General features: G+C 42.7%; 3 protein-coding genes and 2 long non-coding RNA genes across 20 annotated transcripts; 2 read left to right on the forward strand and 3 right to left on the reverse strand.

Moving 5' to 3' along the window:
* Positions 1-16,849: 16,849 nt before the first annotated feature.
* PLA2R1 (phospholipase A2 receptor 1) lies at positions 16,850-124,121 on the reverse strand. The gene is made up of 32 exons (XM_053299248.1): positions 123,963-124,121; positions 123,669-123,811; positions 123,294-123,467; positions 121,174-121,560; positions 117,262-117,435; positions 115,528-115,701; positions 112,928-113,041; positions 111,259-111,402; positions 107,293-107,481; positions 105,220-105,377; positions 104,049-104,156; positions 96,514-96,623; positions 93,655-93,824; positions 82,990-83,207; positions 80,537-80,682; positions 77,788-77,872; positions 76,070-76,202; positions 74,453-74,488; positions 62,503-62,660; positions 59,294-59,358; positions 56,138-56,241; positions 55,008-55,150; positions 52,502-52,619; positions 39,930-40,060; positions 30,997-31,141; positions 30,134-30,372; positions 29,009-29,177; positions 26,873-27,013; positions 24,968-25,084; positions 23,885-24,061; positions 17,839-17,871; positions 16,850-17,729 (listed from the first exon to the last, which is right to left on the reverse strand). Exons 1-32 carry the CDS (start codon positions 124,100-124,102, stop codon positions 17,515-17,517), a joined length of 4,758 nt encoding a protein of 1,585 aa, XP_053155223.1. The 5' UTR covers positions 124,103-124,121; the 3' UTR covers positions 16,850-17,514.
* A 12,646-nt stretch (positions 124,122-136,767) lies between these two features.
* Positions 136,768-252,747, reverse strand: ITGB6 (integrin subunit beta 6). 2 transcript variants are annotated; one of them, XM_053260882.1, is made up of 16 exons: positions 252,481-252,747; positions 198,892-198,968; positions 198,183-198,262; positions 189,025-189,229; positions 187,037-187,283; positions 185,764-185,929; positions 181,115-181,276; positions 177,877-177,972; positions 165,721-165,810; positions 162,229-162,363; positions 156,619-157,039; positions 155,749-155,971; positions 153,619-153,716; positions 142,123-142,242; positions 139,893-140,059; positions 136,768-136,906 (listed from the first exon to the last, which is right to left on the reverse strand). In XM_053260882.1, exons 2-16 carry the CDS (start codon positions 198,950-198,952, stop codon positions 136,808-136,810), a joined length of 2,370 nt encoding a protein of 789 aa, XP_053116857.1. In that variant the 5' UTR covers positions 198,953-198,968; positions 252,481-252,747; the 3' UTR covers positions 136,768-136,807. The 2 variants fall into 2 exon arrangements, with proteins under 2 accessions (XP_053116857.1, XP_053116867.1); XM_053260892.1 differs by lacking the exons at positions 136,768-136,906; positions 139,893-140,059; positions 142,123-142,242 and adding an exon at positions 146,050-146,295.
* On the forward strand, positions 243,140-244,818 carry LOC128329568 (uncharacterized). Its single transcript, XR_008309708.1, has 2 exons — positions 243,140-243,815; positions 244,110-244,818. It is a non-coding gene; the product is annotated as an uncharacterized LOC128329568 (long non-coding RNA).
* On the forward strand, positions 248,474-307,882 carry LOC128329558 (uncharacterized). 7 transcript variants are annotated; one of them, XR_008309706.1, is made up of 8 exons: positions 248,474-248,587; positions 251,859-251,950; positions 268,581-268,770; positions 269,987-270,063; positions 295,108-295,185; positions 297,007-297,274; positions 307,494-307,659; positions 307,750-307,882. It is a non-coding gene; the product is annotated as an uncharacterized LOC128329558 (long non-coding RNA). The 7 variants fall into 7 exon arrangements; XR_008309700.1 differs by lacking the exon at positions 268,581-268,770 and adding an exon at positions 296,565-296,596; XR_008309705.1 differs by lacking the exon at positions 268,581-268,770 and adding an exon at positions 296,565-296,596 and having other exon boundaries at positions 297,098-297,274.
* On the reverse strand, positions 265,853-464,481 carry RBMS1 (RNA binding motif single stranded interacting protein 1). Of its 9 annotated transcripts, XR_008309693.1 has the most exons (15): positions 392,951-393,731; positions 361,279-361,454; positions 317,834-317,892; positions 313,277-313,368; positions 291,541-291,698; positions 288,895-288,974; positions 280,983-281,098; positions 279,902-279,951; positions 279,727-279,820; positions 276,018-276,068; positions 274,010-274,186; positions 273,006-273,086; positions 269,961-270,045; positions 268,953-269,114; positions 265,853-268,407 (listed from the first exon to the last, which is right to left on the reverse strand). XR_008309693.1 is itself a non-coding variant. In XM_053260969.1 (14 exons), the coding sequence occupies exons 2-13, from the start codon at positions 361,428-361,430 to the stop codon at positions 269,968-269,970; spliced, it is 1,188 nt and encodes a 395-aa protein (XP_053116944.1). In that variant the 5' UTR covers positions 361,431-361,454; positions 464,229-464,481; the 3' UTR covers positions 265,853-268,407; positions 269,961-269,967. The 9 variants fall into 9 exon arrangements, 8 of the variants coding, with proteins under 8 accessions (XP_053116944.1, XP_053116933.1, XP_053116930.1 ...); XM_053260969.1 differs by lacking the exons at positions 268,953-269,114; positions 392,951-393,731 and adding an exon at positions 464,229-464,481; XM_053260958.1 differs by lacking the exons at positions 268,953-269,114; positions 392,951-393,731 and adding an exon at positions 463,363-463,917 and having other exon boundaries at positions 274,076-274,186; positions 280,992-281,098.
* Between the last annotated feature and the right edge of the window lie 112,235 nt (positions 464,482-576,716).

The following is a 576,716-nucleotide window of genomic DNA, read 5'->3' on the forward strand; positions in this document are numbered from 1 at the left end:
CTTGCAAGCAGATCTCCAACCTCTTCATTTCAGCCCAGAAAGGCTATGAAGTCAGGAAAGCTATATTGCCCCCATTAGTTGCAAACTTTAGGACAGGAACCCCCCTCCCTTCTACTTCTTTCTATTTTTCACCAGTGAAAGTGAAGTCCCAGGGACCCCTTAACCAGTGTTTTTCTGATCACAGGTATTTATATCATCCGAAGTGAAGAAGGCACGAGGTCACTTCCAAATCTAACTGCCCTATATGCAGGATTTGTTGATTTTAGATATGCTTTTGATCTGATCTCCAGAGAGAAACTTTGGTGTAAATTAGTGAGATCATCAGTAGGCTGCCATTTACTTCTGATGTTCAAATTGTATGAAAACTCTCGTGTAAGGGTGCATTGCAGCGCTCAGGGACATCTCACCAAGGAAATACCAACATTCAGAGGCGTCAGACAGGGATGTATCCTGGCTCTGCTGCTGTTTAACTTCTATATTAACTCTCTTGTTCCCCATTTAGGCAATCTGGACCATCACCCACCAAAATCAGCAGACAAACATTTTGCCATACTTTTATAGGCAGATGCTGCTGCCATTCTCTCGCAAACCCCGATAGGCCTAAGAAGAGCTTTGTGCTCTCTTGCTACCTATCGCAATGAACAATTTTTAGAAATAAATTATAGCAAAATGAAGATCTTGGTGTTTGCAAAGAGACCAAAGATTCAGAACTGGTCATGAAATGGGCACAGGTAAGAACAAGTTAAGTATTTCAAATACCTTGGTGTGATGTTCCAGGCAGAAGGGGTGCACACAGAGAATATGTAAGGCAGAATGCACACAAGAGTGCACAAGCAATTCAAACCTTCCACCGCTACAGAGGTGCCCAATTTATCCCTTCTTCAATAAAACTTTTTTTTTTAGCCAAAGTACGAGCACAGCTCTTATATGGAGCCCAACTTGGCATGTACTCTTCTTAAAGGGGCTATCCGATCAATCCAAGTTCCTGAGGAACATTTTTCTAGTACCTTGGTGTGTGCCTAGATCTGTCCTATGTCTGGAACTGCTTAAGGACTGTTTAAGGTAGAGGTCAGAGCATGGATCTTCTCTCTAACCTTAGCCTCCTGCTTTCCCTCAAACAGTGTTTAATCACTGCGGGTTAAAGTTACCTGGTCTACACCACAGCTGTAGTGCATACCTTGCCTATCCCCTCTTTTCTATCTAGTTTGCTCCCTAGATTTGTTGTTTTTCTTGTCAATTAACCCCTCTGTCTGCCTCAGGAACCATCTGCAAAGAGCCTTGCAAAGCTAGCAAGCAGTTAACATTAACACGAAGTAGACTACCTAGGAGTCACACCTCCCAGAACTCTATGGTTTCCTCATTTGTTGCAATCGCTATAGCTGAATGTATTGTTTTGCTGCACTGACAATCTTGCAAGCAAGTCTATTTGATCAAATTCCCCAAGAAAATGATTTATCTTGCAATTTCCCTCATTAGATTGTATATTTTGATTACTGTTTAATAAATGTTGAATGCTTTGTATTAGAGGCTTGTCTTCCCCATTGATGTGCACGGAACTGGTTTGGCCGGTTTGGTTTGAATCACAACCAGAAAATAAATGTTGAATGCTTTGTATTAGAGGCTTGTCTTCCCTGTTTGTATATAGGGGTGAGCATGGAACTGGTTTGGCCAGATCAGTTTGAATCAGCACCAGATCTGAACCGATTTGGCCTGGTTCCAGGTCTGGGCCGAACTGGGTCTAGTTTGGTTCAACCATTGAACCAGGCTGAACCAGTTCAGGGTATATAGTTGTAAAAAGGAATCTGGCAAGGTTGCCCCTTTACAAGTACAAGGGTGGGGGAGCTCTACAGGGTAGCTGGGCGGACTCTGTGAGAGGGAAAAAGCTGCTTACCTGGCATGGCAGAGAGACTGGCACCATTTCTTGCCATCACTCGCTTTCCCGGCGTGGCTCCAAGCGTGCTCCTCCCTCCTTTACTAAGCCACCGGCTCGGTGGCAGCTCAGTTCTGTGCATGTTCTCCCCTCCTCCACATGTGCAGAGGCCAGAACTGAGCTGCTGTTGAGCTGGTGGCTTGGTAAAGGAGCGGGGAGTGTGCTTGGAGCCACACCAGGAGCGCCAGTGCCAGCGCCGGCAGCTGGGCCAAGTAAGCACCTTTCCCCCTCTCTTGCCACCCCTGCCTGGCTGCTCCTTACTGTACAGAACCAGTTCGCCCAAACTGGGCCTGGTTTGGTTCTAACCCAAACCAAACTGCCCCAGTTTAGTCCACAATAGAACCTTTGAACCGGCCCTGGTTTGAGGTGAACCAGTTCTGCATGAACTATTTGTGCACACCCCTATTTGTATAGCTCCCATGTCTCAGGTTACCGCTAACTGCAAAGATCCCTATTAGGGCATGAGTTTCTGATCTCATGTGTCGTAACAAGAGAGGGGGATTCTCCACACAGTAGGCTTTACCGCAAGTTTTCTGGAAGGATTTACTGCGATCTCAAAGTGATCCCAAAAACCCCAAACAAAAAGTGGATTTTTTTTACACCAGATATAAATCAGGCTACTCTTAATGCACACTGAACAACCCGAATTGTGTGTGAAGTGCTCCCTGGTAACTCAAAGGCATGTCAGAGTAAGCCTGTCCAGTATGTGAACGTACCCCCTCCATTCCAGAGGAGATGCGAGCTAAAGGACTTGAAAAGCCCTGTGTGAAAAACTTCAGGGAGGGAAAAAAAAATCTCTTTATCTAAATTCTCCATCATGTCTCATTGTATAAACCCCAACCATGTCCTGCCCTAGTTGGTTTCCTGAAACTAAAAGAGAGGAGAACTGGTCTTGTGGTAGCAAGCATTGTCCCCATAGCTAAGCAGGGTCTGCCCTGGTTGCATCTGAATGGGAGACTTGATGTGTAAGCACTATGAGATCTTCCCCTCAAGGGATGAAGCCACTCTGGGAAGAGCAGAAGGTTCCAAGTTCCCTCCCTGGCTTCTCCAAGATAGGGCTGAGAGAGATTCCTGCCTGCAACCTTGGAGAAGCCGCTGCCAGTCTGTGAAGACAATACTGAGCTAGATAGACCAATAGTCTGACTCAGTATATGGCAGTTTCCTATGTTCCTAAGTTCCACATGCTGTAGCCTTCCTCATAGGGCAGATTCTACCATCACCTTGGTTCTATTTTCTGTACCTTTTGCAGCTCTACAATGTCCCTTTTTGAGACACAGTGCCTTAGTGACAGAATTGTGCAGTTTTTTTCAAATGCAGCCAGACCATCGACTTATATAAAGGAACTGTACATCACTTTATACTTACGCCAGTTTATCCAACTTGGAGAGGTTCTTTTGGAGTTCACAGTCTGTATATATTCTCATCACCCCAAGTAACGTGGGTCACCCATAAACATAGCTACCTCACTCTTTGCTCCAGATCAGTCATGTTAAATAATAACACTGGTCTCATACAGACCCTTCAGGACCTTATTGTTCATTTTGCTTCATTGTGAAAACTATTTATTCCTGCCCTTTCCTCACCTTTCTGTTGTCTCATGTTATGTAACCAGTCATCACCAATCTATAAGGGGCCCCATCCTCTGACTTAATGACTCCTAAATTTAGTCAGAAGCCTTTGTGAAAAGCTTCTTGGAAGTCCACAGGGCCAATGCCTATCGTATCACCCCTCTCTACATGTTTGTTGGCAGTCTAAGAGAGTTTTTCTACGAGGTTTCTTGCTGCAAATGCCATCAGCCATTTCATCAGCATGGTTTGTTCTTCTATAGTTTTAGTAATTATGTCTTTAATGATGCTTTCCACTGATTTGTGCGGCATATATGTGAGAGTAACAGGCCTGTAGTTTTTCAGTGCTGCAACACAGTTTATTTATTTAATTTATATATTTATATCACTCAGATCTAGTGACTTGTTAATTTGTAATGTTCAAACTTGTTAATTTGTAATGTTAATTTGTAATGTTTGTAATTTCTTATCACCACTACTGACTTAGTTCTTCAGAGCTCCTTCTGCCAAAGTCCAACTTACCATCAGCAGAAAATATTTGTCCAACATCTTCCACAATTAACACCAATGCTTTTAAGACCTTTCACACATTTGTCATCTAATAGCCAAATGACCTCCCTGGCTGGTTTCCTGCTTCTGAAGTATTTAAGTACATTTTTGTTGTTTATCTTAATGTTTTTAGCTATATGTTCCTCAAATTTTATTTTAGGAACATAGGAAGCTGCCATATACTGAGTCAGACCATTGGTCTATCTAGCTCAGTATTGTCTTCACAGACTGGCAGTGGTTTCTCCAAGGTTGCAGGCAGGAATCTCTCTCAGCCCTATCTTGGAGATGCCAGAGAGGGAGCCTGGAGCCTTCTTTAGTTTGCCTTATTATATTTTTTCCTAGAGTTCATGTTCTTTTTTAATTTTTCTCATCTGAGCATGAGCTCTACCTTATAACGGAAGCCTTCTTGTCTTTCATAGCTTCCTTGACTCTGCTTATGAAATCACACTGGCATGCTCTTAGACTTTTTTGTATCTTTCCTAATGTGGCATTTACATTTATCAGAGTTTCTCTTACAACGATTTTAAATAGCCTACAAAGAAAAGAAAAGAAATGGTGATGCTTGGCTTGCAAAATAAACAAAATATTTATTATCTTCAGTTAGCATATTCAGCATACAAGTTGATGTTTGTTTCACTGTTCATTTCAAATACAGCTTGATGCTGGCAAGCCTAACGAAGCATAAAATAGCATTAAGCTGAAACCTTCCCCAAATGCGGACATCTGGATGGAGCATGAACATACAAAACATGACATAATGTAATGGTAGAAATGTAAAAAATCAGTAACATGTTAGCATTATAGATTTGTAGTTGGGCAAGCTGGTAATTTTGCAGCTTTTGTATAATTAACTTAGCACAAAAAGCCAATTTGAATGCTATGCATACATTTACCATGAGAGTGGAGAATGTGCATTTCAATGTCACACATTTCTAGACTTTCCATGCAATCAGGGCCAATTATATGGAAAGTGGATTGCAAACATTTGGCCTACCATGTGAAACATTTTTCAACAGCCATATCTGGCCAAGTGGGTCTATGTAATGTATGCACTGGTTCTCAGGCTATGGAGCAGGCCCTCCAAAGGAGTACAAAATACTGGGAAGGGGGCATGGAATTCTAGGGAAAGAGAGAATCTTACATCAGACAGAAGAACAATAATTTTATCACTAGCAGGAGAGCTTTGGCACAGCAACCACCAAAACTGATTGTAACCCTAAGGTTTCCTTCCACTGATGAAAGAATTCTTGCTTTGGAAGGAGTCCTTCCTTTTGTCAAAGGAACATAGGAAGCTGCCTTATCCTGAGTCAGACTATTGGTCTATCTCACACAGTATTGCCTACACTGACTGGAAGCAGCTCTCCCAGATTGCAGGCAGGAGTCTTTCCCAGTCCTACTTGGAGATGCCAGGGATTGAACTTGGGATCGTCTGCATGCAATGTAGAGGTCCCATCTCCTAAGGGGAATATCCTACAGCAGACAGTGGTCATATGCAGCTACCCTTCCAAATATAAACCAAGGTAAAGCTTGCTTGCTACTGCAAGACTAGTTTAATTCCCTTAATGTAATAATTATTACCTTAAGGTAATAATGCAAAACTGTCAGCTATCCTTGTTTGTGCAAGTGCAATGCTTGCATAAGCAGACCAAGACTCCAAGAAACTGCCCAGCTTTGAGCATCTTTGTTTGTTGCACTAGCACTGCATTAGTCAGGATGTTGGTCATCTAATCCAGCATCCATCTTCCAACAATGGACAGCCAAATGCTTCTTGGAAGCCTAGTAGCAAGGCCTGGAGCTTTCCTAGACAGCACATTTTACTGCGAGTTCGAAGCTGCTCAACCCCCCCCCCCAAAAGTGGATTTTAAAACCCCCAGATATAAATTGGGATACATTCGAATGCACAGTGAAAACCCCGAATTGTGTGTGAAGTGCTCCCCAATAGCTCACAGGGCCTTTGGGGCAAATCTGGCCAAAATGTGAATGTACTTCCACCATTCCGAAGGAGATGTGGGCTAAAAGCTGGGTATGGAAAATTTCCTTCCCACTTCCACTGTTCCTCCCCAAGAACCGGTATTCAGTGATGTACTGCCTTGGAACACGTAGCTTCCATTTAGTCATCATGGCTAATCACCACTGATAGACCTCTCCTCTTTCAAAAGCATCAAAAACTTGTGGCCATCACCAAATGTAACAGTGAATTCTGTAAATCATAAATTGTTAGAAGGATTTCCTTTCATCTGCCTGAATCCACTGCTCACCCATTTAATTAGGTGTCAGGGGAAGGAAAACATAGGGTTCAGTCTTACATGTTTAGCCTAGCAGTTTGGGTAGCAAGCCATTATAAGAGGAAGGGATGAGACTTCCTGTCTAAAACAGTTTTCCTTCTCTTCTCATTTTCCTTGGCTTGCTGTTTTTGAAGGGAGTATCAGATTGCCTATTCTTACCCTCTTCCAGTATTGTATTAGTCCACTACCCGTTATGCACACTAGTGAACACACACATATATGTGAGGATTCTGTGCATTTGCCTGCAGAAGAAATGGCTCTTAATGAGTTGGGGGGCTTGGGAAGCAGAAGTTCAAAAAGTCTGAAAATCATTGGCCGACATGAAAGCCAGCCCTCCATTGACGTTAGGAAACTTGCCAGGGCTGCTACTGAAAAGCCGTTCCAGTGGTGTAGAGCGATGGGGTTGCTGTGGAATGACTTAAAGCCACTTCCAGGCAGTCACACAGTGCTGCACAGTGCAGTGGAACACTTAAAAATAAATCTTTGGGACATTCATAGAAGGGGGCCTCTGATCTTGATCAGAGCATTAGTGGTGAGGGATGGGGTATTTAACTCTTCCCACCTTAGATGCTGTGACGTGTCTACACCTACAAGGATTAGAATAGTCCGGACAATGGTTTTTCCCATGAAACTCTATGGATGTGAAAGCTGGACTCGGAAGAAGCAAGATAGAAAAAACATTGACGCTTTTGAACTTTGGTGCTGGAGAAGACTTTTGAGGATACCATGAACATCCTTGAAAACAAGTGGATCATAGAAGAAATCAATCCAGAATTTTCACTCAAGGCACAAATGACCAGGCTCAAACTATCATATTTCGGTCATATCAGCTCCATTGAGAAGTCCATAATACTGGGAAAAGTTGAAGGAAAGAGAAGAAGATGACCAGCAGCAAGATGGATGGACTCTGTTATGAAAGCAATGACTGCACCACTGAGGGATCTTAAAGGCCAAGTTGAAGACAGACCATCCTGGAGAGGATCTATCCATGTGGTCACTAAAAGTCAACACTGACTTGACAGCACTTTATCAATCAAGCTCCTTGTACTGCTTTTTAGACCTCCTCAAAGCTGCTGCTATTAGTCCCACACTGGGGGGACTAATACAGGTAACTGCATTGTGCCTATATTTTTCTCTCAGGGCAAACTGATGTGCCCAATGCCACTGCATGAATCAGAACCATCATCCCACAGCTGCTATATAGCAAGTCAAAGAAGAGGAAATAAGGATATTTTATAATGAATCTTCAATTTCAGCCTTTTAGGCACATAATGTAAGCAAATGAGGATATCACTGAGATTGGAAATGACTGTTTTGAAAAGAAAATGAGGCATATATATTGAGGCTATTCACATGAGCACGCAAAACTGGGGTAAGGGAGCCCAGCCTGGTTTTGCATGCTCGTGTGAACCACGGGTATTGTGGCCTATCCCAATGGCCACACAGTGGCAAACCCGTCAAAGTAGCCTCCTAGTTAAGGGAGCAAGTGTTCCCTTGACCTCATTTATTTGACCCACTCAGGGCGGTCCCAGTAATGCACCGTGCACTTGCGCAGTGCATTATAGGGCTCCGGGGCAGGGGGGGACACACATACTGTGTGGCGGCACTTCTCTGCACTTGATCCCTGGAGCTGCCAGGTGAGCCAGAGCCAAGCCACCGCTTGTCTGGGTGTGTGATCTGCCCACTCAGGGAATGGTGAGTGCTCGTCTGCGGGGAGAATCGGGCCAACCCACTCTCCCTGCAAGCCTCCATTCAGCACTTCACACTGCTCGTGTGAAGCGCCTCATTGTTTTTGTCTTTAGTTAGACATACAAAACGTTTTGGGGCCTTGTACCAAACTACTGGTCAGGATTCAGACTGTTAGTAATGAATAAGCACCATTTACATACAGGAAACAAGTAACGCCTTATTTGAGTCCTATTCATTTCAATTGAAATTGCTGCCAAAAGAACACTCCTCTGATTTTGTTTAATAACATCAACATGCATCTGTGCATTGCACCGGGAGCTGATTTTGCTGCTGCCTATGTCAGCTAAAGCAGGATTAGACTGGAATCAGAATAGTTAGGCAGTGGCATATAGTGAGGCAGTGGCATGATATTTGTGAACCGCCCTGAGCTATTCTGTAAGGGCGGTTTAAAAATCGAACAAACAAATAAATAATATATTTCAAACAACATTTCCATAAGGAACACGACCAGTTTCTACTCAAAAATTCTACAAGAACATTTTATGAAATCAAACATTTTAAGCCCTTTATTGCCTATGGTTTTAGGTTGGTCTAAAAAGCGTTAAGAATGGGCCGTTTTGGAAATAACCCCCAAAGTCTTGAATATCCAACGGTTTATTTCACTGAATAACTACAAGCTAATAGATGCCAAAACAGGCTAGATAGGAACTGACAGGAAGCCATGGGTGGGGGGGAAATCCCAAACATGGAAATGGACCTCTAACAAGTTCATTACTTTACTCAGAGACACACGTATTAAACACATACATGAATAATCTATTTTTAAAAATGTAACTAGTCTTCTGGTGTCACCCAGTAAAGCTCTCATATTCAAAAACTTGAGCTTAAAAAAAATACCCTTCTGAGGCTACATTTGAACCAAGTACAGGAAGTTCAAAGACAAGCACAACGGTTATTCTTTGCTCTGCAATGTGCCTCGGCTTCCTCTACGCACCTCGCAGAAAAACCTTACTGTGGCAGGGACAGCAGCTTCTGTAACACAATATGCTGAAGCCTGAAGATAATTCAAGCCTAGAGAAGATACACACACTCCACTTTTTCACATAAGCCTGATGCAAAAGAATACAGGGTGGTCTGAAAAGGCATAACATGTGGCTCCTTGTACCTGGCAGCTTACAATGTCACAATTCCATAGCAGGGAAAGTATCTGACCTAGATAAAATTTAAACTGCATGGGGGTGGACGGGCAGCAGGCTGGAGGGAGGAAGCTGCTCAAACTCACCTTCCCCCAGAAGAGCACCAACATGCTGCCGGGAGCATGGATTGTGGTCTCAGACAATCTGCGCTGCATCATCCAGCGTGGAGCTCCGGAGGCCAGGACGACGCATCCTGGCGTCCGGATATCCCACAGTGCACTGCTCTGCAAGTGTGGTGCATTGGAGTGTGGTGCCGTCAGACGGGTGTTCTAGGTGCCCATCTCTGTGTCTCCTCATGCTGCATGCAGATCAAGGAGACAGATCAAGCCTGGCAGCCAAGTTAAGGGAGTGCTTGCTCCCTTAACTTCGGGAAAGAGCTGGGCTTGGGAGTGGGGTTAGGCTGCCGGGATCCATGTTGCTCCCAGCATTCCACGTGAGCAGTTTTTAAAACCCTGGAAAACCAGGCCAAACCTTTACAGTTTAAAAACTGTAAGGCCAGGCCAGACAGAAAGGTCTTAAGGGCTCTCCTGAAGGCCAATAATGAACTCAGATTACAGATTACTGCAGGGAGTGCATTCCACAGCCCAGGAGCAGCTACAGAGAAGGCCCGCCTTCTTGAAAGATAAAACCTGGTGGAAATGCAATATTGACCCAAAGCCTTTATTCATAGAGGTTGTTTTCATGAGCAAGCTAGACCAGGTTAGGGCAGATCCCAGAAAGGATCCTGGCATTCCCACCCAGCCTAATCCTGCTTCCAAGCCCAGCTCCTTGCCAAGATTAAGGGAGCAAACACTCCCTTAACTGGGCTGCCTGGAGTATGCGTCTCCTTGATCTGCACGCAGCTTGAGGAGACACAGAGATGTGTGCCTAGAGTGCCTATCTGATGGGGGATCCTTTCAATGCACCACACTCATGGCACAGTGCATTGTGGGATAACCACATTTCCCGGCCTCCGGAGCTCTGCACTGCATGGCGCAGTGCAGATTGTCTGGGAACGCTTTATGCTCTCCCAGCAGCATTTTTGTGCTTGTCTGGAGGGAAGGTGAGCAGCCTTCCACCCTGCCTGCCTGGCTGTCCCTGCCCCATAGTCTCTGTATATATATTTCAAAGTAAACAGTAGGGTAAAACAACTTGCATATAATACCATTAGTGTTACAGAGCTGGTTTTAAATGTTTTCAGCAGGTATCCTATTAAAAATAGAGGAAAAGTTATTACTTGGTATAACAAGATGAAGAACTAGACTAATTATAATATTAAGTGCCAAGGCTCAATTTGATTGATTAAGTGCTGTCAAGTTGGTGTTGACTTTTAGCAACCACATAGATAGATTCTCTCCAGGATGATCTGTCTTCAACTTGACCTTTAAGGTATCTCAGTGGTGCATTCATTGTTGTCTTAATTGAGTCCATCCACCTTGCTACTGGTCGTCCTCTTCTTCTCTTTCCTTCAACTTTTCCCAGCATTATGGACTTCTCAAGGGAGCTGGGTCTTTGCATAATGTGTCCAAAGTATGATAGTTTGAGCCTGGTCATTTGTGCCTTGAGTGAAAATTCTGGATTGATTTGTTCTAGGATCCATTTGTTTGTTTTCGAGGCTGTCCATGGTAGCCTCAAAAGTATTCTCCAGTACCAAAGTTCAAAAGCATCAATGCTTTTTCTATCTTGCTTCTTCCAAGTCCAGCTTTCACATCCATAGAGTGTCACGGGAAAAACCATTGTCTGAACGATTCTAATCTTTGTAGGTACAGACACGCCATGGCATCAAAATATCCTTTCCAAGGCCTTCATTGCAACCCTGCCAAGTGCTAGTCTGCAGCGTATTTCTTGACTGCTGGATCCTTTACTGTTGATGGTCGATCCTAAAAGGCAGAAGCTATCCACCACTTCAGTGTCTTCATTATAAATTCTGAGGCTGGCTGTTGTGCTGAGGCTGGTCATTTCAACATAGTACAAATTTGTATGCAGTGAACATGTACATGCTAAAATGATTAACAATCTGCATATATCTGTAATTTGTGATAGGCATTGTAATTTTTTAATAATACTTCTGAAGCTAAACAATATGACTTTTAGATTGTGAGCCCTTTGGGGATAGGGATCCATCTTATTTATTTGTTTTTCTTTCTGTGTAAACTGCCCTGAGCCATTTTTGGAAGGGCGGTATAGAAATCGAATGAATGAATAAATGAATGAATGAATGAATGAATGACTACACTCTATACATGCACATAGGAACATTCACAATTTCTCTCCCTTACACACACACACACACACACACACACACACACACACACACACACACAACATGTGCTTCTCCATTAGAGCTCAGGATTACACACTTCAACTAATGTGTAGAGATGTTTTTGTTGTTACTATTGTTTCTTGATTTTTTAACATTGGTCAGATAGACCCCATGTGTAATTTATGTTGAAATTACTTCCCCCCTGCCAAAGCAGCTCCTAGTTGATAGTCATAACAAAGGTGGCAATATTCAAGCAATATATGCCATAGTTGCTGATTCATTTCTGAATCTACCATGTATGTAATACTTACTCTTAAGTGGATGAGAAGAACAGCTTAGTCTTTGGTGGTTTCTTTCTTCTCCCCTCCCCCCAACCCCTTCTTCTGCTGGAAACATTCCTGCCTGGAGGACTACTTACTTCATAAGTACTTCACCACTAACACTGAAAGCACAAAACTTTAATTTCATGTGACAGTGTTTTCATTTACCATCTGGCTAGACTAATTATTTTTCTGAGCTGTAAAGGAAAGTCTGCCACATATATTCCGTAACTTAGGAATCTATAGTCATCTGGGGTAGCAAGTGAGAACAGCACTTTTTAACCCAAGTGGGGTTTATCGTTCTTTCTTTTTGCATGTGTGGCAAGAAACTGCATTTTATCACAAGGATTCTGATACTGATTATTCTTAGCAGACCAATTCTGTTTTTACAGACATTGCTTTAAAGTTTTGAAATTAATCAATTTTCACTATTTCTATTGTGCTATTTAGGTACAATAAATTGAGTTTGTCCTCCTAATATAAATAAATTTTGCTTCTTGGAACTAGGGATGTGTGAACTGGTCTGGTTCGAACCGAGGTTTAACTCGAACCAGGGGCTAGGTGAGTTCAAATGGTCCAGGTTAGAATGGCCCAGCCCCCCAAAGCGGAGAACCAATCCGAATTTGAACCATCCTGGCCCCGGTTCAAACCGGCTTGCGGGTCTACAGGTAAAGGGGATTCTGGTGAGGATTCCCCTTTACCAGTAAAGGGGCAGAAGGGCTTCCTCGGGGCTAGAGGAGGTGGGAGGGGAGTCAGGGATACTTACAAGAATGGCTCCACTCACCCCAGCTGACAGGGCCGGTGCTACCATTAGGCCAACTAGGCAGCCGCCTAGGGTGCAGACCTCAGAGAGGCGCAGAGTGTAGAGTGTCAATGTGTTTTCCTGGGGCACAAAATAGTCTGACACCGGCCCTGCCCACTGGCCTCCCCCGGAGCAGCCCGGGCTGGTGGCACCAATCATTCTTGTAAGTACCCCTGACTCCTCTCCTGTCCCCTCTAGCCCTAGGAAAGCCTCCTGGCAGCTTTACTGGTAAAGGGGAATCCTCACCAGATTCCCATTTACCAGTAGATCCCTGACCCGGTCCACAAACAGTTTGACCAGAACCGGAACCAGTTCAAATCCAGTTCAGATTCAAATGGACCAGCAAAAACTGGTTCCATGAACACACTTACTTGGAACACGGTTTAAGAGGTGGAGGATTGTTTACCATAAATAAATTAAAAAACCAGACAGCTGCATTTGTATTTTTCTTTACAGCTTAGAGTCAAAAGGGGTCTAATTGACCTTGCAGGTCTCAGTTTTATTTTGTAAATAGCACATACCAGGTGCACAAACTGGATTGGGACCACAGGAGGGAGGTTAGAGGTGTTAATACTTTGCCCTTGCTGTGATTCATATGCAGATTGCATGTTACCATGTGTGCAATTTACATTAGGAAGAAAGCTCCCATTGGTCCAATGGAAGCTATTCTCTTAATGTAAACAGTGCATGCAGGGGTGTGTGATCCACACTGTAGCTTAAGTGGTGACAATATTTTAAAGCCCCTCTCCCCTGAACATGTTTCTGATTTGGTTTACACAATCCTACACATCCAAGAGCTGACTCCATTCTTGCCTTCCTCTCAGACTCAGCACACTGGTCTTTTGAGACTCCTAGGAAAGTGGGGGAGGGGTCCCACAGTCCTCACAGGCTCACAGGCCACAGTCCTCACAGGCCAGAGCTGGTCTCTATGGGAGCCAATGTTACGCTCTCTCCTGGCCTGGGAGTCCCCTTTATTTACAAAACAAAACTGAGACAAGCAAAGCCAGACAGGATGGCTCAAATGCATTAATTGTCATGACAAGGGCAGTCCAAAGCATCTGTGTGCCTGAAGTAAGGTGACAAGTGCCCCACCAGGCATTTTAAAAAGCCAAGGATAGTGTGGAAAATAGGAGTGGTGACCAATGGGTCAGAACTGCAGTGGCAGGTCCAGTGAGATGGTGGCGGTGATGGTGGCAGCAGCAGCAACAGCAGGAACCAGGTGCCTGGAGAACCATCTGGAAGCTGTTTGCCAAGCACTGGCTGCACTATAATTCAGTGAAGAGCTGCTCTGATGGTGGCAAGGGGAGTTAGATGAGATACCTTGCCACTGCACCAGCATGCCAATACTTTATTATTTTATTTTTCAAATGTGTATACCGCATCAAACTCCTGTCTCTGGGTGGTTTACAACAACATAAAACAGATTAAAAATTAAAACCTTAAAACAATTTAAAAACACAGTTCAGTTAAAAAGCTTGGGTGAAAAAACAAGTCTTCAGAGACTTTTAAAAAGTTGTCAGAGATGGGGAGGCTCTTATTTTAGCAGGGAGCATGTTCTAGAGTCTTAGAGCAGCAACAGAAATGGCCTGTGCCTCCGAAGCCACCAGACGAGCTGGTGGAAACTGCAGATGAATCTCTCCAGATGATCTCAATGGACAATGGGTCTCATGGTAAAGAAGATGTTCTCTTAAGTATCGTGGGCCTAAGCTGTTTTGGGCTTAAAAGGTTATAACCAGCAGTTTGTATTTTGCCAGGAAATGTACTGGCAGCCAGTGAAGCTCTTTTAGTATAGGAGTAATATGGTCTCTCTGAGATGACCCAGAGACCAACCTGGCTGCCCAATGCTGTGCCAACTTCACTTTCTGCACTACGTACAAAGGCAGCCCCACATAAAGCATGTTGCTGTAGTCAAGTCTGGAGGCTACCAGCATATGTACTTGTTCTGAGGTTGTTTATCTCAAGAAACGAACGCAGATGGTGTATCTGCCAAAGCTGAAAAAAGCACCTCTGGCTACTGTCTCAACCTGGGACACCAGTGAGAGGTTTGGATCCAGAAGTATCCACAGACTGTGTACCTGTTCCTTCTGGGGAAGTGTGACCCCATCCAGAACCAGCAAATCAAAACCATCTCCTGAGTTCCGACCTGGCACAGTAAGTACCTCAATCTTATCTGGATTCAGTCTCAGTTTGTTATCTCTCATGAAGCTCATTACTGCCTCCAGGCAGGCATCTAGCAATAGCAATAGCAATAGCACTTACATTTATATACCGCTCTATAGCTGGAAGCTCTCTAAGCGGTTTACAATGATTTAGCATATTGCCCCCAACATTCTGGGTACTCATTTTACTGACCTCGGAAGGATGGAAGGCTGAGTCAACCTTGAGCCCCTGGTCAGGATCGAACTTGTAACCTTCTGGTTACAGGGCGGCAGTTTTACCACTGCGCCACCAGGGGCTCCATATTGTCTGCAATGCTCTTTAATATCTACATGAACTCGCTGGGAAAGATCATCAGAAGGTTTGGTGCAGGGTGTTTTCAGTATGTTGATGACACCCAAATCTATTGCTTCATGTCAGCATCAGGAGAAGGCATAACCTCCCTAGATGCTAGGGATGAGCATGGTCCGGACCGGCCCGGACCGGCACAGAGGGGGGGTCTACCTTTAAGGGCGGGGGGTAGAACTTACCCCTCCCGCCGCTCTTCCCCCTCCGGCGCTGTAGTTTCAAGCGAAGTTTTTGGGGCGGCAGCATTCCTCGCTGCCGCCCCTGCCCCCGTCGTCGCCTGGAAGTCTCCATAATAGCAGCACGCATGTGCACGTGGTGGCGCACATGCCTGTCACTGCCGTGCGCGCGTGCCGCCTACGTCACACACACGCTACGTCACACGCACGCTTGAAGCTACAGCGCCGGAGGGGGAAGAGCGGCGGGAGGGGTAAGTTCTACCCCCCTGCCCTTAAGGGTAGACCCCCCCTCAGTGCTGGACCTCAGTAGGGATGTGCACGAACCAGTCCGGAGGCCATGTTGGAGGCCTCCGAACCGGTTCGGAGCCGGACCGCTCAGTGCACGGGCTGGGAGAAGACCCTGCTGGACTGCTCACAAGCAGACACTGGAAAGAACAATTGTTCCCACAAAGAAGATGCAGGAGTGATATGCAGTCATGTCGATTTTACTGAGACTGAACAATAGGAGGAACAGGAAGAAAATACCATGGGTGGTTTATCAAACTAACAAATCTTGAAAGGCCTGGCCTTTCAGGGTTTTTAATTAGTTTCAATTGTTTTAATGTTAACCTGGTTTTCAGGGTTTTAATTGTTTTGATAGTTTTTTAAAAAGATGTTTTTAAATTGGTTTTTATATTTGTATTTCTGTTTTTAATTGTTTTTAATGATTTCTGTTTTTAATTGTAAACCGCCCTGAGCCAGCTCGGAAGGGCGGTATTAAAAAAAAATAAAATCAAATAAATAAATAAATAGTCATTAGGATAGTTGGTACAAAAGGTTGATGCACTGGAACTCCATCTTCAACACTGTCTCCCCATCTCCAGACGAACCTAGACACACTTTAAACTGATCTTACCCAATACTTAAAACAACAGAAGCTAAAATATACCCATCCACTACTACCATACAACCAGAACACCCACACATGCCAGTTTCTGGGCCGGGATGATTGGTACCTGCCCTCATTATCCCCCAAAGTGGCTCCCCCAAAGTTATTTGGGTCCCCTCCCTAAATAATCCACTGCTTGAAATGTCTTCCTCACCTTGTCTTGTGTATGGGCTTTCCCTACACCAGGAGCTTGCAAACATGAAATAAAGTATATTTCATGAACTTGAAGTGTGTGTGTTAGGGAGGCACAGATAAGAGCTAAAAGGAAATTCCATGGCCAAAGTAGGACAATAAGGAACAAACCCACTCAAACCAATAGTCAAGAACCACATTGGAAGAGATCTGGTCAGGCCATTAAAGCTCTTCTGAACCTAGAGGAATAACAGCATTCTAGGCTAAGGTCGCAGAGAATAATCAGACCTGGGTCCCTGTTCCACTAGGGCTGCTAATAACTCAGGTATCTGGGTTCTTTCTATGTCCAGAGCCTAGAAACTATTTTTAATAGATGCCTAAATTGAAATGCTAGTATATGAAATGTGTCGGGATTATAAATAAGAGCCTGGCGAAGAACAGAGGCCAGTCTACCATAGTATTTATTTATTTGTTAGTTTGTTTGATTTATATACCACCCTTCAAAAATGGTTCAGGGCAGTTGTAAAATAAAACATGACTCTGGATTTAAGACAACGATCCCCTTAAAAATGCAGGTGAAATACAGGTTATACTTACACTTACTCAAAAGGAAGATAACTCTGAATTTAAGACAAGCCCCTGATGTCTAACAACAAAGAATTTGGAAAAAACTAATCTTGCATTTAGGTAAATAGGTTTAGGAAAGGACTATCCTTCCCCTTGTTAGAGGAAATGCATCCCCTGAATGATAGGCCTTTCTGCAACTGTGCTAAATTCCTATAAAACTGAAGCAAGACATCTGGATTCCTTAAAAGGAAATAAACTAATGATCTTGCTGGTCAAGTTTCAAGAGTTAAGATCTTTAAAGGTAGTTTTCTAAGGAACTGTACTTGATCTTGCAAAAGGACTCTTCCAGCAGATTCACAGGACATTCCATACCAATAATATCCAATCTGCTTTTAGACATGCCCTTGCTCCCAAAATTCCAGTCTGTACACTGTGATGAATGTAACATGGCAAAATGAGAGCTGAATCAGTTTTTTATTTTAAAGTTGATGGATGAACATGATCTCATCCTAAGCTGTAATCAGATCACAACATTATTATTTTTTGATAGAGACTGCTGAGCTTTTTATTTTTATTCTTGTAAATTGCATATTAAATGAATTTGTTCATGATCCCTACTATTGCAGCATTAAAGGTCATCATTCCGCCCAAGATCAGAAATAAGGATAGTTTCTTCAACCGCAGGAACTTCCGACTTTACCTCGGCAGGGCAGGCATTTCTGAACCACAAAATCCCTCTAAAGAGATTACTGGGTTTGTGCAAGCACCACCAACATGCACAAGCACTAGCAATTATCATCAGCATTGTAAATATCCCCAGGACTACCATTTGATGGTATGACACTGGAAAAAGATGAAAAGAAAAAAGGTTTGATAGCAACTAAAATGACATCACACATTTTTCACTTCAGTCTACTTCATTAAAAACCAGCCAAGTAATTGTAAAACATACCTTTCACTGACTGTATGGTAACCTCATGATAATCTGAAAAAGATTCAAATTATTGAACAGTGTGTGAAAGTTGGCTTACACAACTAATTGCTTAAATAGTTATACAGAGAAGACAGTGACTAGAGACAAATTTGGCTAAATATAAACATTAGCATCATTAAGCAAAAATGTTTTCATTTAAGAAAATTTTGTAAAATCACTAAGAAATCATACATTCTGCCAACAAAAATGATTTTAATCACCCAACTGTGGATATATAGTGTGTAATTTTTTGTTTTAAAATTCACTAACTGGTAGGCCTGTGCAAATTTGAATTTTATCTGAAACTGTCCCCAAAAGGTAAAAATCAGTAAAATCTGAATCCATTAAAAAAAATTGGATCAGTAAAATCAGGCCGGTTTGAATCCCCGCTGATATGTTTCCCAGACTATGGGAAACAACTATTTCGGGCTGCAGCAATATAGGAAGATGCTGAAAGGCATAATCTCATATGTGCGGGAGATGGCAATGGTAAACCTCTCCTGTATTCTAGCAAAGACAACCACAGGGCTTTGTGGTCGCCAGGAGTCGACATCGACTTGACGGCACACTTTACTTTAAAGTCAGTATTAATTCTGAAATATTGAAATTAATTTCAGAAATACGTCAGAATTTTGTAATTGGAGAAATGGAATAGGGATTTTCCTCATTGAGGTTAATGGGAAAAACAAAATACAATCACTAAAAATAACTGGTTGGTCCTAAAGCCTTGAAACTTGTCACACATGTGGGGAAAGAGGTCAGGGCCCCTTGTAGTGAACTTGAAGATAATTGCCCAATCCATTTTGTTAAAAAATGGTGGAAAGGGGTGAAATCTGGCTTGTTTCAAGCCAGAACTTTACAAAAACTTTTGAATTATGGTCCAAAGAGTGTCTTCAGTTTTAGAAGACCCTCTTTGGACCATAATTCCACCAACACATAAAGGAATCTGCCCTTTGCCTTCATGAAAAGGGTTGACAGAAAGCCCCTTTTGCTCCCCGTTTTATATTTCTGGAAGCATGGGCATACAGTTATGAAATCTGGCACGCATGAAGTCCACATTGGCAGGACTCTGTAATTTTTCTCAAATCTATGGGGCAATCCCCGCTTTTTGATGATTTTTACAAACCATTCTGGATCTGAAGCACTCCCTAGGACCATCATCGCATCCCCATGTGGAGGAACAAGGACATTCCTTTGATTTTATATTAATTTTTGTCTTCCCCATTGCAGAAGTACATAGTCAGTAAAAGTAATTTGAAGGTTTCTGGTTTTGTGATTAGGAAAAAACCAACAACTTTGCCTTCTAGCCATTAAGGAATTAAAAGGTGCAAAGTCCTTTAGCCTGTTCCTGTAGTAGGCTTACCCACAGGGCCTAAGGACTGGAAGTTAACCTTAGACTGCCTACTGGCTGGAGGTTAACCTAGACTGCACTGGAGTAGGGGCGTGCATGAACTGTTTGATGGCAAATGGTCTGCCATGAACTGGGCTGGTACAACAGTTCCATTGTGAACCAAACCAGTCTCCAGGAGAGGTGGGCTGGTCCGAGATCACACTAGATTGCGTCCAGTTTGGATCAAACCGTTTCACCAGTTCAAGTGGCGATTGTAAAGTTAGGATAAAGTTATTGTAAAGTAAGGAATAGGGTAAAGCTTAGGCGGCTGTGGTCAGGGCAGGCAGGTGGTGCCGGGGGTGGCAGTGAGAGGCATCTTTGGAAGTAAAGTGCTGTTAGTGCTTATCAATGCATACTGCAGCGGCGCTCCCCCCCTCGCCCCGAGCCTGCAGCGCATGGGGGTAGTGCGGAGTCCTGGCTGGGCCCTCACTCAACTGTCCTCTGCACATACCTCTCACAGCCTCCCCCCACCGGTGCCAATGTGCCTGCCCTCACCACAGCTGCTCTAAGCTTTATCCTATTTCTAACTTTACAAAATCTTTATCCTAACTTTACAATAGACGCTCGAACTGGCAAACCAGTTTGATCTGGATCGATTCAATGGACTGGACCAGCTGGTCAGTTCGACCAAACTGGTTCACAGACCATGGTCCAGGACGAATTCACTTTGAATTTGGACCAAACTGTGCAACAACAGTCTGTTTACATCCCTACACTGGAGTAGCCGGAGCCTCCTTCATTTGTGTCCTTTCCCTACCATTGGAAGCAATGTTGCTACAAATTGTATTTCTTCATCTGACACAACCTCTGGCATCTCCTGCTCTTCTTCGATATACCTATTCTCCAGCTCTTCCATTACAAGTGCACTTTTGTGCATCCTCTTTTCATCAACCAGCGTATGACGCTCGTTAATGTGAGACTTATTGACTGGATTGTCACAGGCTTTAGCATTTGCTAGTCTTTCTTTAAGCTCTTTTTTGCACCAAGTATTCATCAAATCCGGTTTCTCTCAGCATGTCTTTAGTTTTGGCTAATTTATCTTCTGAAAGATTTAACAATGAGGAGTCAGTCTTTTTGGCATATTTTGAGCTCTTTTTCCTTGTTTGTTTCAGTTTCTGTCCTTGGGGCTTATTAATACCCTTGGCTGCAGTCTCCCATGCATCTCTGTCAATTAGTCCTGGGTTTCCTTCTTGTCTTCCATTTCCTGCAGTAGGGAAAAATGGTTTGATGTTGTTTCATCACTCCTTTGGGTTTTCCCTTGTGAGCCACATTCTGCTTTCTTATTATGCCTCACTATGGGCTTTTACGCACAGCAGGTAAAGCTCTGGTGTAAATGTTGAGTGAAGCCACTTCGAATTACACTCATGGCATGAGGGAAGCAGCCCCTCCCCTCTTCTCCCAGGGGTTTCTTTTGGTGCAGGTTCATGTTTTATGGCGGGGTTGGGGGGAGAGCTCTCCTTGGGTAGGAACACAATGTTACCTTCAAAACCTCCTGTCCTAGACTGGGAGCATTTGCATACATCAATAGATTTCTTCCTTTTCCCCCAACATATGCGTGGAGTTTTAACCAGCAAAAACCTTAAGCAAGCAGACTAATATTGTTCAAAAAAGTCAACTTGAGCAAACACAAAGGTTTTACTTTTGTAACTAGAACTTAAAGCGTCTGCTTCCTCCAGCTAGGCAAGCCTGTTCAATCTGCATTTCTAAAGAGCTATACCTGCACTCCTAAAGAGTGTTTCCCTCTTATCATGTTAATGATTCTACATCAGTGCCTCTCCCTATTTGCTTCGGTGTTTTTAGAAAAACTCACTTAAAACCAGCATTTAAAAAACCCAGAAATACATCGAGATAAGCTAGAATTTGGAAGACAAAGTCCGATTTGCATGTGGAGTGCTTCTAAGGATCTTGAATGGACTTTGGGGTAAGTTTGTCCGGTGTGTGAATGCCCCACTCTTGATCAGGTTACATTTTTTGTCTTTCAGAAGTTCCTCTCTCAACTAGATTGGTCGCCTGGGGATCTGTGTGTTGGTGGGTCATTCCATTCATTTGTTCTGCACACTTCAGGATCCTCATCCTTTGTTTGTGTGCTGTTTGACCTTTCAGTATTTAAAACCTTTCCAGATAAGTGCAACTATAATAGTTGTCTGGACACAAGTGGTATGCATGGCTTGCCTTATGTGTGGCATAAGTTGCAGATCACTTCCAGTTGGCACAGCACAGAGGAGTGAGCCAGCTCCCCACATTCTGAACATAAGAGCGACTCTTAGTATTTCCTTATGTGATACCAAGAACCTTATTGGAAGCAGGCCGGGCCATCATGGGGTTCCCTCCTCAGTCTACACTTTTTTCTCCCCCTATGGATTTGGCTTTGACTCCTTGCGTCGACTTCTTTACTTTCTGATTCAATTCCCATTCCTTTTTCTTTTTAATCCTGAGTGTTAAGGAGTTCACCACACCAAAGAGATAATCACGTCATGCTTCACCTGTGCACACTCCTTTAAATTGAGGTTTGGTGTTATGTTTCTCTGGAGTTTTCCAATTTGTTATGACTTCTTGAAACCGATAAACAAAATGCAACTCGTTCACCTGATCCAAGTGAAAAACCCCTGGTTTTAATTTCTTCAGAGCCAAAATATTTTCAGTTGCAAAAGGGGTCAAGTCCTTTGCCTTTTAAAATTCTTCATTATCCTCATAAACTCAAACCCAAATAAAGACAGGACATGTGTAGCTGGAAGAAACTAGGGCCACTTAATTGAATAAATTACAAACCTGCAATGAGGAATTGAACTAAAGTGCGGGTATCCTCTATGTGGGTCAGTCTCATAGGAGTTATGCCCACAGGAGGACAAAGGACCGGACTTTGACTTTGCTTGGAACCAATCCGAACCTTATCTCTACCATGAGGTTACCCCCGATGAGGAGACGCAGACCAGGCCACCTCAACCCAGGTCGCAAGGCACTGGGCAGCATTCGCTGGCATGCATCCGAGTAAGAGCGGATCCAGCCCGAGAGTCGCAAGATCACCAAGCCTTCCTCCGTATTCCCACTCACCATAACAGCCCTCCAGCCCAACACCAATGCAAATTAACCTACCTCAATCCACACTCATCCATAAAGTGACCAAATAACTCAGTGACAACCTTAACAAAGTCAGTGAGAAGTAGGTGAAAAAAGGCCCCAACCGTAGCCAATCTGCTGAGACCCAAAAAATTCCTACTTGACCCAAAAGGCAACCAGAATAACCCTCACTGAGTCAGGATGGGTGGGAGGGCGCCTGCCCACAGAGTAACGGAGAAGGAACCAAATGGAGCTGGCTTCTCATGCAGGTGCTCCTGTTTCCTGATTGGTCCACATGCAACATGTGACAGTAGACCAGTGTTGCAGCCCACATGACTGCTTCCGGACCGAGCCTGCAACCCCATCCCCTGCCTACCTGGTATCGCCATGAACACAGTGAAGGGGGCAGGGAGCGGCTCTGCATGCAGCGGGGGAGAGCAGGTAAGGACTTGCTCTCTTTTAAAAAAATATCCCATTCCCCACTACCCTCCCTGTGACACTGAACCTGTGCACAGACCTCGGTTCATGCACATCCCTAGTTCTACTTCTCAAGGTCGCTTTCTAGATTACACTGTTTAGCAGTAAAATGCTTCAGCTTCGCAGAATCATTTTGAAAACGTAAATAGCTTGTGCAACCTTCCAATGGGAAAATACAGCTATTTATTTGCAACGCACATGCAATGCTATAGGACTAAAATGGAAGGATAAAATCCGAAAGAAGGCATTGGAAATGTGGCCACACCTTGCTGACAGTGCAGGGACTGCGATGTCAAAACACAGACAGTACGGAAGCACACTTAATGGACAGTAGTGACATTGTTGTAAGCATGTGATCTGGAAAGCACCAAGGCGAAGCAGTGGTAGGAAATCATTTTCTAGAGATTATGGACTGCAGATTTTGCAATGACCCTAAATCCTCAAGGGAAACAGAGTGGCATGTTTAAAGAAAAGGTAATGGTTACCATCAATATGACCAGCAACTACCAGAGGATTCAAAGTGTTTTAACTGAATGAGGCGAGTCTCACAATCAGTGAGACTCGCCTCTAGAGGGTTTGCAGGGAGAGCGGGCCCGCTCTCCAGGCAAAGCAGGAAAGCAGCCCTGGGTGGCCAGATTGGCTGCCCACACGACTGCCGGCTTCGTCATGGAACCAGCAGGGGCTGCAGGGATTGGGGGCCGCACGTTCCCCGGAAGTTCCAGGATGCCCCGTGCAAGTGTGTGGGGCATCCTGGAGAGACCCCCAGGACTGGGAGGCTTGTTTCAGCCTCCTGGTGGGGTTCTCCTTGTGTGTTGCTGAGGGGCGGAGCCACAGCGCGGCAACACACGATCAAATAGATGGGGTTAGCAGAGTGCGAACTCCACTAACCTCGTCTAAGGGGAGGGGGAATTAAGAGGGTTTACTGCTGGGAGCTGTACGGCTCCCGTGGCAGCACGCGATCCACCCAAAGTGGGCTAGGCTCCATTAGCCTGCTTTTGGTGGATCGTGAGAATCTCCTCACTATGTTTATAGAAGACACATAAAAAGAAGGATTAGAATGCAGAGAGAATAGTTGTAGTTGTTTTTAAAACACATTCGTACCTGTACTGGTTTTACATACAAATCCTTTTCTTTCTTGGCAAGGTGATAATTGCCAGATTCCATCTGTGGTCCTCAAAGCAATGCAAACATTTCCTTTCAGCTGACCCGGTTCAGGTTCCTTGATGCCCCAGTTTGAAAAATTGAGAGGAGAGCCATCAAACCATACAATGGTGTTATCTATGAGTAAAAACAATGAAACCCTTAGGGGTAGCCTATATAATCCAGAATTCCTCAACAAGTACTTGCAGTTTTAATTGGTATTTTGTTCCCAATTATTTAATTATGTTGGAATTAAAAATCATGCTGGTTTTAAAAATCTATGGAATACTAGTTTGGTTTTGGTTCTTGCTCACAAACTGAGTTGCCCTGGAACTTCAGTGTTGAAGGGAGGACCTGTCTGGCTCCAGTTGTTAGGCAGAGGGAGAAGGGCTGCTGGAAGGTTATAGCCCTTCCCTCCCAGCAAAGTCTGACTCTAGCCATTAGCCAGAAGTTCAAAAGCTACTGGGAGCCTGCTTCGCTCTCCCTTCCAGAAAGAACTGTGCTGGAACCATCAGCTGCTCTGTGCCTGTAGAGATGAAGAGAAGGACAATCTACCACAGCCACCTCTGAACAGCAACCACAACCGTTGTCCCTGCCGCAGGAGGCTAGCTGTTTTGGAGGGGTTCATGTTATATTTAGAATTGGGGTTCTCCATTTTTATTTTTTTCAAATTTTAATTGTTAAATAGTGGCTAACATCTTCGCTAATGAAGCATGCAGGTAAGGAGGGACTGTGGGGATGCAGCAGAGGGCGGCCCATGCAAAAAATAACAAAAAAAACCCCACACCCCAGTCCTTCTATGCATGCACTGCTGTGCAAGTGGGAAGCAAAACTTCCCAGCTCTGCTCACATTCTGTTCCCTGGGAGGGAATGTAAAAGAAACGAAGGGATCAAGTATGTTACACTGTGGCAGAGCAAGTTATCTTATTGGTTGGCCTATACCAGTCAACTTGACCTCAAAAGAAATTGGATTACTATTCCTGGTAGGCTAGCCATTCACAGATAGATGTGATTGAACCATTCCCCCTTCTCCCTTTAACTTACTATTGGTAAGAAAGTGGATGTTAAGCCAAATCATTTCAACTAAGGACCCAAAAGAATGTAGCTCTTCCAGAAGAAATATATTTTCATTGTCGTCTTTAACAGTTAGAAGATTAGAACCTAAAAAAGTGAATATATATATTCATTGTGTGATCGTGTTCAGAATATACACCTAATTAGAATATTCTTATTTAAGTTTTCTTATGGTTTGCAAAGGGCTGATTTCTTAGGAATTGTTGAAGATTACGCATCTTTAAGGTTTCCCCCCAAAGGGAATAATTGAGAAAATAATCAGCCCTCTGCCCTATTCCTTTGAAATAATTCTGGCAGCTTCCTTGCCCCCACTGAGCATTACCACCCGCCCAACTCTGCTCTGGGCCAACCCCTTCCCCCGCAACATGAAGCTATACTTTTGCTGAAACCTCCATTATTCCCTATGGGAAAAATCTTAAACTTCAAAAATTCACCAAAAATTAGTCCTTTGCCAAATTCCTCTGAAATGTGGGTGGTAGCTTCCACCCATTGGGCACTACCATCCCCACCCACTAGTTTTGCCCCGGGGCTGTTTTTTAAAATCCAAAACATTTCAGATTCGGATTTTGCAATTTTGAACAAAGAATGAAATTGGGGTGTTTCGGATTGGCTGATTTCGAACAAAGAACAAAATGGAAGTGTTTCAGATTCGGGCCGAAAACAAAACAGAAAAACAAAACAAAATGCACAACCCTACCAGAGTGGAAGCCAGGATTCAAGTTTTAGCTCGGCCATGAAACTTACTAGGTAACCTTGAGTGTCAATATAAAGTACATTTCAGGATTGATGTGAAGATAATATGGGGATGGAAGCCCTTTACATCTAGGTGTGAAGAAAGAATGTTACAAAATGCTGATAAGGAACCTCTTCTCACAAGCAGTGAGAAGGGATCATAGGTGGGCCGTAGGGAACGCAGGTTAAAACTACCTTCCCCACAGACAATTGTCTCCCCTTTCCTGGGCAGGCAGATCACCTGCCCAGATGAGCGGCGCCTGCTCCAAGCAGCTCTGAGGGTCAGGGTGCTGGGATGCTCCACTGCCGCGTGTTGCTCCACCCTCTGGAGCTCTGATAATGCACCACACCCATCATCCCCCTCCCCGAGTGTGCCAGCCATGACTGCAAGCAGCCGTGGTTGACACACGAGCAAAAAACTGAGGTTAGGGAGTGCTCACTCCCTTAACCTCATTTTCAAAGGAGGCTACTTAGGCAGGTTTGCCCCCGTGTTTGGCCTGATCCCGGTTTTGCACACGTGTGTAAACAATCTCATAGTGTAACTACTGAAGTGAATCTCTATCTAGCTGTGCTAGTTTTAATAATATGTAAAGGAGATATCTGTTTACATTCCTGAAACCCACAACCTGTTTGTCTAACTCTCAAATTATTCATTAAAGTACTTAGCAATGTAAAAGGGGAAGCTGCACGGTACTGTCTCACCTACTCAGCTTCTAACCTCGGACTGCAGGATTAAAACACAAAGCAGTTTTCCAACCAATGTACTCTTAGCAGAATAAACTTGCATGCTGTAGTTGTGAGGAGGCTATTATAAATATGTGAGGAGGCTATTTCTACATAGGAAAAATGTAACATGTGAAGTGGAGAAAAGGCAACATTAGAGTGAAAAAGATGGAGAGAGAAAACCTCAATCGGTACCTAGAAATGATTATTGGTACTTATCAATGATTATTTATTGTAAAATATAAATTTCCCAATGCATTTTGATAAAACATCATCTTCAGGTCCACTGCATCTATCAACATCAAACACAAACAAGTATTTCTGTTGATGTCTATTACACTGTGAAAAGAACATTGCAAATTTAAAAATGCAGGATCATAAAACATTTGTCAATGTTTCACTCTGCAGTTAACAGATTACCTTGCTTTTTGCAAAATTCGAATGCTTCATCAAAATTTGAGTTCTCTAAAACGGTGGAAAAGCTGTAGCAACTGTTTTTAAATTTTATCCAAGGGACTGTTTTTTCATTACACAATCCTTTATATTCAGTTGGTTTTCTCTCTGTAATAGAAGTTACAGTTTAGTAATTATACTAAGAATAAAGACTTTGCTTTATAGGTTCCACATTTTGTGATAGTTTACTGAGGCGTTTTCCAGATTACACGCTGCAACAGTTTTGCAACGTGTCCGCTCAGTGCCCCTCCATAATGCCTGTGTTGCAACATCGCGTCGCTGCGCTGTCAGCAGGGTGCCATTCATAATTCCAATGCATTTAGCCCTATAACGTTGTATATGCACTGCGGGAGAGTAGCTGTATTTTTCTGTTGTAGGAGGCTTGCTTCATCATTTATGCAATGCAGCATGGTGTGGTGTGGACGTTTTAAATCGTGGTGCAACAATTTGTTGATTTTTACAGTCCTTTTCCATCCTGTTCATGAAATAATCTCTCCGTGAAATAATTTTTTCCCCACCCGGGCTTTTGCGCAAAAGTGCAACCCGATTTTCATCTGCTTTCGGCTTTTGATTTCGATCGCATTTGCTTGTTTTTCATCAGACTTATTTTTTGGACATGTTCATGTTTCCTCTTTTTGTGTGTGCTGTGGATTGGCTGGCTTAGTTGGCATATTGAGGATCTGTTGATATGTAAAGCCACATTTTGTTTAAAAAATATCATCAATCTGTTTCTTGTGTAAAGGTATGTTTTCGGACCCTGATGTGCTTCCCCCTGCTTGCAGCTTTGAGCAAAGGCACCACGGAATTTAAAAAAAAGAGTTTGTCGCCTCAGTGATTCCCCGCCCCATCCATTTGGCCCAAAATGGAGGAGGAGGAGGGGGTAGTGAATGTGATTCCGGTGGAATATGGACACCTCATGAACGGAAAACCCACTGCAATAGTGGGTAATATAAATGGCCCAAACACTGTCACAATTAGGGATGTGCAAACAGGTTCAACCTCGAACCAGTTTGATGTTGAATTGGTTCGGTTTGATGGTTCGGGGTTGAACCAACCCCCCCCCCCCGTTTAGTCCAACCTCGGACTGAACCCCTCCGATGGTTTGGGGGGTTGAGATTGATTTTTTTGAGTGAAATATTTTTTCTACCTTTCTCCCCTTTGGGGATGTTCCTTGGGGCAGCGGGTGTGTGTGTGTCTGTGGAGGTTTTTCCTCCCCCTGCCAGCCTCCGTAATCACCCCCTCTGGCTGTTTTGGCTGTTTTTTCAGACCATTTGAGCCTCCGTATTTTGGCATGGCGGCCAAAATGGCAGCTGTTGCACATGCGCAAATGGCCTCTGCGAGACCTGGTATGGCCCAGGGCCTCACAGAGACCATTTGTGCATGTGCGGCAGCCACCATTTTGAGCAATGAACTTAACTACGGCCTGAAAAACCAGCCAAAATGGCTGGAGGGGGTGATTATGGAGGCCAGTGGGGGGAGGGGGAACCTCCGTGGACATCCCCGCTGCCCCAAGGAACTCCCCCAAAGGGGAGAAAGGTTAAAAAAAATTCCCACTAAAAAGAAAAATCCGTGAACCCGCCCGGACCAGACCGAAGCAGGGGGGGTTTGAGAGAGTGCCGGACTGAACTGGTCTGGTCAGGTTCGAGTTCAGTCCAGACTCAGTCCAGATTCGAATCGAACCGGGCCAGCTGGTTCCATGCACATCCCTAGTCATGATGCATTGAAAAATACACCAAGAAATGCTGTACTTGTGGTTTCAAGCCACAGCCTCATACCGTTGCACATTGCAACACTTTAACTGGCATAATCCCATAACCACAGAACAAGACTCTGTATGTCCTATGTGTTGTACAGATTAACAAATATGGAAGGAAGTTGGGCAATTCTTTGACTTTAGTTAATATTTTGCTGTTTAATGGAATTTCCCTCTGATTGCATTTCTCGTTTTGACTTGGGGATAGTTCTTTCTTTAGTAGAATTATGCAACACTGAATGTCTAAACAAAGACTATCACTTTAACTACTGCTTTGAAAAAGGTGCTCAGTGGTCAAAGAGGGCTATATGCAGAACAGAATTCAGTGCCTAATACAAAAACCGCCTTACTGGGTGGAATGTGGCAAACTGCTCCATTCAAAAGTGTCTCACAACTGGTTCTTCTCCAGCGTCCATTAATATCAATGTAAACACACCTTCCAGATGTCTGTGATTCCTCATCTTCCCAGAACATAAGAAAAGGCTTTGTACCATCTGACCACTGAAAGCTAAGGCCATCCTGACCAAAAAAATAAAAGGGGGAGGGGTTTAATTAGCTCTTGCTTTGTCTTGTTGTTCATTAAACAAATGTTTACCCATTCACTCTTTTCAATAACAGGAGCCTAAGCTAATAGATAAGAAAACTCTTTAACACTTGCAGGTCATAAATTACTTGTTACTGACAAAGATTATAAAAATGAGATATTTGTAGGAATAAGATAAAGGGCAAAACAATACCATGGCTGACATACAGGGCAATGTTCTGCCAACTGGCATAGGGGGAATGCTGGTGGCCCCTGTCTAACCTGCTGCTGGCGGCCCCAGACATGCCCCCTGCACCTGACATCAGACACACCTGCAGCTGATGTCAGATGTGCAGGGGGCGTGGTCACGTTTGCAAATAGGGCCACGTGCCCTGTTTGCGAACAAATTATAGCCAGTGCCTGGTTTGCAGCAGCGGCCGGGAGTGCCTTTTCCTGCTTGTAAAGGCAGGGAGATGTGTTCCTGGCCAGGCTGGAAACCCAGCACTGACTGAAGCTTTTCAAAAACAGAGCCATGCATCTTTCTATTTGGGAGTATTTGAGGAGTCCCCTGTTCTGACGGACAGGCTCACAAATGTCCCAGTTCAATAAGTTTTTAGTAATCAGGGTATACCACTAATACCACTTTTCAAGGGTCTAGCTCATTTGGAGTAGTAACTTCAGTACCCCCATGTGTGACTGATTATACACTTTTACACACACACGAACACACACACTACATGACCACACAATGTAATAGTGATCTATTTCCACACATAACCCTTCTCTTGTCTTGATATCCATTCAGTGCCTTTAATTCAGAAAATTAGTTTTATATACTAATTTGAACGTAATTTATAGTGTCTTTATTCCAGCTACTGATGGGAATACATATGAATGTACTTGCTGAATCATACTAAATCATACTAAATATGCATGTATTTTAAATACTTACATCTGAAGTGAACAATCCAATCCAGTGAGTGTAGCCTAATCGATTTATGATGACAGTGAGGAAGGCTTGGTGATAGTGGTCTGAAATGCTGACCAGTTCAGCCCCATTTGTCTTGCATGTTTTTAAAGCCATGTACCAAGTCATATTCCCACTGATTAATGTATATGTCCTGTCTGCATATTCTAAAGTATCTGGTACTGGATACATCACGGAAGAGTCTATGACATATCTGGAAGTATCTGTGGCAAGAAAGAGACAAGAAAATATCAAGCATCACCAGGAGAGTCATCAAAACTTTCCAGCTTAGCACACATGACATAAGAATTAATGGTATTGATACTGGCATCAAACAATAAGTATACATGCATGAATCAGCACCATGTTATGCATACCATAGAATAAGTTAGACTTGAGTTGGACACATTCATCTATATAATATTAATGTGAACTGGGGCCCAAAAGGGGAGAAGATGGTAGAAAACTCCCCCCTCCCGCTGCCATTACTCTAACATAACCTAGTTCTAAATATCTGCTCCAATTGTGACAGCTTCCTATAAGGCAGCTTCCTATGTTCCTATGTAAAGGGTCTTGCACAAACAGAACTCCCCTTCTACCAAAAGTAGCTTCTGCCAATAATGAGCTTCTGTGTCAAGCAGACTGCATAACACAGGGATTCCTAGCTTTCAGTCCTCAGATGTTACTGGACTAAAATTCCCAGCATCTCCAGCATTCAACCACTGTGGCTTGGGATGATGGGAGTTGTAGTCCAACAACATCTGGGGACCCAAGGAACCCGTGACATAAAGCATAAGTGTAATAACTAAAAAAAAAATAATCAGAACAAAAACAAAATAATCATTTACCTTGAGCCTTCTGGCAGACAAATCCATAAACGTTTTCACAATTTTCTAGGTACCATTTCCCCATTAAATTGAAACTAGGATTATTTAATATTAAAGTACATAGTGGAGCTTTTTCTTGTATTTTGGCACTGTAATTATGGAGATTCTGAAATTAATATATATATATATATGTTAAATAAATAAATAAATAAATAAATAAATAAATAAATAAATTTGTGGTGAAATCTGTGTTAAAAGCAATATATTGGTTTTAGTGGTAATTCCCTTACCTGCTGTTGACGTTTTTCCTACCTGCATCCTCAAGGAGATAATAGCCATTCAATCTCTGGCTCAGATCCTGACCCTTCTCTCCAAAGATCACCCGGGCCTGCTGGCCCCTCCTGTGACAGACACTGTCTCAACTAACCCTAACCCTAACCCTAACCCTCAGTGAGTGTCTGCTCCTCCTCAGACACCTCCCCCTTTCTAGTAAGTCCCCTGCCCCCCTCTTCTCTCCAATGCCCTTGAGTGGGGGGCATGACAATTGAGATCATTGGTTGGTATGAGGAGAGTGCTACAAAGACTTACATAGTCCTGTGAAGATAAGTCCCTAGTCATAGACAAGCAAAAGACTAAGGTTATGGTATTTGAAAAAAGACCAAAAGAACACAAATGGCAAATTAACAGGAGTAGGGTTGAGCAGGTTAGGCGCTATAAGAACTTGGGTATAGTTTTCCATGCAAATGGTACTAGGGATGTGCCTGGTCTGGAGCAGTCCGGACTGGCACCAAAGGGGGGCCTTTCTTTAAGGGCGGGGAGGGCTTACTTACCTCTCCCGCCTCTTTGCCCCCTCCAGCGCCCGTATATTACCAAGTAATTGGGGCGCTGGAAACCAGCCGCCCCCGCCACCCCCCCGCGAGCGGATTATGGCCAAAGCTACTGCTGCCCCCGTTGCCCGCCCTCCCAGCAGCCCGCCCTCCCTCCCTCCTTCCCAGCTGCCCGCCCGAGTCCTCACCAGATGTTGATTTAAAAATAGAGAGGAGCTCGTGAACAGAGCTCCTCTCTCGGCAAAGTCCCGGATGCTACTGAGGCTTTGCGAGGCGCGCGCACGCCGCAAAAGACGCCTGGGAGTTGCGGCGGAGGCCTGGTCTACCTGCCGGTCTACCCGCCGGGACGAGGCCGGGTAGACCAGGCCTCCGCCGGAACTCCCAGGCGTCCTTCGCGGCGCGCGCATGCCACGCAAAGCCTCAGTAGCGTCCGGGACTTTGCCGAGAGAGGAGCTCTGTTCGCGAGCTCCTCTCTATTTTTAAATCAACATCTGGTGAGGACTCGGGTGGGCAGCTGGGAGGGAGGGCGGGCTGCTGGGAGGGTGGGCAGGCGACGGGGGCAGCAGTAGCTTTGGCCATAATCCGCTCGCGGGGGGGGCTGGTTTCCAGCGCCCCAATTACTCGGTAATATATGGGCGCTGGAGGGGGCAAAGAGGCGGGAGGGGTAAGTAAGCCCTCCCCGCCCTTAAAGAAAGACCCCCCACCTGGACCCGGAGCGGCCAGGTCTGAACCGGTCTGGACAGTTCGGAGGCCTTTAGAATGGCCTCTGGACCGGTTCGGACACACCCCTAAATGGTACATGGGGTGCACAATGAAAATATGCTGCAGCAAGTGCACAGAGGAGTGCATCTGTTTTATTAATTTTTTTCACACTAGAAGGGGCTATTTCATCCCAGCGGCTGTCAAAGTAAACCAGGCCAAAATATTGGCACAAATGTTATCTGTTCCATCTGCAACTTCAAACCCATGGAAGTTGTTCAGTCTAGATTCCTTTGTGCCATATTCCGGGTGCCTAGATGTGTTTAAAATGTCATTCTACACCTAGAGCTGGGTTTAACCAGAGTTGAAGCCCAGGGGTGGCTTCAAACATTTAACTAAGGAGTTGGCATATCCTCCCTAAATGCCTGCCTGGAAATAGTAATGGGCTGGATGAGGGAGAATAAACTGAAGCTGAATCCAGATAAGACGGAGATACTTATTGTGCAGGGTCAGAACTCTAGAGACGATTTTGATCTGCCTGTTCTAGACTGGGTCACACTTCCCCAAAAGGAACAGGTCCACAGTCTGGGAGTACTTCTGGATCAACATCTCTCCTTGGTTTCTCAGGTTGAGGCGGTGGCCAGGGGTGATTTATATCAGCTCTGGCTGATACGCCAACTGCGCCTGTTTCTTGAGATCAATGAACTCAAAACAGTGATACATTTGTTGGTAACCTCCAGACTTGACATCTGTAATGTGCTCTACGTGGGGATGCTTTTGTACATAGTCCAGAAACTTCAGTTGGTTCAGAATGCGGCAGCCAGGTTAGTCTCTGGGTCATCTCGGAAAGACCACATTACTCCTTTGTTGATGGAGTTACACTGGCTGCTAATAGTTTTCCGGCAAAATACAAAGTGCTAGTTATAACTTATAAAGCCCTAAACGGCTTAGACCCTGGCTATTTAAGAGAGCATCTTCTTCGCTATGAGCCCCACTGCCCATTGAGGTCACTTGAGGAGGTCCGTCTTCAGTTGCGGCCAACTCATTTGGTGGCTACACAGAGACGGGCCTTCTCGGCTGCTGCCCCAAGATTGTGGAATGCGCTCCCTGCTGAGATACGATTCTCCCCATCTCTGGCAATTTTCAAAAAACACCTGAAAACACATCTCTTCAACCAGGCTTTCTCAGCTTTTTAAAACTTGTTTTTAAATTCTTCTGATTATTTAATTGTTGTTTTATGATGTTTTTAATTGTTAATTTTTGTTTTTATGCTTTATAATTTTTGTTTTAATTATTAACTGATTTTAATGGTGTTTTAATGAACCTGAGCCTTTTGGAAAGGCGGTATAAAAGTGATGATGATGATAATACTGGCTCAAATTATATTTTTGTCATCAGGACCTGGCCCCCATGGTATTGAAAGATAAGTTCCATTGTAGTTGGTGTAAGAACCTTCATGATAAACTGGGCAGATATGGCCTCTCTCCATAATATCTACTTTCATTGGGACATGATGCAGCCAAAAAAATTGTTAAACAATGTATTGTGGGTATGGAGAAGCAATCTGATTTAAGTCTTGTTACACTTAGTAGCATTCCAGGTGTCTTCTGTCTCATACTACCCTCAGCTAGTGGCATACCTTACGAATTTGACCACTCTAAATCAGAGGAGAGTGTCCTCGCTGGCAGAGTTGAATGTCCTGCCTTCTGCCATTTTGGATGGCAGATTTAAGAGAATACCGCTCAGGAACCAGTTATGCTCATGCAGTTCGGGTAATATCAAGTCCATCTCACATGTTCTTTTATGCTGTTTATATTATAGGGACATTAACATTGCCTGGACTGAACCACTTTTAAAAATCATGCCAGGTTGATCAGAAGAGTATTACGCTTCCTTCCTTCTGGCAGACCAGTCTACAGCAATTACAGCTGGGGTAGCAAGATTCTGTGCCGCAGCATGCAAACTGAGATGGGAGCAGTTGATGAATTGTAATTGAGACCTCTGTTTGTATATGTTTTGATGCTCTATTACCCAGTCCTGTAGTTTTTTAAATTTTATTTTACATTAACTTTATTTGATTGCTGGTCACTGAATGTAATGATAAATGCATGCATGCATGCATGCATTCATATCATAGTAAATTGAAATATGAGAAAGATCTGTTTCTCTTGGGTGTGATGTTGTTTTGGAATTATTGGTCTGATTATTGAGTGTCAAAAATCTGTTGAGCAATAACAGTGAAAATATGTTGATATTCAGAATTCCTTCTAAAAATACAATTTAAAAAAAAATTTCACTGAGCATATTCCAGTATAAAAAGTAGTAAATTCAGCTATTTTAAATGGCAAGATTGTTCTTGCAAAATTTGGTATCTGTAGATACTCTGGAAGTATGACTTTATTTTGCACAAACTCTTCAAAATATATAATAGATACAGTACTGAGTTAAGCAGACATACATGACTGATTAAATTTACAAACATTTAGATGTGCTTGAACATTCACTTCATAATATGTTAGAAACAGGGACTTCAGAGACAGTTTGTGATAATTCTTTAGTTGTTACCTGTGGATTGTAGTGTTGGTCGCAGTGTATGTGTTGCTTGGGGCACCATAAAATATTGTGTTTGGAAACACAGAGTATCTTTATCCTAATGATTACATAGTCCTTCTTCTCCATGGGAAAATTTTTCAAGAATGGTTTATGCTTTGATGCCATTAATAACAGATGTGACCCAGATTTCTAAGTCTGTGAATGGGCAGCAGGGGATAGAGACTTCCATATAAGCTAACTGACCTAATAGACTAGTTACATGGTGCTGCCCATTCTGCCCTCCCTCACAACCTGCAGCATATATTAACTGCTTTGCTATGTAAACTTTTTCGTTCAGTTTTTTGTTGGTAAATTTATTAATGCATAGAACCTCCTGTTTAGTTCCGTGCGGTCCTGCACTCCAGGCTGTGGTGTGACAGTGGCAGACCTCTGCACCTTTGAGCACCCAGACCCATATAGCCTGGGTATGCAGATTGCTCTTGCGCAGATCATGTGGAGGGCCCAGAAGGAGCAGGCTGAGGGCCTGGTGGGAGAAGGGAAGTTATCTGTGCTCTTTCTCAGCCCTAGAAATGCAGGTGGGGATGCCCATGATCACTGAAAGATTGAGAACCGCCTCCTTGTGCTGAAATGCCTTGTCTACACCATGATGTGTGCTGGCATGGCCTGTGTGCTGACAGGGTGTAATTTACGCATAACGTTATCATTCCCTGTCTGTAAGTGATGAGTCGTGCCCACTGTGATTAGAAATAATAGAAGAATTTCTTTGGACAGGACTGAGTGTTTTTCTGTAAACATTGTTAGGCTGAATATTGTGTTTCCAAGGGGCCTGCAATGGTTCCCGGAAAGCCATTGTTTTTTATTTTTCGGTGATGTTTGCAGATCTTTGCAACCATTGAGGAGATATGCACCATGATCTCTCTCTTCTGCAAAGAGCCTGCAAACTGACAAGATAGGAGAGAGACTGAATGTTAAGCATTCTAGTCCCCTTTCACAGTTCTACTAGAAAAATTGCCCAAAGGGAGCGCTTTTCACATCTGATGAAAATCCCTTCCACTTTTGACTCAGCCTTATATTTAATATAAGAAGGTTTGTGTAACACCCTTCTATTTTCTCTAATCTTTTATGTGGGCATAATAAATGGCATCCACAGCTTTATTAGAAAAGCCTGAAAAGGAGGACACCAAAGGAAGGTCCAAAGCCAAAAATCACACAAACTAAACAAAACAACTAGGGCTGTACACAGGCTGAATTATCAACCCGATCCCAATTCCAATCCTGATCCTGGCTAACAATGGTCAGGATCATATCAAGTTGATAATACTTATCAACTCAGTGCATCTGGAGGGGGGAAGGCCTACCTTAAAGGAAAAGCCAGTTTCTAGGAAGAAAGCAGCTGCCTTCCGGCAGTAGCAGCATTTCAAAACACCATCTTTCCATCCATTGAACCAGGACAGGAAACAATGTCATGGAGGGGCTGACCTGGCGTGTATCACAGAGACTTGGTTGGAGGAGGCTGGGGGCCCAGTTTGGGCCCAGTTTCTCCCTCCAGGGTACTCTGTATAGAGGAGCAGGTAAGGGAGTGTGGGCGGGGAGGGGGGTAGCTGTGGTCTTTAAGGATATTTCCCTTACCAGGATCCCTATCAGAGTGTCTGATCATACTGAATGTGTGTACTTATTTTTGGGGACCAGGGATAGACTGGGACTTCTGTTGGTGTACCGATCACCCTGCTGCCCAACAGAGTCCCTAACTGAGTTCATGGACTTGGTCTCGGGTTTGGCATTGGAGTCCCCCAGGCCTATGGTGCTGGTGGATTTCAATATCCACTTCAGGGCCGGGTTGTTTGGTGCAGCTCAGGAGTTCATACCGGCCATGACAACTATGGGCCTATCCCAAGTAGTCTCTGGACCGACACATGTTGCTGGTCATACTCTTGATCTGATCTTTCATTCTGATCAGGGTGGTGTTCCGTGGGTTGGGACTCCTGTGATTTCCCCATTGTCATGGACGGATCACCATCTGGTTAAGGTTGGACTCACAGTTGCATCCCACCTCTGCAGGGGTGAGGGACCTATAAGAATGGTCCGTCCAAAAAGGTTATTGGATCCAATAGGATTCCAAGAAGCCTTGGAAGGATTTAATGTTGGCCCTGCTGGCGATCCAGTTGATGCCCTGGTGGAGAATTGGAATAATCAGCTCACCAGGGCAATAGACATGATCACTCCTAAGCGTCCTCTCCGACCTGCTTCAAAAATAGCTCCTTGGTATATGGAAGATCTGCGGGAGCTGAAGCAGCAGGGTAGATGACTGGAGTGCAAGTGGAGAAAGACTTGACTCGAATCTGACAGATTGCGACACAGAGCACATTTAAAGATCTATGCTCTGGCTGTATGTGCAGCAAAGAAGTGTTTCTTTTCTGCCAGTATTGCTTCTGCAGGCTTTCGTCCAGCGGAGCTATTCAGGGTTGTGAGGGGGCTAGTAGGGCCCCCTGCTCCCCTGAATTTGAATCTGGAACCATCAGTTGCCCGCTGTGACGCTTTTAATGAGTTTTTTGTGGACAAAGTCTCTCGTATTCGGGTTGATCTAGATCTAGATTTCGACTCCACAGTTATCGCAGTGTCAGATGCAGAGGTATTCAGCAACTCCTCTTGTGTGGTTAGACTGGATCAATTTCAGTTTGTGACTCCTGAGGATGTGGACAAGCTGCTCAGAACGGTGCGTCCTACCACCTGTCTGCTTGATCCTTGCCCAACGTGGCTTATACTATCTGGCAAGGGGGTTGTTGTGGAGAGCCTGGTGGCAATTATAAATACCTCTCTGAGAGAGGGCAGGATGCCTCCTTGTTTAAAGGAGACAATTATTAGACCTATTCTTAAGAAGCCTGCCTTGGACCCCTCGGAGTTTAGTAGCTACAGGCCTGTCTCCAACCTCCCATGGTTGGGCAAGGTGATTGAGAGGGTGGTGGCCTCCCAGCTCCAGGCAGTCTTGGAGGAAACGGACTATCTAGACTCATTTCAAACTGGTTTTCGGATGGGCTATGGGGTGGAGACTGCCTTGGTCAGCCTGATGGATGATCTCCAATTGGGACTTGACAGAGGGAGTGTGACTCTGTTGGTCCTTTTGGATCTCTCAGCGGCTTTTGATACTATCGACCATAGTATTCTTCTGGAACATCTGGGGGAGTTGGGGGTGGGAGGCACGGCTTTTTATAGAGGTTCCGCTCCTACCTTTCTAGCAGATCCTGGATGGTGTCGCTTGGAGACTGTTGCTCTTCGAAATCTGAACTTTTATATGGGGTCCCTCAGGGCTCCACACTGTCTCCAATGCTTTTTAATATCTACATGAAACCATTGGGTGAGATCATCCAGAGATTTGGTGCTGGGTGTTATCAGTATGCTGATGATACCCAAATCTATTTCTTCATGTCAACATCATCAGGAGAAAGCATATCCTCCCTGAATGCCTGCTTGGAAGCAGTAATGGGCTGGATGAGGGATAACAAACTGAGACTGAATCCAGACAAGACAGAGGTACTTATTGTGCGGGGTCATCACTCGGGAAGTGATATTGATCTACCTGTTCTAGATGGGGTCACACTTCCTCAGAAGGAACAGGTATGCAGTTTGGGAGTGCTTCGGGATCCACACCTTTCCCTGGTTCCCCAAGTTGAGGCAGCGGCCAGACGCACTTTCTATCAGCTTCGGTTGATACTCCAGCTGTGTCCGTTTCTTGAGGTTCATGATCTCAATATTTTAGTACACTTGTTGGTAACCTCCAGACTTGATTACTGCAATGCGCTTGATGTGGGGCTGCCTTTGTATGTAGTCCGGAAACTGCAATTAGTACAAAATGCAGCAGCCAGGTTGTTCTCCGGATCATCTCGAAGAGACCATATTATTCCTATATTACAGGAGTGGCACTGGCTGCCAATAAGTTTCTGGGCAAAATACAAAGTGCTGGTTATAACCTATAAAGCCCTAAACAGCTTAGGCCCACAGTACTTAAGAGAGCGTCTTCTTCTGCATGATCCCCATCGTCCACTGCGTTCATCAGGGGAGCCTCGTCTGTGGCTACCTTCATGTCGTCTGGTGGCCACCCAGGGATGGGTCTTCTCTGTTGTCGCCCCGAGACTTTGGAATGCGCTTCCCGTGGGAATAAGAGTCTCCCCATCTCCAGCAGCTTTTAAAAAGTCTCTGAAGACTTATCTTTTTATCCAGGCCTTTTAGCTTTTTAACTTGGTAACTTTTAAACTTCTGGATTATTTATTGATTTGTTTTAAGCTGTTTTTAATATTGAATTGATTTTAATGTTTTGTTTTTATTTCTTGTGAACCACCCTGAGACCTTGGGTTAGGGCAGTATAAAAATGCACCAAATAAATAAATAAATAAATAAATAAATAAATAAATAAATAAATAACTAACTAACATTGCATCCTTTCCCTAGTGCATTACTGGGGGGAAATGGTCATGCCCTTTGGTTACAGGGCATGGCCATTCCCACATCCTCCAATAATACACCAGGAAAAGGACATAACGTCATGACATTACTTCCTGCCCTGATGTGTTACAGGGTGGTACAATGGAGTGGAAAGCAGCAATCTGCATTGATGCTGCTGCCACTGCATCAGCCCCTTTCTTCCCAGAAGCTGGCTCTTCTTTTTGAGATAAGCTCCACTCCCACACTCAGATCCTTTTTGATACCATATGATATGATTCAGCAGAGTGTTGAATGGGCTCCCTATATCGGAGGAATTTTTCTCTAGAATAATTTCTGGAGAAAAATACTGCAATACAGCTTGCATTGCCTTGGACCCAATTATCATTCGATTAGATGTACAGCCCTAAAAACTTCTCATAAAATCATGTAAACACTCACATGCATTACGTCTACTGGAGACCAATTGGAATATTCTACTTCCTGCCCATTAACCCATTTTTCATAATCATTACTCTGCAGACCAATCCAGATGTTAGATTTATGTCCAAACAGATTCATTGTTATGAATGCTGGAAAAGTAAAACACAATTCAGAAAGAAATCACCTTTCAACGCATAGCAAACAATTTCAAATAATAAAACAGAATACTTTAACTCAGTTGATCAAAAACAAAAGAAGAAGCTAATTCCTATGTCATGACTTGTACAGTACATAAAGCAGAAGTGAGAAATGAAAGCATACTGATATAGTCAGTTGGAAATTCCAGAATACTAGTGCCTGCAACCAATATTTTGGGCTTGCCCCTCCCAATTCCATCCTATACTCTACCCAATGAAGACTTTTGCCCACCCACCCCCCCAAACAAGATAAAGAATAAAATTAAAAATGACAAAAGAATCAGTTTACTGTTATGCTTGTATAATGTCAGCTGCTTGTGCTATTTATACATTCTATTTCTGTACAGAGCAGCATATTGGCTTACAAAGAGTCAAACAAGTAGCCTAAGTAGAAACTCTCTGTTGAGAGGACTAGGTCCCAGCACTCCCTGCAAGATTTATGGCTGCAGCTGATTTATTCTCAGAATTCCATGCAGGTAATCTGGAGGCTTTAAGGTGGGACATGCAATAGTCTTGGGTGACAGGGAGGACTAGGCCCCAATAGCACCTCAAAGTCCATTTACTGCAGGCTCAGAGCTGGTGTCAAGTGCTGGTATTACTGGGCCCACTGTCCTCAAAAGTGCCCCCTGCTCATCACTGATCTCCCCTCTGGCCTCATAACCTTCGTGTATGGGGGCAGAGCAACCCTCTTGGGCAGGGCTAGCTCCACGTTTCAAGCCCCCACCCAGCAAAGTGCATTCCATGAACCCTAGATCCCACCTGGGTGGGCCCCCAAAGAACAGCTGAAGTGGTCTCAGGATAGAAGCAGTTGGGCCCTCAGCAACTGCTCAATGATGCTGACCACTGACACTGTACTTTATCTTGGGACTCATCCAGGTAAAAGGGGGCTGAATGAATCCAATGAAACTGAATGGCAAGAAATATATGACAAGCAAAAGGAAGTACTTCTTTACATACCACATCATTAACCCCTGCTAACTGGGCAAACCCCTGCTAACTGGGCAAACCCCTGCTAACTTTTACTGTGGTGATTCTCTTTATTTAGCGGGGGAGAGTAACTGGCCCTAACCACCCCCAGCACAGTACTTCCAGTGATGGTTGCTGGTGTCTATCTTATGTTTCTTTTTAGATTGTGAGCCCTTTGGGGACAGGGATCCATCTTATTTATTTATTATTTCTCTGTGTAAACCACCTTGAGCCATTTTTGGAAGGGCGGTATAGAAATCACATTAATAATAACAACAACAACAACCCCCAGTGAGGCACTACCTTGACGTGGTTGTGGAGCTTGTGTGCTCTGGTGAAGGTGAGAGCTATGCCAGAGGTCCAACCATACTGGACAGGTCTCACCAGAAGAGCCAGACAAAGAGTGCCTCTCCCATCAAAAATATGGTGAGACGTAACTTTAATAAATCTATACCGGATCGGTCGTTGCCCGGGTCAACAAGGACCGCGCCAGGTGCTATAGTCCCTGGACATCTGGTGGCAAGTTGGCTACAGGACTCAGGATCTTCAGTTCAGCAACCAGGGCTGGAGACAGCAAAGCTACTGGAAGAAACATTGCTTAACCGAAAAAAATATACAAAAAATGCCAACAAGGAAGTAATGATCTGCTATTACAAGTCTAGTCCAACTAGAAGAGGTTATTTAAAAAGAATGTACCAAATTTGGAAAGAGAAGCATCCAGATACAGAAATAACAGAACAAAGGCTAGCAGACCAGAAAAGATTCATAATAAGAAATAAAGTATTCACAGGAGTTGAGCTGGAAGAACTGCAAAGAGCAACACAAGCTCAAGATATGGAAGAAGAATTACCACCATCTGAAGAAGTTGCTCAGGCGCAGATGGAGGAGGTGTTGGAAATAGAGGATACCACCATTGCTGAACTGTTTCAAAATCAAAACCAGGCAACCTCCCCTTTGCCTTCACCTCAAAAACCCAAATGCCGTTTAACAGAAAAGCAACAAGAACTAAAGCAAAAAATAACTGAGCACATGAACCAAACAACCACCAGGGTTCGACTTCCCGCTCTAAAAACAGTTGCCAAAAAACAACTTGCTCAGGCATTAAAAGATGTCAATGCTGCACTTGCAGAAATAACAACCAATAATTTGCAAGAAACAAACCAACTAATGTACAGTGCAGCAACAATAACAACACAAGAGCTCGGATATAAGATCAGTGGACCTGTCAAAAAAGAAAGCAGTACATCACCTAAATGGAAGATTCGGTTAGAAAATAAAATCTCCAGGCTTAGATCAGATGCTAGTAAATTGAAAGATATGAAAGACAAGAAGCTGAAGAATGAAAACACCAAACAGTATCTGATCCAAAAATACCACCTAGATTCAAGGAAAATTAGAGAAGTCCTGGAAATAATAAAGCAGCAAATAACAGCAGTGTCAAAGAAGATTAGCAGATATGAAGCCAGAATTACACAACACAGGCAGAATCTCCAATTCCAGTCGAATCAGAGACGTTTCTACCAAAGCACAGAAGGAGAAACTGCAAGAAACGTAGAAACACCAAATAAAGAAGAAACAGTGCAATTCTGTTGGAAATTATGGGACAATCCAATAGATTATAATAAAAAAGCAGGCTGGATGAAAGAGGTCAAAAAATGTAACCAACAAATGCAAGATCTAATAATAACACCAGAATTAATAAGTGAAAGAGCAAAGAAAATTAAAAATTGGACTGCACCAGGCGACGATGAACTGCATGGCTTCTGGCTTAAACACGTAACAAGCCTTCATAAACAACGATCAAAACAGTTCAATTATGAAAGGCGGTGATATTGAACAATGGCTAACAACTGGGAAAACTCATCTCATCATGAAAGACCCAGCAAAAGGTGCAGTTCCAAGTAATTATAGACCGATAACCTGCCTGCCAACCATGTTCAAATTATTAACTGGAATAATAGCAGATGAAGTGATGCAACACTTATTAACTAACAAACAGCTTCCAGTTGAACAGAAAGGAAATTGCCCGAACACCAGAGGCACAAAAGACCAGCTGCTGATTGACAAAATGATTTTAGAAAACTGCAAGAGAAGAAAAACCAATCTAAGTGTTGCATGGATTGACTACAAGAAAGCCTTCGATTCATTGCCTCACACATGGATACTAAAATGTTTAGAAACAACTGGTGTCAGAAAAAACATTCAGATATTTATTAAAAAAGCAATGAGCATGTGGAGCACACAGTTAACAATCAATGGCGAGGCACTTGGACAGGTTAGCATTAGAAGAGGCATTTTCCAAGGGGACTCACTATCCCCTCTATTGTTTGTAATCGCCATGACCCCACTTTCACAAATACTCAACAAAACAAGCCTCGGATACCAAACATCTAAGACATCCAGGAAAATCAACCATCTGCTGTACATGGACGATCTGAAGTTGTATGGAAAGTCCCAGTCAGAAATCGAATCACTGCTAAACACTGTCCGTATATTCAGCAGCGATATAGCAATGGAGTTTGGACTAGACAAGTGTGCTGCATTAATAATGAACAGAGGGAAAATAAGAAAAACAGAAGGAATAGAACTGCCCAATGGAAGCAAGATCAAGAACCTGGAAGAGAAAGAACGTGACAAATACTTGGGCATTCTCCAGGCTGATAACATTGCACATACTGAAGTTAAAAGAAAAATTGGAAGTGAATACATCAGGAGAGTCAGAAAAATCCTCAAGTCCAAACTCAATGGCGGGAACATCATACAAGCCATAAACACCTGGGCTATACCTGTTATTAGATACACTGCAGGAATAATAGACTGGACCCAGGCAGAGCTAGAGACGCTAGATTGTAAGACCAGGAAAATCATGACCATCAATCATGCTCTGCACCCCCGCAGTGATGTAGATAGGCTCTACCTCCCTCGCAGCTCAGGTGGAAGAGGAATGCTGCAAGTCCATCAAACAGTAGAGGAGGAGAAAAGAGGCCTTGAAGAATATATAAGGAACAGTGAAGAAGATGCACTTCAAATGGTCAAGAACGAGAAACTATTCAACACCAATGAAACAAAACAGGCCTACAAGAAAGAGCAAGTCAAGAACCGAGCAGAAAAATGGAGAAATAAGCCCCTGCATGGTCAATATTTACACAATATAAGTGGAAAATCAGACATCACCAAGACCTGGCAATGGCTTAAGAATGGCAACTTTAAGAAAGAAACAGAGGGTTTAATACTGGCTGCACAAGAACAGGCACTAAGAACAAATGCAATAAGAGCCAAAGTCGAAAAATCCTCCACAAACAGCTAGTGCCGCCTTTGTAAAGAAGCAGATGAAACAGTGGACCACCTAATCAGCTGTTGTAAAAAGATCGCACAGACTGACTACAAACAAAGGCATGACAAGGTAGCAGGGATAATAATAATAATAATTTTGGACAGATTTATCCATATGCATAACAGAGATATTTGTGAACAAATTACTTTTAGCAAACATAGCTTTCTTCAAATGGTATCATCCTGAGCTGAAAAAAAACTAGTTACCCACTAGTCAAACCACTATTTTTTATAAATCAGTGCCAAGGAGCACTAGTCAAACCACTATTTTTTATAAATCAGCGCCAAGATCGCACAGACTGACTACAAACAAAGGCATGACAAAGTAGCAGGGATGATACACTGGAACATCTGCAAAAAATACAAGCTACCTGTAGCCAAGAATTGGTGGGACCATAAAATTGAAAAAGTTGAAGAAAATGAAGATGTAAAAATATTATGGGACTTCCGACTACAAACAGACAAACATCTGCCACACAATACACCACATATAACTGTAGTCGAGAAGAAAGAAAAACAAGTCAAAATAATCGACATAGCAATACCAGGGGATAGCAGAACAGAAGAAAAAGAAATAGAAAAAATCACAAAATACAAAGATCTACAAATGGAAATTGAAAGGCTGTGGCAGAAAAAGTCGCAAATAATCCCAGTGGTAATTGGTGCCCTGGGTGCAGTTCCAAAAGACCTTGAAGAGCACCTCAACACCATAGGGCCACAGAAATCACCATCAGCCAATTACAAAAAGCAGCTTTACTGGGAACAGCCTATATTCTGCGACGATATCTATAACCATTGACTATAAAATTCTGGCATCCCAGGTCCTTGGGAAGGACTCGATGTCTGGATAAAACAAACCAGTCAATAACACCTGTCTGACTGTGTAAACAAGAAATAATAATAATAATAATAATAATAATAATAATAATTATTATTATTATTATTATTATTATTATTATTATTATTACTCTGTTAGATTTCCTGCCAGAAGATGTGGTGATGGCCAGTAGCTTAGATGGCTTTAAAAGGCAATTAGGCACATTCATGGACAAGTCTATCCATGTCTACTATTCTTGACAGTTATGTGCTACCTCCAGGTGCTGCAGCACGATCCCCCTAAATACCCATTTTAGGGGAGCAATGGCAGGATAGTGGAGAAGGCCTGTGGGCTTCTCAGAGGCGTCCGATTGACCACTGTGGGGAACAGGGTACTGGACTAGCTAAGTAGGCCTTTGGTCCACTCCACCAGGGCTCTTCTTACATGCTTACATTTTTAATTAACAACTTTGTGCAGTGGTGTTTTACAATCCTATCAGAAAGCAGCAACATTTCGAATATAGAAATTTTTAAATCTAGGTATATTACTTTGAGTGTTTCAAGGAATCTTATTTTGCACCCTCTCATTGTCGATTATCAATATATCAATGCATGTAAAACATCAATGTATTTACATACATTGCATCAATTTATATGTGTCAAGGTATGTGAAAGAGCTGCTTCAAAAAAAAGGGGGGGGGGCTTCAAAAAACTGTCAAGCCTCACCCATGGCTTTAATCAAGTGTCTTTGATATCTCTTGGTAGGGATGTGCCCAAACCGGTTTGGCGCCTCCTTAGGGAAGTGCCGAACTGGCTTGGGTGCCTGCATCCAAACTGGTTTGGCGGGGAGGGGATCGGTTCCTTTAAAAACCAGGTCAGTAGGTCCTTACCACTTTTCTGAGCATGGTGCTCGCTTTACAAAAGGCAGAGTGCTGCTGCAGCATTACTCCCAACACCATGCTGACCATGCACATGGCTGCCGTGCATGTGTGGCGGACACATGCGTGCAGGGAGCAGCACTGCAGCCACGCATGGCCTTTTGTAAAGTGAGCGTCATGCCTGGAAATGTTGTGGGATAGCGGAGGAGCAGGTAAGGACCTGCTTACCTGGTTTTTAAAAGAACCAATCCACGCCTCTCCTGCAGCTGTCCGAGCTGGTTCAGGTATATTCCTATCTCTTGGCTATTTCTGTGATTAAAATACTTACATATTCAAAGAGATAAGATCTCTACAGCACTACATATTTCTAACCTATATTTTTAACTGTACAAGTGAGAGGAGCCAATATGGTGACAGAGCAAAAGCTGGCCGGAGAACTCCTGAGTGTTTTTAAATTTATAGATAATTTAAGGACAATGTTCATTAGAACAGTCTCTTTTAAGGTTTTATTGCTGTGTGGACTGTTTAGTCTTATTTTTTAAATTTCTATTGATTTTTATTTTGACTTTTATTTTGTTTGCTTGACCGTCTGCTTAGATGGGCTGGATTGTCTGCTCTACGTACTTTGCTGTGGCTGCTTCAAACAAGGGTTGCTTCAGGAGTGATTCTTGAGCCAAAGGAAAGAAGGCTAATTAAAAATGCAGGTAAATAACATGTCCATCAAGTCTAAAGAATAATAAACCTTAGCAGCACTCTACCACCAGGAAAGTGATGAAAATACAAGATAAATGAACTTTTATCCTTGACAGAAACTGAGAGTTTAATTAGTACCTTCCTGGTGGGAAATAGTTTTGCAGCTCTGGAGGCAGAAGAGCTACCATTGGACCCTGAATTATTGGACTCGAGGGAGTATATACCTGTGAAAGTCAGTGAAACACAGCAGGATGATTCTATGCCTTAAAATACTATTATTAACAATATCAAAATGCCTCCTCAACCAGAATCATATAACTACCTTGCGGAACACTCCTTTTTGACAGATAAGACTGCAGATTTACTGCTAAGGAAAGCTGAAGCAGTTTCTTGTAAAGTCAATAATTTAAAAGAGGCCTTCGACAAATTTGTGGAAAATTACACCTGCACAAACTCTAACAAAGACAGGAAGGTCAGGATGGGAGGGATAGGCTGTAGCGAACCCTCCGCTTTGGGGAACAATTTGGAAATGCGATCTAAAAATGCCCTTAGAAGAAGCAAGGCTAATATTTATGCCTCCTCCTGAATCTTGCAACCTAGGAAAGTGCTGTTACAGATCACCTAAAACTGAAGGAACCGTGGTAGATGTAATAATTATCATGCCGCAGTTTACTCTTTATCTCAACTTCTTCGATGTCAACTAAGATTTATAGATTTTATTGCCACAGATTAGTTGCCTAATGTCTCTGGTATAAAGAGGATTTTGGTGTGTTTTTCACAAGTTACAATTCCTTCTATGCTGATTAAGTTAAGACCTCTCCTCATAAATTCTAAGATCTATGTTTCTTGTGTATTTTCTGATGGGTTATGCTGCCCTTTATACAGGCAGAGAAATTCTATAAGGGAAAATGCTGTGGAGAGTTTAATTGACTTGCAAGAGAATGCTCCCATGACAACATCCTTGGCTAGCAGCGTAAGGTACACAATAATGATATGTCTGCAAAGCACAGAAAGTCTAGCTTGAGCCCATGGAACTTATGGAAGTTAACCCTTCTTTGGATTTATTATCGTCAGAACAACAGTTTTACGGCTGGCATAGAAGATCTAAAGGACATTTATGTGGCAGCTGATGTTCCACCAAGTAGGGGGTTAGTTAAAATCAGTTCCCCCAAGAAGGTATGTGGTCTAGATAGGGAACATGTCGTGATACATCTGGATGAGGAGACCTTAAAGGCTTTGGAGGAGCTGTTGATTCAGATTGACTCATCTATTCCTGGGGAGGAGAATGAATCTTCGAATGAGTCTTTAGTGCTAGCTGTGATGATGCTGACAGCTGCAGATATCACCCAAGTGGCTAAGGCTTGGCAAAGTAACACAGATAATACCCTACTGGATCTTTCTGGAATGGAAAATGTAACAGGCATGCAGGTAGAGGCAGACTCACTTAATCTTGGCAATTCTCCAATTGCCCCTAACTGAGGCAGAGGAATGTGGAGGCCAATTTTTGGTGCAGAATATTCAGAACCTTATTGAGAGCACTTCATGCAATAATCCCACTAGACCTGAAACTTTTTCAACTCAGGTGACTGACTTAACATCTGGTGACTTGGCTGACAGTTACTGAGCCACAATAAGATCTCCCTAGTCTTTTGGAATATTGCAGGTTGGAAAACCAAAAGTGCAGACATATCCCCTGTGAACGGTTTATTAAATTTGATATAACTTTCTTACAGGAGCAGAGGCACTCTTACCCCTGGACATCAGGGCTGAAGTCCAAGGCCTCCACATCCACTGAGGGCCCCCAAATCCTCTTTAGTCTATTCTGGGCGGTGTGGTCACAGTGACATGCTACGGGCCCGCACTGCACCAGGTGGCCAAATGCGATTGTGACCTGCGCCGGGTGCTTTAGAGACGGGGGGTGGGGGGAGTGGGGAAAGTGTGAATTGCATGTTGAAATCTTTATGCTAATACATATTTGCATAAATATACATATTTTATATTCTTACATTCTTGTGAGTTCAGTTGCTGTTTGTGCCCTCAAAAGCCCACATATTAAAAATACTGTATGTGTCATAGGGTGTGTATAGGGGGGATAATGTTTAACTTGCGGTGTGGGGGGGTGTCCCTCCAAAGGCCTTTAGGTCCAGCCTCCAAAATTTCCTAGGAGCACCTCTTTACAAGAGACTTAGTGTTCAGGGGAAGTGACACTCAAAGAACTATTCTGACAATCACTAGAAAGTGGGCTAAGGAAGCCTAGCCTGCTTTCTAGTGAATGTCGCAACCACTGGGCTTGCAGGCGAGCCTGGTGGTTCCAAGGTGGCTAGCCCGCCTAATTCCCCCTCCCTTTAAATGAGGTTAACGGAATGAGCGCTCTGTTAACCTTTTTCATGATTGTGTGCTGCCGTGGCGCATGGCAACACACAAGTAGACCCCTGACCAGGAGGCTACAAGCAGCCTCCTGGTGTCAAGTGCCCCCCCCCGAATCCTGGGACTTCTGGGGGCCAGGCAGCCCCCGATCGCCCAGCCCCCACTGGCTCCATGACAGAGCCGGTAGTCATGTGACAGGCTCTGTGACAGAGCCGGTAGTCAGAGCTAGGGGTTTGATCGTCTGCAGGGAAAGCAGGCTAAGCCTGCTCTCCCCGCCAAACCCCGTCTGGCACTTCACACGGGTTGTGTGAAGCACCTCACTGGGTATCATTCTTTTTCGCTTGAAGCTCTCCTTAGTGAAAGAAAGGGTGGATTTCAGTAAGGAGTAGCTCTCTTAAATTCTACAAATGTAAGAGTGGGAATCAAGAAGCTTCCATCTTTTCAGAACTGCGCAATGGAGGTGCATCTGTCAGCTTTTCAAATTCATTTCTTTCTTATAAATATATATTTGCCCCTGTTACATTTGTACACTCAGATAAAAATGGTTTGGCAGCAATTGGAAAATTATATCAGTAGTTAAATAAATCTTCCCCCCTCACCCCAGGTGATTGTGGGTAGAGATTTAAATGCTAGGTTAGATGCAAATGATATTGAGTTGTACCCTCATTTTCATTGCTGCCCTCTAGACTGGGATGAGGGCGTTTGTTTAGCAACCTGACCATTTAAGGATAAACTCATTAATTTTGCCAGTTTTTGTCTTGCTCAGTTGGCAAACCGCTTGGATCTATATGTTTTCAAAGGGGCAATAGATAAGGATCAGCTGGGAGAGCTTACCTTTTGGTCCACCTCAGGGAAAGCGTCAACAATGGATTTTATCTTAGTTTCCGGCTAAGTTTTACAAACTGATATAGAGCAGTTGAACGTAGATTGCCATTTAGAAAGTGATCACTTACTGGTGGTTCTCCCTCTGAATTTCTTGGAGTGCCACCAACCCCTGCTAACTTGGCAAAGATGCACTTTTTAACATGGTGATTCTCTTTATTTAGCGGGGGAGAGTAACTGGCCCTATCCACCCCCAGCACAGGATCTCCAGTGACTGTTGCTGGTGTCTATCTTATGTTTCTTTTTATATTGTGAGCCCTTTGATGACAGGGATCCATCTTATTTATTTATTATTTCTCTGTGTAAACCGCCCTGAGCCATTTTTGGAAGGGCGGTATAGAAATCAAATGAATGAATGAATCATGGTTCCCTAGTAGCTGGTAGGGATGTGCATGAATTAATTTTTTTGATTCGGTTTGTGAGCAAATCAAATCACCCCGATTTGTTTTGTGTCCAAATCTGTCCCCCCAAATCAGCCCAGATTCAATTTGGATTTGATTCAATTCAATTCAGATAATTTGGACCACTTATAAAGGTCCTAGGGGCACCAACTTTGGCTGGTGGGTAGGTCCCCACTGGTGCCACCTATTACCCAAATTTGACAGCAGTGGGGCACTTGGTTGATATTTAATGATTTTTTTTTTAGTTCTTACTGATTTTGTATATTTCCACCATAGGAAATATTGGGGATTCTGAGTTGCCCTATTCTAATCCTAACATGGATCTTCAGCTTTAATTTTTTTTAATGCTAAGTTCTAGCTCTTGTAGAAGTGGAGTTATGGAGCAAAATGTGCGGTCACTATTTTTCAAGTGTTTGGATTCTTTGGTGTATAATAACTTTTCCTCATAATGAATCCATTTGAGGATTCATTGCACACCTTTATTTCTTCTGTTCATTTTGACTGTTTTTGACAGTGCCAAGTGTCAACTACACCCCCACCATCACCTGCAAGGCAGTGAGGGACTCAGTTTATTTTTTAGGAATATTCAAGTGTTTAGATTCTTTGGTGTCTTCATTACACACCTTCATTTCTTATGTTCATTCTGACGCCACTGCTTTGTGCGTGGGGGTGGGGAATTAGTGGCATCCCATGTGCCAACTACTCCCCAACCTGCAAGCCACTGGGTACTCAGTTTATATTTTAGGAATTTTTGAGGTGTGTAGACTCTTTGGTGTGTAACGAATCCTCATAGGGATTCATTATGAGGAAAGGTTGTTAGACAAAGTGTCTGAACACTTGAAAAATTCCTAGAACATAAACTGAGTAGTACCCCACTGCCTTGTGGGTGGGAGGGGGGTGTAGTTGGCACATGGCAGTTGACAGTTGTCACTGTCCAAAGACAGTCAAAACGAATAGAAAAAATGAATGTGTGTAATGAATCCTGCTAGGGATTCATTGCAGAAAAGTTATTATACACCAAAGAATCCAAACACTTGAAAAATAGTGACCGCACATTTTGCTCCATAACTCCACTTCCACAAGGGCTAGAGCTTAGCCTTAAAAAAAAGAAAGAAAGAAAGCTGGGAATCTGGGTAAATTAATAGGAGGGATCCAAATCTCGAACTGATCTGAATAGAATCCGGTGCAATTTGATTTGGACCTGAATCTAGCCAATGGACCAAAGGGGTGATTTGATCTGTCTCCAAATCACCCAAATCATCTAGATTCAGGTACAAATCAATTTGTACCCAAATCGAATCACATATCCCTACTAGCTGGTGTGCTTCATAATTCGGATTTTAGGATAATTAGATTAAAATGGACAGAACAGCCAAATTCCAAGCCAGGTGCAGTCCTTAAGTCAGATCGGATGAAATAATTGTGATCAAGCATTCTGTCTGATGACATGGTTAATTCTAAAATTGCCCATCATAATTCCATTACACAGATTTTGAAGTCTGATTTGTTTATTCAGAAAAGTACTGGTGCATTAAGGAAACAGCAATATAGGAGATCTAATGATTGGTTTGAATTGGATTGTATTATTGCTAACAATAGTTGTTTATAACAAACAATATAGGTCAAATCCAGGGTTAGCCTTGGCTGAGGAGGTAGAACTAGCGAAGAAGTAATATAAAGCCTTATTAAGAAATAAAAAGATGAATGCATTGAAAGACTCTTGGCAGTTAATAATTCACTCAGTAAAGAATAATGTCACCTTCTGGCATATGACTGTGGAGCATCCGATTATTATATCCCAGTAGAGGCATGGGAAGAGCATTTTAAGAACCTTTACGGGAGCCAGGCTGGGAACGCAGGGCCATTAGACTTGAGCAATTTGGTTATACCTGATTGGCCAGCAGTTTCCATTGAGGAGGTAGATAAGCTTATAACTCAATTGAAACTGGGCAAAGCCCCAGATTGAGACAACATACCTGCTGAGCTAATAAAGGCTAATGCTGACTGGTGGGTCTCCATCTATCTAACCTTGTATAATGATATAAGTACTATTGTACCTTGTTCTATTTCATTTTCAACTGAAGCAAGTGATCCACCATATTGATTGCAGAGTGTTTGGGCAGAATACCAGTTCTTCATATGGTTTGCATCCTTTGGAATCTGCACTAGAAAGCACTATTTGCAGAAAGCAGCAAATAATTGATTGAAAATCTTAATAAGAAATTTGTGTTCACAAAAAGGAATCTACTGAATAAAACCTCAGTAGGTTATACTGGCACATTAGTGCCACAGTAGTGCCAATATAGTTAAGACATTCAACCATTACAAGCCCTCAACATTCTATTAGTCATAAAATCAAAACTGTCTGTCAAATCTGCCTGACAGTATGCAGTCATCAACAGCGCGACAAGAGACACCATCCCTCTAAATTTGGTGCAGATCAACTGAAAAATGGCTGAGATGCAGCAGTTGAAACATCAGCTCCTAAAAAGGGGATCAAGTGTTTGTTACACTTTTTTGCTATCAGAAAAAAGACGTTATTCTTTGTTCCTTGAAATGTTTTCAAGAATTCAGGTAATTGCTAAAGCCAGGGAAGACAAAGTCGGACCGAATTTGAACCAGCCTGGGGTGGTTCCAGGTCCAGCTGAACCGGGTCCGGTGTGGTCAGGCTACAGAAACAAGCCAAACCGATTCATGGGCTAGTTGAGGGAATCCGGTGAGGATTCCCCTTTACAAGTAAAGTGGCATTCCCTAAGATGGGGGGAGGTGAGAGAAACTGTACTTAGTACCTTCTTTTTGCAGGTGGTGGCAGAGACATTGGCAGCAGAGGCGGGGGCTCCTCCATTCTGCTCCCCAGCCTCCCGAAGAACAGCCTGGGCCAGCTATGGCCTGGTTTGAGCCTCTGGAGGCTCAAACTAGGCCATGGCCAGCCTGGGCTATTCTTCAGGAGGTGGGTAGGGGGTTTGGGCGAGCCCCTGCCTCCACTCCTGCTGCCGATGTCACTACCGCCTGCAAAGAAAAGGTACTAAGTACTCTTTCTCTTGCCCCTCCATCTTAGTACAGGGAATGCCCCTTTACAAGTATATCTCCCATACTGGTTCGGGACAGTCCGAATTCAGACCAGCTCCCCTCTTTGAGGGGCTGGTTCAGTTTGAATGGAGATCGGCCAAACTGGGCCAGTTCAATTTGAACCACAGTTCGAATCAAACCAGTATGCACATCCCTACAATATAACTGCTTTAGGATTAATGAAAAATAAAAAATAAAAATCAATAAAATTAGGTTCTTAAAATTTTTATATTGTTCATTTTGAGGGCCAAGTAAATACATGTAAAACCTCATTCTAGACTTAACTTTTCTGTATACTGAACATGGGTTTGGGACATGCCAAAGTCATACTTTGCCTAGGTCTAGTGGTGGCTGGTGCAGGAAGAACCTTTTACTGCAATGCGTTCTATGTGGGGCTGCCTTTGTACGTAGTTTGGAAACTTCACTTGGTTCAAAATGCAGCAGCTAGATTGGTCTCCAGGGTGTCTTGGATGGACCATATTATGCCTGTTTTAAAGCAACTGCATTGGCTGCCAATAGGTTTCCAGGAAAAATACAAAGTGCTGGTGATTACCTTTAAATCCCTAAACAGTTTAGGAATGGGTTTCCTGGAAGAACGCCTTCTTTTGAATGATCCCCACCGCACATTGAGATCAAGAGAGGTACGTTTCCGTATACCACCAGCTCATCTAGCAGTGACTCAGGGGCGGGCCTTCTCTATAGTCGCTCCTGGGCTGTGAAATGCACTCCCTATAGGCATTTACCAGACTTTAAAAGAGCCCTTAAGACACACTTTTTTTAGCCAGGCTTTTAGTAATCTTTGAATGTGTTAACCTTTTAATTGCTGTTTAAATTTTGTGTAAGGTTTTAAATATTTTAATTGTTGTTTTAATAGTTGGTTTTATTATGTTCCTATTGTGTTTATTTTTGTGAACTGCCTAGAGCCTTTGGAGTCAGGCAGTATATATAACAAACACACACAGTAATAATAAGTCTAAATTAGTAGGTGCTTTCCCCCCATACTGCCACACTTGAAAGCTCTTACCAGCAGCAGCATGCCACCCAGCACCCACTGCAGTGGAAAATAGACTCAGCCACTCAGCTGGCCTCCACAAATGTGCAGAGAGACCATATTATGCCTGTTCGTGGCATGCTGGTGGTGGTGGTGAGAGCTTTCAGGTGCGGTGGTACGGGAGGTAAGCACCTACTAATATAGACTCAAAAAGTACTTCCCACCACGCCACCTCCTGGCGGTGCCCACACCAGCCACCACTGCCTAAGCCAACAAAAACCTTTGGCAGGCCTTGGTCTTCCTGCTTACCTAACCAAGTCAGATGGTCCTATAAATCCATGGAATCTATAAGTCCACAGAAACAAAATAGTGTATGAAACAGTATTACACTAGTATTCTGTAAACAGTATTAAAATTAACAGCATCTGAATGCATTTCATAACCGAAAAGATGTATTTTCATATGCTCTAAAAATACATATTTTTAAACAAGCAAAAAGGTACCTTGAAACCAAAGTATAGCCATCCTTTTGGACATACTCCTTGACTATTATTCTCTTTTGGTATTGGTCTCTCAATTACCCATATCATCTTACGTTTGCAGATACAAGGAAGAGAAATGGTACAGTCTGCAAAACCCCAAAGCCCTATGAAATACAATTACATAAAATTGTTACTCAAACTAGCATTATTATGCAAATATAGATCTAACAGCAACATGATTATATATTTCATATATCATTAAATGTGTTATATTTAATGTGCAATTATTACTGAGATATATGGCAAGTGTAGCCCTGTCATGGGTTGTATTTGTCATCCAGAAAGCAAACCTTAGAATGACATATATTTTTGTTCTTTTCTTTTTCTGCCTTTCTGTTTGTAATCTATTCTATTTTCCTTATGAAAATAGTATAGATTTTCCATATGAAATTAATTACTAAACAGTCCAAGTGAACACTAAAAACTAAATGAGGACAGAAGTGGATTTATTAGCAAAAATTACTTAATCATTTTAGGGAGCTTGCTCTATAGGTGCTACCCTCTTAAACACAAAGCAATCTTATGTTTGTTCAGGCTTTATTCAGAAACAACTCCATTTTTCTCCTCCTTTCCCTCTCTTTCCTTTCTCACTCCACCCCCCACATTCACTACAGGATCCCCACTGAAACAAACTTTGAATTAATAAAACATAAAATATTGTTAAATAGAATACAACAGAGCTATAATAAATGCTGCCAAGAGCCTCCTCTTGAGACCTAAAATACTGTCAAAATGGCATGGCATGCATAGTGGATATACTTTGGATATACTTCATTCCATCATGGGCAACAGGTTGCCTTAGTACAGTGCTACCTCTGGCATGATACTATTGCCACAAGAAATGCACATTTTGTGTTTGCTGGGGGTTCCACATGCAGTTCCACAAACAATATCGTGTCTTTGGGCCAGCCACTCTCTCTCATCTGTTGCACAGGATTGCTGAGAGGATGGGTGGTGGGGAATCTATGTGCAATCTTCACCGAATAAGGGTGGAATAAAAATGTGGCAATACATACATATGAAAAAAAAAGTTTTTACTAAAAGTTTCATAAAATCAGTAGGAATGTAACAAATATGAAATATATAATAACCTGTTTCTGAAGAAATAAAACCACATTTTTCTCCCTGAGCATAAATAAGACTCTCTGCCCCTCCTTCCCAGTTCTGGTATAATAATGGCGTGTCATCCGCCCAACTGTAAAGAAATATTAAATATTTCATTATTGCAAATGGCAGTCAAAGCTTTTTATCCCAGAACAAGTTACTTTGACTTCATTGGGTATGCTTACAAATAAGTGGCTGAAATATTAAGATCATGATTTCATGATCCACTACACTGGGGACTCCTCATTTGGGGCAGAGGGAGCATTGCCCCCCGCCCATCTCATCAAACATACCATCTCTTTCTGTCTTTCTTGCTATGTGTCTCTCTTGCTTGAATACTGCCCTTGCATTTCCACTGCTTGCAGCTAATGGCCCTGGCTGCTGGTCTTTTTTCTAAATTCCTTTGTAAAGCCACTTCCTCCCTCTTAGGGTGTTCAGTGGGATCCCTTGCCCTTAAATGAAGTAATTACCATACTTAGTCACTACCCAAATTGCATATTTAGTGCTCTCTCCCCCTTAAGGGTGGTCAAGGGCTAGCCCTGCCAAAGTCAGAATGGATTACAGGCACATCTTCTGACCAAGAGTCAACAAACAAAGGCAGGCCAGCAATCTGATTTTCCAGGGTCCTTCGAGGCAGGCAGGCTGAACAGAACCTTTGGATATCTTTCTGCAAAATGGGAACACCCAGTCTGCAAGCAAAAGGAGTTCAGGACAGGTGGAGCCCTGGCTACCTTTCTTCAGCTTCCCCTTCTCCAGAAGGAAGCCAGCGCTTTTCTCCTCACTCAACACGCTGACAAAACATTAGATTTTTCCAGCATTTGCTGGGAGCTCTCTTCTTTTCCTTCCCTTTAAAAAAAAATGCCACTGGCAAATCTTGAAAACATTCATGAGGGGGAAAGTGGGAAATATGGTGGACTGGCACTTCCTCTGCATAGTTCTTTTATGAACAGGCAAACCAGCTAACAGTCACCTGCATTTGCTCTTGTTCTGGGACTTCAAGCAAAGCCTTTTGCTAGCTCCCTTATCTTTCTCTTTCTTTCTCACCTCTCTTGAGGGCGAAAGAGAGGGAGAAGGTCATGGCTTCCAAATAAAATAAGGCATTTTAACTGAAATTACTTATTGGATGACTTCAAACTTATCCTCTTTGGAATGTATGTGTCTTTTATGCAAAAAGATCTGTTTTTATTTTTTTAAAGGATTCTGAGATTGCCTTCTCTTCATGGGAAACCTAACAGGCACAGTTTGGAAACCAGGCCAGTCCAAAATAGTCAAGTAGCTCCACCACTCTGTAGTCCTTATGCCAAGTTTTTGTTTGATGTTGGTTGGTTATTTTGTGTGTTTCTTGTTTCTTTTTGTGTGCTGAGTGTTAGTAGTATAGAAAGGAGAGGTCCTCAGCATAAGTTTGTGATTTATATTGCTTAATTTTCAAATCTGATAAAGGTTTATCTCAAGTAAATGAGATTGCAAGGAGGGGGAGAAGTGGAAGCGATGCTGATAGAAGATGGGATGGAGCTACTGAAGAAAAGAAGAGGCATGGGGACTTGAGAGAGAGCGCACATAGCTACTTTCCACACTGACTCCTACAATAACCATCCTAAGGGCTGGATTCCTTTACTCACAGCCAATCAAGGGGCAGATTTAGCACTAAATCAGCACTAAATAGCCAGCTGCCAAGTGCTGGTGTGAAAGATGGAGATTTGGTTGAGAAAGTAAACTACAGATAGAGAAAAGCATGGGATGGTTCTTTCTAACTTAGGTTTGGACTATTAGCCCCGCCTATGGTTACCCCAGCTCTGTTCCTTCCCCTCTACACCCACTCCAGCCCCCAAAAAGGCAGCAGCCACCACTGATCCACTGATATTAAGTAAGAAGGATGCTGCCCACTGCTATCACACCATGAGTTGGGGGGTGCCTGTAGAGAATGCAGATACCATATGGTGAGCATGGCAGGGGGCTCTAAGTGGTGGCAGCAGATCAGCACGCTTCATCTGTGTGATGGTGGGAGAGGATCTAAGAAGGAAGGTGCCTTCCATCCCAAGAGACAACACTTTGTGGCAAAGAGAACAACAGAGGCAATGCAATGGGGCCCAATCCTCCCCTCTGTGCCACCAGAGAGGGTGAGAAAGCCACTGCCTTTTCTAATGCATATGCTGTTTCTGCACAGCCCCACTGGTCCCAATTCTCCCTGCTGTGCTGCTCAAAGAGAAAAGATGAGCAGGCAAAGAGAGAAACAGTTGCTGCCTCCTCTTGGTCACTTGCTCACCTGTGTAACAACCACCACAACTGTATTTGTTGTATGCCCCATAAATTGTTTTCTGGGTGGCTCACAAACAATAAAACAATTGAATAAAACATGCGATTAAAACAAAACAATATATTACAAAAATACATTTTTAAAAAACAAACAAACAACCTTTTAAAAAGACCTGGGTGAACAGAAAAGTCTTCACCTACCATCTACAACTGGGCTACTCAACTGAGGCCCTCCAGCTGTTTTTGTACTACAGCTCCCAGCATCCCCACCACAGTGGTCAATATTCCACTGTGGACTATTGGGAGTTGTTGGCTAACATCTGTAGGAGGGCCGAAGTTGAGTAGAACAATGTGATGATGCCAGGTGAACCTCACTGGAGAGGACATTCCATAAACAGGGTGCCACCACCAAAAAGGAAAAGTGCTCTCCATCCGGGCAGTACGCTCTGCTCAGATCCTTTCTATCAGATATCAACTAGAAGCATTGGCAGCTGTTTCTTGCAAGCATCACTTTCTTGCCTACTTTCATGGGCAAGTGATCAAGACCTGCCTTCTGAGCCTAACTGGAAAAAGAAAGAGGTGTGGGGTGTGCATGGCACCGAGCAGGTTGACCCATCCTTTCAATGGTACCCAAATCTACCACAGTGGCTACACCCACCTCAGCAGCAGCTGGTCAGTGGTAGGCCCTACTGAGGCACTGGGCCATCAGCAGCTGCCCAAGGGTGCCAACCTGTAAAGGTGGGTGGTATTCATATGTGGTATATTATGAATTAGAAATGGAACTGCATGGGAAATTACCTCCAGATCTCACTCCTTTGGTGTCAAACTGAAGAAAAAAAATTGTAAGATTGGTTAGGAAAAATTAAATGTACACAAAAATATATTCATACCGAAATCCTTCATCGGGTGATACTGAATGCAATGCAATCCACCAATTGTTATTAGCTTTCGATTGCTGTAAGATAATTAACAATATTATATGGTCATTCTGTTGTTAAAGAAAAGTCTGAATATGAATCTCTTTTATTGGTCCCTGTGTCATTTATGTGGACCAACCCATTAAGACAAGAGGATAAATGAACAGGAAGAATAGTAGAAACAGTAAATTACTGAATGTGATTGCTAATGCAATATAATGTAAGAAGTCTGTACATCAAAATTTGTTTTTTTAGCACTGTGATAAAACCAAAATTTATTGAAAAACAGCCCAGTTCATACATAATGCTAAGCGATGTTCTAGTGTGACATGAATAAGCTTAAGGGAGTTGCGGATTTGTGGCATACATGTTCCCTTCTACTCTCTTGTGTGACAGAGAAGCTGAGTGAAAGTGTTTTCTTTCATTTTAAGAACAAGCCACATTTTAAGATCCTCCATGTTTTAGGCAACATGTGGCTCTCCAGACTGGAGCTGAACTACCAACTCCTATCAGCTTCTGCTGTAATAAATTGCGGCGGGGGGTAATGGGATTTAGAGTTCAGCAACATCTGGAGAGCCCCTACGCTATACAGTTAATTAACAAGCCACCAGCAAAAATACCATACTTCCCAGAAGTCTGTTCTCCACTTTGCTGGCGTGGTTGTGGGAAGAAGGGAATTTATTTCGTATTTGGTGGACCTGCCCTAGGGTTTCATCCTTCTGGATAGAGGAATTCATGGAGATGAGTATGATCACAAACCTGAAAATAGGTTTATGCCTTCAGTTGTTGTTGTTGTTACATTTATAGCCCGCTCTTCCTCCAAGGAGCCCAGAGCGGTGTACTACATACTTAAGTTTCTCTTTCACAACAACCCTGTGAAGTAAGTTAGACTGAGAGAGAAGTGATTGTCCCTAAGTCACAAGTATCATGGCTGAATGGGGATTTGAACTCGGGTCTCCCCGGTCCTAGTCCAGCACTCTAGCCACTACACCACGTTGGTGCTAGTTAATGTATTTTCTGGGGTAAATACAGATTTAACATTAAAAAAATAATAATTGTGTTTATGGTAACGGCTGCTAGAGTATTTATAACCAAACACTGGAAAAACCAAACCTTTACATTGGACAACTGGTATAAGACTTTGTGGCATATCACAAACTCAGAAAAGCTAACCCATATTACTCGGTCCCACTCAAATCAGGCCACAAATAATGCTTTTTATGTTATCTGGTAAGATTTTATTCTTTAAACTAATCAGGAAAAATATGGTTGTTTTCCCACTTTAGACAATATCAGAGTTTGGATTGATTGTTGAATCAGGGTTTTGATGTTTTATGGCTAGTGCTGTTTGTGTTTTGAATAATGCTGATTAGTGTTGTAATAATTTGTTTTAATAAAGAGATTAAAAAAAGAAGAAGCCATGTTTCCCAGAGTTTGTATATAACAGGGAACTGCAGTTTGTTATTTTATTTGTTATTAAAGAAAAAGTGTTCATGCTCCTTCTCTGGCATGTGAGATTGAAGGGAAGTGGGGAGCCCACAGGTCTTCAAGTTCCTTAGGATTGCCCACATAGCACTAAACCATGGGTAGCAGTACGACTGAACTGGGCCAATGAGCATTCTTTGACTTCTAAGCTTATATTATGCAGACCAATTCCTGATCTATTTCATTTTGATAAGACACTTGTTCTGTCATTCTTACTGCCCTGTAATTACAGTCAAGGAATATTTCTTTAAAATTTTGTTTTACCTGAATGGAAAATTATTAGGTGACATGATGGCAAGTCAGGGAGTTGTGATGGCTTTAAAAGAATTTTTTTAAAATATAATAGGACAATATATGTTAGGAATGTCGCCAACAGGGAAGTGGGGTCAGCAGCAGGAAAGAACATTCTTTTAAAAAAATAAAGTATTTATTTGTGATTGTATCCTGCCAAACATGTTCTCCACAGCCCCCAGGGTTGCTAACAGCATGATAAAAACAATAATGAAGAGATAAAAACCAATACCAAATTAAAAACACACAATATCCAGCAGAACATTGCAGCAAAGCAGCATAAAAGCTACCATAACATATCAGAATTGCAGGCTAGCTCAACAATTTAGGTGTCCCCAAAGCCCTGCTAAAATAAATTTTTAACTATCTCTGAAAGTAAAAATTGAATTGGCTTCTTAGGATTTCCCCTAAGAAGTCCATAAGGGATTTTCTGCTGTGGACTTTCCCCACATTGCGGACTTCCCTTCTTAGGGGAAGTCCATAGTGTGTGTGCCATAGCAGAAAACCTTCTGCTCCTTATTGACATCAATCTAATTTCCAATTATAATGATGCTTCAAGCAAGACTACTTAGAAGATGTGTGGTAGAGAGTTCATATTAGAGGTATGTGCCCTCCTCTATGCCTTCTGCATTAGCTGATGTTCCCAAAATATAATTGGACTGAAATACCAAGAGCAAACAGAGTACATTAATTTAGTCTAAGCTGATTATTACAAAGTCATGGATAGTGGTGGGTATGTTAACATCTAAGAGGAAAGGCCAAAATCTTCATATGAATAATCAAGGAAAACATCTGCTTGAAGGTATACTCCAGCCAATAATTTTTAAGTTTTCTTGACTTACGGGAATTTACCCTATAAAACAGAATAAACCTTTTGGGATTTCCCCAAAGATTGTCTAGACAGAAGTTCAGAGAAGTGGATTCTTCTTCCTTCTCTTATTTGTATTGCTTAAAATGTCTATAAAACATGAACCAAAAGCACTGGCATGGGCACACAGATTGGCCATCACCTTATTATAGAAAAACAGATAGTAATTTATAAACAACCCCAAATCACATACTTTCATAGTACAGGGAGAATATATGGGGTGAAAATCAAAATTACATCCACAACAATTTCTCCATGGATAGCAGCATTTTGTTTGTATTATTTAGACTATACCTAAGCCACTAACTTAACTAGGCTTTGGGAGAGAAACAAAACTTGCATTTCACCAATTTGCTGGCAATATTACATAGAGCTGCACACAATACACATAAGGAAAGCACTCTCAGTATCTTTAGAAATCTTCTGAATTCCTTGAAGGTTTTTTCTTTCTTTTTTAAACATAATTCCAATGAAGACAAGGGGGAAAAGCTGTTCCTTGAAAATGTTGTACTTGAAAAAGAATGTGTGTCGATATTACCTTTTTGATTCTGTTTTGAATAAATTCTTGTTCTTTAGAGGAGTGTATTGTCACTATATCACCATGGAGCCAACCACAAACAAATTGAAAAGTGGCCCAGTCTGAGGCACTGACATGGAAAAGGTACTCTGCACCTTGATAATAAAACCATGATGGTTCTAAAAAACAAATGAAATATAATTATTTGAATATGTAAATGAAAGAACCTCTATGGTTAATTTTAGAGGTGATGATACAACCTCCACAAAGATTCTAAACTACATTCTGCTTTATCTTGAAATTGTTGGGTTTATAGTTGGGAAATGGACATATTTAGTGAAAAGTCTTTCTGCCCATTAATACCTCATATGGTATAGGTTTCCTGGTAACTATTGTTGCTAATGGTTCCTCCTCTTCCACCCATTTATTTATTTTTCACTGTGTAAAAGGCAATGAGTTATACAATAAGGACATGACAAAGTTAAGTGCATTTGATTTCAATGGGGAAGTTATGTTGAATTTGTTCCCACTGAAAAAAATTAATTTGCTTAGTTTTGGCTGGATCATGCCTTTACTGTTTTATGTGTTGAAATACAACCACTTATTTGAGTAGATTTTGACATGCTAAACCAGTCTTGTAGATGCTCCAACACATATCCAGATTATGATTTCTTAAATCCTGGTTCATGAGACTTTTCAGTTGCTACATTCTAGATCTAGAAGTCTTCCCGAACCATAATGAAAAACATGTGTTAACTACAAGCTCTAACATTCATCTTTTGATACACTAGTCATTGTCAATCTTTCCCTTTGTTTTCTTCCCCCATGATTGAAATTCAAATTGTAAACTTTTCAGCTTAGGGACCTGGCGTTCTTTCTGCTTCTGTTACTCTGTAAAAAGCACAGTGTACATAGGCCAGTTCATTATGCCACAAAAGTATATGTAGACATTGCCATATTTTAAAATTATTCACGTGAATCAACGTCAAAGTTTATTTTTATTTATTTATTTATTGTTCAGTTTTTATACTGCGTTCTTAATGCATCTCAAGGCGGTGTACTTCCCTTGACATCAGTGGTCACTTCACATGGGTAAAATGTAAGCAAAAGTGAATTCAGGCTAAAATGTACATGAGCTACCATGGGTAAAGTGGCTGTGAGAATTGGCCCATAACCTTTTCCTCTTGGGGCACTTCTAATTCCATCTTTGCTTGTAAATAACCCTAACAACATATCTTTAAAAAATAAATTATATCCATAGGTGTACCTCCTCTGCAGCACTTTGCTTAGACCTTATCATTTGGGTTTGAAACTGCATGTGTGGACAAAGATGCTCCCCAACTATATTGCTCCCCAATATAGCCCAAGTACATACCTTGGGAATGCTCCTGGATCCAAAACTCTCTGGTTTCTCATGCTGAGGCAATAGCCAGGAGAGCTTTTTATCAGCTTTGGCCAATACATCACCTAAGCCCATTTCTGAATGAAAATGACCTTAAAACAGTGGTGCATATGCTGGTGACCTCCAGGTTTGACTACTGTAATGCACTCTATGTGGGGCTGCCTTAGTACATAGTCCATAAACTACAGTTGGTGCAGAATGCGGCAGCCAGACTGGTGCCCAGGATAACCTGAAGAGACCATATAACACCATGTTTAAAAGAACTGTACTGGCTGCCGATATGTTTCCAAGCCAAATACAAAGTGCTGGTTATCACCTATAAAGCCCCGAATGGCTTGGATCCTGGGTATTTAAGAGAGTGGCTCCTTTGTCATAAACCCTCCTGCCTATTAAGATCATCTGAGGAGGTCTGGTTATTCATTCATTCATTCATTCATTCATTTTAATTTATATACTCCCAAGGCTCTAGGTGGTTTACAAAAATAAACACAATAAAACCAGGACACAATAAAAACAGAATATGGCTACCACTGGCTCATTTGATGGCTGCTTGGGACCAGGCCTTCTCTGTGGCTGCCCCAAGGCTCTGGAATGCATTTCCTGTTAAAATCAGAGTTTCTCCACCTCTGGCTGTTTTTAAAAAGACCCTTTAGACGTAAGTTTTAGGTGGTATAAAATATGTTAAAAAACCAAGTAAATCAATCTGTTTTCTCAGGCTTTTAATTAATTGTAATTGATTTTACATCATAATTGTTTTAAACATTTTATCCTGTTTTTCTGTTGTATTTTAACTTATGTACACTGCCTAGGAATGCACATGTCAGGAGGTATAGAAATATGATAAATAAATAAATATTGCTAAAATTGTTTACCTTTGGTAAATTGTTGCCTTTGGCTGCAAACATCCAAGCAATAATATTTTCAATATCTATCTATATACTTATTTCTCCAAAACATGCTGGAAAAAAGATGTGGTGGAAATCTCGTGAAAGCTCCGGACAGAGCTCTCGTGCATGGGGTTGGCAGGCAGTGGAGTCGCGTGCCTGGCAGGTGGCGGTTGGCCGGCTGGCAGACCCCAGTGGTTGAGGACACTGCCACGCCTGGTAGCGAGGAGGTTTTGGTGCTGGCCCAAAGGAGACTTGCCCAAGTGAGGGGGCACGGTGAGCACTTTCACCAGGCTGTGGAGCCATGCGGCCTCATTGAGGGAGCTGGCATTGGGGAGCGAGGAGGCGAGCAGTTGTGTGTGGACGCCAGCAGCGGCGGACCCCAGCAAATGAGGGACCTGCCGGCCTGTCTGAGGGAGTGGGCAGTGGGTAGCCACGAGGCTTTGCCACTTCAAGGAGTTTAACCAGCAGGAATGCACCCTTGGCCAATGGAGGGAGCTAGCGGAGGCGTGATGGAAAAGATGGCCGCTTCTGGGGGAAAACTGCTGGTGGGTGCACATAAGTGAGGGGAGGAGGAATCTGGGAAGGCAGCAGAGAGGGCGCCAAAGAGAGGGGACTGGGAGGGGAGTCTACCTGCCAAAAACACTAACTGCCACTTAGAACTCTGAGAGGACATGAACAGCCCCACTCTCCCATTCCAATGCAGACCAAACTGTCCTTTGACCAAGGCTGCAGACAAAAGACTCTCTCAACCTGAGCAGCCCCATTCCTTAAAGTCCACACACCCTGACTCCCATTCCAAGGCAAACCACACTGCAGACATAACTCTCTCTCACACCCAGTCTGGCGGAAGTCCAGCATGTTGGTTGTTCGTCTAGTGCTGCAAAAGAGCCAGGACAACATTGCTCCCTTTAAGTTGTGTGCACATTCCCTTTAAGTTGTGTGGGCCCAGTCTCACTCAGGCTGAATTTTTACGGCCCCACACTGAATGCATAGGCGTGTACGCTCAACCATTACAAAACTCCTTCCTCACACAGATTAAGTGGGGAGAAAAAATAGGCTCCACTGCAGCTGCGGACTGGAACTGCATGTTATGGCACACTGCCTGGGGTAACCTAAACAAAGGCCATAGAGAAACTCTCCCCTCACTAGGTTGTGCTCTATAATTCCTGGGCCTTAAAAAATATATAATGCACATATCGATGTCGAAGTATGTGCCTCTGTCAAGAGTGTGAAGTACCTCTATAAATATGCCTACAAAGGACATGATGCCGCATCAGTCAGACTACAAATGGAAAAAAAATACTGGAGTGGTTGATCATGATGAAATAACAACATTTCTGGATGGAAGATATGTTAGTGCCCCAGAGGCAATGTGGCACATGAATGAGTTCCCCATGTCAGAAATGTCACACTCTATAATCCGATTACCAGTACATTTACCTCAAGAACAACAAGTAATCTATCACGAAGGCCAAGAAGAGCAGGCCATTGCTATGGCATCTACAAGACAAACCATGTTAACTGCCTGGTTCGAACTCAATTAAGAAGACAAACAAGCACATAGCTGCACTTATGCAGACATCCCAAAGCACTATGTGTATGATAAGAACCAGTCCAAATGGAAAAGACAACGAGGAGGAGAAGGAGTGATTGGAAGAATGCTGGTACTAATGAGTATCAAGGATACTGAAAGATGCTATCTACGAATGCTACTCACATGAAACAGGGGTGCAGTTGGATTCGACAGTCTAAGGACTGTAAATGGTGTTCTCTGTAAAAGCTTCCAAGAGGCATGCAGAGAACTAGGAGTTCTGATAGGTGATCGAAATTGGCATGAAACATTAACCGAAGCAGCACAGACTCAAATGCCATGCTCCTATGACTGCTTAGCCTTTTGCTTAGCCTTTTGCCCCGGCAGTATTGGCCAGGTAGCGGCCTCCGGCAGTGGAACAGGGGGAACGGTCAGGTCCCACCGGAGTCTGCAGAGGCTGCCGTTGCACGCAGCGGCAAGACGGGCCGGCTCCACATCGCCGGGAGCCTGGGAGCAGTGGAGGAGCACTGCAGTCCAGCGCCGCAGAGGAGAGCCTGTGAAGGAAGACGACGGCTGGAGCGGACCAACGGGTCCCTCCGTGGTTTGGTGGCATTAGGAGGACTGTTGGGGAGTCTGGGGCTTGGCCAGCTGGGTCGGGGATGGTGGCGGCCTGAGCGGACACAGCAGGGCCTAGCAGTATGGGCTAGTCCACCTCCAGTAGGCAATTCTTAGGGGAGAAAGGCCCTGCTCAGAAAGGGCCAAGGTGGTGCACGCACATCAATAAAATTTGCCTTCCTTACCTTGAACTTGCCCCCCCCAGTATTTTGGGTGCAACTGCAGCCTGATTCACAGCCCCCCCCTCTCCCGGGAAGGAGGGGGGGGCAGAACCAGCCCTCTTCTGGAGCGTTCCAGGAAGCAAGCGGGAAGGCTTCTGGTGGCAAGCTTGAATGGTTCCCTTTGCTAAGCAGGGTTTGTCCTGGTTTGCATTTGAGTGGGAAGCTGCATGTGAGCAGTGTTCTATCCAATGGGTTAGCATCTTTCTGGGGGACCTTCCCGAGGGGTAACCCGCCCAGGATTGCTGGGGAGCCTGGTTTAGTGAATGGGCTTGCTTGGGTCATTTTTGCCAGTTCTTTGCGTAGGCCAGCCCTGGTAGCATCCGAGCTTCGTTCAAGGCCTGGGGGTCATCTCCTTTATTGAGCAGGGGCTAACCCTGGTCTTATTTTTTCTCTCACCTGGGGCCTGGGGCAGGGTCTGCTTTGGTTTGCTTTGCTCCAGGTGACAGGCCCTGGGGATTGTGTCTGGGTGCTGAGCTTGATCTCCCTGCCAGATGGGGTTCGGTTCACACTCTTTGCAAGCCCATGGGTCCACCCGGGTGAGAACATGCCCCCCGAAGAAGGCATGAGGTAAAAGCAGGGGGTGCCCAGTAAGGCAGTACAGGAGACCGCCTCTGCAGTCTTAATCATCTGAGGATGAGGGAGACATGGGTCAAGTTCGGGCCCTAATACACAGAATGGAAGCTCTGGAACAGGCCCAGAAGGCCCCACCCCCAAAAGGTGCAGGCCCATCAGGTCAGCCCCCCCCCCAACACAGGAAGAGAACCAGGGAGGCGGTTCGGGCAGAGTTATTGAAATCTTTGTCTGTTAGGTTGGCTGCGATGGAGGAGGTGGTGGCTACGTCAGCACTAGGTCTGGTGCCTCCTAGTGGCCTGGACACCCAACAGCCTGTTGGGCCAGTGCCTGCCGAGGTCCACAGTCCACCACCTGCAGTACCAAGTCCAATGGAACCTGCACCGGCAGGACAGCTAGCCCCCATCATGACAGGTGAGGATGACTCGAGGGGGGGGGCACAAAGGAAGTGAGGGGCCCTGGCCCATGTGCCCCTGGCCGTGGCCACCTTTGGGGGCTAGGGTTGCAACCCCTTTTGGGCCCCTCATGGGCAACCGTGTGCCAACGAGCCGGGGATGCCACAGGGGGATCATGGGCAGCCCCCAGGGCAGTAGAGAAGGTTTGGAAGGGGGCGCCCGCTGCCACGGGGCGATGGGATGGCTGCAGGGGTGGGAGGTCACTACCCCATGGGGGTGGTCTCCTCCCTCCAGCACTCTCCCTATGGGGCCATGGGCCTTCCTCTGGGGGACTACCTTTTGCCAGCCACGAAAGAAAAGATTCTTAAGGGCGAATATGTGGACATATTCAGCCTGCTGTTCTATGATGCGGAGGTGAAGCAGAAGGAGGAGGAGGCAGGTAAAGAGCAGGAGGTGCCCAAGCAAAAGCTGGTAGAGCATACATAGAACAACTGGCATCATACTGCGGGCACAGCCTGATGGGGAGTGGCCTTGGTCAAGTATATGGATATTATCCACTGGGCTGTCATGGATTTCGCTGGGCTGGCATGGGTGCAGTATGATGAGAACTTTAGGATGCATGTTGCCCTGGACCCCACCCTTCCCTGGGACGCCCTGCACCAGGAATTGTGGCTGGTTATTATGTCCCCCTCATGCCCGGTCGAGGGGGAAAGGGCTGACAGTGGCTGTCCAGGACATCCACCCCGGCACTTACCCCAGGTGCCAGTCAGCAGTTGGTTCAACCCCACAAGGTATGTTGGGAGTACAAAAGTGGGGGGCGCTGCTATATAAATATAAATTCAGCCATGCCTGCAGTTTGCGTGGGGCCAAACATCCCAGCTCCTCCTGTAGTAGGGCAAGGGGCTAGATCCCAGGGTTTAAGGGTTGAATGGCCAACCAGAAGAGAGAGAATCTCCCTGGACCGGCGGCTGGAAAGGGGGACAAGCCCAATTAAGTTAGAAGAATTGACGCAGCTTTTGGAGGATTATCCAGTCCGCCGGGCTGCTGCATACCTGATGGAGAGTTTTCACGACGGCTTTAGGATCCCCTAATCCTCTAGATGGGGGGCAGTTGAGGCCAACAATTTGCGTTCTGTGAGGGGCATGGACAAGGTAGTGCTGAGTAAGATTGGGAAGGAGTTAGTAGCGGGGCCCTTTCGACAACCCTCCGCTCTCTAATTTGCGGATCTCTCCTTTGGAGGTGGTCCCTAAGAAGACACCCAGCAGGTTTTGCCTGATCCATCACCTGTCCTACCCCAGGGGGTCATCGGTTAATGATGGGATCCCTGAGCAACTGTGTTCGGTATGTTATACCTCCTTTGATGAGGCGATTAGGATGGTCAGGGCCTGTGGCCCTGGGGCTATGCTGGTGAAGTGAGATATTGAGTCAGCCTTCCGCCTCCTGCCTGTTCACCCTCAGGACTTTGAGCTACTTGGTTTTGCTTTTGCTGGTAAGTATTACTTTGATAGGGCGCTCCCTATGGGCTGCTCCATATCATGCGCTGCCTTCAAGGCCTTTCGCACCTTCCTGCAATGGGCATTGAGGCAGAGGACAGGCTTCGTGTCCACGGTGCATTTTCTAGATGACTTCCTTTTTTCCTGGCTGGGGGCTTCTAGAGTCTGTCACCGCCTACTGGACAGTTTCACCGGGCTGTGCGAAGAACTGGGGGTTCTGTTAGCTAAGGGGAAGATGGAGGGGCCCACCACAAGACTATCTTTCCTAGGCATTGAACTAGACACAGTGGCTGGGTTCAGTCGCCTTCCTGAGGACAAGCTGAGAATACTGAATGCAGTCAGCAAGGAAGGCCACCCTTATGGAACTGCAGGTAGTGATTGGCCACCTCAGCTTTGCCTTTGCGATGCAGTCGCTGGGGTTCAGCAGCCGCACCACAGGGTGTGGGTCACTGAAGGTTTGCAGGCTGACCTCACAGTGTGGGCGGTATTCCTTCGGGATTTTAATGGGGTTTCATTCTTGCGTGCTGAGTGGCTCTCAGAGGCCGAACTCCAGGCACACTACTATGCCGCCGGTGGGCTTGACTTTGGGGTTTACTTCAGGGGTAGGTGGTGCATGGCACATTGGCCCGCCTGTTGGGTGGCAGGGGTGGGTGGGTCACGAGGGATCTCACCTTCTTGGAATTATTCCCCATCATTGTAGCTGTCCACCTATGGGCAGAGGAGTTCCGTGACTCCACCGTGTGTTTTTGGTGTGACAATCAGGCAGTGGCCCAAGTGGTGAACTCACAGACCTCCCATTCACCCATGGTGATGGAGCTCCTGTGCGTGTTCGTGCTGAGATGCCTACAATACATCATCCTGTTCCTGGCGCGACATGTGCCAGGCCCGCTGAACGATGTTACTGATGCTCTATCTCATTTCCAGGTAGCCAGGTTCAGGGAGCTAGCTTCAGAAACCAATCCAGAACCAGAGGTGACGCCAGCGGCCCTTTGGAGGCTTGGAAACCAGAAGCCCGGTGAGCCATTAATGTGTCGCTGGCACCTAGCATGAGGGCTAGCTACTTTTGTAAGGCAGCCACCTTCCATGCATTCTGGCAGGGCGAGGGCTTTCCGGAAAGCTGGCCAATCCTGCCTGACCATCTTATGCAATACCTGGTACATCTGCACGCCTTGGGGAGGATGGTCTCCACCTTGGCAGGTCATCTTGCCGCACTGTCTTTTTTCGGCTCAGGTGTCAGGGGTGCCTGACACCACAAGTGATGCTAGGGTGGTCAAGGGAGGGCCCAAAGGTCCGGGACCAGAGGCAGCCCATAATTATAGAGTTGGTCACAGCCCTCCTGGGTAGGTTCCAAACCCTCTGTGGCTCCCCGTGGGAGGTGACACTTTATCAAGTGGCTGTCACCACATCCTTCTTCAGTGCTTTTTGGCCAAGCGAGGTCCTCCCAAGTAGCAGTCGGGCCCTGCGGGTCCGCTGTCTGCAATACGCGGATTTGTCCTTTCAAGGAGCGGGAGTACATCTACTCCTGTGCTGGTCCAAGACCAACCAGTGTGGCAGAGCATAGTGTATTGAGCTGGCTTACACTGGGTGGGGGCACACTATGCCCGGTGCGGGCGCTGCGTCAGTACATAGTGCTTCAGCCCAGCACGCAAGGGTGCCTGTTTGTGCATGCGGCTGGCCTACTGCTTACACAATACCAATTCTGGGCCATTTTGCGAAAAGTGCTCATTGCCCTGGGTGAACCACCTCACCTTTTTAGCCTGCATTCCTTCCGAATTGGAGCAGCCACTACCTTTCGCAGGTTGAGCCTCAATGAGTGTGAGATTAAGCATATTGGGCGTTGGAAGTCTGGGGCCTTCCTGTAGTAAGTTCGCTGATCAACGTGTACTTTATTTCTTGGCAGGTGCTGGTAGAGCAGCGGCTCTGGTGCGTGTATTAATCTGCGGCCACTCCCTGGTCTTCTGGACCCACAAACGAGCCAGCACCTCACCCATCAGTACCCAGCTGGGTTTGAGACAACATGCCACCGTGTGATGGCTTGGGATGAGGGGAATGCTGTGGGGACAGCTACTGCTGAGGGTATGGGAGGAGCTAGCTAGAAGGCCACCACCTGAGGTTTTAATTATTCATTTGGGGGAGAATGACTTGGGGAAGCGAAACGGGCTTTCCTTGATCCAGCAGGCCACCTTCGACTTCACCACCATCCGCCAGTGGGCACCCGGGATGCTCACTGTGTGGGCAGACTGCCTGCAGCACAGGGGGGAGGATATGAAGCCCAGCAGGTGTCAAGAGGGCTCGAAAGGTGAATGTGGCCATGGGTAGGTATGCCATCGCCTACGGGGACACTTACATCCCACAACCCGGTATCGTGCACTCGTTATCCCAACTTTTTCATCCCAACAGTTTGCATCTGTCCATGGTGGGGTACCATCTGTACCTGGCGAACCTGCGGAGGGGGCTTGCTGTGATCGTGGGGCAAGGCAGGCCAAGCTAGGCTGACCTCCCTTCGTGGCAGGTACAGTGAGGGCTAGGTGGAGGTGCACGGGGGTTTGAGAACGGTGAGCACCCTTGGGCAGTTTGGAAAAAGGTGGATTGGGCAATCGGTCCCATGAGGCTTGGCGGCTCAGGGACCTTGATTTGCCAGAAAACATGCTTCAGGGCTTCCTACTCCTCAAAGGCTGCGTGGCTTGGGGTGTTGGAAACCCTAGGAGTTGCCCTGACCCAGACAGGTTGACAAGGAAGGGGATGAAGTGGGCTTAGTCTTGCTTCTATCCTGAGTCAGGGTGTGTCACCCATTAGGGGGCCTGGGAGAGGACAGCAATGTCCAAAACTGGCCTGGTTAGGCCCACACTTCTAGTGGGGTGGAGTTGCTGCTCACAGTTTGCTGATTGTACCACATCAATAATTTGGCCCCCTTTACCCAAGCCTATTGTGTCTGCGTGCTCCTTGGGACTGGGGTGTGGGGACAATAGCAGCTATTCTACTACCATGAGGAAGAACTGCACACTCAGTTTTCAAAATACCACTGATTCTTAATGCAGAGTCAACTTGTGATATAAAACCAAACACACCTGAAGCAAGAAACCTCACAAACACAAAATTAATAATATGGGATGAAGCACCCATGACCCATGCACATGACTTCCTGGCTGTAGGATAGACTTCTCAAAGATCTCACAAAATGCTCCAAACCATTCAGAGGCAAAACCATCTTACTGGGTGGAGATTTCCGTTAAATCCTACCTGTCATCATAAGAGGATCAAGATCTCCGATTGTGGCCAGCTGTTTAAAAAAACAATACCTTTGGAAACAACTGCATGTAATGAAACTCACCCAAAACATGCATGCACTGGACACTGAGAAAAAATTAGCAAGATGGCTTTTAGAAGTAGGTGAGGGCAAGAATGGAGAAACAATAAAGTTGTCGCTACAATGCTACCCACCAATACAAGACCCAGTGGAACAACTGTATGGCGACATAGATTTCAGAACAGTCTCCTTGCAGCAACTTAAAGGAACAGCAATTCTCACTGTAACAAATCACATGTCTCTTGAAATCAATAATTGTGTACTGGAACGTATACCAGGAGAGGAAATAGTATATGAAAGTGTAGACACCATTAAAATCAAACATGAAGAAGGTCGCCTGGCATACCCAGAAGAGTTTTTGAACAGCCTGACACCAACTGGTTTTAATGCTGTTTTAAAATATTGTTTTAAAAATTTTAAATTGCTGTAATGTGTGTGTCCCCCCGCCCATTTTTGTCTTAATGAATGTTTTACTTTGTTTTTATTCTTTTGTAAACCGCCCAGAGATGTAAGTTTTGGGCGGTATAAAAATGTTTTAATAAATAAATAAATAAAAATAAATAAACTGGAATGCCACTAAATTGAGACTAAAACCAGGAGCAGTGATCATGCTACTTAGAAATTTAGCACCTATGAAAGGACTGTGCAATGGCATACATCTCACAATAACAAGCTTGCAATGCAACATACTTAAAGCAAGAGTAATAACAGAAACAGATAACACAGAACCTATCCTCATACCATGAATCCCACTGATACCATCAGACACAAATATGCCTTTCAAATTCAAAAGAAGACAATTCCCTGTAAGATTAGCTTTCTCAATGACCATCAACAAATCACAAGGACAAACCTTTGAAAAAATCTGCCTATACTTACAAGAACAAGTTTTCAGCAACGGACAACTGTACGTAGGCCTATCTCGGGTCAGATCATTTGACTCATTAACAGTGGTATCAGCACAACAAGAGATCAAAAACTGTGTATACCAAGAAATATACGGCAGTGACCAGACACTACCAGACTAAGCCGAACAGGAATAACAGCATATAACAGCAATAGGGCAGTAGCACCCAGATCATTGGGCCAAGCCCGGAAAACAGCAAGCTGTGCACTAACTTTGTCCGCCTGCCAGAAAAGTCACAAAAGACCCATGATTAATGGGGTAACTGCTCTCTGCTGTGTAGTTATGATTGCTGGAAAACATCACAGCCACAACTGCCAGGTGAGCGCATGGGGAGAATACACATGGCCAAGCAACAAGTGGGATGTGGGGAGGAAAAGCCAAGCAAAGTCTCCCGAAGGGAGACCAAAGGCTAAGTGCACAACCGCACAGATGCTCTGTGCGGGCTCAGCTAGTATTATCTAATCTGATGGGTTAGAAACTTTTTATTTTGAAATGAAAGCTAACAGATATCTAGATAATCTGTCAATCTTCCCATTACCTCAGCTGATGTATCATATTCATGTCTTTAAAAAAACGCAAAAGATCTTTGATTAACATGAATAGATGTATTGCTTAAAATTACTGTTCTAGTTTTCTTCCATACCATTAATGTACCACTGTGGAATCTTTGGTTTGACACCTGTAACAGAAATAATGTTCCCTTTAAAATATATTTATTGCAGAATTTATACCAGCTAAAACAAAATTATTTTGATTTCTATTGTTTCTATTGTATTGATACAATAGAAGAATTCTTTAACATATGTATCTTTTGCTACATGTTAATTTAATGTACACAACAAATTCTTAATAACTTAGCAGCTTTGGGTGAGGGGATATTTTAATTTATATCCCCTTCCCCTTGAAGCCAACCATGACTGAAAATATATTTCTGAAGGCTGTACTATCCTCAGGGATATAATTTTGACGGTCACAGTCAGTTTCAGAGGGAAGGGGAGATCAGCAAAAATCACCCCTCCTCCAGATCACCCACCCTCCTCCTCGGCAAGCACTTCCTTAGCTGGATGTCAACTATTGACACTAAGCTTAACAATTATTTACTTCCCCAGTACATTTATTTATTAAATTTATAGACCACTTTTCTAATTTTGTACTGGTATACAAGAAATATAAAAATACATTACAAAATAACTATCAATGATAAAAAGCTAGCAGCACATAGAAGCCACACAATAGCAGCAGTAGGCAATAAACTTCAAATTCAGGTAAATGTCTGACTAAAAAGAAAAGCTCTGATCATAGCAAGGTTGTAGTGGGCCCTGGGTCAAAAAGTGAGCATAGGCCCATGCCCTCCCAGTTTCTTCTTGGGAAAGGCAGGAAGGGGAGAGTGAAGAGCAAGCTGTTGCCCAGGTGGTGTCTCCCTCCCTCAGGGGTTCAAGGACATTTGTCTCCTCCTGTTCAATTATAGCTACGCCCCTGGTGGAGCCTGTTGGGCTTCTAGAGGAAGGGTGTTTTATTACCTAAGTGCCATCACTGAGAAGGCCCTGTCTCAGGTCACCTCCAAACATATCTTCCTTGGAGGCAGGATCTGGAGCAGTGACACTCCTGAAGAGTTTGGGCAGGCTCATAAGGGAGGTGGTGGTTCTTTAGGTCCTAAACCATTGAGGGCTTATTAAAATACACTCTGAAAACTTTGATTGGTTCAGAGTGCTTCTGTCTAGAGCCATTAGGTGAGAACATATTATGCCAGTTATTTCCAGATATATACACTGGCTACCAATTTGTTTATGGGCTCAATTCAAGCCGTGGCTTTGGCCCCAATTACTTTTCCAAATCCTTCTTTCTATAAAGACCTGCTTAAGAACTTCACTCTGTTTTTGAGACCCTTCTTATGGTGCTGCCATGATGGTGGAGAACTTTGCTTGTTCCAGATTGTGGAATAGCCCTCCAAAGCAGGTGCATCGGGCAATGAAAACTGTTTTATTTAGTGGTCAAATGAGGGCCTTTTAAAGTACTGGCTGCTGTATGCTGCTGACTGCTAGAGTTTCATTGTACTTTACATTGATTATATTATTGTTTTATTTTATTTTACAGGCCACATTAAATGTACACATCTGTACAAAGGCAAGAAACACATAATAAACAAATACATGATTAAAATAAGGATGCATCATGCCTTAGGACAAGATCACCTTCTTAAAAATGATTGTTATTCAAGAAATTTCACATACAATAAAATAAAATAAATAATATTTTTCACCTTTTGGTATTTTGCATATCCATTCATGCTCTGACTGACAATGCAGCAACAAGACTGTTCCATTGACTTTAAATGCAGCACAGTTCCTCACATCATCTTCAACATTAGCATTCTCTAAAAAGGCAAATGTAACCTGCCACAGAATAGTGCATTAACCTGAAGCATGATTCAGAGACAAAGTTTAATATATCAAAATATAAAAGACTTTGGTTGCATTCAGATGGAACACTGAACTACAGTTTAGCACTATGAGCAGCAGCAGCCCCTAACTTCAGACACTTACATTCTCTCATCTCCTTCACCCTCCTGTTGGGCACCATCATTATAAGATTCTGATCCCAGTTGATGGCACACCATAGCTTGCCATTCAGCTGAACCTAATGGATGATGATTGTACAATTCTCCACCCCACCCCCCCAACCAGGATTACAAACCATGTAATCTCCAAGGCAAACCATGGTTTGATTCTGGTTTCTTAGCAAACTATGGTTTCCATAGTTACGAAGTTTGAATGAAATAGTTTGCCACAAGCCAGTATCAGAACTTTTTTCTTTTTTAGAAAAAAGTTAAATATTTATTTTTGCTAGGCATTTATGTTGAAGAAGTTTCTAATCACAGTGCATTAGGGAAAGGGGTGGAAGGACCATGAGAGCCTGAGGCTTTCTGCTCATGAATATAACACTGAACCATCTTTTAGTCTTATGTCTGAACCATTTCATGAAAAGAGGTAGACTTATATGCATGTTGCCCCTTTTGATGTGGCTTATTGGTATTGTAGCCATTCTAAATGTGACTTTTCATGCTGCATTTTATGACCAGACATCTGACTATAAAATATACATATACTGTGTAATAATGACAATAATAGCTGGATGGATAGTAGTTTGTTGCAGGTAGTCAGATTGCCAAATACAACGTTTATATCGCTGATAATAGGCCACTGCCAGCCTTGGACTTCTTACTCTAGAGGAGTCCTGGGGGAAAAAAGTGTTCCTCACATAAGTGGTGATCAGTGAAATAAGTGTTTTGAAGACTGTGGACCAAATTCAGTGGCCAACATCCAAACTAGCACTATGCTGCTGCAAACAGTGATGATATGTACACTAACGCTGTGCCACTGCACAAAGAGGGAAGGGTGATTTTTGCTGATCTCCATAGTAATGCTGCACCATTGCACAAAGGGTGATGAAGGTCTGAAGCTCACTATGCCTCCCCAAAACATGACCCTGAGGCTCATGCAGCTCTCATAGATTCAGGAGGCACATTGGGCTTCAGAGGGAAGGGGAAGTTGATGGAAATCTCTCTCTCTCTCTCTCTCTCTCTCTCACACACACACACACACAAACACGCCACTCACACAACAGTGCAGTTACTGTGGATGTCAGCACTGTTGTACCCGCACAGTGATAATTTGGATATCGGCCAGTATTTTTGTGCAGTGTGGTAATTTGTTCCTTGGTATGGATTTCAATTAAATTTCTTCTCAGAAGCCTTTTTATAACCTTAACATTTGAAATGTCTTCTGGATGCTAATTAAAATCTCACTTTTTGACACACATGAGGAACCAAAGCAAAGGCTTGTCAATATTTAAAATATGGTAAAAACATTTTGAATGGGCAGAAAATGTATTGTGAGTGAAGTAGGTGAGTGTGTGGGCTGGGAACAATTTGATAAGTTGTACAGTAATGAGCAATAAATAAATTAAATATATATTTACTGGAGTTCCATCAGACCATTCCCAGGATCCTCCAGATAATTGGTTCCTTTTAGTAAGTCCAATCCAGAACTGTCTGTCTTCAACACTGTGATTAAAAACAAAACTTAGAAATCCGAGACTCAGATAAAAATCATTAGTCACCACTTTAATCTTTGTATATATTAGAACAGAATGTGTGAATGAAGCTGTGCTGAAATGGCTCTTGATATGTGTGATTCACTCCTGAACTTTTCTGAAAGGCTGACCAATTTTTTAACCTTTTCACAATATGGTGATATTTTTAAAAAGACACATTACCATTACAAGTCTATAATGAAGTCCCAACTTTTTAAAAAATTAAAAGCAGCTTCAAAATGATACAATTTTGGAGGAGAAAAGGAGTGCTTAATTCATTTCCTTAACGCCTTTTCATACTCAAAATCCTATTCAAAGCTGTTTCACCCTCTATGAAGCTCCAGATGTGAAGGCAAACTTGTATAACTGGGCAGATTATTGTAGCCCTTATGATTTCCATATCTAAGATTACGATGGAACAACAGAATGGATTTCAATGGATTCCTAAGAATATTGTGGCACCTCAAAGCCTAATAGATTTATTGTGGCATAAGCTTTCATGCAGGAGAGCTCACTTCCTCAGATGATACCCTCAGTTGGTGTATCAAGTTTCCTCACAGAGCCAGGGCTGAATCCTGGTTTCAGATGACAACGTTAGCCTTGGGGGCATTTCTCTCTCCTCCCCTTTCTATACAAAGAAGGAAATTATACTAATTCCTATTTTGCCTTAGTACATTGCAATGTCCAAACTGGGTGATCCTGGCTTATTCTAGCCAAAGTTTTGAAATAAACCAGAATTTAAAGCTGGGATAAATTCAGATTCAATCCTGACTTCCTGAGACATATAAACAGGATATATCACAGAGAGAGAGAGAGAGAATGAATGGATACATCTCGAGTAAATTACATGATAGAAGTCCTATGGAAAGTAAGTAGTCCAGTAATAATAATAATAATAAAAACTGTGGACCACCTAATCAGCTGCTGTAAAAAGATCACACAGACTGACTACAAACAAAGGCATGACAAAGTAGCAGGGATGATACACTGGAACATCTGCAAAAAAATACAAGCTACCTGTAGCCAAAAATTGGTGGGACCATAAAATTGAAAAAGTTGAAGAAAATGAAGACGTAAAAATATTATAGGACTTCCGACTACAAACAGACAAACATCTGCCACACAATACACCACATATAACTGTAGTCGAGAAGAAAGAAAAACAAGTTAAAATAATCGACATAGCAATACCAGGAGACAGCAAAATAGAAGAAAAAGAAATAGAAAAAATCACAAAATACAAAGATCTACAAATGGAATTTGAAAGGCTGTGGCAGAAAAAGACCAAAATCATCCCAGTGGTAACTGGCGCCCTAGGTGCAATTCCAAAACAACTTGAAGAGCACCTCAACACTATAGGGGCCACAGAAATCACCATCAGCCAATTACAAAAAGCAACTTTACTGGGAACAGCCTATATTCTGCAACGATATCTATAACAACATCAACAACATTGACAATAAAATTCAGCCATCCTAGGTCCTTGGGAAGGACTCGATGTTTGGATAAAAAACCAGTCAATAACCACCTGTCTGACTGTGTAAATAAATAATAATGATAATAATGATAATAATAATATAATTAATAAATAATTTGTTAGCCACCCCATAACAAATTGTTCTCTGGAAGGGTTAAAACACAGGGTTAAAACATACAATAAACACACACACACATTTAATCATAACAGAAAAAAAGGTGAAAAGAAATACAAAATACAATACAAAACAGCATTAAAAACTCATTTTAAAATTAGTTAAAAATCAGATAAAATCTGAAAAGACAAATTAAAACCCCTCAATTTAAAAGGCCTAGGTGAACAAAAAGGTCTTTACCTGGCATCTAAAAGAACAAAGTGATGAAGCCCTTGGGAGGCTATTCCATAAATAGCCCTCTCCCTAGCAACCATCTGTCTCACTTCGTTTGGCAGGGGTACCTGGAGGAGAGCCTCTGAAGAAGATCTTAAGGTATGGGTGGGGACATATGGGGCAAGGCACTCTCTCAAGTAATCCGGTCCCAAGCCATTTAGGGCTTTAAAGGTTAAAACAAGCAATTTGAATTGGGCCTGGAAATGGATAGGGAGTCAGCGCAGCTGATGAAGCACTAGCATAATATGATCAAAACGTCCAGTCCCAGTTAATAATCTTGCAGCCCTATTTTATACCAGCTGCATTTTCCGGACCATTTTCAAAGGTAGCCCCACATTCAATACATTGCAGTAATCTAAGTGAGAGGTTACCAGAACGTAACTGTGGCCAAGCTATCTCTGTCTAGGTAAGGTCTCTGTTGGTGTATCAGTTACTTTAGATTAGAGTAACTCTTGAGTAGTAATACTGGGTAACTTAATCTGGATGTCAGCCAGCGCAGCCAAGATGCTATGGAATGCAAGAGGAACAGTCTGTGACATTTCTAAGCAAATCTTGTTATTCTTCCTGATTTATAAACTCATTACAACAGAAATATCCTATTCTTCTTTGATTAAACTCCAAATTCAAAAGGGGGGGAAATCCCCACTATCGGCTCTTTGTGCCTTCTGATAAGGATCTGAAAGAACATTCCTCTCTGAACAATTTCAAACATTCTTCTTTGATCCCGCTTCCCCCCGAAAAAGATTCTCTGATACTAAGCTCAGACTTACTTGTGAAACATTGTGTTTAAAAGTTTGCTTATAAAATCCTCTTCAGAGACATGTGTAAAACTGGCAAGATGTGCTCCAAAATCTTGACACAATGCTTCTGCTTCATCCCAAGATCTTTTCATCAATACTTTTTCACTGTGAAATATCTGTGTAATAAAACCACAGAAATAGTTCAAGTTGCACATTGTCAAGCTGCATGTTCCTTCACATGAAAGAGAAATAAAATGGATGCTAAAAAATGTAAAAATGTACTTCATATGCTCAAAAATGTCATATAGAAAAAAGAAACATGTCTGGCCACCTTTTCTGTATCCTTTATATTACTCTATAATATTACTCAAATATATATAATATACGCAGAGGCGTATCTAGGGAAAATAGCGCCTAGGGCAAACACTGAAACTGCGCCCCCTGTCCAAGCATCTGACACCCATCTTTCAGATAACTTTACCATAATATCAGCTGAAAAATACAAGTCAAGCTCGTTAATCTTTTAATATTTCAAAAACTATTTTAGCAGTGGACTTAGCCAGACCAAAAAATGCTGGAAAACTACAAATTTCAGTATGCTGGGGCTCATGAAATACCCAAATACTATGTGGAGGTGTACTTGGAAAACTAAACAGAAGTGCCTGTCTAATTCTCTACTATGTATTGTAGCATCACTATTACATAAGTTTTAAAAATCAATGGAGAATTTGACTTTTCCCAGATACTCTGTAAATAATTAAAGGATATGCAGAGTAAACTGTGTCACTGCTTGGAATATATTCTAGTCTTTCAGAAAGACAGTTAAAATGAGAGAAAGAGAGCAAGAAACTCCCAGTGGGCCTTAATATTAAGGATTTCACACTGATTCAAAGACAAATTCACCATTAATAGCCATATTAGCAAGACATCACATTTAACTCACTTATCACAAGAAGCAAAGTAAGAGCAAATGAATACAATTCTAGCTCATAAGCATCAGCTCAGTATTCACAAGCCCTGATTTTCTGTACATAGTGCCAATCTGAATATGTGTACAGTGACTTATATTATATATTATTATTTTTTACCTGTAGCCCCTTCGGGGGGCTTCCTAAAGGCTGGGGGGTTTGCAAAGGTTCCTCACCCCCCCCCACTGGCCTCTAGGGCCTCGCAGGGACCATTTGAGCATGTGAAGTGGCCATTTTTAAAAATCTTATTTTAAAAAAATGGCCACTGAAAACAAAATGGCCACCGCACATGCTCAAATGGCCTCTGCAAGGCCTGGCATGACCTAGGGCCTCACAGAGGCCATTTGAGTATGCACAGTGGCCATTTTGTTTTTGGCAACCATTTTTTAAAAAAATTAATAATTTTACAAAATGGCGCCCCCCTTCAAGTGGCGCCCAGGGCACGTGCCCTGCCTGCCCTACCCCTAGATACACCCCTGAATATATGATTACTGTATTACTATAGGGATGTGCAGAAAACCGGTTCCGTGCACACCTGGGAGGTCGGGTGGGGGGGGGCTCAAGGCATGGGAAGGGTGTCCTTACCTCTCCCACTGTGCTTCCCCCTCTGGCGCTGCTTCAAAAACTGCTGGCGCAGGGCAGCTGTATACCCTCTTGCTGCCCCAAGAGGTATTATGCGTGTTCTGAGTGTAGATTCTCTAGTAGCATATGAGAGTGGATTCTTGTTTTTCACTGAAAATCTCATATGCTACCAGATAATCTACAATGAACACCTCAGAAACAACAAAACCCAGTACCCCACAGGCTTGTGGGTGTGGGGGTGGTTGGCACCCTATGTGGTTGTGTTGGCACCCTATGTGGTAGTGACACAACCCCTCGCTCTGGGCAACCCCAGTGCCCCCCAAGTGGAATTATGGGGCTGCTGAAACCTCCATTATTCCCCATGGGAGAAATCTTAAAGACACATAAACTTCAACAAATCACAAAAGATCAGCCCTTTGCCCAATTCCTTTGAAATAATTCTGGAAGTTTCCTTGCCCCCATTGGGCACTACCACCCACCACACTCTGCTCTGGGTCATCCCTTTCCCTTGATTTGAAGCGATACATTTGCTGGAATCCCCATTATTCCCTATGGGAAAATTCTTAAAGATGTGTAAACTTTAAAAAGTTCACCAAAAAAAACCCAGCCCTTTGCCTAATTCCTTTGAAATTTGGGTGGTAGCTTCCACCCATTGGACACTACCACCACCACCCACCTTTTTGCCCTGGGACCCTTTTTAAAAATCCAAATCGATTCAGATTTGGATTCAGAAAATTTGGCTACAAAACAAAACAGGGCTGATTTGGATTCAGAAAATTTGCGTACAAAACAAAACGGGGATGTTTTGATTCGGATACAAATCAAAACAAGAAAATTCCAAAATGCACACCCCTAATGATGATAATAGTACTGTAATAGATTCCTAGGTCCAGTTAACTGGAGTTTTCAGTGAAATCTTTGTGCCTTCTTCACCTTGTAGCAGTTGAGCAGATTAGGATTTGATTCCCATCCAAACATACAAGATATAGAAGGTTCTTCAAAATGTGATTGTTCAGATTTAGGCTCATGTTCTTCATGAAATTTGGCTTCTTGCTTGCACAGTGACATAGCCTTGAAACCTGTACAGTTTTTCACCTCCCAAACACCAACAGGCTTCTCCTGTCGCATAACAACACACCCTCCAGGATGCCCTACAATGAAGGAATAAAATGCATTTAGTAATTAATTTTATTTTTCATTTTGATTATCCTGATTTTGAGGGAAGGCCTGTTAATGTTATCAGGCATCTGGAGCTATCTAAAGAAATGTCTTTTACCAGGAACTTCAAAACCAAAACAAATTTACGAGACTGAGCCCATCTCAATCCAGTTTCTAGTCTGGTTTTATTATTTATTTATTTATTTATTATTAAAACTTTTATACCGCCCTTCCAAAAGGCTTAGGGCGGTTTACATTAAAACACCTTAAAATCAGTTAATAATTAAAATAAAAATTATAAAACATAACAATGATTAACAATTAAAAACATCATAAAACTACAATTAAACAATCAAACAATTTAAAAACAAATTTTTAAAAAGCTGAGAAAGCCTGGCTGAAGAGATGTGTTTTCAGGTGTTTTCTGAAAATTGCAAGAGATGGGGAGGATCGTATCTCAGCAGGGAGTGCATTCCACAATCTCGGGGCAGCAGCCGAAAAGGCCCGTCTCTGTGTAGCCACCAAACGAGTTGGTGGCAACTGGAGACGGACCTCCTCAAGTGACCTCAGAGGCCAGTGGGGCTCATAGCGAAGAAGACGCTCTCTTAGATACCCGGGGCCTAAGCTGTTTAGGGCTTTATAAGTAATAACTAGCACTTTGTATTTTGCCCAGAAACCTACTGGCAGCCAGTGTAACTCCATCAACAAAGGAGTAATGTGGTCTCTCCGAGATGACCCAGAGACCAACCTGGCTGCCGCATTCTGGACCAACTGAAGTTTCCGGACTACGTACAAAGGAAGCCCCACGTAGAGCGCATTACAGAAGTCCAGTCTGGAGGTTACCAACAAACGTACCACTGTTTTGAGGTCACTGATCTCGAGAAACGGGCGCAGCTGGCGTATCAGCCGAAGCTGATAGAAGGCACTCCTGGCCACCGCCTCAGCCTGAGAAACCAAGGAGAGACGTTGATCCAGAAGTACTCCCAGACTGCGAACCTGTTCCTTTTGGGGAAGTGTGACCCCGTCTAGAACAGGCAGATCAAAATCGTCTCTAGAGTTCTGACCCCGCACAATAAGTACCTCCGTCTTATCTGGATTCAGCTTCAGTTTATTCTCCCTCATCCAGCCCATTACTGCTTCCAGGCAGGCATTTAGGGAGGATATGCCAATTCCTGAAGAAGTTGACATGGAGAAGTAGATCTGGGTGTCATCAGCATACTGGTAACACCCAGCTCCAAATCCCCTGATGATCTCTCCCAGCGGTTTCATGTAGATGTTAAAAAGCATTGGAGAGAGTATGGAGCCTTGAGGAACACCATACCTAAGCTCAGATTTTGAAGAGCAACAATCTCCAATCGACACCATCTGGAATCTGTCCGAGAGGTAGGAGCGGAACCACTGAAAAACAATGCTTCCCACCCCCAACCCCCTCAGACGTTCCAGAAGGATACTATGGTCGATAGTATCGAAAGCCGCCGAGAGATCCAAGAGGACCAACAGAGTCACACTTCCTCTGTCCATTGCCAATTGGAGATCATCCATCAGGCCGACCAAGGCAGTCTCCACCCCATAGCCCGCCCGAAAACCAGTTTGAAATGGGTCTAGATAATCAGTTTCCTCCAAGACCGCCTGGAGCTGAGAGGCCACCACCCTCTCAATTACCTTGCCCAGCCATGGGAGATTGGAAACTGGCCTATAATTGCTCAACTCTGAGGGATCTAACGCAGGCTTCTTTAGAAGAGGTCTAATAATTGCCTCCTTAAGACAAGGAGGCATCCTGCCCTCCCTCAGAGAAGCATTTATGATTTCTACCAGGCCGCCTACAACAGCCTCCCTGCTAGATAGAACAAGCCATGTTGGACAAGGGTCAAGAGGACAAGTGGTAGGCCTCACCGCTCCAAGCAGCTTGTCCACATCCTCAGGAGTCACAAACTGAAATTGATCCAGCCGAATCGTATAAGAGGGGTTGTCGGACACCTCCAGTTCAGACATCAGATTAATTGTGGAGTCTCCATCTAGGTCGGCTCGAATCCGAGAGATTTTGTCTGCGAAAAATTCATTAAACACACCACAGCGGGTAACTGATGCTTCCAAATTCTGGTTCAAGGGAGAGGGAGCAGATACTAGTCCCCTGACAACCCTGAACAACTCCGCTGGACGTGAACTCGCAGAGGCAATACGGGCAGAAAAGAACCGCTTCTTTGCCGCACGTATCGCCTGAGCATAGATCTTTAAATGTGCTCTATGTCGTAATCTGTCAGATTCCAGTCGAGTTTTTCTCCACTTGCGCTCCAGTCGCCTACCTTGCCGCTTCAGCCCCCGTAGATCTTCCGTATACCAAGGGGCCAATTTTGAAGCAGGTCGGAGGGGACGCTTAGGAGCAATCGTGTCTACTGCCCTGGTAAGCAAGTTGTTCCAGTTTTCAACCAGGGCATCAACAGGATCACCTGCAGAGCCAACATTAAATCCCTCCAAGGATCCTTGGAATCCTACCGGATCCAGTAACCTCTTTGGGCGGACCATTCTAATAGGCCCCTCGCCCCTGCGGAGGTGGGAAGTGGTTGTAAGTCCAACCTTAACCAGATGGTGGTCCGTCCATGACAACGGGGAGATCGAAGGAGTCCCCACCCACGGAGCACCACCCTGATCAGAATAAAAGACCAAATCAAGCGTGTGACCTGCAATATGCGTCGATCCAGAGACCGCTTGGGATAGGCCCATAGTCGTCATGGCCGCTATGAATTCCTGAGCTGCCCCAGACAAATTGGTCCCAAAATGAACATTGAAGTCCCCCAGCACCAAAAGTCTGGGAGACTCCAACGCAAGTTCCGCGACCAAGTCCGTGAGCTCAGTAAGGGATTCCGTTGGGCAGCGGGGCGATCGGTACACCAACAGAAGTCCCAATCTATCCCTGGTCCCCAAACTCAAGTACACACATTCGATATGGTCCGATACCCTAACAGGGACCCTGGTAAGGGAGATGTTATCCTTATAGACCACAGCCACTCCACCTCCACGCCCACGTCCCCTCACTTGCTCCTCTACAGAATATCCTGGCGGGAGAAGCTGGGACCAAACTGGACCACTAGCCTCCCCCAACCAAGTCTCAGTAATACACATCAGGTCGGCCCCTTCATCCATGATCAAATCATGGATGAGTTCTGATTTATTTTGGACCGACCTGGCATTGCAGAGAAGCAAGGTAAGGTTATGTGGGATGTTGGCAGTGCTCCCCGATATCAAAGAGCTGGCAGGAGAGCCGGAAAGGGGGACAGCTATTAGATTTCTGACCACCCTTCCCCCGGAACAGCCTGCGGACCTGCCAGCGTTTCTTCTTCTATTCCCCACCACCACAGGAATAGCTGCCCCACCTTCAACGAAGGCATTCCCTGGCTCCCCATCTCCAGACAAACCCCCACACATTACAACTTCAACCCAACCTCAGCACAACCTAAAACTGATTGAACAGAAGCCTCCCTCTATACAAATGGTTGGACAAAGTGTCCAGCCCTCGCCTTCGTTTCTCCCCCGAAGTGGCTCCCCCAAAGGGGCAACCCCCTTTGGTGTCGCCCCTTCGGTGGCGACCCCGCCGCCACTGGCAGTCTTCCTATATAGGCTGAGCAGTAAGCTCAGCAGGTGGAACCAGGAAAAAAACTGCCCACTCACCCTTACAACCCCAGTCCTGCAAAGCCTCTCCACAAGCAGTCCTGGGAGAAGCAGATGGCAACCAGGGAGGGCAGAAGAGAAGAGGCAAACACCCCAGTCTCTCACCCTGGGGGAGATGAAATCCTCTTCTCCAGCAGGCTTCTGGGGGCTTTGGCTACTGGCAGTCTTCCTATATAGGCTGAGCAGTAAGCTCAGCAGGTGGAATCAGGAAAAAAAACTGCCCACTCACCCTTACAACCCCAGTCCTGCAAAGCCTCTCCACAAGCAGTCCTGGGAGAAGCAGATGGCAACCAGGGAGGGCAGAAGAGAAGAGGCAAACACCCCAGTCTCTCACCCTGGGGTTTTAGACTGAAGAGAAGAGGCAAACACCCCAGTCTCTCACCCTGAAGAAGAGAAGAGGCAAACAGAAGAGAAGAGAAGAGGCAAAAGAGAAGAGAAGAGGCAGAAGAGAAGAGGCAAACACCCCAGTCTCTCACCCTGGGGTTTTAGACTGAAATGGCCTTGGTTGCACTCACGGGCGAAATCCATTTGGAAAAAGATTATGGGAATATGGAGTTTTCTAGACAGCCATTATCTTGCCTTTCTCCCAGCTCTCCCTGTTGGGCTCTCATGCAGGATCCAGATGCCATACATGGACTTCTGAAGAATCCCATTCTCTGACCTTGCAAGTTCTGGCTCTAAGGTCATAGCCATGAGGTCATGGTTCTGAGCACCGCTTTAGCACTAATTCAACAGCCCCACTGGCTGGCCAGTGCTTTCTTTCCATCTCGTTTCCTGATTACTTTAAAGTAGGTATGCTCAGTTTGTGACCACAAAGCCAAAGCTCCAAAGGAGAAAGAAGAGGATTCTTCAGAAGCCCATGCACGGTGTCTGGATCCTAGATGAGATCACAGCAGGAATATTGTGAGAGCAGAAAAACAGGTGAGATAATTTACTGTCTAGAAAAGCCCCATGTCTTTCTTTGTTCTCCTTTCAGTACCATTAAGCATGGTATCCTTCTAGACTGCTTATCTGTGAACCACTTTACATGGAGCTGGTTTTGATGACTGCTCAGAAAATACAACTGGTGAAAAATATAGTAGCAAGGATCCAAAACTTGTACTAAAAGAAGAGAATACATCGCACCAGTGCTTAAACAACTACACTATTTACCAATGGATAATATTCAGGGCAGCTTTATAAGAGGGAGCAAGAACTCCGTCCTCACTAGACTAACTGCTGGCAATGTTTGGTGTAGTGTGGGTGGAGAGGGAAGCAATTTTGCTTCTCTTCCCTCTCCGGAAAAGCCCTCGTGGACACCTTCCTGGATACATAAAGGGCTTTTGCAGGGAGGAGAGAGAAGCAAAATCGCTTCCCCCTCCACTCACACTATGCCAAGCCTCATCCACAGTGAGTTTAATTGCTTTCTGCAGGGACAGAGCTTCCACTCTGCCCTCGTAAGGCTTCACAGAATGTCACCCAATATGTTTCTGGGAACAATTGAAAAAGCTGTTTTTGACTAATAAACCAATAAAGCTCTAAACAACTTGGTATAGGGTTATTTGAAGGCCTGTTTGATCCCATAACTTGTCCAGATATGTTTCAGAGGTCCTGCTCACAGTGCCCCTTCATTCCCAGGTGAGGTGGAGGAGTAGGAAGAGATGAAGTCTTTTTGTGGCATCTTATCTCTGGAAGTTATTTGCTCTGGCCACCAGGGCTGTCCTTAGGGCAGGGTGACCAGGGCAACTGCTGGCACAGGCCCCACTCTGGGCAGACTGCAGTGCAGCCTGCCCTTCTCTCTCTTCCAGTCCCAGCCACTTATCTTTCCCCACAGCCCAGCTGGAGCCAATCTTTTGTGTCTTTGTGCAGCTTGAAAGGCTCCAAGGCAAGCTGCTAGAGCTCCATTTCTCTGCCTCTCAGCTGATTGGTGGGTAGGTGGGGCTTCCAGAGAGGCCTCCATGCAGGCCTGCCCGAAGCTCAAGAAAGAAGGAAGCAGACAGGCAGAGAGTGTCCAGCACCAGAGCTCTCTGCAGAAACTCTGCCCTGCCCAGCCCAAGTAATGGAGATGTGATGTGATTTCCTTTTTGTGGTTATTTCTCTCCCCCCCATGAATATTTAGGGACTGACTTGCCATAGGGCTTTGGTATTGAGCCACGGCCAGACTGGGGGCACTGAGAGGGCGCCGGAATGTATGTGGGGAGGGTGCCAGTTTTTGAGCAGAATAGGTAATTAAGGGTGAGAGTTGGGGCGCAGGGGTGCCGTGCGAGTAGGGCACACTGGGAATATTCCCTGTTGGCCTATGGGCTAGTCCGAGCCTGTATAATTGAGCAGAGATGTAGGGCAGGGTGGGAGAAATATGTATATTTAAATTGAAGTGGATTGGACAAATTGTTGGGCTTAAAAAAAATCCCATCCAAAAAGTCCTTGTAGTGGGTTGTTTCATGACAGAAAATTACAAAAATGTATGAAACTGAAGCCCCTCCCTTTAGACCATCATTCCCACCCCCATATGGAAGATTCTGCCCTTTGCCTTCATAAAAAAGGGTAAAACGTCCCTCTTTCAGTCCCAGCCTTTAGATCACCTGGAATGACTTGCCATGGGGCTTTGGTACTGAGCAGAGACTTAGGGCACGGTGGGAGGAATATGTATATTTAAATTGTAGTAGATTGGACAAATTGTTGGTTAAAAAAAAAAAACACCACCATCCAAAAAGTCCTATAAGTGGCTTGTTTCATGGCAGAAAATTACAAAAACTTCCGGAACAAAAAAATTATTTATTTATTTATTTCTGAATGCACTGCTCAAGTTGATTTGCAACCCAGAAGGTCTGAGAACTGTGAAGCATGTGTTGCTTCACACATTTTTATTTCTTTAGAAATGCATTATATGTCCAAGCTTGTTAGACATGTCCAAAAACTTCAGTCACACTATTTACACTGTGTAAGGCCTAGTCAGGTCACTTTTATATTGAATAAGTGCTTGGACAAGTTAGCCATATTATGTTGGTTAGATGCTTGACATGAGTCTGCTTGCTTGAGGCAGTTCAGGCCTCAACCTTGAGCCAATGCTGTCATAAAAGGTGGATTCCCAAATCCCACGCAATACGTCTAAATTAGATATCCTCTTCACGGTTCCATACACATACTCCCACCTTGGTGGAGTCCTGTTCTCCCACAATTGGTCCAAATTAGACATCCTTGACCATGCCAAATTCCCCATTCGAGCAACCTTCCATTCTGTCAAGGGCAGCCCCCACCTTCTCTCTTGTCTAATCTTAGAGACCCAGCCTGTCAACTCAGGCAAACTTCCTCATTTTTCACTGAAAAGCATAGTCTAAAAAGTAAGAGTAAGCTAACCACAAACATCACGCTTGAAAAAAATTGGTGCTGCCCAGACTCTGTACCTTTCGGTTCCCTTACGCACAGGCCACCTTTGACCAATGATATTAAATGCCAAGGGTATCAGCAAATTGAATTACATGCCAATTGGTCAAAACCCCTTTTGACCAATTATCATCAAGGAATTATGGAAATCAGTGTGTGGGTGAATCGTAGAATGGTACAAAAATCCCCTATTGGGATCCAAGCGAGGGAGACCGCTCTCTCCCTCAGGGAGGGTGGCTCAGGCATAGCACACAGGAGGAAGAAAGGAGGAAGTTGATCTGATCAATCAATTTGATGGCACCTAGCATCTAGCAAAAAGAGGAACAAGTCGAGGCTCCCTTGGGGTATAGTATATTGTGACCGCAAGGGTCTGGCTGTCCTGTTAGTGTCTCAAGGCTGTTAGTTTTGTGACTGCTTTGTGTGAAAGAAGTAATTTTGTTGCATGCTGTATGCTGTGATTCATCTGAATTTTGGTAAGAAAATTAATCTGTTTTGATTAAATATAATCCCTTCATTCTCCTCGTGTCTTCTTGAGTCTTGGGATTCTTGACAGCCAGGACCATCAAAAGAACTCATGGTCTCTATTAGTGTGAGGATTTTTGGAATCCTCAATTATTCCTGGTTGCAGGGATTTTGGGGCGTCAAAAATCTCTTACAACTGTATGTCATCAATCAGTATGATTCTGTAATGGTATGAAATGATAAGAAGGCCCCGCACATGCTGATTTGTCCCCAGCCCCACACTCACCTAGGGACGGCCCTGTTGGCCACCCTTTGATTATTCTCAGAAGACAACTAAAAATGATGTTTTTTTCATGAGTTTCCAACAGTTTGCAGCTGCTGCTAAACTGAATCGGCTGTTTGTTTTTATCTGTTTAATTCTACTGTGGTTTTATACTGATGATTTTATTTTATTGTTAGCAAACCTGGAAATCCTTGAGATTGAGAAGTGGGATTAAACATTTGAAATTTTAAAAACGGGCTTATCCAGATAGTGATATATTTGAACTTCAGTGCAAATTATGATGATAAATAAAATGAAAAATTCACGTCATAATGTAATATACTTATCGCCATCTGCTGGCAATTTTTTCAACACAGTTTGTCCACAGATTGCCATAGATTAACAGTAGATGATGTTAAGAATATTATACAACATCCTTGAACATTGTGTGGATTTCTCAATTTATCTTCATAATTTGCGCTGAAGCTGGAATATATCGCTGTCTGGAAGAGAGCCTAAACAATAAAACCTTTAATGGTGTCTGTCCATAAAAATAGTTGACAATGGCCTGTTCTGGTTCTATGTGCTTTGTTGTCTATTAACTAAAATAAAAACTTATGCTGGACAGAGAAAGAAAACTAATTCTAAATAAAATGAATTGTTGCTGCAGTCTCAAGATCCACAAAGATAGCATGGCTTTATCTAAATAACACGGCTTTACAGAAGAACAAATATTACTCCTTTATGGATCCTAAGGGATAAATATCATTACTTCTTTCATTGGGTTAGAAAAGCCTCTCCCAGCTGGAATACAAGGGAATGTCTGTATTACCACTACACTGCAGGTAAGTGGTAAATGAAAATTAAACTGGCCAGCACTTCATGTAAAGTAACTGTACAAAAACCTTTTAGAACTTTGGTGTAGGTACCACTAGGACTTTAGTATACATGGTGTAAATTGCACCCACTAAACTTATGCTGCAAAAAATACCTCTGTGTTTGGCCACTAAACTTATGCTGTAAAAACAACTCTGTGTTTGGCCATTATCAATGTGACACATCCTAGTGCCTTCTCCTGCCTTTCTCTCTGCCCACCCTGTCTGCTACAGAGATGATCACTTACTGGGAAAGTCAGTTTTCTACTGGGATGTAACAAGGATTTAGGGAACTGTGCTATAAAAATGATCTTTAGCAGTAATGCTGAGATGCACATGAAACTTGTATCTCTATTGCCACATTACAATTTACCCAAAAACTCTCTCCTACTGAGAAATTATAAAGTAACAGCCTAGTTGTCTTAAAGGCTGTGAAAGCACCAAATAACAGTGTCCCTGAAGCTTGTTAATATTCTCCCTGTACTTAACCAGTAGAGGTCACTGTTGAAGGCCAAAGAAACCATGCTCCTCATAAACCAGGCATGCTTGTCCTTCAAGTATATATAAAATAACAAGTCACAGAGCTGCAAATGATGCTACCTTAAATTATCACGCATTATCTTACAGAGGCCCCAAACAAAGAGAAATATAGAGGATGTTTGCATACGCAGCCAAGACTAGTCTAAGGAAGCCAAGCCCGGGCTTGGGTGATCATAAGAACCACCGGGATCATGCCCGATCCCAGCACCGCTTCAGCGGCAAACCTGCCTGTGGAGCCAGCCTCCTAAATGAGGTTAAGGGAGCTGGCGTTCCCTTAGCCCCATTTTCTCAGTTGTCTGTTCTGCTGGCAGCTTTTAGCTGGTGCTGAAAGGTTCTCCTTTCCCCACCCATGCTTACCTTACCATTCCGCTTAAGCACCACCTGTCACTGCTGGCATGCCCACAATGCACAGTGTACTAGTACGGTGCATTATGGGATTTCTGGTGCATTATGGCCAGGACGATGCATCCTGGCCCCTGACTCTCCATGCTGCCTGGGCCAGTGAAGGGTCATCTGAGAGTGCACCCAGCAAAGACTGACGGATCATCTGCGGGGAAGGTAAGTTTGAGCAGCCTTCCCCACTGCCCGCCCTCAAGCCCTTCTCACTGATCATGAGAAAGGGCTCATGGTCACAATGCTGTCTCATGTAGACAAATAGCAATCTTGCAGATGTGCAAAACCAAAATAACCAACACAAAATAAGCTTTATCAGCCTGCCAGCTGTGCAAATACCCACAACACAGTTTTAGTAGTGAGTCTAGCAAAAGTTCTTTCCCACAAGTAATTGCTACTCAGGTAAGTAAGGATATGAGCTGCTAACTATAAGAACAGATTCAGCAGATGAGTGTGGGGTGTGGTGAAATGCAGATATACCTGCTCAGATCTTGCTATGTATATCTAGCAAGAGTCTGCTAAGAAAGGAATGAGAACAGTATAAAAGATGAAAAGATCACCTGCTCTACCTTCTTTGCTTAAGTTTTCTAGCTTGATTAATTATATTAGTTGGGGGAAGGCTCTCCTTTCCTCAACCGAACTTAACTTACCATTCAGCTTAAGCTAAACAATTTTTTGACCTTATGGAATTTATTCAACTTCAATAAGATGCTATTAGGAAAATATTAGGAAAGTGTTAATTGTTAATGTTGCAGTCGGGCCCCAATTAAGACATCTTGATAATACAAATCATGCAGGCAGACAGAAAAGTCAGAACAGTGGCTAATTTGCCTCAAGAATAAAATAAGAATAAGAGCATCAATAAAAGATACAACTCACTTGGCTGATACTTGTTCCAGTTTGTATAGGTCATAAGATGGGGATCTCCATCTTCAGAAGGCCAAGTATATTCCCCGGTATTGTTCAGATCTTGTAGTGCTATCCAGAAATACATGTTATCCGTTTTCCCTATATTATGAATCATGCTGTTGAGAAAACTTTGTTCAAACCTTTAAGAAGGATAAGAATAAAAATAAAAGGATAAAAATTCAAATCACCAGATTCCTTATATCACCATTTAGTAGGCATTTCTTATTCATCCTTTTGATCAATGTAGAAAAGAAGTACTCAAAGGAAGCAGACTTTCCTAAGAACCACGTGATGAAGGTGAATACATTCCATAAGAACAAATTAAGCACGGAGGCTGAACTAACTGCAGTGGCACAAACAGTGGGCTGTCATGCTGAAATTAAAGCAGACTCTGGGTCCCACAAACAAGCTTGCAAAAGGACACCACTTATTTGGTCCTCTACTACAAGAAAAACGGCAATGAATGTACGACTGAGAGACCTTAAAGGCCAAGTTGAAGACAGATCATCCTGGAGAGAATCTATCTATGTGGTCACTAAGAGTCAACACCGCTTTGACAGTACTTAATCAATCAGTCAATCACTACAAGAAAAGCTATGTGCTGGATGTCATCACTGTGTCATGCTTGTACCATGGAAGATGCTGGTTTTAAACTGTAAGGCACTAAATGATTTGGCTTTAGACACCTAAGAGACCGCCTCTTTTCATAATTCCAATTATGATCCCTAAAATCAACTGCAAAAGCCTTTTTATTATCACTGCATCAAGTAAGAGCAATATAAAGCATGACTGGTGGCTGTTCTACAACTCTGAAACATACTTTATCTTGAGGTTTGTCAAGCTCCAGTCATAATTTTCTATCCGGTCAGTGGCTAACATGTTACGTTGACATTTCATATTAGTTCATGCTACTGCAGGCATCTAATGAAATGCCAGTGGTCTTGCACAAAACTGCTCTTGTGCAAATACTTAAACCACTGCACACACTCTTCAGGAGCACAACTTGCATTGTTTCTAATGTCATGTGCAATAGTTTAAGTATTTGCACAAGCACACTCTTACACAAGACCCCTGATGTTTTCTTAGATTCCTGCAGTGGCATGGACCAATTGGAAATGCCAGGGCAAGCCTGCATAAAAAGTCCACCATTGTGACACTAAAAGAACTTCTGGGCAAAAATCTACTGTTGCAACAAATCCCTCAATTATTAATTGTATTATATTTTATGTACTTCTTATGGACTAATTTTTAGATTGTAATATTGCTGATTGACATCAAAAACTAACACTGGGCTGGTGGTTTGGTGCAGATTTCCACCCATCTCCCCTTCCCATCTCCCCACTGTACCTCCTGAAAATATGTCCCTGAGTATTGTGTGATGCAAGCACAGAGGGCTTCAGAGAAAAGCAGAGATTGGCAACACCCACCAACACAGCGTTAGTCTGGATGTTAACTGCTGTTCTTATGAGGAAGTTAGGCTGAGTCTTTGTAGGAAGCATGGATTACACCAGAAACTTAGAGAGCTTGCTGGTGGCCTGGGAAGAGAATCCAGCCAACAGCCCCTCGCCTATGGCTGCACATGTTTGCCAGCCATGCCCTTGGAAGGGGCCACACAGCCTCTCTCTCTCTTCCCCAGGTCAGCACTTGTTTGCTGGCTGGGTGATTTCTTTCTTTTTCTCGTTCTTACTGCTTGGTTCACCAGCTGGGTGCAGGAAGAGGACAAGAAGGTGCCCTGGGGGAGGGGCAAGGGGGTGCTGTGGTGGCTCCTCAAACCCAGAAGCCCAGGGACATTTGACCCCCCCCCCTTTGTCCAACGGTGGCTATGCCACTGGATTACATATTTTGAAAACTGATTATTTATTTTTAAGGATAAGACAAACAGTTAGAGAGAGAGAGATTTGACACCATTCAAAGGAAACCATCAAAACTCAAATGTAGAATGTCCAGTGCACTCTGCTTACATGTCTGCTATAGCCAACCCTAACCCTAGCCCAACTTGCATATTCACATATGCAAAAATAGTTTTTCAGTTTGAGATTTAAGAACATAGGAAGAGCCCTGCTGGATCAGACCAAGGGTCCATTTAGTTCAGCAACTTGTTTCCAGCTGTGACCAACCATATCTTTCTGGGAAGAACCAGCATGGCATGAAGGCAATAACCCTCTCCTGCTGTTCTCTACCTTCTAGCAACTGGGATTTAGAGGAATACCACTTCTGAACCTGTAGGTTCCACTTAGCTATCATTGGCTAATACACATTGATAGACTTGTTCTCTATACACTTATCTAGTCCCACATCTTTTAGACATAATTAAACATTCAATACCAGGACCATTTAGGGACTTAATCCAATGAGAATAAAGTGCAGTGAATAAAAAAATGTCTGCTTTATTTTCTTCTTATTGTTTCCTCATGCTGTAAAATGGCCATTAAAGTACAACTAACAATCCTTACAGTTTACATTAAATAGCTGCCTGTGGAGTCAACGAGTACATATTTATCAGGATTGTTAGCAAGCACTTCACTGCTTCCTGCAAAGAAGATTCTGTAAATAAACACAAGAGGAATTAAAATGTCAGAATGCAGGCATGCATGAATATTGCCATGTCACTGAGCTATCCAGTTACAAGTAACTGAGGAATTCTATCCAGTTTTATCTTGATTTAAGTAATGACAAACCGAATGTTTGACTTTAAACAGACCTAGCAATTGATCTTAGATTTAAACCAGTATCATAATTGGTTATTTCATTTTCTACTGCAGTAGCACTGGAGAATTAAAATATCTTTTTTAAAAAATTATGTTTATATTGTCCAGTAAAATTAGCTACCTGCTCATTACTGTTGCAAGGGAGGGACAGTAATAGCCACTGGATGAATGTTCAAAGCTTCGAGGGGTTTTGTTGATATTGTAACAATATCCACCATGCCTTTCCCATCCCTTCAAAAAATAAACATTAGAGTTATTGTTATGTATAGTACACATATACATGCACATACCTGAACATAATTATCTGAAAGATGCCCAAATAGATTCTAGAGAGGTGTCCCCTCTTTGTACATCCACTTAACTATTAATCATGCAACTATAATGCCCATCTACATAAACAATGCAGATAACACAAACTGGTTAGCACTGAACCCTTTTAGGTCCCAGTGATTTCAGTGAAATAGTTGAGCATAGGCTTAATTAAAAGTGTCTAAAACTTTGCCTTGAATGGGATAACATTTTCATCTTGCAGAAAATTGTTAAAATTGAATACACATAGGATGATCCATATAGTTTTAAATACAGCATATGATACAGGCTCACATTCATTTTATTTTTCTAAACACTTGAAGAAGTGTGACAACTAAAGACACTTTAAATCAGCATCCTTGGAAGACAGGTATCCCAGCATATTCCAGACTGTTGCTGGCACTGTCATGACTTTATTCACTCAAAAATTCTATAATCTGAAACAGCCCCAAATTGAAACAGTTAAACTTAATTAACTGTATCAAATACATACTGAAATGTTACTGGAGACCCCTAAATTAATTGAAGTAGGCCTTGTGTGGGATTTCTGTTCAGTGCAGTACATTATAACCTCATGTTGCAATAACAAGAAGCCCATAACTGAATTAAATGCTAGCCTTTGCATATTTTAAAAGAGAGGCCATCCTTTTAAATTGAAGAAGGTGGAATTTACATCTGGCTGCACTCTGGTGATGATCAGATCTCAAGCCCCATAGGGAACCTAAATGCAGGAGGCCCAGAATGGAACTACTAAAGTAAAGGATTTGCAGCATTCAATCCCAAAAACCAGAATTGTGAAAGTAACTTCATATAGTAGTTTCTCAAACAACACTGATATTTTTTTTTTTTACCAATTAAGAGTTAAACATTATAGTTGCAGGTAATTTTTAATTTTAATCTTTGTAATAGAGTTCAATCCATTATTAACTAATAAAAATAATCATAGTCGTTCTATAAATGTTTAATTTAATCAACTATATCTCCTAGAGCAGGCCTGCTCAACTTAGGGCCCCCAGCTGTTTTTGAACTATAGCTCCCATAATCCCCAGCTACAGTGATTATGGGAATTGTAGGCCAACATCTGCAGGAGGGCCGAAGTTGAGCAGCCCTGTCCTAGAGAGACAGCTGGAGTGTGGGGAGCATGCCCACCTCACAACTGAGCTCAGGGGAAAGCAACACCACTCTTTTCTAACATCCCCAGACCACTAGGAGCTGGAAAGACTGGAAAAGGTTATGTATAATATCAGCACCTAAGTATACATATATACTGAAGACATGTACTTTACACAGGACAGAGTTCTACTAAAAAGCGACCCCCGCAACTGCATTCTGTGGTAGTACGGGGAGGGGGTGGAGCTATGCACCTGGCCCCAGAAACAGGCACGGGGCCTGACATTTTGGCTCCAAGGCACATGTCTTGTGCAGGCCAAAAGAAGCGGGGGAGCAGCTCCTTGAGCGACCGGCTCCCTTTCAATCTCTCTCAGTTGCTCAGGGCAGGGATCCTCAACGTTGGGCCCCCAGATGTTATTGGACTTCAACTCCCATAATCCCTAACCAAAGGCCACTGGGGTTTGGGATTATGGAAGTTGAAGTCCACTAACATCTGGGGGCCCAACGTTGAGGATCCCTGCTCTGGGGGCAAAGCACCCACCCCACCTTCCCGTTTCAGTGAGTGTTATCCGATCGCCTTTTGGGGCCAAGTAGGAATGTTTTGGGTCACACCTGATTGGCTGTGGGAGTGGCCTTTTTTCACCTACTTCTCATTGATGCGTTGTAGGGTTGTCATTGTTAGAAGTTTGATCACTTTCAGGTGAGTGCTGGTGGGGGTAGGTTGTTTTGTTCAGTGTCTGACTAGAGGACCATTTAAGGTGAGTACGCAAGCCTAGGGATAGCCCTTGCAGGTTTTGAGGCCCTTGGGCTGGGATCCACCCCTACTCGGAGGCTGGCTGGCCCCCAGAACTCATAGTTTTGCGGCCTGGGTGTGGCTGGTTGGCCTACCCTCAGAGGGGTTAAAGCCTCGTGGTTGTAAAGTTGTCCAGACTTGGCACCGGGCTGAATCAACACCCAGTCCTTTGCCCTGTTGTGGGCAGTCCTCCTTTCGAGACTGACCCACATTGGGGGTTCCCGCACTCTAATTAGCAATTCCTTGTTGCAGGTTCTTGTTATAAAGTGTCCCTAGTTTCATCCAATTACATATGTCTTGTCTTTATTGGGGCTTGGGTGTGCAAAAGCATATACACATATATGTGCAAGAATAAACACATTAATGTCTTCCTGTCAGGTCTTCCTCAGGTACCTTTTACTCCACTGCCTCTAGTATTTTGAAATAAGGATCATGAAAACATCATTCTAATAAATAACTGAAAGGCAGTTCCAGGGAGGAAAAGTTTACATAGTTTAGATCAGGGATTCTCAACGTCGAGTCCTCGGATGTTATTGGACTTCAACTCCCATAATCCCCATCCAAAGGCCACTGGGGCTGGGGATTATGGGAGCTGAAGTCCAATAACATCTGGGGACCCAAGGTTGAGAATCCCTGGTTTAGATATTGCTACCTTTCTTTGTAAATGAATTAGCAGAACTAGCTAAAGGTAAGACACCTGAAGCGTATTGCTCCCTTTCCCCCATGTCATTTCCACAATGATGTTGCTGCCAAAATATTATTGTATCTTGCAGTGAGACTATGATGCTACTACTCAGTACAAGACTATTAAATCGTATTCAACATCCCATTTTAACAGGTTTCCCCCTCTTATTTTGTAGATAGGAGGGCTGGTATTGTTTGTGATTTTAAGATCTGGAGTTTGCTGTTTATGGTAAGCTTGAATTTGTTATGTTGGTTTGGGGATTACACATATATTGGCTTTGCACATATGCCTTTGATTTTTAAAACTGGCCTTTGATTTTAAAACTGGTTTAAAGGAATATGAAATTTAAAGGCTGCATGTTAGACAGTATTTTCTGCTATGTTATTTCCCACAGACCCCTTAGCCAGTTCTGTAACCTTCAGTGTTAAGTTTTCACCAAGGTGTTTTTTTTTTAGCAGATTAGAAACTTTTATGGCTATGAAGTTACCCCCTTAAAAAAAAAAAACATTTCCTCTCAGCTAAGGTTAGGACAGACTTTTCTGTTTCAAGCTGAATAGCTTCTTGGTTGGTGTAGATGATCAAAGCTGAACCTTCTGTTGCCTAGGAGACCAGACTAGGAGTTCGAAAGCAGTAGAGAAGAGTGACGGTGAGCAAAGAAACTTGGTATGAACTTGGAGACATCAGTAATTCACCTGAGACAAGGTGAAATAGGAAGATGCTGTTGATAAAGAATGGAGAGAAATCACTAGAACTTGGAGGTCAGGATCTCAGCTTCACAGAAAAGTAGGAAGCTGCCTTGAACCAAGTCATCTAGTTCAGTATTGACTGCACAGACTGGCCATGGCTTCTCCAAAGTTACAGGCAGGAGTCTCTCTCAGCCCTATCTTGGAGATGCCAGGGAGGGAATCTGGAACCTTCTGCATGCAAACATGCAGGTGCTCTTCCCAGAGTGGCCCCATCCTTTAAGGGGAATAACTTGCAGTGGTCACACATGTTTGCCCTTTCAAATTCAAACCAGGGTGTACCCTGCTTAGCAAAGGGGACAATTCATGCTTGCTACTACAAGACCAGCTAACAATGGATTACTGGGATTTAGATAGGCATCTGACCTCTGCCAAAGGAATTGAGGTAATTTTTGAGGTACAAATGTATGTCTGGCTTTGCCCAGACACATAAGGTAGCTTTTGGGGTTCAAATGGACATCTTCCCTCAGTCAAATGTTTAGGGTGACAATTGGGATGTAAATGAATGTCTGGCTTTGGCCAGAGGTTTGGGATGACTTTCTGTGGAGCATATTGGGGTTTGGCTTCAGGAATGGAGACTGGTGAATTCTAGGGTGTATATGGACATCTCATTGTACCCAAAGGTATAGTATATCCAAAGGTGACTTTCAAGATATGATCTTGCCCAAATTTAGAACTGACAAAAGGAAGTTCACGCAGCGCATAGTTAATCTATGCCACAAGATGTGGTGATAGCCACCAGCCTGGATGGCTTTAAAAGGCTTAGACAAATTCATGGAGGACACGTCTATCAATGAATACTAGTCTAGTGTCTATGGGCCACCTCCAGCCTCTGAGGCACGATGCCTCTGAATACCAATTACAGGGGAGCAACAGCAAGAGAGAAGGCATGCTTCTTGCCTGTGGGCTTCCCAGAGGCATCTGGTAGACCACTGTGTGAAACAGGATGCTGGACTAAATAGGCCTTGGGCCTGATCCAGTTGGGTTGTTTATGTTCTTAGGTTCTGGGCTGACCTTCAGGATATGAATGGGAATGTCACTTTATTAATATGGGGCAGCAGATGGGTGTCAGCCCTTAACCAAACAAAAAGGATGACTTTTGGCATGCAGATGGGTGTCTGGCCTTGCCCAGAGCGGTGGACTAACTTTAGAAGTATACCAATTCTAATATGTGGAAAACAAAGCCAGCTATTATTCTGTAAAATAGACACTACTTCTGGTGGTCCAGGTAGAGAATTATATAAATTGGATGAGTAGGAAAGTTCTAAAAGCTACATCTGAGTTGAAGTATAAAACAAATGAATGAGGAAGAATAGTCAATCAGAAATATCCTTGATATTGACAAGAAACATTTTCTTATTGTGACAGATTGGGGTGCCCCATTTTGTGGTCATAATGTTATGGAGATATTATTTACATGCTTTCTAAATCATAGAGCAGGCAGACACAACTTGGGTAAAAGGGTAAAAATACCAGATGACACCCTGTTGGTCTGACTCAATACAAAACAGATCCTTATCAGAAATTCTGCTGTACTATAGGTTTCCATGTTTAGAGCTAGCTATGATTCTGGATACTAAGTCACAGAGCTGACTTGACACATAGTTGCTGCAGAAACATTGATTATGTGAAGCATCACCAAGTTAAATGTGTTTCAACTCAGTTCAATCAACTAATTTATTTCCCCATGGAGTTGATGGCCTAAGCTGGTTTAATTGGTTGTGGGCCGGGTTTCTGGTATAAAATGCTGACATTTCAAACAATGCTATATAAGTATGACCCTGGTATAACCCAAACACTGTCAGCTTCATAAGCAACATTTCTTCCCTTCTTCCTCATCAAGCATCTGACAGCTTCATAATGCCATTCCAAAAGCTGGCTTAGGAAAAGTGCTTAGATTATCACTGCTTTAGTGTTTAGACAGCTAGCTTAAGGAATTTGACCTTAGAAGCAAAACATTTGCCCTCTGTTAGCAGTTTTTAGATTAGGAAAGAAAAAACAGTTGTTGAGTTAGTAATAAAAACACATGGCATATGGCCAACTGAGCAAAGGGCACTTTGCTGCAATGTCTCATAAGATATGGAATTATGAATTTGTCAGGAATATAGGAATGATTAAAAAACAAAGGCAAGTAAGCAAGATAGTTTCCCAAGCATATATATGTCTGAAACCAAGAACTGCTAAAGCTTCCAAATGAGGATGCTACAAATGAGGAGAAAAAGAAGAGCTAATGATATTTAATAATTAATGATAATTTTAAATCATTAATAAAAACCAAAAAGCATTTAAACCCAAATCTCAGATTTTGAAACCCTAACTTCTGCTAAACTTGTAGCTATATAAACTACAGATGGAGGGAACATTTTTCAGTAAGACAAAATATTGCAGTCCAGAAGGCCCATGTGCATAAAGAAATTTTCAAGCTCAAGTGGCAAGTTTTGATGCATGTGAATGGCTTCCTCATTCAGTGCCATGTCAGGAAAATGTCTGCATTCCCACTGTACAGCATTGCAGGAGGTTGACAGCTGTGAGCACAGCAGATTGCCAGTGAACACTGGAATGGGTTGTTACTCCACAACAGACTCATGGAGTTCAAAATTGTAGCTAAAATGTAGCCCTGTTCACACATTATGTTTAAAACTGTGTACAATGTACACAGGTACAGATCTATGCACAGGTACAGTTATTCACACATTATGTTCAACACAGATAGAGCACTCTGCTTCCTCTCTGTACCATGTAGTGGTGGTGGTGGTGATGGTGATGGAGGAGGAGGAATGACCCTCCCCAAGCCCATGGAGGATTGTTTGCAAAGAACCTCCTAAAATCTGGAACTGGCTTTGTAAACAGGTAAGTCTGTCACAGTACAACCTACTATTGAATGTGTTTCTGCATTACTCCCTATGTCTTGTCAGACACAAGGGCCATGGATCTCATGGATCCTGCTAACTGAGCAAAGAGGCACCTTTTAAAAGTGGTGATTCTCTTTATTTAGCAGAGGGAGAGCAACTGGCCCTATCCATCCCCAGCACAGAATCCTTCCAGTGGCTGTTGTTGGTGTCTTTTTAAAGTTAATTTCCCTTTGGGGACAGGAAACCATTTTTTAAAATCTAGGTATGTATGTATACTGCTTTGGGAGCTTTTGTTGAAAAGTGGTATATAAATATTAGTTGCATTCCTATGGATTCCAACAGGATCAAATCCTACAAATATTCAAGCTTTGCCCTTGAATAAAAATATGGCTCTCCGCCCACCCACCCACCCAGACAAAGAGGGAGAGCATGTGAGCAAAATTAATACAATTCTAAAAAGGGAAATAATTGCCAGTTATTCCCAGAGTCCTTTTCATTTCACGAATGGAATGTTTGTGCAGCAATTTAAACAGTCAATTCAGCGTGTCAGAAATGTAAAAAGTTAATTCAGCATTTTAAAGATATAGATGTTTTCAGCCCTGACATTTCACTAGAAAACCATAAATGTCCATCTGTGCATCAAGGATCTATGTAACAGTCATTATTTGCACAGATGGTCTACAAGGCACATTGCCTTTTGATGTAGAAGATAGGGGAACTTCAGGCAAACTTCAGGCAAAACAAGTGATCCACAAAAGGAGCTCAATGCAATGCAAGGAAAGCCTTTTTATATCAAGCCATAGGTTCTCCAATGTGAACACACAGAGCTCTTGCATAAGGGGCTTTCCCATTCACTTCAGTGAGGAGGGACATGGTTGTGCCCCTTCTATTAAAATGAATGTGGAACATATGCATACATAGGATGTTCATATATACAAGACACTCTCTCCAGACGCTAGATTTGGGTATCAATCCTGTAATAATAAACCTTTCAATGAACACATGTAAGACATCTATAGCAACAAAATATATTTTGGAAACTGGAATTTTAATTCATTAAATGTGAAAAAGTGTGACATTCTAAATATGCTTGAACTCTGTCCAAATCTATTCAAATACATACAATATTACTATTTCAAAGAAAGCATTGTAAGAGAGATTTACCTCTGGACAGCCCGATTCCACTTCAGAAATAGAATTTCCAGCGTTTCCTCCTCTTTTACAAATATAAACGTATTTGTCTTCACAACTTTTAACTTTCCAGTGCGCCTCCTAGTCAAAACCAAAAACCAAAAATTAGACTAAGCAACTTCATTATTTCAGAATAGCCTCTAATTTTAATAAGCTTAGTGTCAGAGGTTCCTTAGACAGAAACAATTGTGTGGGCCACTGGAAAGCCATGAGGCTAGGCGGAAAAAGAGTCCAGGAACTATGGGAGACAAATGACAGAGAAACCAAAGAAGAGCAGATAAAGGGCTAGGGAAAATAGCCTCTGCTCCTGAAGAAAAGAGAGGACAAAGACAGAGGATGCAAATACCTGAGAAAATGCAAGATAAAATAAGAACGGGAGTGAGAATTTTAGGGGGTGGAAGAAAAAAATCACTTATAAGAATGAGAGAATGTTGTGTGGTTGGCAGCAGGTTTGAACTGGATAGGCAAGGCAGCTCTCAAGGCATAGAACTCTGTTAACTGGCCCTCATTTTCTGCGGCCCCGGCACCCACGGTTTCGCACATCCACAGTTGAGGAATGGAGCCCCGACCTTGTTATCCACAATTCTAAAACAGGCAAAATTTGCCTACCTAGGTGGCAGGAAATGACTTCCGATGTCATTTCTGGCCACCATTTTGCAGAACAGAGCAATTTTGTGGCTTTTTCTTTCTTTCTTAAAAAAAAAATTCCCATAATTTTTCGTGGAAAATTGGAGGAATTGCTGTTGGGAGGGGGGCATTGCTGAATGGCTGGAGACCTGGACAGCATGGTATAGTACTTTACTCCTTCCTGCTTTTTCACTCTTTTTTAACCTTGAGGAACCTAACCTCCCAATTTCCATTCAAGGAAATTTCTGACTCAAGGTCTCATCCGCAGATATGTTATCTGCAGTTTTAGGCCAGAACAGAACCCCAACGGAGAATGAGATCCACCTATATATGCAAAAGAGCAATATAAGAACAGTGTCACCAAATAAAGCAGAACTCTAGAATATACTTTTTAAGGAACAAATTTCCCTTTCAAGGCACTACACATTAATGTAGAAAGGAAAGGAAAGATCCAAGATGGTGAGACAACAATATTTGCCTTTTTTTAAAAAAAAGTGAAAAAGAAAAGAAAACATACATGTTGTTGAGCTGAAACGCAAAGCTGGCTTTTTCTCTGATGGATATTTGGCTCTTGTTTGTGCCAGCTACTGATGGTTACTGCAGATCCATCAGACCATTCAAACTCAATTGGGGTCTTATTACTGCTTAGTCCAATCCAAGTTTCCGTGACATTTTCTATAGTATATAATTAAATGCATTTTAAGATGATTTAGATAAACCAGATAATGTTTTGATTGATAGTACCTTTAAAAATGGCTCAAATTTTAGTCATTAATTTACCACAGGAACAGAATGACATTGGAGGCTATTATACAGTTAAGGGGTTTATTCATCACTAAACCACCAGCCAGGATCAGCAGGAAGCAATGGAATGGGTTAAAGGTGCAAAGAGGGAGTATTTTACTTAAAGGCATGGGAGCCCTGAAAAACCTTTAACATGTTTTGCCTGTCTATCCTGGACAGACTAGTACCGCATCTGTGCTTAATAAAATATAAATTGTATTGCTTTTTTGTAATAAAAGTCACCACAGATCAGGTCTAACAAACAATGGGAGAACATCACAGAAAACAGTGGATTGCAATTATATGACAGCAGTTTCAAAGGGAGGGGTTAGTGTAGAAACAATTCTAGTTGCTTTAATTACTTGGAAGCAGTAGGAACTTTCCCACTCTTCTTAGTTTCCTCACCTGGGAGACTATCTGATCTGCCTAATAGGTAGTAACAAGAGAAAATGCAGATATGTAATATTTTTAATTAGACCAACTTTCTCCTATGGGGAAAAAGCAGTCTTTCAGACTTATCAAGCTTTCTCCACGATCCCAGGTACAGTTCGGTGAAGCTGCATTCGCTTTCACTAGGCAACGTTGGCTTGAAATATTGTAATGACTTATTTGGCTTATCTGTGCTGGTCTATGACCGTAATAAAGATTGATTGATTGGCTTATCCTGTTCCCTATAATATAATGAAAACAGTGGTTGATATCCTGACTAACGGTGTATCCATGCAGCAAAGGAAACCCTCAGGGACTTATCTGCAGGTGGCACATAGTGCTCAGAGGGAAGGGGAGATCAGTGAAAATTCCTCGCCATGCAAGTGCCCATGTTGCTTTACTTGGAAACCCAGTAGCTGCACACATGCTTCCTTGGCTGCACAGACACAGTGTTAGGATGTCGGCCAGTAATCTTTCGTATGCAGTCCTCTGCATGTAACTAGAGATGGAAATAAAAAACTGACCAATACCATGCTATGGCTCATTTCTGGAATACACAGGTGAATCAGTGTAAGAAAGAAAAGCAACTTACAAATAGGCATGCCTGTGCCTGATTTTCAATTCTGACCATCAGCCAATGTAGTAGAATGGCAAGAGCCTGCGCATGGGAAACTCAGAACTTTTTCATATGTTACCACAGCAGTGGCAGATGCTGCTTCCCTATGGCCCTTCTCTCCTATACTTACATACTGGTGTTTGGAGGCCTGGAGCATATAAATGGGGACAACCGAGAAACTGCTTTCCAAATTATAGCTCAACATGGTGTAAGAAGAAGTCACAGACAAAATGGTTACCATGCTGCTGATGCATAAAGTGGCCTCAGACTGAAATTTCTACATGAAATTTACTGGGTGTAACTTCATTTCCACATTAAGTTTACAGGGGAAGTCACTATCTTTTGACCTAATCTATCTCACAGGGTTGTGTGGATAAAAATATATAGCCTGTGTAAGTCACCCTGAGTTTCTTAGAGGAAGAGTGGAATACAAATGTGATAAATAAATAAATAAATAAATATATATATATATATATCATGGACTGTGGCTTTAGATAAAATTATTGTGGATGGAAGTTTTAAGTAGCTGAGGTACCACCTGCACATCAAAGGCCTTTCCTTGGCCATTTTCTCAGTAACAGCTTGTCACACCACACTGATGTTTATGTCAGCATATTAATGTAGAATATGGGACAAAACAACCAGGCAGGCAGGGGTCCTCTAGACCTTGAGATGGATTGACATAAAGAAATCCATGGTGGCTGCTTCAAACTGCCGGTACCTTAAAATAATGTTCAGAATGAACTAATTATGAAAACTCACCATATTCAAGAAGGTTAATGAGCATCTCTACATCAGCCAAAGAGGTTATGCTAATGAGTGTGCTGTTATCATCCTGGCAGGAAAGTAAAGCTTCACTCCAGTTCTTTTCTTCTTTATGAAGTTTATAGCAATAACGATTGTGTGGATACCAATTATAGTCACAGTTAGTAGGATAAAATTTCCATGAATCTTATCAATTAAAAAGTATAAAAACAAGGCAGCATTACTAAAATGAACAATTCTCTATTCCTTACTCACACATACATATATGAGAAACAGAGAGACAGACAGACATATATCCTTGCAGGCATTTTGCTTGTAAATATGTAAATAATATGCTGAAAAGGTCAATCTTTATTGAGACCTATCAATCAGAACATTAGCTAAAAAAATAAAACAAGTCTTAAGGACTTAGATATAAACCTTAAGTAGCACAGTGGGGAAATGCTTGGCTAACAAGGAGAAGGTTGTCAGTTCGAATCCCTGCTGGCATGTTTCCAGGGGCGTAGCTAGGGGAGAGGAGGCCCGTGTTCAGCACTCTCTCTGGCGGCCCCCCAGTGTGAGGAAGATAATGCAGAAAATAGGGAGAGGTGGACCTGGAGGGCCCTCAGGAGCTGGGGGCCCGTGTTCTTTGAACCCTTTCGTTCAATTATAGCTACGTCCCTGCATGTTTCCCAGACTATGAGAAACACCTATATCGGGCAGCAGCAATATAGGAAGATGCGCATCATCTCACACTGTGCGGGAGGAGGCAATGGTAAACTCCTCCTGTATTCTACCAAAGAAAACCACAGGGCTCTGTGGTTGCTAGGAGTCAACACCAACTTGATGGAACGCTTTACCTTTACCTTTAATACCTCAATAGAATGCAAAATATTGTGATTATAATCAATAGCTAAAGTTCTCAAATATTGTAAATCCATACATGCTTCCACCTTTTGGACTCCATTAAAAGTCCACTGAAATCTTTCTATCGATTTCAGAGAGCTTAGATTTAACTTATTATAAAGGTTAACCAATTCTGAACAAGAAAAAAAAAATCTGATTGCTCTTTTGCATACACTAATGATTTTAAATGCATGCTAAATTTAAATAACCATTGACTAACTTCGAAGCTGTGATTGAAGTAATCTCCCAAAGGCAAAAAGGAAAAAGAATTGTAATGGGCCACAATCCAAAAGCTACACTGAACATTTAGCACTCTTAACAGTAGGTAGCAAAGACCCCTGCCCTGGGGTCTCTAGATTGTACCCACTGAAATATGAAACATGTGTGCATTTATATTATGATTTTTAGAAATGTATGTTTTGACACTCAGCAGTAAGCTAAAGAGTGTTTTGTTTTCATTACTTAATACACTCATATCCTCTAAAAGCAATCTCATGGCCAAGGAAGATAAACAGGGCCACCCGAAAATACGGAAACATACTTAGTAGAATCCCCAGATATGTAACAGTATATACATTTGTAAATTAAAAGAGCAAGAAATGTTTTAAAAATCCCAAATGACTCAAGACCTGTGGAGGGCATAGAAATAAGAAAATACTAAAGTAGCTCATCTCATTGTCAGAGAGGGAGAACGCTTATCTTTTCTACACCTTTTTGTGTTTTAGGAGGAGGGGACATGCTGCTGCACAAACACAGCTGTGCTTAGAATCTGATTTTCCCTACTGTCTCCTACAGGCAGCTTTCATTCCTGCTCCGGGTGGGGGGGGGCGGAGCTTAAGGAACTAGGAGGGCAGACTGTTGATCTCTGTACAAGTTTATCGATTGTCTATGACAGAGGCTAGTTGAGTCATATGGATTGTTGAAAATGTCCTCTAGGGACAAGAACACAGGAAAACAGTGGGGGAAGGGAACGGAAGAGAGGGAATTGACCTGCTCAGGACCATAACAGCGTATCACAATTATCTCGGAGAGGGAGATTAGGGTATGCTCTGAGGTAAGAAAACTCCCCTTCCTGCATGCTCACAGGATGAAACATGTACATCCATATTTCAGAAGGAAGGAAATTAAAAAGAAAACCTTTTCTCTTTCCCACACTCAACCACCCCACACATTACGTAGCATAAAATATTCCATTTGGGATCGATAACTATGCTAATTCTAAATGTGTCGTGCTAGCACCGCAGGAGAAGTGACTCAAACGTAGCTTTGCCATGTCCCCTGGAATTTAGGGTAGCTCCCAGATTTTGGCTCCTCCACCCAGATTTACATGGATTTCAAATGTGCTGCCCAGATTGCCCGGATTTTACTCTGGATACAATCACATGGGAGGGCAGAGAACGGGGTGGCAGGGAATATACAGATCTGTCAAATAAATACATAAAATGCAAATTAGTTGCCACATAATTTGCATAATATGCAAATTAAACCACTCGGCTTTGGGAAGCTTGAATATGGCAACCCTACTCAAATGACAATAAAATATAAAAAGACATTGCCTTTTTCGTCTCCCGCTCCTGAAACTCCCTCAAGACTCAGTGAGGTCTAAACAGCACTAGAAGACTTCTGTTCCATGTTGGCTCCAAGGGCTGGGAATACCCTGCAATATTTTGTTGTAGGTCTCACTGGTTTATACCAATTTAGCACCTCCAGTGCGCATACTACACTGTGGGCATGCAGTGATGACTACTCCTGCTTTGCTAAGTCAAACACAAAAGTGAATAATGCAACCACATTAAGCATCACAGATAGTTTCTAAACACTGCAGAGTGTTAGAATGTTTCAATTTGGTAGAATAATGGTTTCATAGGAATTTACTTGCTCAGGAACATGCTTACGATTCTGACAATAAATAAGAAACTATGGCCCCATCACACAGAGTTAGGTGGGTAGGAGCACACCGCCCATGCTGCTGCATAGGTAAGAAATACAATGTCAATGCACTTGAGCAAGAATCCTCTTGTGCAACTGCTGAAAAACTGCACAAACACAGTTGTGTAACTGTGCAGCCAATATTTCCACACACAACTGGATTTCAACCATTTTTGACCGTCTTGTGCAACTGCATCAATACTGTGTTTCTGAACAATGCAGCAGCACAGACGGTGCACTACTGCTTGCCTAATGCTGCACTGTATGTGGTTTTAAATTATGATGGCATTCTCTAAACATATGTTAAAATTCTCTAAAATTCTCTAAACATATGTTAAAATATATGAACCCCACTGCCCATTGAGATCATCAGGAGAGGTCCATCTGCAGTTGTCACCAGCTTGTCTTATGGCAACTCGGGGATGAATATTCTCCGCTGGTGCCCTGAAGTTTTAGAATGAGTTCTCTGCTGAAATAAGCGCCTCCCCATCAATTACAATTTTAAAAATATCTTTAATGATGCATCTGTTTACCCAGGCTTTTAATTAAATACTGTTTTAATAGTTTTAACATTGTTTTAAAACATTGTTTTAACATTTTAAATAGTTGTAATGTTTTAACTTTTTCTGCTGTCATTTATTTTAACTAATGTTTTAATTTTTTCTGCTGTCATTTACTTTGTTTTAACTAATGTTTTAACTTTTCTGTTGTCATTTATTTTGTTTTGTTGTAAACCGCCCAGAGATGTATGTTTTGGGCAATGTAAAAATATGTCAAATAAATAAAAAATAAAAAGTTGGCGTGTTACGTCCATTACGTAGTAAAAATTATTCTTTTGTAGAGCAAATTCTCACTTTAAAAGTATAAATAAATGAATATACTTCTTGTGTTCTGTTGGGAAAAGAGAAATATTTTGGTGTTTCATTGGGTTTCAAAGCTTACCTATTAATTTAACAACAAAGTATGAACCATAATTTGTACTTATAATTATTGTTGTCTTCCAATCAGTGTTTTGTAAATCCCAAATAATTAACTGACTAAAACCCAGATGCATCAAAACACAGAATGCATATGTCCCCTTATTATTTAAAAAAGACCCAGTTATGAAAAGCTCCCCAGATCAAATTGTGTTGCTGTGCGGAGACTCACCAAATGTTTCATGTTCAGTAGCATTTAAATATTTTTTGCATACATATGGTAATCCAGATTCACATGAGTAACTTTGCCAGTCATGCTGTACTTTTGAGTTAAACACTTTACAACGATGTTGCCCAAGTGAACTGTCAGTGGGATCTGCAAACATAAATTTTTGTTAGAGTAACATGTGTACCAAAAGCATTCCAAAGCCCACTTTCTAAGAATATTGATTTTTCTTCTCTACATTTAAAAGGCATTTCCAAACATTTTGTCCCACTCCACCAACATCTCCTCACCAGAACACAACCAATAAACAAGAAGGAGGATAGGGATATGCAGACACACATATCACACATAAATCTTAGTGTCTTTGGTTTGCAGAGATAAGAAGCCATTTAGCACCATCCTAATGGTGTCCCTGAGCGCATTCATGTGAATGGTTTCCATTCACTCTTTTGGCCAAAAATAAGGTGCTGAACTTGTAGCAGTGAGGATAAAACATATTCTCTGACACTAGTGCTGGGTGATCTAACACTCACTGGCAGGTATCTCACAAGGGTGGAATATGCCTCTATGAACAAAGGACACAGAAGCAGTGCATCAACACAAGTCTTTGCAATATATTAGACGTTCCCTGCTTGTAACATTGATGGAAATTTTCACTGATTCAGGGGACTCTACTAGCTCACGACAAGTTATATAAGATCTGTGACTGTTTTCACATCAAACATGGCTATGTGAAAATCTTCACAATAGGTTGGCATACCCATGCCTAAATAGTGAGCAAACTCGGTTAGGTAGCTTTCCCTTTGTTCGTGTAGGATGCTAAAGGTAACCCTCACACAGGGAGCACTTCAGTGGAGCACTTCAGTGGATCCTGGAAATTCATTCCATGAATGGAAGGAGAGTTATATTCACAACTGGCCCACAAGTTGTCCTCCTTGCATGAGTAGCAGTTCATTTGGAAGGAGCATCCAGTGCTCTGCTGAAGGACAGAACACTTCCCACAAAGCACCTATTGTGTGCATGCACTGCACACCTATAGAGTATGCAGCTTAATTTAAACCTTGACACAGGTACGTGCAACTCTTGTATGCACCTTGAAATCAGATTTTCACATAATCTAGCAAGTCTGCTATTAGAGTATATAAAATGACAAAGAGGTTTCAGCATAAACTTGCTACTGTGTGATACAAGAAAATGAAGCAACACCAAGCTTTGAGTTTCCAGATTTTTTCTAGCTCATGTTTATTTCTTAGAATTCAACACAAACACTGCATATGGCCTTAATTATTCCGCGACACTAAATAATTCATAATATGCCACTATGTAAAATATATACAGCAATGTCTGGCCTGAATGCTCACAGGGTCAGCAAGATTGCTCCTCTTTAGCATAAGATAAGATATGCACGTACATTATGTTCCAAATGTTCTAGGAATATCAGTTTCAATGCATGGAAAATTTTGATGCTCAGGTTGGAGCCCCTAAATCATATTAAGCTCCTGAATTCCCAGGAACACTGACCAAGAAATAGCATCATTTTTAGCATCATTTATGGGCATTGTTTCTGCTTCCTACATTGCCAAGCTCTATTGTCTGCTCTACTCATATTTTCACTTCAGTTGCAAAGGCCATAAGATTATAGTGCCATAATGTATCCAAGAAGACAACTGGGTACCTGATCCCCAATTTATCAGGGCCAAGGGTGCTCCATCTGACCACTGCCAGCCACCAGCTTCATCTAGCTGATTTAAGCCTGTCCACAGTAGAACCTCATTTGTGTTCAGCTGTTCTGCAGTATAAGGGAGTAGATAAAGAATTTAACTGTAGGATAACAGTGCTGCCTGCCACAGAAGATTGTACGTTAAGACGATCTATTAACACAAGTCTTGGGTTCTCAAACTAGAAGGGTACATCACAACTATGTGCAAGGAGCACAAAGGGCAACCAATTTGTAAAGAGTATTGCCAAATGTTGCGGGAATCATTGGGAGCTCTCTCTCTCTCCCTCCTTCCCTTTAGTTCCACCACACAGAGCTTTCAATCTTTTATATGGAACAGAGTAAACAGAATGAAGAAAGACACCATAAATGGGAATTTAGCAATCAACACATAGGCTGTTAGTTCACACACAATGAGGCTGTTCACATGAGCAGCGAAACCCAGGCTTGGGCAGCCATGGCTGGGTTTGGCTGCCCATGAGAAGTGCCGGGATTAAGGTTGATACTGGTGCTGCCTGCCCCAGAAGTTTGTACATTAAGGTCATATACATGACCACAAGATTAATTGTGTCTTTTTTACAATCTTGTTTTTAAATTTTCCTGTAAACTACCTTGAGATTGTTTTAATGAAAGGCGGTATATAAATTTATCAATCAATCAATCAATCAATAACCTGAGAGGGGGTGGGAAATTGCCCGGCAGCCACCATCTTGGTCAGTCCTTCGGCAGCCGGGCACCCACCGAGCCTCCCAGTGCTCATTGAGGGATAGCCAGTCGCCTGAAGGGGCCAAGTAGAACAACTGGTCACTTGGCAGGAGAGTTCAGGTGTTGGGTAGGTAGATTTAGTATTGGTGTTTGGCTGGAGGGCCAGTTGGGGTGAGGGTGGTCAAGGAACAGCTCTTCGGGGGTGGGTCAGCCTGGAGGGCTGGAAATGGCCCCCACTCGGGGGGGGGGGTGCGACTCACTGGCTCAGAGCTTTGGCGGCTTGGGTTTGGGGTAGGTCGGGCCACCCACCCCCCAGCAGGGGAAGCCTCGTGGTGAGAGGAGGTCAGGACATGGAGCCTGACCAAATCAGGACCCGGCCCTTTGCCCTGGTGTGGGATGACTCTCACTAGGAGGGGCCACCACACGGGAAGAGTACCCGCACTCTGATTAGTTAGGGACCTCATTGCAAGTTTGTTATCTTGTACAATAATAAAGTGTCCCTTATTTACTCCAACTAAGATGTCCTGTCTTCATTGGGGCCTGGGGGTGCAATAACCTTAGCCAAGTACAGGGTTGTGTGTGCACGCAGCCCAAGCACACAGAGAGTTGGGTGCCTAGCGCACTGGACTCATGGGGACATCCCTCAATGCACCACACAGCTTACAAGGTGCATTTTGGGATTCCTGGAGGCTGGGACTTGTTTTCGCAGCCTCCAGTGATCTGCACTGTATGGCATGTGGGTGCGCAATGGCGCACCAAAGAGATTATCATCAGGGATCTAGGAGGCAGGTAGGTTCATCCCTGTCTTCCCCCCCTGCCCACACTCCCCACCCCTCTCATGGTTGTGTGTATGACCTTAATGTGGCATCTCAGGTTTGCAAGAGGTGCCACAATCGCAGGAGTATACTTCCAAGCTACTTCCAGTGTAGTTTCCGATATGCCTAGATTGGTCATGTATGCCGAACTCACCAGTCTCTGCATATGCTGCCCTGCTTGCTACAGGGAGCCAGACAACTGTAACTTAGATTTGAAGTGAGGGAGAGATGTTGGGTTCGTTGCCACAAGTAGGGCAGGATATGCTGCGATTGGTGAGTTAACCTAACAAGACTAATCTTGGTATATTGGAATTTACACTGGAAACATACACTGGAACTAACATGGGGTGGTGCACATTGCCAGAGCTGCAGCACCTTGCACAATCCTGAGAGGCCATGTTATGTGTGAACCTGACCTTAGTGAAATAAATTGTTTATTTTCCTCCCTACATGTGCCGAAGGGTAGCCACATTGGTCCTGCTGCAACCTCCTTTTCATACACTCCATGCCCTTCCAACCTCACATGGACCACTTTCCTATTTGGAGAGAGCAGTTCATTCTCCCTCTGATCAACACAACTCTACAACTGAGAATTCAGTGCTTAGCTCTCCTCTAGTATCAATGTCAGTACAGCCACAGTTCTTCCTAAACTGGACTCCACTGGTAAGTGTATGAGTGAACAGAACTCAAGGTGGATATCAGATGGGACTGAGGGGAAGAGAGACCTTTATGCTGAAAAAATCTTTAATATCCTTTCATCACAAAACCACGGATCCACCAGCACAGTGCCAGACTGCATGTATTTAGCTGTACCCAAAGATTGCTGTGCACTCACTTGCCACATCGGCTGGGTTGCAGGGTAGATGCTGAAAGGCAGAATTATTTTAGAGGGAAAGTTTGAGAAATGCATATATTAGACCTCCTTGTGAGCCAGCCATCAGTTAGGATTAGAATGGGTTTTGTGTAGTTCTGATGCAACAGACAGATCTGCTCTTCAAGCCAGTGACAGAGTTAAATGGAAGGTTGTGTTCAACTTACCACTTAGATCACCAATGTACTTCTGTTCTGTGGTATCTGTGATGCTTAGCAAATCTGCTCCTTGTCCCTGACATGCAACATGTGCCTCATTCCAAGGGAGAACAGAAAAAAGATTGAATTGGTAACAAATCTGAGTGTCAGCATTCTTCTTCCAAAAAATGTCACAGCCAGCTTCTGTGTGAAGGGGAAAAAAATCAGTTAAACAGCATGATATTACAAAGCAATTAAGGAAGATAACACTCTAGCATAACAATCTAGCTTAATTAACACCAAATGAACAAATGGAAATGCTAAGATGATATGATTATGAATTCATTTTCAGTGTTCTGGTGTCAAAACTACATCAGGAAATAGGATGCAATCTGAAGTTTAAAAGGAAAAGGAAAAACTATCTTCACACATAAGAGTGAACTAGTCATGTCTTGATAATGTCAATGAGTAATACAAGTTTAACAATGAAACAAACAGTGACATGAATCAGTGAGTAGAATCCACCAAAACACTTACATCTCTTTTTCTCACTGTCCAGTTATTAGTCTGATACCCATAGATTAACAGACACTTTAATCAAGTAAAGAAAAGAAAAAAAGAAAAAAGAAATGAAAAGGATATAGAGATGCATTTTGAACAATAATTTCTGTTTTCCTCATCAGAGAATTCCTATATGCTGTTGGCAACTGCAACAGCAAACTCAGATTAGAAAGCAAGTATGAAAATAAGCAAACTCAACTGATACAATTTCAGAAAGAATAGAGACTAGTGAAAGATAGTGGTGATTTTCCTAGATTATACTTCAAGGCTTCCAAAATTGCCTAAAATGTTTTCAGCCTTCCATATCTTGCCTAGAAAGAGGCAAGATGTCTGCTGTTTTACACACTGCAAACAAAACATGAATGTAGAGTGTTTCATTTTAAGAAGAACTGGGGGTTCCCTTTCAAAAGTGAAATCTTTCTAATTAGATGGCTATAGTCCTAGATATTTGAAACTGAGATGTGGATCATTGTTATGCTTATGTAATGATGGAAACAGTTTAGGAAGGTGCTGTGTTGGTAGCAGGAAAAATGCTATTTATGTTTTACAATCCGGATCTTCAGATGCTCCACCCAACAGCTACAGCTTCCACTCCCAAAAACTACAGGCACTGTAGAGGTTACAAACAAAACAAAACTAAACAACACAGTCCTCCTAGCATGCACAATACTAAGGAAAATAACAAGTCTAATACATTAGCAATCTTTCTGTATGTTGTCAAGATTTTTACGTATTATTGGGGAGAATATGATCACTTTGGGAGATGAGTCAATGTATATATTTTCAGGTAGATTATAGTGTGTATTTTAATGAGGTGAGCATGTAGAAGCCCATCTCTCTTTTTGTGTTAACAATCAAAATTACCATAATCAGTAAAAACAAAGGGCACAATCCAACACTTGAAAGTATACTTAATCTCAGTATAATTTCAGTGTAAGTATAATTGCTTAGCTGTTTTCCATTGCAATCAATGAGATGTGCAAGTGCTCAACATTGGCTGGATTACACTTGAACGTACTCTGGTACCATCTGTGTGAAAGTGGAGAACTAGAGAGGAAAAGCAGAAGAATACTGGCAAAATAGCTTGGTTTGACCTCCTGAGAGTATAAGGCAAGGGGCTTGCTGAAATATAGGATTAAGACTTGACTAGCCTGACTGGTAAGTTATTATTTGTTAACTCTGTTAGAGAACAGCATCACATACCAGAATTTGGACAAAGTCCCCATTTTTCATCTTGCTCATACTGGCTTGTTGTGGCACACCAGGGATATCCATCTTCTCTGTAATCTCTAATACATTCATAGTGCCATTTGTTGTTGTATTTAAATGGAAAAACACAAGGTAGACCAAGGGAATTTCCCAATAGGGTATATGTTTCTGCATGATATAAAATATTGAAGATAAATCACTTGGAAAGAAAACAGAAAAAAACTCTAGTCTTTAAAAAAAATTTTCTCTGGTTATTGCAACAATCCTATGACAGGTTGCAGTACAAAACACATTTACATGGAAGGATGTTCCTTTGAAATCAACAGTAAGTAAAGTTGTGCCATCGAGTCCGTGTTGACTCCTGGCGACCACAGAGCCCTGTGGTTTTCCTTGGTAGAATACAGGAGGGGTTTACCACGGGCATCTCCCGCACAGTATGAGATGATGCCTTTCAGCACTTTCCTATATTGCTGCTGCCCGATATAGGTGTTTCCCATAGTCTAGGAAACATATCAGCAGGGATTCGAACCAGCAACCTCTTGCTCCTTAGGCAAGTTACTACCCTGCTGCGCCATTAGGTGTACAGACTCTAAAATATGTTTTTAGAATTTGATACTTAGGACTGTTATAGGAGTCAACAATATAAGCCAGTGTTCTTCATTGTAAGGCCTGGAAGCTAATGGTTTGCTGGGCCTGTGTGAAACTCCAGTCAAAGCTTCCCCTGGCACTATGTAGAAGTGACCCTTTCCACCATGCAGTGATGTCCTTTGCCCAGTGCCAGTGGGCTCTTTTAGGGGAAACCGAGCCTCCGCACCATACTAGAAGGCATGCAAGTGTAGCCCTTCCCAGCACTTTCCCTATAGAGCTCCTAAGAGAGGGCTCTCTCTCTCTTAAATGGCCCTTCCAGCACTGAGAAAAGCACAGCACTATGCAGAGGCCAGCAAATGGCTCTCACACTGAAGGTTTTCTTGTTTGGTTGTTTTTTGCCAAAGTGGCTCCTTGAAAAATAGTGAAGATCACTAACATAAACACTTCCCAGTTTGTGAGCTTCTATACATAATTTTAGCTTTCAGTTATTTTTATTATATCATAGAGGGATGAATATGGCTGCATCATAAATATTAATCTGTTATAGTTAACTTTGCATTACTCAATACCATTTAAATCCATAACATTAAGACAGCCATACATTGAACATTACTGCTCCAAAAAGTCAAGGATTTCACTCCCTTATAAGAAAAATTGAAATGTCATATTTTCCTTGCTATTATAAAATATGTCAGGCTTACCAGCATCATAGTTTCCATACATTTATGCTGCCCCTATTCATAATGGTAGGAAGACCAAATATTTTCAGAGCAATTCTAGCTTTCTGTTTTGGATATTATTATTATTATTATTATTCATTCGATTTCTATACCGCCTTTCCAAAAATGGCTCAGGGAGGTTTACACTGAGAAATAAACAAATATGCAAAGATGGTACTTCTACATTTGCACTTATCATAGTGCATCCACATATATTTATTTTGCAAAAGCACACATTTTAAAATATATCATTGCAAAGTCTCTTTAATAGTTAGAAAGGACTCTATAAGCCACCAAATCCAAACCTTTGTCCTTGAGAGGGGATGTCATAAGCATTCAGCCTTCCAAGCTAACCATTTTAATTCTGGTAAAAAAAGTTAAATAGTATTTTTGCACTATTTCCATATCAAATTTTTCCTTTTTGTGTATATATATATATATATATACACACACACACACACACACACACATATAAAATGTAATATACTATACTATACTATACTATACTATACTATACTATGTGTTATATATGCCACATTTATTTTTATATATTTAAACTTATAATATGGCATATAATGATAAATGTAATGGAAAATTAGGGATTACAGTCTTTCCTATAATACTATAATAAGGAAATACTACAAAATGCATTGCAGATTAATGGCTGCACCCTAGAGGAAAGGAAAGGAAAGGTTGTGCTGTTGAGTCGGTGACTCCGGCAGTCACAGAGCCATGTGGTTTCCTTGGCAGAATACAGGAGTGGTTTACCATTGCCTTCTCCCACGCAGTATGATATTATGTCTTTCAGGAATGTCAGGACATGTGGTGTGCATAGAATCACTGAACATAACAATGTGCATGTAATCATCAATTCATAAATAGGTTTGTGATTGCAAATGCAGATTTCCCGGCTTCACACAAGCATCAGGATCATTGTCATGTAAAAATATCTCGACTGAAGAATAGAAACACAACATGGAAATTTGATGACTGTGGGATTCCTTTGAAATTAGCATACTAAATGATATTTTAGAAGCACCACAACTGCTTTCTAGCTGAACTGATATCTAAAAAAAAAAGAAAAAGAAAAAGTCACACTTAAACTAGAGAGAAATTAAAATCCCTTGCAAATTATCTTCATGACAAACCATGGGATTACAGCATTCTCATAACTATGGTAGTGCTTCTACAAGTCCTAAACTCATGTAAGAACAGTTGATTCATGTTTTTGCTTAAAAGCCAGTCATGTGCTACCATAAGAGTGCCTATGGGAGTCCTCCTGCAAGTCATTCTTGTGAATAAAATAATAACAGAAAATAAACATGTCATCTTGCAAATCAGGCATAGGAATAATGAGCCATTCCCAGAACACTGACACAACCTGCAATTCTGACCTACAAGCAGATGCACGTATCACACTTTTGGTATGAAAATGAGTTGCAGAAGCCCCTTGTGATTAAAAATAGTGACATGGGAAGTGATGCTGAAATAACTCAACAAGGTGGGTGTTAGTTGAGGTGAATTGATATTTATACCAATTATAGGCCCAGTCCACAAAAAGATATTGAAAATTCAAAGATATATTACGCTGGCGTAATTATTTCGTCCTCTCCTCACACACAATCCCCATCCAACCCAAGAGACATATGCTGCTATCATGGAACCACAGCTGGGCTTTCCACATCCCAGTGCACTGGCAGTAGCACTATGTCATGGTAACTGTTGGAGATGCAGTTCCTGATGACATCAACGCACCAGTGACCCTAACGACCACTAGGGCACTAGCGGTAGAGATCGTGAGCAAGGGAATCCCCTCTCTGACTACGCTTTCTCTACTCTACTTCCCCTTTGGTAGACTGATAGTCTAAGGTTTAATTATCTCATGTGGAGAGAAATACACCCTTCTTCTCCCTCTGTTCTCCTCTGCCTGTATGTAGCTAGCAGCAAGGCATGTAGGCCTTAATCTATCTCCCTGATGGATTTCCTAAATAAGCTTTTTTATTTAGAACTATAACTCTATGTCTCCAGAAAATATTAATCAGGAGTGCTCTTCTTACCAGTGCTCTTCTGCTGTACTTGGGATAAAGTAAAGTAAAAGTGTGCTGTCAAGTTGATTCCAACTCCTGGAGCCCACAGAACCCTGTGAAATCTCCCCTCCAAGCTCTTTAACAGTAACTATCTTTTTCCATTTGGATTTGGCACTCTGAGTCCTGTGTGCTAAGGTGTGGCCGGAGAGACAGAAGAGTCTAATAGAACATTTGTGGATTAGTCCCTGTCCTTAAATGTTAAAAGTACAAGGCTACTTATAAGTTCCTTATTTATACAGGATTTAATCAGTAGGCCAAAAATTCCAAAGAGTCACCATTCTTTAATTATGCTTCCAAGAGTGGAATGTCTCTATAGAAGGCCAAAGTGACATCCTCACTGAAAGACATTCAAATTTATGGTGGTCAGAACCCATCTTCTATCAAAAATGTGTAGTTGGAGACAGTAGCAAAAGGCACTTTTAACATGTCTTGTCATATAATATAGAAAGGACATGATATGGTGTCAGCCAACAATAATGGAAACACAGACAGAAAACAGATATTTATTTTACCTTTAAAGGCATGTTCGCAAAGATCTCCACCATAAGACATGAAATGTTTCCACCTGTAGTCAGAAGCTCTTTTTGCTGCAATAAATTTGTCATTTTCAACTGCTAGTTTGTACTGCGATGCACCAACCAACATCTTCCCATGGCACTTCCACCATAGCAAATGCTGAACTGAATCACATTCAGCCAAGATTAATGGCTGCTCTTCATTACTGATATTTAGCCCTAGACAAGTGCTTCTGCCTATGTTGAAAAGGTGCTGTTTAGAGCCCCATTTCCACAACATGTTTGTGGAAAATTGAGTGCAGTCTTCAAGAGTAAGCATGGAGGATGTGTCAGCTTTAATGCATTTGTTGAGGTCTTCACTTTGGATAAGAAAGATCCCCTTTTCTAGAACAAAAAGAACATAGAACACTTAGTGCACCCATGTGTTCTAAAACTCTTTTCTTATTCATATTCACAACAAAACTGTCTCATCTAGTGTGGTTTTTTTAAGGCCACCTCTGTTCATATTCAGCTGATCTTGCATTTGAATCGGGGTTCCTCATACATTTTGAAACATATCAGCTGTCTTTCTTGCAGTAAAAACCAATACAAACCAGTGAAAACACTAAGCTGTGAAACACCTGCAAATGGACTGACTCCAAGTCAGAGGAGGCCCTGTCCTGCATGCATAACCATTTAGCCTCTCTCCGTGGCACACAGAGCAAAGGCCCTCCTGGCAACCTTGATGGATGGGCAGAAACCCATGGGAGCAGGCAGTCGTTCAGGGATCCAGGGCCCAAACCGTTAGGGGCTCTAAAGATAATAACCAGCACCTTGAATTGAATCCAGAAACAAATTGGCAGCCAATGCAGCTCTTTCAGAATAGGTGTAATATGCTATGAATGAGCAATTGCAAAGAGAACCCTGGCAGCTGCATTCTGCACCAAGTGAAGTTTCTGAATATTCTTCAAGGGCAGCTCTGCGTAAAGCACATTGCAGTAATCCAGCCACAATGTGACTAAATCATGGGTAACTGTGGCCAGATCTGCCTTCTTGAGATTGAGATATAGCCCAATTCCACTTCTCCAAGCCTGGAATTTGTCACAAAGAAAGCCTTATTTCTAGAAGCCGGGCAGAACAAACAGGCAATGGAAGGATTTTATATGAGTAGCTTTAAGATTATTCCTAATCTACATGGAAGGATAGAGTAGTTGGGATTTATGATGTTGTGACCTTTCCAGATGACACAAAAACCTGATATCTTAGAGTGAAAAATAGAGCTATCCAGTTCCCATGCAATGGCTGTGAGAGCAGCCTTGACTTGAGGGAGGGTAGTGGGGGTGTGATTGTCAGTTTGCTGCCTAGAAAATCTTAACTGATGTCTGCTCTGGAAGGAAAGAGGCAAATTTACAAAATGGCAGGGATTGTTGCAGGGAAAGAGGAATGCTTTCCAGGTTTGTTTGGTGCTTTTTAAAAAACACATTTTAAAAGCAAATATTCCTGTTAGAATGCAGATCCTCTAACAGAAAGATCCATTTTTAAATTCAAAAATATTTCAGTTTTCAAAGACATGTTGCTAAAATATTGGGAGAATATGTCACTTAATGACACAAGTGCTAGCCAATAGGTGCCCTTGACTCTTTTGCTACCCAGGAGGACACATTGCACTAGCAGGGCGGGATGGGGGTGAGTTATATTTTCCATTGTCACGATATTCAAAGAAATTCAAAGAAAATGCAATTTCCATGTAACAGGCCTACTATGTAAGGGAAATACGTTATGATTTCCTGCAACTCCTGAGGAGATACCCGCCCATGTATAATAAACTGCATAATAAACTGACGTGACGACTGAAGAGTAGGAAATGACCAAGGGAATCAGAGTCAGAAAACCTCGGCTGCAGGCACACGTTTGTCAGTGTGCAGCATCCACCCGCTAGAGGCTGAAGGCGGGGAGCTCTCCGATTGATTCATTATGATCAGATAATAGGCAGAAGGGGATGAAATGAAAACAGACCCGAGCACCAGATGAAAGAAGAAAGGGGGCTAGGCTTGCGAGAGCGCTCAAGGAGTGACATTGCATTCAACGCTGTCCAAAGCAGCTGCACTTTTACAACAAAAACTATCCAGCTGACTTACTCAAAAAGTGGGCCACTTGGTCCTGCGTCAAACCTGCCACCACCTCCTCCTCCTCCTCCTCCTCTTCAGCCGAACTGGAGCAAACAAGCAGCACGGAGCAGGCGAGGAGTTGGAGGAACTTCACACAACCCATCTCCGCAGAGCTGAAAAGCGCCTGACAAGAAACGCGCTCTCCTGTGGAGTTGGCAGGAGAACAACGCAGAGAGAGAGAGAGAGAGAGAGAGATCCTGGGGGAAAGCAGCTGTTTCTCTGGGACTGCTGGGTACTGTAGCAAGGGAAACAAGCTGCCCCACCCCCCACCCGTTCCTCCCTGAGCTAGGAGGGAGGCGCTTCCCTACAGCCCCTGCTAGAGAGAAGGACATTGAGTAATCCCACCCTGCGAAGGCACGTCTTCCTGAGGGGAGGCGAATGGAAGCTCGTCGTGCCCACCATGTCTTGCATGCTCTCCACACGCCAAAGCGACGGGCTCCATCCAGAAGGCGAAACGTGGAACATGCCGCCCTTGGGGCTGTGCCTTTCTGACAATTTCAAACATAAGGGTGCCGTTTAGGGAAGGAACAATCGCCGCCCCCCGCAAACCCCTTCCTTCCCCTGGACTTCCAGACATTCTTGAGGACTACCTGTATAAATCTATTCTGTCTTTTGAAGAGTCTTTGTGGTTTGTCTCACTGTGGAAGAAAGTGTCTTAGACGCCAGCCGGAGTCCCTACAGGCCGTGCACATGGACTCCTTCTCTTTGCCTCCCCCGCCACCTTTTGTCCTTGCTCCATGCACAGTTGAGGTTTCTGCCAAGAAATACAACGAATTCATTTCCCTCCCCGCCTCTTTCCCCAGCAACTCTCTCTTGTCTCCACCCATTTCTCCTCCCATGATAGCTTATACTCCACTAAATGGGGCGGGGTGCCGAAATGGCACAAGGCGCAGCACCAGCGTGGGCTGGACTTCACCTGGAGTGGCGACCAGTTCAACTACTATGGAAAGTACACTATTGCTGGGGTGGGCGGGGGACGGCAGGAATTTCTGCGACCGTGTGTGTGTGTGTGTGTGTCTGTGCACGTTACAGGAGGATCCACCTGCACAGAGGTCCAACCCCACAATTACTTCCTAAGTCATATTCCGTTCTATCTTCCCCTTCCCATTTCTCCCTTCCAAGCAAATGAAAAAACTGTGTACATATACACAAGTGAACTATACACTCTCTCCTTTGCACATAGTAGTACATGAATTAATAACTTCTTCTTCTTCTTCTTCTTCTTCTTCTTCTTCTTCTTCTTCTTCTTATTATTATTATTATTATTATTATTATTATTATTATTATTATTCACAGCTCCATAACAATTGTTAAACCAATGGTGTGGCAAGGTCAGTGTGTGTAGGGGGCGGGGTGTTCAATAAATGATGAACATTGGGACCCACCCTCCCCACATACAATTTGGTGTGTGTGTCTGTGATGTGAAAGGTTCTGCACATTTTTTTAACTTTTGGGGAGGGGGGCAGCAAGGTGCTGTAAGCAGCAGAACAGTGGGTGAGAGGAGCAGCAGCAATGGTGGCAAGGCACTGGAAGTGGCAGCAGGACAGCGGGAGAGAGGCATGGCAGCCAGGATCTGCAAGCAACGGCAGGCGGCAGGCAGGAGCAGTGGTGGCAATGGCGGCAAAGCTCCACAAGCAGCGCTGAGACGCTGGGCAGGAGGAGTAGCAGAAACTGTGGTGATGGCAGCAAAACAGCACAAGTGGCAGCGGGGTAGCAGGCAGGAAGAGCAGCAACAACGGCGGCAATGGTGGCAAGGCTCTGCAAGCAGTGGGGCTGGCAGAAGGAGTGGCAGCAATGGTGGCAATGGTGCAAAGCAGCTGCAAGCAGTGGTGGGGCAGTAAGCAGGAAGAACAGCAGCGAGTGAGAGGAGCAGCAGCAACGGTGGCAATGACAGCAAGGTGCCACAAGCAGCAGTGGGCAGGGGGAGTGGTGGCAATGGTGGCAAAGTGCCACTGACACGACACGATTAATGAGTTTTCCACTGTGACCCCAAGATCTGTGTTCTGGCCAGTCATGGACAGCTCAGATCCCATAAGTGTATATGTGAAGTTGGGTTTTTTTTGCCCCAATATGCATCACTTTACATTTGTTTACATTGAACCACATCTGCCATTTGTCATCCATTCAACCAGTTTGGAGAGATCCTTTTGGAGCTCTTCACAATCTGCTTTGGATTTCACTACCCTAAACAGTTTAGTGTCGTCTGCGAATTTAGCCACTTCTCTGCTTACCCCAACTTCTAGATAATTTATGAACAAGTTAAAGAGCACTGGTCCCAGTACAGATCCCTGGAGGACCCCACTTCTGACTTGCCTCCATTTAGAGAACTGTCCATACCTACCCTCTGATTCCTGTCCTTCAACCAGATACTGATCCACACATGAACCTGTCCTCTTATCCCATGATTGCTATGTTTTCTCAAGAGTGAAAAACTTTGTTAGAATGTCATCTCCCATCACCTCTATCTGACTCAGTTCTTTAGCTGCCCCCTCCTGCTCTTCCTCCTTACCTATAATTAAAAATGTTTAAGCAGCAATTTAGGGGACTGGTCAATGGGGAACTTCCTTGCTGATCTGTGCACCCCAAGAGATGCCTCTGACATCAGGCCCAGATGTACATTTACTTGGAACACCCCCCATTGAATTCAAGAAGGCTCATTTCTGAGAAAAAACATACAGGATTGGGCTGTCCAATATCAGTTCAAGGAAGAAAGGGAAAGTACAGAAAAACCTGCCTCTCTGTCTTCATTCCAATCAATATGTGAAACATTCCTGCAGCTGAACATTGGAAAATAAAAACAGTATATGAAATGTGGATGCTTCCTCATAGGTGAGTTGCAGCCAAGCAACCCAATCAATTGTTTGTGCCACAGCAGTTAAAACAGCATTCATTACTTGGCAGGTTGTAGAGAGATGGATTTTGTATGATTCATATGCCAGTCCCATCTGCTTCCATTGATCATTCAGCAAAAAGGAGGATCTTTTCCAGCAAACTGGACTGCATTATTGGAAAGGAAACTGGATATATTCCTGCCAGCTGCATTGCTGATCACAAGTCACTAGCACCAGTCCACATTATAATATAGCAATACCATGAAAAGTATTCTTTACAAATAATACCAGATGCTCTAAATATGACTTAAGCATAATGAGGATCTGTCATGTCCATAGCAGTGATGTGTAACCACAGATGTCATATGATTAGCTGAATCCAGTCTGAGGCAGAAGGCGGGAGGGAGAGCAGGAGAGACTGGGGCAGAAGGCAGGAGGGAGGGCCGGAGAGACGGGGGCAGAAGGCAGGAGGGAGGGCAGGAGAGACTGGGGCAGAAGGCAGGAGGGAGGGCAGGAGAGACTGGTGCAGAAAGCAAGGGAGGGCAGAAGAGACTGGGGCAGAAGGCAAGAGGGAGGGCAGGAGAGACTGGGGTGGAAGGTGGGAGGGAGGGCAGGAGAGACTGGCACAGAAGGCAGGTGGGAGGGCAGGGAAGACTGGGCAGAAGGTGGGAGGGAGGGCAGGAGAGACTGGGGCATAAGGCGAGATGGAGTGCAAGAGAGACTGGGGCAGAAGGCGAGGGTAGAGCCTGAGAGACTGGGGCAGAAGGCGGGAGGGAGGGCAGGAGGGAGACTGGGAGGGAGACTAGGTCAGGAGGGAGGAGGGTAGGAGAGACTGGTGCAGAAGGCAGGGGTAGGGCAGGAGAGACTGGCACAGAAGGTGGGAGGGAGGGCAGGAGAGACTGAGGCAGAAGGTGGTGGGGAGAGGGGAACTGCCAGCCCCAAAGAGGGCACAGATGCTCTGTGCAGGTTCAGCTAGTCTATAATTCCTGTAGATGGACCAGGGGGGTGCGTGGTGATGTGGCAAGCCATGCCCCCATTGAAGCACCTGATTGGGCAGTAGGGATTCCATACGCAGATAAGGGGGAGGAGCCAGTGATGGTTAAGGTCAATTGGAATGCAACTGTTACTGGTCGGAAGATGTTCTGTCAGTAGCCTGTGGGGAATGAGCAGCCATGGCAGCACTGGCAGCAAGGAAGGGCCCAGTCAACCACTGCTGCTGTTTGGGGCTACCGAAGTCATTGTCAGAGGGAGGCAGGCAGGCAAGGGACGGGCCCTGTCAGTGGCCTCAGGGGAATGAGTGGCCATGGCAGCAGCAGCGAGGAACAGCGAGGAACTGCTGCTGCTCCTGTGGGGAGGAGCAGGGCTTGGGTGAGGGTGGGGAGGCCTCTGGGGCTGCAGCTTGATGAATAGGCGGCAGCAATGCTGCAGCCACGACCAAGAGGGGTGAGGGGGATGAAAGCAACAGGATGAAGGAGGAGGAGCAGGAGTACAGTTCAGGTGAGGGTGGGGAGATCTCTGAGGTGAGGGGGGGGCTGTGGCAGGGGGTGAGGGGAGCAATCAAGTACTAGCGCACAGATGCTCTAGAGTGCGCAAGAGTTCAAGCATTGAAGCTGAGAGAAATAATGGCGGTGGCCAGGAGGTGGAGGTGGAGGGCTGGTGGGGAAAGTCCCACCAGCTGGAAGAGGAGGGCGGATGGTGGGAAAAGCCCTGCCAGCCGGCTGGGAGGAGGAGGTGGGTGGCAGCAACTGGATGGCCTGGCCCTGACCCGCCGGGGTGAGATGGCAGCAGCAGGCCCTGGCCCAGCCGCATGGGGGAAGCGGCGGCTGAATGGCCCGGCCCTGTGGGGACAGCCGGGGGGTGGGGGGAGCGGCTGGTCGACCAGCCAGAAAGCCGGGCATGCTGGCGTGGGCGGGGCGGGGGGCGGGGCGGGGCGGGCGGCTGGGCCCAACTAGAGGCGCAGATGCTCTGTGCACAGGCCACTAGTATATTATAATATGTGTATTTTGTTTTTAAAAGTATTATTTTAATTTTAAAAAACAATACTAGTAATAGCTGTAGCTCACTGTTGTGTCCATATTTCAGTTACTTATAGATAATATGTGAAAAGTAAGAAATTGTGGATTTTACAGGCCCAACCTGTTGAGTTTTACAGGCCCAAACAGACGTTTTTTAAACTTTAGTTTCATAAAAATTTGTGTGAGATACACCGGCTAACATCCAGAGTGGTGTGGCACAAGCAGGAGCCCTTTCCCCAGCCTCCTCATAGCTGAATGCTTGCCTACAGGATAACTGGTAATGCCATTTCTGATGGTCGGTTGAGGGACCCTTGGCATCTATGTGTAATGTGGCATCAGTAACTGGGAGGAAGGAATTCAATGAAACTGAGCAGAGAGTTTTGGACTGGTGAAGCACTGGTCAGTATGCTGCTCAATGAATTTATGATTGCCCCAAACTTACACCCATCCCCAAATGTATGTAAGTAGTTGTCTCAAGAACAGCATTGCAGGCAGTCAAAAATGCTATTCAGACATTATGTCTGTACAGGTGTATGTACTACTACTAGGGGATAGCAGAATAGAAGAAAAAGAAATAGAAAAAAATAACAAAATACAAAGATCTACAAATTGAAATTGAAAGGCTGTGGCAGAAAAAGACCAAAATAATCCCAGTGGTATTATTTACAAACAAAATTCAGTATTATTAATGTCAAAAAGGGAAACATAAAATATCCATGTTATTTTAAACTTCAATATTTCACATAATAAATACCATCTTTACCACTCTGGAAAAAAGTGGTTAAAGTAGACTTAGATTTACTGGGGGGAAAACTGAGAAAAGGAATCCACCTTTCTTTAAAAATAATTTTTATAACTCACATTCAATGAGGCTTTAATTTCTGATGATAATTTGTCCTGTATTAAGATCTTCCATATTTATGTGTGTGTGTATCTATATCTATATCTATATCTATATCTATATCTATATCTATATCTATATCTATATCTATATCTATCTATCTAGAGGAAACTATTCTCTTATTCCTGGTGGTCTTCTTTCCCCCCAGTTAGTGACAATTCTAAATTTTGCTGATATTCATAGCAACACAATTTCTTAATTTTGCAAATTTGAAGCAAGGCACCAGGTGATATTTCTTAAGGCGAGCTAATGGTTGAGAGATCATCTTGGAGGTGGGAAGTCAAAAGAGTCTTGTAAAAAGGTGTGTTTTGTCCCCCTGATGGAAAGGGGTGGTGTGAGAGTCAGTGAAAGGAAACAGTCATTTCAGGCAGCTTCTGCGTGTGTCAAAAGAACAGACTGAGTTTGGGAGAGGCTGAAATGGAGAGGCTGGGCAGAGAGCTGAAGCACTTTGGGGTGGGGAAAGCTTGGAATAAGGGAAACCCCAGTCAGGGCTCGGGGGCAATTTCAAGCAAAGAAATGGCTGGTGGAAAAGCATCACACTGTTCTGCTTATCACAGCCTCCTGAGGCTGCTTTTCATTTCATTTTATTTTTTAAAGTCACAGCTTTGTTCCATGAATGTGTTTGTCACATGTGTTTTGCTTCTAAGATCAATGGCAATGTGAGATCCTGTTTCACTGAAATTATTACAAAAGAGAGAGACAGATTGCATGTTCAGGCTTTTAACTAAACTGACTATACAGAGCTTCATTTAAATCAAATCCTTAATCTCTATGGTCTATGTTTCATCCTTATAGATAAAAATTAGTATATGAAAGTGCTTCGTTACTTAGAAGTTCCAAATCTGTGAGTCTTTGGCAAACGTATGCTTTTTCATCATGCTTGACACACATAATCATGGTTCCTTTGTAGATATCTATCCATCTTTGCCAATTGGTGACAAAATCTGTAAAGACAGAGAAAAGATTCCAAAATGTGGACCATTTTCTGGAAATGTAGAAAATGAAGATTTACAGAGAAGTTGATGTAGGCAGGTTCTGTTATAAATTACACACCACAGATACCCACTCTAGCGCCAAATCAATTTCAGCTTTCACATCCCACTGTGAATTATAAGCAGGCATTCTCATGGTGTGCTTGAGAAGTATGATAGAGTGGCAATATAGCCACTGTCAAAGAAAGAGGAGGAATGTGCAGGATATTAGCCAGAAAGATAACTATCTATCTATCTATCTATCTATCTATCTATCTATCTATCTATCTATTTGTATGAAATTTTATTATAGAAGAAAAATGAGAACCAACATAGAGGGCCGAGGGCAGGGGAGGGAGGGACCTGAAACTTCTTTAATATTTTATAACAGTGTAGAAATGGTCATTATAATTCAGTGTCCTCTCTAATCAACTATTAAAAATTCTATAATTCTGTTCTATAAGCTAGAAAGCAAGTTGGTAAAAAAAAAGCCTACATTTATTTGAAATTCATTCTTAAAGCATATGAAAAATGAGAAGCAATATTAGGCATGTACTACTTTTGATGTTGCTCAAACCCCTGCTAACTGAGCAAAGAAACACCTTTTAAAGTGGTGATACTCTTATATTTAGCAGGGGGAGAGCAACTGGCCCTATCCAACTCCAGCACAGCATCCCTCCAGTGGCTGTTGGTGTCTACCTTATGTTTCTATTTAGATTGTGAGCCCTTTGGGGACAGGGGACCATCTTATTTATTTTTCTATGTAAACCGCTTTGAGAATGTTGTTGAGGAGCGGTATATAAATATTCATAGTAAGTAAGTAAGTTATCAGTATAAACTCTTGGACACAATTGGGAGGGGACAGGAGAGAAGAATAAGAAAGGAAAAACAAAATGTTGTGGTGGTTTGCAAGGAACTCTCTGAAGCAGTGGGAGGTTACTTGCCAAAACTGACAATATGCATAGAAAGGTTAAGCACTATAAAACAAGTTGTTCTAGTAAGAATTATTAGCCTACTTTCCTTTCACCGTCTGTATAACTGGGCTAAATTTGGTTCAAATCAAGGTCCACAAGTTAGATCTCTTGCACCTCAAGTGTTCATGCATCCGCCATCTTGGATCGGGGTGGATGTCATCATTACAAACTACACCATTGAGGTGTCCCTGTGTGCCACTCACTACAAATGTACCAAATTTAGTTCAAATCGGTTAGACAGTCCTCAAGTTAGTGCACTTGCGGCTTAAAAGTTCACATGTTCACCATCTTGAATCATGGTGGATGACACCATAACAAACTACACCACTGGGGAATCTCTATGTGTCCATACATAGCAAATGTAGCAAATTTGGTTCAAATCGGTTAGACCGTCCACAAATTAGTGCACTTGTGACTCAAACGTTTATGTGTCCACCATCTTGAATTGGGTTGGATGACATTGTCACAATCTATGCCTCTGAGGTGTCTCTATGTGTCCCTAACACTGTAGCAAATTTGGTTGAAATCAGTTAAGCGGTTCACAGGTTAGCCCACTTGCAACTCAAAAGTTTATGCATCTGCCATCTTGAATTGGTATGGATGACATCATCACAAACTACGCCATTGAAGTGTCCCTATGTGTCACTCACTGCATCTGTAACCAATTTGGTTCAAATGGGTTAGGCAGTCCACAAATTAGCCCACTTGCGCCTCAGAAGTTCATGCGGCCGCCATCTTGAATTGGAGTGGATGACATCATCACACACCACACCATTTGGACATCCTTATGTGTCCGTACAGCTGGAGCAAATTTGAATACTTTCAATTTGTACCCAAGTTGAATCACCCCTGATTTGTTTTGTGCCAGAATCTGGCCAGCTAGAACAGGGGTGATTTGTTTTGTCTACAAATCTCCCGAAACAGGTAGATTTGGCCTCATTTTCCCAGACTCCAGAGATCTGCGCAGATCATGTGAGCATACAAACTACACGCCACACAAAAGATGATTGATTGTCTGGAGGGAAGATAGTCAGTCTTTCCTTCCTCCTGCATCGTCCTCGCCCAGCAAAAATGGTGTGCACGACCTCATTATATTATATGCATTGCTACAGGTGCATGTTCACTCCTATATGGGGATGATCCAAGACATTTTGTTCATGAGGTAAAAAATCCAAATAGCGTCCTTCATGGTGATAAAATACAATAAAAACCTAAATAATCGTCAACTTGGTGACCTTTATGGACACCCCAAATCTGCTGCCTGAGACAGACTGCCTCGCTCTGCCGAGTGGTAGGGCTGGAACTGCTTTCCCATCATATAAAGATAATAGGCACTCAGGCGTATCTGAACTGGGCTTGAGTGCACCAGTTGTATGTGAATTTCTCCTGCCTAGGGGATCCTCCATGAATAAGTGGCCATAACCTGTGGCAAGCATGGTACATAAAGTAAGTAGAGATGTTAGGGCTTATGTTACGAGTCTCTGTGCTTCTGCTCCATTTTCCTAGAAGCCTCCTGTAGGGATATGGATACAATTGATGGTAGCAATCCATACAGTAAGACATTCTATGGAGTCATTCTCATAACCAACTCTACCCAGTAGGGCAGTGCTAGTGCAGGTAGGGCTGGTTGTGAGAACCTCTGGAATTGCTACCGATACTGGCGCTCCTCCACTAGGTAGCCCTGCTCCTGTACCCAGGCTAAAAGTAAGGTAGGAGGACACATGCGCAACTCCTACCTCACCGCCCAGGTTGTGTGGGCGAGTGGGCTGCCAGTAGCTCCTTTTGGGTTGGTGGCAGCCACACTTTAGAGTCTGGAGGAAGGAGCATCCTGGCAACAGGGAGGTCCTGTTTTGTGGGATTCCTGGAGCAGGGTGGCCTTTCCCGCCCCTCTGGATTGGCACTCTGCTTGCCGCAGTGCCAATCATGTGGGTGTACAAGCAGCAGCACCCAGCAACAATGAAGGTCATGTGGGGGAAGGTCAGTAGGATTCTCCCTTCCCCTCAGCCTTGTCCAACCCAAGCCCCAGTGGTCAGGTGAAAGACCTGTATATGTTTTTTTCTGGGATTCCTCATCACAAGAAGGATTTTTAAAAAATAAAAATAAAAAATTGGAAGCATCTCTGTAGTAAATGTGATATGTCCTGGCCCTAACATATGCATTGTGTATGTGGCCACAGAGCTGCTTACAAAACAACAGGGAGAGGAAATAGCATTATACAAGTTTATGACTTTGTATCATCTTTATAGATAATCACCAAGCCCACTTGATGATATTTGGGGCTCTTTCTAGAGCCCTAGAGCAATAACATTTGAAAATTCATGTTGAACATTGAATTACAGCAATTCTGTCCATATATTCATGTTTTAAAATCTGAAAAAATGATTTACAGTTCCAGTTTGTTAATTTGTTTATTTATTTAATGCATGCCATTCACACATTAAAAAACAACAACCAACAAAATGCCCAGGAGACTCTAGTGAGTAGTAGTACAATTACATTTACTGACAATGTTTTGGCCTAACTTAAGGTCCAGCCTTGGGTCAAAACGATTTCAATAAAAATAAAAGAAAGAAAATTCCAGTGTCTCTATCAAATACACACATACATTAATAATATGAGTAACATTATTTTATGTAGGAAAATATCTTAGAAAAAATAAAGACAAAGAGAAAGTACCACTTAATGTTAAGAAAACCTAGCTAAAAAGCCAACATTTCTCTTTTTAGCTTAAAGGCTTATGTAGTATTCCTTTGTGGATTATGTATGCCTAAGGTCATGTTCCCTTAGAAATCTTCCAGCTAAAATTTTATTGAAAGTAGCATATGCAGCACAATCCTAAGCATATGCAACACAGTAGTTTATTCAGTAGTAATTCTCTACTGAACTCCCATCGAGTTCAGTAGAGTTCCCTAATACACATCTAGGATCATTGCCTTAGTTGCTAACTGTGAATAATAGAAATGGCTCTTTTGTTAGACTGGTTGCTTTTACTATTGGAATTTTTCCTCTGGAGGTGATTTAACTTTCATATATTTCTGAGGCAGACATTCAATGGGTGCATCATTTCCCAAAATGGAGATACAGAAATGTGAAAAGGTTGCATTTCTGTACAACTATACACAGGAGCCCTGCCACAAATAAAGTGGCACCTATTATTTAGAAGTCCATTATTACTTGTAAATAGAGCTACCACCTGTTTCATATAGTTATCATTTGGAATTTGTCTAGCTTTTAAATGCTTTCAGATTGGATGATTCTTTTAAAGGACCCACTAAAGGAGATCACAGGACACAAGATCACCTAATTATTTTCCAGTGGAAGCAACAAACAGGATTCTGTACGTGGTACCTAAGTTCAATATATTTCCAACAACAGGAAAGGTGAACAAAATGACAATCATATATTTATTATACTGACTTGTCTTCTGAAGTTATTTGCAGATATGGGACCAGTTCAGATGTACAATGGAGCCAGGCATAAATCCTCACTTCAGACAACATCCCTGAGCCTCAGAAGCATATATTTCCTTACGTATCTGAGGCTTGGAAGAATTATACTTCATAGTCGGATGAAGAACAAATCACTCAAATGGGGGGAATCCTGGATTATTCTAATCAGAGGTATAAAATAAGCCAGGATTTGATGCTACCATACAATACCTGGTTTATTTTGAAACTCTGGTTCAAAAACGCCAGGACTGCTTGATTTGGATGTAATAAGCCATCCTGGTTTGTTCTAAAACAGAATCGGAAGCAGAATTTTTCCAAGCCTTGTGCACAAAAGGCAGAGGGGAATGAATGATCCTGTTGAGGATGTCACATGAAACTATATTATGTCTGAAAGACTTGTACATATACAAAAGAAAGTACACAGCTGCCACCTCTGTGTGCACATCAGCGCACAAGCAGAGCTCTTCCTACGAAAAAATTGGCTTAAAGGCAGCGACCCACACACCACACAGTATTATATCTCCATGAAGCTGCACCCTGAGGCTGCTGCAGACTTGGAGTATAGCCCTGATACAATTGAGAATGGGCAGTTGCACTAGTAGCATTTCCACAGGTTCCCCCATTGTTGTGAGTGGGGAAACTTGCAGAATTGTGACCAACACAGCCACCCATTCTTACCAGCATCAGGGCTGCATTCTGAGTCTGCAACAGCCTCAGTGTGTAGCATTATGGAGCCGTAATTCTAGGCATCATATGGGCCACCAAAATCAGCTGTGGGAGGGCGGGGCTGAAGCTCAGTAGTGTATGTTCTAAGGAGCTTAGTAGATCCTAAGTGCAATCCCTGGCATTGCCATGTAGGGTTCAGAAAAACCAGTGTTCACAAACCTGGAGAGCTATGGACCATTGCAGACAATACGGATCTAGATGGACCAATGGTCTAACTCTGTATAAGGAGATAAGTGGGGAGCTGCAAAATATACATGTATGATGGCATGATGCAGGGCTCCCTTCGATCATCAGCTGTACAGTGCAGAAAGTGGGATAGTGGGGCATAGGGATGTGGGTTTGTGTGGCATGTGAGAACACTTGTTACATCCTTTGGTATTTCCTATGCCATGCAATGGTCAGGAAATATTTCTGTGTTCAGGAGGAAGCGGGGATTTATCATACAGATTAGTGTTAGGGATGTGCATGAACCTGTGCAGAGGCCCTTCGGAGGCCTCCAAACAGGTTCAAACAATGGCCAGCTCAAAGGTTCAATGGCGGTGTGTGTGTGTCTTTATGGATGGGGGAGGATGCATTTACCATCACCCTCCACCCCGTTTCCTGTGCCGGTGCTCAGTTTCCTAGAAGTCTGCCAAGGCAGCAGCGTACCTTCCTGTTGCCCCACTGCCCCCTTTACCGGATGTAACCGGAGGTACTCAATGCGCTTGTGTGCATCAGGCGCGTGCATGTCGCACATGCCACGCACATCAAGTAATTCCGGTTACATCCGGTAAAGGGGGAAATGGGGCAGCAGGGAGGTCTGTTGCCGCCCTGATGGACTTTTAGGAAATTGAGCACTGGCGAGCACCAGTGGGGGAAACATGGCAGGGGCCAGGGGGAGTGCATCCTCCCCCACCCGACCCCCGTTGGTTCCATGCACATACCTAATTAGTGTCATTATGTAAGAACTTAATTTTAAAAATAAAGATATATCAATGTCAGAATTTATTAAGGACTAATTTATGAATCTCTAAACTTTAATATTCCTAGCAATGCAACCAAGGATGCTATGGTTAAGTTCCCAAAAAGAGACATGGGTTATGCTAGCTCTGTACCTTCATGAAGTCTGTGGTTATTTAGTGGTCACTGGAAAAAATATGTTCAGATAATAGGAACATAGGAAGCTACCATATACTGAGTCAGACACTTGGTTCATCCAGCTCAGTATTGTCTACACAGACTGGAAGCGGCTTCTCCATGGTTGCAGGCAGGAGTCTCTCACAGGCCTATCTTGGAGCTGCCAGGGAGGGACATTCTTGCTCTTTCCAGAGTGACCCCATCCCCTATGGGGAATATCTTGCAGTGCTCACATGTAGTCTCCCATTCAAATGAAAGCCAGGGTGGACCTTGCTTAGCAAAAAAACAATTCATCTTCTAGCACTGAGCCCACCCTGGAAATATGCTCCACAGTTCAGATTGATCCTTGAGTACAAGAATCTTCCAAACATAAAAAGCATGTACTCTCATCCGGAACTATTGTACCATTTTAGTACGCTAACAATCCTCCATTTAAAGTAATACATTTAAAATGAATGTAGTGTGGTTCAAAAACTAATCCTTTTTTATTGCTCTGAAGGGCTAATAACCATTTGCAGCAGATCCAGTTTGCTTTTCTTTCTGTTTATATGTTACATTTGTAAACGTTGTTGTTGAACCTTTGTACAGTGGGTTTGTTCCCTAGAAAGGAAGAAAAAAAGTGATATTTAGAAGACTTTTGAACTAGCCTGTGGAAGAAATTTCATTCATCCAGCAGCCTCCAACAGCATTTTTAGTGCTGGTTCCTGCAATGGAGGCACAATCTGGATGAAAGGTATCTTCAACAAAAGAGCTTCGAGTGTGCTTCCACATATCGAAAACAGAAAAAGGAACCCCTGAAACACAGCCCTTCTGAGCCACTTCAAAGCTTATGGAAGAGAGATGTCTATGTGCCCAACCTAGTGCCTTCAGACACAAGAACTTTTCAGAACTTTGGTTGATTCTGCCCAGCATGGAAATAAAGGGTTCAGAACACCACCTGCTAACTTGGCAAAGAGGCACCTTTTACCATGGTGATTCTCTTTATTTAAGGGGGAGAGTAACTGGCCCTATCGACCCGCGGCACAGTACTTCCAGTGACTGTTGCTGGTGTCTATCTTATGTTTCTTTTAGATTGTGAGCCCTTTGGGGACAGGGATCCATCTTAATTATTTATTATTTCTCTATGTAAACTGCCCTAAGCCATTTTTGGAAGGGCGGTATAGAAATCGAATTAATAATAATAATAATAATAATAATAATAATAATAATAATAAGAAGAAGAAGAAGAAGAAGAAGAAGAAGAAGAAGAAGAAGAAGAAGTCCTTGGGAAGGACTCGATGTCTGAATAAAACAAACCAGTCAATAACACCTGTCTGACTGTGTAAACAAGAAATAATAATAACAACTTCAAGGGTGGCAGTTTTTCATCTCTCCTCCTAGTGGAGGATGATTTCTCACTTCTGTGCAAGTAAAGGGGCTTCCTACCTCTAAAGCAGTTCAAAGGGTGCGCAGGAGGGGAGACATCTTACTAGCGGTGGTGGCACAGTGGTGGTCCCTCTAGGCCCTGCCACAGCACTCCCCACCAGCAGCGTGGGCTGGCGGAGGCCTGGTTCCAGGCAACCTCCGCACACTTTAGTTATATAGCATTTGCTAGGTTCTGAAGAGTTTATTAGTAACTTTTCTTCTGTGGCCTAATTCTTTCTGAGGTGGTAAACCTGTATCTGAGCTCTACCATTTCAGAATGTTGCACAGGTGAGAGACTCATGTGACTTAACGGTCCTTCATACAAGAAAACTCCCCATATATGGAAAAGTAGAGGCCTTGCAAAGATTCGGCTTATGGAATCAAGGATTTGTACATTGTCTCTAGCACCATGGGGAGGCAGTCGCTTCCAGCACTAACTTCCACAGGGCACAGCACCAAGAATTGCTGTTAAAAGGTTTTGGAGCAGTGGAAAGCCCCGGTGACATCTTGAAAGGTGCAGGGAGCAGGGGAAATGTAGTCCTTCCCAGAACCTTCCTCCCCAGAACACTACATTTCCCAGCACTCCCTGGGCACCTTGCTGTGCACCTTCCAAGACGTTGCTGGGGCTTCCTGTGACTCTGAATTCCTTTAATGGTCCTTGTCAGTACTGTGCACAGGACCACTCTGCATGGAGGTAAGTGCTGGGAATGGCCACCCCATTTGGTGTTAGGTTATGTGCAGATGATTCAGCTTTGACATTTTGAAGCCAAGTCTTCACACAGGCTTAAAAAGTAGCATGCCAGAGAGAAACTTAGGCAAGAACCATTCTTCCTAACATCTAGCTTTCTATGTGGCAGAATCTTTTTGTATGAAGGAGCATCCAGAGCTTCCACCTGCACTCTGAAGTGGCAGAATCCAGGCACAGCTTTATCAACTCAGTGAGAACTACCCGTGTATCTACTGAATGAAAAGATGCTTGCTAAACTATTGGACTTAGAATATTACTACACTGTGGCTCCTTACAGATACTCTAAATATTTCTCAAGAAATCAGCTGTTTGTTATATGGACAGGTGTTGATATATTCTATTTAGACCCCATTATTTTTCCTCCCTCCCTCCCCTTCTCTTCCCTTCCACTGCCAAAACAAATATCTACATTTGCCCTGTACCAGAGGCATTTGGGAGAGAAAAAAAACTCTCCTGCCTTAATCTGTTAGGGGTGTGCACGGAACTGTTCTCGACAGTCAGTTTGAATTTGAGCCAAATTAAAACCGATGTGCTGGTCTACAAAGCAGTTCATTAGAGCCAGCCAGTGGTTCAGTTCGTGCAGTTGAACCGGGTCGAACCAGTTTGGCCTGGTACAAGGGGCTATGCTTGTAAAGGGGAATCTGGTAAGGATTCAAGCAAAAGGGATTCCTATCTCTAAAGGAATAAAGGGCAGGCAGGGAGCTGGGTGAGAGGGCACAGTGGCAGCAGCTCCTCAGCTGTGGTGGCGGCCCCTCTAGGCCCCACCAGTGCTCTGTCGCAGCAGCATGGACTGGCAGAGGCCCGGTTCTGGCCTCCACACATGCAGAGGCGAGTGCCGGCGGGGCCTAGAGGGGTCACTGCCACCATGCCACCACCAGTAAGGTGCCCTCTCGCCTGCCCCACCCACTCTTTGAACCCCTTTAGAGGTAAGAATCCCCTTTGCTTGTAAAGGGGAATCCTCACCAGCCTCCCCTTTATAAGCATGGCCCTTTGGACCGGGCCGAACTGGTTCAATCCAAATTGGGCCTGGTTTTTATTCAAACTCAGACTTTTTGGTGGCCTGCTTTTTTTTCTCTTTTTTTTGTGGCCCGCTTTTTGGTGGGCCAGCCCGATTCGAACTCAAACTGGTCGAACTGTCAAGGTTCAAATTGAACCTGGTTCAGTTTGAACCAGTTCTGTACACCCCTATAATCTGTATTTTATATACATAACACAGTACATATAGTATTATATATATTTACACTGATTGACTCAAATCAAGGAGTTATTGTTCTTCCTCATAAGTTACATCATAATGCTGCTATAAAGTATGGTTTAGTAAATCAGTGGATATTTGTGAAGAACATGAACATCCTTCCTGAAATATGTCTATACTAAATATGACAGTTATCTTCGACTGAATAAAACAAAGGAGCAATATAGCATTTCATATACCGTTTGCCATTTGACCTTTGATTTTTCTGCTTCAAATTTAGCAACTTCCTTGCGGTCATGAAATGAAATGAACAATTTCCATATACAAAGTAAGACAATCCCAGTGAGGACGATTGCAATAGAAACACCCAACACGATCATTGCAATATTTGGGGGTTGTGGACAGTCTGTAGAAAGAAAGGAAAACTTGTGACAGTGGGTATAATAAATGCAATTACACATTTGAAAAACACTATAGAACTGTGGGGAAATGACTTGACTGGCAAGCCAGAGTTTGCCAGTTCGAATCCCTACTGGTATGTTTCCCAGACACTGGGAAACACCTATATTGAGCAGCAGCTATATAGGAAGATGCTGAAAGGCTAAACCCCTCCTGTATTCTAACAAAGACAACCATAGGGCTCTGTGGTTGCCAGGACCTGAGGCCGACTCAACGGCACACTTTAACTTTATAGAACTATTAGCTCATTTACTTTTCATTTAAAGACAAGTACCTTGCTCTGAACCCTACACATGGAACACAGGAACATAGGAAGCTGCCATATATTGAGTCAGACCATTGGTCTATCTAGCTCAGTATTGTCTTCACAGACTGGCAGCGGCTTCTCCAAGATTGCAGGCAGGAATCTCTCTCAGCCCTATCTTGGAGAAGCCAGGGAGGGAGCTTGAAACCTTCTGCTCTTCCCAGAGATCCCCTGAGGGGAATACCCCTCTAGGCCCCGCCGGCACTCGCCTCTGCATGTGTGGAGGCCAGTGCTCACACTTCTAGTCTCCCATTCATATGCAACCTGCTTAGCTAAGGGGACAAGTCATGCTTGCTACCACAAGACCAGCTCTCCTCTCCAAGAGCTTCTCTCTCTCACATCCTTTTGTGTCCATATAGAACTTCTCCTTATTCTGTCTCCTCCATTCATTTCAGTAGAGCGGGAAGTTCTTCATGCACAAAGAGAGGAGGAGGAGGAGGAGGAGTATAATTCGATTTCTATACCGCCCTTCCAAAAATGGCTCAGGGTGGTTTACACAGAGAAATAACCAACAAATAAGATGGATCCCTGTCCCCAAAGGGCTCACAATCTAAAAGAAACTACACCAGCAACCATCATTGGAGGTACTGTGCTGGGGGTGATTAGGGCGAGTTACTCTCCCCCTGCTAAATAAAGAGAAACACCACATTAAAAGGTGCCTCTTTGCCAAGTTAGCAGGGGTGAGTATGTGGCTTCCATGGAAATATATGGATCAGCTCTTGGGGTGCCCACAGTAAATCACTAGAATAAAGCCAAAGTAACTGAAAATAAATTCAGCGTTGTTCAGTTAGGGTTCCATCTTTCGTAGATTTTCCCATAGTGGCCAACATTATGCATAGTACTTTCGGGTACCAAAGACATAGCTGCTTCTGCTGCTGCTGACCTGGAAGCAGTAGCGCTGCTGCAGAGAACCAGGAGTGGTGATACAAGTGTTACAGTATCTATTCTCATTCTCATGAATGGCAAAGCTGCGATAACACTCCTAGCACTACTGCCAGTTCTCTACAGCGGTACTGCCCCTTCCAGGCCTACAGCAGCAGTGGCAGAGCCAATAACACCCTCCCCCATACCTACTGCACATCATTTCAGCCATAGAGGATGTTCTCACAAGCAGCCAAGCCCAGGCTTAGCAGCTTGGGCTTGGCTGTCTGTGAGAACTGCTGGTATCCACACAGATCCTGGCAGTTCCGTGACACCAAAGCCCAACTCCTAGCCAAAGTTAAGGGCGCAAATGCACTCTTAACCTAGATGCCAGGAACAAGCATCTTGCAGCTCGCACTGACACAGATGGGCACCTACAGCACCTGTCCCCTGGGGGAATCCCCCAGGGCACTGCTCTCAGCCCACAGTGAACTGTGGGATACCCGGAGGCTGGGAGAATGAGTCCTGGCCTCTGTTGATCTACACTGCTGGGAGCACCACAGGTCATGTGGGTGTGCAGCTTGCATGCTGCAGGGGCAAAGAGTGATCATCTGGGGGAATGTAGCCTGAACCCTGCCTTCCCCCCACCCCACCCATGCAGTCATGTGAATAGCAAATAAGGAACAAATATTTTAGTAGCACTTATCTAGCTCATCACAGAAATGACTCTAAAACATGATGGCACTGGACAGCATGGAATGGAATACTTTTGCTTGCCACCTTTAAAAATGCATACCTGTTAGCATTGTATATAAGAGGTGATTTCACAAGTCTGAATGGCCTACCTTTCTCCTTTATGTTGTGAATGGTCGTTTTCCCTTGTTCATCAGCTGCCATTAGAAATGTGATAACACATTCATTCTCTCCTCGTAACAAACAAGGAACAGATTTATCTTCCACGATATCTGTGAGCCAGGGAAAAACCATTTTGCAGGTCAAGAACAATTCATCAAGCAGTAACCATGAAGATTAAAGGATTTATAACATCAGGCTTATAAGGGGGGAAAGCTAGAATCCTCTAAAAGAATTTCACACAATACTTCTACCACTAAAAGGTTTTTCCTTCTCGTTTTTGTTACACTTTGCACTTAGGTTTCAGATGAGAAGGTCCAGGTGTTGTCAATCTGCCTTGACCATCAAGAGCACCCATCAAGTCTTCAGTAATTTGAAATTCAATGAATTGGAAATACTTCCAAGAGAGTTGCCATAGCTGTCTAGGGAATATAATAGCCCTGATTATAGTACAAAGTAAACAATATGTTCTCTTTGTCTTTTTGCTACTGGTAGTATGTCTAGACTGTGTTTCAGTGTTGCATATTCTCATATCAAAAGGATACTGATCCTTTTCAAAAGGGCTATTTATTGCTTCCAGAATGCCACTACAAAGATTAATGCGACATGCATTGTCATAACCAATGAGTATAAATCCATAACAACAAAAGAGTATTTGTTGCATTGTCATAGTGCTATTTAGTGAAAAGGAGATAAAAAGGAACCAAACATGAACCTAAGAACTTCCCATTTTTAGTTGCCTCTCTGTATTTAATAAAGTTATGCAAACAATGTTTTCCTCTAAATTTTCCTTGTTATGGAACCTTGGGCGCTCTTTCAAGAGGCCCTGGAAAGGGTGGCATATATTTGAGGGAACTGCAGTAGATTATTGAAAGAAATAAGAAGAATGGGATTGGAAACTGCTGCCTCTGATGCCAGCAATACTGAAGGCACAATGTCCTGCCTAAGGCTGACTTCTTGCTGAAGTTGCTCTGCAAACTATAGCCACTCCAGCAAAAGTATCTCATTGGGACAATTCCTGGACATCATATGATGTCCTTCGCTTCAGAAAATATTGTCTTCCAGATACATTAGTGCTTCTATGGCTTGTATTACAAATTTTGATTGGACAAATTTACATGTCCAATTATAAACATTTGCTTTTTTCAAAGAGTAAATGAGTCCATACATGGAAATATTTTTGGAAAAGTACACGGGAAATAAATGTTTGTTAAAGGGATTCTTAAAATTTTATTTCTACTGGGAAAAGGTCCCTATTCACTTATCTTTTAGCTGAATTTTAAATGTTCTGTGCAGAAAAATGGAAGTTTCTGAAGATGTTTATTCAAAGACCCAGCTGCCTTGGTGCTTTTTTCTTTCTTTCTTTTTTTTAAAGGAAGGCTATTCTCGCTGAACATCATCAGTTATGACATCATAGAGAATGGCTTGGGTCTGGGCTACCTCAGAGAGCACCTTCTTCTGTATGATCTCCATCACACATTGAGGTCATCTGGAGAGGTCTAGCTCCAGTTACCACCAGTACGTCTAGTGGCGACTCAGAACCGGGCCTTCTCTGTAGCTGCTCCTGGCCTATGGAACACACTCCCAGCAGGTATCCGCAGTTTAGGCTCACTGTTGGCCTTTAAGAGAGCCATAAAGACTTACTTCTTTGGCCTGGCCTTCCAAAGTTTTTAAATTGTTTTAAAGTATTTTAATCGGTTTTAAATTGTTTTTAAATTGTTTTTATATTGTTTTAAGTAGTGTGTTTTAAATGATGTTTGTTTTTATGTTTTTTAAACTAGTTGTACACTGCCCAGAGCCTCGGGGGGGGGGCGGTTATAAATGTAATAAACAAACCAACAAATAAATAGTGCACATACCCCGGTGTGTGCCCAGTGCTGTCCTATGTCTGGAAGCAGGACTGCTTAAAGTAGAGGCCAGAACATGGATCAATATCTTTGAATTCTGGCTGAAGCTGGTTTTCCACCCTGAAGGTCTAGCACCACTTGTGCTAAAGGGCATCTATCACTCCAGGTGGAAAAGAGAGCTGGAGGAAAGGCTGCAACATTATGGTTTCTCCCCTTTTGCACTGATAACTCTGGGATATGAAAATGCCAGGGTCACACTCAGACACAGAATATATGACATGGAGTGTCAAATTGATCAGGGCTCTATTCCTGTTGGTGTCCATTTGGGCAACCAAGTTCTGAGTTTCAATCCTGCTAGATACCTAAACCAGATAACTGTGCCAAAATACCGTAGAGCTTTGACACAGGCATGATGCAATGCCTTGCAAACAGCAGTCCTGGAAGGGAGATATCGAAAAATCCCCTACAAAGAACGCACTTGTCTCTGCAAATCAGGAGATATTGACACAACGGCTCATGTGCTCCTTTATTGTCAATTTTACCGAGATATATGGCATAAACATATACCTCTTTTATTAGCTGCCATCCAGGTTGTGCAGATTCTTTTTATCTTGATTATCTATTAACAGACCAGAATGATCTGAAATCTTATAATGTGGCTAAGTTCTGTAACAGCCAATAAAATTTGCCAGGAGTTCATTAAGAATCATTGTTAACTGTGTTTAACTATGTGCTTAATTACTGTATCATAACCTTGTAGGGTTTTTTGGGGGGGTGGGGGGTGGGGCTTCTGTTTGTATATTGTGTTGGTCAGTGACCGTAATAAAGGAATTGAATTAAATGATGTTTGTTTGTATGTTTTTTAAACTAGTTGTACACCACCCAGAGCCCCTGGATGGGGCAGTTTATAAATGTAATAAATAAATAAATAAATAGATAGATAGATAGATAGATAGTGCCATATAACCCCTATTCAGGCATTATGCCCTACACATGCACAAGTTCACAAGTACATAATTTTGTGTGGATGATTGCAAATGCATTCATTTGTAAAGTGAACGTGGATACAAGCCCTCTCAAATGCAGGAAGTGTATTACAATACATACATTGAACCTAACATGTGAATAGGGCTGTTGTCAGTCAAATATGGCTACTTGAACATATCATGAAGATAACCAGAGTGAGGGAAATGCTTCCTGCTGTCACTCATGGGAGAACATTTTCTATCTGCAGCTTCCCACATATCTCTGCCAAAACTGAGGAAGGATTGCACAAGGGACATTGTGTGTCTGTGTGTGAAATGCACCTCCACTTCAGCTCAGCCTTAAATCACACAGTATATTTTTCACCATGCAAGTGTGCATTCTGGAAAGGTTAGTACATGCAGGAGAAAAGGTGTACTGTTCAGGCAAAAAGATTACTGGTCACTGTTCTATAAGATACTCAAGGCAGCTCACATAAAAGGTATAAGATATAATAAAACAATGGGGAAATCATACTATATATACACCTCAGTAAACAGCAAAAACCAAAAGTCAGACAAGTGGTGGGAGAGCTTGCCAGTCAAATTAGATTTCCACCTATATGGGGCTGTATATGGGATGGGCGGTAGCTTAGTGCGGCAGGGCATCTGCTTTGCATGCTGAAGGCTGCAGGTTCAATTCCTGGCATCACCAAGTAGTCCTGAGAAAGATGACCGCCTTAAATCTTGGAAAACCACTGCCAGTCAGTACAGACCATACTGAGCTAGATGTACCATGGTCTTACACAGTATAAGGCAGCTTCCTATTGGTGGAAGGAGGATGTGTAAGAATGTTCCTTGGTCAATCTGTCTGGACAGGGAATTCTATAAAGTGCATACCACTATAAGAGCAGCCTTTTCCTATATCCCCATTAATCTTACATTCAATACCATGTAACGTAAATGAGCATCGTAGTGCTCCTGATCTCTGAGAATGGAGAAGGGAACATTTGGGAGAAGGAAATCTTTGACATTGTGAATTGAATCCACACATGAACAGATTAAAACACAGTACAGATGAAAAAAAACACAGTACAGAAAACACAGTACAGGACACAGTACAGATGAAAAAAACATTGGTACAATATGTTACTTGTAGTCCATGCTAGTTAAAAAAAATCAGGCTGCAGAGAGCTGCATAATCTGTAGTTTGAGAAATATTCAAGGGAACCCAGACAGAACATATTACAGAAATTGTCTGGAATTGACAAATTCTTAGATGAGAGTGACCAAATATCCATCAGTGAACATAAGCCAACTCAGCAATTGGAGCCAGAAAGCTGAATACTGCTGTCACCTGCACATCAAGAAAGAAAGTAGAACATAAGAACACCCTTAGGTGGTATACTTTAGAGAGAATGTGACTCTGTCAAATATGGGTAGCCACTTCCTAAATCCATAATATTAAAAAAAACCCCAAAACCTTGACTCTGTAGGTCTAAAAACATATGATGTGAACAAATGTGTGTGTACCTAAGATGTACTTATAAACGTGAATCAACAAAAACACAGCTAAACTATAATAGTCTAAAAAATATTCATAGGTTTGCAAATTCAGTATCAGCCAAACCTACTAATTTCATAAACGCTTTAAAATTTACATAGGAATTCGTAAGGCTGATTTGCTCTAAAATTTACTATTTTTGAAATTCGTACATTCTGAGAATGAGTATTATGTAGGTTATTTCAGTGTACATGGTGCATTAAGTAAAAAAATAATGGCCACTAAGAACTTATAATCTAAGGCAACTGTCCAATGCACACTTACTTGGGTGTGACTCCCATTGAACTCTATGGTTGATTAACGAAGCACCAGAGCAAAGGCAGAAGTACCAGTGTAATACCAGGACTTCCGAAGAGTTCTAAACTAATGTTGCAGTGGTGTGTGTGTGTGTGTGTGTGTGTGTGTGTGTAATTTCAGTGACCTCCCCTTTCTCTGGAAGCCCTCTGTGTCACTCAAAATTGTGTCTCTTAGGGCTGCATAACTCTCAGGGACATATTTTCAGGTGGCACAGAGAGCTTCATGGGGAAAGGTAGGTTGTCAAAAATTGCCCTCACTACTGGGCGAACAGTGTAGATGAGTTAGCTGAACTTTTCAGAAATACCAGTGCTCCCCTTGCACTGGTGCTTTATTAGTCAGGATGTCAGACTGTGGAGCTCACTTCTAAGAACATATGATGCTGGCTTCAGCTGGGTCAGACCATCAACTAGCTTAATATTGTCTACGCTGATTGCCAGTGGCTCACCAGATTTCAGATGTGTGCCTTTCCCAGCCTACCAAGGGATGCCAAGGATCAAATCTGAGATCTTCTGCATGCAAAGCTTGCACTCCGCCACTGAGCTATTCTTCCCCAGTAAACATACATAGGATTGGAGTGCATATTTTGACCGCAGGGTAAAGGCAAGGGTCAGAGGAAGAAGCAAAGGAATCAAGGAATGGTTTTTAAAAGTGGTATCATCTGTGTGTGTGGACATCATTTGATAGGGGTGTGCACAGAACCAATATGGCCAGTTCAGTTCAAATCTGAACTGGATTCAAACCAACCTGGCCTGGTCCAGTTCGGGGTCTGGCCGAACTGGGCCAAACTGTTTTGTGGGGTATACTTGTAAAGGGGAATTTGGTGAGGATTCCCCTTTACAAGTAAAGGGGCATTCCCTAAGGTGGGGGGGGGAGAAGGGGGGGAGAAAGGATAAGACTGGGTCTTTTTTGCCACAATACAGACCACAACTCATGCATAAAATTAGCAGCAGAAAGAAACAACCCCCTGTCTCCCTCTAGGGCTCCAAACTACCACAAATGAGGACTATGTATATACCACTGGGAAATATGCCTGACAGCAGAAAGTAACACTGTTTGTGGGCACTAGGCGTGACTCTATGAGGGAATTGTTTTGCTTACGTTTGGTCAACACAAGGAGCCAAGTAGGGCAACTCTGGAGAGGCTGTCACTCCATTCATTGCAGGTCTTGGGCTGCAATGTGGATTCTCCAGGTCTTTTCACCTGCAGTTCCTGCTCGCCCAGTTGCCCCAAATCCACTTCATCCCTGTAGCAATCTTAGGGAGAAGGAACTGGGTCTTTTTGCTCACATCCTTTCCTTATCATTTCTTGGAGAATGTTTGTTCATTGTATTTATTACTTAGGTTAATCCTGGGTCTGTCTAGATGTCAATTTATTCCAACATGAACACAAATTCCATCCTAAGATTTTAAGGAGCATCTACACAATGTTTAAACACATCACATAATTTCTTCGCACCATAAGAATGGGTCAGCAAGCCAAGGGTCAGCCATTAGCAAGTAGCAAGCAGCAAGTTTTCCCTGGCTTTTAACCAAAAATTAAATGTTAATGTTTTTATTTTTTGAAAATGTTTTTATCTGTTTTGTGAATTTTAACTGTTTAATATTGTTCTTACATTTGTGATGTTAAGGGACAGATTAACCCTTTTGCCACCCGTAGGCAAGCAAGGAATTTGTCACCCCTCCTCTCTGACAATGTGTGTGTGTGTGCTCCAAGCCAATCCTAAAACTTGAGCAATATAAATCATCAGACTCACATGAGTGTGTGTGTACACGTCCCCTTTGACAGCTGCCCCACCTGCCATGGCGGGGGGCTCCCTGGCACATGGCGGCAGGGAGATCCCCACCCCCATCTTTTTCTCCAGCTGTTTCAGCTGCCGCAGTCACTGAATGCTCTCCTCCATTACCATGATGAAGACTTGGCCAATGGCTATGACAATGGGTGGCGGGACCCTCTCCCCAGCTCCCAGCCACCCCCTCCAGCTCCAGGAAGATCTGATGGGAGTGTGGGTGATGCTTAACTCGAGCTGCAGGTCGACAGAGGCTGAGGGGCCAGGCTAAGACAGTCCACGCCACTCCCCACACGCCACAGGCCCCCCCATCACAGCCAGGTTCCTCTGTGTGCCTCTCCATGCTGGGCGGCCCTGCCCCCTCTCTGCCTGGGGTCAGGAGTTGATCTCCAGATGACTCCAGGCAGCCAAAACATTCTCTCTCTCTCCTGGAGGAGGACAGGCATCCCAAACTCTTATAGCATCCTTTCTGGAGCTGGGATTGGAATGAGATTCAGAGAGAGATCAGGACAATTTGGCTGTTCAGTGTCAGCTCTTTTAGTTGCTTGGAGTTTTAATTTATTGTAACTGATTTTGTTGATTTGAATGTTGCATTTGATCATTTTTGGAAGCTAGGGACCTTTTCTAGAGCCAACAGGTGGGATGCAAATTCATAAATAAAGAAAACAAATACATTTCCATCACTCATTATTAAGTGATGGTCAAATCAACAATCACTCTACCTTCCCAATAGCTCTGAACTAACCATGATGTCAAAAAACACACAACTCGTTTCTTGTCTGCAGCCTGAAAATTACTGAGAATGTGGCATGTGTGTATGCATGCACCAAGAAGTAAAGCCACCAGCCAGCCTGCCTAGGATTGGTTGCCACTTCCCTCTGGCTCCGGGCGGCAACCAATAATGATTGGTTGGTTGCAATCCTAGGCTGGCTGCTCTGCAAACGCACTGACGTCACACCACCCAAGCTGACAATGAGATAAGAGAGAGAGAACACAGATCTCAGCCAGGCATGCCAATTTATTTATTTATTTCAAAAATCTGCTGCTGAGGAAATTTTGCTGTAGTAGGCAGCCGCCTCTCCCGCCTCCCCTTCAATCCATGCCTGGTTATGTTTTAAGTTTGTACACTGCCTAGAGATGTCTATATCAGGCAGTACAGAAATATGATAAATAAATAAATATGCCGACAATCTGTGAAAAACATGTATCTTTTCATTCATTCATTCATTCAGTCATTCGATTTCTATATCACCCTTCCAAAAATGGCTCAGGGCAGTTTACAAAGAGAAATATAAATAAATAAGATGGCTCCCTGTCCCCAAAGGGCTCACAATCTAAAAAAAGAGTAAGACAGATACCAGCAACAGTCACTGGAGATACTGTGCTGGGGAATGGATAGGGCCAGTTACTCTCCCCCTGCTAAATAAAGAGAATCACCACGTTAAAAGGTGCCTCTCTGCCAAGTTAGCAGGGGTATTTTTCAATACTACTTGTATTCCGGCTTGGAAAAGGCATGGCTTTCCACGGATTGTCAGCAGATGGCGATGAGAAATTATGTGATATATTAAAATGTCATGTAGACATCTGTAAAATCTCCATTCAGAATTTGTGTTCATGTTGAAATAAATTACCATCTAGATAGATCCTCTATTAAATTGATTTCTATCAAAATATTGCATCTAAACAATTATTTTGTTTTTTCTTGAATATAGTGTACAAGAAATCACATGTTCAGGGATCCTTTACACTTGTTCTAGTTGCTTCCCTTTACTTCAACCAAAGACTCTCTTCCAAGAAAAAATACTGTTGCATTTTTAAAATTATGATATTGGAACAGGACGTAAATATAACTGGATTTTCTTTTTCCATTTGCAAAGCTTTTGATATGCTTTTAGCAATTTTGGGCCTCTAGTTTCAAGATACAGATTTACTAAACACACCTAATTTGAGTGTTTGACCTAATCATTATATATGTCTGATCTAAAAGTGAGGTCATGTCTGTGCAGTGCCGATAGCATCCTTGATTGTCTTGCTTGATCTCAAGAACTGCAGTTACATCTGGTATTATGTGTGTTGCCATTGGAAATAAAGTTCTTACAGAGTCCTAGCCTGTAGAAAGAAAGTAGCAGATAAAAAGAAGTAAAAACTCTTCTTTTTTTCTTTCAGCCAAGTTGATTTATTGGCCAGCTATTGAAAGTCAGGTACCTTGCTGGGAGTTCTTATACACTCCAATGAGATTATTACATAAGTTCCTGGGGGAAGAATTTTGTCCATAGAATGTGAAATCCTCCTCAAGTTGTGATAGATTAATTCTCAAAAGGAAAGAATGTACCTATTAAACATTTCCTAATGCTATTGCAAATACAAAGCAACACAGGTAGATGTTTCTAGAAGGGTATCACAGGACTATTTTCATGAAACTGCTCTTTAGTGGAATTGGAACAGGGATATTTTCCTACAGTAAACAATGTAGCCTCCTTAAAGGAAAAGGCACATGCTACTTGTTCAGTACAACACCAAACTGGAACTCTGGTAACTCTGGGATCAAGTCTTGAGTGTATGAGATATTACTAAGAGCCTTGAGTGTTTGAGATATTAAGTGGGACAAGGACACCTCCCCACCTGAGGAATTAGGTCCTTTTTCCCTCTTCTCATTCACATGGCCTTATTCCAAAGGGTTCTGGGCAATCTGAGTTACTACTTATGATCCCAAAGAGGCAATTTAATCCCAATTTGAAATCTGAAAATAAAACTGGAGAACTACGGTTGCCTGGGACACTCTGTCAGGTAAATCTGTGGATGTGCCATACAGCCACGAGGCCAGCAACAAGACTATATTTTGCATGGTGGCCATTTTGCATGCCGCCGTGCATGTGCAAATGGCCCAGGGGCCTCACAGAGGACTTTTGCACATGTGCGGTGGCCATTTAAAAACTTTTTTAAAAACAAAAAATGGCCACCATGCATGCACAAATGGCCTCTGTGAGTGCCTGGGCCATGCCAGGCCTTGCAAAGGCCATTTGCACATGCGCGGAGGCGGGCAAAATGGCTGCTGTGCAAAAATACGGAGGCCCGAACAGGCCAAATTAAAAGCCAGAACGGGCCGTGGTGATGATGAGGGAGGCCAGTGGTGGGAGGGGGAACCTTCGTGGACACCCCCCCCGCGTGGCCTAGAGGAAGCCCCCTGAAGGGGCTAAAGGTTAAAAAAACCCCTTTGGAATTAAAAAAAAATCATGAACCCCCCCAAACTGGGGGGAGGTTCTAAGGGGTGCCAGACCGAATGGGTCTGGTCAGGTTTCAGTCCAATCTGGACTCGAACCAAACAGGGCCAGCTGGTTCCGTGCACATCCCTAGATAAGATCATGCTAGGAAGTAGTGCAGAAGCCTGCAAGAGCATGTGTGCAGAGTAAGGCTGCGCTTGGAACTTGTGTGAAAGCTCTGAACATCCTGCAGTTTATTGCTGTCTGGGAACATCCTTGTTGCAACCTAATTCTGATTGACTAATGTTCCATTCAGCCTCATGCCGCCATCAAATTATTCTTCTCACATATTCTAGGGTGTTTTAAAATATACATATATATTTACAGTGAAGCCCAAAAACATTTGTTCTTTCCATCGCCCTTCAATTCCACTGATATGTCCCATTTACTACCTTGCTAAAATGGTGGCATTTGCATCATTAATTTATCTCATTGTTGAACATCTCATTGTTCTCATGAGAAATCTATACACAGGACATGAAGCCACAGTCCAGATGGAACATGGTGAAACAGACAGTTTCCATATCGGCAAAGGAGTAAGACAAGGCTGCATACCTTCTCCTTATTTATTCAACTTATAATTTGAGAGAAGCTGGATTGAAAGAAGATGAGTGTAGTTTTAAAGTTGGAGGAAGAAACATCAATAACTTGTGCTGATGAGACCACTCTGATAGCTGAGAATGTGGATGATCAGCAGTCTCTAGTAATGAAAGTCAAGGTGAACAGTAAAAAAAATGGGACTACGACTAAATGTAAAGAAGACTAAACTAATGACAAGGGGTACAACAACTAGCCTCAGAACTGATAATGAAGACACTGAAGTGGTGAATAGCTTCTGCCCTTTAGGATCAACTATCAACAGTAAAGGATCCAGCAGTCAGGAAATATGCCGCAGATTAGCACTTGGTATGGTTGCAATGAAGGCCTTGGAAAGCATATTTAGATGTCGTGGTGTGTCTATACCTACAAATATTAGAATTGTTTGGAGAATGGTTTTCCCTGTGACACTCTATGGATGCAAATGCTGGACTTTGAAGAAGCAAGTTAGAAAAAGTATCAGTGCTTTTGAACTTTGGTGCTGGAGAAGACTGTTGAGGATACCATGGACAGCCGGGGGGTAGGGTGGGGTGGAATGGATCATAGAACAAATCAATCTAGAATTTTCACTTGAGGCAGAAATGATCAGGCTCAAACTATCATACTTCGGACTCATTAGGCAAAAACCCAGCTCCCTTGAGAAGTTCATAATGCTGGGAAAAGTTGAAGGAAAGAGAAGAAGACGACCAGCAGCAAGGTGGATGGACTTGATTACGACAGCAATGAATGCACCACTGAGAGACCTTAACGGCCAAGCTGAAGACAGATCATTCAACTTGACGGCACGTAATCAATCAATCAATCAATCAATCAATTTATAAGATCTCTGAGTTGTTTAATTCAGCCCCAAACTGGTAATCAAGGTAAACTACAATACTATAAAGCAATCAAAATCTGTCTTAATAATTAAAAATATAGGCTGAGTGCCTGACTAAATTTACTCAAGGAAGTCCCATTAAAATGGAAAGGACAAGTGTCATTTTAATTTTAATGGGGCTTCCCTGAATAAATTTAGTCATAACGTCTGCCACAGAATCCAGTAAAACAACCAAATGACTAAAACACACACAAATGCAGAAAACACACACACTTGCAGAAACATAAAGCACTGCTGAAGGAAATAAGTTCATAACTGATACAGCTAAAGCAATAACTTAAATAAATAAATGCACAGACCTTCTTCACTGTTGACAGTCACGTCAACCAGTTTACATTTTTCAGTGCAGTCTTCTTGTGACTGATCATTAGAAGCTAAATAACATTCGACACAGCTCCTGTGAAAAATGATTCAACAGCTCATCAATCTCTGTCAGTTACAAAGCAGCAAGAACAAAAAGGGAATACATATGCAGTCTTCAGCTTAAAAGCAGCTTACAAAAGGTTTGTTGAGGTCAAAAAGTAGTTATCAGCTATTTCATATGCACTGCATATGCATAAATGTCTTGTGTTTGAGGTCTTTCTTGCTCTTTTGTTCCTTCAAGTGCTCTCATGAGATATAAAACAGAACTCGGCACTGTCATTCATGGATATGGCCCTGCATACATAAACTTAATTAAAAATGACTACTATGTTTTTGGCTGCTACAAAGTCTTTGAAACTCTCCCAAACTCTTCTTTAGATATCAATAAATGAGCAATTCCAATGTAACACTGAACCATGGATTAGCTTTAGGAGCAGTGAAAGCCTCGGTAATTTGGGTGCCTGGAACGCCCCCACCGTGAGCCCCCTGCCATGAGCCCCTCTGCTGCTGCTGCCGTGAGGCTGAGCCGCTGATCTTTGCAAGTATTCTAGCCATCATGTGTGAGGCCGGTACGGTAGGGTTGAGCCTGAGCAGGCTTCCCCCCGGCAGTAGTGGCGGGCAGAGCAGGAGTGGCTGCTGGGCTGACTGTCCACCTCAGTGACCCTTGAGTGGATGGTCAGCCCAGCGGCCGCTCCCACTCCACCTGCCGCTGCCACCATGGGACTCACCCCCCCCCACTCACCGGCTGTGCACAAGGCAGCTAGAATACTTGCAAAGATCAACAGTTTGGCCTTGTGGTGGCAGCAACAAGGGGGCTCACAGCGGGGGGCTTGTGGAGACAGCCTTTGGAGGCTTACCGAGCCTTGCAGGCCAGTGGCTGGGGTCCCATGGTCCGGGGGGTAAGAGCGCCTCTGCTTAGGAGAATCAACAGGCAAAACCTCAGGCGCGCTCTCTCTCTCTCTCTCTCTCTTTCCTTTCCCTCACATGTAGAATTTTGAAACCTCTGCTCTTGGTTAGGAGCAAACCATAGTCTGCTGTTTTACCCCAGCCTCCAGAATCCATGGCTTGCCCACAAGCCAGAGGTTTTCCAAATGGCGACTTAATCCTGTTTCACAATGCGTAGGGTAGGGGGGAGTTCATACAAGGGAGGAATATACAGTGACTTCATATGGTAACAGCAAAGTGTCATTCATACAGCCAATGACTTTTTTCATGATTATTCATAATGGTTGGTCCTTAATGTGTAATATAAGCATGTTTATAAGATGTACTTTGGGAGAATGTTGAAAGCAGTGGTGCGGGATACTCGGCTTTTTTGCTGTGCTGTATGGAGAGACTCCACGGAAAAAGTGGATAAAACGAGAGGTGGAGGTGTGGCTATCTGCTTAAGAGTGACATTCAGGAGTTTTGGCTCCTTCTGCCACCCTTTTCTATTCCTAACTGGGCAGACCTATTGACTGATTGATTAGCAATAGCAATAGCACTTACATTTATATACCGCTCTATAACTGGAAGCTCTCTAAGCGGTTTACAATGATTTAGCATATTGCCCCCCCAACATTCTGGGTACTCATTTTACCGTCCTCGGAAGGATGGAAGACTGAGTCAACCTTCAATTCTTGATTGATTGTTTAATTTTTATACAGCCTTTCATAATGCATCCTGTGCCCTGCAGTCAATTTCCAGGCAATATAATTTTGTAATTTCCCCCTGGTACTCTTGTGCACTGCCAGTGGTGCATTAGAACAATAGACAGGCACACCTCACAGGCAATTCCAAAATCCAGAAATATTTTTAAATTATCGTCAAGATTATCGGGAAATTGGAAGTTAAAATAGCAGTGCAAAAACAAAATGGTGTCTACAGCACTTCCTGCAGTTCTAGCAAATACCCCCCTCCCGATTGCAGCCACAATAACTGTTCCCTCATGTCAAAAACACCAATCTAATCTACTTGCTTCAAATAACCTGAGATCTGTACCCAAGGTTTGAAGTAAAATTTACTGTAATTTTAGACATATGAAAGGAAACAGGAGTTTATAAACATGCAGAAGAATATTCACTTACCGTTTGGAGCTACAAGGATCACTATAGGTAGAGTATTTTTCACAAGTATTGCCAGAAACTCCAGGATTTGTACACACACATTGTCCACAAACACATATGCCTTTCCCACTGCAGATCATGCCATCTTCAGAAAGACAACTCTCAGTGTCAGTGGTGCAGTTACAGTATTCACCTGTCCACCCACTGTAGCAGACACATTCACTGCAGTCACAGTAACCGTTGCCTGAGAAAAACCGTAGAAGTTATTGTTTTGATTTCTATAATATTCAATTCAAAGACCCGGAGGCCCCAGATTCTTCTAGCTATCATCATACCCCTTTATACCTCCACAACTCAGCATCTCAGGACCCAAAATTTGAGAACCCTTGCCTTAATAGAAGCTGAAATCTTTTCCACAGGCCACAAACGAACATATTTGCAGCCCAGTCCTATGCATGTTTACACAAAAGCAAGGTCCACTGCATGTAACAGGATTTAAATGCATTTAACACTGCATTTCCCCCCTTGTCGGCAAGAATTCCCAAATCACCATGTTAAGAACCATGCTAAGAAGATAATGAACATCAACCATTGACATTAATTCAAGCTTTCTGATTTTTTGTCAAAAACCACTATTGCCACAATTAATTTATTTTAAATTAATTTTAATGTAAATATTTAATGTAAATATTTGAATGTAAATCCCTTATTTTAAAAAAAGCATGGGAATACTTGTGAATGAAGAAATTTGTTTGTTGTTTCCATTGTATTACACGGGTTTGGTTTGGTTTTTAATGGAAACCCTCCAACATTATAAATTATAATAAATTATATATATGTTGAGCTTCTCCTATTATTAGTTTTTTCAACTTAGATTATAAGATTGCCTACCTCCACAAAGCAATCCTCTAACTCTCCCACAAGAGAAATTGTCACATTCACAGTATGGCCCATAAATATTTCCATATGCTGACAGATGGCAAACACACTGTCCACAATAACAATCGCCTCTCCCACTACAAGAGCTCTGGTCTGGAGAACTTTTACAGGAATCTGTAGTCAGGAAGTCTTTTTCACCACATTCGCAATGGGGACCCAGGTAGCCAGGGTTGCAGACACAGACTCCACACTGGAAAGAACCATTCCCATAGTTGCACTTGGAGCTGTTCATCTCAGCTTCCCTCTGACAGCTGCAGCCACATTCTGGCTGGATAGCAATTTCCAGAACTTCACTCAGACCCACAGGCTTTACTATGATATTTCTTCCACTTTTCTCACAAGAAGATAGGCTTAAAGTTACATTGAAAGTGACCTACGGAGAAAAATAAAACCTGTATTAAACTGCAATTTTAAAAAGAACAAAATATATTTTAAAAAAAATTAAACTAACAAATCCTACAAGTTATTGAGTGTTCTGCAAATAGAATCAGAAAGGCCAGATGGAATTTAAAGGATGACAGGAAAAGGACTCCCAAGACTTTGGTTTAAATGCTGGACAAAATGCAGATAGGAAACATGAGTGGCTTCAAAGGGGAAAGGCAGCAACATGACACAGCCCAATCCTGTACAAGTTTACTCATAAGTAAATCCCACCGTGTTCAGTGGTGCTCACTCCCAAGTAAGTATGCCTGGGACTGCATCCTAAGGGATGAGAAACAGAAAATGGAGACTCATTGTCATGAAGTTTAAAAGTAAAAGAATTTGTTATCTAATGGGATAACAGGGTTTTTCTTTAAGGATTGGAAGCTGGGCGGTGGGAAGACAGAAAACATTATCTGTTGTGGTGCTCAGAATTCAACTCCTGTTCAATTCAATCTTGAGTTCCCTGGCTGCAGAGCTTTGGTATAATTGTGCAAGTAACCCCTCCAAAAGTCAAGGAAGCATTTTAAGAAAGCTCTTAAGGAAGTTCCCACTGTTAGTTTAATTGAACTATATGCAAAATATATTTGATGGCTCCATCTGTGGGCAGCTATTATTACAGTTGGAGCCAGCAAATATACTTCCCACTGTAGAAGTTTCCCTCTCCATGAACATGTGACTTACTCAGTACTAACTACCATTGACCTGTTAGTAATCAATGCATTTGGAGCCTCTACATGTCTGGAAGCTTTTCCTGTGTGATGACTCATGTATTTTGCATATGGTTAATGTAACAGTGCACACTGAACCAAGGACCGTATTTATTTTATTAATTTCACATTTCCATCATTTTATATTACATACTTTTGTTTGGAATAAATTTATATCTTTAATATGCAATTTGTTGCCTGTGTGTCTGTATATAAGTTTTCCCTTTCCCTGTTGTGCTAGTATCAGGCTGAAACAGGACACACCTGTCACATCCCAACAAGGGTTGTCATGAATCTCCACAAACCAGGAGTGGTGTGTGTGTGTGTGTGTGTGTGTGTGTGTGTGAGAGAGAGAGAGAGAGAGAGAGAGAGAGAGAGATTTAAAGTGCATCGGAGGCAGACAGAACAAGAGAGAAAGTGAAGAACCCTCCCTCCAGGGAGAGTCCTTCCATGAGGCAAGGTTGAACAGTCACCTCAAGTGTGAGGAGGGGTGCAGTGGACACAGCCTTGCCATCCTATCCACCGCCACCATCCTTCTTTGCCCTGCTGGGGCACACATTTCCCCCCTCGCCCTGCTGTGGCACACCTCTTTTTCACCATCACCACGACACCACCCCTTGAGCTTGAGCTAGGAATGGCCCCATTGCCACTGCATGGTTTGCTGGCATAGTCTGAGAGTGCTTGCATGTCTCTGCTGCCATCTTGGCAGCATAGCCTGAGAATGCTGAGCACCTACCCACAGGTGTGTGTGATATTGTCCCCTCAGGCAGCAAAATGGTTTGAGTCACCCGGCCTTTCTCTGCCCACTTTTCTTTCTGAAACAGGACCTCAGGTCATTCTTCTTGTAATAAGGTCCAGGGGGAAAGTTTGATTCCTCCTTCATACCCACTCATGCTATACTTTGAACTGCCTCCATCCCTGCTGCATTTATTTTGTTTTGTTTTGGATATTTGTACACTGCCCCAAACTCATGTCTCTGGGTGGTTTAGACGAACATAACAAATAAACAAAACAAATTGTTCTGGTAAGAATTAATCTGCCTACTTTCCTTTCACTATAATCTTAATTGATTACCATCTTTACAAGTTAGCCCACTTGTGCCTCAAACGTTTACGCATCCACCATCTTGAAATGGGGTGGATGGCATCATGACAAATTACGCCACTGAGGTATCCCTATATGTCCCTACAACTTGTACCCAGTTTGGTTCATATTGGTCCAGGCATTGATGCAGGGAACACACACACACGGACACACAGACACACACAGAATGCCGGGTGATCTCACAAGCTTATTTTCCTTACAGAAAGTAGGCTAACAAAAATCAAAGCATTAAAACAGTTTAAAGCCACAGTTCTAGTTAAAAGGTTTGTGTGAATAAATGTGTCTTAAGAGTTTTTAGCCTACTTTCCTTAAGGCAAGTAAGGTTATCAGATCACCCAGCATTCTGTATGTGTGTTAGTGTGTCTGTGTGTTTGTCCCCCCACTCCCACAATCAACTTCGCAATGCCTGGACTAATACGAATCAAATCTGGTACAGTTGTAGGCACACATAGGGACACCTCAATGGCATAGTTTTTGATGAAATCATCCACCCCAGTTTAAGATGGCAGACGTGTAAATGTTTGAGGCGCAAGTGGTTTAACTTGTGAACCGCCTAACCAATTTGAATCAAATTTGCTACAGTTACAGTGAGTGACACATAGGGATAGCTCAATGGCATAGTCTGTGGAGATGTCATCCACCTAAATTCAAGATGGTAGATGCTTGAATGTTTGAAGCGTGAGAGGGCTAACTTGTGAACCGCCTAAGCGATTTGAACCAAATTTGCTACAGCTGTAGGGACACATAAGGACACATCAATGGATTAGTTTGTGATGATGTCATTCACCCTGATTCAAGATGGCAAAAATGGTTTGTTTGTTTGTTTGTTTGTTTGTTTCGATTTCTATCCAAAAATGGTTCAGGACAGTTTACACAGAGAAATAACAAATAAATAAGATGGAACCCTGTCCCCAAAGGGCTCACAATCTATAAAGAATCATAAGATATAAACAGCAACAGTCACTGGAGGTACTGTGCTGGGGGTAGATGTGGCCCGTTACTCTCCCCTTGCTAAATAAAAAGTATCGCCACATTAAAAGGTGCCTCTTTGCCAATTCAGCAGGGATAGTGTCTTTGAGTTGTGTCTCAAACGGTTGAGACACAAGTGGGCTAACTTTTGAACCACCTAACCAATTTGAAGCAAAACTGGTACAGTCGTAGTGAGTGATGCACTGGGACACCTCAATGGTGTAGTTTGTAATAATGTCATCCACCACGATTCAAGATGGTGGATGGGTGAATGTTTGAGGTGCAAGTGGGCTAAATTGTGAACTGCCTTACTGTTCTGAACAAAATTTGGTACAGTTCCACATAGGTATACCTCAATCGCATAGTTTGTGATGATGTCATCCACCTCAGTTCAAGATGGCAGATGTGTGAACAATTAAGGCTGAAGTAGGCTAACTTATGAACGACCTAACCAATTTGAACCAAATTTGCTACAGCTGTAGGGACACATAGGGATGGCTCAAGGGTGTAGTTTGTAATGATGACATCCACCCTGATTCAAGATGGTAGACACATTAATGTTTGAGGTACAAGTGGGCTAACTTGTGAACCTCCTAACCAATTTGAATCAAATTTGCTACAGGTGTTGGGACACATAGGAACGCCTCAGCAGCATAGTTTGTGATGATATCATTCACCCCAATTCAAGATGGCAGTCATGTGAAGTGGGCTAACATTTGAAGATGGGAATTATCAATTAAGATTATAGTGTAAGGAAAGTAGGCAGATTAGTTCTTACCAGAACAACTTGTTTTAAAAGCTGTCAGATTTAGGGAGGCTCTTCTTTTGGCAGGAAGCTCATTCCAAAGCCTCGGGACAGCAACAGAGAAAGACCATCTCTGGGTAGCCACCAGACAAACGGGATGATCTCAATGGGTCACTGGACTCATAGAAAAGAAAATGTTTTCTTAAATACTCCAGGCCTAAGCTATTTAGGGCTTTATAGGTTATAACCAGCACTTTGTATTTTGCCCAGAAACATATGAATAGCAAGTGTAGTTCTTTTAGTACTGGAGTAATGTGGTTTATTCAAGATGATCCAAAGACTAACCTGGCTTCCATGTTTTGCACCAATTGCAGTTTCTGGATAATGTACAAAGGCTGTCCTACATAGAGCACACTGGAGGTTCAAGTCTGGAGGTTACCAGCAACTCCATTTGGCAGCAACTCCCTCCTGACACATGGCTCTGCTATAGTCACATCTAAGCTCAGCTTTCAGATGCCATCCTGAGCATTGACACAAACCATGTTGGTCAATAGTGCTGCACCACAAAGCCTCACTCTCCTGTCTCTTCACAGCAGTGCAATGCAAAAGCATTTGAAAACCACTACAGGCATGAAGAGGAGCCAGGAGCCGGTTTGATTCCCATATCTTAAGAAGGACACTGTAGAACTGGAAAAGGTGCAGAAGAGGGCAACCAAGATGATCAGGGGCCTGGAGCAACTTCCTTAGGAGGCAAGGCTACAGCATCTGTGGCTTTTTAGTTTTGAAAAGAGGCAACTTCAGGGAGAAATGATGATAGTGTTTTATAAAATTATGCATGGAGTAGAGACAGTGAGTAGAATTCCCCCCCTTCCTTTCTCACAACACTAGAACCTGATACTGATTTCCAACAAAAGGGAGTAATTTTTCACATGACATGTAATTAATCTATGAAATTCTCTGCCACATGATGTGGTGATGACCACTAGCTTGGATGGCTTTATAAGGGGCTGAATCATATTCACAGAAGATAGGCCTATCAATGAATACTAGTCTGATGGCTTTAGGCCACTTCCAGCCTTGAAGGCAAGATGCCTCTGAATACCAGTTGCAGGGGAGTTACAGTAGGAGAGAGGGCATGCCCTAATCTCTTGCTTGTGGGCTTCTCAAAGACATATGGTGGACCACTGAAAGAAACAGGATGCTGGACTACTGTAGGTAGACCTTGGGGCTGACCCAGCAGGGCTGTTCTTATGAACACACCATTATAAATGTCTTTCAGGGAAAGAGGTGGCTCACACTTATCTTTATGTTTGGGATATTACCAGGCAAGCTAATGTTTATGTCCCCCAACTATAAACATCTGTAGATATATAGGCTCAGACTGTAATTATAATTTCACAATAAGAAACATATGAAGTCTCATATGAAGTGTTAAAATTGACCACAGTTCCCCCAGTTCAGTTTTGTTTCCGCTGTTAGCCCTTGATTCCTCAGGACTTCAGACAGGGAATTTTTTTAGCCCTGCCTGGAGATGCCAGGCCTTGAAACTGGGACCTTTTGCAACCAAAGCATGTGCAGTGCCTCTCTTCATTTTTGAACTCATAATCTACTTACTGCTTCTCCCACTTTAATGTGAGAACACTTCTTTTGGTGTGGAAAAGCTGTGCTGTTGTTACAAACTGCAGTGAAAGCAAGGTTCAGTCCATCTGTGTTTCCCAACACTTCAAGCTCGATTTCAGACCGGAGTGCCTGAAAGACACAATGGTTGGCACAATGTGATTGGGAAACTATTGCCGTAATATGTGACAGATAATGCAGTTATCCTCTTCACTACTTTTTGTGCAATGAATAGAAAATGAACATTGGGGAAGATCACTGCAAATACTTATGTATGAACTTAGATGGGTGATTAGGGCATATTTTCAACCAGCTCTTACCCCATGGCAATCTTTTCCTCCCACAATGCCAGGGCTTAGTTCTGGAACATGTGAGGTAATAAATAAAAAAGAGAGTGAGAGGCATATGGCAAAATGTCTGAATCGCCCCAATTGCATAATCACAGCCATTCCCTGCAAGAGACCTTTTAAGGGTAAATCTAGACATGTCATAAAATATGTCTTAGGTTGCCATTAAAAAAAAAAAAGCCCTGATGCAAATTGAGACCACAGCTTGGGGCAAGTTATTTTAACCTTTCTTTCCACATGATAGTCCCAAAGAAATCCAGCCCCCTCCCCACAAACTGTTCTTTGTCCTGGAAGGAAAGCTATGTTATGGGGACTTCTAGCAGCTTCTCTCCAAGAGCAAAAAGGGGTTTCAAGAAGGAGGAAATATTCATTGGGACAATGGCCAATGGTGTAGGGAAGGGAAATGGATGTGTTGCTGCGATTTGTCTAGTTTGACCCTCAGTCATCTCTATGTTTAAAATGAATGTATGTGGGGAGGGAGAGGGCTTTATTCCAGTGGCAAGCTCTAGCCCCCCAACCCACTCATGTGCATTTGAAGGTCTGTAGGGAGCACCACATGTACAGCTGTACACACAGAAACTCCCAGAGGTATTAGAATGAATTTGCATAGATTAGAAGGATGGATCCTGCCATTCTCACATCTGTATTCACTCTTCATGTATGATTACTTCAAAAGCACTTTGGATTAGGCATAAAGGGCTGTTAGATCAAGAGAATGCATCTTTAGGGAAGGCTTGGGGTGATTACTTGCACTCTTCATTTGAGACATAAACTCGTAGTAGGGCAGTAGTTACCCAGTTACCCAGGGCACTCAGTTGGTAAATGAAACATTTTCTGGCTGGGAGAGGGGAGCATATCCATGCTCCGATGCTGGCCACACTCCCTGCATTGGCATGCTTCTGATGCCAGCCCAAGGGGTGTGGCTGGCATGGAGTTGGGCCAAATGTGGTGCCAGGTGTGGCACTCAGCTCCAAACAGAAGGGCATTGCTTGGTGGCAGGCGGCAGAGGCAGGTGGGGCCCACCCTCAAACCTTGCCTCAGGGCCAACTCCGATCTTCCTACACCCCTGTAAGCACTGACTGTAATATTTTTCTAAAACATCTGTAAAACGCAGGGTGAGTTGCGCACTGATCTAACAAGTCTTTGCTTTGTCTTTATAAAAGGGCATCCTTATGGTCCTGGCCACATTGCTAACAGCAGGAGTGGGTAAAATTCACCTCCAAAGGCACTTTCTTCTCTCTTTAGGGTGAGAGAGGCCAGAGAAGAAACACGAAGCTGAATTTTAATGTGTTGTTCCTGAGCAACCTTAGTGACCCACTTGGAAAAACACTGGAATTCCTCTGGCTTCCTGGATATAAGTTAGCAGGCAGCAGAAGAAAATTGCTCAGTGAGCCTCACAACATTCCTGCGGGCATGTTTATAGCTGAAAGATTTCTTGAATGAAACAATATGCAAGACTTGTGTTTGGAGTTTAACTTTCTTCTTTTCAGGCATATATGCATTTTAACTTAACTGCTGAACAGATTTAACCACTGAGGAATGGATCTCCCCCTCCCCACCCTTCTTTAATAACACCATTCTTGATTTCTGACTGAAATGAATGCTTTGAAGACACAAAACATTAGTTTAGAGTTTTACAGTTTTTAACCTCTCAAGGCACGTACTGACATGCTTGCTGAAGGCTGTGACTCACGTTGGAAGGGAATATGAGAACGTCTTACAACAAATATTTTGACAGCTCAGAGTTCCCTCATATGCTTACTTCCTCTGAAGAATTTTAAAAGCCAACACATCTGTGAATAATAATACCTTGGATTTCTGCCACAATTTTGAAGTAGAAGAAAGCCCTAAAGAAACTTCAGCATGATTGTCCTTCTGAGGGCAAATGACAATTAGCTGCTTCCCTCATAAATACAAAGTAATATTATGCTTGTTTAACTAAGACTATATTCCAGGAGCAATTCAATTTTCTCCTTCTCCTTTCCCTCCCTTTTCTTTATGGCTCCACCCCCGCACTCTCTACAGGATCCCCACTGGGACAAACTTCTTATCAACAAAACATAAAGGACTGCGAGACAGAATACAACACACTGCTGAATCTACTAACCATGGTTAAGCAGTCAGGAGCAACGCAAAGGCCTGCATGCTAGTCTTCCTCCTTCTTTGTTATGTGGGTTCCTTCCTTTTCAGTTTTGGAAGGTGTTATCATGTCAGCATCAGCATTTTGCTAACCACACTTAACCCTAACCCCAGGGCCAGTTCAGATGTCATGTGGAACCATGGTTAAAGCCTACTCCCGTGCGATGTCCCTGAGACTTGGGACTGCACGCTCCCCCACCATTAGCATGAGTGTCTATTTCCGATGTAGGTTCAAATAAACAAAGATCACTTGTGACATCCAACAGACCCATCTTGGTTTATTCTAACCTACTGACTTGAAATAAATAACAGTTTGTAACTAAGGTTTAAACTGAGTTACAGACTGGGGTTTATTTCACATAAATTGGTTAGAATAAAACAAGATTGATTGGTTTGGACATCAGGACTGTTCTTGATCTCTTCTAACCTAAATGGGAAGTAGGTGCTTATGCAGGCAGGGGAGGAAGGAGTGCAGAATCCTGACCCCCAGGATGTTGTGCGGGATGAGACTTTAACCTTAGTCCTGTGTGATGTCCAAACTTCAGAGATGATAACTGAGGCTGTAGGTGGTCCAGCTCACCTCTTCATTTATTCCAATGAGGGTGTAAAGCAAATTGTGTTGATTAGCAAAGGTTCTTGGAAAGTAGTGCCATTTTTATATCTCTTTTCTCTGGCATTTTCCAAATATAGCTGAAATCCTCATTCTCGGTCTGCATTCTATTAAAAAATGATAACAGCCTCATGGGGGCATCATCACATAGCTAAAGCAGGGATAACTTGGTCAGTGATAGTGCTTTGCATTCTAACACAACTCCCCTGCCCCGCCCTCCAACTAGCCTAGAACATTTCTCTGCATGGCTTCTTTTCTTGAAATCGGTGCTCACGTATGTCTTCTTATATATACAAAGCAGGTATATGGCCAAATTCATTTAATTGCACCAAATCACAAAGATCAAATGGATATTCAAATCAGAATTAATTATATTAATATTATTATTACTACCTTATATGCATCAGTGATCAACTGGAGGACATTTCCAGAATCCACCTGAAGTTGTCCAACAGTAGCTCCAGGAATAAGATCAGCATAGTTCTGTGAAAGCAATCACAATTTTAAAATGTGTGTATATATATATGGGGAATACGTGATATCAACTCGCCATATAATGAAAAATAAAACTTTGAACTCCAGCAAAGAGAACTGTGAGCAGAATTTTCAAAAATTCACCTAGCCATCAATCCAGCTAAAGTTACTTTTGGCTAGGTCCCACTGAAACCACGGAAATAAATTAATCAGAATTAACTGCAGTGCCATTGCTTTCCCTGGAATGTGCAGCTTACTTCCCAGTGTGTGTGTGTGTGTGTGTAAGACTAAATCATAATGAAGACATACTGGAGCAGGATTGGAGCCAAGTGGTTTAGGAATAAAAGTGATAGTTAAAGATGAAAATTAGTTAAAAGGTCAATGGAAACAAATGTTAAAGGCCAAGAATATGGGGAGGAAAAATGGCCATACATCATTAAATATTAAGGATAGAATACTAGTATTTGGAGAGACACTAAGGTCATTCACATAACCAACTTACCTTGCGCTGGTGGGGAGGCAGGCTCCTACTGCTTCCCGCACGTGAGCAATCCTTGTTCCAAAGGTCTGCTGCTTGTGCAGCACACGAGCCACATCATGGTGAATGGCAGACCCAGCAGCGGAGGAGGAAGTCCCCCAGAATCCCACAATGCACTGCACCAAGAGTGCAATGCACTGGGAAATTTCCCTGCTGTCAGGCACTCCTGCCACTTGTGGTTGCTTGGGCTACAGGCAACCCAAGCAGCCACATGACCAGGGAGTGGGGTAGAAGAGCATGCTCATGCCCTTCTACCTCACTGAGGTCATTCACATAACCAAAAACTGGGTAGGACAAGTGACCTATCCAGTTTTGGGAGCTCCTAATCTTCAGTTGTGTTAATGCAAAAAGTAGATAGGAGGAGGGAGAAGTGATTGTGTGGAATCAAGGTAGGAGGAAAATCTGGGATGGACAGCACTATCCTACCTAGCTTTCATATCCAGCATTTGGCCAAGATAGGAGGAAGAGCTGTCCTACCCAGTTTTTCCTCCAACCTTGATTTCACACAGCCACTTCTCCCTCCTCCTACCTAGTTGTTTGCTCCCACACAACCGAAAATTAGGAGTATACACAGCTCCCAAACCTGGGTTTTTGGTTGTGTGAATGTCCTCATAATTAGCCCAGGTACAAAACCCGGGCTACCCCGATGAAGAGTGCTTCTGATGTAAAGCGCTCCCAGCACTTTACACTACCAGCCCTACCCAGGTAGGGCTTTCCAAGCTTGGGGAGAGATGGCGTGAACAGCCTTATTGGGTAGCATCCACCACTGGCCTTCGTCTGGAACAAGAATCCTCACTCCAGGGCAAACACTCCTGATCTGCACTAAAGACCCCCAGTAGCTCTTGCTTATTGGCCACACTTAGTTCCTCAGACTAAGTACAACTGTAGACCCTACCCACTGCATTAAAAAAACCAAAACCTTACAATATAGTAGTTTTCATCTGAGAAAGTCTCTAAGTATCCTCTTCTCTATTCATCGTCACTTCCACATCTGCATTTGAATTCTTGCCTAATGCTTAGCACACCTGGTTCAAAATAATTGTGCTTAAAATCAGGGTACTAATTGTCTTACATTCTTATTCTTCATATTCTTCAGTATAACTTTGTTGGTGATTTGTGTGGAAATTAATGGCCACCATTACCAGCGTTTGCAATTTCATCAACACAGGTTGACACACACACAGTTTTCCTTGTTCTGGACTTCTTACTCGAAAACAAGGAGACTTACTATAGAGAAATACTCCTTACCCCGGAATATGAGGAACTGTCACCCATAGCTATGCCACCCATCACAAATGGCCCCACAACAGAGTTCAGAGGAGAATTATACAAGTTTATAGTGGATAGTCATAGGTTGCAGGCATGAAATCTTTTTCAGGTTCAGAAATTTTTCCTCAAACTTGATGTCACAAAACAACCCAGAGTGAATAACAGGGCAAGGCAATGGGATTATAGCTCATAAAGATCCCCAGTCACTCTTGTTATTGGCCACTTGTATATCCTCTCTTGAATGAAAATGAACTGCAACAACTAGTTTGGAGCCAAACTAGTCATGACAATGGCAGAGATGTTTGTTTAAATCTAGATCTGTCTCAATCACATGCAAAATGGGGGGGGTGCATGTGATATTTTCTTTTTAGCAAAACTCTACCTGTGATATACAAGAAGCATTTAGGAGAGAAACATATAAGAAAATAAAAGGATACAACTTAAATTATTCTTCTATATAAGGGAAAGATGAAAGGAAGCACAGCTCTTAAATCATGCCATTCACACAATGGCAATGAGCAGGTAAACAATTATTTTGTGAGCAAAGCAGGCAAGAGAGGGAGACGGTAATTAGTACCTCTTTTAAGTAGCCAAAGCTGCATAGGTGACTGTATAAATGTATGGGAAGTCTGCTGTACTTGAAATAGCCTGAAAAGCACAGCTTTTGATTTAAATAGGAGACAATGCATGATGAGCTGAATTACTGTTAGAGCCAGTCTCTACCATGTTGGATAAAACACTGTTGTAACAACTGCATTTTAACAGTGCTACTACTGTTATGCATGTATGTGTGTGTGTGTGTGTGTGTGTGTGTGTGTGTGTGTGTGTATATATATATATATATATATATATATATATATATATATGTATGTATGTAATTGTTTGATTTTTATACTGCCCTTCCAAAATGGCTTAGTAGTTAAAATGAAAGGAAAGGTTATGCCGTCAAGTCAATGTCAACTCCTGGTGACACAGAGCCATGTGGTTTTCTTGGTAGAATACAGAAGGGGTTTATCATTGCCATCTCCCTCGCAGTATCTATCTATCTATCTATCTATCTATCTATCTATCTATCTATCTATCTATCTATCTATCTACCTATCTATCTATCAAATTTATACCCCACCCAAACTTACATCTCTGGGCAGCCAACAACAATTAAAACACATATAAAAGTTAAAGCAGTTCAACATAAAACACATATGAAGTTAAAACAATACAATAATTTAAAAACCATAAGATTAAACTCACAATATTTTTTATTAAAAACCTGAGAAAGCTTGGCTTACAAAAAGGGTTTTCAAATGTTTTTTTTAAAAAAGAGCCAGAGGATTTGAACCAACAGCCTCCTGCTCTCTAGGCAGGTTGCTTCCTTGCTGTGTCATTAGGTAGTACTCCTACTGTATATCAGTAGAAGTACAGCAAGCCAGAGGTTGCTGGTTCGAATCCCCCCCGGGATGTTTCCCAGACTATGGGAAATACCTATATCGGGCAGCAGAGCTATACGAAGATGCTGAAAGGCATCATCTCATACTGTGTGGGAGACAGCAGTGGTAAACCCCTCCTATATTTTACCGAAGAAAACCACATAGCTCTGTGGTCACCAGGAGTTGACACCGACTCGACGGCACACTTTACTTTACTTTACTTTACTTTACTTTACTTTACAGACGAATGAAAAGGAAAGGGTTCTGTATCAGCTGCAACACAACCTCACTTTCCATCATTCTGAAGAAAACAAAATCTTCTATTAGTGCTGTCAGTTATGCTACACTTCCTTTATAACATATTCAGAACCATACATTCTCAGATGATTCAGTCTAATCATGGAGTCTAGTAGGCTCCAGTCTACTTTGGTGGCACTAGTTTCTATAGGAGACTTGTATGAAAAGGACTTGTAGCTTGTGCCAGCTCTCTCTATAAAGATGTCCTTCTTTATCGATGGAAACCCTGCCTCGGAGCAATACTAACTGACTGACACTTGCTGGAAACTGAGCTTTTGAAAGCAAACATTACTGTTTGTAATGTTACATGGTGTTCCAAATCTGTTCACATAGGTATACTGAGGGCCTCCATTGTATTTATCCACATAAGGAGTGACAGCTATGGTCTAACTGCATCTGCTATTGTATCTTACTGAATAATGAGTTCTTTATTCAACAAGAAATTTTCTTGTCCCTGATTGTACACGAGTTGCAGAGTTTGGTTTCTTCATGTCACAATGTTAAATGGTTCATCTTCCTCAAAATGGCTCAGATCCTAAGGTCTCTCTTTTCATATGCACTCTTTTCATGAAAATGTCCCCAGTCCACCTCAAATGTATGTGGCCTCAGTTAGCTTGGCACTGGCTTTATATTGCATCCTTTATCAACAAGAGATAATATCCAGATGCACAAAAGCTTTTGGCTTTTGCTGCTTTTTAACCGAGGTTAAAGTAGTTCAAGTTAACCTTGGTCTAAAATTAATAAAATCTAAAATTAATAAAATTAATAATATAATTAGAGTTGTCTAAATGAATTAGAAATTTTATTCTAACTCATTGGAATACATAGACACAACAAAATAAATGGTTGCTTCTTTAAAAAGATCCTTAAACTACAATGTCTAGACTACAATGTCTTAGAGCCAAACTTTCTATTCCAGGCTGCTGGCAAAAATGGTGCCATAAAACTGCTATTAGCCCTAGGAGGTAAGCTTTCCAGCAAATGTGGGGGTATGATTCATTTTGAGACTGCAGCTTGACTGAAAAGGGTTACATATTCCCTTCCTGTGCATCACAGTTATGGCCCTCATCCATCCTCCATGTATAGTCGCCCCTATTTAACTAAAAGTGCAGGGCCAAACTACACATTGTAATGTAACACGGAGTTTGGCCCTCAGTTGTAGTTTTGCTTTTAATTTATTGTATTTCTGTGGAAATATACATATATTTAAAAACAATAATACTTAGAATGCACAGTATTCTCAAAGTTCAAAATATGTGAACGTTGAACTTCTTTAGTAACTTTGCTGCAAATCCGTAAGATAGGTCAATACTATGGTTTCTTCATAATAGCAATAGCAATAGCAATAGCACTTACATTTATATACCGCTCTATAGCTGGAGCTCTCTAAGCGGTTTACAATGATTTAGCATATTGCCCCCAACATTCTGGGTACTCATTTTACCGACCTCGGAAGGATGGAAGGCTGAGTCAACCTTGAGCCCCTGGTCAGGATCGAACTTGTAACCTTCTGGTTACAGGGCAGCAGTTTTACCACTGCACCACCAGGGGCTCTCATAATGAACTCATCATTGAAATTTGAACCCAAAGCTTCCATTATGCTATATCTACTCATTTTCCGAGCCAATTCTATAGCTCCTTGCTACTCTCTGACTCTAAGCCTGCCATTACATATAGCATTGCCAGGGACTGTGCGGGAAGAGCTTCGCCATGCTCCCTGAAGAGCTTCGCCATGCTCCCTCTCTCAGTGTTTTTTAAAAACAACTAAAACCACATCTTTTAAAGGAGGCATTTTAATATTTCACCTGTTGTGTTTATCTGGTAGGTTCTTTAGTTTTTAGTTTTTATAATTCTTAGTTTTTCGCTCTAAGATTTTAATTTGGAATTTTAAAAGCTAATTTTGATTGTGGTTTTAGCTTGGATTTTTAACTTGTTTAATTTGGTTACTTTTATTAGTCTGATTTCATATTGTAACTGTTTTATAAATGTTGTGAGCTGCCCTGAGCAATAATGTACTGGAGGGGCGGGGTACAAATATTTTAAATAAAATAATAATAAGTAGTTCAGCAATGGAACCAAGTATGTAGGGAATGTCTGGGCTCTCCCTTGCTAGAGGTATTCAAGCAGAAGTTGGACAGCCATCTCTTGGGAATGCCCTAGCTCTGGATTTCCTGCATCAAGCAGGAAAGGATTACCTGGACTTCATGGCCTACAAGACCTCTTCCAGCTTAGAATTCTCTTTCAGTCTGTAACTCTTTTTTAATTCAGGTTCAAATGTTTCTCATAGAGAATCTTATATTCAGTTTATCCTGCAGCTTTGAACTCTGTCTGACTGCAGGGGTACCATCAGGCAGGGGGACCTGAAGGCCAAGGTCCATGTGCCCAATCTCCTAGAGTGCCCCATGATTTTCCCATTTTCATGCAAGCAGGGTTGACTGTGATTAGCTAAGGGGACAGGTCATGCTTGCTACCACAAGACCAGCTCTCCTCTCCCTAGACCAGCTCTCCACTCCCTATTTATATTGGGAAAAGAGAGCCCCTTTTGTATTTCTGCAATGGCTTGGCCTAGAGTCCCAAAATTTGGCACAGATGTAGAATAGTCTCGCAGAATTCTGTGCATTGATTTTAAAGACAATCTGTGAAGCCGTTAAGTTTTAATGATGTTTTGAATTTTTTTAAAATTCAAAAAAGATATAGCTTGTTTCATGGAAGACAATTACAAAAATGTCTGTAGCTGAAGCCCCACCCACCATGGACCATCATTCCACCCCCATGTGAAGGGTGTGTGTTTTTATTTCAAGGAAATAGTTTTTAACCATTGATTTTTAATCATTTTTTAACCTACCGCAGTAAAGCTGCCAGGAAGAGTTATCTCTATCCATAGAGTACTTCACACCTAGTGAAAGTGGAACTAACTGTTACATCTGAATAAAGGGGACAGTGTATAAGACAGAATGTGTGGAATGTGCATCTTTTTATATTGGGAAACAGGAAGGCCATTAATGAAAAGATATAAAGGGCATTTGCTGATATGCAGCACAATAAAAATCTATCTAAACCGTGGGCGATGTACATAAGGAAAAAACATCAGGGAGAAGTAACGCAAACAAAAGTGTCAGTTGAAGGGAATTTAATGAGACATAAGATTAAAGAAACAGTGTTTATAGTGCAGTTGCAACCCAATATTAATGTAAAAGAAGAGATGAAAGAAGCCATGAGATATATTGGACATTGAAAGGGTTAAGAGGTTTGCTCCTTTGCTCATTTTCTTCTTTCCCACTCTCATTTGTTCTTTTGGTTTGGCTACTGTATTTAAGGCTTGAAGTGTTATCAGCTCATATGCCAAAAAGAGCTCTGATGATGGTGTTTTACACCAAAACGTTTGCTTTGCTTAAATGTCTCTAAGTTTGTATGTTTATTTTAACATCCTGTTTTTGTGCATTGAAGAGGTCATCTTGTAACTTTTCTGAATAAACAAAGGACTTTTTAAAAATATAAATCCTCTATGCTCAAGTTGGTTTGTGACCCAAAAGGTCTGCATGAAAAGTGTGAAGCAAGGGGCATGTGTTGTGATTTTAATTTCCTCCTCTTATGAGTGCACTAGCTGTCTAAGTTGGCTTTGTATTTGAACTGTGTGGCACGAGGGACATGTCCCAATTAGTTTGTGAATGGTCAAGAAACTGTGTGAATCCACCTGGGCTTGTGTAATCTTTTTGGGAAATGCACTCTGGCCCAGAACTGCGGGTTTGTGGTGTATAATCAAAAAGATTTATGGATCCTTTGGGGATCCCCCACCCCCAGCAAAATGCACTCTGGCCCAGACCTATGGGTTTGTGGTGAAATGTGTGTGTGTATGTATGTGTGTATATATGTATGTGTGCGTGTATACACACACACACACACACACACACACACACACACACACACACACCGCTTATTTTGCAGGGGGTCTGCCGTAAGCTCATTAGGTCTAGGAGTGTACAAACTGGCTCGACATCGAACCAGTTCGACATCGAGTCGGTTCGGTTCAACGGCTTGGGGTCAAACCGAGCCACCACCTGTTCAGTCCAACCCCGGACCAAACACCCCCAAATGTTTGGGGAGTTTGCGAACTTCTTTTAGTAACATTTTTATTTTATTTTTTTTTTACCTTATTCCCCTCGGGTGAGTTCCTGGAGGCAGCGGGGGGAAGGGATCCACGGAGGTTCCCCCTCCCCTACCAGCTGTCCTCATGCCCCCTCCCACCCGTTCTTCGGCCAGTTTTTGGCCTTCTCCCAACAGCACAGTGGCCATTTGGAAGGCCATGCTACTGCGCACTTGGCCACCTGGAGAAGGCCAAAAACCGGCCAAAGAGCAGCCGAACCAGCCACAGGGGGGCATGAGGATAGCCAGCGGAGGGAGGGGGAACTTCTGCAGACACCCCCCCTGCCTCCAGGAACTCCCCCAAGGGGAGTAAGGTAAAATTATTATTTATTATTTATTTTTACTAAAAGAAGTTTGCGACCCCCCCCGACCGAACTGAACTGGGGGGGGGTTGTGAGGGGTGCCAGACTGAACTGGCCTTGTTGGGTTCAAGGCCGGTCTGGACTTTAACCTAACCAGGCCAGCCAGTTCCATGCACATCCCTCATTAGGTCCAGTGTCCAAATTGACCTAGCTGCAGCTCTGCCTGCCTGATAGGTGCCTTACTCATTTACAGTAAGAGATTCTATTTATGAACATGTTAGAGAGAGAAATAGTTTGTACTTCTAAAACACTGGTACTTCTGAGGGCTCATCTTTCCATTTACCCTCTATTCCCTGGCTTAGCTTTTCATTAACATGTGTGAATCCTGTTCTGTTCCTGTACACTTTTAACTTTTCCAGTTAAAAGATATGTCTTTATTTCAGTTTAAGACCCACTTATTTAAATAAGATATGATTACCAGTAAGTAACGGCAAACTCAACATTCCAAATGCTGAACCCATTTCTACAGTAGCAAGTCCCATTAATTTCAAATTGAAATTACTGACAGCAGCATAGTGTCTTCGAGTGAGCAAGTCACTGACTGTGGCTCAGATATATTTATTTGTTATTTGTTCAAAATATTTGGATGCTGCCATTCTTCATAGATGAATTCATGGTGGCTTACAACAAAACCCATTTAAAAATAGAGTAAAACCTGTCTCTAAAAAGTGCAGGATAAGACTATTAAAACAAGGCAATCACAAAGGAATGGAGTTAGGGGAAGGCCTGCTTAAATTAAAATGTCTTCAGCTTTTCTTTAAAATTAAATATGGAGGGGACAAGACTAAGATCAAGGCGGGACATTTTAAAGAGCACAAAGACCAAGTAGTTCAACAATCTGCTGCAAGGTAGGACTATCCATCCAGTCATCCCCCCCCAGAGGCGGATTTTGCCACAGACCTTGGGGATCAGGTCCATGGCCTCCTGGGGGGCCTCCAAATGATCAGGGGGCTCCCAGAGCCCTGCTGCCCCACCCGCCGCTGCCCAGCCAGTGTGCTGCTACCCTACACCAATATTTGCCACCTTTACTGCTGTGGTGAGTGGCGAGTGGAGGAGGCCTCTCTGAGTCGTCCCCCCACAGGAGTGGCGGGCTGTCCAGCGGACACACCTGCACAGTGTGAATATGGAACGTCACATTCCGGTGATGTTACGGCATGCCATGTTCCATATTCACACTGGGCAGGTGCACCTGCTGGAAAGGCCACCACCACAGGGAGCGCTGCTCCACTGGTTGCTCACCCCCCACCCTGGCAGTGAAGATGGCAAATATAGGCGCGGAACAGCGGCAGGCATGGGGCAGCAGTGGAATGGGTGTGGGGCACTGGCGGGGCTCTCGGGAGCCCCTTGATCATTTTGATCCCCCTCCCCGGAGACAGGAGCAGCGGCAGGGCAGCAGCAGGAATTTTAAAAAATCAAGGTGGGCCTCGCAGTGGGTGCAGCAGCCTCCAAAGCCCTTCAGGTTCAGGCTGCTTTTGGACCTAGATGTACCCCTGCATCCCCCAGAGACCAAGCTATGCAATTCTTGTGCAGAAATCAAACAGTACACTTCAAAGGTATGAAGATTTAAAAGATTTGAACTCCAACATGGGAGTGGATTGTTATCCATTACCCAATATCAATGAAATGCTGCTTACTCTGAAAGAGGCCTGAGTGTTCACAACTTTGGACTTGACTTCAGCCTATCATCAAAGTCCTCTGCTCAAGAGTGCCTGAAAATACAGAGCCTTCATTACTCTAAAGGGTCTTTTTCAATACAAAAGACTACCCTTTGGATTAGCCTCTGCAGCTTTGGTATTTCAATGAAGATGAAGAAAGTTGAACAAAAGCAAAAGTGAAGTGATCAAAACTGCCTACAAAGGTCACCTGGGCATGATCTTAACTAAAAGGTAAATCAGAGAAAGTTTTTGGTGGCCAGGTATGGACAAATATTGAAAATGAAATCAGGCACTGTGTGGCTTGTGCTGACAAATCGCAGAAGACTTTTAAGACCCACTTGACTCCAGTCAAGCTACCACCAAACTTAACCAATGGCAACAACTAATAAGGCTTTCCATGTCATCTGAGGATTCAGAGACATGTGATCGGGTAAGGAAGAAACAACAAAAATATAAATTGTATGTAGATCAGAAACAGGGTGTGAAACAGCAAACATGTCAGATGGGGGACTTTGTTTGAGTACGGCTGCCTTATAAAGTGAGATGAAAGGGATATTCCTGATATTCTGTACCAAAATAAAGAATCAAAATCCAAGGAGATTCTGTCCTATTGGATGATGGGGAAAAAATTGAGACTTTCCAGCACGCATACTATGAGACAAGAGGGAAGGGAGTCTGATCTCAAAAGAGAAACTGCAGAGGAATTTGTGCCTCCAGTTTTGACCTCGTAGATGAGGCTGATGAAAGTAATGGACAATCTTCAGTACAGTACCAGAAGAACAAACAGGTGCTGTACCATAGAACCCAAGACTGAGGAGAAGTGACAGGAGACTACCAAAAAAGACTTCAAGACTTTGTCACTAGATTTTAAACCAATTCAATTTTTGGTTGTTATAAAGGGGAGGGATGTGTTGTATTCTATCCATTTATCTTTTGTAGTTTGTCTGTTTGGACATTTGTCCCAAGTAGGATCCTGTAGAGCGTGTGGGGGAGGTATCAGAAAGGAAAAGGGACGGAAAGGAGAAGGAGAAAATGGAGTTGTTGCTGAATAAACCTTTAGTTAAATTCACATAAGATTTCCTTGTGTGTATGAAGGAAGCAGTTATAAAAAAATAATTTACAAAATTGCAAACTTTGTAAAAAGAACCATTTTAAATGTGATCCAAAATTACAAACATCATGATAGATACAGATAGAGAGATAGATAGTTAGATAGATACTTTAAAAATCGATAGTATATTCACCAGTTCACATCATCAACAGGCTATGCTAAATCTGAAACAGAAGCCTAATTGCTTTTGTACCTGCATTTTGGAGAAGGATTATTTAGTGCTGTGAGATTGGGGAAAACCTTCTCAGCCATGTAGAACATTACTATGGGAGAAATGTGGTCTGGACAGTTTTGTCTGGAAAGCACTCGCAGTACGGAGTGTGCATTATATTTAGAGAAACATAGTGCTTTCAGAACTGAAAAGAGAAATATTGGATAGAGAAGTACTTAGATAAGGAGTTGTTTTACTTCTGTTCTGTCTGAGCAGTATAATTTCATCCTAAAAACTCACTTCTCAATTACTACAAAATCACATTTCTCTTTGGAATCCCACAGCCCTTAGCATCTGAGCAGGCTACTACTGTTGTTATAGAAAGTGTCATGTTTCAGTATCTCTTGGTTGGTTTTATCCTAGTATCAAAGTTCTCAGGTGACTTCCTTTGTTCTTTAGAAACATTATTCCAAGTTTTATAATGTACAAACCCACCCACCCCCATTCTGTTGTTATACTGTCTATGGCATTTTTGTTCCCCTCTTGTTAAAAACACTGCCTCTACTTTTTGTGCCTTGTGGAGCATGCAGTTATTGGGGCTTTTAACACTGCTGGGGGAGGGAGGCTGCACAAATCTTACCTTCCCCCCCAGATGATCACACACATGTTGCTGGAAGTGCAGACCACACTCCCAGATGAGCAGTGCTGTGCCAAGCAGTGCACAGTTCTGGAGGCTGGGACGCATATGATCAGAGCTTATATGCTCACACATGATCAGAGAGCTGGGTTGAAAAGCCAGGCTAAAGGCCAGGCTAAGCGGTGCTGCCCAAGTGGTTCTCACACTCAGTACCAGCAATTCTCATATGCAGCCTAACCCAGGCTGGGCTTCCCTGGCCTGGGATAGGCTGCACATGAGAACATCCTCTTTCCGTTAAATAATCTTGTGTTCATATTTTCAATACTGAATTAAACTGAGTGTCTATGTGTGCTGAAGCTATCCTATTTTAATCAGATCAAGATCTTAGTGGGATGATGGTGGAACCTTTAGACGATGCTTTTGATATGAAAGCCTCATCTTTAATAAACATTCAGAGAACAACCTTTAAGATGTATATATCTCACCTTATACAAATGAACTTGTTCCTTTGTTACTGCAAAAATTAATAAAACATTATTTTGCACAATCTTGTCTATTAGTTGTCCCAAAGTTGGATATTCCTGAAAACCAAGAAAAACAGACCAATTGCAACGGGCTATTTAAACTGTAAACAGTGAATCAAAACTACTGCATTTTGTTCCTGGTTTATCAAGATGAATTTACCTTACAGAAATGTCAAGAAATGGAGGCCTCTGCATGTTCATCATTCAATTATATGGGACTAGCAACATCCAGTATCTAATTCTAGTAACAGCTTCTAACTTTTTTTTTTAACTAGCCCTTAATATCAGCTGAGTAGGGATGTGCACGAAGCGTTTCGGCACCTCAATTTTGAAGCGTAGCAGTGCTTTGAGCTTACCCCACCGAATCATTTTGGCAGGAGTGAGCGAGTGCTTTAAGAAGAGGAAAGCAGGTCTTATCTACTCCTTCATGGCCCCCTCCGCCATCCCTATGATGCCCCAGCACAGCATTGCTGGGATTAAATGTCCCACCGCACAGCCTTTAAAGTATTTTTGAATGGCTGCTCCAGCAGCCTGCGGGTGGAGTTGGCACAGAAATGGCACCTGCACATGCGTGGGCACCATCTTGAGTGGTCACCATGGTGTTGCTGACCACTCAAGATGGTGCATGCGCATGCACAGATACCTTTTGCATGCCAACCCCACCTGCAGGCTGCAGGGCAACAGTCACTTTCAACAGTGCCATGTTGGAGTGAGGGGGGAGTGGAGGGGTCACAGAGGAGCAGGTAAGCCTGCTTTCCTCCTCTTAAAGCACTGGCTCACTGCCCCCAGGATGTGCATGAAATCCATCATGCACATCCTTACAGCTGAGTCACTTACTGGCTGACTAATACTTGCTCAGCATGCATTAATCTGCTGGAGTTTCTGCATGTTACTCTATGCCTTAGCAACTTTCACTTGTTAAGTCTCTTTGTGTTGAAGTGCTGATGAAGTCACAAATGCAGGATCAGTAATAAAAAATGGTGACAATATAGCACTTAACATCTGAAGCTACATGGCTTCTCACTTTGGAACAATGAAGAAGAGGAAAGAAGTCCTTAAAGAGAACTGGTCTGCTACATATTTAAAACCATTTCAGTGGCATGAAGAGATAGCATTCACCCCTGAAGAGGAGAACAGGATAGTTCAGCCTTCAAATGAGATCTGTTTTTATCCTATTAACATATAGCTTTATTCTAATTCAGGTGGGAATGGCTGCAAGCAGGGGCATAACTGTCACGGGTCAGCTGTGTTCAAAGAGCTTACTGTCATGCAAGCTGGCTGGGAAACGGTGGGAATGCATGCACCCTGGTGCTGACCATGCTTCTCACCGTCATTCAATAAGCTTAGGCCCAATATGGAAACTTACTTAATATGGCAGTGGTTGGGAGCAGTGGCATCAGAAGTCTATCTACCGATTCATACTGGCATCACTTTAAATCCCCAGATGCCCCATCTATCAGATGCCGCATCAGGGTTCTGGGCATCTGCTAACTGTAGAATGCACTGACAGGTGGAGGAAAATGTCCTCTGCTGCCACTGCTTCCCACCATCACCTGGTAAACCAGAGTGCAGGGAAGAGACATACGAGGAGGTGGTGGTAAGCAGGGGTGTGCATGGATTGATTTTTTCATTTATATTTGTACCTGAATTGAAACACCCCTGATTTGTTTTGGGTCTGAATCTGACCGCCCCCCCCAATCACCCCAGATACAACTTGTACCTGAATTTTCCAAATCTGAATCCGAATCTGAATTGATTCAGAGAAAAAAGGTCCCTGGGCTAAAAGAGTGGAGTGAGTGGTAGTGCCCAATGGGTGGAAGCTACTACCCAAATTTCAGAGAAATTGGGCAAAGGGGTGATTTTTAAAGTATTTTTGAATTTTATGCATCTTTAAGCTTTCCCCCATAGAGAATAATGGGGATTTCAGCACCACGGGGGTGGGGTGGCACAAGGGTGGCCCATAGTGTGTTGTGGTGGGTGGTAGTGCCCAATAGGTGCAAACAAGCTACCACCCAGATTTCAAAGAAATTGGGCAAAGGGGTGATTTTTAGATGATTTTTGAAGTTGGCGTGTCTTTGGGGGGCAGATTTGGGGCAGAAAAGGGGCTTTGGGGCAGAAGAGTGGGTCAGGTGGTAGTGCTCCAATGGGTGCCTGCTACCATCCAGATTTCAAATAAATTGGTGAAAGGCGTGATTTTTAAAGATTTCTGAAGTTTGTGCGTCTTTAAGCTTTCCCCCCATAGAGAATAATGGGGATTTCAGCAGCCCTGTAACTCCACTTGGGGGGCACCAGGGTGGCCCAGAGTGAGTGGTGGTATAGTGCACATAGGGTGCCAACCACTCCCAAACTCACAAGCCCATGAGGCACTGGGTTTTGTTGTTTCTGAGGTGGTCTGAGAGTAGATTCTCTGGTAGCAAATGAGAGTGGATTCAATTACAAACATCTGGGCAATTGAGGACAGAGGTAATTTGTTTTGTCTACAAATTACCCGAATCGGCCAGATTCAGATACAAATAGTTTGGTACCTGAATCGTTTTGCACATTCCCTAGTGGTAAGTACAGTGGCAACAACAGTGGATGTGAGTTGCCATTTATACTGCTGTTGAAAGAAGACTCTTGTCTGCCCACTGCCAGTTAGCTTTCCCAGCTGGGCACAATTGGTTTAAGTCATATATACTTTTATCTCTATCTCTATCTCTATCTCTATCTCTATCTCTATCTCTATCTCTATCTCTATCTCTATCTCTATCTCTATCTGAAAAATATTTTATACATTGTTTTTATAGATGCCTCTGAAGAAGAGCATTTTACACAGGCAATACTGAACAAATCAATTTATGAAAACTCATCAGCACATTTGAGAATTCCCACCCCCTTATATGGTTCTGATTTGTTGGTGCTGCGTCATTTCTCTCTCTCCACTCCTCATTCTCACAATTGGTTCACTAGTTGGAAAGCTAACTGGACAGCAGGTGGGTGTGAGTGTGGAGGAGGACTTATGTCCATCCACCGTCCAGTTCCTGGGCCCCATGGGGGGTATGGTGAATGCCCACATGCCCACAGCATCAGAGTTAGGAGACAGTTCCCACCCTGCAGGGCTTTTCTTCAGGGTCTACCAAACGTGGCATCAGCCCTGATCCTACAGTCAATGTTTAGAACACTGTGATGAGGAAATTATATAAAACAAGAGGCACATTACCAAAATGGTTGACATGGAGTATTCATTATTATGATCCAGGTGGCATTCTCCATCATTGGGGATAACAATTCCTGCTAGTTTACTATCCATACCAAAATGAGAATCAGCATCACTCACAAACACCAACAGATGTAATGAATCATTCCTCCATCCAATTTTTTCCTGGATTAAAAATGTAAACAGATTTGGTTGCATTGAGATGATGATAGTAAATGTGGCATAAACCTATGCATTCAGATATTTCTACAGTAATTGTTTTCGCGGAAGCAAAACTAGAAGCCACAAGACACCCTTTTTTGACACAATCAAGAGCACCTAATATTCTGGATCTGTTATTGTGAGGGCAATATAATCCATCTATATATCTGATTTTATTATACAGTGATCTGCTTTGAAAACTGTTGTGCTTGAAAAGCATTATACACATTGTTAAATAATAATGTAGAAACATGATTTGTCTTGTTTCTCTGAGCAAAACCCCACCACAGGTGGGTTCAGATGTAGTGCGGAACTTCTGCTGAAGCTGAGGTCCACCTAACACCATTCAGTCCCAGGGTGCCCGTTCCTCCTCTCCTCCTTCTACCATCCTCTACTTTCTTGATAGGTTAGGATATGCAGAGATTGTTTGTGACATAAGATCTCACCAATTTTGGCATATCCTAAACTATTTGCCTCATGTAACTCGAAATCTGAACCCAAGGGTTGAAGTAGGGTTCAGATCTGAAGTTCTTTGAGTCAAATAGTTTAGGATTTGCTGAAACTGATGTCACAACCAATGTCACAACTTATATCGGCTTGAGTAGAGGCTCATGCAGTGATGGGAGGGAGGAGTGCCCACTCCCGAGGCTGAGGAATGTGCTACACCTGAATGCGCTCCATGTTCTACATTGCCAAAGTTCAGTCTAATGGATGATGATTACTATCAGATTGAAGCAAGAAATGTGAATTTGAAATCTCTAGCCTTCCTTTGATTACATCTTTAATAATATCTTCTTTCACATTCACCAGTATTATGTATGCCAAAAGCTACATGGTTTTTCATGTACAAAATAATAGTAAGAAATAATCAACTGTTCTTTGTCTTTCTTGAGACCTATTGCTCCAGATGGTCTTGGAGGAAACTGATTATATAGACTCATTTCAAACTGGCTTCCAGGCTAGCTAATGGGGTGGAGACTGCCTTGGTCGGCCTGATGGATGATCTCCAACTGGGAATTGACAGAGAAAGTGTGACTCTGTTGGTCCTTTTGGACCTCTCGGTGGCTTTTGATACTATCAACCATAGTGTCCTTCTGAAGCGTCTGAGGGGGATGGGAGTGAGAGGCACTGCTCTGCAGTGGACACACTCCTACCTCTCGGGCAGGTTCCAGATGGTGTCCTTTGGAGACTGTTGTTCTTCAAAATCTGAACTTTTGTATGGTGTCCCTCAGGGCTCGTATTGTCTCCAATGTTGTTTAACATCTACATGAAACTGCTGGGAGAGATCATCAGGAGATTTGGTGCATGGTGTTATCAGTATGCCAATGACACCCAAATCTATTTCTCCATGTTAGCATCATTGGGAGAGGGCATAATCTCCCTAAATGCCTGTCTGGAGTTGGTAATGGCCTGGATGAGTGATAACTGAGACTGAATCCAGATAAGAGGGAGGTACTCATTGTGCAGGGTCAAAACTCGGGAGACTATTTTGATCTGCCTGTTCTGGATGGGGTCACACTTCCCCAGAAGGAACAGGTATGTAGTCTGGGGGTGCTTCTGGATCCAAGTCTCTCCCTGATGTCCCACGTTGAGGCAGTGGCCAGAGGTGCCTTCTATCAGCTTTGGCTGATATGCCAGCTGTGTCTGTTTCTTGAGATAGATGACCTAAAAACAGTGGTACATTTGCTGGTAACCTCCAGACTGGATTACTGTAATGCGCTCTATGTGGGGCTGCCCTTGTACATAGTCCGTAAACTACGGTTGGTTCAGAATGCAGCAGCCAGTCTGGTCTCTGGGTCATCTAGGAGAGACCATATTACTCCTGTATTGAGGAGTTACACTGGCTGCTGATATGTTTCCGGGCAAAATACAAGGTGTTAGTTATAACCTATAAAGCCCTAAACAGCTTGGGCCCTGGGTATTTAAGAGAACGTCTTCTTTGTTGTGAACCCCACCTCCCATTGAGATCATCAGGAGAGTTCCGTCTGCATTTGCCACCAGCTCATCTGGTAGCTACTCAGGGATGGGCCTTCTCCATTGCTGCCGCGAGGCTTTGGAATGAGCTCCCTAGGGAAATAAGAGCCAACCCATCTCTGACAATTTTTTTAAAGTCTTTAAAGACGCATCTGTTCACCCAGGCTTTTAACAGATACTGTTTTGATTGTTTTTAATGTTTTAGAATATTGTTTTAAAAAATTTTAAATTGTTGTTTTTTTCAATTTCTTGTTTTTGTTTTTAATTAATGTTTTAATGTTTTATCTTCTTGTAAACCGCCCAGAGACGTAAGTTTTGGGCGGTATAAAAATATGTTAAAATAAATAGATAGATAGATAGATAGATAGATAGATAGATAGATAGATAGATAGATAGCTGCTATGCTTTCTAGCTGGAACAACATATTACTGTCTAGTGTTCATTATCAGGGGGTCTCATTCTTGGGTCCCCGGATATTGCTGGAGTACAATGTTATTGGAGTACAAATTCCATCATTCCCTTTGGGATGGCCTTTGATCATTGTGGTTGGATATGATGGGATTTGTATTCCAACAAAATCTGGGGATCCAAGTTGACTTAGTTTTTTGCCTATTGAAAGTAGTTTTAAGTATTAGAAGCTTTTATGTACCTAGCTAATTATTTTATCCCATATGTTTCTGCAAATTAGTGGGCTATTATTAGCTGTATTTCAGGAATTGCCCTGCTTAAGAACTTTGCTTGACTTCTGTTGCCCTTGTTTTGCCCTTCCAAGGGAGATGTGACTGATAGGGCTAAGAAAAAGGACATTTCCAGTGGCGACCCCCATATTATGGAATAGCCTTCCAAAAGAGGTGTGCCTGGCTCCCTCATTGTCCATTTTTAAGGGTGCACTGAACACTGTTTTATTTCAGCAGGCATTTTTTAGTTACAGCTTTTAAAATGCCTTTTATTATTTCTGTTGCTACTGATTCTTTTGTTTAAAAAATGATTGTTGTTGATGGTATTTTAGTTAAGATATTATTGTTTTGTTTTAAACATTGAAGCCACCTTGAGTTTACTTTCTGAAGGGTGAACATCGTTTCCAGCGGCTTACATGATGTGCAGTCAGAAACAGCAGTTGTACAAGCAGGACTATCACAGATTCCCCCAATGCCGTGGGAGGAATGGTGGGAGTGGGAGGAATGGGAGTGAAGGAGAAGTGGGAGGAATTGTGAAAATGCTGCCTGCACACCTGCTGCTTCTGAACAGTGTCAGGGCTGCCTTGGGATTCTGCAGCAGCCCCAGGGTGGAGCATTATGTCTCCATTATACTGTGTATCCATCCTGTATGAATAAATACATTCAATGACTATATCAAAAGCTATGGGTTTTAACTGGACTGTTACTGAAGGGAAATGTGAACATTAGCCAAGATTTATGATACTGGATTTTCCAGCTCATTAGGTTGCTCTATAAAGAAACAGGTCTTGGATCCCTGGACTGCTGCTGAGATGGGATTCCATTTGCATCTGAAGTGGCCAGACTGGGTAGGTCTCACTCTGGGAGCCTGTTTCCAAAAGGCAGCCGGAAGCCTGGCTTCATGTCCTAAGCTGATAATCACATTGTGCTGTTTGGAAATATAGAACTGAAACTTTTAAACAGTCACCAGGCACACTAATAATGTCCTCAAGTAATATCAAAACTAGAACAGTGTGATAAGTAATAAATTTTTTTCTATTAAATTTTCCTGTTTTCTTAAACTTGATTATTAATATGCCCCTTTCTGATTCCTAATGGTTTTTGGTTAAGTTTTAATGTTCTTCTGTTCTAGATTAGCTAGAATCCCCAGTCTAACTGTGAGCCCTGCCATTTGTTATCAGAATAAGTATTATAATTTTACAGGAATATATCTGGAATGAGTTGAAAGGCCAAGACTAAAAGCTCAGTAATTATCTTTTGATGAGCATTAAGTAATCCCATTTGATATCTTCCCCGATTTCTGCTATTCAGAGGTATCTATGTTCACAACTTAACTCAAAAGATGGTGTAAACTGGATTCAGATGGATTTATTTAGTGTTAAAATGAGCACCTGATCCTCTTTCTTGAAAAGGGTGGGACGGATTGTGCCAATGTGGCTCTCAAATTTTCTTGATATCTGAATAGCCTGTATTCTCCTTAGCCTGTGATTGGGAGAATGAAAAAGTAGCTTGGCTTCTATCCTAGACTTCTGAACATGTTCAACATTTCTACTTTAATGCTTAAAAGAATCTGGGCTAGTGAAATCAATGTTCAAAATTGTATTGTTGGCATGTGACTATGCTCCACCATCTTAGGTTCATCATAATGTATACAATAAAGGCTGAGATTTCAATCTAGTTTATTTCAGAAAACTTGGAATTTGTGGGTAGTTCTTGGCTGATGTGAACATAGCGGGGGGGGGGATCACCTGACAATTTTGATTGGCCTACAATAAATATTAAATACATATATTTCCTTACCTTACAAACAGCTGCTTGCATAATTGCATCAAATCCTCCCTCTGGTGTGTCTATGTTAGCACTAATTTTCTGTTTTTTCACAATTTCATTGAATCTCTGAGCATCTTTTGTCAATGACAGAATGTGCTTGTATCCAAACGCTGGTGAGCAATCGTATGGCACACTTCTGTAAATAAATGGCATGTATTTGTACCTTAGGACAATACTGCAGATCAAATTAAAAATTTCAAGATTAAAGATACACACAGCATGGGATTTCACTATTTCTAGAGCTTTATGCTGCACATTTCTATCAAGACTGGCATAGAGCCATGAATGGCTCAAGGAAACATAGGCCAACATGATCGGCAAAGTTATGTCATTGTAACACTACATCCTGGTGCTGCTATGGGTATGGAAGCAGACTCAACAACACCGGTCAGAAATAGCTGCACAAGCAGTGCTACTGCAGTTTTCCTCATTTCGGCAGAGCTGGGGTGGAACGTTATACTGATGTAAGAATATCCAGATTAACAAAGTGCTGATGCTGTGGCACTATGTGAGTTACAGAGGAGGGGCAATTTTCATTTATCTCTGTGACTCCCAAAAATGTGTCCCTGAGGGCTTCACAACTTTCAGGGATGTATTTTCAGGAATCATGGTCAGCTTCAGAGGAAAGGGCAGCCTGACAACAATCGCTTCTGTTTGGTGCACAGCATTATCACCACCAGCACTTTGTTAGTCTGGCTGTCAGCTGCTATCTGCTGCTATGCTCTAGCAATGTGATTGACATGGATCTTCTAAATTATATTATAGAGTATTATATGAAGAATTTGTTTCATTGTGTATGATATGGCATATTTATAAGGCAAATACAGATTGACCCTCTGTGGCAGAAGGTAACCAAGAATTTGAACCCATAACATTCAAATTCAACTGAACCCACAACACATCAATTATCCGTCAAATCACAGTGCATTTCCTAGCCTTACAATTTGTCAAAACTAGGACAAGAGACAAATGAATAGCTAATGCTTTGAATAATTTCCCCCCTTCAGATAAATAATGGTTGCAAAATATTACATGCTTCATTTCTATCAAACACATTTAAGAAAAGATTCTAAAGAGCAAGTAGAAAGGGCAAAACATAATCAGAATGGTTACAGCAATGAAACAAATCAATCAAATTATATTTAAGGTAGAAAATTGTACTAGGGATTCATTAGAAATACTTCAAGAGGGAAGACAGATTTTGACCCAGATGGTCATTGATCTGGATGACTTTGATGCAAACCTGCAAGGATTCTGTATTTCTTGTGGCACAGTATTGATGAATGGTGAAACGGGTTTTTCTACAAAAGATCCAAAACCCAGCTGAAAGTTGCTTGTGAGCTTAGACATTTCTTTAGACAGAGTAGAGCCTAGCTCCTTTATGGTTTTCAGATCATCACTCATGGAAGCTGAAAGATCCATGAGGTAGTAGAGGTCAACTGGATAATCTTCAGACTGGCGAACATTGATCTGTATTGTTTCTTCATTTCCTTGTGAAGCCACAGGGGAAATAGAAAACAAATTAACACAGCTGTGGTTAGAGAGTGAAAAGGGAAATGCAGTATTGACTGAATCTCTATAGTCCTGATGCTATACCATATTATTGTTGAGATCCTTTGTTACAAAGTAGATTGATCTTGGCAGTATTACTGCATTTTCAGACATATGGGCTGCGGTCTGCTTCACATATTATGCTAGTAGTGTGGCATAGATAAAATCGGCCCGAATCACATAGATGCTTTTCATACTAGTAGCAGAGGAAGCTGCATGCAACTGCAGCTGCTGGGGGCTGGATGCAGCAGTCAGGAACATAGCATATTTGACCCAAAGCTCTCTTCATATGTGCAAAGGTTTGTGAACCTTGCCCAGGTATAGTAGTTGTCCTGACAGTCCATTCTCAGTCCAGTATTGACATGAGACTGTGACCACTGAAGGCTAGATTTACTTCCAGTGGCTGACATCCAGACTGATGTTACGTACACTGAAAAATGTTTCATGCACACAACAGGGAAGAGGCGAGTTTAGCCTATCTCCCCTTTGCTCAGCAGCTCACTATGACAGAAAATATGCCATGTGCCTCACTGCATGTCTGAAACATTTTTGGGATGCCTAACATTAGTCTGGATTTCAGTCACTGATCTCAGAAGCTCTCTTCACCAGTTGCTATTGTCATTGCCATTGGCAAATGTGCTGTAATCTTAGCCAAGCTTAATGCCAGCATCAGGGGCATAGCAAGGTTGGAATGGGCCCAGAGAATATCTCCTGTGTGCCACAATAGGACATCATCTTAAATTATTTTTTTAAAGGTTTTGTAAATTGTGGACGATGCAAGTCATTTAATGGTACTAGAGAAAGACATGCTGTTCTGGTAGCTCATGGTCTTAAAACTCACATCAATTTCGGAGGATGAATACAACGGAAGGAAGCCCAGGCAGGTGCACAGCTGGGGGAGACAGTCATGTGACTTGCCTCTTGAGGGCCCTCCAAGGCAGTGGGCCCCCAGACAACTGTCTCCCCTTGCTCTATTATAGTTATGCCCCTGGCCAGCATACTTTCTTGGCATTAAGTAGCATTACAGTTTGTGAAGCTCACGGCAGAGATGGTTGGGGGTTCTCATTCTATGTGAAACAGGTGGATTCTATTGCTTTTGTGCCAAATGACAATTAAAACATGAGCAGAACAAGCGATTAAATCTTTCCCTGAACAACTGTAAAGTGCTATTGTCTGAGGAAACATGAACTTTACAAAAATGCATCTATCTGAAACAGATTGACTGACATGTTGTACAGTCTACCATGGGTAGTTCTGCACTGCTTACGCTGCTGGGGCTGTCTACCACAACACTGACACTGTTGCGCAAGAGTGCTCTTATGATGCCTTGTAAAATTGTACAATCACGCTTGTGCAGCACAATGGCCTTTGTTTCCAATGGCTGTAGCATTGTGTAAACATGATTGTCGAATTCTATGTATTAGTGCAAGAATGCTGTTATGCTATAGCATTGCCTGACTGTTTTAGATGCCTGCAGCAGCATGGGTGATGCAGAATCACCTGCAGTATGGTGCGTAATGTCTCAGCTATTAATAATTCATCAATGCACTACTTGAATCAAAAAATGTATGAAGTCAACTGTACTTCACATATCATTGCATTTTGAACCCCTCCTGTTTAATATGAAGCACACAAACACTCTAAAAGGAAAGGTTTACATTTCTGAACTGGACAACTTACCTGGCCTCAGTAGAACAGTTAGTTTTTGCGGAGAAATCTGTGTAACGTGTACGTTGCTTTCCTGTGACCCTTCAGTAAGGGGCTTGTTTTTGTGGATCAGTACTTTAGAAATGGGAAATTCAATGAAATTCAACTGGCATCCTTTTGATGAAAGATTTTCAGGAGTGTCACACCGTATATGAATTTCAGATGGATCAGTAAAATTCTAATACAAAGACAGAGTGGAAGAATATAATGTAATTGTGGTGCAATAGTTCAGAGAAGCTGAACATATTGCCTTCTGCTAAGCCAAACCATTGTTAACTAAGTAAACGATTATCTCTGAACTATTTACAGTGAGTGGCATCAGCTTTTCCAAGGTTTCAGGCAGGGGGTCTTTCCCAGTTCTTTTTTACAACAGGGAATCTGGAGAAATACTGAGTACTAGGCATGTGCACGAACCTGTTAGGAGGCCCCTTTAGGGCCCTCTGAGCCGGCTCAAACGACCGGCTGTTCAGCTAGTTTGAAGGCGGGGTGGGTGGGTGGGCATAACTTTAAGGGAGGGGGAGGGTGCCCTTACCCCTCCCACCATGTTTCCCCTGCCGCTATTCTATTTTAAAAGTGTCCATCAGGGCGGCAGCATAACTCCCTGCAGCCCCGTTTCCTCTTCGGCCGCAAATAACAGGAAATACCCGGTGCACATCAAGCTCACTCATGCACACATCGGGTATGCATGCTGGGTACTTCCTGTTACTTCCATCTGAAGAGGCTAAAGAGGACATGGGGTGGCAGGGAGGTATGCTTCCGCCCCGAAGGACCCTTTTAAAATGGAGTGCCGGTGAGGGAAACATGGTGGGATGGGTAAGGGAACCCTCCCCCACCCTTGAAGGTATGCCCCCCACCTTTGAGCCAGCCCCCCCCCAGTTCTGTGCACATCCCTACCGAGTAACACGTAGCTGTCTAATCCCACAGGGAGAAGACTGACCTTTAAATCAGAAACATTCTCAGAATTTTCTTTACTGAGAAGGCACTTTCAACGTAATCATGTTAATACAGGTCTTACAAATTTCCCTGCCACAAAACAAATAAAGATAGCTGTTCTTCCTGAAACCAAATCTTGTAAACAGAGTTATCATGTTTACATGATATTTCACATGTGATTTCCTCTGGCTTCTTTTTGATTTGGCAGTCAAGCTTTCACAATAAAATCAAACCCAATAAGTAAAAATCACCTTCTGCTATGAAAGGCTTAGAGACAGGAATATATGATTATCTCAGGCAAAATACTGCAGATCTGCTGATTTTTTAAAAAGATGCATTACCTTATAAGCCCATATTTTAGGGATGCTTAGAATCAGTATTTTCCCCCAACAGGCTGTGAGGGCATTGGTAAAATCTTTGCTATGTGGGCAAATAGGCAGATTTCAAAGTGGCGTGGGTGTCATATTGAGCAGGAGGAAAGCAACTGTTCTATTCAACTCTGCATTGTGTCCTCCCAGTAGCTGTTACTGGTACCTCCCTTTCATTTTGTCTTTTTGTTTTAGATTGTAAGCCCCTTTGGGGCAGCAAACCATATTTTTATTCCTTTTCCCATGTAAACTGAAGCTGAATCCAAATAAGACGGAGGTACTGACTGTGGGAGCCCAGGACCCAAGAGATGGTTTAGATCTGCCTGTTTTGGATGTTACACTCCCCCTGAAATATCATGTACATAGCTTAGGAGTGCTCCTTGACCCAAAGCTCCCTGGTTTCACTCCCCCTGAAAGATCACGTATGTAGCTTAGGAGTGCTCCTTGACCCAAAGCTCCCTGGTTTCTCAGGTGGAGGCGGTGGCCAGGAGCGCTTTTTATCAGCTTTGGCTGATATGTCAGCTACGCCCATTTCTAGAGGTGAATGCCCTTAAAACAGTGGTACATATGCTGGTAATTTCCAGGCTTGACTACTGCAATGCGGTCTATGCAGTACGGACTATGTACGTAGTCCAGAAACGACAATTAGTACAGAATGCGGCAGCCAGATTGGTCTCTGGAACAACATGAAGGGACCACATAACACCGGTTCTAAAAGAACTGCACGGGCCGCCGATATTTATTTATTTATTTATTAGATTTATATACTGCCCTTCTAAAATGGCTCAGGGCGGTTCACAACATGATAAAAACAATTAAAACAAATTAACAATTAAAATCAAACTATTAAAACACAATAAAACCAATAAAACAGCTAAAAGTCCTGAAAATAAGGGCAACAGTTTAAAACAGTTTAAAACAATTAATCATTTAAAACTCTGAAAGGCCAGGCCAAATAAGTACATTTTAAGGGCTCTCTTGAAGGACAGCAATGATCTCAAATTTCTGCTGGGAGTGCATTCCATAGCCCAGGAGCAGCTACAGAGAAGGCCACCTCTGCGTTGCTGTCAAGGTCTGGCCAGCTGCTAGGGAAGTTCACGAAGCAAGCGGAGCTGCTGAAATCGGATATGGCTTGGCTGAACGCTTGTCGACAAGAATGTTGATGAACGTTGATTCTCAGCAATGAGTAGGAGGCTGGAGATGTGATTTATAGAGCAAGCCGAGAGCTCCCAGCTGGTAGGAATTCAAGGCTTGTCAGCCCTCAGCAAGAGGCGTTTGCTCCTCCTAACAGCCTCTAATTGCGTTCTACGTCTCGTGAGCCTGCGCTGTTGTGGAGTCAGTGGTGTTTCATCGCTTAGCTCTTCTTCGCATTGGTCCCCCACGACTTCCGCTGACACAGGTTGCCGTGCCTGCTCTAAATCATTAGTTGGATCTACCACAGCCGTTTCATGAACGCTGACAGCTGGGCTCTGCCCCTCAGACACTCCTGAATTGGCTGGAAAGTTGACAGCTTCCCCTTCCTCCTCGCTGTCGGAGCTTGAGGGTGTGACAGTCGCCACCAGACGAACTGGTGGCAACTGGAGACGGACCTCCTCAGATGACCTTAATGTGCGGTGGGGATCATGCAGAAGAAGGCGCTCTCTTAGATAACTTGGACCTAAGCCATTCAGGGCTTTAAAAGTAATAACCAGCACTTTGTATTTTGCCCAGAAACATATCGGCAGCCAGTGTAGCTGTTTCAAAACAGGCATCATATGGTCTCTCCGGGTTGCCCCAGAGACCAGTCTGGCTGCCGCATTCTGAACCAACTGAAGTTTTCGGACTACGTACAAAGGCAGCCCCACATACAGCACATTGCAGTTGTCAAGCCGGGAGGTTACCAGCTGATGCACCACTGTTTTGAGGTCATCCTCTCTGAAGAATGGGCGCAGCTGTCGAATCAGCCGAAGCTGATAGAAAGCACTCCTGGCCATGGCCTCCACCTGAGATACCAGGGTGAGGCCTGGGTCCAGGAGTACTCCCAAGTTGTGCACCTGCTCCTTTTGGGGGAGTGTAACCCTATCCAGCACAGGGAGATCTAACTCATCCCTCAGATTCTGAGCCCCCACAATGAGCACCTCCGTCTTGCTTGGATTCAGCTTCAATTTGTTCTCCCTCATCTAGCCCATTATGGCCTGTAGGCAGGCATTTAGAGAATGAGTGCCATTTCCTGAAGATGAAAAGGAGAAGTAGATTTGGGTGTCATCAGCATAATGATAGCACCCAGCACCAAATCTCCTGATGACCTCACCCAGAGATTTCATATAGATATTGAAAAGCATTGGTGACAGAATGGAGCCCTGAGGGACTCCATATAACAGCTCCCGTTTTGAGGAGCAACTGTCACCAAGCTCCACCATCTGGAATCTACCCGAGAGATAGGAGCGGAACCACAGCAAAGTAGTGCCCCCTATCCCCAACTCCCCCATGCAATCCAGAAGGATACCATGGTCGATGTTATCGAATGCCGCCGAGAGATCCAGAAGAACCAGCAGAGTCACACTCCCTCTGTCGATTCCCTGGTAAAGGTCATCCATCAGGCCGACCAAGGCTGTCTCAACCCCATAGCCAGCCCTAAAGCCAGTTTGAAATGGATCTAGATAATCAGTTTCCTCCAAGACTGCCTGGAGCTGGTCGGCCACCACCCTCTCAATCACCTTGCCCAACCAAGGGAGATTGGAGATCGGCCTGTAACTGTCCATCACTAAGGGATCCAAAGAAGGTTTCTTTAGGAGTGGTCTAATCAATCCCTCCTTCAAACAAGGGGGCATCATATCCTCACTCAGTGATGCATTTATGATATTAACTAGGTCATCTCCAACAATCTCCCTGCTAGATAGAAGCAGCCAAGTTGGGCAAGGATCCAGAGAACAGGTGATAGGCCGCACCGCCACAAGCAGCTTGTCCACATCCTCAGGAGTCACAGATTGAAACTGATCCAATCTAATACTGCAAGAGGGATTGCTGGACACCTCCTCCATAGACCCTGCAAAAACAGTGGAGTCCAAGTCGGCCCGAATACAGGAGACCATGTTTGCAAAAAAACCACTAAAGGCATCACAGCAGAACGACCCCAGGGACTGATTTGAAGTAGAAGGAGCAGAAATCAAACTCCTCACAACCCGGGATAGCTCTGCTGAGCGCGAACCTGCAGCCGCAATGCGCGCAGACCAAAAGCTCTTTTTTGCCGCACGCACTGCGACCGCATAACTCTTCAAATGGGTAACATGCTGTATCCTGTCAGATTCGAACTGAGTTCTCCTCCACTTGTGCTCTAGTCACCTACCCAACCACTTCAGCCCCCGCAACTCCTCAGTATACCAAGGGGCCATTTTTGCAGCAGGTCGGAAGGGACGCTTAGGAGCAATCATGTCTACTGCCCTGATGAGTTCCCTGTTCGAGGTTCCCACCAGGGCATCGACAGAATCACCGGCCACACCAATGTCAAAATCCTCCAAGGCCTTTTGAAATCCCACTGGGTCCAGCAGCCTTTTTTGGACGGACCATCCTAATAGGTCCACCACCCCTGCAGTGGTGGATTGCGGCTGTGAGACCAACCTTAACCAGGTAGTGGTCCGTCCATGACAATGGGGAAACCACTGGATCCCCCACCCTATATGTTTCCGGGTGAAATACAAAGTGCTGGTTATTACCTGTGAAGCCCTTAACAGCTTGGGACCAGGCTATTTGAGAGAGCGCCTCCTTTGTCATAATCCCTGCTGCCTGTAATGATCTTCTGGAGAGGTCCAGTTACATTTGCCACCAGCTCATTTGGTGGCGACCCAGGACCAGCCTTTCTCTGTGGCTGCCCCAGGGCTTTGGAATAAGTTTCCTGCCAAAATAAGAGCATCTCCTTCTCTGTTTGTTTTCAGGAAGAACCTCAAGACCCTCCTGTTCTCTCAGGCTTTTAATTAGAATTAATTATAATAATTTAAAAAACTTGTTTTAATAATTTAATCTATTATTTTATTGTCATGCATTTTAATTTGTGACTTTTAAATATTTTAAATTTTGTACACCGCCTAGAGATATACATACCAGGTGGTATAAAATATGATAGATAGATAGATAGATAGATAGATAGATAGATAGATAGATAGACAGACAGACAAACAAACCACTTTGAAACAGTTTTTCTTAAAAAGTAGTCTATAAATGTTCACAACAACAAATACTAGTGGTGTGTTGATCTATTAGAAAAATTACAACCAGCAGCAATATCATAATGCCTTAAACCAACTAAAAGTCACAAAGGATAGGAAGAAGCAGTTCTTTTCTGCCCGCATTGCTTCCACAAATTCATGTCCAGCTAAATTCAAACCAAACTGCACTTTTCAGTTCATGCACACTCCTAATAGTCATTCACACAACAATTAGTACCTGTTTACAGACATTTGTACACTTATGCAACAAAACGTCTGAATAAGGCCATTGTCGGCATGCACGTTCACCTGTGCACTCATCTTGGTGGGAGAGCCAGAGAAACAGGGTTCCACTGGGCCCAGTAGAACTTCTTCACACAAAGGTACTGTTCCTACTTCTGACTGCATCAAAACCAATTCCCATTTTTTTAATCGTAAATATTTATTTCTTGGAATGCAACTCATGTGTGTAGTATTCAAATTGCCACTCATGCAGGAATAACTAGGTGGTCCTCCAAAGGCATAGCAAGGTTGAAACGGGTCCTGAACAAGATATAAGGATGGCCTCCTGGCCCCCTGCCTTCTCACCCCCACTCAGCGTCTGCTGCGGATGAACTCTATGGATGTGGTGAAAACCAAAACATTCTTGGCATACCCTTTGTCTCATTCCTTTGCAAATAATATCACACTTTCCCCACACACTGATCAGGAGCCAGCAGCTTGTCAATGAGGCAGGAAAGCAGGAAGGAAGAGCAAAGTGGGCTGTTTCCCAGACAGCAGGCGTGCCACTCCATCAGGGGTCCAAGGATGTTTGTTTTCCCATGCTTGTAGCTATGCCCCTGGGGTCCTCAATGAAGTACCTGAGTCTCGCACTCTGATTGTCCCCAGTTTTAGCCAAATCTTGACCCTCACTGCCACTTCAAAACAGGAGCAAAGAAGCCCATCACAAATGTTAAGGTAACTACCTCCACCCCTATAATTCAAGCCCTGCACAGGACTAAATGGTAGAGTGAATTGTGCTGGACGCAGATGCAGCTGGGGCTGTTCTCAGGTCCACAGTGGCGTAAGAAATGATGCCACAATTGTGGTAGTTGCTGCCCAGTATCCATGTACATGGATTGCCTGGTTTTCCATGGTGTTTTCCAATGCAATGAGCAGCAGCCCTCTTTTCCCTTTACAGTGATAAGAAGTTAAACTTCCCTGCACAGATAACTGGCTGCTTCACAAATGGTTATCACAGCACTGCTTGTGAACTAAGAAAACATTACCACACTATTCACATCTTAAAAAGCATATCGGTGCCATGAAAAGGATGCCATCAATGCGTACATTTTTCATGTGTACAAAGAATATTTCATCAATTCACATTACATTTTCACAAATGAATATTGTTAGGGTACTAAAAAAAACCAACCATAAATGCTAAAATATGTCTTTTGGGATTTATTTTGAAAAATATTGAACAACTCTCCCCGCCCTCATCTATTGAAATCAAAGGGAATTCAGTGAGCTAACTTTGACTGAATCATGGCCCTCCTTTTATTTTGAAGTAAAAGTGGAGTTCCTCAGGTTTTATTTTTAATTTTAATTTTTTAAAAAAAACCCTCTGATATAAATTATTTGGAAGGCTATATGGCAGAATGCTCAATGACAGAGATTAAGGAAATGAACGGAGATTCACTTTCTCCCATTCCTTTTTATTCTATTAATGAGATTTATACTTCTATCTCAGAATGCCACCCAGTACAGAGAGAGTGTTCTGAAAGTGAATATTGCAGTTCTCTTGATAGGGACAGATAAAACTATCAAGGTTTGGGATTTAACATGAAAACAATGGAACATTAGACAATGCACAGTAGGACATAATTTCTTCACCGAATCTGATTACTGAAAAGGAAACAGTTTTATAGAACTCCCCCGCCCCACCACCAAATTGTGAAAACAATGACTGACAACTGTTACCTAGAAACAGTCCTTCATAGCTAAAGGTACTAATTTTCTGCAATTCTGAGCATGCACTTGGAATCTTATCTGGCACAAAGTTTGTATACCTGAGGAGCTCCACTTTTACTTCAAAAGAAAAAGAGGGCCATGATTCAGTCACAGTTAAGCTCACTGAATTCCCTTTGATTTCAATAGATGAAAGTTAAGCACATGTTTAACTCTGCCATCAAAGTAAACGGGACTTAAAACATGCTTCACATGCTCAGATCATGCCTGAGATTTTGGACTTTCTTAATTATGGAGACACTTTTGAAAATGTGATAATAGTTATGCTGAGATTTTCCAATCTGCCGTCAAGAAATTCTCGCATGCTACAGCTGTTGGATATTTTATTTTATTTTATTTTATTTTATTTTATTTTATTTTATTTTACCTTGTAGCATTCTTTAGGACATGAAGGATCAGATTCAGAAGTGATTTCTGCCAGTCATTCTGCCAGATCAGAGCACGAATTTTCTGTCATGTAGATTCTGTAAGTTCCCTGGTTCCCTACCCCTTTCATTTACAATCTTATTATATCCTCTAACTCAGGAGTTCTCAACAGGCGGTATTAGTACCAGAGGCGCACATAGGTAATTTTGGAGCCTGGACCTAAAGGCCTTTGGAGGCGCCCCCCTCTCCTGCAAATTAAGCATCATCATGCTCGGCCAGGCAATCACGCCACCCAGGACAGACTAAAGAAGATTTGGAGACCCCCAGGAGCTGTGGAGACCCTGGACTTCGGCCCAGAAGTCCAGGGGTAAGAGCGCCTCTGACTAGTACCCCTAGGGGTTCTTGAAGGGATCCCAGGGGGTAATCAGAGACCTCCTGCCTACCTATGCTGTAGCTGTGTATATGTATGTATAGCTACAGTACATATGGTATATAATATATATACCCACATACATACGTGCAGACTACCAGTCTCTATAGGGTACCTGAGCTGAAGTATGTGATAGAACAGGTTCACTTGTTAAATACTTTGTTCTGGCTGCCCAGAGATGGAAGTTTGGGCAGGGGTATAAATTTGATAAACAAACAAACAAACAAACAAACAAACAAACGAGGTTGGGGGTCCCTGCTCTAACCTATATGCCTATACTTGATGCCATTTATCCAAATCTCTATTTACGGAGCCATCACATTTCTGCTTGCCCAAATCCTCCAAAAATGGCTGATTCTCAAATGCCGGATCTGCAATATTTTGGAAAACAAACAACTGGAAAAATGTTATTAATATGTATGATTAATTCTAGCCAGGGTAAAAAGGAAATCAGTATCACTAGTTCTGCACAGCATGCACAATTTGCCTTTGGCTGTATGCTTCTCAAGCAGCAGCACTATCACCACCACCTGCCCCCAATTACTACAGTTCCCACTGTTTGAATCAGGGGACCACCTGTTTGTGATGTGGCGTGGGGGTAGGGCTGGGAGAATCAGCTGCTCAAATTAAAAATAGTTTTTAAAAAATCATTGCCTGTGCATAGTCCCTTGGGTTCTTTGGATCTAAAGCAGGTCTTTTGATGTTGCCTCTGAATGCAGAATGTATAACCTGCCTCAGGGCAGGATTTGGATGGGAGAAGGGAATTCAGAATATGGACAAAGCTTGTCACACTGCCCTTAACTATTTGCATGCCTATAAAAGCTTTGAGATCATTGACCTTACCTCTTGAAAGCACCAGGCACAATTTGGTCCAGAAAGCAAACAATCTTCACAAGTCACTGCACTCCCTGAATTGCAATTTCCTGTATTCGCATAAAGAAAGTACAAGAGATTAGCACACAGTTGAATTATTCCAGGTACAAAACATTCTGGGTAAAGTCTTAGTTTCACAGAAAGCAGCTCAGGACAATCAGTTTCACTCATTTAGTCAAATATTACAAAAATTAACATGGAGATTATGGCAATGATTAACAAAGCTCTTTTAAAGCATTTTTTGGAACTGGAATTAACATTTCACTTTTTCAAGCAGATGATAAGCTTAAGCAAAAACTAATATTTTCTGATTTTTTTAAAATCAGAAAATATCAGTAAATTTACTGATTTAATCATTAACTCTCCATGTATTCCATATCTAACCCATTCCTTTTGGGACCCTAGACATTATTTTTTTGCTATTGGGAATATTTCTGTACGTTTAAAATGTATCAAGTGAAACAAAAATGACCACAGATGTGGTGTAAATTAAGCCACCCTTAGGTCCATTGTAAGGACCGTTATAAGGACAGGATTCAAAACAATGTAGGTTTAGGTTTTTCTTTTTTGAATCAAGTAGAAAGACATACTTGCATGCATGACAGGAGCAGTCTATTAACTTAACAAAGTTAAGAAGAGAGCCGTTTTCAACATGTAACTCATCACCTGTTAACCTTACCTTGTACATTGTTATTTCCTTGCAGAAAAAGAAACAAGAAGCAAATCCATGCAATCCCCATTCGTTTTCAGTTCTGGCTGCACATATAAGACATATCAAAAATTAATTATGTCCAGTGTAACAAGTTCAGTGCAGAAACTTTCAGGAGTCATAGATTTTTCCAGTGTGTGTTTCAAGAATGTCAGCTTCTTTAAAATTCTTAGAAAAAAACTCTTTTGCTTCTACCAGAGCAATACATTACTATTTTTTAAAACCCAAAGTGATACCTGGGAAGGTAGACGACAAACTGTGCGTAAGGTAACTAGCATGGTTCTTTCCCTTACTTCCTTGTTTCCCTTATAAGGAATACAGGTATGGTCAGAAGAAGGTGGGGACATTCATACAGGTACAGTGCTGTGTTGTTTTTTTAACCCACAGGAGCAGACTAACAGAGCTCTGGGGATTTCATTAGGTACACAAAATGCCTTTTGAGATTCTTGTGCAAGCCTGACATCATCATTTAAAAATTATGCTTGGCATATTCTCTGACTCATTATTATTTATTTGGATAAAATACCTGGAGTGGTGTATGAATTTCATTTTTGTCAACTTCCTTGTTGGATATAAGCCCTTTGCAAAATCAGTTCTGAAAAGTGACGGGGGGGGGGAGGACCCACACCATTATTTGAATCACATCTTGTACTCAGATGGCTCAGTTCACTGGTCCATCTACACCATTATAGTTGATTTGGACTAGCAACAGCTCTGCAGTGACTCAGACAGAGGCTAGGACTTGATCCTTTTTAACTAGAGGTGCCAGAAATGGACCCTGGGATGCAGGGGCCTAACTAGGGGAAAGGGGGCCTGTGTTCACCCCTCTCTGCCACAGCCCCTCAGAGTGAGGGAGATAATGAAGAAAATAGGGAAGGGTGGAGCTGGGGGGACTGGGAAATTTGAACCCATCTGCTCAATTACTATAGCCCTGCTGGGAAGATCTGCATGCAACACATGTGTTCTATCACTGATCTAGGTTCTTTTCAACATGATGTAATCCCAATCAGGAGCATAGCATCTTGTGCCTGAATATATTTATTATTTATTTTATTTATTTAACATATTTTTATACTGCCCAAAACTTACGTCTCTTATAAACTTATAGCATAAAAGCACACATCACAAGGGACAATTTGACCCTGAGCTGTCTCCACTTCTGAACCTTTTTGCTCATATGAGGGTACCATACTTATTCATGTATGCCACTTGGCCTCAACGTTTCAGATTATTTAACAAGTTCATCAGAATGACTTCCATGATACTTGTGGACTTCATGTGCCCAATACATAAAAAAAGGAATGCCTGGCAGAGGATACAAAGTATTTCACCATTGAATTACTAGAGACAGTGGCTGACATCCTGCGCAGCGCTCCACCGATCCAGGAGCAGGGCGGACACACTGATTCAATGCAGCTCCAAACCCCATCCAAACTGCTAGCAAAAGCAGAGACGTTCTGTCACTAATAAGGATTGGGTCATCACTGTAGCAATAATTCTATTGGGGAAAGTGAGAGAATCATCACTACAGCAAGCATGCAATCACTGGTAGTGACAGAGATTCTCTGCCTTTGCTAGCAGCGTGGACAGCATTTGGAGTTGCACAGAATCAGTGTGTGTGACCTACTCTTGGATGGGTGGAGTTCTGTGCTAGTCTTACAGAAGCTTCCATCCAGTCTTGAAGAAAATCTTACAGAAAGTGTTCTGCAGCTGCATATATTGTCATCGTAGTCTGCTTAACCTTCAATTGCCTCCGTGAAATGATGGCCATCATTGCCATAAAAGAGGCCTGGTTCGCATGTAACAGGAAACCAGATGTCCCTTCACCTCCAGTCCCCAAAGCTGAACTTGTGAACCATGCAATTGTAGGGTGTGTGGTTTTAAATGGACCTGCAGTTTCCCTCCCCAAACTGAATTTTGTCACCTTTGCTTTGCTCTACATTTCCTTTGCTCTGCCTCTGGTTTTCCAGTGTTACATGCGAACACCGGCACACAGTTTCACTGCTCTGAAACTGCAGTTAAGCGGGGAAGCTCCTCCCTTACTCTGGCTCCTATTGGCTATGCAGGCTTTTTTTCAGGACAGAAGGAAGCCTGCATAGCCAACTCCCCAGCCTCTCTGCAGTCTTACTGACTGCAGAGAGCCCCCAGAGCTTTGCATTTGGGAAGTGGGTGGAGGTGGTGGCGTGGAACCTTGGGTCGATTGGACTCGTGGTTTGACATTATCTTAAGTTACCCAGCCCAGAGTAACTTTCCCATAACATCACAATGTTGCTGTCATTGATTAATTTTGTCTCCAACCCACTTGCCCAACTGGAAAACAGTGACAGTATGGAGATTGGAGAAAACCCAGTGGCTGACAACATTCAGAATAATGAAGTGCTGGTGTCATGGCTATCTGCTTGTTGGTTCTGGTTAATGTCCATAATAAAGTACTGTAACTGGTGCAGTGACACTACACATGCAAGAAAAGGCCAGTTTGCAAGTTCATCAATCTCCCCTTCCCTCTGAAGCTCACTGTGACTCCTGAAAATATATTCCTGAGCATCATGCAGCCCTCAGGGACATATTTTCAGGAGTCACAGAGGGCTTCTGAGGAAAGGGGAGACTGAAAAGAATCACTCCTCCCCTGCAGTGTGTGCACAGTATTAACAATATAAGTGCTTTGTGAGTCTGGATGTTGGCCACTATTGATTAAATGCTAACATTACAGGCTAGAAGAGTATTTATGATGTGAATGTATGATGAGAACTCATCCTTGAAAGAAAAAGATCACTAGAACTCTATTGTTGAGATAACTGCTAATCCTGGATGTGCTGTTTTCCATCTATTAGTTACAAAGGACACCAGAAAAGGTGTGAATTAATTTTTCATGAGCGCAGGGCTGGCATAGCTTTGCATCCTGCAAATCACCATTTTACAGAAATGTTGCAAAAGCTGAATGTAGGTGTTCCAAGCACACCACAACAGATACGAACAGACTTTGAATGCACCCTTATAGGCTGACTCCACAAAATATGGTAAACATGCCCAGGCAAAGAAGTCCCATAAGCAGAAATTTCATTGAACTGATGAGCTTTGGGCAACTGACAGGCCTGTGCACTTTCAGATTTCAGATATGGCCTGATATTGGCTATTTGAGATAATTCTGATTCAAAATAGGGAAGTCTATATTGGATAGGAATTCTCTGATACAGTTTCAATGATTTCAGGCAAAATTTCAGGATTTCAGAGCACAAAATGGCGGTGGAAATACAAAGTGGAGTCTGCATTCCCCCCTGATCATGGCAGGAGTTTTAAAAAAGCTGTCTGTTTGCCATCTGCCTGCCTGTACATTTATTTCTTTATTTAGGTTATTATTTACTTACACATTTTAAAATAAAGTGATAGATTTTCAGCTGATACATCACTTCCCCTGTGATTCTCAGATGTTACATCACTTTTACTGTGATTCTTGGATGTGAGTACGATTTCCAGGTTACTATAAAAACTCAATTAAAAACCAATGCTTGGGCTGATTTAATTGAAATTAAATACAAAGAGCCCTGCCTTCCTTCACTATGTGTGTGCCAAATTTGAGAGCTTCCTGCCCAGCCTTTTTTTGCCAATTTTTATAAGGATGTTAACTGAAAATTGCAGTAATTTTCCTGAAGGAAAACTGATAACAAAAACAAAAACTATATTCTGAAGGATCCAAAATTGATTGGACCCTAAACCAATATTCTTGAGCATATTGAATTGATTGTTCTGGATTGCATCCAATTCAGATCCAATCTGAAATTTGTGATTGTGCACAGACCTAATAACTGATGCCATGTGGGAAAGACCGTTCATCAGACTTATCCCATGTAGTTTTTCATCTACAAAGACCAAACCATGTATTGTAAAGTCCTGTTCTTTGCAGGATTTGGGTATTAGGATCCCAGTGACAGTGTTCTAAAAACACAACATTATATAACCACAAACCATTTCTGTGCCGTGTGGTTTTCTTGGGGTAGGAAATTACCCCAGACACCTCACTGAGGTGTGAGTATTGTTAACATGGAACCACACTTTCCAACATAGGAGGAGAGTAGTTTGAGGCAATATATAACAATGTTTGTGCATTCATGACATGAGATTAAAAATGTGCTCATATGGGTGAAGCTAAAAACACTGTTGTAGTTCCTGATTGCTCCCTTCTTGGTGTAACAAGAGACTTTGCTTATTGCTGGTCTCTACCAAGAATTTTCTGGATTCCGAGGATCATGCCCTCCTGACTTAGAAGGAGCCAGGCCTCACAGTGAACAAGAAGAATTGACTGAGTTCTCACTCTACTAACAAAACTCTCACTTATCAGGCCATTTCCAATTACTTTTCCGCAGCTTATAAAATGTAATCCTGCCTGACTTTTCAGTTATTACTAATTATGGTAAAGTTGTACGTGAGGTTGTGTAATTAAAGTTGCATTTGTGTATAGTTGCATTTGCTGAATAAATATGGCACTCTTTGTGCAAAACAGATTCTTTTAATCTTGCGATTCACCCTACAATGAAGAGTACCAGATCCTAGAAAAGGAGCATCTCACTGTCTCCAATTTTTCACAATTTAAAAAAAGCTTTCCATAAACTCCACAACAGGTACAGCCTGTGGTTCTTGCTAAATTATTCTTGAGCATATACTGTAATCCAGCCACAGATCTGTAAAAATGAAGAGTTCTCTCCATGCTCACTCATTTAGATTATTAACCCAATCATTCAGTTCTGTGAAAATGGAATGTTTTCTCCTGTATTACTCAACCATTTGGATTCTTCCACTACAGAAGTCTATATCTTCTGCTGTTGCATCATTTTTCAAGTGGACCAGAGCAATATCTACTTGTTACTGGGCCCTGATCCTGTGCATCTAAAAGAAGCTTCATCTGTAAATTTTAGTAGGTGACACTGTCTGTCTCCATGTTTTACAAAGATTCACCTGATGGGGTCTTCAGATCAAGCTGCTGTTAAAGGCACAAGAGCTGACCAGGCTGTTTTTCTGCAATCACTTGGCAAACCCAATTGATTGTTCACAGCCATTGGGGAACTTTCCTAGCTGTCAGTTATGGCACAATATAATATCAGTTTTCCCCCATCCTGGCTTGGGAAGCTGGGGTCAGCCTATATGTGGTTATTCCTCAATATAGCATTGCTCAGCTCACTGGTTCTGCATATGGAGTGATGATCCACAATGACATGGAAAGATGCCAGTGCACCCCGCCCCGCCCGCTGTCTGAGAGGTGAGGCTCACTTGCAGCAGCAGGAAATAGAAACAGAAGGTTGTGGCCACACTCCATTCATGCTTCAAATGCAATGTTTACTTTCACCTGGAACACAGCCACAACAGATGCTGACTGGGGAATGAAGGCCCAGAGCAGTGAATCACAGAGAAACAGCAAGGGGACTGCTCTCTCTCGGTGTGGGTGGCACCTCTGGCTCAGAGAGGCCTTTCGTGATTGAATGCATTGGTGTCTCGGTCTATGTTTTTATTTCTCACACTAGCAATATGGGAGTTACTGGCCTATGTACTATGAAAGTGAGCCAAAAGCATAATCCCCTTTGCTTCCAATAAAAAGGGTTATTGTTCTGGGTTATAATCATGTAATCATTATTGTGAAGTATACATAAGAAAAAAATACCACAAATGTGCAAAAAACAAAACAAAACAACCACACACTCCTTTTAAAATGGTTCATGAATGGATTCAAGAGTGGGCTTCATGCTCCTGCAAAAATCTTTGTTCCCATCACCCTACTGACATCTGAAATATGGCCCCGGCTATTTCAGCTTCTGCCCCATATACTATGTCAAGCTCCAACTAGCTGCTTGATTACAAAGTGTTAGTTTCAATTTTTGGGGTTGCCACTTTGGACTGAAGCTATTCCTAGAGATTTCCCCCCTACCTTCCGATTCCACACCCCCACACACAATATTTTCCACAATATGAAGCCATTAAAATTCCCAGGACTGCCTTCAATAGTCAGCCTGGAGATTATTGTTAATATATGGAGACTCCAAGTCAATCCTGGAGTAGGGATGTGCACAAAACCGGTTCACCCAGTTCAGTTTGAATTTGAACCAAGTTTGAACCGGGTGTGTGTGTTCAGTTTTGATTTTGTCCGAACCACCCCCTGGTTCGGTTCGAATTTGAACCAGTTCAAATTTGAACTGAACTGGTTCGAACTGGTTCAAACTGCGAAAAGTAGCTAGGATGAAAGCTGACTTTGTGTGCCACCTACCACCCAAACCTCAAATCGATTGGACCTCCCTCTGATTTTTTACAAATTTTTAAAATATTTTCAAGTTTTGCCCATAACTCCCTATGTGGAGCACGTAGGGGCAAAAAGCTGGGGTGGGTGGTAGGCACCCATGGGTGTCCTCCACCCCCAAAATCCCAAGACAATTGGTTGCTCCTTGTATTATTGGTGAATTTTTTGGGGGGGGAAATTTCCCATTGGAGAAAATGGGGATTTTGGGCAGCCCCAGACCCGCCTCTGTGGGGTGGCAGTACACCCAAAGTGGGTCTGGGGCCATGGCAAAAATGGCCTCAGTCCCTCCGCATCCCCGGATGGATAGGAGTGAAGGTTTTTTTAAATTAAGATTTTCTAAGTCATTAAATAATATCTACTGTAATTGGAAAGAATAGAATGTGTGTCAGTGGGTGAAAGGTAAAGCCAGCAAGCTCTGAGAGAGATAGTTATTTAATGCCTTAGGAAATCCTAATTTAAAACAAAACAAAACACTCCTATCTATCCGGGGATGCTTGGGAGGGACTGAGGCCATTTTTGCCATGGCCCCAGACCCACTTTGGGGGTGCTGCCACCCCACAGAGGTGGGTCTGGGGCTGCCCCAAATCCCCATTCTATCCAATGGGAATTTCTTTTCTTTTCAACAAATCCACCAACTATACTAGGGGCACCCATCAATTGCCACCCCAGCTTTTTTGCCCCTCTCTGGGTGCCCTAACACGTAACACCCAGTCAGCCTGAGTCCACCTTAATACCTACCACCTACCCAAGCAACTAAGATGACACACAGAAAGACACCAACTATTGACTCTCTGATCTAACAAAAAGGCCACTGCTGCTGCTGCCTGCCAGCAGTACAGCAGCACACACACAGAGAAGAAGCAGGAGGCGGAGCAGAGCAGCAGACCTGCTGCTCTGCATGATGGATGATGTGATGCCCAAAGAAACCACCGCCTCACTCAGTGCCTGCCGCTGAGGCCACCACAGACAGAAAGAAGCCAGCCAACCTGCTCTGCTCTGCTGCTCCTCCCCTCCATGGATGATGCATTGCACACACACCCTACATCTGAGTTTTGATCTGAGAATGAAAAGGCCAAGAAGGCATCCAGGCAGGCCAGGGGACCGATCCAAACCAGACCAAGCGCAGAGTCAGCACAGGCCAGCAACAACAACAACTACTACTACTACTACCACTACCAGTGCAGTGCTACACCAACATTGCCAGTCACATGCACCACAGCCTGAGCATAGCACACAGCCAACAGCTGCTGCCAGCCAGTGCCTAGCAAGCCAAGCCAACAAGAGGAGAGCTAAGTAGACGGTGCACGCACGCCAACCCGTGACAACGCAACTGCAAGGGGAGAGGGCACAATTACAGGCAGGAGGAGGTGAGGCAATTCTAGCACAGATTTGAAAGTTAAAATCCAGGACTTCTACCACCAGCTGTCTAGATAGTGCAGTGAGTGCAGCTGAGCTGAGCTGTGTGTGAGGATGATAGTTAATTAGAGCAGACTCAGAGCATTGAGCATGGGCAATGGCAGGCAAGCAACACAACAGAACACTCACCTGCTGCTGGTTCAGTACTACTAGTAGTTGTCTCTTGTCCACACTAGTGTCTTCATCTCTTCTTTGTGTGCTCAGTGAGTGCATGCCTTTTGCCTTACTTGGGGAAAGAAATGGTTCTCTGGTCCACCACATATTTGCTCTAGGACACAGAGAGGCCCAAGGCAGGTGGTGGTGGGCTGTGCCTGCGGCGGCTGTGGCACAGAGAGGAGGGAGAGGATGCGGGGAGCCTGGAGTGGGGTGGGTGGAGGTGTGATGTAGCAGGGAGGGGGGATTCAGGTGGGGACAGCAGCTGCGGTCCCAAGAAGAGACCAGAGGGGTGTGTGGGGGGGTTGCCAATGTAGCAAGGGGTGTGGGGTGTGTTAGGAGTCAGTGGGCAGCAGTCCCAAGAAGAGACCAGAGGGGTGTGGGGGTTTTTTTTGCCAATGTAGCAAGGGGTGTGGGGTGTGTTAGGAGTCAGGGGGCAGCAGTCCCAAGAAGAGACCAGAGGGGTGGGGTGGGGTTAGGGTCTCAACGTAGCAGGGGGGTGTTGGGAGGAAGGGGAGGGGGCAGCAACAAACAGCAAACAACAAACAACAGACGGGCAGAAATCTCAGGAACAAAAGACCAAAATAATTAACTGGTAATATAATCAGCAGCAACAGAAAAACCTTGGAAGAAAAGCCCAACTCGGGCAGGCAGCAACAGCAGGGAGCATGGGTGGGTGAGTGGGAGTGGGGAATCTGGATGGGAGGGGGAGGGCAGGAGGAGAGGGGGCGGCAGCAGGAGTGGTGTGGGGTTGGGGAGGCAGGAGCCAAGGGGCACAAGAAAGGGAAAGGGAGGACTGGGAGCAGCAAGATTCAACAACAAAGAACAAATCCCAGAAAATAAATCAATGTTCAGAAGCAAACCAAATGGGCAAGAATCTCAGGAACACAAGAGTAAGACCACTATGAATAAAATAATTAACTGGTAATATAATCAGCAGCAACAGAAAAACCTTGGAAGAAAAGCCCAACTCGGGCAGGCAGCAACAGCAGGGAGCGTGGCTGGGTGAGTGGGGGTGGGGAATCTGGATGGGAGGGGGGAGGGCAGGAGCAGAGGGGGCGGCAGGAGGAGCAGCAGGCCCAGTCAATGGACACACAAATAATTAACAATTCAACCAAAGCAGAAAATATATAAATTAACAGAGCAGCAGCAGAAGCAATAATCCAAATGAATGAAAATCCAAGGTGGAACAAAAACAAGGCACAAATAATGAAACAGCAATAAATGAAAACAATGCAGATGGGTGGGGGAGGGGAAGCCAAATGATAAAGGAGGAATGAAAAGAAATGGAGGGTGAGGAAAAAGGAAAGGAGGACAACAGAAGAAAAACAACAGGAATATGTGAAAAGTTAAGAAAAAAGTAAAGTAAGTAAAGAGAAGAGACAGACACAGGGCAGATGGACAAAAGAAAGAGCACAGCACAAGGTGGTATACACACAGGCAGACACTAAAGGACACACAGTCAGGGACTCACACAGACACCAGCAGCAAACAAAGCAGGGGTCTCAGATGATGATCCCACAACTGCAGCCAAAGAGAATTTTCTAGGCAAGAGGCTTGGTTTAAATAGGTTTGAAACTCCCCCACCTTTGCACTCCCCCCCACCCCCAGCCAACAGGGTGCCAGCTCTCAACAGTGCAACAGCCAACAGCCTACCAGAGCGCAAAACTCATTCTGGTCAATCAAAGGATCAATAGTGCAGCCAATGCAATGCCTGAAAAATAGCCTCACAAAATAGATGCCAGGAGCAAAAGTTGCAAGAAGGAGCCACAAAATGGAGGACACACTTTTCATTTTATACAGACCCAATAGAGCCCTATGGCACATCCGAACCGGATTGAACTGGTTCGAACCGGTTCAGATCGAACCGGTTCGGATTCAGTTTGAATTCGAACCGGTTCGGATTCGGTTTGAATTCGAACCTGTTCGGATTCGGAAGAGCCCGGTCTGGTTCGAATTTGAGCCATCGAACCAGGCCGGTTCGAATTTGAACCGGTTCACACATCCCTATCCTGGAGGGCTGGCAACTCAACCTGTCATATACAAATAAGATGAATATGACAAATATTTATATACTGCTTTTCAACAAAAGTTCCCAAAGTGGATTATGAAGGTACAAATAAATAAATAAAATAGCTCCCTGTTCCCAAAAGGCTCACAATCTAAATAAGAAACATAAGAAAGACACCAGCAACAGCCACTGGAGGGATGCTGTGCTGGAGATGGATCGGGCCAGTTGTCTCCTCCTGCCAAATAAAGAGAATCACCACTTTAAAAAGGTGCCTCCTTGCTCAGTTAGCAGGGGACTGAGCTTGTTCTCCCACAGTCAGACCAGATACATGACTCACCAAGAAAGGCATGAATGATTAGAGCTGAGATTGTCAAATGTTCTCGTTCTCCCTGCATTACGAGTCTGGAGTTATGTGGTTTTATAGCATAGTGAGTAATGTGAGTTGGGGTAGGAGTCATGGCATTCTGTGGGTCATTTGTGAAGGAAAGTCCCTTGCACTCCCAAGAGGGCACATACAGGAGCCTCTTGTATGTGGCTTCTTTCACATCTCTCCTTTATGTGGCACCTTTACCATTTGTTCATTCATTCATTATTTACTGGTTGACATCCAGATTAATGAAGCATAGATGTAGCAAACTTGCAGCACAACTGGGGCGGGGGGAGAGGTGTGATTTGCATCAATCTCCCCTTCCCTCCAAATTCTGCTATGTCTCCCATAAATATGTCCCCGGGGACTAAAAAAACCAACAACCCCTCACAGACATATTTTTGGTATTCACAATCAGCTCCAGAGGAAAAAGGAGATTGACTAAGATTGTACCTCCCCTGTGGCTTGTGCTGCATGTTTGTGGCACCAGCACTTTGGTAGCAATGGCTACCAGTTGGAGGGCTGTGGGCCACCTCCAGTCTCAAAGGCAGGATGCCTCTGAGTACCAGTTGCAGGGGAGTAATGGCAGGAGAGAGGAAATGCCCCCAACTCCTGCTGTAGGCTTCCAGTGGCATCTGGTGGGCCACTGTGTGAAACAGGATGCTGGACTAGATGGGCCTTGGGCCTGATCCAGCAGGCCTATTCATATGTTCTTATGAACATAGGAATCTAGGAATCTACCTCAGACTAAGTCAAACCAATGGTCTATGTAGCACAGTATTGTATCTACTGATTGGCAATGGCTCTCCAGGGTTGAATCTTTCCCAGTCTTACCTGAAGATTCCAGGGACTGAACCTGGGATGTGGGACCATCTGCATGCATAATAGATGCTCTAGCACTAGGCTATGGTCCCATTCTCATGGTCCCAAACCCAATGTCAGCCTCTTATTTAGTCTCCATGTCAGCCGCTCTCTCTCTCTCTCTCTCTCTCTCTCTCTCTCTCTCTCTCTCTCTAAGCCTTTCAGCCATGATGGTTCCTAAAACAGTTTACAATAAAAACAAAATAGTCTTTATTTTATTTTATTTTTATTGCATTTTATTCTGTCCTTGTTCCACGGAGCTCAGGGTGGTGTAAATGGACCTTTCTTCTATTTTCTCCTCAAACAACCCCCTGAGGTAGGTTAGGCTGAGAGACTGCAACTGGCCCCAAACCACCCAGTGGATATTATGGCTGAATGGGGAATTGTACCCAGGCCTTCTCCAGTTCTAGTCTAACCACTACCACAATTAAAATAAGTAATTTTGTTAATCTGAGAACCAATAAACCAAAAAATCTAACCCAACAGCAGGACATTCAAAACAGAGCGTGAGAATAAACAAACAGCAGCAAAAACAGCTTGCTTCGTTTCATTGTTCCAGGCAAAGTGAAAAGTTCAATTTTAATTTTCTTTCAAAAAGACAGGAGAGACTCTGTCACCTGAATTTTCAACACAAGGCAAGTCCAAAGGAGCTCCAAAGCACAGGAGCCACCATAGAAAGGGCCTCCTTGTGAGGAAACATCCACAGGTGGTGGTTAAACGTTACAGTACTAAGATCTTCTTGTCAGAGGGCTCCCTGAGATATTAGGGCAATCAAGCCACTTGGAGTTTTCAATGTCAAGACCAGCATCTTGCAATGAGCACAGAAATGGACAGGTCACCAAAGAAGAGACTTGTCTTAGACCAAGCAAAAGACACAAGCAACTGAATTCTGTACTTGGTGTTTTCAGACTATCTTCTAGCCCCACATAAAACAAATTACAGTAATTTAATCTAGATGGCTTCAAATTCTTCAAAGCATGAATGATTATACTTGATACGATTGTGCCAGTATAGTTAAGCTTGAGAGTGTTTCCAATATTCCACCATTAAAAGCCCTGAATATTCTATTGCTTATAAAATCAAAAGCATTTGTCTGATCTGCATGGCCATAGCACACATTCACTGGTGTCTGACAACAGACACTTCCGTTGCAAATTCAGGGAAGATTTGTTGGGAAATGGCTTAGATACAGCAGTTTAAAGTTTTTCTCTTTTGAACAGGGGTTTAAAGGTTCGGTGACATATTTTTGGACTGAGGAAGAGCTGTTTAAATGATTTTGTAGTCCATCTTCATAGTTTTAGCCTTTAGACTGCATGCCAGAAAAGTTCTTTTTGTATACCCCCTGGGACCCAATGGATTGTTATTTTACAATTGATCCTCAAAGTTGGGTTTTAAGGACAAATTGCATTTTTAGTGCTAACAGAGTCTGTGCAGTAGTTAGTTTGAGGTTACAGTGCCCACAGCGCTGCCCACAATAAACATGGTGACTAACTCACTGCCCCAACCCTGCCACTCCTGCCCACTGCTCCATTCTGCTGCCCTGGCCCTGCCTTGACCCTGCTGCCTGCTGCCACGCTCCCACCCACTGCTCCCACCCGCCCCTCGCCCCAGCCCCCAGCTCAGATGGCCTCTGCGCATGTGCAGACTCCGTATCATTTAATATAATTTATTAAGAAAGAAGCTTGCATAATGCACAGCATTATGGAGCCATATCACAACACCCTGGGGCTGCTGTATAAGGCAGCCCTGGAGCTGTTTTGAAGCAACAGCTGCCGAAGCAGCATTTCCCATTCACAATAATGGGAAAACCTGAGGAAACACTGGTTTTCACAATTGCTTCTCCACAACAGCATCTGGGTTTCCTTTGAAATTCTCAGCAGTCTCGGGGTGCAACATTACAACTCTATAATACTGTGCATCATATCAGCTCGAATAGTTAAACACAGTTTTAGTCCCTCTTTTCCCTCATGTGAATGAGCACAGCACAGAATCCTAGCTGTAAACATAAAGACTCCAGTCTGGTGTAGCTAGGCTGCTTAAATCCAGTGAAGGCTATGAGAGCTAAGCAGTGTTAAGCATGAGCAGGACTGAAGCCAAAGGCATTGAGTTACTACAGTAGGTCAGCCATCTAAACTAGTAAACACAGGAGGTCATGCAGTTTCTCTGACTTCATGCAGGAGCGGTGGTTGTTTTGATTCCTTGACAGGAAATGGGAGGGAGTATAGAAAGAGAGAGCAGGAAGAATCCTGATTTCTCAATTCTACTTTCTACTGAATGCAGACAGCTGGACAGGCCAATTGAATGACCAAACTGACTAGAAACAGGCTAGTTCTTTTCTTTTGGGCCAGTTACCAGGAAAGGAGATATCAAGGCTGGGGGTTTCCTCTCCTGACTCATTTGTGTGCGTGTAGCTGGGCACTTTAGGTATAGAGCTGCCTTTTATACTAGGTCCCCCCCACAGGGCTACAAACTATTGGCCTCCACCTGGTTCCAAACTTCCTCCAAGTTCTGTCTGCAGGCCCCACGTACCAACATTTTGTAAGGTTGGCAGTCAGGGGACTTCCACCAGACTTCCACCCAGACTTTTGGGTGGAAGTCCAGTCGCCTACAGGCTTTGGGGCCCTCAGATTCCTCCTGGGTACAGAGACATCATGGGCTGCCACTGGCCTACGCAGTGCTGCACATCCATTGGCCCGCTCGCCCTGCCTGTGCTGTGCTGGATGCTGAGTGCAAGTTGTGCCATGCGATGCGACCATGCCTGTGCATGCCTCCGTGATCAGCACTTGGAGGTTTTTTCCAGCAGGCGCAGCAGAGTGGGGGAAAGGATAGGGTGGTGGTGGTGGGAACCAGCCCCAGAGAGGAGGTGAAATCCCACCACTTTGGCGAGTGGTGGGAGAAATGGCAAGGTGTCAGAGGCGAGGACTCAAGAGATCTGGCTGTGCTCTTACTGCTGGGACTGGGGGATAGGGGTGGGAGTAGATTTGCTTGTTTCCATGCTTCTCTCCCCACCCACTGAAGCGGCAGCATTCCTGATTCCTTCCCACTGTTGGGGCTGATTCCACCCACCCACCCTGACCCTGGCTGCACCTGTTGAAGAGTTGCTCCCTGGCCTGCCTCAGTATTGTGTTTCTCCCCTCCCCCACCCCCTGCTTTTCAGCTCCAAACAAAGGGGAGAGTGGCTGGACTGTCCATACACAATTTGTATCTTCAGGTTAGTGGGAATTGCCTGATTCAGAACTTCCTCTTTAAAAAAAAAAAAGGCTTCAGCCTTTTCCTGAGCATATTCTGGTATGAAAAGCAGTGCATTCGGCTAATTTAAGTGACAGGATTGTCCATGCAAAATGTGGTATCTGCAGGTCAATGGGAAGCATCTTATTCAGAATTTCTTCTAAAAATAAAATTAAAAATGTTTCCGCCTTCCCCTGAGCATGTTCTAGTTTTAAAAGTAGTGCATTCGGCTAATTTAAATGGCCGGACTGTCCATGCAAAATGTAGTATGTGCAGGTCAGTGGGAAGCATCTTATTCAGAATTTCTTCTAAAAATAAAATAAAATAAAAGTTTCCAGATTTCCCTGAGCATGTTCTGGTATAACAAATAGTGCATTGTAGCTTAACTTGGGCAGAGGGGGTGGGGAGGCCTTTAGGTCCAGGCTTTAAAATTGCCTAGGTGCATTTCTGTTGGCAGCCCTGCTGTCTGTTGGCCGCAGACTGTTTGAGGAACTGTGATTCACTAAGTCTCAATTTGCTCATTATGCTTCTGCAAGGGAGGTGCCACTACATGCCCTTCACAATATCCAGGAAAGAAGATTGATAAGTCATGTTCTTGCCCTAGGTAAACAGAATAACCATGAAAGCATAACCTCTTGGAAATTGAGATGGAAACAGTACATGTAAGAGCAGTTTCAGTTTACATGTACGTTATACAATACTCATGATATGACTTTCAAAGTTAAGATGTGTATAGGCCTGCATTCTGAACTTATCTCTGGTGTTCTTTAGCTTGCAGGCAGTGCTTATCTCTTAACAAGGGAAATACCAGGAGCCTTATTTCTCTACCTCAGATGGTTGAGGGCTATAAAAGAAGGGATGGTTATGATAAAGAAAATATAGTCCTAAAATGCCTTTGATTCTATGATTAATGTACATATTCTAGAACCAAGCACGTAGCCAATATGAGGATAACAGCACATATTTCACAGGGTTCTTGTAACAGGCACAGTGGGATGGTATATATAATATATAATATATAATACATGTGAAACACTTCACATTCTCAGAGAACACTATACAGATGCTAAAATTATTAGTATTAACAGGGGCTGATATACAGAGTAAAAATACACTGGTGCAGCAGGAGAGCAGCCTAACAGAACTTCCCAACAGATGAAAAGTGGCAATTTTTTTATGCCCCCACCTTCCCCAGAAAGCCCTCTATGCCATGAGAAAATATGTCCCTGATGGTTGCTCAAGCTCAGGGACATATTTTCAGGTGGCACAGAGGGCTTCCTGAGAAAGGAGAGGGCATCAAAAATTGCTACATTGGTTCTGCACTGGTACAGGCTGCTCTTTCACTGGATCCTGGTAGGGTTGTGCGTTTTGTCTTTTTTTCTGTTTTGTTTTTGGCTTGAATCCGAAATACCCCCGTTTTGTTCTTTGTTCAAAACCAGCCAATCCGAAACACCCCAATTTTGTTCTTTGTTTGAAATTGCAAAATCCGAATCTGTAACGTTTTGGATTTTAAAAAATGGCCCCAGGGAAAAACTAGTGGGTGGGGGTGGTAGTGCCCAGTGGGTGGAAACTACCACCCAAATTTCAGAGGAATTGGGCAAAGGGCTGGGTTTTGGTGAATTTTTGAAGTATTGGATTTTTCCCTTAGGGAAGAATTGAGGTTTTAGCAAAAGTATAGCTTCATGTTGCGGGGGGGAGGCATAGAGCAGAGTAGGGTGGGTGGTAGTGCCCAGTGGGGGCAAGGAAGCTGCCAGAATTATTTCAAAGGAATTGGGCAGAAGGATGATTTTTAAAGATGTAATGGAGTTTGCGTGTCTGTAAAGTTCTTCCCCATAGGGAATGATGGACCTCCATAATTCCTGCCCCATAACTGCACTTGGGGGGTACCAGGGTGGCCCAGAGTGAGTGGTGGTATAGACCACATAGGGTGCCAACCACCCCCATGGGTTGCTAACCCATGGGTACTGGGTTCTGTTGTTTCTGAGATGTTTTGAGTGTAGATTCAGATTCTCTGGTAGCATATAGCAATAGCAATAGCAATAGCACTTACATTTATATACCGCTCTATAGCTGGAAGCTCTCTAAGCGGTTTACAATGATTTAGCATATTGCCCCCAACATTCTAGGTACTCATTTTACCGACCTCGGAAGGATGGAAGGCTGAGTCAACCTTGAGCCCCTGGTCAGGATCGAACTTGTAACCTTCTGGTTACAGGGCGGCAGTTTTACCACTGCGCCACCAGGGGCTCTATGAGAGTGTATTCATGGTTTGTCATTGAAAATCTCATATGCTACCAGAGAATCTACACTCAGAACACCTCAGAAACAACAGAACCCAGCACCCCATGGGTTAGCAACCCCTGGGGGCAGTTGGCACCCTATGTGCACTACACCACCACTCACTCCCAGCCACCCCAGTGCCCCCCCCGGTGGAGTTATGGGTCTGCTGAAACCTCCATTATTCCCTGGGGGAGGGGAAGTCCTAAGAAATCAGCCCTTTGCCCTATTCCTTTGGAATCTGGGTTGTGGCAGGCACCCCTTGGGGCACTGCCACTCAACCCACTGTTTTGCCCCTCAGGCCCCATTTCTGCCCCGAATCTGCCCCAAAGACATGTCAACTTCAGAAATTCTTTAAAAAATCAGCCCTTTCCCCAATTCCTTTGGAATCTGGGTGGCAGCAGGCACCCATTGGGGCACTACCACCTGAACCACTCTTCTGTCCCTAAAGCCCCCTTTCTGCCCCCAATCCACTCCAAATAACATCAACATCACACATCAACAACAGCAGAGCCTTGGAAAAAATCAGGCAGATTTCCAAAGGTCATGCACATCCACATCCCCCCCGCCCAAAATGCAATTGATCTACACACAACAGTGTGAAACAACAACGATGAAATGCACACTGCCCCACTGGCCAATGAGGGTAAAATTTACCCTTAAATTTGCTTAAAAGGAATAAGGAGGCAATTGCCAGCAGATCAGCCCATGCTTTCACTGGCCAATCTGCAAGCTGGAAGGGCTGGAAATTCAAACAAATGTCAAAACTAAAAATGGAGACTGAAGGAGAAAGACTTTCTGTGATTGCAAAATGGAGTTCCAAAACAGCCGAAACAACAAAACATTTTTTATCCAAAACAGGGACATTTTGTTTTAGCTACAGTACAAAATTTTCTGTTTTGAGCATTGGGAGTTTTGTTTTGGCTACAACACAGCTGAAATGGCCTGTTTTGTTCACAAAATGTTTTGTATCCAAAACGAAACGCACATCCCTAGATCCTGGCTCTGTCTGTCAGCCACTGATTAAGTGCTCCAATTCTGGCTTTCATTCCTTCAACAAGGAATTCACTTTCTCACAACATTCTGAGCAATATTTGAACAGGCATCATGAGGGATATCGGGCCTGCTTATGATTGAGCAATTCAGCCTGCCATATAAAGTTGCAGACTGAAGTGGTCATGAGTGAATAAAATGGCCCATTCCTAGGGGCTTCTATAGCAATCTGATCTATTGTAGTGCTTTGTCAGCAGCAGGTGAGCAAACTGAGATGGGCTAATACTACTGAAGTACTGTAAACCAGAACCATCTTCTCTAGCAGATCTACTCATGTCATGTTTAAGCCCTCATGCTCCTGCTTTACACAGCAGGCTACGGCACTTACTCAAAATACTTCTTTTGCTACTCTGTATGGGGAAGTAACTTGCCTAGGGAGCAAGAGGTTGCTGGTTCGAATCCCCACTTGTATGTTCTTCAGACTGGGAAACACCGATATTGTGCAGCTGCAATATAGGAATATGCTGAAAGGCATCATCTCATACTGCACAGGAGACGGCAATGGTAAAACCCCTCCTGTATTGTAAGGTAAAGTGTGTTGCCAAGTCAATTTTGACTCCTGGTGCCCACAGAGCCCCGTGGTTTTCTTTTGGTAGAATACAGGAGGGGTTTACCATTGCCTCCTCCCGCGCAGTTTGAGATGATGCCTTTCAGCATCTTCCTATATCGCTGCTGCCCAGTATAGGTACCAGTGGGGATTTGAACCGGCAACCTTCTGCTTGTTAGTCAAGCATTTCCCCGCCACACCACTAGAAAACCACATGGCTCTGTGGTCGCCAGGAGTGGACACACCTGATGGCACAATTCTCCTTTACTTTATAGGCATTTCCTGATGTAGGATCCAGATGACTTCAAAGGACATCATACTATTTCTTAGCATCATCTGCTGGCCATTTGCTGACAATCATGGAAAATCCATTTGAAACCTGTCCTTAAAAAAAAACAACCACACACACATCTCAAACAACTAGTAATATTTAAAAGGGACAGGGTTTTGGATTGTTCACCGATTGTCAGAAAATGGCCAGCAGATGGCGCTAAGAAATAGCACTTTGTCCTCTGACGTTCTCTGGATCCCTCCGGAAAATCTCTTGTTGCACTTTGTCCATGTTCAAATAAATTGCCATCTGGAAATGCCCTATAAGAGAAGTGTGGCAACAGTGGCCACGGAACATCTTCCTAGAAAAGAACTGGCTGGTGCAAATATGCTCTAAATCACTACACAATCTTGCCCAAAGGCCTCATAAACATAGTAAAGAAGAAAGAGGATAGGAAGGAACCTTTTAGGCCTTGGATGAAGAAGAAGAAGAAGAAGAAGAAGAAGAAGAAGAAGAAGAAGAAGAAGAAGAAGAAGAAGAAGAAGAAGAAGAAGAAGAGCAGCAGCAACAACAACAACAACAACAATGTCATCCACCTTGGGACATACTAAAGAATGATCCTCAAATACTCACCAAGTCCCACACTGGTGACACTAACACCTCTGCCTGGTCCAAGGTACCAAATGTCAGAGAGACGTCTAACCAAATCAACAATATACATTTTCTTCTAGAAAACTCCCAAGTGAAAAACCTCAGTGAAAACCATAGAAATTCTCTGTACACACTTAGTGTGAAGACTAAACTGATAAGGATGCAAGAAGGCAATATAGTACTATTTGGATACACCTGAAGCTGCAAAGCAACTCAACAATATCCTCTAGAAAGAGAATGTTGAAGATGGAAGAATAACTGCATGCATGGATAAAGAAATGAGTTACAATGTCTGGAAGCAACCATAGTAGCAAATGGGTGAGAAACTATGAAGGTCTATGGATGATCCTTTACATAGTTCTAGAATATATAGAATCCTTTCATATTATTTTCCAACATTCTCAGACCTGGTAACCATCCGCAACCTTGAGTATTTCAATTTGTTACTGTTTATGTTCATCTCTGTCTCTCTCCCTCTTTCTTGCATTGTTCTTTTCTTAAAACAACTTAAACAAAAATCCAAAATGCTTTGGTCATCTTACTGTGACACTTGCAGTCAGGGTGCAAGCCACTTTAGGGTTACAATTCACAAACTGAAGACAAGTACTACAAGTGTCTGGTGTTGGTCTTTCCACATAGTCCACCATGCTGATTCACACGTTATGTTCAACACTCATACAGTGAGTGTACAGTGTACACAGGCAGGGGTGCATCTAGGTAATTTTGGCGCCCGGACCAGCTCTGCTGCAAGCCCCCCCCCCAAGCCTACCTTTGGGGATGTCCTGCTGTGCCGAACCTCAATTTTTAAAAAGATTTCAGCCACCGCACAGCCAAGGGGTAGCTACTGGGGGGTGAGCCAAGCAGTCCTTCCCCCCACGGTGGCGGCCAGAGCAACCACTGGGCCTGTCCATTCAGCCCAGCAGGTCTTGCTAATTAGCGAGGTGTGCTAACTAGGTCTAGCGAAGTGTGCCTACACAGCTGAGAGAGATCGTCACAAGCCTGTGACATCACGGGCTTGCAACGATCTCTCTCAACTGCGCATGTGCACCTCGCAGTTAGCAAGAGCCGCTGGGCCGAACAGACAGGCCCAGTGGTTGCACTGGCCACCACACCAGTGCGAAGGACTGCTCGGCCTACAACACACACCCACCACCACCTGGCAGCCAACCCTAGGCCGTGCGGCAGCTGATTTTTTTTTTATTTAGCGGAGATTCGGCATGGTGGCGCAGTGGTGGAGCGGGCACAGGGCGGTGGCAGGAAGCCCCCCCCAGCCATTTGGAGGCCCCCGTACCTTGGAGGCTACGGACTGGGGCACCAAGGTCCAGGGCTTAGAGCTCCTCTGTACACAAGTACATATCTGTACAGAGATACAGTCATTCACATGTTATATTGACTGCAGGTACAGAAGTACACTTCCTATTCCTACCATGCATTGGAGGGGCCGGTATCCAGGTTCACTTTAAAAATGAGAACAGGTATAGTCATTCACACAAACGCATGTACAAGTGTACAGACATCTGTACACTTGTACAGCATAATGGCTGAATCAGGCTATAGGATCATGGGAGACTGTGTTCTCAGAAGGCACATTTGAATCCATAAGTAATGAACATATTCTATTCAGTTCAGTTCTCTTGTATAGGTAAGGGACTCCTAATATCATTAAAAGGCTGATTCAAACAACTAAGTTGGCGCTCATGCTGTAGCTTTATTTATTACACAGGCAGAGTAGTACCTGTCTAGTTTGCTCAATACCTTACCAGCCCACACAATTAGGAAGGGGACACACCAAGATCCTGCTCATTGTGATGTCTTCTGTGGATGTTCTACTGCCCTCCCAGTACATCATTCTATCATGAGGGGGAACAGTTCATCTGAATGACTGCTCATACACTCCAATACAGGCGCACTCGGTGCAATCAATTTGCTGGAACAATACCTTTTCCAGTGGTAGGATAGCCCAGACCCAGTCACTTTGCGAGTATTTGTGTAAGTCTTAAGGAGTTTGCCCTTATTATTCACTTCCAGTTGCTGCTATAACCATTAACAACGTTGCTGTTGTGGGAGAAAGAACTGGACAGCTATGATTTAGAATTTAGATCATTTCCTCTCACCAATGATCTCTTATCAGTGTATTATTTGGCCACACAACACACAACTTTATCCTGTGCACTAGAGCTTTTAAGGATGTGGTACCTAAGTAGGGTTGCATGATTTCACTGTTTTAGACCAGTCAGATCGGTTGATCCAGGAACAGTTTGATATACAGGTTGTGTTTGTTTACATGAAGTGCTGCCATCTTCTGGGGACATTAGTGCTTAGCAGGCCAAAACATTGTGCAATGGTTCTTTGAAATGTCTGGAAGGGTAGCCACGTTATTCAGCTGCAGTGAAAACAACAAAGAGCCGTGTGACAAGCTTAACAGATCTATTATGACATAAGTTTTTGTGGACTAGAGTTCACTTCATCCAGATGCAAGAAGTGTTATCCCACAATATTTTCTTTATAGCCATGTATGTATGTATGTGGTAACTAGGGAGAAAGCCTTTCTGGGGATTGCATCCCATTTATGTAATATCCTCTCCAATTAAGTTCATCTGGCTTCATCACTGTGTTCTTTTAGATGCCCGGTAAAGACCTTTTTGTTCACCCAAGCCTTTTAAATTCTGGTTTTCAGATTTGATTTTTAATGTGTTATGTGTTTTTATTGTATGTTTTAATCCTGTGTTGCGAGCTGCCCAGAGAACAATTAGTTATGGGGAAGCTAACAAATCAAGTTTATTTATTGATGATTAATTATTTGCCCTGCTAACTGGGCAAAGAGGCACCTTTTACTGTGGTGATTCTCTTTATTTAGCAGGGGGAGAGTAACTGGCCCTATCCACCCCCAGCACAGTACTTCCAGTGACTGTCGCTGGTGTGTGTCTTATGTTTCTTTTTAGAATGTGAGCCCTTTGGGGACAGGGACCATCTTATTTGTTATTTCTCTTTGTAAACCACCCTGAGCCATTTATGGAAGGGCGGTATAGAAATCAAATTATGATTTCTTGTTTACACAGTCAGACAGGTGTTATTGACTGGTTTTGTTTTATCCAGACATTGAGTCCTTCCCAAGGACCTGGGATGGCTGAATTTTATCATCAATACTGTTGATTATTATAGATATCGTCGCAAAATATAGGCTGTTCCCAGTAAAGCTGCTTTTTGTAATTGGCTGATGGTGATTTCTGTGGCCCCTATGGTGTTGAGGTGCTCTTCAAGGTCTTTTGGAACTGCACCCAGGGCGCCAATTACCACTGGGATTATTTTGGTCTTTTTCTGCCACAGCCTTTCAATTTCAATTTGTAGATCTTTGTATTTGGTGATTTTTTCTATTTCTTTTTCTTCTATTCAGCTATCCCCTGGTATTGCTATGTCGATTATTTTGACTTGTTTTTCTTTCTTCTCGACTACAGTGATATCTGGTGTATTGTGTGGCAGATGTTTGTCTGTTTGTAGTCAGAAGTCCCATAATATTTTTACATCTTCATTTTCTTCAGCTTTTTCAATTTTATGGTCCCACCAATTCTTGGCTACAGGTAGCTTGTATTTTTTGCAGATGTTCCAGTGTATCATCTCTGCTACCTTGTCATGCCTTTGTTTGTAGTCAGTCTGTGCGATCTTCTTACAACAGCTGATCAGGTGGTCCACTGTTTCATCTGCTTCTTTACAAAGGCGGCACTTGCTGTTTGTTGTGGATTTTTCTACTTTTGCTCTTATTGCATTTGTTCTTAGTGCCTGTTCTTGTGCAGCCAGTATTAAACCCTCTGTTTCTTTCTTCAAGTTGCCATTCTTAAGCCATTGCCAGGTCTTGGTGATGTCTGATTTTCCACTTATATTGTGCAAATATTGACCATGCAGGGGCTTATTTCTCCATTTTTCTGCTCGGTTCTTGACTTGTTCTTTCTTATAGGCCTGCTTTGTTTCATTGGTGTTGAATAGTTTCGCATTATTGACCATTTGAAGTGCATCTTCTTCACTGTCCTTGATATATTCTTCAAGGCCTCTTTTCTCCTCCTCTACTGTTTGATGGACTTGCAGCATTCCTCTTCCACCTGAGCTGCGAGGGAGGTAGAGCCTATCTACATCACTGCAGGGGTGCAGAGCATGATTGATGGTCATGATTTTCCTGGTCTTACGATCTAGCGTCTCTAGCTCTGCCTGGGTCTAGTCTATTATTCCTGCAGTGTATCTGATAACAGGTATAGCCCAGGTGCTTATGACTTGTATGGTGTTCCCGCCATTGAGTTTGGACTTGAGAATTTTTCTAACTCTCCTGATGTATTCACTTCCCATTTTTCTTTTAACTTCAGTGTGTGCGATGTTATCAGCCTGGAGAATGCCCAAGTATTTGTAAGGTTCTTTCTCTTCCAGGTTCTTGATCTTGCTTCCATTGGGCAGTTCTATTCTTTCTGTTTTTGTTATTTTTCCTCTTTTCATTATTAATGCAGCACACTTGTCTAGTCCAAACTCCATTGCTATATCGCTACTGAATATACGGACAGTGTTTAGCAGTGATTCGATTTCTGACTGGGACTTTCCATACAACTTCAGATCGTCCATGTACAGCAGATGGCAGATTCTACTTGATGTTTTAGATGTTTGGTATCCGAGGCCTGTTTTGTTGAGTATTTGTGAAAGTGGGGTCATGGCGATTACAAACAATGGAGGGGATAGTGAGTCCCCTTGGAAAATGCCTCTTCTAATGCTAACCTGTCCAAGTGCCTCACCATTGATTGTTAACTGTGTATTCCACCTGCTCATTGCTTTTTTAATAAATATCTGAATGTTTTTGCTGACACCAGTTGTTTCTAAACATTTTAGTATCCATGTGTGAGGCAATGAATCGAAGGCTTTCTTGTAGTCAATCCATGCAACACTTAGATTTGTTTTTCTTCTCTTGCAGTTTTCTAAAATCATTTTGTCAATCAGCAGCTGGTCTTTTGTGCCTCTGGTGTTTGGGCAATTTCCTTTCTGTTCGACTGGAAGCTGTTTGTTAGTTAATAAGTGTTGCATCACTTCATCTGCTATTATTCCAGTTAATAATTTGAACATGGTTGGCAGGCAGGTGATCGGTCTATAATTACTTGGAACTGCACCTTTTGCTGGGTCTTTCATGATGAGATGAGTTTTCCCAGTTGTTAGCCATTGTTCAATATCACCGCCTTTCATAATGTGATCGAACTGTTTTGATAGTTGTTTCTGAAGGCTTGTTAGGTGTTTAAGCCAAAAGCCATGCAGTTCATCATTGCCTGGCGCAGTCCAATTTTTAATTTTCTTTGCTCTTTCACTTATTAATTCTGGCGTTATTATTAGATCTTGCATTTGTTGGTTACATTTTTTACCTCTTTCATCCAGCCTACTTTTTTATTATAATCTATTGGATTGTCCCATAATTTCCGCCAGAATTGCACTGTTTCTTCTTTATTTGGTGTTTCTAGGTTTCTTGCAGTTTCTCCTTCTATGCTTTGGTAGAAACATCTCTGATTCGACTGGAATTGGAGATTCTGCCTATGTTGTGTAATTCTGGCTTCATATCTGCTAATCTTCTTTGACACTGCTGTTATTTGCTGCTTTATTATTTCCAGGACTTCTCTAATTTTCCTTGAATCTAGGTGGTATTTTTGGATCAGATACTGTTTGGTGTTTTCATTCTTCAGCTTCTTGGCTTTCATATCTTTCAGTTTACTAGCATCTGATCTAAGCCTGGCGATTTTATTTTCTAATCTAATCTTCCATTTAGGTGATGTACTGCTTTCTTTTTTGACAGGTCCACTGATCTTATATCCGAGCTCTTGTGTTGTTATTGTTGCTGCACTGTACATTAGTTGGTTTGTTTCTTGGAAATTCTTGGTTGTTATTTCTGCAAGTGCAGCATTGACATCTTTTAATGCCTGAGCAAGTTGTTTTTTGGCAACTGTTTTTAGAGCTGGAAGTCGAACCCTGGTGGTTGTTTGGTTCATGTGTTCAGTTATTTTTTGCTTTAGTTCTTGTTGCTTTTCTGTTAAATGGCATTTGGGGTTTTTTTGAGGTGAAGGCAAAGGGGCGGTTGCCTGGTTTTGATTTTGAAACAGTTCAGCAACAGTGGCATCCTCGATTTCCAACACCTCCTCCACCTGCGCCTGAGCAACTTCTTCAATTGGTGATAATTCTTCTTCCATATCTTGAGCCTGTGTTGCTCTTAGCAGTTCTTCCAGCTCAACTCCTGTGAATACTTTATTTCTTATTATGAATCTTCTCTGGTCTGCTAGCCTTTGTTCTGTTATTTCTGTGTCTGGATGCTTCTCTTTCCAAATTTGGTACATTCTTTTTAAATAACCTCTTCTAGTTGGTCTAGACTTGTAATAGCAGATCATTATTTCCTTGTTAGATCATTATTTTCCTTGTTTTCCTTGTTATTGTTGTTGTTGTTGTTATTATTATTGTTGTTGTTGTTTACACAGTCAGACAAGTGTTATTTACTGGTTTGTTTTATCCAGACATCGACTCCTCCCCTAGGACCTGGAATGGCTGAATTTTATTATCAAGGTTGTTGCTGTTATCATCATCATCATCATCATCATTAGATGATGATGGTGGTGGTGGTGACTACATTGGAGTTAATGGCTAACATCCAGACTAACTGAGTTCTGGTACTTAAATGCTATGCTGGTGTTATGACCGAGGGGCTACTGTCATCTTCCGTTTCCTCTGAAGCTGACTGTGCAACCATCAGGGACATATTTCCAAGACTCACAGTGGGAGGGAAGGATAGATAGAGGAAAATTGCCCCTCTGTCGTAGTATTAGCATAGAGTTTGAGCACCAGCACCCTGTTAGTCTGGATGTAGTCAGTATCCACATTCCTCCTTGAGGAGGAGAGCTGGTCTTGTGCTAACAAGCATGAATTGACCCCTTTGCTAAGGAGAGTCTATCCTGATTTGCATTTGGATGGGTGGCTACATGTGAGCACTGTCTACTGTAAGAGATCTCTGGATGGGGCTGTAACTCTGTGGTAGAGTGACTGCTTGCATGCAGAAGGTCCCAAGTTCAGTCCCTGGCATCTCCAGGTGAGTCAACCATGGAGAGTCACTGTCAGTCAGTGTAGGCAATACTGAGCTAGATGGACTAGCGGTCTGATTCGGTATAAGGCAACTTCCTATGTTCCTATGACTCCATCACAACCATGCCTAATATCTGGCCAATGCTTAGCCCAGTCCACTATTATCTGCCACACCTTTTCCAGCAGTTGACACTGACAGTCAGTGCTGCTGCTAGAGAAGAAAAATCATCATCCCAGGGAACTGTGGCAGGGCAGAGCCTCCATTGTGTGTGTGTGTGTGTGTGTGTGTGTGTGTGTGTGTGTGTGTGTGGTTTCAAAGAACCCAGGCTGCTGTGCTCAGGGGCCATGCCTGGCACCCAGCCACACCCCCTGTGTCTGATGTCAGAAGCAGGGGGAATAGCCCCACTAGCAAATGGGGCCATGCACCCCATTTGCAAGTAAACTTCTGCCGGCCCATGTTCACAGCATGGCCAGGAACGGCTCTCCCTGCTTGCAAAAGCAGAGAGAAACATTCCAGGCCAGGATGGGAACCCAGCGCTGGCTGAAGCCTTTCAAAAATGGAGCCTCAACATCTGACCTCAGCAGTGCCAGTGCCAGAAGCAGCAGCGTCAGTGGGACCTCACTCTCCTACCAGTGGCCATCAGGGAGAAGCAGGTCACCTTGTCCAGTCAATTTGTCCAGATTTCCAATGCAACATGTCCAGATTTCAGAAATGAAATGCATGGTGGCCTGCAATTCTGCCTCCCACAGGCACACCTCCAACTTCTCCCTGCACCCCTAGTAGAAGGACAGCACCACATGGTGGCATGATACTGGGGAATCACCAGGTTCGTGAGGTACCTGAACCTGGTGCACTCCACCAGTGTAAAGGGCTGGCCATCCAAAGTCAGGATCTCACTGATATTCTGGGAGATATCTCCTGGCTTTGGAGCAACACTGAACCCTCTACTCCACTGCTCAGGAGTCACCTGCTTACTCTTGGGTTGCTGCTTCTGTGGAGCAGGGACTTAGGAGGAGCTTGACGGGGGGGGGGGGGCATGAACAGAGGCCCTGCCTGCAGCCTCGAGAGGCAGAGCATGATGTTTCTTAAGGTGGAGCAGCATCCTGGTGGTGCTGAGATGCCCCTTCTCCCTGCCATGGCTGACTTTCACCTTGCAAAGGTTGCATGGGTCCCACACCAGGCTAGCTCTCTTCAACCCATGAGGGGACGCCTGCTTTCCCTGGGGATCGAGAGGAGGAGGAGGAGGTGCTGGGACCTCCTACACCTCATCCTCAGAAAAAGAAGATGCCTCATGCTGGTTTGGGAAGCTCGCAGGCATGCCACTGGATTCTTTTTCCTGCCCAAGCCCACAATAATGCCCAACTCCTCCAAGGGGGCTTCAGAGCAAACTTGGGAAGAAGTGCTGGACTCTCCACCCACTTCCTTTGCTCCCCTGCCAGAAACAGGGAAGCAAGTCTCCTTGATTCTAGGGGGTGGAGAAGAAGTAGGCCTCATAGGCACACTGTTGCCTTTGCCTCTACCTCTACTGACCTTATACCAACTGCTGTTGGGAAACCAGTCTTCTTCATTGTTGGTGTTATGTATGCAGTGCTTTGCTACACACACGCACATGCACACATGTGCACATGTATACATAAAAATAGTGTGAAATGAAATCAACATTTTTATCTATTATATGTGTGGTACTCATGAAACGGCATGTTATATTCTGTACAATATGTTTTATGTTATGTTGTTTAGAAGTCTCAGTGGGGATCTTGTAGAGAGTGGAGTCAGAAAGAAAAAGGGGAGGGGAACGAGAAGAACATGGAGTTGCTTCTGAATAAAGTCTTAGTTAAACCTCACTTTGTGTTTCTGAGGGAAGCAGCTATAAAACATTGCGCTGCTGCAGAAATGGGCAACAGGCAGACAGACAGAACAGCCTAGCACCAGAGACACAACTCATACTCAAACACAGAAGGGAATAAAAAAGAAAGAAGGAATATAGAAGAATATAGAAGAATTTCTTGGGGGTGGGGGTATGAGGGTATATAGGAAATAGTAGTTGGTTGGGGGGAGTCTGAGATAATCACTAAAATTAACACACACCCCCCCGCCAAAATTGGCAATCACTACTAACACTAACCACACACCCCAGTTGAAAACCAGGTACAGTGCACACACAAGCAGCAGAAGCAATGGAAATCATACACAAAGAAGATAGAACAACAAAACAGAATAAAGCAAGAAAAGCACAGAAATAGGGCAAGGCGACACTATACCAGAAGCCTTCTAAGCACATTACTAGGCGCATTAGCAGAAAGACAAAGAATTCAATTGGGCAAGGATCTGTGTCCCGCCCCTAAAGCACTATGATTGGCGGGCAAGCATGAGAACATTTGATGAAATACTTTTGAATAGACCAGTGTGCTCTGCCACACAAGACTCTTGGCCCCCACTTTTGCTTCCGAAAGTTCTTCCATATGAGGAATCACCACGGCAACTGCATTCTTCAAGCAGAGAACAGGCACACAATTGGTCTGAACAACAAAAAAATCAGTTCTTCAACTTACCCCCCACCAACCACTTTAGAAAAATCACTATGATTTTTCACTATATATTTGATATATTTGAATAATACGGCCAAAGCATGCTGCAGATGTCATCGATATAGGGTACCCTGTATTGGATCAGAATTATTTCCAAAAATTCCAAAAATATCAATATAGGATCAATTACAATATCAGAATTCTGAAAATCCACACACCCAATAACAGAAACCATCAATCATCTCCTGGGGAATAGAGAAGACTCTTTGAATTTGTATAGTGGTCAAACTGTTTGGTCAAGGGAGAATCTATTGAAATATTTTTTGTTCTGCATTTATTAGCCTACTTTCCAGTAGGCTTATCAGATCACCCGGCATTCTATGTGTGTGTCCGTGTGTCCCTCTCCACCATCAACTTCGCAACGCATGGACCAATATGAACCAAATCAGGTACAGTTGTAGGGACACATTGGGACACCTCAACAGCATAGTTTGTGATGATTTCATCCACCCTGATCCAATATGGTGGATGAGTAAACATTTGAGGCGCAAGTAGGCTAACTTGTGAATCACCTAACCAATTTGAATCAAATTTGGTACAGTTGCAGTGAGTGACACACAGGGACACGTCAATGGCATAGCCTGTGATGATGTCATCCACCCTGATGAAAGATGTTGGATGTGTAAACCTTTGAGGCACAAGCGGGCTAACTTGTGAACCGTGTAACTGATTTGAACCAAATTTGCTACAGCTATAGGGGCACAGGGGAAAACCTCAATGGCATAGTTTATGATGATGTCATCTACCCCAAACCAAGATGGCAGGTGCGTGAACATTTGAGGTGCAAGAGATCTAGCTTGTGGACCTCAGTTTGAACCAAATTTAGTCCAGTTGTAGAGACAGAGAAAGGAAAGTAAGCTGATTAGTTCTTACTAGAACAACTTTTTTTTCTCTTACAATAATGTGAGTTGCTTGGAGGCCTTGAGAGGCTAAAGGGTGGGGTAGCAAATTAATACTGTGGGTTGAACAGAGCAATATCCATGTTGTTTCAATTATAAATTGAAGCTATTTTATTCACTCAATATAAATTTTCAGTGTGCTGATTTGGTCGGCTGAACTGACCCCGAAGAGGCAGAATGCCCCAGACTACTGCTTTGCTGTCAGGACTTCAAAGAAATCTAGCCATTATCAGTGAGAAAATCCAAAGGCAGAGACATATCCCATCATAGTGAGTGTGGGGGAATAGTAATCACTGGAGGGTGCCAAAATAATGCATTCCATGTTATGTGGATTTATTCATAATAGATTCTTATGAATAATGGCATAAGTAAAACATTCTCCAGCAATTCTGCACAACATTTTGATGTTAAGAAATAGGAAGCAACAATAGCATATATTGCATTTTTAACTGGACATCTAATTCAAAAGGCTCACTTTCTGCTCTTTGTTTGGATACAGTGGGCACAGCCTAGACGAGCTAGTTACGATTAAGCACACCTGAAATAAATGAGGACAGTTGGTCATTACTAGTTTAGTCCTTTTAATTTCAGCGGGACTTTATTTAAAACAAAAACCCTATATTTTGTTGTATTTAACAAAAGCCCCATTCAGATGTTTCCCTTCCTCGCCAAAGCACTCAAGCTTACTGCTCTGAAAGTAGGTAGGAAGTCCCGCCCCAGCCCTAGAGCTGTCATTCACCCCCTCTCTCCAGTTTCTCATGGTTACAGTGGTGATCGTCTGCAGAGGGACCCACTGTAACCATGAGGGAAGGCACTTCTGTGATTGGCAGCTCGGAGAGATCTAGGCTGCCAGTCATGGAAACATCTTCCCTCATGGCTGCAGTGAGTCCCTCTGCAGATGTCCACTGTAACCATGAGCAGCTGGAGAGAAAGGATGGGTGACAGCTTGGAGTGGAACCTCCTTCCCACTTTCAGAGATGTTAACTTGAGTGCTTTGTAGAGGGGGGACTGTCTGAATAGGGCTAAAGTACTGAACAAATGCATCTTCTTTTTCACCTCCTCCCTCTGAACTTCCACTCTCTGGATAGTTTTGGGGGTTTTTTAAGCTGCAGATTGTCTATATATTAGGGGTGTGCAATTTGGATTTTTGGTGTTTCGATTCGGATCTGAAGCGAAACACTCCTGATTTGTTTTGGGTTCCAAATCTGGCCTATCTGAATCACCCCAGATTCGATTTGGTTCCAAATTAATCTGAATCCCAATCTGAATTGATTTGGATCAAAAGAATGGGTCCCAGGGCCAAAAGAGTGGGGTTTAGTGGTAGTGCCTAGTGGGTGGAGACTACAACCCAAATTACAGAGGAATTGGGCAAAGGGCTGATTTTTGGTGAATTGTTGAAGTTTATGCATCTTTAAGGTTTTTCTCCATAGGGAATCATGTAGGTTTCAGCAGCCCCATAACTGCATGGGGGGGGTGCTGGGGTGGCCCAGAGTGAGTGGTGGTGTAATGAACAGAGGGTGCCAGCCACCCCCATGGGTTTCTATCCCATGGGGTGCAGGGTTCTGTTGTTTCTGAGGTGTGCTGAGTGTGGATTCTCTGATAGCAAATGAGAGTGGATTCATGGTTTGTATTGAAAATCTCATTTGCTACCAGAGAATCTACACTCAGAACACCTCAGAGTGTTCAGATACTAGCCCAGAATGTCAAGTATGTCTCGGCTGCACAGGGAGTCTTACAGTGAAGTACTCCCTGCCACCAAATACGTGCAGGCAGTCCTGAGAACACTTGGCACAGTTTTGGGTGAACCACTTGGGTGAACCACTTGGTTCTCTCAGGCTACGATTACCTGGTGGAGCCATTCTACCACTATGATTTCCAGGAGGGACTGCCGCAATCTAACCCTTGCTAACTTGGCAAAGAGGCACATTTGAACGTGGTGATTCTCTTTTATTTAGCAGGGGGAGAGTAACTGGAGTACCTCCAGTGACTGTTGCTGGTGTCTATCTTATGGTTCTTTTAGATGGTGAGCCCTTTGGGGACAGGGATCCATCTTTCTTTCTTACTTACTTACTTACTTACTTACTTATTATTTCACTGTGTAAACCGCTCTGAGCCATTTTGGGAAGGGTGGTATAGAAATCAATCAATCAAATAAATAAATAAATAAATAAACAAATAAACAAATATCACAACATGGCAGTATCTGCATAGTGCCCACATGACACCCCTAGTGTAAGAATTCTGTAGAACATAAAAGATATCCCATATGTTTAAACATGTTTGTCTCCATGAATATCGCTGTTCTGACATCACACCTGTACTTTTGAAAAATTCAGAAATCTGTCCTACTACTCCACCTTCTCCAATGTGTTTTACTGCTCCACCTTTCTCTGCTATCCAAAATACCAGGCGCGTAACAACCGTCGGGCAAGGGGAGACAGTTGTCTGGGGGCCCCACTGCCTGGAGGGGCCCCCCAGAGGCACCTCACATGACTCCCCATTGCCCCCTGCCCAGCCCCAAGGCCCCTCAGCCACTTGCCCTGTTCGCCGTCTCTACTGCTTGTTCTCCTGGCCCGCAATGGAAGCAGCAGACAAGCTGCAAAGAGCTCCTTTTCTCCCGCCTCTCAGCTGATTGGTGGGTGGGCGGGGCTTCCACGGAGGCCTCGTGTAGGCCTCTGTGAAGCCTGAACTCCAGTTGGGACCAAGCCAGCCAGGAAGGAGGAGGCAGCCAGAGTGGCCACCACTGTAGCAGACCCCTTGCTGCCCTGCTTAACCCAGGCCAGCATTGCCAGGTAGAGTGTGAACTCCTTTTTGTGGTTACCTCCCCCCGCCCCGGATATATAGGCATCTGCTTGCCATAGGGCTTTGATATCGGGGGGAGGGACTGAGAAGTGTCTGAATATTTATTTTTAAACAGCTTGGAAAATTTGCTGGCTTAAAAAAAACTATCTAAAAAGTCCTGTAAGTGGCTTGTTTCATGGCAGAAAATTACAAAAACTTCTGGAAGAAACAGTATTATATTTATTTTATTCATTCATTCATTCATTTATAAATGCACTTATGTTCAAGTTGTTTTGCAACCCAGAAGGTCTGAGTGAGAACTGTGAAGCATGTCTTGTGCTTTTATTTTATTTTATTTTTCTTGTGTGTGAACTGCTCCCCAATAACTTGCAGGGACTTCAGGGTAAATCTGGCCAACATGTGAATGCAGCATCTCTATTCCAGAGGAGATGTGTCTTAAAGGGCTTTAAAAGCCTCGTGTGAAAAACCTCCTGGAATCGAACTTGACTGAATTTGTTCAGAATTCTGAGAAAACAAACATAGGCTCACCCTGCATGGTTGAAAGTCTCCTTTGCTAATCTGCAGCGAGGGGGCCATTTTAATCATTCATCTTTCTAGTGTGTTCTAGGCATTAAAAGTAAAACAAATGTATAGTACTCAATGTATATCACTATATATTGTGACGTGTGCGTGTGTGTATTCAGTGAAATGTATTTCCAGGCAGCATACTTATTTTGGAATATCAGACTTAAATTCTTGGGGGCCTGGGGTGTGCGGAGGCCCTGGACTTTGGGGGGGGGCATTTTAAAATCTTGTCTCTGGGCCCACTCCAACCTTGCTACGCCCCTGCAAAATACATCCAGTTTGTGTTTGTGTGCCCTCACTTTTGGAGGCAGTGTTGTGTCTTTTCTGAGAGAGTGGACGGCTTATGGTTGATTTCTAGCAATGATTATAAAGTGACATTGGCCTCTGGACCCTCTGTCTCTTTCTTGGTTTCTCTTAACAGGATAATCCCAAGTGAAAATCCTCAGTAAAAGACACTAGGACAGAGTGATAACTTAAAAAAAAACAAAATAGCTTTTGTTTGGGAAAGAATATCCGAGCTATCTTTAAAAGGGGCTTAGGGACAAATTCATGGTGGACAGGTCTATCAATGGCTACTAGTCTGGTAGCTGTGGGCCTCAGAGGCACGATGCCTCTCAATACCAGTTGCAGGGGAGCAACAACAGGAGAGAGGGCATGCATATACCTCTTGCCTGTGGGCTCCTCAGAGGCATCTGGTGTAAAACAGGATGCTGGACTAGATGGGCCTTGTGCCTGATCTAGCAGGGCTGTTCTTATGTTCTTATTAGTTTGTGAGTTTGTGAGATGCTGGAAATGTAACTAATGCTCTCCAGAGAGCTGAGAGCATGCAAGAATACTTTCTAATGCAAATACCTTTAGCCACTTTAAACAGTGGCAGCCAAATAGCATTACTTTTAGTGCATCAAACAACTTGCAATACAGTGTTATTATGATCCAGTATGGCAAAAATCCTTTATGCCAAAAAAACCCCACTAAATGGTTTTTGATCTCCTTGTGTGGGTGGACAAGCAGGAGATGGCAGTCATCAAGGCACTGAAGGAACAATGATTTTAGCTGTATACAGTGGTTTCCCCTTGAACACACCACAACAAATGAAACCTAGGAAATCCCCTGACTAGACCTACCAGCTTTTGGAATGTTCATTGCATTGCCTGGAGCACAAAAGCAACACCAACATACCAGACAGGGATGATATGTCTGTGCTTTCTCTTGAAGACAGAGATGTGTCATTATAACACATATGATCAGCCCAGCCATACCTTGGCCAAACAACCAGATCAAATAACTTTGCATTGAGAAAAATACCAATGTTTCCAAGCAGGGCAAACCTGTACATAGCATCCTATAAATGACAGTATTAGATGCCTGTTTAAGACATTTTTGTTTTGTCAGGCATTTGCTCAGTTTTTGTTCCTGCTCTTCATCTTGTCTTTGATTCTTGTTTTGTTTTCATTCTTTTAAAGTTGTGATTTTGTTGTGTTATATTTTATCTTGAGTATTGTAAAGCCCTTTGGGGAGCCCTTTGCGGGGCAAATGACAGGATGAAAATCTCTATGAAGATACATTTAGAATTTGAGATATATAGTAGGGCCGTGCAAATTGATTCGGGTACAAATCAATTTGTACCCGAATCTAGCTGATTCGGGTGATTTGGAGACAAAACAAATCATCCCTGTAGTCCTTTGGCTGTGGTCAAAGGACCCTGTGGTCCTTTGATTTGGGTACAAATCAATTAGAGTTTCGGATCCCTCCTATTAATCCCCCCAGATTCCCAGCTTTCATTTTTTTAAAAAAAGCTAAGCTCTAGCCCTCATAGAAATAGAGTTATGGAGCAAAATGTGTGGTCACTATTTTTCAAGTGTTTGGATTCTTTGGTGTATAATAACTTTCACTAAATGAATTCTTATGAGGATTCCTTACATACCTTCATTTCTTCTATTCATTTTGACTGTCTTTTCAACAGTGCTGCCAACTGCCATGTGCCAACTACACCCCACTCCCACCTGCAAGGCAGTGGGGTACTACTCAGTTTAAGTTAAGTGCCTAATGGGTAGAGGCTACCACCCAAATTGCAGAGAAATTGGGCAAAGGGCTGATTTTTGGTGAATTGTTGAAGTTTTAGTGTCTTTGGGCAGATTTGGGGCATAAAGTGGGATCTGGGGTGGAAGAGTGGGGTGGGGTGGTAGTGCCTGATGGGTGGAAACTACCACCCAAATTGCAGGGGGATTGGGCAAAGGGCTGATTTTTGGTGAATTGTTGAAGTTCACACGTCTTTAAGGTTTTTACCCATAACGTATAATGGAGGTGTATTGCTTCATGTTGGGGGGAAAGGGGTGGCCTAGAGCGGTGTGGGGTTGGTGGGCAGAGGGCTGATTTTTGGTGATTTGTTGAAGTTTGTTTTGTTGCATCCTGTAACAGCAGAAGTTTCTCAATCATCCCTAATAACTAACCCCTAGACTGCTTCATTCCTGGCTAGATCTCTGAGTCAGCAAGGCAGAAGAAGAACTAATCAGTGCTCCACCTGTTTCCTGTGAGAAACAAACACTTTGAATTTTATCACTGGGTGTTCATGCAAGATTGACCATTTCTTCTGGTGTTAATTCCAAGCTTTGAAAATATTTAGATTGCAAGCTTCAGTTGGTTGAATAATCAGCTAAAGGATAACAAGCAGAATAAGGAATTTTGGCTCTTGAATCAAAGATAATAAAACATGATGCTGAGCAATGCATTGCATATGACTGATCTTTTGGAACTAGCCTCTGTCTGAAAAAATAGTGCCTTAAAATCCTAAGGCTGAAGTCATATGTATACCAAGTGGGAGTAAGCTCAATTGAATCGAATGCTTCCAAGTAAGAATGCTTACATCACATACTTCACATTAGCTACTTTTCTATTTTTTCTGAGGAAGGATTGTGCATACATTAAGAATATAAGAACATCCAGTGTTACTGGGTCAGACTCAAATTCCAGTCCAGACCCTGTTTCTCACAGAAGACAACCAGGCCCGTTTCCAGACAGCAAATATACTTTCAAGTACCCCAGGAGTGGTGTGTATGTGTTCACACATCGGGGGGATTTGCCTCAAAGTCCCTGCGGGATATAGCGGTGCACTCCATACACGATTCAGGTTTTCCCCTGCTTAGCCCAAATTATGCCAGTGTTATTTCCACTTTTTAAATGGCTTTTTTGAGATACTTTAAAGTGCCCTGATATTTTTTCTGAGATGAATGGAGGGGCCATAATGATAGAGCAACCTTTCCTAGAGCCTTGTGGTCTGTTTTTGTTTGTTGCATTTTTAATAATTTTTTGCTGCCCAACCTTCTCCTAAGATTCTTCACCTGACTACCTATATTGGTTACAGAAGTCAGGCAGAAGTTGGGTGAATCTTGGGCAGAAGGCTTGGAAACAAGACTTTGTGGGTTGCTGGATCCCAGCACGTACTACTGGATCCCAACATTTCCCTGCTTTCCTTACTTGTGGCAGATTGTGTGAAGCCACTTTCTGGTTCTGTTGGGGTTCAAGAGAATCCCACCTCTATTGTACAGATTCAGTTTATCTCCTCCAAAATTCCCAGGCTGACATACTGCACAACAGTAATCAGCCTAGTAATGTGGCATCTGTGCAATTTTTGCATTTGTGCACTTGCATAAATTGTTCAGCACAACCTTACAGGTACCGTTGCACAAAATGTCAGCCTCGGTGTCTAACAAATCCAAACTATGGATGTGCAGAACCAGTTCATGATCAAACCGGACTGCTGCAAACCGGCCCTGTATGAGCAGCCTGACTGTGAACCTCTTCGAACCGGTTGAAGCTGGCTTGTCAAACTGACTGGCCCAGCCGATTGGTTTGACAAAACTGGCATGCATACCCTTGGTTCAGTCTGAATTTGGTTTCTTCCTTCTTAGATAACTTCTTATTACTATATAAAAATCTCTTATCCTATAGAAGTCATTCTGCTTCAATAACCTCAAATAACATAATTCATAATTATCTACCCCAGCATCTAAATATGTTAATAAAAGTGTTAAAGGAGAAGTGTCTCCCATCAATACTGTATATTTCTCTTTCCATATCTGAAACATATTTCTAGAGAATACATTCTTAATTTCTCTAACATTTTTTAATGTATTTGGGCAGGAAAGTATTTGTCTTAGAAATTCTTCTGATTCTTGCATCTCCTCTTTGTATCCATTGCTTTGATGAATCTTCCATGATAAATGCAAACATATAATTTAATAGAGCTGCTTTATCATAGAACTTTGAATTAAGGAGTCCCCATCCACCCTGTGTTTGAGGTCTATACAATAGCTTTCTATCAAGTCTCAGTGTTTTTGTATTAAAGCAAACCTTTCAATTCTCTTTTGCCATGATCTTAATACCTTATTGAGAATTTCGACTGGAAGAGACTGGAATAAAAAATTAAGTTTTGAAAGAACTTTCATTTTTACAATTGCTATTCTCCCCAATATATTAAAGTTTAGTTTCCCCCCAATAATTCATGTCCTTGTTTAATTTCTGCCAAGCTAGCATAAAATTACTATTAAATAATTCATTAATATTTTTAGTTACATTAATACCTTATCTACATGATATGTGATTATATTCCTAATTATCATGTTTCCTAGTGCATATGCACTATGCAGGCATCACATATATTTATGACAATATTGATTATACTCATTGATTACTAGGAAGTGGGACATGTCTACCATGTCACTGAGGGTCTCATCTCCCCACCTCTCTCAGTTTCTTTGGTTTGTGCACCTTGGCCTAAAGAGGGAACTCACTTACAATATTTTCCTAAGATGTGATGTGATGCTGTGTAGAATACACTGGATAGCTTTCACATGCCTCCCAGCTTTCTAGCTTCATAACCTAGTCTTTAAGCCTTAGGGAAAAAATTAAGAGTTTCTTTAATAGAAAAGTTGTAAGATTGTTGCCATTTAAAAATTGGCTTGTAGCTTGTTGTACTGAGGGAAAATGGAATTTACTCTCCTGGCCTCATTGCTGTGTGTTGCTAAATTTACACAGCTGTTGAAGTGACTTGGCTGCTTTCTGTTTTCCTTAATGCTTTGCTTTCGTGTCTGATGTTGAAAACTTGCATCTTTCTGAAGTGCCTAAATTTGTTCCAGTATTTCCATGTCCTTGCCTAAACATAAGAAACATATAGGGGTGGAGAGCTGGTCTTATGGTAGTGAGCATGAATTGCCCCCTTTGTAAGCAAAGTTTGCCTTGGTTTGCATTTGGATGCATGCCTATGTGAGTGCTGTCTACTGTAAGATATTCCCATTAGGGGATGGAGCCATAGATTAGTTGTAGAATATCTGCTTGCATGCAGAAGGTCTAAGGTTTAGTCATAAGAACATAAGAACAGCCCAGCTAGATCAGGCCCAAGGCCTATCAATTCTAGCATCCTGTTTCACACAGTGGCCCACCAGAGGGCATGGCCCCTCTCTCTTGCTGTTGCTCCCCTGAAACTGGTATTGAGAGGCATCGTGCCTCTGAGGCTGGAGGTGGCCTATAGCCACTGATAGACCTGTCTCCCATGAATTTGTCTAAGCCCCTTTTAAAGCCATCCAAGCTAGTGGCTGTCACCACATCTTGTGGCAAAGAATTCCATCAATTAATTATGCGCTGTGTCAAAAAGTACTTCCTCTTGCTGGTCCTAAATTTTCCTACCTTCAGTTTCATGGGATGACCCCTGGTTCTAGCGTTGTGAGAGAGGGAGAAAACATTCTCTCTGTCCTCAATCTCCACTCCATGCATAATTTTTTAGACACTTTGATCATGTCTCCCCTTAGTCGCCTCTTTCCAAAGTAAAGAGCCCCAGATGCTGTAGCCTAGCCTCCTAAGGGAGGTTTACTTGTAAACTGCCCAGAGTCACAAGTATTGGGTGGTATAGAAATATGATAGATAGATAGATAGATAGATAGATAGATAGATAGAGTGCTCCAGGCCCCTTTTCCAAATGCCCATGTGTACAACTAATTCATACTAGCTTCTCTCTATGTGGTGACATAATTGTGCCTTCTGGAATTGTAACACAATGTAGCAATATGAACTGGTCCATAGAAAAAGAGGAACATCTATGGGAAGTGGGAGTAAGTCGAAGACACACAGGTTGCACAATGAGTCAGAACATTCTTATTATCTGCAGAATGTGCTTATCAAATATTATCTCAAGTTCAGAATGTTAGCATAGTGTTCACATGGCAGGTTTGTTGAATAGCTTCTGTGTGCTGTGAGGAGCAGAAGATCATTTATTGTGCAGTGATATGCTTCAGGCAATAGAATCTTACCTTTAGGATTCTTAACTCCTCTGTCATTAGATACATGGTAGACAGGAAGTTACCTGAACACAAACCCAAAACTGTTGCAGAGATATTGTTTCAGTGAACCAGAACTGAAGCGGAAGCTAAAATCTGTTGGTTGCCTTGAACCTAAGTTGGGACAGAACCTCTAAAAAAAACCCCAACCTACCTGAAATCATTTGATGTTCAGAATACTTGTCTGCTTTCCAAGACAGCATACAAGGTTTCTTATCTCTATTTCTCCATCTCCATCTTATTTATTTGTTTGTTATTTCTCTTTGTAAACCGCCCTTAGCCATTTTTGGAAGGGCGGTATAGAAATCGAATTATTAATAATAATTAATTAATTAATATTTTATAAGGTTTCTTATAGATAAGGTTTCTTATCTCTGTTTCTATAACAGGGACTGGAGTTGGAGAGACACATGGTTTCCTTACTGTTTTGTCCTAGCCCAGTCACCTCCAGTCCCATCAGCAGCACGACCTGAGGTCACACTGATGAGACTCCTATTTGAACCCTCGGTTAGGAGTGAGGTTTAGCTGCTCCCAAACCAAGGGTCTAGGGAGCCTCCTTTTTTGTCCGAATGCAGCACTGAAGGCTGCATTTGACTGAACTGGAGCTGAAGAAGGAAACTTCCCCCTCTCTCCCTCCCCAATTGGCTGTGCGGGCCGTCCTTCGGTAAAGAAGAACTATTAGTTGCCCATATTGTTTGGGGATGAACTAATGTAGTTCCAATTTGCTACAGCTTCAAAATGTGCTGGTAATGAGACTTGGCTTTCTGCCCCTATTCTTCTTTTATAGGATCATAATCTTCATAGCTTTTCACAAGGGATACTTTTGGATACATCATAATGTTCCAGATTCTGAACTTCATTAGTTGTTATGGTGATATGCTTCAGAAAGGAGGAGAAAAAGCCTTGACTACAAGGTGCAGGAACCAGCTGCCACTGAAACACAACATGTATCAGTAGTTTTGTTTCAGCCATCGTTTCAAATAGAAGCTAATTTTGCTGTCTTTTTCTTAAGCACCATCTCCATGCAGCAGTTTATCCCCTTTTATTTTATTTGATCCAGATTGATGTTATACAAAGTCAACATTCCAGGAGTGGTCATCTCCTTACGAAAGTTCAGGTGCAGCGATTGGTCTCAAAGGCACTCTTTTTCTAAATTTACCTTGCCAAAATTTACCTTTCCCCCTAGTTATCTGGGTTGCTTGTGAGTGTATATATAGGTTACTTTTGACAACTTTGGATTGCTCAGCTTGCTTGAGTTGTGAAGAAATTTACCCTTCTGCTCATGACAGTGCTTTCTGGGAAGAAAAATTGCACTCATGGGGTTTTTGAAACCGGTACACAATTGAATTTTTAAGTAGGGTTTAAGCCCCCAAAGTATGTTGAATTAGTGTGTGCCAGTAATTCTGTTTCATTCCCGGACTGAAAGAAAACTAGACAGAAATGTTCATGTTGAGAGCGAGTGAGCAAGATACACACACACTTGCATGAAGAATATGAATAGATATGAATTATAGGTTGTTTCACAAAACTGGCACAATTTGCCCAATTAATGGGCTAATGAGTTTCAGCATTTTGAATGCCATCAACACTAGGGCAGTCTAGTTTATGCAGTTTTGTTGCCGAGAGTGATTTCATATGTCAACATAATCACTGAATCACTCACACTTAATGTTCTGCCTGTTGTAAAAAGAATCAGTCATCTAGAATTAATATTCAACCTGATTAATAGGAAATAAGTGTCTGAATAAGTCAACAATAGATAAAGTGTACTTAGGAGTGCTTCATTTATTTATGATTCAAGCAAGAATGTTAGACAACTGAGTCAGTTTCTATGAGAGACAAATGTGTTATTTGTACCTTTGTTTCTATTGAAAAGATTCAGACATGAGATCATTAAATACATAAAATGATTGTCACAATGTTCTTCATGCCCTCAGTGGTTACAGTTTTTCAGAATCTTCTTTGCAGGCTAATGATTTACAATCAATATTTGAACTCCAGACAGAAACTTTTTCATAGGCCCCTGAATTACACGGCTAAACGTACTAATTCAATGGTCCATTGTTTCAGATACATTAAGCATAACAGCCACAACCCAGTACTTGGACTGAAATAAATATGTGCTTGACACTGTGTTGAATTGTGGTTATAACATTCCACTGACATCTCAAGAATTTTTCTGGGAGCTTACCCACGCAATCCTACAAAGTACACCCATACTGCATTTTTCTCCTCTGTGAGTTCTTCCTGATCTCCCCATAGTCCTGTACAAAGTCCCCATGGGATAAGAAAGAGAACAGAAGGACTGTCAAATGTTGTCAAATTTACTGTCAAGTATAAGAAAGTAAAATTGATAACCTTTTTTATGTTCATAGAAGAGTTTCTTTTGTACTGGGAAAGGGGGGGAACACACTCTTCAGCATGTCAATTAATAAGAGGGAAAACAGAAAATATCTCTGAAACAACAGAGGTGGGAGTTCTGCTACTCTTTGCTAGGGATGTACAAATTAATTCAAAACTGAATCGATTTGCCCTGATTCTGGGTGATTTGAGCTATTCGAATTAAAATTAAATCACCCCTTAAAAGGGCAATTAGATTCAAATTCAAAATGAACTTTTGAAATGTGTTTCAAATTTGATTCAAGAGCCATTTGGCACCTTTTAAAATCACTCAGGCCCTGTGATTGGTTTCAAAAGGTGCCAAAACAGGGTTGAATAGATTCAAATTCAATCTGAATCAAATTTTCAGACCAAATTCAAATCTGACTTGAATTCAAAATGAATTTTCAGAATTTGATTCAAATTTGAAACAAATTGAAAAATTCATTTCATGAGCACCTCTACTGTTTGCTCCTTTCAAAGTGCCAAATAAGCTCCTATATGATACAGCGATGAATCACTCATATATGTATTCTGATTTGTTATAAAGGTGCACAGCATTACATGGAGACAGGAGGAGCTGTGTCATTCATTTCTAGCGATGTCATAGGAAAGGATGCACACAAAACTGTTTGGAGGCCCTTTTACGGGCCTCCGAACAGGTTTGAACACTGGGGGGTTTGAAGTTTGAAGGCGGGTGTGTGTGTCTCATTTTAAGGGTGTGGGAGGGTGCACTTACCCCTCCCTCCACTTTTCCCCCACCGGCGCCCGGTATTTTAAATGTCCTATGGGGCAGCAGCATATTTCCCTGCCACCCCATTTACTCTTTGGCCGGAAGTGGCTTGAAGTAGCTGGCATGCATGCGTCCATTGTGAACGTGTCCATCATGAGCGTGCCTGTCGCAAGCGCGCACTCACCTGATGTGCGTGAGCATGATGTGCGGTGTGCCAGGTGGGCACACACGCACCAACTACTTCCGGCCACTTCCAGCCAAAGAGCAAACAGGGCGGCAGGGAAGTACACTGCTGCCCCATAAGATGTTTAAAATACTGAGCACCAGTGGGGGGAAAGTGGAGGGAAGGGTAAGTGCACCCTCCCCCACCCTTAAAGTGAGACCGCCGCCTCCAATGAGCCCCCCCCCCGGTTCTGTGCAAATTCCTAGTCATAGGCATACATTGTTGCCAGTGACACTCCACAGAGCAAACACAATGGCACATGGAAATGCTTGCTAATGAATGGGTAGGGCTTTGTTGTCTCAGGCTATGCTCTAAGCTTCTTGGGATATGCTACAACTGCCCCTTGATGTGTTAAACTCTGAGGCAGCTTTGAACAAACTGCCCCAACCTGTTGTTCCTGCTGTCATCATCCCTTTGATACCAAAAGGTCTCCGGCAACTGGGGTGCGGGAGGGGTGTGTGTTTAACTGAACATTGGTGCTGTAACTCCGAGGTGCTGTGTGAAATGGCTGCAGAGCCAAACCACCTAGCCTTTTTGCTCAGGCTTATTTTTGACATAGGAGGTATACAAGTAGCTGAGATGTAGATTTGTTTTTCTGATAAGGCGTAACCATATGTGTGCAGCAGTTAACAGACTGATAGCAGTTTCTGTATCACTCTACTACATTAATAAATTCAAATAATTCAGCAATACTCTTAGTGAACCTTCTGGAGTGTGTTTCTTTCAGTTATTCAATGTTTTTAAAAAAAAGTTGTCCAGAAGTTTTTTGTTTTGTTTTACAATTTTCCCATTTCTAGAAGATATGCAGTAAATCTGCATAATGTTAGCTACAGGGCTAGTGATTCTCAAGTTATAACAAGTGTCAATTTATTTGGTGTCAAAAACTATGGATGACTTTTTAAAAAAAGTTCTCTATTTGATTTATAAAGATCAGTCTGAGACATTTTCCCCATACCTATTGCCAGCTGAGTGACATCTCTGATAGGAAGCCCAGTGCAGGAAATCAACTTCTAGCTCCTGTAAGAGAATCCTGATTATAGATTTTCTGCAACATATGTAAGCTATAATTAGATAGAAATCAATGTTTTACAATTATCTCCTTTATTAGACCGCTAACCTTTTTTTTTTAAATGTACTTGTTTTATGTGTTGTGTATTGTGTACTGATCTGTGTGGATTCTAGCAGCTTATTATTATTTAGGGACTTACACTTGAATTCCTATAAACACCTATTCCCAGTGTAACTATGCTCAGTTGGTAATCTCATAATTCTTTTGTACTGAGTTGAATAAACAAACAAACAAACGGTGATGTTGCTGATTGACAGGGAGTTTGGGGAACATTGTCCCATCCAGACTACCAGTTATGCCTAGAGGTACCAGAGTAAGAGAGGAGTAGGTGCTTCTCAGCCACCTAGTTGTGCAGTGGGGAAGTGGCTTGGTTAACAAGCCAGAGGTTGCCAGTTCAAATCCCTGCTGGTATGTTTCCCAGACTATGGGAAACACTTATATTGGGCAGCAGCGATATAGGAAGATGCTGAAAGGCATCATCTCATACTGCGTGGGAGATGGCAATGGTAAACCTCTCCTGTATTCTACCAAAGAAAACCAGAGGGCTCTGTGGTCGCCAGGAGTCGACACCGACTCGACGGCACACTTTACCTAGGTGCTTCTCAGCAACCACCAGCAGCAACAACAAAATTGCTATTTGACCATGGGCAAAGTGCTTCCTTGAGCAGTGATAGCTGGAGCCCCCTCCATGACTGAATAATGACTGCATCTTTGAATGAAAAACTAAGTTACTGGAGGGAAGACCAAAATGTGCAACAGTAAGGCCCAGGTCATAGGTAACGCAGAACATTGGGTCCAATGGACCTGTGGTTCTGTGCCCCACTTCACCTGCTCTCTAGACATAATGGAGAACTGCCTCTCAGCGAGACTGCAAAGAGGCGGGGGAGCTGGCTGCGTGGGCTTCCTTCTTTCCTGAAGGGCAGCCCATGCAGCCAATAGCAGCCAGAGTGAGGGAGGAGCTTTGTCCATCAACTCTGGTTTGCGGTGAAGGCAAACTGTGCTCCCTGATTCAAGCATACCTCCAACAAAACTAACTACAAACTGAAGGTGACACATGGAGTTTGGGGAAGGAAACGGCGGGTCTATTTTTAAATTAAAGTGCAATTGCCCAGGTTTGTATATTCAAGTTTGGGAACTAGAGGTGAAGGGACCAATAGTTTCCTGTTACATTTGAACCAGGCCTAAGGCTTGGGGGGGGGGGCGGGGGGAGTCGGAGAAGTCAAGGAGGGGCAGGGCTGCCCAAGACCCATGACATGGCATTTGAAATACTGTGAGAGTTATATTCATCTGGCACTGAACTATGCTAGCAAATAGGTAGTAAGGAAGTTCGGCAAGATAGAATTGCTATAGCCTTGCTTGCTGCCTTACATTGGATGTAATTTGTATTTGTTGTGAACTCTTCATAGAAATCCTGCAGAAATGGGAGATAGGGCTCTGAGCTCTGAAGCATGTTCTGAAATTCCTGCATATCACGAAACATATATCTTTCGATGAAGTAGCCAGCTCAGTTCTACAGTTCATTTGATTGCTCCAATGGCTGTTCCAGAACGATACACTCCTCTGTTGAATAAAACATGGGCAGTTGGTACAATCCAGAAACACGACATGAGTCTGCTAATGATGTAACTTTGCTGAATTGATTCCACTTGCGTGCTACCAGTTGTCTTCTGCATTTTCTGAAAACATGTCAAATATAAGTGAAGCACCTGGGAATTATATGGACACAGTGTGTCAATCTGCACAGTGTGCTGCCTTCCCTATGAACATCAGCATTGGAGAACGAAAAAGCAGGTGTAGGGGGACCTTTCAATTATGAAATGAAACAAGCTTTCTGTCTCCTCTGCAACAGCCTCTGCCAGAATGGAGATAATGAAAGTATTAATGGAATGTGATAAGCTATCCTGGATAACTGTCCTATCACATGTTTTCTTTTTGTAGCTGTATTACTACTACTGTCTTCCACTGGACACTTTTGGCACTGCTTACTTTCTGTCTGGGGCTCAGAGGGCTGACTATGTTATAACAGATGGTTGATTCACCAACATTACATTACCACTTTAATTTTACAAATTTTTCTTCCTAGTGTTTAAATGGATAAACATTTCATATATATGATGACTGTCTAATTAGATTATGAGATGGATAGATAGGATCCATGTTGCCACTGCTACCATATTTGTGGCGAGGGAACAAGAGGCATTGCAAATAAGAATAAGGGGCAACTGAACAAATACACTACCAGGGTGCTTGGGAAAGTGCCTTCTAGGGCATGCATCCATTTGTCTGTCTTGAGTCCATTTTTGTACCAGTAAAATGTTAATCTCTCTTAATTTCACAAGTCCCATCTGAAAGTTTTATCCAGACTACCAGAAAGTATAATATTTTCTGGAAGTTTGAATTTTTAAAAATAATGTTTAGAAATATGGGGGGAATGCAATAACAGCTCTTTCCTCTTGATTAAAGACAACTGTTCTCACTACCTCCTCCAAACATATGAGACAGCTGGGGGAAAGTTAGTGCATAGACAATAAAATATATCACAAAGAAGAAAATGCTTGAGCATCTGGTAAGTTTTCTAAAGTTATGAGACTTTGAATACTGTGCGTTACACATGGGCAGTTCATCCAGATGTTTCTTTTTAAATTATCCCTGGGCTACTCTATCAAGTTCTCTGGGTACACTGTGATGCTATGGATTCCTTTCCTTCTGCTTTCACAGATGTGCTCACACACAAAATTTAGTTCTCCTGCAGTTTGTTAATATTCGCCTTCAGGTACCTATGTCTATTGGACCTTTCCTTACAATAGCTGTAAGGGGCACACAGGGCTGTCCTTAGAGATCCCTAGCAGGGTGCAGGGACTGAGGCAAATCAGCCAGTATGGGACCCCCTTCCACTAAATTGTAATGGTGGGTAAAAAAGAGAGGCCCAGAGTGGTTGCCCTGCCTGCCCTGCCCTAAGGACAGCACTGGGGGCACATTTATGGTCCAGAAAATCAAACATACACCACAGAGCCAGTCATTGCATATTACATGCATCAAAAAGAGTCTATGTGACATTTGCACCTCCTTGTTCAGGGTCTAGGAAGAAGGGTTAGCACAACTATTATTACTATCTGGGCCGGCGCCGAGCATCTGTGTGCTAGTTCTCCCTGCCTCTAACCCCCACGGGCCGATCCGGCCCCCTGCCACACCTTCTCCCCCACCCCACCTTAAGACGGCCCCTGCCATCCAGGATGGCGGTGGAGGTGGCAAAAGCTGCTTCTGTGGGCCCTCCTGCCACCCAAATGACAGGCTGGGCTCTTTTGGCCAACAGGAGGGCCCTCACAAGGAGCTTTTGCCGCCTCCGCCACCAAGCTAATCTCTGCTGCCGTCTCTGCAGCCATTCCCTCCTAGGTCTCCCCTCTCTGCTGCCCATGCCACTGGAGCACCGTGCCCCGCCGACCACATCCCCACCACTTCCATCCCACCCGCCATGGCTGCTTCCTATCTGTGACTCCTCTCCAGGCTAGAGGCCCATGTTTTCATTGGTCACAGCTGTGGTGGGGTGGGGCTTGCCACATACCACCTAACCTTTATAGATTATCATTCTTAAATTTTAATTTTTAAAACTTTATTAAAACAAATCTACAATGCTAAACACTATGGATCCAAACACAAACAGCAAAAACACAGTTATGGTAGCACTGGCCGCTGACTGAGGCACACATTACAGATTTCACGATGGGGGTGGGGAGGCAAAAGGCAGGAGAAAAAGGAGTCTCAGCAAGAGGTAAGACATATTTGCCAGTGCGGTGTAGTGGTCGGCGTTTTAGACTAGACTGTAGGAGACCTAATTTGAAATCCTCATTCAGCCGACCCCAGAGGCTTGTTGTGAGGATAAACATAGCCACGCATACCACTCTGGGGTCCTTCAAGGAACAGTGGGATAGAAACATTAAAATAAAATAAACATTTGATTATGTTCAAGATTAAACTGCAAAACCGTCCTCACTGAATATTAACAATATAAACTGGGAGTACTTTTTAATGCCTTTGAACAACTATAGCAAGGTTATCAACTTAAGCCAAACGGTCCCACCTTTTGAAATAAAGGCATTCGCATCCTTGATGTGCATAGACTCAATTAATGATTTGTAACCATCATTAGTGATATTGGCTTGCATGTCCTGCAGGGTAACGTGGGACATGGTGCAGACCTGCCGATGCTGCTGCAGGGCTCTAGCGCAGATGGCAATGCTGCTGTGCAAGAAGGCTGTTCTGGTACAGCTTAGCCTCGCATGCTGGTAGGTCTAATGCACTACCTGCATTAGAGTTGGAGTGACATGTACTGTCTGGCAACAGATGAGCTGGTCAATTGAGGACATAGCAGATGACCTACATTCACTCTCTTTTCCCGCATGAGTTGGGTATGACAGCTAATCAACTCAAATTGTAAAAGCAAGTCACCTGCTTGTGCACACAACTGTTTCTGTTAAGGACAATCGATCGAAGGCAAAACCTGAGACATTAAGCTTTAGGGAGATGCTCACAGATGCATCTTAAGGCATAGGTGTGGACGTTTATTTTATTTTATTTATTTATTTGCTTTTTATACCGCCCTTCCTAAATGGCGCAGGGTGGTTTACAATTAAAACCAACCATTAAAACAGTAAAGAGCTAAAACAAAAATTAAAAACAATATGACAACAATGAACAATTTTAATACATTTTAAAACAACAATTCAACCATCGCAATAATTAAAAACCCTGAAACCGGGTTAAAATATTAAAACTGATTTTAAAAACCCTGAAAAACCGGGCCAAACAAATACGTTTTAACATTCAGATCTTATCATGGAGTGATGACCTGGGAATGCCAGGTAAAGCAAAGCATTCCAAAATAGGAAGAGAACGCAGGAAAATTAATCAAAGATAGTTGAGTTGAAAATTACTCAAAGTTGTCCCATTGAAATTAAATGGACTAGTTAAAATTGCCTGATTTGTCCTTTTAATTTTATTGGGACTATGCTGAGAAATTTTTCTTAGGCTGCCTTCTCACAATCATGACGATGCCGGTTAAAAGTTAACCAGGTTTTCAGAGTCTCGTGGAGCTGGTTTTGAGAACACAGATTTCCCAGGCAATCCTGGTCAAACTCCAGTGGCTAAACTGCATTTAAACAGGACAGATAAACAGGATCAGCAGTAATAGATTTCATAGGGAAATCTATGTTCTCACAACCAGCTTCATGTGGCTCAGCAAGCCTGGTTAATTCTTTGATCAGGATTGTCCTGACTGTGAGAACGTAGCCTCAGTATGTCAGCCAATGTAACTGTGGTTGTGGCCTTCTAGCTGTCTTCTTCTAGAGTCAGCACAGTTGCTCAGTAGGCTTAAACTTCACCCTGAAACACCCTTTCAATGCTATTGTTAGCTCTGGAACATGTGAAATAATACATAATAAGCAGGATGACTTTGAGCCTGTGTATGTTCAGTTTGCTGGTTCCTGAATGACTACACACAGCTCCCATAAATCTTGAGTTCAGGACTCGGGGCTTTCTGGGTACAGGAATGACTTCCAGGCAGTACAGATTCTGGCACTTCTCATTTTAGAAATTAAGCACTGCTTTGGCATGCAGTGCCATTCATTAAAATAAAAACCTGACTAAGAATGAGGTGTAGCCAAGAAAAAGCTTTTGGAAGGCATATTCTATCCAGTATCTTTTATGTTTTGTTGTTTAGGAGTTTGTCCCAGTGGGGATCCTGTAGAGAGTGGGGGTGGGGTGGAGCCAGGAAGGAAAAGGGAGGGAAAGGGGAAGGAGAAGATGGAGTTGTTCCTGAATAAACCCTCAGTTAACCCTATATAAGATTACTTTGTGTTTGTGAGGAAAGCAGCTAGGGAAACAGAAGGTTTGTCTCATGATCCATGTAGTGCAGGGTTTCTTAACTTTGGGCCCCCAGATGTTGATGGACTACAACTCCCATCATCCTCAGCCATGCCCATAGTCAATGGGGGCCCAAGATTAAGAAACCCTGATGTAGTGTGTTCCCATGCACATATTTGGCCTGTACATCAAGGGTGGTAGTTTCCAGATATGGTACAATTAATGGACTTGCTGGTATATAATAGTCCAAAAGAAAAGAAAAGTCACAACCCGGCCAAATTTTAAACACTTTTAAGTCCAATTAAATCAATTAAGTCCATTGATTTCAATGGCAGAGTTAAACAAATGTTTTCACTCCCAGTAAACTTGGCTGGAATATCCCCTTTTAATATGATCCCACTGAAGTTAAGCATTTTTGCATACAATTGATGTCAATGGAAGAATTAAGCTCTTGCTTATTTCTCTCTCACTAAAATTAATTGGGCTTAAAATTGCTTGACTTTAGCAAGATTATGCCATTTATTATTTGCTCATTGAGGATTGTTTTTTAAAAAAGGCATGCTGTTTTTCTACTGCAAGACCAGTTCACCCCTATATTAATCCATATTAATGTATAATATTATTAAAAATAAAATATAACAAAATCATAATAATATGCATATTAACCAAAATTAGGATTGGGACACATGTTATTAGACCTGCAAGAATGGATGAACCCTCAAACCTGCAGCAACAACAAATAATTTCTCTCAAACTGTGGAAATTTAAATTACATACAGGCATCAGTATCCTTTCATCCACTTAAGACATTTAAATACAGCAATTTGAATCTATTTGAGAGACAGGAAAAATCCGTAACCAAAATATTCCAATCCCCAGATGAATTCAGAAAACTAAATACCTAGCATGATAACAAGATTATTTAACTGGCAAATGTTGCTCAGAATGAAGACGGACCCTGTATATTGTCTGTTTCTGCAAAGAATTATATAGGCTTCAGATACATTCTAAAAAAGAAAGTTCTCATACCATACCAATTTAAGTTGCATATGTGATTGTTTTGATTTATAGACCACTACGCACATAAAATTCTGGACATGGGACAACAATTTCCCAGTCCAGAATTATTTGTTTTATTTGTTTATCAGATTAATTTAATTTTAATTTTATTTTTGTCTTATCTATCAGAATTACTTTGGAGAAGTAGTTTGCATAGAGGGGTGTGTGTGTGTGTGTGTGTGTGTGTGTGTGTGTGTATACACATGAGTAGTAGCAGGAGAAACATTTTGTGAAGATATGTAAGCTCCATCCAAGGTGGCCTTTGTTATTCACAGCCTCCATATCCGTGGTTTCATTTATCCATAATTGTGTCTTAGAGACCGAGTTTCATTATCCACGGGTAGAAAATTAGGCAAAATTCACCTATCCACAGTTTTGAATGGCCAGAGATGACATCAGAAGTCATTTTCCAGCAGAGAGCCATTATGTGGCGGTTAATTTTTTTTTGGGGGGGGGCAAATATTCGACCATTTTCAAGGTTTGGGGGGCATTGCTGGACACCAAGAGTACTGTTCTTTTCTTCTCTTATTTCTTCCCCCAGTTGCTTTTTAGCCACTTCCTTTTTGGTTAGGAACCTAACCCCGCCAATTCCCATTGACTCAAGGTTTCATTATTCAGTTTCCATATTCACGCCTATAGGCAAGAACAGAACCCCTGCGAATAACGAGGGCCACCTGTAGATCTGTATTTAGAATTTCAGGTCTGTCTGCTCTGTGACTGATTTTGTTACTGGCATCTGTGGATTACTTAAGAAGTCATTAAAAAAGGCTGCCATGTAAGAAAATGTGTCAAAATCTTTTGTAGATAATCAGATGTATTTTAAGAATTTATATATGCTAGTTTCCCCAGTAAAAAACAAGCCCAAGGTGACTGGGAAAAGCACATGCATGTATCTGCTGTATGCAGCAAAAAGATGCATGTATGCTAATCACACACAATGTTCATACAGAATGACCATTTTCATTCATTTGATATGTGGAAGAGGTTTCCATGTAGGAAAAACACACACATCAGAAGCAGACTTACAAGTGTGTGGATGTGGATGTGCACAGCATATGTTCATGTGTACGGCGCTTAGAATCTTTTGACTGTGCAATGAGCCAGGAGAGGAGCTAAGCTGCTGGTGAAGTCTCTGCTGGACCCCACTACTGGCTCTAGTGCCAGTAATATTAGCACACATTTCAAGAACAGTATAACTTGAGTTCTCTAAGTGACTGAAATGTTCATTAATGTTTATTATGGACATAATTTTGAACCTCAGAGCACGAAATGTGTGTTTAGTTGGATCTAAATCAACCACTAATAAGCATTTTGTATTCAAGAATAATTAACTACTGTAAAATGTTCCAAAATCTTTTTTTAAAAATGAAGAGACTGTGTGGGCTAAATTTATCTTTATTTTATTTGTTTATTTTTACATTTATCTCCTGCTTTTTCTCCCAGGATCCCAGAGCAGTATACATGGTTATGCTCATCCTCACAGCTAGGAATGTGCATGAAGCTGTTTGGCGTTCTATTTTTAGAATGCTGAACAGGTTCAGAACCCCCACATTCGAATCGGTTCGAGCGTGGGAGTGGGGGTGGCTTTAAGGATGGAGGAGGGTGCACTCCCCCCCCACGCTTCCCCCTTCGACGCTCTGTGGATAAATAGTCCAGTGGGGCAGCAGTGTACCTCCTTGCCTCTCTATTGTTTTACTGACCAGAAGTGCTGTCCGTGCATGTGTGTGTTGCGGGCACGTGCACACATTGCACACATTCATGACGCACACGCACGTACACGGCACTTCCAGTCAGTAAAACAACGGAGTGGCAAGGAGGTATGCTGCCGCCCCTCTGGACTATTTATCCACAGAGCTCCGGAGGGGGAAGTGTGGCGGTGGAGGGGGGTAAGTGCACCCTTCCCCATCCTTAAAGCCACCCCCCACCCCACTATTGGCTCCGTGCACTGAGCTGGTTCCATGAACATCCCTACTCACAACAACCATGTGAGGTAGGTTAGGCTGAAAGATAAGTGACTGTCCCAGAATCATCCAGTGAGTTTTATGGCTGAATGGAGATTTTGAACTCAGAGCTCCCCAGACCAACCATGACACCATTTCCCTATAGCTTTTAAGTAATTTTTAAACAATAGAGTTTATGTAACAGAATGTTTGAAAGTTTGTGAATCACCCAGAGAACAATTTGTTATGGGGCGGCTAAAAAATAAAGTTTATTATTGTTTTATTATTACTCCTCAGGTGTTTAATCCAGAGAAAGTTAAGTCAACTGAAATCAAAGGGCATGAAGAATTCAACTGAGTGCTTCATTCCCAAGGACTTCAATTTGACAGGTACACCTAACATTATCTGAATTGTGCTCTAACGTCCCTTGATGTTTCTTCAGTGAAAAAGTTCTTGGATGACTGAAATCTTTAGAAACATAGCAAAACTGATAATGGGAATTAAAGACTCAAGGCTTATTGCTAAGTTGTGTTCTAAGAGGGGGAAAGAATACTATCAAAAGCCTTTGATTTAAACCATGTGTTGCTCTTCAGTAGCAAGAGAAGATAACGAAAACCACTCACAGAAACCAAAGACAGTTCTACATAGCTCACAATAATATTCTTGGGAAATAAGCATTAATAACTCACACGAAGAAAAAGCTATGGGTCCACTAATGAAATGGGCCAAGTTTCCTTTAACTTCAGTAATGCCAAGAATGCACTCTGCACTAAAATAAATCCAAATGGGGTTATATTTATAAATACACTGATGAATTTAATCCTCAGTTATCCTACTGAAAAATTCCAGTGAAAAGACAAACCCAGATCTAGGAATTTTTGCTGTAAATTTGTCAGCCATGCATTTATAATGTACTCACCTTTCAAGGTAGGCAGGCCTTTCATTTTGGAAAGTGCAGCAACGCATTAGCCACATCCATGATCAACCATTTTTGCTAGCATTTATCCTTGGTGTCATAATAAACAGATCCTGGTATTCGCAGTCTAGAAGCAAATTCAATGTAATGTTCTTCCCACCAGCTAGAAGGAATATGTTTGATAAAGCTCCTGAAATTTTCTTAGGGGAAAAAAAATTGAGACAACTATATGAAGACCAAGGAGTAGTGAACGACAGAATGCCTGGTTGATTTACAAGTGCTTGTGCGAGAAAAGGTTAAAATTAGATTGACGAGCAAATGTGTTCACAGACTGCTGGCTGACAAATGGCAAAGCTATGCCAATGTATTGCTTATGCAGGAGAAGTAGTGGAAGTAAGCAGGAGGATATCTATGTGCTAGGCAAATACATTCAAACTTACCGTAAATAAAGAATGCTTGGGGTGGGCACAGCAGATGCCTATTGGAGAGATGGCATGCTTTTTACAGCAATGCGTAATAAGATCAGTTTTCGACTGGATGGAGAGATTACTCATGTTTTACGGACGGTTTTATTATCCCACTGATGTAAAGTTACTGTTGGATGAGTTTATCCAGCAGCTTGATAAACCTCTTTCATTGAACCACTATGACTAAAAGTTCTTTCCCATTCTTAACGTTAAGGGAACACGGGGCCAATACAAATGCGGTCTGTTTTTTGGTCATTCCTAAGCCCTATTCAAACATACTATGTAGTATGTGCATAATACAGGTGTCTGTATACATGTACATGCTTTTGTATGGATGGCGACATGCATTCATTTAAAATGTGAATCTGGGTACAGGCTCCTTCAAATACAGGGTACAGATAGGAAGCATACTGCTGTATGTGCACTGAACATAACACGTAACAATACAAGTACAAATCTATATGTGTGTGCACTGTCCATAGATTGTACATAATAAATAATGCTCTTGTACACTATTCACACACATACAAATATATATACATTCAGCACTAAAAATTATTTCATAATATTCTGTATCATCTTGTTAAATGATATGTTGGATCTGCAGTTTTTATTATTGTAAACTATCTTATATCTATTTCTGAAAGAGTTGGAAATGTTATTATCCTTATGGACATATAACTAGAGCACCTGTGGGTGAGAGAGAGGTATTGGCAGACTTGGGGTAGCCTATAAATGTGTCAATTTCACAAAAATCTGAAGGAAAAATCCCGAGGGCCAACCTCCACCACTGCTCCAATATAACTCAATGGAGTAGAATGTTCACGGACTCAGAGGCCACTTAATGGAAATAAGGTGGGCGGAGCTAATGGACCTCAGAGGCAAGGAGTAGGGAAAAGGGCTTGAATAAGTGAGGAGAAATCAAGCTATGGACAGTTAGAGTGCTTGAACAGAAAGATAATGTTGGGTTAATTCAGTGTTGGTGGTAAACGCTGAATTAACAGGAAACAAAGAAACGAGATAGAAGTCCGGGCAGATGGTGGTGGGGGGACACTTTTCAGAAACAGGGCAATGTCATGAAAAGGAGAGTTTTGTTATGGCAGTAACAATAATCTTGTTACCATTACTCATCTTCATGGAGTCCATGATTAAGCACTCAAAAGCCGTTATTCCTGGTAATGTCTTGAACAGCAGCCAATTTTCATGCTCTATATTCTGGGTTCTGAAGGGGTAATAGCTGACTTGGTCCCGACCTTTGGGTGAAAGTACTATTGGTTTCCATTATATTGTGATGTGGTCCCATTTGTAAATGTTTAGCTTATCATACAAATCAAGGAACTGCCTCCTAATATAGGACATGTTAATTTATAGCATTTAATTTCTAAGGGGAGACGTGTTAGAACTGCTTAGAAGTTCTTGAAAGAATGCTTAGAAGCAAATCTTTAATTAACACAGTATCTATCTAATCTATCTGCTGTGTCTCTTGTCAGATATCACTGGGGTGTCCACTCCAAAATGTCCTATGTTGAGCATTATTGGAATGAGTTCTGCGATGACAGATGGGAGCTCTGACACTTAGAACTCTGACAAAGTTCCCTCCTGTCATTGCATAACAACATGCCTGTCAGATTCTCACAGCCACTGCCCTCTCCCCACCCCTCTCCCTTATATGGGACCTGGGTGGGTGCCGGAGACAGCAGGTGTGATGTCCTATTTGTTCCCCCAGGGAGTGCTGTAGTCGGCCAGCTTGCTGAGTGTGTGCCTTTATCTGTAGTAGCTTCTGCTTTAAAAGGTACCTTTCTCCCCACAAAGTCCCCAAGTGGTGCAGGGGATTGAGGGAATCATAGTTCTTGGGTGGCTTTAAAAGGGGCTTAGGCAAATTCAGCAAGGATGGGTCCATCGATGGGTCCATATGTATATCAACTTGGAATTCTGTTCAACAATTTGTAGAATCCAAATCATGACAAAGATGAATGACAGAAAACAAAATTTGGAAGTTAAATGCCGTTTTAGCTTAGGCTCTTCTTTCAGTCCTGGTCACCATGGTTTCAGTTCCATATTGGCTTCCTTTGGCAGACTGAATTTAGTCTTCTAGGCCTTTAAATTCTGAAAACAAAACAAAACATGCCAAACATGAGAGAAAATGTTTTTCAACCCACCCACCCCCCTTTTTTTTGCCATGGTGTTTTTGGTGAGCTAAGCTGTTCAAGGCCTAATTATACCAAAGGGAGCGTTTTAATTTTAGTAACAACTGCTTCCATGAAAAAGGCAACTTTCCTACCATCTTGTCATCAGCGGAAGAGATGCAAAAACTCCACTAACCATGTGCAATTTCTTGGGATTTTAAAAATATGGTAACATACCATAAAACATGGTAACACATGTACATCTGTGTCAGACTTAAGAATGTATGAGAATAAAGGTTTGAAAGGGTTCGAGAGCAATAAGAACAGTTCAGTGAACTGTGATGTGGCTGGGACTACCCAGATGTACATATCAGGCGGTATAAAAATGACGGCAGGCAAGAAAAAGGAGGACTATGTACCCATAATATGAGGTCCTCTCATAGCATGTTTCCACAATGTTCCATCGCCCATGCCTGCCTTGGAGTTAAATTGGAGAGCCAGCGTGGTGTAGTGGTTAGAGTGCTGGACTAGGACCGAGGAGACCCGAGTTCAAATCCCCATTCAGCCATAAAACTAGCTGGGTGACTCTGGGCCAGTCATGCATCTCTCAGCCCAACCTACTTCACAGGGTTGTTGTGAAAGAGAAACTCAAGAATGTAGTACACTGCTCTGGGCTCCTTGAAGGAAGAGTGGGATATAAATATAAATTTCACTATTGTCAAGAGGCCCCAAATTATCAATAGAGATTTTCACCCAATATCTGATATTAAATTCTCCTCTCTGAGTTGGATTTCTTACTGTTGGCCCAATTGAAACCTTAATTAAGGCATTCTTGAGGGAGTATTTTCTCCTTTTATCAACCCTATTCAGATGTTTTAGGGGTGTCGATTAATTTTTCATATGAGTGGAACTCAGACCTGTTTAGATCAAGTTCAATTTGTTCTGAAGCAAACAGGCCACAGAATGAATGAGACAAATGAGGTCTGTTTTGAGCCAGTAGCAGTTGTCATTTAAAAAACAAAAAAACCCATCCTGTCCTGGAATGATGCAGTGGATATGGGTGACAGCAATTATGGGTAATTAGTTAAAACTAGGGAAGTGCATGAAGTGCTTCATGCACATCTGCCGGGGGTGTGTGTGTGAAGAGTAGTCGCTTTAACAGGAGGGAGGCAAGTCTTACCTGCCCCTCCATTGCTCCTCCACCCACCCCACCCCCCGCCACACAACACTATGCTGATCACTCAAGATGGTGTCCGCAGACACCATTTCTTGGACACCCTGCGGCAGGCTGCTGGGAACAGGGAACTTCTTGTTCTCAAGCAAGAAGCAACCCCGGCATGGCTTTTAAGAACAGACCACAAGACTGCTAAATACAGACAGTGCCGACCTGGTGGGGGACGGAGGAGGATTGATGTTCTTGATAGACAAAAGGGCTCGTCTATTATTGGCTGCTATTTCACACCTTAGTGATGTGTCATGCATGGCTACATACTGCCATTTGTTACCACATTCATGTGATAAGTGTTTAAGAAGAGATTAATCAAATACTGAAGGAATTATTTTTAAATGTTTTCAATTCCCCGCCCTGATTGTAACCACATTTTTGATCCCTAACTATTCCTAACCAAAATTTTCCTAACTGTAAGAACTGTTTGACAGTGGAACAGCCTGCCTCATGCAAGGCTAGGCTCTCGGCAGACATCTGTCAGGGATGCTATAGCAGTTTTCTGCACTGAGCACGGGGGTGAACTGGAAGATTTCCGAAGTTCTGTCCAATTCTAAAACTTTGTGATTCAAATATAGTATCTAATTGAGGGGACTTGATGGTCTGGTGTCAAATGCAAGTGGAACTGACAAGTTTTGTTTAAAATGAGCATTGTAATTCCCCAGGGCTTTTGCTGGGCAGAGAACTTGGCTCCTCCACCTATTTGCATTTGACAGTGACACTCCTCAAAGAAAAGATTATGAAGGCAATGCAAAAGCTTTTTTTTTATCATGACCACTAGAGGGCCATTTGAGGCTCTGTTTATTATCAGCCTGGGGAGTATAGAACTTTAGTTACACAACAAGAAATTTTGCAACACTGTCTGGTTTTGATTTAATACTTATGGAGGTTATTCACACAAACAAAAACGGTGTTCTTCTCAGGTTTGATTGCTGTGTGTGCTCCCATTTTTCGATTGTGTAGAAGCAAGGTAGGAGGAAAACCTGGCTAGAAGTGATTGTGTGGAAGCAAGGGAAGAGGGAAACCTGGGTAGCTTTCCCTCCTACCTTGCTTCCACACAGTCACGTCTACCTAGGGTTCCCTCTGCCCAAGTGCCTAGCCTACAAGGTTTCTGGCTCTGTATCTTCAAAGAAGTCAATGGGAATAACATTGAGAGTAAGGGGCTAACATGAAATAACTTTGGTGCATGCACCAAGCAGCCCAATCTGCAGAAAGCACATCTTATTTTACAATCTGAGTCTGAGGTTATGGGGGAAATGATACTTTTCTCCAGGGTTTCCAGCCATACATATCTGAACCAGGTGACAAGTGTTTCCAGCTTCTCTAGTTTTGGCTATAGTTACAACAATAAGATAAATAGGAAGGGGGGGGGAATGGCAAAAGTCTAGAAGGGTAACAGACTAGCTAATATGTAGTGTGTAGGAGGTGGTATTTAGGTAAGAAATGGGTAAATGAGGATAAGATGAAGTTAATCAATATAAGATCTAGACTAAGATTGAAACGGAGAATGACTGAAGCCCTCTTCATAAAAACAGCTAAGAACACACCCTGAAGCCCTGCCTGCATGCTGACACACTCAGAAGCCCACCCACTCCTGCCCATTGTATATGGTTACAGTGTTTGTCTCTACATAATAACATAGGAAGCTGCCATAGGAACATAGAAAGTCAGACCACTGGTCCATCTAGCTCAGTATTGTTTACACAGACTGGCAGTGGCTTCTCCAAGGTTGCAGGCAGCAGTCTCTCTCAGCCCGATCACCCTACTGCTCTCTTTAAGGAGAAAAAGGTCCCTTTCCATTTATGGGAAACAAGGTGGCGCTTATACCACCAAGTACTGCCACTTAATGCGGCTAAGCCATGGCTCCCAGAGGACGAGCAAGAGTGTCCTAAAATCACCTGCAAACAGAAAGCTAGTGAGCAAGGCAAAACATTCAGGGAAACCCACTCACATTTCTTAAGAGTGTGTGGTAGCCAAAAGAGTGTGGCAGGGAGTAAGCAAGCTGTTAGAATGGCCTGATTTGGAAAAACAGACTTGGGAAGAACTAACCTCGGGTTTGAGCGATAGAACCTCCTTTCGAGGTCCCAGAAAGAAACCTTCAAGGAAACGGGATGGAATGGGTGCCCTCATACTAGGGAATTGGAACGTTCCCCTTCTCGTAATCAGGTTAGTAAACCTGTATGTCATTTATGCAATGCTCCTGCATAGGAATAGGGAGGGAAGACGTGACCAAGAGGTTCACGCAGATGAGACAGTAAATCTCTTCTGGAAAAGTTTGTATGGTTATGTGCAAAAAGACAAGAGTATCTCTTCTAAACAGCAATGGGACAAATTATGGAAATGGACGTTGGACGTACCCCCCCCCCCCGATTACCTGATGTGCCTTGTAATCCCCCATCCCCGAGTTACAGTATTGCCTGCATATACTTTATAACCCTGTGGGTCTCCAAATCCTTGGGTGTAAATCTTTGTAGATATATGATGTACAAACAACTACTTTGTATATAATTGTGCTTTGGCAATGTACTGTATTGCTTTGGTAGTTTGTTGGTTCAGTAAAAAAAATCTTGTCCTATAAAAAATAAATAAATCTTGTCCTATTTTGGAGATGCTGCCAGGGAGGGAACTTGGAATCTTCTGCATGCAAGCATGCGGATGCTCTTCCCAGAGTGGCTCCATCCCCTAAGGGAAATATCTTGCAGTGCTCACACGTCTCCCATTTAAATGCAAAACATGGCAGACCCTGCTTAGCAAAGGGGACAATTCATGCTTGCAACTACAAGACTAGTTCTTCTCCCATCTCTGCAGACAGATTTATAACCGTGGACAGATTCTACCTGTGATCAGAAGGCAGATCATGGGAATAATCTGCCCATGATTACATTGTTTGTCTCTGCAGATAAACATCTGCCATGGGAAGCAGGCAGGTGGGACTTGCTTCTGAGTGCATCAGGTTGGGAATGGGGTTTCAGGGCATGCTGTTGGGATGCTCTACAAAAATGCTTTTTTTTTTTTGCATTAATTTTTTATTGATTTTAACAATATCTTGAACATCTCATTACATTTAAACAAACCAAAATTGACGTCCAGCTCACCAATCAGCGTGAATCACTAACTATACAATTAACCCTTGCTATAATAATTCAAAACATATATCCTATATCTTACCAAACTCAATTTTAGTCTACTCAACCTGCTAATATTACTAAATTTCAAACCCTGTTGAAAAATCAATATTAGGAATATAGTTCTTTAGGTACAGTAAGAATGATTTCCAATCTTCTTTAAAACCTTCCAAATTTTGATCTCTTATCAGTACTGTAAGTTTTGCCATCTCCGCATATTCCAAAATTTTTATCAGCCAATCTTCTTTTGTGGGCAGTTCATTGTCCTTCCATTTCTGTGCATATACTATTCTGGCCGCCGTGGTTGCATACATGAAGAATGTTAAATTGCTTGTGGAAAACTCTCCTTGCGTTATTCCCAACAGGAAGGATTCTGGGCTCTTAGGAAATGTCATTTTAAAAATGGGATGCTCTACAAAAATTCTGTGTCCCTGCCCTTTTAAAAATAATGTCTGAAGAGTGTTGTTGACAGACTAGAATGGCAAGAATAAGCACTCTCTCAATCATCTTGCTCAAACATGGGAGGTTGGAGATGGGCCTATAATTACCTGTCTAGCGTAGACTTTTAAAAAAGAGGTCTAATAATTGCCTTCATCAAACAGGAAGGCATTCTGTCCTCTCTCAGAGAAGTGTTTAAGAACAGCCCTGCTTGATCAGGCCCAAGGCCTATCTAGTCCAGCATCCTGTTTCAGATGCCTCCGGGAAGCCCACAAGCCTCTTTTACACTATATTTTTTTATATCCCTCTCTACAACTCCTCTTCTGCTACATCATGTAAGTCACGTTGGGCAAGGATCAAGAGAATAGGTGGTAGGCCGCATCACTCCAAGCGGCATCACAAACAGAAATTGAATTAGACAATTAAAGAGGAGTTACTGGACACGCCCACACTAGACTTTGGCTCAATGGTGGTATCTATAGTATGTCGGCTCAAATACAATAGACTTTGTCCATTAAAAACTCATTAAAAGCATCATAGCAGTCAACTGATGGTTCCAGGTTCAAATTCGGAGGAGAGGCCAGGTCAGCCGCTTAACAACCCTAGACAACTCCGCTGGATGAGAGCTTGAGGATGCAATGCAGTCAGAAAAGTACTGCTTCTTTGCTGCACACGTTGTTAGAGCACAGGTCTGCAAGTGTGCTCTATGTTGTAATTTCTCAGATTAGAGTTGAGTCTTTCCTACACTTGTGCTGTAGTTTGTCTACCTTGCTGCTTCAGCTCCTGAATTCTTTTGTATACCATGGGACCAATTTCGAAGCAGGTTGGAGAGGACCCTTAGGAGTTATTCTGTCTACCATCCTGGTGAGTAGGTTATTCTAAAGTTCCACTAGGGCACTGACAGAATTGCCAGTAGAACCAGTCTTAAACCTTTCCAAGTATTCTTGGGATCCTGTTGGATCTAATAGCCTTCTCAGCTGGACAATCCAAATAGGTCCTTCAGCTCATCGCTGTTATGGTCACTATCACTGTCAGGCAACTCCTGAACTGCCCCAGACAATTTGGTCCCAAAGTGAAGTCCCCCACAACCATTAGTTTGGGTGACTCCAACATCAACTCCATGTCCAAGTCTCTCAGCTCCTTTAGGAATGCCATTTGGCAGTGGAATGATAGGTACGATCAGTGAGACCCGGTTTTTGCAGGTGAGTGGGGAGAGCAGGCTAAGCCCGCTCTCCCTGCACACGAGCAGGGAGGGAGCCCTGGGCTGCCAGATCGGCCGCCTACACGATTGCCGGCTCCGTGATGGAGCTGGCGGGGGCTGGGGGGAACAGGAGCCTATCGCCCCCCGGAAGCTCCAGCATGCCCTGCACAAGTGTGCAGGGCATGCTGGTGAGACCCCTGGAGCAGAGAGACAGCTTTTCGCATCCCCTCTGGGGGTCTCCTTGTGAGTAGCCATGGCGCGGAGCCGCACCGTGGCTACTCATGATAAAAAAACTGCGTTCCGCAAACCCGGTTTTAGGGGCGGGCTACTTAGGCGGGTTAACTGCCTGGGAGCCGAGCCCAGTGGCTCCCATGATCTGGTAAAATTGGGCTAGGCTCTCCTAGCCCAATTTTGCCTGATCATGAGAATAGCCCCCTAGTCTATCCTTAGTCCTAAAACGTAAGCACACACATTCAATAAAGGCTGATGCCCTGACAGGGAACCTAGTAAGGGAGATATTATTCATATAGACCACAGCCACACCACCTCCCTGCCCACATCCTCTCACCTGCTCCACAAGAGTACCCCATAAAGAGCAGCCAGGACCAAACTGGGCCACTAGTGTTCCCCAACCAATTCTCTGTAATGCATACCAGGTCGGCACCCTTAAATGATGGATGGTTTCCAGTTTGCTCACCACAGACCTGGTGAGGTTCTGTGGGTGGTTGGAACTGTTCCCCAAGGTCCAAGAACTAACAGGACAGCTAGAAAGGGGAACAGCCATTAGGTTTCTGATTTCCCTTCCCCTGCAATGACCTGCTTATCTGCAAATGCCAATTCTTCTTCCATTTCCCACCACCACTGGAAGAGCGGCCCCCAACCTGGTCTCTCCATCTCCAAATGAGCCTAGACACATCCTGTACCAGTTCCAGCCTAAAACTTAAATGCTGACAGTGGACCCTTATGTAAATTCGCATAGCATAATCTGTGGAATATGCTCCCTGCTGAAATAAGAGCATCTCCTTTTCTGTTTTCAGGAAGACCCTCAAGACTTTCCTGTTCTCTCAAGCCTTTAATTAGAATTAATTTTAATAATTTGTTTTAATAACTGTTTTATGCTTTGTTTTTATTTGTTTTATGCTACTGTTTTAATTGTTCGGTGTATTTTAATCCACGCTGATTTTTAAATATTTTAAATTTTGTACACTGCCTAGAGATGTACATATCAGGCGGTATAAAAATATGATAAATAAATAATCTGCCCCCAAAGTAAAAGGTAAAACACTATATAGGAACTACACTTCTAACAACAGTTTCCAAATGCATATTACAGATATACAAATACAAAGGTCTTGCCTTGGTGAAGATTAATCAAATGAAGTTGCCCTCTAGTGGCTGATGAATGCGGAGCCTTTCAAGCCCAATCCCTTTTGGAGAAGAGGAGACTGTATTTGTTTCTTCCCTGCTCTGTCCCTGAAATAGCTCAGTGGGAAAATACTACACTGCTAGGAAGATGAAGAGACTTCTGGGATATGCAGCCCCTTTTGAGAGAGCCTTTTGAGAAGAGAGTTTTTACATTTGCCCTCCAATCCTCGTATTTATGTTTAGGAATCCATAGCACTTGCATAAAGGATCTCTCTTTGTGTGTCCTAGTGCTGGTCACATGACTACCATCTGGAATCAATAAGATTCACATGCACTGGCTGAAAGACAGGCAACGGAGTGTTCTTTTTGTCCTGAACTGTTTTCCCAGAGATAACTGGAGGATTATTTCATCGGCAAAATATTTTCAGGAAGGGAATTGACTGGAACTGATCAGAAGCTTCTCCCCCCACAACCTTTTAAACTCATAATAACCTGCCCTCAACAGTCCCTGAATTTCTAAAGTACCTTAAGAATGCAAGTTAAATCATTTGCCTATGGTTCCGGTTTCCAATGTCAGAAAAACCCTCATCTTACCTTCTGCTCCCTCTGTGGCTACCAGGCAGCCATAAGTGGCTCATCTCTTATTCTTATAGCCTCATCACAGGGGCGTCTGTGACCGATTTCCAATTAGAGGGGCAAGGCTCCAGAAAGAGCACTTCTTTTGACCAGTACAAGCATAAGAACCCCCCTGATGGATCAGACCAAAGGTCCATCGAATCCAGAATTCTGCTTCCCACACTAACCATCCATATGTATCTGTAAAGCCCACTGTAGTCCATGAAGGCAATAACCCTTCCTGGGATGGTCTCCATTGTAGCTCTTCTTCCTCCTGCTTACAATTGTTTGTATCGCTCTCTCTGCCTTTTAAAAGGCAAAGGGCAGGACAGACTGGAAGTGAGGTGTGGACTTACCCACATTTCCTTTTGCTGTGTTCTCTGTTCTCTTTCTTCCAAGGAATGGCCAAGTGACTGCACAGGAATGAGTGGCAGTGGCACTACAGCTGGTGGGAAGCGGTGGCTGCTTTCCGCTGGTAGTTGGTGGGGTAGGCAGCCAGAGGTGGTGTGCCAGCGGCTCATCTTCAGTCTCCGCCAATCTACCCATTCCCCCCAGGACAGGCACCTCACCTGTTTGCTTAGTAGGCTGACCTTGTTCTGGAGCACACTTGCCATTTGCTTGGGGAATCTGCCCTGTCTCCGAGTGATCAGTGTGCATAGCAGAACGTGTCTCATAACAGGTTTGTGACTCCTGAAGTTTGTGACAGGCTGCTTGGAGAGGTAAGGCCTTCCACTTGTTTGGATCCTTGCCCAACATGGCTGCAAGGAGGTTATTGGGGAGCTGGCCTAAGGACATCACTGAGGGAAGGCAAGATGCCACCTTGTTTGAAGGACAAGGTGGTTAGACCCCTTCTTAAGAAGCCCACTCTGGATTCCCTGGTGATGGATAATGATAGGCCAGTCTCTAACCTCCCATGGATGGGTAAGATTATTGAGAGCATGGTGGCTGACCAGCTTCAAATGGTCTTGGAGGAAACTGATTATCTAGACCCATTTCAAACTGGCTTTAGGGTGGGCTATGTGGTTGAGGCCTGATAGATGACCTTCACCAGGGAATCGACAGATGGAGTGTGACTCTGCTGGTTCTTTTGGATCTTTCAGTGGCTTTCAGTACCATCAACCATGGTATCCTTCTGGTTCACCTGAGGGACTTGGGGACAGGAAGCACTGTTTTACAGAAGTTCCACTCCTATGTCACATGTAGATTTCAAATGGTGGCACTTGCTGACAGTGGCTTTTCTAAATGGAAGCTACTATCTGGAATCCCTTCAGAGCTTCATTCTGTCACCAATGCTTTTTAACATCTACATGAAACTGCTGGGTGAAATCATCAGGGGATTTGGTGCAGGGTGTTATAAATATTTTTCCTTGTCATCAGTATCATGAAATGTATTTCCCCTTAAATGCCTGCCTACAGGCAGTAATGAGCTGGATGTGCGATAATAAACTGAATTGAATCCAAAGAAGATGGAAATTCAGTGCTCATTGTTGGGGGTAGCAATCTATAAGATGGGATAGAACTTCTTGATCTGGATGAGGTTACACTCCCCCAGAAAGAACAGGTTCATAGCTTGGGAGTGCTCTTGGTCCTGAGTCTCACCCTGGTGCCTCAGGTTGTAGCCAGGAGCACTTTTTATCAGCTGCGATTGACCAAACTCCACCCGTTCCTTGAGAAGAATGACTTGAAAACAGTACGACATCAGCTGATAACCTCCAGGTTGGACTACTGCAATGCGCTCTATGTAGGACTGCCTTTGTATGTAGTTCGGAAACTTCAGTTAGTTCAAAATTCGGCAGCCAGATTGGTCTCTGGGGTTTACCAGAGAGAACACATTATGCCTGTTCTTAAACAGTTGCACTGGCGGCTGATACATTTCCGGCCAACGTACAAAACATTTATTATTACCTTTAAAGCCAGTTAGGGTTACGTTTGGATTACCTGAGAGACTGCCCCCTCTACAAGATCCTCACCACACATTAAGATAATCAGGAGGGGTCTTTGGGTGCCACCCGGCATCCTAGGATTGGGCCTTCTCAGTTGTCACTCCTAGGTTGTGGAACATGCTCCCCTTGGGTATGAGAAGATTATCTTCCTTGGAGGCCTTCAGGAGAGCCTTCAAGACCGATATTTTTAGCCTGGCTTTTAATATCTAGTTTTAATTTCAATTTCAATCTGCTTTAAATGTTTGATTTTAATTGTTTTATTATGTGTTTTTGATTTTAATGTAAACAGCCCTGAGCCACTTTAGGAAGGGGTGGTGTATAAAATCAAATAAATTTTTTTAAAAAAATTGCACAAGGGATTTTGGCCTGGGAAAGAACGCCTCTCATACCTGGCCAATGTAGCCCATCTTTTCATGTCTTTTAAAAAAGACATGAAAAGCTTACATTAAAATAAGAAGGGAACGCTGTTTATTCTGGAAGACAGTATCAGCCAGAGCTAAGTTCATGCTACTAGTGCTAAATTTATGTGGCTTAATGACATTGGTAGGCTTGGATTTACTGGACACTGAAAGCAAAATGACTATTTATGCCAAATGGTCAGTTGTTTTTGTTATTTATTAATTATTATTTATTTATTAGATTTATATACTACCCTTCCAAAATGGCTCAGGGCGGTTCACAGTTGTTTTTGTTGTCACTGAAGTACATTTATTTTTAATCAGAAAAATACACCAGTTTAGAAAATTAATATCCATTTCAATAAAGCATCAGCAAACCTACTCAAGACAAATGTAATTTCTGAGAACGCTTACGTTCAGCTATAAACTGCATGATTCCCTCTGCTCTAAAAAAAGAAAAGAAAAAGTCATCTTTCATTTTTTGATCTTTTTTATTCAAAAGTTTTCAAAAGAAACAAAACAGAAAAAGCTAACAATCTAATCAAATTTACAGTTCAAAAATGTCTTTTGGCATTTAACAACAATTCCTAGGAAACAAAATGACAGAGTTATCTTGAACCGGACAAATAAGTTACCACTGGCAAGGTTGTGGCACTAGTAAAACAAAAATAAAAAATTAACTCTCTTGATCATATAGATATCTCTATGAAAATCTTTTTTTTTTCAATCTGTACAAAAGGTCTTTCTTCATAAATTATTTTTTTTATAATTTAATGGCTGTCTACTATGTGATGTTTAAGTAACTGATTATTTCTTTATGTACAGAGGTTACATTTTGCAAATCTTACCCAGATGAGTATGGCACTTAGTTCAGACTTTTCAAGCAGCATCTATTCCCTCCCAATAATCCAATGTTCAGCTAATTGAAACAAATTTCAAGTAGCAAATACCTTCTTTCCCAGGTTTGGAAATATGCCAGCAATAGGGAATGTGCTGCACAAAGTCTGAACTTTGACAAAGCAGTAAAATTCCAGGGAGCATAGAACCAATAATACCACAACTTTTTTTTCTTTAAAAAACAAAAATAAAAAAACACACATTTCTTATGACTATGTAATTCACTAGAATCTACACTTCTCAGAGCAGCATTGACTTTTGAAACTATGAAATGTCACTGACATCTGTACTTGAATACTCACATAAAGTTTAAAAACTAAAAATAAAAACGTGAAAAGAAAGAATTGCTTAGGCCTAGCTCCTGAGCCAGGATGATTTGGTCTGTGGAAACAGGGAGGGCCAGCAACCTGTCCCATTACAAAAGGAAAGAAGTCTTGAGGTAGATAACTGATCATATACAGCTGACCAGACAAGTACACAGTTTTGGAAGACAACTTAATTTACCATTTGATTTAATACACATGCGATCATAATAAAACGAGCTTTAATAGCAGTGAGTTTATTATCTAATATGTAAAAAGTACAAATAACAGTGTATTTGTGAAATCAGGAATTTCATAGTTTCAAAATTTTATTTCTTTCTTTACACTTAACACTTGTAGTGATGATGTAAAGCGTGGCACTGCTTGGATCCAAGTCTTCCTTCATGCTTTAGTTTTGTGTCCATACATCAATTAAAAATTATAAAACCTAAATGCAAATGTACAAAAAAAGGCACATTCTTCTAACCGCAAACTGGTCCGGCAAAAAAATAAAGAGTACAGAAGACGTAACTGCTGAGACAAATCAGAATTATTGGTTACTGGCTCTTTGTTCTTTGGTAAAGTTACCTTTAAAAAGTGCCAAGTTTTTATTTACCTAATATAGAGAGCGAGTACCCAATCTAGTATATCTTCTACTTACATCTCAGCTTATGTTTGAAAAAAGTCTTTTAGCTTTTGCTTTTGCTGTAAAAGCAAATGCTTCTATTTTGCTAGGTCTCGGCACAGCATCATTCTAAAGCACTATCATTACTAGAAAGGAAGGACAGAAACATTCTGCAGATTTCCCCAACCCCAAACTCCCCACAAACCTAAAACTAGAACATCAATTAGCTTCTGGAAAAAGGCAAAAAGATTTTTACATTGCATCATACAGCAGAGTTCCTAACTAGCAGAGGAAAACTATCGGCATAAGGCCTTACAAACAATGTATCCTATTAAAATTTCCCCAGTCAGAAAATGTGTTTCACACAAAACATTTCCCTATCCCCAATCTTGCATTTCACAACCTTACATTATTATGTGAGAGAAAAAAATCATTAAAAACACCTACTACACATTTTTAAAAAGCCAGATTTTTTTCAGCAATTTTAATTGACTACCTCTTAAAAGCCCTATCCTGCTGTTTTACAAGGCATAATAGACCAGCTTATTTGGTCAAAAGCATTCTACACCATTAGTATGGACTACGTACTGAAACAGCTACAGCATTAAAAGAGTTAAGGCAAATTGGAATTGATAGAAAAAGGATAAGACACTTCACACTACCTTAAAAGAAAGGGAAAGAAAAAACCTCAGAAAGCTATGAAAACAGACACTACAACTGCAACACTGCACTATAGCGACACTCACACGGCAAGCACAGAACATCGGCACGGATGTTTTTTACTAGTTTAAACTTCAAAAAACAAAACAAAAAACCTTATACAATAATAAAAAAAATTAAAGCAAAATAAAAATAAAACCAAGAGACGGATTCTGTCATGCACATGAATATGTCTCCATTGCAATCTGTGCATGGCCATATTTATTTTTTTGCGTCATAACACTTGATAAAAAATTTATTATTAAAATAAACCTGTTCAAAGGGGAAAAACAGCTATTAGGATGAATTTAAGGTTTTTTTTTCTTTTTCTTTATGCACCTTATAGAACTTATAGCAAAAATAGTTTCAGTTGATTTCATTATAAATAACGTTTTCAAGAACCTGTGCAAAACTGTCAATAATTTCTAAAGCACAATTGATCAGTAAAATCCATGATTGTTTCAGCCTTTGCATCCTTCTCTAGGCAAGGTCAACATCACATATCTGAAAGACAGAGAAAAGAAGCATCACTCAGTTGTACTTGCCTCATTATTTATATCTATCCTGTGTAAATAATCTAACTCTGGTAAATTCTTAACCTGTAAATTTAGAAACAAAAACATGCAAATACATTCTCTGATCAAGATAACGTGATTGAAGTATGGTTCCTTTGTTAGATCAGGAACTGCATACCCAGAAGGATGCTGTTCTTCTGGTTCTCAGAGGTTAATCAAGCATACGAGGTGGAGCCACATGTATCTGCGAGTAGATGGTGAAGACTGAATCCAGGCCCTTCTTTTTCACATTTCCACCTCTTCACTGAAGACCATATTGTCACAAGACAGATCATTGTATTGGGACCATAAAGTTAGTCATCTCTTTACTTTGCCTTTTTTTTTAACACTGAGCTTTCCACTCTCAATTTTTAAATACACCATCTGCTGCTTTAGTTATTTGTATTTACAAGTTGTCAGTTTGCTACGGTTTTATCAAATTACCAATTCACACAGATCCAAAAGGACGTCCCAACCACCACCTACTTCCATTACCTGATGACCATGTAGCCCTATTATCAGAAGATTCCTGGGGCACAATTTGCTTCTCAAAAGTTCACACTGATCTCCCCCCAGCAGGGCACATATTTAACCTGGCTGCTATCCATTTCAGTTCTGCCTGCTGCTCACTCGCCTGGCACCAATCAGACTCATTAGCTATACAAATAGTAATGATTGTGGTTGAGAGACAATGTATATTCTCTTAGGAATAAAACTTGGTGGCCTTAACTGAAACGTAAAAGATACAAAATATGGTGTTTATGTTGTTACATATAAACTGTTAAGAAAAGATTATTGGGCTCCACAATCTGTACTTATGATACCTTCAAACAATTTCACTTTAAAAAGATACAATATTGTAAACTGCCGTGCAAGCTGAAAGAGTATCTGCTTAGCATCTAGAATTGAACAATAAAATGGAATTGTGACATGCCTGTTGATTTTCTCCCAAATACCCTGGTTATAAAATATGGCATGACATTCTCAAAAATGGCAACTAGCCATTAGAAAATAATGGCTGCCACCATGCATTGCTAAGTTAGCAGGCATTATATAAAATTGCCATACTAAAACATTTTTACTTTTGTTGTTCCTAGAATCTGGAAGAAGCCATGAAGCAATCTGATGCCAATTCTTAATGTTTTTAAACAGGGAAACTGAGGTTAATATTTGTCAGTTTAGATTAGTTTCATAGGCACTGGCTTCCTTTCCCTGCTGCCATTTTCAAGGAGCGCTAGGGTTTCTTATGGAATTTTAACCACCAATGGGTGATAATTGGTAGAAGCCAATTTGGACAAATTACTGGCATTAAAAAACACAGTCATTTTACTAAATATGACATCAATGGAATGTGTTTGCAGATTCTTACTTTGTCACACAGATTATTCACACTAAGTTCAAATTAAATGAGGGAGGGAGGGAGATGGTCTCTTATGTAGTATCTGAATACACTCTATATGAAGAGTTTGTTCTACAAAATATTTTCAAGGAAATGTACTTCACCTCACAATTACTTGTTTTGCTGATAGGTATATGGAGAATGATCACTGGACGTCTCTACTGTAACTTGCTGCTGACCACTAGCTTCCTGTAAGAGAAAAAAACAGTAAGTACAAGATGTGATTCCAACTAGTTCTTCAAACTTTAAAGAAAGTTGTGTTGTATTCTAACTAGTAATCTTTTATGTTTTGTTGTTGAGAAGGTTGTCCCAAAGGGGATCCTGTAGAGTGTGCGGGGTGGAGTCAGAAAGGGAAAGGGAGGAGAAGGAGAAGATGGAGTTGTTTCTGGATAAACTTTTAGTTAAATCTACATAAGATTTCTTTGTGTCTATGAGGGAAGCAGCTATAAAATAGTGTGGTGCTTCACTGTTCTTAGGCCAAACGAAAATGGTTAAGTATTGTACTTTCCTGAATAGAAGAGGACTCTGAATTTAAGACGACCCCCTTAAAAAGCAGAGGTTAAATATAGGTTATACTGCATTTCCTCAAAAGGAACAGGACTTTGAATTTAAGATGACATCCCGATTTCTAATATCAAAAAACCTGGAGGGAAAAACTAGTCTTGGATTCAGGTAAAAACAGTATATATTCAATGACACTATAAGTGTTACAGTATAAGAACATAACATAACCTCTCTCCTGCTGTTGTTCCCCTGCAACTGGTATTTAGAAGCATCTTGCCTCTGAGACTGGAGGAGGCCTATACTCCTCAGACTAGTAGCCATTGATAGACTTGTCCTCCATGAATTTATAACACAACTTTATTTGTTAGCTGCCCCACAACACCTTTATTTGTTAGCTGCCGCATTTAAAATTGTTATCTGGGCAGCTCACAACAGAAGATTAAAAGATACAATAAAAACATATAACACATCACATCTACATGAAACCGCTGGGAAAGATCATCAGGAGATTTGGTGCAGGGTGCTATCAGTATGCTGATGACACCCAAATCTATTTCTCCATGTCAGCATCATTGGGAGAGGGCATAACCTCCCTAAATGCCTGCCTGGAGTCGGTGATGGGCTGGATGAGTGATAACAAACAGACTGAATCCAGATAAGATGGAGGTACTCATTGTGCAGGGTCAAAACTTGGAAGATGGCTTTGATCTGCCTGTTCTGGATGGGGTCACACTTCCCCGGAAGGAACAGGTATGCAATCTGGGGTGCTTCTGGATCCAAGCCTCTCCCTGGTATCTCAGGTTGAGGCAGTGACCAGAAGTGCCTTCTATCAGATTCGGCTGATAAACCAGCTGTGTCCATTTTTTGAGATAAACAACCTCAGAACAGTGGTACAACTGCTGGTAACAGCCAGACTGGATTACTGCAATGCGTTTTATGTGGGGCTGCCTGGAAACTACAGTCCAGAAACTACAGTCTGGAAACTACAGCTGGTCCAGAATACGGCAGTCAGTTGGTCTATGGGTCATCTCAGAGAGACCATATTACTTCCATATTGAAAGAGCTACACTGGCTGCCTATATGTTTCTGGGAAAAATACAAGGCGCTGGTTATAACCTATAAAGCCCTAAATGGCTTGGGCCCTGGGCATTTAAAAGAACATTGTCTTCGTCACGAACCCCTCCGCCCATTGAGATCATTAGGAGAGACCATCCATCTGCAGTTGCTACCGGCTCGTCCGGTGGCTACTCGGGGACAGGCCTTCTCTGCTGCTGCCCCGAGGCTTTGGAATGTGCTCCCTGCTGAAATAAGAGCCTCCCTATCTCTGACCACTTTTTAAAAAGTCTTTACAGATGCACCTTTTCACCCAGGCTTTATGGTTTAATAGTTTTATGGTTTAATAGTTTTAATACCATTTTAAAATATTATTTTAAAAATTTTAAAATTAAATCATAACAGACAAGCCTTTCTTACAGCCAAATAGGCTGGTGGCTGTCATCACAACTTGTGGCAGAGAATTCCATAGGTTAATAATGCATTGTGTGTAAAAGTACTTCCTTTTGTCAGTGCTAAATTTCTTGGCAATCAGTTTCATGGGATGACCCCCTGGTTCTAGTGTTATGCGAGAGGGAGGGGAAAAAATTCTCTCTCTCCACACCATGCATTATTTTATAGACCTCTATCATGTTGCCCCTCGGTCATCTTTTTTCTAAACTATAAAGCCCCAGGTGGTGTTGCCTTACCTCGTAAGGAAGGTGCCCTAGACCCCTGATCATCCTGGTTGCTCTCTTCTACACCTTCTCCAGTTATATAATGTCCTTTTAAAGATATGGTGACCAGAACTGTACACTGTACTCCAGTCCTATGGTACGCCACACCATAGATTTGTATAAGGGCATTATTATATTAGCAGTTGTATTTCAATCACCCTCCTAATGATTCCAAGCATGGAATTGGCTCCTTTCACAGCTGCTGCACATCTTGTCAACACTTTTAATGAGCTGTCCACCACAACCCCAAGAACTCTCTCCCAGTCAGATGACAGCTCAGACCCTATCAGCAGCATAGACATGAAGTTGGGTTTTTTTGTCCCAATATGCATCACTTTACACTTGCTAACACTGAACTGCATCTGCAATTTTGTTGCCCACTCCCCCAGTTTGGAGAAATCTTTTTGGAGCTTTTCGCAATCTCTTTTGGCTTTCACCACCCTAAATAGTTTGGTGTCATCTGCAAATTTGGCCATCTCACTGCTTACCCCAACTTCTAAATCATTTATGAATAAGTTAAAAATAACTGGTCCCAGTACAGATCCCTGGGAGACCCCACTTCTTACTTACTTTCATTTAGAAGGAACTGATGGAACTGTCCATTTATACCTATCCTCTGTTTCCTGTTCTTCAACCAGTTATCAATCCACACATGAACCTTTCCTCTTAACCCTTGACTGCTAAGTTTTCACAAGAGTCTTTGATGATGAACTTTATTGAAAGCTTTCTGAAAGTCTTTTTGAACTGCTATAATCACAGATATAGCAGTGATATTTTAAGCAAGTTAAGTTTACTGAAAGGCTATATTTACTGAAAACTGTTCACGATTATAGAAATAAATATATAGAACACTCTCCTTCCCATAAATGCACCTACCTCAACAGGAACAGCTGCTGTCTGAACATGTGCGTACTGGGGTATATAGGCTCCTTGCATAGCTGTTGTGGCGGGCATATACTACAAGAAAGACAGATAATGCAGTCAGCAAAATGAAACTAATATAAGTCACGGAGGGTTGGATCTGGAGAAACATAAAGGGAAGGCAGATTGTTACTATACTGTTCCACAAATGTTTGTCTTAGGAGCTTGCACCAGAGCATCAGCCAAGGATGTAACAATCAGGGTCTCCTCATGCTTCAGCAAGAGGCCGTGCATGTTCTAGCAGAAGTGGAAGAACAGCTTTGGATTTAGCTCCACTTTTCCTGTGCAACAGTGCAGGCATGAGGTGTAGAACAGGACTTTCATGAGCAGAGAGGCCTTGCGCATGTGGAGGGGTACCTTTGGAGCCAATCCAAAGTATTCAAAACATACTGCAGTCCAGACAGGCACTCTTAATACTGATAATCAAATCAGTTTTGTTTTTTGTTGTGGTTGTTTTTAATATTTTTGGTCAAGTATTACTATGAACCAAAGGACTGGCTTTCTCAAGTTCCCAGAGCTAGAAATAAAATGGTTTATATTCCCCTTACTTATTTCACCTCTAAATGCTAGTTCTTCTCCTCAGCTCAATGAAAAGCAGATCATGGGATGATTCAGGCCCTGGTTCAGAAATACACAGTAGTGACTGTCCACATGTTGCTCTACATGCATATATGTGTTCACTTAAACCACTTAATAAATTGTTAGCACTGTCAGCTTTAATAGTTGATCATATATTTTGGAGAGATGGGGGACTTTCATCTAACCAATCACTCTTTAATGTGATAGATGTGAACAGCAGCAATGTTTCCCCTTCCAAAAATCTGAAATTGCAATCAACAACTTAAAAGTGGAAGGGATTTGCTGATTTCTAATAAATGCATTGTTTAATAACTGAGCAAACACAACACACAAGATGGAATACTTTGAAGTGAATAAGACATATATGTAAAGATAAATACTTTGTAAACTTTGTTGGCTCTTTCTGATGGGTTATTAGGGTTCTTTAAATTGGAATAGCAACATACTGTTCCAGTACTGCCCAATGAAAGATGACTCATCTGCTGTGTCAGTGGACTTATCATTGATGCAGGCTGCAACGACATGGTGTGTTCCATGGAAGGAGTTAATACAGCACCCTGTAAGAGTGAAAGAAAAATGTTGACAGCCAAGATTTACACACACCCTCTTGGTTGACACTTCCCCATATGGGCTCTTTAGGCAGAGGTACTTGCAGGTGAAACTCTTCCTTGATGGCAAAATGTTGTGGGGTGTGTGTGTGTGTGTGTAGTTTGTCCAATGTGGGCAGTAAAACAGACTTGTGCACACACACACAAAAAACTGCACCAAAACTGCTTTGGAGACTTGGATAGTAGTCAATTCACTTCACTGCTTTAGTTGCACATTGCACTTCACTTCAACCCACTTTGGAGGTGAAGATTTTCCCATTGACAATACTGGGAAATCACTAAATGTAATTGTTTGTAAGGCAGACCAAGATAAAAACTACAGAGATGTTAGTCATTTCTGAGGGCATAATGTCTGCCAAATTTCAGATAAACATGTGCAGGAATGTCTATGTGGAGAAACTTCAAAGTTTGAGGTCTCCTCCCCCAACTTTTGATGCCAAAAATGAAAAATTCTAACCATTTCTTGGCAGCACTGGATACAATTTTCAGAGAGCACAGTCCATCTGAGGAGTTGAAGACTGCCAAATTTCAAATAATCTCAACCGGACTTTTTGTGAACAGTCACTTTCAAGTTGGATCTCTGGAAAAGGTATCTGTTGACTTGCCATGCCTATGCGGTTTTAATTTAAGGGCAATTTGCATGAACATGACAAGAAATGTAGAGGCAGAATTGTACCAAGGTATATGAAAGACTGGTGCAAGAATTAAAAACTGTACCATATTTGAACCAAAGATGCCATTTTGAGACTTTAAAAAATAGTTTCCCTTCTCAGTTGCAACAAAGTCAAGGAAGTGCACAAACTAAGCTACTAGAGCCGAGTAATTAGGATAGAAGGAGATATAGGTAGGATATCTTTGTGCAGTACCAGACAACCAGTAGTTTACGATGCTGCATTCACACTCTCATTCAGTCACTTCTGATCAGAGGGATGCTTTGCTCAAGTGTTCAGAGAAGATTAACTGCACTCTTTGCCAGAAACTTTAAGTTATAAGATGGACCACAGGCGGGCACTAGTCAGTCAATTGACCAGGGCTGAGGGACTACACTGAACTAACTGAGGCAGACAATGGTAGACTGGGCATTAAGGCAGACAGATGTGGGCAGGAGTATCAGATGCATCAATGTACATCCAGAATTATAATCACTAAGGTCCATTAGATCATCCTGGTTTTGTTTGCAAGCAAGTGGGGAAAGAAAGGAACAATCACACCTTTTACCAGGTACAGGTAACTGATCACAGATGAGGCACTGTACTGAAACAAAGTGTACTACCAAGATGGAAATAAATGAAGTATTGTGATTAGAAGGGAAAGGGAAAGGAGAGGCAGATCAACCAATTGCAGGACACTTTAAACAGCTGCAAGCCTGGGAAGTCATTCCCTCATTGGTTATCTAGACACTTCAGTTCACCCCCTCATCTTCCTCAGCATTTTTCATATATAAAAGATCATTCCCTCTCCCTACTCTCCCCGACAGGTGTGGGGGGGGAATCAAACCAAGCTGCGGGGGAAATCCCACATCCGAAGCAGTGAAGCCAATCCATAGTGGGATTGAATCTTCTGAAGTTTTTCTTTCCTTCAATCCACTTCGAATGGCTTCTACTTGGGATCCAGTTTCAAGCCAAGCTGTAAAAATCACCCCACTGTGGATCTGGCAAAAATGCTCAGTTCTACATTAAGAACTATCAGATAAAAACCAATGCAATACAAATCAGAACAAATAAGAATATTGGCCCCAGATTAATCCTAAAATGACATAGGAGAAAGCATGAAAACTTACAGGATGCTGCATTATATATGGTTGAGGCTGCATCCATGAAGGACTTTGCACCTAAACAATAAAAAGTTTGTTTTTAAAACATGAATCTTAACAACTGTAATGTATATTTTTTTGACAATTTGAAAGAATCACATTTTGATTTTGAACCAGATTCGCAGTAGCCTCCCTATTTGGAAGCAGACATGAATCCCAGGGCATGAACCTTTCTGTAGAAGGCACATTTGCATCCGGTGAATGATGGCTTTTTTTTTTTTTAAAGTGCAGTTCTTTCAAATGGCCATTTGAAATAGGTGATAATTTCTTCAGAAGCTCTGAGGCTGTGGTGAGGGGGAACAGAGGAATGTTTCACACATAGGAAAATGGGAATGAAAGGGCTCATCAGTTTGATTTTCGTTTTTACTCAGCATGAACTTAACTAAATGATCAACAAACCTAATCTGACATCACAAAGACAGCAAGAGTACAGGATATGATCTTTTCTGTGTGCTTTTCTCAGACAGCAAGAAAAGGGAGTGGTTCTGCTAAGTGGTAACATCTGTTTCCTCTTCTCAGACTGATGGAGATTTACATTATCAGAGACTGTTTGAGCCCTGGTAGGATGCCCAACTTTGATGGCAGGTTAACTTTAGAAGATTCCATAAATATGCACAACAGCTATTCTGCTTTTATTCAGAGGGGAACTCTGCCTCAAAGGAAGAGTCAGTCCTGCTGTTCCTACAGGAGATGGTTGCGAGATGCATGGAACTGAGGGGGGAACTCTGTTTCAGTTCCACCAAACAATAGTTGAGGATTTCATAAAATACTGTTTCACAATGAAGAGTAAACTGCTGCCTTTTGTCTTCCTTTGTCCTAATAACTACCAAGTACTTAAATTTCCTGTTCAAGCAGCTATTATGAGAAGGACAAACTGAAAAGTTCAATGTTGTTTTGAATTTCGTAGATTTGGACTGGATAGTGACTGGGGCAGAGATGCACCATGCAACAATTCCCTTCACTCACTGAAAAACACACACACACACACACACACACACACACACACACACACACACACACTCAATGCAACAGGTTGCATGGAGGGGATGGGACAAAAGGGGAGACTCCCCTTTGTCCACACCCTTCATTTGTTATTAAACAGGCACTCTCCTCTCTCTCACATGCTCATGGGACTTCTCATTCCCTTATCTGGCTGCTGTTTCTGCCATACTATCACAAACCACGAGTTTGTGGATGGCGGGGTGGGGTGGGGCGGGGTGGGGTGGGGTGGGGTGGGGTGGGAGGTCCTGTTTGCCAGCTCAATGTAGCTGATGTTCAGGAGACCCATCAGCTGAGGAGAGATCTTCTTTAACTTCATGGACCTATTTCTTGGGAGACCCATTGACATGCAGCAGCTGCCACAGATCTCCCAAGAACAGGTTCAAGGAAGACCTGCCACTTCTTGAGCCAGAAGAGCTACAGGGGTTTGGGTTAGACTGAAGGAAAGCAAGCAACAGGTTGCATGGTGAACTTCAACCCAATTGATGCCTGAGACTGAATAGGGACAGTTGCTCTCCCCTGCCTTACTGGCTTCCTTGGCTCACATCCTCCATTACTATTGCTATAGCAGCTTGGGAGGAAATGCCTCCTCTCCTCTAGAAAGAGAGGAATAAGGCTTTTACTGGGCACTTTCCCCTAAGTAGCACTGGATAAGATTCCAGGTGGAAAGACAGAAAGTGGGAAATAATTGTTGGTGAATCAGGGAATAAATTTGAGTCCTCCTTTTGGGTGGTTCATGGAAACTGGCAAGCAAGAGGACTCTGGGGAAGTTTTTAATGCATCCCAAAAATTATCTGGCTGTGGTGCAGCCACCCCAGGGTCCTCCTGACTGTCAATGACAACCACAATACTGCTATCCTCATGTCATGGCTTAGACTTTACTCAGACGAGTCAGAGGAGGAACGGGAGGATTTGCCTGCTAGTGAGGGCTCAGAGGCACAGCAACAGGATTTGGCAGGGAGAACAGACTCTGGAGCTGAGGAATCGGAACAGCTGCCAGACATGAATCCTGATCAGGAGCAGGCTGATCAGGAGGAGGCTGGGATTTCACCTGTCTTGAGAAGACATCTCAAGAGGAAAGCTCAGTGGGAGACACGCAGGTGCAGGAGATCACAAGAGAGGAAGCAGAAGTGCTGACTCAGGGAAGCCTGATTGGCTGCTGGTTCTCTTGAGCCATATATCAAGCAGTCTGTGATTCCCACCGATGCTGTTAGCAACTTTCGCTGACCATGTTGTATTTTGAATTTTCAACATCTCTGAGTTCCAGTTTGCCCTTGTTCTGTTCTTTCTTGCTCTGTGTTCTTGTTCCATTAATTCCTTGCTCTGGTGTCCTTTGTTCTTTTTCATTCCTTGCTCTGTTGCTTTCTTTTCAGTTATTACTCAGTTATTGTTAGAGGGGGGTACCTAGTTCAGTTCAGGGGACTGATTCATTGATTCATTTACTATTTTGTTTGTGAGCCTTTCCTTTTCCTTTGTGCAGCTTTGCTGCTACTTTCTGTTAACTCAAAGGGGAGTACTGAAGGGGGTTGTAAATCCTGTTGGGTTAGCTGAGCTAACAGATTTACAACACCTCAGTACCAGGATCAGTTGGACACTAATGCTTATCCTCAGAACAAGAGGATCCTGTATTGGCTAAGTGAAAGTGAGCAAAGCTCCCCTTAGCTAGGATAATTCAAGTCTGGCAGGCCTAGTGTGAGTGTCTCTACTTCCTCCCCTGCTACAGAGCATGTTCCTGGTGGCACAAAGAGCATGTGAATGTTCAATCCCTGCCTACAGAGAACCCCTGTTCTCAAATTCATTCTGACACATAACTTTAGAAATATAGAACCAGAGACCAATGACAACTTTGGCAGTGAGGGGAATAAAGCAGAGCAAGGAGGGTGGTTTTTTTGTGGGTTTCTTTCCTTTCCCTTCCTATTCCCCCCTGCCCATTAATTCCTCATCCAGTGGACAATGCAGTCCTAGGGAGACCATCACAGCATCTCAAGGTTCCTCATCAGTCATTGCTATGGGTTTGAGGCTGAGGTATGTGGGCAATGAGTTTATTCCTCTTCCCCTGGTATGAAGCTTGGGGCACAGAATATAAACACTTCTTTCAGTCTCAAATTCATAGTATTGTCTTGTGTTGAGCTGAAAAAAAACAACTTGCAGGCCACAATTTGGGTTACACAGTCATCCAAATTTCAGAACCATCAGCTGAGGTCTGGCCTCTGCAGGGCTCCCAGCAGTCAAGATTCTTTCTGGAACCATGTGGGAAACACACACATGCAACACTTGACCTGTGGCAGCTATGGGAGTTTTATGACACTGAGGAAGTTTGGCGTAATAAGCAAAGCTATTTTCCAGGGATGCTTATCTGCCATAACTTATTTTCTCACTATGGAACCTTTGATAAAAGCATCAGAGAAAATCCAGGGTTCCGTGGAACACAGTATAACTTTGCCTTAGAAAAAAAATTAAGCATCACCATCACTTTTATTTCACCATTATCCACTCATTTTGTGTGCTACATGAAATCAAGGACACATCAAAAGCAAGCTCCTTTGTGCAATTTATGCTACAGCATAGTGAAATCTGGTACTGTCCTATATACCGTACATATAGAATAGCCATAGACACAAATAAATTGCCCTTGTATGTATTATATCATTTATCCTACTAAACTTGATATACAGACCTGGTATGTAGAAACTGGAGATGCAATATATGGTGTAATAGATGTCTGAGTGATCATTCTGTTGGTTGCAATACTGTATGGTGAAGGATAAAATCTAGAAAAATACAAACACCTCTATTAATTCCTTAAAGAGGTCTCAGAGAAATTAGTATATTTATTATCTGCTTTTACATACCCATTTTGTAAAGCAGCTGTAGTTGGATCATAAGTAAGTGTCATCCCAGTCTTGAAGGGAGGAAGAAAATACATATCAGCGGAGAGACTGACTAGCACCCCAAAGCAAAACATTTAGCACCAGCCCATCTGTCTGCAATAGTCATAGTTTCTGCATTGCCAGCATAGCCTTATGCTTTGTGAAATTTTCCTGGCACAAATGATATGTAATACATGATCTGTTTAGGGGTTCCTTATTAAAAACTGTGGCCCCAATCCAGAGACTCCTTGCATGTATATGGAACTGCTGTTTATATATTCACTGCAATGTCAAGGACAGTTCTTCACACACTTTCCCCTGCTCCAAAAATTGCACTGCCTAGGAAAACTGTTCCCATTGATTGCTATGCAAGCATGCTGGAGTATGTGCCAAATCCTGGATTAGTATATATATTTTATTTAGTGATTCTGAGAAAGTGTCAATAGAGAAAAATAATTGTTTCCCAATAATAATCATATTGACTCAAATTAGAAAGAGATCTAGCACACACAGAAGTGTATATGGAAATGTGTGCAATAGTAGAGCCAAACAGTTAAGTTACACATCTTCTGTCATGCATTACAAATGCTGGCCAACATTCTGCACAGTTATGGCATCTGGAAGCCACCACGAATGACACACACATAAAAGGTAGCCACTAGGCTCTTGTGAATCTTCTTAAAACAGTGCATAGGTGCTTGCTTCACTCTATTTCCATTGTTTCCAATGGAAGCAGTGTGACAGAAGTGTCTGCACACTGTTTTAAAGAGATTCCCAATAACCCTGGACTGCCTTTTAATGTGCAGCAGCCCTGGCGGCTTCCTAATACTGAGATTAGACTGCACAGAATGTTGGCCACTGCAAGAATATATTTTGTTTATATTTTAAAGTATGAAATATTAACACTTTTTAATATGCATTTAAATATGTAACAAATTAGCACAAAGAGTAAAAACTTATTTCATAATATATGGAATGCGATATATTTCAATATGCAATATGTTGATGTATATTTTGTACATCCACACATTCAGAGACACTAAAAGTTGAAAGGAGGACTTACAAGTCTCACCTCGCCTTCTCTGTGCCATGCTCTTCCATTCTGAATATATTTGTTCTGATTTTGTCTCTTTTTTTGTCCTCCATCTGCAAACTTACACAACAAAGGTTCTGCAGGAGCTTAAAAAAATAATTAGGATTAGTCTACAGAATAGTCTTTGGAATTTCAAAATAGAGTACATTTTAAAAATTGCTGCCAATCAAAATATACTACTGCACTCTTACTTAACATGCTTTCAGAAGTTATTTGACTTGGAAACCACAATGTTTTCATATGATTGATACCCAGCATTCCAATTTGCTATATTTCACATTTTTGCCGAATTTCGAACCCAATATTCAATACAAGTAAATAAAGTCCATAGGGATTAGATTGCAGCTTGCCTCTCTCCTTTTGATGTCAAATGTGCTTTAAATTACTTATGGAGGAAAGGTCTATCAATGGCTACTAGTCGGAGGGCTATAGGCCACCTCCAGCCTCAAAGGCAGGATGCCTCTGAGTACCAGTTGCAGGGGAGTAACAGCAGGAGAGAGGGCATGCCCTCAACTCCTGCCTGTGGGCTCCCCAGAGGCATCTGGTGGGCCACTGTGTGAAGCAGGATGCTGGACTAGATGGGCCTTGGGCCTGATCCAGAAGGGCTGTGCTTATGTACTTCTTACTTTTCTATCCTGCACAGTGTTAATATCAATGCAAAACATATCCTTAAAGTTTACCATGGAACAGTGTTTTGGTGGGTTTTTGTTCTGTTTTTTAAGCCATTCATACCCACAAGGACTTCCGCCTTCATTTCAGTCAAGGGCCAGGTCCACTGTGGCTGAAGGATGTACATACAAAACTGCCACCTTTACAGAAGTGATTTGGGAACACTGATTGCACAGGAGCTCTATAGATGCATCAGAGCATATACAGAGCTCCAGACTGGGGCAGTGTTGCATCACTGTGATCTTACTGTCCAGCAATGAACTGGACAAGTGGATTTCACAGAAAGGGCTATCAAGTACTCTTCCTTCATCCTGCATTTCTGATTCTAGACACATTACAGATTGGCTCATGCAGACATGCTTATCAGTTGGATACCTGTGCACTTGAAGACTAGTAGTTGGTGAGACTCAATCTAATACTGTACCTGAGGCAATATGTCAATTAAAATATGGAAGTTCAGTTGTGTTAATTTTGTGATAGTTCATTCATGCATGAAAATCACTTGACATTTCAGTAATTACATGTGAAATACACAAGTGTGAAGCAACGTTTCACCTAAGAATGCCTGCTGCCCCAAGACCCTGGAATGTGCTCCCTGCTGAAATAAGAGCCTCACCATCTCTGACCATTTTTTAAAAGACACATTTATTCACCCAAGCTTTGTAACTAGACTCATGGTTTTAAATTGTTTTAAGGTTTTAATTTCTTAAAACGTTTCAGTTTGTTTTATTTTGCTGTAAACTGTGCAGAGAGGGAAGTCTGGGGCAAAACAACATTATAACACAGCACAACATATTTGGCAAAATAGCACAAATATTATGAACAAACAATTGCACTGAAATAAATGGGGCTTATTTCCCAACAGGTTTAGGATTGAGATGTCAGTCACTGAAGTGAAACTTAGACTTGTGTTGGAAGACTTAGGATGGCAGCCAAATGTGCTATTAGCAACAACTGGCCTAAGATGGTGATCACAGAAGTTATAAATGTATTGTGCCATGTTATGTAAGACACGAGGGAGCTCATTATCAGATACACATATTCACTGAATGTTATTTGCATAAGTACTTTGGCCTAGATTATGCACTTAAATTTTAAAATGAAAACAGCATATATTACTGCTATGACATACAGGGTATGTCCTGGCATGTATCTCATGTAATCCTTAGCAAACAAAATGTTGGAGAACTAATTCTGAGCTTTGCCATTTAAAACAGAAGGGCCAAGTTATGAGCAGAAGGCACTTGAACTCATTTCTGTGGTTCCCAAGTCTGTTCCCTTTCATAAACAAAAGCAGCTTTTGAAGAATGTGGATTCTGGTACCAGATTCCTTCATAAAAGGGTTGTCCAAGAGTAAACTACTTTGAAATCTATGTGGTTGTGTATGCAAATATGCTTTGTGCTACTGCTTTTTAACCCCATTAACCCCAAGATTTAGTTTTAACATCTTCTTTATATATATTTCTCTAAGGCATAAAAGTAAAGTGTGCTGTCAAGTCGATATCGACTCCTGGCACCCACAGAGCCCTGTGGTTTTCTTTGGTAGAATACAGGAGGAGTTTACCACTGCCTCCTCCCGCGCAGTAGGAGATGATGCCTTTCAGCATCTTCTTATATCACTGCTGCTCGATATGGTACCCGTGGGGATTCGAACCGGCAATCTTCTGCTTGTTAGTCAAGCATTTCCCCGCTGCACCACTTAAGCCGTACCTGTCACTAATCCCATGTGTGGCAGCTCTCGTGAGAAGCTGCCAGATAGCGACAGGGACAGGTGGGGTGGGAGGAAGAAAACGGTGGTGGCAGCAGCCGGCCAGTGGGCAGGAAAAAAATGGCGGCGAACAGCAGTGAACAGCTGGCCGGTGGGAGGGGGGAAGAAGGCAGTAATGGGCAGGAGGGAGTATAAAGGCGGTAGCGATGGGTGGGGGTGGGGGAGAGAAGGAAGAAGATAGCTGGTACAGGTGGGCAGGCAGAAGAAGGAAGAAGGCGGCCTGTACAGGTGGGTGGGGGGTAGAAGGAAAAAGGTGGCGGCGACAGGCGGGCGGGAGAAAAATGATGGTAACGGTGGGCTGGTGGGTGGGAATGGCGGTGGTAAACTAGAGGTGCAGATGCTCTGAGCCTGGCCCAGCTAGTTCAACATTATTATTTCAACATTCAGTTTTCCTACACAGGTATCATTTTACGTTCTGGATTGGTAAGAACAACTGTAATTACTACATCATTCTGTAGTACAGATACAGGAAAATACTTTTCTTTATTTAATCTGATTATAAGCCTATGACCACTGTGAATGTTGTCTTCATTATATAGAAATGCAATTCTGACTTGCTTAAGGCAAGCTACTAAACCTGAATTTCTAAGGTCCAAAGTGATCCTTGATTACCTTGATTCCCCCCCACCCGCCCAGTTGCACATACTTAGTACTTTAGTGTTAGATTTAGTATTAATTATATTTACATAATATAATTAATATAATTATTTATATAATTAACATACAACAAAAAAGTTCTCAAAACAGTTTATACAGGAAAAGTAATATGATGAATAGTACTTGACTTCCTAGCTACCTCAACACAACTGTAATTCTAATCTACTTCCTTCAGCATTGATTCAGTTTAAACAATAACTGGAGTCAAAATTAAGTGACAATAGAAGTACATTTCTTACTACTACTTAGTCTTGTGACTCTTTGATTCCTCCCAAGGGATTTGTTGGTTTTTTTAGTTGTCGCTACTACATGTAATGCCCAAGAAGATGGCAGGTGGTGTAAGGCAATCTTTCTGTAGAGGTGTTCATCAGAAAAATTCTAAACTTAAATTTTTTGAACTTAACACTGGCTTCCTTAGAAACCAGGACTGGCATGTAAGGGCTGTCGGGGTACTTTTCAAGAGTACTTAAAAGACCTGTGTGTCCAGAAGAAGGCAAAAGGAGAGCTTTTGGGCCATTACATCAGCTCCCACAGATACCGGTTTTTGCCTGTGAGCGATTCTGGGGTGCCCCTCCCCCCACCTTCCCTGCAGTACTGAAAAACATGTGTGCCCTGAGAGGAGGTGCCCAGACCTGGGACCTGTTATCCTTAGCTCCTGACCATCAATGGCCTGAGACAGTGCTGTTTTGGGAATTGTATGGAATGTGTGTGTTTATTTTCAACACTGTAAAACCACTTTGGGTGCCCTGATCAAGGCAAAAAGGCGGTATTAAAAATGAACTAAATAAATAATAAACTTAAATATATCATAAGACCTACCAGCTTAATCTCCTTAGGACTGTCTGCACAAGCATTTCCTGATCTATTTCATTAAGTGCAAGAGGCCCAGCTCCATTTTTCATCAACTTGCTTAACCCATTCTGTACTGATTACAAATTCTGCTGTTTCAGTCAAGCTGCACTATGACAGCATGCTTTCCTTAAACAGACATCCTTCTTCCCATACCTATTCATTGATGTTTTCTGGCTTCTCTGTTTAAACAATTCAGTTTAAACCATTAAAACCTTAATGTTTCCTAGCGCTGTTCTTTGGTGCAGCCAAAGTCGACTTTGGAACTCTGCAAAGGCAGCTGCTCCATATGTGCCTTTCCCCAGGTAGTTCTGTGCATGTCTGGCATGAGGGGGGTTCTTTTATGGAAGGCAGAACCCCATATTGCTTCACCAATGGCTGATGAAATAGATGGGATGCACACAGAACTGCGGGCAGGGAGTCCTGACAAATGCTTACTCCATAGAGCTTTATGGGAAGAAGCCTACCCCTCGTGTGCTCCCTGTGCAACTACCTTCCATGACCTGTGTTCTGTCCCAGGCATTGCAAGAGAAGTACAGGGCTTTGCTTCCTGCTGCAACTAAAAGTGTACTGTACAGGTAACCCTCATTATCCTCGGTCCCAGCACTCACAGTTTAGCATATCAGCAGTTGGGTCATAGGGACCCAGTTTCTTTATTAGCAGGGTGAAAATTGGGTTATTCTGCTACTCAAGAACTGTGGGCTATTCACAGTTCTTGAGTGACTGGAAATGATTTCTGTCATGATTTCCTGCCACCATTTTGTACTGCTGAGACATTTTGTGGCTTTTTTCTGCCAAAGACCACCACCAAAACCTTAAAAAAAGAAAGAAAAAAAAAGAACAGAAATTGCAAGATTTGGAAGTTTGGGGGGCATTGCTGGAGAGCTAGGTACTCTGCTTATTCTGCTCTGCCCACTTTTTCTTGTGATTTTCAGCACACTTCAATGTGCTTCGGAACCTAACCCGCCCCCCCCCCCATTCCCATCAAGGTCTCTTTATTGGCAGTTTCATTATCCACAGAAATAGGCGGGAACCGAACCTCTGGGAACAAAGAGGGTCCCCTGTACTGCGTGGGGAACAGCTGCCAACATGCAGTTGGTAAATGGGTGATTTGACTTTGGAAGCACAGCTACAGTACTTCCCATCCAACTCAAATGTGTTGCTTTGCCCAAGTTTTCTTCTGCACTTAGTATTATGCACAGTTCGGCTGCAGAGGGTTTATCTTCTCCATTATGTGCATTTATTTCTTATGCTTTATCCAGGGAAGAGTTGATAACGGAGAGCATACTTGACCCAGCACTTGCATCCTCTTAACCTGAAGTGAAGCAAAGCCCGCCTTTCTCACAAAACCAAAAAACAGAATAAAGCAAGACGACAGCATTTGGCCCTCTTTAAGCTGCCTTAAGTAACAGAACAAAGTGGGCTTAAGAGAGACATATGTACATATAAATATACACGAATAATGGACAGGAAAGTGAGAATAGAAAAAAATGTATTCTGTTGATGGTTTAAAGAAAATAGCAGAGAAAGGAACATTTTGAAAATGTAAAATGGAGAAAAGAATTTCTTTTTGATGATGCAGAGAATTTCTTTTTGATGATGCAGAGAAAGGCATCTAAGGCATGGTAAGCAACATTTTAGCTCATTTCCAGAGTGGACAGAATGAAGGCAGTGTTGGTGAAGCTTTAGCGTGCCCATTATATAGCTACATTAACCAGCATTTTGCTTATTCATCCTTTGATGCTACATAAAGAAAGGTGTTTTATCTCCAAGGACAAAGAACAGATGATGTTTCGAGAAGAAGCAACTGCTGGATAGAACATATTGCATGATAGTCACAGGAAATTGCACAAGCCTCCATCTGCAATGGCTATGTCAACCAACGAAAACCAGCCACTAAGACTGTTCTACGAGCTAAATCCCTGCAGGATTTAGCCTAGCTACAAAGAGAAAATGTATTTCATACGATTGTAATACTGTGTGATAAAGTAGGGATGTGCATGAACTGGTTTGGCACCTCCTCTGGGAAGTGCCAAATTGGCTCGGGTGCCCACAGCCGAACCAGTTTGGCAGGTGAAGGTTCCCTTAAAAAGCCGGTCTTTACCTGCTCTGCTGCTGCCCCGCCGCTTTTCTGGGCACAGCACTCACTCTACCAAAGACTGTGTGTGGCTATGGTGCTGTTCCTTGCAGTCTGCGTGCAGCGTCGGCACACACATAGATGTCACACATGCACAGTGGCCATCTGTGTGGTCAGCAACACCATGCTGACCATACAAATGGCTGTGGCACATGCGTGGCGGCCATATCATGCTGACACTGGATGCAGGCTGCAGGGAACAGTACTGCAGCTACATGTAGCCTTTGATAGAGTGAGTGCCATGCACAGAAAAGCAGCGGGGTGGCAGCAGAGCAGGTAAGGAGCTGCTTATCTGCTTTTTCAGGGAACTGCTCCCCTCCCTGTCTGTGCCTGAATGAGCCGTTCGTACAGATCCCTACAGTAAAGTGCACATTTGAGTTGTATTCTACAGCCTCATGGAATTCAATAGAACTATCCCTAGAAATGAATGAGAAGCATTTTTGAATATAGTACAGTACAATAAATTATGTATATACCATTTTTCAATGTGGTTTGCATTTAAAAAAAGAAAATGGTTTCCTGTCCCCAAAGGGCTCACATCCTAAAAATAAACACAAGGTAGACACCAGCCACAGCCACTGGAGGGACACTATGCTGAGACTGAATAGGGACAGTTGCTCTCCTCTGCTAGATATAAGAGAATCACCACTTTGAAATGTTCCTCTTACCCAGTTAGAATGTCTTCCACATCCCTTTTACTTCTGCTTCAATGATTCTATTAATGTAATCCTACCCAGCAACTCTGTTCTACCTGGCAGAAGCTGATAGCACAAGGCTGTTAACTTGTGCCTTCAAAAAGGTTCATGGTAGGCAATATGATGCGTTTATCATTAGCTAACAGTTGTCCATTATAGGATGGGTTGGGATTCTCACAGCAGCAAATGGCTAAGAGAAAAAAGCACTAGCAGAGGATCTTTGAGCTCTTTTGCTGGCAAGTTCTGTGCTTTGCATTGGCTAAGCACAATCTCATTTCAGTAGGGAGAAAAAACTCAATGAGGAAGTTTTCTTTTGATTCTATATTTGTGTATCTATAGGTTTTAAACACTACTGAACAACCAACAAACCCACAGGGAAAAGTGACTAATTAAAAAATGGAAACCATATTTAACTCCCTCTCCCTTAGCTAGAAAACTTGTTTTCATTTGCCTGTACCACCTTGAAAATATTTTATCCTTAAAAGTGGGATATAAATATAATAAACAAACAAAACAACCACTACTGAAGTTATGAAGATATTTGCCAAACATGACAATAGTCTGGTGTATCCTACTCCTTTTAAAACAATGCAATATTATGGTGTTCACAGTGTTCTATATTCAGGCCTTTAGAATTCATTCATTCATTCAATTTCTATACTGCCTTTATTTAGGCCTTTAGCCTGTGGTTGCCTGGTTTTATACTTGCAATGCTTGCAAAACGGAATAATTGATCAGTGGAGGCAAGAGTGCTTCATTCTCCCTGCTCACACACAAGAGCAGGCTGGGGGTACAGAACAAAAAATTAGAGGAAACTTCCCTGTCAGACAGAGGTGTCATATTCTGTGCTTCTCCCATCACATGGAAGTTTCCATATTGTGAACTGAGTGGATGTGAAAGTGTTGCTGCAATCACAGGAGTGCCAGCCATATTCCCCGATTGCCTAATTTACATTTGTCCACAAGAATGTACCTAAGGCGAAGTACCTACTGCTTGCATGTTCAAGAAGTCCTGTGAATTGGCCATGGATGTCAAAAAACCATACCAATCTGTCCTAAATAAAAAAATAATTAATTTTAGGTTTTCAAGAGAATTAAAGAAACATACCAGAAACTCCTGGTGGTGTTTTAATGAACTTTCCATTAAAATGAGCTATCACCGCTTCACATTTTTCTGTTGATTCCATCCTGTGTAAAAGACAAGGCGAGATAACTTGTTAACTTGTACATGATTTGGTTTCTGCGCTTGGTGAGTAAGGCACCTTAATTAAGCCTCAGGCTTAGTCAAAATAGCACACCAAAGCAGTATGTGGCAGTATGTGAATGAGTCTCAGGCTTTGTCAGGATGCCGTGTTACCTGGTTGCCCCGTGGAGTCTGGCGGGGCACGTGGCATCCTTCCTTTGAGGCTGCTTTCTTTACCCAATGGGAATGGGGGTGAGATAGTCCCAGGGCTGTCGAGATCCAGTGAGGCTGAGCAGGCGAGGCAAGGAGAGCTCTACATAACAGCTCCAGTGGGGCCACCACACTGGGAGAGGTTGAAAGTGAGGTGAGGGAGGGGGCGGGGCTTGGAGCAGGCTTTCAGCCCTGTCAGCTCTGTCCTAAGGTATTTAAAGCCAAGGCAGGCAATAATGAGGGCTGCTCTTGAGCATAGGAGCTGGAGTTTCCTTGGAAAGGGAACTGGCTAGATGTAGCAAGCCAGGGAGCTTTCCAGATTACACTATGTTCAGCAGTAAAATGGTTGGCAGGATTATTTTGAAAATGTAAATAGCTTATGCAACCTTCCGACAATGGGAAAATACAGCTATTTATTTGCAATGCATGTGCAACGTTGCAGGACTAAAACAGAAGGATAAAATCCAAAAGAAGGCATCAGTAATGCGAACAGCACCTTGCTGACGGACTGCAGTGTTGAAACACAGGCAGTACAGAAACACACTTAATGGACAGTGTGACACAGCTGTAGCATGTAATCTGGTAAGTGCCCAGGAGGAAGATTGAGGTGATTAAGCAAACTCCTCCCCTGGCTTACTCTGAGGCTGACTTGGGCTGTTCTTACCCTGGATTTTAGAGTTTAAAAGGGACAGGAACAGACCTCCTCTCCCTTGGAGCATAACAGGCTTGTACACCCCCTCCTTTCGCTGAACAGTGAATACCCTAGCTTTCTTGCTGAAACCTGTGCACTGGAAAAATGATGGTTTGCCAATTTCACATGAAAAAACAGCCTGCCAACAAACAGAAAGGATCCCAATGTGCACAAGGAAAGAAAAAGGCATCATATGAGCCCAAGGCATGTTCGTGTTTTATCAACCTGGTCTGGAATTATGTCTGACACTCTCTCCCTTTGAACAGCACATCCATTTGGGAAGCTTTTCCCAAGTTCACTTTGGAATTATAACACAAAGACTCAATTTCCTCCCTTTCTACCATGTAGCATAACTAATTTACTTCAATAATATATATTACCTTCTATGTATAGATATAGGGCAAATATTCCTGTGCTGTGGTTTGTGAAAGCACCCTTACTTGAGTACAATATTGAGCAAATGTAAGCAAAGAATAATCAACAAATGTAGAACAATACTCTGCATGATGGTTGTGATGCCAGTCTGTATATTTGACTACAGTCTATTATTGCTGACTATTGCTACAAGCTAAGATTTACCCTTGTGTAGATGGTGGTCTAGTTTTTTTTAAATTGCAAAGTAACAATGGACTGTAATTGCACTCTTGTTCCCTAGCTGTTCAGGAATCAGGATTTCCACATTTACTAGGGATGTGAACATTGGAACAGGGGCACCAAACCCGCTTGCTTGAATGCTAATGAGCAGGATTGGGGTGAACTAGTCCCAACTGCAGCTTGAACATCCTCTGCTCTGTGTTCTGTGTTCGCCAAAGAGAAGCCCTCCCCACTCCAGAAGGCAGAGCATCATCTTCCTGTCAGTGTTGCTGGAACCTGTAGAACCAGTCCAAGCCTTGATGGGTAAGGCACTCTGCCAAGGCCTGGAGAACCAGCCACCATCTCCCTCTTCTTCAAGGGAAACTTGTTTGCCAAGAAGAAGAGTGAAGACAGCAGCAGGTGCTTCTGTGTGGAATGTTGTCGTCTTCAATTTTTCTTCCAGGGATATGGAACCTAAGTCCCCAGGGGGAAAGATGCTCCGTCTGTCTACATGAGCACATTGTGCCTCTATCACCTTCCCCAAGAGATCTTGCACATGTTCATGCAACTCTAACACTTACTATATAGAGAATATAGAATGATATCCTATTTTATAACCATAGCCATCTTGAAACCCTTAGTTTTGTCTTTTAAAGTTCACATGTATTCAATGTCCTGTTGGACAATGTTTTTAACTGTTTGGGTGTTTCCTGAGATTCCGGAATAAAAGCCCAAGAAAAACTATTCAATTTCTTCTATTTTGCTGACATACGTTGTCCATTATAAATAATTGATCACAGTAATTTAGAATTCTGTTCTCTCACAATAATATTAAATATAACTGTTAATACCAGTTTTTGTAATTAGGAGAGTTCTCTTTATTACAATACAAATAGACGTGTGTCACACATACTTATACTTAGTCAGTTAACTGGTCAAATTGTGTTTATTTTGGTCTAGCCAAATGACCAGCACTAGCATCTCCATTTCATATTGTTATTCATAGCTAAGGGTCTTTCCTTTATTTTATTTGAGCACCACAGTGATGGAGATATTATGAAGCACATTTCAGAAGATATAGACAGCTAGCACAGTACCTTGCAAAGCCAACCCCACGACTTGTGCCGTTGGAATCGCGAAGTATCCTTGTAGAGATAACTTGTCCAAAGGGTTTCAGCATATTCTCAAGCTCTTGCTCATCCATTGAAAGTGGCAAATTGGAAATATATAAATTAGTTGGATCCTGCTCTTGTTGCTGAAAAGCAATTGAAATGTACCATTAGTTTTCAGAAGAGTGATGGGGATTTTGAACATAAAATAGCAGTCATGAAATATATTCTGCTGCTGAAGCTTCCAGAACAAAGTGGCTTCAGAAATATCCTAGGCTGCCACCAATAAACCTTTAATTCTCAATAGTCTAATACCAGTCTCTTGGATTTCACGGAGAGATCAACAAGATTCATTTAGACAAAAGGCTGCAGCACATGTGGTTATATTTGTTTATTGCAACTAATATTCACAACATGAAGCTCTTCCTTCGTCTGATGATGTAAGCCATTATTATTTTAAGAATTAAATCCAATGGGAACATCTAAGTAAAAGGAAAACTATTTGCTGCCCAATGCCAGCTGAAGTCAAAGATGGAAGGGCTAGTTGACACGCTTCTGATTGTTTCCCCCCAGAAAAGAAATGGTCACAGCAATAACCACTTATTTGAGCCAATTCACATTAAAATCTAAGTTAGCAAGTTATCATGGATGTGCACTCTCCTAATTTTTACATACTCAAGTAGATTTGAGGCCGCAAGAACCAGGATCATTTTAAGCAGAGAGTAGGGAGAACGTCCAAACTGGGCCTGTGTTTATATTCTCAGCTGACAACTGCGACTGATCCAAGTGATTCCCGTAGGCAGCCATGCCATGCTTTCCAAAACAAAAATACTACAATGTGCAAGCACTAAACTGGCACACAAAATTAACATTCTCCCTTAGTGCTTGGAAATACTATATGATTGATGAGGTCAAAAATGAAAGAGCCACAGAATAAGAGGTAGGGCTTGTTGAAAACACTAGGTCCACCTGAAACTCTGAAGCAAATGCTACTTAAGTTTTTATAGTTTAACGTGCTGACCATCTTAGGAAAAAATATGTTAAAGACCAGTGGCTAACATTTTCCACAGTGCTACAGGAGGTGGTGGTGGTGGAGTTCTGAGGCAGAAGAGTGGACTCTACACACTACAGACTTCTGGTAGAGATACAAATTTTAATGCTGCATACATTTTTTTAAAAAAATGTCAAAGTAGTCACTGGATATTGTTTACTTCCTAGCATTCAGAGAGCCTGCTGTGCAAGAATCTTTTTTTGGGGTGTGTGCTGGCCTTAGGATCTAATGCCTGCAACATTCTGCTCCAACCTTCTGGCAAGATGTTTGATACCAGAATTCTTCAGACTAAACAGGTTGCACTTCAGAAAATTATTAATAAATATAATGTGTGAAGGTGCTGCTCCACTTGGAAGGTGATTAAATTTTATTTGAGTCAATTGCTTTGTTGTCATCCTCAGAGTGTTGATATCTTAGCTACTGAATGGTTGCCTTCTCCCACAAAGTGTAAAGTGTTAAGTTCTGTTTAGCCAATCTACTGTTCCTCTGATACTTTTCAAAATGAGAGCTTTTTTGGCCGGCTATCAAATCTTCTCTGCCTGTGTTTTTCAAAATACTTCCACCTACCCATTATTACCATCAAGGGTTAATGCTGCAAGATCTCTGCCAACCAGACAGTGCTACAGCAATGGAATATGTCTCCAGGACTGCAATGATGAGGATAAATATTTTAAGAGGAAGAGAGAAGTGCATTTCAACATTGTGCAACTGGGCTGGGTTTGCCCAATAGGTGAGAGCTGAGCCTGTTGGGCTTCTAACTTTTGCTCTTAAAGGGGAGCAATGCTGAGGGGGAGCTCCAAAGGTGACTGGAAGAGACACTGTCGGGGTAGGTGTTTGTTTCATCTGGCTTCCCACCACCCTCTATTCTGGATTGGGAGAGGGACTCTGGCTGCAGCTTCTGTGCACTTACCCCTCTGGCTGGCCTCTATCTTGTTTTGTTCATATTAATTGCTTAGCAGCTTGCACCTGGGCCAGGTTTGCCTGATAGGCTGGATGAGAGCCATGCCTGTTGGGCTTCTAAACATTTGGTCACTTATAAAGGGCTGTGGGGCAGCCCACCAATGGGGGGACTGCCAAAGGGGGCTGGCCTTGGTGGCAGCCTTTGGGGATGAGACTGAGGGCTGGGGCCCAAGTACTGTTCTGGACTCCTCAAAGGAGACTTGGTATGTGTCTTGGGTTGTCCAGAGATGGGGAAGTGGAGGACAATGACTCTGGAGCAGCTAATCCAGTGGTGATGGGGAATCAAAAAAGTAGGTCAGTGGGCCATAAGAACAGCCCTGCTGAATGAATCAGGCCCAAGTCCAGCATCCTTTTTCACACAGTGGCCCACCAGATGCCCTGGGGAGCCCACAGGCAAGAGGTGTGTGCATGTCCTCTCTCTTGCTGTTGCTCCCCTGCAACTGGTATTGAGAGGCATCGTGCCTCTGAGGCTGGAGGTGCCCACAGCCACCAGAGTACTAGCTACTGATAGACCTGTCCACCATGAATCTGTTCACCCTTTAAAGCCATCCAAGCTGGTGGCCATCACCACATCCCATGGCATAGAATTCCACAGATTAATTATGTGCTGTGTGAAAAAGTACTTCCTCTTGTCGGTCCTAAATTTCCCAACCTTCAGTTTCATGGGGTAACCCTTGGTTCTAGTATTGTGAGAAAGATTTCTCTTTGTCCACCCTCTCCACTCCATGCATAATCTTATACATCTCGATCATGTCTCCCCTTAGTCACCTCTTTTCCAAGCTAAAGAGCTCCAGATGCTGTAGCCTAGCCTCATAAGGAAGGTGCTCCAGGCCCCTGATCCTTTTGGTTGCCCTCTTCTGCACCTTTTCCAGTTCTACAATATTCTTCTTAACATATGGTGACCAAAGCTGTATGCAGTACTCCAGATGTGGCCACACCATAGATTTGTATAAGGGCATTATATTAGCAGCATTTTTATTTTCAGCCCCCTTTCTAATGATTCCTAGCATGGAATTAGCCTTTTTCACAGCTGCTGCGCACTGAGATGACACTTTCAATGAGCTGTCTACCATGACCCTAAGATCTCTCTCCTGGTCAGTCACCAACAGCTCAGATCCCATCAGCGTATATGCAAAGTTGGTGTTTTTTGCCCCAATATACATCACTTTACACTTGCTTACATTGAACCACATTTGCCATTTTGTCACCCACTCCCCCAGTTTGGAGAGATCTTTTTGGAGTTCCTCACAATCCATTGTGGTTTTCACTACCCTAAATAGTTTAGTGTCATCTGCAAATTTGGCCACTTCACAGGTCACTCCAACTTCTAGATCATTTATGAACATGTTAAGGTGCACTGGTCCCAGTATCTAACCCGGGGGGGACCCCACTTCCTACCTACCTCCATTGTGAAAACTGTCAATTTATTCCTACTCTCTGTTTCCTGTCCTTCAAACAGTTACCAATCTACACAGGTCGTAACAGGGGAAGGGAATTCTGAAATTTAATTAATTTCAAATAATTAATTAATTGTCATCTTCCAGCAGGCCTACCACCTCTTTGACCTTGGAAAGCAGTGCCAGTTATCCACAGATCCTCACCTTATTACTCTGTGATGCCAGGTCAGTCTAAAATAAATCTGAGATCATCTATGACTTGATTATGGATGAAGGAGCCGACCTGGTATGCAATATGGAGACCTGGTCAGGAGAGGCTAGTGGCCCAGTTTGGTCCCAACTTCTCCCAGTGGATCACTATGTTCTGAACGATATGTGTGGGGAGGTGGGGTGGCTGTGGTCTACAAAAATATCATCACCCCTTACCAGGATTCCTGTCAGGGAGTTGGCCTATATTGAATGTGTGTACCTAAGCCTAGGTACCAAGGATTGACTGGGACTCTTGTTGGTGCACCAATCACCCTGCTGCCCAACAGAGTCCGGACTTAGCTGATGGACCTGGTTGCAGAGTTAGCACTTGAATTGCCCAGGTAATTGTTTGTGGGGGACTTCAAAGAAAGATCATTCATACCAAAAATGCCAACTGGAATTTTTGAATGGCTACTTTGCTAGTCTGATGAAATTAGAAATGTTATACCCTTAATGATCAAGTTATTATGAATATCATAATTAATAATAAGACAGGGTGTATTCTACTGTGAACCCCAACCTCTTTCAAATTATATACTGACTGAAATTGACACATTGTGTCCCGATTTGATTTGACACAAATCGATTCAGGTGATGTAAGGGCCATTTTGAGGCCTGTTTTTGAGAGATGGTCTACCAATTGGGTCTACCTAGTAGTCCTCCAAGGTGGGCTCAAGCACTGTCTGGAACGGAGGGCTAATCTACTAGCTCACCCCAATTGGTAGACCACCTCTCCCTGGAAAAATGACAGAATTTTAAGGTCCATTTTTAAGCTCTCCCTAGAAAAACAGGCCTCAAAATGGTGCTCAAATCAATTTGAGGTTGATTTGCTGAGACAGCTGGCCAAGCTGACTGTTTTCAACAAATCAATTTTAGTTTTTGCGATTCGATTTGAGCTTGAATCAAATCACCAAAATTGATTCATGCACACTTCTAGATCACACAAGAAACATTTGGCTCAAGTTTCTCTCTTCCTTTTCTAATCTGCTCATTTCCAATACCTCCAACTAGGTTCATATCATTTAAATCCTTTTCTGATTTTATCCAATTATATTGACTTTGTAACCGCTTCTTTCATCCAGTTGTTACAGGCCAGACATATGGCATTTATTGAGAGACAGTTATTAAAAACTTAGCTGACCCATGTCTTTAATAATTTTACAAATGCAGTGGGGGCCCTGATTCTGGTTGGGAGTATGGCATGCAGAAAGGGAAGGACTAACCTTCTAGCTTGATTGAAGGCTTCTAGCTTAACCTTCTTTTGGCATTTTTCCTGCCAAAAAGGAAACCCTCTGAAGTTGCTATTACCCCCCCCCCCAAAGCTGCTATTTACAGGTTTTTCTTGTGCTTTCTAGGGAAGTTGGAAAACAGATCTGATTATTAATTGGTAAGCATCAAGAGACAACGTACCTGTGTGTGTGTGTGTGTGTGTGTGCGCACACACACACACACCCCTTTTTCAGTTATCTTTTCTGTATCTGTAATAGACGAAGTTCTCACTTTCCTCAGTATTGCTACAAATGGATTTGTGGGTAAAAGGTACTCCAAAGATACTACAAATTCTCTGTTATCAAGTTGGTTTTCGGATAATATTTATTTATTTTATTATTTATTTATCAAATTTGTATACTGCCCCAAACTTTCGTCTCTGGGCGGTTTACAATAATATGTATCTCACGTTATCCATACACTTTTAAAACATGGGAATTACATTGCACCAACTCCAAAGTGAAAAGAAATAAATACTTTATTCACCAATCAATCTTATCCCCTATGCTTTTTAACATCTATATGAAGCTGCTGGGAGAGGTCATCAAGAGGTTTGGAGAGATGTGCCACCAGTATGCAGATGAAGCCCAGCTCTATCTCTCTATTCCACCTCAATCAGGAGAGCCGGTTGAAGTGCTTGACCATTGCCTGGAGGAAGTAATGGGCTGGATGCGGACCAACAAATTGAAACTGAATCCAGATAAATCGGAGATGCTGAGTGTCAGGGGCTCTCGAATCCATGAAGTTGGAGACATATCCTATTCTTGAAGTGGTGGTAGTACCCCGGAAGGAACAGGTGTGTAGCTTGGGGGTACTCCTGGATTTGTTGCTGTTGCTGAAGACCCAGTTGGTGGTCGTGGCCAGGAGTGCCTATTTTCAACTCAGGCTTGTCTGCCAGCTACAGCTCTTTCTGGACAGAGATAGCCTGGCCACAATGATCCAAGCTCTGGTAACCTCCAGATGGAACTATTGTAATGTGCTCTTTGTGGGGCTGCCCCTGAAGACAATTCGGAGGCTGTAACTAGTGCAGAATGCTGCAGCAAGACTGCTGATGGGCACTTCTGGCCTGGTACACATCACACCGGTCTTAAAGGAACTGCACTGGTTGCCAATTTGCACCGAGCCCAATTCAAGGTTTTAACATTGACTTATAAAGCCCTGAACAACCTGGACCCCAAATACCTGAAGGAAGGCCTTCTCCTATATAGACCTGCCTGTCAGTTAAGATCTGTTGGAGAGGCCCTCTTGGGAGTGCCACCATTGTCAGCAGTTAAAGGGGTTGGGGCATGTGAGAGGGCTTTCTCTGTGGTGGCCCCTAGGTTGTGGAATGCCCTCCCCTCTGAGGTGCACCAAGCTCTAACACTGTGCACATTCCGGAGAATGGTGAAGACACACCTCTTTACCCTGGCCTTTGACTGGTAATGTAGTGGTTCTTCCCCTCTCAGGCACTGAATTTTTTTAATGCATTTTTTATTTTTATGATGTTGTATTTTAATTATATTTTATATTGGGTTTATTGTAACCTGCTCTGAGACCTTTGGGTATTGGAAATACGAGAAATGTAAACATTAAATAAACAAACAAATAAAATTGAACTTTTTATGGGAAGGAGAAAAAAACCCCAAAACAACAAAAACAACATGCCACCCTGCAATGTAAGGTATATTGAAAAGCGAGCGTGTTTAGCCTCTATGCGCCTTTCCCATAAAAAACCGAAGGAACAGGCTCTGGTCTAAGTCTCTATAGACATAAAGAGGATTTTTGTGGTGCCTTGCTGACCTCTAAAGCCATAAGTGCATAGTACTTTCAGTTTCCAGTTCAATGCAATAGGGCACTGTTCTTCACGGTAAGGCCTGGGAGCCTGTGGTGGCACCCATTGGCCCTAAGTGTGGGCCTCTCACTAAATTGTTTGTTAGGCCTGTGTGAAGTTTCTGTTAAAGCCAAATACTCTGCACAGCTCTCTGGCACTGTTCAGAGGCGATCATACCCACTGCACAGTAATGAGCTTTCACCAACACTGGTGGAACTCTTTTAAAAATCTGGCCACAGTTACCCATGCCTTAGTCATGTCACGGCTGAATTACTGTAACATGCTCTATGTGGGGCTGCCCTTGAAGAATATCCAGAAACTGCAGCTAGTGTAAAATGCGGCAGCTAGGGAGCTGCCTGGAGCTGCCTGTTGGGATCACATCACACTCATTTTGAAAGAGCTACATGGATTACGTTTGTTTCCGGGTCCAATTCATGGTGCTGGTTTTGACCTTTAAAGCCCTTAATGGTTTGGGCCCTGGATACCTGAGGAACCGCCTGCTTCCAAGGGTTGCTGCCTGCTTGACTAAGTCATCTGAGGGGACTCTGCTCCGCGTGTCGACAATGAGGAAGGCTCGGTTATCGTGCACGCGGGACAGGGCCTTCTCTGTTGCTGCCCCCAGACTCTGGAATGCTCTCCCGGTGGCTATTCGCTCCTCAGTCTCCATCATAGTTTTTAGAAAGCGTGATAAATCTTGGCTTTTTACCCAGGCTTTTATATGATAAAAGTCTCTACTGCCGCTTCTTTGTATTTTGTACACTTTTTATGCTTGTATTTTAAATCTTTTTAGACAGATTTGTTTTATATTTTATCTTAATATTTTAATTGTGTCATTTTTATAGTCTTGTTTTTAATTTTTGTGTGTACCGCCTTGGGACTGTTTTAATGAAAGGCAGTATACAAATTTAACAATAAATAAAAATAAAATAAAGGAAACTGAGCCTCCTCAAACCCCAGCACCATCTTGGAAGGCGCACCTGGAGCACTAGGAAGTGCAGTCCTTCGCAACAGCCCATGCATGCCTTCTAACATGGCACTATGGCTTGACAGGGCTATGCTTTTCTTGAGCTGGGGAAAATGTAGCACTCATAGAGCAGCACAGAGAGAAATGGCTCACATACTGAAAGGTTTTTGCCCAACTGGCCCCTGCTTGAAAAATAGTGAAGATCACTGCAATGAAAGATGGCAATACCCCGATAGCTGTATTAGTGCAAATTGCAATACCATTATGGCGGGGGCGGGCTGGCGGAGAAGAATTGTTTGTTCTTCACCACAGGGCACTTAACCAAATTAAGATTGACGCTGACCTGGAAGACAGAGTTACAAAATACTGAAAAAAGTTTTTATTATTTTTCTTCTCAAATGAAGAATGATGCACCCCAGTTCCTTCCAAGGGTTAAAAACCTACTTTGTTTTGTCGCTTCCCCTTACAGAAACTTATTTAATTTAAGTTTAATTAGCCGTGCTTACTCAAGTTTGTCAAAAGCTTTAGCTTGTGTTCAGATATTCTGCTATACCAGGGCTGCACAACAACTTCAGCCTTCCAGCTGCTGTGGAACTACAATTCCCAGCATCCCCAGCCACAGTAGCCAATAGTCAGGGACGATGCAAGTTTGTAAGAGATTTTTGTAGTCCAACAACAGCTGGAGGGCTGAAGTTATACAGACCTGTGCTACACAAACAGGACTTCTGCTCATGTTGGGGAGGAATTTTCTCCTGATAAGCAATACTGCAGAGTTCACCAACCCCCTGGAGCTAATTTTAGATGAAATTTGCCTATCTGCAGTTTTGAGTGGCCAGAAATGGCTTGGCAATGACTTCTGATGTCATTTCCAGCTGCCATTTTCCAGCAGAGAACCATTTTGTGGCTCTTTTTAAAGATTTTTTTTTGCGGGGGGGGGAGTGAATATTTGACTGTTCTCGGAGTGGGGAATGTTGCTGGAGAGTTGGAGACCTGGAGAATAAGATTCTGTCTTTTTCTTCTCTTACTTCTGGCCCCTTGCTTTTTTGGCTCTCTTTTTGTTCTTGTTAGGAACCTAACTCCCCCAGTTCCCATTAACTCAAGGTTCTGTTATTTGCAGTTTACATGTTTGTGCCTATAGGGGAGCATGGAACCCCCGTGAATAACTAGGGCTGCCTGTACACTTTGCACGAAGAAATATAATGTATGAGGCTGGTTGCTATCAGGGGAGGGGGGGGACAGCATACTTCAACATTACAATCTGCTGAATTTACTTGTTTCTCTTCAAGCATAACAAAACAAGACTGCTTTAAGCTAGCACTCTTCTATATAAATGCAGGTTATTCTCTATTTACTTGCAGAATTAAATATCTCAATAAGCATAAAGTTACGATCAGCATTCATTAAGACAGCTACAAGCATTCACTTCAGCAGAAAAAGCAGTGACTAGATGTCCTCATCTGAAACTAATTAACAAAAACTCCCTGTGCAAGGAACTGTTTCTGACATGCAAAGGAAAAAACCTTCCAACAACTTGGCAGCATGATAAGACATCTGTTTTCTCTTGCTTTGCACAGGGTCACAGCTAACAGACAGCCATTCAGAAACATGTGACTGGGGGACTGCTGACAGTATGGAAGATCCTCTAGCAAAAGGGATTAAACTGTAGCCTGCCTTCCCAGAGGAATGGTACTCATGTGTACCACTGAAGACGCACTGAAGTTTGCATTTGTAGATGTAGCTTTTCATCAGTTCTTGCTTTAACCCATTCAAAACAATTAAGGCTGCACCCTTCTACACACTTACTAGGGAGAAAGCTCACCTGCATTCAGTGGGAGTACATCCAGTTACTTAATACTTCTGAGTAAACTTGCACAGGATTGCATTGTACATGAATTGAACTAGGCACACTAGGGCAATGCATTGCAGAAAGTCAATAATCTGAATTGATGCAATGCAGGACCTACTGGACAATTTATCATACAATACAACCAACAATCTGGCTGATAAACTCATCATCATCATCTTTATTATTACGGTCGTTCGACCAGCAAAGTCTGGTAAACTGTCAATTTGATCCAATAAAAGTGTGTCTGATACACTCTTGCATCATATTGGACACTAACGGTGCTTGGAGGCTGACTTGATAGCTGAGCAGCAGGCTTCTCATATTCCTCATGACAGGAAATCTCCTTCTCTGCCGGCAGCAGCATTTCACAACACCAGTTTCCTTTCTGGCAACTGGCCCACAATGCTCCAGGGAAGGAAGCCATGCCACAACATTACTACACACAGTACACTACCATAGTTACAGGATGCAGCCATATTTGTTCAATGCACCAGGGAAAGGACACAATGTTGTGATGTTGCTTCCTTACCGAGGGCACTGTGCGCTGGTTGTCAAGAAGGAAAGTGGCATTTGCCACTGGAAAGTAAGATTTCATGTAACAATGAAGAAAAGGAATCCAGCTATCAGGTAAGCTCAGCCCACCAATGAATGAAGCCAATCCAGTGCATCCACACCCACCCAAATGCACATAAAAGCAAACAGAAGAGTGTAAACAATCACCACTCAGTAATCAAAACAGGAAGCAAACTACAAGGCAGTAGAACAAACACACCTGCCACCAACACACAACCAAAACAATTTTCTTTCAGCATCAGATAGACCAAACACTTCCTGAAAGAGTAGTCTTTAGTCAGTGACCAAACACTGTAAAAATTAACACCTGGGACAGCGAGTTCCACATTCCACAGCAGAAGAAGCCATTATATGTCCCCACTAACTAATCTTCAGAAGGTGGCGGGACAAGCAGAAGGGCCTTCCAAATGAACTTAGCAAATGGGCAGAAGTGTATTAGGGTAGGGGAAGCTACTGTTTAGATATCCTGCTTCTAATGGCCATTTAGGGCTTCAAAAGATGATAACCATCACTTTGAACCACTCCTGGAAATGGAACTATAGCCTGCTATAACCCACCATGGCTACATCTCCTGGTTCTTTGGGATTTGCGTGTGTAGCTTAAGCCCATGTTCTCTCATTTAAAAGAGACCAGTTTTAATTGGATGTGGAGATAGACGTGGCAACTCCCTTCTAAAGATTATGTTGACAAGTAAAGACAACCTTTGAAGGCTTTCCCTGTCCACCAGTAATTTATGGAATAGAATTTTAACTAATGTGGTTGATATAAGGTAGTTGTGGGTTTTTGTTTGTTTTTACTGAGAGTGGCCGACACCCAGACTAAGCTGCTCAGTAACACTACTCTAAAGGATGACTTAATTTCAGCAGGAGTACTCAGGAGTAATTTAGTATGGATGTCAATTAGTAGTTTTCAGTTAACAATATCTGTTACAATGAATAGTTGTGTTTCTCTGCTTTTAAAAAGCTCTGAGTACTTTTTTTTGTGTCAGTGTAAGAAAAGCAATGAATAAATGAATAAATAAATAAATGGGGGGAGGGGACCCACAGCTATGACCTCTAGATAGTTCAAAAGGATTACTAGGGATTAGTTCAGATTTCCTTAACAGGCTATGTTAGGAGATGCTCTCAACATGCATCTGTGCTGGGAGCACAGGAGCGTTATTCTTACTTGTGACAACCAAGCATATAAACTTTCTCATCCCTTCTTTATGAAACTGGAAAGTGGGAGAAGGAGATTAGTGCCTGGAGTAACTTAGCTTGGCCCTCATTCATTTCTCGGACTTTTTATCCTGCTCCTTCCTGGAAGTTTATGGCAAAATGCAGCATTTATAAATAAAAACATAGCCAGAGAAATAACTGTTGAATATATACAATATAAAAGTCAAGGGTTTCCCCTCCACAATTTTAAGAAAATTTAAATTCCATCTCTCCCTAACAGACATTAGTCTTATTCACGTTTGATGCATGTTCAATTTATGTACTGAGTATGCACATACAGATCTGAACACATGTATAGTTATTCACATGTTATGTTCAATGCCCATACAGCAGTAGACTTTCTGTTTGTACTCTGTATTTGAGAAGATCTGTACCCAGGTTCACTTTTAAAATGAACACATGTAAAGTCACTCACACAAAACTATGTACATGTGTACAGACACCCAAATGCACATTCAATATGATGTCTGAAGAAGGCTGTTGTGCAAAACAGTTTACATCTGGAGTCTAGAGGAGCATTTTCACATATGACTTGCAGGGTTAGCAACTTTGAATATCTCAAGCAGTGCAACCCATGAGCTATACTTCTCCAATATTCCTATGACTCCAACTAATCAAGATTTTGTCCAATGGTTACCATGGCAGCATAATTTATTTTCTTCCTCCTTTAGAAATGTACTGACCTCGAGAGCTTCCAAGGAAGCTCTCGAAGCTTACTTGTTTGTTTTTAAAATTACAACACAAGAAGGGGACTCATGGCCACTTCGTGGGAGGGAGGGTAGGAACTGCCGCCTGAGAGGAAGTGCACTGACTGAGAGGAAGTGCGATGTTAGTACAGTTCACAAGGTCTTTTACACCAAGACCTTGTGAACTGTAAAGGGGATGTCACCCTTACAAGTTAAAGGATCCTTTGGCGAGCACAAAACTAGATTTGGGGACAAATTAGATATGCCTCAGAGTGTCGTCTTCAACTCAATTTCTTCACCTTTAGGCCTCAGACTCAACAGAAACCAGGCCTGAGGGTAGGATGCATCAACAATCCTCAGCCCTCAAGGATTGGGAAAGGAATATTTTTCTGTAGAACTATTGGTCCTTTCTTCTATCCTGGCCTTCTTTCCATTTGGTTTGAAGGTCACCTGTACACAGAAACCCTAGTTTGCCAATATCTCCTAAATTGTTACAAGTTAGTCCTGCTTTATTGCTTTAATTTTATTTTAATATTGTATGCTAGTTTTTGTAATTAGTGTGAACCAAGTGCCCACTGATTTGAAAAGGGGGATAAAAATTAAAATGTAACAGTCAGCATCCTTCATGATTCTATTTAATAGATACTGTTAAAAAAGCTAAGTGAAAATCAAGTCTTATACAAGAGACATGACCTCCTAGATGTGCATAGGTGCTCAAAAACAAAATGCCAAGAAAAATAAAGTTAATCCTGTCTTGCAATATTCTCCATAGGAACGGCAAGAGAGTCAACCATCAGAAAGCAGGGAGAGCTTAACAGACCTAGATTAATTTGGAATAGCAGAAACAACGCTATGTATTTGCTCTTTTATTCTATGCTATTTGTACACCATACAAACATTCATCTCTGGGTGGTTTACAACAACATAACTTGGCAAAGAGGCACCTTTTAACATGTTGATTCTCTTTATTTAGAGTAATTTATTTAGAGGGAGAGTAACTGGCCCTCTCCACCCCCAGCACAGTACCTTCAGTGACTGTTGCTGGTGTCTGTCTTATGTTTCTTTTTAGATTGTGAACCCTTTGGGGACAGGGATCCACCTTATTTATTTGTTATTTCTCTGTGTAAACTGCCCTGAGCCATTTTTGGAAGGGCGGTATAGAAATCGAATAAATAAATATGGAGCTAGCGTGGTGTAGTGGTTAGAGTGCTGGACTAGGACCAGGGAGACCTGAGTTCAAATCCCCATTCAGCCATGATACTTGCTGCGTGACTCTGGGCCAGTCCCTTCTCTCTCAGCCTAACCTACTTCACAGGGTTGTTGTGAGGAGAAACTTAAGCATGTAGTACACCGCTCTGGGCTTCTTGGAGGAAGAGCGGGATATAAAATGTAAATGATAATGATAAAAATAATAAAATAAATAAAATAAACATAAAACAAATTAAAACAGAAATTAAAGCCTTAAAACCATTTAAAACCATGAGTCTAGTTAAAAAGCTTGGGTGAACAAATGTGTCTTTAAAGACTTTTTAAAAGTTGTCAGAGATGGGGAGACTCTTATTTCAGCAGGAAGCGCATTCCAGAGTCTTGAGGCAGCAACAGAGAAGACTCGTCTCTGTGTAGCTAACAGACAAACTGGAAGCAACTACAGATGAACCTCTCTGGATGATCTAAATGGGCAATAGGGCTCATAGTGAAGAAGATGTTATCTTAAATGCCCTTGTACTTGTTTGACAGTACAATTTCAGAGCCACTTTGATGTTATTCTTTCCCTCACACCAGTAAGTTGTATCCTTAGGACAAAGTATGTTCATGCAATCTTTCTAATATGGCAACTCCCCTTGGCATGAGTACATCTTGGGGAAATGAATGCGACAACCATCACTGATATTGGGGTTCTGAACACACTGGTGGGATTATGGTCAAACCATTCCTGATCTAATAATTTAGCAATCACCATGGGAATCTGGTCATGGTAGTCAAGTCAAGATCCCTCAATTCAATTTCATTATAAAATTTTAGCACTGCTACTGGAAAGCTTACTTTAAAAAGAAAAATGATGCTACATTCATACGCTCCCTAAATCTATATTATTATTATTATTACATTTATATCCCGCTCTTCCTACAAGGAGCCCAGAGCGGTGTACTACATACTTGAGTTTCTCTTTCACAACAACCCTGTGAAGTAGGTTAGGCTGAGAGAGAAGTGACTGGCCCAGAGTCACCCAGCTAGTTTTATGGCTGAATGGGGATTTGAACTCGGGTCTTCCCGGTCCTAGTCCAGCACTCTAACCACTACACCACGCTGGCTCTCATGTACTCTCATATATATGTACACAAAAGACTTTCTTTGCTTCCTGAGTATAGTGGCATTAAAACAAGACAAGAAGCGTGCCTGAAAGGAGTATTTATTTCCTGCCAGACTATGGTACATGAACAGAGTTGAGCAAATTAGAAACAGAGTTTCTTTTCAATTCCTGAGAATGGAGACATTCCTAAGTGCCTTTTGGACAAGAAGGACAATTCTTTGTATGAAGATATGCTTCAGAGCTTTGATAAAAGGACAAGGTGGTTAAACCTATTAGAGGCACTACACACCAGCCATGAGCTCATAATGAAAAATTAAAATAAATCCTTTAATTTGTAAAATTAGCTTTAATTTAGTTAGTTGTGCTATGAGTATCTGCAAGCGATAGTACAATATGCACACAGGACCCATCCGAATGCTACATTTAGTACATGGTTGTAGGTTGGCCTCAGGGTGGGGCTAATATTACATACTTAAGAGATGCATGTTCTGAGTGAATTTGACTGTATGGAACTGGAGCCAAGATACAGAGTGGCTTCCTGGGGCAAATATTCTCTGATTGACATCTGCTATGCAGTAGGTTCCCTGCAAGGGAACTTTTCTGCTCCTCATCCCCACAGAATATTCCACATTGGGGCAGCACCCATAACAAGCACCTAAAGTGTTGTCTCCTAGAAAGTTGACATTTTTATAGTCTTGCCACCAACGGGCTATTCTCATAGCACAGGCACAGCTGGAGGTGCCGTTTTAACTTCTCCACAATGCCCCACCCTTGATGTAGTGTAATTCCTGAGTGACACTACAATAAAATCCAGGATACTGTATGGGGAATTAAAATGTGGGGGGCTCCACAACAGCAGCAGCCACCCCCAGCCCAAGCAGACATTTTGCCCAAATTGCCCTCAGACTTGGGGCTACAAGTTTGTAAAGGTAAAGTGTGGCGTCAAGACGGTGTCAACTCCTGGCGCCCACAGAGCCCTGTGGTTGTCTTTGGTAGAATACAGGCGGGGTTTAACATTGCCATCACCCATGCAGTATGAGATGATGCCTTTCAGCACCTTCCTATATCACTGCTGCCTGATATAGGTGTTCCCCATAGCTTGCTAATCAAGTCATTTCCCTGCTGTGCCATTAAGTGGCTACAAGTTTGTACCACAGTGGATTATTTTATTTTATATTTATTTTTACATTTATATCCTGCTCTTCCTCCAAGGAGGAGGTACACCATGTACCATTATGATGTTTCTGTTGAAGGCAGATAGAATTAAGCAGCTGTGATTCCTCCCTAGGCCTTTACTAACATTATTGAATTATTATATCACACCAGCAAATGAAACAATTTCTGCATCATGATCAGAAAACGTAATACATAATCAAGCAAGTAACATGCAATTATAGTATTCCTGGAAGAAAGTATCTTCACTTAGTGACCAGGAAAGGAAAGCTTTAGGCCCAGTAACTGAGGAAGCCTCAGGCAAGTGTAACAATTATAATAATCAGGTCAAACTGCTAAATACCCACATGGACTTTCGAAGTGAACTTCCTTCCTCTTGTACTCAATCTCACAGACTTCCTTTTCTAAATATCTCTCATACCCCTTCCTCTTCAGGTTTATATATTTCCTTTCAAAAGGCTCCACTAAGTTAGCAAAAAAGAAAGGAAAATGGTAGAATGACAGAAGGAGGAACAAAATGGCCAAGCAAACACATGAAGCTTCCAGCCTCAGCAACACAATCCTCCACCCTGATGCCTTGTTGATGGACAGCAGCCTATTGGTGAGCAGGCCTCTAATGGAGCCGGAGAATGACTACCAGTTCTAGACACAGCCGATAAATTCAGCTTGCTCCTTCTCTCATTCTTTTCAGATGGCTCCATGAGAAATATATTTTCTCCAAAGACTGCTAGGGCAGAGAGGAGCCTTCACCCCTCAAAAGAATCTACTGAGTATATGATTTCTTTTATTACTAACTGAACTATTAAACCAGTTTTACTATTGAAGCTATTTTATTTATATCTTTGTAAACTGCTTTGGGAACTTTTGTTGAAAAGCAGTATATAAATATTTGCCCTATTCATAGTTTTGAACTGGTTCTCACTTCTTGTATTCAGAGGTTCAGTTCTGGTTCAGGCTCAGAGCAACCAAGAAATGCTAGGTTTGGGTTTAGGTTCCCAAAAAACCTTTCTGAACCAGTTTTTGGGTTTGGATTCAGTTTGACCCTGGTATGGTTGGAAGCCATCAGTACACATCAGAGTGACCCAATAAGTCTGAGTAGCATACTCAAAGGTCCCCCCCCCACTCTATTTGAAAAGGTGAGAAAACATTGGTGGTGTGAAACAACAGCAGCACCCTGTTCCATAAGACTGGGATAACTTGAGAAGCCTCGGATCATGTGGGAGCACACTGCACTTTCTCCCTTTACCAGCATCAATCCTCTCAAAACTTGGTTAATGCTGGTGCAGAGAGGAACAGCTTAAATGCTGTACTGTATTCACATATTTACATATTACAGTTATAACAAAGAAGGGGCCATAAACATGTAACCCACACAAATGTTAGTTTTATGGGCGAGCAAGTGGTTTCCCTCAAAACACTTTTGGAATACTTTGGCTCTTCAGTATTGTCAGTTTCAGCCTAGGAAGAGATTTACCGGTACTCCCACTAAAATCCATACATGGGTGGGGTCAAAAGCATCAAAGACAAATATGCAGGGTTCCAGCTTTTGTTCTGTGTGTGCTTCTCACTATCAACATATATAGATATTAAACATTATGACACTACTATTAACACAGAGATCCACAAATAACCATACATTAGGAAAGATATCTCATTTGATTCTAGTAAGAGCATGTGTGTATGCATGTGATAAATATGCATTAAGTAATAAACATATGGTTTTCATTTTGTTGCCCTGGAACTCATCCAAGAACATTTCAGGTTATTAACTTCACAGTTCCTCAGTTGAGAAACTTGGGGCGGGGGAATCCTCTCAACTAAAAAAACTGCCTACAAACTACTCAAGAACAAACTGGATTAATACTAAAGGAGTGCTAGGTCTGTTTCACATTTATCACTCCGAAGAGCTCTCATATAATTTAATCACTTGAATATTCTATGTACTAAATTTTCAAAATGGAAAGGATTAATTTTCAGAGTACAGGTGGACCTCCCTATACACAGGTCCAACATATGCAGTTTCATGTATCTGTAGTTGGGTAATTACCACCCAATGTCGGCATACACATGGGGGTGGGGGCAGCAGAAAAGGGATTAATTCCGTGGGTTGAGGGTGGTCAGAAATGACTGCAAAATGATTGTGGAGAAGAGCCATTTTATGCCATTTTAAGCCATTTGTTAAAAACAAAAGAACCATGAATTTTTTTCTGGAATTCCAGGGACTTTGTGGGGGGGCATCCTTGGACTCCCAAAGGCCCACAGAGCATATTATTTGGCCTATTTTACTTTTTGAGGCACTTTTGGGGTTGTTGTTGTTGTTTTGTCTGGGAACCTAACCCTTGAGATCCCATAGACTCAATGCCTCATTATCCACAGTTTCATTGCCAACATAAAGTGGCTCTAACAAAGCAGTGAGGGTCAAGTTACATATTTATGAAGTTCCTCTCCTTCCCAATATTCTTCCTTGGCACCATTCACTGGTCAGATGAGAATCTGACAAATACAAGTAAAGCATGGGCGTTGCGTCCCATTGGACAAGCGGGGACAAATGTCCCCAGGCCCAGAGGGTCAGGGGCCCCACAAGGCTCTCCCTGGCTCAGGGACGAGGTGCATCCTGCTGCCATCGCTGCCATTTCCACCAGGTGCTATGTGAGCCCGGACCCCTCCTCATTGATCCTTTCTCCCCAGTGACTCCCCCTCCTTCTCATCAGGGCACCCACTTCTGCCAGCCCTTTCCTTTTGCCCCAAAGAGTCGTGGATCTCCCTCTCTCCTCTCCCCACTTCTGGGTCCTCCTTCCCATTCTCCTCCAGTTAAGGTATGGGCAGGGACATCACCACCAGAGCAGATGCAGGCACATGGGCAGGGCGCTCCCATCCTTCCCAGGGTGAGAGCGGATTTCTCACTTCTTTCCCCTATCCCCAGAAAAAGGCACACATATGGCAGGCCTGCAGGATAGGGAGAGAGGGAGCAAGCTTGGGCTGGCTGCCCCGACAGGTGGGGGTCAAGGTGGCAACCGAAAGAGACACACCCTGCTGGACTTGGTTGCTGCTGCTAACTGAGCGGTGGCCATCACACTGTTAATTGCCTTGCCCCCTTGCATCTGATATTTAGCGGAGGGGGCATGGCTTGGGTGATTTCTGTGGCCCCTATGGTATTGAGGTGCTCTTCAAGTTGTTTTGGAATTGCACCCAGGGCGCCAATTACTACTGGGATTATTTTGGTCTTCTTCTGCCACAGCCTTTCAATTTCAATTTGTAGATCTCTGTATTTTGTTATTTTTTCTATTTCTTTTTCTTCCATTCTGCTATCCCCTGGTATTGCTATGTCGATTATTTTGACCTGTTTTTCTTTCTTGTCAATTACAGTTATACTAGCTGAACCGGCACACAGCATCTGCACCACTAGTCTCTCCTCACCGCTTCCCCCTCCTCCCTTCTGCCCCAATCTATTCCCAGTCATTTTCGCCCACTGGCCGCCTCCTTTGCCAGGGCCTGCCTCCTCCTCCACCGCTCTCCCCCCAACAGCCCCAGTTGCTGCGCCAGCCACTGCCCAGCCATTTTCGGGAGCCCGCTGCCACCACCGCCCACCCAGCTGGGCTCCTCTCAGTGGCGCGGCTCAGCCGCCCGCCACCTCTTCTCCTCTCACTGCCCCTCGCTAGCTGCCCCCATCTGCCGGAGCAGCACCCCTCGGCCTCCTCCTCCGGGCTCCTTCAACCCCCAACCGACGTTTCCCTCAGTCCCGAACTCTCACAGCGTGTCGCGAGAGTTCTGCCGCCAAATCCTGGGCACGCATGGTCCCAAGAGAATTAATATATAGATCTGGCGTATTGTGCATCAGATGTTTGTCTGTTTGTAGTCGGAAGCCCCATAATATTTTTGCATCTTCATTTTCTACAACTTTTTCAATTGTATGGTCCCACCAATCTTTGGCTACAGGGAGCTTGTATTTTTTGCAGATGTTTCAGTGTATGATTGCTGCTACCTTGTCATGCCTTTTTTCTGTAGTCAGTCTGTGCGATCTTTTTACAACAGCTGATCAGGTGGTCCACTGTTTCATCTGCTTCTTTACAAAGGCGGCACTTGCTGTTTGTAGTTGATTTTTCTACTTTTGCTCTTATTGCTCTTATTTTGATTTTTGATTTTTCTACTTTTTGCTCTTATTTGTTCTTAGTGCCTGTTCTTGTGCAGCCAGTATTAAACCCTCTGTTTCTTTCTTCAGGTTCTTAGTGCTTGTTCTTGTTCAGCCAGTATTAAACCCTCTGTTTCTTTCTTCAAGTTGCCATTCTTAAGCCACTGCCAGGTCTTGGCGACATATTTATTTATTTATTTCTATACAACCCTTCCAAAAATGGCTCAGGACAGTTTACACAGAGAAACAACAAACAAATAAGATGGAACCCTGTCTCCAAAGGATTCACAGTCTAAAAAGAAACATAAGATTACCAGCAACAGTCACTGGAGGTAATGTGCTGGGGGTGGACATCAGGGGCTATGCCCCTGAAATAAAGGACTAACCCTGAGGTGGTTTGCTAATTGCACACCTTAGACTTTCACTGACTGGTCTACTCTTACTTTACAAAATTCATATTCTTCAGCTGTCTTCTACCTGCTTCACTAGGCATGTCATAGTTGCAAATAAGCAAATGATTGCATCCATTTTTTCCTCCGGAATATGAGAGAGGTTTTCTGATTAATGGGATTCAGACTCTCAAGATAGCTTAAGACAACTATGTGGTCCAGATGGAATGTCAAGTCATGCATGAGTAGGCATTAACCTCGGGTTCACACGATCCTTTCTACTTTCCTCCCTGTTCCACACGTGAGGACAGGATTTGTTAGTCAAATGGATTTTGGAAAAACTATAGAGTTTCTAGTATTTAGATGAAATGGGAAGTTGCAGTTTGGAACAAACTGCTAACAAAAGCTTAAACTCTCCTCTTTCCAAAGGACAATGATGGAGGAAGATAAAAGCTGAGCGTATCAGCCTGAAGTTCACATCTTCTCAATGTGAGCAATAAGCCACCATTTAGCATACATTTGAACAGGATCAATATCTGCCCTTCAACTCTTTTGGTAATCAAGAGTGGTCATTTGACAACCTTTAGCCTTTGTAAAATGGAAAGGTTCATAGCATTCCTGTGGGTGATCTGGATTATATCAAATTACATTTCCTCTGATGGCTGAAGAAGCCGATCCTAGATCAACAGGAACAGACCAAAAAGGCGGGGGGGGGGGAAGAAAATGCACAGTTTCACTCACTTTTAGTGAATAAAACATGAATAATACTTTGTTTTTTACTCCTTTAGTTCCCAAACAAGCCAATTTCTTCACAATTTCACATGCCATCACAGAGTCTGCAACTGTTGTCATTCCTGTCCTTTAGAAAGAAATTCCCAGTCACAGACATCAATCTCAAAGCCTATTCGATTAAACATCCTTGTATTGGAGCATTGGCTACTCTCAATAATAAAGCATGCTTATGCCACCATAGAGTTATGTTCTTTGGTTTGTGACCATCTTGCAGATTATGTATATGGTCAAGCCAATCAGGCTGTCTCCATGAAGAGGAGGAAAGGTGATGGGAAAACAGGCTTTGGTGAAGACAGCTGTATTGGTTATCTTGCCAGGAAAACACAAAGATGGGGAGAAAAGATGGAAGTTGCTGGGTTTCTTCTTTGGACAAGCAGAAATTGAACTATTGCAAGATGAACTATTGCAAGATGCTGAGGACAAAGATCTAGGTCAGTATCTTTTTCTTGATGTTTGATTTAACTATTGTCAAAAATAACTTGAGGCTGCTGTACAATGCCCTGTGAATATTTTTTTTTTTAAACTACTGATTGTAAATGAAGACACTACCATCCAGAGCAGCCTACTGTTAGCGCACCGGTAAGATGCACCTACATGACAGAGCACTTTCCTGCTACCGCTGTGTAGATGCACAGCATTGCCGGGGGGTGGACAAATTTTGATTATCTGCTCTGGTTCCCTAAGCATTCCTCCCCAGGGACATATTTCTATGGCCACTTCTGGAGCTAGAGAAAATGGCCAAAATTTCCTCCTCCTTGCTGTGCACATGGCCCCAGTGCAACTAGGAAAGCTCTTTGCTACAGCTTGGTCTGATCCAGCAGGGCTCTTCTCCTTCTGTTCTCTATAGGGAATGTCTGGGGTTCCATCTGCAGTTACTCTTCATAGTAGTCAAACTACATTTATCTTACCTTTGCCATCTGTGCTTGGACTCCAGTGGCCTTCAGAGCAGATACTGCTTTCTGGGCGGCGGCTGGACTGTCAAAGTCTACAAAACCATAACCTGAAATTTAACACACAGTTTATTGGTGGGCTAACAACAGTTAAGATATCCGTTTTCCACTGCCCCGAGACTCAGGAGTGGTGGCTTCAATATTTCATTTTATCCTCACAACCATTCTGTCAACAACAACAAAGGAGAGAATACAGATTTGGTCAATACCAATCATCAAGCTTCATGACTGGATGGGGATTTGAAGATAGCTCTCCCATGTCTCTATTTTATTTTACAATTAGGTATTTTGTGCTGGTCTGTCTATTTTTACAAGCTTAAGTGATTTTCACATAAATGATGTTCAGATGGGACTGATTCTACCTTTGCTTCCATTCATTTGGATTACGGAAGTAAAAAAAGATGCAGGCACCAGAAAAAGTAAAAAAAGATGCAGGCACCAAAAAAAGATGCAGGCACCCTTTAAAGAAGAGCCTACATCCCCATGTCTCTTGCTCATTCATGTATGTTAGAGCCTCCATATTAACTACAAGAGAGTTAATGTCTGACTGGCTTATACTGGAGTACCTGATCTCATACTAGATCCAAGACCACTTTTGCTTTAGTTTGCAGGAAGGCAGGGTCCATGAAGGCAGATGCTGTGTACTCCTTCCTCAGCTCCCAAGGGGCACTTTATTTTAACATAATACTGCATGTGATGCCTCTTAACCATTAGGAAATAGTCAGTGCCTTCATTTGAAAATAGTTGCCAAGTATCATACTACTAAAAACAATTATGAGATCTCAGCTTGGATACGGTTGCTTAGTACAGCATACACTATTCAGTAAAGAGCTGTCTATAAGCATCTACCATTCACTGCCAGGAATAAGGTTATCACATGTAGCTTTTATTTGTATATACTCTTTTTATTTTTACATCCACTAAATATGCAAGTGGACATTCATCCATGAACAGCAACATCTCATCATGAGGGAATGGCTAGAGTTATCTTTTTTTATGCTCCTTGTATCCTGACATGCACTGCAATAGCACTACATACAATGATGCACTTGTCAGAAAGACCTCTCACAGAAGTCTTTTCCATGTCCCTGCCTCTATATGCAATGTATTTCAACATCATGATAGAATGCAGCCAGCTAGTAAGTGATGCGAAACAGGAAATTTTCCATAGCAGGACAATGTTCGGAAAAATTTCCACTACTATATTTTTCTGTGGAAAATGTTCCACTTCTCAAAATACTAATTTGTCTTATGAAACAATGCTACATAATGGAGCGGAGAGCAATGGAGAGGAGAGCTGGTCTTGTGGTAGCAAGCATGACTTGTCCCCATAGCTAAGCAGGGTCTGCCATGGTTGCATCTGAATGGGAGACTTGATGTGTGAGCACTGCAAAATATTCCCCTCAGGGGATGAAGCAGTTCTGGGAAGAGCAGAAGGTTTCAAGTTCCCTCCCTGGCTTCTCCAAGATAGGGCTGAGAGAGATTCCTGCCTGCAACCTTGGAGAAGCCGCTGCCAGTCTGTGAAGACAATACTGAGCTAGATAGACCAATGGTCTGACTCAGTATGTGGCAGCTTCCTGTGTTCCTAATGAATGGATACCAACATAATATCAGGCAAAATGGACAGTTTCAAGTTTGTAATTAGCATTTTTAAGATGATGATCCCCCAAGACCCAACCCACTTGAGCCATCTACTTTGGTAATCTGGAAAAATGTACTGTACATGCGCTTTCCATTTATGGAATGCTTGCAATTAGAACTGTACATCAGGCCTACTCTTCCACGTTGCTTGGCCATGCCCCCTACACATTCATTGGTTTCTCCCTGTTTTCATTGGTGAAATGTTGGAGAGTATGTCATAAGTGAGAGAGCGAGAGTGTGTGCATGTGTGTACGCATATGTAGAGAGAGTGAGACAGACAGACACCTACTGATTTGTAATGAATTATCCTGCCTGATTTTTAATTTGATTTACACCACCAAAGCTGAACCCCTTATTCCATCACAGGCTGCAAGTGAAAGCAAAACTAAAACTGTGATTAGTTTTGTTTCACTTTAAGCACGCACATATAGCACAGTATCATTTCTTGCGTTGAGATGGTAAGGTTAAAAATGTTTTTGTAAAACATTATTGGATATTATATAAAATACAACTATGGTTTTCTTAACTCCAGAACAGGGAGTTTTGACTTGAAATAAGACTCTTTGTTCCATGGTAAGGATATGTGAATATTATTTCCTGTGTATTATATTTATATTTTTTACAAGAACTCCAATAAAAATAATTTCCACATAAAGCTTTGCATTTGTTTGAACATTTAAACATTAAGACATTTAATTTAATGCACTTTATGGATTCCGCCCCCCCCCCCCCAATAAAATATTTCAGTTCAAATACTTGTGATATTAGAAAATGTTTACATAGCACATGCATTTAACATGAGGTGCTTCCAAAGCTGGTTTACTAAATATGTAAGTCAAATAAGGTGCTAAAGGAGATCACAATCTCTTGGTGTGTAAGAACATCTTTATACTTTTCTGGCATATCCTAGTGTTGCCTGCTTAGGCTGGAGACTGACACACTACAACAAGACCTGGGCATGGAGCACACTACACTAAGGAAAATAAACTATATTACTATCTGTTTTTTAAAATCTTTATCTGTGGTTCGTAAAATTTAGCCCTTTGGATATTCTTTCTTGGATATCCACTTCTGGACTGTTCAGACAACAGATCACAAGAGGAAGCATGCAGTAATAACTGACATTGCTGGTTGCATATTGGTTACTTAAGAATACTTCACCTTTCATTTTCAATATAATATAAAATGATTACATACAATAAATGAGTGTAATACATTGCTTTCAAGTTAGTTTTGTAAGAAACCTGAGAATTCTAGGCTTGACATTTAAAAGAAACATCTAGGCCTCAGTGTTGTGTAGATGTACAAAGAGAGAGATAAGATATGCTCTATAGCTGAGACAATGCAAAATACAGCTCAATTTTTTAAAGCACCCATGACAATATGCAGATTCTGTTTATGACACAAGACAAAAATATGCAGATAGGACTCTCCAGTGTATACTACAAAGACTTCAGTGCAAAACCCAGATTACGTTCTTCTAGACAGGAAACTGGCATTTGGCAAATGTTGTTTCCAAATTCTCCCAAAGATGTTCCTATAAGATTTTGTTGAACAGTCACACAAAATATTCTCCTCTTGCAAGGGATTCATACAAAATACAAAATCAGCTCTCTTTAAATATACAGAATTTAACTGTATATTTAAAATCTACAGAACTGGAAAAGGTAAGTGAGGATCAGATGGGGGTGATGGAATAACCCAATAAACAATAAAGTATGTAGTACACCGCTCTGGGCTCCTTGGAGGAAGAGCAGGATATAAATGTTAAAATAATAATAATAATAATAATAATAATAATAATAATAATAATAATAATAAATATACCACTAACTTCATTTAAGTAACTCCCTTCTTTATTCTCATCCGTGTTCTCTCTCTCTCTCTCTCTCTCTCTCTCTCTCTCTCTCTCTCTCTCACACACACACACACACACACACACACACCCACCAATGAATATATTTAAGCAACATATATGTGACTTTAGCATGAAAAAATAAGGTTGACAAATGCAAGTTTTAGATGAGTAGAAGCTCCCGAGAGACTAAAACTCTCTTTATCGGCCCTGGGAAAACTCCCAACTTCTTACCACATTCTGGGGAAAGAATAGATTAAATTAATGATGAGTTTAATTTTCCTTATTGCTTGTCAACTTTGTCCCCATTCATAGGGGGTAGGGTAGTCAATGTCAAGAATGCTGTTGGCTGACTAACCCCCTTTGCTTAGAAAGAACCCTCCCCTTTGGAAAGAAAGGCTGAAACCTGATATATCACAGTGTTTGCGATTACATTTCTCCCCACCACTCATTTTGTTGGGAAATGATCTAATCATAATTACACCAAACACTGAAGGTCACTGAACTAAATTAATGCACCCAGTGTCTCAGAATGAAGTTTATTATTTTTTCCTAGCTATAATTGTGCCAGTGAAAATGAAACCCTTCCCCCCACTCTCCATTATATTCAAAAAGGAACAGAACACAAACACAATCAGGGGATTGGAACATGCAATTAAGAACTGCTTAACACTAGTCCATTCTAATTAATAAAGCCAATTTACACAATATGTAATCTTTTCAGATACTTAGTGCAGTCAAATGGTCTTTTGTAAAGAGCTCTCATCTCAGCAGGCAAGGAAGAGCCATTTTCAAACTCCCTTTTCTTCTTTGATGCAGAGGCTAAATGTCAGCCTGTGCCATGAATGTTAAATTTTAGTGGAGTTATCTGAAGTTTTGGCATTCTGTTTTTGTGCTGGGTGCATGCCAACTTTACAAGGGACAAATGTCCCAACATGATTTCAGACCATTTTAAAATTATTTACAGGAAATATTCATAGCATCAATTATAACATCAAAGGAATTAACAATGAACATACCTTTGCATTTGTTTGTTGTTTTATCCAAAATAGCTTTCGTAGATACAATTTTCCCATATCTAAAATGTTTTTTTTTTAAAAGGAAAAGAGGCAAAAGTTATGCTCATGAATTTCTAGCAACAAGAACACAGCTACAACACTACTATGTAACCCTGCACTTGTGAAAATGCATTTACTCAGCCTTTAACCTCTAAACAAAGGACACTTCTGACTTGACCAACAGCCCAATCCTACTCAGCAGCAGTGGTTGGAATGCAAACAGAAGTTTGCACCACAACAGCTGCTGTGGCGTCTGATACTTTTATAAAATAGAGCAGAATTCTCCGCACTTGAAACATAAGGTTCAGTCCCTCGTGACAGCCCCCTCAGCTATGTAGTGATTTTACAATCCTAGGTGCGCTAAACTACTTTAGCAGGCCTTGGGATGCCAGGACAACCCATTCCTTATCCACTCACCCAGGGGTGTAGCGAGGGGAGACCCAGGGCCATGTTCACCCCTCTCCCCAGTGGCCCCTCGGAGTGAAGGTGATAAGGAAGACAATAGGGAGGGGTAGAGCTCAGGGGCCCTCAGGAGTTGCGGGGCCCAGGTCCTGTGAACCAATCCGCTCAATTATAGCAACACCCCGCACTCTCCTCCCCAGAAAGTCAACCAAGTTGAGCAGCAATGGCACCAGCCAACTCGCATCACAGTAAGGAGGAAAGAGTCTCCCTTAATGTGTAAGCTTAGTACAGGATCCTATTCTTGGTTATCTTGTTGTAAAAATAAGAGATCAGCTTTTGGAGAGGACACATAGTAGTTAAAAATGGCCACCTACTTAAAATGATTTTTCCGTTTTCCCACTGAAAATTGTTCTCTCCTCAAATGACTATTTGCAGCAAATAACTGCTTTGGGGTTGTTGTTTTCCCCCAATGGGAAAGCAGTGCAAGGGAAAAGATCTAACCTCTTCTTCTACATGCACTGTGGCTCCAGCTGGGATTGCCACACCCACCCTGCCTACAGCTACACTTTGCCTAGTAAGAGGTGCTTCTGGTTCTATGCATGCCTCTCTAAAAGTGTGTTTTTATGTGTCTGGTTTATAAGGCTTTGTCTCAGTTGGGGATGAGAACGAAACAGTTAAGCCAAAGACTTCCTAGAAGAGGTAGCTCATTAATTTATGCTGTTTAATGAAAATAAATTAATTTTGAGGGAGATTTGAAAAAAATGATATTACTTGTTCTTGCAATTATTTCCCTATATCTAACCTCTTCTTTGTAAGGGAGGAACTCAATTTTATACAGTGTCTATGCAAATCCTGTGTATATTTAGTATTCTACTTTTGATAAAAAGAAGGGAAAGCTCTGTGTAAGAATAGTATTTTAATAGATGTATGGTAATACTTTCTGCAAACTATGCCTCTGATGTTTTCAAATCCACATTTTAAAATTACATTTCTTAAGGTATTCTACTTGAAATTAGATCCTTTAATAAGCATAGCATCTTGGAATGTGTTTACCAACTTGAGAAATACAAGTCAAACCAGTTTTTCTTGATTCAAAAATTTGTGAATAGGAAGTATCTGGGTGAGATTCACATCTGTGCTCAGTTCTTTTTACAACGAAGCAGCTCAGAGCAGGCCATAGATGCAGATCTCTACACCTTGTGTCCAAACAATCTAGCACAATAGTTCCCAACAGGAGATACTAGTACCCCTAGGGGTACCTGAAGTGGTCCTGGGAGGTACTCGGGAGCCCTCCTGCCTTCCCACAGTGCAGCCATGCTATTTGTTCTTCATCTGAGGATCACTGGCTTGAAGCCAACGTGTCCTCAGCAATGTGTCTGCTAGGTTGTGTCTGACTAGCTGGCCACATGCTGAAGCTCAGCATACCCTTCCCCTCAATCTGACAGACAGGCTTCAGAAAATCAGCACTGAGCTCTTCCATTGAAATTACTTGTCCCATTCAACAAGATTGCTTATGAGTAACTTAGTACAGATGTGAGCCAGTGACTGTAGTAGTCTGTCTCCCTATAGCAGGGCTGCTCAACTTCGGCCCTCCTGCAGATATCGGCCTACAATTCCCATAATTCCTGGCTATTAACTACTGTGACTGGGGATCATGGGAATTGTAGTCCCAAACCAGCTGGATGCCTAAGCTGAGCAGGCCTGCCCCCCACTCCCCCACACACGTTCATTTAATTTTTTACAAGATGGACTACTCCAGTCACTGGCTTACATCCAGATTAAGTTACTCATAAGCAGTCTTACTGAAATGGGACAAGTAAACTTTCCAATTAATTCAGTGGGAGTATTCAAAGGTCAGTGACAGGAAAAATCTCTGTGGTGTACTTGAGCAGAAGTTTTGCAACAGAAGGCATACACTTGTTTAAAAAGGTTGGGAACCCCTGATCTAGCAAAGTAATTATGTTCCCTCAGGAGTACATCGGTTTTGACTAGGGATGTACGAACAGGTTCGATAACGAACCAGTTCAGCTCAATGGCTCAATATCGGACTGAACCCCCTGGCCTGTTCTAAGTTTTTAAAAAAGTTTTTAAAAGAAAACACTTGCCACCACAGCTGCTCCGGGGGTTCCCACTCCCTTGCTGGCCTCCATTAATGGCCAAATCATCCAGCTCGAGTGGTCTTTGTCCTGTTCCGGGCATACCCTCTGTGGTGGCAGTCATCTTGGAGGCCGCCACGCATGCCAATTGGCATTGGACATGTGTGGCGGCCTCCAAAATGGACACCGACACGGAGGAAAGGCCAGACACAGATGAAAGGCCCAGAATGGAGGAAAGCTGTTCAAACTGGGCGATTTGGCCATTAACAGAGGTCGCTGGGGGAGGGAGAACCTCCAGAAGAGTTGTTTCTCTTAAAATTCTTTTTTTTAAAATGTGATCTCCCCGAACCCGAACTGGGGGGGGGGGTTCAGGGTGCATGCAACCGAACATGTCCAGTCCGAGTCTGGTCCCGAATCGAACCAGGCAACATTTGCATCCCACTCTTTGCCCATGGAGTTTAGGACAACACACATAGGCTTATCTCATTATAACCTTCACAACAACCCTATGAGGCAGATTAGGTTGAGCCAACTTATTCAAGGCCACCCTGTGAACAAAACAGCTCAGATGGTATTTGAATCTGAACTTCAAACAACAATATCCAGCCATTGTTCCACAGTTGATTATGACTTGGTTTGAATTTGAAAAATGTTGCAAAAATCAGAGAAAGTATTCAGAATTTTTTTTTAAAACCCTCTGTAAACAGATGCAGTTTACACTTCTTATGTGAACAATCTTCACATAGAGTTTTCAATGTATTCTGCTAACTTGCCTCTCCCCTTTTGTAAAACTACTCATTCTGCTTTACCTTCAAGAATGTGAGGGACCATTAAGAATGTCACACTGCAAATAGTGAAGAACAGCTGTAGCAAGTTGTGACAAAGGAGGAGTGGGGAGTTTTAATAGTTCTTTTAAAATGACACACTTATTGATGGCCTCTGAGCTAATGGCATTTCAAAGCTGGTGCCAAATCATCATTGCAAAAAATGTCTATATACAAGGAAGCCATCTTTCTACAGGCAGATAGTTAAGGACAGAGCAATGGATTAGGCCTGTAACTCCATGAAACAGGATACTACTCCAATCCAGCCAGAAGTAAATGCAGGTACTAATTCTGTATAGTACTATGATAGGGACAAGTCATCTAGTTACAAAGAAGTTAGCACAATACCACACAAGACTCTACTCCAAAACTACTGTTACTGTCTTGTCCCCAACTGCTTGCCATCTCCACCCCAATATTTCCCATCCTGTATTATTGTCATAAGAATGCTCAGCTAGTAAATGGGATCACGCTTAGTCCAGTCATCATTGGAGCAAGTAAATTTAGATACATGCACATCTAAATGTCAGGTCTTTTGGGCAGGGATTTAAAAAAAAAAGTCTGAAGAATTCTTTGCTCTAATATGCCTGGTCCCTGTGTGGGGAAAGCTTACAATGTAATTTTGTGTGCACATTTTGCCACCTAAAACTATTCTCCATGGAACCCACAATTACCAGCTCTAAAACACACACACATGTTTTTCCTGGTGATACACTATGAATGCAAAAGCTGGCCTTTGAAGAAGCAAGATAGAAAAAGTATTGATGCTTTTCAAATTTGCTGCTGGAGACTTCTGAGGATAACACGGACAGCCAAGAAAACAAACAAATGGATCATAGAACAAATCAATCCAGAATTTTCACTCGAGGCACAAATGACCAGGCTCAAACTATCATACTTTGGACACATTATGTGAAAACCCACCTCCCTTGAGGAGTACATAATGCTGGGAAAAACTGAAGGAAAGAGAAAAAGAGGATGGCCAGCAGCAAAGTGGATGGACGCATTTAAGACAACAATGAATGCACCACTGAGAGACCTTAAAGGCCAAGCTGAAGACAGATCATCCTGAAGAGAATCTATCTATGTGATCACTAAGAATCGACACTGACTTGATGGCACTTAATCAATCAATCAATCACACTCCATTCAACTTGGGCTTAAAATAGTAAACTAGGAATTGCTTTCTCCTGCCATCATTCTGCAAGTTCCATTGGCTTTACTGGAAGGCCTGAAAAGGGGGCAGAAGGCATAAAGATAAAGGAGATGTACGCAAAAAGAAGCTTGAAGACAGGCCTTGTTTTCACTATTAGGGGTCAGGTTTAGAATCAGGCAAGGCTGGAAGTGGCAGGGGAGTTCTTTTGTTGGCAGATTGAATTTCCTGGTTATTTTTGAAGTCTTGGTTATCTCTTGTTCAAGTGATAATGTTGGCAGCTGCTTATAGGAGACAATAGGGAAGAGGGAAGAGGGAAGATCTTGGGCTGGCAGTGACTGTGTTTCTGCTTCTGCCCTACCTTTCTTCAGGTGTGTTCCATCTATGGGGCTGACTCTGCTGCTTTAAAGCTCAGGCTGGGCCAGGGCCTGAAGAAGGGAAGAGGGAAGATCTTGGGCTGGCAGTGACTGTGTTTCTGCTTCTGCCCTACCTTTCTTCAGGTGTGTTCCATCTATGGGGCTGACTCTGCTGCTTTAAAGCTCAGGCTGGGCCAGGGGCGTGAGCCGAAGGGCGAGAGCCGAAGGGCGAGAGCACAAGGGCTCTCGTCCTTGTGGCTCTCAGCCGTGGGGTGAGCTGCCTGGGGCCCTGAAGATCCTTTCCTTCTGCCCTGAAGATCTGTCTTCCCACAATCAAGAAGCTAGCAGGAGATCACGCAAGTCTGGTCTTGGTTTTTTATTAAGCCAAGCAGCCGTGGTGGTTTATTCTGGGGAGATGTGCCTGGGGGAGCGAAAAAGTGGGCCTGGAGTGGGGGCGGCAATATCACGGGTAGCGGGCAGAGGGAGGTATGGCGGTGGGAGTTCGGCAGGCCGTTACAGGGGAAAACGGTCCAGGCAATTGAGGCCTGTTCCTTTTTCCGGCCCTTCTCCCAACCCTCTGACCCTAGGGAGCTCTGGGAACACTCCTTCGAGGATTAGGGTGCTGCTGCTGAATGCCAGGTCAGTTAACACAAAAACATCTCTCATCCACGATCTGATTGTGGATGAGCGTGCTGACCTGGTATGCGTGACAGAGACCTGGTTGGATCCGCTGGGCGGGGTTGGTCTCTCTCAGCTTTGTCCTCCAGGTTTCCAGATCGTGCAGCAGCCCCGCCTCGAGGGTCGGGGAGGAGGCGTTGCAGTCATCTTTCGAGAGACCCTCCCCGTTTCCAGGTGCCCGGTCAGGCCATCTCAGAATTTCGAGTGTTTGTCCTTGAGGGTGGGCCTCCGAGATAGGCTGGGGATTCTGTTGGTGTACCGACCACCCCGCTGCACTTCAGTCTCCCTACCTGAGCTGGCGGGGGTGGTCTCGGAGGTGGCCTTGGGTTCCCCCAGGCTTATTGTTTTGGGGGATTTCAATGTCCACGCCGAGGCCCCCCTAGTGGGTGCAGCTCAGGATTTCATGGCCTCCATGGCAACCATGGGCCTGTCTCAACTGGTATCGGGCCCTACCCACGTGGCGGGACACACTCTGGATCTGGTTTTTGCCGACCGGGAAATAAATGATCTGGAGGTGGGGGAATTTGAGACCACTCCCTTGTCATGGACAGATCATCACCTGGTGGGGTTTAGTTTGACTGCTCCGTCTGCCCTCTGCAGGGGTGGTGGGCCGATTAAGATGGTCCGCCCCCGGAGGCTTATGGATCCGCTTGGATTTCAGACGGCCCTCGGGGAGTTTCCAGTGTCCAGAGCTGGTGACCCTGTCGAGGCCTTGGTTGATCTCTGGAATGGAGAGATGGCCCGGGCTGTTGACACGGTTGCCCCCAAGCGCCCTCTCCGGCTTGGTGGAGCCCGTTCTGCTCCTTGGTTTTCCTCAGAGCTTAGGGCGATGAAGCAACTCGGGCGACGGCTGGAGCGACGCTGGAGGAAGAGTCGTCACGAATCCGACCGAACACGGGCTAGAGCCCATTTTAGGGACTACGCCGTGGCAGTGGGGGCGGCGAAGAAATGTTTTTTCTCCGCCTCCATTGCGTCTGCTCAGTGCAGGCAAACAGAGCTGTTTCGTGTGGTGAAAACATTGCTCCACACATCCCCCCAGACAATGGGGGAGGAGCCATCTACGGCTCTTTGTGATCGGTTTGCCTGTCGCTTTGCAGATAAAGTCGCTTGCATCCGTGCTGACCTGGACTCCAGAGTTTTGGCAGTTCCGGCAGACGTGCCTTTGGTACCATCTGGTCCCGTTGTGTTGGATTCTTTTCAGTTGGTGCGGCCTGAGGATGTGGACAAGATCCTGGGCAGTGTGCGGGCGACTTCGTGCGCTCTTGACCCTTGCCCTTCATGGCTAATAAAAGCTGCCAGGGAGGGGACAGGTAGATGGTTGGAGGTGATCGTTAATGCTTCATTAAGGGAGGGCAGGATGCCATCGTGCCTTAAGGAGGCGGTGGTAAGACCTCTATTAAAAAAGCCCTCCCTTGATCCCTCCAACCTGGACAACTATAGACCTGTGTCTAACCTCCCCTTTTTGGGCAAGGTGATAGAGCGTGTGGTGGCGTCCCAGCTGCAGAGGGTTTTGGATGATACGGATTATCTGGACCCTTTTCAATCTGGCTTCCGCCCCGGGTATGGGACTGAGACTGCCTTGGTCGCCCTAGTGGATGACCTACGCCGGGAACTAGACAGGGGGAGTGCGTCCCTGTTGGTTCTGCTGGACCTCTCGGCGGCGTTCGATACCATCGACCATGGTATCCTTCTGGGCCGCCTCTCGAGTATGGGAATCAGAGGCACTGCGTTGCAGTGGTTTCGGTCCTTTCTTGAGGGGAGGGTTCAGAAGGTGGTGCTGGGGGACTACTGCTCAGCCCCGTGGCCGTTGGCCTGTGGGGTCCCGCAGGGATCGGTCTTGTCCCCCATGCTGTTTAACATCTACATGAAGCCGCTGGGAGAGGTCATCCGGAGATTTGGACTGAGTTGTCAGCAATATGCAGATAACACTCAGCTCTATCTCTCCTTGTCATCTTATCCTAGGGAGGCAGTGGATGTCCTGAATCGGGGGCTGGAGGCCGTGATGGGTTGGATGTGGGCTAACAAACTGAAATTGAATCCGGATAAGACGGAGGTACTGTTGGTCAGTAGGAGAGCCAATCGGGATGAGGAGATTTTACCGGTTCTGGATGGGGTTGCACTCCCCTTGAAGGAGCAAGTACGCAGCTTGGGGGTACTATTGGACCCGGCTCTGCTTTTGGAAGCTCAGGTGGAGGCGGTGGCCAGGGGTGCCTTTGCACGGCCTCGGCTGGTGCGCCAGCTGCGTCCCTTTCTCGAGAAGGCAGATCTGGCCACGGTTACCCACGCCTTAGTCACGTCGCGGCTGGATTACTGTAACGCGCTCTACGTGGGGCTGCCCTTGAAGAATATCCGGAAACTGCAGCTAGTGCAAAACGCGGCAGCGAGGGTTTTATCCAGAGCTGCCCGTTGGGAACATATCACCCCCATTTTGAAAGAGCTGCACTGGCTGCCGGTTCGTTTCCGGGTCCAATTCAAGGTGCTGGTTTTGACCTTTAAAGCCCTAAACGGTTTGGGCCCGGGGTATTTGAGGGACCGCCTGCTCCCAAGGGTTGCTGCCCGCTTGACAAGGACATCTGAGGGGGCCCTGCTCCGGGTGCCGACAATGAGGGAGGCCCGGCTGTCGTGCACTCGGGACAGGGCCTTCTCTGTTGCTGCCCCCAGACTCTGGAATGCTCTCCCAGTGGCCATTCGTTCCTCGGACTCCATCACGGCTTTTAGAAAGCTTTTAAAGACTTGGCTTTTTACCCAGGCTTTTACATGATCGTTTTCTACTGCAGCCTCTCTGTGTTTTTATTTGTTGTATTGTATTTATGTCTGTTTTTATATTTTTAACATGATGTTTTTATTGTCTTTTTATTGTATGTTTTTAACTTTTGTAAACCGCCTTGGGGTTGTCTTTTTAACGAAAGGCGGTATATAAATGCAAAAATAAATAAAAATAAAATAAATATAGAAATCAAGAACAATCATTGCAGAAGGATGGGGTGGTGGGTGGGGGGAAGCAGAAGTTAAGACAAACATGCATGCTTGTTTTAAGTTCCATATTCTTTGGAGGAGGAAAGGTGATATTTTGAGGTTTCTTTTTAAACTGCTCTACAAATCTATTCCTATATACCTGTCCCTGTATTATGATCCCTATATTGCTGCGTGGGTTGAGAAGAAGAGATTGAGAACTGCTTGAGACTACTATGTAATGTTATTCCAATGTTGCATGCATGTCTGCTGTGTGCAGGCAGAAGCAAAGGGCAAGCTTGTAAAGTAGTCAGTTGTTCATGTCTACCTTTTGCAGATGAGGCAGAGGTCCTGCTTCAACTATTTTCATGCAGACATGTAATCCTACCACTATGAGACTAAATGTTAGTTAGAGCCACTGATGGAGATCTGAAAGACTATTGGAAACCAGTGGGGGTGGAGATACAGAACTCTTGTCTGTCAGTTCTACTTGTGATGCCATAAGCATGCCTTTCAGAATGGGCCTTCAGTTACTCCTTTTACACTCCACTGAGCTCCCACTCATCTGGAATTAGGGAGCAATTGTTTCAAAGCAGGCTGGAGCCCATTACCTGCCTTTTGAAAAAGCTGTGCCTGAAAGTCTCTTTAAAAAGGAAAGGCATGCAGGAAGCAACAGATGGAAGGAGTAGAGGATTGTGGTGCTGATGGAGAGAAGCATTGGGAAAAGGCTGAAGTGACAGGGTGCTAACCACTTCCAGACAGTGTCTGAGCTACTGTCAAAAAGGTTTTTGGGGAGAAAATCCATACAAATCTAAGATATGGAATTGGTTCTAGCCCTCTTCAGATTATATCAGCACCACAACAGCAAAAGTGGGGAGGAAATCCCACCCACCACGGTCATTCACCCCGTTCTGCCCAACAAACATGCTTATTGTGCCATTTGTCTGAACAGGGAGGCACCTTAAGCACGTTCACTGGTCATTATGTGAGCTGTAAACTAGATCAGTCATATTAGAAGGGAAACCCAATACCATTTGTTTGTTTATAGGGCCACCTTCATTTTGTACCCCAAGGCTGCTTACATCATTAACAAAATACACATGTCAAAATAATTAAATTACAACTAAAAACAGACAGAGTAGTACAATACAATCAGGAGAAAAATTTAAAATCCATTTAAAAAAAAAATCCCTTCACAGCCTAAAGGTCTGGAGAAAGAATATTTTAACCCACTTCTGGAAAGCCATGAGGGGGATCAAGGAGAAGGTCTCCATGGAATCCCTAGAATTTTGAAATATAGTTCAACACATGTGTATGCACTTGTGGAAAGATGACTGCATAAGTCAACCATTCCCACAATATGAACATCACTTGCATATTCTTCTCCTTAAAATGTTCTTAAAGGCAATTTAAGATTTTGCTTCTTATCCTGACCGTTCAGGGACTAGATAACTCTAACAACATGCTTGATGGTTATACAAAAACTAAAGTTCAAAATTAGTTTCTGGAGAATACTGATGCTAAATTATGTTGGTATGCAAGTCATAAAAAATTCTCATACAGAAGGAGAATGTCTAAGTGCTGAGATATTCCTACAGAACATGATAGGATACAAGAGTTAAGAATTTAAGTTATTTGTAAACTGTCTTATATATGCAAAGCATGCTATAGAGGATAGCTGCACATTAATTCTGGCATAGTAAACAAAAGCTGCATGAACAGGAGGCCGGTGGGGGTGGGGCTGCTTTAGAAATCAGGGAATTTTGTTTCCTCCTCATGAAGCTCAGGTATCAGTCTTTGTATTTTAAATCCAACTAAAGATGATGGAACCCATGGATTTTGTTAGCCTCAAATTGCTATTTTCGGTCATAGTAACTTAGTTGTTTTAACATAAGGAGTATGTTTTGGTACATTAAACAGAAGAATAGGGAATTAGGAGAATTATCCCTGTGGCATCTCTAGGACATTTTCCAAAGACACATCCAAGTGCATTTCCTAATCTTGGCTCTAAGATCTGTTTTAAGTTAACAGAGGCGAATCCAATGGTTTCTGTTATAGTGGGGGAAAGATTCCAATGTCAAGTTTCCAACCAAAGGAAGACACAGCTTAGTAAAACATATTAATGCATACTTTAGTTATTTTAAGAATACTTTATTCTGTGAAATAATATGATTCAGTGAATGGATATGAATGATACTACACTTTGGTCATTGGGTTAGATCCAAGGAACCATGAAAGGAAGGGGGAATAGCTACAAGAACCATTTTGCAAACGCTTAAATAGTTCACACAGTGCTATAATAAGCAGGTTCTCTAGTGGTCCTTGTGCTTCTGGCTGGGCAACCTCTTGCAGATCGTCATCTTTGGATTTAGCTCTATATACTCTCTCTATATAATATACTCTCTCTATATAATACCTAGTGTGAGATATAAAATGCCACTTCTGATGCAAGGCATTAAAGAAGGTCCCAGGGAGCCACAGCACCTACGAATTTAACTATGGCACCTAGATTAAGATATTCAGAAATAGTGTTATTTAATAAAGTATTTATTTGTCCCAAGCAGCCCTGTTTCTATTCCAAGTATTTTACTTGTAAAAGGGATAAAGAGAAGACAGTTTACTCTTCCCTCATAATGTCTGTCACTAAGTCCAGTAATTTTGTAAAGTGTCCATTGGGCTCACTCCTAAATCCAAAGAAAATTTGCCAAAGCTTGCATTAAAGTGTATAATATCCTCAATTCCATGGCAGCGGTCAAAGCAGAAAAGGTATCAGCATACAATTGCATGTAGCAACAGGAAACGACAACAAAGAACACAGCATCAAAAAGCCACTGCTGGAAATCAAGACGACAGCTCAAAATAATGAATGTTTTAATATGTGCTGGACTTTGCTGCAGGATTCTGACTGTGTCACAATTCTGCAAGCAAGCAATGCAAAGCTGCAGGACCTAGATAGGGCCAAGGCTGCAGGGCTTCCCAATGCTAAAGAAACTGAACTGTCCTCGTTTTGAGACAGTTGAGAGGCAAGAGAAATAGTTAGCTCTCACACACCACCAGGGCATCAGGAAGAGATGCAGAGAATCAGGAGAATCCTCTGAAATCCCAGTCCCAAGGAGAATGAACTAGATTGCAAGGAGTAAGGGAGCTGAAACTACAAAAATGATTAAAACAACCCACAGCCACAAAGTGGGATTTGGTTCTGTGCTGATTGCTAAAACAACTCCACATAGAGATGTCTTAAACTATGGGGTGGACAATGTTTCTAGTCACTCACCAAACTCTCTCATCAACACAGATGAATGTGACATTTAATCCAGCCTCAGAATGCAAAGCTCCATCAGTTATTTTGTAAGGTGATTGGGATAGTACCTGACCAGAGGAGTCTCTTGTCTTGTCTTTACATTCTGGGGAGGCACATAAACTTTGGCCTCATGGCTGCAAACAACTTGAGTAAGCCATACTAGAACAGTTAACTTGGGAAAGGAAATAGGAAATTATAAATTATAAAAACCATATATTTGTGGCAGTGAGATATATGAGAGCCAGCATAGTGTAGTAGGACCAGGAAGACAAGACTCATGTCTGAATCCCCATTCAGCCATGAAACTCACTCGGTGACTCTGGCCGAGTCATGTATCTCTCAGCCTAACCTACCTCACAGGGTTGTTGTGAGGATTAAAATAACCATGCACACCACTCTGAGCTCTTGGAGGAAGAGCAGGATATAAGTGTAAAAATAAATAAATAAAATACTTTGCTAGTTGATTAATACTGATTAATCTAATCAACTGCTAATTAATTAATCTGTCCTTGAACCTTAATATTCTGGGAACTGGATATGATACCACTTTCATACAAACTAGGTAATGAAACACTGTCATCCCATTCATTTCATCTTGTGAAAAATTATACAGCAGCTTCCTGCTACCACCTGATATTGGTACATCTTAATGAACAGAAAGCAGCCACAGGTGTGGCCCTGTGAAATGGAAGGTCTTGGAATTTGTGTCTCTGGTATCAAGCAAAGGGTGAACTTCCAAGGAGTCAGAGAAGCATAATATGAATGTACTACAGTAAGTGGAATGGGAACATTTGCCTGTGGTAAGGACATGTCCCAAACCTTGTCATTTTACTGGGGCACATCAGATGGCTGCAATCAGCTTATTAAGTTACAAAAATAAAAGATAGGTGGTTTAATTAACTGGGCACTGCAGAAGCTCTTCTGTTAAATGTTAATTGACCTTTCAAATACAAAAATTATTAGCATGCCGATTACTAGGTCTCAAAGAGGACTGTAAAAAGATAAATTTAGAGCAACAAGACTATGGAATTGTTTCATTAAGCCACTACACTCTGTAGAATACCTTAGATCAGATACAAAAAGATGCTCATATTTGTAGTTTTTAAATAGATTAACTCTTACCTTACGCTATTTGTACTTGCAAGTAATTACTGGATTGTTATAATCCATTTACTTAGAACATGACTAACTACTGTTGCACTCTTAATATAAACTAGCTGGGCCGGGTGCAGAGCATCTGCGCCTCTGACGGACCGCCTGGACTGCTTCTCCCCTCCACCCGCAGTTTCTGGCCGGCTTCCAAGACAGCCCGTTTCCTCCTGCCGTGGAGGCCGGCCTGGCCTGCTGCTGGCTCCTCATCCTGGCAGCCAGGCCAGGCCAGGCCCACCGCCACCTGCTCACCCCGGCAGCCGGACCAGGCCTGCCGCTGCCTCCTCACCCTGGTGGCTTGGCCTGCCATCTCCTTCTCACCCCGGCGGCCAGGCCCACCACCGTCTCATCCTGGCGGCCGGGCCTGCCCACTGCCGCTGCCTCCCGTCACTAATCCTCAGCTCTCTCGCGAGAGCTGCCACACATGGGATTAGCGATGGGTATGCCTAGGAGAAATAAATATATAGCAGATAAGTAGTAAGAATTATTGAGAGACAGTGTCTTTAAAACGTTATATTTTGGTCATCATTCAGTGACAATTTATTCCCCATATATTGACTCTTTATGACTCTTTTTTAAGAGTCATAACAATGGCTCTTGCAGTCAAGTCTTCACCAAATGCATTAAATGCATTACAGAAGGGGATAAGGATTACAAATACACATTTTATTTAGTTGTCCGTTAGACAATTATACTACTGTTAACCATTCCCCTGTCACAATCTTTCCATTATTGAAGCATTGAATTTGTGTGGAATATCTTGGTTAATAAGGACTTCTCTGTGAAAAACACTAATGCCATAGATATACTGTAGACACATCAAGAATGTATAAGAGCAGCTGTGTTAAGAAAAGAAAATCAATTTTTAAAAAATCATCTGCAATTTACTATGGAATGTTTCTGCAAGCAACATGTTCTTATGTTAGTTTAGCTTCTGGGACAGTTCTACAGATAGTGTTATTAATTTATTTAGCTACAGTGGCATGATCCAGCCAAAGTTAAGCATGATAACACATCTTGCTTTCAATAAGGAAGGTTAATCATGCTTATCTGTTTCCCATTTAAGTCAGTAAGGCTTAAAAGTACTTAACAATTATCCATGCCTTAGTCACATCATGGCTGGTATAGTGGTTAGAGTGCTGGATTAGGACTGGGGAGACCGGAGTTCAAATCCCCATTCAGCCATGAGACTTGCTGGGTGACTCTGGGCCAGTCACTTCTCTCTCAGCTTAACCTACTTCACAGGGTTGTTGTGAAAGAGAAACTCAAGTATGTAGTACACCGCTCTGGGCTGCATGGAGGAAGAGCGGGATATAAATGTAAAATAAAATAAAATAAAATAAAAATGGCTGGATGATTGTAATGTGCTCTACGTGGGGCTGCCCTTGAAGAATATTCAGAAATTTCAGCTAATGCAAAATGCGGTAGCTAGGATTTTATCTGGAGCTGCACTGGCTGCCAATTTGTTTCTGCATCCAATTCAAGGTGCTGGTTTTGACCTTTAAAGCCCTTAACGGTTTGGGCCCTGGATACCTGAGGGACCAGCTGCTCCCAAAGGTTGCTGCTTGTTTGATGTGGTCATTCTGGGGGGACTCTACTCCATGTGCTGACAATGATTGAGCCTTGGCTGTCACGCACGCAGGACAGGGCCTTCTCAGTTGTTGCATCCCTCTGGAATTCTCTCCCAGTGGCCATCAGCTCCTCAGTCTCAATCACAGTTTTTAGAAAGCATGTGAAATCTTGGCTTTTTACCCAGACTTTTATTTGACTGTTCCCATAGCTGCTGCTTTGTATTTTATGGTTATATTGTGCATGTTTTTAAATCTTTTAATCAGATCTGTTTTTTTATATTCCATCTGATATTTCAATTGTGTAATTTTTGTAGTATTGTTTTAACGTTTGTGAGAACCACCTTGAGATTCTTTTAATGAAAGGTGCTATCAAAATATAACAAAGGCTGAAACATACAAATGATTTTCACAAGACTACATTATTTCAATAGCAATTCACTATTTCTTTTCAGAAAAACAGAGTTACAACTGGAGATGAAAATATACACTTTCTCTCTCTGATATAATAACTGGCCCCTTGGTATACAGAAGAACTATGGGGGCTGAAGTGGCAAGGTAGACAACTAGAGCAGTAGTGGAGAAAGGCTTCACTCGAATCCAACATATTGCAACATGAAGTGCATTTGAAGATTCATGTTCAGGCAATACGTGCAGCAAAGAAATTATTCTTTTCTGCCCGTATTGCATTCTTCATGTCCAGCGGAGTTGATCAGGGTTGTGAGAGGTCTAGTATGTGTCCTTCCTCCCTTGAATCAGAATCTGGAACCATCGATTACCCGCTGTGACATGTTTAATGAATTCTTTGTGGAGAAAGATCTCTTGTATTTAGGCTGACAGACTCTGTCTCCACAATTACTTCAGTGTCCAGCAACTCCTCTTGTGCGGTTAGGTTAGATCAGCTACAGTTTGTGACTCCTGAGGATGTGGACAAGCTGATTGGAACGGTATGGCCAACCACCTGTTCTCTTGACCCTTGCCCGACATGGCTTATACTATCTGGCAGGGCTGTTGTTGTTAATTCGATTTCTATACTGCCCTTCCAAAAATGGCTCACGGCGGTTTATAAAGAGAAATAATAAATAAATAAGATAGCTCCCTGTCCCCAAAGGTCTCACATTCTAAAAAGAAACACAAGATAGACACCAGCAACAGTCACTGGAGGTACTGTGCTGGGGGTGGACAGGGCCAGTTACTCTCGCCCTGTTGTTGTAGAAGGCCTGGTAGAGATCATAAATGCTTCTCTGAGGGAAGGCAGGATGCCTCCTTGTCTTAAGGAAACAATTATTAGACCACTTTTAAAGAAGCCTACCTTGTATCCCTCAGAGCTGAGCAACTACAGGCCTGTCTCCAACCTTCCATGGTTGGGCAAGGTAATTGAGAGGGTCGTGGCTTCCCAGCTCCAGACAGTCTGGGAGGAAACTGATTATCTAGACCCATTTAAGACTATTGTTGTACTACAACTCCCATCATCCCCAGCAACAATGGTCAATAAACAGGTATGAGGGGAGCTGTAGCTGTGCAACCCCAGTACAGACTATAAAATATAGTGCAACCTCTTGCAGTCAAGCCTGCTCTTGGCTGCTCGTGAGCAGCAGCGGTAGGCAAGTGGCTGTGGGCAGCATCACCATGGCAAACCTGCCTGTGGAGCCTGCAGCTTAAGGGCTGCTTGCAGCCGGTGCAAGCAGACTGCAGAGCTCCTACCCAGCGCTCAGGGATACCCACAATGCACCACCATTATGGGAGTTCCGTGGGGCGGGGCAGAACAATACGTTCCATCCCCTGATCCTCCGTGCTGCTGGAGGTAGTGGAAGATCGTCTGGGTACGTGATCCGTAAATTCCATACATCTTAAAAGAAATGCCACTTCTTAATTCACACACGTGGAGATGGGTAGGGTGGGGTCTGATATAAACAAAAAGCTGAGATTACACAATTATGAATCTCAGCAGCAGGACAACTGAAGTTAGACAGAGTTATTGTCAGTGGATATAGCAGAAGTACCCAATGGCCAGCATACCATCTAGCACTGTGGTAATGCAGCAGTGCCAAGTTCATGCCTTCCCCTATGTGGCAGAGCCTTAGGTGGATTTTCAGCTATCTCTCCTTCTCTCCGAATCCCACCATGTGTCATGAAAACAGACTGTCGGAAACCACTCCTCTCCCTGCTTGTGCAACCGCACAACTTCAGTCTGAAACCTAGTACTGCTGCACTAGTGCAGTGCTAGTCTGGATGTCAGCCAGACATCCAGACTAGTCTATGACGCAAGTATGTCATGGCACAGTGGCTGCAACAAAAGCTCGGTTCCCATGCCAACTCCTGCCAACACATACACTGATGTTTAAGAAAAATATTTTTATCTAACTCAAATTACTTGAAGTCGTGGAGAAAGAAGGTAAGGATACTTAGCAGAAAGAGAACAGGTTAATCAGGCTTCAAAAGTAACAACAACAAAAATCTCCCTTGAAGAGAGTAGTCTACTGTGGAGGACAACAGTTCTGTCCCATTTAGCAAGTAGTAGCAGCTGCACCCACAGAGAAAAGTGTGGTCAACATATTCCAAGCATAACCATGGGCTATACACCAAATCTCAGGAGACATCACTTGTGCCCAGGAAGTTGATTTTGTGCTAACGTCAGTGAACCTAAAAACCTATGCTTTGCTATATTCTGATCGTTGCTTAAACTGGATTCAATTTAGAAGGAAAGATTCTTCAACAACTGTTCAAAAACATAAAACTAAACTAAACAGATTTAACACTAAACAGAATATTGCTTCCAAATTAAAGTCAAAATACTTGCTTATTCTTACCTCAGCACATCATATATGACATACCAAGGTAAGAACAAACTGAGGCTGAATCCAAGCAAGACAGAGTTACTTATTGTGGGAGGTTGAGACTTAAAGGAAGTGGTTTCGCTCTGCCTGTTCTAGACAGGGTTGCACTCCTCCAGAGAGAGCGGGTACGTAGTCTGCAAGTACTTCTGGACCCAAACCTTTCCCTGTTTTCTCAGGTTGAGGCAGTGGCCAGGAGTGCTTCCTATCAGCTTCAGCTGATTCGCCAGTGATGTCCATTTCTAGAGATAAATAACATTAAAGCAGCGGTGCATACGCTGGTAACATCCAGGCTTGACTACTACAATGCGCTCTATGTTGGGCTGCCTTTATACACAATTTGGAAACTGCAGTCAGTACAGAATGCAGCTGCCAGGTTGGTCTCCGGGGTTGCCCGAAGAGATCATATTACACCCATTTAAAAAGAACTACACTGGCTGTCAATAGGTTTTTGGGTGAAATACAAAGTAATAGTTATAGTTATTACTTATAAACCCCATAATGGCTTGGGTCCGAAGTATTTAAGAGAGCACCTCCTTCTTCATCACCTCCACTGCCTGTTAAGATTATCTGGGGAGGTCCGGTTAGGATCATAGGAAGCTGCCATATACCGAGTCAGACCATTGGTTTATCTAGCTCAGTATTGTCTACACACAGACTTGCAGCGGCTTGTCCAAGGTTGCAGGCAGGAGTCTCTCTCAGCTCTATCTTGGAGAAGCCAGGGAGGGAACTTGAAACCTTCTGCTCTTCCCAGAGCGGCTCCATCCCATGAGGGGAATATCTTACAGTGCTCACACTTCTAGTCTCCCATTCATATGCAAACAGAGCAGATCCTGCTTAGCTAAGGGGACATGTCATGCTTGCTACCACAACAGCAGCTCTCATCTCCCGGTTGTGGTTGCTACCGACTCGGTTGGTGGCGACTCAAAACTGGGCCTTTTCTAGAGTTGCCCTGGAACTCTGGAACACACTTCCTAATGAAATTAGTTTCCCCTACTCTGAATGTTTTTAAGAACCACCTAAAGTTCATAGTTGTAAAGCTTTAGTTTTAGAGTTTATATTGTATTTTAAATTGTTTTAATTATGTTAATGTTTTAATGGTTTTATATTGTGAACCAACCAGGGACTTTTTGTATGGGGCAGTATATAAATGTCCTAAATAAAATAAATAAATAATAAAAAATAATTTAAAAAAATACCCAGTATGTGTAGAAACGGTAATGGGGAAAAGAAAAAGAAATCCAAATTTCTTCTTTATCCAAAAATGTATCAAGAATTCATGTGTGATATAGTCTAGGATCTAGGTCAACATCCACAACAACTGCAGTTAAATGGTATTTTAAATTTCTGACTAGATGTCTAGACTTGTTCACTTACCATCTTATAGCTGAAACATTACTACTGAAACTGTCCAGAAATAAATCTATGACTATAGATTTGTAATCCGTAATTTGAATTCTTTATTGGCATTTAGGAGAGCCCTAAAGACCTACCTGTTCAGCCTGGCCTTCCAGGGTTTTAAAATTGTTTTAAAGGGTTTTTAATGTATCAGGTTTTTATAATCAATCAATCATTTTATTTACAGCCGTAAGCCAACAAAATTAAAACTTTAGACAGTTACCATAGATAAATATACAGCATAAAATAACTAAAAGATACACAATCAGCCTCATAAAACCCCATGATGAGAGGTCAGTTTCATAGCCCATATAAAAATTTAGCAACCAGTTTAGTAATACAGTACGCACATTAACATCAGCAAGACATAAATTAAGATAAAATGAGTCAGGCCTGGGGTTTTTATAAGGTTTTGAACTGGGTTTTTTTTTTTTTAGTTGCTTTATTGTATTTTAAATTTTTTTATTCCCGGTTATTGATTGATTTTAACTGTTTTATGATATTTGTGAACTGCCCTGAGCTATTCTGTAAAGGTGGTCTAGAAATCAAACAAATACATACATACATACATACAGGGCATGCACTTCCATGGGTTCTTCAGCATTTAAATTACTACTGAAAACTCTAGCAAAAGTGTCAAGCAGTCCTGGTGACAGAGTTCTTGGATTTACTATGTATATCTCATTCATTCTAAACAGTAGTAGCAGCTAGTAACTGACATCCTGACTAACTTCACTAGAGAAAGTCCTGTTGAAATTTAGTCTTCCTTTAGAGTAAGCCCTGCGTAGGACTACTGAATAATTTAGTCAAGATGTCAGCCAGTGTCTTTCATAAACAACAATGTCCATGCTTCCATTTTAGGATACATCGCATCGCTGTTTTGGGCTGCCACTGAAATTAGCATGACAGGCTGGTATTGCCTGCAGATGACTCTGTTGCTATCCTATAGGACTGTAGAATTGCTGGGGGTGGTGTGTTGTTTGTAGGCCAGCTAGTTCAACCCCCTGGATACAGGAAGTCTAGCACCAAAGCAGCTCCAACAGATGGCTACCTAGCTTCTGCTTGAAGAACTCCAGCAAGGGGGAGCCTTTCCCGATGTAACTGGCTCAATTATTCAACTGTTCTTACAGTTAAGCAGTTTCTCCTAATGTTCAGCTGAAATCTACCCTCCTGTAACTTAAGTCCATTTGATCTGGTCCTGCCCTCTTGGACAGAATAAATGTTTGCTGTCTCCTATGTGGCAGCCCATCAGGTATTTGGAGAAAGCTATCATATTCCCCTTCACTCTTCTCATCTCCACTATAAATATACCCAGTTTGTTCAAACTTTTGTCATAGGGCTTCATTTCTAGACCCCTGGCCATCTTCATTAATCTCCTCTGAACCTGCTCAAAATTTTTCTGCATCCTTCTTGAAATGTGATATCAGACCTGGGCAGAGGAGTACTCCAGATGGGGTCTGACTCCTGAGGAACAAAGTGGACTCATTACTGCTTGTAACTTGGAAACTCTCGTTCTGTTTTAGTGCAAGCAAAACATCACAATAGCCTTTTCTGCAGCCTTACCACACTGCTCAGGTTTATTTATATATTTTTATCCCACCTTTTCTCAATTAAAACCCAAGGCAGTTTACAAGCAATTTTACAATGCATAAAAACTAAAAGACAATCTAAAATTTTTATACCAGCACATTTAAAAAACAGAAGATAGACATTAAACCAGATATTGAAACTTCATCTGAAGTTCATCTAAAAAAGAAGTTTTTAAACAGGCACCTAAAGACAGGCAGAGAGGAAGCCACACAAATCCCACAAGCGAGTTCCAAAGATTTAGCCTGTAACTGATTACAGGCTGATTTTTTTCTTCTAATTTACGATGCCAAGCCAATATTCTCCATACTATATCTTTAAATGCCATACTGGTCTTTTAACATATTTTGCATTGTATCTTTTTATTAATGTTGTGAGCCGTTCCAAACAATAGTGTACTGGATTGGCGGGGTATAAATATTTTAAATACAAATAAATAAAAATATGGTGCATGTGGGGGTTTTTTTGGTCTGTATAAAATTTATTTTCTGTTGAATTTCAGTGTGTAGTGTTTCAGCCCAGTTTTCAATTCTATCAAGATAATTTTTAATTTTATTCTCTTCTGAGGAATTACCTATGCCTTCCATTTGTCTCGTAGAAATTTTTATAAGGATTCCCACCACCCCTGTATCTAAATCACTGATAGATTTGGCCAGGACAGAGCCTTGTGACACCCACTTGAAACCTCCCTTCACTCTAAGAGCCACTGATGAACATGCTTTGAGTACAGGAGAACCTCATTAATCGCGGACTCCTCATCTGTTGTTTCGCGTATCTGTGGTCGGGTAACAGACACCCAACCTTGGCATACACAGGGGCGGGGGGGGGGAGAGACAGACTTGTGCATCTGTGGGTTGGGGCTTGGCCACCGATATATTTAGAAGGGGGAATCCAGCAAGGATCCCCATTTACAAGTAAAGGACTTCGGGAAAGAAGGAAGCATTTTACATTTAAAAATAGCAGCGGATAGCGGCAGAGGCGGCACATCTTACTTTTGAAAATCGCCGCAAAGGCGGGGGCAACAGCAGGGATCGGATAGATCTAGCAGGTGCATTTTGTCTTTTTTAATTACCACGGAGATGGCTGAGCAGCAGGGATCCTGGTGGAAACAGCAACGGAGACTCTTTCCCCCTCCAAGCCTCTCTTCAGACTGACTGCGGGTGCCAGTTTAGAGCCCATTTCAAACCTCTCTAAGCATGCACGCTTGCTCAGAGAGACCTGAAATGGGCTCCAGAACAGCACCCATGGTCAGTTTGAAGAGAGGCCTGGAGGGAGAAGAAGTCCCTGATGCTGCCTCCACTGGGATCCATGCTGCTCAGCCATCTCTGTGCTGATTTTAAAAGACAAAATGAGCCCTCTGGATCTATCTCATCTGCGCTGTTGCCGACACCTCTGTGATGATTTTAAAAGACAAAATGCGCCGCCTCCATTGCAATCCCACCGCCATTGGCGGTTATTTTTTTTAAAAGCGATTTCTGGCCATTTTTTGGCCTATTTCTTTAAAAACAAAAACCCAAATTTTTGGCCCACCTCCCCAGAACCTAACCACCATGGTTCCATAGCCCCAATGACCCGGTATTCGCGGCACTAGCCAGGAAGAGGACCCCCACAAATACACAGGTTTTCCTGTACAGTTTTCCAAATACTCATGAACCTACCCGACAGTACTGCCATCTAGCCTGCATGAAGTGTGACCAATATGGCAACCTATACAATGGTGAACTTTGTGCTTTGCTGAAATCATGACAAATACAGCAATATTTTAATTATTTGAGTGACTGGCAGTCTACATCTTGGCTTCATGTGAAAGTAAGTATTTGTTTAGAAAAACCCCTTATGATGATGTTCATCCAGGTAGTTGTTCTTCCTGGGAATTGTCCTGCCTCTCCTCCATTATCAGAGACATTTAAAAGAAGTACAGGCTGAATGTGTGCATAGCCATCAATTACCCAAACAGAGTGAGAGAGAGAGAGAGAGTGTGTGTGTGTGTGTGTGTGTGTGTGTGTGTGTGTGTGTGTGTAAGGAAGGGAAGGGGAAGGGAGGAAAGGAAGGGAAAGGAAAGGCTTTCTTTAAAAACAGTAATTCTTGCCTTATACAATACTATCTACGTAACAAATTTTAAAATAAGAGTCATATTATCAAGCAATGTTACAATTATGTTCTTAGAAGTGTTGATAACTAGGGTATAAAATTTAAATGCACTCCTGCACATACACACACACACACACACTGCAAATTGTTCTAGAAAGGTAGATATGTTAGTCTGTTGCAGCAAAAACAGCAAGGCCTTGTGGCACTTTAAAGATTAATATTTATTGTAGAATAAGCTCTTGTGGAGCAGAGCCCACTCTGTTCTGAGACATTAAGTGGTCACTTGCCTAGGGACCAAGAGGCTGTTAGTTCAAATCCCTACTGGTGTGTTTCCCAGACTGTGCCTAGTAAATATATATTTGCAGTCATCTATATTGGGCAGCAGTGATATAGGAAGGTGCTGGGGGTGGATGCTCACTTCAGTGACAACAGCAAAGGCATCATCTCATACTGCGGGGGAGAAAGGCAATGGCAAACTACTCCACTCCAAGAAAGAACCACATGGCTCTGGGGTTGCCAGGAGTCGACACTGACTTGACGGCACAAATTTTCCTTTCTATGTAGGTAGGTGCATGTATCCCAAGCACAGACAGAACAAACAAACAAACAAAAAAAAACCCTTTCAAGTGCAATGAAAACGTTAAGTAATGCAAGACAATGCTGTAGACATTTCATAGTGTTATATATAGCAAACATAAATATAAAATGCAACACCCTTCTGACTAGGGGCTTCTGGTTATGAATAGGCATAGCAAGCTCAATAGCATGACCACATCTCTTAAGATTAAGTGACTTTCTGTAGTGAAATGTGATGCACTGGTAAGAAGAATATGAATTGTTTTAAGCAACGATCATGATGTGTAGCTTCAAAAAAGGGGGAGTCATGCAATCACCTTTCTGGAAATTACCTCCTTTAGGCCAGGCATTGATGCAATACCCTGCCTGCCCCCCCACCCCCGCATTGCCTAACCCGATAAAGAGTGTGTCACAGACGGGCACGTTCTCTCCTTTCCCCTCTCATACCGATTCATCTCTATACATGGCTGTTTTGACCTGGAGGGTGTATTTCATCTCCACTGGAATTAACCATGGTTACACTCAACATGATTGCCCTTGTAATCAGGGTCTGAAACCCGAATTTGAAATGGGTGTGTGAAACTCTGGTTGAGGAAATCTGATTAGTGTCAACCATGATTAGTGTCAATGCAGACACTGCACGGCATGCAACTGTTAGGAAGCCAGGCACGTCATATCTGCATTGGGTCACTTTTCATCCAAGAACTGTTTTCTTCTGTTCTCTTTCTAGGGTTTACATGTGAAGTGGAAGTCAACAATGCCATACATGTAAGGACTATGAAAATAATGCCAGCAGCAATGGGATCTGCTTAGCCCACGCAACAAAAGTTCTTTAGGTAAACAGGTTTGACTAATATGTCAAGTTCTACACAGAGGAACCTTTACTTAATGACTCAAAAGTAAACTCACTGAAGTAAATTCCATTGAATTCAGTGAGACCTACCAGCTCTGTCAGGGGTGCAGGAATCTCTTCCAGTTGCTTTGCATACAACTTCTATCTGCAATATGCCGCTAACAGTGAAATACTTTGGTTTACCTGGAAGTAAACACTTGCACTATTTACTATTCATCAAGTTGCCAGGCAAGCAACCAGAAGTTTGTTAATCCTGATTTTTACATTCTTTCATTCTAAGATGACTTTCCCTTTATTTGCAAGAAGATCAAATAAAGATCTCATAGTTTGAAATACGATAAAATCAGACTGAATCTCTGATACTGAAGATGCTCAAGTGTACTTGACAAATGCCTTTTCTGTGTGAAACTGTGGCTACTAAACGGGAGAGGGGGATAAATGGATAAAACAAGCCTAACTAGGGTGGGGGTAGGAAATACAATGAAGAATTCCGAGAACATTTTGTTCCTACAGGAAAAGAATCAAGAGGAATTTTTAAAAAAAAATTACAAAAGACTTTCCCCTCCAGATGGAATAAGTCAGTTCTTTAAACAAGCCAGTAATGGCTATGCCCAGTGTCAAAAAGCCATGCATAAATGATGCATTAGGTCTGTATTTAGGTCAGTCTGCAGCTCTTCCTGCATGCTCCTAAGATCACTGTAGATCGGAAATGCTGTGTGGGGGAGAAACTAAACTTGCAGGCCAAATGACTCCAGCAACAGAATTTCTATCCTTTTAAAAACTAGTCCTTGGAAAACGGGTCTCTTACTAGACCAAAGGCTTTAAAACACGTCCAGATTGCAATAAAATGGTGGAAATCACAAGTGTTGATTTTAAAAAGGATAAAGAACAAATTAATACTATGGAGCAACTGAAATAGAGCCTCAGACCAAGCCAAAATATTGGTCCTTTTAGCCCAATGCTGTCAACTTTGACCAACAGGGTCAGATAGGGTTTTCCTAGCCCTGCTCCAACACTGAACTTGGACCCTCCTCTTCTCTCAGACTCCCCCCACCCATGAAGGTCACATTAGGGATGACCTCAGAAGTTATAAAAGCGGGGGGGGATCCCCACCCCCACTATATTTGTGCTCACTGGCAAGTTTGGATTTTCACTTACAAGCACAGCAAGAAGTGGAAAGAGTTCTCTCAGAACACTTGATAGGGAACAGAGGAGGAGGAATAGATTCCCTGGATAAATCAGAGCTCCAGGTCCTCCTAGAACACATGCAATGTGTCACTATCTGAAATAAACATCTATATTGTTCTTTGGTATTTCCAAACTTAAACAACTGCATGTAGAAGCATCTTTATTTCCTTTCATTCCTGTGACAGCAATGCTAGAATACTATTTCAATTTCCAATAGCGATGCTGTGAATATAAATTGAAAAGGCAAAAAGCCATTCAATTTTAGCAGAATGCCTCTGATGGATCTGATTACTTAGATCCCCTGATCTAGAGATCAGGGGGTGGTGCCTACTCACCTGAAGGAGGCAGTCATTAGGCCCATCCAAAAAAAGCTCTCACTGGACCCAGATGACTTCAATAACTTTCGACCAGTTTCAAACCTCCCCTTCTTGGGCAAGGTGTTGGAGAGCGTTGTGGCGTCTCAGCTCCAGGCAGTCCTGGATGGATCTGATTACTTAGAGCCTTTCCAGCCTGGCTTCCAGCCTGGATATCAGACGGAAACTGCCTTGGTCACCCTGGTGGATGACCTATGCCGGAAGATAGGCAGTGTGACTTGATTTTTGGGTTTTTTTTTTAAAAAAAAGCTTTATATCCTGCTCTTCCTTCGAGGAGCTCAGAGCAGTATACATGCTTATTTTTATCCTGTGAGGTAGGTTAGGCTGAGAGATAAATGACTGGCCCAAAGTCACCCAGTGAGTTTCATGGTTGAATGGGGATCCGAACTCAGGTCTTCCCAGTCCTAGTCCAACAAACTAATCACTATGCTAAGCAGCTTTCAATACCATCAACAATGGTATCCTTCTGGGACATCTTGGGACTTGGGGGCATGGGTTATATGTTGGCTCTGCTCCTACCTGGAGGGTCATGGTGGTGCTGGGGGATGCCTGCTCCACCCCTTGGCCTTTGACCTATGGGGTGCCACAGGGATCTATTCTGTCCCCCATGCTGTTTAACATCTATATAAACGTAAGAACATAGGAAGCTGCCATATACTGAGTCAGACCATTAGTCCATCTAGCTCAGTATTGGCTACACAGACTGGCAGTGGCCTCTCCAAGGTTGCAGGCAGGAGTCTCTCTCAGCCCTATATTGGAGATACCAGAGAAGGAACATGGAACCTAGATGCTCATTCCAGAGTGGCTCCATCCCCTAAGGGGAATATCTTACAGTGCTCACACTTCAAGTCTCCCATTCATATGCAACCAGGGTGGACCCTGCTTAGCTAAGGGGACAAGTCATGCTTGCTACCACTAGACCAGATCTCCTTCCTCTGGGAGAGGTCATCCATGGGTATGGGCTGCGGAGCGAACAATATGCTGATGACACCCAGCTCTACCTATCTTTTAAGTCAGCAGACACCAAGAGTCATTGGATGCTCTGAACCGGGGCTTTGAGGCTGTTCTGAACTGGATGGGGGGAAACAAGTTGAAACTTAATACAGATATAAGATGGAAGTACTCTGGGTTGGTAGAACTTATCTGAGTAATGAGGTAAATCTGGTTTTGGACAGTGTCACAGTCCCTCTGAAAGACAAAGTCTGCAGCTTGGGGGTGTTGGACCCGACACTGTCCCTGGAGGCTCAGGTGGCAGTGGTATGCAGAAGTGTCTTTTACCAGCTATAGCTGGTACGCCAGCTGCAACTCTTTTTGGATAAGTTAGACCTGACAGTCACTCATGCTTTGGTAACCTGCTAACTTGGCAAAGAGGCACCTTCTAACATGGTGATTCTCTTTGTTTAGCAGGGGGAGAGAAACTGGCCCTATCCACCCCCAGCACAGTACCTCCAGTTACTGTTGCTGGGGTCTATCTGATGTTTCTTTTAGATTGTGAGCCTTTTGGGGACAGGGATCCATTTTATTTATTATTTCTTTGTGTAAACTGCCCTGAGCCATTTTTGGAAGGGCGATATAGAAATCGGAAAGAAGAAGAAAAACATTTAGATTGGACTACTGCAATGCGCTCTATGTGGGGCTGCCCTTAAAGACGGTTAGGAAGCTTCAGCTAGTTCAGAATGATGCTGCAAGGATGCTCATGGGTGCTTCACGAGGGTCACATCCATCCTGCAGTAGCTTCATAGGTTAGCAGTCCATTCCTGGACTAGATTCAAGGTGCTGATCTTGACCTTTAAAGCTCTACAATGCTTGGGGGCCAGGGTACCTGTTGTACCTCATTAACCTATAAGAACTTGCCAGGGCCTCCACTCATCATCTCAGTCCTTGTTCATGGGCCCACCAGTAACAGAGATCTGCTTGGCAGGGACTAGAGACAGGGCCTTTTCAGTTGTAGCCCCTCAGCTTTGGAACACCCTCCCTGAAGAGCTTCACCATGCTCCCTTCCTCAGTGTTTTTTTTTTTTTTTAAACTAAACACACATCTTTTTAAAGAGGCTTTTTAATGTTCCATCTTTGGTCGTATCTGGTAGCTTTTTTAATTTTTATAATTCTCAATTTTTAACTTTTAAAATAACTTTTAATTTGAAACTTAATTCTGATTGTGGTTTTAGCCTGACTTTTATCTTGTTTACTTAATTTGGTCAGTTTTATCAGTTTTATTTTACATTGTATCTGTTTTATTGTTGTGAGCCACCCAGGGCAGTAATGTACTGGAAGCGCAGGGTATAAACAACAATGACGACAACATTTAAGCTAGAGGGCTTAATGTCTAGATAATTGCCAAAATTTTAAAGGATAATATCCAATTGTAGGACACCCACTATTAATGACACTTTTTTCATGAATAAAGTCTCTGACAGCTACATTTTGGTCTAATATGAATGGAAGGTGACATAAAGCTCATTAAAGAACAAAATCTTTCAAGGGTTTAGGACTAATAAATACTTTTTGTTGTTTCCGGGTCCTTTCCATCCTAACATTTACATTACCCAGTTAGAAACAGTTTCTTCCCCACTAGTGCTATTTTAATATATTTTATATATGTTACATTGATTGTATTCTCACACTCCCCATGAGCCTTGAAACTAAGAAAAAAGAGGAAGAGGCTTCATTAGGACACAAGAGTAACGGATGCCCTTCTTTTCCCCCTGCACTCCTCCCCCGCTCCGCCCCGCCCCCACTTGTCCAGTGCTGATGAAGCCACTCCTTTCCCAAAGCAGTTTGTTTAGGTTTCATTAGAAAGGACTGCGACAGATTATCAAAAGTGTTATAATTTTCACAGAGATTTCTTGAAGAAAAATTAGAAAGATACATTTACAATTGACCAAATAAAAATATCAGGATACAATTTAATGCTTAGCTTTCGAATTCACATTCAGCAGTTTTAACATTTTAAAAGTAATATTATAATAATGGTGATAATTAGGGTGGGGCTTCCGAACCGTCACCTTCCTCTTCCTTCTCTAATAGTAATGCCCTTGTGGCAGAGGAGCCTAGTCCTCAAATTTAGGGGAAACCCTAAAAGTGCTTCTAAGTCAACATGAAGATGCTGGGACCAGAGCCAAACAGGGAAAATATGCTGTGTGCCCAGAAGAGCTTGGAAATACCCACAGGGCAACCTGGAACCTGCCCAGATTCTCAGAACTGAATGGCTGTATTTGAAATCTGAAAACTTTTCTTCTACACTTCCGGAACTGGTAATCTCAGTGATTCTCTTGAGTTGTTATTATTATTGTTTCTATTCTGCACCTCCTCCAAAGAACTGTTTGTTAGGCCTTTGAGAAGCCTAATAAACCAAATATCCCATACAGCCTCCCCATCACACAGAGGTGAGCATTCATACTGTGAGCATTCATACTGTGGAATACTTTGCCAAGCACCAAGAGAAGTGGAGCCCTGTCAAGCCACAGCACCATATTGGAAGACACACACAGAACTCTGGGAAGTCTAGTCTTTCCTAGCACTTTCCCCATAGAGCCATATGGGGAAAGTATTAAGCAAGATTACTAATACTACAACAAATATTTATATACTGCTTTTCAACCAAGTCCTCAAAGCAGTCCAAGTCCTCAAAGCAGTCCACACACAGAAAAATAAGTAATAAATAAGATGGTTCCCTGTCCTAAGAGGATTCACAGCCTAAAAAGAAATATAAGGCAGACACCAGTAACAACGACCAGGGATGCGATGCTGGATCTGGATAGGGACAGTTGCTCTCCCCACTGGTAAATATAAAAGGTGCCTCTTTGCTCAGCAGGGGAGAGAACTCTATTACACTTCCTAGCACTCTGCTCATGCCTTCCAGGATGGTGCCAGGTATGCAGGGACTGATTTTTTGTGGTTCAGTCCAAATTTGGACCAAACCGCGGGTCCAAATTTGGACCAAACCGCGGGTCCACAAACTGGCTTGGTCGAACTGACTGGCTGGCCCATCTGACTGAAGCAGCTCAAACCAGTTTGGCAGTTTAAGGGGCTATGCTTGTAAAGTTTAAGGGGCTATGCTTGTAAAGGGGAATCTGGTGAGGATTCCTCCAGCGGGAGCATGGGGCCGGAACTAACCTAGCCTGTCCTAACTTGTGTCACCGCCACACAGGTGGGCCGCTGAGAGAGAGCCATGCGTGCACTGGGTCTGAGCCAGAGGGGCCTCTGAGTAGCAGTGGTCCCATTACCGCCTCTGCTGCCAAACCGGTAAGCCACTTGCATCTACTTTTAAAGGTTCCATCTTGCCACTCCCCGGCTGCCCTCTAGAAGCCTTTTCAAGGATTCCCCTTTGCTTGTAAAGGGGAATCCTCACTGGATCTCCTTTGCTTGTAAAGGGGAATCCTCACTGGGTTCCCCTTTACCAACGTAGCCCTTGAACTGTGGCAAACCAGTCCACCATGGACAAGGCTCGGTTCGGCTGCGGACTGGCTGACTTTCCTGAAGGCTGCACAATGCCCCAGCAGGAAGCCGCATAGGGTGGTGGAGAGCAGGTAAGGACCTGCTCTTCTCTTTCTTAAAGCTCCTGGCCCCGTTGCCAAACTGTGCTTGAAACGTGGTTCATGCACATCTCTACAGCCTGAGGCTTTCCAGCTGTTGTTGGAACCCAAGTCCTAACTACAATTTATACATATTAAACAAAGGAACATACACATTAAATGGAGGAGCCTAGTTAGGCATAGTAGTACAGTCTTGGGAAGTGACCAAATTTCATATGAGAAAACAGGATGAGATCTATTCCATCTTGAATCTGGTTGACCAGCATAATTACTCAGCCAATACTTCAAAGCAAGCACTTCAATATTAGCTGAAACACTGAATAAGATTACATTTAAATATATTAATCAAGATCAAAACGGGCCATGCAGAGAGGTGGAAAATCTACACCACAAAGGAATTCACTCCTTCGGTTATTTAAATCTAAGTTGTTGGTTTTTTAAAAGCAATTTTTTCTGTTCCTGGATACAGAATCCAGAAACAATTCGTAGAAATTCCTCATCTAACATCTGAATCACAGTGATACTTCTGAAATTGTCAAAGGGCACAGTCTTCTTTTTACAATGATACTCAGCACCTGTGTACAGGGACATAATAAGAAAAATCTAATAATGCACAAAGCATCACTATACAATAGTAAGTACATGCTACACTATCACTTTGATTCTAGAAAGCATGAATAAGCATATGCTAGAAAACACATTCAAATGTCCATGCACAAAGACTCTCATTTATTGGCCTGTAGCCCATTAAGAAAGCTAATCTGTGCGCAGAGGCGAGAATCTCTTTGCTTTGCTTTTTCTAAGACTAGAGAAGAGCACAACTACACAACAATTGGTTACTCACTGGTATGTCCCCATTTTTTATCTAGCATCCTCCACTGCCATGCAGGAGGCTTTGGGTGAATGGTGGACTACAGTAACGAGTCTACTTCTATGTACCCCTCTTTTGTAATCAGAGACCAGACAAGGAGACAGTTATAAATAAATCCACTTCTTACTGCTGCCTACCCATGTTAACCAAAGCCTGTGGCTTGGAAGCAAGAAATGCATTCCTATTCTACAGTCACCTTTTTCATCTATCAGCATCTCCTGCTTTCCGGAAACAAGCCCTGGGTGACATGGGGTAGCAGTGAGAACTTCTTGAAGCATACATTGTTGCTAGTTGTGGTTGATAATGGATTTTGGCACAGAACACACTAAAAACAGAGTTCTCCATCATACTGGGATGGCAGGAAGTATTCAACTTTGCTGTATTTTACTTCAGAAGCCATGCCCATAACCAAGTAAGAGTAAATGCCACCAATTCAATATACATCATTCAGGCAAGAGCAATAATAGCAATCATGATCATGATAATTATGATCAGGTTTGCTTACACCAGCAACATTTAAGCAGAAAAGCAATTTATCCCATGATCTGCTCTGCCTAAAACATTCAGCAATGACCTGAAGCAATATTCTCTTCACCAGACTGGTGAAAATGGGAATCATTACCTATCTGGTTTTCTACTCTTCTCTTCCTTTATGTCAGCTCAACTGAAAATCAGTAGTATCAAGTGCAGTTTCCTTTTAAAAATTGCTTTCCTACACTGAGAGAGAGAGAGAGAGAGAGCGCGCGCGCGTGAACGAACCAATGAACATTGAAAGAACTGGCATATCCAGGTTTAACTCCTTAACTTCCTTACTGAGATGGATCAAAGAACATTGTGTGGACCACACTAAAGTAAAGAGAATTTAAAGATAGTTGCACCTTCATGTTAATTCAAGATCAAGAACTACTACAGATTTTTTTTTTAAAGTCCTGCTAAAACACTACTTGTTCAGAGTAACCTGCCAGGCTGCAGGTATTCTGCTACAGAACTGTGCAAATACAGTACAGTATTTGCTACCTACAGACTTTAGATTCTAGAGAAAACACACACATATTTATTTAAAGTTCCTAGCCCAAATTGCACATGGCACACTAGTGCATTAGAAGGAGCTTAAACCATTCAAGGGTCCTGGATAGGGGTGTGCACGGAACCGCCAACTGCGGTCCGGCACTGGGGTGGGGGGGGTACCTTTAAGAGCGGCGGGAGGGTTTACTTACCCCTCCCGCCGCTTTCCTGCTTGGCGCCGTAAAGTTCAGAGTAATTGAGGTGGCAGGACACCTCCCTGCTGCCCCTTCCCCGACGTTGCTTAAAAAAACTCCCAGCAGTCCTTTGCGCATGCACGCACGTCACAGAGACGAGCACACACGCACATCCCTGTGACGTGTGCACACGCGCAAAGGACTGCTGGGAGTTTTTTAAAGCAACGTGGGGAAGGGGTGGCAGGGAGGTATCCTGCCGCCCCAATTACTCTGAACTTTACGGCGCCAAGCGGGAAAGCGGTGGGAGGGGCAAGTAAACCCTCCTGCCGTTCTTAAAGGTACCCCCCCACCCGAACCGGACCGCCCAGGTCCGGACGCTTTTTGAATGGCCTCCGGACCGGTCCGGGCCCATCCCTAGTCCTGGAAGCCTGCAGAAATCTCTACCACATCTTTACATAATTTTGTCCCTTCTTCCAATCAATCTCTGGTGCCTCTGCTTTAGTGTGCTTGAGTGATTTGATGACTCCCAATTCAGAAGTGGAGCAGAATTATCCACCTTCAGAACAGGCTGTCCATGCATCTCTGCATGAGCCCCAGATGCAGGAATGACTCAAGCAGGAGAAGAGCCCAGAGTGTCTCATGCAGGAAAACAGGGATCTGTGATCTTAAATGGTGGGAACTACAGCAAGCTCCTTGAGAGCAAATTTTAGTAGCTACCTGTATCTCAGAATGGTGCTCACATTAAAGGGGAATGGTGCTGAACAGTCAAAAATGAAACCATAAATGTTGTTGTGTGTCTAGAAGTGAAGACAATAAGATAATGTCCAACATGCTGTTCAGGGCAACTCAGACAGTTCTGCTGCCCTCAGGCAACCAAATCAACACCTGCGGTGCTGCAGAACAGGACTGGTGTACTACTAAGTAAAATGCAAAATTGTGCTTCTGTGGTGCTACGTACATTGGCAATAATATGTGTAGTGCTGAAGAAGAGCAACTGTGCAATTTTATGTAACAGCACACCAGCCCCAGTACATTGAATAGGGTAATGCAAACAATGCCCACTGTGTTGTGTGGAACAGGACTGCCACACTACTAAACTGCACTTCTGTGGTGCTACATACCTTGGAAATGTACGTGGAAGTACAACTGTGCAATTTTAGGTAGTAGCACAACAGCTCTGTTCTGCAAGAAAGCAGACATTGTTTTAGACATGCGCAGCAGCATGGGTGGTCTGGAACCATAAACATTACTCTGTGCAGCATGTCAGCCAATACATCCAAGTGCACAAGGGCCTTGGGCAATAGCTGTAATTTTTGCTGGTGTTACCTGAACATGCAGAAATAAGGGGTTTTTTTGTTTCTCTCTAATAGCCCATTCTATATTACAGCAGCTGAATATTTTGAACACAGCTATCTACTGCAACTCTCACTAGGACTTTGCTAGAACTAAAAGAGGTTTTAGTTCCCTCATAATATTACAGTGCTTAATTTTCTAAACTTAATTTTCTAGATGTGCATCTTTTTGAAGATCAATGGTTTGAAAAAGCACCCTGCCATTTAAGTTCATGTAAATGTAAGGCTGGCTTTTACAAGATAGTAATCCATTATTTCATCATCTGTCCTAGAAAAGCATAGTGATCTGTGGTGGTAATTACATCACTAATTTTATTACTTTAAACCAGCTGCTTTTCTAATTGTAATCCAGTTAAATGTCTACGTGGTACCCAGAACAGCAGTATTATAATAAAGAGAGATACTTAAGTGCAGGTTTGTTCTCAATGTTTTAATGCTTATGTTGGTTAAAATTTCAATTTAAAGAGTCATACTTTGAACAGTTTACAGAGAATTAGGCAAAATAACTATGTATTCTTGCAGCACATAGGAGGTCTGAATTCTAGTTCAGACCACACCTTAAAACTTATTTGCTTATTGTTTTTCAGAGTATTATCTGGTTTATGCGTGTATCTCATAAACCAGTGACCTCTCCATTTACCCCCAGACAAACAGTAAGCTGTACTATACTTATATAGGGAAGAGGAAACTCTACATAGGGCTACTCTTTTTTGGCAGCATCCCCATGGCCTTATTATGTACAGTTTTGCCCCATGGCACTCAACTAATGAAGGGCTGGTATAGCTACCCAGCATGGCCATGTCAGAGGCTGGCCAACTCCGGCAATGGCTGAAGCTCCAGGGCCAAAGGGCCCACTTAAAAAAAGATTAAAGTAAAGTATGCCATCAAATCGGTGTCGACTCCTGGTGACCACATAGCCCTATGGTTTTTCTTTGGGAGAATACAGGAGAGGTTTGCCATTGCCATCTCCCACATAATCCCCTGCTGACTTGGCAAAGACGAACTTTTTACCGTGGTGATTCTCTTTATTTAGCAGGGGGAGAGTAACTGGCCCTATCCACCCCCAGCACAGTACCTCTAGTGACTGTTGCTGGTGTCTATCTTGTGTTTCTTTTTAGAATGTGAGCCCTTTAGGGACAGGGAGCCATCTTATTTATTTATTATTTCTCTGTGTAAACTGCCCTGAGCCATTTTTGGAAGGGCGGTATAGAAATAATAATAATAATAATATTAATAATAATATTAATAATAATAATGCCCCCAGTGAGGCACTACCTTGGCATGGTTGTGGGGCTTGCGTGCTCTGAGGAAGGTGAGAGCTATGCCAGAGGTCCAACCATACTGGACAGGTCTCACCAGAGGAGCCAGACAAAGAGTGCCTCTCCCATCAACAATATGGTGAGATGTAACTTTAATAAATCTATACCAGGTCGGTCGTCGCCCGGGTCAACAAGGACCGCGCCAGGCGCTGGAGTCCCTGGACATCTGGTGGCAAGTGGGCAACAGGACTCAGGATCTTCAGTTGAGCAACCAGGGCTGAAGACAGCAAAGTAACTGGAAGAAATGTTGCTTAACCGAAAAACATATACAAAAAATGCCAACAAGGAAATAATGATCTGCTATTACAAATCTAGTCCAACTAGAAGTGGTTATTTAAAAAGAATGTACCAAATTTGGAGAGAGAAGCATCCAGATACAAAAATAACAGAACAAAGGCTAGCAGACCAGAGAAGATTCATAATAAGAAATAAAGTATTCACAAGAGTTGAGCTAGAAGAACTGCAAAGAGCAACACAGGCTCAAGATATGGAAGAAGAATTACCACCACCTGAAGAAGTTGCTCAGGCGCAGGTGGAGGAGGTGTTGGAAATTGAGGATGCCACTGTTGCTGAACGGTTTCAAAATCAAAACCAGGCAATCGCCCCTTTGCCTTCACCTCAAAGACCCGAATGCCGTTTAACAGAAAAGCAACAAGAACTAAAGCAAAAAATAACTGGGCACATGAACCAAACAACCACCAGAGTTCGACTTCCAGCTCTAAAAACAGTTGCCAAAAAACAACTTGCTCAGGCATTAAAAGATGTCAATGCTGCACTTGTAGAAATATCAACCAATAATTTGCAAGAAACAAACCAACTAATGTACAGTTCAGCAACAATAACAACACAAGAGCTCGGATATAAGATCAGTGGACCTGTAAAAAAAGAAAGCAGTACATCACCTAAATGGAAGATTCGATTAGAAAACAAAATCTCCAGGCTTAGATCAGATGCTAATAAACTGAAAGATATGAAAGACAAGAAGCTGAAGAATGAAAACACCAAACAGTATCTGATCCAAAAATACCACCTAGATTCAAGGAAAATTAGAGAAGTCCTGGAAATAATAAAGCAGCAAATAACAGCAGTGTCAAAGAAGATTAGCAGATATGAAGCCAGAATTACACAACACACGCAGAATCTCCAATTCCAGTCGAATCAGAGACATTTCTACCAAAGCATAGAAGGAGAAACTGCAAGAAACCTAGAAACACCAAATAAAGAAGAAACAGTGCAATTCTGGGGGAAATTATGGGACACTCCAATAGATTATAATAAAAAAGCAGGCTGGATGAAAGAGGTCAAAAAATGTAACCAACAAATGCAAGCTCTAATAATAACACCAGAATTAATAAGTGAAAGAGCAAAGAAAATTAAAAATTGGACTGCTCCAGGCGACGATGAACTGCATTTGGCTTAAACACCTAATAAGCCTTCATAAACAACTATCAAAACAGTTCAATCACATTTTGCAAGGCGGTGATGTTGAACAATGGCTAACAACTGGGAAAACTTACCTCATAATGAAAGACCCAGCAAAAGGTGAAGTTCCAAGTAATTATAGAGCGATAACCTGCCTGCCAACCATGTTCAAATTATTAACTGGAATAATAGCAGATGAAGTGATGCAACACTTATTAACTAACAAACAGCTTCCAGTTGAACAGAAAGGAAATTGCCCAAACACCAGAGGCACAAAAGACCAGCTGCTGATTGACAAAATGATTTTAGAAAACTGCAAGTGAAGAAAAACAAATCTAAGTGTTGCATGGATTGACAACAAGAAAGCCTTTGATTCATTGCCTCACACATGGATACTAAAATGTTTAGAAACAACTGGTGTCAGCAAAAACATTCAGATATTTATTTTAAAAAGCAATGAGCATGTGGAGTACACAGTTAACAATCAATGGTGAGACACCTGGACAGGTTAGCATTAGAAGAGGCATTTTCCAAGGGGACTCACTATCCCCTCTATTGTTTGTAATCGCCATGACCCCACTTTCACAAATACTAAACAAAACAGGCCTCGGATACCAAACATCTAAAACATTAAGTAAAATCAACCTTCTGCTGTACATGGACGATGTGAAGTTGTATGGAAAGTCCCAGTCAGAAATCGAATCACTGCTAAACACTGTCCGTATATTCAGTAGCGATATAGCAATGCAGTTTGGACTAGACAAGTGTGCTGCGTTAATAATGAACAGAGGAAAAATAACAAAAACAGAAGGAATAGAACTGCCCAATGGAAGCAAGATCAAGAACCTGGAAGAGAAAGAACATTACAAATACCTGGGCATTCTCCAGGCTGATAACATCGCACACATTGAAGTTAAAAGAAAAATTGGAAGTGAATACATCAGGAGAGTTAGAAAAATCCTCAAGTCCAAACTCAATGGCGGGAACACCATTCAAGCCATAAACACCTGGGCTATACCTGTTATCAGACACACTGCAGGTATAATAGACTGGACCCAGGCAGAGCTAGAGACGCTAGATCGTAAGACCAGGAAAATCATGATCATCAATCATGCTCTGCACCCCCGCAGTGATGTCGATAGGCTCTACCTCCCTCGTAGCTCAGGTGGAAGAGGAATGCTGCAAGTCCATCAAACAGTAGAGGAGGAGAAAAGAGGCCTTGAAGAATATATCAAGGAGAGTGAAGAAGATGCACTTCAAATGGTCAATAATGCGAAACTATTCAACACCAATGAAACAAAGCAGGCCTACAAGAAAGAACAAGTCAAGAACCGAGCAAAAAAATGGAAAAATAAGCCCCTGCATGGTCAATATTTGCACAATATAAGTGGAAAATCAGACATCACCAAGACCTGGCAATGGCTTAAGAATGGCAACTTGAAGAAAGAAACAGAGGGTTTAATACTGGCTGCACAAGAACAGGCACTAAGAACAAATGCAATAAGAGCAAAAGTCGAAAGATCCACAACAAACAGCAAGTGCCGCCTTTGTAAAGAAGCAGATGAAACCGTGGACCACCTAATCAGCTGTTGTAAAAAGATCGCACAGACTGACTACAAACAAAGGCATGACAAGGTAGCAGGGATGATACACTGGAACATCTGCAAAAAATACAAGCTACCTGTCGCCAAACATTGGTGGGACCATAAAATTGAAAAAGTTGAAGAAAATGAAGATGTAAAAATATTATGGGACTTCCGACTACAAACAGACAAACATCTGCCACACAATACACCAGATATAACTGTAGTCGAGAAGAAAGAAAAACAAGTCAAAATAATCGACATAGCAATACCAGGGGATAGCAGAATAGAATAAAAAGAAATAGAAGAAATCACAAAATACAAAGATCTACAAATTGAAATTGAAAGGCTGTGGCAGAAAAAGACCAAAATAATCCCAGTGGTAATTGGCGCCCTGGGTGCAGTTCCAAAAGACCTTGAAGAGCACCTCAACACCATAGGGGCCACAGAAATCACCATCAGCCAGTTACAAAAAGCAGCTTTACTGGGAACAGCCTATATTCTGCGACGATATCTATAACAACAGCAACAACATTGACAATAAAATTCAGCCATCCCAGGTCCTTGGGAAGGACTCAATGTCTGGATAAAACAAACCAGTCAATAACACCTGTCTGACTGTGTAAAATAATAACAATAATAATAATAATAAGCATCTTCCTATATAGCTGCTACCCAATATAGGTGTTTCCCATAGTCTGGAACTGGGAACCTCTGGCTCGCTAGTCAAGTCATGGACCTACTGCGCCATTAGGTGGCTTTGGAAAAAGATTGGGACCCAGTAAAAAAGAAAGTTGCACTACCAGTGTGACTGCAGATGAGCACTCCAAGCTGTTGCTGCTACCTCCCATGTAAGCTAGTCTCCAACTCTTGGGAGAGCTTTCCTTAGTGACAGTAGTGACCCAGAATGTTTTTCGGCAGCCAAGCTGGTCCCCCTGCCATTGCATCCAGTGCACACCTTCCCCCCCACCCCACACATAAGGCTGCAGCAGCTCTCTGACGCTAAAACCATTTGGCTGAGAATCCCACAAATGCTAGTATTGCCAGAAAAAGGAAGGTCACTATCACGAAAAGGGTTGGGGTGTAAGAATCCCTGGCTTTAGACAAAGGCATAGCATGTTCTTAGCTTGTGGGTTCTAATAAGATTTATACTAGCATTCTTCCTGAAAGTATTTCAGAATTTAACCCAATTTAACTGAATTTAACCTCTGCTAACTGGGCAAATAGCCACCTTTTTAATGTGTTGTTTCTCTTTCTTTATAGCAGGGAGAGAGTAATTGGCCCGACTGATACCCAGCACAGTACCTCCAGTGACTGTTGCTGGTGTCTATCTTGTGTTTCTTTTTAGATTGTGAGCCTTTTGGGGACAGAGATTCATCCTATTGATTGATTGATTGTTTCTCTATGTAAACTGCTTTGGAAATATTTGTTGAAAAGCAGTATATAAATATTTGTTGTTGCTGCTGTTGTTAAATCCTATCATCACAGTAACTCTATGATGAGTTTACAATCTGTCTTGTAAAAATACTTTTTGTATGGAAGTATTTAAACAATAAGGTCTAATTCAACACAAGCCCAAATCATGGTTTCATCTCTCAGCATGTCTCTGGGAAAAAGAAAAGGAGGAATTGGCTTTGCTAATGTGACTAAATTGGTGCACTTGTATTTCAAACTAGGGCAACCTATTGAAAACATAATTGTTTCTATTTCAGTGAGAATTCCACTAATGCCATCTGAAAACATCTGCTTCCCCAGGTGAGTCTTTGACATACACTATACAGAAGTCTATTTCATTCTGACAGGACAAGCATAAATGGAACACTGGTTAGAAAAACCAGATGAATAGAGGTGGAGGATGGAAAAGGTCCAAAGAGGAAATGTACTGGCAACAAGAAGTGCTCTCCTCACCAAAAGTACTTTTCCACATTAATCTGTAAAGAGCAGAACCAAATGTAGTACCAAAAAAAAGAGAAGAAATGCAAAATTATAATTGTACTGCTGCAAATAAGATACAAGCACGCTTCTGTAACTAGATAAGAGCTCTCTCCAGCAACTCCCCAGTAGAATATTTTTATCAAAATAAAAACATATTCAGGTTTATCGCTGCCAGAAGTTCCGTGTCAAAGCCAAGCTGAATGCAGTGAATGAACCAATAAGGAGAGGAAACAAATGGATACAGAAGAATGAGGTCATAGAAATGCAGCAATTTTCTTTCTAAAACCAAATAGGCTCAATTAAATCTTATTTGATGATTGGATGTTTTATCTCCATTAGATTATGATAGTCATAGAATCTTCTCCCCAGTGCTCTATATACTATGGATTGTTTCAAAGAGGCAACCAAAAGATTATAACCTATTCTCATTTAGCACAACACACAGAAGTATAAATATGCATAATACTATAATTATGAGCCATGGCACTGGGTGAAACTTGTCTTTGCAGGTAAACTACCAACATCTGAAACTAATGCATGCACACCATTTAATGCTCAGCACTTAGAAACCCCAACCAACCATCTTGTTACTGTCCATCACCAGACTGGGCAAGAATGAGAGTTTTTAATTCAAGTTTTCATTAGAAGTTCATTTTGTAGCAGCAAGGGGACAAAACTACTTGGGCAGCTTAGAAACTAAGTGGTTTACTGTGACATGAGCTCTTATTGGCAACAAGCTTCCATGGTGTTACAGCACATCTTGTTTTCCAGATATCAAATGATTCACTTGCAGGCCTTCATGCAATAATTATACAACACAATAAAATGTGTCTTTACATATAGCAGTGAACTGGAGATGAGGGTGAGTCAATAGAGCTTAGTATTCAGCTGAAAGAAACCAAGTATGAAGATACCGAACTATGTTACAAAATTCAAAAGTTTTGCCCAAGAAGGCAGAAAAAAAACGCAAAATGAACTTAAAGTAGCAGCCAATCCTTGCTCACTGCCCTGCACTGCTGAAAAGGTACAAAATGTGTCCTGTTGGACTTGTTCAATTTCACAGCAATCAAAGTCTGCTATCACAGCATCCTAGGGCCATGAAGAGGCCCTGGCCAAATCTTAGTCGATATAGCTGTACTTACTAGGTCATACTGGGAAGAGCATAACATTTTGCTTCACTTGTCAAGTACAGGATGCAGTGTTAACTGCTATGGTACAAATGATTCTATGCCAAGTCTGCACAACTTTGGCCCTCCTGCAGGTGTTGAACAATAACTCCTATCATCCCTGACTATTACCTGAAAACAGTGGTACACCAGCTGGTAACCTGCAATGAGCTCTATATAGTGCTGCCTTTCCGCATAGTTTGGAAACTTAAGTTAGTTCAAAATGTAGCAGCCAGGCTGGTCTCTGGGGTATCCCAAAGAGACCATATATTATGCCTGTTCTTAAACAGTTGCACTGGCTGCCAATATGTTTCCAGGGAAAGTACAAACTGCTGGTTATTACCTTTAGCCCTAAATGACTTAGGTATGGGTTGCCTGAGAGAGTGCCTTTCTCTATAAGATCCTCACCATTCATTAAGATCATCTGGATGGATCCATCTCCAGGTGCCACCAGTTCATCAGGTGGCAATCTGGGATCGGGCCTTCTCAGTAGCCACCTTTACGTTGTGGAATGCACTCCTCATGGATATAAGAGGACTGTCTTCCTTAGAGGCCTTCAGGTGCACCCTAAAGACCCATCTTTTTAGCCTTGCTACTAATGATAACTAGTTTAAATTTAAATTTAAATCTGGTTTAAATGTTTTCTGATTGTAATAGTTTTATTATGTCTTTTTTATTTTAATGCAAACCACCCTGAGCCACTTTAGGAAGGGTGGCATATAGACTGAATAAATAAATACATTAAAATCAAATATTAGCAACTGTGGCTGGGGATGATGGGAGCTGTTGTTCAAAAACAGCTGGAGGGCCAAAGTTGTGCAGTCCTGCTGTATGCCACACAGCTACAAGCATTAATGTGGAGGCCTACAAAAGAAAATCTGAACAGGAGGAGGACTCGGTGCATGTTAAACTTTCCACAGTGCATAAAGATGATATCATTATCTTGACAACTTGGCAAGGGCTGGTAATTTTTATCTTCTTGAACCACTTGCTTCAGTTTTTAAAGGCTACGATGAAAGAAGTGATTTTGTAGACACATACAGGTTGGCCTGAAAGATCCAAGCCTTATGCAGTTATGTTCAGTGCTTCAGAATTAGTTATCAACTCGATGGACTGGATCAAATGAACCACACATGGTTTAAAAAAAAAAGCTGCTAGAACTGTTCTACAAAAGCTTGCACAAGCATTTGCTCAAGAATCCATGCAGTACTATGAAAGGTCTGTAGCATGAGAACTTCAAGAGCTTGCACAAATTCTTGCATACACAGAAGATCATAATTGGAGTAAGCTGCATTTTCCTTTCACAAATGCCAACATGAGATCTAACACACCTCTCCAATGAGTGGAAGACATTTTGTGTCTATGGAAGAACATGTTCCCAACTAATACTTGCCCAGCACTTCTGCAAGGAGCAGTGGGATATCTGCAGACTATCCCCTCCAGCACCAGTCCCCCATACTATAATCCACACTGTTCCTGGGGGTCCCTCAGGATCAGTTATTTTGGGAGGTACTGGGGGCGGGAGGATGGAGAAAGAAAAAAGCTCTTTGCTCTGCTTCCACAAGCAGCTCACAGGTCACAGCTCACAATTCCTTGTGTAACCCTCACCTAATGTGGGTGAGGCTGGGGGGATGGAGTTCTATCAGTTGTGGAAGGGGTGGATAAAAATCCAGTGGGCGCCTTATTAAACAGAGAGTTAACAAGAACTAAAAAAAAAAAAAAAAATCAACCAAAAGGGGCGGGGGAGAAATAATAGGAACAACTCAAGCAGGTAGGGATTTCAAAATCAGTCCCCAACCCAGACAGTAAAAGGAAATTAGTGTCCCGTGTCCCAGTGGAGTCCCAGACCTGTCTCTTTCTCCCCTTCAGTCTCTGTGTTCAAGGTAAACCTCTGGCTTGAGTTGGTGCAGGTGAGAAGCAGCTGCTGCTCTCTCTCTCTCTTTCCCCCCACCCACTCCTCTTGAACAAATCCTTCCTACTTGCCTTGTATCTTAGATCCTCACCAATTATCTCTCTAGGCCAGTGCTGCTCAACTTCGGCCCTCCTGCAGATGTTGGCTTACAACCCATAATCCCTGGCTATTGGCCACTGTGCCTAAGGATTACTGGAGTTGTAGTCCAAAAACAGCTGGGGGGCCTAAGTTGAGTAGGCCTGCTCTAGACCTTCAATCCTCCTCCTCTTTACCTGCCCCTCTTTCTCTCCTCTTCAGGATAAGTGCACCCCCCTGAGCAAAGAACGTGTCCTCATTTCTATTAGGCGCCACACTCACAGGCTTGCACCTGGATCCAAGCCATTGCTTTAAAAATATCGCCTCTTACAAAATGAGCAGTGTAATACTATTTGCTAATGTTTACTCAAATATTCAAACATTAAATGCATCTCCTTTTAGATCAAATATTGTGACAGAAGCCTTGTATTGTAACAGTTCCTTTCAGGCAAGTAGCTCATCAGATCCATCAAGATACTTGGCAACACTCAAGTATCCATGGCTAGGTTCAAAGTTTTGACTTCATGCTGGTTTTATATCCAAGTCTGATAAGTTGTTCTTTCTTCTCCCCTCCCAGCCCTGTTTGCATGTTCTGGACAAACTGTTGACTTCAAGCATTAATGAAAGAAATCTCATTTCACTGAAGATATATACTTACGGTTGGCATAGTTTTACCAAATCCTGGTCAGTGGTGTTTGGAGGCAGCCCTCTGATATAAAGGTTTGTTTTACTTAACTGATCCCATCCTGAGTTGCTGCTGCTGCTACTGTTGTTATTGCTGCTGGTTATGCTGGGACTAGGAGGAGCCATTGGATGGGCAGGCACAATGGGCTGCTGCAAAGGAAAGGAAGTGGTTGTCAGCAGGAAGAACAGGAAGAGTCGCTTTGGCATTTACAATCTGAACTTTACTGCACCTTGAGAGCACCCAATCATTCTGAAAACACAGGACTTGGGTGTCAAGACTTCAGCCTTCCAAACATACCTTTTGAGCACTATGGGAGCAGGTATTTCTAGAAAGCTACAAGTCATTCAAAGCACTCTAAGTACATGAAACATATCTAAAGGCACAGCAGGGGGAAATGACTTGACTAGCAAGCCAGAGGTTGCCAGTTCAAATCTCCGCTGGTATGTTTCCCAGTCTATGGGAAACACCTATATCGGGCAGCAGAGGTATAGGAAGATGATGAAAGGCATCATCTCATACTGCGCGGGAGGAGGCAGTGGCAAACCCCTCCTGTATCCTACCAAAGACAACCACAGGGTAATGTGGTCGCCAGGAGTTGACACTGACTCAACAGCACACTTTACCTTTATAATGCTCATGAGTTTGTATCTTCTTTCATAGAATGGCATATAGTATTAAGTAGCATTTTTCAAAATTCTCATTAATGTGGAAAGTAATCATTTCAACTTCAAAAGGGTAGCGTATTTACCCAAATCAAAACTACTCTGAATTTGATAAAACTTCCTTATAAAGTAGAGGTTAAATACAGGTTAGATTCGTATTCACTTGAACAGAACTCTGAATTTAAAGTGACCTCCTGATTTCTAATATTAAAAAAACTTGGGAAAAAACTATTCTTGGATTCAGGTAAATACAGTAAGTAGTATTGAAATGTTTTAAGGTTTTACTGCTTAGGGAAGCTAATAAACCAATATAAGACACAGTAAACTTCATGCAAGAAACTACCAAGTGTCTTGCTCTATTACTATACCATGCAAGAATCTAAACACATCCTTTGTCTTCATTCCTCCATAAACTAGATGAAACTACTCTTTCTGTATTATATATGGAAATGAAGAGAAGCTAAAGAGTGAGGAGCACATGATCCTGTTATGATTAATATCTCTGTGCCTGTTTGACCGGGCTAGAACCTCATGTATGTCTTCTAACTCAGAACTAGGAGACGCTGCTTGGCTTCTAAAACCAGCATAAGTTGCAGGCTTCCTCTGTCTACCAGGGAAAGATATTACTTAAAGCAGAAGGCCCCATCACTGCAATATATATATATATTAAAAGATATCCATTTCTTTGCATAGGAGGAGAGAAGAGAACACTTGCAGACAGTGGCAATATATTTGCTTGATGACCTAGTTAGATTTATCAGCTACTTTCTGCATCATGATAAGAAATTAGGATACAACACTACTAAATGACTTTGCCTGTGCTGGAAGTATACAGATCGAACACTGTATTGCTAAGCTCTACCCCTTATTATTTTCTTTCTCCCCTCCTTTACTCTATTACCAGAGTCTCTTTCTAGGGGTATGCACAACCCCCCCAAAAAGGGGGGGTTCAGTTTGAATTGGAATCAATTCGAACCAAACTGCATTGCTCTGAACCAGTTTGATTGAACCAACTGGCTGGTCCATTCGATAGAACCGGTTCAGGCAGCCAATATACTTGTAAAGTGGAATCTGGTGAGGATTCCCCTTTAGAAATACAGGGTGTGGGGCCCTTCAAAAGATAAGTGGTGGCCTGGTGGGGGTGGCAAGAGGTAAAAAGCTGCTTACTTGGCCAGTGCAGCTGCCGGTATTCACCCCAACAAGCACACTCCCCCACTCCTTTACCAAGTTGCCAGCTCAGCAGCGACTCAGTTCTGGCCTTCGCACATGTGTGGCGGCCATTTGTGTGGCGTCCACACATGTGTGGCAAATGGCATCTGCACATGCACGGACCCAACACAAATAGCCTCTGTGCATGCATGGCGGACAGAACTGAATTGCCACCAAGCAGGCCACTTGGTAAAAGAGGAGGAAAGCATGCTTGTTGGGACAGCACCAGGGAGGGTGAGCAGCAGCAATCAGTAGCGCCAGCAGCCGCACCACTGAGAGAGTCCCTCTCTCACCCCCACCTGACCGTCCCTTACCATGCCAAACCAGTTCACCCAAACTGGGCCTGGTTCGGTTCAGTCTACAACTGAACCTCCGAATCTTACCTAGTTCATGGCAAACCAGTTTGGCAGGAACCATTCATGCACTCCCTTACCTCCTTCCTCATCAATAGCTAAATTCCTTGAGCCAAGGAGATTAGTCTCTCTCTCTCTCTTTTTTTTTTTTTTTGCACTTGTGTTGTTTCATGAAGCCATATATGCTGAGGGCATTAACATCACATGGTCAGCCTACCCAACTCATCTTGCTCTTATTGGTCTTTAACCCATGCCCTTTCACCCAGAAGTCTTTGATTTGCTCTAAAAGGGAAGATTTATCTTTAGTTCCAAGTCTTTGAGCAGAATATATTTCCTACTACTTGTATTCTTTATCAAAACAACTTTTCATTTTGTTTTGAATAATGGAGTCTTAGAAAAATGCCACAACTCCTAGATCCTAGGGACATGATTCTGCATTGAGCACCAGCTAAGCCACAGTTCACCAGTTAGCTAGCGTGCATTTATAGCCTTTTGTGTTCAGTTCTGGGTCTCACAATCTGCTTTTCCTAAATACATGTATTATAGAGTAGAACTGGTAAAATTTCTAAATAAACCTTACATCTCATGTCTTCTATAGCCAAAATTAACCTAAAACAGGCAAAACCCAAGAACACCACCTCCCAAAAATCAAAATGCAAGGACTGCTTCCCTTTCATCTGATTTTAAGTAGTGAGGTATAATCTCGGGGTCTAGATTGAGCAAGAATAAACTGGGGATATGGTTTACCTGTTGCTTTTTATACATTTGTTTTTATTATCAATTACAGTTTTATTAACAATTATAAAAGCAGTATAGAAATATCTGCAGTAGTAGAAGTTTTTTGTTTTTTAAAAAATTGCATTGCTGTATAAGCTACTTCCATACTGAAATTAGAATAGTGGGATATAAATTTCCCAATAAACAATCCCAAAATCACTCCTCAAGACTAGTTCTGCTTTCATCACAAGGATTTTCCAGCCTCATAATGAACCATTCTGGTAAATACATGAATCCAGATCAGAGGTATGCCACATCTCATATTATCTTGAACAGACAATATTACATCTCTATTAAAAGAATTACACTGGCTATCAAAAATACAAAATGATGGTTATAACCTATGAAGTTTTAAAATGTTTAGGTCCAGAGTATTTAAGAGAATGCCTTCTCCGTTATAAGCCCTGATGCCTACTCAGATCATCCTGGGAGGTCTGTCTGCAGTTGCCACCACCTCGTCTGATGGCTACTCAGGGATGGGCCTTCTCCGTTGCTGCCCCGAGGCTTTGGAATGCACTCCCTGCTGAAATAAGAGCTTCCCCTAACAGCAGTCCCTCTAACAGCCCTTTAAAAAGCTGCCACGATGCATTTTTTCCATCCAGGCTTTTAATTAGACTCTCAGAATTCATCATAGTTTTTAAATTGTTCAAATGTTTTAACTTTTGTTCTAATCTGTATTTTATTGTAAACTGCCCAGAAATGAGAGTTTTGAGTGGTATATAAATATGCTAAATAAGTAAATATTCTGTTATGATGTATGTAAGAAATAAAGGAGGACTTCCAGAGCAGCCTAAGGCAGGCGCTTCTAAAGAACACTCCCACAGCGCTGGTCCTAACACCGCTCACTCCCTCTGCCCCCCTCCCCCAAAGCATGATCAGTCTTGCACTCTTGAGCAAGAGTACAAGTCCTTTTTGGAGCTTGCCCACACTCTGCAGTGCTCTACTAGAGCAGAAATATGTCACAAGATCACCCACACTTGTGATGAAGTGCAGAGCAGAGAATTAGCACTGCATGGGCACTCCTTGTGCAATTCCTGCATTAGACTGCTGTAGATGTCAGCCGCTATAATTAGTTATTGCCAAACGTCGTTTAGTTCCTCTGCTGTTCCTTTCATGCCTCTTTTGGTAAATTTATATTTTAACAGTTGAATACAATATACAGTTTAATATGTATACAGTCAGTCTTCTTCGCACTCAAATAAAAGAGCAGGTATAGAAATATTTGAAAGTGAAATCATAGAAAAGTTAAAGCAAATGTGCATGTTTAACGTAAACCAGAAGAAAATATATATGCCATTCAACGTATTAAATGGCAATCTATTTCTACAGCGAATATTTGTATTCAAACACCCATTTATAGTTCTAATAAGAACCTTTAAGTCTCAGTGATTTAATTCAGAGTTAAAAGTCCATAGTTAAGTCACTTCTATTTAGATGAATGTATCAAAGTACTTAACTTGAGCTGGATCATGACCTAGAACTCTTAAAAATATTTTAGGGTTGGATCAAATCTTTCCTAGCTACCATTTCAACCACGATTTATTTTCATGGATAGCAAAAATGGTGGTGGTGGGATCACATCTTCATGGGGATCCACAAAGGTTTGTGGAATATGCAGGTGGGACAGAAGGCTTAGCTAATGCCACAGTGCAATGCACTCTTATTCTTTAATTTCAAAAGCTGCAGACTTTGCAGGGAACAGCACTTAAAAGCACCGCTCATCTGCCAGGTATTCATCTCCCATTTGCCATTCTCCTTCCCAGAATGCAGCAGGGAAGGATGCAATGTCAAGATGTTGCATCACAATGTTGAATCCTTCCCAGGTGCTTCTAAGTACTGCTTTCACTCAAGTGAATTTCGACAAAGTGCTGGGGAAGAATATTTCAACCCCAGGCCTGCTTGGGAGTCAAAAGCAACTACAAATGAGAAGTGTGAGAATTGTTAAGCTTCAGTTCTAAGTTTGTAATGGAAACACTGAGAACACTCTTGACTCCAGCAGCACCACACATACTGTTCGAACAAATTGCTTCAGTAAAGTTATTTTTAGGGATCTAAAAGCTATCCATGCTGAGAGACAGTAGGTACTGCATGAACCTTGTTTTGGAGCTAGTAAAGTATAAAGTTGCCTAACATTTGGTGTTAAGAGCTGTTCAACAAGATAGGCATACATTTTTACTTCCAAAAAAAAAAAAAGTGTTTCTGGACATGTATCACTTAAATATGAAACACTTGGATGGATGGATAGGTATGATTCATTTCGGGCTTTGCCCAGCATAGACACACTTGGACAAATGCTTCTAAAAGTGTTTGTAGCTGAAGGGAACTGCAAAAATTAGTACAGCATGCACAAATAAGTGCTAGAAGTTCATTTTTATTCTGTGTTCCAAATTCTCCATAATAAATGTCTCAATAGAAAGGCTAGATCTATAAAAAGCCAGCACCTGATATTTTCTATGGAATAGTGCAAAGCAATTCCAATTTGATTGCAAAATAAAGCAAGTTGTAGCCACTTAAAAAGACATCTCATATAAAATCGATATCCATGGGTGTGTATGAACACCTTCTTATAAGAGTTTGTAGTATAGATATGTGCATAGAGAGACAGTCATGCCATACTTTCTGCAGTTAGGATGCACAAGCAATTTCTAAATTGACATGACCTTAGGAGGCTTGTTTAAAGGATACCCTCTTCCAATTAAAAAAAGAGAAGGTAATATTAGCTTTGTAGTCACCTTAAGTGGTGCAGCGGGGAAATGCTTGACTAACAAGCAGAAGGCTGCTGGTTCGAATCCCTGCTGGTACTATATTGGGCAGCAGCGATAAAGGAAGATGCTGAAAGGCATCATCTCATACTGTGCAGGAGGAGGCAATGGTCAACCCCTCCTGTATTCTACCAAAGACAATCACAGGATTCTGTGGTCGCCAGGAGTCAAAAAGTCATGGAAACACTGACCACAATCTAGTAGAAGCAAACCCCTGCTTAAGAAGCTGAATATTCAGTCTAATTCCATTTTCTTAACAGTGAAAGGGGAGCATCAATTCCAGTATCCATGACACTTGATATATTATTTGGCTGAAAGAGAGATGGCATCCTACTTGCCCTTTGTGGAAAATATCTCAAACTGAAATGCAAAATGAAAATTAGGATTATTTGAAAAGATCTTGCCATTGGCATTCAGCTTGCGACACAGAATTAAATGTGAAGTACTGTATCTCATTTCATACACTCAATTTCCATGACTTCCATTAACTCTGTGTTTTGGTATACTAAGGACCAGCAAATATTGCTTTAAAATACGTGCATGAATTAACAGTTCCTCCATTCCAGGTGGCTATACCCAAGAGACCTAGCAGTGCTTAAACTAGGATAAATGCATGTATGTACATAATGTCTTTGAACTGAAAGAAGGTTATCAAGTGAAGTCGAAAATGCCTTTCACTTAAATACTGGCAATCACTTTATTAGAGTTATGCCGTTTAGTATGAGATTAAGGGCTTGCAGACATAGCTTGACATGGCCCTTCAAAACATGAGGGAGGTCCATGAGAGAGGGACAGAAAGGAAAAGCCAGATTAAAAGTTTGGAGCAGGAGTTAGGAGAAAGGGAAGAAGAAGAAGAGGAAAAAACTTAAAGGAAACAAAAATGGAAACCAGATATAAATGGAGCAGGAGTCCCAATGATGCACCTAGCCAGGAGCAAGACAAGAAAGGAACTGGGGACTCACTATCAGTGCAGGTTGGGAAGAAGGCTAGACTTTCTGTAACCCAACATCCTTTACCTGAAGCTAACCTGTTTACCAGGAGAAAATGGATGAAGATAACCCAATCTAACTGATGACCTCCTACACTGTGTGAGAAAGAAACCTAGGTCTTACTTTTGAAGGGTTATTTTTCACTATAATCAGAGCCCATCCATAACTATAGGGTTGTGTACCCATCATGCCCCAGGAACAGACAGATATTAATGCAGCAAATTTCTGGTATGTAGTAGGCGGAGCCCTAGAGCCCCAGTTCTGGATTGTTGAGCCAAAGTTGTCATTGAAAACAGAGAGAGCTATAGAAGAGGGAGGAAACTCAAGAAGAAAGGAAAACACACAGTTGCAGTCATAGTAAACGGGAAAGAAACAACTGATTGCCCTGGGAGTTGACCACCAACCCTACTGGCAACCTCTGCCAAAGACAAATATAAGAACTCCTGACTTTGATTTGGCAGCGGTCTGGAACAGATATAAGAAATAGTAGTGTAATATCGCAGGTGGTTCCGATGGGCTCCAACAACCTGTTGAGATCTATGGAAAGCCAAATTTATCTTTGGGATGAATGTGGGGTCAAGTTTGAGGATGACTGCAACTGTTTGAAAAATGCACAGTTATTTGTGGACTGACAGTGCGCCAAGTTCGGATACTCAATGTGCTGAAACAATGGCCACTAGGCAAAAGACCTTGTACAAAAGGACTTTAAGTGGAACGCCATTGGAGAGGTTCAATGGGAGGTTGTGTGAGAGCATTGCCAGCCTCTTCCGAATCAGATGCAGAGAAGGAATAGATCTCAGGTGTGGAGACCTCCCCACAGGCTCCACTCTAACCATCTTTTTCTAGCAACAGATTTTGAAGTTCTAATAGCTAAGACCAGGAGAACAATTGAGGCTGTGTCCAACATAGAGACCCCACTTACCAACCAGGACTTGGATGCTTGGAAGGTTTCATTTTCCTTTTATGGATGCGAAAGAGCGAGCCGATGTTGGGGCTTCCAAATGGGGCCCTCTGATAATGAGCCCATAAGGGCTCCTACAGTTTGGGCTGGATCCATAGGGAATTTCCCCCAAAGAAATGAAGGAAAATGCAAGAAATTTTTCCAATTGCTGAATTGGGAAACAGGAAAAATGTTTGGAATTTGTGTAAACTCACTCAAAAACTCCCTTTCCACTCTTGCACAAAAGGAGGGAAAAAGAGGAAGGGAAGGAAGGATAGACAAAAGAAGTCAAAGCAAGCCTGCAAAGGTATAGAATCCGAGGAGCTCTCTCTGTCTGCTACTCACTGAGGCAAGACAGGAAAGGAACTGGGGCTCTGCCTACTACATACCATAATTTTGTTGCATTAATTATCTGTCTGTTCCTGGGGCATGATGAGTACACAATGCTATAGTTATGGATGGGCTCCGATTATGGCGGTGGGAAAGATTTTGGGAAAAGAGAGCTATATGCAATACTTGTCAAACCTAAACTTCATGTTTGTAAATATTATATAGTATAGTCAAAAGCATGTAACGCAAATACCATTTGGTACATCTGTGAAACAACACTGTAAATTCTTTAGGTCCTTCACACAACACAGAATCAACAAGCAAAGTCAGTAACCGACTTGTCTGTGACTGTCTGAACCCACGCTGGCAGGAACCTGAGGTTTACCAGGGCCTCAAACCAACATTGTAACCAAGATTTGAAGCTGGCTTGCCAAACCAAGTTCTGCTCCCACAGTGGTGTGCATTATATCTGAACACACACTCTTCATGAACCTCTGTTTCATTTCAGGTGAACCCGTCCCCTTTGCCATTGGGACTACTGGCTGCAAGCGAAGTGGTGCAAGGCAGGCTTGAATAGCATCCAGGACCTCACACAACTTGCCCACTTCCAAACAATCCTTCTGCAGTCCAACTTCAGGTTCCCTCAGTATCTCTGGCTGGGGGTACCTCAGGTTTGTTATGTGTTAACCTCCCCTTAGTTTTTAATCAAACAAAAATATACCCAATAGTAGAGACAGAGCTCAAGTTGCTGCATGTTTTTTTCCAGCTGGCAAAGAATATAGAAGCCATCAACATGGTGCCATTATCTAGGGGTTCAAATCAGCAAAGGAATGATTGCTGTAAGAAGCGCCTTCATAAATTTTCAAGGATTGAATGGTAGTTGCAACATGATTACTCTAATTAGCATTTCACTGATAATGTTGAAGCTATTTAAGTTGAATATCTTGAACAATAAGCTATTTCAAATTTATTTATTTTTAATTGGGTGTTTTTTTTTCAGAAATAAGATTCCTTTTCCCAGTAAGCTTCTATTTATGAGGCAGTGCTTAAACGTTATAAAAATAAACCAACTAAACCTTTAACAGATCAAAGACAAACTGCTGAAAAGGCTGTACATACTTGGATCCAATAATGCCCATACTTGAATAAGCACACTTATATCTTCCAGCGGGTATGTGTAACTTCCCCCAAGCACTATTACGCATCATACTAGTGGGCCCACAACCTCCAGGAATGGCTTTTGGTGTGGGCACAGGGAGTTACAGTGAAGGCCCCGTTATGCAAGGGAAATCTGCTTGTGGTTTGTAAGATCTAACTGAATCCCCACCTCACCTTCTGCTACAAGGGCAATATTGGACACTTCACAGAACTGCTAATAGACCCCCTATTAAGTCAGTCCCTTTGCTATACAAGCTTGTAAATTAACTGTTTAAATAGTCACCTGTGTGGTAAGTAGCATTTCTTCCAGGTAGCCAGGCAGAGAAGCTTTAGTACTCCTATCTCTTTTTCTACTGATCAATATAGCAACGCTATAGCTATATGTGGGCGGGAGAATTCATTAAATAAATCTTGTGGACTTGTTTGCAAGATTGTAGATCACAATAAGTGACTGTTTCTATCATATGGGTTTTTTTTTTTTTTAATTGATGTCATTGTTAAAACACCTCAACAGTGCTTCCTAAAAAACAATCTACATGGGTCTTACTGAATGAATGAATGGATAAACAAACAAACAAACAGTCATTGAGGGAAGTTTGGTGAGGCGTATGAATATAATATGCAACTGTATTCTCTCTCTATAACACACACACACACGATTTGTACTCCACTTACAAAACAAATAGCAAACAGAAGAAAGTAGTAATAACGAGGGGCTGCTGAGCTGTTACAAATATCCACAATACTGAGACTGCCCTCTGTTGATGCCTGAGGCAGCTATCTCCATGTAGCAACCCATGCACATGCAACATCTTGCCATGGGGATCAGAGATTTTCTCCATACCAAAGTTCTACGGCACATGAAGAAAAGCGCCTGATCCCCTTGGTGCTTATTAGGTGGAATCAGTTACCACTGGGAGCAATTCAAAGCCAACTCTCTTCAAGCTGAAAAATTTCATGGCACCCAAGACAGAAATAGGGTTTGTGTGGGAGGAAATGGTGGGAGGAAACCACTGTGAAATGGGGAGAGAAGCTGTACCAGAGGAGAGCTGGTCTTGTGGTAGCAAGCATGACTTGTCCCCATAGCTAAGCAGGGTCTGTCCTGGTTGCATCTGAATGGGAGACTTGATGTGTGAGCACTGCAAGATATTCCCCTCAGGGGATGAAGCCGCTCTGGGAAGAGCAGAAGGTTTCAAGTTCCCTCCCTGGCTTCTCCAAGATAGGGCTAAGAGAGATTCCTGCCTGCAACCTTGGAGAAGCTGCTGCCAGTCTGTGAAGACAATACTGAGCTAGATAGACCAATGGTCTGACTCAGTATATGGCAGTTTCCTATGTTTCCTATGTTCCTATGTTCAGATATAATAACAGAGCTTCAAAAAATGTAAAGGAATAGTATCTCACTGAACAACCTTGAAAAAGATATAGGAATAAGGAGACTAGTAAAGTTTGTGTCTACATACAACTTTATTTGGGAGGTGGGGAGTATGTGGCTGAACATACAGAAATAAACTGATATAGTAGATCCTATGTCGACCATCATTAAAAGTCTTTTTAAAAGAAAAGGAAGAACGGGATACAATTGTAACAACAAGGCCATTCATTAAAAAATATACTAAAAAAGTGTGCATGATTATTTGCAGTTATCCACTGATGAGTAGATATTTCTGCAATCCGATTCCCGCCCCTAGCCTCAGAGGCAGTTCAGTGCAAAGCCATTTTGGAAAATCTGAACCCATCGTGTTTTGGGTTCACCATCACTCTTTTGTAATTTTTTTCTAAATAATTTGTTACAATTACTCAGAAACACCAGAACTTACTAAATATTTGTGCTGAATTTCATGCTGGGTGACTGTAATGAGTTATAACTTTAACCAAACTGTCTTTGGTGCCTCAGCAGAGCCTCAGAACAATTTTGATTAATTTTAGTATTAATAAGATTTATACTAAAGTTTTAAACAGTACTGATATTAATCTATTTGAATTAATTTTAGTATTTAAGCCACACTATTATGCAAAACCCCTATTAGCCTGGTCATTTTTGAAACTATTACTTTGTCCCAACTTTCCACACTTTAAGATGCATAGCATTCAATCTGGATTTGGAGTTAAATACTAGGAATAGGAAATGTTTTAAGCAGCATGCCATAGGACTTGGTCCATTAGTTCCTGGTAGATTTACAAACCTCAGACAGATTAACACACTCAGTCAAGCATGACCCTTTTCTAAAATCAGGGAATCTACAACAACTTTGGTCACACAGAATGAAAAATGAATGGGTGACAATTGATCCAATTGGTTGGAACCTAAGCACACTGGAATTGTATCACTGACCTATCAATTTCACTACACTGGCTTTCCCCCACAAGCCATCATCATTGTCACTATGTATATATGGTTCAGAAAAACATGAAACTAAACGCTTTATATATAACTGCTGTGTCCCACATATTCTGTGTGTGCATAAAGAGAATATAAAGCACTTTTCATTCTAGTTTCCTTTAGAAATGTTGCCCTTATTTTGTTTGGGCTCTCAGAAGAACCACCCATTGTCGTCCCATATTATATAAAGGTAAAGTTGTGCCGTTGAGTCGGTGTCGACTCCTGGTGACCACAGAGCTATGTGGTTTTCTTTGGTAGAATACAGGGGGGGTTTACCATTGCCATCTCCTGCGCAGTATGAAATGCCTTTCAGCATCTTCCTATATTGCTGCTACTCGATATAGGCATTTCCAATAGTCTGGGGAACATATCAGGAGGGATTTGAACCAGCAACCTCTTGCTGCTTAGGCAAGTTACTTCTCCACTGTGCCATTAGGTGGCTCCCATATTATATACAGATTAGTAGACTTCCTAAGTGGAATAGTACATCTAATTTATGTAGAATATCTGAGTCTCCACTGCAAATAAACGCAATGTCTGCAAAACATCATGTTCATAAGTCAGCATCTGAGCTACTATATAATAGATACACCCATCCCTCTGGCAGGAGATCTGGGCTGGGCTATCATATACCTGCAGGTGTGTGGGTAACCCACTGTTGGGCCCTGTATGGGACATCTCTCCCTGACAAAATGTCATTATTGCCTCATCTAGAATCCTTATCAGTTTGGCCTTCAGTCTCCATCAAGCAGGTCAATAGTCTAGTAACCCAACTAGTAAGGCCCCAGGGTTGTACCAGATAGCTTCTGAACAGCTGAAACTGAATGGTGGGCCCCAGTAATTGCAAGACTCTGTACCTATATTGACCAGACAACCTGTATCCGGGAGGAATGGGGTACAGCTGTGATTGTTCCAATTTACAAGACAGGCCAGCGTTCTGGTCCCTCTATCATCCAATCAGTCTGCTGAGTATTATTAGTAAACTATATTCTAGACAGTCATATCTTAAACTCACAGACTGGTTGGAGCAGGAGAAAATATTAAGGGAAGAACAGGTGGGATTCAGGTCCAGCTCTTAATCAGGCCCTAGTATTACAGCACCTGGTTCAAAAGTATTCACCGTTGTATGCAGCCTTTATTGACTTTAAGGTGGTATTTGACTCCATCTCCAGAAAGCCCTTGTGCAGTAAACTTGCCAGTTCCTCCATTGATCATTGGCTGCTCCTTCTTATTCGAATGCTGCATGAGAATACTTCATTGAGGGTGACATGCAGTGCCCAGGGACATTTGACCCAGTCTATTCCCACACTGAGGGGAGTTAAACAGGGGTATATTCTGGCTCCGTTCCCTTTTAATTTTCATATAAACTCCTTTGTTGAGTGTATGGATAACTCGGATTTCCACCCTCCTAAACTAGCCAGTAAATATATAGCGGTTTTGCTTTATGCAGATGCTGTGGTCATTTTATCTAGAACATCTGTTGGCATGAGAAGAGCTTTACGTAGGCTAGCTCAATATTGTGAAGAGCAGCATTTATCCATGAACACCCCAAAATCTAATATCATGCTTTTTTGCTTTTTTAAAAATCAACCTAAGAGACAGGTCTGGAAGGTTAATGGAGAGGTAATTGAACAGGTAAGGGCCTATAAATACCTGGGAATGGTATTTAGTGAAAATGGCTCCTGGAAGACCCATTGTGAGCATGCAAAAATTAATACTCAGAAAAGTGCTTCTGCTATTTTGAAGTTTTTCTTCCATAGAGGTGGCTACTGTATACCAGCTGCAATTAAGGTTTATGAGGCCAAAGTGCTTTCACAATCGCTGTATGGGGCCGCTGTTTGTGTCCCGCATACTTTTAAGCAAATGGAGACGGTCCAATCCAAATTTTTGTGTCCTTTATTCTCAGCTCCTAGATGTGTGACCAATGTCATTCTACAGCTGGAGGCCAGTCTAATAAGAGTGGAGGCCAAGGTTTGGATGAATGTATTTAACTTCTGAATTAAAATCATTTTCTTCCCCCAAAGGACTAGCCCCCCTCATTCTGGAAGACAGCTTCCAATCTAGTTGGTGTAAACGACTCTGTGATATGCTGGGCAAGCACAGATTCTCTCCTCAGATTCCTCTGGGTCCTGATGTTGCCAAAGGGCTTATAAAACAATGTATAGTAGATATTGAAAAGTAAAGCGATTTGGCATGAATCTGCAAGAAACCTCCTTGGTAGTTTTACAAACTACCCTAAACCAGCCCACTATTTAATGAGCTTAACTACTCTGTCCCACAGAAAGGCCTTCTCCCTTGCACACTTTAATGAACTTCCATTGGCTGTATGGGATGATAGGTATCACAAAATCCCTATCACTAACCAGATCTGTCCTTGTAGGCAAGGTGTTGAGACTGTGACACACGTCCTTTTATATAGTTCATTTTATAGGGATATTCATATCTCTCTTATATCCCCACTCTTATAAAATATCCCTGTTAGAATGGATGATGGATATGCATCTTTTTTACTAGCTGATTGTTGTGTATCCATAACGTTGTGTGTGGCCAAATTCTGTGTGGCTGCATGTAAGATTAAGCCTGAGCTGGTTTGAGTTATTGGTCTTGATAATACCGATAAGACCTTGACATAATATTTTGTATTATCTTTACTGTGATTTGTACCATCTCTCTTTTGTGTTGTTGGGTCAATGACTATAATAAAGTTTCTTTTGCTAGTATAGATACAAAATGGAAACAGAGGCAGATGAGTGAAGAAGGAAAATTTAAAAAAATTCATTGTCTAATTGGAGGATCATTTGTCACTCTTCCCAAGCAAAGGATAAGTAGCTCAAATCAAAACTACATGCTCACTTTGTATTAAAAAGCAAGAGGGTAGGGGGTTTATAGAGAATTCATCTCTAGAGTGGGTCAAATACACTCAATATACTCCAACCCTAGTTAGTTACCCACAATGATTAAAACAAAAACAAAAAACAACAACAATTGTGTTAGAGATCTCGTCAATTTGAAATTTTTAAGAGATTGTAATGTTTTATGACTGAAAATGACTTTTTGGGTCTAATCACTCCCATTTTTGTGTACCAAGTTTCTTAACTTTGAGAATCATTTCTCATTAGTGACATCAGGGTATTTTTGAAGAAATATTGCAGCACTTCCTCTTTACTTGAAATTATGAATCATAGGCCAGCTGCAGGAGAGCTGGAAATTTTACACAAGGATACAATCCAAGCAGCACCAGACCTGTGCTATTCCCTTTGAAGTGAATGATTTTTGTAAGAGACAAATTCCTGGTAGAAAACATGATAAATCAAAAGAATTAATATGAGCTTGTTTGGGGGCCAGAGATGTTCAAAGTCTAACCCAAAGATATTTCTGCTGGTCAAAGTCCAGCCCAAATTTCACTATCTGCACAAATGCCAATAATTATCCAAGTTATACATAACCGATTATTTGAAGTCGGTCTTTAGTAGTTTAAAGGCATTGTTCAGATGTCTCTACCTTAAAGGTGGAATGAGAGTTCCATGCAATATTTTTAGCATTAAAATTCTGTCTCTGTGTGTGTGTGTGTGTGTGTGTGTGTGTAAAATATATAAAAATAAATAAAATCTAGCAAACTATCAGACTATCTCTTTGGTTCATGGTTCAGCATGAATAGAAAATGATGCTCAAAATAGACCCAAAAACAAATATTCAGTTTCTAAGGACCTATGGAGTCTGATCTTCTTCAAAATGAGACTATTAAGAAACCTTATTTGAAGGTACATCACCTGAAGCAACCACACACTAAATGATCAGCTGGCATGGATTGTTATAATTCCACTGGGTAGAAGCAGATGGGGATATTGTGTCCTTATTAGCACCAAACAAGTCTTGTATACCACAGTGAACTCTACTGGGTTGCAACTGTGAGTCCCAGGAGTATTCAGAAAAGCAGTAATGTACCAACTACAGTACCATCGTAAACACATCAATGTGCACATTGGCCTCTCACAAGCACTGCCTTCTATTTAAGCTTGTCATGTGATTGTGCCCACATTTGCCTACTTTGAATTTCCATAGTAAAGGGTAAAATGATACTTTTAAGCACTGCCTGATAAAGTTCCATACAATTTAAGTATGAATACTCCAACAAAGACAACTTGATCCAGCAATAATAATTTTAGAAGATTACCATATACCCATTTCTTAGGGGCATTCCTCACAATACATTGAATTAAACCTATGTTTGCCACACAGTGTACTCTTTAAAGGAAGTTGTAGCCAATTCTGGATTTCTGATGGGATATCTGCTCGACACATGCATTTGTTTCATGCACACTTTTACTTACTGGCAAAGGGGCCTGAGCAGAGCCACCTTGATTCTGCTCAATTAGTATATTACTCTATTTTTTTAAAAAAGTAATATGTGAAGAGCCATTTATTCAGTAATATAAACATGAGCATTGCAAGAATCAGTTATATTCAACTGATTGTTCTAGAGCGGGCCATTTGCTCCATCACAAAAAAAATCATACATCAAGCAACCAAACCTAATATCACTGATGTGATATAAGTGGACTAGAAGTAGGTATTCGGGTACCTAGGTACTCAGCAAGATTAATTTACACCTCCTTAAACGTAAGGAATCATCAATTACTCAAAAGTGGTCGAGTTCATATTTCAGCATTGATCCAGTATTTCTGCTAATGCACAGACTTAGTTGATGGAGCCTCTCCTATTAAAGTAGTACTGGATGCACACAGGACACTTGATTAATAAATGTGACAAGAGCCCTACCTTTGAGCAAGATATAAAAGCATACTTGGCAGGGAGATTTGCAGTATGAATGAATTGCATAAAAGGACCTGTAGATATGCCATTAACTAGGGGTATTGCATTTTAATTTCTCATTCCCAGATTATTAAGCGTTTCCCAATATGTGGTTCTTGCACATCAAGTGAACTGGACTTCCATGCAGCCATTTCACTTGTTTCAATACTTTACCTGGATACTAACATTTACAACTAATAAATTAATGAACTTGTTACACCAGCAACATACCACTGAAACAGCTATGAAGTCAATGTAAATGTCAACCATTGGGGAAAACATATTGCTTTGAACTTCCCATTATAATCAAATGTATGACAAACATACAAGGACATCTTGTGCAGTCCAAACCAGGCTTCCCTCTAAGGTGCGCACCAACCCGCGGGCCCACACACAGATTGCATGCTCGCCACTGCCCAACACCCCAATTCCCCAACATACTGCCTTGATAGTGCCACCAAGAACAAAACTCTTTCCACTCACTGGTGATAAAAAATTAGAGGAAACACTAGTCTAAATGCAATGTTTCAGCATTGATACCCGTCAATTCTCCTAAAGGCAGAGCTAGTGACCTACTAACACTGCAGAAAAGATACTAAGAAGTCCTGCTCCAGTAGCTGCTCCTGCCCTATCTTTTAGAAACAGCCCAATTATACTGTTTATGCAATGGTCATGTGTCCAAACTGCCTTAGTGGATCACCACAGCAGCTGAAACTGTGGACAGAGTTGCTATGGCTCTGCCATCAGCCAAGGGGAGTCATCCTGTCTAGGGCAGTGGCAGTGCATTGGGAAGGCACGCCCATGCTGCAGAAGGCTTCCAGAACTCCACAGCAGAGAATGAGGGGTTGAGAGTGGGTCACCACTTTGCTCCCCCTGGAAATGCCCAACACCCTCTGAAAATATGTCCCCAAGGACTCTGTGATCCCCATAGACATATTTTCAAAGGACACTGGGTATTTCCAGGGGAAGCAGAGATCAATGAATATCATGCCCTACCCTGCATGCTCTGTGTTGTGAAGTTAAGCAAGCTCTTTCCATCATGGGCAGGCACATCATCCCAGTATGCTACCACTGCCAAGTCAGCCTCTAGAATTGATCTAGAGGATTAAACACAACAGCACATGTTCAGTTTGGTCAACATGTGATGGAGGAGCAAAACCATGAAAAATAATTTTGTAAAAGAGGGGACAAGAGTAAAGAAGACAAGGTTTCTTTCCATTCATCCTCTCTCCCCATTCCCCACCCATGCTTCCATGCCCAATTCAAAAAAGACTATGAAGATGCCATCTGCTGCTGTGCATCTGCTTTGCATTGCTTCAGTGAAATATGCTCTTGGATGAGCAACCAAATAAACATTCATATGTGGATAATGGGGGTGCTTTCATAAGCACATTTTAAAGTGCAGACAGATCTCCATCCTCTTCCTCAATCTTTGAAAGGGGCAGTTTTCTTCACAATTTAAAGGATGGGGGGAGGGGTTGAGGAAGAAGAAATAGAAGCACTGCAAGAAGTGCTTCTGATACCAGATAAATGGGCAGAGAACCATTTGTTAATCCAGCAGGAAATCAACAGAACTCTCTCTGACTGGAATACGACAGACCTCCTAGCGTGGGATTAAACAGAATTATTGTGAAGTTGGATTTGTTCCTCATCAACTGCTTCTAAACCTACCTACCAGGTTTTTAAGGAGAGAAACTGGGCTTGGGGAATTCTCCACTCCTTTGCAAGATCCGACAACTGTGAAGGGATAGTCTTCCTCATAGTTTAAAGGATCTTTGAGAATGGGTGGAAGTAGCTAAAAGTGTTCATGTCTCCGTCTACATATTTTAAAAACAACTATTTTCACCTCAACTATTTTGAAGGGATTTTCCTACAAACCTTAAGATTACTCCTGTGTTTATGGGCCAATCCTATCCTGTCCCTTCTTCTGTTTTGGTACCCAGCACAACCACAGGTGAGAAGCCCCTTCATAAATACAGATATTTAAAAAGCAACATGCTGTGGTGGAAAGAGTCCGGAGTAGTACACTAGGGAACAAGGGAACTACACAGGAGAAAGCTAAACCATTACCAATTTTAAAGTACTCTTTTGCACAAAAATCAAGTCCTCCCAAGTCCCCAAACATCAGATATTTATTTTACATCTTTCATTATCTCAGCTATTTTAAAAGATAGGGTTCAGAACAACATGGAAGGAACAAAATAGAAGGGGTGGACAAGGGGAAAAAATCCAGGCAGATTTGCTCAGGTGCTTATATATTCAATGTTGAAGGGGTAGAGAGAGAGAGAGAGTCGTGTGTATGTGTGTGTTGGGGGGAGCTTTGGCTTAAAAATTGCGCAACAGCATATAATGAAGACTGCCTTTTAGGGAGTCTTCATTATAATAGTTTGCAAAGCAGCTTTGAAAATGATGCCTGGAGGATTGCTGACAGGAACTGGGTGGTATCTGGTTCGGCAAGCAAAATCCCCTAAGGTTTTTGCAAACGTTTCAGATAAACCATAAGGGGACATAGTAGAACCAGAAGTAGAGCAGATGGAAACACATGACAGCTGATCAAATGGGCAAATGACAGTGAGGGAGATAGCACATATCAACACCAGGTAAGAGACTCAGCAAATAGGTGTTTATATACCAATGCCAGAAGTCTCTGAGCCAAGATGGGCAAGCTGGAATACTTCGTTGCTAATGAAAACATAGATATAATGGGCATAACGGAAACCGGGTGGAATGGTGAGAACCAGGAGGACACTGTTATTCCTGGATACAAACTCTACAGAAAGGAAAGGGAGGGGATGGATTGGAGGTGAAGGAGAACTGTATATGAAAGAAGAGATAGAATCCAACAAGCTAGAAAACCTAGGAGGACTGGAGTCCTCCACAGAATCATTATGGGTGACAATACGATGACTGAAAAGAAATGTGTTACTAGGGGCATGCTATTGCCCTCCAGAGCAAAATGCTGAGAGTGACCACCAAGTTCAGGATTGATTGATTGATTGATTGATTGATTTAGTACACTGCCCCAAACTTTTGTCTCTGGGCAGTTAACAATAACATAAAACCAGTTTAAAATGTATACAAAAAAACTTAAAACAATTTTAAAATAAACCAGAGATTAAAACCCCAAAAATTGTAGGAAGCTGAGAAAGTTTGGGTGAAAAAATTGGTTTTCAAGTGTTTTTTGAAAATGACACCAGTGTGGGTAACAAGTAGTCTCAGGGAAGCCATCAAAATGGAAGACTACTTGCTTCAGAAAATGGAAGTCCACCCCAAGTGAAAAGAACAGAAAGGAACACAAACTCTGGCAAAAGAAATGCAAGGAAACAATAGGGGATGCAAAAAGAGTGTATTATTATTATTATTATTATTAACATTTATATCCTGCTTTTCCTCCAAGGAGCCCAGAGCGGTGTACTACATACTTAGGTTTCTCCTCACAACAACCCTGTGAAGTAGGTTAGGCTGAGAGATAAGTGACTGGCCCAGAGTCACCCAGCTCGTATCATGGCTGAATGGGGATTTGAACTCGGGTCTCCCTGGTCCTAGTCCAGCACTCTAACCACACCACGCTGGCTCTCATTTTTTTTGTTTGGGTTTGAGGAACACATAGCTAGTAGTGTCAAAGTGTTAACTGTAAACCGCCCTGAGCCAGCTTGGAAGGGCGGTATAAAAATCGAATGAATAAATAAAATAAATACATAAATAATAAATAATAAAGGGAATAACAAAAACTTGTTTAAATATATCAGAAGCAGAAAACCTGCCAAGGAGGCAATTGGATCCTTAGACGATGAGGGTGCGAAAGGAATTATTGAGGAGGATAAGGAGATTGGAGAGAAGCTGAATGAGTTCTTTGCATCTGTCTTCACAGCAGAGGATATTTACCGCACCAGGATTGAGCTTCTCGGGCTTGTAGGCTGAAGAATTAGGCCAATTTGAGGTGATAAGAGAGAGGATGTTCTAAACTGTCTTGAAAAAACACACTAAAAATTAACAGGGCCAGATGGCAACCACCCCAAGAGTTCCGAAGGAACTCAAATGTGAAGTTGATGATTTCCCAGCAAAAATATGTAATGTGTCCCTTCAGTCAGTCTCTGTACCACAGGACGGGAAAGTAGCTACTGTAACTCCAATTCTCAAAAAGGGATCCAGGGGGATCCAGTAAACTACAGGCCGGTTAGCTTAACTTCTGTGTCAGGTAAATTGAAGGAAAGCATACTTAAGGACAAAACTGTTAAACATGTAGAAGAACAAGCCTTGCTGAAGGAGCATCACTTCTGCAAGTGCATGTCTTGCCTCACTAACCTTTTGGAGTTCTTTGAGAGAGTCAACAGTAGAGGTGTGCACAAAATGCATTTTGCATTCCGAGGTCAGAACAGAATGCAAAATGTGTGAAACATTCAATCGGAACAACCAGGTGAGCTGGTGGTTCTGATGGAATGACCAGTCCTTCAGAATGGTCCAACCCCATTCCGAGCACCATTTTAGATTCCAAAATGGTGCTTGGTATGGGGTTGGAATGTTCCACCTCAGAACAGGTCATTCCGGTCTGAGCTCATAATAGGCCCCCCTTTTAGGGGTGTTCTGTTCCAAGCTCAGCACTCAAAACAGCCCGATTTGAGGCAGAACATTCTGCACACCCAGTCAACAGGCATGTGGATAAAGGTGATCTGGTTGACATATTATACTTGGACTTCAAAAAGGCTTTTGCCAAAATTCCCCACCAAAGGCTCTTGAATAAACGTAGCAGTCATGGGATAAGGGGACAATCATGTGTGTATTGGAAACTGGTTGAAGGACAGGAAACAGAAGGTAGGAATAAATGGACAATTTTCACAATGGAAGTAAGTAAGGATCCCCTAGGGATCTGTACTGGGACCAGTGCTCTTTAACTTGCTCATAAGTGATCTAAAAGTTGGGGTAAGCAGGGAAGTTGCAAAACTTGCAGATTACACTATGTAGAGTAGTGAAATTCAAAATGGATTGGGAGGAGCTCCAAAAGGATCTCTCCAAACTGGGTGAGTGGGTGACAAAATGGCAAGTGTGGTTCAATGTCGTAAAGTGATGAATACTGGGGCAAAAAACCCCCCACCCAACTTCACATATATGCTGATGGGATCTGAGCTGTCAGTGACAGGAGAGAAATCTTGGGCTCATGGTGGACAGCTCACTGAAAGCGTCAACTCAGTGTGAAAAAAGCAAATTCCATGCTAAGGGAGTATTAGGAAGGAGACTGAAAATAAAAATGCTAATATTATAATGCTCTTACACAAATCTCTTACACATTTGGAGTACTGCTCCAAATACAGTTCTGGTCACCGTACCTTAAGGATGACATTGTAGAACTGGAAAATGTGCAGAAGAGGGCAACCAAGATGCCTGGAGCAAGGCTATAGCATCTGGGGCTTTTTAGTTTGGAAAAGTGGTGACTATGGGGAGACACAATAGAGGTGTTTAAAAGTAAGCATCGAGTAGAGAGAGAGAAAATTTCTCTTACAACACTAGAACCAGGAGTCATCCCATGAATCTGATGGCCAAGAAATGTAAGAGCAACAATAGGAAGTGCTTTTTCACACAGCACATAATTAATCTATGGATTTATCTGCCACGAGATGTGTTCATGGACACCAGCTTGGATGGCTTTAAAAGGGGCTTAGACAGTTTCATGGAGACATGCCTATCAATGGCTACCGGTCTGGTGGCCATAGGCCACCTCCAGCTTCAGAGGCAAGATGCTTCTGAATACCAGTTGCAGGGGAGAAACAGCAAGAGAGAGAGTGTGCCCTCACCTCTTGCCTGTGGAGTTCTCAGAGGCATCTGGTGGGCCACTGAATGTAACAAGATGCTTGGGCATCTTGCAGCAGCACTGTTCCTAGGGAGGCATTTGTCTGACAACCAATTACAACAAATAACAACTTCATGGTGAGGGAACTGGTGAGGGAAATGACCATGAAAAGAGAGAGAGAGGGAGGGAGGGAGGGAGAGAGAGTAAGAGTATAAATAAATTAGTAACATTTTTGGCAAGTGTGGCTGGCCAATGGCTGCTCTGCCCTTATAAACCTCATCCTTTTTCAGCTCTCCAGATTCCAAGAAGTTTTTAAGTGAGAAGCGTTTCCAGTTTTGGTTGGGTCTTTGTGAATACAACTGAATATTGAGGACTAATGGGGGATCTTGTTAGGATACTGGAGTTTAATATTAAGCTTTTTAAAAAAGAGCATCTTGTACTTAAAATATGTTATGTCTTAGGCAGAGCACGACAAAATCTCACTCCCAACTTAGACTAAAATGCTGGGTTGTGCATAGTGCCAAATTGTTAGGATGCTCTTAAATCAACTTAAGCCTTATATTGCAATCTGATCTCTTTTCAGCTTCCACTACAGCTTTGTGATCAAGCCTGAGTAGGTTTAGAGACAAAGGATGGCGGCAGCATGAATCCAGCTTTAGAACAATTCTAATTAAACCTGTGCTAGCAGTCCTATTCTAGTTAAGAGACAGAGCAAGTTTTACACTCCCTGCTGCATTAGCAAATCATTCTCCACCCACTTCTCTCTTCTGCCCGCACATATCCCTTCCCTTTCCTGTTGCATCAGGAAAGTTGCAAAGCTTCAGAAGGGTGCAGTTAAATTTACTACAGTTCATGCAATTATCAAACTTATCCTTCCCTTACGGCAATTGCTTCAAATCTTTCTTTTTGTGAGCTACAACCCACAGGAATCTTTCCTTATGGAAAAAAGTTTCATTATTATGGAAAATATTCCTTTGGAAATATTCTCTTTTGTTTGAGATTCTCCTGAGAATCTCCCCTTCATAAAGCAAAAACATCTGCTTAAGATAGCAAAGCAAACCTTTTTTTGACAACTGTAACCATGTGGGTATTTCAGCAGAATTCACTTCTGTCAGGAATGATTACCTGAATAGGTAACCAATAGTACAATAGGCACTCAACATCATTTACATAACTAATTGCTTCTAGCATTAAACCTCTTCTTGTATTAATTCCCATAAAACCAAGTTGTCCATTTCCAACAGTGACAACAGCAATGTTCTATTACTTGATGGACACAGGCAACTTCTGATTCAAACCTCAAGAAATGCACACACCATGAATAAAAATATATCAGCAGTTCTGAGTTGCACATGACTCCTTGGAAGCCAAAGACTGTGGAAGGAGGAATGCTGTATAGGCTAAGCACCAGTATACAATCCTCAGTCTCCACAAACAGAGGAAGCTGCCTTACACCAAGTCAGTCTATTAGTTCATCTAGCTCAGTACTGCCTACACCAGGGTTCGCAACCTGTGGTACTCCAGATATTGCTTATCTACAACTCCCATCATTCCCAGCTACAATTTATTGTGGCTGGGGTCTGGGGGGTGGGGAAGGGAATTGTAATTCACAACGGGCATGCCACAGGTTGGGAATCCCTGGTCTACACTGACTGGCAGTGACTCTTCAAGATGTTGGGTAGGAACGAATCTTTTCCAGTCCTGCTTGGAGCAGATACTCTACCACTGAGATATGGCCCCATCTCCCAATCTTTAGAACGGTTTTTAAAACTTTGTTTTTTAAAATGGAAATGAGGTAAATACAAAATATGACAGGGCCTGTCATGGTGATAATCTGTCTCTGCACACTTTGGCTGACAATGAGATTTATGAAACACTCATGCAGTGATGCTGCATAGGTGCTATGGAGAGGGTCGATTTTGTCAATCTCCCCTTCCCTCCAAAGCTGACCGTGACTAGGGATGTGCATGGAACCAGCAGTTCTGCCAGTTTGATAGTGGGGGGTGTCTAGCTTTAAGAGTGGGGGAAGGTGCACTTACCCCCCCCCAAACTGCTTCCCCCACGACAGCATCCGTTTACTTGCAAGCCCATCAGGGTGGCAGCGTACCTCCCTGCTGCCCCATTGCCTGGATATGACTGGAAGTCTCTGACATGCCTGCACATGCCAGCACGTGCCCATGCACATACCCGTGCTGGTGCATGCAGGCCCAGAGACTTCCAGTCATAGCCAGACAATGGGGGCAACGGGGTGGCATGGAGGTACGCTGCTGCCCTGATGTGCTCGCAAGTAAACAGACACTGGTGGGGGGAAAGCAGCGGGAGAGGTAAGTGCACTCTCCCCCCTCTTAAAGCAGCATCCCCGCTGCCTTTGAGCCTCCCCGCTGCGGTTCTGTGCACATCCCTAACCATGACTCCTGAAAGTGTCTCTCTGAGGGTTGCTCAGGGTCATATTTTTGGGAGTCAGTGTGGGTTTCAGAGAGAAGGGGAGACTGATGAAAACCACCCCTCCCTCCCCAAATCTGCACCATGTTAGTAGCACACAAGCTTTGTAAGTAATTATGTTCAATGTCGATATCCTGCCAAGAACTGAATGATCTCTGTCACAGCTGTACCATTTAGACATTCTTACTGTGAGCTTCATTGCAATGCTGAATGTTTTCATGCTACTGCCTAAAGTGTTTGTCAGGGGAGTACGAAGACCAACTGTGATCCACAAGGTAAGCACAGCCAAATGTTACAGCTAGGATAAGAGTAACTTGCCATGTTTGGGTGAGATCTCCTGGCTATGTATAATGTTCATGACTGGCTGGCCAGGTTTCTTTCATCATGAATATACCACAGACACTGAAAATATACATATGGTACTATACCAGTACACTTCCATAAGGATATTTAAAATCTTGGTGCAACTAAGCTGGTGAGATCATTGTTAGCTATATAAAAAGACTAGTTGGAAATATAGCTGGAAATAAAGCAATTAAGAGAGGAGTCTCTGCTCAGAGGTAGAATGCATGATTTTCATGTTTGAAGTCCCAGGTTTTAATCTCAGCATCCCTAGATTAAAGGATCTTGCATTGCAGGATTGTGAAGAAATCCTCCATGAACTCTTGAGAGCCACTGCCAGTCAAAAGTAGGTAATATTGGCATAGATGGACCAAGCATAGTATAAAAAGAACATAACAAGAACATCCCTGCTGGATCAGGCCCAAGGCCCACTTAGTCCAGCATCCTCGTTCACACAGTGGCCCACCAGATGCCGCTGGAAGCCTACAGGCAGGAGTTGAGGGCATGCCTTCTCTCCTGCTGTTACCCCCCTGCAACTGGTATTCAGAGAGGTGGCCTACAGCCCTCAGACTAGTAGCCATTGATAGATCTCTCCTCCATGAAGTTATCCAAACCCCTCTTAAAGCCTTCCAGGTCATTGGCTGTCACCACATCTTGTGGCAGAGAATTCCACAAGTTGATTATGCATTATGTGAAAAATTACTTCCGTTTGCTGGTCCTAGATTTCCTGGCAATCAGTTTCATGGGATGACCCCTGGTTCTAGTGTTATGTGAGAGAGACAAACATTTCTCTCAATCCTCTTTCTCCACACCATGCATGATTTTATAGATCTCTATCATGTCTCCCCACAGTTGTCTTTTTTCTAAACGGAAAAGCCACAGATGTTGTAGCCTTGCCTCATAAGGAAGGTGCTCTAGGCCCCTGATCATCTTGGTTGCCCTCTTCTGCACCTTTTCCAGTTCTACAATGTCCTTCTTTAGATGTGGTGACCAGAATTGTATGCAGTATTCCAAGTGTGGCTGCGCCACAGTTTTGTATAAGGGCATTATAATATTAGCAGTTTTATTTTCAATCCCCTTCCTAATTATTCCTAGCATGGAATTGGCCATTTTCACAGCTGCCTCACATTGAGTCAACACTTTCAACCAACTGTCCACCACAACCCAAGATCCTCTTCTGGTCAGTCACCGACAGCTCAGATCCCATCAGCAAATACGTGAAGTTGGGGTTTTTCATCCCAATGTGCATCACTTTACACTTGCCAACACTGAACCGCATTTGCCACTTTGTCACCCACTCACCCAGTTTGGAGATCCTTTTGGAGCTCCTCATAATCTGCTTTAGATTTCACTACCATAAATAGTTTTGTGGCCAAATTTGCAGATTACACCTTGCTGCTTACCCCAACTCCAGATCACTTATGAATAAATGAAAAATCACCAGTTTGAGTACAGACCCCTGGGGGACCCCACTTCTTACTCCCCTCGACTGTGAAAACTCTCCATTTATACCTACCTGTTTCCTGTCCTTTAACCATTTACCAATCCACACATGTACTTGTCCCCTTATCCCCATATAATGCAGCTTCATGGTATAATGCAGCATTATATAATGCTGCAAAATGCAGCTTCATACTGTTCAATTCATATTAATTTGGAACAGAGAATGGAAAATATAAAACCAAGATCATGAGAGAGTGAAATAACTTCAAATTGTTGAGATTTTATATAGGGCGGTATAATTGTTTAACATATAATTGTGTTTAATAAAATAAATACATGCTCCAACCGAATACCCAGAAATATAGGATACTGCTGGAAAACTGCATGCATCTACACATGCTGGTAAGCAAAAACCGGCCATGGATTATTGCATGTGTGTACCACACATGCATAGACAGCAAATATAATATACAGTGACTGACATCTTTCCCTACCTGCAACTGCTTTATGTGTATGAAGTCGATGACTGAAGTACTCCCATTTTTAATAGGATTATTCCTGAACAAACAAGTTGTGAATGAAAGTGTAAAATGCTAATTTACAAGCTATCTGTGTACCCATGCATCTATATACTTCAATGAGATGACAAACATCAGTATATCAACAGTTTTCAGGATTGAAGAGTCCACTGGAGGAGCGGGTTCTTTCAGATTTCAACTTTCAGCAGGTGATCAAGTTAAATAAATCACAACATCCTTTCACCATATAAAAGATTTTATGTTTCATAATTTAAAAAATTCATCCTATAGCTCAATGTAGTTACTGAATATGAGATATCCATTTAATCTCTTTGATAGTTCTCTAGACTGAAGAAGAAATTTCACAAGGGTAAACAGATGTGATGCTTTGAAGTCATAATTCAAACAAAAACAAAAAAAACCTGATGACCAAACAGCGTGTATTCTAAAATTTGGATCCCAAAATAGATTGCTACCACATCTAGATGGCCAGGTCAGTATTTGGATTTTTAGAAAAATGCATGATACAGGCCCTGCTGTGAACAGACCTATATGCAAAGATCAATCAACAGCTTTCTATGTTAGCCTCTAAACAAGGCCAAGCACTGAATCAGTGTTAAATTCCTCACATACAGTTACGCCCAGTTAATCTGCTTGAAAGCAGCAAACTATGTAAATCTACTTACGCTGTGAGATAAACATTACACTCATCAAAATGTAGCAACATGTAGCAAGAATGACTGTTAACTTGGCAAAGTTGCTAACAGAAAGAAAAATACAAAAGAAACACCTCATACAGCAGTCTGCCTTACAACCATCTCATTCTCAAGCAGAATCCATAGGCATAAAAGGTACAATTTTTAAAAATCCATTGAGCTACTTTATCCAGCCACATGTTTTCACTAACTTGCTTTTAGAGAAATCTGAGAGGAGTGAAACCCAGTGCCTAGAATGACTTAAAAATCCCTAATCAAATTTCTCCGCTGGCTCTACCAACAGCAACTGCATAGGGAATGAACAAACCTATGCCAGTGTTTGTATTTTTCATATCTGCAATTCAAAAGTGATGCCTACATAGGAGCCAGTCAAAAAACTGTTGTCCATACCACATGAATATTCACAGGAGATGAAAGTATAGGCTAAAATGAAATGATTTTGTATTATATCTGAAATCACACTTATCTTCTATTCTTACTAGTATTACCCATTGAGTTTCCCATAAACAAATGTGATTTAAAACAAAGTGAGCAGGGAAGTCCCATTTAGTAAACAAATTCTGTAATTAGTTGGTAAAAGCCATCATTGTGAAAGAGTTAAAATCTTATAGTGATGTAACACAGTCTCTTCATTATAGGTAAAATGCCCTTTTTATTTTAAGTAATATCTATTGGAATGCATGGAGGAACTTTCAGGTACATGCCATTATTTAAATATAAAACTTAATCAAGAGAGGCAGAATATTTTTTAGACCAAGTCCCTTGGGGACAGGAGTATTAACATCCAGAAAATAATGCCATAAGCTGTTCTGAGCCCATGGGATAAAGCAGGATATAAATCAAAAAGAACATAAACAAATCTGTGCCCATTTCAATTGCACTCATCTGCTCTGTATTACCTGCTGAGCAACCACTAACTTCAGCAGCTTCTAAAACAAATGTGACTGGAGCATAAAAGAAGAACTTTAGCATGCTCTTCGCTGCCCATTATGAAGGAAAACCCTGTTTAATAGATGATTTCAGAGATCACTGATCACCATAACACTCTAAAGTGCAGGAAAAGATTAAGCACCAACTCCTTCTGAGGTGGGGAAAAAAAAGGAGTTAACTGTCTGTCTTCTCTAACACAGGGCAGAGAGAGACAAAAAGAAGCAGGTATTTTACTGTAATCACACATTCCCTAACATAAACACATTGTTTAAGCACCAATATGCAAAAGGACATATGGACAGCACATGGGCACAGTTTCAAACCCAAAAGTACACTGCAATTCTTATCAACCAGAGCTGATATAATATGTCTTTGTTCTGGCTTGTAGAGTACACTGAGTTGTCAGCAACTATGACCTAGGACAGCTCTACAACCTAGGACAGCACATTAACCTCCTCACATGCCTTAATTAACTTATTACTCAAAAAATGACCTCAAAGATAGTAAACGAAGATCATGTTTCAAAATCTGCAAGAGACTGTTTTGGAATGACAGTTTTAAGACTATATACTTCTGTTGCTTTGACCATGGTTGTATTTTTTAAAAAGTGTTTCTGGGGACAAAACACGTATTTAAATTCTACTAATACTAACAATTCCTTTTTAAAAAGGATAATACAGCAAGTATGCGGATATTTCAATTTACTGCATATTTCAGTGGTTGGGTGGTGGTTTTGTTTTAATTTAAAAACCAAATGTGCCACACAGAGAAATACACACAAGTTGAAAAGTGAAACACAGGCAATTCTTTCTTTAAAAAAAAAGAAAAAAGGATTAGTACATCTAACAGGATGTTCATGCATAAAACTAGACTTCTGTTACATTTGTTACTAGCTCCATTATTAACGTCACACAACTTTTTTTAATCACATGGACTGAAGAACACTTCAGCAAAAAATGAGATCATAAAAAACGTTTTTGAGTGACTTAAGGGCCACAGTTTGCCCCAATTAAAGTCAACAGGAGCTTGTACAGGCTGGAATGCAGGCACACTCAGCCCTCCCCAGCCCTCTGTGTGGGAAGTATTTCTCCAAAGAATGGCTTGACACCAATAAAAGGAACCTTTGGTACCCAGGGTCTTAGGACCACATAATGACCACACATTCATTTTTTCCTCTCCCCATTGAAAGATAAGTCTGTTTGTTTTTCTGATTCAGTGAGCCCTTTTAGCTCTTTGAATTCAAGGAGTGCACTGTGAAAAGAAGAGCAACTTATCGGTGTGTTCCAGACCAGCAGGCCGACTCACATCCACATGCAAAACATACAGCCCTTCCAGTAAAAGGCTCACCCTCTGTGCTTTGCCCCCTTTTCATCACTAACACCCCATGGTGCCACTGACAAATCAATGAACACACAAGACTCTAAAAGGTGCCTGGCTTAATTAACTAGCTTTTCAGACTTCAACACTCCAAAGTATTTGTTTACATATTAGTTGGGAGAATGACACTGGACTAATATTATCCTTACTGTATCAACCACATAAAGACAACTATTTCCAAAAGTGGGAGAGAGGCTCCCACTACCTAATCTAACTGAACTTATTTATCAAGTTATTTTAAACCATGAAGCTTGCCAACTGTGAACTTGGTAAATTGCAAGTTAATTTTAAAAATGTTCAAATTTCTAAACATTTAAGAATCGAAATGCTTGATGGAATTCATAATATTTTCAAAAACTAAGTAAATAAACTGTTAAAAATTAAAGCAACAACTGCATGAAGCTCTTTGGCAGAAGACTGTTGATCAACACTTGGTACTTTTTTATCTGCCTACAATGAATCAAATGAAATGAAAGCAGGAAAGATTCTACTATACCTGTAGTGTAACTAGAATAAGTAACTAGCTAACTAAGTTTACCACTTACACTGGTTTAATCTCACTGAAGTCATTCATCAGTCATGGATTCACTGCCATTAATTTAATTGAAACACTCCACCCTTTTAAAAAAAAATCATTCTTTTCAGCCAAACTGTCTCTAACAGAAAAGGTTTTGCTTTTAAAAAGCAGTCAGCAAAATAATGTTGTGAGAGAAAAACAAAATCAAATGAAAATGAAAATAGACAGCTTTATAATGATTCAGAAGAGAGCCAGAAATACTCCCTTCAATCATCCTCCCCTTTACAGTACGGGATATTAGTACAACCATTCTAGGAGCACGGCCTACTAGAATGTCGCTGTTTTGGGAACAATTAGATCAACATGTCAGGCTGAGACAACAGAATCATCATTTATTAGAATCAGATTTTCTTGAGTCTCGGAGGGCAGGGAAAGGGGGGAAATTCGCACAAAATAATTTCGTACAGATTACCCAATACACTTTAACCACTCTTTCGTACAGACAGTAAGCGGCTATAAAATAGTAGAAACCATGATTTAACGTATTTTCAATTGCACGATAGTGAGTGTTCTTGTGGGTTAAAACTAGTTTGGGATAAAGGAACCCTTGCTTTCACATTTCCTTTCAGTCTGCGGGTGGGCCATCAAGATTCGTGACAACACAGGTTTTAAAGGTTGTGGGGGTTTTTTGTTTTTGTTTTGGGGGCTCCCACTGCCTTCTGGCAGAAACGGAAACCGTCGGCGTAAAGTTTCGATTTTCAATTCATGTCGTCGCAAACTGTAGTAACCCTCCTTAAAACTTACTGCTGCAACTCAGCAGAGCCTGATCTAAATCCTAAATTCAGACAAACAACATTGTTGCACCTCCTCTTGATACAATTATCCAAGATGAAAGCTCCTGACTGACCTGCTACAAAGAAGCAAAGATCTCCCTTCTTAGAGAGTATTTCTAAAGAAAGATAACTCGTGATATAACTCTAAAGGAAAAGGGGAAAAAATAGAAGAAAAGAGGAGAAAGGAGACGAGAACTTTTTGCCTAAATGTTGGGAGGAAAAGGTTTCGTTCCCCTGGCTCCTCAAGAACAAGTCCCAACTACAAGAAGTCCCCACCCCCTTCCTCTCCCCCGAGACCTCCTCCCCACCTTCTCTTCCCCTCCCATATTAACCACCCCCCCAAATATTGCAAATTAGAAATGTTCTTTACCTGCTTCCTATAAGGAGTCCTGCTGCCACCAGCAGAATTGCTGCTACTGCTGTTGGGGAAAATCATTGCCCAGCCGAAGCCCGAGCTTCCCCTCCGGACGGGAAACAACTTTTGAGGCAACTTGGCTGGCGCGCGTTTCAGGGAGGCGACCACTGGAAGCTGCCTCTCCCTCCCCGGCTGCTGGGACTGGGCTCTTCTTCTGCCGCTGGCTGGCTCGACGCCTCTTCCACCTCCTCCCCCCTCTCCCTTGGATGAGTCTCTCATGCAATGCGCCTGTCGTTCCCTTTCCCTCTCCCGCGGTCACCGGCGGCAGAAAGCCAGACTGAACCTATAGAACCAGCCGCCCAGCCTTCCATAAGAGTCACTTCATTGATCTATAAGCAGCGGCGGCAGCGGCAGCAGCAGCGACTTCCCCAAGCAGCAAAGTCGATCCCACCTACTAGCAGTCTCAACCACCGCCCAGAAAGCGAGACACGGACAGAGAGCGCGCAACCGGGGTGGTGGTGCGGGGGGAGAGAGCGAGAAGGAACAGCCCAGTGTAGGCACCGCACCGCACCGCCTACACGCCTCCAAGCTGCAGCGAGGAGAGTCGGATCTTGGGCACTTGGCGCCGTCCGCCTTTGTCCCCCGGGCGCAGGCTGCTCCCCAAGCGCGCGGGGTTCTGCGTCTGCAGCAGGCGTCGGCCGCTCCCTTCCCCCTCCCCGTCCCTCCGAATGGTTGCTCCTGCCGCCTGCATACCGCGCATTCCTCGGGGCAGCCAGTCAGTCAGCGCGCTCTCACTCTGTCTCTTGGTGTGCACCAGCGGCGGCAGTACTGCGCTCTGTCTGCCGTGCCAAAAGCTCTCCTACAGCGGACGGGAGGGGAAAAGACAACCAGAGGCGGGCGTGTGTGTACTCAGTAAGAAGGGGAACGCGGCAAGCCCCCCCCCCCGCCGTTTAGCTTCTTCTTTAGAACAAAGAACTAAGTCGGCTCTCGCAAGCTTCAGAGTGTAATATCACTGGGCTATTAGAAGAACTCAGAAAGGAGGGGGAAGGAGAACAGTAAACCATTAATGGCGAGGTACTCCGGGGAAACGCGTGGGAGGGGGCACAGGATCTGAGTTTCTCCATTTCGGTTCTTTCCCAGCGCTGCGTCTCTTCAAAACTGTGGAGGCAAAGATTGTGTGTGTACAGAAGCTTCTTCTGACCCGCTCCAGCCTGGAGAACCAGTAAGCCTTGCGCTTAAAAAAAAACCAAACAAAATCCACTTTAGACAGCCAGGAGGACAAAGCCACTTCAAAGTCATAACGCAAACTCGGAGGGAGCTACACCGCATCGGTGTGAATAATCTGCTCTATCCCTTAAGAATTTGAAATGGGCTCTTGGAGTGGTGCCACATTAGGCCAAACCTAAAAACCCTGCTCCCTTGTCTCCCAAACGTGGACGCTGCAGACTACCCTAGCTGCAAAAGACTTAATGTGCATACGTAAAAACTTGACATAAGTCCAGAGCTTGAGCCAAAAGCTTGTGATCTCCAGTAACATGATCCCTAACCAGGCGCATACAAGAATTGCGAAACTACTGTTAAAGCACCAAACACTACCCTGTATCAAGTAAATAGGCTTTACCTAACTTGACCAAAAAAGGGACCTAATTATAGCCTTTTCCTCTGTAGGGCTCAGGATGGCCAACAACATTCAAAACAATCTAATTAAACAAGATGAATAATATTTCTGTTAAAATACTAATGTTATTCTGTTTTATATTTATGTTGCTTAAATGTGTATGTGCCATTAGATGAATTGTGTGATGTGATGGGTTGGGGGGGGGGTGTATTCATTTCTAATTGGCCTTGAGTCAATTAAATCAGGAAGATTAAAAGTTTACTCTCCATACCATTTCCCACAAGAGAAATAAGAAACACAGAAGATAGGAATATGCAAGTATTAGGGGTGTGCAGAACCAGTTCGATCACAAACCGGATCACTTCAAACCAATCACAAACAGGTTAATCGAACTGTCCAGCCCAGCTGATTGGGTCAACTCAACCAGTTCACATAACCTCAGTTTGGTTCAAACTCGGACTGAACCACACCATGCACATGGTCCATGCACATGCCTAGCAAGTATGTTTGTAATGACTACAAAATGGGATTGTTGGGCTACAAAGCAACCACCAATGTGAATACAATTATTCTGGAAATTACTGCTGAGTAAGAGATCCAAAGATTGAAGACTTGATTCTTTTCTTGTTTCCCTGGGGACAGTGATTGCATATGACTGCAAACAGAGGAAATCTAGACTTAAAGTTTACAGAGCAAGATCCTCTTACTTCAGTTCTGGAATAGGGATATGCACAAATGTTTCGGCAGGCTGGGGAGTGGGACCTTTAAGCATGAATAAAGCTGCTCTTATACTGCCCCACCACTTTCCCAGACACGCCGCTGTGCTGCTCAGAAGTCCGCAGATGAATGTGGGGCTTCACCCAGCAGCTTACATAAGGTGACGGGATGCACATGGCCACCATGCATGCACAGAAGCCATGTGCGTCCCACCACTGCATACAGGCTGGGTGAAGCCCTGTGGTCGTGTGTGGACATCTGAGCAGTGCAGCACCGCAGCCAGATAAATGGTGGGGTGGTGGAGGAGCAGGTAGCCTGCTTTACTCATTCTTAAAGTTACCACTCTCTGCCCCACCAAAATGATTTAGTGGGCCACACCAAATTGATTCAGGGCTTCCCTACTGGACTCGCCAAACCAATTTGTGTACATCCCTTTTCTTGAAATTCAGCATTGACTTTCAGGCAGGCTTTTCAGCATAACCTTCCTAGCATGAGAATTTAGGATGCAATAATGGTCAAGCAGAAATCCATGTTTAAAAGTGCAGATTTTAGGAGAATCTGCATGGTATCTGTGCTGCTTGACCCTATGCATGTATACTTGGAAATGTTCAATTGAGTTTCCTTCCCAGTAAGTGTGCACAAGAGAACAGAATTGATCTTCAGACACTCTCCCCCCTAAAATGAGTTGTAAGTTGTGCAATACTACATGAAGCTAAATCTAAGTAATTAAGTCAACTTAGTAATTATGTTCTGCTTCTCTTGGCAACCTGGAAAATTTCCACTCAAACAGGAACTCTGTAAATCAAGAGTCACAAATATGTGTACCTAGATGTTTTGTCTCTCAACAACTGTTGAGAGACCTGTTGTCTGTGCAACTGTAACACATCACAGCTAATAAATGGAGAAACCTAACCCTAAAAATTGAACTTAGTAAACATTCCACATTAAACTTGACCTATGAGTATGTAGCACTATCCTTTTGCACAATAACAATATCCACAGGGAGCAAAAAGCCTAATGCAAAGAAGTATTGTGCAGTCTCTCTCAAATGTCCATCAGAAAATATTGAGCATAGTAGGATTTACCCCTGAGGAAGTGTGCATAGGACCTCAGCCTTGATTTTGCTATAGCATCACATGTGCTGGCCTGAGCTAATGTATATAAGTGAGAGGACAAGGTCAACCACTTTTGCTGCTCAGTCTTAAGAAGTGCTGCATCACAAATGTGAGACACTTATGCCAAGCTAAACCAGACCATCACAAGAACACCAGACTGAATAATGGTGATGACTGTAAATGATCAAAAGATGTAATTATTGTGATGGCTGTAAATCACCCAGAGATGTGAGTTTGGGGCAGTATATATACATACGTGAAATATAAATATGATATAGCTCTCTTCTTAGCATAGACTTCTTAGTACAACAATGAGGGAAGCCATGACAAGAAAATAATGGGAACAAATTACTTACATGCCATTCTAAAAGTCATTTTTGCAACATTCCTGTTAGTGCAACCTTCACCTGTCTAATATGTGTTAGAATGATCCTTATCCCACAAACCTTATAACAGTTTATAATGATTGGCCCTCTCTTACCCTAAAGAGTGAACCTGAAGTGAACCCTGTCCAGACTGACAGGCTAGGGAACAGCTACTCATCACATGGTGGGCAGGAACTTGAGGGTCTTGTGGCAGGAAGAGAAGGCTTCTTTGTTCTCAATTGGAAGCTGGCTGGAGAGCAAGAGGGATGCAGCCATGAACAGGCTGGCTGCATGGAAATCTCTCTGCAGGTCCAGGGAAAGCCAGGAAACTTGAATCCTCTGCCATGGTTTTGGTGAGTTCAAGGAAGGACTAGGGATGTGCACGGAACCAGTTAAAAGAACTGCCGGTTCCACCGGTTCCAAGGCAGTGGGGGTCTCCCTTTAAGAGCAAGGGAGGGTGCACTTACACCTCCTGCCGCTCCCCCCCCCCCGCCAGCATCCATGTTTCTTAATGCCCATTGGGGCGGAAGCGTACCTCCCTGCCACCCCGTTGCCCTCATCTTCCGGATATGACCGGAAGTTGCTGGTGTGCCAGTGCAAAGGCATTTGGGCAACTTCTGGTCATATCCGGAAGACGAGGGCAATGGGACAGCAGGGAGGTACACTGCCGCCCTGATGGGCATTAAGAAACATGGACGCCAGTGGGGGGAAAGTCACTTTTAGTCACTCTAAAAAGGGAGACCCCCCCACCGCCTTCAAGTCTCCCTGCCACGGTTCCATGCACATCCCTAGGAAGGACCAGGGTTCTGCTAGGGTTTTGGCTTCAGAAAGGCTTAGCCAGGGAATAGTTTGTAGTTAGAGCGCATTGGATTGCTTTTCTTTTTGTGCTTTGCAAATCTTTACAACTGGTCTATTGTGTTTCATCTGTAACGTAATTTAGCCAAGGAAAATGAACCAGTGCCCCTTTCCAACTAAGGCATTGCAAAAGACTCTGTAGACTTTTTTGTATTTTCTTACATTTATGTTCTTTGCAACTGGGTTACTACAATTTTTAAAGTGTGCCACCCTAATATCAACTGAGGGTGCTTTTTGAAGTATTCTTACAACTACTGAGTGTTTCTTTTACCTTTAACTAAAAGCTGAGAAAGCCTCAGACGGGAACAGTCTGTAGCATTTTGAATAAAATTTTCCTCTTTTTGTTTTTTGCATTTTGCCTGCCTCTGAGTGGTTTTTTAACTTGGGAAAAGAGGTTTTACTCTGGTGCAAACATGTCTCAATTTTAATTGCTCAGCAACTCTACCAAGTGTTCTCATCATGTGTACTGGTGGGGGGTTAAACTCTGTTTAAAAGTGGGCATGGTGGCAGCGATTGAGTTACTAAAGGAACAGTTTAAGTTTATAGGAACAGCCTTTGTTGAACAAACATGGAGGGAATGTTTCAGCATTTTTCTTTCCCCCGCGTGGGCTTGCTTTGAGACAAAGGCTGGGTTAAATCTGTTACGCTGTTGTGTCAGCATATGCTGCTGGTCCATCTCTTTAGGATTAGGGTGCAAGGTTGTGAATGTCTAAAAAAAATTAGACTTTTGACATTCTCATGATTCATCAGGTGTTAAGAAAAAGTTAAGCAAGTCCGTTCTTCCAAAAGAAAAAAAGTTTTCAACACACTTTAGCTGCTCCATGCTTTTCTTCCTCTGTGCTACAGTAAGAATTTGATGAAATCCACATATTCTATACACAATTCTTGGTATTTTTAGATTTAGTCACTGTGGTATCTAGACTCATTTACAGGAATTAAAGGATTATGGACAATCCTGAAAGGAGGGGCTCTGCCCTTTGTGTCATAGGACACTATTACTTAGAAAAGGAATACATTCTAGGGTTTAACAAATCCTCCCTTTTTTCTACAGCATAGTAAGACTTGCCTGTAAAAGTCTGAAGAGACTTTCCTAAATTTCTATATATGGAAAATATATACTAAATAAGTACTATGTGTTATACCAGGGTATGACAAATCCAGGGCATGACAAATTCCAGGCGCCAGGGAGCAATGGCGCTTAAAAATTTAACTCTGGCATGTAGACTAGGATATTCTGAGGAAAAGTTATTTAATAAAATGGTTATTTGTCCCAGACAGTCCTGTTACTTGTAAAGGCAATAAAGAGAAGTCTATTTATGCTTCCCCTCCACAATGTCTGTCACTAATTCTGGTAATTTTGTGAACTGTCTATCGTCTGGCTCCTAAATTGTGGGGTTGGCACCTAGATCCAATGAAAATTTATCAAGGCCTGTGTTATACACTGAGTATAACACAGTGTTATACACATATATATCAAAGAATGAAAGGCTAGATGGGTATAATTACCATATGCTTCATAAAAGTTAAAGTATAGTCCTGATGTTTTGATTAGGGATGTGCATGGAACCAGCGGAGTTTGATTCAAAGGCGGGTATGGTGGGGACACCTTTAAGCGAAGGGGGTGCTCTTACCCCTCCTGCCGTGTTTCTCCCACCGGCGCAGCACTTTAAAAGGGTCCGGTGGGGCGGCAGCATATCTCCCTGCTGCCCCATTCCCTCGTCAGACTGGAAATGAGAGGAATTACTCCACACACATCGGTCCTGCTGGTCATTTGAACCTGTTCTGAGGTCCGCAAACAGGCCTCCGAACAGGTTCGTGCACATCCCTAGTTTTGATCAGGCTACTATGATGATCAATATTGGTTTCAGAAACCTTCTTCAATGATTTTTTCAAAAAACTGAACATTGTGGTGTTTTAAACAATACAGTGGTGACCAAAGTGACATTTCAGTAATATGCATCAATTTAAGGAAGCTGGAGAAGGTTAGGAGAAGCTATATCAGATTTTGTTTAGCATACTTTAACTTCCTTACTTTTTTATTTCAGTTAAAGGAAGCAAGTCCTTGTTTGCCAATAAATACTCTTATTTTTAGCCTGTGAAATGGCTTGGGGTTGGGGTTGGGGTGGAGGGGGAGACACAGTGAAACACAGTTGTCAAGAATATATATATAGTCCAATACTGCAACAGAGAAATGACTTGAATAGCAAGCCAGAGGTTGCCGGCTCGAATCCCCGCTAGTATGTTTCCCAGACGATGGGAAACACCTATATCAGGCAGCAGCAATATAGGAAGATGCTGAAAGGCATCTTCTTGTACTGCATGGGAGATGGCAATGGTAAACCCCTCCTGTTTTTTACCAAAGAAAAACCACAGGGCACTCTGGTCACCAGGAGTCGACATCAACTCGACGGCACACTTTACATTTATTCATGTTTACTTTGAAGTAAGTCCTAATGAGTTAATGGAATCTATTCTCAACTATGTGTGCAAGAGCAGAAATGGAAGTGCAAGTCTTTGGAATAGGAAGACAATATTAGAGAAACTGTTATCCTCAAACTATTATCCTGAGTTCTTTAGATAGCTTTGAGGCAGCAAGTAACAAGGCTGAGATGAGGAACACATTCCGGATTGGTAAATAAGGAATAATCAATTTAAAGACATAAAGAGCACTATCTCAAGCAGTGACCAAAAAGTTAATACGTTAAACTTTATTCACTAGAAGACCATGAGTTAGTGAATTGCAGTTAACTATCCACAGTGCAATTCTACGCACAATTTAGTGGCGCAGCGGGGAAATGCTTGCCAACAAGCAGAAGGTTGCCAGTTTGAATCCCCACTGGTACTATATCAGGCAGCAGTAATATAGGAAGATGCTGAAAGGCATCATCTCATACTGCATGGGAGGAAGCAATGGTAAACCCCTTCTGTATTCTACCAAAGAAAACCACAGGGTTCTGTGGGAACCAGTTAAAGAACCAGGTATATACAGAGAGGAGAGCTGGTCTTGTGGTAGCAAGCATGACTTGTCCCCATAGCTAAGCAGGGTCTGCCCTGGTTGCATCTGAATGGGAGACTTGATGTGTGAGCACTGCAAGATATTCCGCTCAGGGGATGAAGCCGAACTGGGAAAAGCAGAAGGTTTCAAGCTCCCTCCCTGGCTTCTCCAAGATAGGGCTGAGAGAGATTCCTGCCTGCAACCTTGGAGAAGCTGCTGCCAGTCTGTGAAGACAATACTGAGCTAGATAGACCAATGGTCTGACTCAGTATATGGCAGTTTCCTATGTTCCTAACCAGGAGTCAAAATCGACTTGATGGCACACTTTATGTATATGGGAGATTTCTTTCTTTCTTTTTACTCCCTAGCCTGTTTCATGTATCTCTGTCAGTGGGCTAGTCTTTACACAAGGAAATCATGAGATGCTATTATATGTGTGAATGAGAATTAAAGCTAGGATGAAGGAGGCGGCCGTCACTTGGTATTATAAGGCGGCCCACCATGTTTGCTACTTTGAGACAGTGACTTGCATGGATCCACCTACAGAGAAAATATTAAAGGTAAGTAAAGATAACAATGAAAACAACATTCTAGAAAAATTATTAGCTACAGGATACTAGATTGGGTTACTAGCTTGTGAAAGTAAAGTTAATACTCCTCTCTGATTAACATTCCCTCATTACATTAGCAAATAACAGGTGGCTTCACCTGACTGCCAGTAGGTCTATAAGGGGGGGATATGTCAGTAAAATTTCGAGATGTGAAAGCTTGCACTCCTAGAAGGCATGACATCTGAACCCACTCCTCCAGTTCTCACTTTGGAGTCTCAACATTCACCCAACATTCTCTACCCAACTTGACACTAATATTTGAAATTCGGCAGAGAATGTTGAGAATCTGGAGAAGGAACCAGACTTGGAAGGGGTCAGCTGTTCGGCTCTCACATTCCAACACTTTACCAACATGTCCCCCACCAAGGACCTGCCAGCAGTTGTGTGAAGCTGCTCAGCATCTCCCACTCTCATAATGACACAGCTTTTCTGCACCTGTGCTGTTCCCTTTTACAAAGTCTCATCCTAATAGAGATGCTTTTCATCACACTTGTAAAGAACGCTTATATGGGGATTATTAATAAGAAATGTATTTGTAAAGTATTATTCCATTAAAATATCTCATTTGTTAAAATAAATTGACCTGTCCATAGGTATATATTTTGGGATATAATCTAAGAGAGAATTAGGATCAATAGATGATAATTAAAATATAGTTGGAGAAAGAGGTATACGGGGTGGGTCGGTGGAATAAATACAGAACATCTTCCCTTGGCAAGTAAAAGCACCCAAATTCAGAGGGCTTGGGCTAGTGAATTCTTAAATCACCTTTGAACAAGCTGAAGTCTTGAACTCTTAGTTCTTTTATGATGCCAAAAAATTATGTGAACACATGTTTCTATAGGCAGTCCTATCAAGGAAAATATAATATTGCTGTAACAGGATAGGCAGATGAATAGCTAGCAGTAGGGATGTGCACGAACCGTTTCAGAGATTCTTTTCTGGACCTCTAGACCAGTTCGTCGGTTCAGCAGTGGGGGCGCACCTTTAGGGAGCAGGGAAGGTGCTGTTACACCCTGCCCCCCACTCCCATGGTTTCCCCACCTGCGTCGTCTGCAAAATCGCTGGCGCGGGGTGGCAGCATACCCTCTTGCCGCCTTGGTCAGCATCAGACCGGAAGTGGCTGGTGCGCATGTCCAGAAAAGGACCTCTGAACTAGTTCATGCACATCCCTACCGCTAGCTGATAATCTGCCTATCCTGTTACAGCTATATTCACCCATCGCCACCACCGAACCTGCCGTCTGCCTGTTTGTGCACATCCCTAGCTAGCAGTAACAGAGTATACCTTTTCTCTCTTTCTACCCTGCCTATGCTCTGCGAAATCCAATCCATTTGGAGATAGAAAAATGCTTAACTGAGAAGTTATTTCTTATTTATTGTCTGTTTTCCCTTACATTGCTTCTGGAAGCTTTAGCCACAATCCAGAAAGCTGCTTAGTGTACAATCCTATGTCAAAATTACACTAGCGATATACAGAGGAAGTCCTGTGCACCACTGTATGCTTTAGTTCAGGAGGAACTACACCTTCCAGGCATTCCTGCATTTCCCAGCCGCCCTGCTCAAGTGCTCAGCTTTCCTTTGTCACCCTGCCCCAGGACACTCCCTAGAACTGCCACACCTGCCCAGCTTTCCCTGTGCCAGTGCTGAGCAGCTGTTAAAGGATCACCACCACCACCCTCCTCCTATCTGGGGCAATTGCCCCATGTGTGGTGGGGACCAGTAATTCTGAAGTGGAATTCTGACTCTTTCTGTTGTGCACAGTCTTACTGGGAACCCTACACTGGTATAATATCAAGAGCACGTTAACATGCTTGTTGATGTACCTCTGGCAGCAGAGGAGCCAAAATGGGGGGTTGTCAGGAGGAGCAGGCTTAGAATCCATTCTAGATCCCTTCAGACACCACTCCCAGCCTCTTTGCTGGCAACTTTATAAAGTAAAGTGTGCCGTCAAGTCAATTTCGACTCCTGACACTCACAGAGCCCTGTGGTTTTCTTTGGTAGAATACAGGAGGGGTTTACTATTGACTCCTCCCACACAGTGTGAGATGACGCCTTTCACCATCTTCCTATATTGCTTCTGCCTGATATAGTACCAGCGGGGACTCGAACCGGCAACCTTCTGCTTCTTCAACCTTCAAGCATTTCCCCACTGCGCTACTTAAAGTGACAGCAACATTATAGGGCTATGCAATTGTATCGGTCCAATAGGAATATTGAACTGATATGAACACTATTGGACATTCTCAGAAGCATTTCTGATACAACAGCAGGGAGCCTCAATAGTTGGAATTCTTACTAAAATCCCTGCTGCCCTCTTAGAAATCCTTCCACTTCTGATAGTAATATTGGGGGTGGGGAATAGGGGAGAACTGCTCTGCTGCTTGGCGAGACTCTTTCTCCAAGCCACTTTTTAAGGACGACAACCTCAAAATAAAGGGTGGGAGTGCAAAATGAACCCCCCAGAAAGCACCCACTGGGCCAGTAGGGGCTTCATGAGGAGCTCCCCCATACCCCAATTTCACAGGTGCAGTCCTTTAAAACCCGCTTGGCAAGAGAGAGTTCTGAGCCAGATCCCAACCAAGTTTTAAGCACTGCATCTGCAAAATCAAGGAATGGGGGACAAAGTGGAGGGTTACCTGCCCCCTTCCTCTTCAATATAGAGTGCTTGAAAACCAGGTTGGGAACTGGCTCAGAGACAAAGTGTCTCCAAGTCAGGTCCTGATCAGGTTTTTAAGCACTGCACCCCTGAAATAGGGAAATAAGGGGGGCAGGTATCCCCCCATGGAGCACCCACTGGACCTTGACCTGCCACCCCCCAATTTTGAAGATCCAGTCCTTTAAATTCAAATCTGAAGCCAGTTTGGAGAGATTTTCTCTCCAAACCGGCTTCTGATCAGTTATTGGTTCAATGCTGACTGATACCAATAACCTATCAGCCTTCCCAATATTTTGCTTCCAGATTGTAATTAGATCAGCATTGATCCAATATTTCTGCTGCTTCATAGACCGATAACATTACCCATAAATTTTTAAATTGTATACACCACCTAGAGTTACATATGATAAATAAATAAATTATATTATAAATAGATTACATTAACAAAATAGCTGACACAAGTCAAACCATTCCCATTTAGTTTAATGGATAATCACGAACCTCTGCATCCCCATGTCCTCCCACTCTGCCATGATGAAGCAAAGGATTCAGGCTACCTCTGCATACACTCACAGTGCTCCTATTGCAGTATATAAGCCCCAACAATAATAGCATAACTCAGATGATAGCCCTATTCCAGACGCCCTCACTCACCTCATGTTATGCACACTTAGAGCACACAAGGGGGACTTGATGATGGCAACTATGGAGTCAAGAGGTGTGTAAGTTCATCATGGGTTGAGCAGAAAGCATTTATTAACAGTCTGTAAAGCTCAGATATTCTTATTTCTTTAAGTTCAACTATATTTCTAATCTTAACTTTTCCTAAGGCATTTTCCTCTTCTCTGCCTTCGTAATTGGCTCACTCTACTGTTGATCTCAACCCTGCAGTCTACAACATCAAGCATTGGCTGTGACAGACATGAAAAGTGAGGTCAACCCAGGGAAGACAAGTGGTGGGGTTGGTATTAGGGATGGGGCCAGCAGAAAGGTTGGAAAGCACACAGGAAGGGAAGAAAGGGCAAGGTCGGAGTAGGTGCTTGCAGGAGGTTGGGGTAATGCCAGGGGGGGCACCCTATGGCACAGTCACCACCTGAAGCCTTACCTCATAACAACTGTTGACAGGGGTGGGAGATACCATACCAAGCATAACTGCTGTGGATATCTTCCCTCTCTCCTCACCCCAGCTTCAGTATCATCACCTGTAATGTGGCTAAACTTAATTCATTAACCATTCCTTCTTCGAGGGAGCCAGTTGGATCGTTGGATAATGAGGGAATGAAAGGGATTCTTAAGGAGGATATGGAGGTGGCAGAGAATCTAAATGAGTTCTTTGCATCTGTCTTCATGGCAGAGGATACTGAGCATATACCTGTTCCTGAAACAGGCTTTTCGGGGATGGATAGCTTTAAGAACTGAATCAGATAGGAGTGAAAAGAGATGATGTTCTAAACTGACTGGAAAAATGGAAAACTAGCAAATCACCCAGGCCGGATGGCATCCATTCAAGAGTCCTCAAAGAACTCAAATGTGAAACTGCTGGCCTCCTTGCAAAAATATATAACTTATCCCTGCAATCAGGCTCTGTACCGGAGGACTGGAAAGTAGCAAACGTAACACCAATTTTCAAAAAGGGATCCAGGGGCAACATGGGAAATTACAGGCTGGTTAACTTAATGTCCATTCCAGGCAAATTGATGGAAAGCATCCTCAAGGATAAAATTGTAAAGCACATAGAACAACAGGCCCTGCTGGGAGAGAACCAGCATGGCTTCTGTAAAGGTAAATCTTGCCTCACGAACCTTTTGGAGTGTCAACAAGTGTGTGGATAAGGGTGATCCAGTTGACATAGTATACCTGGACTTCCAAGACAAAGTTCTTCATCAAAGACTCCTGAGAAAACTTAGCAGTCATGGGATAAGGGAATAAGTACATATGTGGATTGCTAACTGTTTGGAGGACAGGAAACAGAGGGTAAGGATATATTAAGAGTGTTCACAATGGAGGGAAGTAAGAAGTGGGGTCCCCCAGGGATCTGTACTGGGATCAGTGCTTTTTAATTTTATTAATAAATTATCTAGAAGTAGGGGTAAGCAATGAGGTGGCCAAATTTGCAGATGATACCAAACTCTTTCAGGTAGTGAAATCCAAAACGGATTGTGAGGAGCTCCAAAAGGATCTCTCCAAATTGGGTGAGTGGGCGACAAAGTGGCAAATGCAGTTCAATGTTGGCAAGTGTAAAGTGATACACATTGGGATGAAAAACCCAATGAAAAACTTCAGGTATACACTGATAGGATCTGAACTGTCGGTGACTAAGCAGGAGTGGGATCTTGGGGTCATGGTGGACAGCTCGTTGAAAGCGTTGACTCAATGTGCGGCAGCTGTGAAAAAGGCCAATTCCATGCTAGGGATCATTAGAAAGGGGATTGAAAATAAAACTGCTAATATTATAATGCCCTTCTACAAAACTATGGTGTGGCTACACCTAGAGTACTGTGTACAATTCTGGTCACCACATAAAAAAGAATATTGTAGAACTGGAAAAGAAGAGGGCAACCAAGATGATCAGAGACCTAGAGCACCTTTCTTATGAGGCAAGGCTACTACACCTGGGACTATTTCGTTTAGAAAAAAAGACAACTGTGAGGAGACATGATAGAGGTCTATAAAATAATGAATGGTGTGGAGAAAGTGGATAGAGAGAAATTCTTCTCCCTCTCACATAACTCTAGAACCAGGGGTCATCCCATGAAATTGATTGCCATGAAATTTAGGACCAGCAAACGGAAGTATTTTTTCACACAATGCATAATCCACTTGTGGAATTCTCTGCCACAAGATGTGGTGACAGCCAACAACCTGGATAGCTTTAAGATGGGTTTGGATAACTTCAAGGAGGTCTATCAACGGCTACTAGTCAGAGGGCTACAGGCCACCTCCAGCCTCAAAGTCAGGATGCCTCTGAGTACCAGTTGCAGGGGAGTAACAGCAGAAGAGAGGGCATGCCCTCAACTCCTGCCTGTAGGCTTCCAGTGGCATCTGGTGGGCCACTGTGTGAAACAGGATGCTGGACTAGATGGGCCTTGGGCCTGATCCAGCAGGGCTGTTCTTATGTTCCCTCAGTAATCTACACCTGAGACACATTATGTAGAAAGGGCAGCATCTATGGACCCTCACATGCAGGTAAGCACACCCACATATGGTTGATGACTCCAACCATAACTACTGTTGGTCAATGTTACCAGACAAGCAATGTTTTGAGGTATCGCAGAAAGCACCCTTCTATGTGCATGAGACTATGGGATCACAGTCTCCATTTTGGATACTTCAGTTCATGAGACCATGAACTTTTCACCTGCCTATATGTGGCAAGACTCCCAGCTGGTCTCTCAGAATGAGCAAAGCATGGGGCAACATACCCTCAAGGTCAGAATAGCAAAGACTGGATGGAATGGCCTCATCCCTCTCTTTCAACAGAGAAGGTATTGAGCCAGCGAGCAGACTTTAATCCAAAAGGTAAGGCAATCAAGGAAGCAATCAAGCTTATTTTTCACAGGAAGATAACAACCAAGTATTCCTTGGGAGTTGCACAGATAAGCGGTGCATTTCCTAAACGCGTCTTTGAATTTAGATGGCAAAGACTCAGGAAGACGAGCTCCTCAGAATTGGAAGTTTTTAATCTATGCAACTCAAGGCATCCTGCTCTTTAGATGGTGAGCCCAGCAATTCTTTATTCACACACGTCCAGCACATTTACATAGCTTCCTCCTGCTATTGTTGGGCAACATCTACTCAGCAAGATTAAACTCTAATAGAAATACACTCCTTCGCCTTTCATGGAATTCACCACCTTCAGGGTGTGTAAAATGGCTTGGAAACTGCCTCTGCACATTTGGGAGGTATATTTACCCCCAGCCAAAGCACATGGTCAGAGAGAGTCCTTAACCCATCATCTCAGAACCTGCTTAGTTTTACCAGCACAGCAAATTGTAGCTTTCTCTCCTTGCTCTTTTCTTGTCTTCATGTCTCTACCCATTTCCAACGAGGAGATCTGCAAGTGCAACAAATGCACCATCGGATATGAACAGGTATACTAACCTCTGGCCTCTCTCTCAGAATCCTCCTCACCCCTCTTTCTCGTTTCAACCTCTCCTCTTCCAAGCACTTTCCACAGCAAGCTTTAAGCCAGGCTCTGGTCTAAGCACTTTAGCCAAACTGATCAATCTCTAACTAGGACTTCAAGCTAAATTCTTGCAAGCTATATTCTTGCTTAGAATATTAGTTAAGATTTATTGCCTTGCCTAACTAAACTCTTGAATTCTGTACCCCCATTTACCCTAAATAAAAATGTTGTATTGCATTTCTGCTTCTTCATCTCTTACCGAACTTGCACAGATTTGATATTGGAACCAAACTGCTCCCTCTACCCAAGCTAATTCCCCAGGCTAAGCCAAAAGCATAGTTGAGTGTCTAACCAGCACTCCAGGGCAGTTCTAGCAACATTAAACACTCATTATGCCTTTTGCCCTGTGGGATTACAGCCTGGTCACATGGAGCAGGCACTGAACAGAAAACCAATACAATTCCCAATAGTGGAAGTGGTAAGTATTCTCTCAGTGACTACACTTTCTCCTCTAACTCCTGCTAACTGAGCAAAGATACATCTTTTAAAGTGGTGACTGTCTTTTATTTAGCAGGGGGAGAGCTACTGGCCCTATGCAACCCCAGCACAGCATCCTGCCGGACTAGTACCGGGGCAACCCGAGTTCAAATCCCCATTCAGCCATGATACTAGCTGAGTGACTCTGGGCCAGTCACTTCTCTCTCAGCCTAACCTACTTCCCAGGGTTGTTGTGAGGCGAAACTTAAGTCTGTAGTACACCGCTCTGGACTCCTTGGAGGAATAGCGGGATATAAATGCAAAATAACAACAACAACAACAACACAGAAATCACCATCGGCCAATTACAAAAATCAACTTTACTGGGAACAGCCTATATTCTGCGACAATATCTATAATACCAGCAACAATATTGATAATAAAATTCAGCCATCCCAGGTCCTTGGAAGGACTCGATGTCTGGATAAAACAAACCAGTCAATAACACCTGTCTGACTGTGTAAACAAGAAATAATAATGTATTATTTCTTTTTCTATGTAAAGCGCTTTGAGAATTTTGTTCAAGAGAGGTATATAAATAGTAGTAGTAGTAGTAGTAGTAGTAGTAATAGTAACAGGGGCAAGGAGGCTTAGGCAATGGAACTGTAACACCAAGGTTGCAGAACTTTCACTTAGAAGGTGGCTGTGCTGAAGAGGTCTTGTCATTGCTGCTGCCGGAAATATAGGCTCTCCCCCACATTCTGAAATATAAATGAGTGAATAGGATTCCTAAAAGGAACCCTATTCAGAGCACTTCCATGACAGACTGAATCCATACCATAGAAAAGTAAAAACAAACCAAATGGGCCTCCATTACAAAACAAATTCATACCTCTACTGTATGGTGCCACTGAACTGAAGCATTCTTTGTGCAAGTGTGTTTTGGCTTCTCTAACTTCAAAGAAGCAGGAGGAAGACTTAACTAGGATTGCGCCAATTCAGTTCTGTTGTAACTTGGCACATCTAAGTTGAGTCTATTGTTATGTCATTTCCTATTATTATCAGTGCGAGTAAGACAAACATACATCACAGACTCTCATAAGGAAGGTATTTATCTCTTTCAGCTTCCAAATAACAAAAAGAAAAAAAGTATCTATTTTGTTTTTAAGATTGTTAATATACTCAAAATGTGTCTTAGCAAATGTTTGGCTAGTTCAGATAATACAGCAAGCTATGGATTATATGATAGAAGGTGGCATGCCAGGAGAGGAAATTTCTCTCTGTGCTTGTGCATCTCCCTAATTGCACATGGATGGTCTCAATTAATTGTCTGAACCAACCTTGGGATTCCTTTACAGGTGAGGTGAAATATGGAAGGGGAAGAGTGGGCTTGAAACTTATTCCCATTATGTTCTTGAACCAACAAACCATGGCTTGTTGGATCACCTGAAGTGGCTCACTGTGTCTTTCATGGTCAGTATATATCCATTTGGGATATCCAGTGCCAAATACCATCCAGGTACAGCATTTGTCAAAATGAACAGTGTGAGTGAGACTTGGACATTTCTGAAGCATAAAACTTTTCAAAATGTCAGCTAATCACATCTACTTGTTATATATTTATTTCAAGTAACTACATTTCACGGCTGCAAATTGCACCACAAAGGCATTTTTAACTTGCAACGATAATAAAAATCATGTTGTATCATGTCAGCAGAATTTTACAAAAGTATTTTGTTTACAAAGTAAAACATATTTTGCTCCATGAAACGTGAGCTCGTTCAATGGGCACACTATCCAGAAATCTACTTCAGTATTATAATTCCAAACAATTCCAATGAAGAGAAAAGGTGGAGCAGGGCGTGGGGTGGGGTGGGGAGGAAATCCCCTTAAGATTTAACTTTTTTTTAAGCCCTGCTCTGGTATTTTTAATACATTATACAAATTAATCAAGACAAATTCAGTTTTAAGTTTATTACAGTCCATGACCAAACCAGAACAACCTAAGGCCATAATGAACACATAAATAAAACCAAAATAACACTTTTACCTTTCAGACATCAAACCAGATAGACTCCCACATGCTTTGATATTCAATAATTACACTCCAGCTTAGCACCTTTTACAATCTTTTGACTGACTCTAACAGCCACCACACAAAACTTAGCAACCTTGTAGGTGATTTCTGCCTTCTTGTCTGCTAAAACAAAGGAAACAGAGTTTTTCCGAACGTCCTGGTAGGTGTAGTAGAAGTGGTGTAATAAGGCTATTTATTTATTTATTTGGTGCATTTATATACCACCTTATACAAAAAGTCATAAGAACCAGTGGTCCCTCTAATTTTTTTTCATCTCTGTGCAGAATGAGTTTTGTTCTGGGCAGCAGGATCAAGGCCCTGTGCGCACATGCATTCAGAATGGGGCCTTCCTAATTCAACCTGAGTAGGATCTAAAATTAACTGAGTGGACATCAGAAAACTTGTGAACATGTGCACGTGCACATGCCTTAGAGGGAACAGTGATCGGGATATAGGAAGATGCCATATACCAAGTCAGACCATTGGTCCATCTAGCTCAGTGTTGTCTACCCAGACTGGCAGTGGCTTCTCCAAGGTTGCAGGCAGGAGTCTCTCTCAGCCCTATCTTGGAGATGCCAGGGAGGGAACTTGGGACATGCCCTTCCCAGAGCAGCCCCATTCCCTAAGGGGAATTTATTATAGTGCTCTCATTCAAATGCAACCAGGGAAGACCCTGCTTAGCAAAGGGGACAATTCATGCTTCCTACCACAAGACCAGCTGTCCTCCCTCCTTGGGCAGCTCACAATATAAAAACAATTAAAACAGTAACATAATTAAAACAATTTAAAATACAATAAAAAAAAATCTAAAAACCAAAACATTAAAACTATAAACTAAAAGCCTGACTAAACAGGTATCTTTTAGTTCCTTCTTAAAAACATTCAGAGAAGGGGAAATTCTAATTTCTCTAGAAAAGGCCTGGTTTCGAGTTGCTACCAACTGAGCTGGTGGCAACCTCAGCTGGACCTCCCCAGATGATCTTGAGTGGTGGTAGGGTTGACAAAGAAGGTGGTGTTATCTTTAGCAGGGGCGTAACAAAGCTGGAGTGGGCCCAGAGACAAAATTTTCAAATGGGCCCCTCGCTGATACACACACACTTCACAATATATAGTGTACTCACACTCACATCCCCATTGTGCCAGCTTCTCTAGAAAACTCCACTCCCTCGCTTTAACCCCGTCCCTCCACCCTCCCATGGGGAAGAGCGCTCCCGGCTCAGAGTTGCTTCTGCAGACAAGAACTTTGCTGCATGCATGCAGCCTTTGCTACGAACTTGGGGTTGGCTTTTCCAAGGCACCGAAGCTCTGCGGGTGTTGGAGAGTCATGTGACTTGCCTCTGGGGGGCCCCTCGAGGCGTGGGGACCCCCAGGCAGCCGCCTCCCCTTGCCTAATGGTAGTTACGCCCCTGATCTTAAGTACAAACAGCACTTGAGCAATTGAGAGACTACCAAATATATATGGCTCAAGAGAACCAGCAGCCAATCAGACTTCCCCGAGTCAGCACTTCGGCTTCCTCTCTAGTTATCTCCTGCACCTGTGTGACTTCCACTGAGCCTCTCTCTTGAGCCTCCCTCTTGAGCCGACTTCTCAAGACAGGTGAAATCCCAGGCTCCTCCCCATCAGAAATCATGTCTGGCAGCTGTTGCGAATCCTCAGCTCCAGTCTCTGGTCTCCCTGCCAACTCCTGTTGCTGTGCCCCTGAGCCCTCAGTAGCAGGTGAATCCTCCCATTCCTGCTCTGACTCTTCTGAGAAGTTTGAGTCATGACACCTGGCCACTGTCTCAACCTGAGAAATCAGAGAGAGGTTTGGGTCCAGAAGTACTTCCAGACTACAAACCTGCTCTTTCTGGGGGAGTGCAAACCTGTCCAGAACAAACAGATTTAAACCACTTCCTAAGTCTCGACGACCTCCCACAATGAGTACCTCTATCTTGCTTGGATTCAGCTTCAGTTTGTTCTCCCTCATCCAGCCCATTACCAAATGGAACAACAGAGTCTCACTCCCCCTGTCAATTCCTAATTGGAGATCATCCAACAGGCTGACCAAGGCCATCTCAACCTCATAGCCTGCCCAAAAGCCAGTCTGAAATTGGTCCAGATAATCCGCTTTCTCCAAAACAGCCTGGAGCTGAGATACCACCACCCTCTCAATCACCTTGCCCAACCATGGGAGGTTGGAGACAGGCCTATAATTGCCTAATTCTGAGGGAACCAATGCAGGCCTCTATCTCTGACAGGAACCCTGGTAAGGTAATGTAGATCTCTATAGAAGGGACAATAAAGCATCACATGTCCAATGGTTTCAATCTCACCTGATCCACATGAACAAACCTATTCTTTATAAGGAATATTAATATAATATAATATAATATAATATAATATAATATAATATAATATAATATAATATAATATAATATAATATAATGAATATTATGAAACCTACCTTGAAATAATACAAAGGGGAGAATATTAAATCATGCTCTAGAGAAAGCTTTGATGTTTAGCAATTACAAGGGTTGTAAAATAATTAGATGGTTCACATCTAGGTCTCTCCATGTAAGCTTTAATATCATTCAGAACTAAATTTAAATCATTCTGAATTTCAACATCAAATATATGATGTTTAATCACTTCTCTGGCCTGATTGTATCCCAGTGACATCAACATCTCTACAGAAAAACCATAATTCAAAAGTTTTCTCAATAGAGCCTGCTTCCATCTTGACTGGAACTTATCATGCAGTGTTAATGGTGCTAAACCTACTGGGCAGAACTGGACCTTTAACCAGTAGTTGAGAATTATTACTCAAGCTCTTGCTTCTACTCTGTGTGGCCCTGTCTCTCATCTCAGGGTTGTGTTTGACAATCACCTGGAAATCTGCAAAATTGCTCTTAAAATTTTAGATTGTACCCTTTCAAGTTCTATATAATTAGGGTATGGGCCAAGCTGTGCCCAGTATAACAGTTGGGCCAGTGGTTTTGCTCCAAATAGCCTTATAGCTGCAGGAACAAACTTGCTTCCTTGAGAACAAAAAATGCTTAAAATGGCTGCTGTGCTCCTTTGTGCTGACAATACATGTTCCATATGAGCATTCAGCTTACCTGATTTATGAAATACAACTCCCAGATATTTAAAGCTTCTAATTTGCTCAATCTTATGACCATTGATATTCCAGTTATATGATTTGGGTCTTTTTACGTAGACCATAATATTCTTTTATAGCTGATCAGAAAATGGTCTTTCTCTACAATATTGTGCAAAGATTCTGAGTACTTTCCTGAGCCTATGGGGATTTGCCACATCATCAGCACTGAGCAAGACTGATATACTTTTGCAATTCATTTTGAGGTGGGGGTGTTGAAGATAAATTGATGGGGGTTCCTTCATTTGTCTAATTTCTGTGTGTCTGTTAAAAGGTCCTGGAGCAGTAACAATTTTAGAAAATTCATTTTAGAACAAATTGAATCTCAATTCTTTTTACCACGGAAATCAATGCTAATATGGACCTTGAGTGAGCAAGGATGAAATCCTGTGTTGGGGTATGTGTTCCACTTGATGATGGGAGACATGCAAGGTTAGTACTTAACCAAAGATGTGCTCCAAACTCTTAATTATGCATAATTTTCAAATACACGGAGAGCTTATATCCTGTAATGTTTTCCACTGATATATATTTTGAAGTCCAGCAAAATTCAGTGATTCAAATAGTGAGGAAAATAGAGACCTGTGTATTTTGGCCACAGTGGTAATAGATTTTAAAGGTCATTCCACTTTGGCATGAATCCTTCCAAATTTATTCATGGAAGGTAAAAGTAAATCTTTGAAAAACTTGCTTGAGGCACAAAAAGTAGACTTAAAATTCAGTCATAAAAATGTATCCGGAAGTCAGTCTCAGGGTTAGTAATTCAACATGCAGGCAAGTGTGCTGAAGATTGCAGCCTCCTGGTGTATCTTCTTGAGAATAATATATCGAAATATACAGGGCTGCATCCCAACCTTGCATGGAACTCTACTCATGGAAAGAGCTTCCACCCAATTTCGACAGATGTCATCCTTGCCCCCACACTCCATGCTAAACACTGTTGTAGTGTCCCCAACCCTCAGGAGTGGCTTTGCAGGGTACAGAAGAGAGCTGTGAGGAAGAGGGCGCAAAGAAGTTCTGTTGCACAAGCTTCCTTCTGCTTGCACAAGATTTGGATGCAACTTGTTAACTGCAGTATAAAGTGGAACACAAGAACATAAGAAGCTGCCTTATACCGAGTCAGACCATTGGTCTATCTAGTTCAGTATTGTCTACAGTGACTGGCAATGGCTCTCCAAGGCTATAAGCAGGAGTCTCTCCCAGTCCTACCTGGAGATGTCAGGGAGTGAACCTGAGACTTTAGGTGCTCTTCCACTGAGCTATTGCTCCATCCCCTAAGGGGAATATCTTACAGGATTCATGTGTAGTCTCCCATCCAAACTGAAACCAAGGTTGACCTTGCTTAGCAAATGGAACAATTCATGCTTGCTACCTAAGCCCAACTCTCCTCTGCAGACTTCCGAAGTGGGTTGGCGGTTCCTACCTTTATAGTGAAGACACCAATAGCTACCTCTTCTTTTGATATATATTAGAGTTCATTCTGTAAATGCATCTTATCAGACATTAGGAACTGCCGCTGTCCATTTCTGTTCATTGCAGTTCTATGCAAGCCTCATCGGAATAAACTGAGCTGCACAGCAGCACATGAACTTTTCCCTTTAGTTGGCATGAACTGAACTACAGCTTCTTAAGAGCACATCAGTAAACAATTATGGTATCATTCAACAAGTTAAGATACAGATTCCTCTTCTATAGCTCCTAGTGCAAAAAAGCATTATATTTATACTTCTGTTCCATTTTTTACCAATATGTTGTTTATACTCTTAATATATTTTTTAAAAATATTATTATTATATAAGCCACAAAAACTAAATTTATGTGCATTGCAGCCGGTTTGTCAAAACATAAAACTGCTAACAAACACCTAGCTATCAAAGACTAAGGTCATTCACACGACCAAAAATGCTGGTGGGGAGGCAGGCTGCCTGCCTCCCCACACACGATCAAATATAGTTTGAAGGCTCTGTTGCTTGTGCCACAGCAAGCAGCAAAGCAAGGAGCCAAAGGAGAAAGTCCCTCAATGCATCACTCAATGCACCGTACCCTCAGCCAGGCACTCTAGCTGCCCAGCAATGTGTGTGCAGGAGCTGCCTGCAACCCCCACACACAAATGGTGGGGTACCTGGACAGAAGGGTGTGCTCATGCCTTTCTGCCTAGGTAACAGCCAGAGGTAAAACCTTGGGTTGCCCAGCAAGTTGCTAGGCAATAGCAAGTGGAGCATTTGCTCCGAGAAACAGCCAGTGAGAGATGTGGGTTGCTTAGTGCTGATGTATTTCGGAACTGCACCAAGCCTCCCTTTCTATGATAATGGGAGGAGATTCAGTATGATCCCCAGGTTACAGCAGGTATACACTTCGAATGACACAATGGGGCCAGCGGACTTGCAGTTGCAGCAAACTAACCAACTTGAAACCGAGGGTTCAAATTGAGGTTTTGAGGCACTAACGGAACCACAGTTGGGAAAGATCTCAAATTCAGATGGTAAGAAACAGTGATCTCAGGTGTGTTTCACTGTGGTTCGGCGTTATGTCTTAATTCGGCCTGTGTGTGTCCTCTCTTTATTTCATCTGGCTGTTAAAGAAGAGAGGGAGGAAAAAGTGGCAGCTTTGTAAACAAAGCTGCTCATGACAATTTCATATTTTGAATAAGAAATGGAGAAAATGTTTCAAAATTCTTATTTTCAAATGCATCGGGGGAAATAAAAACAATAAAGAACTAATGCATTTTAAGAAAAGGACATGAGAGAGATCAAATTGGCTTATCCATCTATATGAATGCATGCAAGCATAATTTGTTCTTTAAATAAGTGATTTATCTCCTAGAATATGAATATATTTTATAAAATGTATAATTTTATATAATATATTCATATTATATCATGAACTAGCTTAACCCGCACAGAACATCTGTGCACTAGTACTTGATTGCTCCCCTCACCCCATGCCACAGCCCCCTTCACCTCAGATATCTCTCTCTTCCTCCATCTGGTTGCTTCCATTCCCTTACCCCTCTTGGTCACTCCTCCATCCCTTTACTCCATCCCCATCACCCCTCTTGCTCACGACTGCAGTGTTACTAGCGCCTATTGGCCAAGCTGCAGCCCCCCATTCCCAGAGACCTCCCCAACCTCACCTGAGCCCTGCTCCTGCTCCTCCTCACAGGAGCAGCAGCAGCAGTTGCTGAGCGCTTCCTCACTGCCGCCGCCACCATGGCAGCTCGTTCCCCTCAGGCCGCTGAGAGGCCCAGGCTCGTCCCTTGCCTGCCTGCCTGCCTCCCTCCACCAATGGCCTCATCTAATTCACACAATGGAAGCCTCCTTCTCCTGAAGAGACTCTTTCCTCCCTCACGACCCATCCCTATCTGCATATGGAATCTCCACTGCCCAGTCACCACAGTGCTTCTGCTTGCTTCTCGCAAGAGCTGCCACGCAAGGGATTAGTCACAGGTTCACCTTAAATAAGAAAGATGGTCCTCAATCCAGTTGGCTTACTGGCCAACATTCTAACTAATACTGCGTGCATGCAGTCCAAATAAGCATGTGTGCAGTGGACTGCTTTCTTCCTTCTGATGTGCAGGTGCTTTGGGGCACTTTTTCTCCCCTTCCCCTGGGACATATTTGCAAAATGCACAGAGTGTGTCTAGGGGAATGGGAGATCAGCTAAAATTACTGCCCCCTCATATGCATGAGTAACCATACTTTAGGAGCAGAAGTGCATACTAGACAAATGTTTCTTTTGGCTGCACATGCACAGTATTATGATGTCAGCCACTGAAATTAGTGAGACTTAAATTAAATGCAAATAATTTGGCTCATTCATTTAAATGGAATTTAAGTACATTTCCTCTACTTGCTCTAGCGTGCAGCCAATTTGTTTCATCCATTAACTATAAGTCAATGAGGATAGTGGAAAGGACCTCCAACATTAAATTTGGGGAGGTGATTTATGTTAAAATAAACTCCTAGTTGCATATATTTAGTACAGCAATTAGATTTTTCTGTTGTATTAGCTTAATACTGAACAATATGCTGATACATTGTAGGTGCAATCCACCAGGCACTTCTGTTGTGCAAGTTTCCTTCATTAATGGGGCTTACATAGTGTTTCTACAGAAGCCCAGTGAGTATTAATAGTGGCCACATGTGCTTGGTGGATTGTCTTCTATATCTTCACTTTCCATAGCTCCTAAAACAGACAGCTACATGTTGACAGAAGTTCTGTTCCTTCAATATACAGGCAGAAATTAACAGGAGATGATTGTCTAGAATGCAGCTATCAAAATCAGGGTCAAAATTAGCTATCAAAATCACATGTTTATCTATGACAACATCCCAACTGGTTCTTGCATTAATGAAGTTTACACAAGGGTGAGGAGAGGAGCAATATTTACCAGTCCCCAACTTCCCTGTACCCCTTGAAAATATGTTCTCAAGGATGTATTTTCAAGGAGTACATTAAACACAACAGACCTGGAGAAGAGAATGTACTTACAGAAGAAAGCTGAAAAACATAATGAAAATATAAATGGTCTTAGTGTAATGTAGATCATTGCTAATTTGCAATTAAAAGGTGAATGATAGAAAATTGCTCTTAATTTATAAGCTGTAACATGAGAGAATTCTCAGTCCACATCTTATTAGTGAAATGCTGCAATCCCACTAAATCCCAACAACCGTTCGGCTGGGGGAGGGGGCAGACTTTGCACCTGGCCATTCAGGAGACAGGGCTTGCATGTAGCCCCCTCCCTGGGGCACAGGGTGCTTCTTGTCAATCAGCCAGTGCACTGTTGTGAGTGGGCAGTGCGCCGGCTACCAGTTCAGTCTCGCTCCGAGTAACGGCTGGTCTAGTCATTAGGAGATATGCTCTGCTCAGCCTGGGGTTTTGTTTCAGTGTGGGTCCAGTGGAGATGGAGCTCTGCAGTGGCATTTGGGAAGCTTGGCTTTAGGAGCGGCAAACGTGTGGCTGTGTTGCCCCCAGGAGTGGCAAGAGAACTGTACAGGGAGGCCGCAGAATAGCTGGGAGCATTCATCCTGTGGGGCTTTGGTTTGATGGCTGTTTGGTTTGGTGCCACCTGATGTGGCAAACCGGGTGCAGAGGCATCATTTTGGCAGACAATCAACGGGTGGACTGGCTAGATTCCTGGGCTCTTAGGCCAGTAAGGTGCCAGTGTTTTGGCACCCCTCCACTTGAGTTCGTTCATAGGGAGAGGATTTCTCAGAGGGTTGTGCTAGCTCGAGGGCTGGGGTGGATTTGAGCAGTTGTGAGTGAGATTCCACCACCACTACCCCCTGTTGTTTCCCCCCTTCATTTTATGGTTTCCTTAAGGTTACTGCATTGGGCAGGAGGGGAGGCCTCTGGGCTGATTGTAGGGAGCCCTGTCTGCCACCTGTTGGGTTTTGCTGGGCATTGTCACTGGTCATATTATTGATTGGCCTGTTAACAGTTTCTAGGGTGTGTAGCCTACTGCGGTGGTCCTTGGGCTATGGCGCCTAAGAAGAGTACAAATAAGAAGGGGAAAGGGAAGGGGAAAGGAAATGGAAAAAGGAAAGCCCCTACACCAAAGAGAAAGCGGCCTAGGGCCTCTGAGCCGTCTTTGTCTTCATCTTCCAAGGATGAGGAGTGGTTGGCATTGGCTGCCATGCTGTCTAGGATCCAGGCACTGGAAAACCAGAAGAGCCTGGGGTCGAATGTGGGGGAGCATTCTAGGACAATGCAGGGTAAGAAGCGTGGGAAAGATGACGCTGATAAACACAAGGCTGCCCTTTTGCGTTTTAACATCATGTTTCTCACTTATCATGTACTGGGACTGGATAACAGCATACCTGATGCACTGTCTCAGATGCAGGCTGAGTGATTTTGCCAGCTTGCCCCAGAATCCAATCCAGTGCCCGTGGCACTACCATCAGACCTGTGGACAATTGTAAGTTTGAGGCCAATTGGGCCACATAGAGCAGTCACTTGCAGCCAGCACCAGGGTTCAGTACGAGGCGGCCAACAGTGAGTTTCCGTGGTTGAGGTTGGATGCCAGCCTGTTGGATGTCTGGCCCATACCGGTGGAGCATTTGATGCCTTATTGTGTGGTGCTCCATCCTAGGGGGGTTGGTTCCATCACAGGATGGCTCTCAGTCCTTGCTTTTGAGGCACAAAGGGGAGTGTTTGCAGATTACACCGGAGATGTTAAGATTCAGCGTATCCTTGAGGGTTGGGCTGGGGCCAGCCGCACGCCCAGGATAGCATTTCCCCTATTTCCCCTGGAATTTTGGTGCAAGTTGTAGGCAATTTTTGGATGCTGTTCTTCCATTTATGAAACCCTGCTTTTTCAAGCAGCAGCATTGGTAGCCTTTTGGGGGGCTCTAAGGATCAGCAAGCTGGTGGTATCCTCTGCCAGAGATGGTTCAAGCAGGGCATTAGATAGGGCTGATGTTCAGGTTTCTCGGTTAGGGTTGCGGATCCGCTTTTGGGTCTCCAAGATGGATCAGAGGCCCAGGGGTATTGCTTTTCCGCTTGAGCGCTACTCAGATCCCTTGCTCTGCCCCATTTCAGCCATCACAGCATATCTGTCCATTCATGGGGATACCCCGGGCTCTCTTTTCATTCATGAGAATGGTGGCCTACTGACACAATATCAATTTTGGATGATAATGAAGTCAGCATTGCATGTGGCTGGTGTGCCTGTGGGCTCATTCGGACCCATTCTTTCAGGATTGGGGTTGCTTCCACAGCAGCAGCAGCAGGCTTGCCCCCAACTTCCATTCGGAGCATTGGGTGTTGGTGTTGGGTGTTGGTGCTCTTCAGCTTGCCGTACCTATGTTCAGGCCTTCAAATGGTCTAAGAGATAGTTTGTCCATTTAACTCTTGATTCTTTTTCAGATTTGGCCAGCTGCCTGGGTTTGGTCCGTGTTTTGATCTGTGGGCACAGTTTTGTATTTTGGGCCAGCCAGTGTGCATGGTCCAGCAATTGAGGGAACCAACTGGGTTGCAGTGCCTCTGCTCGGGTCAAGTGGCTTGGACGTCATGGTATGGTGTGGTGCTGGCTGCTGCCTTTGCTGTTCCAGCACCCTTGAGGGGGTGGAGTTGCTCACACTCTGGGTTATGTTATATTGTTATGCTTGTTGCAGATCCTGATAATTATTATTAATAAAGTGGCCCTAGTTTCATCTATACATGCTTGTCCTGACTTTATTGAGGAGCTGGGTGCAAAGATTTTGCACTCTATTTTCAAGTGTATAAAAAAAAATGCCTGGCTGGAGACTGAATGAAAATGGGAATCCTTGACTTTAAAAATAGTGACTTTGATTAAGTATTTCCATAGTGAATCATTTATAAGAAATTACCTCAGCATGGTGCACGTGTTCAGTTTCAGAATCAAACAAGCTCCCTTACTACTCTACAGTATTATATTCCAAACAAGTCTGCATATTAATTTAAATTTCTCTCTTTCCAGGAAGTGATTTTAATTCAGATTGAACACAGCTGTAAACTGATTCACCATTATCAGGAAATATAGTCATAAAAACAGAAAATGTTACACATCTGGCAGATTCATGCTTTCCTTCTCTAAGAACAACTTCAGAAAACTGGAAACCAATTCTTCAGAGGATGCAGAAAAATACATTGTTTATATGTATAGATAGATATAGATATAGATATATCTGTCTTAGAATTTTAAATGTTTTGTACTGCAGTTCTTATATCACTAACTATAATATAAAATATATAATATAATGTAATAAAAATTATATATATACACATACATATACATATACACACACATATATACATATAAATAAAGAGATTCAGAATAATGGAGTTCATCTGTACCATTCCTTGCTTTGCCTCATAGTCTAGTACTAGAATCATGCTCTTAGCTTTTTATTTTTATTCTCTACTTACTGTTCTCTTAATGTGTGTAGAAAAGCACCCTGGCAAGGAGTGTGGAGCCTTGGCAGAGGAAACACTGCCAGCTAATAACAAGCTGTAATCAAGACCACAAAAGACAAATACTCTGTTTTGAGCTAGAAGTACAGGGCGGACACTTACACCTCTAGATACTTAATTGTTTCAATGAAACAGTCTCACCCTCTTGAATGAAGTACTAAAAAGTATTACGTGCTAATTCACACTTTAGTCTGCATAACCTCTGCTCTTCTATGCTGATATGTTGGACATTTTTGCTTGCTTTTATAAAACAGCACTAAGAGACAGAGACTGGAAGAAGTAATACAGCACATCCTAGATTCTGGTACACCAAGTGACCATTTCACCTTTCTTCGTGGTAAGGCGAGTTTTTGTGTTATCCCCCTGTTCTTGGTGGGTGAGGAGGAAAAGGTATACTTTTTGGTGGGTGAAGAAGAAAGGTATTCTTTCCACTCTTTTTGTTCAAGCCTCCCATCCCTCCACTTGCCACTGAGTTCCATTAGCTCCGCCCACTTGGTTGTCTATTAACTGCCCTCTGAGTCCATGAACTGTTTGTTCTTGGGGCAGTTTTAGAGGGTTTTGGCCAAGGGGGAGGGTTCCTCTTCAGATTATTTTTTTTTAAACACCAACAAATCTGTGGGCACCTCAAGTCTGCTGGTACCTCTCATTCACTTGCAGCTGCTCCAGTTATCAAGATCATAAACTTCCCAGCTCTTTCAGAAATAAATGTAAGATGTAATTCTTAACACTTAAATACATCAACTTGATAGTAGATTCAACTACCAAGTCTTTGTTAAAGGAAGGACTGTGGTGCAAAATATGAATTCTTCCAGTTTTCCAAAGGCACAAACATGGATATAAGGCTAAATTGTTAAATAAATTATTGCATTTGGTACTTTAACATCCATTAAACTAGCATGTAGACAAAACCAGATCATATGACAATGAATCTATCATGGAGTTTATGTCAGAGTACCAAGGGTGGGGAAAGACTCTACTAAAGATATAGCAAGGACCAGATTTGTTCCTTATGAACAATACCTTTTTTAAAAAAATGAATAAAATTGTATATTTTAGAAAGTTCATAGTGCATCAGGATTAGAAGAAAATCTTTTAAGTGCTTGTGCCAGCTAATTTCCTAAGCTTGGACCAGTGATGGATTCTCTGTGAAAAAATAGTTACATACAGTTATCTTCTAAGATAAGTTTATTAGTTGGCCTCTATTTGAAGTTTTGTTGTCATGTTGGGTGACCCTCTGTTGGTAGTGTACCAAGGATAAATTCTTACTGTTGTTATGAGAATGGCTATGATAAACTAGGATGGTTATAAATTAGCATCTCAGGACTACAACTGTTCTGGATATTTGTATGACACAGTGGTATCCAAAAGGAAACTAAAGGTCAGAATGTGATTGGTCATTATCTGGACATGCTATTCACTATTACTCGTACTTTCTCATAGACTAATGAACTTTATCATCGATCATGCATGAGAGGTGTCAAGTAATAATTGGCTTAAGAAGGTGGAAGCAGTGAGAGCTGGTCTTGTGGTAGCAAGCATGACTTGTCCCCTTAGGTAAGCAGGGTCTGCCCTGGCTGCATATGAATGTGAGACTAGAAGTGTGAGCATTGTAAGATATTCCCCTCAGGGGATGGAGCCACTGGGGAAGAGCAGAAGGTTTCAAGTTCCCTCTTTGGCTTCTCCAATATAAGGCCCAGAGAGATTCCTGCCTGCAACCTTAGAGAAGCTGCAGCCAGTCTGTGAAAACAATACTGAACTAGATAGACCAATGGTCTGACTCAGTATATGGCAGCTTCCTATGTTAACCTATGCTCCAGTGTGCATATGTATCAAGTTTTTACACGATGGGAGGGGAGGGGAGAACAGAGCTGAAGTCTTGAAGCAAGCAGTGTCTGTAGGAAGAGAGAGCCTTCAGGAATCAGTCCTCCGAGAGACAACTTCAAGGACCAGAGACTCAGCTAGGAGGGATCCTTACCTGAAGGAAGATTGTGTGACAAGATAAGTCATCAGTAGCAGGGGCGTCATGAGATCCCCAGGGGCCAGGGGACAAAATCCCTGCCCACCCCATCGCACACATAAGCCCCAAGCCCCACCCCTGTGTCTAATGTCAGATGCAAGGGGTGCGGCAATAGAAATTGAATAAAATAATAATAATAATAATAATAATAATTTTAAAAAAACCAACATCTCCCCGCAACGGCTCCTCCTGCTCCTGTTGGTCGTCCTCACCGCGACTGCTGCTGCTGCCCCACCACCACTTCTTATCTTGGCCCCGTGGCAGCAGGGGGTGCTGTGGTTGTTGGGTATCTCCAGCCAGCCTGCGCACCTCTCCGGCTGAACTGTGCACCTGAACAGTTCGAGTATGGATGCCACGTGCCCATGACGTCTCTGGCATGCAATGTCCATAATCGAACTGTGCAGGCACACAGTTTGGCCAGAGAGATGTGCAAGCTGGCCGGAGAGACCCGACAGCCACAGTGCCTGCCACCGCCATGGGGGGTGGCCTGCCCCACTCAGCTCACCCCTCACCCCCTGGAGGCCAAGTTAAGAACTGGCAGCAGAGCAGGGGGTGGGGCAGGGCAGGGGCAGCGGTGGGGTGGTCTGCTGGTGGGGCCATTGGGAACCCCTGACCCTCTGGGCCCAGGGACATTTGTTCCTGTTGACCAATGGATGCTACGCCCATGTCAGTAGCCAAGCTTTTCCAGAAAGAAGAATCTATTTATCTCAGCTCTGTGAGTTCTAATGGGGCGGGGGGGGCAGAAGAATTGGCAAGCCCCATTATAAAGAGACTCGCCACATCTCTTAGTGACAGTGGGTGACATTCTGTGCAGTGGAACATGGGCAACAGAGGTTTTCCAGGGCTGCTAACAATGTGAAAGGTAGCCCTGACAGTGTTGTACAACAGGGCTGTTGTGCAACAATTTAACAGGTAGTTGCACAATGCTACTTACTTTGGGAACAATGGCTGTAGCAGCACGCAAGTGTGATTGTGCAATTTAACATTTGTGCAAGAGTGGATGCATGACTGCACATCCTGCCAACAATTTTTTTTAAAAAAAGAGATCTTACTATTAAAATTAGTACATATTGGAAAGCTGTTGGAGTAGGTAGCATGTGTGGAGTTGGTTGGGAGTTTTTTTTAGTTCTTTTGTCAAGTTGCTTCTTAGAACTCTATGAGCAAAGAGAAGGGCTTCAAGAACACTTAAAAGGTAAAGTGTAACATCGAGTTGGTGTCGACTCCTGGCGATGATAACAGAGCTTTGTGGTTCTTCTTTGGTAGAATACAGGAGGTATTTACCAGTGCCATCTCCCATGCAGTATGAGATGATGCCTTTCAGCATCTTCCTATATCACTGCTGCCCAATATAGGAATTTCCCATATTTGGGGAAACACACCAGCGGAGATTCGAACTGGCAACCTCTTGCTTGCTAGGCAAGTTAATTCCCCGCTGTGCCATTAGGTGGCTGGAAGGCTCAAGAGTACTTAGGAGGGTCCAAATATTGTATGGAGTTTGTCAGTGTCTCCAGATATTTTCTTTGTTTCTCAGTTGGTGGGGTTGGCATATTTTTTTTATTTATCATTCAAGTGGGTTCCTTCTGTTTTAATAGTGACCAACATACTGACCCTACAATAATTTCCTCAATCTGTTAGTGTCTAGAGGCCATGTTAATGAAGTGTGGCATATTAATGAAGACAAATGCCTACTACTGACTGTCAGTTCCATCACAATCAATGAGGGGGTGACAGAGGAAGCCATCATATTTGTTGTGGGCAAAATTGTCACATGGCAAACCAAGGACTGTTATTGCTTATGTATTATAATGCTGAAAATTAAATTGAACATTACAATGATGACTTCAAAAGGCACAGAACTAAAAATAAAAAGGCAAATAATTGTTCTAAAGAACTTCAAGATAAAGAATAAAGATGGATATGTGAAATAACTGCACAGGAGAAAATTTTTAAATTTTTTGCCATTATTTGAGCAATCTTAACCAAATTTGAAGATATGACAATGCCTCTTATCTACTTCACATTTACCAAATTTGAAAGAAATTGGCCAATTGGCTTAAATGATGACCAATATAAAATGAAAAACACCTTGAAAAATGCCTTGCAAATCTATGAGGGGTGGGTTTTTTTGGCCTTACCTTAAGTAAAGGGGCACATATAATAAAATGGCAAGTAATACTCATAATAAAGTACACTACAGTACACAAGGTAAATGGAAACACACTTTATAAAGGCTCAATATACATATAGGTTACATAATGTTTATTGTATTTATCCAAATACAAGAAGACTCTGAATTTAAGATGAGCCCTTAAAAATTCAGATTATACACTTATTTGCCCAAAAGAAAGAGGATTCTGAATTTAATACGACCCTCTGATTTCTAACATGAAAGAACTTGGAAAAAACCTAGTCTTGGATTCAGGTAAATACAGTACATGGGAACTATTAAATTGTGTAGAACTATTAAGTTGAGTCCTACCTCTAAAACATAGGTTTTATGTATTTCCATTGGGGAGGAGGGTTTACAGAAAAGGCTAGACATACATTACAGTGTTTTCAATTCATTTATTTTGAAAAGTTGAGGGGAAATGCCACATGATTCCAATGCAGTGTTTTATTTGAGTGCAATAAGTTACACATACACTCTGTTAACCAAAGATTTGTTTTAAATCTGGCACACAGCTATCACAGTAATTAAAATATTGACTTTAAGCAAAGGCTATAAAATGTATGATTAAAAAGATTATGAATGTCTCTTATCAAATGACACAAGAGCATAAAGCATAAAGCAATGCCATAGTAGAGGTACAGTTGTGCCACAGTATTTGAAATCTATTACTACTTAATATGGCTTTCTTATATAAAATAAAAATAATGGTGCAGGTCCGGCTATGTTTCAAAGGTCTTTTCTTGGCAAATTGCATATGTTCATTCTTTAAGCACTGGAGGAACATACAGAGCACAGTCTTGGTATTTTCAATTATTGTCTAATCTGGCACAATGAGAGCAGCAAAACACAAATGCTTAAGTTTTTAGAATTAGTGGGCTAGAAGAAAAGTGAAGATCACCCTGATAAACTTTTCTGCACTAGGAAACAGAAATAGAAACACACTTTATCCTACATGAAAAGAAGTTACGAGATATAGACTATTATCAGCTGTAGAGTAGCATGAAGTAGACTCATCAATGTCTTTAGGGCAGTTTTCCTTATATCTGAAGTTACACAAGATCCGCTTTCCACTATGGTAAAGGACAGTCCTAAAGTGGGCGGAGGGGGGATTATTAACTTCAATTCTGACCTTCTTCTCAAGCTAAACTCTCTTTTGCATTTTTGGTTGTGTGTGTACGGCTAAAACATTTGCTCCTTCATAAAGCAAGGTAATGTATAATTCAGCCCTTTGAGCCATTTCTAGTGCAACTCTTATTTTGCTCACTGGAATACATCTGCAAATCACTCCTGTGATGAAAACAGAAATCAGAAGGATCTGGACCACAGTCCACTATGTTCACATAAAACCAAAGGCAAGAAAATCTAAAGAATTTATTCAGACAAGTATCGTTTATTGTCCACACTTATTTCTGCACACACAAAGTGGGTGATTTTCAAGTCATGCAGAGATCTTAGACTGCTCTGCTTTGTAAAGAGGAAGTGACCTTTTATTCATGGTAAACAGAGGCATCATGGGAAGAGTTGGAGCATAGGCTGCTCTTGCAATTATTACGAAAACAAACAATTCAAAGGTCCATTCCCTCACTTTAACTCATGTGCCTGTGAGTGAACGCTGAGGCTTTGATAAACTGATGTATATGTTCATGGGGATGTGCCCTCAGGCACAGAGAATGCTGACCCTTTTCCATGGTGTTTGAAAAGCACGAGTATAAGCTCAATGTTACTATTTTTGTCACTGTGGTCACTGGCAAGTGCACTTCCGTGGACAAAAATAGTAAGAAGCAGCCTTCAGCAACACTACTTCGGCCATCCAAAGACACAGAGAGAATTTTTTCCCCTCCTCCTGCAAAATGTCAAAATGATGGTCTAATTTATAGGATGTCTGTTGGAGTATACTGCACTGTGTTTTATTGCATTTGTTAATCCCATAGTAGGAAGTATTCAGAAGCACAAAGAGGCACTTTATCTCTCACCCTGAACTTTGATATGTGATTAAAGCCAAAGAAACCTATTCAGAAACCACATTCTAAGAATTCAATTTTTCATTAAATAAAAAATATTTGGACCCCTCCCCTCCCCCATTCCATTCCTATTCCATCATCCACAGTAATATAAGGGTGTGCAGTCAGTCTGATGCATTGATTTGGGGATACTTGTCTCAGAAGTTCCATGAATACATTGAGATATGTAACATCTATTACTGTTTTCTTTATTTAAAAGAATGCATGTGCTGAATGTTAAACATATTAAAATGTAAAGTTCCAAAAATCCAAGTTTGCGAAGAATTAAATTGCATTGTTTTCAAAAACTTTTGTTTCCAAAGCCTCTGCAGAATGCTCCACTGCAGGAAAGGTTGGCAAAGTACTTCAAGTGTAGGAGGAAATGCACTCTCCCTTTGGCACAGAGCCTCACTATGTACCCAAAGCATGCCAGTATCTTAACAGGCACACACCCTGGCATGGCCTTTCAAAACATTAACCACAGATATGAGGATCAGCATTCTATGCCTTGCTTCTATTAATAAAGAGAATATACCATACTTCAGATTCTCAGTTCAGTTTTATTTTGTTTCTGTACACAACAGTTTTGAACATATCACTGACTTGCTATTTCTGCTAATGCAACTGGATGTACATTGCTCAGAGATCATTTAAACAGGCGAATACATGTGTTGCATGCATATGGTCTGTGGTTCAGTCCCTGGCATCTCCAGTTAAAAGGATGTGAAATTAGCAGAACTGGAGAAAAATTCTGTCTGAAACTTCAGAGAGTAGCACCAGGGCTAGACAGACTAATGGTCAACTTGGTTTAAGCTAGTCTCATATGCAGAATAAATAAATGAAAACACTAGGCAATGGATGGGCATTATAGCCCAACTCTGAGAATCTATTAGTTGAATCAAATGAAAGGTTTTTTTAATGGAAGGTTAATCCTTCTTGTGCAGAGGAAACAGAACATAAAGCTTCTGCAGAATGCTCCACTGCAAGAAAGTTTTTTCATTAATAGTGTAATCCTAAGCACATTTACTCTGAAATGAGACCTACGTTGAATGGGACTTGCTCCCTAGTAAATGGCAGAAATCCTGACTAAAAGTGCCAGTGCTTTGTCTGATGTGCTGGTGCTGTGAATGAGTTCCAAACTAATGCAGCACCAGTGCTCACAGGAGAGGGGGATTTTGACAACCTCCCCTTTCCCTGGAAATCTCCTCTGTCACCCCAAAATGTCCCTGAAGGCTGTTACAGAAATAGCTTGTCTTGGAACTGCAAACAGCATCCCTCTGTGTGATTTGGAGTTGCAGGCTTGCAACTTCCATCTTGGATACTTGAGCTCATTCTGCACATGCCAATATTTGGCAAATATACAGTTTGGTTGCTTGGCATAAGCAAACATTGGGCAGTAGCTGCCCAAGGTCAGGTTAACAAATAGCCACAGGGAGACCTCCCATGGCCTCACCTTTGCAAAAATGGAGGAAGCTAGGAAGCAGACTCTCAAAGAGCCCTTTACAAGCGAAATAGCCAACTCCTTTTGCACTGGGATTAGCTTCACTAATCACTTTCACAGCTACTCAGAAAAATATTGCACACTCCCAGCCTCCTATCACTGTGTTAATGAGCTGGCATGGACCCAAAGGCAGAATAACTAACAGAAAAAGAAACCTCTCTCTCAGGAAGAGATGCTCTATCTCCAAGAAGGCCTTTGAGTTCACCCATACAGTTCCATACACACACCTCTCCACCAGCCATTCCAACTTTTGTTCCTTAAAGAGCACACCCACTGTCCTTGCCACATGGCCTCGGGACCAGGACTGGATTGTTGCCCTACTGGTTCACAAGAATTTGAGTGGTAGCTCTTCACTCCTCGCCTTTTCTTCTTTCCACTTTTCTACTGCCTTTTTCCTGCAAGGACGTCTACCTGCACACCCCAATCTGCACCCCAATACTAACTGCCTATCCTTTTAGATCTCTTTGTTCCCTTCTCTCTCCTCTTTAAGCTTACCTCTTGGTCCTTTCTCAAGCAAAGCCTTAAGCTGATTCAATTGATAATTCAGAACTTAAGCTAAAATACCTCTATGTAAGATTCTAGTTAATACTGTTTATTAAAATTTAGGTTAAGATTTTAGTTAGTTTTATTGCCTCCTTATCCTGCCTAATCAATATTTTTCTCATCTTGTACCCCTAAATAAATCTGATTTATTTCCATCTCCTCATAATTTCCCAGACCAAACCTATAGTCACACTGATTCCCCACTTAGGTTCCAAAGCCTGATTTGAGTGTTAGCCAGCACTCCAGAACAGTTTCATTAACATGGCTGTACAAGCATCAAGGACATATTTTCAGGTGACAAAGAGTACTTCCGGGAGAAGGGGAGGTCATCTTAATTCTACCTCTATCTCTGTCTCTCTCTCACACACACCCTGTGCGAGTGCTGGTACTAAATTTGTCATCCCCAGCCACAGTACCGATTCATCTCACAAAGCACTAGCATTTAATTTGGATGTTGGCCACCAGTATGTTTAGGATTTCTGCCTTAGTTATGTAAAAAGAGGTTTGTTCTCTATTGTATATTAGGGGTGTGTGAGCCGGCTTAGTTTGAGCTGGGCTTGACTTCAAGCCAGCTTGGCTTGATGGGTTCGGAGTCAAACCAGACCAGTCTCAGCCAGTCTGACTCCAAACCGAAACTCTATTGGTAAAGGGGAATCCTCACCAGATTCCCCTTTACCAGTGAAGGGGGTTGTCCTAAGGATAGAGGGGGCAGGAGGGAAGTAAATAGGTACTCAAAGTGCTGCCAGCGGTGGCTGCACCACTAGCAGCTGTGGGTGGCAACCCACTGGCCTCCCCCAGAGTAGGCAGGACCACCAGTGGCCTGGCTCGGTCCTTCCTCAGCCCAGTTTGGGCCTCTGCACATGTGTGGAGGCCATTTTAGAGAACAACACACTTTCGCAAAGGCCTTAAAATGGTCTTCACGCGTGTGCAGAGACCCTAAACTGGCCACTGCTGTCCCTGCCTACTCTGGGGGAGGCTAGAGGGACCCCGCCACCCCCCACCCAATTTACTTCCCTCCCACCTGCTCTACCCTTAGGACATCCCTCCCTGCCGCTTTATTGGTAAAGGGGAATCCTCACCTGATTCCCCTTTACCAGTAGAGCGCCAAACTGTTCAAACTTGAACCGGGTTTGGTTCGACCAGTGGCAAAACCAGACCAGGCCAGGTCTGGATTCATGCCCAACTTGCAAATCCAGTTTTGTGCACACCCTATTATTTATGCCCTTATCAAAATCTCCTGGCAATTTGAGGCCAAATTTTGGGAAATTTATGGCAAAATCGCCTGACATCTAAAAGTGAAAAAGGAAGTGGGGAGACTCCTCATACACTTACTTTTACAATAGCTGGTTTAAGCACAAAGTTTTATCATGCTTATCTTCACCAACTCAGAGGTATATAGTCCTGTAGTTTTTCGCAAATCCTGCCTAGCAATGTAACATTTAACATTTAGCAAATTGGAGAATAAATATATGCTTCCAATCTCATTACTTGTAAATAAATCACACTGACTTGGGTGGGGCTTACTTGTATGTAACAGCCACATTCCAGAGCCCTTTATCTGCTAGATCTGAGTATAAATCCAGAGTTTTTCATTGATTTCAAGTACAAGAAGAGGCTAGAAATGACATTTCTATTGTTTTGTTGTGCATCTTTCTTCCACATTTCCGTAAAGTGGGAAGGAACCATCTTCCTTGGTTTATTGTACTGGACATGAGTTCCTTTTTTAAAGCATTTATGTCTCATGTTTCAATCAAACGTTCCAAGGCAGATTACAATAAATCACGCTGGATGTCATACGGAGCCCTCCAGTAGCCCACTAAGAAGACATGCTCACACAAGAGAGAGCTTCCACACTATGATTCCAGTCCTGTGGCCTTGGGCATACAGCAGGGGAGAGCAAATTTTGGCGATTCGCTCTAACTCTGGATGTGCCCTGACCTGAACACGCGTCTTTGATAGCTTCATGACCCACAAGGAATATTTTCATGTGACAAAGGGAACATCTGGAGCCAGAGTGAATAATCAAAATTTGCCGCCCTCATGCTGTGTGCCCAAGATTGCACAGACCCAGTGCAGCAAGTGCCCAAGATCTTCCTAACATGAGTGCATCTTCTTGGTATACTACTGAAAGGCTGCACAGGATGTCAGCCATTAAGAGCATCTTAAAAATAATTAAAACCATAGAGGAACAAACATCAATAAAATAGTAGGGCAGAACAATGAGAGGCCCAAGTAGAGCAGCTAAAATTATTGCCAATAATATTTATTAAAAGTCTAGGTATAAAGTCTAATATCCACCTAAAACTCAACAACAACAACAAAAGCATTAGGCAAGTAGCCCTGGGGATTGTGCTCCAAAGTTTGGGTGCCATACTAAGAAGGCCCTATTTCTTTCTGAGTGCCACTTGCCTGATCTTTGATGGTGGGAGTAAAACCTCTGAGTAGAACCTCAGAGTGAAACCTCTGAAAGGCAGGTGTGGCTATCCAGTGGTCACTCAAGTAACTTGATCAACCTGAGTCTGATGACTTTGTGGAGACAATGATGCCTTTTCCTTCCCACACCCTGCTAACTAAGCAAAGAGGTACCTTTTAAAATATGACTCAATTACATTTAGCAGGCGGCAACTGGTTGGATAGAGAGCAACTGTCCCTATCCAACCCCTTTCTTCCACTGGTGTCTACCTTATGCTTCTTTTTAAATTGTGCACCCTTTTTGGAGAGGGAACCATTTTAGGTCTTTTTCTATGTAAACGCCTTTGAGGACATTTTTTTAAATAAAAAGCAGTATATCATCATCATCATCATCATCTATCTCAAAGGATTCAGAGTTCATGGCAGGAACTCTACAGTTCCCTGAAGAACAGAGGCAAGGCTATTCGAAATTCAGCATGAGCATGTTTAGTTTGATTTGAGGGAGAGAGGGAGGGAGGGAGGGAGGGATACAAAGTTCAATTGACAGCTCATTTTTAATAATTTTGCATGTTTTGCACATATACTGCACAGGCTCTTCATATAAACTGCAATTTCAAACATGGTGAGTACTGTATGACAATTCACTATTTATATGTGCAAGTTACAGGCAGGGGCATAGCAAGGTCGGAGTGGGCCCAAAGACTAGATTTTAAAATGGACCTCTCCCTGCCTTCCTCTCTTCCTGGCTCGATGTCTCTGCTAACTCATTGCACATATCACCACTAGTCTCTTCATATCATCACGCCTGGAAATACATTTCACTGAATACACACACTTCACAATATATAGCGATATACAGGGACGTACCAAGGTTGGAGTGGGCCCAGAAACAAGATTTTAAAATGCCCCCCCCTCACTGAAGCTCAGCTCATGAAGAAAAGAAATCTTAATTGAGGCTGAATGGTGGTAACAAAAGGCATAGTAAAATTTATATCTTTCTTATGTGCCCCAATAGAACATCATCCTAAATTATTTTTTAAAAGGTTTTGTAAATTGTGGACGATGCAAGTCATTTAATGGTACTAGAGAAAGACATGCTGTTCTGGTAGCTCCAGGTCTTAACACTCACATCAGTTTCAGAGGATGAATACAACTGAAGGAAGCCTGGGCGGGTGTGTGGCTGGGGGAGTCAGTCATGTGACTTGTCTCTGGGGGGGCCAAGGCAGTGGGCTCCCAGACAACTGTCTCCCCTTGCCCTATTATAGTTACGCCCCTGGTTACAGGAATTCACATTAATACCATACTAGGTACCAAAGAAGTGAAAGATGTTCAGTTCTTTCCCATTAGGCATTCGGGATTCATACACATTCCCCTTATTGACAATGGAAGGTTTCGTTATGAATTACAGATTGTGTGTAACTGCAGTAACATTATTTTTCTGTAGCACCACTATCCTTGCATGATAAATCACAACAAAAAAAGTGAAAAGGATAACAGGCAAACTACATAAGTGTGCCTTGCTAGCTGAGCAAGATGCTATGCTAGTATCTGGCAACACATCTGCACTGCATGTATCTCTCAGCTATATTAAGCCCTCTACTAGCAAAGCATTGGGTACAATAGTTAAAGCAAGGAGAATTGTTTGTTTGTTGTTGTTTTGCTCCCAAATGGATATTGAAAATCATATCTGTCCCATTTCAGTTCATGAACATACAACAAAACATTTCCCATGTATTTTATAACTCATTCTTCAACCATGTCTTTGCTTTGCTGAGTTGTAATCCTCACAAGCATCCACTCCTAGCCTTGCTAATAGGCATTTATTACAGAAACACTGAAAGCCTCTTATCTGCACAGGATGAACGATACAAGCACAAAGGGGTGTTGGTGTAAAGCTACTGGTGAGTGTTATCTTTACAAATAAAAATAAAAAGTCTTCTGGCAAGAGAAAGAAAATATAATGAAAATATAAGAATATTTGCAAGCTACGAATTTTCATTGAAGGAGGTAAGGTGCTAAACAGTTGCACTTTCTTGTAGCCCCACTAAATTATTAAATTACAGAACATGCACAAGAAACCCACTGTGCCTCTCAAAAATATATCACTGTGGGCTGCACAACCCTCAAAGACACACTAGGGTTCAGAGGAAAGGGGGGATGTCCAAAAAACACCTTTCCCCCCCTCATGTGACAGTACATATTAGTGTGGATGTCAGGTACAGTGTGCAGTGCTAGAATGAAAGTTGTCAACCTACATCTCCACAAAGGCTGGACAGATGCATAATGTCTGATGCTAGCAATGTTTTTCTGCTGGTTCCCAGGAGCCCCTTCATTTGTGTTTGAGTCTCCAGGCTAGGAGATCTCACTCTTGACATGCTCATGAGCCTCACAATATTGTGTGCTCTCCATTTATGGAGACAAGTCACTTAGTTGACAATGAGCCAGTCGCCCCTAGATTTGGCTCCTAACAAGCAAAGTGGAAAGGGGAGAAAATGCAAGTGCTTCCTACGCTGCGACATTCTAAGTAGACCCCAGAAGTAAACTAAAAGCAGATTAACTCTCTACCAAGGCAACTCAGCCCTCAGAGTGAACTGTCTCCCCTTCCTCTCCTTTCGCAAAGCATAGCAGCCAGCTAATGTGTCAATTAGCTCAACAGGAAGAATACAGATAAGGCTCGAGGAGCTAAATCTCCCCACACAAAAAATAGGTTGAATCAGCGATACAGTCCTAGAGATGCAGTGATTAAAAGTACTAATTGGATTATTGGACCTTTCCGTCTATGCAGATCCCCCTTCTCACATCTATGCACTCTGTTTTCACGACAAAAAGCCTTGGCATACCTCAGCAATTCCTACATTGCTACACTCAGGAAGAGAGATCACCAATAATGGAATCCTTGCCAGTTCCACCCAACACACCTCTCCGACAAAAAAGGTCACTTGGAATCCACCCTGAGGATATGTTTTGGGGTTACGACATCCCAGTTACACGATCCAGTGGGCTCATTGTGATCCAGTGGACTCATTGTGGTGGTAGCACCAGCTACCTTGGAGTTACCAGCAGCATTTTGGGTGATTTACTGTCCACAGACTACCATGCAAGGCTGTGTTCAGTACTTTGTGCCACTCTCCAGATCGGCTTTCTTGCCCAGCCTGATCTGCTCAGTCTTCCTCACTAACATAGGAAGGTGGTTCCATGGAGGAAGCATCCTCATGGATTCATCTTTACCAACTAACTCCTCCAACCCCCTTGAACCCGCCTTGGCCTGAGCTGTTCCCGAGGAACAAGGTTCATCAGTTGTTCCCAGAGTCCTTCATCCAGATGAGGTGATATGTTTGCCCCTCACTGGGCCAAAATTCTATCTCTATTCCCCTTTCTTAAATCCAACCACCTCCTTCTCTAAAAAGCCTCTTTTAGAGAAGGAGATGAACTGCCCATCTGAGAACGTACACAATTAGGACTTTAAGCTAAAAATGCCTCGTTGCAGTTAAATGTATTTTTGATAGTAATATTGCTTTAACCACACATTTCTTTCCTCTGTACCTACAATAAATACCTTAAAAACTTCTTGTCTCAGTCCAGTCATTTCCTGAGTCCACAACTTTGTGCAAATTAAAATTAACATTAATAGAAACTGTTCCTTGCTGAGCTAATTTTCTCCATGTAAGCCCCAAAGCAGATTTCAGGGTGTTCCTCAATCACCCTGGAGCAGTATCATTAACATGTCTCTAGTGCACCTGCATGTAAATGGGTGCACAATTAGTACTAATACACTATGCAGCTCACAGTATAAAGTGGGTGGAATAAAGTCTTCTGCAATGTGCAATAGCGGGTGGGTGCTTTGGGGCAGTAATCCTTGTTATAAGAATTGGTTGCTTGTCATTCTTCATTTGTGAAATGTTGGAGGGTATTGGCTGATAATCTAGAACAATGTACTTTACATTCACTTTATTACCTGATTTCCCTCTTTGGCATGCTTGTAGTCAGGATTTGTATGACACCTCCCAGACTGCTTTTTTAAAAAAACAAAAACAAAAAACATTTATATCCTGCTCTTCCTCCAAGGAGCCCAGAGCGGTGTACTACATACTTGAGTTTCTTTTTCACAACAACCCTGTGAAGTAGGTTAGGCTGAGAGAGAAGTGACTGGCCCAGAGTCACCCAGCTAGTCTCATGGCTGAATGGGGATTTGAACTCGGGTCTCCCCGGCCCTAGTCCAGCACTCTAACCACTACACCATGCTGGCTCTCCTTGGACACACTTGGCAAGTCCCCTACGTAAGCAGACCATTCCTCCCTCTACTGTGCAACCATGCTCCCTACACATTCATAGGCATGCCCCTATTTTCATCAGTGAACTGTTGGAGGGTATGGGTTCAGTGTTAAGCAGAAAAGATTTCAGGCTCAACCTAACAGGTCCAGCTACTGTAATATTCATTTCAGTGAAATTTGTTTGTACTGTAACAAAAGAATATTGGGAAACCTGTGTGTGCTCTTTTTTATAGAGAGAGAGATATAATAGAAACAGAATTTCAAAAATAATACTCTCAGCATTATTATTTCTCAGTTTTGCATTAAGGAATGATACAGGTTGAGTATCCCTTATCCGGACTGCTTGGGAACAGAAGTGTTCCAGATTTTGGATTTTTCCGAATTTTGGAATATTTGCATAATGAGATATCTTGGGCATGGGATCCAAGTCTAAACATGAAAGGTTACTGTATTTTATCTTTGCTCTCTCTTGCAAGGCAGGGATGGAGGAGCCCGCTTTGTTTCCTCCTGCCAGGGGAAGTCCAGTTTAAAGGTTAACCTGAGGGAGTCCAGGTTCATAGAGAGGCAACTGGGAAGAAACATTCGGTATGGGCGCCTTCCCTTCCAGCTCCTCCCCCGAGAAAGGAGCCTTTGTGTCTTTTCCTGCCCAAGGGATCTGCAGCTCCCACTTGAAGAAGAGAACTCGGTGGTTGCCAATGCAGGTGGGGTGCGTGGGGACCCCAGAGCTGCAGGGGGAGGCAATGCAAGGGAGGAAGGCAGGGAGTGGGCTTGGGACGACGGAACTAAGGGAGAAATGTCCTGGGTGGGCAATGAGGGGGGATGAGATGTGTGCAGCCTTCTGAAATAAGTACGTTTTGATTGCATGTTTAAAAGCAGCAAAATTGGGGATCTGCGAGCGAGTGAAATGAGGCATTTTGTTTTTTATTTTTGTTTCGGTGTGCATTTTGGAGCATTCCGGATTTCAGATGTCCGAGTAAGGGCTACTCAACCTGTACTAACAAAGTCTGCACTCAACTTCAGTGTATTTTGTTCATCTGAACTACCGGATGGCATTCTGTAATTATATGAAAGAAACAACTTTCATTTTAGATAGTCTGTTCCACACAAAAAAAAGGTGGTCTATTCCACACAAAAAAGTCTAACAGCACAGCCCAAACAGATTATGATTTCTCATTTTGCCAGCTGTGGTTGAGGCCAGAAAGTATTAACTCTGACAAATATGATGACAAATTGATTTGCATCTGTATTTTAACCTACCTTGAATAATTTCAATTGAATTGAAGAGTATACATAGTTCAGGTATGCAAAATTGATGCTTCAAATGTCAAAAATATGTGCCTCTGGCATAAAACTGAGGAAATGGACCATTATCTGAAATTATCTTGATTCGATGCACCTCCTTTTGATCTCCAGGACCAATATTTGGCACCACCTTTCATTAACATATTTTGTGCATAATTATTTCTTCTCTGGTTCATTGGCTATACCCACCCTCTCCTCTGCTTTTTGGGTACTAACGAATTTCAATTAAATCCTTCAAACAAGCTCACAAACCCATAAGAATGTAATTATCGATGGTTTGAATTACTTGTATAACACAATTTTGTATTTGGGCTGCATCCAGACTAAATTAGTAATGACTAAGTCCCACTGAAATTAGTCATGAGTCAAGTCAAGAGGAATTGTTCTCATTGATTTCAGTGATGCTTAGTCATAGCTAATTTAGTTGGGATGGTGTCCATAGTTCTCTTATCAGTATATGCAAAATTCTTTATTAGGCTCTATTAAGCTTATGGAAATTAGAGTTGTAGAATTCAAATTCACTTTTGAATTCTACATCTTTTGTGCAGAATCTGCTATTTCCCCATTATATACTGCTTGCAGCTTCCACACCTAATAGTGAGGTGTTCTCACAACTTGATTAGTTTTACATTCTACTTCTGGAATGGTTTTTCTTTTTAAACAAGAAAACTGGCACCACACAAAATAGATATAAATAAGACTATCAACAGTCAACAGTGCTGAAAAATAGTTTAATTAAAATATCTGTAATAGAACATTCATTCATTCATTCATTCAGAACACATTTATATACCACCCTATATAAAATCTCAGGGTGCTTTATAATTTAAAGAAACAGCAACTAAAACCTAAGAATAATATAAAACAGATTTAAATTACCATAAATAAAACTTAAAAACGTTAAAACATCATAAACTAAATGCCTGAAACAGGTGTGTTTTCAAAAGTAATTTAAAGACAACCAGAGATGCGGAGATTCTGATTTCATTTGGCAGTGTATTCCAGAGACACGGGGTAACCCAAGAGAAAGCCCGATTTTGGGTCACCACCAAGAGAGCCGATGGCAACTGCAAATGGACCTCCCCCGATGATCTTAATAGGCAGCGGGGTTCATGAAGAAGTTGGCACTCTCTTAAATCAGGCCCAACCTGGGCCCAAGCCATTAAGGGCTCTGTAGGTAATAACAAGCACTTTGTATTTTGCCCAGAAATTAATTGGCAACCAGTGTAGTTCTTTTAAAATAGGAGTAATGTGTTCTCTACGGGTGACCCTGGAGACCACCCTGGCTGCCGCATTCTGCAAAAGTTGCAGTTACTGAACTATGTACAAAGGCAGCCCAATGTAGAGCACATTGTAATAGTCAAGCCTAAATGTTACAGCATACACACCACTATTTTAAGGTTGTTTTTCTCAAGAAAAGAACGTAGTTGGCGCATTAGCCAAAGCTGATAAAAAGCATTCCTGGCCACAGCTTCAACATGAAATATCAGAGAGAGGTTTGGGTCCAGAAGTACTTCTAAGCTACATACCTGATCTTTCAGGGGAGTGTAACTCCATCCAGAGCAGGCAGATCTAAACCACTTCCTAAGTTTTGGCCTCCCACAATGAGTACATCAGTATTGTTTAGATTCAACTTCAGTTTGTTCTTCTTCATTCAGCCTATTACTGATTCCAAGCAATCATTGAGAGAAGTTAAGCCATCTCCTGACAAAGTTGACATGAAGAAATAGATTTGGGTGTCATCAGCATATTGATAGTACCCAGCACCAAATCTCCTGATGATCTCCCTCATGGCTGATGCTATCGAATGCTGCCGAAAGATCCAAGAGAGCCAACAGGGTCCCACTCTCCTGTTGATTCTCAACTGCAGATCATACAACAGGCTGACTGGGGAAGCCTCCACGCCATCGCCCACCCCAAAGCCAGTTTGAAATGTATTAAAGATTGGAGACAGACCTATAATTGCCTAGCTCTGAGGGATCCAATGCATGTTTCTTTAAAAGTGGTCTTTATCCTGATCAAAGACCATAATAAAGATCGATTAATTTCTTCAAAAGTAGTCTAAGAATTACCTCCTTAAGACAAGCAGGCATCCTGCCCTCCCTCAGTTTCAGTCACAAATTGAAACTGTTCCAGCCTAACCATACAACAGTAGCTAATGGACACCTCCATAATAGACTCTGCAATAACCGTGGAGTCTAGTTCGGCATTTAGGCAGGCTTGCTGCCAGAAACTGCATGGCTCCCGTTGCTGAACACGAGCAGCAGAAACCAGGCTGGGCTCCCTTAGCCCAGTTTCTACTGCTCATGTGAATCGCCTCATTGTATAAGGTTTGCCAGGATCAGCACAATAATGGAGTTCATGCTTTGTATGCTTAACCAAAAGCGACAGCAACATCCTTACAATTTCAATTTTTCTTATCCCAAACTAAAAATTGTGACTTTATACTTCTGACTTTGATGGACATGATTAAAATCTGCCATTTAGCGCTCCAGAAACATGCCATGCTCATGCGCTGGCACTTTTAAAAAAAAACAAAAAACTAAGGCACTCATCAGCAGTTGTCCCTCTAATTTTTTTCATCTCTGTGCAGAATGAGTTTTGTTCCGGGCGGCAGTATCAAGGCACTGTGTGCGCACATGCATTCAGAGTGGGGCCTTGCTGATTCAACTGAGTGGAATCTAAAATTAACTGAATGGACATCAAAAAACTTGTGAGCGTGCACACGTGTGCACACCTTAAAGGGAACAGTGCTCATCAGTTATCTTTGGCTTGCCTGTTCCTTTATCCTGGAAAAGATACTCATTTACAAGCTAATGCTTGACAACATGAAACAGATTAAAAGCAAATATACGTAGATATTTCTATTGCTGTCTAAAGCATGCATACTTTCACAAGATGCATGTTTGGCATGTTTCAGATACTATTCATCCACATTATAATAGCCCAACTATGAACCACACTTGTAAATCAAAACACTTCTCATTCTAAAACATACCAGTTTGTAGTCAAAAATCAGAGGAGGTCCATGCTCAGCAAAGAGTTATTCAAAACTGCAAATCTGGTGTGTACTGCTACACAAAGTGCTATCCAGAAAAAGCAAGATCATTTACTGTTCAAAGGATATAATCTAGAATTACAAATTTCCATTGCATAGTTGTTCCAGTAATTGCAGAAAAAATCCAGTACAGTTCTGTAATGTTCTTCTGAATTCCAACTATTTGTAATTCCTACTATTTGTAATTATTTCATATAATTTTTAACATATATCAAAGTGTACATTTTAAACCAACAATACTGTATATCCTCCCTTTTATTTTATTTATTAATTGAAAAATTTATACATTTCATGTGAATGTCCTCAACTATGAAATGGACTGTCCTAAATGTAGTGTAAATTAAGTATACCTATTTCCCCCAATTATACATCTATATGATTGGGAGGCTGTGCCTAGGAATGTGCACGGACCAGTGTGGTGCCTCCTTAGGAAAGTGTCAAACTGCTTTGGGCACCCGCAGCCGAACTGGTCTGGCACAGTGGGGAGAGGTTCCCTTAAAAAGCAGGTCCTTACCTGCTCCTCCACTGCCCCACCACTTTTCCAGGCACGGTGCTCTAAAAAAGGCTGCTCAAGGCTGCGGCGCTGCTCCCTGCCGCCTGTGTGCATTGTTGGTATGTGCATGGCCACCACACGTACGTGGCAGCCTTTTCCATGGTCAGCAACACCATGCTGACCATGCACATGGATGCCGTGCATGCACAGTGGCCATGTGCATGCATTGCCACATGCAGGCTGCAGGCAGCAGTGCTACAGCCACACACAGCCTTTTGTAGAGCAAGCACCGTGCCTGGAAAAGCAGTGGGGCAGTGCAGGACAGTGTTCCCTCTAACAGGGATTTCCAGATGTTGACTACAACTCCCATAATCCCAGCTAAAAGCCACTGCAGCTGGGGATGCTGGGAGTTGTACTGAACAATATCTGGGAATCCCTGTTTGAAGGAACAGTGGTGCAGGAGGAGGGAAGGACCTGCTTCCCAGATTTTTAAGGTAACCGTTCCCCACCCTGCCCACAGCTGCCCAAGCCTGATCAGGCTCATTCCTAGGCATAATTAATCACACAGTGCATAATTAATCAATGGAATTCTCTGCCACGGGATGTAGTGATGGCCACCAGTATGGATGGCTTTAAAAGGAGCTTAGACAAATTCACAGAGGACAGGTCTATCAAGGGCTACTAGTCTGAAGGCTATAGGCCACCTCCAGCCTCAGAGGCAAAGATGGCTCTAATTACCAATTGCAGGGGAGCAACAGCAAGAGAGAAGGCATGCCTGCCCTCACCTCTGGCCTGTGGGCTTCTCAGAGGCATCTGGTGGGCCACTGTGTGAAACAGGGTGCTGGACTAGACTGACTTTCGGCCTGATCCAGCAGGGCTGTTCTTATGTATTCTCAGGGTAGAGAGCTACTATGAGCAGGGGAGTAAAAGCATCTTCCACCAGCAGAGCTATCATGGGCACCATCTTGCTGATTTGAATCAATTCACATGAAATCCTCTCAGCTGGGAAAGTGAAGGGGGAAATTATGCTATAGGTAGTTAACTCGAAACCCATGTGTCACAAAGCAACAAGGGTTTGTTGGATAGGTACTGGAGGGCCTTTGCGTCTGCTGCAGCCAAGAATCAAGCCTGAACTCCTGCTTGCATCTCTTGTGCTGCTCAGCTGCCTGTTCCTTGGCAGAAAACTGCAGACAAACTCCGTCCGAAGCAATGATGGAAGGTCTACATATCAACTGTAGTACGCACTATAATGTCACTCATATATTTTGGACTTGAATTGTCAAAAAGGCTGGCCAACACTTGGTTTATCAGGGTATTTAGACAACAAATAAAATGAACTTAGTTCTACTTATCAGTTATTCCAATTGTGAACCATATTGATATTACTTTTACTAACCTCAGTTAAAAAACATCCCATTATGTGCCATGGTTCCAAGCAATGCCTGAGCACTAATACCAGTTGAAAAAATATGGTAATTTTCTACCTCAAAGGAAGAATTATTAATGTTAACATCAGAGACACAGATCTTTTTAATTAGCAATACAACAAAAATTATAACATATCCCATTCTTGCAAGCAAAGCTTTCCATTACCTTCTTAAAACATAAGGCTTTCAGAAGAATGAACTGGAGTACCTCCGTTGTTTACCTAGTGCAGTATGTTTCTACGCAAAAAAGGTTGTGTTTAAATCATTTCTACTGCATCCTTTGATTCTGAATTCCTTGCAACATGTTAGTCATGAGACACATTCCATTCCTATGAAGTGCTCACTCAAGAAAATGCATGCTTCCGAGCATACTGATGAATTCTGCCTTGCTATAGAAATGACTCACTTGGCTAGTGTTCATGTATGGGTAAAATCTGACCCTTGTGCATACTCATTTAATTTGCCTGTATTCAGTGGTACTGCCAGCTGAATGGGATTACACACATTTCTGACTTTTAATTAAAGAGAGCAGTGGTAGATGGAATCTAACAACTTAATTTAACATATGAAGTGCTCCATTTTTATCTGCTTACTTTTCTCTTTATATTACATGTTTTTGTCCAGACTTTTTAGAACAAGAGTTTTCATATATAAGGAATGATAAATCACATATTCTGGTGCAGACTTCAGTGAGTCTCAGCCCATACCAGTAAAAGTAATCCATAAATCACCCATTAAGGCAGTAAAAGGGTATATATATATATATATATATATATATATATATATATATATATATATTCAGCAATTCATCACAAAGTACAACAGCACTGTGGGTGGGTGTACATGCCAAAATTATTGCCAACTACGGGGAGCAAGTCATCCAAAGGAACTAAAAGGAATGCACTAGGTGGTAATTTCCAGGTTGGACTACTTAAATGTGCTCTATGTAGTGCTGCCTTTGTGTGTAGTTTGGTAGCTTCAGTTATTTCAAAATATGGCAGCAAGATTGGTTTGTGGCGTATCCCAGAGAGACCACATTATACCTGTTCTTAAACACTTGCACTGGCTACCAATATGTTTCTGGGAAAGTACAAACTGCTGGTTATTACCTTTAATGCCCTAAATGGCTTATACCCAGGTTACCTGAGAGAGCACTTTTCTCTACAAGATCCCCACCGCTCATTAAGGGATTCGTATTCAGGTGCCACCAGTTCATTGGGTGGCAACCTGGGATCAGGCCACCACCCCTATGTTGTGAAATGCGTGGATATAAGAAGGCTGTCTTCCTTGGAGGCCTTCAGGAGAGCCCTGAAGGCCCATCTCTTTAGCCTGGCTTTTAATTGTATCTAGTTTTAACCTTACTTTGAATGAGATTTAATCTGGTCTAAATGTTTCTTGATTTTAATTGTTTTTCTGTGTTTTTGATTTTAATGTAAAGCACCCTGAGCCACTTCTAGAAGGGAGGTATATAAATTGAATGAATGCATGCATGCGTGCATGCGTGCGTGCAGTTGACTTTGGAGATGGGTCATGAAGACTATTAGCTGGTCTTAGTTTAAGAATCATAGGTGGTTAGGACCATGGAGAGCTGGTCTTGGGAGGACAGCTGGTCTTGTGGTAGCAAGCATGACTTGCCCCCTTTGCTAAGCAGGGTCTACCCTGGTTGCATATGAATGGGAGACTACATGTGTGAGCACTGTAAGATATTCCCCTTAAGGAATGGAGCCGCTCTGGGAAGAGCATCTGCATGCTTGCATGCAAAAGGTTCCAAGTTCCCTCCCTGGTATCTCCAAGATAGGGCTGAGAGAGATTCCTGCTGGCAACCTTGGATAAGCTGCTGCAGTCTGTGTAGACAATAATGAGCCTGATGGATCAATGATCTGCCTCGGGATATGGAAGCTTCCTGTGTTCCTATGAAATAATTAATCAAGATGTAGAATGAGCCATCTCTAGCTAAACAAAGGGATTGGTCCCCGCATGACTTCTTCACTAAACGCAAAAGATCTTTCCAAGTTCAATGTACTATATAGGATTGGTCTGAACCATAAAGAATTTCTGCACAGTTTAACAGGGCTCCTAGAATTCAAGTACAGGGGTTTTCTGATAAAAGAATATCCATAAGAAAAGAGAGATGTGATTTCCTATGAAGTGTATGTTTTCACTGTCATGCACTGAAAGCATAAAACACTTTCTGAAAACTTTCATTGATTAATAAACCTCCAGTTACATCTTAGACCACAGTGTGTAAGAATATAGTCATAAAGCATTCTTTTACTGCACTAAATGCACCCCTAAAAAAAAAAACACCCACAAAAAACCCTGCCATCTATATATTTAATTCTCTTGGGACATGCATGTCCAGGATTTGGCAGTGGAACTCTCGCAACACGCTGTGAGAGTTCCGAAGTGAGGACTGAGGAGGAGAGGGGGAAGAAAGTGTTGGTGCTGGCCGGCCGGCAGGCAGAGGACAGGGGAGAGAAAGGCGGGCCGTGGGCGGGGGGAGAGAAAGGCGGGCGGTGGGCGGGGGGAGGAACAACGGAGGCAGTGGGGCCCTTCTTGGCCGCCTGCCGTGGCTCTGTGTGGGGGAGGAACAGGAGGGGAGGAGGGCTGGAGAGTGCGGGGCCAGAGGGAAGGAGAAGAGAGGAGAGACAGAGGCAGGAGGAAGAGGGAGGGGGAAACAGCTGGCCCCAAAGCGCTCTGTGTGGGGTTGGCTAGTTTTAAATTATTTCCTTAAGATGTTTCATGAATTCAGCAGACCCAATCCACCTAAAAAGATCCAAACACAGAAGCAGGCTTCCATACACACATCACCTACTAGAGGAGGAAGGAACTGTAGGCATAAATTACATGTGCAACCAAATGTACTGTGGAACATTTAACCAAGCATGGATGACATCTATCAAGACTGCATTCTTTTCAACAAGATGCACAGAAACTAGGAAATGAGTTGAAAAATGCAAGTATTCTCTAGTATTCTAGAGAATACTAGAGTTAGCTCTAGAATTTACCATAGAAAAGAGTCTATTAAATAGAGAAGAGGGAACTGGACCAGCTGACTGGCTGCTGAATCAGAGTTTCATGTGACTGAGGAAGTGGGTGTGGTCCAGCTTCCTCCCTGGAAGCAGCAGCTGGGAAGAGGAAGGAAGAGGGGTGCTTAAACTCTATAAAATGTCCTGTAGAAAAAAGTAGCCAGACCAAATGGAAGTCAAGAACTGAGATAAAGAAGTACTTTTTGGCCAACAAAGAGGAGTATTGGTTTTTCTTTAGCTGCTATTGACACTCTTAAGTTATATTTTGGATATATATTACTGGGGGGAGATAAAGTTATACTAGTTGAATGGTAATTTCTGGCTTATGTTTAGGCCTTTTACTACAATCTCTTATGGCTGATTGTTTATCTTGTGAGAAACTAATTTTTTTGGATCCTTCAAAATGAAGGATTCACTCTTTCCCCTTAGGAAAACTAATCCATATAAGCTGAAATGCTGCAAAGGTATAGCTTTTAAATAGCTTTACTTACTTTGGGCAGCAAGCCCTACATAATGTGGTGTTATATAGAAAGGGCCACAGCCAAATTACCATGATGCAGCCTTGGCTGAAGTATTTATCCAAATAAAAGATTACTCTAACTTTAAGATGGCCCCCTTTAAAAGTAGAGGTTAAATACAGGCTATTTGTGCATTTGCTTGAAAGGAACAGGACTCTGAATTTAAGACCATGAATTTAACCTCCTGATTTCTAATATCAAAAAAACTTGGGCAAAAATTTAGGTAAATACAGTATTCTCTCTTCCATTTACAAGTGTCTTGTGCCCCTTGGAAACTGAATACTCTGAAGGCTAATGACCAGTGTGCTGCATACTTGAAACCATATCAGAATACTTAATAGAGTTAACTTAATTCAAAAAATTATATATTGATTTATATAGTAAAACTCTTGATTTATATAGTATAGCTATCTAGTTTACATATGTGTGTGTTCACACACGCTAGATAACTGTTCTATTTATCATCTGTTTGTTTAGTCAGCCTAGTAAAATTATGGCACCTTATCCCTTCAGACTACTTTTTCACCCGATGGATAACTGGGAATCGATACACAGAGAGCCAGGAAGTAATGATTAGAATACATGAATCCAACTGGGGATACATGGATTAAATCCTCCCTCAGCTGTAAACCTCACTGGGTAACCTTGGGCTAGTCCCCCTCTCTCAAACTAATGCACTACTAGTGTAGTGGATTGCAAGAAGAATGCAAGGAGACAATAAGAGATGCAAAAAAGAGAGTTTGAGGAGCATATAAATAGAAGTGTCAAAGGTAATTAAAACTTCTTTAAATAAATCAGAAGCAGAAAACCTGACAGGGAGGCAGTAGGATGCTTGGTTGGCTTTAAAGGGGGTTTGGACAAATTAATGAAGGACAGGTCTATCAATGGCTACTAGTCTGGTGGCTATGGGCCACCTTCAGCCTCTGAAGCAAGATGCCTCTAATTACCAGTCACAAGGGAGAAACGGCAAGAGAGAGAAAGGCCTGCCCTTAGGATGGGGTGACCAGGGCAATTGCCCCAGGCCCCGCAGGGGAGCAACCTGCCCTTCAAAAATTGACCTTTCTCCCCTCTCCCATCTCAGCCAGCCTGAAGAATTGCAGCCTGCAGGAGCCGCTCGCAGGCTAGCCTGTTATCCAGAGGCTCCCTGCACAAGAGGAGATGCTGCTACAGCTCCCTTTCCTGAACCAACTCTCAGGTGTTCAGCAGGTGCGCAGGGCTTCCAAGGGCTTCTCTGCTGGAGCAGGCCTCCCTGAAGGCCTCCCAGTTTCCTGAAGCTCTCTAGTCAGGAGGCAAAGTGGTCAGTGCTGGCTGCCTACCAGAACGCTGTGCATACCCTCTACCCTCCCTGCCCTACAACCTTGGGCTGTGCTGAGAGCTTGGGCCTTCCTCCTCCTTCTCAGAGCCAGCAATGAAAAGTATGAGATTTCCCTTTTTTCATAATTCCCCACCCCCTTGTATATTTATGGAATGGCTTCCTATAGGACTTTGGTATCGGGCACATATATAGGGCAGGATGGGAGGGCTCTGAATATTGAAAATGAAATGGATTGGACAAATTGCTTATTTTTAATATCTTTTGAATTTTTTAAAAAATTCAAAAGTCCTACAAGTGGCTTGTTTTATGGCAGAAAATTATAAACACTACTGGAACAGAAGCCTCCCCCCACCTGGACTATCATTCCACCCCCATGTGGAGGAATCTGCCCTTTGCCTTCATAAAAAAAGGGTAAAAACACTCCACTTAGGAAACTGCCAGACCATTGGTCTATCTAGCTCAGTATTGTCTTCACAGACTGGCAGAGGCTTCTCCAACGTTGCAGGCAGGAATCTCTCTCAGCCCTATCTTGGAGAAGCCTGGGAGGGAATTTGGAACCTTCTGCTCTTCCCAGAGTGGCTCCATCTCCTGAGGGGCATATCTTACAGTACTCGCACATCAAGTCTCCCATTCATATGCAAGCAGGGTGGGCCCAGCTTAGCAAAGGGGGCAAGTCATGCTTGCTACCACAAGACCAGCTCTCCTCTCCTTTACACCACCCTTTAGATCACCTGGAATGACTTGGCATAGGACTTTGATATCCGTCACAGATATAGGGCACGGTGGGAGAGCTCTGAATGTTGAAACTGAAATGGTTTGGACAAATTGTTGTTAATATTTGAATTTTTTATAAAGATATTTTTTTAAAGTCCTACAAGTGGCTTTTTTCATGACTTTTAATAAATTTTCCTACTGCAGTAAAGCTGCCAGAAAGAGTTCTCTCTATCCATAGAGTATTTCACAACTAGTGAAAGTAGGGCTAACTGTAAACATCTAAATAAACTTTATTTTATTTGTACATGCACTATGTTCAAGTTGCAATCCAGAATGTCTGAGAACTGTGAAGCAAGGGGCATGTGTTGTGCTTTTTAACTCCCTCCCCCCCCCTTACAAATGAACTATATGACCAAGCTGGTTAGACATGTCCAAAAACCTCACTCACTTACTCGCTCACACTATTTACACAGTATGTCCATCATTTAGTATGATTTTGTAATCATACAAAATGTTAAGGGGGCTCCGCACATGCTGATTCATGCCCCACACACCCCTAGGGATGGCCCTGGAGAGAGGGCATGCCCTCACCTCTTGCCTGTGGGCTTCTCAGAGGCATCTGGTGGGCCACTGTGTGAAACAGGATGCTGGACTTGGGCCTGATTGAGCAGGACTGATCTTATGATGTTATGGGTGTGGAGATAAAATGTGAGGGGGACATGTATGCCACTAATTACTCTATGGAGAAGTGGCATAAAAATGTCATTAATAAACATGTTACTACTTCATGGGTGCCATTTTGGTTCTTTCCCAACATATTGGCCCCTGGTGGCGCAGTGGTATTGGCCCCTGGTGGCGCAGTGGTAAAACTGCCGCCCTGTAACCAGAAGGTTACAAGTTTGATCCTGACCAGGGGCTCAAGGTTGACTCAGCCTTCCATCCTTCCGAGGTCGGTAAAATGAGTACCCAGAATGTTGGGGGCAATATGCTAAAATCATTGTAAACCGCTTAGAGAGCTCCGGCTATAGAGCGGTATATAAATGTAAGTGCTATTGCTATTGCTATTGCTATTGGCTAAACTGAGTGTTCTATATTTTACAGTTTTAAAATACCCCTAAATCCAAGTGTTTCATACTATGCCATGTATATTAAGCTTCCCACAATGAAGGAAAACAATTGTTTCGGTTGTGAAAACTTACTTTAGCTTGTTTTCAGTAACTTTTGTGACCATGTGCTTTTTACTTCAGTTCCCCCAGACAACCTTCTAATCTGGTGACCTTATCCCCAATTAGTCTAGAAAAATCAAGCCTCTGTACTCAAATACTTCAAGGAAAGGAGAGGAAAAGGATGTCCCTTCCCACTCCAAGGCAGCAGTAACAAACAAGGAAACCCTAAATATAAACTACAGGAAATAAATAGAAATGGAACCATCAATTCTGAGCAAGGAATTTGCTAGTGACTTATAGATAATTCCCATAGGATGGCTGGAGTAGTTCTCTCCATCCATAAAATCATAAAAAAATCTCTGAAATGTTTCCCCATGCCAGAGATTGTTTCCCTCTTTGGAGTTGTATGAAAATAGTTCCTGAAACACAGATATTCTGCTGGCAATCAAAGCAGCCTAGTCAAGCAAAGCATTATTTTGAAGAGTAAAACTGAGATTCACTACAAACCAGGTCTCTACCTCCTAACAGAATAAGTGCAGCCCTTTTGCTTGGACTAGCTCTTAGATGGTCTAGGTTTTCATTTTGTTTGTTTGTATCCTGCCACTCCAGTGCAATACTTATCAGGGTGGCTCACAACAAAATATCTGTTTTTAATATGCCAGGGCACAGTTTCAGTGGATACTCATCTGGAAAGCTAGTTCATTCACATATGCAAACTTACTGTCAAGGTTCAGACAAATATTATTTCCTGCTTTCAGGAAAATAAAAAGCATTGGTTAATGTGACACCAATTTGCTCCAGCTGCATTGGCTACCAATATGCTTCAAGCTTCATTTGAAGAATGGGGCTAGTCTTTAATGCCCTAAATGATCTGGACCTTAAGGGGGGGATGTTGTCGTCTTTATATGAAACCAGCTGGCCCTGCCTTGGACAGCTTGCTCTCTGGCCTGCTACTAACAAAAAATTGGTTTGCAGAAACCAGAGACAGACTTTCCCTACCCAGAGAAATTAGGCCGATTCCCTCATTTCTTAATTTTAGAAGGATGGTCGATCCTGTTCTCGTGATCTTTGTTGCCTTTTTCATTATCCTTGACCTGACCATGCAGTTTCCATGAGTATTTCAGAAATGCCAATAACCCAGTGGGCAGATGAGGTGCCACTGAGAAGCTCAGAGCCTTGGTTGGTTCCATTCCATCTATGAATTTGTGCCTTACAAATTCAGTATCCTAAAACACCTCTTCCTTCAGCATATGTGACCAGATCGGGTTGGTTGCCAGGCTTTTCGATTGCTTTTTGATTCAGCAGTATTGGGGTAGTTGCCAGTTAATGCTATGCTATGGGATGGAATTATGCAAATAGCTGTAAGAAAAGGGCATTGGCTGGTGATGTCATCAAGATAGGAAAGGCTGCCCTCTCTGGTTGCCTTGAAGTGGTTTATCTCTATTCAGTTTCTTTGAGTAGAAGCATGCAGGGCGGGGGGGGGAGCATGTGCTCTAAGTGAAAGGTGGGTTTCCAGAGTGTAGCCTATTACCTCTGCCTTTCCCTCAGCTTTCCATATAATCAGAGGTGCAGCTAGTTGATTTTGGAGCTTGGACCTAAAGGCCTTGGGAGCTTCCCCCACCTCACAAATTAAGCATTATCATGCTTGGCTTGGTGACCACACCACCTAAGACAGACTAAAGAGGATTTGGGGGGGGGCAGGGGCTGTGGAGGCCTTGGACTTGGGCCCCGAAGTCCAGGGGTAAGAGCGTCTCTGCATTTCATACGCACCAAAGATGTTATATGGTGGGGGGGGGAGATAGACTAATTCAAGAGAAAGTGCTCATTCACCAACACACTGAATTTTATTTTATTTTTTAAGATACAGTAGTGCTAAACTATCTCCCCTTTTACATATATGCAACCCTGTCAAATATGTTGTGTTTCTCTTTGAAGGATGACGACCTGACATAGCTTTAAAAGGATGCTGAAGGCACACGTGCTCCTGTTTCATTGAGGCAAGAAATGAGAGAGGGAGCAGAACACCAGACATTGTTGCTGTAACATTAGGAATTGTGAGTTATAGGACAACCCTGGGCCAGTGTTGCTTTTACAAAATGCAAACTGTCCTGGTCACATCTGCAGCACTATCAATCTGTCTACCATGCAGACAGATGAGTTTTAATGCAACTAATGCAGACTGAGCTATATAGTTTGAATACTTATTGGATATGTATCCACTTCCCCTCAAACTGCCCAAGCAATCCCTGAAAACATTAAGGTCACCAAGGAAATTCATCTAGAGGGAACATGAAACAATATAGCTTCTGACAATGGATACATTACTGTTCACAGCAACACAAGAGTGGGTGAAGGGGATAAAAGCTCCATAACTACAGGAATTCAAGACACCTCACATAAAACGTATTTATTAAAAAGAAGAACCCTAGCACAATCATTGCTTGTTTTCTCAGGCGTCACAGAAATTGCAAAAGATCTCTCAGGGCCAAACTAGATGAGAGTGGGGAGACCCATGATCCTTTTCTTGAAAGCAGCTGCTACACAACCCTCAAATCAGGGCCCATGTGCTGAAGGAGAGGGATTAACCTCTTTCTGCCATTCAATTTTTCCTGATCTAAATCTGCCCCCATCAACCACTGTTGCCCCACTGAGAAAAATACATAGCTTTCTCTGCATTGGAACAGCGTAGTAAGCTCATCAACTGAGTCTCTCATTTAAATCATTTGAATTTTTCAGGAGAGGGGTGGTGTATGTCTATTCATGAGGCAGAAAGTTTATTTTTTAATAATCACTTTGGCTATGGAGGGCAATGTTTAAATGAGATATGACTTGTTCATGTTCTATATACAGTGGTCCCTCGACTTACGAAGATAATCCGATCCGAACGCACGTTCGTAGGTCGGAATTTTCGTAAGTCGAAAAGCGCATCCACGGAGGTCCGGAAACACTCGTAAGTCGAGGAAACCGCATCTAAAAATTCGTAGGTCGAGGAAGCCGCATCTAAACCGGCAACGACTTCCGGTATTTTTTGTCGTTCGTATGTCAAAATCTTCGGATGTCGAGTGCTTCGTAAGTCGAGGGACCACTGTAACTGTTTTGAATGGTTACATTCCTGTGTGGTAATGTAACCATTACCACACAGACAGGTAAGCTAGATTTTTCTAATTTCTTTTGGCAAATATGCTTTCTAGGCCTTTCTCTATGCAAACTGACAATTTGGTTTGAATATTATTAGATGACATTTTATTATATGCTCTAGAAGTTTTATTTTGTCCTTTAAAAAAAAATTCAAAGTAAAAAGTGAACAAAAGTCAGAAACAGCACAAACCAAGAACACGCTTAAGCTGATATGTTATTGTAGCCTCTGGATGACTTTATGACTTGTACCAGTACAATGGGAACACCAGTGCAATTATGGGAGAAGTACCAAAATGTTTAACTGGCTCATTGATAGGAGCAAATATCGATGACCTTTCCTTCCCCAGGAAACACATTGTGCCACCTGAAAATAGGCCTCTGAAGCATATTTTCAGGTGACACAGAAGGCTTTTGGGGGAAGGGGAGGTTCTTGGAAAACACACACACACTAGCAAGGGTGCATCATTAGTCTGGAACTCTTCAGAAGCACTGGTTCTACACTGCTAATTGATCTAGAAGTTGGGTAGGCAGCAAGATGGCAAAATTTACAGCATCATTTACAGATGACACTGAACTATTTAGAGTAGTGAAATCCAAATCAGATTGTGTGGAGCTCCAAAAAGATCTCTCCAAACTGACTGAGTGGCAAATGCAGTTCAATGTACGTAAGTGTAAAGTGATGCACACTCGGGCAAAAAATTCCAACTTCATGTATAGATTAATGGGGTCTGAGCCATCTGTGATTGGACCAGGAGAGGGATCTTGAAGCTGTTGAAAACATTAGGTACTGACTTGACAGCTATGTAGCAGCTATGAAAAAGGCAAATTTCATGCTAGCAATCATAAGGAAGGGGACTGAAAATAAAACAGCTAACATGGTAATGCCATTATAGAAATTATAGCACAGCTGCATTTGGAGTTGTGTGTACAGTTCTGGTCACCATATCTCAAAAAAAAAGTATTATAGAACTGGAAAAAGTAAAGTAGAGGGCAATCAAAATTATCAGAGGGCTAGAGCACCTTCTTTACAAGGTAAAGCTACAACATTTGGAGAGACTTGCTAGAGGTTTATAAAATTATGGTGTGGGGCAATTGCATAGGAAGAAGTTCTTTTCCCTCTCTTACAACACTAGAACCAGGGGTCATCCCATGAAACTGACTGCTATGAAATTTAGGACAGACAAAAATACTTTGTACTTTGGGAAAGTACTATTTCACATAGTGCATAAGTAGTCTATAGAATGTTGCTGCATAGAATGTGATGATGGTCCACAGCTTGGAAGGCTTTAAAAAGGGGCTTAGACAAATTGATGAAGGATTAAGATTATCAGTGTCTGCTAGTCTAGATGGTTGTAAACTATCTCAAAGTTCACAGGCAGGAGGTCTCTGAATACCAGCTGCAGGTGAACAAGAGCAGGAGAGGGGGTGTGCTTTCATCTCCTGCTTGTGGGCTTCTCAAAGGCAACTGGTGGACCACTGTGAGAAACAAGATGCTGGACTAGATAGGCCTCGGGCCTGATCCAACAAGGCTATTCTTATGTACTTCTTCCAATACACTGGTGCTTTGTTAATCAAGATGCCTTGTCAGCCTCTGTTAGAAAATATGCTATATGAATTCTGCACACTGTGCTATAACTCATTCAGTGCATTTGTTTGGATGCATGATAAACCTGTTTTTCCATACTGCATAATATGTTAAGCAATTGTACTGAACTAGAGCGCCATTCTTCTATAATATCCTGTCATTTTAAAAAGAATTTGTCATTGCAACATTTCCCAGAATCAAAGTGTTTAGTTAAACTTGGGAGTCTAGTCATTGCAACTCTGACAGTTGAGTGGAAGCCCCCAGTTGTATGTCCTGGCTAGCTAGAGACTTAGTACAGTTTGTCCTGGTTCAATTTCCAGACTGGAACAAATTGCATTTACTCAGCACCTTTGCTCCATACTTTTTTTCATTATTACTGTGTTTTTTAAAAGCAAAACAAAACCACCACAGGTAAAAATAGTTTTTTAAAAATTAAACAGAGATCAGTTGTTGAAAGTCAAGATTTTTGTTTGACTGATTGAGCTATATCCCACTCTATCCCACAGGCTCAGAGTGGCTTACAGCATTATTTTAATAAATTATGTCCCTAAGGGGCTCAATCTTTTGAAAAGAAAAGGAATTCTCCCCCTCCTGAAGGGTAAGATGGAAGAGCTGGTCTTGTGGTAGCAAGCATGACTTGTCCCCATAGCTAAGCAGGGTCTGCCCTGGTTGCATATGAATAGGAGACTTGATGTGTGAGCACTGCAAGATATTCCCCTCAGGGGATGAAGCCGCTCTGGGAAGAGCAGAAGGTTTCAAGTTCCCTCCCTGGCTTCTCCAAGATAGGGCTGAGAGAGATTCCTGCCTGAAACCTTGGAGAAGTCGCTGCCAGTCTGTGAAGACAATACTGAGCTAGATAGACCAATGGTCTGACTCAGTATATGGCAGGTTCCTATGTACCAATAAATTATGACTGGAGAAGGGATGTGGGTTTTCTTGAAACTTTTGAATTGGAAAATTTTCTTAATTTTACCATGCATGTTTCCCCCTCATTTGCAAAAAGTTTGCACTGTTTTTTTCACAGAAAGTTTTACAATGTACATCTTCCTGATGCCCTAAATAGATTGTGATCTGATTTGGTATGTTAGTTGAATTGAAATATTTGATATGGGGAGGTAGAAAAGCAATAAAAATACTTAATGTGTTAAATGTTTTCCGAAACAAATTCAAGGTTTATGTGGAAAGATATTATTTTATTGGAATACTCCATAACTCAGTAAAACATGATTTTGTGTACTGTCTCACACATTACCAAGGGATAATTACCTGAAAAACATTATTTACAACTCTACAATTGCCAAACTTGCCCAATATTGCATTGGCACCCATTCATTACCAATGAATTTTATGAAACAATGACTGCTATCCAAACTAGCATTGCACACATGCAGCAGGTCAAGTTCCCGACTACTACTGTGCTGTTACTTGAAAGAAGGATGGGGCAATTTTTGCCATTTCCCCTTCTTGCTGAAGTCTACCATGTCACCAAAATATGTCCCTGAGGATAGTGCAACCTTTAGGGGCATATTTTGGTGATGTACGGTGGGCTTCAGAGGGAAGGGGAGATGGTGAAAATTGTCTCTTCTACCACTTAAGTGACAGTGAAATAGTAGTCTAGATGTCAGCTTATGAATTTCTAGAAATGCAAAATGCTCAGTGAATAAATAATGAAGAAATTTTCTGTAGAATTGTTGGCTTTGGAAAATTTTGCACTGCACACCTCTGGACTGGAGGCAGCTCCTATGTACCTTGTACACACTTCATCTGTTTAAACATCAAAAGTTACACACTCACGTAGCACATGGTTAAAAACATTAGCAACAAGATAGGGCATTATAGTGCCCTGTGAACCACTAACTTCCTCTCTGAAAGGGAAAGGAAACATTTCTTGGCAAAGACTACTGGCAGTATCAAAACTAATTCGCTATTTATATCCCACCCCTTTAGGAATCTATAGGCTTTATTTGTGTAGCACACAGCTCTCTGCTGAAGAGAGGAAAATAAGACAATCTTACTTTTGTAGGAGAGCAAAAGCAGTGCTGGAGACTTAGAGACAGTTGCAAAAAGCAGAAGAAGAAAAGGAGATATCAACTAAATAGTTCAAAATGCAGAATAAGAATGACACTAAGTTTTTGCAGTTCTTAGAAAGTAGACTTAGCTTACAAGAGCATTATAAAGTAATTACTGAAGTATTATCGTAATTGTAGATGCACAAATTCACTTTCTTATTAAAATGATAACCTTAGTGAATATTTGGCTGTATTTATCAAGTGACTCACATTTCAGGAGTCATTCAAAGAAAATGTTAAGAAGCTGGCCTTCAGCTGTGAGACATATCAGCTTTAACAACATTTTAATCAGAAAGTATGAAATGGCTGGGGAGGGAATATTAAGAGTCAAAGCTGATATACTCTACTAGGAATTTGAGAACATCTGCAAGAGAATGGCTTGGTAAACTAGAGATCCTTGGCGTTCAACAGAATCTGGAAGTAATTGCAGTAGGAACACAGAACATACCTGCTGGATCAGATCAAAGGTCCATCAAGTCCTGTTATAGCCAGCTCTAGTCTAATCGGTGCCCTGTGTAAAAACTGATATTTGTCCCTCCTACGCTATGAAAACCCCTGCATGGTGTCTCTTTAAGTGTGGCATCCATGGTGCCCCATGATACATATGACCCGGTTTGTTCACACAGGTCATAAACACCAAAAGCTGGCCCTGAGGCCAGCATTCTGTTTTTCATAGTGGGAAGCCATATGCCTCTGGGAAGTCAACAAATAGGATACAAAGGCAATATCCCTCTTTCACTGTCACTCCCCAGAAACTGAAATTCAGTGCCTCTGAAATGATACTGAACTGAACATGAAGTATCCATGTAGCCATCAAGAGACTTATCCTCCTTGAGATTGTTTAATCCCCTTTTTAAGGTATCTATGCCAGTGTCCATCACTACTGCTAGTGGCAGTGAATGCCATAAATTATGTGTTGTATGAAGAAATACTTTCTTTCCTTTTCTGCCAATCAGGTAATAAACCAGCTATTTAGGGACACAACCATAATTTAGTCAGACTTGCTCTCTAGAAAATGTTGGTGACAAAGCTAAGCATAAAGCAAACAAGGATACAGTGTGAGCAATACTTAGGGAGGTACACCATTTATAGAAGGAGTCCATCTCACTGGAGATGGAGATCAGTGACAGGCTCCTGTAAGTTTTACAAATCCCACATAAAGAACAGACTTGGGTATTGAGCTATTACACCTAGAACAGTCTCCACAATCATTCATCCAACCAACCAACCAACCAACCAACCAACCAACCAACCAACCAACCAACCAGGACTGTGTATAAAGAACAGCTCCTCCACAGAAATGAACAGACTTCTGAAAAGAAATCAAAATCTTCTCACAGCAATATAACCAAGCCCATTAGCGTTCACTGTATTTGTTCCCACATCATTGATTTGATTGCAACTTTCCTAAGACAGACACCATTTGCTTCTCATTAGTATTAGGATAATAACATGTAGTTTAGCCGCTGCTATAATTGTAGGGATTTTAAAGTTCTGGCCTCTGCTTCTATTCTGGTAGGTTAAAAACAATCAACACCAGTAAAGCTATTCTTGCTGGAACCAAACTCTGACCTGAATCAAGATTCATGGTGAAACGAATTCAAGTTTTATGGATAAAACACAGAGTTCAAATCGAGAGTGGGATAGTTAACTGATAGTCCATGAACTAGTTCCAGTACAAAGAACACTTTTATCTGGGCCCCAGCTGCTCTACCAAATTTTATTCAAGTTAAGGCAAAATTTCTGCTCATAGTTGTATAGCCCTCAGGGGACATATTTTTGGGTGGCAGAGAGGGCTGTCTGGGGAAGGGGAGGTAGTAAAAAAATCACCCCACTTCCAGGATGCTGGTGGTGTTATTCTGGATCCTGGAACCACGGTTATCCTCTCACTGCATCGGCACGTCCTTAGTCAGGATGTCAGCACTGCTTTCAGAATTTAGTCATGTTTGCACTTCAATAGTGCTTTTCTGGATTTTATATTAAATTCCCTGGGATGATAGCTACTCAAATACTTTACTATAAAGCCTAATCATCTGGAATGGGGCAAGGTTGGGTTGATTTATTTATTCACACATTTATTCTCCAGAATGTAGCGGCCCTTGAATATTCAGTTCTTGGCTATCCCCATGCTAGACCAGCTCCTCTGGTTCCTTCTTGTAAAAATATCTTGATGTAGTCATTGCCCCACTTCCAAGATGAAGTACTGTACAGGACAGCAAAGGATACTGGGTAACATTTCAACATGTTCTCGTAGTAAAAAAATCTGTTGTTTTTTTACTACTCTTAAATATTGCACATTCTGATCCAATTTATGCTAAGGTCCGGTTTGTAGTAACTAAATTAAAGCTAACATTGGTTTTTGAAGTTGATCCTTGGAAAATGTTTAAGGAATTGATGTGGCATCAAATTCACAAAGCTGCATTAAGAATTCTTGTGCCTTCCATCCAACATGTACAAGCAGATTCTTCTTGGAATTTTAGAACTGTGTCCCATGTACTTCACAGCAGTAACAGGGCATGGATCCTAGGCATATAATACAGCCACCCTGTTGAAGCTAAAAAGGCTTAGGCCTGGACAGGTAACCATGTGGGAACCCCATATCTTTAGTTCCATGATGAAGGGAAGCCAAGATATAAATGTAACGAACAAAGAGGAATCTTTACACTATCACCACAGCAAACGTAAGAGCACAAATTGCACAAGGATATAACACATTTGTCAATATATCCTCCATCATCTGGAGATAAATTCAAAATTCAAAATTTCTTACACTATGGGTTAAAACGTGAATTAGAACATTTTAGAGGCTTATCACTGAATATTTTGTTCCTACAGGTGGGGCCACATTAAACAGTAAGTCCAACAGTAAATCTGTTTGACAAGAGTCCTACGCTGAAAACCCAAAACTTTTTTTAAAAAATCCAATTGAAATACTTTTTAAAAATTGATGAATAAAAGCAACAACTAAAGTAATGTAAGCTCTCTGCAGATAACCTATTAAAAAGAATGAAACTGTGGTGGGGGGCAGTGGGTGTTATCAGGATCATATCTGCTACTCCCTAACTTATCTGTGTGCACTCAATTGTCTGCCTGTGAACGTAGACTCCGTACAGAAAATCAAAAGAATGGACACAGATTGGGGGCCTGTAGGTACAATCCTGTCCCCATGTTTAACCAAACATGGAAGATTTCGCTCTCTTCCTTTCACATACAAACTGTTTGAGCCCACAGCTCTCCAAGGTTTCTTCTCATAGCAGGAAATCATGGTTTCCCATTATATCTCAGCCAGGCCATCCTGTTTTTATTCTAACATCTGATCACTTATTTTGTAGTAATATAAACATTACTGGTAAAAGCCAAAGCCAAATTCCATTGACGAATAGGAATGATTTAAGAACATGCTTAGTTCTCCCATGGAAATAAGCAGGTCTTGGGAACTTCAGCTGGATTGTGCCCAGTGCAATCCCGCCCCCCACTTACCAATAATCAATAATGTATTATATATAGGGCTAGCTCCTTCTATTTTGGGAGGGGTCACTATATCCTTGATACACAACATTTTGGAGATGAGAGCATGGAGGACATTAACTCATAACTCTGACAGTACCCAGCTCCCATCCCAGACTACATTGCACAAATAATGAGAATGTTTCATGACTAGCTGCAATGAAGACATTAAAAATGGAAATTTGAATTATTTCAATTACTTCATACATTTTAAATCGAGTGAACTCATTTGCAGTAATTAAACTATCATATAAGAATATGTGACCTTACAGCCCCTCTCTCTCTCTCTCTCACACACACACACACAAAATATTATATATTTTATTTATAATGAATATTCTTTTTTATTTTTCTCTACTGAAATAGGAATCTTTTAAAGTAATCCCAGACATCAATTGACTGGAGGGTGCTAATTCATTCATTTTCATAGTGATTTAATTTTTATTTGGATCTGCTAAAACAACATTCTCATTTGGTCACATTATGTTTGAATGTACTACATATAACCCATGGAGCACTATTGCTGTTATCCGACAAAATCTGTAGGCACTCGAACTACTGGAGTATTTAAACCTATTTGGGTGAGAGTGTGCTTTTTAAGTCAAACTACTGTGCAAATAAGCTTTTGTGGATGAAAGCTATTCGCCTACAAGTTCAGACCAGATTTATGTAGAGAAAAGAAATTGCTTACTTACTCTACTGAATTATATAAAGTAGCTGTCTGCCCTTTCCCAATTGCAACTGTCTATAATTTTTATTCCCCCCCCCCCCAACAGCAACAGGATGTCACTGAAACAGGAAATTTGGATACAATCATCAAATCTTGGAGTTCAAATATGTAGGTCAAATGAATGTGTGTGCCTCTCATGAAAAAAAAGAAATGAACACTAATGTGATTTCAGACTATAATTTTATAGCAATGACTGCAAGACATGTTTTGAAGATCTCATTGACTACAGCATAAATCAATATTAAATACTTTATACAGGAAGCACAATTTCAGAAGATGGTCCTTAAGGCTTTTCTCTAGATGATACCCTAATTACAAGTGCAAGCTTATTACAGTTTATCTCCCTCTTCAATTATTTACAGGGCAAAAGGCAAGAAGGACTGCATTAGTTATATTAAAATATTATGTGCTTGGTTTCTCTATTATTAATGGCATACAAAAATAACGCAGGTAAATAGTATTCCTGTGCAAAAGTGATTTTCCCCTCACCTGTGCATATTTATTTATTATTATTCATAAAGCTGTGTGCTGAAGAATACATAACAATGTCCTTTAGGCACTTATTTTATATAACTGAAAAAGTGAAAACTTTAATCCATCAAGGATTTGGGAAGGTAGTCCCACTGAAATCAATGTGCATGCCATTTTATACATACACAAGTCATATCTAAAGGCAAAGCATTGGTAATTCTACACAGAATTGAACTATCTACCATGTTGGAATACCAACAATATTTTCACATCAAAGTGTCAAAATACTAGTACAATTAAAAACTTGGAGCTACTTTTGATTAAATATTGTCATTCATAGCTTGATTTCTAACAAACAGTGAGAATAATATGAATTTTCCAAGTTAAAAAAGAATGTGCCCTTGTACTGCCATTGACACTAAGCCAAAGATATTTCAGCTCCATGCTTCTCAAAGTGGGATGCCAAGGTTTCCCTAAGGAGCCACATGCAGTTGCTAGGGGAGGTATGAGCTCCTTCCCAATTCCTCTTGTCACACACACAGGCTCAGTACTCCTACTTACCTGCTACAGCCTGGTCACTGCTCCATTTTATAATCTTATAAGAGGTAAAGGCATCTGCTGCTTCCCTCTTGTTATAACCAACATACTCTTTAGGTAACGAGAATATGTTCAAGAATATGTAACAAACTAGTGACTGTTGACCTTCACATGCAAATACTCAAAGCCACAGATCCCTTTAGTGAATGTCTGACAACGTCTCCATTTTGTTTAAGGCATATGTACTAGTTAATTCTGGTAATCCCATTTAGGTGAGTATCGACATTCACCAGCATATATCTGAGATTTTGAACATTCTTAGAATTGTCAGATATAATGTGAATCGTGACATTTACCAATTTTGGACGCAGACGCTCACTGTGATCTTAATTAACCAGTACGTATTTGAGATTTGGGGAGATTCTCAAAATCTAAAATCTCAAAATTTGTCAGAGATCATCAGCATTCGCATATAAATTTGACATTGGCACTTACTGTAATCCAACTTTATCACCTAGAAACCTACAACTATAGCTGCCAAAAGTTTACACATTATATGATTTGTTGTTGCGTGACAAGCTAGAGAACATTTAGAATACTAAATATGCCAGACAGTTGATGCAAAACACTGTATCTGCCAATTTGCAGCATGATGCTTCTAGAGCAGTGATACCGGCTGGCCTCTGAGATTCCACAGACATCTACAGATATAGACATGTGCATGTCAAGTGCACTTGAACAAAAACAAACTGAACAACAAATCGTCTGGAATCAAACTAGCTATGATGGTGTACTTTTACTGAAAAGAGTTTTGCCCAACTATTATCATCATCATCACTACTTTCTCATTAATAATGCTGGAATTTAAGGGAACATGAAAAATAAATCTGAGTTTCCCAAGATGTAAACCCCAGTCACATCCAATTTGATATTCATCAGTCCAGCTAATATCTTGCATTTGTTAAAAACAAAACTTTAAAGTATGCATTGTTTTAAAAGGCATTTTCAGTTAAGATCTAGTTACTCCCGCCCCCAGTTAAAAGAATCCTTAGGTTTATTGGAAGTTACAATCCACTTCAAACAGGGAAATGTGGGTGATGGCTGGTTAAACTTGAGCTCATTTCCCCCTGTACAGAATTAAGGCGCTATTGGTGAAAGAAGGAAAGCTTGGCTAAATTCCCTTAAAGAAGACAAAAACCTAGGGACAGTGAAATGCCTCTTACTGCACTGATCTCTACTTAACATTGCAAGAGGGGAGGAGGTAGTCAGAAAAGAGGGTTGGAGCTGAGGATGTCTCAGAAGGAGGTGAAAAATCTATGATCTCAGGATGAAGGAAGAAAAAATGGGGGAAGGGAGGTGTAGAAGGCGGGGAAGCCAGCAAAGGGAGCGAGGAAACAGAGCAGACACGGGTCAAGAGAAAGAAAGACATGGAAATAAAGATAAAAAGGAGTACAAGAGGCAGCTATGGAGCAGCAGAGCTGCCTCATTCTCTTTCCCCCCCAAACACACAGACATATCTTGAGAGGGAGGTAGAGGAGGCAGAGTCAGGAAGGGGCTGCAGGCTCTTTCCTCTGTGCGTGTGTGTGCACGAGAGCGCGCGCCTGTAACCCGACGCCACCCCCGAGAGCTCCCCTCCTCCTCCTCCCAGGCTATAGTTAGCAAGCCTGCAAACTGCAGCCCAGCCCTGCCCTGCCGCCCCCTGTGCCCTTCCCTGGCAAAGAAAGGAGGGAGGGGGGACATCCCGGCGATCGCACCATACCTTAGCCTGCAGATACTGGGGGTAGTAGTAGGTGGTGTACTGGGGGTACATCTGCTGTTTCCACACTTTGCCCATGAAGCTGGAATAAGGGAGCCCGCAGCGCAGGGATGAGTGAGGGCACTTGGCAAGCGGAAGGCAGGGGGGGTGGGGGGAGAAGAAGGAGACGGAGAAAGGGAGGGGGGGCTCTCTGGCGCGCGCTCTCTCCAAATGTCCCTGGCTTCGCCTTTTTCTTCCTGGCGGCGGCGGCGGCGGCAGCTGCTCTGCTCCTCCTTCCTCAGCTGCGCCCAGACCTTCCTCCTCCTGCACTCAAAGGCGGTGGCGGCGCCAGCAGAAAGAGGCTGCAGAGGGCACCAAGGACAAGAGCGCTCTCTCTCTTCTCGCTTTCTCTCGTGCGCGCGCGCGCACCAGGAGTTTCCTCACAGCCCAGGCACAACAAGGGAGCCGCCGCCAGCGCTCGGCCGGTTCCGAGAGCCCCACGCGCTGCCTGGAAAGCAGTCAAGACAAGTGTGAACTGCGACAGCGACAGCAGCAGCAGCAGCAAGGCTCGGTGCTAGGGCGAAGGGGGAGCGAGAGAGCGGGGTGGGTGGAGGGGGGGGGCACGGTGAGGAGGAGAGGCGCGCGAGGAGGGCAAAGGGGGGCGGTGCTTAATCCCAGCCAGGGCTTGAGGGGGAAGGATGGGCTTGTACTGCTGCTGAGTCGGGGGAAGCAGCAGCAGCAGCAGGTCGTCCAAAAAGAAGCACTTCAAGACTCTGGAATAGGAGGAGGTTAAAGAGACCATCACTGTGCAAGAGGTTAGAGAGGGCGCCGGCCGGCCAGGCCAGGGCACGACAGGCAAATCGTGGCGGAACTCGTTGGCTTGAACTCACCTCTCTGTAGTAGTCCGATGAGGGTTCCAATATTGCTTCGAGGAGTAATTGCAGCCTTAGGACCCCACTTCATTCAGTTGCAGGTTTTCAAGCAGAGCCTGGGCGAAAGAATTGCCTACCAGGAGGAATGATCCTTCACTGACGTCTCGCTATGGGGCACTAGGAGGATGCCGTACAGAATCATCTCTGTGTGTGTGTGTGTATGTGTGTCGGTGTCGTTTTGCCTTAACATCTTTCCATGCAGAGCTCGTGCCTACGTTGTTCGAGGAGGCTTGGGTGTTAAAAGTGTCCTTTGGATTCGTTTTTCATGAGCATGCAGCTCATCCTTCTACAAGGGTATCTCAGGAGTTAATTCATAAATGCCCTTAGATTACAAGTGAAACCGGGAAACCCCCAGATCCATTCTAATAGACTGTGTCGTTTTTGGAGGGTTGTTCTTCCAAATAATTTTCTAAGCTAAATTGAATTTTAAGGACTGAATGACTAGCAGTACTTATATTCTGGTTTAATTTATTCCTCAGCACATTTGTGCCAACCCAGGTTATATCTGCCATTTTACCTTAGATATAGTAAAATTTAAGAATTCAAATATCATGGAAACAGATTGTTTACCATTCTGAAGTGTTTATTACTTTGAATTACTTTACCATTAAACTCTCTAGTGTTTCCTTGCCACTTTCAATATTCTTGATTTTTCACATCGGCCTGCAATTCTGTGGTTTATTGGTTTCTGCTGGCTCTATACTGGTTTTATTGGCTTTACTTGATCCCTGCTAACTGGGCAAAGAGGCACCTTTTTAACGTAGTGATTCTCTTTATTAAGCACGGGGAAAGTAGCTGGCCCTATCCACCCCCAGCACAGTATCTCCAGTGACTGTTGCTGGTGTCTGTCTGTTTCTTTTTAGATTGTGAGCCCTTTGGAGACAGGGAGCCATCTTATTTATTTATTTATTTATCTATGTAAACCGCTTTGGAAACTTTTATTGAAAAGCAGTATATAAATTGTTGTTGTTGTTTACTGGTCATTTTATTGTTTTTTAGTTTTTTAATGTGTTTGGTTTTTAAAATTTCCTCTTTTTTTCGGACTTGATTTTAATGTTGGTTGGTCTTTTTTTTTTTTTTTTTTTTTAAATTGTAAACTGCCTCTATGGTATTGTCAGTTGAGCTGTAGGCAAATGTAATAAATAAATAAAATTTTTAAAAATCCAGTCCCACGATCCCTTACTAGCTTTCTGTACAGCCCATTGCTCCAGAGCTGGCCATCTTCACTTACTAAGCAGCTTTAGTGACAGTAGCACTCTCCTGGAATAAGTGTGTAAGGAAAGGAGTAATTTATAGTAAAGGATGTTTGGATGCAGCATAGAAACATGTCTCTTTGTGACATTCCGGATAATTCATTTGATTTTCCATAAGATATAAAAGCACTGCCCTGATTTTATACTGAAAAATCACAGCTGACACATCATCACAGTCTGAGGACCATAACTAAAGGAAGAAAATACAAGCCCATCTGCAACTCTAAGCACACTAATATGGGATTGAGCTCCACTTATGAATATACATGCAGTGAATCATGCAGTAAGACGTTTGTGGGGGTTTTTGTGGAGGTGACCAAATATGATGAAAGTTTTAGAATGTATACATGTGTGACATGGGAGGAGAGCTGGTCTTGTGCTGGCAAGCATGAATTGTCCCCTTTGCTAATTAGGGTCCACCCTGGTTTGTATTTTAATGGGAGACATGTGTGAGCACTATAAGATATTCCCCTCAGGGGAGGGGGCTGCTCTTGGAAGAGCATCTGCATGCTTGCATGCAGAAGGTTCCAAGTTCCCTCCCTGGTATCTCCAAGATAGGGCTGAGAGAGACTCCTGCCTGCAACCTTCGAGAGGCTGCTGCCAGTCTGTGTAGACAATTTTGAGCTGGATGGACCAAATGGTCTGACTCAGTATTCAGTTTCTACTGAAGAGATAACAAGATAAATGGTTAGGATCATGTACACACATACGCAAACAAAAGACCCATCCAAGAAAATGAGACTTAAGCATTATTAACTGCTGCCTAGCCAGACTGCACAGACATGGATTTTGGATAAAGATTATATAATATTTTCCTTTTATATTAAATGCTGGGGTGGATTTGTTTTCTCCTGTGAAAAATAAACAGGGTGCATCATTGCCATAAATTTTATTTATAGCTAGCCAGTATTTGCTTTGTGTATTAACCTTATTTAACCAACCAGCATGGCTGGAGGCAGGTAGCAACACTTTAAAAATAAACCAGTATGTATAAAATGTCAATTTAAAATTGGATAAATATTGTTACAATAGTTTTAAATCCTATCTTCTCAACCCAGTCATTTCCAATCACAAAAATCAAATCTGATGTAAATATTCTCCGTAGAACTACTAAGCAGTCACTAAAAACACCATTCTGTGCACTTTATGTGTAAGTGGATGTTCTCAACAGATCTTAGTGTTCACAGGAAAGAAGGCAGACTTTAACTCTGTGGGGTCCAAGCTGTTAAAAGTTTTATAAATTAAACAGTACTAGGAATCTGGTGGCTTGACTTCTTTACAGATAGAGCTCTGCATGGTACACTAGTTAAATATTTCGGACAGTAATCATGGACTTCTCCATGTAGAGCAGGGGCGTAACTACCATTAGGCAAGGGGAGGCAGCTGCCTGGGGGCCCCCACGCCTCGAGTGGCCCCCCCAAGAGGCAAGTCACATGACTATATATTGTGAAGTGTGTGTGTGTATCAGTGAGGGGCCCATTTTAAAATTTTTGTCTCTGGGTCCACTCCAGCCTTGTTACGCCCCTGTTGTAGAGTATGTTGCAATCTAGGCTCAAGGCTGAAAAGGGGCATCATGTGAGTGTCAGCTGGCTAGCCAAAAGAAAAGTAACAGTCTTCTCTACAGCAATTATTCTAGGCACAGCAGTGATCCAGTTCTAGGCACAGCAGTGATCCAGGAGGACCTCGTGACGGTGAACCAGTGAAAAAGCAAACCTAATAGAGAAGGATCATTGCATAGAGGGGGGCGATTTTTAATACTTTCACCCTGCTGCAGTTGCAATATAGATCAGGGCAATTTTGCTCTGGCTGTCTTAGAGATAAACTCCCACAGCCAAACTACACAACACCATGGTAAATATGTACTATGGCCCTCTTTGTTTGTTTTTAAATGTAAATTGCAGCGGGGGTGGAAACTCAGGATCAGGACCATGAGCTTTCCCAGACAGCAGGCTTTGTTATGGGTTTACTGTGAGGCTTTACCATGAATTCAAAGTCCCCCCCCCCCCAAAAAATGACACAAAATGTGTTAATTTTTTTTACCCCAGATATAAATCAGGCTACACTCTTAACACTCAATGAAAAAACCTGAATTGTGTGTGAAGTGCTCCCCAATAGCTCTCAGGGACTTCGGGGTAAATTTGGCCAATATATATACACACACACCCTCCATTGTGTGAGGTGTGAGTTAAAAGCCAGGTGTGAAAAACTCCCATGTCATGGGAGGCTTTAACCCCTGATCAGACCACCCACGGCTGCTATTTGCCCCATACATGAGAGCTTCTCTCTCAGGGCAAATATCAGCTGTGAGGGCCCTAATTCAGACAGCAACTGTGGCTTCTGCTCAGCAAGCATGAGACAATTTTAATGTCTACATGTGCGTATGTGTGTGTTTTAATGTCTACATGTGTGTTCATTATATGTTCTTTTTGTACTGTATTTTTTTCCATAAAGTGTTGTTTCCTTGGACTATAACCAATAAATAGAAATAGAACTACATAAATAATAATTTAATAAACAGAAAGTGACAGTGGAAACTTTTATCCCTGGTTAAATAGCAGCTGTGGAGAGCTTGCCATGGTGAGGAAAAGGGTTAAATTTCTCCACCACCCCAGTTCTGATCCAGCATGTATAACTTAACAGCAAAAACAAGTGTGCAGATGTACTGTCTTAAATAAAGGTTTAGTTCATTGCAGGTATCTAAATCCATTTCTCTCTAGTACTGATTATTTGTTCACCAACAAAAATGGTATTTTTGCTGGCAAGCAGAAGTAGAAGCAGAATTGTATACCTATTGTATACAATTCGGAAGACCCAGAAGCAGTGGGGTAGCATTTGAGGCACTGGGCAAATTTGTCCCATTTATGCAGGGCGGAAAACCAGCCAGACTCCAGGGGGGGATTTAACCTCTTTGCAGCCCGCCCTACCCCCGGAAGTACCCTGCCAAATACTTGGGCAGTATCCACCCCTTGGATGTGAAAAGAACCAGATCATGAACCTGGTTGCAACTAAAGCCCCTTACACAGTGCAGCAGGAGCACTTCTTACATGTGGCAAAGCAGAAGCATGAGGCCCCCCTGCACCCTGAAATGAATAACAGAGGCAGTGCAACGTTAACCAGATGTGCTCCCAGAGACTGAATTATTATTTTAAGGGATAGATAAGAATCTCTAGGAGCTGCAGAAAGTGTTTGCATCAACTCCTTCTTTCTGCCTCACATTACTTCCATTAACCATACACGTCATGAGGTTGTCATTTACTAGAGGGGCATCTGAAATCATTTTTCAAATGCTTTCTGCACTATCCCCCTAAGAGTCAAGACCTCCAGTGCAAAGGTTGTTCCCTGCGTGTCAATGGAAAGCCTGGGAGGACTGGGCTCCCTCAGCATAGCAGGAACACCACTCCCATCATCCCCAGGTAAAGAAACCTGTGGCCAGGGCTGATGGGGGCAGTAGTTCAACTATTTGAGCCAGGCCAAGGGTGCCTGGGCCTGTCCCGGTTTCGTATTGGGGTCCACAATTTGCACATCATGGAACCTGTTCTTAATAGAGACAGCTAATGCAAGAGTAGTTTGTGGCCAAGATGGATGGTGCTAATTCTGTAAAGATTATAACTTGGACATAGCTGTCCTTAGAGGCTGCCTTCCCTGCTAATTGTCCAGCTAGGGAAGACTCAACAGGTGTGTCTTCTTGCGGGAGATGGCATTCTTCAGAGACATTGTCCGAACCACCAGCTCCTTCATCAAGCAAGGGGGTGGGTAGGTAGCCCAGAAAAGTTATCTCACTTCCCGTCCTTGAGAAAACACCAGCCAGGGGATGCAGCAACAGTTCATCTGATTGCTGTGTGTCCTGTGTTTGCTCTAAGAAATTGCTTGTGCTGAGTGGGACACCCTGCATGCACTTCCGCTCTAGCAGAGAGCCTTGGCTGTCCTCTTCCATGTATTGGGAGGGTGTTAGGTGCTCCAGGTCATCAATTGGTGTCTCATTGTCTTCCTCCCTAGATTCTATGGAGTACAGCACAGATGCAAGTGTCTGTCTGCGGACATCCACAACCGGCTCAAGCACAGCTGTATCACACTCCCTGCCTTCCCAGGAAGCGTCAGTGGCAGGAGCTCCACCCATATGCTGCATGGAAATGAGAGGCTGCATAACTGGCTTGCCACCACAGAGCAGCCTGCAACCTCTGTGGCCTGAGCCTGTAACTTGGGCATGGCTGAACACTGTGCCATGACTACCACTGAATGACCCACAAAGGAGGCAGTGGCTGATGAGGTGGTGGCCGACATAGCTCCCTGTGCAAGGGACCTGCTGCTCTCGGGCATGCTGGTCAGCTGTGTCATCTAGGGATGTGCGAAACATGTTGGGTACAGAACAATGCCCGTTTTGGGTGATTCATTGCCTAAATGAATCACCCTCTTGCCCTCTCAAAATGTTTTGGAGTAGAAACAAATCACCCCCGTTTCGGCTCCGAATAATTTGTAGTTTCAGCCCTCCATTTTGTGGCTGATAAAGTGCTGCTTCTTCCTCCTCCATTTTGAGTTCTGATGTCTATTTGAATTTCCCGCCTTTTTGCCTCCCATTGACTTCAGTGCAAAAAGGTCCGATCTGACGTCTACTTGAATTTCAGGTCCCAGGGCCAAAAGAATGGAGTGGGATGGTAGTGTGTGATGGGCGGAGGCTACCACTCAAATTGCAGAGGGATTGGGCAAAGGGCTGATTTTGGGTGAATTGTTGAAGTTTACGGGTCTTTAAGGTTTTTCCCAATAAGGTATAATAGAGGTGTATCGCCTCACATCGAGGGGAAAGAGGTGGCCTAGAGTGGTTTGGGGTTGGTGGTAGTGCCCAAGGGGGGCAAGGAAGCTACCAGAATTTTTTCAAAGGATTTGGGCGGCTGATTTTTGGTGATTTGTTGAAGTTTACGCATCTCTTTAAGGGTTTTCTCCATAGGGAATCATGGAGGCTTCAGCAGCCCCATAACTGCACTTGGGAGCTGCTGGGGTGGCCCAGAGCGAGTGGTGGTGTAGTGCACATAAGCTACCAGAATTTTTTCAAAGGATTTGGGCAGAGGGCTGATTTTTGGTGATTTGTTGAAGTTTACGCATCTCTTTAAGGTTTTTCTCCATAGGGAATCATGGAGGTTTCAGCAGCCCCATAACTGCACTTGGGGGCTGCTGGGATGGCCTAGAGTGAGTGGTGGTGTAGTGCACATAGGGTGCCAACCACCCCCATGGGTTGCTAACCCATGGGGTACAGGGTTCTGTTGTTTCTGGGGTGTTCTGAGTGTTGATTCTTTGGTAGCAAATAAGAGTGGATTCATGGTTTGTATTGAAAATCTCATTTGCTACCAAAGAATCTTTCTTTGAACTGTGGGGACCCAACAGTCTTTGTAATTCTAGAAATCTACTTGCAACAGAGACATCCCTGGTCTGTTCGCTTGTGTCACCTCACCCTTCCAAGCCTCTATTGCCAAAGGGCACATCAGAGGGACTATGGCCCATAACACATCAACACTGTTGATGGAGCACAACATGGATGCAGCCACTGATGCAGCACATAGCACATCAACACTAGCACATCAGAGGGACTATGGCCCATAACACATCAACACTGTTGATGGAGCACAACATGGATGCAGCCACTGATGCAGCACATAGCACATCAACACTAGCACATCACAGGGACTATGGCCCATAGTACATCTACACCATTGGGACGCTGGCACATAGGTAAAGTTTCTCAAGCCTAGAAGTCCCCCAGCACGAGTGCTGTGGAATACAGGTGGGACATATATGTGTCCGGAAACCTCACACATGAAAATAAATATGCGTGTGGAAGCCGTCATTCTTATGATCGAAGGATTTGAGGACTGAGGGCAATAGAGATGAGTGTGTTCAGGAATGCACTCAGTCATTTGTGTTAGTAGAGCTTGATGTATTTGTGCACAAAGCCCCTTGGCAATGAATTGTTAGAGACTTCTCCTGCTGTCTCCATCTTGTTCTACCATCCTTTTCTTCCTGGGGAAAACACAAGGTCCAAAACATGCAGGGGAAAGCGGGCTTGCTCCAATGTGGTTCTGTTCCTTTAAATACATGAGCTCTAGTGAAGAGGCATCACTGCTGCCAAGCAACAGCAGGAGGAGTAGGGAGACAGTGGAAGGGAGAGCATCAGCTCTGAGAAGTGGCCAGGGAGAAACATGGTCACTGTAGAACTGACATATTTCTGGGCTGCTCTGAGCCAACCTCTTGTTGTGGGAGGAGTTTCTGCACAAAATCCAGGTTATAGTGGTGGAAGAATTTGGATGACACAATGGTGCTTCAGGCTTCAGGTTTCAGCAGCAAAACTTACTAGAAACCGAGGCTTCAGATTCAGATTTGGGAGCAAAAACAGAGCTGCAGTTGGGTGATGGAACCATGGCTTCACGCTCAGAAGTTCACAAACTAACCTCTGGCATATTTATCTATAGTTCGGCATTATGTCTCAATGTGGCTATTATGTGATGTTTGATATCCCTTTATAGCATATATTAACTCTAATCCATCTCTTCCAGACTCCCAAACTCTCCTTAACCCATAATCTTTTGGAATAACACATTTGGCTGCATGTAAAATGTGTGTGCTTATACTTGGTTGTGTAATTTACTTGGTAACCTTCTTTTCCTATCATTGTGCTATGTATTTCTTAAAGCTGGACATGATTTGACAATGTATTCATTTTATGTGTATATCTAGTTGAAACATGTCAATAAAATGAGTTAAACATTATTAGAGGGCATTTCGTAGTTCTAGTAATATTCAAATTAGATACTGTTTTAATTGTTTTAATTGTGTTTTAATAGTTTTAACTTTTTAATTTTAATTGTTGAAGTGTTTTAATCTTTTATTGGCTGTTTTTATTGTTTTGTAAACCACCCAGAGAACTTGCATTTTGGGCGGTATAGAAATGTATAAAATACAATACAATACAATACAATGAAAATCCCCAGTTTTTATTTTTATATTTCCCTTGTACATTCAATATAGGTTTTTGTTGTGACCATTGGTATAAACAAATAAACCTACAAATTCACTGTTCTTAGGGCCAGTGTGTTCCAGGACTGAATTGTCTCCAAATCTTTACAAAGTGGGACTGAACCCTAAGTCCCCCCACTCATGCCTTCCCCTCAGAACTACCCTTTAAAAAGATGTTTTTCTCCTAATGACATTCTGGGACCAGAACGAACCTGAGCTTGTAGATAAACAGCTTAAAAGAACATTGTGAAGGGACATGAGGGGGATGGCTCAGCTCCCATAGTTCAGCTCCTCCACCCTCCCACCTGCTCCATGCTAACCTTGGAACTCTCCCCTGCTTTGTAGGCAATTGGTAGAACCTAGCTGTAATCACATCTTGTTTGGCCATTATAAGATGTAGAAGAAACATGCCTGGAACAGTGAGGAACGCAATACATAAGTTATGTCTTCTGAAACACCCACCAGTTTAATCCCCATAGCAAGTGGCAGCATCTGTAGGAGGAGGCACCATTGCTTTCCCTCCATGTATTTCAGTGTGGCTGTCATCTGATTAAAGAAACCGCAGTCATTAATCCAATTAATCAAGTAAATCTGCTTAAATCTTCATCTGACTGAAACACTAGTTTCAAAGCAAAAATGCATACTAGGAGGCTATTCACACGCTCATGAAAAACCGTGCTAAAGGAGCCCAGCCTGGTTTTGCACGTGCATGTGAACTTCTGGGATAGTGCCCGATCCTGGTGGCACCACAGTGGCAAACCTCTTGTGGTGCCACCCATCTAAACGCTCTCCTAGCCAGTGTTCCCTCTAACAGGGATTCCCAGATGTTGTTGACTACAACTCCCAGAATCCCCAGCTGCAATGGCTTTTGCTTGTGCATTATGGGAGTTGTAGTTAGGGGTGTGCACGGAACCGCCAACTGCGGTCCGGCACTGGGGTGGGGGGGGTCCCTTTAAGAGCGACGGGAGGGTTTACTTACCCCTCCCGCCGCTTTCCCGCTCTGGCGCCCGTAATCCTTGTGACGTGCGCGCACGCGCAAAGGACTCCTGGATGGTCTAGTGCAGGGCTGCACAACTTGGGTCCTCCAGCTGCTTTTGAACTACAACTCCCATCATTCCCAGCCACAGTGGCCAAAAGTCAGAGATGATGGGAGTTGCAGTCCAACATATGCAGGAGGGCCAAAGTTGTGCAGCCCTGGTCTAGTGAATGAGAGAGTCTGGGAGGGAAGGGAGCCAAACTGGATCCAGTACAGTGTTCCCTCTAAGAGGGATTCCCAGATGTTGTTCACTACAACTCCCAGCTTCCCCAGCTGCAATGGCCTTTGGCTGGGGATTCTAGGAGTTGTAGTCAAGAGCATCTGGGAATCCCTGTTAGAGGCAACACTGCTCCTAACTCCTTTTATCTGATCGTGTGTCAGATCTGATCACAGCTGCCAGACTTGGAGTGGGAAGGGGAGAACTCCACAATGCACCACACACTTGCGCGATACATTATTGGAGCTCTGGGGGATGGGGCAACACAAGGCAATGTGCCCTGAAACCCCAACTCTCAGAGCTACCAGCAGGAGCCAGTCCTCATCTGGGTGGGTCATCATCTGCTCATGAGAAGAGGCTCTTTGTTTTTAGATGGTTTATTAGATGGTTTTTAGATTGTTTTATGACACAACAACCACCATCTTGGAAAAGGCATTCCTTCCATTGTGAGAACCAAGCGGGAATGCTGTTTCTAAGATGGTGCTCGCCATCTGCAACTTTTGTACGTACTTGTATAAATAACTACTGTTTAAAAATATAAGAAAAGGCATGTTGCCCAGTTAACCAGGGGTGCTTTTTTAGATAATTAAAAAGCCTTTACATAGCTCAATTGTATTGCTTAAAGATTGCAGCTCTAGTATTGAGATCTTATTTATTAAGGGTTCTAATCATGTAGTCATCCTGATCTCCCTCATATCTTCACCATCATCATGACACTCACAGCATTAGAACAGCTTTTTTCTGGCATTTACAAAGGTCAGCAGGTGTACAATGCTATGTCTGAACAGGCTCAGTGGAGCTTTATAAAGGGAATATACATGCGACCCGAAGCACGTCTGCAGTGAGAAAAGATCAGACTCAGCAAAATCAGAATTATATGCATATGCATATAACTATATTTAATTGGGGGAAAAAGGTATTTCCTGTAAAATTTAAGCTAGTGGAAGCTGTGTGCAATCATCCCATTTATCCTAAAATATAATTACAGCTGACTATAACTCTGCACTGTTTTGCTTGAAGCCATTGCAATGTAAACAAAGAAATAGAGACATTTAAGCATGTCCCTTTTGTTAGCCCACTGGGGTACTCTTTCTCCTCATGCATAACCATGATACTTATCGCTTAATTATGATTCTATCTATCTATCTATCTATCTATCTACCTACCTACCTACCTACCTACCTACCTAAGTAGGTTTAATGGTACAACTACTATTGTCTCCATAAGAAAGTAGGAATGGATTCTACCTAGTTCAGGCATCTGCATATTTATGCTCCTTTCCCTTATTTAGCCAAGACACAGCCAGTTGTCTGTTATTTTGCTATGCTAGTATTTGCACTTTTCTCCCATGCTATTAATGCTATTACTTTCTTCTCCTCTTTCATTCAATCTACCAGCCAGGGCATCAGGGGGCACAGGATTTAAATGACCATATTCCTGCACAACCAAATATTTTAGGATAAGACATTGTTGCTCCTTTGCTACATTTATTTCCATCATAAGTAACCCCCCCCTGCTGCAAAAGATATATGGAACCATGTAGTCTGAGAACAAGGAGTTTTAGTGAATTCCAATGTGTACCTGCTTTTAGTCTCTTCTGTATAATGATTTGTGCACCCTGGGAAGACTTTCCATGGATGGAAATATCCTTCATGGCAAACCACTACAAAACTTGGCTTTTTAAAAATGTTCCAACAATTAAAATGGATAACAATCATATGAATGGTACAAGGTTATTGCCCTAGTCACACAGTAAGCTCAATGCATGTACGATCTGTATACAATATCTACATGCAGAGATCCATATGCACATTCACACATTACATTCAACATATTTTCAGAAGTAAACTTCCTATCTGTTCCCTACATTTGAGGGGTGCAGATTCTGTACTCACTCACTTTAAAATGAATGAATGTACAGTCATTCACACACAAACATGTACATATGTACACCACAATGGCTGAACAGAGCTTATGTGAATCTGAAAGCACCTCTAGGTCTGTCTGAGTTAGCTAACATAGGCATATACTAGTCACTGAAATTGAAAGGCCATGTATTATCTCAGTGTCCTGCTCATACATTCCTGTCCATTTCTACAGAGAGATTTAATTTTTTTTTTTTACAAATGATCAGGGCTGGAACCAGGCATTCCTGGCTCTGTGTACAGCTGCACCATGTGATGAACCACAAAGCCTACAACTTGCAGCATCTCTCTAAACAATAAAGGGTTTCTAGGTACTGGATCGCCTCCTGCTCTCAACGTCTTGCCCATGTCTTGAGAACCTCCTGCTCTCAAATGTCTTGTCCAGGCTGGGACTTTGCTTGGGCTATGATAGTCTTCCTTGGCTCTGGCTTGATCCAACTCTGGATCCTCGCTCTTTTGTCTGACTCCTGGCTTGCTACTCCACTTGATACTCCACTCAGCAGCTGCCTATGGCTCAGCTCGAACACAAATTCTGCTGATGGTTCACCAAGCCACCAGAAGCACCTTAATCCTCTTATTAAAAGCATCCTGAAATTATCTGGGTATTAGCAAAAGCCACAAGTGTAACATGAGTAGGATGAGCGAAAAATCAAGACACAAAATTGTAATTAAGAAGTAAACTTAAATGTATTGTAAAGGAAATCAGATTCCACATGACTTTTACTGGTGAAAACATTTCTAAAATACATAACAAGCAAGCACAAGTAGGAAAATGTTAGATTCCTTAGCAAAGTACTTTCTGCACTGCACAGCGAAAGGCATCATACCAAGCAGGGTCCTCAGCTTCCAAGCGTACTTTGTTTTCAAGCCATTACAAAAGAAGGGGGGGGAGTGTTGGCTCACTGCCACTATGCTCAAGCACAACAAAAAACACCCCACATAGCAGACCGCTTTCTCCATGGAAGCCAGTTGCAATGGAAATGTTGCTTACATTTCTCAAGTCTTATCTTTTAGTAGACAGAAGCAGTCTCACAGGGGAAAATGGGTGGTTAACCCACCTTTTCAAACCGGCCCAATCTGTATTGGTATGGTAGTGCAACACCACACTCGTAACAGCCAATCAGATAAAGTAATATCGTTCTGAGATCTCTCCTCCTCATGCAAAGTATGGGGCATCTGAAGAAAGCACTCAAGGTTTGAGCAATTAATTAGAATGAAGAAAATGTAGAGATGCTTCATGTCCCATGAGAGTCTGATAGAAATTAGGACATCCCTTTAAAGCACATACAGGACACTCAGAACTAGATTATTTGGCACCACTTCACTAATAGGTAGGAGGGGAGATCTGGACCTTCAACTAGCAAGTGACAGATACTGATCCAGAAAGGAAATGAAACACATGCATATACCAACAAACTACCTCCTTGTGTCCAAGAGTTTTGGTCTTAGAAACATACAGATGGTCAAATTAAGCCAACTAGACCTTTGTATTAGTTCAATATAGGCCATTTTTTGTCATGTGAACTATATGTACATGCATAATTCCTTTAAAAGCTAGTCCTTTAGTTGCTTGCTATTCAAGTTTCTATATGTCATTCTATCTTGAATAGCTAGATCATTAATTCTAATGTTAAAGACATTTGGAAGTACAAATGATTCATGCTGACAAACTGCATAGGATTTCCTGCCCTAAATGGATTACATGCTGTCAAGGTCACTCATACAATTTGACAAAATTTGGTTCTGCTTTGTATAATAAAAAGTACAATTTAGCCAAAGTTTAAGTTCCACACATTTCAATAGGAGAGTTACATGGTTTAAATCTCTTCCATTAGAGTTGGTGGTTCTTAAAAGCATAGTGTTGGCCGGTCTGACTCTGTGCCTCTAGTCTTTACTCAAATAAAAAGAAATCCTGAAGATTCCAGACATGATGTGGCAAGCACAAGGATCAGCATGAAGGCACTGCAACCGGAGAGTGTGTTCTCAAGGGATAGACAATTATAAATGATCTTGTAATAACTTAGATGACTTGTAAATGTCATCCACAATCTAAGTATAATCAACACCTGTCTCGTACAAAATCATATGCCAAATGAAAAAGAAGGAGGTTAATTATTTCCCCAAGTAAACAGAAATTACTATAACTTCAACAGTCATTTACACATGTTTACCAAGGAATCAGATTTGTGGGGGGCTGGGTTGAAGAATATACACGCTGCCCAAGCTGTTCAAAATTTATTTATGGTCAAAACTTCTCTAGAGACCAAACTGATGTGACAGAATCAGATCTGTCACCAACTCTCTACAAAGTGGTTTGGGGTGGTAGGGAGGAAGTTGAGACCTCTCTAAACCAGTGTTCCCTCTAAGGTGTGCTCATGTGCGTGCTCTCACAAGTGTTTTTTTTAATGTCCGCTCAGTTAGTTTTAGATCCCGCTCAGGTTCAGTCAGGAAGGCCCCATTCTGACTGCATGTGCGCACACACTGCCTTGATACTGCCACCCAGAACAAAACTCATTCCGCACACAGATCAAAAAAATTAGAGAGGACACTGTCTCCCACCCGTTTGCTTCCTCTGAAATGGCTTATTCAGCCATTTTCCAGAGCAAGAGGTTGTCGGTTCAAATCCCTGCTGGTATGTAGTCTATCAAGACTATGGGGAAAAAACCAATACTGGGCAGCAGCGATATAGGAAGATGCTGAAAGGCACCATCTCATACTACATGGGAGATGGCAATGGTAAAACCCTCCTGTATTCTACCAAAGAAAACCACATGGCTCTGTGGTCGCCAGGAGTCAACACCAACTCGATGGCACAACTTTACTTTACTTTAAGTCTCCATAAACAGCACATGCAGGGGAAGAGTTCAGCTTCTCCTCATGCCAATCTATTATTGTGGTAGTGGCAAAAATGTCATGTGTACCAAAGCTTCCAAAAGCTTTAGGTACTAACAGTGCTGAACAGATGCCTATTACATGGACATGAAATTGGCACCAACCAACTCATGGTCAACAACAAGGCCTAAATTATTACAGTGATCCTATACCTTTTCTTCATCTGCTTTTGTAGCTCAGAAAGGTGCACCTTGAGGAGCATCAGCCACTGAGAAAGCTGAAGAACAACCCCTACAAGTAAAACAACCATTAGCTCTTAATGATGAGCTGTGCACTCACCATTATTTTAGATGCATCACATAACAACTGTAGGCATGAATTATTGGTTTTGGTGGGACAATATATACTGTTTCCCTGTTGTCCCAGGAGTTGTTAGAACACAAGGCCATTTTGTAGCCAGTTTTCGCATATTTTTAAAGCTGATTCTATGCATTATGATTCTACTAATTAAAAACAGATTTAAATCACACCAATACACATGTGTTAATTAAATGTGTCAGAGGCTGATCTGTTTTCTTTTTTATTCCTCTGCCATAAAGAAATAGTAACAATGCATCACTGCTGCAAAGTACAAAAAGTTGTCACCACACTGAACAACACTGCGCGTGCACACACGCGCGCGCGCACACAAACACACACACAGAGAGCTTTTTGGTGTTGTATCTTTTGTTCCTACATGTTCATCACAGAATTTGATTTCACTAAAAATGATTGGTCTTGAATCCAGTGGCAGAGCCATCACTGAGTGGATGGATCAAAGAACCCGGGTCGCTGCCCCTCAGGGGTCATGCCTTACACCCCAGACATGCCTCCCATGTCTGATGTCAGATGCGGGGGGCACACGGCCCTGTTTGGGAGCTAAATCGACCAGCGCTGCATTTGTAGCATGGTCAGAGTGACTTTCCCTGCCTTTTAAAGGTAGCGCTGGCCAATCTAACGCAGCACTGGCCGATCTAACTCCCAAGCGGGGCTGCATGGCCCAGTTTGGGAGCTAAACCATGCCCCCCACATCTGACAGATGTGGGGACATGGCTAAACACTCCCTGCATCTGACGTCAGATGCAGGGGGCAGGGTTAGGAGGCCCTGGCAGTGGCAGAACCCAGACTGCCGCTGGCCAGCCTCCGCGCCTGCTTGAATCTTGAATTGAATTCAATTCAATTGAATTGAATCTGAGTGCACTTTACATTATATGAAGCTTTTCTCTCTTTATTAATGTATAACAATGAGATGCACAGCACATAAATGAGGTTTAAGTACAATAGCAAAAAATGGAAGAGACGTTAAGAGTAGCCAGATGTTCCAGTCCTGAAACACAGAATGATGATGCTTAAATCCCACTGAAAGCAATAGGATTTCAGCTGCCTAGCTGTATAGAATTACACCAATGGGATTTTTTTTTTAAAAAAATGAAATTATCAGTAGAAATAACATTTCGGATTTCATTTGGGGAACAGGCAGCATCCACTTAGCATACAGAACCAGTATGTGCACAAGATATATAGTGCAACTTCTTTGAAATATTAGTGCATTAAATATTAAATAAACTAGCTGACCTGCCGCAGAGCATCTGCACTCCTAGTTCTCCCTGTAAACCCCGCCCCCATGCCAGCTCATTCTTCCTCCATGACCACCCCCACCCCCCGCACCGAGCGCAGGTTAATTTTTCTAACCATAGATCGCATGGCAGACATCCATCAAACCACAGCCTGGCAACCTCAGTATTCAGGGTAGGGGAGCCCCTCCCTTTTCCTGGTCCACTGAGGCCATATCCCAGCATGCTCTGTAGCGCACGCATCACCCGACTGTGAGCCTGGGGAGTACCGTTCATTAGACAAGGGGAGACAGTTGTCTCCCAGCCCGGCTGCCTCAAGGGGCCCCCCCAGGAGGCCAGTCTCCCATGGCAGGGTAGGGCACGAACACCCCAGGGGCCATGCAATGTTCGGCGGCCTCGGTGTGGCGAGGACACAATGGGAGGAGGCTTTCCCTGCCTTCAAAAGGCAAGAACTGACCGACCGCGCCTGCGCACCTTGTCGCTTCCGGTCCAGGCGGGGGTCGGGTGGGGTGGGTGAGCAGCCACCTGCCTGCCTGCCTGCCTTGTGTACACGGTGAGCAACAGGAGTAGCAGGCAGGCTGAGGTTTTGGTGCTGCCAGTGGGGTGCATTGCAAAAAAGAAGAAGAAAAGAAGAAGAAGAAAGAACTTGTAGGAATGGAGAAAGAGGAGACAAGGAGAAGTGGTGAGAAGAAGCTCCAGACCAGTAGCAAGCCTCAGCTGCTCTGAGGAGCAAGACAAACACTTTCCCCCTCCAGCTTCTCTGGCAAATACATCTGCCGTTAGCTCCCAAGCCCTCTTCAGGGCTCGCTTCCCACCGCCCACCCATCTCGCCGGCAGCTAAGGATGCCTTGAGCTCCTGAGCCCTCCTCGGGGCCCACTTTCCCTCTTGCAGACTACTTCTCTCTCTACTGCTCTCCGAGCACCTTGGCTCCTGATCTGAATGCAGCCTCATTTCCAGGAAGCGCCTGCCCCTGGCAGGAGTGGAGGTGCTCAGAGATAAGTAGAGAGAGAAGTAGTCTGCAAAACGGAAAGCGAGCCCCAAAGAGGGCTCGGGAGCTCAAGGCAGCTGTAGCTGCCAGAGAGGTGAGTGGGCAGGGAGAGGAGAGCAGGTGGGGGGAAGGAGAGCCCTGAAGTGAGGGGGGGGGCGAAACCCATACTGATTTCTCCCCTCGTCCCAACTACATCTCTCACTGACACCACTCTCCCCCACGAGACTGCGTCCCCGCTCTCTTTCATCTCACCAAGCCTGCCCCATCCTCTCTCTCCCTCTTGTAAAGCTTGAACCTTCCCCACGCTCCCTCAAAGCCTGCTGCTGCTCCATCTTCTTTCTTTCCTTTTCTCTCTCTCTCATCAGTGCTCCTTCCACATGCCAGTCATATAACGTTTGGGAAATGTTGCCAACGGTTCTCTCTCCCTCCATCCCTCTGCTTTAGCCTACCCATCACTTTTCCCTCATTATTTCTCTCTCCCTCTCATCAAGCCTGCCCATCCCCTCTTCTCCCCCCTACCCTCTGCCTCCCCCATCCCCTTTCTCTCTCATCTTCCACACTGGTGAGGTTGTTGTGAAGGATCAAAAAGTGTGGTGGAGAATCAAAGTGTAATTTTTTAAATCAAAAATTAAGAGAAAACCTCTTTTTTTCCTCATCATCCACTTAACATCCCATGTTAAGTGGGGTCATTAGGCAAAGGTGGAAAGGAAGAGCAATGCAGTTCACATCATTATGTATTTTGTACAGATTATATTGTATTTATGAGTTTTATTAGAATTCATTTTAATTCAATTCAATTTAAATTAAATTAATCTTGGCCTGTCAGAACTTCAAAAGTTACATTTTAATTAAATTCATTTTAATTAATTGCATTTTAATTTTAATTAATTAAATTAATTAATTAACTGATATTAAGTGTTACTTTAATAATCAGCACCCTAAAAATTGACCTCGGCCCCCACAAGCCAAGTCATGGCTGGTTTCGGCCCACCAGGGCATTTGAGTTGTGCACCCCTGGTGTGTGTGTATAAGCGCGAGGGGCCCATTTGAAAATCTCATCTCTGGGCCCACTCCAACCTTGGTACGCCCCTGCTGTGAGCAAGACAGCAGCCTATCTCTAGGATGGCATTCACTGACCATGACATTCAAGGGGGTGTGCTGAGCACCATCATGCCTTTTTGAAATGATCTGCCCGCCCTCTAAATCAATTTAAAAACCATTCAGGTCCTTCATCTGACAGCGATTGCACCACCACCATCGTAAGAGCCCCAGAACAAAACAGTCTCACACAAGCACCATTTCTGGCGGTGGGGGGATGCTCAGGGGCACTGTTTTTCTGTTACTCAGGAAAGGGAAGGGAACATGGTGACTTCCTAGGAGGGCATGTGCATATGAGGGAGGGCAAAAGTTCCTGGGGTCTGGCCCACTGTGACCAAGGATGCTCTTGCAATGGCTCACTCCAGCAAAGCAGTCCATGGAGACCAAACCACACTACTGCCCCTGTGGTGGCGTGCCACCAGGGGACTAGTACTATCATGAGAGGGTTAGTCTACTGGGGAGAACCTTAGGCTCACCAGCCTTTGGTCTTCCATCGGACTGCGTGCTCATGAGTTCAGCTATCTTGTGTGGGGCCCCCATTCTCTCTGGTTTGTGATATAACTTTTGCACAGCAACCCCTACTCTCCAGATAAACTTTGATGCACCCAAAGGTGATTTTGACACTCCATGTCTTGGGCGTAGCTGGGTGGTCAGACTGGGGAAAAACCAGGACCAGGGAAAGATCTTAACTCTCATTCAAATTTCAGACTGGTTTCAGACTGGCATTGCACCATATGCAGATCTGCCGCCATGGGGAATCACAGGAGAGGGGAGCCCTGTACTGGGCAGAAATAAAGATGGACATCTTCTAATGGGCGGATAGGCTGGCAGAAGGCCTCCTTTGACTGATTCTTCACGGCAGTCACCAAGACAGGGAGAGGAGTTGCACGGGTACCCGTCTCCACGGCTTGCTTGTCTCCAGCAACTAGACTGGGTGGTATCCTATGGGGGTTTGGAGAAAAGGTTAAATATGTCTTTAAAATGGCCTACATGTCAATTTATTTTGTGGATTGGGTGGTAGGTTTCACCCATCATGCCCTACCACTCAACCCATTTTGATGTCCCTAGAAGCTACTCATAGGGGGACAACGGAGTGTTTTGAGATTCCCCATTCTTTCCTATGGCTGGAACACTCAAAACGTTTCAAGGTTTGTTCTGTCAAAGCAACCAGTTGGACCGCTCTTTCGACAAAACATTTCAGCCATCTGCATTTTCTGTTGAGCACAAAACAAAATGCAAAATCCGTTTCGTGCACTTCCCTGATGAACAAACATAGAGCAGCGGGAAATGACTTGCCTAGCAAGCATAAGGTTGCTGGTTTGAATCCCTGCTGGTATGTTTCCCAGACTATGGGAAACACCTATCTCGGCAGCAGCAATATAGGAACATGCTGAAAGGCATCATCTCATACTGTGCAGGAGATGGCAATGGTAAACCCCTCCTGTATTCTACCAAAGAAAAACCACAGGGCTCTATGGTTGCCAGGATTCGACACCGACTCGATGGCATACTATATCTTTATAATATTCATACAGTTCATACAATGAGTACACATAGTGCATAATAACATGGATACTGCTTCTGATTAAATTACTTATAAATATCTCACTGGAAGTTTAGAGATACATTAGCCCTATTCACACAATATGTTCAACGCATGTACAGTTTGTGTAATATGTACACATATATACAGATCTATATGTATGTACAATCAGTCACACATTAAGTGCAGTGCACATACAGTAGTACACTTCCTATTTGTTCCCTGCATTTGAGGGGGTCTGTACCCAACATAATTTTTAAATGAACACATGTGTAGTCATTCACATAAAAACCTATGTACAATGTAATGTCTCAATAGGATTACTTTTTTGCAAAAAATACCGAACAAACTAATGAGCAGCCAAGGGCTTTAGATATTATAATTGTGAACAGTGTTCCCTCTAATAGGGATTCCTAGATGTTGTTGACTACAACTCCCATACACCCCAAGCAAAAGCCATAGCAGCTGGGGATTCTGGGAGTTGTAGTCAACAACATCTGGGAATCCCTGCTGGAGGGGACAGTGCTTGTAAAACACCTGTGCACTTCATGAACAGTGCATCATCCATTTTAAAGCATAAGGAAGTTATATATACATTCCAAAGAGAACAACTCCTCAGTAAGCCTCTTTGAAATAAACTGGAAATTTTATTAGAACTTCACTTGGTTAATTAGGACTTGCACAAAAGAGTTTTGCTATTTCTAAAGAAAGGAAATTTCAAGACGTGTCTACAAAGATCAGAATCATTCAGACAATGGTTTTCCCCATGACACTCTATGGATGCGAAAGCTGGACTTTGAAGGAGCAAGACAGAAAAAGCATTGATGCTTTTGAACTTTAAGGAGAAGACTTTTGAGGATACCATGGATACCCAGGAAAACAAACAAATGGATAAATCAATCCAGAATTTTCACTCGCAGCACAAATGACCAGGCTCAAACGATCATACTTTGGACACATGATGCGAAAACCCAGCTCCCTTGAGAAGTCCATAACGCTGGGAAAAGTTAAAGGAAAGAGAAGAAGAGGATGACCAGCAGCAAGATGGATGGAATCAATTACGACAGCAATGAATGCCCCACTGACAGACATTAAAGGCCAAGTTGAAGATAGATCATCCTGGAGAGAATCTATCTATGTGGTCGCTAAGAGTCGACATCGACTTGATGGCACTTAATCAATCAATCAATCAAAAAAAGGAAACAACAAGAAAAGGACAACTTTGAAACTTTTTCTAAATATAATATGAATGTTAGAAGTTCATCAGATGTCTTAGTGATGTTTATCTTTAATTCTTAAGCTTTTAGGAAGTTGGTGGTAAATTCTGATATTTCCTAGTAAATCTTAAGACCAACCAGGGGCTTAAGGTGAATGATCAAATTTCTTTCTCATTTTCACCATTTATCAATGAATGATGACATTTATAAAGGCATGCTGGGAAATCAAGATATAATTCAACCCTGCCTTCTTGAAGCATGCTCAGCAGCCTCAGTGGCAACAACCCTGAAGACTAAATCTATTTCTCCATGTCGACATAATCACGAGAAGGCATAACCTCCCTAAACACCTGCCTGGAGGCAGTAATGGGCTGGATGAGGGATAACAAACTGAGGCTGAATCCAGATAAGATGGTTCTTATTGAGATCCATATGAGATGGTACTTACACAAGGTACTTATTGTGTGGGGTCAAAATTCGGGAGACAATTTTGATCTGCCAGTTCCAGATGGGATCACGCTCCCCCGGAAGGAACAGGTGCACAGTCTGGGGATGCTTCTGGATCCGAACCTCTCCCTGGTGTCCCAGGTTGAGGTAGTGGCCAGAGTTGCTTTTTATCAGTGTTGGCTGATATACCAGCTGCGTCCGTTTCTTGAGATGAAAGACCTCAAAGCAGTGGTACATCTGTTGGTAACCTCTAGGCTGGATTACTGCTGTGTGCTCTATGTGGGGCTGCCTTTGTACGTAGTCCAGAAACTACAGTTGGTTCAGAACGCGGCAGCCAGGTTGGTCTCTGGGTCATCTGTTATTAATTATCATGATGATAATTATTATTATTTACATTTTATATCCCGCTCTTCCTCCATGGAGCCCAGACCAGTGTACTACATACTTAAGTTCTCCTCACAACACCTCTGTGAAGTAGGTTAGGCTGAGAGAGAAGTGACTGGCCCCGAGTCATCCAGCAAGTATCATGGCTGAATGGGGATTTGAATTCAGGTCTCCCTGGTCCTAGTCTAGCACTCTAACCACTACACCACACTGCCTAGGAGAGACCATATTACTCCTGTGTTGAAGGAATTGCTCTGGCTGCCGATATGTTTCTGGGCAAAATACAAGGTGCTGGTCACTACTTATAAAACCCTAAACAGCTTAGGCCCTGGGTAAATACCCAGGAACAGAGAACATCTTCTTTGCCCTGAGCCCCACCGTCTGCTAAGATCATCTGGAGAAGTTCGTCTGCTGCTGCCGCCTACTTGTCCGGCGGCTACTTGAGAACAGGCCTTCTCCATTGCAGCCCCTGGACTTTGGAATGGGCTCCCTGTTGAAATAAGAGCCTGCCCATCTCTGGCAACATTTAAAAAGGCATTGAAGACATATTTATTCACCCAAGCTTTTAATGCGATTTATAGTTTTAAATCATTTTAATACTGGATTTTAAATGTTTTTAATCTTTTAAATGATCTTAATTGATTGATTTAATGTTTTAAATGATTTCAATTGTAAACCGCCTAGAGACGCAAGTTTTGGGCGGTATAGAAATGTTTGAAATAAACTAAATAATAAATAAATAAAGTATTGCTGCTGCTGCCACCAACGTGGCTGCTGCTGCCTGTTAGGCTTCCCCCTCCATTGAGTTAAGCTTACTAGGCAGCAGTGGTTGCAGCTGCAGCAGCTCCTTCTTTAGCACTGTCAGGTGTGGTAGCATTATTTTAGAATTCCCCTGGGGGTGCAGATCCCCCCTGAAGCACATTATGTACTTACTCACAAACAAAACACTGTGACTCCACCCCCCAAGCCTGTACATAGTACATTCATAAGGGGAATACTCTTGCTCATAGTACAGTACATTCATAAGGGGAATACTCTTGCTTTAGATCAAGATGACATCACATCTGCAACTAGGTTCTGTGTGTCTAGTAATTCAATTTAGATTAGTCTCTCTCATCTCTCCACTCTTTTCAGGACCTTTCAGTTTACCATTAAGTTTGTGTGTGTGTTGTGTGTGTGTGTGTATATATATATATCCTTCTTTATAGGTTTGCAGCTATCAAACATATCTTCCTCTTGTCCTGTAGATCTTCTAGTGTTTAGATAGTTTAAAGGCAATTCTAAACTCCCTATAGGGTCACTGCTTCACATAAACCTTGGCTTCAAAAGATTACAAGTTCACTAGACAACATTTATGTTTCTGAAACAGTCAGCCAGGCTGTGACATTTCTTTTAGAGTGAGTTATAAAGAGCACCCAATCATTTGTGATTGAATACTCTGTAACAATGTTTCCCAACTGGTGTGCCATGGGCCACTGGCCAGTGGGCTGGGCTGACCCTCCGAGTCAGCTCCCAAAGCGTGGAACTCCCTGCTTTTGGTGCCAACTTGCTCTTGTTCCATGACTAACAGGAGGGATACCTCCTGTTGGATTTTTTTCTATAAGCATTGTCTCAGTTATTTGTATGGGGCATACTTCTTTAATTTGAATGTATCTATGTACTGTCTTGGGGGTGGAGTCACAGTGTTTTGTTTGTCTGCTCCTCACTTGATGACTTGAATTAAAACTGAGAGGCTCTCCCTCTCTCTCTGCTTAAGAGACTGTTTCTTAGCCTATGTTTTAGTTCATAATAAATATCAAACTCTTAAAGTTGCTTCCTGTACAATTACCAGAGGTACACCTAGGTAATTTTTGAGCCTGGGCCTAAAGGACATTGGAGGCCCCCTTCCCCTGCAAATTAAGCATCCTCGTGCTCGGTCGGGTGACCACACCACCTGGGACAGACTAAAGAGGATTGTGGTGTGGGGGGGGGACTCCCAAGGGCTGTGGAGGCCCTGGACTTCAACCCAGGGGGTAAGAGTGCCACTGACAAATACTTATAGAAGAGAAGTAATTTATCTGCAACACTTCCTCCATGGTGCATTATGAAGTGAGCCAGCTCCAAAAGCAGGGTGTATAAGCTGTGAACATTTGGAGCTCTTAGTGAATCAACATGGCACACACCACTAATTGCTAATGGCTGTGGCTGCTTGAGGGGTCCTGTGCTATCTGTGCCCAGTAGCAACACATGCTGTTGGGCTGCAGGAGGAAGGAAGTGGAAATAAATAAATATTGCATGGTGTGTTGGAGGGGGCAGTGTGCCCCAATTTTATTTTATTTTTTCATGCAAGTGTGTCTCAGGATGAAAAAGGTTGAGAGACATGGCTCTATAAGTTTCATTCTAAATGAGAAATTAAGTTGCTAGTTTATTATAGACTTTTCAGTTATTCCACCATCTTGAAACCAAGCCCCAAATAGCAAATACTGTATTCATTAAAATCCCAAATCGGCAAAGTGAAGTCATTCATAAAAACTGAGAATACTGTTGTATTCATGTCCACAAAACAATACTTCCCAAATGGGAAAGGGAAGCTGAAGTTTTCTCCTCAGCTGTTCTCCCCAGGGAGTGTCAGACAATACAGCTCCTATAATGAGTAGATCAGAGCCAGAAAGTCCTTCCCATTGCAGAACTCACAAGAGAGCAGTCGTTATCCAAGAACACCATACTCCTCTCAAATATACTGGGATGATCCAGGGATCAAAAGTGGAGAACCAGAGAGGTCCTCAGTTTCTGTAAAAACACAAAAGACTTTAACTCCATGTTCAATGCACCTACAGTGTATACACATACAGATCTGTGTCTATGTACAGCTATTCACACATTATGTTCAACACATATATATTAGTACGTTTCCTAAATGTAGCCTGCATTTGGGGAGCCCTTATCCAGATTTACTTTTTGAAATGAGTTCATATATGCACACAAAAACATGTATATATTTCTAGACACCTGTATGTGTGCACAACATAATATCAGAATAGGCATGTTGATTTTTACTTTATTAGCTGCAATTACCCAGTACTTTTTATTGAGGCTGATAGGGTACTGTAAGCTAAATTCATGTTGTTGCCATCTAGTGATCAAAAGAGAGATTCATTTGTTAGACAAGTTGAGCATGTTTCAGAGCTTGGACAGATCTTCCAAGATACATGCTAAGCTGAGTAAGGCCCATGTGAACTGAGAATAAAATCAGATTCAATTATTACTTTATATTGTTGCCATGGCTTCCCAAGTTATGAATTATAAAAGAATCACAAAGGATGCCAATAATTCTGGGGGAGTCTGTAGCACTAGCTTTTAACAAAATAGAATCCCCTTTTTAGGAAGTAGTTCAAACAATCTCAGGATCATGGACTCAGTGATTACATAAGGCAAGTAGGCAATTAACTCCCACGGCAAAGTCTTGTAGCAATAAAAAGTAGAATCATGTCTAAAGAAATCAGAGTTTGCAGGCCTTTAAAAGATAAAAAGATAGGAAAAGATATGGATTTTTTAAAAAAAGGCAATACAAGTGTCTTACTATTTGGCTCAGTGATATTCATCAGGTCTAAAAGTTTTCACACCTCGATTGTGGGAATAAAGTTCAAAGTTCTCCCCATTCTAATAAAGGCACATGTTAAGGAGAAGGAAAACATTGCTCCATGATTGCCATACCTACACCTAGATACTGCAGCTGCTAGAGTGGTGCCATTGAAACAGAAGTACATTCACTGGCTAGTTAGCTTTCCTGGTCCCGAACACTATAGAAAGTGAGCAGGGAACTAGCAGGCCTGCTTGATGCAGGCCTGAGTTCAATGACCAAATTCGCACCTGCTATCATGGTTTTGGTGTTTCCCTCTCCTGGCAACATAACCATGAGTGGTATAGTGATGGAGTGAGTGACATGTCAGAATGGGATTTCTGACACTTGTAAGCACATACAGCACTATTTATTTATTTTTTAATGTCCAAATGTGGCTCTTATTTCGATCACAACAGGTTTTATAGCCTTCCTGGTAGCTGTTAATCCCCTGCAACATTTCACTAATGAAAACAGGGACATGCCTGTACATGTGTAGCAGATGTGGCTAAGGAACATGGAAGGCATGGTATACAACATGTAGAGGGTGTGGCCAAACTACATTGGAGTGCGACATTCAATTCTGTCTGAAAAGCATGCCAACGATGGAAAGCAGGTTAAAAAAAAGTATGGATTATGTATGTAAATCTGCAGATTATTGCAGATTACCAAGGCAGTGGATGAATCTTTAGAATCTCAGTTTTCAAGGCCTGATCCATACATCCATCACATGATGAATGCAATATCAAGTGATGATTCAATTTATTTATTTATTTATTTATTTTATTGTTAAATTTATACCCCACTTTTCATTAAGAAAATCCCAAGGTGACTAAGCATGAAGGGATCATAGACTACAAATAACTTCAGATCACCTCAGACATAATGCTTTTCAATGCCAGTCCAAATATCCAGCGCTAGATATTTCAGATATCCAGTGAGTTGTGTGTTTTGTTTCTCAGGTGTCATGTATGCATGTGGGCTCTGTATTCACAATTGCAGACCTTTCAGGAGCAGGGACAGAAGGAATAATCCCCAACCCCTTCTGTGTACCTTTCACAAGATGTCTGAAAAGGACTCTAATATATATTAATATATATTAATATATTAATATATATTTATATATTTAATATAGCATTAATATATATAATACATTTAGACAGGTGTTATTGACTGGTTTGTTTTATCCAGACATTGAGTCCTTCCCAAGGACCTGGGATGGCTGAATTTTATTATCACTGTTGTTGCTGTTATTATTATAGATATAATCGCAGAATATAGGCTGTTCCCAGTAAAGTTGTTTTTGTAACTGGCTGATGGTGATTTCTGTGTTGGTGTTGAGGTGCTCTTCAAGGTCTTTTGGAATTGCACCCAGGGCGCCAATTACCACTGGTATTATTTTAGTCTTTTTCTGCCACAGCCTTTCAATTTCAGTGTGTAGATCTTTGTATTTTGTGATTTTTTCTGTTTCTTTTTCTTCTATTCTGCTATCTCCTGGTATTGCTATGTTGATTATTTAACTTGTTTTTCTTTCTTCTCAACTACAGTTATATCTGGTGTACTGTGTGGCAAATGTTTGTCTGTTTGTAGCTGGAAGTCCCATAATATTTTTGCATCTTCATCTTCTACAACTTTTTTCAATTTTTTGGTCCCACCAATTTTTGGCTACAGGTAGCTTGTATTTTTTGCAGATGTTCCAGTGTATCATCCCTGCTACCTTGTCATGCCTTTGTTTGTAGCCAGTCTATGCGATCTTCTTACAACAGCTGATCAGGTGGTCCACTGTTTCATCTGCTTCTTTACAAAGGCGGCACTTGCTGTTTGTGGTTGATTTTTCTACTTTTGCTCTTATTGCATTTGTTCTTAGTGCCTGTTCTTCTGCAGCCAGTATTAAACCCTCTGTTTCTTTCTTCAAGTTGCCATTCTTAAGCCATTGCCAGGTTTTTGATTTTCCACTTATATTGTGCAAATATTGACCATGCAGTGGCTTATTTTTTCCATTTTTCTGCTCAGTTCTTTACTTGTTCTTCCTTGTAGGCCTGCTTTGTTTCATTGGTGTTTAATAGTTTCTCGTTATTGACCATTGGAAGTGCATCTTCCTTACTGTCCTTTATATATTCCTCAAGGCCTCTTTTCTCCTCCTCTACTGTTTGATGGACTTGCAGCATTCCTCTTCCACCTGAGCTGCGAGGGAGGTATAGCCTGTCTACATCAATGTGGCGGTGCAGAGCATGATTGATGGTCATTATTTTCCTGGTCTTACGATCTAGCATCTCTAGCTCTGCCTGGGTCTAGTCTATTATTCCTGCAGTGTATCTGATAACAGGTATAGCCCAGGTGTTTATGGCTTGTATGGTGTTCCCGCCATTGAGTTTGGACTTGAGGATTTTTCTAACTCTCCTGATGTATTCACTTCCAATTTTTCTTTTAACTTCAGTGTGTGCGATGTTATCAGCCTGGAGAATGCCCAAGTATTTGTAATGTTCTTTCTCTTCCAGGTTCTTGATGTTGTTTCCATTGGGCAGTTCTATTCCTTTTGTTTTTCTTGTTTTTCCTCTGTTCATTTTTAATGCAGCACACTTGTCTAGTCCAAACTCCATTGCTATATCAGTACTGAATATATGGACAGTGTTTAGCTGTGATTCAATTTCTGATTGGGACTTTCTATACAACTTCAAATTGTCCATGTACAGCAGATGGTTGATCTTACTTGATGTTTTGGATGTTTGGTATCCGAGGCCTGTTTTGTTTAGTATTTGTGAAAGTAGAGTCATGGTGATTACAAACAACAGAGGGGATAGTGAGTCCCCTTGGAAAATACCTCTTCTAATGCTAACCTGTCCAAGTGTCTCACCATTGATAGTTAACTGTGTACTTCACATGCTCATTGCTTTTTTAAAAATAAATATCTGAATGTTTTTGCTGACACCAGTTGTTTCTAAATGTGTTAGTATCCATGTATGAGTCAGTGACTCAATGGCCTTCTTGTAGTCAATCTATGCAACACTTAGATTTGTTTTTCTTCTCTTGCAATTTTCTAAAATCATTTTGTCAATCAGCAGCTGATCTTTTGTGCCTCTGGTGTTTGGGCAATTTCCTTTCTGTTCAACTGGAAGCTGCTTATTAGTTAATAAGGGCTGCATTACTTTATATGCTATTATTCCAGTTAATAATTTGAACATGGTTGGCAGGCAGGTTATCGCTCTATAATTACTTGGAACTGCACCTTTTGCTGTCTCTTTTATTTTTATTATTAATTTATTATAATATTATTATTAAATAATAGTATTATTATTCCTTGTTTACACAGTCAGACAGGTGTTGTTGTTCTTGTTGTTGTTATTATTATTTCGATTTCTTTACTGCCCTTCAAAAAATGGCTCAGGGCAGTTTACACAGAGAAATGATAAATAAATAAGATGGATCCCTGTCCCCAAAGGGCTCACAATCTAAAAGAAACATAAGATAGACACCAGCAACAGTCACTGGAGCTACTGTGCTGTGGGTGGAGACGGCCAGTTACTCTCCCCCTGCTAAATAAAGAGAACCACCACGTTAAGAAGGTGCCTTTTTTCCAAGTTAGCAGGGGTAATATACAAATAATATACAATGTTCAAGTGTAAGGAAATCAAGCAATGCAGAGCTGGCATCAGAGCCTGGCATCATTAGACAGCTGCTGAAGGCCTAGGGACCTCTAACAGGCCTACTGATCTCTAAGTCTACCTCCATGCCTCTGTATAGTGGTGACAGAATGATTCCCTCTAGGCCAAACCAGAAAGCAGGGAGTCATGGTGGACACTTTCCTGAGGCCCCAGGAAATTTAAAGGCAGCCCTGAAAGGAGCTACATGAATGTCTGAGCCTCAAACTAACGTTTTGAGAGGCCTTCATCTCCTTGCTTTAGTCTTTACCATGATCATAGCAGGAATGAGTCTGAGGGAAATTGTCACAAATCAGATATTATGATCATCACATATAACTGGGCCTGATTATGTTTCACCTCAGTTATTTCCCCCCATACAAATTCTTCAATTCTCCCAGCTTTGTTTTCTTTTTTCTTTGCATAATTGTGTGGTTCCAATTTTATACAACAGCAAAAGGCTAAAATCTTAGTCTGAGGCTACAGGCCTCCACACTATTTCTTTGGTATATGTCCCATCATGCAAAGCAGGATTTACTTTTGAGATATTTAAAGCTGCATATTATTTCAGTTGTAGTGTTTGCTTTCTGCTTCCATCAGTTTATGCCAAGGACTGGAAGGAAGAAGGAGGGAGTTGATATAAGATTAAGTTTTGTTCCGCACATAGCTTCCTATCTCCTGTCCACAATCAGTCTAGAAAGAATGAGGAAAGAAACTAAGTTTTAAAGCAAAAACTGTCCATGTGGCGATAAGAGCTTTCTTTTTCAAATGGAAATGTATTGAAGATGTGCCAACTGAAATCAGTTGAGAAGCATCTGAAATAAGCTTTTCATGATAACATGTATTCACTTAGTAGGGATTTGAGAGGAAAAGGTGAGAGGAGATTAATTGTCATGTTATGTTAGCAATTGAAATCATTCCTCTTTTATACTAGGGCTCTCCACACGATGAATCTCATGTCAGTTAGACAAAAACTGAAGATTGTGATTGTGGAAGAGTGTGCATATCCATGGAGTTCATCATATAAACCTGGAATTTTTGTCCAATCAGCAACACATCAAACCAACATGAAACTGTCATTGACAAGTTAAGTTCAAATCTAGATTATGGATCTTGGTTTCATGTTGGTTTGGCACGTTGCCAACAATAGATCAAGGAAAATGTCTGGGTTTACATGACATGCTCCTCGAGAGTGTGCATACTTCCAGAAACTCCAATTTTTATCTAAATGATATAAAAACATGAGAACAACCCTGCTGGATAACCCAAGGCCTATCTAGTCCAGCATCCTGTTTCACATAGTGGTCCACCAGATGCCTCTGGGGAGCCCACAGGCAAGAGGTATGTGCATGCCCTCTCTCCTGCTGTTGCTCCCCTGTAACTGTTATTGAGAGGCATCATGCCTCTGAGGCTGGAGTTGGCCCACAGCCATCAGACTAGTAGCCATTGATAGATCTGTTCTCCATGGATGTGTCTAAGCCCCTTTTAAAGCCATCCAAGCTGGTGGCCATCACCACATCCCATGGCAAAGAATGCCATAGATTAATTATGTGCTGTGTGAAAAAGTACTTCCTCTTGTCAGTTCTAAATTTCTCAGCTTTCAGTTTCATGGGATGACCCCTGGTTCTAGTGTTGTGTGTGTGAGAGATCAATTTCTCTCTGTCCACCCTCTCCACTCCATGCATAATCTTATACACCTCGATCATGTTCCCCCTGTAGTCACTTCTTTTCCAAGGTAAAAAGACAGAATCTGCTGTGAAGACAGATGCAAAGAACTCATTCAGCTTCTCTGCAATTTCCTTATCTTCCTTAATAATGCCTTTCACCTAAGGGGCCAACCGCCTCCCTGGCAGATTTTCTACTTCTGATATATTTAAAGAAGTTTGTGTTATTCACATTTACACATCTAGCTTTATGCTCCACAAATTCTCTTTTTGCATTCCTTGTTGTCTCCTTATTGTCTCCTTGAAGTCACCTAATGGCACAGCGGAGCAATTACTTGACTAGGAAGCCAGAGGCTGCCGATTCTATATCGGGCAGCAGCGATATAGGAAGATGTTGAAAGGCATCATCTCATACTGCAAGGGAGATGGCAATGATAAATGCCTTCTGTATTCTACCAAAGAGAGCCACAGGGCTCTGTGGTTGCCAGGAGTTGCCATCAACTCGATGGCACACTTTACTTTACTTTATTGTCTTCTTGCATTTTCTTTGCCAGAGTTTATGTTCCTTTCTGTTCTCTTCATTTTGGCAGGACTTCCATTTTCTGAAGGAAATCTTCCCTTTTATAGCTTCCCTGACTCTACTTGTTATCCATACTGGCGTCCTCCTGAACTTGGTGGTACCTTTCTTGTTTCTTGGTATACATTCCAATTGAGCTTCTAGTATAATGGTTTTAAACAAGTTCCATCCTTTCTGGAGTGATTTGACACTCCTGACATTACTTTCAACCTTTTTAACCAGTCCCCTCATTTTTGAGAATTTTCCTCCAATGCATCTGAACTGGACTTCCTTGACAATTCTCCACCTGCATATATGCTGATTGGATCACACTATAATCACTGCCACCCAATGGTTCTGCAACTCTGACATTTCGCACCAGGTCCAGGGCACCATGCACTCAGGATTAAGTCCAAGGTCGCCATCCCTCTGGTTGGTTCTGTGACTAACTGTTCTAAGGCACAGTCATTCAGCATGTCTAGAAATTTGGCCTCTCAGTCACTACCTGAATGTGATTTTACCAAGTCCATAGGTGGTGTAGTGGGGAAATGCTTGACTAACAAACAGAAGGTTGCTGGTTCAAATCCCTGCTGGTACTATATCAGGCAGCAGCAATATAAGATGATGCTGAAAGGCATCATCTCATACTGCACGGGAGGATGCAATGGTAAGCCCCTCCTGTATCCTACCAAAAAACCCCCACAGGGTTCTGTGGGCAGCAGGAGTCGAAATCGACTTGACAGCACACTTTACGTTTATGTGTGGGTAGTTGAAGTCACCCATTATTATTGCCCTGTCTCTATTTGATGCCCCTCTTATTTGCTTCTCCAACTCCAGGTCACTCTCAGCACTGTGATCTGGAGAGTGATAACACATACCTAGTTACACATTTCCTTTCAGTCCTCGAAATGTTACCCATAATGATTCTGTAGAGGACTCTGGTCCACCTAGGTTTTCTAGCTTGTTGGAATCTATCCCTTCTTTCATATAGTGTTACTTCTCCCACAGTCCTCCCCCTCCCTGTTCCTTCTGAAGAGTTTATATCCAAGAATAATCGTGTCCCTCACCATTCCACCAGGTTTCTGTTACACCCACTATATCTATGTTTTCATTAGTAACCAAGCACTCCAGCTCACCCATCTTTGCTTGGAGCGTTCTGGCATTGGTATATAGACACCTATATGCCAAGTCCCTCACCTTGTGTTGGTGTGTACTATCCCCCTTACCAGACTTTGACCTATTTGGCAAGCTGTTATGTGTTTCCTTCTGCTCAACTCCTGGCTCTACTCTGACCCCTTGTTTATCCAAAATATGTGAACCCCCACACCTGAGGGGATTTTGCTGGCCAAACCAGATACCTCCAAGTTCCTGGCAGCAATCTCCCAGGTGTCATTTTAAAAGCTGCTCTGTGACCTTTTTTATTTTAAGCACCAGCAGTCTGGTTCCATCTTGGTTCATGTAGAGCCCATCTCTTTTGTACAGGCTTCGCTTGCCCCAAAATGTATCCCAATGCCTAACAAATATAAACCCCTCCTCCTGGCACCACCATTTCATCAACAAATTGAGGCCCCTCTCAGCTCTGCCTGTCTCACGGTCCCTGCACACGGAACAGGTAGCACTTCAGAGAACATTACCCTATGGGTCCTAGACTTCAATGTGCTACCTAGCAGCCTAAATTTGGCTTTCAAGACCTCCCGACTACATTCCCAACATAGTTGGTGCCAAGGTGCACCATGACAGCTGACTCCTCCCCAGCACTGCCTAACAGCCAACCTAGATGCAGCGTGACATCCACAACCTTTACACCAAGCAGGAAAGTCACCATGCGGTCTACACATGGGTCACAAACCCATCTCTCTATGCCTCTAATGATCGAATCACCCACTACTAGGAGGCCCCCACCTCCTGGAGGAGTATCCTCTGTGTGAGAGGATATGGGCGCATCACCCAAGGAAGGGGGTCCCTGGTAAGGGAGTGTTTCCCTCTTCCTCAGACCGATGTCCTCCTTCCCTGAGACCCCAATTCTCCATGACAGCAGAAGTGCCGTCAGCATGGGAGTGGGATGCCTCTCTCACATCCCTGAGGGCCTCATCCACACACCTCTTTGCCTCCCTGAGCTTCTCCAGGTCAGCCACCTTGACTTCAAGGGAATGAACTTGTTCCCTGAGAGCAAAGAGCTCTTTGCACCAAGTGCACACCTGCAACTTCTGCCCCTCAGGCAGATAGTCATTTATGCAGCACTCTGTGCAATACACTGGGAATCAACCCCTCCCCTGCTGGCATTCTACCTTAGTAACAGTTTTGGATGATGATGATGATGATGATGATGATGATGATGATGATGATGATGATGATACCCTGGGCATCAATAAAATTACAACACATCAACTACAGAAGGCCATATTACTCAGGATAGCACAAATACTACAATGATATCTAATTCTTCTTTAGTTACATTAGACCCTTGGAAAGGGCCCAATACCAAATCCAGTCAATAACATCTGGTAGACTGTGGGTAAATAGCATGATAAATAATAATAATAATAATAATAATAATAATAATAATAATAATAATAATAATAATAATGGAATTGCTATACCTCCTGATATAGAAACCTCCAGGCAGTGTACAAGTTAAGACATAATAAGAACATAAAATGGTTTAAATTCATAAAACAGATAAAAATCTCAATGCCTGCTAACTTGGCAAAGAGGCACCTTTTAATGTGGTGGTTCTTTTTATTTAACAGAGGAACTGGCCCTATCCACCCCCAGCACAGTACCTCCAGTGACTGTTGCTAGTGTCTATCTTGTGTTTCTTTTTAGACTGTGAGCCCTTTGGGGACAGTGATCCATCTTATTTATTTATTTATATCTCTGTATAAATATTTATTTATATTTCTTTTATTTATATCTCTTATTTATTTATATCCCTGAGCCACTTTTGGAAGGGCGGTATAGAAATCGAATACATACATGCATCCCCGATATTATTGGACTTCAACTCCCATAATCCCCAGGCCCAGTGGCCTTTGGCTGGGGATTATGGGAGTTGAAGTCCAATAACATCTGGGGACCCAACGTTGAGAATCTCTGATTTAGACTATTCAGCCTCTGAAGAGGAGCAATCATTCACACAAGGTTCTGTAGCAAAAACTGAAACTGTTTCTTCAGTTCTTCCATGTGGGTTCCTCCCCCACATCTTGAGGCCTTCTGGGTTTGCCTCTTAAAGAGGCTCTACACAATAGCCTCCGAGAGCAGGAAATTCTTCTGAGAGCAGGAAATTCTGCCACCAGTATCGAGAGTGATTAAATGATGTGGCAGAATTACCCATCCCAAGGAAACGAACAAAGCCAGAACAGAAAACCGTGCAGCAAATGGCTTCTTCTATGAAAAGGAGCTTATATTATTAAATCCATGTATTTCTGACAACTTTAAAATCTTAATAAAATGAAAAGAGTCCTAAACTTGCAAGTTGTCAATAAGACTGTTCTTATGAAGACAATCTGTTGGTGTGTTCATTTGTTTCTGAAACTCACTTTTAGAGTGCTTTTGTAGATGGACAACAAAAAAAGATACGAGGTCTCCAGAGACATTCAGTTCAGATACTCTGCTTACTGGCTTTCAGACTGGGAACATTGCAAACCTGACAAAAATATTTTTAGCACTTCCTGATTTTGGCATAGTCACATAAATGCTCAAGAATGGTATGTTTCTCATGATATTTTGGTGCGTGCAGTTCTTCTACCAAAGGGAGTCATTTCATAAGCAAAAGTCAAGCATGCAAGCTAACAAAACGTTTTGGAGGCACTAGAGGCCAACGTTCTTTGGCTGTGGTTGTGCTTTTTTGTATGAACTGGCTCTGTGTCCCTAAGTTATCAGCAAGAGTCTGGCATGCATCTTTTTCTAAAAGGACAATCTTGACAATACAGCACTGGTGGGAAACTTTAGCCAGACTGTATTCTGTTGCAACCAACAGCAACAATGGATCTGGTTGCATCTACATCAGATATTACAAAAACAAAACAACAACAACATTTATTCAACAAAAGTTTCCAAAGCAGTTTACATAGAGAAATAATAAATAAATAAGATGTCCACAAAGGGCTTACAATCTAAAAAGAAATTAGCAACGGTCACTGTAGGTCAGGATTTCTCAACGTGTGGGTCCCCAGATGTTATTCGACTTCAACTCCCATAATCCTAAGCTTCAGTGGCCTTTGGTTGGGAATTATGGGAGTTGAAGTCCAATTACATCTGGGGACCCACACGTTGAGAATCCCTGCTGTAGGTAATGTGCTGGGGGTGGGTAGGGTCAGTTACTCTCCCACTGCTAAATAAAGAGACTCACCATGTTAAAAAGATGCCAGTTAGCAAGGGGAAACAGTAAGCACATTTAAAACCAAATGAAGTTGATAACACAGGTAATGCAATGAGCAATGCACTATTTTCTGTCTCACCTACACAATTCATAGACATAAAAATGTAACTATTTTGTTTCAGGAAATTAGACAAATTAATTCTGATAAAGAAGTAATGAAAACCTTTTAAAGAATCCTATTTTCTATAATAGCTGTGCTCTTCACACTTTAGCTTGTGCCTCACTCCAAAACAGTAATCATTCCTCTCACTTGAAATTGCTATTATCTGCCCTATGGTCTTTGGGTTAATAAAACCAGATTCGTAGGTATAATTGGACAAAGGGAGGCAAATGCTCCAGGGCTCCCGAGGGACGGGGACGGGGGCACCAGCTGAACAACAGTTTGCTCTTTGCTCTTCCACTCCTGCCATTCTGAAGGGAGGTGGAGGGAGCAGATGCCCGTCTTCACTTTTTGTCGCAGGGCCAACTCCAGACTTGCTGCACCTGTGAATATATCAAAAGTGTATATGATAAAATTATTAGTTAGTTATTGATCAGAGTAAACAAACTTGAAAATGAAATCTTAAATTTTTAACAAATATTTTGAATATCCAGAATAAAAAAACATTTATCCAAATGTAAAGGTTACCACAGGCAACTTAAGAAAAGGAATTTTAAATGAATATTCTTTAAAGAACAACAACCAAAACCCTTCCATTTTCATTTCAATAGACTTTTGTGGGGCACTGCAGTCTTGCTCGGTGGTTCTGTGATTTAGCTTTGAGCCCCTCTAACACAAACAAGCTAAAACCACAACTTGAATGTCTGGTGCTTGTTGATTAAAAATTGATATAATTCTACATGAAACATACCCTAAACAGGTTCAAAACCGATTCAGAGTATCTGAACTGGTTACCGAACCACTTTTCAATATTAGTGTCTGAACTAGAACTGAACTGGAGAGTTAAAACATGCTGTTGAACCCGTATGAGAACCAAATCCAAATGTGTAATGGTTTGACTCCCTGGCCATGGTAAAGTGTGCTGTTGAATCGGTGTGGACTCCTGGCGACCACAGAGCCCTGTGGTTGTCTTTGGTAGAATACAGGAAGGGTTTACCATTGCCTTCTTCCACGCAGTATGAGAGGATGCCTTTCAGCATCTTCCTATATCGCTCCTGTCTAATATAGATGTTCCCCATAGTTTGGGAAACATACCAGTGGGGATTCAAACTGGCAACCTCTGGCTTGCTAATCAAGCCATTTCCCCGCTGTACCATTAGGTGGCTCTGGGCATGGTAGCAAATCCCTGCTAATGATCAATAGGATTCTGCCATGTCACTAATGGTCTACATCCCCCACTGCTGCTAAATCTTGTTGTTTTTTGTTATGTTTGATACATTTGTTACATTGGAGAAATGTACCTCCACCAAATGATGGTGGAGATATGCTGTGGCCTTCGCCATTGTGATGGTTGATGATGTGACTGGACGCCACTTGCCCACAACCTGCTGCAGAGCTTCATATGTTCAGCAGTGGCAGCATTAGAAAAAAATTTCCGAGGGGGGCACAGAAGGGGCAACATGCAAGCCGTGTCTCACACAACAGATTTCTTAAACAGAAATGGTCAGCATTGGTCAGATGGGGGCAAACCTCTAGTTTGAGGAGGTGCTTGCCTACTCTTGCCCACCTTCTGGAGCCACCCTTGATGTTCAGCCATGGAATATATGATCCCACGGTATAACTGGGAGAAGAATGGCAGAGAGACAAAAGACAGTGCACTTAGCCACCGCAGTAAAGCTGTAAGGGACCTTTGAGATCAGAAAGGAACAGAATAATGTTTATATACCACTTTTCCACATAAAAGTATTCAAAGCTGTTTACAAAGGGGGGGGGATACAGTTCAGGTTCACAAACTGAACTACCCAGCCAGTTCTAATGAATTGGTTCATGGACCAGCATTTTGGTTCGAATTTGAACCAAACCACTGCTGGCGGTTCCATGCACACCCCTAGAACCATAGTTCGTGGCAGTGAAACCAAAGAAATAACAAAAGATGATAGCAGTGGTGTGAGAAATAGGTGCTTGTGCAGAAATTGTGCATTACCAGATAGGAATGGCTGCCTGCTTCTTTTGTGTCTTATTTTTTGATATAAGATAATGGAGACTGAATGTGTATAATTGACCTAGGTGCAATCAGCAGATGAAGCTGCCTTATACTGAGACAAACTGTTGACATACTTTCACTTGGACAAGTAGATATTTGATTGCTGTTAAGAAAACCCATGAAAGAACGTCTGTCATTCACCATTTTGGTTAAACAGTGGGTGGGGGGAGCAAAGGTTTATCTCTTCTGTTATCTATCATATCATATCATATCTTTGGTGTGGGACTCAAGGATTGCCTGGAGGGAGCCAATTCATTAGAAAGCCAGACAGTAAACTCCTTGTTTATGACTGTATCAGTACAGTACAAGCAACTAAAAATGTTCCTATAACTTTCAAGTTAAGTTGGTTCTGAAGGCAAAGTAGAGTAATAGCTATGACATCTAGCAGAGGACATTTCTTCAGATGAACCATTATTTTAAAAGAAAATCTGAACTCTCTTCAATATACCTTAGGGCATCAAATACTCAGTCCAGTGATGATGGTTTTCTAGAATATCTTGTATTTCTTTTTCACCTTACCTGGATTGTAAACCTTCAGGGTAGAAATGCTTGCCATTTTTTAATTCTACACCAGAGCTGGAATTGTGCTGTAGCTTGTTTGTTTAGTTTATGTATATGCCGCTTTTCCGTGGTGGGCTGTCCTCCAAGAAGCTCACAATAAGCATCAAACAATAGAGGATCACATTTAGAAACCACTCAGTGAACCATTCATTATGAAACACATTCAATTTGTCAACAGAGCCGAATGAAACAAAATCACTAGTTCAATAAAGATAGCATTGCATACAGTTTCTTTTCTACAGCTCCCCTTCAAGGAAACATTAACAGGAGCAAAAAGGAACTACTAGGGAGTGGCAATAGGCTTAAGTCTTCTTCTGCAGCTCATATTGTTGTTGCAACACTCCCAGGGGCCACACAGCTTGATTTAAATACAGTGGTCAATATCTCAACTAATGCTGTACCTGTGCGACGAGCAAAGTTGCACTAGTGCAAGAAGACTGTGTAACTGTACTACAGGGATGCTCAAAATTTGGCTATTGTGCAAAAGGTTCCCTGAAAACAGCTTGTTTGAAACACTAGCTCAAGGGTTTCAACCTTGTTCAACTTAGGGTTTCAACCTTGTTCAAACACTAGCTCAACACTAGCTCCAGATTTCACACAACTAATTAATACAACAGTCTCACACTGGTGCAAAGTCCTTGTCGAAATGCAGTGTTGATCAGGATGTCAGCCAGTTAGTGTAAGGACACACACCCCATTCACACCTAACGCCAAACTTGAGTTGAATGGAGCTGAGGTTGGAATTCATGTATGTCTGAATGCATGAAATTGCGGTTCCAGGGCAAATGTGTTGCTAGCAATACTTTTCTGCTGGCTCCCAGGAGCCCCCTCATTTGTGTTTGAGTCTCCAGGCTTGGAGATCTCACTCTTGACATGCTCAGGAGCCTCACAATATTGTGTGTTCTCCATTTATGGCACATGAGGACAGGTCACTTAGTTGACAATGAGCCAGTCGCCCCTAGATTTGGTGACAAGCAAATTGGAAAGGGGAGCAGATGCACACCCTCCCTAAGCTGGGATGCCCTAAGTAGACCCCAGAAGTTAACTAAAAGCAGGTTAAGTCTCTGACAAGGTCACTCTGCAAAGAGTGAACTGCCTCACCTTCTTCTCCTTTTGCAAAGGATAGTAGCAAGTTGATGCACCAATTAACTCAATGGAAAGAATGCAGATAAGGAGGAGGTGTTTTTTCCCCCTTCACAAAAGAGGTTGAGTCAGCAATAAAGACCTAAGAGATACACCCATTAAAAGTACTGATTGAATTATTGGACCTTCTGTCCATGCAGATTTCTCCTCCTCCTCACATCTATGCAGTCTGTTTTCATGACAAAAGTCTTGGCATGCCTCAGCAATTACCACATTGTTACACACAGGAAGAGAGATCGGCAACAATGGAATCCTTGACGGTTCCAACCAACACACCTATCCAACAAGAAAGGTCAATTGGAATGTGCCCCCAGGATATGTTTTTGGGTATAAGTCCCAATTTCATGATCCAATGTGCTCTTTGTGTACCCACTACTTTGGAGTAACCAGCTGCTGTTTGGGAGGTTTACTGTCCACAGACCACGCCAGGCTGTGTTCAGTACTTCGTACCACCCTTCAGATCAGCTTTCTTGCCCAGCCTGATCTGCCCAGTTTTCTTCACTAACTTAGGAAGCTGGTTCCACGGAGAAAGCACCCTTGTGGATTTATCTCTATCAACTAATCTCTCCAACCTTCTTACACCCACCTTTGACCAAGTTGTCCCTGAGGAACGAGGTCCCTTGGTGATTCCAGGAGCCTTGAGATCCCTTTGTTCAGATCAGGTGATATGAACGTTTGCCCCTCACTGGGCGCAACTCTATCTGTATTCCCCCTCTTTTCTAAAATCCAACCACCTCCCTCTCTAAAAAGCCTCTTTCTCTTACTCGCCTGGGAATTTACATAAGTAGGACAAGCTAAAATGTCTCATTGCAGTTAAACATATTTTTAATAGTAATATTGCTTTAACCACACATTTCTTTCCATTGTACCCCTCCCTCAATAAATATCTTTTTAAATTTTTAAACATAAATCTTATCTCAGACCAGTCATTTCCTGGCTCCACAACTTTGTGCAAATTAAATCTGACATGAAACTGCCCTTTCTGAGCTAATTTCCCCATGCAAGCCCAAACATAGATTTAGGGGTGTTCACCAATCACCCTGGGACTATAAATGTGTAGGGTAGTAGTAAGGTGAAGGTAAATTTAAGAATTTAAATATGTAATATATAAATTGCTAAGGAAGTCTACAGCCTAGTGAGCAGTATGAATGGCTCAATATATAAAAAATACAGTATTTAAAAATAGTTAGTTAAAAACAGTTAGGATGTTTAAAAGTACATAGAAGAAATTTAAAATAAGCAATTAAAAGGGGGTTACAATAATTTATGTGAGAACAGAGGCTGAAACTGGATTTATATAGGTTTAGCCCATAGTCCCTCTAGGTGGAAGCTGTCAGTCAGGGCCCTACAGATTTTGCATGCTGCAGCACAGAACTTTGCAGTATTGTGTGTGATGGTGAAGTCTTAATCCAAGAGCAGCAGCAAGATATAAAATTTATTTGAGCAACCAGGATGCCTGTGGAGTACTGGTGAGATGAGGTTGGCATGGCTATCTCCATAGAAGAGGAGGACATGAGCTGTGGTTTCAACCTGCCCTGTGTCGCAAGGACATAGTCTCTCTGCAAAGGGGATCTTCCTGTACCTGCTCTCTAGAACAGCTGATGGGAGGGCATGACAACGTGCCAAAGTAAAGGCCCTCCTGTGGGTTGGAATTTCCAGTAGTGGCAAGTATGGGGCGGGAGAGGAGAGGTATATTTTCCAGTGTGGGGAAGTTTGGGACCTTGACTTGATCTGTTTAGCATTCTATGTCCATTATCCTTTGTCTAAGCACAGATTTGTCCTGGTCATATGTAGGACTAAACATTGATCAATTGTAGATCGGCCCTTCCTGAAGCCTGCTTACTCTTCTGCGAGGAGATTTTTTTGAGCTACCCCATCCCTAAGTTTCCATTGCAGGTGTCTTGCATAAAGTTGGCTAACTGAGTTAAGCAAACTGATAGGCCTATAGTTGGCAGGGTCCTCTTTTCTGCCTTTCTTAAATATGGGAACTATTATTGCTAGTCCCCAGTCTCTAGGGGGAATATTATTGAAAATTATTCAGAGCCTAACACATTGTTGGTGCTTAAAAGTGGTGTTTCAAGGTGCATAATTGTTAGCACCATTTTTGGTGTCAGTTTGAGATCAAGATCGATAGATAGAATGGCTGACATCCAGATGAATGCAGCAGTCATGCTACTAATGCTTCACTGCTGCTGGTGGGTGGGGGGCAATTTTCATCAATCTCCCTTTTGCTCTAAAGCCCACTATGCTTGCTAAAAAATATGTCCCTGAGGGTGTGGAGCCCAATCCCCTCCTTCCCTCTGCTGCCCCTAATGCCCCCTGGAAATACAACTCTGAAGGTGGGGAGGGGGTGTTTTGGGGAAATGGAGTAAAGGGGCATTTGAGATGTGTCAGTTAAGTCAGTGGAGCTTGGGATGATAAGGAAGAAAGGTGGGTAGGATTATTACAGTAGGAATAGGTAAGGATCTTCATCAATAGATATTTCAAGATGAATTTGAAAAGAAAACAATCATAGACAGAAACTCCTATAACAAATACATGCCCAAGTCAGAACTATTGTGCCAATAAACCAGAGTTAAGTTATAAATGGTGACCTGTTTTCCCCCAAGATCTATGCATCTAAAGATTGAACGCCTACCCCCAAAGTGAAGCAACTAGCACAGTAGGACTTTGACAATGTCAAAAATATTCAAAATGTTGTCTGACTTGTTGATGGATATAGAGAGCTATTTAGCTCTTTTGCAGACTCATCTATCCAGCTACTATTCATAGCCATATTGGAGACCAGCAAATACACAGACTATAAAGTTGAAAGTGAACAATTTTTGAGTGACCCCAGCCCAAATCCTTTCAAGCAATTACAGACAATAAATTGCGCGAAAGTGTCTTGAGCAGGTGGCTTTAGCGGTGGCTGATGGTTTCCAACCCCATTGTTCAGGAAAAGTGGGAAGGAGAATGAGTCGGAGGCACATCGGTGACTATGGGTCACATCCAGAAGACGGGGGCAACAGGGCTGCAGGGAGGTACTCTGCTGCCCCAATGGGCTTTCCAAAAGATGGATGGCAGTGGGGGGGGAGTGGCAGGAGGAATAAGTGCACCCTCCCTCACTCTTAAAGCAGAACCCCCTCTGCCATCAAACCAGCAGAGCTGCCAGTTCTTCAAACCAGTTCTGCACACATCACTAGTCGGGGTTTATGCCAGCTGGGAATAGCTGGAGAAGGCCTCATTAGACATACGAGAGTCAGGCTGGGCCAGTCCAGGAATTATAGTAGGATACTTGCTTGAGCAGAGTTATGGCTTCAGGCAGGACAAAGAGTCAGAGATCAGAATTAGGAACCCTGAATACAAAGAACTGGCACGGCAGGCAGAGGCATATCTAGGAAAATAGCGCCCTAGGGCAAGCACTGAAATTGCACCCCCTGTCTAAACATCTGACACCCATCTTTCAAATAACTTTACCATAATATCAGCTCAAAAATACAAGTCAAGCTCATTAATCTTTTAATATTTCAAAAACTATTTATCAGTGGACATAGCCAGACCAAAAAATGCTGGAAAACTACAAATTTCAGTATGCTGGGGCTCATGAAATACCCAAACACTATGTGGAGGTGTACTTGGAAAACAGAAGTGCCTATCTAATTCTCTACTATGCATTGTAGCATCACTATTACATAAGTTTTAAAAATAAATGGAGAATTTGACTTTTCCCAGATACTCTGTAAATAATTAAAGGATATGCAGAGTAAATTGTGTCACTGCTTGGAATATATTCTAGTATTTCAGAAAGATGGTTAAAATGAGAGAACGAGAGCAAGAAACTCCCAGTGGCCTTAATACTAAGGATTTCACACAGATTCAAAGACAAACTCACCATTAATAGCCATATTATTAAGACATCACATTTAACTCACTTATCACAAGAAGCAAAGTAAGAACAAATGAATACAATCCTAGCTCATAAGCTTCAGCTCAGTATTCACAAGCCCTGATTCTCTGTACATAGTGCCAATCTGAATATGTGTACAGTGACATATTATTATATATATTTTTAACTTGCAGCCCCTTTGGGGGGGGCTTCCTAAAGGCTGGGGGGGGTCTGCAAAGGTTCCCCCTCCCCCCACCACCCTCTTAATTCACTGCCACAGCCCATCCTGGGCTGATTTGGGGGCCTGTTTGGGCCTGCAAAGATTGGTGTGGTGGCCATTTTGGAGGCTGCCATGCATGCTCAAATCGTCTCTGAGAGGCCTGGCAAGGCCTAGGGCCTCACAGGGACCATTTGAGCATATGCAGTGGCCATTTAAAAATTTTTCTTTTAAAAAATGGCCACCAAAAACAAAATGACCACTGCACATGCTCAAATGGCCTCTGTGAGGCCTGGCATGGCCTAGGGCCTCACAGAGGCCATTTGAGCATGCATTTTGTTTTCAGTGGCCATTTTAATTTTCTTTTTCATTTAAAAAAATGGTACCCCCCTTCAAGTGGTGCCCAGGGCACGGGCCTTGCCTGCCCCACCATAGATATGCCCCTGATGGCAGGGCAACAGCTCAATGAGCAGAACCTCTAAGTGAGCTATTGCTGCCAGCAGAGAGAAGGCTTAAATAGGCCAAGAAAGGGCCACACCCATTCCTGTCTGAATGTGTTGCTGGAAATCCTCCTCATGAATAAGCCATTCTGGTTCTTACTCCTCCTCTAGAGGAGACCCATCTTTTTTTAAAAAAATCCTTTTATTGTTTTTCAACAAAATAACAGAAATAAACAAGAAACATAAAAAAGGAAGAAAAGGAAGATAAAAGTAATTTTACAATTAGCAGTTCTTAGACATCTCATAATTACATACATCAGATGGGAGGCCCAGCAGCCCTCTGTTGTCCACCTTCCAAAAAAACACCCACCCGCACAAATCCACCCTTGCCAAGAATTATTAGAAACAAGGAGAGAGAGAGAGAAAACAAAACACAGAAATAGCCATGTATTCTAGAAATAAAAGCCAAATCTTGGATGGGGGTGTTGACCCTGTGCTAAATTGTAAATTATGAAAGGCTCCCAAGTAGAAATGAATGTTTCATCTGAAGTATTGTGTAAGTAAGCAGTAACCTTGGCCTTAGAGGCACATTCCCATAATTTTAATAACCACTCATCTACCGTCGGGATTTTTTTTTGTCTCCATTTAGCTGCATATAAGATCCTGGCTGCAGGATCTTATCATATACAAAGACAGCTCCGAATACTTAGTATGAATATAGGATTTAGTCATGTTTAACAACAACAACAACCCTCTGGAGAGTAAGGGCAAAGAGGAGAGCCATCTTGTGGCAACTGCTGTGCTGCCAAACCTGCACTTCTCTACCTCACCTACAGGGCTTCCTGATTGTGCTGGTGCCTGTTGGAGAACTGGGCGAGGCCTCCCTCAAGGGGTGCAGAGCAGCTGGTGGAGGCTTTGAGTTTCTTCATTTTCCTCTGGAACAGACCTAGGGTCCTTGAGGGTTCTGGAAGGAGCTGAGGTGTCCATGAGTGTCAGCGCCTCTGGATCTGGTTCTGATTCTATGACCTCCCCAGTCTCAACAGCGAGTCCTTGATACTCATCAGGGCTGTCTGGCCATGTGGGGGTGAGATGATTCTCCATGGAGTTGCTGGGTGATGGTTCCTCATTGGATGAGGAATCCCCTTCCTCTTGCTGGGTGTTCAGGGAGTCAGGACTGATTCCAGAGGGTATCCTGACACTTGTGGATTAGGCCTAATGAAGTTACCATATTTTTTAAAAATGCACTAGTGCTGTACCTCTTGGGTGGTGTGGAAATGAGTGTGTAGGAGGCATGTTTCATGAACTGCATGCACTCTGTCCTCCGTGCACTCCTTGAATCACATAGCAAAAAAGGGGGAAACCCCTCTTGTGACTGACAGTAAATTTCATGCTTCTTAATTATATTTAAGTTTGGTTTTGGAGGAAAAGTTTATATGAGTGAGTTACAGAAAAAAAGAAGAATGGTGCAGTCACCATGAAGTAGCATTCCACAGAAACCTTCACCTTTATGGCAAAACTGTTGGTTGAAATCTCCATTGAAGATGATATTCTTTTCATAGAGAATGTGATGCTCTACAATTTTCACATTTAACATTTCCCCCATTGAAGCAATGTTTTGTGAAATATATGCAAAAAATGATTTTTGGTGGCCATTTTTCCAAGATGGTGGCCAAAGCTTACGTTGTAATGATCCGGACGTATAGTATGTTACTTACAACAGTGTCCTCAACCTCTGTACTGATTTTCAAAACTTTGGGATCTCCCCACCCCACCCCCATTGACCTAAAATGACTGGACTAAATGTAGGATCATGTTGTTATCCTTTTATTATTTGGCTGATTCACTCAAGAATAACATGCAAATGCAATCATTGAGCAATAATAGACTGTACAATTGAGCATCAATAGGATGGTGTGGTAGTAGATTAGAAAGATTATTCTCAGGTACACTGCACTGTATGAGATGATGAATTCCAGGATACACACTGTGATTGGGTGGCAGGAGCATGCTTTGTTAGTGAGCAGATTACTTGGCATATAACCTTTCAGTCAAGCTACAAAGGTCCTGGGCACTGGGAAGTCTGCTCTAGGGAGAGAGAACACCGAGCTAGTTCCATGGTACTTTCAGAACTAATTCACACACCATCAATTAAGGTGGCAGCGGTCAGTGGTAGTTTCTACTGATAGCTACTCAGTTCTCATTCAGGGAACATATACTTTCTTTCTCGTGTACTTTTTTTTACTTTACCTTTTGAATGAATTATTTTTAAATTAGATCTTTGAATCTGTTGGTTAGTGTATTATTATTGCACTTTTAATTGACTTAAAACAGGGCAGTCATTGTGTAATACAGCTTCGGAGTAAGTACTTCCAGAATTGGGATTATAGCTTTGTTATGCTGTACTGTTACTTTAAAAGGAAACTCTTTTCAATTGTAATCATGATAATGAAACTCATGCTAGATTATTATTTAAGTTCTTACAACTGATAGCTTCTAACGCTCACAAAAAACAATAGATTGTGGGCATTGTGAGGGTTCCTAGGAGAAAACACTTTCTGGCACAAATTTGGTGTCAGACATTGCACCCCCAGGCCCCAATGAAGACAGGACATACTTAGTTGGAGTAAATAAGGGCCACTTTATTATTGTACAGAGATAACGACACTTGCAACGAGGTTTCAACTAATCAGAGTGCGGGTATGCCTCTCATGTGGTGGCCCTTCCGAGTGAAAGGCACCCCACACCAGGGCGAAAGGCCGGGTGCTGATTCAGTCAGGCTTCAGGTCCTGACCTCCTCTCACCGTGGGCTTCACCCCACCAGGGGTGGGGGTGGTCCGACACTCCCCCCAACCCAAGCCATCAAAGCTCTGAGTCAATGAGTAGCGCCCACCCCCGAGTGGGGGCAATTCCCAGCCTTACAGGCTATCAAAGCCCTGAAAGGCTGTTCCTTGACCCCCACCCCACCCAAACTGGCCCTCCAGCCAAACACCAATCCATGATTCTACCTACCCAACACCTGCATTCTCCTGCCAAGTGACCATTGGATTCCCGATGCCTACCTACAACCCAGTGACCATAGTTTTACAATGCCTACCTATGGCCCTGCTCCTAAGCCTCAGTGAGAAGTAGGTGAAAAAAGGCCACACCCCAAGCCAATCTGGCACAATCCAAAAAATTCCTACTTGGCCCCCGCAGGCGACTGGCTATCCTTCACTGAGTACTGGGAGGGTGGGTGGGTGCCCGTGTCCGGCAGCCGAGAAACTGAAGATGAAGGAGGCTGCCGGGCTAGCTCTTTCCCCCACCCCCTCTCCTGATTGGCCAGACCATGGCCACGTGGAGGAGGCCAAGATGGCAGCTGCCGTACCTGCTTCCCAGGCCAGTTGCACAACCCTGCCCTCTCCACACGGCTCAGGCATGGAGGTGGGAAGTGGCATTGCACCCCCAGGCCCCAATTAAGACAGGACATGCTTAGTTGGAGTAAATAAGGGCCACTTTATTATTGTACAGCAATAATGACACTTGCAACGAGGTCCCAACTAATCAGAGTGCGGGTACTCCTCTCGTGTGGTGCCCCTTCCTAGTGAAGGGCACCCCACACCAGGGTGAAGGGCTGGGTCCTGATTTGGTCAGGCTCCAGGTCCTGACCTCCTCTCACCACAGGGCTTCACCCCACCGAGGGGATGTGTGTGGACGAAGGAGGCTGCCGGGCTAGCTCTTTCCCCTGCCCCCTCTCCTGATTGGCCACACCCTGGCCATGTGGAGGGGGCCAAGATGGCGGCCGCCATGCCTGCTTCCCAGGCTGGCCGCACAATGCCTCCCCCCGCCACACTGCTTGGGTGCAGAAGCGAGAAGCAGCATTTTTAAAGCAAGGTTGGGTCTGTATTCTCAACATGGGGAGCTGTTAAATTTATATATTTAGCCCCAAATCAGGTGTTATATCTGAATTATTGAGGTTTAAACAAAAAACAAAGAAAACCCCACTAGGTAGTTTTCAAGGTGAATGGAATTAATGTATGATTGTCACTGAGGAAGACCAAGAACTGGCTGAAATGTGTTTGGCTTCAACTAAGTGACTTCATATTCTCTTTCCTGATCATAATTAGTCTGGTGGATATTTTAAGATCTCCTGAAAGTATTCCTTCTGATCAACTGCAATAACTCTTTCATTTCTTTGAAGGATAGATTCAACTACCAACAAACCTGCAGCCAGCTACTTCATAAGGACTCTAGTGAATTGTCATGTGTATCTCCATGTATGCTTTTTAAATACTCTTGTTTTTAAAGTATATGACTATATGTATATAACTCTTTATATTTACTACAATCTCAGGATTAAATACATTAATATATTTATTTAGGATTCTTTTGTGTTTGCCCATATTACCAGTGAATCATATTTCAAGGTTCTTCTTGCTGTTTTGGTTGATATCCCTTACATTCTCCACATGTGTTGATGACACAGACATTTAGTAACTTTCTCCAATGGCATTGGTGCTTCAGGAGCTACATGTTGCATCAACACATAGCTCACCTGATGCTCTGTCTAACTTTATTTTATGGACTGTATATTGTTGTAATTCAACTTTTTGACTTGCCCTGAAAGTAGGGTATAATTAATATTTTAACAAATAGATGGGAGTGACCATCACAGATGAGAGTTTTTTCTCTTTTATGGCAAATCAGCTTGGCATTGATTTATACTTATCAGAAACATTGCAGTCATCACAGTAGGCACCATGATTCATAACATAATCATAGCCATGTAGCATCCCTTTATTTTCTCCTATAGAGATGATAGGTGAACTGAGAAAGGAGACTGTTATTTCCTCAAGTTTCTGTTGTCGGGAGCACATTAACCTTGCTTGATCTTGAAGTGGCAAGTATATGATGAAAGCTGTTAGATGAAAAGTGTGTATTAAAAGAGCTTATTAAAATTAAGAAGCATCCTAAGCCATTGAGGATACCATTATGCTCTCAGACATACTTTCACAGGGTTGTTTACATATATGAGTCATTTGTAAAGTAGCATTTGCGTGGTGAAATAGAGTATCCAATTGGACCAGGGAGACCAGCTATGAAGTCCAGTGGTTGACCTTCAGCTACTTCTCAGAATTATTATGAGTATGAAAAGGAGAAAGGGGGAAACCATGTATGTTGGGTCAGGTGTAAGGTGGAATCAAACAAGTGCAATGATTAAAAATACCAGAATACATTGGTTCATTTCTAATTAGGAATAAATATATACATAACAACACACAGCATAGTATCTGAAAATACTGATATCTTGCCATGCCTCCAGCATGTATCTTCAGCAACATTCTATCTCTGAGTTCTTGGGATTACCAAGCAGTTATATTTGATGAGGAAAAAGCATTCATTTGTTTGGCTAGTAATATAGTCATTCTGACTGTAGAATGTGTGTTGGAAATACAGTAGATCTGCATACTGGAAGCAGAGATCCACAAACTCAAAGCAGAGATCTCTTTTGCAGGTTTCTTTTCAAGAGGTGTAATGTGCTCATTACCACATTTTGGAAGACAGCTGCTAACAGAGGATTTTCTTTTTGTTTCAAGGGCACATCTATAATTAACACTTTCATAATTTATGGAGTACCAACTGTTCTACCACATTTTTTGGACGCAATAATGCAACTTTTGAGAATGCAAAACTTGGTGGCATTGCCATCAACTTTTAATTGTTACCCTCATTAAGATGGCATGATACTTGGGCAATCTAAGGTGTGTGTGTTGCACATATGAAGGTGTCTAGTATCCATGTTAAGCCATTGGCCCATATAGCTCAGTACTGTCTGCAATGATTGGCAGCAGCTGACCCAGTCAGGATTGTTTTCCCAGCCTAACCCCTGCCAACTAAGCAAAGAGGCACCTTTTTAAAGTGGTGATTTTCTTTATTTATCCGTGGGGGAGACCAACTGACCCTATCCATCCCCAGCATAGCATCCCTCCAGTGGCTGTTGCTGGTGTCTATACTATGTTTCATTTTTAGATTGTGAGCCCTTTGGGGACAGTAAACTGCTTTAGGAACTTTGGTGGGAAAGCGGTATATAAATATTCGTATTACCTGGAGCCACGAAGAACTGTAACTTTTGTATGCAAAGCATGACCAATGCCACTCCACTGCCACCTCTCCTGTATTCAAGAACAACTTGGAGATACTCCACACAGAGCAGCCAATAAAAATTAGGAAAGCACATAGACAGAGGTAAAATTACCTCCATGGTAATGAGTACACAAAGGAGGGAAATGGCCTCTCTCTGATTAGACAGTGCTTAACGACTCTGATATCAGACGGGTAGGCTCTATGATTGAGCTATTAAGTGTAAGGAAGGAATTTGGAGACCTTAGAATTTTAATTTGAAAACCAATGATAACTTTTGTTAAACTGCAGCACAAACAGGCTATGGGCTTTCCAATGACACTGTGTGACTACAGTCCACAGTAATTGTCTCAGGCAGATGACACTTGGTCCTAAAACAATGGGCGCTCTGCTCCAGGTGCCGACAATGAGGGAGACTCGGTTGTCATGCACGCAGGACAGGGCCTTCTCTGTTGTTGCCCCCAGAATCTGGAATGCTCTCCGGTGGCTATTTGCTCTTCAGTCTCCATCACAGCTTTTAGAAAGCATGTTAAATCGTGGCTTTTTACCCAGGCTTTTATGTGATTGTCTCTGCTGCTGCTCTTTGTATTGCTTTTATGCTTGTGTTTTAAATTTTTTAATCAGATTTGTTTTATATTTTTAGCTTAATATTTTAATTGTGTCTATTACAATCTTGTTTTTAAATATTTGCTGTAAACCGCCTTGGGATTGTTTTAATAAAAGGTAGTATATAAATGTAACAACATACAAACAAACAAACAAACAAACAAATAAATAAAATATGAGGACCATCTCAAGTGATTGGCTTGGATCCAAAGACCTGTTGAATGGAAAGAGAAAATGTATGAGTGCTTTCACATGACTTCTTCCACAAACAATAGCAGAAGACTTCTCACAGTGCAGGACCACAATGTATTTGGGGGCTGCATTACAGCACAGGAAGGAAGGTTAATAAGGAAGATTCAAGTTGTAGCATATAAACTCTAATGGGACACCAAAACATCTTGAATGTTTGTGCAATGTCAATGCACAGGTGAAGGAACTGTGGATTTGAGGTAACTTCTCTCATGCAATCTTCTTCTAAATCAGAAACAACCCTTCTGTCCATGGAAGAGATTTAATCAGGTCAAACCCTTAATCAAGTGTAAAGAAATGTCAAGACTTCCTTGCAAAACCTACCTTGTCCCCAGATCTCACTAGGGACTGGATAGTCATTGGCAAAAATATGTGTGTTTATAACTGCCAAAATGCCACACCTGAATCAGAAAACAGCCAACTGAGCTTCAAATGTATAAAGTAAGAGGGAGGAAGAGCATCAATAGTTTTTTATCCAATTGTGTCGTCTTCTTAGATAGTGCATTGTCTATTCCAAGATACACAATAATTTGTTGTTTTCTTATCTTGACTCAGGCCTAAATAGAAAATATAAGATACTATTTCCCCCATGCAATTTTAAGCCAATTATTTCAGCACCATCCCAATATTTCTCAGTGTCCTCACAGCATTCCTGTTGCTATGCATATTTTGGGTTACATTAGCATTCACTCTGTTTGGCTTACCACCTGTGGATGAGGAAAACATGGTAGTCTTCTGAGAACGCAAAACACTTGGCAGTTCAATAGAATGTTGGGGGATCCATGACAGAGAGCGGTGGTGAAGAAATTCTCTTCACCTGTTGGGGGTGTCCCCTGATGGGCATGTGAAAGCTAGACAGTCAGCAGCCAAGGAGAGAGGAAGCCAGGAAGTGAGGCAAATGCTGGTGATTCCAGCAAAGCAAAGGGAATGAGCCAACATGAGCTGCAAGAGCTAGACTGGGAAATCTACATGCAGAACAAAATATGAGAATGTTTTCCTCAGGAGAGCTTCATAGACTCTGCACTGCCAGATAGTACCTCTGTCTTCTAGAAGGATGCCACAAGATCCCTTCAAGCTCCTTTCCCAACCTAGAGCACGTGAATGCCTGTAGAGATGCAATGCAGGTTTCCCTCTACTAAAATGTGTGCAGTTCCTAGGGCTGGTTCTTACAATCAAATCCATGGCTGGTAAACAAAAAACTGAGATCCCAATGGAACGCATTCTCCCGCAGTGTGCATTGTGAGACTCTGGGGGAAATGGGTAGTCTTGGGTTGACACCAGGCCAACCTGGCATTTACCTGGGAATGTTAATCTGAGATTTAAACCATGGCTATCGATCCCAGCTAAATGCCAGGATGGCATGGTGACACATTGCTGGGATTTGGGGTTTTTGTTTACTGGCCATGGATTTGATTGTGAGAACAAGTCCTTAAAACTGGGTTGCTGGTGTCCAGCTTCCCAAGTCACAGGAAGAAACCCTGCTAACTTGGCAAAGAGGCACCTTTTAACGTGGTGATTCTCTTTATTTAGCAGGGGGAGAGTAACTGGTCCTATCCACCCCCAGCACAGTACCTTCAGTGACTGTTGCTGGTGTCTGTCTTGGGTTTCTTTTTAGATTGTGGGCCCTTTCAGGGGACAGGGAGCCATCTTATTTATTTATTATTTCTCTGTGTCAACCGCCCTGAGCCATTTTTGGAAGGGCAGTATAGAAATTGAATTAAATAAACAAACAAACAAATACACCAGCAGAATTCTCAGAAGAGCAACAAACTAAGAAAAGGTTTTGACCTGAATGTATAAACCAAGGGGCTTTTGATGAAAGAGAGAAAAGGAAGAGAGGAAGATTACATGATAATGTGAAACTTGTTGGTCCAGGACCAATATTTCTTGCTTCAGGACTCAGGTTTGAATCCCAGGGAAACCTGTGTTGAATTGCAAGAAGAAAGCTGAACGTTTTTGAAGTGGCTAGTAGGCTGTTAGTGGCTAGTAGCCAAAGTCAGGTTGGCAATGTCGCAATTGATCGCTGCATTCAGTAAAAAATCAGTCAAAATCTAATCCGATACTGGGTCCCTTGTTGGATCACAATTGTCAGAATTCATTTTTGAATTCATGTTGTGAATTTCAAGCACAAATTGGTGGTTGCAAGCACAAAATGGCAGAAACCTAGACCATTTTGGAACCCAAAGAAAATTGGCTAGTTCCCCATAGAAGGTAATGGGGAAACTGGAAGAAAATCAAGAAAAATAAATGGCTGGGTCTAGGACTTTGAGTTTTGGCAGAGGTGAAGTACAGGATGCAGGGACTCGGTGTAATGAATTTGAAGTCAATTGGACAATCCTACAATTTTTAATGACTTTTTAAAGTGAAGTGTTCTTGTGTAAGAACATTTCATAAAACAAATAAAAGCATTAAAAATTGCAGGATTGTCCAATTGACTTCAAATTCACTACAATTGTCCAATTGACTTCAAATTCACTATTGCCTCCTGTACTTCATCTCTGCTGAAGCTTGAAGTAGGGATGTGCACGAATAGGTCTGTGCACTCCTGGGAGGTGTGTGGGGGGGTTTACCTTTAAGGAGCAGAGAGAGTGCCCATCCCTGCCCCCTGCTTTTCTCCTACCAGCCCTGTCTCCAAAAATGGTGGTGCAGGGCTGCTGCAAACCTCCTTGCAGCCCCGGTCAGCATCGTACCAGAAGTGGCCTAGTACACCGCAGCCTTGTGCCGGTGTTTTTGGAGACAGTGTTTTTGGAGACAGCACTGGCAGGGGAATGTGCCAGGGGTGGGTGGGGCAGAATGGGCACCCTCCCTGCTCCTTAAAAATAATCTCCCGCCTCTGAACTGGTCCGAACACTGGACTGCCAAACCCGTTTGTGCACATCCCTCGCTTGAAGTCCTAGACCCAGCTCTTTATTTTTCCTGATTCCCCCCCCTCAATTTTCTCATTGACATCTATGGGGAAATAAATCTGACTCTGACTCAACATCTGACACCCCCAGGGGCGCAATAACCTGATTCCAATATTTCCCAGATCCGATCAGGTCAGATTTGGCTCGGATCAATTTTTTTGTATGTGCACAGCCCTAGTAGCTAGAACACATGCTTTTCATTCAGAGGGTCCAAGGGTCAATCCTTAGCATTGCCGGGTAAAAGAATGGTAGCGGAGCAGGGAAAGATAACTATGTGAGAACCACTGCCAACCAAAGTGGACAATACTGAGCTAGGTGGACCAAGGGTCTGACATTCATTCATTCATTCATTCATTCATTTAGCAAATTTATGGACCACCTGACTTCTTTAGGCTCAACGTGGTTTACATAAATTAAAACAATAACAGCGGGGAGAAAAGGAAAGAAGGAAAGAAGGAAAGAAAAAGAAACAAGACTTTTACAAAGTAGCAACATTACTATGTTTGAATGCTTGCAAATACAAATATTTTTCCTTGATACACACCATATGTCTGCAAAAGATGGCAGCATGGATGATACTTTAGTGTCCTTACCGTGCCTTAGTTAGCTAAGGCACAATCTTACCTAACTTTCTTTGTCATTTCTTGGGCAACCATTTTCATTACTTGTCTAGAATCTTCGGTAGAAAAACCTAACAAACCTAATCAATATCGATGCTTCTGTTTATTCTGAACCTTATACGTAACAGACTGGTCTTAACCATTCGCTGTGCACACATGTGAAACTTAGCAGCCCTTCTTTATTGCTGTATTTTGTTTTTATCTCATGGGGAAATTTTATATCTAAAACATTGAAACAAACAAGCAAACCCTGAACTGTATAGAGATATGAAATACAATAGTCCTGCATTTAATTCTAAAAATCTACAATGTTTGGAGCCAGTGTGCAGCTTAATGGTCTAATCCTATGAATGTTTACTCAGAAGTAAGTCCCACTGTGTTCAGTAAGGCTTACTCCCAGGTAAGTGTGTGAAAGAGTGTGCTGCAAGTTATTGCACCTGAGCCTCTGATTTGCAACATGTGAGGTAGGAATCTTGCAGTTTTTACTGACTGTTTGCAACAGTTTTCAGTTAGGGATATATTACAATGTGACACAAGACACTGACAGTAAAGCAGGGCTGTATTGGTTTTAATCTTGCATTAAAATAATTTCCCATTTATCCTCCTGAAATGTTTGGAGCCTAATGAGTTAGCCAATGATTCTCAAAGGATGAGACAAACCTTCACACAGGGACTGACTGCACTACCTCTTGCACAGTCAGTCCCTGTGTGAAGGTTTGTCTCATCCTTTGAGAATGAGGGTGAGGGGGGACGGGGTGTGTGATTCCCTTTCATTTAGCAGGGGGAGAGTAACTGGCCCTCTCCACCCCCAGCACAGTACCTCCAGTGGCTGTTGCTGGTGTCTGTCTGATGTTTCTTTTTAGATTGTGAGCCCTTTGGGGACAGGGAGCCATTTTATTTATTTGTTATTTCTCTGTGTAAACCGCCCTGAGCCATTTTTGGAAGGGCGGTATGGAAATCAAACAAACAAACAAACAAACTCGTACCTCTCTGCCCTTTCCAAAGGATCCATCCTCACATCATAGCTGGCTCACACAGAATCTACTGGAAAGAGCATACTTTTATCTTTGGGCAGGCTTTTATTGGCCACTTCCACATGCCATAAGGTACGGCATATTTGAAGCTCTTATGCAAGTTTTGAGCATAATCTTACTCTCCCTCCACCCCCACCCTCACTCCCCCCCCACACACACAGACACTACTGCAGGCCTTTGTGCTACTTCCTAATGCAATCTTACCCTCTGCACATATGCTGAGCAAGGACCTTGCATGATTCTGCAGATCCACCAACTGGTCAGCTCTTGCAGAAGAACCCCACCCCGCCCCACAGTAACCACAAAAGTACTAATGAAAACAAGAGAGTTCTTCTCAGATTGAAAGAGCTAGCCATTAGGTGGCACTGCGAAATTTGCTCAAGGATCCTGCTCGACACATGTACAGAGGGTAAGATCATGCTCGGAAGTCGCATGGAAGCCTGCAGCAGGCGTGTGTGTATGGGGAGGAAGATCACACTTGGAGCTGGCATGAAAGCTTTGCATATCCTGCACTTTATTGCTGTATGAAAATGGCCATAGTCTCAATTACCGAGGAAATGTTTTAAAAGACGAAAACTAAAGCTATTTTCTGTCCATCCACTCCTCCTCCGTTGAACATGCAGATTGCTATATTTAGCAATTATTATTTTTTTGCATTTCTATTTCTAAAATATTATCAACCTTCTCCAGGCACCCAAACTCAATGGTATCAAGAGAGCTGGTCTTGTGGTAGCAAGCATGAGTTGTCCCCTTAGCTAAGCAGGGTCCACCCTGGTTGCATATGAATGGGAGACTAAATGTGTGAGCACTATAAGATATTGTTATATTGTAAGATATTGATATTGTAAGATTATGCTCTTATTATCAACGGCTACTAGTCGGAGGGCTGTGGGCTACCTCTAGCCTCAAAGGCAGGATGCCTCTGAGTACCAGTTGCAGGGGAATAACAGCAGGAGAGAGGGAATGCCCTCAACTCCTGCCTGTGGCTTCCAGTGGCATCTGGTGGGCCACTGTGCAAAACAGGATGCTGGACTAGATGGGCCTTGGGCCTGATCCAGCAGGGCTATTCTTATGTTCTTATTCTCCTCAGGGGATGGAGCCTCTCTGGGAAGAGCATCTAGGTTCCAAGTTCCCTCCCTGGCATCTCCAAGATAGGACAATATTTTTATAGGACAAGATTTTTTTAAATTGAACCAACAAACTACCAAAGAACTAACCTCGGGCTTGAGCGATAGAACCTCCTTTCGAGGTCCCAGAAAGAAACCTTCAAGGAAACGGAACGGAATGGGTGCCCCCATACTAGGGAATTGGAACGTTCCCCTTCTCGTAATCAGGTTAGTAAACCTGTATGTCATTTATGCAATGCTCGTGCATAGGAATAGGGAGGGAAGACGCGACCAAGAGGTTCACGCAGATGAGACAGTAAATCTCTTCTGGAAAAGTTTGTATGGTTATGTGCAAAAAGACAAGAGTATCTCTTCTAAACAGCAATGGGACAAATTGTGGAAATGGACGCCGGACATAGCCCCCCCGGTTACCTGATGTGCCTTGTAATCCCCCACCCCCGAGTTACAGTACTACTTGCATATATTTCATAACTTGTGTGTTTCCAAATCCTTGTGTGTAAATCTTTGTAGATATATGATGTACAAACAACCACTTTGTATATAATTTGGCAGAGAGATCCTGCCTGCAACCTTGGAGAAGCCACTGCCAGTCTGTGAAGGCAATACTGAGCTAGATAGACCAATGGTCTGACTCAGTAAATGGCAGCTTCCTATGTTCCTAAATTCTACTTCTTACTTTTACAGGCCTTCTTGAAGAGAGACATTGTCTTGATATACAGCTGGGAAAGTCATCTGAGTGTGTTGTGTTTATATGTATTTCCATGAGCTCAACAAAAACTTCCTCTGTTTTAAATATGTTTTCCTCCACTTTGCCCTTCAGTCCACTCCCAAGGATTCATATTTCTCGAGCAGAGCCACTGCCATTGCCTGAAATGAGTGCATGCATTTTTAATGATATAATCTCTTGTATAAATGCATCTTCTGGAACACTGACAACCCAGTAAAAAGATCTGGCTGAATATGGGGAACAAATAACTTTTGATATCTGAAGGCCCAAGAGAAATTTCATTAAAGAGGACCTGAGATTTTTGCTAATTTAATTTCTTTTTTCAAGAAGCATTCCTAAAGCTATCAGTCAGACATGATGCTACATGAGGAGGAAGGGTAAGCTGTTCTGAAAGCTAAAAGCCTTTAAATAAAACAGAAGCTCTCTGCTGAATTGAGATATAGGATCTGAAATATCTTCAGTGCAGAACACATTTAAGAGCCAACATTTCTGCTTTGATACATTGAACTGCATATAGATTAAGTTCCTTGCATTCAACGGAGTTGCAATGGGAGAAGTCTGGATAAGAATTTGGTGTTTTTGCTTTCCTCGCTCTGCTCCCATATTACAATTTTAAAACACAGGAGAACCTTTCAAGGTACTGATGATTCCTACATTCACAATTCCCCCTGGTGGAATGATCCTGACCCCACAGCCTTGTGCAAGGAAATGATCTATCAACTGAGTGCTTTGTCGTGTTGATATCTACTCAAGTGGTAGCTCTGCCCAAGCCATTTCTTCCTCTCAAACAAGAGTAGAGAAACCATGTGAGTGAGGCATCATTGTGAGCTGGCCTTGGTGTGGAGTACCTGGCTCATGCATTGCACATGGCTATGAAAACAGGGATGCTCCATTTGAAAGTGTTTTAAAGTAAAAGTCAGGCCTAAGAGGGATTCAGTTTGCCAAAAGCCACGCAGAAGCTCCCCCACTTCTTGCACCACTCTTATTTGATGCCCGCTTAAGTGTTGGCTCTGCCTGAGGCAGTGCCACACCACTTCTGGCCACATCCCTTATGATGGGCATGCCCCTCTTCCTTTTCTCACCACTAGAGCTTTTCAGCAAATGGGAATGGATGTAGTTCTCACCCAATCCCTTCTGGTGTGCTGAGAAGCTACAGTGGCATGAGAAGCGGAAGGTGCCAGGCAACACAGGGAGCAGCTAGCAAGCGAGGTGATGCCTGTGAGTGGTGCCCCTACTCACTGCCCTGAGGTGCAGGCGCCGCCTGAGGCCATCACCTCACCTTGACTCATTAGCGAGCTGCCCCCACGAGAGATGTGTGAGCCAGACATTTGGCCGGTTTAGTTCAAATACGGAATGGATTCGAACCAGCCTAGTCTGGCGTCAGGTTTGGCCAAACTGCGGGCCAGTTCAGGAATCCTTGTAAACGGGAATCCTTGCAGATTCCCCTTTACAAGAAAGGGGGCATCCCTAATCCCTATCCTAAAGGTGCCAAGGGGTAGAGAGAGAAAGGGGCCTCTGTACCTTTAGCGGAGGCAGCAAGGCAGTGGCGAAGACATCGGAGGCAGAAGCAGGGGCTCCTCCAAGCCCCCGCTGCCGCTGGCCTGAATGACAGCCCGGGTTGGCTGCGGCACAGTTTGGACCTCTGCAAATGCACAGAGGCCCAAACCAGGCCGCAGCTGGCCTGGGCTGTCAATCAGGAGGCCAGTGGGGGCTTGGAGGAGTCCCCGCTGCTAGGGATGTGCAGTTCGGTTCAGATCCAAACCGGTTCGGTCCGAACCGGTTCGAATTCAGAGGTTCAGGTCCGAACTGAATTCGGGCTGGTTCGGATGTCCCATTGCCTTCAATTGAGTGTATTTTGTGTTTACTTTAAGTTAAAAGTGTGTCCTCCATTTTGTGGCTCCTTCCTGAAACTTTTGCTCCTGGCATCCATTTTGTGAGGCTATTTTCAGGCATTGCATTGGCTGTGCTATTGATAATTTGATTGGCCAGAATGAGTCCTTTGCTCTGGTAGGCTGCTTGGCTGTTGTACTGTTGAGAGCTGGCACCCTGTTGGCCGTGGGGGGAGTGCAAAGGTGGGGGCTCCCAAAGGAGGGAATTTCAAACCTATATAAACCCAAGCCTCTAGCCTAGAAACTTCTCTTTGGCTGCAGTTGTGGGATCATCTGAGACCCTTGCTTGCTCCTTTGCTGCTGGTGTCTGACTGTGAGTCCCTGACTGCGTCCTGTGTCTCTCTGTGTGTTTTTGTGTGCCACCTTCTTTAATCTTTTGTCCACCTGCCATCTCTGTGACTCTCTGTGTGTGTCTGTCTCTGTCTGTCTCTCTTCTCTTTAATTACTTTACTTTTTTCTTAAGTTTCCCCAAATTTCCCTGTTGTTTTTCTTTGTCTGTCCTGCTTTCCTCCCCCTCCCGCTTTCCCTTCTCATTCCTCCTTCCTTGGGCCCACCCTCCCCCACTGCATTCATTGCTTTAAAAGTTCAATTTATTATTGCTGTTTGTGCCTTGCCTTGTTTTTGTTCAACTTTCTGATTTTCATTTCATTCCATTGGTTTCATTTATATATTATTGCTGCTGCTGGTTGTTTGCTTTAATTGTTAACTGGTACTTTGCATTTTGTTGCTGCTGCCTGCCTGAGTTGTCCCCCCCCCCCGAGGATTATGTTATTATAGCCAATTTTTGTTGTGATTGTCCCATATAATCTATTTTGGTTCTCTTTTGGTGGTTGGTTGTGTGCTCTTCCCCCCCCCCCCACCGAGACTTGCCCAATTTGCTTTTGCTTGATTCTTTCAGATTGGTTTTCATTCTGTGTTCAACCAGTTTTGCATTTGTTGATTGGTTTGAATTGAGATTATTTGTTCTGTGTTGCCCCCCTGCTCCTAACTTGCCCCTCCCATCCAGAGACCCAACCCAACCCACCCCACTCCACCCAGCCCAGTTTCTCCCCCTTCCAATCAAGCCTTCTCCCCATTGCTGCTGCCTGCCCGAGTTCAGTTTTGTTTGTGCAGAGTTGCTTTTGCAGTTCATATTATTATTTCAGCAATTGTTTCATTGTCTCTGTTTGCTGCTTCTTAGTGGGCCTTTTTGCTTGGTTCCCCATCCCCCCCCTGAGATTCTGCTGGTTGATTCTCATTCATTGGTTTCAATTGGGTTTTAAACTTTTTGGCTTGTGTTTGTCCACTCCCTACTCCCCCTGATTGGTATATCGATTCATTTGCTCCCCTCCTGCTCCCCCACTCCCCCCTCACAGACTCCACACCCAGCCCGGTTTCTCCCCCCTCCCATCCAGGTTTCTTCCCAATCGCTGCTACCCGCCCGAGTTCAGTTTTGTTTGTGTAGAGTTGCTTTTGCAGTCCATATTATTATTTCAGCAATTGTTTCATTGTCTCTGTTTGCTGCTTCTTAGTGGGCCTTTTTGCTTGGTTCCCCATCCCCCCCCCCCGAGATTCTGCTGGTTGATTCTCATTCATTGGTTTAGAATTGGGTTTTAAACTTTTTGGCTTGTGTTTGTCCACTCCCTACTCCCCCTGATTGGTATATCGATTCATTTGCTCCCCTCCTGCTCCCCCCACCCTCCCCCATCTCAGACTTCTACTTGTTCTTGTTCTACTTTCTCTTTTGCTGTTTGTTGCCCCCTCCCCTTCCCCCCAACACCCCCTTGCCACACACTAACCCTAACCCAACCAACACACCCTCTGGTCCCACCACCTCTTCTTGCCCCTGACTCCCATACCCCCCAGACACCTTGCCAAACACTCCACCCCCCAAACAACACACCCTCTGGTCCCACCTCTTGGGACTGCTGCTGCTGCTGTCCTCTCCCCACACCTGAATCCCCCCTCCCTGCTGCGCTCCTCCTCTCTTCCTTCTCTCTCTCTCTTTCTCTCCTCCCCTTCACTTCTTCCACTTCCTCCCACAGCTGCAGCCACACAGTAGCCTACCTCCGACCTCACCTGGAGGCTGCCATCGGGTTTTTTTTCTTTTGAAAGTTTTTTGTTGATTTCATTTGTCTCTGCTTGGGGGTGAGTTGAGCGACACAAATAGTGTTGTCTCCTCACTTCTGTCCCTCCATCGTTGACCTACCCCGGTTGCCTGTGCCTCGTGCGGCCGCCCTGTTGTGTCCCAGCCCAGGGGTGGCTGGCTGGCGGTGGCGCATCCGTGACCAGCAGTGAGCGGCAGGAGAAGGACCAGAAGAAGAGGGGTTAGTGCGTGTGCAATTGTGTGCCTTTTGTTGCCCCCTTTCTCTCCCTAGTTGGCGGTTTTAAATAGGGACACCCCTATTTTGAAATGCATTTGGGTTGTGTGGGGGGAGGGACCCTTGGAGATGTACTATTGTGACTTGTGTCTTGCTTGATGAAGGTATTGCTGCTGTGTTGTTGCATTGCATGCAGGTGAGGTGGCTTTTTAACAGGTTACCCAACACACCACCACACCGTCCCCAGGTCATTATGACTGGAAGATATCTATGATGATGTTCATGCTGCCAAGTGTTTGATGCCTGCTTGCATGCCTTGGGCGGCAGACAGAGTGCATGGGTGGGCTCTCTCTATCTGTGAAAGTGAAGTGCAATTTGGGTTTTGTGTCAGTGAAAGTTCCTATAGGCTGGCTCTGCTCATCATCAGTTCACCAAAGAAGGGTTTCCTTCCTGGGGTCATTCTAGTAATCTTTGAAAGATATGTGATGATGATGTTCCATCCATGCTCCCATCAAGTGTTTGTTTGCTCCTGCTTGCTTGCCATGGGCACACTGACAGAGTCAGAGTGGGTGGGTTCTGTGAAAGTGCAACTGGGTTCTGGTTTTGTTTGTGTGAAATTTAAAGTCATTAAATAGGCTGCATTCATTGCAAGGTTGATGCTCCCCCCCACAGCATTACTTGTAAACCACCCCCCAGAACCTTACCACACTGTGTTTCAGTTCACTAAATAAGGGTTTCCTCCTTTAATCTGCAGGTTCCCAAGCTTTGACTGCGTCCCTCCCCCCCGGTAAGTGCTGTGCCCTCCCCCCATCCATTCTCCCCCAAAATAATAAAAAGACTTGCCACCCACACCACAACTACTCCACCCAACTGCCCGTGCCACCCACACCAAGGGTCCAGCCTTTAATCCCCAATTTTAAAAAAAAACTCCCAGACCCATCTCCCCAATTGGCTTGACACCCAAATTTTAAAAGGTCACCCTCCCCCTCACTTCAATTGGCTTTCCTCCCCCATATCAAAAAGTCTTCCTTTCCCCCCTAATTGGCCTACTTTTTCAAAACATACTCCCCCCACCCGCCGGCTCCAAATCAATTGGGTTTTTTTTGCCCCTTCCAACCCCCTCCAAATTATTTTTTTGCCACTTTCTGGCCTTACTCTTAAAGTCTCCCTCCTTCTAGATAACAACTAGAATGTCTGAGCAACGTGAGCGCCGTCGTGTGTTGGCCAGGGCTCGCGCTGGTTTGCCAGGCAGAGGACGTGGGAGAGGCCAGGAGGGGAAGGGTGCGCCTGTGGCACGTCGGAGAGGGAGAGGACGCGGGGAGCCTGAGGACAATCCGGTCCTCCCCATTGGGCAATTCTTTGCCCCGGCTCCAACTTTGGTGCGCAGGATTAATCCCCCACCGCCTCATGCTGGCAATCGCGGCGGAGGCAGAGGCGTTAGGGCTGTGGCGGGTCCCTCCTCGGCGGCACCAGGTGCTGCTGAGGTACCGCCAGTTGTGGTGGAGGAGACTGAGGATGTGGAAGAGCAAGTAGAGGGTGGTGAGGACCATGCAGCCAGGTTCTCCCTCCCTCTGGGGCCCCTTCCCCCTATCCTTTCACTGCTCAGTGGGGCCCCCCCCTCGTGAAGCCCAACACTCTGGTGGGGAGCGGTCTGGCGAGGTGGTGGAGGAGAGGCCTGCCTCTCCTCTGCCAGTGGAGCCGGGCCCTTCCTCTGGTGTGGAGGGCGGAAGGGGCGGGTTGGGTGGCAGCAGTGGGCAGGCAGCAGCAGTCGCCCACCCCAGGACTGCAGCCACCCTGCGAGAAATGGCCTAGGACGGCGCCCAGGGCGCAGGAGGCCAAGGGCAGTGGTGTGTGGGTGCATTATGAGGTCCCTCAAGATGCCCCATTCCACGCCCGCTGTGTCCACTGCAGGATGCAGGTCAGCCGTGGAACGAACCCTGGGCACCTGGGTACGACGCCCATGTGGAGACACATAGAGCGTCACCACCCAGGTCTCAGGGGACAGGCTGGCAGCACTAGTGCGCCTTGTGCATCTGCCACTAGGGCGGACAGTGGCAGTGTGCTAGCCAAAAGGCAGGCTACACTGCCAGTCCAGCGGTGGACGCAGTTGTCGGGCAGCCAGCGTACTGTTCGTGTGGACCATCATCACCTCACCCGCCTCATAGGGGAGATGATTTCCACCAATGACCAGCTGTTTCAGGTGGTCGAGAACTCCGGCTTCCGCCGGATACTCCAGTACCTGGTACCCGAATATGTCATGCCCTCAAGGACCACGCTCAGCCGGAACGTGGTCCCCTCCCTGTACCGCAAGTGCAGGGAGCTCGTGTCGGCCGGGCTGCATGCGGCTCCGGCGGGCACCAGCGTGCATTTCATGACTGACCTCTGGACCAGTGTCAGTGGGATGCACGCTGCTTTCCTGGCCCTCACTGCCCACTGGTGGGGACCGGAGAGTGAGGGGACCTCCTCGGGCGATGCTTCCGGGTCTGGCGCGGCTCCCGCTGCACTATGGCACAGGTGGGCCGTTCTGCACGTGGAGACGATGGACACGAGGCACACCAGGGAGGAGGTGGCGGCCGTACTTGACCACCAGATAGAGGAGTGGATTGGCGGGTGTCCACACCTCTCCCGCGGCTTCATTGTCACAGACAATGGAGCCAACGTTACCGCCGCTGTCGAGACGTTCATGGGCTGTGTGAACATACGGTGTATGGCACACACGCTCCATCTGACCGTCAGGGACGCCCTCGGCCTTAAGGAGCTGAAGGTGTCCCAGGAGAAGGGCCGCCCCCTCCTAGGTGCTGTTGCTGCCACGGCCACGCTTGTCGAGAAGTCTCGCAAGCTGGCCGCCCACTTCCACCGCAGCGAGAAGTCCAGGAGACTGCTTCGCCAGAAACAGGATTACCTTGGGCTTCCTCGCCATCTCATCCCTACAGATGTTGAGACGCGGTGGAACTCCACCTTCCTCCTGTTCCAGCGCTTGTTGGAGCAGGAGAGAGCCCTTGTCGCCCTGGCGAGGGACGAGTCCTTGGACGTCTGCGACCGCTCGAACGCAGAGTGGAAGCAGATGTCCAAGGCGGTGTCGGCACTCGAGCCCTTCCAATTTGCCATGAAGGGCTTGTGTGGCGACACCACTCCCTTGAGCCAGGCGCTGCCCACAGCTCTGGGTCTGGAGAAGCTGATGGGCGAACTCCAGATTTCTCTGACCACGCCAGAGGGTCGTGCTCTGGCTGGGAGGCTGAAGTCTGGGGTTGACAGGCAGCTCGTTGGTGCACTGGGAGACAGGGAGGAGTATGTCCTCGCTTGTCTCTGTAACCCAGCCATCAAGGGCAATGCCGTGAGTGCCAACGAATTGCCCAGGTGGAGGGACATCCTGGTACAGAAGGTCAGGGAGGAGGAGGCCGCTAGGGCCTGCAGAGACCAGGATGTTGGTAGTGGTGCAGGGGCAGCCCCCGCCACCCAACCCGCACCTAGCAGCAGCGTGGGCGGCCAGCCGGCGTCAGCTTCCCCTTCCCCTCCCTCTTCCCAGTCCAGCAGCGTGGCATCCCAGGCAGCGCCATCGCAGCAGCCATTTGCTCCCGCCGCGAAATCCACCCAGTGGTTTCAGCGGGCCTGCTATGGCGCCTTGCCTGGTATGCGGGAGGCTTGACCTGCCAGGCCCCCCTCCAGTGCTGAGCAATGCATTGCACAGTACTTGGAGGAGCCTGTGGAGAAAGACGGCACGGACTGCGCACAGTTCTGGGTGACCCACCGCCAAGTCTGGCGGGACCTGGCGGTGGTTGCTGTGCACCTCCTCTCCTGCCCCCCGACCAGTGTCCAGAGCGAGCGGGTGTTTTCACGTGCCGGGGACGTGGTGACACCCTCTCGCTCCCGCTTGGATGCTGGGCTGGTGGAGCAGCTGGTCTTCCTTAAGGTGAACCTCCCCCTGCTGGGCTACCCCAAGCTGGAGTTTGAGATGGGTGAGTGATTACCGTGGGTTGCCCCATGGTTGGTCACCTGCCTGGCTCTACCTCTGTGCTTATCCCTCCCCTCCCCCCTTCCACCTCTAGCTGAGCTGACATGACAGATGCTGAGCCGTGCCAGCCAGTCGCAGCGTGTAGTGTGCCCACACAGAGATGCAGTGGTAGTAGTAGTTGTAGTGCTGCGACTGGCCAAACTTTTACAACGCCCACGCCCACCTAAAAAGAAACCAAATGCTGACCAGCAGCAGCACAGGCCCTTATCTCTCCACCTGTCAGCATTTGGGGACCTGGCGTGGGCACAGCACACCCCCCAAAAGTAGCACAGCCCTAACAGTACTAGACTCAGCGGCAGCGGGTATACGTTCTAATGCAGTGTAAATATGTAAATACCAGTATGTAAATAAACATGTAAATAGTTTTTTCTTTAAAATCCCATGTCAAAATCAACCCTCAAAATTATTCAAAAGAAAAAAAATTGGTAACCAAGGGAGAACAAAATGAATGCTAGATGAATTGATTTTATTGAAAATGTTACCCAAAATCATGTGTGTGGGGGGGCTTGGTTTACATGGAAAAAATAATTTAATGATTTTTTTTAATGGAACGAATGAATTATCATCTTATGTTCATCTTGATTGTGGTCACTATTGATGTTGGCTGATGGCGAAAAAACAAAAACCATCAGAATAGCAATGAACTGGCTGCCAACACAACATATTGATTGATAACTATGCAGGGGAAATTGGGTGTGTGTGTGGGGGGGGGTGCAGGCTCTGTCTTTTCCTGTTGTGTGTCTGTCTGTCTGTGTGAATGGATGCCTAGCACTGTCTGCGTGTGTGGATGCTTGCTGTGTAGTTTGTGCGCTGTCTTTTGTCTGTGCTGTGTGTGTAGTCTCTGTAGTGTCTACATGTTTTTTTCCTTCCCCCCCTCCAAGACTCCCTCCATCCCTCCCCTCACCCTCCCCACTTCCACTTCATCACCCTCCATCCTCCCTTCCACACCCACCTCACCTGCCCTCACCCCGGTCTGGCAATGATGAGAATGTGGTCTGACTCTCTCCCACCGAAGCACACACGTGATCACGTGTGTGCATAATATGTGGCTGACCAACTCTGAGCTGGACCCTCCTCCCCCTTCAATCCCCTCTGCTGCTACATCCCTCTCCCTCTCCCACTCCCCCCTTTCCTCCCCCCTTCCCTCCCTCACTCCCCCCCCTCCTAGCTAGCAGCACACACACACACACAGCACCTGGTGGCAACAAACACCAGTACTCATTGCACTCACACTGGTGCCACCACCTGCCTTCGGCCTCTCTGTGTCCTTGAGCAAATATGTGGTGGACCAGAACCATTTCTTTCAAGTAAGGCAAAAGGCATGCACTCTCACTGTGCACACACGAAGGAGAGGTGAGACGACAACTACTAGAAACAGCAGCAGCAGGTGAGTGTTGTGTTGTGTTGCTTGCCAATGCCATTGCCATGCTCAGTCTGCTGGAACTAAACTAACTATCATCCTCACATGCAGCTCAGCTCCGCTGCACTCAATGCACTCACTACTAGACACTACAGCTGGTGGTAGAAGATGTTCTGGATTCTAACTTTCAAATCTGTGCTAGGATTGCCTCGCCTCCTCCTGCCTGCCTGCCTGTAATTGTGCCCTCTCCCCTTGCAGTTGTGCGTCATGACGGGCTGGTGTGCGTGCGCTGTCTACTTAGCTCTCCTCTTGTTGGCTTGGTTGGCTTGCTAGGCACTGGCTGGCAGCAGCTGTTGGCTGTGTGCTATGCTCAGGCTGTGGTGCGTGTGACTGGCAATGTTGGCGTAGCAACACTGCTTGTGGTGGTGGTAGTAGTAGTAGTAGTTGTTGTTGTTGCTGGCTGGGCTGGCCTGTGCTGACTCTACGCGCTTGGTCTGGTTTGGCTTGGTCCCCCTGGCCTGCCTGGACGCGGATGTTGGGTGTGTGTGCATCATCCATGGGGAGGAGCAGCAGCAGAGCAGAGCAGGTTGGCTGGCTTCTGTCTGTCAGGCCTCAGTGGCAGGCACTGAGTGAGGCGGTGGCTTCTTTGGGCATCACATCACCCATTATGCAGAGCAGCAGGTCTGCTGCTCTGCTCCGCCTCCTGCTTCTTCTCTCTGTCTGTGCTGCTCCACTGCTGCTGCTGGCAGGCAGCAGCAGCAGCAGTGGCCTTTTTGTTAGATCAGAGAATGGTGTTGTCTCTCTGTCATCCTAGTTGCTTGGGTAGGTGGTAGGTAGGTATTAAGGTGGACTGACTGGGTGTTACGTGTAGGGCGCCCAGAGAGAGAGGGGCAAAGAAGCTGGGGTGGCAATTGATGGGTGCCCCTAGCATTGTTGGTGGGTTTCTTGAAGAGAAAAAAAAATCCCATTGGCTAGAATGGGGATTTGGGGCAGCCCTGTACCCGCCTCTGTAGGGTGGCTGCACCCCCCAAGTGGGTCCAGGGCCATGGCAAAAATTTCCTAAGACATTAAATAACTGCCTCTCTCAGAGCTATGCTGGCTTTACTTTTCACCCACTGACACACATTCTATTCTTACAATTAGATATTATTTAATGCCTTAGAAAATCTTAATTAAAAAAACCATCACTCCTATCTCTCCGGGGATAGCCGGGAGGGACTGAGGCCATTTTTTCCATGGCCCCGGACCCACTTTGGGGATGCAGCCACCCCACAGAGGCAGGTACGGGGCTGCCCCAAATCCCCATTCTAGCCAATGGGAAATTTTTTTATTTTCAAAAATTCACCAATAATACTAGGAGCAACCAATTGCCTTGGGATTCTTGGGTTGGGGGACACCCATGGGTGCCTACCACCCACCCCAGCTTCTTGCCCCTAAGTGCTCTAGATGGGGAGTTATGGGCAAAATTCTAAAAAAAATTAAAAATTGTAAAAAATCAGAGGAAGGTCCAATTGACTTGAGGTTTGGGTGGTAGGTGGAACCCAAGGTCAGCTTTAATGCCAGCTACTTTTTGAGATCCAAACCAGGGGTGGTTTGGACAAAACCAAAACCAAACCACTCCCTGCCGGTTCGGACCCAGTTCGGATCCGAACCGGGAGAACCGGTTTTGTGCACATCCCTACCCGCTGCTGCCTCTAATATCTTCACCACCGCCTTGCCACCTCTGCTAAAGGTACGGAAGCCCTGTTCTCTCACCACCACCCTGGTTCCTTTAGGACAGGGATTAGGGGTGCCCTCTTTACTTGTAAAGGGGCATCCTCAAGGATTCCCCTTTACAAGTATCCCTAAACCAGCCTGCGAACTGGTTCTTAGAACTGGGGCCAGGCTGGTTCAAACTCAGACTGGCCAAACGAGGCCAGCTTGATTTTAACCATGGTTCCAATTGAGCCGGCTCGCAAATCCCTAACCCCAGCACTTACTGGGGAACAGGGCCACTTTAAGCATAATGCAACAACTACAACTTCAGGGGGCCACAGCATTTTGGGGGCATGCTGGGCTGGGGTCTGTGCAAAAGAGCAGCAACAGGAGAGGGAGAGAGAGAGTTAGAAGTCATACTCTCACCAGATAGGTTTTCATACAGGCTGGCCCTCTGCCAATACTGCAAGAAGAGGAGAGCCAAAGACGACACCAGACATGAAGAGCTGAAGGACCTGGCCCTTTTTGTGTGCAAAGTAGGGACTCTATCCCATAACTTTCCCCTGGACATAGGAAGCTGCCTTGCACAGAGTCAGGACTTTGGTCCACCTAGCCCAGTAGTACTGTCTACCCTGACTGGCAGCAGTTCTTGAAGCTCCTCCCCTAAGAGCCTTGCAGCTAGAAATTGAACCTAGGACCTTCTCAATGCAAAGTGTATGCTCTGCACACTGAATTCCCTAGATTAATGATACATAGTATGAATAAGTCCCTTTTCTCCATCCTAGGTCTCCTGCCAATCAACTTCACTGGAGGCAAATAAAAATGAGGAAAGGAGAAGTTTCCTGGAGGCGATAAGGAAGGGCAGGGGATACACCAACCAATGGCATATTCCTATGGAATAGAACTACAGTTAGGAGATCAGAAATACTAGGGCAGCTCACATGATCTCATTAGGGTAGGAGAAGCTTCCTACTACCCTAATTTGGGAGTAGGGCATGCTCCCGATTTTCAATTACATGTGAGATTAATACATGGTTGGATGTGGGGAGCTTGCTCTTCAGTCAAGCCCAGCTGGGTAGGACAAGTATGCCTATCCAGATTCCATCTCCAGCTTCTGAATGAGGTAAGTGGGGAAACCATCCTACCCAGCTGGGACTTGATTGACGATCAAGCTCCCTACCTCCAACTTTGTTTTTATCCAACGTACAATCAAAAATTGGATGTGTGCCTAGCTCCCAAATTAGGGTATGAGGCTTCTCCTACCCTGACATTGGTCATGCCCTATTATGTCCACAACACCTGACCTAAATATTTTAGAATGGTTAAGTTCTCTAACAAATTGAAAGACCATCTTGGATAGATGCACCTATAAATATGTTCCTAGAATGTCACTTTGCAAGTACTTCTCCAAGGATATCAGCTGACACATTATGCAATGTTAGGAGGGCAGAGCAAGACCTCTGTCTTTTCAAGGAGCTGATAAATGAGTTGTGCTCAAGGCTTGCCTCATAGCACTGTGTTGGAAGGGAGGAGGATGGAGAGGTGATTTTTGCTTCCATTCCCTGCAAAAGCCCTTTTCATTGCCAGGAATATGTCCCTGAGGGCTGTGCAGCTATATATATCATAACAGTCAGAGGTGACGACTTCAAGCATAGCCAAGAGAATGAAATATTTTGTTCTTAAACTTTAATCAGCAAGTGGCATTTTATCTTAATTTGGAATGAGCTGGCAATGCCAGCAGCTGTTGAAAGCAAGTATTTATTGTTTCAACCATTTTCGTAATTACAGCCAGGAACTATATACACAACCAATTAGTACCTTTTGTATTTTTAAAATGATGTTTCTTTTGGTCCTTTGATGATTCCAGTAAAACACACAGAACACTATTTTATGATTCCACCAGGGCTAATTCAGTTTGCACCCAATTCCTCACCAATTTTAAAAGTGGATCAGCTTAATGGATAAGGCCCTGAAACTTCAGAAAAGCCAGAATATATTTACTAGTTCAACTCAATGGCCCATGTAGTACAGTACTGAACAGAGGCCAAGTACTACAGAAGTGAATAATGCAAAGGCAACAGCATCTAATGAAGTACGCAGAATATATATTTATACACCACTTTCCAACAAAATATTCACAAGGTGTTTGCATAACAAAAGGAATGAAAAATGGTTCCCAAAGACCCCATCCTCTAAAGTGAGGCACCAGCACCAGCTACTGAGAGGGATGCTGTGCTGAATAGGAATCAGAGATGTGGGGTGGATAATTGTGGGGAAATTTCCCCCATAATATATTTTTCTAGTGGAAAGGTTTCTATTTCTAAAATTTAATTGCCTGACATTCAGACCAGCATTGTGCACATGCAGCAATGCATTTTCCAGATTACCACTGCACTGTCATATGGCCCTCAGGGACATATTTTTATGATACACAGCGGACTTCAGAGGAAAGGGGACATTGGCAAAAATCAGCTCTTCCCTGCTCAAGCAACAGTACAACGGTAGTCTGGAACTTACACTGCTGCACATATGCAATCCTAGTCCAGATGTCCAGCATTGTTTCATAAAATTCATTAGTAACAATGAATGGGTACCAACACTATATTAGTCAAGTTCAGTAATTTCAGAGTTGCAATTAATGTTTTTCAGGTGATTATACCAAGAAAGTGTGTATGAGGATACCTACTCAGGCTGTTCTCATGAGCAGCCCAGCCCAGGTGAGGGCAGGCTAGCCTCGGCTAGGCTGCTTGTGTGGAGTGCTGAGATCCACATGAATGCAGGTGCTCCTACCCAGCCTAACCCCTCTCCTAAACCCGGCTCTTAGCTGAGGTGAAGGGAGCAAACACTCCCCTAACCTGGCTGCCAGGCTCATGTGTCTCCTCAGGCTCCACGGAGCATGAGGAGACACAGAAATGGGCGCCAGAGTGCCCGTCTGATGGGGGGGATCCCTCTAGGCATAATGCTCATTGTGCAGTGCCTTATGGGATATCTGGAGGCTGGGAAATTGAGTCCTGGGCTTTGTGTATCTATGTTGCCATAAGCAGCACAGATAATCACCCCTTCCGCACTGTTCCCAGCAGCACAGGTCATGTGGGAGCACAGCTTGCGCACCACAGGCACAAAGAGAGATCGTCTGGGTGAAAGTAGGTTGAACCCTGCCTTCCCCCATCGCCTGCCTATGCATTTGTGTGAATGGCCCCACTGTATGTTTTACTGATTTATTGAGTATTCCTGTTAAAAAAAGGTCTCTCTGCATAAGGTTTTGAGTTTATTTCAGTATTAAAGCACATGAAGTGCACCAATATTTCAGTCCAGCTATTTGGCTACTTGGAAAACGTTTGAAACACAGTATGGGAGATTATTATGGTGGAGGTGTTTTTCTTTCTTTCTTTCCTTTTTTATTGCATACATAGGTCAAATAACATGCCAAATAAGATCATAATCAGGAGAAAAAATAAAAATTAATCCAGATTTTATTCAAATGAGGGGGGAAATTGCATGGGGTTTTTTGGGGGGGGGATGTTCTCTGATAGGGTTGCTTTTACGTTCAATGCACATTGAATGTAACATGTGGATAACTGTACATGCACATGGCCAAGTGACTTGGCAGGTGTGGCGTATAATTCTGACTACAAGCATGTCACACAGGGAGAGCAGGTAGTAAAGTGCATGCAAAGTTGAACACAGATTGTACATGTGTCAAACAGGTGAATCAGGCTAATTTTTCTGGGGAAACTAGTATCAAAACATAGCAAAGAAAAGGGAGAAACAAGGTTCCATCCATGAGACAGAGGCATTTTGGTGACGTTGCATACAAATTATTATGTAGCATACACGTGACAAGTTATTTACATAATAACTGAATGTGTCACTTGATAACATGAGTATGTAAAACTGCTATTACCCGCCATCACAAAATTCACCTGTAATCATGTTAAGCAGCTACCAAACAAAGGAAGTGAGTTTGGGGAGACAAAAATTGCCATTAGTTAGTTATAGTTTCATATCAGTCAGTTGGTAATTATTTCCTATCCTCCTTGTTTGTTCCCATTTTAGGTCATTGCCTTCCATGATAGGAATGATGCATGGGTCTGATTCATGTGCCCAGGCAATAGCTCAAAAGTATCATGTGAAAAATGTAAGTGGATGAAATAATTTACTCTTCTTCTTGATCAGTTCCTCTCATATTAAATTTCCCCCCACAAGGGTATATATAAGCCATAGATTATGGCCTTTTAAAGCTAAGAAAATGTAGGGGGAAAGAAATACTTAGGATGTAGGCCAACATGAATATCATAATACTGAACATTTATGTTGCATTTATGTTGTGCTTTGCATAAACTTTCTTACCTGCTTTCCCTTTGTGGCATGCGTGTAATACAAATTATATGCCACACCTCCCAGGTTGCTTGGCAGCCTCACAAATTCATAAGCCTGTCACTATTTTTATTGGTGAAATATTGTAGGGTATGTATGGTGAGTTCAGAAGGAAAATCAAATCTAGGTGATATTTCAGCTCCAAATCTGCCTGAATTCTGGCATTGGTGTGTACTTTTGTATTTGTACACAGAGAACTGGGAGAATATAACACCATAACAATATATTTTGATAACTGATTAGCTGTTATCTATAAAGCCCTTTAATAATTGTATGCATATACTGTATTTTCTTGCACTGAACACTGTTTATCATTCCTGCAATGTAAGTCTTCAGAGAATAAAATATTCACTCCTAACTATTCAGTGATTTGAAATTTATTTACAATAATTGTTCTCATTACTAGGCTTGGAGCAAATGTTTACAGTCTTTGACTCCCAAGGATAATTCAGGTGTCTTGTCTCATCAGATTTGTGTCAGCTGCAAGACTCACCTTGTCTCATCTAATTTGGATGAATCCTTGTGCCATAAAGAGCAGCTCAGAAGCAAGAGGGGAGTGGAGGAGGGGCATGTTTGTGAAGGATTGGAAACCAGAGTCATACCCAGCAGAGAAGAACCATTTCAGAGACCTGCCACCCCCACCACCCCCCCCCCCGCACTTGACAATGCGTTCATCAAAAAAGGCAGGGCACTATTTCAGAGTGTATGTAAAGAATGTCTGTCAATGGCCAAACTAATTTGCAGCTCAGACTTATAGGTGCTCCTGATTAATGAGCAGATGTAGTATGAAAAATTGAAGGGAAGATGGCCAACAGTGCAACTCTTTGCCCTGGAAGACCAGTTTACTAGATGATTGGATGTCTTTTGGTGGCAGGCTAATACATTTGGAAATGTTTGCTAACTTTGACTGCCCTGGCTTGTTGATTTGGCTTTATGTTACTGCTGCTGGTGAGCAACTGTTAATTAAATTATTTTATTGTTTTGATTATGTTATTATTTTATACCTGAATTGTAAGTTGCCTTGATAATTCTATGCAGGACAGTGCGCGGGAGGAATACTTGTATATGTAAATAAATAAATAATACATCTCAACTGTATTACGTATTATTCTAAAGGCGGCTACTTTTATTGTGTTTATATTGTTTTAAAAATTTGTTGTAAGCAGCCATGAATCCATATGTAAAGTAAGTTGGCATATAAAATTTTCAAAATAAAATAAATAAATCAACTGCAGGGATCTCTTGTTATCATTTATGGCAATATGAGTAGCCAAGAATGAAGAACTTTTTTTTATCCTGTGTTACATTACCTTCAGTAACATAGTAAAATTATCTTCCTTGGATCATATAATTAATGCTGCTGTTTATGGCAAGCCATTGCTCCAGAAGGTATAATGACTAGGAGAAAGAATAGTGACCCTGTGAGATTATAAGGGGAAGAAAGGCCTGGTTTTAGTTTAAAGAAAGAAAAAACAGAACCTGTTCCTGTCCACTGAACCAGGCAGCCTAATCTTCCTAACAGAAGGAAACATCTGGCTAAACAAAAGAATTGAAATTATATTCCAGATTTAGTACAAAACAGAAAACCCAAATGCTCCCAAATTTTCACTGGGGCCACAAAGCCTCAGAAAGACAATTTGTCTTTCATCAGTAGTCTACCATTAGCTGTAGTGAATCAGTACCATCTTGATGACAGCATGTAGACATCCAGGTCAGCAGGTACACAGGTCACCTACTGTGACTCCTGTTGGGATGCTAAATTAGTGCAAGCAAACAAACAAACAAAAAAGCAAAGGTGAACTTCGTTCAAGTGCATATCAAACCTCCCCCCCACCTTTAATTATGGATATTTTTGTTAAGTGGGTAAGCTGATCACTTTCTGGGCATTCTTGTTAAAAGTCTCTCATTTGAGAGAGATAGGACATAGGCAGACTAATGAAATGTGCACTGGTATTGGCCCTGATCCATAGGTCCATGCAGGCAGTAACAGGTTGCATGCACTTGCATCTTCTGAGCGGGTGGTTGGTTTCAACTTTTACAGTGCTGATTACCTGTTGGAAGGAAGGGACCCCTGAAGTCAGCCTGTCAACAAACAAGCATTCAGTACTATGGCAGAGATGATTCTGCAAGATAATCTGTTAGAGGCACCATGCGCAGACTGAGCGAGCACAAAATTTGATTACCCTGCACAATCTTGATTTTTCCAGCCTTTGCTGCAAGATTTTGAAGGACCTGATTTGCTGCAAGATTTTTGAAGGACCAGTCGGACTACTTCCGCATACTAATTGTCCTCACTGGTTTGGGGTCATTGTTATTTAACTGCCACACTGTAAATACTCTGACTCTGATCCAATTAAAATTAACTGTGACAATGTCTAACTGAGAGCAATGGGACTTGTGGTTGCCTTGTTGCTTTCATTTCTGTGGTCCATGGGATCTAGTCATGACTAATTTCAGCTAGATTGAAGCCAAAGAGATTAAAATAAATGTATTTGATCTTGAGCAGAACTGTGCTAGTTACACAGGTATGGGGGAGTGCCTGCATATTATGAGTGGAGAGGTAAAATAGCATTCTATCATATTATTTTATTCCTGCTGACTTCTTGTGATTTCTCAAAGATTTTCTTTTGCACTATTCATGCTAGAACAGGCATTTCAAAGCTCAGAATTGCTTGCTGAACATGTGTCAGTTTTTTTAAATGAATCTACAGAAAAATGCCTAAGTTGTGAGTAGCAGAATTTGCATGTTGGAACTGCAATATCACAGTCTCTCCCCCGCCCCCCGCCATATTTACAACTGAGATTTGCTAACTAATAAGGAAGCCCACACTGACTCAGTGTCTTTGAGAAATATCTCTTTTGACAGACTGTTTTCCATATGAGGGTCTTTCATGGTTTGGTTGAAATGAATGTTTTGAGATAAATTAAGAAAATTGATCTCATTAGGTTCTATAGTAATGTTAGATTTGCACATCCTCAGTTGCAATTAGCCACAAATATTCTATAGAATTTTTGTGAGGAAAGAGAAAGGAAGAGGAGCAACCTCATGGCTTAGCTGACTGGAGTGGAGGGAAGCAGAGCCAGCATGGTGTAGTGGTTAGAGTGCTGGACTAGGACCGGCAGGCGCGTAACAATGATAGGGCAAGGGGAGACAGTTGTCTGGGGGCCCCACTGCCTGGAGGGGCACCCCAGAGGCACCTCATGTGACTCCCCATTGCCCCCTGCCCAGCCCCATAGCCTCTCAGCCACTTGCCCTCTTTGCCGTCTCTCCTGCTTGTTCTGCTGGCCAATCGAAGCAGCAGGCAAGCTGCCAAGAGCTCCTTTTCTCCCGCCTCTCAGCTGATCGGCGGGTGGGCGGGGCTTCCACGGAGGCCTCCGTGTAGGCCGCAGTGAAGCCTGAACTCGAGTAGGGCCCAAGCCAGCCAGGAAGGAGGAGGCAGCCAGAGTGGCCACCACTGCTCTCTGCAGCAGAAGACCCTTTGCTGCCAGGTAGAGTGTGAACTCCTTTTTGTGGTTACCTTCCCCGCCCCCCGCCCCCCGCCCATATATAGGGATCTGCTTGCCATAGGGCTTTGATATGGGGGGGGAGGGACCGAGAAGTCTCTGAATATTTATTTTGAAACAGCTTGGAAAATTTGCTGACTTAAAAAAACTATCTAAAAAGTCCTATAAGTGGCTTGTTTCATGGCAGAAAATTGCAAAAACTTCTGGAACAGTATTTTATTAATTTTATTTATTCATTCATTCATTTATAAATGCACTTATGTTCAAGTTGTTTTGCAACCCAGAAGGTCTGAGTGAGAACTGTGAAGCATGTCTTGTGCTTTTATTTTATTTTTCTTGTGTGTGAACTGCTCCCCAATAACTTGCAGGGACTTCAGGGTAAATCTGGCCAACAGGTGAATGCAGCACCTCCATTCCAGAGGAGATGTGTCTTAAAGGGCTTTAAAAGCCTCGTGTGAAAAACCTCCTGCAATCAAACTTGACTGAATTTGTTCAGAATTCTGGGAAAACAAACATAGGCTCACCCTGCATGGTTGAAAGTCTCCTTTGCTAATCTGCAGCGAGGGGCCCATTTTAATAATTCATCTTTCTAGTGTGTTCTAGGCATTAAAAGTAATACAAATGTATAGTACTCAATGTATATCACTATATATTGTGATGTGTGTGTGTGTATTCAGTGAAATGTATTTGCAGGCAGCATACTTATTTTGGAATATCAGACTTAAATCCTTGGGGGCCTGGGGTGTGCGGAGGCCCTGGACTTTGGGCGGGGGGCCCATTTTAAAATCTTGTCTCTGGGCCCACTCCAACCTTGCTACGCCCCTGAGGACCGGAGATACTGGAGTTCAAATCCCCATTTAGCCATGATACTTGCTGGGTGACTCTGGGCCAGTCACTTCTCTCTCAGCCTAACCTACTTCACAAGGTTGTTGTGAGAAGAAACTTTAGTACACTGCCCTGGGCTCCTTGGAGAAAAAGCAGGATATAAAACAAACAAACAAACAAATAAATAATGTATTTTGATTCCTTTCTCTCTCTTTCTCTTTCTGTGTGCTGTGATATACATTTCTGACCTTTGGATAGATGAGGAGAGACAATAAGAGCATGGGGGAGAGAAATGACCACTAGAACCAACAGAAGAATTGCAGCATGGGGAAGATGGAAGCAATAGGGATGTTTTCTAAATTTCAGAGTTCAGTGTGTTCAACTGTTGGTCATGCAATACCTATTGGAAAAGGAACCATTGCTCTAGCTGTTACAGTTTTCCTTTAAAAGTACTTTGAAGTTAGCTGAAAACTGAAAATGCACTCCATTGGCTGATATGATTATGACTTCACTTGTCACAACAGTTGCTGACTGACAGCTGCACAAGCAGCATGCCTGCGGTTTCCATTCGCCACAATGGGGAAAACGGCGGGAATGCTGCTTGTGCAGCCGATGAGTGGCAGCTGCTTCCATGACCACACCAGCGGTGCTCAGATGCCTCCCATTGCTGTTAGAGCTGCATATCATGTTGGCCAATGTGTTCCTGTCTGGTTGTGTACATGCTATAATGAAATGTAAGATTATATCTCTCCATAATACATTTTATTTTAAGGAAGATAAAAGCGGAAATTAGGAGCACATATTGAGATCCATGATTGTGATCCAGCCAAAGTGAAACACTTTTAAGTCCCATTTGTTTTAATTGAAGACTTAAGCATATGCTTAAATCTCTTCTCCTGCAAACAGTGTGACTTGAAATCACTTAACCTTGGCAGAATCATACCTCGTCTTTACAAAACGTTCTTATAATTATACTGAGTATTAGTCAGTAATGACAAGTTCAGCTGCTCCATTTCTTTGCCTGCGACATGTACCAGTGTTTTATTTACTCTTGCTTTTATTTGGTTCTCTGTTATTACTATGCAAACCTTCTGCTGAGCATTTAATTAAACAAGTTATCTTAGTCAGGAGACTGGAAAGCTTGGGCTCTTTCAGAATATATTAGGCAGCTCAAATATGAAATGAAAAGAAAACAGAGTTTTGGCCAACAGAAACAAGTGACTCATTTCCTTGTGAAAACACACAAGGTTTCTGTTACTCTGGCAACCATGTTCACCATTCCAGAATAAAGTCTCCTTTTGCTGCTTTCAGAGCTGTTATGTATTCCTGTTACAGTCTGTGTTCCACAATGACCTCACATTGAACCACGTTCTTTAGCTACTCACAAGGGACCATAAGCTGTGCCTTAAATATGATAACTTCTTGGCATGTGTTTCATTTCTCCTTTCTTCTGTTATGATCAGAATCACAGAAGACACCAAGGATTTCTGATGGTTGTCATGATAAAAAAGATTGTAGCAAGCAAATACCACGGTTACGCTAATATGTCATATCAACATGCCAGGTTTCCAAACAGTGATCCTGCATTTGCTTACACATGAGTATACTCTGCTCACTCTGTGGGAAAAGTGTACTTGCTTATGGGGAAGTGGATTATTTCATAATAATAAATAGCTGCATAATATTTACCTGAATACAACACTAGTTTTCCCCCAAGTTACTTGCTGTTAGAAATCAGGGGGTCATTTTAAATTTGGAGCCCCCTTTCTTTTGGGTAAATATAGGTATAACCTCTACTTCTATTTTTAAATAGAGTCCTTCTATTTGGGTAAATACGGTTAGTGTCTAGATATAGACACCCCTGCTAACTTGGCAAAGATGCACCTTTTAACGTGGTAGCAGGGGGAGAGTAATTGGCCCTATCCAGCCCAGCTCTGTACCTCCAGTGATGGTTGCTGGTATCTGTTTCTTTTTAGATTGTGAGCCCTTTGGGGACAGGGAGCCATCTTATTTATTTATTATTTATCTGTGTAAACCACCCTAAGCCATTTTTGGAAGGGCGGTATAGAAATCGAATGAATGGATGGATGGATGGATGGATGAATAGATTACCAGCTTAATCATCATGTTGGAATTATGTGATAAAATATACACACACCCATCAAAAAAGAGCCTAGTTCATAAATCATGGAAGGGTGATGGGCTTCAGGTGGTGAAGGAGCAGCATGGGATTCCTCCCTTTCCCCGATATGGTTTCAGACTGGCTTCTGTCCAGGATTAAGGACCGAAATGGCCGTGGTTGCCCTAGTGGATTGAGTTCCATGGAGAAAACATTGGGGAAGGACTATACCTCCCAGCATCCCATGTGCCTTCCAAGATGGCACAGGGTGTGCAGGGCTCTGTGCAGTTTCAGGGACATTCGGAACAGGTAGGGAGTCAGTGAAGGACTTGGATTGGGAACACTTGCCTCCATGTGATACCTGAAGGGCTGTGCAGATTCTTTGACTTCAGCTCTTAGACAGGTTCCTGCCTGCCTGCCTCCCCACACAGGATCTCCCTCCCCACTTTGTTCTGCTGCTTGCTACAGCACACAAGTGGCGCCACAGTGAGTGGCAGAACAGAGAGCCAGAGGAGGAAGTCTTCCAGCATCCCTCAATGCACCATGCCAGGAGTTGCCACCTGGCTCACTGTATTCTTGGTCGGCATGCAGGCCAAGCACACACGGGGTTAAGGGCGCACTCGTGCCCTTAACCCTGGTTAAAGGCTGGGGCAAAAGGCAGGGAGGGCAATCTCGGTGCCCCACACGAGCAGCCAAACTCAGGCTGGGCTGCCCTAGCCTGGGTTAGACTGCTCATGAGAATAGCTTCATTTTCTTGACACAAACATATATATCTTGTCACTTAGGAATGTGGTATATATAATTCTTAACCATCCATTCCACAGCATAAAGAGATGTTCCATGTCATGTATTTTAAAAAGTCTTATTTAGGATAATTACCTTATCCTTTTCTCACTAAATCCAAATTCTATTTTATAAGACATCCTGAGGTTGGACAGACTTTGTATGGTGACAAGTGACATGACCCCTTCCTCTGCACCATGCAGATCACATTGCTTGCAACTGAACCAGTCATGTGGGAGTCCTGTGTGCATTATTGCTTGTTAATAATAAACTCCTAAAAGTTACAATTACCATTCTAATAGTCATAGTAAACAATAGATGTGAGCTAGCCAAAGTCACACATGTTTTAAAGCCACACTCCTACGTATACTTGGAAAGATTGTGCCGTCAAGTCAGTGTCGACGCCTGACGACCACAGAGCTATGTGGTTTTCTTGGTAGAATACAGGAGTGGGTTACCATTGGCTTTCTCCCGTGCAGTATGTGATGATGCCTTTGCTGCTCTCACTGAAGTGAGGATCCGCCTCCAGCACCTGCCTATATTATATTCCGATATAGGTGACTACAAATATATATTGACTAGGCACAGTCTGGGAAGCACACCGGCGGTGATTCGAACTAACAGCCCCTTGTTCCCTAGGCAAGTTGCTTCACTGCTGTGCCACTGTAGCTCATACACTTACTAGGGAGTATTATTACACTTATTTCACAAGGAACATGCATAGCATTTAGCTCCATGTCCAATTGCTTCCGAAACATCTGTCCCACTAAAATCACTGGGACTTTAGCAGGATCATGGCCAACATAAATTGTTCATAGCAGTATTAATATTAACAATAAGGCATGTTTGACAACATAACCACTTATCTGCTTGAAAGAGCAACACTGCTTGACCCTGGAGCTGCCTAATGTACTTCATATTTTTAAGCTGTCACACAAAGCCATAACAATAATTTCTCTAGGGTGTGTAGTTAATAAACCTACTTGATTTTAATAGAAGGAGAGTTTGTTTTTCTTAAAAAGGAAGGTCTGGTCACTTCTCACTACAAGCATGTCTTGTTGCTACCCTATACGCTAAGGAGCTTTTACTGGAACAGCTACAGAGAGGATATGGCATTATACATGGGAATATATCCGTACTGTACACTTGCCTTCTGCTCTAACTGTATCTTCCAGGTCTGCATTATGATCAATAGAAAGTTCTATTGCAGCTGCACTGTATTTTCTTTGCCCTGCTGTAGACTCGTAGAAAAAAATTACCACTCAAAATAATAGAGAGAAACCATGAAAAAAACTAGGAGTCTCAGCTCATGATAACGAGTCTTCCTTTAGTCTGTGCTAAAATCTAGTTTCAAATAGCGACGTTGCATTTGATTGAACATTTAAGCATAATAATGTGGTGGTGGTGGTGGGGCGGGGGAGGGGCTGGTAAAAGGCAGCCAGCAAGAAGTGCCACAGGCATCGAGCAGGCATGATCCCCAGTGGGTCTGCTCTGCCGTCTCTATGATTAAGTGAACATTAGGGTCACCAAAACCTTTGGTCTTCCATTGGACCGTGTGCTCATAAGCTGAGCTAACCCAACAAAGGGAGCCCCACTTGTGTGGGCCCCCTGCTCTCTCTGGTTAGTGACAGAACTGTTGCACAGCTATTTACTCCTTTCCAGGGAAGCCTTTTTGATGCTTCATGTGTCTGGATGTATCAAGGTGGGTAGACTGAGGAAACAGCGGAGCTGGGGATGGATCTTTAATCTCATTCAAATTTCCTGGGCTCAGACTGGCATTGCACCATATGCACATCTACTGCAGCAGGGAATCGCAGGAGTGGGAGTGCCCCAATTTTCAGTGACCCCAGGAGAATGAGGTCACCATTCCAGGAAAAAGAAGATGGACATGTTCAAATGGGCTGACGAGCTGGGAGAGGGCACACTTTGACAGCTTCTCCGCAGCAGTCACCAAGACAGGGAGAGCTGTTACCAGGGTACCCGTCCCCACGGCTTGCTTGTATAGAGCAACCTGGCTGGGTAGCATTTGCCGTCTGGCCTCCATGGCCTGACACTCTTGTGAGAGAGCGGTCCATGGGAGAAGGGGATGTCATTGCACATTATTTGCAATTTGGGTCAATTCCCCCGTCCCCACAGATGGTTCTTCTCATTAGTTGTGAAGGGGTATACCCATGCCCTTACACTCTCATAAGTGAGCAGCATCCAACGTTATCCGACTCAGGAACAGCATCCAGCGTCATCAGAGAGGAGGAATCTCCCCTCTCAGTGTTGGCAATGCTGATCCTGCTCCCCAGCCCTTCTCATGAGTAAGCTTAGTAATTCAGATGTAATAAAAACACAAGGACAATTTCAAATGCAAAATAATAAACCAATTCCACCTCCCCCTGCCCTGATTAACCACAAGCACAATATTTGCAAAGTTCTACAGAAGCTCTATATCTAGCTTCCTATTGCACAGCAACTCATTTAATGCATCTGCAGCCATATTTGCACAATACAGTATCATATGCAACCCCCACATGCCATCGTGCTCCAGAGGCTGCCCCCAAGCTACCAGTAACCAATTTTCAGGGGCCATAAGGGGCTTCAGAGGGAAGAGGGTTTCAGCAAAAATAATCTCCCTTTGCATGAATGGAAGTGCCTTCTCTCTGCAGAAAATGCAGCCCAACGTGATTAGTTTCTGGGCTTGGGCTGGCAAAAATATAATGCACAGACAAGATCTGTGCTACAACAGGAACTCAAGCTCTTGCTCATTCATTCTGCTGTGATCACAAGCAAAAAATGAATATATCCCAACAGATAATGAAGAGATTTCCATTTGGCACAGGAACATCTGTGGTCAGTAGGAGACTGGTATAATCTAGACACATACAAAGCATATATGCCAACAGTTACTGGATGGGATTCATTAGAGAAAAGAAATCGCTATAGACAAAATATTCCATTAGGACTGGGCTTCTTGCACTTTGAATCCTCCAAAGCTCAGGCTATTGTACGAGACAGGAGATTTGGTCTAGAATAAGATCACCATTCTACTTACTAGTGTTGTTATTTTTACATTCTAGAGAAATGTGATAGGCAGCAGATCATCTTGTGGGAGGTCCTAGTGCAAATATGATGCTTTTCCTACAGTCCTTCGATGCTGGTGGCCTCAGTGCTTTGTGCTCGCATAATGCAGTCAGAATCCTATGCAAACTCAGCAACAAAGTCAAAAGTGCAAGAATACCATTAGAAGCAGAGCTACTGTGGCATCAATGACAGCCACACCCACCGCATCCCAGAAACATGAGCCCTCAACACAAGAGCAAGCTCTCCTCTGCACATTCAATGAATTGACATAAGGCAGGGGCATCACAGCAGCATCTCCCCCACCCCACCCCACCCCACCCCCATACACCTTTGCAGGGTTCCTGATGACATGGGGACAGGCTTATGTCTGTACAGGTGTACACATATGGGCCATTATGGATGTGTGAAGGACCGCATGTGCAGGACAGGCAGAGCTTGCTGCCTTCAACTCTGTGTGCATTTCAATGCAGGGGATGCAATGGAATGCTGCTTCTACTTCCTGTTGGTTTTGCCATGATCTAGCTTTGATCCTGCAAGGACGTACCAAGAGATGGAATGGAGTACAGCACACAGGTGGCTGTGCCACCCATTGACACCCTCAGGGTGTGGTCAAGGCTCATCAGGGTTTGCAGGGCTTGGAACTCCTGAATGCTAACTGCATATTTATACCTTGTGTGATGAGCAGAGGAAGTTCTTTTCTGCTGAGTGCTGCTTGCGGAGTCCTCCTGAGGCAGAGTACCAATAATGGTCTTGAGAAAACAAAGTTATACATATATTTTTATTTGTGTTAATTGTTTTTATTCTGTGAAATTGTTTTAATTGTTGGTTTTTTATTTTTACATTGTAATTTGGATTGTGCACACTGCCTGTGGCTACCTGATGGTGCAGGGGGGAAGTAACCTGCCTAGAAAGCAGGAGGTTCGAATCCCCACTGGTGTGTTTCCCAGAATATTAGGCAGAATCCTGCACTCACTTCGGACTTGTTCCTGCCTCTTCACTGTGACAGAGTAACATTCTGCCTACACAAGAACTGGAAGCTGTCAAGATACTGACATCGGAGATGTTCCATAGCACCCCCCACCTCTGGCCATGTCAGAGGATAGTATTTTGAGTAACTTAGCAGCTAATCCCAGCAGAGCACTATGAGTATACAAATCCCAGCAGGGAGATACAGATCACGTATCAAGAAACACGTCATGGGATAATATCATCCTGTCCCCATATTTTCAATACTATTAGTATATAGGTGTAGATGTAGGGACTGGTATGCCCAGAGAGAATCCCTTTGGGTTTTCTCAGGATCTTATTCCAAGAGAGCAAGGGAGAGATGGACCTAGGAACCCGGAATTATTTTTATTTCAAACCTTAAGCATTCCTTAGCACAAGAACAGCCATTTTGAGAGAGATTTGGCAGGAACAGGCCTGCCTAGCACAATAGAACTTGGTGAACGGAGCACTTTGTATAAAAAAATAGCCAGCCGTGCTTGAATTAGAATCAGCCAGAGGGAGATGGGAACCCTTACATTTTGCAATGAGCCCTAAACTACTGTCTCCAGAAGACTGGGCGGGGGTGGGGGTGATGATGAAACTGCGGTTGTCTGTTTCATTAAGAGCATTCATAATTAGAGCACTGAAATGAAGACAAAACAAACATATAAGCAGATGGATAACTTTATGTATTTGTTTGTTTTTGTTTATCATATTTAAATAGTGCCTGATATATACATCTCTAGGAAAGGTTGTGCCGTTGAGTCAGTGTTGACTCCTGGCGACCACAGAGCCATGTGGTTTTCTTGGTAGGATTCAGGAGGAGTTTACCATTGGCTTTCTCCCGCGCAGTATGAAATTATGCATTTCAGCACCTTCCTATACCGCTGATGCCCGATATAGGAGTTTCCCATATTCTTAGGAGTTTCCCGTATTCTTAGTGGGCATAAGTTGAGCTTTGCACTGTTTAAAAAGTCACTGTTTAAAAAGTAAAACTCAGTGTTTCCTGCCAGAACCAAATCTAACATTCTCTCAGATACCAAAACAGTCTTGTCTTGTATTGTTATTCTGGTAGCACTTTTCAACTTTTCCTCAAAAGGAAAATCTGTTACCATTAAAATGAATGTTGACAATCTAGTACTAGGTTGCTGTGTATGGTGCCATAAGCAGCTTTGGATTGCAGTACAGGCTAGGGAGTTGATCCAAAAGAGCCTACGTTCTAGTGACGCTTAACCTTGTAAAATATGCATGAGCAGTAATCGTCTGGGAAAGCTCAATGTTAATACAAACACATGGAACAAAATAGTTCTTGGTCATGATCCTTCAGAAGCCATGGGTCTTTTACATTGCTTGTATTATTGCTCTCTAGAATTCATTATTGCTTGATGCAAAATTAGTATTTCTGCAACACACAACATTCAAGCCAGATCTATAGGATTTCAGTATATATCATTTTTTAAAAAAATCTCATTTACATAAGGCAGACACATAAGTGATTGTTTATGGTAAACTTGTGAAACTGCAGGTCAAACGTGCCTCCGAACAGCCATATGGCATGTCTCACAAAAACGCTGGTCTGGACTAGGGCCATTGAAATCAATGGGACTGTTTCATAGTTAAGCTCTGCTGATGGATCTCTGTAGGCTGGTTTATGTGAGGCTCATTATCCTTTACTGGGGGTAACAGTCAATGTGGAGGGTAACAGCCAATTCCTCTTTTGTGTGAAATAAGTGGCAATCCAGAATAGACTATTGTGGTACACTATTCATGGGGCTGCCGTTGAAAACTGGTCAGAAATTGGAATTAGTTCAAATCATAACCACGGAGCTACAAACTAGAATCAGGCAATGGGAATATATCTCACCAGTGCTTAAATAGCAGCACCAGCTCTGGTTTGTTTCCAAGCATAATGGCAAGTGTTGGTGCTTGCCTACCTGGCTTGAAACCTTGCCACCTGAGGGAATGTCTGTACTCACCTCAACCTGCCTGTGCCCTGAGGTAATCTTCAAAGATGACACCACCACCAAACCACATCATCATCATCATCATCATCATCATCATCATCATCATTATTATTATTATTTCTTCTTGTTTACACAGTCAGACAGGTGTTATTGACTGGTTTGTTTTATCCAGACATCGAGTCCTTCCCAAGGACCTGGGATGCCAGAATTTTATTGTCAATTGTTATAGATATCGTCACAAAATATAGGCTGTTCCCAGTAAAGCTGCTTTTTGTAATTGGCTGATGGTGATTTCTGTGGCCCCTATGGTGTTGAGGTGCTCTTCAAGGTCTCTTGGAATTGCACCTAGGGCGCCAGTTACCACTGGGATTATTTTGGTCTTTTTCTGCCACAGCCTTTGAATTTTAATTTGTAGATCTTTGTATTTGGTGGTTTTTTCTATTTCTTTTTCTTCTATTCTGCTATCCCCTGGTATTGCTATGTCGATTGTTTTCACTTGTTTTTCTTTCTTCTCGGCTACAGTTATATCTCGTGTATTGTGTGGCAGATGTTTGTCTGTTTGTAGTCGGAAGTCCCATAATATTTTTACATCTTCATTTTCTTCAACTTTTTCAATTTTATGTTCCCACCAATTCTTGGCTACAGGTAGCTTGTATTTTTTGCAGATGTTCCAGTGTATCATCCCTGCTACCTTGTCATGCCTTTGTTTGTAGTCAGTCTGTGCGATCTTCTTACAACAGCTGATCAGGTGGTCCACTGTTTCATCTGCTTCTTTACAAAGGTGGCATTTGCTGTTTGTGGTTGATTTTTCAACTTTTGCTCTTATTGCATTTGTTCTTAGTGCCTGTTCTTGTGCAGCCAGTATTAAACCCTCTGTTTCTTTCTTCAAGTTGCCATTCTTAAGCCATTGCCAGATCTTGGTGATGTCTGATTTTCCACTTATATTGTGCAAATATTGACCATGCAGGGGCTTATTTCTCCATTTTTCTGCTCGGTTCTTGACTTGTTCTTTCTTGTAGGCCGGCTTTGTTTCATTGGTGTTGAATAGTTTCTCATTCTTGACCATTTGAAGTGCATCTTCTTCATTGTCCTTTATATATTCTTCAAGGCCTCTTTTCTCCTCCTCTACTGTTTGATGGACTTGCAGCATTCCTCTTCCACCTGAGCTGCGAGGGAGATAGAGCCTATCTACATCACTGCAGGGGTGCAGAGCATGATTGATGGTCATGATTTTCCTGGTCTTACGATCTAGCGTCTCTAGCTCTGCCTGGGTCCAGTCTATTATTCCTGCAGTGTATCTGATAACAGGTATAGCCCAGGTGTTTATGGCTTGTATGGTGTTCCCGCCATTGAGTTTGGACTTGAGGATTTTTCTAACTCTCCTGATGTATTCACTTCGATTTTTCTTTTAACTTCAGTGTGTGCGATGTTATCAGCCTGGAGAATGCCCAAGTATTTGTAAGGTTCTTTCTCTTCCAGGTTCTTGATCTTGCTTCCATTGGGCAGTTCTATTCCTTCTGTTTTTGTTATTTTTCCTCTTTTCATTATTAATGCAGCACACTTGTCTAGTCCAAACTCCATTGCTATATCACTACTGAATATACGGACAGTGTTTAGCAGTGATTCGATTTCTGACTGGGACTTTCCATACAACTTCACATCGTCCATGTACAGCAGAAGGTTGATTTTACTTAATGTTTTAGATGTTTGGTATCCGAGGCCTGTTTTGTTTAGTATTTGTGAAAGTGGGGTCATGGCGATTACAAACAATAGAGGGGATAGTGAGTCCCCTTGGAAAATGCCTCTTCTAATGCTAACCTGTCCAAGTGCCTCGCCATTGATTGTTAACTGTGTACTCCACCTGCTCATTGCTTTTTAAATAAATATCTGAATGTTTTTGCTGACAACAGTTGTTTCTAAACATTTTAGTATCCATGTGTGAGGCAATGAATCGAAGGCTTTCTTGTAGTCAATCCATGCAACACTTAGATTTGTTTTTCTCCTCTTGCAGTTTTCTAAAATCATTTTGTCAATCAGCAGCTGGTCTTTTGTGCCTCTGGTGTTCAGGCAATTTCCTTTCTGTTCAACTGGAAGCTGTTTGCTAGTTAATAAGTGTTGCATCACTTCATCTGCTATTATTCCAGTTAATAATTTGAACATGGTTGGCAGGCAGGTTATCGGTCTATAATTACTTGGAACTGCACCTTTTGCTGGGTCTTTCATTATGAGATGAGTTTTCCCAGTTGTTAGCCATTGTTCAATATCACCGCCTTTCATAATGTGATTTAACTGTTTTGATAGTTGTTTATGAAGGCTTGTTGGGTGTTTAAGCCAAAAGCCATGCAGTTCATCGTTGCCTGGCGCAGTCCAATTTTTAATTTTCTTTGCTCTTTCACTTATTAACTCTGGTGTTATTATTAGATCTTGCATTTGTTGGTTACATTTTTTGATCTCTTTCATCCAGCCTGCTTTTTTATTATAATCTATTGGATTGTCCCATAATTTCCCCCAGAATTGAACTGTTTCATCTTTATTTGGTGTTTCTACGTTTCTTGCAGTTTCTCCTTCTGTGCTTTGGTAGAAACGTCTCTGATTCGACTGGAATTGGAGATTCTGCCTGTGTTGTGTAATTCTGGCTTCATATCTGCTAATCTTCTTTGACACTGCTGTTATTTGCTGCTTTATTATTTCCAGGACTTCTCTAATTTTCCTTGAATCTAGGTGGTATTTTTGGATTAGATACTGTTTGGTGTTTTCATTCTTCAGCTTCTTGTCTTTCATATCTTTCAATTTACTAGCATCTGATCTAAGCCTGGAGATTTTATTTTCTAATCGAATCTTCCATTTAGGTGATGTACTGCTTTCTTTTTTGACAGGTCCACTGATCTTATATCTGAGCTCTTGTGTTGTTATTGTTGCTGCACTGTATATTAGTTGGTTTGTTTCTTGGAAATTCTTGGTTGTTATTTCTGCAAGTGCAGCATTGACATCTTTTAATGCCTGAGAAAGTTGTTTTTTGGCAACTGTTTTTAGAGCTGGAAGTCGAACCCTGGTGGTTGTTTGGTTCATGTGCTCAGTTATTTTTTGCTTTAGGTCTTGTTGCTTTTTTGTTAAACGGCATTCGGGTCTTTGAGGTGAAGGCAAAGGGGAGGTTGCCTGGTTTTGATTTTGAAACAGTTCAGCAACAGTGGCATCCTCGATTTCCAACACCTCCTCCACCTGCGCCTGAGCAACTTTTTCAATTGGTGATAATTCTTCTTCCATATCTTGAGCCTGTGTTGCTCTTTGCAGTACTTCCAGCTCAACTCCTGTGAATACTTTATTTCTTATTATGAATCTTCTCTGGTCTGCTAGCCTTTGTTCTGTTATTTCTGTGTCTGGATGCTTCTCTTTCCAAATTTGGTACATTCTTTTTAAATAACCTCTTCTAGTTGGACTAGACTTGTAATAGCAGATCATTATTTCCTTGTTGGCATTTTTTGTATATTTTTTTCGGTTAAGCGACGTTTCCTCCAGTAACTTTGCTGTCTCCAGCCCTGGTTGCTCAACTGAAGATCCTGAGTCCTGTTGCCCACTTGCCACCAGTTGTCCAGGGACTATAGCATCTGGCGCAGTCCTTGTTGACCCGGGCGACGACCGATCCGGTATAGATTTATTAAAGTTACGTCTCACCATATTGTTGATGGGAGAGGCACTCTTTGTCTGGCTCTTCTGGTGAGACCTGTCCAGTATGGTTGGACCTCTGGCATAGCTCTCACCTTCATCAGAGCACACAAGCCCCACAACCACGTAAAGGTAGTGCCTCACTGGGGGTTGTTGTTGTTATAATTGTTATTATTATCATTATTATTATTTATTTACACAGTCAGACAGGTGTTATTGACTGGTTTGTTTTATCCAGACATCGAGTCCTTCCCAAGGACCTGGGATGCCAGAATTTTATTGTCAATGTTGTTGCTGTTGTTATAGATATCATTGCAGAATATAGGCTGTTCCCAGTAAAGTTGCTTTTTGTAATTGGCTGATGGTGATTTCTGTGACCCCTATGGTGTTGAGGTTCTCTTCAAGGTCTTTTGGAATTGCACCCAGGGTGCCAATTACCACTGGGATTATTTTAGTCTTTTTCTGCCACAGCCTTTCAATTTCAATTTGTAGATCTTTGTATTTGGTGGTTTTTTCTATTTCTTTTTCTTCTATTCTGCTTTCCCCTGGTATTGCTATGTCGATTATTTTAACTTTTCTTTCTTCTCGACTACAGTGATATCTGGTGTATTGTGTGGCAGATGTTTGTCTGTCTGTAGTCGGAAGTCCCATAATATTTTTGCATCTTCATTTTCTACAACTTTTTCAATTTGATGGTCCCACCAATCTTTGGCGACAGGTAGCTTGTATTTTTTGCAGATGTTCCAGTGTATCATCCCTGCTACCTTGTCATGCCTTTGTTTGTTGTTAGTCTGTGCGATAGCTGATTAGGTGGTCCACTGTTTCATCTGCTTCTTTACAAAGGCGGCACTTGCTGTTTGTTGTGGATTTTTCTACTTTTGCTCTTATTGCATTTGTTCTTAGTGCCTGTTCTTGTGCAGCCAGTATTAAACCCTCTGTTTCTTTCTTCAAGTTGCCATTCTTAAGCCATTGCCAGGTCTTGGTGGTCTGATTTTCCACTTATATTGTGCAAATATTGACCATGTAGTGGCTTGTTTTTCCATTTTTCTGCTCGGTTCTTGACTTGTTCTTTCTTGTAGGCCTGCTTTGTTTCATTGGTTTTTAACAATTTCTCATTGTTGACCATTTTAAGTGCATCTTCTTCACTGTCCTTGATATATTCTTCAAGGCCTCTTTTCTCCTCCTCTACTGTTTGATGGACTTGCAGCATTCCTCTTCCATCTGAGCTGCTAGGGAGGTATAGCCTATCTACATCACTGTGGTGGTGCAGAGCATGATTGATGGTCTTTATTTTCCTAGTCTTATGATCTAGCATCTCTAGCTCTGCCTGGGTCTAGTCTATTATTCCTTCTTGCAGTGTATCCAATGATGGGTATAGCCCAGGCATTTATGGCTTGTATGGTGTTCTCACCATTGAGTGTGGATTTTAGAATTTTTCTAACTCTCCTGATGCCAGTGCATCGACCTTTTGCACCAACTGTCCTAATGACCACTAGGGGCATTGGGAGTAGAGACAGTGAGTAAGGGTCTCCCTATCTGTCCCTATTCTATGACCCCTGAAATGACTCTGCAGCACTTCCTGTGCTGCTGAGTCACAATCCTTCCTTTCCTCCTAGAGAGCAGACGGAAAGATCTCTCTCTCTCTCTCTCTCTCTCTCTCTCTCTCTCTCTCTCCTTACCTATCCATTATGTAGTCCTGTAGATTAGATATAGATATGAGTCTTTACTCATGTGTACAGGGTGATCATCTGAATTTTTCCTCTACATATGCTGCAATGCGGTAAGCTAACCAGCAAAAGCCACTGGGAAAACACTGTGCTGGGATTGGATGAGGACAAATCAGTTCATCATACCCTTTTTCTTCCCAAGCTACTGCTGATAAATCTCACTCTTGCACTAAGACTTCCTGGGCTTCTGTGAGACTGAACTCATTTCCCCAATAAATATTTGTTGCCTGGGCCTTCATTGTTGCCATTGGACACAAGACTTCCTTCCTTCCTTCCATGACATTCCTGAGCAGCAGAAATGCTTTCATATTAGCCAGTCTCTCTTCTGTCTACTGCTGCAGAGGCAAACGCCTTATCCTACAGTTGCCGAGTTGTTTTCAAGCATATGCCCAAGTGAGCAAGAGATCATTAGAACTAATTGAGCCAGAGTCAGCACAAAGTAGCTGGGGAATGTGCTTGTTGGGGGAGAGGCAGAATTGATGACATATTTTGTTAACGAAAGAAGCGGCTGCACTTTGTACTAGCTGGAAGCTTTTCAGGGCATGTGGCTTTTTGTCAGAGAAAATGAGTTGTAATAAGCAAGCCAGAAGGTCAGGAATGCATGGATCATGTGTTGCTTATATGACTTTCTTTCTTTTCCACGATTCCTTATATAAGCTACCCAAAAGAAACCTCCTCATAAGTAATCATAAACTTGTATTCTTTTTTTCCTCTTTCGCTCTCTCTCTTTCTTTTTTAAAAAGGCCAGTGATTTTCTCGTCGTTGAAGCAATGTTATTTGCTTTAACAACAGCCTTCTGGGGCCTACCCAACCTTGTTTACCCTATGGCACAGGAAAGCATGGTTTTCTTTTCTGCCTTAAATTCCTTGCAAAGTTCAGTTGTCAAAACCTTTTTAAGGGAAAACATGACCTGTTCTGGGTTGTGTCATAGGTTGATGAACATTTCCCCTCCCTTTTGAGAGAAAACGTGAATTTAGACTTGGGTAAACATGGAATATCAGTATATGCCTCGCTTTCCGGAACATAAGATAAAGTGTTACCAGAACTCTCTTTCTCAACATCTACCTCCCCCCCTCCTCCCAATGCCACCACCAAGTGGTTTACATAATAGAAAGGCATTAGAAGAAGATTACCTGTCTAATCCTTAGCAGTGCCGGTGTGCTTCTTTGATGTGCCCCCCCTTGTGTAATTCCCTATCCCAGGAAACCTAGTTGGTCCCTTCTCTCATACTCCTCCAGCATCTTTTAAAGACACATCTGCTTAGACTGGTGTTTCCCACTACCAACAGATGGTCTTAAGACCTCAGAGGCAGAAGTTCAATATGGGGGCCTGGGTGAAAAAGTGAGTTCATGTTGTTTGCATGAAGGCAGAAGCCAAGCATCCTGGATTGCTTTGAGCTTGTTGGGCTCTTGGTTCTGCCTTAAAATTAGCACTACCCTGTGCAGGTCAGTGTCTCCTTGCTATTCATTTTTAACCATTACATTTGGAAATGAACAGATTTTTAATGAAGATCCTATGAATCCATACATTCTGTCTCTCTATCAGGGATAGCCTGTAGTTTCTGGCTTCTGTTCCTGGTAAATCACTGACTCTACCTTGCCCTTCTTTGGATCTTGTTGAGATTTTGGTGGATTGCTCTTTTAAAATATTGTGAGTGTACGCAGAAGTGCACTGGAGTGGAATAGTCCCCTCTACCCCCCCCCCCCATCACTTATCCGGGTAATAAATCCTTCTGAATGTTTTTGTTGTAGCTATACCATGAGTATACCAGATCCATAATCAGATTAAACGTTCTATTAAACATTCAGAGGAAATGGTTGGTTGGTTGGCTGGTCAGTTTATTAACATATCTGCTATATTTAGTAAGATGTACCTGCATTTTGCCTATGTATTAATGCATACAGTATATTTTTAGGTGTCTGCTACGGCATTTTAGGCGCACATCTGCAATGCGAAGAATGCATGGAGCAAGCACATTGATGCAAATAGATGTGTCCTCATGCAGGGGTGGCCCTTTCATGAGGCAAGGTGAGACACCAGCAGGGGAGCAAGATGTCTCCTGCTGCCACCAGTGGAGCAGATCTTTGAGACTCATCTGACTTTTGCGAGCTTCAAAAGAAGCACCTCTCCTCTCACTCCTTGAAACCTGAGGAGAGAAGAGGAGAATCCTGGCAACCTTCCCTCCTTCCCATCTCCTGCATCACTTTCAAAGCTTGCAAAAGTTGGTTTTGAAACTGAGCTAGCCCCCATCAGGATTGTGGGGCAAGGCAGCATTTAGTACATTGCCTCAGGTGGGGCAATATCTTGGCCCACCCCTGCCAACATGGAAGAGCTGTAATTGGCTGCAGCTCCCCATTCAAAGTGCACTTCTTGGCAAAGCTGGGTTTGCTGGGTGTGCAATGGCCCTGAGTGAGGGTCACCTTCAGTGTTCCATGTAACAGGGATTCCCAGGTGTTGACTATAACTCCCACAATCCGCATTCAAAGACCACTTCAGCTGGGTATGATGAGAGCTGTAGTCAACAACATCTGGGAATCCCTGTTACAGGGAACACTGGTCGCCTTATTAGCATTTTCCTGCAATGTATCCCTTCTATCTTGGAAATTGTTTGTGCTGCATATGAACACATCATTGTGTCCGATGAGCTCCTACACATTTCCTTTAGCACATATGCATGCAATGGTCATCAGTTGGCCACAGTGGGCTAACGTGCATTGTACACCATAAGTGTGAAGGTATATTTGTAACCAAGGACCAACTAATGCTTTGTGTGGCAAATGGATTTACTGCTCCTGCTTGGTACTCATGGGCCATTTTGGTAACTCAGGGCAGATCTACGGTGTATGTTCTATTTATGCACCGAGGCTCCCCATCCAGTATTGCAGCATTGTGGGAAACGTGTGGTGGATAAGCAGCCAACTTTGCCACATAAAGTGTGAAATTGGACCTAAATACACAGATGGAGGGAGAGCTCTTGGTCTGTGAGTCATCACTTTACCTGCTGTATTACTAAGCTTAGAGAAACAGACAGCAGCTCTCCGTGAATGCTCGCCTCTATATTCTGTGCAGAAGCCTGCCTGCATAAATATTTTATTTAGTTTAAATAGAAAATCCTTAAAATAACCCTTTCCCCTACTGTTCTTTTCAAATGATATTTGATCCATGAAAAATGCTGACTGTAAATTCACCTTCAGCTAAAGTAAACACTTCTCTCTGCATACTTAAAAAAATGCATGTGTGTGCTCTGAATGCTGCCTCACTGACGTTTTATGAAATATTTGGTCTTTTAAGTATAAATTTAATATCACTATATGATTACACTTTAAACATCAGATCCCTCCCGCTCTAGATATTCCAGGTTTGTGACACAAAATCCAGCATACCATTTAACTGTAGTTATTGCCAGGTTGCTGTTGAAGTTTATTAGCTTGATCACAGGGATTTCCCATAGCAAAACCAGTCAGAATCAAAAGGTGGTAGTTTAAGAAAAACAGGAGAAAAGAGGAGAAACCTCAAAGGTAGGGGGCAGGGGTCTGATTTATTGTGGCCCAATGCATTTTGAACCAAATGCATGTTTCCAAACAACCCAAAATGTTTCCTAAAAAGAGCTGCTTGAGACGGCCATATACTGTTGGGATATGCAACAGCTGCAGCCTAGCTTGTAATCTACTACACAGTAGGGGTGTGCATGGAACCGGCTGGCCCAGTTCGGTTCGAGTCCAAACTGGACTTGAACGTGACCGGACCACAGGGGCAGAGCTATAATTGGGCAAACGGGTTCTAAGAACCTGGGCCGTGCCCAATCAGGAGCCGCCATTTGCAGCCCTGACGCCCCCAGCGTCTGTCGTCAGACGCGGGGGCGGTAGTTTAGCTCCCAACCAGGGGCCGCGCGGCCCCTTCGGGAGCTAAACAAAGGCTGGCACTGCGAACGCAGCACTAGTCTAACTAGCTCCTGAAGGGGCCGCTCGGCCCCTTCAGGAGCTAAGACTTGTGCTGCGTTCACAACGCAGCCCAGAAGCAGCTCTTCCCCGCAGGGAAGAGCCGCTCCTGGGCTGCGGTGCGAACGCAGCACCAGCCTTCGTCTAACTGCCGAAGGGGCCACGCGGCCCCTTCAGAAGTTAAGCTGCTTCTCCCAAATGGAGCCTCAAGGCTCCATTTGGGAGCCAGACCACGCCCCCTGCATCTGACATCAGACGCGGGGGCATGGCTATCCCCTGCATCTGATGTCAGAAGCAGGGGGCGGGGCTATTGGGGCAACCACCGTGGCTGCACACGGGCCACCAGCGGGCTAGCTACGCCCCTGCCAGACCAGTTTTCTCTGCCCTCTGGGGGAGTTCCTTGAGGTGGCGAGGGGAGTTTGTGGAGGTTCCCCATTCCTGCACCAGCCTTCAAAATGCCCCCTTCAGGCCTTTTTGGCCTGTTTTTTCGGCCCATTCGGGCCTTCCTAATGTGGCACGGCAGCCAAAATGGCGGCCGCTGTGCATACACAAATGACCTCTGCAAGGCCTGGCATGACCCAGGACCTCACAGAGACCATTTGTAAATGCACGGTGGCCATATTTTTGGCTGTCATTTAAAAAGGGGTTTTTTTGGGGGGGGGAATGGCCACTGCGTGTGAGCAAATGGTCTCTGCGAGGTCCTGGGCCCTGCCAGGCCTCACAGAGGTCATTTGCACATGCATGGCGGCCACCATTTTGGCCACTGCACCACTTTAGTCAGAAGCGGTGTTTGCGGCAAAAAACCAATTCTGATCAGCATGCATTGCTTCTGTAGGTTTGTATTCGGCAGAGCTGTCCTGGGTTGTGAGGAGTTTGATTCAGGCTCCTTCAATTTCAAACCAGTCCCCAGAGACTTTGTTCTGCTGCGATGCTTTTAACAGGTTCTTTGCAGACAAAATCTCTTGTATTTGGGCCGACTTCAACTCCATTTTTTTTTGCAGAGTCTATTAGGGTGGTGTCCAGCAACCCCTCTTGCAGTATTAGATTGTATCAGTTCCAATCTGTGATGCTTGGGGACATGAACAAGCTGCTTGGGGCAGTACAGCCTACTATTTGTTCTGTGGATCCTCGTCTGACATGGCTGCTTCTATATAGTAGGGAAATTGTTGCAGATGGCCTAGTTAATATCATTAACTCATCGCTGAGGGAGGCTAGGATGCCTCCTTGTTTGAAGGAGACAATGATTAGGCCACTTCTTAAGAAGCCTTTCCTAGATCCCTCAGTGATGGATAGTTATGGACCAGTCTCCAATCTTCCATGGTGACTATCCAGCTCCAGGCAGTTTTGGCAGTCCCCCCACCCACGGAACACCCTCCTAATCTGAACAAAAGACCAAATTGAGTGTGTGGATATCTGATAGTAATAATGAAATAACATACAAAGTCACATGGTTTTGTGCTATAATTTGTAGAATTCACCATCAGATGAATTAAGAATTGCTCCTCATTTTTCTTATGCTGCTTTATTATGCATATTTATGTACAGTTGTATTAAGACTTTGTTTTAAGATGTCTTAATCAAAGAATGTTGTTAATATTGGTTGCAGACAGCAATAAAGTTAAAAGAACCAGGATGGAACCAGACTGCTGGCACTTAAAATCAAAAAGGTCACAGAGCAGCTTTTAAACTGATGCCTCTGAGGAAGTGGACAGGAGCTGAGCAGCATCTGGTTCAGCAACCAACATCCCTTAAAGTGTGAGGGTGTAAATCTCACAGATACTCCAGGAGATAGAGTAGAACTAGGAAAAGAGCAGATGGAAGGTTATGATAGCTGGTCAAAGAGGTCAAATAGCCATAGGGAAGATAACACACGCACCAACACCTGGAAACAGACACAACATATAGGTGTTTATATGTCAATGGCAGAAACCTCCAAGTTGGGGGAGCTGAAGTGCTTGGCTGCTCGATAGATAGATAGATAGATAGATAGATAGATAGATAGATAGATAGATAGATAGATATACTGTATGTTTATGGATGGATAGATAGATAGATAGATAGATCTACAGTCTGTCTGTCTGTCTCTCTCTCTCTCTGTCTGTGTGTGTGTATATGTGTGTGTGTGTGTGTGTGTGTGTATGAATGAAACTTGGTGGAACAGTTTTGCAGTTTTTCAGATAGATCTCAAGGCAGTTTACAAATAATTTGCAATTAAAAACACCATCTGAAATAATATAAACAAATAAAACTGTCATAGACTCAGCCAGTCAAAACACAAACTGTAGCAGCCACCTACCATAAGCGAGGGCCAAACAAGACTATGAATCTGAGCATATTATTTTAACAGACACTACTAAAGACTTGGTGGCAAGTCTTTACTGAAAGTCTAAAACAATTGTAGATGTCAGGTAAATATGCCTTGGCAAGACATTCCACAGCTTTGGGGTGACAGCTAGAAAGCACCACTGCACCAGTCTGTGGCTGGCCTAATGGAAGCATGTGAAGGAAGGGTCCATATGCTGATGCCGTTAAGGCTGGTGGTTGCTGAAGGTAGGATCTGTTCATTGAAGTGTTCTGGGCCAAGGCTGTTTGTAATGTTTGCCTATCAAAAAGCGTGTCCCTTGGTTTGTTTGCTTCGCGTTCCAGATTTTCTCTGCATGCAACACGAAAGTTTTGCTTTAATTACAGGGAGATTTTCTGCAATCAAGAGGCTGTCATCTTGTAAGACCTTCCAGAATGATGAGTTTCTAATTCCAAAAATGATTTTTTAAAAAAGAAAATGGTTCGGCTGTTATTTAAAGCATCTTTTAGTATAACTCCATACAACAACAATAATGTTAAAGTGAAGACTAATAATTAGCTAAAGCTGAGTACAATCTGAGAGACAAAACCCTTACAGTTTTTCAACAATTACATGACTATACCAACTACCATTTTATATTTCTGGATACCATGGCTCAAGAAGCCTTGATGTAGAAAAGTTTAATATCAAATTTCTAGAGAAAATTGTGATTTAAAAGAAAATAGTGGAGTCACTCTTGTTCTAGTATCTGCTACTTTTATTATGTATGCACATTTGAGAGAAACTTTCCTATGCTAATTTCTAATTTTTGTTTTCAAATGAAATTACCACAAATAAGAAAAAATAATGCCTTAAGAGGGGCATAAAAAGAGTTCCAAGAGCAACAGTAACATATCTACAGAGGCACTCTTACCCCTGGACTTTGGGGCCGAAGTCCAGGGCCTCCACCCCCCACCCCCCCAGGGCCGCCCAAATCCTCTTTAATCTGTCCTGGGTGGTGTGGTTTCACTGGTTTGTGCCCTCAAGAATCTACATGTTAAAAAATGATGCTTAACTTGCAGCAGAGAGGCCTCCAAAGGCCTTTTGGTCCGGGCTCCAAAATTACCTAGGTGCATCTCTGCATATTTATATATTTGCCACTACTGAGATGTATATATTTTGAAAAAAGTTTGTATTTTTAAAATATGCTAATGTTTGCACAAATGGCTTCAATTTTTTTCAGGTAGCTTAATACTGAGGAAAAGGGGGAAATGTTCTTTCTCAGATTATCTCATGATAGTATATCAGCTCTGAAAGTAATGGAACAAGATACCCCCCTGCACACTAATTTTTGAATTAGGAGGGACAGTCTGACTAAGCAGAAACAACTATATCCTGTGTACAGTTAGCTACAGCTTATCTTGAACAATGATACCTCTTTCTCACAGGCCTTGGTGGATAAGCTTGTTCTTGCTTACAGACAGGCCTCCCTGCAGTATAAGCTACTTACAGCTCCAACAGACCACATAGCAGAGATGCAAACACAGGGACGAGGCCTGTGGCAAGAAACCCAGATGCCAACCCTGTCCCCATATACTCTCAGGCAACACTGCTATCACTCTCAAGCAATATCTGATAACATCAGCCAGGGGCAGAGCTATAATTGGGCAGACGGGTTCAAAGACCTCCGAGTAAGGGAGAGAATGAAGAAAAAACTCAGCCCGCTTCATTGTCAGCTGGGAAATAAACTCAGAAGAGCCGTGCCCTTCTGGGTGCTGTCCACGCCTCCTGCATTTGACATCACATGCAGAGGGCATGGCGAGGGGCCACTGGGAAGAGAAGCAAACACAAGCCCACTCCACCCTTACTATGTGCCTGATATTAGCCATACTGTCAGAGACTCATTGACCTGCTCATCCTTCAAGACGATTTATGCTATCACCCGCCAACAATGTCCTTCTGAGCTTTCACTGGACATGCAGATCAACCTTTACACAAAAGAATACATGGATATAAATCTGACATTAAAAATGGCTCCATTCAGAACCATGGGGGGCAGGGGTGGGGAGAATATGCTAGTCTACCAAGGTGTGCTGCACCTGATCTGAAAGTTACCATTCTACAATGAAGAAACTTCAGAGAGAGAGAGACTCCAATGTGAAACTACTGAGATAGAATTTCTCAAGAGGTTTGATTCTGTTCAGTTAGGCTTGAACTGAGATAACAGTTTCCTGACACATTACATTAGGTAAAATTAACTCAGCAAGGAGGATTTTGTTATCACCAGTTTCTGCTGTTGTGAATTGCCATTGTCCTTATCTTATTTCTAAAAAGAAAATCTGGACTGAAGCAAGTTACATTCTCTAGTCAAGAGAGTGGCACACTTTTGTTAAGGGTAGACCAGCAGGGGCACACCTAGGTCATTTTGGAGCCCAGACCTGAAGGGCTTTGGAGGAACCCACCCCCACCATGAACCCACCCGCCTTAAAAAAATCAAAAATAAAACCTGCCTGACTGAAAGCGCCCCTGGAGACTGTGGCTGGTGGGCAAGAGGTTGGCCTTGGGGTGAAGGAACTTCTGCAGGCAGAGAGAGCGCTGGCGTGTCCAGGGCCAGCCCACCTTTGCAGGGAGGAGCTGCAAAGGGGGGTACACAAGCCCCTGGCCTGGCCCGCTCCCCCACTTGCCCCACAGCAAGAAGACTCATTCAGGCTGGTGGCCAGCACCTGCTCATTGGCCCACAGGGCCCACTCGATGCACCCCATTGTGCCGCCTCCTGCACTCCTACACTGCACCACCAAGGGATGGAGGGAGGCAGCAGCCGAGTGGCCCTTGCAGCCCTGTGATGCCCCTTCCTGCTCAGTCCTGTGCAGAGATGTTGGAGATGAACTTCCAGTGCATCGACCTTTTGCACCAACTGTCCTAATGACCACTAGAGTAGAGACAGTGAGTCAGGGTCTCCCTATCTGTCCCTACTCTATGACCCCTGAACTGACTCTGCAGCACTTCCTGTGCTGAGTCACAGTCCTTCCTTTCCTCCTAGAGAGCAGATGGAAACATCTCTCTCTCTCCTTACCTATCCACTATGTAGTCCTTTAGATTAGAGATAGGTCTTTCCTATCTAAGTGTATTTAACCAATACATATTTAGTGTTTAGTCATACAAGGATCTCCATGTGTTTTCTCTAGACAGCTGCAATATCCAAACCATCCTCTGCTACCTACTCTGTAACTGGAGTGTGTGCTCATTCCTTAGTGCTATGCTGTTTTACCTATTGTGGGTAAAAATCAACAACCTCTAACAAGAGACGCCAGTGGTGACTCCTCCTCTGGCCAGCCAGTAACGCTCCGCCGCAGCTGCTTGGGCTCCGCCTGTGGCCCCCTCCTGCCTGTTGCTCTGGCCTCCCTCTGCGCCCAGAGAGGCGCCCCCAGACTTCCCTCGACACCTCCTCCCAGGACTCCTCTGGAAACAGGAGGAGGGAAGTCCCATAGCAGTGGCAGGCCTCTGGAGCCCCCCAGAACATTTGGAGGCCACAGACCAGATCCCAAAGGTCCGTGGCTAAGAGTGCCTCTGTACACCGGGAAGCTTAACTATATTATAGTGGCTATGGACAGCCATTTTACTGCACATTTTACCAACTATGTCGAAAGATTCTTTATGTACTTTGGCAGGATGAAGACAGCCAAGCTACTCCAAGGTAGGTAGGTAGGTAGATAGGTAGGTAGATAGATAGATAGGTTATTCAGTTCAGGATAATTGAGTAATTATTTCTTCTTTTTATATCTCCATGGAGTGGTGCATAGGAAGAGATATTTGTCCTCTAGAACCACCTATGCATTAGTATCCCTGACATGCAGGATTTTGAATTGTTTTTTTTTTTTTTTTTTAAAGACTGTTTCATCTGCAGTCTCTGCTTCTAGTATGCAATCTTGTTTTTGTTTAGAATGTTGTGTGTGTTTCATATAGCTGTTTCCCTCATACGCACAAGGAAAAAATTTAAGTAAATTCAGCTAAAGGTTTATTCAGCAACAACTCAGTTTTCTTCTTCTCCTTTCCTTCCCTTTTCCTCTTGTCTTCTCCCCCACACTCTCTACAGGATCCCCCTTGGGACAAATGTACAAACAAACAAACTGCAAAAGATTACTGAATAAAATGCAACAGTGAGCCACCTTGAACATTTTATTGGTGGGCTAAAAATACCTCTAATAGAGAAACAGTCGAACATCCACCTCTGCAATGGAAGCTGCAGCGTGCACAGATTCCCAGCCACTCCCTTGAGACTCCTTGCAATGAAATCGCTGATTCTGTGCAAAAGGCCTTTGCACTGCACACCTCTTTGAACACTGTTAGCGGCAGGATAAAAATCAAATGCAGGCAACATTGTGCAAATCTCCATGTGCAACGGCTACCACAGGGGAAAGGGTCATGAGAACAGAGACTGAGGCAAAAGGGTCAGATTAGGCCTTCAACTGGTCTTAATAATGGCAAGTGAATTATTGCCAAACATTTGGAAAAATACCAAAGGCAAAGTAATAAATCATAAAGGGGCTCATGTTTCAAAAGTCTATAGCACTGTGAAAAGATTCTACATACAGTTTCAAGAAGCAGAAGCAGAACATGCAGACAACCTGTATTTACTGCTTTCCACTGCTTGTTTGTAATACAACCTTACAAATTTTGAGGAGTGGCTCAGGTGGCTTGTGTCTGCTGGACCTTTCCACCAAGAGAAGAGATTGTAGGAGGACCACCACAGAGCATCATGCAGTTTCCACATTCATTCTTACAGCAAATAAACTCTAGGCAAAACATTAGACACTAGAAACTTATAAATAAATTCATTTAAAGGACATAAACCAACATACTTATTGCTGAATATAGCTACAGTACTCATCGCTGAATATATCTACAGTTTGGAATCTTACTTCTTGGATGTCAGACTCTTGCTTCTTGAGTGATAGTTAGAGTGAAAGTAACCAGACAAACTTCTTTATTTTCCATTTCCACAATCCCATGTGGCTTTCTTTAATACGAGTTAGTAGCTTCAGGCATTTCAGAAGTTATTGAAGATAAACTTCCATTTCTTTTTAAGTTTGGGGTTTCTCTCTCTCTCTCTCTCTCTGCTGTACACTAAGGTGACGCTGTCCTTTAGTAGGAAATATATTTAGCAGAAGAGCATAGTGAGCAAAAAGACACTGCATAACATTTTGCCTGCAGCTGAAGATAGGTTAAATTTACTACTTGTTTATTTAGCCAGTTCATTCCTGTTTCTCAGGTCACAGTAAAATGATACCAAGAGCTTTCCAAAGGGTTTCCCATTCAGCATTCAGGACAGTGTCCTTTGACGGCTCCTTCATCAGAAAAGACCTACAGCAGTTTGTTTACGTTGCCAACACCCACAACCTAACAAAGGATCATGAGAAAGCCAAGGACTTGCTGGCATGTACAGGGCTTTGTAGCTCCAACACAATCAGAATTAAAAATGATTCATTAAAAAAAAACACCACACAAACACACACACTTTTTCAAAAATTTCATTTTTTTTGGTAGATGCAGACATTGTATGCAAAACTTACTCTTCTAATAGCAAGCAGCATATTGTTAAACTGAATAGCTTTGTTTTGCAGCCTGCTTTTCTTAAAATGGTCTTGATTTGGCAGGAATTTCCATTTATTTGAATGTAGCCATAGCCTCTGGAAGACTCCGCCACTCTTTTGCCAAGTTTTTTTTTAAAAAAGAGAGTATGCTGGGATAACATTAGAGTGCATATGCATGTTTGCATACCTTAAACATCTGCCACCCCAGACAAAATGTCATCAGTTAGAGAGATAACTGACGCTCATCAGGAAACTAAGAGGGGAGCCAGGAGGAAGATTTGCTGTGCATCCTGATGGCTAGCAATGTAAAAAGAATTACAGCTGCTCGGTTATGGTTTTTTAAAGAACAAAAAACCTAATAGAAAATATTTGAATTATTCCACACAGTTATTGGATGATTTTGGATGGAAGAAATAATGAAATAATGAAAATGGTTTCATATTCCATAGCCCTTCCACACATTTTGTCTCTAACTTATGTTAATTTATAGTGTGTGTGTGTGTGCATGCCAATTGAGGACAATACTATGTGGCTGACATACCATGCAAGGAAGTGTCAGCCCAATAACGTTGGATGCATGCAAGTTGCACACATGGTGTTGCACAAGAGTAAGCCCATGGGAAATAATGGGTTATTCTTGTATAACATCATTTGACAGGAACTCTTGAAAAGCCCAAATAGTTTTTAAGGCGAGCCAGGTAGGGCTGATTATGCCATGTGACTCTGTTCACTATTTGGTTTGTAAAATAATGCACAAGCTCCTGAATGAAATTTATTTTGTCACTCCTACAACCCAAATCAGGCTGTTCCTTGCTCCAGAAACCTGAGGAATCCCTAAAACTACAGCTCACCTCTGCATTAAAAATCAAGTGCATGTGCTGTAAAAACTGCAATTTCCTTTCTGCTGACCCATAATAATTATCAGATGAAATCCTCAGAAAGAACAAAATGCAAGGCATAATACACCAATGACTTTCTCATTAGACTGTGTTTAGCATTAGCTGTCTCTTACAAATTCTGACCTCCCCACTCCAAATTTAAGTAACATGACCTTGTCTCCAGACAATATTTCCCCAATTTCAGATCATTATGAGGAGACACTCTTTTTGATTCAGTGCCTAGCTGGGTAGAGTTTGTCACAGCTTGGGTACTGTAGAAAAATAAATGGCAGCAGGACTATAATTATTACCAACATTAACATGAGTATAGATTTTCTAATGCTAGAAAATAATGAATTTGAACAGAATGGGAAAAAGCAATCATTTCTCGATGGCTACACACAGTTGGTGTTGAAACTGTTACTAGCTGAGCTTATTCTGCCCAGCTCCCAGAAGCCTCCCTGTTTACAACTGCAGCGACAGGCTTGGAGATTGCACTGTTGCTATGCTCAGGAGCTGAACCACAGTGTGAGTTCCCAGTTTATGTTATACATGGGACAAGTCGCTTAGTTGGCAGTGGACTGGTCGCCCCTAGATTTGGGCTGCAAGTAACACAAATTGCAAAAGGGATTAGCTTCATACCCCCTCTCCCTATGTGGGTGCTGGCTAAGCATACTCCAGACTTAGCTATTGCGATTTATCTGGCATCCGAGGTCATTTTGGACTTAGGATGAACTCTAAAACTCCCCTCATCCTCATGCAAGAGAGATAACACCTGCTGCTAATGAAGCAATTAGGCTAGGAAGGGAAAGCAGATAAGCCAAGTGCAGCAGCAGTCTCCATCACAAAAGGGGTGTGTCAGTGATGTCACTTTGAAAGTGTGCCTATCAAGATATTTTGATAGCATTATTGGGGGAGTCAGTCCCAACACAGGATATTATTTGGCGCACCTGTATACTCTAGTTTTCATTACAGTCAGCCTTGTATACAATGGGAAATTCATACCCCGTCCTACCCAGGAAGGATGATCAGACAGAATGCATTCCATGCCAGCCCATCCAGGCTCTTCTATTTAGCATTGTATGACAAAGGAAATGTGCCTCCAAGGCACATTTTGGGATATAAATATCCCTGACTCCATGACCCAGTGTGCTCCTTGCCCTTCCAGTTCAGGACTCCAACTGCAAGACAGCTTTGTGCTCCACTTGTGCTTTACACTGGAGACTCCACTGCTACAAGTATTCCCCTCTCCAATGGGGACACCCAAGCTGAAATCACTACCTGCTGGCCAATTTGCTGTCCTCACACTGAGGCTCAGCTCATTGTGCTTGGTTTTAAACTGGTCCACCTGCCGATCTATCCAGCTGGCCTCATGCCAGAACTCTCCTCATGAGGAACCCCACTAACTCCTTCAACTCTCCCACTCCCCACTTCGCCTCCCTGGATGGATGCTAGTCTTCAGCTGCCCAAGTCAGATCTTCATGAGGACAGATGATATAGATTCTTGCCTGATTCCTTCAGAGCTGAATCTATCCCTTTCTCTTATTTTTGAAACGTTCCCCCGCTCCCCCTGCTATCTTAAAGTAACTCTCTCTAGCCGCCTGGGAATTTACACATAATTTGGAACTTAAAGCTAAATGTGTTTTACAATAGTCTGTTTTTAAACATATTTGTATTGCTTTTATATTAGGACCACCTAGTAACTTAATCTTACTATTTTTATTATTTTTCTTTTAATAAACTCCTTTTTGATTTAATTAAAACCTCTCTCTCAAGCCGATTTTCTTGAGTTCAGACACTTGCACAAATTAAAACTGCTTGGAACTGTCTCGCCTTTTGAGCTAAATTCCCAACATTCATCTGAATTGGGGGTGCTCCCTGAGGCAGTTCCATCAACAAAACATAAAACTAGTGTTCTGAGCATGTTCTACAGTCAAAAACACCTGGCCCATTTGGACTTTCTAATCACTACTTATTGTAGTGTTAATAGCTGTTCATTAGACTTTCTTGGGAAACATACTTTGTTAACGAAGGTCTGGATGAAGATTTTTATTTTATTTTATTTTATTTTATTTTTGCATTAAGTACAATACTTTTCTCTACATGATTTCAGATGTAAGAAATTGCCCAGGTACACTCCATGGTCATCATCCACAATTCCTGCATAACTCTATCAGCCTGAAAGGTAGTAAGTTGCCAGATGCAATTATGGAAACTGAAGTAGTCTCTGAGTTTCCCTCCTCATTGTTCTGCAGTAAGCATTACCTTGGAATGGGCTAAGCAATTTTCTATTATGATTATAATATGATCCTAAAAAATTCAGCATAGTGAAAGGAATAAAGGTGCAGTTGACAGCAGTGTAAACATTCCCACTAGGGGTGTGCATTTTGGAATTTTCTTGTTTCGATTTGTATCCGAATCGAAACATCCCCGTTTTGTTTTGTACCCAAATTTTCTGAATCCGAATCAGCCCTGTTTTGTTTTGTAGCCAAATTTTCCGAATCCGAATCCAAATCGGAATCGATTTGGATTTTTAAAAAGGGTCCCAGGGCAAAAAGAGTGGGTGGTGGTAGTGTCCAATGGACACTACCACCAATGGACACTACCACCACCCACTCTTTTTGCCCTGGGACCCTTTTTAAAAATCCAAATCGATTCCGATTTGGATTCGGAAGCCACCACCCAAATTTCAAATGAATGAGGCAAAGGGCTGATTTTTTTTTTTTTTTTGGTGATTTTTTTTTTTTTTGGTGATTTTTTTTTTAAAGCTTACACATCTTTAAGAATTTTCCCATAGGGAATCATGGGGATTCCAGCAAATGTATCGCTTCACATCAAGGGGAAAGGGATGACCCAGCGCAGAGTGTGATGGGTGGTAGTGCCCAATGGGGACAAAGAAACTTCCAGAATTATTTCAAAGGAATTGGGCAAAGGGCTGATCTTTTGTGGTTTGTTGAAGTTTACGTATCTTTAAGATTTCTCCCATAGGGAATAATGGAGGTTTCAGCAGCCCCATAATTCCACTTGGGGGGGTGAGGGGTTGTGTAGTGCACATAGGGTGCCAATCACCCCCATACCAACAAGCCTGTGGGGTACTGGGTTTTGTTGTTTCTGAGGTGTTCATTGTAGATTCTCTGGTAGCATATGAGATTTTCAGTGAAAAACAAGAATCCACTCTCATATGCTACCAGAGAATCTACACTCAGAACACCACAGAAACAGCAGAACCCAGCACCCCATGGGTTAGCAATCCTTCCCCTGGCCAATGTGGGGTCAGGAAAGAGTGGCAAGAAGCAAAAGAGCCAATGGGGAACAAGGAGGGAATTGTCAGCAGGTCAGCCCATGATTTAGGTCACTGATCAGAAGGCTGGAAGGGTGGGAAATTCAAAGAGATGTCAAACACAAAATGGAGACTGACTCAGAGATCACCACAAAATGGAGGTCCGAAACAACAAAACGTTTTCTAGCCGAAACAGGGGCGTTTTGTTTTGTATACAAAACTTTTGGATCTGGAAAATGGATGTTTTGTTTTGTCTACAAAACACCTGAAACAGACTGTTTTGGGTACAAAACGTTTTGTATCTGAAACGTTTCGCACATCCCTAATTCCCACCACTCATTGGTAGAGGTAGAAGACTGGGAAATCCTGAAAATTCCCCAGATTTTGTATTTTCTTTCCATGGGAACTGAGTCCTCAAAATTATTACTATTAATAGTATTTATATTAATGTGGCAACACATTTTCTAAATTTTACAAGATAAGTTAAAAAGACAGGAGCAAGCCTATCAGTCTTGGGAAAGAATGGTGTAGTTTATAATTCAGTAGCATAAAAAAAAAGAAGAAATGATTTAAGTATATTACTCGAAAAGAAATGGCAAGATTTAAAATGTACCGTCGAGTCAGTGTCAACTCCTGGAGACCACAGAGCCCTGTGTTTGTCTTTGGTAGAATACAGGAGGGGTTTACCATTGCCATCTCCTGCGTAGTATGAGATGATGCTTTTCAGCACCTTCCTATATCACTGCTGCCTGATATAGGTATTTCCCATAGTCTGTGAAACATACCAGCAGGGAAGATTTAGCTACATACAAAGAAGTTAAAAGATAAAAAGAAGAGAGAGAGATCAAAGGACATTCACCTTTTCACTTTTTTAAGGGGAAAAGATGAGTGAATTGTATGTCATCATCAGAGGGAAGCCCTATTCAGACATTATGCTGTCTGTGTGTAGAGGTATCTCTACATATGTATGTGTTTTTGTGTGAATGTGAACTGTTCATGTGTTCATTTAAAAGTGAATCTGGGTATAGGCCCACTCAAATGCAAGGTGCAGATAGGATGTGTGCTTCAAGATATGTGTTCAGCATGTGTGAAGAACTGTATGTGTGCACAGATCTTTATGTGAGTACGTTATGCACAGGTTGTGCATGCATTGAATACAACATTTGAATGGGGCTAGAGTGAAACAGGCAGTGATGACTGGCAGAATGACCAGGACTTCTGTCTTGCATATTGAGCTTCTTAAATGATGAATAAATAATCCAATACTCATCTTGGTAGAGATAGATAAAAGCAGCAGGGAGAAAGTGTAATACTGAGACCACTGAGAGAAGTGAGAAATGATGAATTAATATGTTTAGAGGATTTTTAAAAATGCTGGGAATAGAGTACTGGGCAATAATAAAGATAAATATGGCATTTCAAATTAATAGTAGAGGATGAAAAAGCGGAGATAAGTCTAAGTTTACTGACTGATCCTCTAAGGGATTACAGGTAGTCACACAAACCTTTTGGAGACAGGCTTGAGTAAGAGTTGTGGATTTAAACAGGGGCGTAGCAAGGTTGGAGTGGGCCTGGAGACGAGATTTAAAAATGGGCCCCTCACTGCTGATTAACAACAGAGACTTTCAACCATGCAATGCGATCCTATGTATGTTTTCTCATAAATCCTAACAAATTCAGTACAGTTTGCTTCCAGGTAAGTGTGTAGAGAATTGCAGCCTCAGGCAGCAAATTTAACCACATTTAGCTGGAAGTACTTTTCACTGAAACCTAAAGGACTTTTTAACATTTTGTCATGAAACAAGACACTTATTAGGACTTTTTGATGGTTTTTTAACTTTAAAAAATATTAAAATCCAACAATTTGTCGAATCCACTTCAATTTAAATATACATATTCCTCCCACATCTCTCTGCTCAAAACCAAAGCCCTATGCCCAGTCATTCCAGGTGAGCTAAAGGCTGGGCCTGAAATGGGGTTGTTTTTTTATGAAGGCAAAGGGCAGATTCTTCCATATCGGGGTGGAACTACTTTTTAAAAAATAGTTTTTTAAATTTAAAAAATATTTTAAAGCAGCAAATTCAATCTCTGAATTAAATATTCAGGGTCATTTCAATCTGCCCTACATCCCACCCACCCCATTATATTAAAGTTTAGCAATCCCTAAATATCCAGGGGCGGGGAGATAACCACAAAAAGGAAATAACATCCTACCTCCATTACTAAGCCTGAGGAGTCAAAAGCTGGGCAGAGCTGTGGTGAGCAAGGGCAGCCACTGCTGGCCACTCTGCCTCCCTCCTTCCTTCCTCCCTTGCTACCTGCCAGCACTCAAGTTCAGGCTTCAGGGAGGCCTGCACGGAGGCCTCTCTGGAAGCCCTGCCCAACGGCCGAACAACAGAGGGCTAACAGGAGAGGGGGCCAGCAGGCAAGGCAAGGGGGGCTGACTAAGGGGCCTTGAGGGACCCTCTAGGCCCTGTGGGTCTAGAGACATTTGTCTCCCCTTGCCCAATGTAACTTACACCCCTGGATTTAAAAGGCTCTGTATATTCAAACATATTTCCCATCCATTTCCGGAAGCTGTAGGATTTGAAATTTAATGGTAGGCTAAATAAAGAGAATATTACACATTGAATGGTTCCTTTTAGATTAATGATTAAGTATAATGGGGAAAATGTGTTTGTTAAGATTATTGCAGGAAGAATTAATGTAAACCGCCTAGAGACTTCGGTAGTGGGCTGTATAAATTTAAAAAAGCAAACTATCTAGAGCCATCCGGGTGAGGCAGTATACATATCAAATCAAATAAATAAATGAATAAATATATAAATAATTTTTTACAGCATTTACATTTAGAAATGGAAGAGAAGATAGAGGATACATGAGAAAATGATCAGGAGGAAAGAGAGGAATGGACTGGGGGAAAGTTGATCCAGGAAGTCAATTGTTTGGCTTCAGGTACTAGTGGAGACTCATATAACAAGGAGTCTTTAGCGGAAGGAGAATAATAATATGTAGATGTAATTAATTGTAGATTTAGAAGGTAAAATTGATTTTAGCTGCTAATCTTTCTAATTACTACCAAAAAGTGTTATAATAAAATAATGATGATGTGAAATACAATTATGTTGGGATTCTTTCTTTCCCCCCTCCGTCTTCTTTCTTTTCTTAAAGAAAGAATGTGAATGATATGTTTTATAACAGTAACACTATAAAACATTTGAAACTGAAATAACAGATAATCAGACAATACTATTAGCTTATATATTATATCATAGCATAAAGTAAGAAGCTTTAATCTAAAGGAAGAAAATGCAAAGTAAAAATAGGAGGGCTAAGAACAGATCCTTGGGTAGAAGAAACCTAAAAGAATGGACAAATAAGGTGACCAGGAGTGAATAATATCTTAAAAGACTAATGTTGTAATCTTATGTCCTGGAGACCTATCTCTCAGTAAGAATGCATTGGATTGTGTGGTTAATCAAGTAATAGTTATTCAGATAATGACCAAAGCAGTGTGAAGTGATCAGCTGTATTAAATGCTGAAGGAAGTTTTAAAAGAACATAAACTCAACAAAAACGTTGGTGTTAGGTATGGTAAAGATTTCAAAACTTGAGTAAACCAGATCAATAATATTCTTGTCAGAAAGAAGATACATCAAGCTAGAATACATTACATATTCCAGAATTACAGTACCTTAGGGAGCGCCACCTTCTATATGATCCCTACCGCATGTTAAGGTCATCTGAGGAGATCTGTCTCCAGTTACCACCGGTATGTCTAGTGGCAACTCAAAGGCAGGCCTTCTCTGTAGCTGCTCCTGGGCTGTGGAATGCACTCCCTGTAGAAATCCATAATCTGAATTCATTTTTGGCCTTCAGGAGAGCCCTTAAGACCTATCTGTTTGGCCTGATTTTCCAGGGTTTTAAAACTGTTTAAAATGTTTAAATTGTTAATTGGTTTTATATTGTTTTTATAGTTTTTGATTTTCACTGTTAATTGATTTTTTTTTTTATTTTAATGTAATCCTCCCTGAGCAATTTTTGGAAGGGTGGTATAGAAATCAAATAAATAAATAAAATAATAAATAAAATTGTAAAGATAAAACAATTAGATAGTCATTATGGAGAACAGATTGGTCAAGAGCTTTTTTCTTAAAGCTAATGCGATTCCAGTGGCATTCTTAAACTGGGAACAGGACAAGACAGATGACATAAGGAGATGAATAAAAACTAAAAGAGATGAAAGAATGGAACACAAGAGTATTGACAGAAAATAAGGAATAAATTTCCAAATCAATTGTGTCGGTTTCCTGTGAGAAAGAATAGAGTCAACTTCAAGAGAAGCAGAAACAAAACTGTCCTGGGCCACTTTAGGAAAGGCAGTATATAAATAAAAAATAAAATAAAATAAATAAAACTGAAAGATGGAAAGAGAACAGAAGAGGATCAGGAACAAGGAAAAAACATAGGAAGGTACAGGAAGGCAGGGTAAAAATGACTATCAAAGATCATTGAGAAGACTTAGCAAAAGAGAAAGATGAGAGCATAAATTTATCACATGAGGAAAAACAAACCTTTGATTTTGCTGTAATTTTTTCAGAATGGTAACCACAAGATGCATTTTGGACCTCCTGCAGGTTTCCCTCACATATGTATTGTTTGCATCCTGTTCAGAAGGTCATGAATGTAGGCATGAAAGTCTTTTCACCTCAGAAAACTTGCTATTGAAACAAATCAATTCAAGTCCCTTTTTAAAATACAACTCATTTTCCAGTGGTTCCAATGGGTAACTCCTTTTAGGGAACAAGAAAAAGTCTGCATTCCTTGTTCAATGAACCTACAAAGAATCTTATCAAGCAACAGAATTAAAAGATTAAGCCACAAGTCACTTGACCTAAGTCTTTAAATGCTTTATAAAAGACAGCAACTTTACATAGGCTTTAGTCCACAAACCACTCACTCAGGAATAATCCCAATGAGAGTATGCTAGGGTAAGTGATTTGTGGGCTGCAACCATAGTAACTGAGCCCGCAGTTTCTGCTGCTTCTGGGG

This window comes from Hemicordylus capensis, chromosome 1 (assembly GCF_027244095.1).
Source record: "Hemicordylus capensis ecotype Gifberg chromosome 1, rHemCap1.1.pri, whole genome shotgun sequence".
NCBI lineage: Eukaryota > Metazoa > Chordata > Lepidosauria > Squamata > Cordylidae > Hemicordylus > Hemicordylus capensis.

Coding starts and splice junctions, on each gene's coding strand:
- ITGB6 (XM_053260882.1), bottom strand. CDS start 198,952: ATGGGGATTGCATGGATTTGCTTCTTGTTTCTTTTTCTGCAAGGAAAT. Junction 165,811..177,876: donor AACAAGTTCATTTGTATAAG/GTGAGATATATA, acceptor TTGCTTTCACAG/AACTATGCTGATCTTATTCC. Junction 153,717..155,748: donor GATCCTTGTAGCTCCAAACG/GTAAGTGAATAT, acceptor CATTTTTCACAG/GAGCTGTGTCGAATGTTATT.
- RBMS1 (XM_053260906.1), bottom strand. CDS start 393,214: ATGAGAGACTCATCCAAGGGAGAGGGGGGAGGAGGTGGAAGAGGCGTC. Junction 288,975..291,540: donor CGTGGGGTTGGCTTTGCAAG/GTACTGTGCTAG, acceptor TCTTTTACACAG/GATGGAATCAACAGAAAAAT. Junction 273,087..274,009: donor GAGCCAACAAAGTTTACAAA/GTATTTATCTTT, acceptor TCTTTCTTGTAG/TATATGCCCGCCACAACAGC.
- PLA2R1 (XM_053299248.1), bottom strand. CDS start 124,102: ATGAATTCGTTGTATTTCTTGGCAGAAACCTCAACTGTGCATGGAGCA. Junction 113,042..115,527: donor GTACATTGGTGATCTAAGTG/GTAAGTTGAACA, acceptor CTTATACTGCAG/AACAGCTGAACACAAATGAG. Junction 31,142..39,929: donor CTCCAGTAGACGTAATGCAT/GTGAGTGTTTAC, acceptor TATTAATTTCAG/AATCTCCATAATTACAGTGC.